This window comes from Crocodylus siamensis, chromosome 5, assembly GCF_052110815.1.
Source record: "Crocodylus siamensis isolate JL-2025a chromosome 5, ASM5211081v1, whole genome shotgun sequence".
In the NCBI taxonomy this organism is placed as follows: domain Eukaryota; kingdom Metazoa; phylum Chordata; order Crocodylia; family Crocodylidae; genus Crocodylus; species Crocodylus siamensis.
Genome location: NC_143399.1, coordinates 198097964 through 198538529, shown reverse-complemented (window position 1 = coordinate 198538529; position 440566 = coordinate 198097964). Strand labels below are relative to the sequence as shown.

General features: G+C 48.1%; 6 protein-coding genes and 1 long non-coding RNA gene across 19 annotated transcripts; 3 read left to right on the top strand and 4 right to left on the bottom strand.

Moving 5' to 3' along the window:
- Positions 1–34138: 34138 nt before the first annotated feature.
- On the top strand, positions 34139–85260 carry VILL (villin like). Its single transcript, XM_090047799.1, has 20 exons — positions 34139–34256; positions 49379–49460; positions 55393–55467; positions 59621–59817; positions 60399–60507; positions 61939–62049; positions 62850–63049; positions 63169–63247; positions 65099–65197; positions 67158–67311; positions 68212–68312; positions 68814–68951; positions 70565–70723; positions 73017–73196; positions 73592–73737; positions 74693–74837; positions 75919–76107; positions 79964–80032; positions 80801–81055; positions 84170–85260. The coding sequence occupies exons 2-20, from the start codon at positions 49392–49394 to the stop codon at positions 84281–84283; spliced, it is 2589 nt and encodes an 862-aa protein (XP_089903925.1). The 5' UTR covers positions 34139–34256; positions 49379–49391; the 3' UTR covers positions 84284–85260.
- A 4690-nt stretch (positions 85261–89950) lies between these two features.
- On the bottom strand, positions 89951–165808 carry PLCD1 (phospholipase C delta 1). 3 transcript variants are annotated; one of them, XM_090047801.1, is made up of 15 exons: positions 165490–165808; positions 143636–143800; positions 128557–128785; positions 122427–122556; positions 120426–120657; positions 118717–118918; positions 117439–117583; positions 116502–116651; positions 107491–107661; positions 105729–105885; positions 103226–103342; positions 98171–98349; positions 97224–97356; positions 93113–93262; positions 89951–91892 (listed from the first exon to the last, which is right to left on the bottom strand). In XM_090047801.1, exons 1-15 carry the CDS (start codon positions 165521–165523, stop codon positions 91801–91803), a joined length of 2286 nt encoding a protein of 761 aa, XP_089903927.1. In that variant the 5' UTR covers positions 165524–165808; the 3' UTR covers positions 89951–91800. The 3 variants fall into 3 exon arrangements, with proteins under 3 accessions (XP_089903927.1, XP_089903926.1, XP_089903928.1); XM_090047800.1 differs by lacking the exon at positions 165490–165808 and adding an exon at positions 149445–149638; XM_090047802.1 differs by lacking the exons at positions 89951–91892; positions 93113–93262; positions 97224–97356; positions 165490–165808 and adding an exon at positions 149445–149644 and having other exon boundaries at positions 98207–99946.
- Positions 165809–185071: 19263 nt separating this feature from the next.
- Positions 185072–245501, top strand: DLEC1 (DLEC1 cilia and flagella associated protein). Of its 7 annotated transcripts, none has more exons than XM_090047792.1 (38): positions 185072–185160; positions 185268–185408; positions 187681–187837; positions 194825–194935; positions 196276–196472; positions 197043–197263; positions 197538–197619; positions 198189–198276; positions 198888–199061; positions 200198–200298; positions 200927–201019; positions 202270–202360; positions 204648–204810; positions 206905–207097; positions 207943–208001; positions 210005–210179; positions 212361–212454; positions 212733–212863; positions 214841–214999; positions 216717–216856; positions 217081–217234; positions 218808–218918; positions 222522–222652; positions 224875–225063; positions 225618–225685; positions 226705–226856; positions 228757–228860; positions 229553–229623; positions 231620–231834; positions 232864–233007; positions 234934–235056; positions 235921–236015; positions 236117–236201; positions 236744–236929; positions 238572–238733; positions 240128–240284; positions 240786–240906; positions 244652–245501. In XM_090047792.1, the coding sequence occupies exons 1-38, from the start codon at positions 185092–185094 to the stop codon at positions 244779–244781; spliced, it is 5037 nt and encodes a 1678-aa protein (XP_089903918.1). In that variant the 5' UTR covers positions 185072–185091; the 3' UTR covers positions 244782–245501. The 7 variants fall into 7 exon arrangements, with proteins under 7 accessions (XP_089903918.1, XP_089903917.1, XP_089903916.1 ...); XM_090047791.1 differs by having other exon boundaries at positions 200162–200298; positions 240131–240284; XM_090047790.1 differs by having other exon boundaries at positions 200162–200298.
- LOC149865118 (uncharacterized) lies at positions 226868–238743 on the bottom strand. Of its 3 annotated transcripts, none has more exons than XR_016442382.1 (3): positions 238610–238743; positions 236785–236965; positions 226868–226996 (listed from the first exon to the last, which is right to left on the bottom strand). It is a non-coding gene; the product is annotated as an uncharacterized LOC149865118 (long non-coding RNA). The 3 variants fall into 3 exon arrangements; XR_016442383.1 differs by lacking the exon at positions 226868–226996 and adding an exon at positions 231765–231902; XR_016442381.1 differs by lacking the exon at positions 226868–226996 and adding an exon at positions 236209–236401.
- Positions 245038–261207, bottom strand: ACAA1 (acetyl-CoA acyltransferase 1). Its single transcript, XM_090047797.1, has 12 exons — positions 260905–261207; positions 260664–260757; positions 260516–260573; positions 257733–257812; positions 257351–257393; positions 254819–254917; positions 253304–253384; positions 251138–251328; positions 250818–250997; positions 249645–249700; positions 248385–248530; positions 245038–247409 (listed from the first exon to the last, which is right to left on the bottom strand). Exons 1-12 carry the CDS (start codon positions 261103–261105, stop codon positions 247334–247336), a joined length of 1305 nt encoding a protein of 434 aa, XP_089903923.1. The 5' UTR covers positions 261106–261207; the 3' UTR covers positions 245038–247333.
- A 2119-nt stretch (positions 261208–263326) lies between these two features.
- Positions 263327–370302, bottom strand: LOC149865115 (mitogen-activated protein kinase kinase kinase 3-like). Of its 3 annotated transcripts, none has more exons than XM_090047787.1 (18): positions 370228–370302; positions 362810–362891; positions 346528–346603; positions 326131–326240; positions 312447–312490; positions 311244–311343; positions 305079–305192; positions 303194–303305; positions 296259–296392; positions 292829–292902; positions 289982–290049; positions 283736–283828; positions 279839–280033; positions 278711–278859; positions 277750–277881; positions 273799–273928; positions 273028–273205; positions 263327–270161 (listed from the first exon to the last, which is right to left on the bottom strand). In XM_090047787.1, the coding sequence occupies exons 3-18, from the start codon at positions 346529–346531 to the stop codon at positions 269933–269935; spliced, it is 1866 nt and encodes a 621-aa protein (XP_089903913.1). In that variant the 5' UTR covers positions 346532–346603; positions 362810–362891; positions 370228–370302; the 3' UTR covers positions 263327–269932. The 3 variants fall into 3 exon arrangements, with proteins under 3 accessions (XP_089903913.1, XP_089903915.1, XP_089903914.1); XM_090047789.1 differs by having other exon boundaries at positions 312447–312487; XM_090047788.1 differs by lacking the exon at positions 370228–370302 and adding an exon at positions 363170–363324.
- A 44786-nt stretch (positions 370303–415088) lies between these two features.
- MYD88 (MYD88 innate immune signal transduction adaptor) lies at positions 415089–428917 on the top strand. The gene is made up of 5 exons (XM_090047786.1): positions 415089–415878; positions 420440–420571; positions 421757–421937; positions 424317–424408; positions 425035–428917. The coding sequence occupies exons 1-5, from the start codon at positions 415530–415532 to the stop codon at positions 425187–425189; spliced, it is 909 nt and encodes a 302-aa protein (XP_089903912.1). The 5' UTR covers positions 415089–415529; the 3' UTR covers positions 425190–428917.
- Positions 428918–440566: the final 11649 nt, after the last annotated feature.

Sequence of the window (440566 nt, the reverse complement as noted above, 5' to 3'; positions counted from 1 at the left end):
GTCATTTAGCTAACATGATTATGTAGGGAAATGTCACGCGCGTCTCGGCTACATATTAATGATTCACCAAGTACAAGGGGGAAAACTGTAGGCATGGCTAGGTTAAGTGGCTAGCTCATGGTCATACAGCCCTTGCAATTAAGAGTAGAACAGGGATGGGCAAAATGCAGCCGGTGGGCCAGATGCAGCCCACCAGGCCATTCTATCCAGCCCGCAGGGCCCCTAAAAATATTTAGAAAATTAATATTTATCTGCCCTTGGCTGCCTGGCATGTGGCCCTCGATGGCTTGCCAAAACTCAGCGGCCCTCTGCCTCAAATAATTGCCCGCCTCTGGAGTAGAATCTACATTTCTTGACACCTAGGGTCTTTTTCCTGCTGGTGAAGCCCCTCCATCTCTTGGCAAACTGGAACGATGTAGACTGGTTTAATTTCCCTGCAGAGATGTTTTGCATTTCATGTGTAAACTAACCTCTCACTGGGCACATCTACACATACAATTAATGCTATTTGGACTTACTGCACAGTAAGTTACTGCTTAGTGGGTGCATTTACGTGTTCATTAATGTGCTTTTCCTAATGAATATGTAATTCAGTACTTCCAATGTGATGTAAAATTAATGCGCTTTAGGCTGCCCTAATGCGCAGTAGCAAAAGTACATGCTTTTTTTTTTTAGTGATGCTTAATGTGCGGTAGCCTGTTTTTACTGCACCTTAGCATATTTGCGTGTTTTTTTACGTGATGCTTTATTGAGCCATGAAATGGGCTACTGCACATTAAAGTGCACATATAGACGCGCCTACTGAGATCAAGAATCATCTAACCTTGTTAGAATAAGGCTAATGATCCAACCCTGTAGTCTAGATTATTTAGGTTAGGAATTGCTTTGTCTTCCAATCAAGTAGGCCAGTATCATGCAATGTTTAGAAAGACTTAAGCATTTACACAGGTAACAAGAACTTCTTGAGTTCAAATAGTAATTTTTTTAAGAATAACCAAGCATCAGAAGGGGATATAACGTCAAAGTGTGTGGAGAAAGGAAACTAATTTTCAGAACTTAAGTCAAAGTTCAGATTTGGGTATTATTAACCAGCTGAATTTGTCTTAAGGTCTGTTTGGTCCCGTCCTTCATAGACTTTGAACCCGTGTTGTTTTGAATGTGCACTGTGCTTGTCGTCTCACTGCTGTGACCTGTGTAGTTTTGTCATCATCTTGTCTTAGCTGTTCCTCTGACTTTGTGACTGTTCATAACCTGGATCTGGGTTAAATTTTACACAAACACTGGATAAAGACACGGATTTCTCATTCATAGCACACTAGCACACAGAGCTGCTAATTTGTTTCACTTTAGCTGGTCCCCCCCCAAATCAAAAAACCACCACATCTTTTGGCAATGCTTGCAACCATCCCAGACAGGGCTCGAAATAGCACAAAGCTGTCACTGCTTGAAGACTGACAGATGATTCACTGTTGTACCAGAAGCATTCCTGCCTTGGATGCTTGCAGAACCACTGTTCTTCTCGATAATTGATTATTTCACCCCTACAAATGAGATTGTAAGAGCCACAAGTTCCCAGCACTGCAGTGAATGCTTTATATTCAGTTATCTTGGATTGCTGATTCAAAGTTAATTTCATAATATCATGTTTTATTGGTGATTTTATTTTTGCAAGTCTTGTGATTTAAGACCAGACTGGTTTTAAAATGCAACATACAGTAATTTACCATTGATTTATGTCCCAGTTCAGAAATGTTCATCAGCCAATGTGTGTTTATATTGAATGCAGCAGATCTCCATCTTGTTTACATCTGATGATCCACACAGAGCCACTTTTGTGCCGGGGGCAAGTAGAAGCAGCGATTGGCGGGACAAAGCCGCCCTGCCTACACGCTCACTCCAAGAATTCTCTGCCTGCAAAGGCCTACCGGAGCAAAGGGGGAGATACCCCCTCATTCAGCACCAGAACCGCCTTCTCAAACCATGGCATGTCTTGTGTTCAGTTGGGTGCAGATGAAAATCTCAACTGCTGACTCAACTAAACTGAGCAGCACTGAGGCTTTAAAAAGGTCTCTCCCTAGTGGCACTTTCCTTCCTTTTGCTGCGAGATTGATACAGGTGTGACTAAAACCATCCCTCTCCTTCCCAAGCTGCCTGAGGTGAATGGCTGTTTGGTTAAAGGGATTGGTGGTTAAAGCACTCGGATCATCCCAGTGCTGGCAGACCTCATGCTGGCTTCTCTATTCAAATCAGCTTCCTCCCTTGAAACCTTTGTCCTGTTGCAGTGCTTGGGCAGAGAGAGTAGATACATCTTTGAATGAGTGTCCCCATGGATTTCATGCTCAGCAGGCCCATGCCTAAGATTGGATTCTGCAAGGTATGTAGCAGTTCTTTCTACAAGATTGTAAAGTTGCAGGCAGTGCCACCTGTGCCTAACATTAAGAGGGAGGGGATTGATTAATACTTTTGGGGTTTCAAGTCTTGCAATGCAGACCTGTCTTGCCTGTAAACTAGAATGAGACGCACTGTTCTGTTTTTTGTAGGATTTGAACATATGGTCTCTGCCAGTGCTTTCCCATAATCACTTAACTTGCAATTCTCTGAGCTTTTTCTTGGGAAGAGTGGTTTAAAGATAACACTCAGAATGTGTATGGGTATAAGTGCACAAATACACGATACCCTTCCTACGCATTATAGTATTAATAGCACGAGTTTGGGATGGTCATGTTAGTCCAAACTGTTGGGCAAGGTGCCCCAAATAAGTGCTGATGAAACCTTGGCATTCCCCTACACCACGGCATGTGTGCACTACATGTGTAGCAAGGAAGTTTATTTTAGGAGGGTTTTTTTTTTAAATGTTTAGACAATTTTGTTCTCTCTCAGTGAAGCCAGATGCCCTAGTTAACGTTTATCTGACTCTACAGGGCTGAGAGGAAGCTATAAACATTCTTAAACTGCCTTAAAATAGCTTTCCTATCCCTAAAAATCTGATATCCAAGGCCATCTTATTGCTGAGTGAGCAAATGCTGGGTTGCATCTCATCAGAAGTAGAGGGGAGAAATCCTCTTTTTAGCCTAGAATAGGCCTATTCCCTGCCTATTAATGCCATTTACTCTTCTAAAGCTGTCCTAGTTTTTGGAGAGAGGCATGGTCTATCAGAGAAAAGGATTGGACTTGAGAGCGCCTCGGTTTTATTCCTACTCTGTGGCCCTGGACAAGCCTCTTGATGCTACTGTAATAACACTTGCATTTAGCTATAGGAAAGATACTGCTTGGGCATCTTGGACTGGGGAGAAGAATCACATTTTAAGGAAAAGAAACCGTTCTGGTAGGCAAAGGTACATGATGATCACTCTGTCCAGGACTAACTTATCACAAGGAAATACACCAAATTCAGGGCAGCCACCATTTTAGAACAATTGAAGACTTAAAACCCTGTTCGTGCAGGGGTGTTTTTTTCAGTAGGCCACTAGATGGCATGGTTGTGTTTTCCTTAAAGATGAAGGGAGGAAATACCAGGGCATCAAGTTTGCAGCTGGTGTTGAGGTCCATCTTCCACCAGCTGAGGACCTCAGTGGCTGTTTTTCTTTCACTTACAACATCATTAACTCACAAATGCTGCAGTTTACCGAAAGTACTTATTCTCCCCAATACTGAAAATGGAGCCAACATTCCCACCTGTTTGGATACTGTTTCAAGAGAAGGGCAGAGTGTTCAAAACAGATATTGAAACATTGTGAGGAAGTCGATCTCTCAAATGTCTTGGGTTTGTAAACACAGTCAAGTTGCACATTTCGCTGGTGACTTCCCCCGCTCCCATTCCCGAAGCTCAGAAGCTAACCTTTCCAAAGCAAGGATAGTAAATCACTTTGCACATTGGAAGAAGTAGGGATAAACGCTACGTCTGTGCAGCCATCCAGTGCCAAGCTAGCAGGTGCACGGCACGTTGGAGCTCCCAGCGCCTTCCTCCAGGTCTTCCGTTTCCCTGCAGTTACTTGCCCAGTGCTCTGTTTGTGGCTCCAAAACACCCCCCAAAATACTAACCAATCCAAGGGAGGGGAGGGGGAAACCTAGAAAGTAGATGCCAGGCTGAAAGGGCACCATCTGCCAGAGCATGTTTTAGGCCACCCTCAGGCCATCGCTTGCCTTTCCATGTGGAAAGCTTCCATGCCTGATACAACCCGGACATCAGAGTAAGTGGACCACAGTGGTAGCTCACTCGCTGCAGTCCTTGCAAAGCCTGGGGAGTGCCAGCTGCCAGGCTACAGAGAGGGAGATGGAGCTTGGCTGACCCACTGGCAGCAAGCTTGGCCCAGCGCACGAGCTACTGTTGGTGTGCAGATGTCCCCACGGTGTTCAGCGGCTCTGTACCAGCGCAGCGGGACAGTCCCTGAGCTGAAGGTCAGAGGCGCTGATGGGTGAGCTGGTGCATTCAGAAAGGAAAATGTGAGAGCACTACTGCCTGTTGGCACCATGGTGCACTCCTAATGGCTTGAGGAATGGAGAGAAGAGGAGCGAAATGGTGGAGCAAAGCATTTCCACATATCCTGGGAGTTAAAGGAGACCAAAGTTGTGCATTGTGTCCAGTGTGTGGGCCACCACTACACTACACTGCTGTGAAGTGCAGGTGTGTTGGCCTTCCTGGATGAAGGAGACCCCATCCAGCCACAGAATTACAGATCACGCGTCGTCCCTGATCCCGTCTGGTTTTTAAACAGATTCCCTGCATTTTCCTTGGGGAAGGGGCTCTACAGCCTAATTCATCTCCATCACATCAGGCGTTACTGGTGCTGTGCCTCCATCCTGCTTTTCATAGTTATGCTACCTTGTACAACTGGCGCTGGTTTCTCCATCCCAGCGCAGCTCTCTTGGACAAGAAGGATGGTTTTGTGGCAAAGGCTTTGGGGTGGGTCTTGTCGGTTCTGGGCTCGGCACCCAGCCCTGCCGCAGACTCCCTGTATTACTTGGAGCAAGATGCTTGCTTTGTACCCGTTTCCCCATCTGCATCTCCGTCTCTTCCCACCCTTTTGCATCTGGCTTATTCTGGAACACAGGTTCACTCAATAGGTGAGCACATAGGTACCCCTCGGTTTTGATGGGAGACTAGGTCCTGCTGACCGTAATGTCTTTTCTCCGCTCTATCCTACTCTATCTGTAATGTCTATTCTCTGCTGAAGATCTCATCTTCTTCCTTTTTATACCCTGGATTCCTCCAGTCTCCCAAATGCTGCACTGCCCTAGTCAGAACGTGTTTCAATAACCAGCAGCGATCCCAGCTCTACAGTACGCACAAGAGGTTTGTTGCTGCCTTGCCACTTTGCTTCAAGCTCCGCTCCTCTCTGCAGTCTCTCTTACTCTTTAAAAACGGTCATCGTTTTAAAAAGTGAGCACTTAGGACAATTCAGCTGGGAGAACTTGGCCAGTTTTAGTCCAAAGTCAGCCAGGCTGATTGTTCCCGAACAGATGCATCGAGGCAACTGGCAGAGGTGGTGTGACGACAACAAAATGGGCGAGAATTTACAGGTCTGCCCTGCTGGTTTGTAAGGAGATGGTTATTGCAGATGGGGAGGAGGGTGCGGTGCCTTTCAGAGGGGCAGGGGAAGGACACTCTTACAGGTGGTTCAAGATGCCTGTGCAAAGAAGGATGGGCCTGCCACGGAGACGGTGAATTGCACCTGCTTTCGCAACACGTCAATGGGGAAAGCAAATCGCTGACGATAATCCCCGGGCTGGGGGTGGCTTCTTTTTCTTTGTGATGTCCAGACCAGTTTACTGCAGGAAAATTGTGCCCAAAGAGTGAGAAGTTGATTTTGTGGGAGTTCGGCAACTTGAATACATTAAAAAAAGGAGGAACCTCAAAGTTTGCCCGGCATTCCTGCAGTGAAGAGTCTGATCTAGTAGTTTAAGCACTGACCTAGGTTTCAGGAGATCTGGATTCAATTCCTAGCTTTATAACAGGTTTCCAAGCAGTCGGCACTTCCCTACCAGGGATCCCTGCTGGCAGTTGAGGACCCTCCAGCCACGATGATAATATAAATGGCAGTCTCAAGCTATCCACGTTAATTAGGGGTATTTGTATTTCTCTTGATTATCCGGAGCCTTGATGCACAGTAATTACTTAATGTCTGTCTCGCACCATTAATCGGCATTATGGTGAATTAACGCACTCAGTCTGTGATGCAGAACTTGAATCAAAAAGCTGTCAACCCCTTCCTATCTGGAAGCTAACTCTCCTCTCTTGTCAAATATCACATCATTTAACTATGAAAATATGGCTTTAGCTCCAGGACGCTGATGCCCAGCCAGATTGTTTCGGTCTTACGGATGCTGTGAACCTGTGTTCCTTCTTTACAGTTGTATTAAAAAGAGGAATGGATTCAGCTGGGGAGAGCAGAAATCAATACCAGGCAGATCCCCGTTCTGCTTGGCCCCTGGATCCTCTGTGGAGATCATAGCTTCACCGGACTCTGAATAACAGCACTTTGCGTGAATGTGTCACCAAAAAATACACGGCCTTGAGTAAAAGGCTTCTAATATATCTAAGGCAGGTCAGTGAGTGGTAGAAAGGGAACTGCTGCCTTTAAAGTCATGCATCTACTGTTTGATATGGTTGTGTATAGGACTTTTGATTTTCTGCAGCCTTTCTGTTTGGTTTCTAAGCTGAGGCAGGCTTTGTTCCTCTAGTTGTGGCAGGGGGGTTGTTAATAATGTATTTGATGTTACACGCGGTGGCAATCTAGAATGCGTTGTGCAATTAAGTCTTGTCACGTGCTGCTGTTTGCTTTCAGGTCTGTCTCCAGAGCGGGTTTGCCCGTCAGCTCTGAGAAAATCCAGATATTCTAATTTCGTCATGCAAAGAGTTAGGTACTTACAGACCTGAGGATCTCTCCAGAGCCTTTTCTGTAAAATGGGGATAATAGCATGGCCTTGCCTCGCCCTAAGGATTGTCAGAGGGGAATGGGGTTATATGAAGACCTCAGATGGTTCCCTGCTCACACTGAAGTGCATGAAAACCAAAGCCTGGGTGTTGAAAAGAATTAAACTAGGATGCTTTAAAAAGAAGGTATTGCCGCCCCAAAGCTTGCATTGCTAACTTGGTTTGTGAAAGCCTGACCTTGTGAGTGAGCGGTCTGATTTAAACCCATGGCCGGGAAATTGGGGGCAACCTCTGCAGAGGAGTGGGAAATGACTGAGCGAGTGGATAATAGGATTTCTTTCTCCCAAGAAAGTTTCTTGTTCAGTATTAGGCAAAATCAGCTTCCCCAGTGATTTGATTTGCCATTTTTGTGCGACAGTGTCCAGAAGTTACTTCATTAGGACCGGGCATAAATCCGAGGGAAAGAGAATGCCAAGGCTGAAGCCTCCGTCGATTTATTTATCCAGCCCGCAGAACGGGCTGAGCAGGAGGAGCCGCTCGGAGTCTGACCCAGAGAAGGATGGTGCAGGTCAGTCACTACTCGGTGAAATGGGGCAGGAGGCCAAAAAGGCTCAAGTCACCTGGCCTTCATGGGAGAGCAAGGAGATGGTGGGGGGAAAGGCCCAGATGGGGTGTCAGAGTCTACACAGGAGTGCAGGCAGACATGACGCTGGGCTGCTTTTGTCCCACTCCAGTGCTTTGTGAGCCTAATGGCATGTCCTGTAACCATGCGCTTTACCCCCTGCCGTCCCACCTGTGATGAAGTCCCTGCTATGAGCTTGCAATGCTGCTTGGGCCACTAATGGACAGTGACCAGCTACAGGCAACGGGTATTCGAGAAACTGGCATGACTTAGCGAGGCAAGATGGGAAAACCACTCTTGCTTGTGGGCAAACGGCATGGGTAGCACAGCTGGAAGCCATCTTCCAAAACTCAATTTTTAGGCAGAATGTCAAATTAATTGGGTTTTTTCCCCACTTTCTTTAACTATGAAATGGCCAGAGAAGCTGACACTGAACAAGCAGCTCCCGTGCATACGTGGTTGAAAAGATTTGGGCAGTATTGGAGGTACATAGGAAAAGCCCCATAGACTGGCAGTGTCAGCCGTATTTCTCTCTGTGCAGTTTGGGCAGTTCCCCTGACAGGTCTGGGCCCTCCTAGGACTGTGCTAGGGAGCACTGCTATGTAGCATGGTGTGCTGCCACCTTGCATGCTCAACCCAGAACCAGATGCAATGTAGCCACCTCTGAATGGTGCTGGGCACATGCCAATAAGCAGCAGGCCTCTTGGGTTGCATGTGATGCCATTTTAAGACAGCTACATTGCATCTGTTTGTGGAGTAAGTGTACCCACGCTGTGGTGCTCCCTGGACCGGGGTGGAGGCGGGGTAGACAGGCTCCTAGCTTTCCCTTCTCCTATCTGCAGGTGTATGTAGGAAAAAGGGCAGAGGTAGCCAGTGATTAGAGGAGGAGTCCAGAAGAATATATAAGCAATATGAAAATTATGGGAGGGTTCGAGTGTGCTTTGTCAGGACCTAGTTAGAGGATAACTGGGCTGGTAGCTTGGGCACTAACCTCTGGCTAGGGAACTATATCCAGGTTTCCCCTGCTCTGCCACAGACTTCTTGTGTGACCTTGGGCAAGTCACTTAAGTGGATGGGAAGCCCAGGGACCTAATTCCTCATGATTCCAATGGGAGGTAGGAACATTGCAGTCAATGGAAGTTAGGTGCCTGCGAAGATGTGGGCCTCAGCTTCCCACCTGTAAAATGGGGATAACAGCACTTTTCTACCTCAAAGATTGTAAGATGCTGCCATAATAAGAGCCATTGAAATACCTATAGAAGAGCATGTTCCCATCAAAATCAAACCCTAGATGCTGAAACTAATGAATCCAGGACACCAGGAAGAGAAAAACACGGAGCCTGACTCTGCAAGGCCCTTGCAAAGCAGCAGTCTCTTTGAAAAAAGTGAGAACTGGTGTGGACAGATGGAGGAAAACTGGACTTTATCAGGCTGCACCCTGGGCAGCTCATCGATCTCAGGGGAAGGAGGCAGAGGAACGGCAGCAGAGGGTGTGAGCTACATAACTGCTTGAATATGACATGACGGCAGTCGTGAGAGTGCTCCTAGAAGAACACCACTAATGCAACAGCTGGGAAATGAATTAGTAAATGATAAGGGTTGTTGATTCTGAAAGGGAAGGAGTGGGCTGTTGTTCCTGGTGGAACAGCAGCATTCAAAAGCAAGAGTTTCAGCTCGCTGGCACTGAGCCTGGAAACAAGAACATCAGACAGCGGACGGCAGTTGATCCGCAAGGGTTTCCAAAAGCTGTGCCCGAGGATCCTGGTCCAACTTCACTGCTGCTTGAGGGATCCGCTCCTGGAGACCGTGCGAGGGAATTCCTGTCTGTGGCATTTGGATCACAGCAGCAAGACACTAGGCACCTCAGGCAGGTAGGCTGAGGTCTTTGCTCTGCTTACCTTGCAATTAGAGCAGGCTAAAAACATTTGAACAAACTCCTGGTGTTGGAAAAATGAGCTGCGGGAGTATTGAGTTTCCACAAATCTTCTGCCCTCTCCTGTTCTTTGAAGCAGCTATAAAGCAAATCAAAACCATGTTTACTGTCCAGCATTTTCTAATTGAAATTTCAAAATCCAAAGATTGTCTAAAAAGAATAGCCATATTCCCTTCCCTGATAATCAAATAGCAACATTTACACTCAAAGGAGTGGCATCTCTAATAACCTCGTGGCATCTTCTGGAGGGCTGCGCTGTATCAGCCTCTCTGTCGAGATGAGATGTGCAAATACAGGCATGTCGATGTTAAATGGTTTTAGGCAGCAAACAATTGCTGCAAGGACAGGACGGGCAGGAGCAGGACTGGCATCGCAGCCGCATGAACAAAGCTTTCAGAAGTCGGTGTTTAAACGGAACTGGAGGAGACCCGTGATTGGGGGGGGACCCATGATTTTGTGATGGGGGATACAGGAGCAGCAGCCAGAAGTGGCTGCACCCCCACTCCCAGGCCCCTTCCACCCCTAGCAGGCAGACAGCACCATGGGAGCAGCAGTGGGGACTTCTAAGTGCCCAAATCATTTAAGAGCCCTGTCTCTCTCGTTCCCCCCAACTTCTGACACCCCCTCTTTTCCCCTCTATCCTCATCAGCTTGCCCCCTTCCCTCCCCCACCTGCACCTGATGCTGTCCTGGGCTAATGGGTGGGATGGGGGGTTGTTCCTGAACCCCTCCTGCCCTGCTGGGCTTAACAGGGGACAGCAGCAGAGGCAGCAAGTAGGATCCTCCCTCCTTCCTTCCCCCCAGGTGTTTCCTGCCACCCTGGGAGCCAACCCCTGGAGGGTGAACCGACCTGCTGCCAACACCACTGCTGAACCCAAATGCAATGGCTCTGGAGGCCCCCACCTCGCATCCCTCTCCCCGTGGATTTCACAGCAAGGAGGGGCTCCAGAGCTGCAGCCAGGCCCAGGAGGGGCGGTAGCAGGCAGGTTCTCTCCAGCCTGCACTTGCTCCTGGCTGGTACCGGGCAGAGAGGAGGGATCCACTTGCTGCAACCATCCCTAACTGGAGCGGGCGGGGGAACTGGAGAACACCCTGCATCAGGGAGACAGTGACAGCAGCCGGGTGCCTGTGCTACTGAGGATGGAGGAGACGGGAAGGGGAAGGACAGAAGGTGGGTATTTTGTTTTGTTTTTTAACCTGGTTTTTAGCATTTAAGAGTCCCCACTGCTGCTTCTGGTGCAATACAAAAGGGGGAGCATCCATGCCACTGGATCTGCCCCAGCCAATGATGAAGTCTCTGTGCGTTTAATGCCCAGCTGTAAGTTGTCTGGGGCACGGTGGGTTTGTTGCACGAGTGTACGCTGCCCGCCACAGTGGGCCGTGGGAAACTTTCCACCCACCTCGCTTGGGTGCTGGGCCCGAGGTCTAGGTAGCGTGCAAGAGGCAGCCACATTCTCTCTCTAGTTTTGCCTCCAATTCTTCACCCCGATACAGTCTCCCTCACTTCCCATGTCAGAGCCCCAAGACACGATGCTGTTTCTCTTACAACTCCCACAATCCCGATTATCTTGGTGGACAGAAAATTAAATTTAAACCTAAGCTGTATGGTACAAAAATGCCCGTCCTGCCCTGTTGTAGTGTAACTGGGTGACTTTAGGGGATCTCAGCATTTCCATTTCCAACACTGCTTTGCACGGTTTAGGCAGAGGAAGATTATTGTGGGTTTTGTGGCTTGTGATTGTCTCACTGCTAGGAACAAGACTCCTGTCTTGAGCATCCCTTCAGCTGCTTCAGACTTGCTTCTCCAGTGGAAATGTTTCTGAAAATGGTACAAAATTCATCACTTGAAGAAACCTGTGGGTTGCCCAGGTCGGATTTAAAAGGGTCTGCTCTGGTGATGATCGGATGTACGATCCCCTAAGCACTTACCAACAGTTTGCTGTCAGACTGGAAAGATATTCAAGTGAAAATTCCCAGGGGTCAGTCTAGTCAGTATTTTCAATAATGACTCTATAACAATGATTGCTAACAAAATCAGGGGATAATATCCTGAGGAGAGGCCTTCTACACACTTTGGAAGAAAGAATTAGGTTTCAAGATGGTCTGGTAAATTGAAGAAATGGATCAAAACTAATACAATGAAATTTGCTTTAAAAAAACCAGGTTCACAGGTACTGCACTCGGGAAGGCAAAATCAAATGCACAAACTGGGGGAGTATTTGTCTAGAAGGCAGAACTTCAGAAAAGGATCTAGACGGTGGAGTGGACTACAAACTGAGCCTGAGTAAAATAGGTGGTGCTTTTGCAAAAAGAGAGAGAATTTTAATTCTGGGGTGTATTAACATGAGGAGCATACATAACACAACAGGGAATTAATTCAACTCTTCACAGTGTTGGTGAGGCCTCAGCTGGAGTATTGGGTCCAGTCCTGGACGACGCGTTTCAGAGAAGTAACCCATTGGAGAGTCCAGAGGAGAGTAACAAGGCAGGCGAGGTGTAGAAAGCATCATCTCTGAGGGCATGTTGGAGGAACTGAGCGAGTTTGTTTTAGAAAGGAGAAGATTGAGCGTGGACATAAATCTTCCAGTATGGAAATGGCAGTCGTATGGAAGCTAGTGACCATTTGCTCTCCGTGTCCAGTAAGGGTAGACTCCGCAAGAATTAGGCATCAGCTTAATTACTCCCGTGGGCAGAGTTGGGCCTGCAGGGGAAAGCCCCGTAAGAGGAGCGAGTGCTATTGTCACTGCATGCCGGTGCGTCTACAGGTCTCGTGTGGGGCAGGTGTGATTATGTTCAGAATTAGCGGGATTGCGCGGTGCCTTATTGCATCTCTTAAAACCAGGGGCTTCGGTAACTGTTGCAGAGACACGGTGGAACATCTGCAGAAGTGAGAGCCCTGAGTTCATTTTTCTTGCTGGCCACTGGAAAGTGAGTTATTGCTTTCTTTGTAGCACCATGCAAAGTCCCAGCGCCCTGCTGCTTGTCTCTGTACGCACAGAGCAGCCCCTGCCTGGAGGATCTCGGCAGCCTTGATAGGAGACGAGAGGCGGACACAAGAATGCAGCAAGGACGTGCTACGATTTCCTTTTTTCTCCTTGTACTTGAGGGGCTTTGCGTGATGCCTTGCATGGATTTCTTTCTGTGGAGAAAGGGCTCTTCCACTGACCTCCTGCGTGACCTTGTTCCAGTCGTTGCTCTTCTGTGACTGTTCCCCTTCCCGTCTCTTGTCTGTTTGCACTGTCAGCACTTTGGACCCGAGGCAGTCTCGCCGTGTCCGCACAGCACCTGGCACACCCCGTTCCTGGTCTCACTCGGGTCTCACCCTCGGTACAACCAGTACAAATTGTTTAGGTGGCATGAAACAGTGAGGGAAAAGCATGTTTTTACCCTCCACATCACCCTGTCTTCACCATCCCCAACCCCCCCCCATCAATCCTGCTCCGCCTGGGCGGCTTCATGAGGCCTGGGGGGAGGGTTTGCTTTTCCCCTCCCAGGCGGGGTGTTGCAGGTGGAGGGAGGTGATGGGAGCAGAGCAGGAACAGCTACTGGGCTCTTCTGGCATCCCCTTTCTCCTCTTGAGACGGCTGCCCTTTTCCTCTGGGATGGCGAGGCGGTACAGACAACTGACTTGCTGATGAGAATCGTATGCCCTGGGTCTGCGGCCTGCTGGGACGTGGTCCCCCCCCCCCCCCCCATGGCTGCAACCTCCACAGCCTCCAGCACTCGAACAAAACAAAAAATAAAAATAAAAAGCTTCTACTTGCCCCAGGAGCAGGGGCTGGGGGGCTCTGGAGCCGCCTGGTACAGCACCCCGCCCCCGCCCCCAACAGGGCAGCAGGGCCCAGGTTGGGGCTGTCGCCCAGCCCCGCTGTGCACAGGGGGCTAGTGACCCTGACGGCAGCTGGGACTGCCAGGGTGGGGGGGGTTGATTTGTGGGTTTTTTGCTGGGATGCTGGGGTGGGGGGGCAGTGATGGGGGGGGCAGTGATGGGGGGGAACGGGTCTGGGCGGGGCAGGGATTGGGGGGTCAGGTGGCAGTTGGCGGATGGGACTGGGCAAGGCAGCTATTGGGGGCTCGGGGGTCAGGTGGGGAGTGGGGCCGGGCAGGCAGGAATCGGGGGGCGTGGGGAGCAGGTGGGGGATGGGGTCAAGCAGAGCAGGGATTGAGAGGGCTCGGGGCAAGCGGGGGATCAGTCCGGGTGGGGCAGGAACCGAGGAGGACTTGGGGGGCTGAGCGGGACAGGGGTCAGGGGGCTGGGGGACCAGGCAGGGCCAGCGGGGGTCCCCCCAACCCCTTACTTACCAGCACTGGAGCCTGGGTCCAGCTCCGTGCTGCTGGCACGCTGCCTGTCCTGCACCAGCACCAGGGCGAGGGCCCACCACAGAGAACGGTGGCAGCCAGAGCATCTCTGCGGGGGACCCAGCCTCCAGTTGCCTCAGGGCATTTTTTTTGTCTGCGGGTTTTTTTAACCCCTGGATATCCAGGGGTCTAACTTTGCCCCTGTGCTGCAAATTTGCAGCATGGGGAACATTGTCTCATTCTTGCAAATGCTGCAAGAGATGTGTGCAGGCTCATCTGGATGCGCTCCCCGAATCATTGTGGTGGGGTACCCAAATTGAAATATATTGGGATTCGGCTGGGATTGCCAGGTGTTTCACCATATGATTTTCACCATGGAGATTGTTAGTCAAAGAGTTTTCTAGAAAAGTTTTACTGAGCTATACTTGAGCCATATATGCAGTGGTAGTTTTGGAGTTATAGGTAGGGACCTATTTAACATGCAGTGAGACTAAATTTTTGCGGGTTAGTCATGGCATAGAGAGCACATTTCATAGATATTTGCTCCCACTAGGCAGCAAGCATTTTATTTTTTAGACCAACTAAATAGTTGGAAAAATTGTTCTTTGCAAGTTTGGGGGCACAAACACCTTTCTTCAGGCATAGGGAGAGTCTGCTGGTGTTTTGCGTGCTCTCCTTTAAACAAGCACCGAACCTCCCCAAACTCATCACCAGAAGCAAACTTCCTCAGGCCCAGAACACACCAAATGGATCCAGACCATGCCAAGACAAGAAGTGTAAAACCTGCCAACACATCTCCACCACCCCCACAATAACTACACCCCACAACAGGACCATCACCAGTCCTGGACCTTATACCGGCACGTCCAGAAATGTAGTACATCTCATCCAGTGTACTAAATGCCCTGGTGGGAAATATTTAGGAGAAACCAAACAACAACTGTGTACCAGCATGAATGCACACTGAAAATCTATCAGAGACAAAAATACCCAGTTACCTGTAAATGCACATTTCTCGCAAGACGACCGCTCTCTCTCCAGTCTCTGAGTTCTGATCCTCAACGGAAATTTACAAAACACCTTTTGTAGACGAGCCAACGAACTTCATAAGTCTATGGGATACAAAAGATCATGGACAAGATCTAGATACTGGATATATGGCACATTATAACCTGCTTGCCACCCGCTAGCCCCAGGTAACCTGCCTGCATTTTATCAGCTACACTCTAATCAGCAGTTCATCATTCCCCCTTTGTCCTCCACCTACTTGTCTCGCACTTATAGTCTCCCAACCCTCCTATTGCATTTTCATAGACCTGCATTTTGGCTTCTGTTCTACCCAGGAGAAGCGCATAAAACACCAGCAGACTCTCCCTGTGCCTGAAGAAAGGTGTTTGTGCCCCAAAGCTTGCAAAGAACAATTTTTTCAATTATTTAGTTGGTCTAATAAAAGATATCGCGTCTACCCAACGAACCTTGTCTGCTCTCACCTACCCACGCGTGCTGGAGCCTTTGGTGTCTTTCTATCTTCCCTCTATCAGACGGCCCCTGTGACGACCAGGGTAAGTGTCTGTACTGCCTTACTGCTTAAAACCCCCAACCAGGATCAAAGCCTCTTTGTGTTAGATGCCTCACAAGCTTACAGTCAAAACAGACAAGACAAAGTGGAGGTAAAGAAAAGTCCTTACTTTAGAGATGCTCCGTTTCTGCTTCAAATGCCCTTATAATTCTTTAGTCACCGCCGAATGGACATTTTTGGCTGAGCATTACTTGGCCTACAGGTGGGGCTGGCAGCGAGGACAGGCATATTTCATTATCAGTTCACTGCTTCTAACCCAAGTGGCCCAGACTGAGCTTATGCAAACCTCTGCTTGTTAGTCTTTGACTGGCCCTGCTACAGGTCTGTCCAGCACAGGCTCCCCCAGGGGCTGAAATCCCTTCCAGATTACAAGGTATCTGGGTCATAAATCCAGTGCCAACAGTTCACATGCATCTTTCCTCTGTAGTCATTTTCATTATTACTCAGTGCAAATATTGATAAGACTTAGTGTTCCTGCTTAAAAGGGATTTACACCAAGCAGGACTCTCACCCTAGATAAGAGGCCATTTCCTCTGCTCTGGTTGCAGTGTTTAACACCAGGCCAGTGAAGCACACACTGTTACTAAAATAAATGTCTCACTTCTAGGAGGTAGGGGCCACTCGAGAGCGAGGGGATGCACATAAAGACCAGTGGCCTGTTTAGCACCCATATAGCATCGCTACCCTGCGCTCTGTCCACCGAACGTGAGAACATGCATCACTCCCAGCTAGCGAGCCTGGGTCTGCTCAAGTCCCAAAGCCATGTGCTTCCAGTTCTGAAAGTCTCCGGTGCATTAAGCTAGAGGGCAATCTCATGTCACAGTGATAAGGGTCTAATTAATACCTAGGGAGAAATTAGCAGGCAAAATGCAACAGGAAGGCCAGCAGTGGAGAGGAACCAGCTTGACTCGGTTCCTAGGCTGACTTGGTGGGGCTGGCAGTGAGGACAGGCATATTTCATTATCAATTCACCACTTCTAACCCAAATACCCCAGACTGAGCTGATGCAAACCTCTGCTAATTAGTCTTTGACTGGCCCTGCTACAGGTTTGTCCAGCACAGCCATTCAGATGCCCTGCCCAGGGGCTGAAATCCCTTCCAGACCGTAGTCACGGTCCAGAGTAGACCTGTACTCTTAGGAGCAGGCTGCAGTCTTCTAGCAGGGTGGGATAGGCCCTTTCAGCCCCCGTTACTCAGAGCATCTCAATCAGAGCTCGTGGATGCAGCAAGTTTATTCCAGCACAACCTGGTAACCCTCTGGTCAGGGAGTTGCATGTCTCCTGTGCCCGATTCCCAGTGGATAGTGCAGCTGCCAAATGGCACCCTCAGGTTTTTAGATCAAGCTGCAGCAAGTCGTGCTTCCAGCTCTAGAAGCCTTTGGTTTAATCCGGTGTCCGCTAAGAGGGTACCTGTCATGCACTAACTTCTTAACAAGCTTTCAGCCTATTCAGCTTCCTGTGATGTTCCTTCTTTCAGTCTCTCCTGCACTGAAGGCAGTGACGTTTGGAGAGGCGTCACTTTTGTCATCCCGCTGACAGAAGTATTTTTTTTGTTTGCTTTTTCCTCGCCAAACCTCGAGGAGGACGAAGATCATGATTTCATCCCAAAAGAACTCACAAAACCGTATAAAATGTCCTGTCAAATGGAGCTCCTTTCCAAGTTCGAGAAATACGCAAAACCTTAAATTGCAGGTCTTTTGTATCGGCAGGAAGCATTTTGCTCAAGTTCCTTAGTTGCTGTGTATCAAGATCTTGGTTCTATTAGAAATAAATGCATCAAGTTATGGAGGCCCCTTATTCTCTCGAGTCAGACCATAGCATCTTGTGGTTAAAGCCCCCAGCACTTCAGGGGCGCTGCTTGTAAAAGTCGCACCCGTTCTGAAGTCAGTGAAGCAACAGCTTTCTAAACCAGGTTCTGCCTCCTTAGTGTCCACGTTGCAAAATGCCTACGCATGAGCAGCCGTTGTCTCCGTTTACCATTTCACGCTGATCCTGGGGAAATGGGGAACGTCTATGATAAGAGATGTTAGCAATGGGAAAGTCTTAGTAGAGCAGCTGAGTGTATTCCTCCACAACTGCTTTGCATATTCATGTTGGAGACTATGAATAGGCATTTTTATGCAGGCTACGGAGAGATGCTCTAAGTGCACTGAGCCAGATCATCAGTGCTAAGAGGCTTCTTGTACGCGGTATGGAAAAATGTGCACAGTGTTCAGCTACGTAACTAATCTCTGCTGCGGTTGAACGGAGGCGATTCTGTCCTACGTAGGCTCCTAGGCCGGGCTCATTGCCGTAGTAGTTGGGTGCCTTCCAGTAGGGCACTAAGCAATGTGACTGACATCTGTTGCATGTGGATAATGGGGTAGATGTGCTCGTCAAGAGGGAAATTGGGCATTGGGGAAGAGCTGGAAGTGCCCTGCACCTCTCCTGATCTTGGCTGTATAAGGACTAAGGAAGGGAAGGGTTTAATGAGACTGATTTCCCAGCTAGTACAGCTACTGACTTTACTGTCCTTCCTGGTTGGCATGTTCACAGCTACATTCCTTACAACAATAACCCCATGGCAGGCCAGCACCAGGGCTTGGTCTCCTTCTGCAAACAAAGCAGCAGTAAATAGAAGCTCAGCGCTACTCCAGGAGCACGTAGGAAGCTGCCTATATGACACCAGCTATGAGGGCTGGACCCTTTGGGCAGCTAGTAGTACAGCCTCTCACCTCCCAGGTCACTGCTTCAAATGTGGGCCTCGCCAGTAGCTGCAGTCTGAGAGCTTGAGTGAAAGGAGCCGAGAGGATCGATTCAGTGGCAGAGAGATGGCACCAAGGAAGTATTTTCTGGGTGTAGTCCCTGGGTAGTCTTGGTAACAGGCTTCATGAGCAACCACAAACTTCCTTTCTTTTAGCATTGGTTTTGGGCCAGGATGAATCTTTGCTGGTCTTACATGCACGGGTCAGGGCACCGTTGTAATCTCCAGAACATTTACCCTGCCACAAGCCCCCTGTGCAAAGCAGCTGCTCTGTGAGTCTCCAGTCCTTGGAAGTGTGCAGATACCAGGCTCTTGCTGGAATCTGTTAGTCCCATTGATTTCCATGGGAGTGCTGTGCCTTAAAGACCGTCTGAGGATCTGTGTCCAAGCCCTGGTCATGGATGGTGGATCTGGGATTTGAACTCTTTTAGCCAAGGTCTGTGGTGGAGACTTTAACCCCTAATCCATCCTGCCTCCTTGTGGACTATATTCAACATAGCACACTTGCTTGGCCAGTGTAGGGCCGCTCCCAGTGCAAACAACCCAAGCCTCAGCCCTCTGGGGCTTTCCCTCTGGCACTTTCCACCTGCATTAAAGTGCATTAAAGATGGAGATTTCAGTCGTCATTCCTGACCTGCTCTGAGAAACGGAGGAATGGAAAGGAACAACACAGTCGGTTCATCTGGAGTCTCTTGGGGCTCAAGGACTGGTAGCATGGGAAAATGGGAGTCACTGTCCCGTGGGGTACTGAGCAGGGGTAAATTAGCCTGTGCTGGGCTCCATGCTGCAGCAGCCAGGCTGCTCGTAATGTCCAAGCTAGCTGGTGACAGCTGTCTCTACACTGTGCTGCAGTCACTCTAGATGAGGGGTCTCAAGGAGATGCCCGCGAGCGAGACGTGGCCTATGGAGCCACATCACCAGCTCCCAGTGCTGGCCCTGGTCTTGAGTTGACCCACACACCACATGTGGCACATGGGCATCACATGCAGCGTCTGTTTTGGGTCCCGCACCACATGCAGCACCTGCACACGGCCGGTCCAGGACTTCCCCCGCACCGCACCAGTGTGCCAGATCCAGCCCGCTGCAGGTGGTCGGGGACTACCACACGTGGCAGCCAGGGGTGCGGACTGCACGCTGCACTCATTGCAGCCTGTCCGGGGCGGGCACCAAGGGCATTGCAGGCAGGTCCCAGAGCAGCCGGAGCTGATACTGGTCCTGCACATGGAGAGGGGGTTTGTAGGTCCCTCACATACTGCACCCAGTGCCCATTTCGGGTGGTGCAGGACAAAGACAGCATGTGGTGCCTGCCCCGGGGCCACTGGAGTGGCCACCACATGCAGCTCATTTCCCCGACTGGCAGGAGCAGGCGCTGGCTCAGGTCAGGCCTGCTGGAGAGGAGGTCCGTGGACCTAATCCAGCCCACAGGCTCGGCCCTGCACCATGCATCTGACCTGCGGACCAGTCCTGCACAACTCCGGGACTGGATGAGTTTGACGCCCCTGCTGTAGTCTAGACGGTTAAGACCGCCTGTGTGTGCGCCTGGCCCAGCGAGGCACGGCTTGCGGTTGGCACCTCCAGCGTCTTCCACACAATCCAGTCACAACAGCCTGCCTGGAAATGTGTGTGCAGCCTGCATAGCTGCTGCCTGCCTGCATCCGATCCGAACTCCTACTGACCAGCCACGGGGGCTCATAGTTCATCCCCCCGTGTTTGGCCTTGGTGTGGAGAAGGATTCTTGCTGCTGGCTTCAGCTGACTCTGTGTTTGCAAGGCTATTATTTGAGGACCCTGAGCAAAGCACGCTGGCATTTGCATCCAGCCATTGGTTTTCATAAGGTTTTAATTAGGGGTGAGGGAGTCTTCTGGAGGCTGAGGTTTTATGAGCCTGCTGAACTGCAGTGGACAAAGGGCGGCTGCAAAATTTTGGTAGAGTTCATGAACGGAGGTTGTAATGGAGTTCGATACCCGCATTTCCGTAATTCGAGGGGAATGCCTCCACGACTACGGAAGGTAGAAGAATATCCCGTGCTGCCTGCCTCGGCATCAATGGAGTGACCTCGAAGCCACCTGGGTCTGAATGAAGAGGGTTAGACTTGCGATTAAGGTGCTGGAAGGGGATATAAGAGACCTGGGTCCAGTTTCTACCTCTTCCACAAATGCCCTGTGTGACCCTCTGATGCCTCTGTGCCTTAGTTTTGTGGGGGTGATCATTCCTGTCTCCCATCTTCTGCTGGTCTTGCTTATGTGAATAATAAACTCTTCCTGGAACAGCCACGCTGGGGCTTCTAGACAACACCATGTCATTAGTAGTAATAGCAGCTCTGTGTGGCTTGGCACTTCTGGAGGACTACAGGCAGGACAAACATCATTATTTACCAGCCCGATCTGGCTGAATGGGGTAATGACAGCCTTTGCACTGCTGCCTTTTCAATCGGAGAAAAGAAGGGAGGGGAAGGGTTTGGCACTGTTGCTGTGCACAGCCTGAGCGCTGCGCTATCTTGCTCTAGAAGTAGCTCCTTTCGGCTTCGCCTGAATCAGTATTTAAGTTTCACTGTGTTACATGCAATTGGTTTATAGAGGCAGAGGGTGGGTTCAGGGCATTTGCAATGAGGCACTGTGTGATGGTTGATGGTCCAGACGCTCAGCTCAAAATGCTGTAGCAGACTTCAAAGCCGTTCCAGAAACAATCAGTGCAATCCACAGTCCTCCCTTCCTCATCATCGTCCCGGGATTTGAGTCAGTGAAATCCATCTTCTAGTGCCTTAGATCCCAGCAGGGCAGCATCTTGAGTGCAATCCTGCTGATTTCTGGATGCCTTAAGTTCCCACTGGGAGGTATTTGCAACTTCATAGGGTCAGGCCCATCTTGCAGAAAGAGGGAAAATTATAGCTGTCTTGTTGCAAATGCTCCCACCCTCTTTCTTTACCTGCTGCTCTTTAAAGGCAAGCGCCTCTGTGCACGGCGTGCCTGTTAAACGGAATACCCAAGCCCTGTTTCTGCTGGGGCTGGGGCATACGGCTCGTGAGGAGAGGCTTATTCAGTCTGGAGAAGAGAAGACTGAGCGGGGGATTTAATAGCAGTCTTCAACTGCATGAATGGGGGCTGCAAAGGGGATGGAGCTGGACTGTTCTCAGGTGGCAGGTTACAGAACAGGGAGCAATGGGCTCATGCTGCAGCAAGGCAAGTGCAGGTTGCGTATTCGGAAGGACTTCCTCACTAGGAGGGTAGTAATGCGCTGGAACAGGTGGAGGTTTTTAGGCCCGGTTAGACAAAGCCTTGGCTGGGATGATCTAGTCGGGGCTGGTCCTGCTTTGAGCAGGGGGTTGGACTAGATGTGACCTCCTGGGGTCCCATCCACTCGCATTTTCTCTGGATCTATGATTCTGTGATGCTGCAAGGAGGGAATTCCAATGCTTGACTTCCCCCGGATTCCCAGTGGTGTGAGAAGGGAGTACAGGCCTGATGGTGACTTTCATTTAGTGACCTGGGGCAAAGCTTTGAAAGGCACCTAAGTCATTTAAGTGTCCAAATCCGACAGAATGTAAATTCTGACTTCGCAAGTTGTGCTGAGGTCACTAAATGAAAGTCACCAGCAGGTCTCTCTAGCTTCCTTCCAGAAAAGTCAAAAGCAAGAATCTGTCTGCTTTCATGGGAAGAAGGACCAGGGCCCCCAATGAAGTCTTTGTTCTTTCTTTGGAAATGTAGAAAAGCAGCCCTGGATTGCTTACAATTATCCTGTTCTCTCTTTACATCTCTTACTGTGTGGCTGCAGCAGAAGTGAGTAAAAAGTGAGCAAAAGAGAAGAGGTCCAGAGATCTGGGTCTATACCTGCACTGCTGAGGCAAGTGCTTTAAAATCACTAGAAGTATGAGAACAGCACCTGCTATAACCCTAGTTATAGAGGAACTCATAATGGCTGTGGCAACCTTCGTGCTTCAGGACACAAGCCGATCACCGACGGGGGTCAGGAAGGTGCTTCGGTGCACGACTGTTCTGTTGTCTTCCAAAGCATCACAAGTTGACCGCCCCGGGCAGTTTGCCAGGCAAGAATCAGTGAACCTTTGTGTGGAAGTTTTGGTGGCCTTGTACAAATTGTAGCCTGTCAGTTCCTGTGGCATCGTAGCCATTGAGGTGTTTTGTTCCATACTCTACTAATACATGTGCCATGGATCTCTCAAGGTCCCCCCTTATCAAGCTAGTCAAGACACTGACATGGCCCATGTCACCATCTCTTCCAAGCACCTTGCAGTCTTTAAGGCTAGGGACAGACATTACACAAAAACCAGCTTAAGTGATCAGAAACTGGTTTAAACCTGTAGCAGAACGGATGTTCAGTGCACATAAACCAGTTTGCAAATGGCTAAAACAGGTACGAGATAAACCTGGTTGAATGTAGTATCAGGCTCAAACCGATTTATGCAATGTCTGTCCCAGACTTCTTGCTGGCGTAAGATAAATCAGACTCCCCCAGCACCCCAGCATGCTCTCTGGGCTGGGCAGGGCTCTCTGCTCCACAGCAGAGCTGGCCTCTCCCCTCTGCTCCCTGGCTGGAGCTTGGCAAAGACTGCAGGTACAGCAGGGTCTGCCTGGCTTCCCCCTGCCCTACCTTCCCCACCCTTGCTGCTTGCAGGGATTCCCCACCCTCCCTCCTGTCTCCCGCAGCACAGACCACAGCCCCAGGGACCCTAGGCACGTGGTATGCTAGCTAATCCCAGGTGTCTGCATCTCCAATTTCACAAGGACAGGAAGACAGAACAGGGCTTGTTGGAGCTAATCAACAGGTCAGCTGGTAAGCTGTTTAAGAAGGGTTTGAAGTAATGGAAAGAAGCTATTGTTTTGCTGATGGGGTGAGAAACACTGTTATTGGCTCCCTGCTGACTTGCTCGCCTGTCAGGTTGCTGCAGACAGTATAAAGAAGCAGGGAGGGAGATTGAAAAGCTCCATATCATCATCAGATGCACGCACTGCATGCCCCCCACCCCTCCTCCTTGCCTCAGAGTGCTGGCTGGGGGCTGGCAGCACTCCCGTCCCTTTAGCAGCCAGCGGGGAAAAGTCTGGGATGGTGCAAGCAGACCTCCCTGATCAGAGGTCCTGCTGGGGCCTGGCTGTGCCCCAATCTCAGCTCAGCCCTGTGGGAGGAAGGGAGGGCTGCTCTATCTGCACTGACTGTCACAGCCATGAGCTGGGGCTGTCCTGTTGTGTCCGTGATTTGGGTCACAGAGAGGCGAAGCAACTTGCTCCAAATCCTCCTGAGAGGTTTGTGTGTGGTGAAGCAGGGATTTGCACCTGGGTCTCTTGGGTTAAGCCAGGTGCAATTGTATTTGGCAAAGGACGTATTTGCTGAAATACACCATTGCACAGCACGTGAAGCTCTTCTGTGAATTTAGGGTTGAATGTAGCACCCAGCTTCACACTCAGAAAGGTAAAAAAGCATTTTGCCAATGGCAAAGTGGTTGGCTTAAGCATTTTTTAAAACGCTGTGTTTATGTTCTCGGAAGAGATGGATTTGCAAGGACTTGCACGAATTCAGAAAAAGGAGGTGGGGTGAGGGCAGCAACAGCCCTATCACCCTGGATTTGGCGCTGTGGGTAGAACATTTTCTTGGGAAGCAGGTGATTCAAGTTCAGATTCTCTCTCTGTCTGCCTTCAAGTGAGGGTTTCATAGTTTCACAGTTGGTCGGGTCAGAAGGGACCTGAGCAGATCATCGAGTCCGACCCCCTGTCATGGCAGGAAAGAGTATTGGGGTCAAACGACCCCAGCAAGATGTTCATCCAGCCTCCTCTTAAAGACCCCCAGGGTAGGAGCCTGCACCGCTTCTCTTGGTAGTTGGTTCCAGACCCTAGCCGCCCTGACCGTGAAGTCGCGCCTCCTGATATCTAGCCCAAATCTACCCTCTGCCAGCTTGTGACCGTTATTCCTGGTCACTCCTGGCAGTGCTGGGGGGAACAGGGACTCCCCCAATGCCTGCTGGTCCCCTCTGACTAGTTTGTAACAGGCCACCAGATCCCCCCTCAGCCTTCTCTTGCAGAGGCTGAACAGGTTCAGGTCCTGTTGCCTCTCCTCATAGGGCCTGCCCTGCTGCCCCCTGACCATGCGAGTGGCCTCCTCTGGACCCTCTCCATGCTGTCCACATCCCTCCTGAAGTGCGGTGCCCAGAACTGGACGCAGTACTCCAGCTGCGGCCTGACCAGTGCCGCATAGAGGGGGAGGATCACCTCCTTGGACCTGCTCGAGATGCATCTGTGGGCGCATGACAAGGTGCATTTGGCCTTCCTGACCGCATCCCCACACTGCCAGCCCATGTTCGTCTTGGCATCAGTGATGACTCCAAGATCCTTTTCTGCCTCCGCACTGATGAGAAGGGAGTTCCCCAGCCTGTAGGTACGGTGCCGGTTCTTCCTCCCCAGGTGCAGCACCTTGCACTTGTCAGTGTCGAATCGCATCCTATTCTCATCTGCCCACCCCTGTAACCTGTCTAGGTCCGATTGCAGCCTATTCCTCCCTTCCAGCGTGCCCACATCCCCCCACATCTTAGTGTCATCAGCAAATTTGAACAGGGTGCTTTTTACCCCCTCGTCCAAGTCGCTGATGAAGATGTTGAACAGCACGGGCCCGAGAACCAAGCCCTGGGGGACCCCACTGCCCACGTCCTTCCAGGTCGAATAAGACCCATCCACCACCACTCTCTGGGTCTGGCCCTCCAGCCAGTTAGCAACCCTATTCACTGTGTAGATGTCAACACCACAGTCCCACAGTTTTTTAATGAGAATAGGGTGAGACAGTGTCAAAGGCCTTCCTAAAGTCCAGAAAGACTACGTCCACTGCTACCCGCAGGGTTTGAACTACCTCCCAGGAAAGAGCCCTAGCCACTTATTTATAGGGTACCCTGTTGGGGATGAGGACTGCATCATTCTCTCTGTAGCTGATCCACTTGGTATTAAACATTCATTGGGCCAGAGTGCAAGAGGATTTCATAGATTTCATAGATTTCATAGACATTAGGGCTGGAAGGGACCTCGGGAGATCATCGAGTCCAGCCCCCTGCCCAAAGGGCAGGAAATCAGCTGGGGTCATAGGATCCCAGCAAGATAAGCATCCAATTTACTCTTGAAGGTGTTCAATGTAGGTGCTTGAACCACCTCCACTGGCAGACTGTTCCAGACCTTGGGGGCTCGGACAGTAGAGAAATTCTTCCTTATGTCCAGCCTGAAACGGTCTTGCAGGAGTTTGTGACCGTTCGACCTCGTCATCCCTTGGGGCGCTCTGGTGAACAGACGTTCCCCCAGATCCTGGTGGTCACCCCGATAAACTTATAGGTGGCCATCAGATCACCCCTGAGCCTGCGCTTTTCCAGGCTAAAGAGTCCCATGGCTCTCAGCCTGTCATCGTAAGATCTGTTTTCCTGACCTCTGATCATGCGTGTGGCTCTCCTCCGGACTCTCTCAAGCTTCTTCACATCCTTTTTGAATTGTGGAGCCCAAAACTGGACATAGTACTCCAGCTGTGGCCTCACCAAGGCCGAGTACAAAGGGAGAATGACGTCCCGGGATTTGCTCGAGAAGCGTCTATGGATGCAAGCCAGTGTTTTGGTCGCTTTACTAGCCGCAGCACCACATTGCAGGCTCATGTTCATCTTGTGGTCAATGATGACCCCCAAGTCTCTTTCTTCTGTAGTGCTAACCAACGTAGCACTGCCGAGCCTATAAGGATGCTGCAGGTTTTCCTCCCAAGGTGGAGAACCTTGCATTTATCAGTGTTAAACACCATCAGGGTCTCGTCTGCCCATTTGCTGAGCTTGTCCAGGTCAGCCTGGATCACCCGCCTGTCTTCTGGCATGGATGCTTTGCCCCAAAGTTTGGTGTCATCAGCGAACTTGGCCAGTCCACTCCTGACTCCAATGTCCACATCGTTAATGAAGATGTTGAACAGGATGGGTCCCAGGACAGAGCCTTGAGGGACCCCACTGGTCACAGGGCACCACGATGAGTGACTGCCATCAATCACAACCCTCTGGGTCCGACCACGGAGCCGGTTTCCCAGCCAGCAGATCATGGTGGAGCCAAGGCCACAACTGGGCAGTTTGGCCAAGAGGTGATCATGGGATACCAGATCAAAAGCTTTTCTGAAGTCAAGATATATGACATCAATCTCTTCTCCCTTGTCCAGGTGATAGGTCACCTGGTCATAGAAGGAAATGAGATTGGTCAAACAAGACCTACCCGCAACAAACCCATGCTGGCTATCCCTTAGGATGTTAGCCTGGGCCAGTCCCTCAAGGATGGCCTCCTTAATAAACTTTTCTAAGATCTTCCCCAGGATAGAAGTCAGGCTAATGGGCCTGTAGTTAGCCGGATCCACTCTCCTCCCTTTCTTGAAGATCGGCACCACATTGGCCTTCTTCCAGTCTTCAGGCACTACACCAGAGCGCCAGGAGTTTTCAAAGATCCGTGCCAGGGGCTGGGCTATGACGCTCGCCAGCTCCTTGAGTACCCTGGGGTGCAGATTGTCAGGGCCAGCTGACTTGAAGGTATCCAGCTTCTCAAGGTGTTCCTTCACGAGCTCAGCATTGACGGAGGGTAGGGGATCCCCCTCACCCAGATTTCCCTGTCCCATAGCAGGCATGGGCATCCCGTGTGACTGATGAAAGACTGACGCAAAGTACCTATTTAATAGGTTGGCTTTTTCCTGGGCGTCAGTTGTCAGTTGCCCCATCTGGTTTAGCAGGGGTCCAACATTGCCCTTGCTTTTCCTCCGGCTCCCCACGTATCTGAAAAAGGACTTTTTGTTGTCCTTGATGCCTGAAGCTAGTTGGAGTTCAGTTGCAGCCTTGGCTTTCCTGGTTTGGTCCCTGCAGGACCGGACCAGCGCGGAGTAATCCTCCTTGGAGGTGAATCCCATCCTCCATCCTTTGTAGGCTTTCCTTTTTAGCCACAGTAGGTCCGCTAGGTCCCTGGAGAGCCAGGGGGGCTGCTGTGCTTTCTTGCTGCCTTTCCTCCGTGTTGGAATAGATTTAGCTTGTGCACTGAGGATCGCTTCCTTGAGAAGCAACCACTCTTCTTGAACTCCCATCTCCCTGGGGTCATGGTCCCTGAGGGCCTGACCAACTAGCCTCTTGAGCTTGTCAAAGTCAGCTTTGCTGAAGTCAAGGACTTCTGTGTTGCTGACTGACTTGCCAGCTTTACGGTGGATGGTGAAGGTGATCAGCTCGTGGTCGCTGTCACCCAACTTCCCATCGATCACTAGGTCGCTGATTAGGTTGTCCCCCGTAGCCAGTACCAGGTCAAGCAGCGCTTTGCCTCTCGTTGGCCCATAGACTTCTTGAGTCAGGTAGAGGTCATCCACGCACGAGAGAAAGGATGATGCTGTCATCTGCCGAGTAAAGCTACTGCCCTATGGGGAGAGTCCCTCGCCTGCACCAGGCAGAGAGGGATTAGAACATGGGTGTTCTCCTTCCCAGCCAGTGAACCCATGACTTGTGCAGCTCCTTGTAAAGCATTAACAATTATCCATGTGCTGTGACACAGCATACAGCTGGGCCATGGGGATGAAGTGTGGCTTTTCCCATACAGTAGTTTATCAGCTGTCATTAAAAACCAAAACAGAAAAAAACAGTGGCCAGAAGCAGCAAAAGATCAGAGGTGCAGCAAGCTCCTGCAGTGCCCTGGGCAGAGTGTTGACACTGGAGAGTGGCAGGGGGTAGATGTGGGGAGGGGATGGCAGGAGTCTTACCTGCTCCAGTAATCTCTGCGCTCTGGCGGCAGCGGCTGTACTAATGTGGGTCCAGGCTGCTGGCGTTGAGGAGCAAGACTGCTGCATGCTGGCTGCAGCCAGGGCACCAGAGTGCCTCTCATCCCTTACTTACACTGCTGTAAAAGATAATTCTGGTTTAGAACATAAGAGCTGCCATTGACTGGGCCAGACCCTAGGTCAGAGGTTGGCAGTTATTTGGCTGGAGGGCTGCTTGATGAGTTTTGGTGAGCTGTTGAGAGCCACAAGTGTTCATGGGTATGTGGGGTGTGTGGATGTGAGGTGTGTTGTGGGTATGGTGGGGTGCAGGGTGTGGGTGGGGGGATGTAGGCATCATGGGGTAGGGGTGTGGTTGGGTGTATGTGGGGTGGGTTGGGTATGCAGGTGTGGGAGGCTGCCCAAGCGCTAGTTCCTGGGAGCTGGCTGGGGGGGCATGCAGCAGAGTTCACCTGGGTGGGGAAGGTGCAGTCACCCTCCACCCCCCCTGACTCCACATGCACCCCCTCCAGCCTGCGGCTGCTCCCTGACGTTATGCATGGGGCCAAGCCCCGCTTGCTCCCACCCAAGGCAGCCCACTCCATGCTCCCACCTGCCCTGCCGCAGTCCCAGCCCTGCTCAGCGCGCACAGCTTCCTGGTGGGGCTGCCTTCCACCCACTGAGCTGCCCATGGGTGGGTGCTAATCATGCATGGCAAGCAGAGTGGGTGAAACACAGCCAGGAACTGGAGCTGGAGCCCAGTGTGCTGGGGACAGCATCCCTCCCCACTGCCACTTCCCTTCCCTGCCTGCTGTCCAGAGCATTGCAGCAGGGACAGGCAGAGGAGCCACTGGAGGTGGGCAGAGCCGAGCAGTTCCCTGGGCTGGTGCAGCGCCAGCAGCAGCAGCCCTGCTGGGCAAGTGTGCACGCTGGCCGTGGCTGGGGTTGGTGGGTGAGGGTGGGAGCGCAGCACGCGCTGCCCCAGATGAGAGCAAGCAGGGCTTGGCCCCATGCGGGATGCAGCAGGGGCAGCTGTGGACTAGATACAGTTAATTGGTGGGTGCCTGCCCTTGGGCTGCATCCAATCAGCTGGCAGCCAGGATCTGGTCCACATATTTTGCCCACCCCTGCCCTAGGTCCATCTTGCTCAGTATCACACAGAGAGTAGATGCTTAAAGGGAGAGGAAATTAGATATGACCAGGGCTTTTTTCACTGTTTCTCTCTCACCTGCAGCCTCCAGCATTTACGGTCTAGGACGCTCTGATTCAGAGGCCGTGCCCCCCACTCCCATGCTCAAAAGCGACTGATGTTTAGCTGCTTTGGGGTAGCTGGGTCTTATATCATAGGAGCGAGGAGGCTGGGCTCTGAAGCATTGCTCAGAAACACCTTGATTCCTTTCCAGGCAACTCCATTTCATCCAGTTAAACATTTACTGGGACATAATTGCCAGGCAGAGGCAGCTCAGTCATCCATTGACCAGAAGGAGCTCCAGGGCAAAACCATTGCCATGGGAAGTGCCTGCCTCCCCGCACAAGCCGTTCTGTATAGAAGCAAGTCCAGAGAGCAGAGTACCACTCGCTGTACTCTGTGACCTAAGTCCTTACTTACTCCTACTCCTTACAACTCCTTGAAGTCACTGGGGCCAAATCCAGAAGCCGGTGCTCAGTCTAATGGTAATTCTTAGACACAGGTTAGGTGCTTAGTCCAAGTGTCTCTGGCAATTCGCCCGCAGAAAGGTCCTGCCTTGGAAACAACAGAGTAAGACTAGAGCAGGGCTCTCCGGATGTGACCTCGAAACCCCCCCTCCTTCACCAGTGCAACTTCTTATTAGCTGTCACCTGCCCTCGATGTCCGAAATGGGGCTGGTTAGAAATGTTTTTGTGGAAGTTGCTTTTTGATGGAAAATTGGGATTTCAACAAAAACACTTTTCTCAAAAAAAACCTGCTTTACTCTGAAAAATGTCAGTGTTCGTGCCAAACGCTTAAAAATCAAAATCTTTTTGTCAAAGCTGAAAGGCACTGATTAGGCTAACCCGAGGCAGTTCTTCACGGGAGCTGTAAGGAGATGTAGCTAGCTCTGATAGTCTGAAGTCAGGCAGAAGACAAGGCAGGGTAGCGCCCAGACTATCTTGTTCAGAGAGGCATAAACTTTCGTAGGCACTGCCAAAGCTTTTGACAACATTTTACGCAAGCAGGGCATTGAGTACTGTGGTCCCCCTGCTTTACCTGTGGCAGGTTAGGGTGTTGTGTCAGGGTTGATGATAGTTTTAGTACGAAGTTAAATTACAGATTTGTATGGGGTGGTTTGGACAGGGATGATCCTGTCTCAGACTGGGGGTTGGACTAGATGACCTCTGGAAGTCCTGTCCACCCCAACTTCTCTATAATACTATGAAAAAGCGAATTTCTATGGGAAGTGTGGCTCATTTCCTCTCATCTTTCTCACCGTGGACCAAACTCTCTGGTCAAATTACCTTTCTTATGTAGCTATAGGTTTGGGGCTTTTCTTGATACAATTACCATGTCTTCTCCTTCTCAAATGAAGACCATGATGCATCATGAGAAATGAAGTCCAACAAGGGTATATATCTTGAAAATGGCATCGCAGGACCTTCAAACTGCAACCCTAGGGAGGCACCACAATAGCACTGCAGAATCAGAAATATTCCAGATTCTGTTTACAGATGTTTTTCATCCAGCAATTGAAGAAGATTATGTTGAGTTAAATCTTGGATACATAACAACATGCTGAGCACCTCGTGTTGGGCTAGGGAAATACCCTTCTTTAAATATTCGGATATCCCCTGAGCTATCAAAGCCGAGCCTGAAACATTTTACCATCTCAAGCATTACCTGCAGTTTGCCAGGAGTTTCCTCTCGTTTCCAGTGGGGCTATCTGTCACTGGAGTATAAAATCTGATGGAACGCAGGCTTTCCGACGGACATCCAGCACTTCTGGCTCTAGCCTTCACTGAAATCCAGAGCTGTCTTATGGGTTTAACTTTTTGTGACAACAGACCCCAAGCAGCAGGGGCAGGTCAGCCTGAATTTTGCTGGGTGCTGTACACATTATAAATCAAGGCTTATTCCTGCCCCAAAGATGTGATGGCCTACGAGACGAGGTGGACCAGTTGGCTGAGTCTTGCAAGAGGGCAGCCGGGTCTGGTAAAGGGCTTGGGGTTGGGAACGAATAGAAATGCATGCTCATGGTACCTAGCCAAATGGCTCTACTGATTACTACACCTCCCCACCAGCCCTAGCAGAGGTTTTATTTTACTAGGAAAGAAAGATTTTTGGACTCTTTCAAAGCTTTCCATTTGGATTCGGTTCCAGGAAGGACCGAGCGTTGCAGCTGCTGCTTTTTCTCCAACCCCTTCTGCCCCATCTTTTTTCTGACTTTTCTGTTAACAGAGCATCCATAAATTAAGGACTGCCTCCTGCCCCTGCAGTGATGCAGGATCCAGTGGTTTTGAGATGGATGAGTGTGGAGCTTGGTTGGGGTTGAAGGGTTGAGGGGGGAGGACCAACTGATCCAATTAGGAACTTGCAATCAATAGCTGTGGTGAAGGGTCGGGTGTTGCAAGTTGGTTTGTACTCAGTCCTGGGCTAAGTAGGGTCAGCCCTTCGCTGGGAACTTCATTCACACCATGTCTACATTTGACTCATATGTGTTTCTCTTCCAATTTTGCCTTCCATGTGAAATTTCCCTGCTGCTCCACCTCACCTGGAAGGGAGAGAGAGGGCTTGGCTCCTGCCCCTGCTTATCTTGGGAGCTGCCTTCCTGAGGGCAGAGCAGAAGCACCTTCATAACCATGTTTATTACTTTCAGTCCAGCTTGGCTTCCCTGGCGCAGCACCTGCCTCGCGGTCAGGGATCGTGTTGTGATCAGCGTTTGGCAGATGCACAGAGCTTTACACAACTTACAACGGCTGGGAGGAAAGCCCTGCACATGCTGAAGTTAGACCCTACATGGCACCATCATACAAAAGATCCTGCAAATAACGTCTCTCTTTCTAAGGAACTTTGCATTACTTTGGAATCACTGAGGCCAACTTGTTTCTTTTGCTGCGACACGGTCTGCAAAATGAATCAGGGTTTCAAGCGACCTTTAAGAAAACATTCTTGCTTGATTTTATGTTTGGCTATTGATGCTACTAATAGAGTGCAACCTCCTCCTAATGACCCATAATGGGACTAAGACGAATGAAGCATTAGTGTCAGTTAGTTTGCTGCATCATCATAATGAAAAGTCAGTTCTTGCTCTGACGAATAATAAAAAGTAAGTTCCTAACTGGGGGTGTAACAGAGCACAAGTTGTGCTCTGTTACTCAAAGGGTCATGGGCAAACAGCAGAGCAGCCTGCAGGTGGCTGCACTCCCAATCAGGCACATGACCAGCAGGAAACTGCCTAATTGGGAAGAGGGTACAACTGTTCCTGATAAGAACAGGTCCTGTTTGCTGCAAGCAGCTGGAAGAAGAACACCACCCAGCTGGAGCTGCTGGTCATGTAACAATTTGGAGGTACAGAGCAGGAGCTATGGGGATAGTGGAGGGTCCTGGTCCTAGGGCATGACCTAAAACTACACCCTGCTGGGGCTGGATGGTGTGATGGGGCTGCCAGTGGCAAGGCAGTCTCCAGGAAAAACACACCTGTGCCTCCGCAGTGAAGGGTGAGTACGGGGTACCAGAAAGGCTCAGCCCCCACTGCTTTGCAGGTGACCCCGTGGTGGTGAAAGGCTAGGGGAGCACACCTCAAAGACAAAGTAAAGTCCTGGGCTCTGAGGTTCATAAAGAGAGCCAGGTGTGAGGCTCCAGCAGGGTGGGATTTTGAGCCCTAAGAAGGAGCTGGGTGTGAAGCTCCAAGGGCAAGGGGATTGAGGCCCAGTGTCAGGGCATGAGGAGACCAAGAGGGTCCAGAGATGGGCAGGGAGCCTGAGGCAGAGGGGGTGGGAGCCTCGAGTGAGTGAGATCGAGGGCCCAGTGTGAGGGCACAGGGATCGAGAGTCCCGATGTGAGGCACAGGAGTGTGGGTCCCAGTGTGGGGTATGCTATAGTCCAGGTTTTAGGCCATGGATGCCATCTGCAAGGCATGGGACATGGTATAAGGTGAAGTTCGGATCTGTGTATAGGCCACTGGTATCAGGGCAAGTGAATGGGCAGCCTCCCGCCTGGTTAACAACTTTCAATTGTTTCAACAAAGGTGTGGCAGGCGAGGTAGGTGGGCGGTTAGCCTTGAGAAGTAGGCAGGCCAACAATTAGTCGCCCACTTGTTACAGGGGACCATCCTTCCCCTGCCACAAGCAGGAGCATTGTGGTGGTAGCTAGCTTTGGTCATCTATGGAAAATACTGTAAAGGGGTGGTTGGTAAATGGGCTATGGGCTTCTGGGCAGATAAGGATATTCCTGGCTTGCTGAGGGTAAGGAGGGGCCATTCAGATCTCAGTCAGGGGAAACTAGGCAGTGTGAGGGAATTGCTGAGCCTTGGTGCCTTTAGAAACAAGGGAGATATTGGCTGTTGTGGCTCAGACACTGATGTTGTGCAGTGCTAAAACTACACAGGCGACTGCCTTTCTTAATGCCTATGTCACAGCTAGCATCCTAAGCCCCCACTAAGTGCTTCATGAAGAGTGGGAGGTATCTCCATCTCTATTTCACAGATGGGAGGCAACTGCCAAGCTGGGAACAGATCTTGGGTATGTCAAGCCAGCACCCTAACCACAGGTCCCCTCTGCCTGCCCTGTTTGCCTTTGCAGGAACAGAAAAGGCCTGGGCTGAGCACCAGCGTTCACAGTATGAGATACGGGCCCATCTGGGTACTTCCAGCTGCAGCTTCTGAGCCATCAGCTACAGCAACTTCTTCCTACCATGTGTGAGGGAAGGAGGAAGCTACAGGCTGGTAGCTAAGGGCTGGACGTGGGACCTGACAAGGGTTTTTTTCCCCCGGATGGCCAGCCTGGTTGCATGGCCTTCAGACGCTGTTATGTGACTGCATCAGCCAAACATTCCTTGCACGCTAGGCCAACAGCAAACCACGGGGCGTGGGGGACGAAAGAAACCTCTTTGCTTCCTAAATGCAAACCGCACACTTCAGTAGCGGAGCAGCATTTACTCATTAGCACCCGCTGAGTTGCTAATGGAGAGGTCCAGATGGGCTGCGGAGGAGATTTCTTCTAGCACCTCTGGTGCAGAACGCGTGTGAGCGGTGAGCTCGGGACGTCCTGGCTGGGAGCATGCTGGTAGAGCCCCTCTCTTCCCCTCCATCCTTTAGTGAGTCTCACTGAAGGGAATGGGTGTGACCTGGTGGTGGGAGGTTCCTGGCACTCACTACGGTATTGAATTACTGATTTCTGCCCTTCCCTCTGACAGAGGTGGCAGAGCAGCAAACAAAAGCACGTCCAGCTCCCTTGCCGACGGGGAGAGAGCGCTGCCCGCGGGTTCACCTGGCAAGGAAAGGAGGGGGGGACGTTTTGCACTTGACACCAAGGTAAGCTGCTTTCTTTTAAGCCTCTTAGGTTTTATTTCTAAAAGGGCAAAGCTGCTTGCTGACCACTTCCACTGAACAAGGCACGGGTCCTTTAAAAAGTTGGGCCGGATCCGCAGCTGGTATAAATCAGAATTGCTCCATTAAAGTCAACGCAGGTCCTGATTTACACCACTTCCGAGATCCAGCCAGACGTGTTCACACACGTGACTTGATTTTCCGGCCCAGATTTCTGAGGCTCTGGTGAGCCCACCTCTCAGCCCCTCTGCTGCGAGGAAACGCAGACGTGGGCTCCTTCCCAGCTCAGCGTTGCTTCCACTGCCGGGCAGCGAAGGAAACTCCACTCCATCTGATTTCATGAGGCTCACTTCCCTTTCAGCTCCGGCAGGGATTAGCTGGAAGTTTTGAACTCTGTTCGTAATGTCGTCATGCTGGAGGGCGAAAGCGGGGTGGGGGGGATCACCTGAATGCCCAGATCCGTAGACAGCGATGGCCGTAACCCAGTCGACAGATCTGCTAAATGTTTGCAGACGAGGCTGCTGGCTTTGTCGACGCAGCCAAATGTTCTGCACACAATCGGTTTGCTCCGGTTCCCTGTTGAGTTCATCCTATTCATTTCAGATGCAAATGACACCAAGAAGCAATGGGTTTGTTACAGAGTTTTGCTTCAGGCTTCTTTGCTGGTATTTTTCTGAAGCTCGTCTACTGGGGACATAAATATTTCAGTACGTAGAGAGCCCACGTGAATTAGCACCGGTGGGAGGTTTAAACCACCCCGACAAAGATGTAGACAAACTCTAACAATAACTGAGGCAAATTCCCCCCTCGAGGAGTTGAGCTACGCAGTGAATAACCTCTGCTCCCTGCGCGCACAGCAGCGAAGCGTCTAGGTTAGACCCGGGAAAGACCACAGAAGTCGAGTGCTGGTCGCTGCAGGCCCCCTCCTGCCGTCCATCTGGGGTTGCACAAGGGCCTCGCCGCTTGGGCTCCGTTTCCCTCGAGACCGTGGGCACCGCCAAAGAGCCTAGTCCAGAAAGGAAATCATTGATTGTCTTTCCACGCCTCGCTGCTGGCATTTGACAAAGCAGGTGGACCTTCTTTTTTTTTTCCCCCTTCCCCCTTGCACAAACATGCTGCTTCCTCCACCCCTCCCTACCAGCCGTGACGTAGGTCTCATGACATTATTTGCTAAGAAGGGCCTGATGGCAACCGTTGCCTAGGCCTCCCCAGTGGGAGTGGTGCAGCTTCACGCCATACGGGCAGGAACGGCCTCCGTGCTGGAGCCGAGCTGGGCACCTGCGGAGAGGAGGGGCCGTAGCGCAAAGACGGCGGCACTGCTCCTGCCCTGCCTGTATCGGTCCTGCGGAGAGAGGCCGTCTGTCCTCAGCCCCGTGAGAGCAGCATTTTTTCACTCCAATAATTTTCTTTCCCAGCTTTGAGTGACCTGGTTAAAATGCAGCTGTTTCCTGCTGTAGCCCTGTTCGGGGTGGCCGGGCCTAGCTAGTGTGCTGGCCCCGTTCCTGCTGAATTTGGGGAAACTGGTCTCCCTGCCGGCTTCGATCAGTGGCTCGCAACCTTTGTAGGCTCAAGGTACCCCTTGGAAAATGGTGGTTTAAGGTTTCATTCAGTTTTTGACTCTGGACAAATACAAGAGCAATTCTTCTGTTGCAAAGGGCGCAGCAAGACCACGGGAAGTCAGGATGTTTGTAACACCATGGGTTCCTGTTTGAAATCTCTGGGTCAAATCGTGTCCGCACACCTAACAGTGCTAACGTTTTGGGGCAGCCTGCGGCACCCTCGAAAGGGTCTTGGGCCACCCCTCTGGATTTATCCGCTGAATCCTGTGGAGGTGTTTGCACACCGAATGGTGCTAACATTGCACAGTCCGCTGCAGCATCCTTACAGGGATCTCAGAGCACCTCAGGGTGCCATGGCACCTTGGGTGAGACTCAGCGGCTTAGATGAAGCTGGATTATGCTTCACTTTCAGCCCAGACCTCTGAAGTATCTGGTCCATTGAAGTGCGGTTTGGGGCCATGGAAAAGCTCTTTCCTGGATTACCAGTGAACAAGTATGAATGAGTGGGCCCTAATCGGCCTTCTTGAGGGACCTGTGTTATTCCACAGCAGTACAGCCGCATTGAAATTGCATTTCCTGCTATTGATTCACTTTCCAGACAGGACTTCCCATATTTACCTCTTCAGAGAGCTTTCCAGCTGCCTGACCTGCTTTTTCCTCTTTTTTTCCCCAATCTTCCCTTCTCTCCTTGGTAAAGCACCCTTCTTCCAGACAGAGCAACCTCCTTCCCAGCTTACTGGGAGCTGCTGCATAACGAGGAGGAAAACTCCATGGACAGCTGATGATGCAATCCTTGCAAAGCCCTGTTTCATGTTGGTTTGGTGTTAATGAGGTGGGAAATACTTTTCCAAGAGCAGGTTGGGAAGACACTTGGCTGGGATGGTTTAGTCAGGGATAATCCTGCCTTGAGCAGGGGGCTGGACTAGATGACCTCGTGCAGTCCCCTCCAGCCCTACTTTCCTATGATCCTGACTCACAAAAAAGTGTCCTGATGTCAAACCATTGTCCCCTTCTTCACTGGGATGAAACTAAAACCTTTCAAAAAGGTGAGAACTGCTCAGCTCAGACCAGTCAGTCCTGTGATTCGAGCATCCACCTGAGCTACGCGCACCCCTGGTTCAAGTCCCTGCTCAGCCTCCTTCAGACCAAGGACTTGAACTTGTTGCCTGTCTCCCATAGCCCCACTTAGTGCCTGTCCATCGGGATGTTCCCAGGTCTCTCCTAAGCAATCTTGTTGGAGAGGTGCTGCCTTGTGCCAAATAGCATGTTATCCTGTGCAGCAACGGGCTTCAGACTTGCCCTCCCGCATCCCGGGCAAGTGTCCTAATGACCAGGTCATGTAGCCAATTGCTTTCTGGTCCAATGAATCCAAGATGACTTTGCATTGAAGATGAGCCCCCCAGTAATGAGATTTTATACATGGAAAACAGTAGTGGGGGGAGGCAGCCAGACCCCCACCCCATGCCCATGCCTGCTCACCTGCTGCCTACCCCCACATCCACAACCCTCCCTCTGCCTCCACTTGCCTTCTTGCCTTCTGGCTCCAGGGCGGTCGGCGGTGATGGCAGCCCTGGCCCAGCCCAGCCAGGCAGAAGCAGTGGTGGCAGCTTCATGCAGAGTCAGGTTGGGGACAAAGCTGGAGCTAAAGTGGGGGCAGATGGCAGGGGGGTAGACTGCATGCTCTCGCCCATGCTCCCCCCACAAGCCAGCCATCATGGGTCTCCCCTGCGCTCCCCTCCCATCCTGTGCTCTCCCTGCTACAGGCCCCTTCCCCCGCAGCATGAGCCCCCCCAGCCCACATAGCTTGGCTGTCGTGGGAGCACAGTAGCCACCTGCCCCAGCCAGTGTTCAAATCCAAGATTAGGATGTTGACTAGGAGAGGGGAAACCTCTTGGATTCAAGTAAATATGGTCTTTATTTATATAAATGTGCCCTTCCGGCTCCCCTCTCCCTCCATCACAAATGCAGCTCATGCTCGTGCATGGCCCAAAGGCTCCTGAGAGCACCTCTCTCCATGCTGACACAGGCCCATGCTCATCCCTGGAGAGAGGGTTAGTGGCATCTAGGAAAAACAGGCCAATTATTTGCACAGCTCAGAAAAGCCATCTCATTCCCAGCATGGAGCCAGTTGTAATCGCTTCAGAGGTGTGTATGTAAATACTCGAGCAAAACCCCTGCAAACCTACATCCCCTTCTCCAATTTCTTTACCCTAAGAGCTTACTCTGTGGTGTCAGCACTTGGCAGCGTAATAACAAGCCTCTCTCTCATCCTTTTCCCACATCCAAGACAGCTGATACATAGGAGGATGCTAAACTGCATGCTGGAGCTTCATCCATCCAGAGCAGTTACTGTGGGATGCATTATTCAGGGCTTCAGGCCTAAAAATGATTCCTTGCCAGGTCATGGAGAGAGAAAGTATAGTCTTCTAGCTGCTCTGTATTTACCAGAGGCCTTATGAAGCCAGCCAAACAAGGTGGGATGCATCGCTCACCAGACACCGGGTGAGGCAGAATATCTACGTACAGCTCCTCTGTGCCTCTGCTACCTCTCTATAGGATAGACAGGGTGACGTACCAAAAAGGTTTCAGCAGCTTGTGCCTATCCGTCAGGAGGAGTTCCCTATCCTAAAGACATGGGCATACATGAAAGTTGCCTTTAAAGCTCATCCTTCACCACAGAGTGCTATTGGGGGATAGCAAGGCTAGGCCTGGTTGAGGTCCTTAGAGGCGAATTTAACCTCTGGTTCCTGTCTCAGGTCATGTTAGCGCTCCCCAAGGAGCTGCCATGTCCAGCCCCAGAGGTGGCTGCCCACAGTGACACTCTCAGGCATGCGCACATGATTTTGCACTCAGGCAAAATGCCCAGCAGGGCTTTGGGGTGAGCAAGTAGGTGAGATTTCGACCCACCTAGCTTTTAAGGCTCTTCCTTCAGTATGAAACATCAGATGGTCATGCACCGTGTTCACTGGGGTTTTCTCCCATCTGTCACCTCAGCAGCAGCAGAAGGGGCAGTCCGCATTTTTCCTCCTCTCCCCCAGTTTCTGTGACGTGACGTCCACCAAGCGTTCAGCTCTGGCTCCTTGGCTTGTCCCAAGGAGAACTGGGTTTCTGAGTGCTCTCCCATCCAAGTCTCCATCCAGGCCTGGGGCTGCAGAGCCTGCAGGATGAGGTGCATTCGGTCTGGCCTGGCCATATCGTTCGTGACAGCGAAGGGGCAGGGCAGTGTGCTTCATCACGCTGTCTGGTTTAGGGGTCCATATGATCACCCCAAGGGACTTGGGTCTGGATGTGCTTCCTTGCTTCGCTCACGTGCTGCCATCCTGCAGGCGAGATCCCTCTTGCTGGTTGTGCTCCTTTCTCGAGTCGCGGGGAGTAACAAAATACCTGTGCTGCGAACGAGCTCAAACCAGTCTTTGCCTGACAAGCCGTGTCGGTGGGAGGCGGTAGCAGACACCAGACCCTTTGTTTTGCAACCCTTTGTGGGCTAGACTGAGCCATTAGATCCAGTCCAAGGTAGAGAGCAGTTTATAATCTGCCCCTGACCACCGGGAATAGCTCAGGGAGAACAGTGAGATCGTGATTCATGACGGGAGCCCTTGCTTCCCTTGGTCTGTATGGAGAATGACTCCTGCTAGGGGCAGTTTCTGACCTTGTTGCCCCCATTTAGCTCCAGCATGGGGGTGAGCTAGACTTACAGCTCCTACTCACCTCCAGCCCCTTCAAGCCCACATAGTCCCCTGCCAAATACCCGAACCCCAAGCCCTGTGCGGTGGGTTGGAGCTGGGCCGTGCCCCTTTCCCACTAGGGTTGCTCCCCCCGCCCCGGCTGGATGAGGGCCAGAACATACCCCTTTCCCCCGTGGGGACGGATTACTCCTGCCCCACTTCACATGGCTGGATGGGACCTGCTGCGCCCATCCCGGGCACTGGATCATAACCACCGACTGGATCCAGCCCGTGGATGGACCGGGCATTGCCCATCCAGCCCACCAGGGAAAAAGGGTTGAGCATCACTGCTCTAGGGTTTGAGTTTGTGCTAAAGGGAGCTGTAGCAGACTCATCTCCCTCATGGACCAGGCCCAAAAGGTCCAGTGGGCTTGGCCGGTACCCAAGGAGCTCCACAAACCAGTAACGAATGCAATGCCAAAGACGCTGGGAAGGACAAACACAGGTGGTGAGGGGTGATGCTGCTTGAAAGTCTCCTACAGGAGAGTCCCAGAGACGGCAGTATACAGCCGGACGCCAGCGTGTGCAACTGGCCGTAGGAAGGCAGGGCAGAGAGGACTGCTCATGGTCTCCGAAGGGAAGATCACCTGAAAAACTGGCTCGCTTTCAATGCCCAGCGCTCACACGAGAGCTCTCAGGGCTTAGCTTGTCCAGACCGAGAGCGGGCAGGACACGGATAGGGCTGGCTGGGAGCAGCTCGTCTCTTGACAGAAATGCTTCTAGTTTCCCTATTCGCTTGGGCAATGACACTGCGTACAGGAGTCTCATTACAGGACCAAGGGCAAGGATGCCTTTGCTGCTACAGCAAGGGACCCCAGTCGTGACTATATCTGTCACCTCTGGGCAGAGACAGGTGCTTGTTCCCTATGGGGAAGCTCCACCAAAAATTCCCCTCTGCTTGCTCTGCTGGGGTGGCCGAGCTTAATTTGCATTTGACACTGGTTATGCATGAACTTGGCTTTTGAGAGGTCAGACGGGCTTTAAAAAAAGGGGCCAGCTGGCCTCGACACCTCCCCGTGAGACCCATGTAGGACAAAATTGGAGCAGGAAAGAGGAGTTCTCTCTTCATTTTGAAATGTTAATCTCTCCGATTTCTAGGAGGACGGTATTGATACTGGGCCCAGACCTCAAAGGTTGTTGATGGTGACTCTTCACACAAAGTGACACAAATGGCCTATTAGGATCAGGCCTCCTCACTTGCCCTTGGTCTCGGGCTTGTCCACTTCAGCCGGGCCTGAGCTGCACTCTTTTTTTGCACCTAAAAGCTTGCTAAGAGCTTTTTTCCAACTGCTCAGTTGCTCTAATAAAAGCATTCCCATCTACTTAAAGACCCTTGCCCACTTTTCTTTTAGGCTGGAGTAAATGATAGTCTTGATTTCATATTTAACCTTGTTGTACGCACTCAAGCCCCAAGATCTTGACTTGTAAGAGCTGTTTTTTGGGTGGTGAAGTACCTTTTCAAAAACAGCCTCTAATTTGGGGATCCCACATGCAGGACCCAAAACAGTAAGTACCTCAGTGGATATATAGGCACTTTTAAGAAACGCTCTGATTTTTAGCTGCCCTGGGTACTCCCAGCCGCTAGCAGTAGCTGAGCGTTCAAAACCGGGCACCCAACACACAAACACCGGAGCTCAGCGGCCGGTTGGCAATGTTTGGCCTGGACTGGCGAAGAAGGGAAGCCCCCGCGCAGAGACCGTTGCCTCCGCGTGACGCTTGATGTCAACCGAGAACCTCAGCAGAGTAAAGCCAAAGCGAAATCGTAGGCAGCCCGCATTGCCTGATCCGTGAGGTTGGCTGTGGCCTCCTTGAATTGCACGGGTGGTTTCTCTTCAAAAATGCTCATACAACGAGATGGCTGGGTAACCCTTGACCCTTTTCCCACCTTGCATTCACGGAGAGCTTTTTGCCCGCTCTGCCCGTTCGTAGAAGCGGCGGCCCAATTTCTGAAGTTCGTGAGAGCGGTGGGGCGCCGAGCGCTGCGGAAAGGCCCCGGTGGAGAGTCCCTTCATCGCCCTTCTCGGAGCTGCCTCTGTCCCCCGCTTGTCCGCCCGCGCTCTGCTCCTTCAGGGCTCAGCGCTCGGCTCCTCGGGGCGATACGTTCCTGTAGGTCCCTGTGATGTGCCTTCCTCTCTCAGCTGTGAATGCTGTGGGCCTAATTAAAAACTGCTGAGAATTTGCCTAACCAGAGTGGTTTCTGGGGATACGAGGAGGTGGTGTTTAAAAGGCTCCAGCCTTGGTTCTGCCACATAGCTTGCATGCCTCTCCTGGCCTTTCATGTGGCACATAGCTCTGCCTTGAGATTGAACGCCAGGGCGCTTGCAAACAAACGTTTCCACTGCAGCGGAGTTGGAAGGAAGCTGGAGAAGGAAAGATTTGTGAATAATGAATCAGCAGCTTTATTTATCTCCCTGTTTGCAGCACCCCCTGGACGGGGTCCAGGTTCTCTTACTGAATCAATAATCGTTTCATGAGAAAGCCTACCTTTATGAAAACTTGAGTCAGTCTTCATCTCATCCTGCATTCGAAAATAATGCACCTGAAGAGCCCTGGTGCCAGGACAAACATTGACACACAGCGTTTGCATTCAGCAGATCCTTAAACTGTGCTTGGATATCCATTCACAGCTCTGCAGAGGGCACGCAGGTGTGTGCTCTCCGTCTCAGGAATAAACATTGGTTATAAAGAAGAATGTTTTCCCCTTTCTGAATGCATCCCAGCCTAGTCTAGTGCTTCTGGCTACACTGGCTCAGCCAGGGTCCATGTCACTATGTGACGGTCTGTCAGTGTCCCATAACGTCTATCCCTCCCAAAGCCTTTCTTGTTGCAGAGGAGGCTTCAGAGCGATGGGCCCAGAACAGCCTAGTTCTTTGACACCCTTCTCCAGCGTGCAGGATGGTGGGGAAGAGCAGCTCCTTTTCTCTGTATCTCTTCTCTTGTCTTTTCCAGTGTGAGATGGACTCTTTGAGCTTGGCTGCTTGTATATTATTGATGCATGTGCCATGACGTTTTCATACACCCTTGTTAATAGGTCTGGGTGGAGCAAGGAGGGACATCGGTGCACGATACATCCAGTTCCTGCCTGATGTTCTGCAGTTATTGTTATGAGACTTCACTGTGTGTCCCAAACGTCTCTGTCCGCACACGTTCAGCTGCTTTACTAGGCCTCCCGCGTGTACCTACCAGAGACAGGTCAGCCCTTAGGACTGAATGGGAGGCTGCCAAGGTGGGAACAGCCTGCGACAATAGGTTAGCTGAGTCCCAGGCAAACCAGTCTGGCCAAGTTTGCTTGCCCGGTCCTCAAGTTTGGAGCAGTTGAAAGCTATCAGAGAGAGAGAATGAGAGTGAGAGGAGACAAGGGAGTGTTTTAAAAGGATTTGCAGAGGGAAACCTCTGAGAGAGGCACAGCAAGATTTGAGCAGGACTGGAAATGATTTGAACTGGTTTTTGTAGCTGGGAAGCATTGGCAATGAGTAGGGGGTGCACACGCACCCCCCCCCCCCCCCGAGATCGGCCGTGCACCCCCTGGAAGCGCCAGCCGCAAAATCGGAAGTGCTGCCAGACGTGCACTTCTGGTTTTGCCGCTGGCTCAATGCCACCGGCTCTGGGGGACCCCTCTCCCCCAGTCAGCAATCAGCGGCCAGGGGACACCCCCCCCCCCCGCCGTTGGCAATCTGGTGCCCCCCCAGACTCAGGAGGTACCAGTCGCCCATGCTGAGAAGGATCAACTGAGGTCAGAGAAGAGATCAAATCCAATTAGATTAACAGTTCTGGTTAGTGACTGGTTTATCCAGCAGCTCCCAAGCTCTGACCCATTGTGCACCACCAATTTCAAACAATACAACCTTAAGTACCACCAGGAAATTGTTGTCATATAAAGTAATTATAATAATTCTGTTAACATGTACCACTGACAGGTTGTCTGTGTACCACTGGTGGTACCCATAAGGTTTACACTAATATCTTTTACCCAATAGGATGATTATAATTTCAGAGCGTTTAAGGCCAGAAATGAGCAGATCATTGAGTCTGGCCTCCCCATACATGGCTCAATCAACTGAAAGCACCGGTATACTCCATTAGGTACCTTGTTTTTGGCTATAGCCATTTTTTGCAGCTGGCCAGGGTGCTCGGGGGAGTAGAATTCCTTCCCGATCCCTGCGGGTGATGGACTGAAACCCTGAAGCACGAGATTTGATAAAAGCATCATCCTACTGTAGAGGTGCACGTGTTACGAGTATGCTGAAGGTAACGCAGGCAGTCCTGTTCTCCCATTGCCCCATGAGCGAGGGACCTACGCAGGAAGAAGTCACAGATACAAAGATTTCAAGGACAGAAGAGACTACTCGGACCTGCCAGCCCAGAGTAGTCTCTTTCCAAAAGGTACATTTTAATTTCTTAATGAATCCAAGAACTGGTGAGTCTGCAACCTGCCTTGGCTGAGGTAGTTCAATGTTTAATCACCGTCTCACCCCCCAAAAATTGTCTCATTTCAAGGCTGAATTTATCTGAATTCGACTTCCAGTCACTGGAGCTTGTTTTGCCTTTGTCAGCAAGGTGAAAGGCTGCCTTGCTGTCAGATATTGTTTTTTATAACTAAGCTCCTGTACGTAGTAATTGAGTAACTTCTCCACCTTCCTGTTGATGAGCTGAATAAATTGCGTTCTGGAAGTCTCATTTAGCAAGGCTGGTTTTCCAGGCCTGGATCACTTTTGTTGTCCTCCATTGAAATCTTTCCAGTATTTATTCTTCCTTGCTGCGGTGTGGACACCATATTTAGGTATAGCATCCATTTGTAGTTCTCAAATATGTTGCCTTGCATTTGTGTACATTAAAATGAGTCCCACTGAGTTATAAGTTATTCATCAGGTGATTCAGATAATTCTGGGGCTGGTTCTCAGTATTTACTACCCTGCCAATCTTTTTTTATCATCCACAAACCTTTTCAAATTTTGTACCATCATCCAAATGGGCATTTTTCAAGTTGAGGTATGCTGAACCCCAGCAGCATGTGATGAAATTGTAGAGGGTACGTGCGAGGAAGGAATAGGAAAGCAAAAAAAAAAAAAGGAAAAGGGGACATATAAATGGAGGAAAAAGAAGAAATGCAGAACAACTCAGCAGCGTCTCTAGGGTTGTTGGTGAAATTGCAGTGTGGTTGTAGTGACAGAAAGTGTTTCTTTATGATCCATCATGCAAATCATAGGGGTGTACAACAGGATATTAAATGTAAAAAAGAACACACGTCCCCAAAAAATGTGAGAACCGCTGACCTAGGTCAGTGATAAAATATTAAATAGCACTGGAGCATGAACCAGTAACTGGAAAACCTCCCAGCAGCAACTGCATGCTGATATCTCTGTGTGAACCAGCTCCTACCCCTCCCTCTGTGTGTACTGTACAGTCTGTATGAATAAACTTGCATGATGCAAAGCAGCCCTTTCCCTCTTCTACCCCTGCTTCCCTCCACAGTTTTGTTTACCCCTCTCAAATCAGTATCACAGCGCGGCTTGGGAGGGTATCCAAGGTTCGTATGCTTCAGTCTGAGCATGCACATTACTTGTGCGGAAAGCTCTAAGCCATCACAGAAGTGCACATTATGTACGGGCACTTGGCGTGCCTCACTCTTTGCAGTCAAAGTCCTTGCTACGTGTCTGCTCTTCTGGTTGAAGAGCTGGGGAAAGAACTCGCCTTGCTGACTAAATGCTTCTTAAAATCTAGAGCTGATGTTATCCAAAACCCGAGACAACAGACAAACCCCATTGTTGGTTTTACAGAGTGTTTCCATTTGGACTGCAGCCTGCTTACTCCTTCGGGAACACGCCTAGGAATAGGCTAGATATTGCCAAGGCACAGTTCGCCTGGCTTAGGGCTGTGCTCGTAGGATGTGCCTGGCTCCGTGGATGCTACTGCAGTGGCCTCCAGAAGTTTCTCCCTCCTTGGGACTGCTCTCATGCTTAAGTGATCCTCGATAAAGGACAGGGTGTGGACAGCTTTGCAGCTTGGGTCTACAGCATCTACTGCCAATTCAAATATTACCTATGAGCACAGAAACCACAGATGTCTAATATTTTCCTAAAGCTTTAGAGCATGTTAGTCATTTCATCTGGGGCTTGTATTGCCATGATTGCAGCAAGTTAAGAGCATGAGTGGAATACAAAAACAGCAAGTAAAGTTTAAATCAGGGTATTCTTTCGGGGTGTGACTCGAATCCCAGATACCGTTTTGGATTCTGCCTTTCCCTCGCAGGGACCTGGAGATTGTGTGTAGGGGCGATACCGAATCCGTACTCTCACCCTGCGCCACACGTACCCAAGACAGAAAGTGATAGTGGAGATTGCCATTGTAAAGCGGTTAGTTAGCAATCACTCCTGAAGTGACCTTGATACTTTATGAGTCACCCAGTGGTTCCTGGAGAAATATCTCGTCCCCGCACAACACCCTACCCAGGGCGATGGCACCAAACTTAGCGAGTGGCCAGAACAATGAGTTGCTGCTGTCACCCTGGACGATGTGTGGCAGGATAGCAGGCCACCGGCCACTTTGAACTGCAGGTGTCCCTTTCTGCTACACCACAGAGGATACAAGTTATTTCAGCCCCCACCTATAATGCTTGGGGCTTTAGCTCAAGCTGTACCGAGGCTTTTACCTCTGGAAGCCCCACGTTCAAACCTTGCTGGTGGGAGGCATCAAGGACCATCAGTGTTTCCAGAGCTTGTGTCCTTATTTGCCAGTGGTGTCCTGCAATGTGCTTGCTCTATGTATTTGCGGTGTTATCATAGAAAATGAGAGTTGGAAGGACCTCAGGAGGTCATTTAGTTCAACCCCCTGCTTACAGCAGGACCGTCCCCACCCATATCGTCCCAGCCAGGAGTAGGCAGAGGGCAGAGAAAGACGACTTCGGGTGCCACAGACTGCGGGGAAGACACAAGGGCAATGAGAACAAAGGCAAAATACAATTTGAAGCCACATGGGCTCAGCTTTGAGGAGGCAGGGCTGGATGAGGCCTGCTCCCTCTGCTTCTGCCCAGTAAGGATGTGTCCTTGGTGCATGCAGGCCACTCTGTGTTGGTGGCTAGATGGGCCAGCGTTGCCCAAGGAGGGCTGCCACTGGCTGGCAGGTGATAATACACCCCAGGGAAAAGCCCTTTTCTTACACGCTCTGTGAAGAACCACAGGGGGAGAGCCACCCGTGGCTTGGGAGGACGGTCTGAATACCATCGCACTAGCCAGGGTTAGAGCAGTGGTTCCCAATCTTAGGGTCATGACCCCAGAGATAAAACTGGGGTCACGCACTCCTGAGGAGGGAGGCACATCCCCCCAGATCTGTGCGTGGAGCAGGGGCAGATGTGGGCTGCCTGCTGCGCGCTCGGGGCTCCCCACCCTGCGTCCCCCCAGGGCCTCGGTAGCAGAGTGGGGTGGGGAGGCTTGGCGGCGCGGCTGGGAGCCCCGCGCCGGCTGCGCCACCATGGCGAGGCACCCAGCAGCAGAGGACGAACTCCGCACCGCCACTGCTGCTGGGTGGGCAGGGGGCACCTCGCTATTGCAGCACGGCCAGCGTGGGGCTCCCAGCCACGTCACCGAGCCTCGCTGCCCTCCCGCACCAGCTCCTGCCTGCTACGCTGTGGAGGCTCCACGCTCTGCCCCAGCCACAGCAGCTGCCGCCTCCCATGGGGGTATCTGGGGCTCGGGCAGTGCTGGGGGGTCGGGGCTGCAGGCCCTGGGCCATTGTGGGTGGGCACCTGGAAATGGGGTCATGCTGAGAAAATGAGGTCACGCTAAGGACCATTGTGCAAAGCACCGGGTTAGAGGGAGACTTTCCAAAGGGGCAGACTGCCCTGCATCTGCTTATGGCATCTCTTGCTCCTTCAGTGCATCGCACACTCGCAATAAACCTCCCAATGCCAGCCTGCTCCAAACAAAACGCTCCTTTGCATCTGTTTTGCTCCCCGGGGGGACAGGCTGAGGAGGTTGCTGACAGCACTGCTCGAAGGCCCTCTGGATACAGCTTAGTGCTGTCCACCGTCAAGGCAGGGCCCTGGTCTTGACGGACATGGGATGTGCTCCGCTCTGGCAGGTCCCGCGTCCCTGTTGCAATGGCAGGCTCCCTGAGCATGTCCGTACTGCACCGGCCAGGGACTTGGTCCTGCCTCTGAGGAAATAAGCCCTGTCCACTCGTTCTGGGTATGGCCATCTTGGGAATGAAGTGGTGAAGTTGCTCTGAGGGGGGCCTATGCCACCATGCTCGAGACCTGGGTTTCCAGCGGTAGCTTGGGGTGGTCCTAGGACATCCTTCATGCCCCACCTCTGGGGTTTAAAAGTAGGCGTGGGTGGCCAGGGCTCATTGCCTCAGCTGCACGGCAGAGCTCTCTGCCTCTTCAGTATAGACCAGGAGTCTCTTTTAGCATGCTGCACACAGCTCCTACCACAACTTCTGCTGCTGTAATACAGATAACAACTGTTGCTTCTTGCAGGCTACCCTTTGCCTCTGGTTTTCCTTCGAGGATGCGGCTTCATTCATTGCATTATGCTGTGGGCTTAATGGGGTTATTGTGTTGTTTGCATCTCTTATTTTGCCTGGCTGTAGGACAGGTCGGAGACTTGGCCAGCTTTATGCTCAACAGTTATATGCTGCCCTCCGAGATATAAGTACACATGGCTCAACAAAAAAACAGGAAGCATGCAAGGGGCAGGGCTGGCTGGCTCTAGTCAAAGCAGGTCTTTCATTCTGGAGGAAAGCAGGCAGAGAATAAAATGCAATCCAAGTATTGTTTTTTCTCAGCCCAAGTATCATAGTTAATTTTGTCATAACTCAACACAAATGGGGCGAGAGAGGAAGAATTAGCTTGGTGCATTAATGAAACAAATTAAAGCCAGTAAATCGTGTCTTGCCCTCAGCTGCTGCACCCCAGGACCTTAACTGGGGGAGAGAGTGGGTGGGAACATTTGGCCTAAAGACTGTAAATGCTGCAATGAACTTGCTGGTGCCTGTGTCTACTACCACTGTCTCCTGCCTAGATTAAGAACTGGTCACCTGCAGGTCATAAATCCTCTGTGGAGGGAGGCTTTCCTCTGGATGGTAGTAGTAGGGATCTCTGCTGTCTCTGTGCAGATGCAAGGAGCAGCAGTCACAGTGATGACAACACCATTAATGTGTCACTGTTGTAGCAAAGGTCTATTGCTCAAAATATAGATTACAAGTGTCAGCCCTAGCACCCTGATTAAATTGCATTTTGCCTAAATTTCCCTGTAGAGCTCATTGGTTTATGCATCCCTTGGCACTTCCTGGCTTTAAATTACTACTACAATGATATGAAACAATGCCTGGCTACGGAGTTCTACCCAAAAAAACAGAGCTGCAGGTGTCTGGTTGATTGAGTGAATCCCATCTATGGAGTCTGGACCCTTCTGGACGCCTGGGCGTTTTATGTAGGGGAGTTGTGTGCTGCACATGGAAACAAAACTTGGGGAGGTGAAAAATCAGGGCTGGGATTCCAGGTAAGCAGCCAGTTCTGCCCTGCCACCCCACATAGCACACGCAGAAAGCCGGCAGGGTGTGGAAGGACCAGCTTCCAGCTCCAAACTCCTCTGCCTGACATCCCTGATTGAGCTCTTCCTGGTGCTCAAGCTCAATGCAAGATGGTAACAAAGCAGAGTGGGAGCATCCTGCCCTTACAGATGTAATCCATAAATCCAGCAGAAGCTGACAGGGACTTCATTCGTAGGAGTGAATCTCAGCAGATGCACCTCACTCTCATTTGACCTCGAGTTTCCCCAAGCCTTACACTTATTTATTCTCCCCTTCTTGTGTCTCTCTCCTCCAGTTCCACCGGCAGAATGACGGACGCTGGCACAGCACTCCCAACGATCGAGGGAAAGCTGGGGCTGCAGATATGGATCATTGAGGTACAGTGCAAGGGTGCCTTCCCCACCTGCGCATGTGCTTCTGGGTGACAAGAAATCAAGGCGACGAAACCCGTGCAGGAGAGAGAGGATGGCTTTGTAGCTGTCACAGGAAGAATGGAAATCAGGCAACCCCAACTTCTAGTCCCAGTTTTGCCCCATTCCCTTATGTGGCTTTCAACAATATACTACTGCTCAGTTTTCCTATGTAAAACTAGAATAGTTGTGACTAGATCAGTGGTTCTCAATATTTTTAGACTCACGGCACCCCTTGGAAAACGCCAGCTCTTGGTTTTCATTCATTTCTTGACTACAGAAAAATACTAGAGTTTTTCTTCTGTTGCAAAGGACTCAGAAAGACCACGACAGCCCAGAATGTTTTTAACACTGTGGATTCCTACTTGAAATCTCTGGGTTTATCTTGTGAACCTTATTTAGGTGTTTGCATACCTGACAGTCCTAATATTGCACAGCACCCCATGGCATCCTTAAAAGGGTCTTATGACACCCTAGGGTGCTAAGTTGACAATCACTGGACTAGAGATGGTAGGTGATAGGAGTAAAGTTGTTTTATTGTGGTAGTCCCTAGGGAGCTTACTGTTCAGAGTGCTGCTCCTGCACATAGTGACAGACGATCTCTGTACTCAGCTTCCTACCATCTGAATCAGCGATCCTCAGCCAGGGAGCCGCAGCACCTGGGGTACCTTGAGATCATCTCAAGGGTGCCACGCACTGTTGGACGTGCAAACGTGATTCACAAGATAAACCCAGAGATTTTCTAACAGGAATCCACATGGTGCTAAAAACCTTCTGACTTCTTGTGGTCTTTCTGAGTTTCTTTCTAACACAAGAATTGCTCGAGTATTTTTCTTTAGTCAAAAAACAAGTGAAAACTAAGCTGGCACTTTCCGAGGTGTGCCTTGAGTCTATAAAGGTTGAGAACTACTGCTCTAAATAGATGGGATGAAAGAAATATCATTCCACATTACAGCTGAGGGATTTGCTCCAGGTCATACTGGGAGTCTGTGGCACAGTTAGGATTTAGGTCTAGCTAGCCAAAGTCCCAGTTCTGTTGCTGAAGAAGGAGACCATCTTTGATCTCCAGAGCGCATGAGACAGGGGTGAGCAAAATGCAGCCCGTGGGCCGGATGTGGCCCTCCAGGCCATACTATCCAGCCGGCGGGGCCCCTAAAAAATGTAGAAAATTAATATATCTCCCCCAGCTGCCTGTCACGCGGCCCTTGATGGCTTGTCAAAACTCAGTAAGCGGCCCTCCACCCAATTATAATTGCCTGCCCCAACGTAGGATTTTTCACAGCAGCTCTGACAGCCTGGGAAAATCCCCCCCAGCCCTCATGGCTTAGCACAGATGTGAATTAGGGCTGTGCAAAACTTTGGTAGCCAATTTGATTCAGAAGAGATTCGGCCCAATTTGGCGGCCGAATCTCCCAATCCAAATCAAATAGGGAGACCCGTTAAGACGGGGACAGGCAATTATTTTGGATGGAGGGCTGCTTATCAAGTTTTGGCAAGCTGTCGAGGGTTGCATGGGTAGCCCTGCCCCTTGACAGCCCTGCCCCCCATCCCCTGGTCACCACCTTGTGACCGGAAGTCCTGCCACCTAACCCATGAACTTTGCCACCAGAAGTCCCTCCCATTGCCCCCAAAAGTATTCCTTTCAGCAAAAGGCTTTGCCATCTCAGAACCAAAAAATACCAAACTATATTCTAAAAATCAAACATCTACAACATTCATTAATTTGATTTCAAAAAATATTTTTGTCCTGATTTATGTGTTTGTGCAGTGTACATAGAGGTGATTGTATATAATAGCTTCAAATGAAGTCTTACTCTTGTATATTGTGGGGGTGCCTTTAGGTTTGTGGGGGCTGCGGGTGTGGGGGTACGTGGGGTGAGAAAGCATGTGGGGGGGTGAATATGTGGGGTGTGGGGGGAGGGTGCCTGGGTTTGTGTATGGCGTTGCAAGGGGAGGTGTGGGTGCATGTGTATGGTGGGGTGTGGGACTCACCCAGTGAACACACATACACTCTGCCCCATGCCTGCAGACATGCACGCATACGCGTTGGTGCACACACACACTCCCCCTCAACCCCCCTACCAGCATAGTCCGTGCTCTGCAGTCCAGGGATGCAGCAGCCACGTGGTGTCCATGCAGGACGGGGTCAGGAAAGCAGGGCACTGGCTAGGGGTGGGTGGGGCTGGGCTGCTCAAGTCTGCTGAGGGCTCCGTCTGGGTCCTACTGCCCCTGACTCCCGTCAGCTATGACAGCGAGCTGGGACAAATAAATATTAATTTACTAAAATTTTTAGGGGCTCCCTGGGCTGGATAGAACGGCTTGCCAGGCCATATTTTGCCTGCCCCTGCATTAAGAGGTCTGGATCAAATCAGAAGCCTCTGAATCAATTTGAAAATATTTGGCACCAATTTGGAGATTTGGCCATAGGCTATACAGGTTTTCCTTGCATAAAGCAAACCCGCTTTATAATGTAACAAATAGGGATAGGCTCCCAAGGCAGTGAGGGAGGGAGGGAGGCTGGGACTAGGGAAGAGGCAGGGGGAGGGGTGCCGTTCTCGGGCCTGCAGCCCACACCGTGTTCTGCCTGCCTCCCCCGTGCCCCGGCTCTGCCTGTCCTCACTCACCCCAGCTCCTGGGCTGCGCCATACTGTGATGCAGGCAGCTGGTGTGGGCTGCTCCCAGGGCTGCTGCAGCAGAGGCTGGGGGAAGCTGCATTGCATCCCATGCTGCCCGGGGCTCCACTTGCTTCCAGTCCCCCCAGCCCCTGCTGCAGTGGCTCTGGGAGCAGCCAACACCAGCTGCCTGCACCATGGCATGGCACAGCCCAGGAGCTGGGGTGAGTGGGGGCAGGTAGAGCACGGTGCAAGCAGCTGGCATGGGCTGCAGGCCTAGGAATGGCACACCTCCCCCCACCCCTTCCCTAGTCCCAGCCTTACTCCCTCCCTTCCTCACTGCCTTGGGAACCGATCCCTAACTGTTATATAGTGGGTTCGCTTTATGCAAGGGAAACCTGTATACCCTATGGCAGAATCTCTGAATCAGTGCCAGATCTTTAAATCTGATTTGGCCTAATCAAATTGGGACAGTGACTCAAATCACCAAATCGAATTACTGTCCCTCCAAATCAGCCAAATCAGAATTGAATACTTGCTGCTTTGCACAGGCCTCATGTGAATGCCCTGGTGCCAGCTCTGGCTGCCCAACAGCTACTAGTTTATCTAATGGAGACACTCCCATCCTGTACTTGCTCTTATTCCCTTCACTTCCCCTCTCAGAGTGCACCTTGGTGGGTCACCCTGAGTGAGCCGCTGCAGTACGTCTGGTGGCCTTGTCCGTGTTCAATTCTGAACAAGGTCAGCGCCCGGGTTGATCCAGTCCTTGCAGAAAAGGGTTCTGCTGAAAGATGGTAACATCTGAATAATGCAAAAGACACTGCCATTTCCCTTTCTTTTTTTTAAATATTGTGTCAAGCTGTTTACCAGAAAAGCCGTGATTATAAGTACACGGGATACGCTGGCATGTGGGGAAACCAGTCAGGCCGTCAGAAACATGTATGGCTCGGATTCCAGATAACTGCGGTGCCCTGGGAACTTGCACTGCTGCTCAGCTCAGGCCCACAGAGGTTGTGTGTGTGTGTGTGTGTGTGTGTGTGTGTGTGTGTAACCAACCCCAAACACAGACATTGTGTTGCGATGTCTTGTTAACTCCATATGTGCCAAATGGAGCACGAGAGCCAAAGAAGGGGACAGCAAGGGTACCATCTGTCTGAACTGTTTTCGGGGGTGTCCCTTCATTGCCCATAAGCAGCGGTTACCTAACAAAGGGCTTTGAAGAACTGGAAAGCGTTCCCAAAGTTTTGGGCTGCTTGTTACGGTTCCACCCTACAGGCAGAGTGGGACGTTCCCAGGGAAACGCAGGGCATGACGGACCATCTTCTGACCTGCAGATGATATTGTCAGAGAGGTGCAGGGCTCTGGAGGGGCCCAGGGCAGGATGCATTTTATTGTTTTGCTATATATGCACACATTTATCCTTCTTTTGCCTCAGCCCTTAGGATGCTTATAATCTCCCCTGGTAGAATTCCTCTTACACAACCTGTGATCGTTAGCATTGCCCACACAATTAGGGATCTAGATTGCAGAGGAGAAATAAAGCCTCCTAAGTCACCCAGTTCACCGCCCCCAGACCACCACTTGCCAATACAGGAATGTCCTGACAGTGCATTTTCACTCTTTTTGATGTCAAAAGTCCCAACCAGTGGAGTCTCTACCATTTCCCTGGGGAATGCGCTGCCGTGGCCAAAAGGATCATGGAAGGAGAATTTGGGGGTGTTCACCCCAAATCCTTCCTCCTCTGAACTTCATCCCGAGTCTGCCTCAGAAAGTCCCCTTTGTCCTTCAGATACTTGTCCATCCTTGCTTTGTCCCCTTTGTGATTGTCTAAAGCTTCATATTGCGTAGGGAGAAGGGAGCACTGGTTCGTCTGATCTGACTTCCCACATCACACCATCCCTCCACTAGACCTGGATTAGATGCCGTAACTTCTTTAACTAAAGCCTGTCTTGGTCCCCAAGAGACGGGGAATGCATTACTTCCCATAGTCATTTTTCTAAAAGTGAATTACCCTCAGATAAAAAATCTGTGCCTTATTTCTGACATGAATGTGTCTGACTAACTTGCAATCGCCGCCTTCTTTTTAGGCCTTTCTCCTCTGGCTTAAAGAAGCCGCTTGCTCTAGGCTTCCTTCCCCGTGAAAGTGCTCGCACGCTAATCATGGCATTTCTAGCAGCTGCCAGTGAAAGCCCTGCTACAAGAACAACCCAAACCAGAACATTTGCCTTGGGAAATTACAGGAATACGTCACTGTGTACCTGGTGTGCAGTGTGTGAGGCCTCCATTGTCCATGTCTGTCCGCACCCATCCAGTATCAGGGCTAGCCTGAGTACGTGCTTCTGCAAATACCAACTGAGTCACAAGCTGCCCATTACTGGTCCTTATTTGATCTCAGTGGATTTGCCTGGTTTTGCATTCTTGTTAAAGGTGGAGTGGAAAACTCAGCGCGGTCTCAAGGAAAGCCCGGAAAGCTCCTCTAACCTCTGCAGAGAAGATGCGTGACCTTCCAAGCACGACCCTACTAAACACCCGTCCCCTGTCCCCGTGAAATATTTCAGTCGGTATTCACCATGAAGAGGCTCTGTTTTAAATGCTGCTGACCCTAGCAATCAAATGCCACAGCTGAAGCCTCTGCCATTGTCAGCACAGCTGGTGTGGTTCAGGCCAAAAGCCCAGTTGCAACTCAAGCCCAGCGCTGCTAAATGTGTGAGCATTTCTCCTTCGGGTTATAGGGCGAGCAACTTGAGCCAGAGCCACATGAGTTATGGCAGAGTCTTCCCACTCACTTCAATGGGAGTGTCTGAGCAGGAGGCAGCAGAAGACCTGCTGCTGTCAGTAGATGACCGGATGGGAGGTGTGACGGGTACCGAACGCTGGCCTCCACGGTCCTCTTGTTACTATTATGTTTTACTTTCATTTATGAGCAGAGACCTGATTGTGTCAGACACCAGACAGCCAGCCAGACAGCGAGAGACAAGCCCTGCTCCCCAAAGCTTGCCATTAAAGTTGACAGCTAAGGATGGGAGAGAATAGGGCTGATGGGATTTCCCCTAGGCTGATGCCCATGCTCTGAAAAGCCTTCATCAAGGGTCTTGGGCACTGAAGGCAGAATCCTGGCTCCATTAGAGGCAATGACTAATCTTCTGTTGCCTTCAATGAAGCCTGGACTGTGCTTGTTATCCTACAGGAAGAAAGGGATGCCACATTTGTTACCATGGCTGGATGACAGCCAGATGCTTTGCACACACATGTTGTTTTGACCACTGGCCTGTCCTATTTTCTTGCAGAAAATGAAAATGGTTCCTCTTCCAGAAAAGGCTTATGGGACATTTTTTGAAGGGGACTGTTACATCATATTACATGTAAGTACTGAGACTGTATACTAGTGTCGTGCGGGTGACCAGCTCTGCACTACTTCATCAAACCCCTGTGCATGGGCGGATGTAGGATTTTGAAAAGTGGGGTGCAGATGGGCTGGCGTGTCATTACATATAGCAACACACATTTTCATTTAGGCAAAAAGAAGCTAGACGCTTTACTAACATGCTAGGGGCCTAAGGCTGTATTATTCCATTTAAGATCAAAGGAAAAACAAATATAATTTTATTGGACTATCCATTAATTTGCTATATCTTACATTATGTATAAAAACAAACCCCAACAAACGAGGCCCGCCTAATCAAAAGCTGTTGTTTCTCTAGTCCTGCTTGTCATTTGAATTAAACGAGCATCTCTTTCAGATTCATAAAACAAAATCTAACGTGTTGACAGTGCAGTGCTTCACTGGGAGCTATATCCGTAGCTGAGTTAATGTTTTCAGCTAGAGTTAACAAGTCTGCAGAGCTGTGAAATGGGAGCGCTGTGATCTGGAGCAGCTAACGAAGTGCAGAGTTGCAGAAGAAAAGATATCTTGATGAGTGGAAGTCAAAAGCATGGGCAGAGGAGAGAGGGTTGTTAACGCCTGTGGGCTGCAGAGTTTAGAAGGGATCAGGGAGATTATGAGCCATGAATTCAATTGAATCCTGCAGGGCTGCCTGAATAGAAATGCTGCAGCCACTGCCAGGCAGTTGGTTTTCACTTTGGGTGGTGCAGTTGCACCCCCTCGAGACCCACCACTGCCCCGTGAACTTTGGAGAGAGGCGGTGGCCGCGTTAGTCTGAAGTCAGGCAGAAGCCGGGGCGGGGTGGCATGTTAGAGACTAGTTAGTATCCTGGAAGCCTTTTCTCTCCAGAAGCACCATCCTGAGAGCCTGATTTTCCAGCTCGAAGCAGTGTTCTTGCATGCTCTGCACGATAAAGATGGCAGAGCTGCAACAAAGGTGCTTATTCCGTGGAAAACAGCTTGTTCTGTGGAAACTTTTTTTCCCCTTTTCTTCACAGCTGAGAATCAGCTTGTTCATGCTGAGACAAGCCACATTTTCCACAGTAGGCACGGCCTGAATATAGCCTCCCAGCTGCTCGGTGACTCACTGGGCGGCACCGCCGAGATCCTGTGAAACAGCGGGGGAGGCCCAGGGATCCCTCCCTCTGATCGGCGTTGCTGCAGTCCTGGGCACCGCTGTGCGTCCCGGGGCAGGCACGCAGGCCCCGTGCCTCTGAGCAACGCAGTCAGACCGTTCATCCTGACTCACGGCCACTTCCCTGGAAAGTCGGTGTAGGGGAAAGTCTGTGCAGTCTCAGCACGAGTCTCACATCATCTCGCTGAGACGAAGCTGGGCGGGAATTTGGCGGCGTGACTTCTTCGGCAGCAAACGCCAGCTTGTCCAAGCTGAGCCCTCTCCTGGGAATTCGGCTGTCACACAAGCTGCTCCGCCGTGTCGCTCTCTCAGCTTTTTCGCCCGGAAAAAAAATCTGGAAAGGCCTTGACTTCATCCTGAGAAGACGGCAGGCATGTTTGCAAATCTGGAGAGCAGAAAAACAACGCCACGAAGGGAAACCCGTTTCCTGCACTGTGGCTCTAGGGTTCAGCGCCACGCTGACACAGGGTGTCGATGGTGTCTGTGACCTCGGGGGGTCACCTTGGGCTTGTCTGTGTAGGGAAAAAGGTTGGAACAAGTATTTTGTGCTAGCTTACCCTTTGGATATCCTTATTCTGTGCTCAGCAATATTAAAGTGCCCTTTGGAGACAGGTTAAACTAAGCTGCACTCGGGCATATTTAGTGCAGCAGAAATGCATCCGCCCCGGGGTCAGTGTGGGGTAGCTGTTATTGCATTGAAGCTCTCGTGCCAGCATACTTCCCAGTAGCTTCCCCACAGAGAAAAGCCCATCATTGCTCCGGACCTCTCTTGCCCACGTGGAGAAAGCAGGGTAGTAATATCCCCTCTGGGCTGGGTCTCGTGTCAGACTGTCAGCTATTCAGGCACAGATTGGCCTAGAAAAATTTTTGGCTTAGAAAAATGTTCAAAATGAAACATTAGAGCCAGGATTCTCAACCAGGATGCCACAGCACCCTGCAGTGTCTTGAGCTCCTTTCAAGGGTGCCAGAGAACTGATCTTCTTTCAAAACTGGCTTCAAATTGAAGGATTTCATTGCAAATTAAATCGGCCACTCCCATTAATGTAAAGGCATTAGGTTTCACCGTCTTCAGGCCCTCCGACTTAGCATGGTGGTATCAGAGTACAAAACAGATAAACAGAGCTTAGTGTCAAATCTGTTTTAGAAAATGAGGTTTTTTATCTTCCTGCGGGGGGTGGCAGGCCTTATCGTGGGAGGTGGTGAACAATATCTGGCACCAGGCTTGAAATAATAAGCACACCTGTTTTCAGATGACTCCGCCTTTCTTACTCAGCGAACGAGCTTTGCTACAATAATATGAATTGCAATAGGCGGTGTGTAAACCACAAATGCACGTAGGTTGGTTGGTGGTAGGAATGGGCTCAAAGTAGCAGGCATTCACTTGCATTTTGTGTTAATTCTCCAGTGGCAAGGGGTAGTCTTTATTCTGTAGGTTGGCACCGTGCCTCGCACCCCATCGGTTGAACAAAAGTCTCTTAGGTTGCAAAATCAAGCACACAACAGTCAAGACACATCCGATTTATAAATATCCCTGCACCCTTAATTCTCCCACCTGACACTGAGAGAGGCTGGGTCCTATGGAAAAAAACCAGCATGCCACGATGTAATGAAAGACTGTTTCTTGGTGATTAAATTTGGTCCGGAAACAGTGTTTCTATTCTGTGCAGCGGTGTGGGGACACAGCCAGGCACTTGGGGCAGCTGCCACGCACGGGGCACCGGTGACTTCCCGTTGCCATTGCTAACACAGTTGTGCAGCAGTGATGGCAGCTGGGTTTTTTCGACCTCCCCTAAAGTTGGCATCCGGGGCATCTGTCCCCATTACTCCAGCCTGGTTATGCCACTGATTTTGTGGGACACTGATGGGTTGAATATTTTCCCCTTCTAAATAAGAATGGGATCCCAGCATTTTCCACAAAAAGAAAAGGGAGAAAAAGCCAGTCAAGACATATTAACCCGAGCATTTTTTTAAAAATTTTGTTTTCTTATATTTTGATTATGATCGATTCTAATACAAAATAAAGCAAATTTTGAAAATTTCTATTCTAGGGCAGTAGCTGTCAACATTTTTTGACTCAAGGTGTCCCTTGTTAGACTCACCCCCTTCAGAAAATGTCAGCTCTTAGTTTTCACCTGTTTTTTGACTACAGAAAAATCCCGGAACAATTCTTGACTGCTGGAGGTCCGCGTGGTTTTAACACTGCAGACTCTTTTAGAAATCTCTGGGTTTATCTTGTGAATCATGTTTGCACACCTAATGTTGCTAACATTGTGTGGCACCCTTGAAAGGAGCTCAAGGCACCCCAGGGTGCTGTGGCATCCTAGTTGAGAATCCTGGCTCTAAGGTCCAAATGTTTCATTTTGAACATTTTTCTAAGCCAAAAATTGTTGAAGTTGACTGGCTCTCAACAAAGATTTCACGGTTGACCAAGTCAAGCAAGTCTTGGTGCTTTAGGGCATGACAGCACTTCATCAGCTGCCAGAAGTTAAGTGAGACATTAAAAATGCAAAGGTGTTTAATGATCATGTTTAACAAGGACTATACAGACACCTCAGGTAGGTAGCCCTTAAGTGCATGCTTATCTTTAAGCCTGGGCTTAAGTCCTGCTAAGTACTTTCCTGAATCAAGTCCTCAGAGTTCATGGAGGGCCTGCTCCTGTTCCACTGAAAGTCATGCCACACTTCCTAGGGGCTTCACCCTCTAGTACAAGGCTGTGCATGAATAGGTTGACCCCACGCTGAGTTTTGCATGGAGGACACGGGGGCTTCTAAGCACCTTGTCCTGGCATAATTACCCTGATGCTAATGTGATTTTCTTTGAGTAAGGGCTTCATGATTTCTCTTGTTTATGCCCATTCACTAAGTAACACTGCAGACATCTATCCATTTTTGTTCCTGGACTACAGGCCTAAGGGTATTTGCACTGTCCCACTCTGCATTCTCCCAGCCCCTTAAACTTCACCTCTTAACTCCTCTTAACTCCCTTCTTGTCTCCTCAAGAACAAGAAAACCTCCAATGGTTTCACCACCGACCTACACTTTTGGATTGGCAAGGATTCCTCTCAGGATGAGCAGGGTGCTGCGGCCTTATACGTCACCCAGATGGACAACCAACTTGGGGGGAGCCCAGTGCAACACCGGGAAGCGCAGGGCTATGAGTCGGAAACCTTCAAGAGCTATTTCCGAAAAGGCATCATGTGAGTGGCACAATTCCCATTCAGGGAAACTGGTCATTACAAATAATAATAAAGAGGCAGAAGTTCCCCTGAGCTGAGATGACCAGCAGCTCACAATAGAGTGACGCGACTGGTAGCACATCTGGCTCTACCAGCCCAAGTAACCTGGTATCCATTCACATCTGGATAACCTGAGGGACAGCCCTTGGTACCAAGACCTGAACTTGAAAACCCTGATTCTCCTTTTAGAGGGCCAGTAAATGCACCATTCAGAGCCTTATAAATCAAATCAAGTCAGCATCAGGGGTGCAAGTCTGGCCTCAGGCTATTATAAAGCAAGACTACTAATAAATCCATCAGATTCAAGGCAACTCTTATTAGGCAATAGGGAAAACCAGGGAGCATCGTGGTAGATGGAGATCTACCAGGGAGTCAGGCCGGTAGGGGAGATTGTGGCAGCATTTCCCACACCACATTTTGGGCTTTTGGCTGAAATATGTCTGATTTTTTTTTCATTAAAACCTTGAATTTTTCTTTTGGAAGAGGATGATTTTCTTGAACACCTCTAATTCTGACCCTCTCCATTCCCTTCCTCACAATAGTTACAAGAGGGGTGGGGTAGCTTCAGGATTCAAGCATGTGGAGACCAACGTGTACAACGTCAAACGCCTTCTTCAAGTCAAGGGGAAGAAGCATGTATCAGCCACAGAGGTAAGTACAAGTGCACTTCATTCTTGCAGATCACCTGAGATGAGCTGCATAGGCCCAGTGCTGTTGGTTGGTATTCGGACTGGTCCTTGCAGGTGGATTTACCTCTTGAGAAAATCTGGGTTAGATTTGGATCTGGCTTACTCCAGTTTTACACCCATGTAACTCAAGAAGGCCATATCTTTAGCTGGGTCACCCCGGTTCCACCAAAGGTAACGGTGAACCCGTTAACCGTATGGCCCTTAAATCTCAGTAGTGTTGCTGCTCACGCTTCACGTGATATCAGGAACAAGTCCTGACAAATGCAGATCCTGATTTTTCCTCTCTTGTACACTGCTGTAAATTGGGAATAATTCTGCCAAAGACAATGGATTTACAATGCTATTAGTGGGAACAGCTGGCAGACTTGTTCTCATTCAAAATCAAGGATTTCTTAACACAATCAAAACCGAGCCAGCAAAGACCTGGGTATTGGGTTGGCCTTCTAAGTAGGAGCTGGATGAAAACTGTTGGGATTTTCATGCATTTCACACTAATTCCTAAGGGGCTGCTACAGATGGAGGTATTTCATAATATTTATTGATATAATAAAAATTGTACTATTTATTATAGGACACCATATAGCAACCTAATAGGATAATGATTATTTTGTGTTGTCTTTTGAACATCTCCTCATTGGATTACCAAGACAAGCAGTGCACCCAGCCTAGGGCATCACATCATTATATTGCTGTGGCCCTTGTTATGTCTTCAATTCTCCCTATCATTGGGCAGGGGGCTGGACTCGATGATCTCCCGAGGTCCCTTCCAGCCCTGATGTCTATGAAATCTATGAAATCATCACATCAACCCTAACATTAGACCCCAATCCAGGAAAAACATGTGCTAAGTTTGACACACTTCTGGTGTGAGGAGCTGCCCCGGCTAGCTCCGCACACACTGCTCGAGACCCAAAAGCAGTTCAACCACATTCATACCCATGTGCATGAATCTGGGCCCAGCACCATGCTAATGGGGCTTACTGCTTCTAGCTACAAGAGCTGGCTTAGATATCTCTACATAGTGCTGCCTTGTACTCCAACATGTGAGCTAGTGCATTGCAGCCTTGTCCCATGTTGGTGTACCCTCAGACTTCAGTGGGATCTCACAAAGGCCTGTGCACTGCTCGATGCAGGATCGAGACCTTGGATTACCAGGTTTCAGAAGAAGGACATGCAAATGTCTTCATCATACACAGTCGCCTTCAGATCTAAAAAAACCCAAGTTGTGTTTCCCATTCATTTCACACATGAAAAACAGCATCGCTGATAGTGATGGAATTTGCATAGAAAAATGAACACATTGTTTCTGCCCGCTGCTGTTTCCCTGGAAGTCAGTTTTCTATGTCTCTCCTTGTGTTCCCTGCTAACACCAGCTGTTTTGCTCTCGTTACAGGTGGATCTGTCTTGGGACAGTTTCAACAAGGGGGATGTCTTCCTGCTGGACCTTGGCAAGGTGCTGATCCAGTGGAATGGGCCTGAGTGCAACAACGCTGAGAAATCCAGGGTCAGTTGCAACCTCCCGCCTCGGGTTTATTTGGGGGTGTTTTTTCAAAGCTTGAAGAAAAAATGGAGAGAAACAATGAACACTGAGGTTTGCAAAATAGCCAGCCCGCTGGCCTAACACTAATGAAGCATTCATAAGCAGAGAAAACCCAGGTAGAAAGCTAAAGTAATCAGAGCTCTTGGGGAGGTGATATCTTTTATTAGACCAACTAAATATTTGCAAAAAAAAGTCTGCTTGCAAGCTTTCAGGCACCCGTGCCCTTCCTCAGGCAGATGGCTGTTTTTCCATCACTGTCCTCTATTAGAGGGAAAAGGAGTTTTATGATTACGGCGCTACGCTGGAATTCAGTTTCTAACGTTGACACAAATCCCTTGCCTGGCTTTGGGCAAGTTGCTCTGGCACAGGTCTCCAAACCCCCATTGAAACAGGTGGAAATGTGAGTTAGGGAGTTCATGCCTTTGAGGGTCTGTGCTTTAAGCTGCCCGTGTATCACTCTGCCTGTACAACAGAAAGTTAGAAATGCCACCAGGTGCAGGATCCTTATCTACAGTAGAGTGGGCAAGTCCAATGTGGACAGCATGAGGTGGCTGAAGCATTTGGAAATACCACCCTGGTGTATGATGAGAGCTGTAATTCAGGTGCCTCCAGTCCGTGTTTCCACCTTGTGCCTGCATATCCCAACCAGACAGCACTTCCCACAATACTAAACGGGACTGAAATGCTACAGTCCTGACTGTGTCCCTGATCTGACCAAAGAGCAGCCTTTTCATTGGACTTACAACCAGATGATTGTCTCCTAGGGAATGGCTCTGGCTCGTAGCATTAGGGATGGGGAGAGAGGTGGCCGTGCCCAGATCGGCATCATTGACAACGAGAAGGATTCCCCGGACCTCATGCAGATCATGAAAACTGTGCTGGGGGAGAGGCGCAGGGAGCTCCAGAGCGCCACCCCGGACATGAAAGCAGACGAGCTGCAGAAGGCAAACGTCCGGCTCTACCAGTAAGTCTGCAGTGGGCCTCCGAGCCCAAGCTTGGAGGCTGCACGTGGCTCTCCCAAGCGGAGAATCCTTGCTTGCCCGGGTCTCTGCGACTCTTCACTCTGCTCGTTACCTCCTCTAGCGTCTACGAGAAGGACAACAATTTGGTGGTGCAGGAAATCGCCACCCGGCCCCTGACGCAGGACCTCCTCCGACATGAGGTGAGAGGCGCTTGGGCTGTGCGGAGGGTGTGACGGTCATAAGGTTTCGGGGGCAGGGACCGTCCCCTTGTGTGTATAGCACATGCCCAGTGGAGCCCTGATACTTGCTTGGGGCCTGGAGGTGGTATGACAGCACAGTTATGAAGATACAGTAGCACAGCCTTCATGGATTTTAGCCTGTCCAAACCATCTTTCTTCCATCCCTCCACTTGCCTTTCCTGCTGTGACAGGATCTGAGCAGCAGGCCACGGGAAACCCAGGTTTTGGGTCACGTGCAAACATTTATAATGTGGTTACTTGTGTCATTTTTGTACATCGGTGTGAGTGACACTGGTGTCCAGAGCAGACAGACATCCCGTTCTCCCGGGGAAGCTGCTGAAGTAGGTGCTTTTATACTATCTTGCTACTGAAAGGGAGGAGCTGGTAGTAACCTGTTTGATTGAGCCAAAGGCATACCCGAGGATAAAAGCACGCAGACAGTGCCTAAATCATTTCCCCTGATATTTTTCAGGTAACTCTACACGGAGTCTAATAAGTTATACCAGCGTAGGGCCATGCATTGTGCGTCTGTGCTGCTTGCATCAGTGTAAGAGTGCTTTATTTGCATCCGTGCAAGCGTGTCATGTCTGGGCCCTTTGCAAAGATCTGGGGGCTTCTGTACTGCAAGCTCGCCAGTGTCTTTAGTGGGAACAGGCTGGAGACACCCTTGTCCAAGGTCGCCCACACGTGCCTCGATGGCTAGTCGTTGACAGTAGGTGGATGCAGCTGTGAGGGATGGCATCACTTGCCTCACAGCCCAGGATTATGAGCCCTTGGTAGTGGCTATGATGGAACTGTGAAGAAAAAAAATGGAGATGATATGGCCACAGGTAAATTAGGTTTGCAATTAGAAGGAGGTGCCTCACTCTCAGGGCAGTGAGGTTGTGGAACAGGCTCCCAATAGCAGCAGTGGAGGCAAAGACGCTTGTTTGACAAAGGGGCTTGATAAGGAACCATATGCTGTCTGTAATAGCAGGGGACTAGGCTGGATGGGGTTTGGACTAGATGGCCTCCGGAGGGCCCTTCCAGCTCTACTTTCCTATGAGTCTATGACCCTGCAGGGCCCTTCCAGTCCATCGTTCTGACATACTTGGATGTGCTTCAAACCTATTTACGTGAATAGCCTCCTCTTCACGTATAGGTGGGAAGTTCTGGCTAAAGACGATAGAAACTTTATTCCCACTTATTTAGCAGAAACCAGGCTGTTACAACATGAGAAGTCTCCTGGGGGGAGTCAGCTGCCACCAGCTCCTCTATTTAGGAGCTTTCTTTCCCCAGCCCTTTGCAGCCAGCGTTGAACGCAAAGGCCACAGTAAGGGTGGCAGGGCACCACGCTCTGTGTGTGTCACCTCTATAGAAATGACAAGGTTTTTCTCTCTTAATCACTTTTTCCCCTTTTAATAGTCCAACGCTCATCTTTTCAGCATAGATGCAAAGTCCCTGTTGCATGCCACAAGTTTGCCAGTACTTCCGGACAGCATAATGCAGACTAACCATGGCCAAATATAAACCGGTTCTGCAGCCACAATGGCGTTGCTTCTCTTCCAGCGCGACATCTCCGGCTTCCATGACGTGATCCTTGAGTTACACAGAAAAAGAGAGGTCAGATGCTGTAGCGTGCTATTACCGCTGTGTCTAGACTAGGAAGCATCCTCCCCACTTTCCATGAATAATACAGTTACCTTTGCACCCTCCCTGGAAAATGGGTCCAACATTTTCTAGTCTACATCAGAGAGCAGAGGACAGGTTGGTAAGGAGGAAAGAGCCCTGCCTGGCTGGAGTATTTAATCTGTTTGCTCTGTTTTGCTTCAGGACTGTCACATTTTAGACCAAGGAGGTTTTAAGATCTATGTTTGGAGAGGAACGGACTCCAGCAAAGAGGAAAAGGAAGCAGCCTTCAAACGAGCTCTGGTAAGCCCTCTATGTCAAACAATCTGCTACGGAGAGCAACTAAGAACTGACCCAGGTTTCACTGATGATCCTGTCAGACCAACCTGGTGGCTTTTTACGATCAGATCACCAGATCATTAGACGCAGGGGTAGCAGTGGACGTAGTCTTCCTGGACTTCGGGAGGGCTTTCGACACTGTCTCTCACCCCGTTCTCATTAAGAAACTGGGGGGCTGTGGTGTAGACACCCACACAGTCAAATGGGTCACCAACTGGCTGGAGGGCCGCACCCAGAGGGTGGTAGTGGATGGGTCCTTCTCAACCTGGAAGGACCTGGGCAGTGGGGTCCCCCAGGGCTCGGTCCTCAGGCCCGCGCTGTTCAACATCTTCATCAGCGATTTGGATGAGGGGGTAAAAAGCACCCTGTTCAAATTTGCTGATGACACTAAGATGTGGGGGGACGTGGGCACACTGGAAGGATGCAACAGGCTACAATCAGACCTAGACAGGTTACAAGGGTGGGCGGACGAGACTAGGATGGGTTTCAACACAGACAAGTGCAAGGTGATGCACCTGGGGAGGAACAACCGGCACCACACCTACAGGTTGGGGAACTCCCCTCTTGTCAGCACGGAGGCGGAAAGGGATCTGGGGGTCATCACTGACTCCAAGATGAACATGGGCCGGCAGTGTGGGGACGCGGTCAGGAAGGCCAACCGCACCTTGGCATGCATCCACAGATGCATCTCGAGCAGGTCCAGGGCGGTGATCCTCCCCCTCTATGCGGCACTGGTCAGGCCACAGCTAGAGTACTGCATCCAGTTCTGGGCGCCGCACTTCAGGAGGGACGTGGACAGCATGGAGAGGGTCCAGAGGAGGCCACTCGCATGATCGGGGGGCAGCAGGGCAGGCCCTACGAGGAGAGGCTGCGAGACCTGAACCTGTTCAGCCTCCAAAAGAGACGGCTGAGGGGGGATCTTGTGGCCTGTTATAAACTAGTCAGGGGGGACCAGCAGGCATTGGGGGAGCACTGTTCCCCTGAGCACTGCCAGGAGTGACCAGGAATAACGGTCACAAGCTGGCAGAGGGTAGGTTTAGGCTAGACATCAGGAGGCGCGACTTCACGGTCAGGGCGGCTAGGACCTGGAATCAACTTCCAGGAGAAGTGGTGCTGGCTCCTACCCTGGGGGTCTTTAAGAGGAGGCTGGATGAACACCTTGCTGGGGTCATTTGACCCCAGTACTCTTTCCTGCCATGGCGGAGGGTCGGACTAGATGATCTGCTCAGGTCCCTTCCAACCCTAGAAACTATGAAACTATGAAACAGTTGAGCAACAATCACCAGGAGCTGGCTTGTTTTCTTATGTGATAACTGAATAGACAATTCAGGAAGAATGGGCTAAAGCCAACATTACGTTGCTTGCATGAAGTCACGGGGAACTTTGGGGAGCTTGGCCCCTTTGGCAAGGCTATAGGCTACTTATTTAGATGCCTCAGGGCCCAATCCCAGGTCTGCTGCAGTCAACAGGTCTTTTCTTTGACTTCAGTTCATTTAGGAGTAAGTCCTAAACAAGAATAGGGAGTTGAGATTTTCAAAGTATCCTACAGATGTAGGGCTTGATCTTTTACCCTCGGGAAAGAAGGCCCATTCTTGCCTTGAGTTACCGAATCCAGGGTCAAAACTTTGTGGCCAGGACAGCATGCAGTTTTCACTTGAGTCAGTAGGTAGAAGCAAAGACCATAGGAAAACGTAGCCTGTAAAAACTCAGTCTGTTAACCCAAGTCCCATATGTGGGTGCCTTCCCAGACTCATAGCCTCTAGTACAAGGTTTCTGGGCCTGCTGAATTACACTTCAAAAACAATTTTGAAATCTTGAAAATGAGTCAAGCTGAAGGTCTTTGGAGTATGGGCTAGGTTCAGCGCCTGCAGTCCAGTCATCGCGCTTCTGCGCCTTCACTGAAGTCCTTTTGGCATCCCTCTAGGGTTTCATCCAAGCCAAGGGCTATCCTGCCACCACCAACATAGAAGTGGTAAATGATTACGCAGAGTCGGCCATGTTCAAGCAGCTCTTCCAGAAGTGGATAGAAAAGGATGAAACCCAAGGGCTGGGCAAAATCTACACTACTGGCAAAATTGGTGAGACCTTCCCCAGAGCCACCAAGAACTGCTCTTTGTCTCCCTTCAGCGCCATGGATCGGGAGCTGCTGTCTGCTTTCTTGCGGAGGGAATGTCTTTCATGCTGATTGTTTCCAGTCCTTATTGCACATTGTTCTTTTGACCTAAATCTTCAATCTTCTTAAGCCTAATCTAAAAATCAAATAAGTAGATTTGCGACCAAATTTGGCTCTCATTTACTCTGGCATAGATCTAAGGCTTCTCTGATATCAGTGGAATTATTCTGGATTTATATCGATGTAATTGTACTGAATTTAGTACACTTTCTTCTGATAGGATGACTATTACACTTTGTTGGTTCAAAATGGAAAACATTGATTTGAACAGCAATAGATGTTGAAGCTGGAACGAAATAGGCTGAGTTGCATAGATGGTGAATTTTTTTTATCAGTGACAGGCAGCACTCTCTCTCTGATTTTCTTTCTTTCTCTCTTTGTTCTGAAAGTTGAAAATGTAACGGTTTTACTTTAAAAAGTAACGTGTCAAAATGGAGCTAAACATCCTGAAAACAAACACGAATCTTTTTTTAAGGTTAGTAGAATTCTGGTATAGTATAAAAGTTAGGATTTTTAAGGTTAGTATAATTTTGAATGGAACTCATTGCAGCTCATCAAAGTTCACATTTTGGAAAATGCAGTAAGATTGGCCGATGTTGTCCCAGAAGTCAGTTATCACCCAGATCTTAGGTAGTAAACAACGGGATATCTGAGCTCTTAATCAACAGATGCTTCCTTACTTACGGCATGACTGTTTTGAAATAATTATAAGCTAGGTTTTTCTCCTGTATGTAAGAATTGTATGTATCTGTGAATCTGTGTGCATTATTTATGCCATATGCATTTGCTGTGGTTACATGTGCAGCCAAGGTGGATCAGGTGAAATTTGATGTCGCTCAGTTACACGCCAGACCGGAGTTGGCTGCTGAACAGAGAATGGCAGACGACGCCTCCGGGAAAGTTGAGGTGAGGAGCACTTTCCAGACAACTTTCTCATCCACAGGAAGCAGTTCTTGGGGCATCTCCAAGCAGACTGCCATTTAACAGGCAGCAGCTGCTTCACAGACCTGGTGGCATCGTGCCCTGAGGCACGACGACTCCCTGCAAACTGCAGATATTCAAACAGTCATTGTACATTTAAATACGCGTGTATTGTTCTTGGGGGATGAGGGACATTTTAGCTCGACAAAGGAGACAGTAAGTTCATTCACTTCTTTCCAGTAAGGCAGATGGGAACATGATAGATAGGCTGAGGTTTGCTGGAAATCACGTAGCCAAAACCAGAGTAAAGCACTAGAGGATCAAAGGGTTGCATTTTGTATAGCCACTCCAGGCTTGTGCTCCAGCGGGTTTGAGAAATGGCTGCAGCGCAGTCACATAATGTCTGTCACACAAATGCTCACTCCCTACCCCCACACATGCACACAGACACAATCCCACGCTCCTCACTGTGGCGTTTCTCTGTAGGTGTGGAGGATTGAAGAGCGGGAAATGCAGCCGGTGGATCTCAAGATGTATGGGCAGTTCTACGGAGGTGACTGTTACCTGGTCCTCTACACCTACCTGAAATCGGGCAGACCTCATTATATTATCTATATGTGGCAAGTAAGTAAACACCAAGCAAGCGCTGAGCTTGATGCATGTCCATTGGAAATACCTACCCCCAAAAATACAAAAAATCCCTAGCACACAGACAGAGAGCCCCTGTTCTTCTTGGAAGAGCGTGTTCATTTCCAAGGCCCCCCCCCAGGCCATGTCTGCACTGCCCTCAAACCACCCAAGGAAATACTGCCGTGAAGCCAAATCCCCAGGTGCGATGGATGTGCACCAAGAAGATCTTTGTCTGGACTATGCTTATTGGTATTGTTCAGTGGGGTGTAAGGTGGCAACATGGCACCCACTCAGGATGCGGCGTGCATGGGCCTCACTGCAGCCCATTCTAGCCACTGTGCTTTGCAAGTGCAGAGATGCCCCCACTGTCCCAGATCCCTGCTGATCCACTGCTGTGTCCTCCTGCCTCACTCTACACAGAGTTTATGCATTTCATGGAGAATGGTGAAACCCAGTCTGGTTGGAGGTGGTATCACTGGGATGGTTGGAGACCAGCAGATCCCATCTGTGCAGGGTGATGAACTAGACTATTCTAATTGGGACCATCCAACTTCTACACACTCAGGGGCTGGAGGCCCCATGGGCTGCACCAGCAGACACATGCCCGTGGACCCCTCAAGGGCAACTGTGGGCCCCCCAGGCCTCACCCCATGCAGATGCCCCCCTTTACTGTTGTAATGTGTACCCACACCCTCCCCATTGTTTCAGTGCATGCCTGCATGGGCCCTCCTCTCCAACCCCTGCAGCTTGTGCTCACCCCCCACTGCTACACTGCACACCCCTGCAAGCCCCCACCCTTTACCACTGCATAGCATGCCAGCACCCCCCTCCATCGCTGCATCATGACCCTGTGCAGCCCTAGACTCACTCTGAGCTTTCCCAGCCAGAGCGCCCTTGGAGCTGTAGAGGGGAGCAGCAGCCAGGCAGGAGCTCGGGAGCTGCAACTTAACCCCTGCCAGTTGGACAGCCCTGCTCTAGATTTCCCTTCGAACCCTAGGATTCTGTGGAAATACTACTTTTTCATTCCACTTCTCAAAAATGGGACCTGGTTCTCCTCTGCCTGGCACTTTGCATTTATGTATATGCCAAGTGAAGGCAGGTGTGCAGTTGGACACTGCTGCACACCAGAGGTAACTGCAAGAGTCCTAAGTCTGCACAGGAGTAAAAGACAATGGTATTTAATGGAGGGGAAAATCAAGCCTGTGATACATTTCTGGGCTGCTCTTACCAGCACTCTCAGTATTGCAGAGTCCAATAGTTGTACACCAAATCTCAGGATATCGCATGCTTTTTTCCTTTAAATCCTCAGCTTTCGGAGTCATGGAAAAATGTGAGAATCTCTGTTCTCATCCTTGGTTTTTTTGTACAGCAAGTTATTATCCCACTGGATTGAAGAAAAAAAACTTCAGGATGCAATTCGAAAGGCTGAACATTTAAAAGAGCCCAAATGTGTTATGTTAAAAAATTTCTGGTTGTAAAACTAGTCTCATGAAGACAGGCTCTTGATTGATCAGCGTCTGGGGCTGGCTGCCCATTACACATGCAGGGCGTGATGAGACCTTTTATCTCCTGTATTGTGATACGAGGTATCTCTCTTTGGACCCTAGGGCCGCCATGCCTCTGTGGATGAAGTCACAGCCTGCGCCCTCAATGCCATTGAGCTGGACAAGAAGTATGGAGGTGAACCCGTGCAAGTCCGGGTGACGATGGGCAAGGAGCCGCCCCATTTCCTTGCCATCTTCAAGGGCATTCTCATCATTTATGAGGTAAGAGGTCTTGAACCTGTGAAGAGGTGAAGCAGTGAGCACCTGTGGGAAGAGGAAGGGTTTGGGATTGATGCTTAAAAGCGGTTCGTTTCTCTGGAGGCCACTAAAATCACAGACACACACTCATCAGATGGCACAAAAGGTGTATTTGCAAATAGGGTCAGAGCAGAGTCAAAAACTCAGATTACTCTGAACCCACCAAGGAATTTTGCAGGCTGTATTTATCTTTTTCCTCCTGGGCACATGTGCAGAAACTCTTACAGCTCACTTCTGTTTCATACAAGCATACATGTGGTTACATCACTACATACATCGCATGTATATTATAATTAACTACTTAAGTATGCAGGGCGGAGAGGTAAATATGCATCAGCTAATTAAGCATGCTCAGAGACTACTATAGGTCACCAAGAGTTCAAACCCCCCCACTTTCAAGGACACAGTCAGTTGAATTCCAGCTTCTGAGAAAGGCTAGGGAGAAGCTGGGGGAGAGTCTGCGATTTAGTATAAGAAAAGCTGTGGCAAGGCTGGGCAAGGAAAAAAGTCCTTGGCAGTGTTTCTTTCTTATCGGGTGCAAGATGCAAGCTGTGCATTTCTAACAATACTCCATTTCTAACAGGATGGTGCATGGAGAGTCATGGGATACAATTAAGAATAGGAGCTTTGAGTGGCTAAGCCTTAGGTTGAGGTGCAAACATTACAAATGGTCTGAACAGGTAGGTTAAACTGAGGCATGCAGAAACTAAGAATGATATTTTAAAAAATCAGCAGCATTGGTGTAGCACTTGAATGCAGTGGGGGAGCTCGGCTGAGTGCGGTTGAAAATCCTGCCCAGTGTGTTTTGCTCCTACTTCTGTGGCAAAGCTGAGAAATATTGCTATCAGGATCCTACACAGGCCCCATCACTATGCAGTCAGCATGTCTGGAATAGAGCCGGTGAGGATTTCCATTTTGTGGGAAATGTTTACATTTCTACATCTGAATTCTGCTCTCACGAAGCATTATCCACAGATTATCAGGGGCTGGACAGGACCTCGCAGCAGCATCGGGTCCAGCCCCCTGCACGAGGCAGGAAAAACACTTTCGAACCAAGCACTTTTTAAAAAGACAGAAATTCGGACGGGGGAAAAATCAATTGCAGATTTTTTTTAAATTTTGAAATGTCATTTTCCATTTTTATATTTCTTTTTCCTTTGTTCCAAGACAAAGGAATGTGACTGTTATTCTTTTTCATCAAGACTGGTTTTGGGGGGGGGGGCTGTTGTAGGAAGTTTTATCAAACACTTTCCCCCCAAACAAAAAAAACCAAAACCAGATTTGTTTGGTCAGGAATTTTCAGACCAAATCTAGCTACAACTTGGACCTGACAACTCACAAGTCTATGCTGTAGCCTATGGCTAACGGCTTCCTGTAAAAGAATTAATAAGTGCACAGAATCATAGAAAATGAGGGCTGGCAGGGACCTCAGGAGGTCACATCTGGTGCAACCTCCTGCTCCAAGCAGGACCAGCCCCAACTAGATCGTCCCAGCCAAGGCTTTGTCTAGCCGGGTCTTAAAAACCTCCGAGGATGGAGAGTCCACCACCTCTCTGGGTAACCTCTTCCAGTGCTTTACCACCCTCCTAGTGAAAGCGTTTTTCCTAATATCTAACCTCAACTTCCCTTGCTGCAACTTGAGCCCATTGCTCCTTGTTCTGTCATCTGCTGCCACTAAGAACAGCCCAGCTCATCCTCTTTGCAACCCCTCTTCAGGCAGCTGGAGGCTGCTATTACACCCCCCCCCCCCCGGCCTTCTCTTCTCCAGATGAAATAAACCCAGTTCCCTCAATCTCTAGCTAGCAGCGGTACAGGGATGAAGGCAGCAAGAGGTGAGGTGGGGAAAGGGAACAGGAATGTCTTCAATTTTAGGAAAGCACACCCATTAACCTATAGCCTCTAACGTAACGTTTTGCATGCTGCCTTAGGTATGGGAAACAGAGCGTGCTGCAGCTTCCTTCTGCACGTCAAAGCTGGCTGGAACCTGCCTCTTTGGCCCGTATTACTCTGGGCCCTGAATTACCAGCAATTGCCAGTAGCAACTAGGTAGTGGGCTGGCGGCGAGGAGCTCTGGGGCCTGTTCCGAGGTCCACTGCAAAACTTTAGGGTTTTGGACTTTGGACTAAGCCGGTGAAACCTCCATTCAGTCAGGCAGCACACGGGACAGGGATGCCACAGCTGTCTGTCCCACCAGCACTCTTGGCTTGTGGATCTATCACCCATCACGCCTCACAGTACAATTTGCCTCTTTTTAAAGGGGGGTACAAGTCGCGGTCGACAGAGCGAGCCTGAGCCCACAATCCGCCTCTTCCAAGTGCGGGGCACAGACGAGTTTAATACCAAGACCACCGAGGTGCCAGCTCGGGCCTCCTCACTCAACTCCAATGACGTCTTCCTGCTGAAGACCACCCAAGTCTGCTACCTGTGGTGTGGAAAGGTAAATGATCCAGAGGCCCGATGCAGCAGCTGCAGCAAGCCTGTTGCACAAAGCCCAAACCACCACCACTATCCCAAGTGATCGCTTACTAGGTGCATAGTCCCTTAGGTGTCGGTAGGACCTCCGTGACATAATACACCAGTCTCAAAGTGAGTGGTAGAGTCCACCCTTTGATAATAGCAATATGATGACTAACCCCTCTACCGTAGGGGAAAAGGAGGAGTCTTTCCTTGCAGCTTGGATAAAATGGCTGTTGGGTGGGACATACAATTGCAAATGCTTAGGCAGCTCACATGCTCTCCAGAAAAGGGCAGTGATGCTCACCAGCCATTAGCGCAGAGATGCATTGCACCAGGTTGCTTGTAAACCCCCCAGTCTTTTGCCCCCCAAAACAGGGCTGCAGCGGGGACGAACGAGAGATGGCAAAGACAGTGGCCGACATCATCTCCAGACATGACAAGCAGACCATCCTGGAAGGACAGGAGCCAGCAGAGTTCTGGGTGGCACTGGGAGGGAAAGCGCCGTACGCCAACAATAAGAGGTATAGACTGATTTCACGGGCTGCCAAGGGTGTGAACAGTTGTCAGGAATCCTCTGGCCTAACAAATAAATTGCTCCGACTTCAAAAGGGCAGGGCTTTACACCAGGCCAGCTGCTCCAAGGTGCTTGCCCACGTGCATGCTCTTACCCTATGGTAAGCAAAAGCAAAACCACAGTGTTTGAGGCCTCTGTGAAAGAGGGGTCAGTTAATTTAGTTTTCACTTACTGTAGTTTAGGGGTATGCACTTCAGCAGTTACAGCAGAAGCAATGACCCGTGGTAAGTCCCTGTCCCCTTAGTACTCGGTGTAACTTGTTCATTTGTCCAGACCCTGTGTAGAGGGCGGAGGACAGGGCCTGGGTAAGACTTCTGAGGCTGGGCTTCATCCCAGAACAGGCCAGTGTGGACATCAGACTATCCCCTTGCTTTGTGGCCTGACCCAGCATCAATTGGGATTGATGCCAAAACATGCCCATTGCGGGGCAGGGGGGACTGAAACCAGATCTGAACTCCTGGGGGGAAGGCTCATGTTCCAGCCATGGCTGTGGGTCACCAGAAGTTTTGTGAAGCTAAACCTAGGAAAACTTGACCTCTGCACCCCACCTAGGTCCAAGTCTGGGTAGGTTAATGTGTTTTGGTGGGAGACTTTTGAGACCCGATGTAGCTTTGACTTGAAAACAGTAATCTTGCAGACAGAGGAGGGGGTGGTTCAAGCTGAATTTGGCTTTGCCTTTTGGACTTACAAGTTGAATTTGAGATACAAGGGGGACCGAGCGAAGTCGGTAATTGTTCCGGTCTAAAGGATTTCCTGAGAACAGATACTGACAACTTTTGTCACAGCTGATGTGTGCTGCCATGTAAAAATCTGATGTCTAGTGGTCACAACAACCAGCCTTTGAAGTTGAGGGTGAGTCAGGATTTCTCATGGCTCTTCTCTTCCTACCACATGTGATCAAGATTGCAAGAGCCAACCATGCGATACGAGCCCCGTCTCTTCGAGTGCTCCAACCAGACTGGGAGGTTCATCATGACGGAGATAGTGGACTTCTGCCAAGATGACTTGGATGAGGATGATGTCATGTTGCTAGACACATGGGATGAGGTCAGTAGACGTTTTGCTCCCTGAAACAGGGAATGTGCATTTTGGGGGCTTAATTTATTTTAATCACTCCTTCAGAGCAAGGCCCTTCATCCCAGAGTCTAATGGAGCTTTGCAAAAAGTTAAGCTTCCCAACACCCCATTAGATTAGACAAGTGTTCTTCGTCACCAGTAGACCTCGGAGTTCTTTGCAAATGAGGGCAGTGTCATTAAACCCATTTAACAGGTGGGAAAACTGATCACAGAGGGGGATGTGAACATCAAAAACGGGACAATGTCAGTAAGGCTGAATTATGAGGGCTGGTGGCGTGTGAGCTGGATGTTCCACCAATTGAAGGATTTTTTAGAAGGTGATACACAAACCAGTAAGGTTTGAAGGCTACCATCTTAGGGTATCTCCCTGCCAGCCCATGCAGGAGCCCATATCCCCTTCACCCACAAGTTGGTAGCTAACACCACTGACAAGCTAGTACCAAAGCCGAGGATTTTTCTCTTCCATGTGCTGCCTTGCCAGAGAAATGAGTGGACCAAATCTGTGCAGGCTAGCACCAGGATTTGGATTTCAAGAGCTATTTGAATGGGACATGCACAATGGTGGGATGTTACCAAACCAGAGCTGGGAAATAGGCCCTTTCTGGTTTTAAGTTCAACCTACGGCAGTGGGACTGTTTCCAACACACACACACTGCATCCAGTGTGGGCCCTGAAATTTGGGAGATTTAAACTCACCTGTGGAGTATCCAGGTGCAATTTCAACACAGATAAATGGGCCCCACCGCATCACCTGAAGTACGCCTGCCACCCTGAGTCTCTTTTTCTGCAGCTAAGGCCAGTTTGGTGTCACCCACCTCTTACATAACGAGCTCCTCAGACCCACGACTAGGTTTGCATCATATAATATACATCCTGGTTCCAAAACAAATTTGGCCAGTGCTGTGAGCTACTGGTGAAGCAGGTGAGCTGTGCTGCACCCAAGTCACAGGCTACTTTCAGACTTCCCATTTAGGCACAGGGAGGGAGAGAGACTGTCCAGGATCTTTGGGGGGTTCTTACTATTGACTTATCTTTGTCTTCATCGCTGTAGATTTTCCTGTGGATTGGCAAAGCCTCCAATGCCTATGAAAGGAGTGAGACCATTACTGCGGCCAAGGAATATCTGAAGACGCATCCTGCTGGAAGAGATTTAGCCATTCCAATAGTGATCGTGAAGCAAGGCCTGGAGCCTCTCACCTTCACAGGCTGGTTCAATGCTTGGGACCCATATAAGTGGAGCGTAAGTTAGTGGGAAACCCGGGTGTCTTCATCTGTGAACGTTTCATGTGTAGAAGTATCAATGGGTAGCACAGATGTCTACTGCGTATAGTTATGATGTCACTTGTCTGCTGTGACAGATAGGTCAGGTTGCGGTATTTCTGTGCACTTTTTTCTCTTTGACCAAAACAATCTTGAATAGCAATAGAGCTGAAATAGAAATTTTTGCATTCAAAAGTTTTGAAGGTAGCTAAGTTTCATCAAAAGCCTAAACTCGCAAGTTCAGTGGAAGTAGGGGGGATGCGTGTGGGGGGGGGGCGGCAGGGAGTTTTTTAACATACCTCGCATTTTGACTAAAAATTAAGAAAACGTTTGCCAACATTTTCAAAGAAGAAAAGGTATTTCCCAACTAGCTTTAATGAGACATGTGGGTGGGGGGGAGGTGTTTTGTGCCCTTTGTGTGGGTTACAGACAGGGTCCAAACCATTCTCACGGTTCGGTTTCTCTTGTGGACCTCTCACAAGAGTGGCTGAGCTCCTGTAAACAGTGACTTACGTCCCTCACCCTGGGGCTGCTACTCTAGATTTCAAACAGGGTTACAGATTGATATTACTACTCTGCTATATATCAAGGCAAACCTGCAGAACAAGCACAGGGGCCAAACAAACAAACAAAAAAGGTCATTTTTCCCCCTCTTTCAGAATACCCCAAAAAACTGTTCCCTTAACGTTATGTGGGCAGTGAAGTGATTCATTAGTGTTACACCAGTGGGCTGTGACAGCCAAAAATAGCATTCAGGTGCTGCAGAAGTCTGTCATCCTGTCATCTCTACCTCCCCAAACCCAGGGGTGCAGTGGAAGTGAGGACTGAGGTGCACTGGGGATGAATAAGGATCTCAAACAGTGTCCCTTCCTAGTTTTTCGAAAGCTCGTGCTACTTTGCAAACCTTGCAGAGCATTTCTATACTGCATACACACCGCTAGCCTAGGTTGAGCTCTGTGCTACTGTGGCCACGCTGCCTCCAGTACCTGATCTGGCCCGGGTATCTCTACCCTGAACCGCAGTGAGCTCAGGGAAGATACCTCAAGACCTGGGAGGCTTTTAAAAAAAAATGACTAAAGCTGAAGATACTACTCTGGATTCCAAAGGGATGCTCCCAAACCTCCCTAGTGTCATGGAGGGCCAGGAGTTTATTCCTACAATGAGTATTACTCAGGGATTTGTCTCTGGTGCGGTTTAAGTTTTCTCAAAACTAAACTATTTTTTTATTTTTCAAGCTCTTGAAATATTGCCCTCCACTGCTATGAACCCAGAGGCCAGCCGCTTGGTGGCACTAGAGCTCCTGAAACTCGTGGAGAGCTAGGAAGTAAAAACTCATTCTTCGTTTTGAAATGCAAAAATCTGGGACTCTTGTTTCAGAAATGATACCTTTTATTAGACTAAACGAGAAATTGCAAAAAACAAAAAAAATCTTTTTTTGCAAGTTTTCAGGCTCACATGCCCTTTCGGGCTCAGGGAAAGTTCAAGCTGGTAAAAAGTCCCCATAGGTAGGAAATAAATTATTTATTTTGAAGGGTTTGGGCTAGATGCAGAGTTACTGGGCATCTTATTTTACCACAACAGGCCTGTTTTCAGGTAGGACGGCTCAGTAATGTTGGTAAAAATCTTAACTTTGTCCCAGGATTGGCTAATTTCCCCAGTTTTTATCTTTTTCCCCGCCCTGCATACACACGTTTGGCAATAGCCGACCAGAAAGTTACCATCACCGAGATGTCACTTGCATCAGCACTGTCACGCTGCCACTCCCCAGCTTTTATTGCAACGTCCATGTCACTACTGTCAGATTTTGCTTCCTGGCATTGACTCCGTTCTCTGCAGACTAGCTCAGCTCACAAGATTTATGAAGCTGAGGTGAAGAAGAGCTTTATCGGCTCAAAAGAATCCTCAGAATCACGAGGAAGAATAAAACTAGGTTTCATGGGAAACCTGCAAAAAAAAATATTTTTTATTTTAAAGGGGTCAAAGACAGAGGTGAAAACAGAGCTACTCACAGTTCTCTACCAAAAAAGCAGACAACTGCTAAAGCATCAAAAGTCTTTGGTAGCACAATGTTCCAGATTTTTATTAACCACATTTTTTTTACAAGCAAAACACCGAAGTGAGAATGAACTTACCTGCCAGCAGCGGTAGGTAATTAGATCTACCATGGTGTTGTGCATTTGCAAAGCTTAAAGTTGGTGCAGAAGGTTTGAACCAAGGTTTACTTCAGCCTTAACCAAAACTAGGATGATTTTGACTGACCCACAGGCTCCTTTTTTTGAGGAAGAAATGAGCGACATTCATGAGTGTCATCATGGCTACATCCAACCATAATACATGCATCATCAGCATGGCTCCGGTTCTCGTTAGGGGCATTCAGGCAACATTAATGAAGGTCATCATATCTGCCAAAGGAAGCAGCAGAAGCGGTTGTGGACTACTCATTCACATCGTAGAGGAAGGAGACATTGAAAAGTGGATAGGTTTCTATAGAGACACCACCTTTGCCTTTTCCCATTCTTGCTCTCGCTCCAAAATTAAAAGCTGAAAGCTATCACAGGAGAAATGATTTACGGCATCAGTTGTGCTGCGCAAAAAGTGCTCAGAGCAGGACATACTGCTCCTGACTTATTGCTGGTCGATATGGAATATGTTAGTCATGAAAAGTTACAAGGGCAAGTGCTGGAGGAGTTTTGAAAGTTCAGCACAGTACAACACCTAGCAACAACTGCTACTTCCAGCTATTGAGCACCTCTTGCAAATGTGCGTTAATGTACAGTCACACATGTAACATATGGAGAGATGGGACCCACTGGGCACATCTACACATGCATGCCTGTACAGCACAGTAAATATGGCAACTTATGCCAACTTGAACATAAATTTGATGCCTGCATCATGCAGGTATCAAATTTATACCTGATTAGTTACTGCGCAGTAACGCACATGTAGACACCTTACTGCGCAGTAACACTGTGTGTGGACTGACTTGGGACTAACTTTAGTCCCAGGCATTTAATGCATTTAATGCATTTTAATGCCTGCACGTATAGGTGCCAGCCTATTCCTGCCTGCTGCACAGTAGCTTACTGTGCAGTAAATTTAAGCCAGTATAAATGCACATGTAGACATGCCCACTGAGAGAAAATGGAATATTTTCTGAGCTCTCCTTGAAGCAAACTCCAGGATAGTTGTGGAGGAGGGTTTCCCTTCTGTAACTTGGCAAACAAACCCACTTTTTGATGACCGCATTTATTGGCTGAAGCCTTATGTGTAAAGTCCTTTACTAATCCCCTGAAAGTCTCCACCAGCAAGACCAAGCTGTCTTCAAAATGAGTGGAGATCTCTTAGGCACTTTGAAGCTGAGGAAACACCAGATACGCATGTGTCGCCTGGACTGTTTCTACCTGGCACCAACGTGCTGGTAGAGAGGGTCTTCTTTCACCAAGCAGAACAAAAGAGAAAAGACTGATCTGAAAATGTTAGCCCACCGGTCCCCTTACAAATACGGTGGAGATGAATAAAGGCCAGTGTCATGGGTACAGAGTACCTTTTGCATCAGAGCCATGCGTTGGCTTCCAAACGTAGCCATAGCCACCGCGATGCACCTTGCGCTTTTAATTCTCAGAAATGGCTGTAGATCTCACAGCTGCACCTGGTTTCCATATTACAGCGGCTCCTCTCTATATTTCTGGGTCCCAGATCACACAGCATTGACCCAGATGCCGGTCCGAGAAGCAAGAGCAGATTTTAGCTATAGCTGCTGCAACCTGCCCTGTAGAAAGGAAAAGTGGCTGTTCTATGGATCTCGTTCTCACAACTCTCTCTCCTGCCTTTAGGATGGCAAGTCCTACGAGGAGATGAAGAACAGCTTGGGAGATCTGTCTGCTATATCGGAGATCACAGTGGTAAGTGGGCTTGGACCAAACTCCTGGCTTGGTACAATCCAGGTTTTCACTTGTACTAGCATCTATAGAAGCCTTTTTCCACTACCTGAGTTGCTGCTGGTCAAGTAGGAATGGGGTACATCAGGGATCGTGATGTCAGGTGCTTATGTGCTATCAAGGTGTGGCCTTAGTGTAACTGTTAGTGAAATTGGGTATAATAACTCATATCTTCAGTGCTATATATTGCTCCTCTCAGACTTAGCTAGAGCTCGGGCATCTGAACGCAGGAATTGTCCTTCTGAATGGCATATGCCGCTAAAACAAGGGACATGCACTCTTCCACATTTCAGCTGGGTTGGGTAGGTGTGATGGGTTACACAGCACTGTTTCTGGCTCAAGCTTGGATTCAAACCATTAGAGACAGCACCGTAAGGGGAAAGGGAGCAGAGGAGCATGAGATTTTAAAAAACTTCTGTGCTTTTCTTGTATGGTCCCATATGGGCCTTGCTTACATCATAATTCCTAGAAAAAATTAGGCAACTAGAAGAGTTCTTGGGTATCTGTTTATAAAGCATCTTCATTGTGCTTATCAAGACTCTAGTGTCATATAGTGGCTTGATGGAAAGGTAGTTATAGTTATTGGTATATCAACCCAATTAGTATAATACCTAGAAGCAACCTATCTGCCCCATGTAGGGCATAAAAGCCCCAGGATGTCACAAAGGTTCCTGTGTGTTCACTGCACTGGCTGGATCCCACTGTGCTAAAAGATCTTCCTGTATTTGGCAGGATCTTAACAACGCCAACCTGAATAAGAAAAATGCGAACACGACAAGCGTAGCTGGTTCAGGAGCAGCAAGTGCTTCACCAAAGTACAAGCCACACCCCAACAACAACAGCAGCAGCTACAACAGTACCAGTAACTACAGTGACGACAACTCGCCTTCCCTAGTGACCAATGGAAATGGAGCGTATTCCAGAGAGGTGCTCATCAACAAGACAGTGGATGAGCTTCCAGAAGGAGTAGACCCCACTAAAAAAGAGGTAAAACAATTGCTCAAGCATCAGCTTAACGTGGTGTCTAGTTTAACGTGGTTCGTCATGTAAACTATTGGCTCAGTGAGATTTCACATTGGGTTAATTAAGCGTTGGGCCTTGTTACACCTTATGCCGTGAGCCACACAAGTGTTGATCTGTATTAGAGTTAACCTGGAGTTTGAAGCAGTCACATCCTTAGTCTAGAAACCTCCTCTGAGGTCCCCCACCTGCACAGCTGTGACTTGCCGCTAGAGGCCTGGTGAGCAGGGGCAGGACTAGGAGCCACAGCTGTGCGTTGTCACTAGAGGGCTGGTGAGACGGGACAGGCTTCTAGCCCTGCGCTACGGACAGGGTGCGGGAGATCCTGGGATACTGGAGGACTTCAACACATCTCTGGGGAGTGGCCGCACCTTAATCAAACAGGAGCTGGGTTGGGCAGATCAGAGATAATCCTTGAGTGGCGTAACTTTGAGCTGCATAACCGGTGCTTAACACCACTTTAAGGTATTAATGAGTAGTCAAGCCAGGAGTTGAGAGCTCCAGGAGCCACCCAAAATTAGTGTGCAACAAGGCCCCTTGTTCCGGGCTTAGGGGAGTAGACTAGTGAGCGTGTAGAGAGGTGGGATTTGAATGAGGAAGTCTGGTTGAGTAACTGCTCTATTTTCCAATCAAAACCTGGAAATTTTATCCCATGAGGAAATTCTGATATTTCTACACTTGATTTGACCCGTTTTGGGGGCAGAAATTCTGAAGCTTTTCACAAAATTTACCAAAAATAAAAATGGCAATGTGTTATTTTGACCCTTTTCAGATGGAAACAAAACACACTTTTTTTGTCGGTCCTGTGACATTTGTAGCAAGGGGCGCTGACACTAGGGAATATGCCTCGGGGGACTCGGACCTACAGCTCCCACGGGGGATCAGGGCACAGAAGTATTGATAAGCCCAAAACAGCGCAGAGCATTTTGTTTGGCTCTCGCTGCATACTGTAGTCTACGTTTTCTCCCAACAACATTTTGCCAAATCTTTTCCCTCAGAAAACTTAGATTTTAACAAAACTACATTGCAGAGGTTGGAAAATTTTACGGCTGCAATTTTTGGCCAATTCTAACATGGTAGCCGCAGATATGGAGGTGAAGAACCAGATTCTGTTATCTACTACTGTGTGATCCAGGCTTGGAGAGATGAGTCTGGGAGCACTTACCAATGTGCAGAGGTGTAACTGGGTCAGGTTTATAACCTGGGCCAAACCTGCTGGGGGAGTCAGGCACACGCCTCTGATCCGGGGTGGGGGGGTCACGGTTGAGAAGAGCAGGGATCAAGGCACACTGTGCCCCAGTCAGCTGCTTGCAATGAGCCTGAGCAGGCTGCTCCCCCATGTCTGCATGTCTCAGTGCAGGGGCTCTGCTGCACAGCTTGTGCTGAGGCACGTGGAGATGGGGAAGCAGCCAGCATGGAGATGGGAGAGCAGCCCCGGGCTGGCTGCTCTCCCATTTCCATGTGCCACTCCCCAGCTGGCTGGGATACAGGGTGCCTCACTACAGGGGCCCCCTGCGTACCCAGCCAGCCCCCGCCGCAACACATGGAGCCCAGTCAAGGGCAGCCCTGGGTCCCCTGTCAGCCTGGACTGCTTTGACTCGCCTCCATGTGATGCACACAAATAAACAGCAGAGCAATTTGCTGCAGAGTATTTTCCTCCCGGGCTCCAGAGTTTATTCATGTACCCACTGTATGTGCATGTGTAGATGTACCCACTGAGTCCTGCAGACCATACTGAGATGGCACACCGATTTGCTGTGGGCTTCTGCTGGGTGATAGATGAACACCACTTGCTTTGCATAGTGAAGTAGTAAGGCTGTCAGAGCATGCACTTCTAATTGTAGCTCTGTCTCATGCTGTGGGAGCTCCCTTTCAACATTTTATTCATGCAGCCATTCGAACAAAACTCAAACCCAGAAACTGCACGAAGTTGCGGTTATTACGTGTCTACAAAGGAAACAATATGCAACAGTTCTTAGGAATTTGCACCTCTCCTGTCAGTATGATGATTACCTTTGTAAATACAACATGCAGTAATAGTTGGTAATAGTCCCAGGGTCCAGCTAGAGCAGGGGTGGGCAAGATGCAGCCCACGGGCCAGATGTGGCCCACCAGGCCTTTGTATCCAGCCTGCAGGGCCCCTAAAAATTTAGAAAATGAATATATATATGGCCCTGGCTGCCTGTCATGTGGCCCTCGAAGGCTTGCCAAAACTCAGTAAGAGGCCCTCCACCCAAACTAATTGCCCGCCCCTGAGCTAGAGACTGTCTTAGTGGCTGGTGATTTTTTGCCTTGTGTAGGGCAGGAATGGAATGGATATTTCTAAATATCCATCCCTCTTTTGTATGAGACGCAAAAGGGTTTTTTGTGATGTCTGTTATTGGATTAACTGTGTTGTTGGGAGGAAAGTTTAATGAGCTCTTTGGTACACGCAGCAACAAATCCAACTTGCCAAAGCTTGCCTAACTAGTTTCTCAACTATACAATTGATCCAGTAACAGAAACAACAAACCTCTTGCCTTTAGTACATTTCCTGGACCAACTTGGCTATAACACACCCTCTCTCTTTTTCCTCTTTATTAATGAACTAACCTGATGGGACAGCGTCTCCATTACCAGCACGTTTCATATTTAAGCACACCACATTTTTACTGTGTGTGCTTGCGGAAGATGCAATTCCTTCTATGTTTGAGCAATACATTATCTAGCCCCTGAAAACAAGAAGAGTGTTAGCTTTCCATTCTCCACAAAGTTGACTTTCTTTCAAACTAGGGGATCCAAAGGCATTGTTACCGTCCACCACAATTATTCTTCTGGTCACTCCCTCCCGCCCCAGCGTTGTAGGCAATTCCTAGTTGTTCTTTGAATCTTCTGAATGAGTTTGGCCTGCAAAAACTCATGGAGGCAGGGAACATCTCCCCTGCTGTATGGCACTGTGCATGTCAGTGGGTCTATGTTCATCGCAGTATGGGGCCTTTGTACCACTGAAGTTTTAGACCGGTGCACAAGGGTAGTATTTCATCTCAGCTGAACAGCATGGTAAGAGAATGACTGTTCCCTTGTTTCCATTTCCCCCTGCAGTACTATCTCTCTGATGCCGACTTTCATGACATCTTTGGGAAATCCAAGGACGAGTTCTACCAGATGCCCAAATGGAAGCAGCAGAACGAGAAGAAACAATATGGACTCTTTTGAAGCAGAGACTGGCTGTGGGACCAAATCCTGAGCTCTAGGCAGCTACAAGAGAGAATCCTAGACACTGTCCAAAAGCAGAACCAACCAACCAACCCAACCAAGCCAAACTTTGATGCAGTCTTTGGGGTCAGACAAGGATTGTGGAATTGCTCTTCCTTTCCTCCTGCAAATGGTGGAAAGTAGGAAGCAACCTCCTCTAGCTCTAACTCTGAGTTTTGATATTTTCTTGCCAGTTTTGTACCACGATTTGCCAATACCTGCAAAGATGTGCAAGTGTAGTGTTCATGTGTTGGACACTGCTTTTGAGAATTGCCATGTCTTCAAGGTCAAGGGGTTTCTTTCAGTTGTCATAGTTTGGGGATTAATCAGGACCAAAAAGTATGCAATATGGGAACTGGAGTAGTCAGATAGTAAGCAACATGATGCTTTCACATGGACCAAGCCTGCTTCCAGTTCTAACTCCCCAAAAATGGTTTTTCCCAATGAAGAGCAATGAAGGGAAATGTTTGATTAATATCCAGCACCTTAAATGAAGCAAACAAATCAGAATGTGGCTTGGAAATACCATGGTTTCATATTTATTACATAGTTTATTTTAAAAGAGGGTAGTAATTTAGGGCCAAACATAGCTTTCACTTTCCACCATTGAATTGGGGTCTAATTTTGATATCAAAGGTGTGTCATGGAGACCTTCTGCCCATAGAAAGCCAACTTGACCCTACTGACATTTCCCTCGGACACAAGCGTCTGCCTATTTATGTCCAGTTGCAGCCTCAAAGTCTTATGAAGCTTTTTGGGAGAATCAGGCCCTAAGTTTTTGTCTCCATGTGCTCTTTCAATGCTTCAAACCCATATTCTATGCCAGGTACAAGAGAGACACGTTCTATGCTAGGAGCTGAACTTTGATTTGGGGGTGACACCAGTAATCACAATGTAATGGATCTAGCTTTACAAAAAATAAAAAGAAAAAAAAAAGGCTCAGTTTTGCAGCTTTATTCTGTTCAGACCTGAGCAATGATTTCATATAAACAACCAGCCAAATCACAGAAGAAAGGATAGCTTAATTCATGGGACATCAAAACCATTGAAGAGAAGAGAGTGTCATTAACACCTGTGATGTGAAGAGAGATTAGCAGGAATCGAGTAAATTATAATCTGTTCCCACATCAGTTGACTGGATCAGGGTTGCCTGAATAGAAATGCCCCTCCTCTCCCAAGCTGTCATCTTTAAGGTTTGGGCGGAGCAGGAATCAAAGCAACTGCAACACCGCACCCCCCGGATCCGCCCGTGGTAATGCATGTCATTTTGTGTAAACAATACATATTATTACTCCAGTCTTTATACTGACTATATGAGGCTTTCCAAGCCTAACCCCAAATCCTTTGAAGTCAATAGAGAAGGGCACGTTTCTGATGTAAAGTAGTCATCTATGTAACAATGTCCACATCTGGTTCAGATACGTCAGTTGTACTTTAGTGGTATATCAAATATATTTTTCTTCTAGAGAAAAATAGAGGGCATAAAGGCATGGGGTTTCATATCAATAGAGGACAGAGGACAACCAAACTGTCCCCTATGATGACCACCCTACTTGTATGATGTGTGGCCATATTCTTGAAGTGCAGCAGGACCGGGAGGGACTGCAGATGAAATGTGGGGGGCATGGAGATGGCTGAATGGTGCCTGCAGCCTAATCAGGCTCCTAGGGCTCAGCATTTCCTCTCTGAGAAAAACCAACCCAGGACCCTAGCACAATGGTTTTCTCTCTCCTCTGTCCCTGCAGCAATATGCACTTCTGTGGTGTTATTGCTTCATTCCTATGCTTAGGCACAGAACGGGTATGACACAGGAAAAGGGCACACATGCTTCCCCCTGCCAATGTGCCTCTGGCCTACCTTACAACGGCAGGCACAGGGGACAAAGGAGAAAGCAGGTGCCGTGCAAATAAGTCCAGTTCCAGGAGATGGAGGAATGGCACTGGTCCACAGGGCCTACTGCAGTGGTTTTACTCGCAGCCCTCGCTGGACCGTGGCTCCAGGCAGTACTGACAAAATGGTTCAGGGTGCCTTAAAACTGGTCGCGAGGAAAGGAGTGGAGGCTGGGCATTTGTCACTCACTGCATCAGGGTTCTGCCTTGCATCTTAGCCCTGGATAGCAAGTGTGACAGGTCCACCCCCAGGGCATTGAACCCTTCACCTAAGCCGTGGCAGCCCGAGAGTTCATCTTGGGAGGCCTTTGCTGTCCCAGGATGGCGGCCCTCAGAAGTGCAAGCCCAGACATCAAACTGTACCAGTGAGGGGTCCTGTGGAGCTGAGCATCCCCCCTGCACGGTCAGGGAGGAAGGCAAAGTGCAGACTTGTAGACAAGCTTGGGCAGCAGCAAGGTGCCAAGCCTATTCCTAGCTCTTCCCTGAAATTCCTCCCACAAGCTGCACCTTTATAAGCTGCCAAAAATGACCCTGCCCCCTCGATGAAATCAGAACAAACTGGATGCAAGGGGCATCCCTTCCTTCATCTAGCCCATGTCCTTTGTCCTTGCTACCAAGCTCCTTTGCTCTTTATGAGTTAGACTGAAGCCTGAACCTGCCTGATGCAGCTGGGACTGGCCGTGGGCCAGTCATTGAGGTGCCCAATCCCCCCATGGGCCTAATGCAAAACCCCAAATTAAGAACATCCTCACTTAGCCATCACCTAGCCCTGGAGGTGCCTAACCCACTAGGGCCCTTTCCATTTGGTTCCCTGGACGCCCGGGGCTCCAGGTCTGTCCATGCCCAGAACAGCAGGCCTAATAACGAGTGTCCCAAAGAGGGTCACTGAGCAGGGCACAGCGGCCAGCTCGACCGAGCCCAGAGAGCCTGTGAATGCTGCTCAGCGAAACTGCTTGGAGACGTGTACGAGTGAGCGACAGGGAAAGAGCCTCAAAGTCGCCCGGCTTCCTCCCATGGTGGGGTCAGCATCCAAACAGGACATCCCTGTGCGTCAGCGCCCTGGGGGCCATTCCCCGAGCCACCACAGCACTCAGAGACAACACCAAGCTTCCCACAAATGCAGAGGAGGAGGAGGAAAGCACATTTCCTAGCTTTTATGCAGTAGCCTAGTGGTTAGAGCACTGCCTTGACCATGAGGGTCTGAGGTTTAATGCCTTAACTTGTGGGGGTTCAAACCCAATCCTCCCACTGCCAGAAGTGCCCCTAAACACCAAGCTGAGAAGCCAGGCTCCCCAGTACACCCTCACTTCAACCAAAGGGACAGAGAGGACCCCAAGCCGTCCCAACCTGTCGCCTCCATCCTGGGAGGTGGGATTTGAACCCTCTCGGGTGGGGGTTGTGGCTGCTCTAACCACTCGCCTGGCATGAAAGGTGGGCCCAGGGCTCCAAGGGAAGAGGAAAACAGGGCTGTGCGGGTGCCCGCGCTCAGGAAATGATCCCAGGTTGCGGGTCCCAAGCAGATGAAGCGTGGCCATTTAGTGTTAAATACAGACCCCGTGCTGAGACGAGTGCTGGACCCCAGGGCTGTCCCTTTCCAGCTGAGAGCGAACCATGCGCTCCTGGCTGCGAGTGGCACAGCATAAAAGGAGACGGGTGCCCTACAACAGCCTGTGGCTCCGGGCTGCCCCTAAAGCGATGGGCGGTACGGGTTTGAATTCCAGTCTCCTTCCTGGGCACGTGCTCGAGCTACTAGGGATTTTTAACAAAAGGAAGGGCTGCTGCCACATTTTAGGAAGAGGGAGGGAGGGAAAGGGAAATGCAACCTGCCAATGCACTTTATCTAGGAACGCACTGCATGGCAGGGATCCCCTCCGGGGCTCGGGCAGCAGGAGCCCTAGTTCCTAGGACTGGCATGAGCCAGGGCACTGAGCTGCTCGCCCCGGGGCAGCTTGGGGACACCCAGGAGTAGAAACAGGGCAGTTGTGATGCCCTGGGCAGCACCCTGGAAACTGCTATTTTTGTGCCACATCTCCGCATTAGAGCCTGAGGCTCCTACCTCCCCGGCTTAGTTACCCTACTGAGCACAGCTGTAGGCACCAGCCAAGCTTTTGAAGTCAACCAACTAATGAACAGGAGGGTTTGGGATCACACTTCGACTTGGGTGAATAGCGAAACCTAAATTCCTTATTGGACAGAGCCCCCGGTGCAGTGATTCTCAACCAGGGCGGCAAGAGATCCTCTGAAGGGTGCCGCACAATGACCAATGTGCTAGTGCCTACACCGGACTCTCAGGAGAAACCCAGAGCTTCCCAAGAGGAGGCCAGAGTCTCCGCAACAGCCTGACCTGCTGCAGGCTTTCCGAAGGGCTTGCAACAGAAGACTTGTGCTAAGATTTTTCTAGAGTCAGGAAATGAGAGACAGCTAAGAGCCATCTGGGCTCATAGGAGAGCTATCTTTTATCAGACCAACAAGACTTTTGCCCAAAAAAAAAAAAATTTTCTTTAAATGCAAGCTTTTGGGAACAAACACCTGACAGCTAAGAGCCAGTCTTTTCCGAGAGATGCCTCGCGTCTAGAAAGGTTGTGAGCCGCTGCCCTAATGACAGCCGCTGCTGGCACCAGCTCCCAGCTTTCCCTTGCACTGACTAACTTTGGATCCCACCATGCTCTACAGAGAGCAAGAGCCCAGTTTTACAGCTAAGGAAAGAGGCAGAAAGAAGCAACCTGATTTCTCCACGAGAAACCACGCCAGGGGCAGCCAGCACAGTTACTTCCTCCTGGCTGACTATACAACAGCCTCGGGCCATCATAGATGAATAGAGCCAAGCCATGCGCTACTCCTGGGAGCCAGGATGGCAGCCTTAATCTGCCAGCTCCGGAAATAAGGGTCTCTGCCGTATAACTGAAAGGCCAAGTAAACTCAAGAAGAGGTCTGTTGTCTGAAAGGGGGCTGAGTCTAAAGCTGTGCTTGCTCCTCTTATCTCAGGCACCTGGGAGGCTGCTTCCACTTGATAGAGGCTGGGCTATAAACGTGAATCATGGCCCTCCGCTCCAGGCAGTGGAGCAGGTGGACAGATAGGCAGGGCCATCCGAAAGAAACCTCTCCCCACCACCAAACCACAAGTCATGCACACCACTAGCGTTTGTGCAAAGGGGGAAGAGCTTGAAAGGGCAGTCAAGCTGGGAGAGAGACCCGGCCTTAAGAAATTCCTAGCGCTCACAGCAACAAAGTCTGTAGGAGACAGAGGGATGGGGGAAGAGATTTCCTTTTACTGCTGTCCCGAGTGCTTGATCTCTTGGGGCGGCTAGCAAATAATTGAAGATAAGCCTTATTAGAAACTAGCATGAAAAATTCTGGGAGCCAAATGCTAATCAACCTGGCAGCGGGATAGCAAATCACCCAGCAGCAGAATACACAAGGGAACGTACCTGCTAGTAGCTACCACGCTGCATTACAACCTCGGGCCTCCGCAGACAGCCTGCAGACTCGTGCAAAAGCTTTACAGTGTTCTTTGAAGGATACACACTTAGAGCAGGTGTGCGAGATGGAGAGGGGGAGTGAGCGAGTGAGTGTGTTTTTAAAGGTACACCGGCATCTTTCTTTCCTACCCACTATTTTGTTCCTCTACGTGCACTGGAAAAATACCTAACTGTAACAAGGTGGAAAATAAAAGACAGGTTTTTAAGTCTGTGGGAGGCATGTGATGAGCAGAAGCGCACACGGGGGGAAAGCAATGCACAGTAAACTAGTTTTTTTGCTGCAATTTTTTCCATCTTTATTAGTTTAAAGTTTGTTCAGTAACAGTTAAGGACATTTTAAAAATATATTATTTTATTTCGACATTATTTAACTTTGAAGCTGTGTTAGGGGGACGATGGGGGGGTTTATAATATAAATACTGTATCCATTCCAGAGAGATGACACCTATTTTTATTGCGTTATAACTCCCATACAGTGCAATTATAACCAGACTAACATTTAACACGATTTGTTCTACCACCCTGTTCTCAGCATCACCTTATTAAAAAAGACTTTTCTATAAAAGCCGAACATGTTTTACATAGTGTATTTAAAAAAAAATAATCCGAAAGCCACTTCAGTGTAATACTTTTCCATTGTCTTTTTTTTACGCAATTCATTCTTTGGGTCTTTTAAAAATCTTTAGATTAAAAAAATATTCTCCCATTTAGAATTTCTTTTTTTTTCCTTTGACGTGCTTGGCTCAGTGCTGTTCATGCTGAATACAAATTAATTCACTGGCGAGCTACAGAGTACCAGTAAAATAGTGTTCATGTATTTTTTCATTATATTACAAACTGGAGTCAGTTTAGTGTCAGATCTTTGTAGTGTAACTTTTTACTGTAGTAAATAGAAGAAAAGAGCCATGCCTCAATTTAGGATTTAAAAGGTAGTAATAACAGGCCTGACTGGAAACCCCTTGACGTCAGTAGATGTCTTTCTATTGATTTTAAGGGTTTTTGGAGCAGGCGAATCATATGCACCTTTCCCAACATCAACCCCCTGCCTCCCACCAAATTAGGGTGTATGTATTTCGTGGGGAAGTTAATTTTCTGCCCAGGATGGAAGCTCCATGCTTTTATTTCTACTCCACAGTGCAGCCACCGCGGCAGTAGTAGTCCGGCAGCTGAGGGAGCCAAGTGACATAACAGCTCATTGTTTATGACTCCACAGGTGCCAATGATGGTCTCTCCATTTTCAATGGTCTTGATGTTCCACTAATCAACCTTTTGAAGTCCATTGCCTAATCCTGGTCTCGCTCCTCCTGTTTCAGAGCCCTGGACGCTCTTTAGCTCTTTGCCAAATCAAAGATCCACCAATGGATCAATGCTTCAGCAGCAGCTAGGGTTTCAGCTTTAGTTAAGCAGGAAAGGGAGCAAGTCAGCTGGAGATCAGGTTCTGTCCCTGCATCATGCAGCCATTCATGTAAAAATATCTTTTTTTCTTCATGCTGCCTTTCAAAAACAACATGCATATTATATTCTAGAATATATTGTATGTAAGCAGATACAGTGTTCATCCAGTTTATTTCGCCTAGATGGTGTTTGGCTGTGCAGCTTTTCATTATCAAGGCTGCAAGGGTCACATCAGATGAAACAAAGCTCAGTTATCTTGCTGGGATCCTATGACCCCAGCTGACTTCCTGCCCCTGAGGCAGGGAGCTGGCCTCGATGATCCTCCGGGGTCCCTTCCAGCCCAAATCTTTATGAATCTATGAAGTATCCTTGTCTCTTCCTAGATTTGAAATGCTATTAAAAATCCCACACCTCTCTTTAGAAATAGACCTAAAAATCAAAGGAATTAAGGTGCATTACAACTAAAATTTGATTTGTCAAATAGTTACCAAATTATCACTGGAAAAAAAATCAGAACAGAAATGTCAGGCTACTTTCATCATTGGGACTGGAGCTTACAAAGTATTCACAACAGCCTTAGGGGCTTTATAAAGCACTGCTTCATCCCAGGGAAGGCACTGATGAGTTCCTGGAGCAGAAGAAAGGGCACCTTGGGTTCATTTTGGAGCTACAGCAGCATCCATTAGCATTTGAAAGCTGGGCTCCTTGGCTGCATTTAATAATTGTCCTGAATCCTAATGTGCACAAACAACGTGGCAGATGGATGTGGGTCTCCGTTTCTGTTCAAGAGATGGATGTGGCGGTAGCCTGGAATGAGAAGATACAGAGGCACAGGTATTTAGCTCCAGTGGCTGAAGGGTTCGCTGGCTCCCCATGCTTCTCATACAATGAATGTAAAGATGGAAGTTAGTCCCTTGGTTTTTCTAGACAAGGCTACGACAGTGCTCAAGAATGGTAGCCACCCCTTCCAACTTTCATTTCCTAGTCCCCCATTTTCCCTCATCCCCCACCTTTAACAACAGGCCAAATACAGCAAATAAGGCACTGTACTGTAGTACACTACAATGGTATCGTACAGCCCACAACAAAGTTTTACTTTCCTCCAGCCCCTCCAGCCACAGAGTTCACTGAGAAACACTAAGGTGCTCATGCCCCGTGGACCAGGGTGGATCAGAGAGATCTCAGCGAGAGGTGCTGGGCTTGTCACGTGGCCAGTGGGAGAGCCAGCTCCCAAATCCTAGGACCCTATGTTAGTCATTGCTTCCCTACAGCCAACAAATAATATAAGCTGATTTTAAAGTCTGTATTTGTCCCTTTGTCCAGCTCTGCTTGTGCTGGGCATTAAGTTGATGGGACTACAACTGTCAGAGCTTCAATAAGACCCGAAAATTCAGGTCTGGCACCTTTAGACTATAGGAGATCATGCATAACCACATCCATTCACATCCTGGGTTTTATGCTGCAGCCGAAAAGTTGGCCCGAGCTGTGTGCTGACTCAAACAGCAGAGACCTGACTTTACAGGGCTCGTTTCCTGCGGGGCCCGGGTTTCTGCGAGCAGTTAAATGTGAAACTACAGACAGGCCAATCAGAAGTTGGTCTGTTTTACCTCCGCTGTCTGAAGTTAAAGCCATTCAGCCTCAGATTAAATTAAAATCACATCCTGCTTCCAGCGGCTGCCGGGGTACCCAGGTGTGCGGGAACCCCCTGTACGCTTTGTCGCTGGGTATTACCGGGTCCTCAAAATGGTGACATCGTCCTTCAGTGGTCAGCGCAATGGGACCTACCGGACCCTGAAGCCCAGCATGGGCAGTCTCCGAAAGCCAAGCGAGCCTGGTCTAGGGAGATCGGCTTCAAACACAGACGTAGAAACAACAAAGGCAGCTACCGAGAGAGGAAACGGCCCCATGGTCACAGTGGAGAGCCTGGGACACCCCGGGCTGCTCTTCTGTCCAAGGCGCTGTAGCGCGCCAGGGCCCAGCAGCCTGGGCAGCTCCGACCAGGCTCTGCTTCCCACACGGCTCCTTACCTTGCTGTAGGCTGGCGAAGGGCAGGGTATACTGCCCAATAAAGTCATTCTTGGTTGACACGTCAAAGTCTTCCACCATAAAACGGACCAGGGCGAGCGCAGGGACGTCAATGTTGAACTCGAACTCCTCATCCCACATGGGGTTAAACCCTGAACAAGGAAAGAGAAAAGGAGCAGAAAACAGAGGGAGACATGCAGTTTAAGCCTTGCTTGGTGTCCTTCAGACAGCTCCCTTTTTGCCCCAGCGGTGCAGTTTGACCGGAAGACCAGCCAAAGGAGCCGACTGGCTTTAACATCCAGGTGTAAAATCCTGGCCCTGCTGAAGTCAATGGGAGTCTCAGATGGAGCTCAGATTTCACCCAATGAATCCATAAACGCATTGCAATCAGGCAAACCACAAAATCATTTCCTAGAAGCAAGCAAGCGGACCTTTTCTAGCATGTCTAACCAGACCTGGGTTCCCAGTGCCCCTCAGCCTCCAGGACATCTCTCTCGCCCATGTGGCATTGCCCTGCTCTCTCTAGTACCCTGCAGCAGCCCCCTTGCAGTGGGCCGACTCCGTGGTGTGCAGCAAAGGGAGTATCTGCTCTGTGGGGCTGTGGCCCTAGCGGAGGCCTCCGATTTGCACGTGAGAGTTAGCAGCGTTACCCCTTGCCACGTGTTCGTGTCAAGGGGTTACTCAGGTGACAACAAAGCTGCAGGATCCAGCACTGAACAACAATATCCCAGATCAACTCAAGGAACGCAACAGAGATCAGAGATCAGTCTTTCACCCAAGCCCTGTATCTGGTCCCCAGCTGCATTTGGGGTTGTTTAAATAAGGGCCAGGTGCAGCCAGATTGCTGCTAGTGCCGGGAAATATGCGACCTGGTAAAATGCACAATCAAAGCTGAGTTTGTCACAAAGCAAGCAACAGCTTTAATGAGGAAGGACTTCCATTCAAGACCGTCTGAATGAGCAGAAGGCTTAGTGCTGTCTCGATCACCCAGGTTTATTCTTGCGATGCTGAAGAGTCACTCCCGAGAGACCATCCTCGGCAGGGAGGGAGCCACGCAGGTGGATCTGGTCTGAAGCCTCCTCTAAAAAGGCAGGCAGAGGACTCAAGCCTCCTGGGTGCGGTGTCCTCAGTAACATGCACAGGAGGCGAGATTACAGCAGGGCTGGGCTCAGCCTTTCCTGAATGAGAGCCGCCGTTAAATACCCCTGGTTTGCTGGATGACTCTGTAGGCTTCACCAAGGAAGGCTTTGTGGCTAGTCCAAGTTCAGTCTGTTCTCAAAAGATGAAGACTGCCTGGACATGTAGACTTGTGCAAACCCATTCCTTAACCCCTTTGTTCCTGAACCAACATCAGCATCAGCAGCTCCAAGTGTTCTCCAGTCACGAGGCAGAATCACAAAAACCACCATGAGATTAATTTAAAAATAGCCAGAAAACAATAAACATGGGGATGCTTTCTATTTGCTGCCTTGTTTCTGGGTCTTTATGATACACTTTCAGGCTTAAAAATATGTTCTGGATATATTTGCAGGCCTTTATAAAGTCTGCAAAAATGAGGGATAAAAACTGCATAAAAATGTTTTTAACGAAAACAGAGATTTGCATGGATCCCAGGAGTCCCGGTGCTGGGGTCTTAAGTAAAAAACGAAATGATTGTAAGACTTGCAATAAAATCTGTGAGCTGACATCAGTGTAAAATATATCTAAATGAGTAAGACGGATTTCTTTGGCTTCAGAAGGACATTTTAGAGAGCCCTGTAAGCTCTCAGTGGATGCTGGGAATCTATTGTGTGCCTCTGAAAATGTCTCCTTTTGGGTGTTAACTTGTTGACTCCTAGATGAGATCAGCTGGGAGTGCCTCTTTCCTCCAAGATAGTCAACATGCTATAGGATGTACCTTCTTACCACATGGGTGTGTGCACCGCTGCATGATATGATCGTTTGATAGTACATCGCAGTGAAAAGGTTGAACAAATAGCCCCATAGCTTGTTTATGAAGACCAGTTCCCTTGATAGCTCAGGTCAGAACAGCCCTTTTAATTAACACCTAAAAGCTCTAGAGCACTCAGCCTGTTCACACCTTGTGGGAGGCCAAGAGAAAGTTGCCTACCGTACCAAAACTGGTTTGACACCCTTAGCCCCAAAGCAATGCAGTCAGCTGTTGGGGGGACTTACAGGTAGCAAAAGCAAAGGCTGAATATTGTCCCCTATGGTCACCACATGGTAATAATCTAATAGCCAGAAATGCTGGAGACCCTCAGCTCCCATTGAATGTGTTCCCTGATCTAAGACTCACTCCTGTAAGATGCTAAGTATTCCTCTGGGGTGGTGAACTCTTACTGACTTTGAGGGAAGACACTCGAAGCCAGATATTTAGACAACAATGGGAAAAAATATGATGAAAGACTTAGAGGACTGACAGAAGAACAAGTAAGCTGTTACGAGATAAATGGGAAAGGAGCTTCATGGTAGGTCAGCTGCTCTGTGTTTGCACACTCTTGCCCCGTGGGAAATAACTAAGCCATGGCAGCTTAGCCATCTTTCACTGAGGGACAACTTAGCGCGGGCTGGCTTTCTTTGACCACGGGGTAGGAACGTGCACATGTACTGGGCAGCGGATGCTCAGAAAATTCCTGTCCCCTTTTGCATCACGAGCCCATGCTCATCGCTGCTTAAAGCACGATCAGGTGAAACAGAGGAGCTGACTTCCAAAATCGCAACCCACAAGCCCTGCTGCTGTCTAGGTGGTGCCTAGACTGATTAATTATATTTGCTTATTTATTGGATGTATAGGCCACTCTTCCCAACAAAGGATCAAGCTGGCTTACAATAAATGACCAGAATAACACAGAACAGGAGAATAAACAAGAGAACAAAACATCTTAAAAGGCAACTAGAGCTGTGACACAAGACAGAAATCCCCAACACAATATCTCAGGTTAGCTTTTTTTGTTAAACACCTGTCCAAATAGGAAGGTCTCCCAGCACTACCTAAAAATGTCCACGTGGGCCTCGAGACAGAGGATGCGCCAGAGCTGGGGAGCGACTGCTGAGAGCAACCTCCCATGTGTTATTACCATGCGGACTTGGCCAACTGATGGCACGGGCAGAAGGTTGCTCAGTGTTGCTTAATGTTGAACAAGGTCATGCCTAAAGTTGCCTTAGGACATGGGTACACTGGGCATGGGTACTCTGAGCATGATCTGTTCCTCACCTGTGTGCTCCAAACCCAGCAGTAAGCTGGTGAAGACACTCAGGAGCATCCCTTTCAAGACCTTGGTCTTTAGAGCAATGGACAAAGGACACTGGGGACATCCCGGGAACATTTTCACAGGCACATTTCAAGGTTTGGAGCGAGTGGAGGGGACGTACTTGAGGCTTTGCTGCTGAGATGCAGATGTGTCGGGAACTTCTGCACATGTCCAGAAGTGCCGCCAGGCAGGATGACAACTGGGTGCTCTTAAGTTTTACACTGGATCTAGCTCCTAACTCCAACAACTCTGGACCTCCAGGCCTTGCGGGACAGAGCCTCTAATGAGTTTACCGCCTGCGGTCCACTTTCCAATTCAAATGCTCACTGCTACAGACCTGAGATTCACATCCCGTGCTTCAGCGTTCACTTGAAACTCGCCGTTTCTGTGAACATCCCTGCCAGTAAACTCACTGCAGACAACAGGAGCTCAGAAGCATTTGCCAGCCATGAAAATCATGCGGCCTTGCGACTGGAAAAGCGTGGGGCAGAACTAGATTAGAAAACAGAAGAGGAGATGGGCACGAATGGCTGGAGCCCAGCCACGTCCCCTGATTGAAGTCTCAAACAGGAAAGGAGGAAGAGGAACATGTTCATAGCCCTGGAGAAAATGTGCATGTCTTTTCATATGCTTGGCTTGGATCCCAAACAAAAAAACCACAGTCTTTGTGTGTGTTTGCCAAGAGGAGTGCCCTTTCCTACCCCTGTGAGGAAGGTGGAGGGGGACCTGTCGGCTGCCTGCTGCCTGGCTGTCTTGTGGGAGACAAATTGCTGCCTCTGCCCCACCTCTGTGTATTTAGATGGTGGGCTAGGTGTGAATTACAATGTCTTGGACTGCTCCACAAGCCTGAATTCCCCCTTACCGTTGTTTTCAATGACCTTGGTTTGTTTCTTGTCGCTGTCCTGCTGAACCCCGTAGATCTCGACTGTGACCCTGGGATCCACAATGGAGTTTTTGCTTTTGTTCACCTTGGGCAGCTGCTGGCCAGAGATGATCTGCAGGAGAGAAAAATCCCATGCATTGGGGACAGGGCTCAATTCGGACAACTGTCATCATTTTCCTTTGGACTGCAGCCTTCAGGGATACAGGATGTGTCACAGCTGGCCTAGTTTGTTTATGATGATGGTGGCTTTGGTGGAAGTGGTGACAAGAGCAGGGTGGACCTCGTCCTCTGCACAATGTCCCACTGGAGACAGGGCAGGGAATGACTTTTGTGCCTCCCCTTGCACTCAGGTCATACCCAGGAGCAAGTGATGCCTCATGGCCAAATACATGTTTGCGACTGTAACAGTCAGGCAATATGAACGTCTCACCTTTTATCTCACACCGTGCAAAGCTGACGTCATTGAAAAAAGGGGTGTATGATTCTTGATTCTGCCACCCTGTTCATTATTATTTGCATTTTGGCAGCCACAGGATCCCAAAGAAGAAAACTACATTTATGCCCCTCATCTGGCAAGCTTACAGTGCCACACACCCCAGTTCTGCTAAGACTTACACATTGGTTTTACTCTACATATGCTGAATATGCCCCTTCATACATACCCCGTGCCTAAAGCAAAGTACATGCATAAATCTTTGCAAAACTTGTATGCGGCTTTGCAAGTGGTCCCATTGCCTTTAGGAGGTTTGCTCACAGGGGTCTTAATTCAGATTAAAGTCAACAGGACAAAAGCAAGTGCTTGACTGCCTTGATGAACTGAGACCAGGGCAGGTTCTGTTCTCTGTGAGCCCATGGGGCAAAATTCAGATTCACAGAAGCAACCAGGGTTTCTGCGGGTGTTACACTTTACCAGATCTGATTCTTACTTTAACCACCAGTTTCTTCTGCGTCCACCATGCTCCTTCCACAATCGATTTTGGATTGAATGTGGTGTCCACGTCCCGAAGGAATTCAGGCTTTAGGATGTACCCCGAAAAGCCATTGTCCTGGAATCTGCCCTGGTAGAGGTCCATTTCGTTGCCTGGGGTCTGGAAATTCAAGGCAACTAGAACAAAAGAACGCATAAATTCACTTTCATGCGTGTCAACACACGTGGTTCTGTAGTGATTTAGTTCACACAGACAACAACTTTTATGGCTATAAAGATTTGCTTAACAGCAATACAGTTTACTTCCTGTACAGCCTGTCACTTGAGAGTTTTACAAATTGTCAGAGCAATCACTATGATCATCTAATCCAACCCAAAGCGATCACTATGATCACCTAATCTAATCCATCTAGGCCAGGAAATTTTATCCAATGATTCCAGACTCCAACTTGTGCTTGAACAAGTGCATCTTTCAGAAAAGCATCTAGCCCTGCATTAAGGGCTTCAAGAATTCACTGTATCCCCTGATTAGTTGTTCCAATGGCTAATTGTAACCCAACTTTTATTTCCAGCCTGAATGTATTGACCTTCCGTTTCCAAACACTGGAATTGCCTCTGCTTCAGGCTGCTAGATGTCTGCTGGAGGAAGAGCCCTTCATTTTCAGGAACCTCCATATATGTACTTGGAGACAGAGAATAAGTCATCTTCTATCTTTCTCTTGAATGAGATAAATAGATTGAGCTTCATTAGTCTCTTCCCATAAGCCAAGCTTTCCAGACCTTGAATCATATTTTGAGCCCTCCCTAATTAACAAACGTCCTTTTTTACAGGGTGGACACCAGAACTGGACAGAGCCGCCAGCAATTGCCTCACTAACATCATGTGCAGAGGTAAGCACCAATTCTCTATTCAACATATTTCCCTGTTTATACATTGTGCCTAGCATTACATTGTACTGGGAGCTCACCCTCAGTTGGTTATCTACCATAAACCCGAATCCTAAGTTCCCGACCAATGATTCAAAAACTTCAGCCTCTCAGACAATGCTTCTCATGCACGGAGGGCCATAAATACATGCAATACAGCGACCTGATTGGTAACCTTTGAAAATCAGACTACTTACTGGGTGCTCAAATAGGTGGCTCATTTTAAGAAGCTAACCTTGACAGTGATGGCATCAGCAAATTCTTCCATGTCAGTGGCAGTCAGGAACAAAACCTGGCATACTGAGTTCCCCATCGCGCCCTCTGGTCATTAGACTCTGCTTCCTCCCAAGCTGGTGTGGAAGGGGCTAAAATGCTTAATTTCAGAGATAGCATTCCAGAACTCTTGTTTTTCAGACAGTAATTCCTCAATTTTCTAGTAGTCCTAGAGCTTAAAAGATTGTGACTTTGGATGCAGAAAACAGCGGCAGGAAACAGGGAAGCAGGGGAGGCGCACCCAGGCCAAGGGTCAGTGAGGATCTAGTCAGGGAACGTCTGCAGGGACTGGACGTATTCAAATCAGCTGGTCCGGACGATCTCCACCCCCGAGTGCTGCAGGAATTGGCCGAGGTCATTGCGGGCCCCCTGGCATGGCTGTATGAGCACTCGTGGTGCTCAGGTGTGGTGCCAGAGGACTGGAAGAGGGCCAATGTGGTTCCCATCTTCAAAAAGGGGAGGAAGGAGGACCCGGAAAAATATAGCCCAGTTAGTCTTACCTCAGTCCTGGGTAAGCTTTTTGAGAGAATTATTCTGGCACACATCCACAAGGGGCCAGCAGGGGAGATTATGTCTAGGGGCAACCAACACAGGTTCATCAGTGGCAGGTCCTGTCAGACCAACCTGGTGGCCTTTTACGACCAGGTCACCAAATCAGTAGATGCAGGGGTAGCAGTGGACGTAGTCTTCCTGGACTTCGGGAAGGCTTTCGACACTGTCTCTCACCCTGTTCTCATTAAGAAACTGGGGGGCTGTGGTGTAGACACCCACACAGTCAATTGGATCACCAACTGGCTGGAGGGCCGCACCCAGAGAGTGGTGGTGGATGGGTCCTTCTCACCCTGGAGGGATGTGGGCAGTGGGGTCCCCCAGGGCTCAGTCCTCGGGCCCGCACTGTTCAACATCTTCATCAGTGACTTGGACGAGGGGGTAAAAAGCCCCCTGTTCAAATTTGCTGATGACACTAAAGTGGGGGGATGTGGGCACACTAGAAGGGAGGAATAGGCTGCAATCAGACCTAGACAGGTTACAGGGGTAGGCGGACGAGAACAGGATGGGATTCAACACTGACAAGTGCAAGGTGCTGCACCTGGGGAGGAAGAACCGGCACCATACCTACAGGCTGGGGGACTCCCTTCTCGGCAGTGCAGAGGCAGAAAAGGATCTGGGAGTCATCACTGACTCCAAGATGAACACGGGCCGGCAGTGTGGGGACGCGGTCAGGAAGGCCAACCGCACCTTGGCATGCATCCACAGATGCATCTCGAGCAGGTCCAAGGAGGTGATCCTCCCCTTCGATGCGGCACTGGTCAGGCTGCAGCTGGAGTCCTGCGTCCAGTTCTGGGCGCTGCACTTCAGGAGGGATGTGGACAGCATGGAGAGGGTCCAGAGGAGGCCACTCGCATGATCAGGGGCAGCAGGGTAGGCCCTATGAGGAGAGGCTGCGGGACCTGAACCTGTTCAGCCTCCACAAGAGAAGGCTGAAGGGGGATCTTGTGGCCTGTTACAATCTAGTCAGAGGGGACCAGCAGGCACTGGGGGAGTCCCTGTTCCCCCGAGCGCTGCCAGGAGTGACCAGGAGTAACGGTCACAAGCTGGCGGAGGGTAAATTCAGACTAGACATCAGGAGGCGCAACTTCACAGTTCTGGCTAGGATCTGGAACCAACTTCCAAGAGAAGTGGTGCTGGCTCCAACCCTGGGGGTCTTTAAGAGGAGGCTGGACGAACACCTTGCTGGGGTCGTTTGACCCCAGTACTCTTTCCTGCCATGGCAGGGGGTCGGACCAGATGATCTGCTCAGGTCCCTTCCAACCCGACCAACTATGAAACTAAGAAAGCATCACGTCTGGGAGTTAACAGCACTGCACTGGGACTTAGGAGAGCTGAGCTCCATTTCTGGCTTTGCCAGGGGGAGAACTCCGAGCAAGTTACTTGTGGCTCTCCAGCCCCCCTTGCATCCAGAGATAACAGCACTGTGTCCCCAGTGTCTTGTGGGGATACATTCATTCATGCATAGCCTCTCTATTCACAGCAGGGATCGCTGTCAAAGCAAGATCTAGAAATGATTAATGAGTTAATCAGACACTGCAACAAGCAGGGCTGGATGAACTTCATCCCGGGGTACTAAGGAACTGGCCATGGAGATCTTGGAGCCCTTGGCAATGATCTTCATGAAGCCATGGGGGCAGGCCAGGTACCAGGGGACTGGAAAAGGGTGAACATATTTCCCTTCTGTACAAGGCAAAAAAGAGGACCCAGGGAACTATAAACTGGTTAGCCTCACCTCAATCCTGGGAAGTTACTGGAGCATATCCTAAGGAAGGCCACTTGCAAGCATATGGAGGGAGTAAAGGCTGATCACAAGCAGCCAGCATGGATTTATGAAAAACAGTATCAAATAAATTTGACCTCCTTCGTTAACGTAGTAACTACTTGAGTGGATGAAGGGAATGCAGTGGATATAGTGCATCTCGGCTTCAGTAAGGCTTTTGACAAGGTTGCACATAACCGTCTCATAAACAAATTACGTGGGCTAGATAAAAACTACTACAAGGTGGATAAATAACTGACTCAATAGCTGCAAGCAAAGGGTAATTATTAACAGGTCCATGTCTGAATGGCAGGAGGTTTTGAGTCCCACAGGGGTCTGTCCTGGGCCCAGTGCTGCTCACTGTGTATATTAATGATTTGGATGCTGGCACAGAAAGCTTCTTGAGCAAGTTTTCAGACAACATGAAACTTGGAAGGACTGAGAACACATTGGAGGATGAGAGCACAATTCAAAAGGACCCTGACAGGTTGGAAAGTCAGGCTAGAACTAACAGGATGAAGTTTAATGTGAATGAATGCAAGGTGCTGCACCTTGAGAGGAATAATCAGCAACACAAATATAAAAAGGGTGACACCTGGCTGGATGACAGCTCTATGGAAAAGGACTTGGGAGTCTTGGTAGCTCATAGACTCAATATAAGTCTGCAGTGTGATGGAGCTGCACAAAAGGCGAATGCAGTTTTGCGCTGCATCGATAGAAGCAGTAGGTGCAAGACACGGGAGGTGACGTGCCTCTCTACTCAGCACTGGTTAGACCTCATCTGGATACTGTTTGCAATTCTGGGGTCTACCTTTTTAAAAAGGATGTAGAGAAATTAGAGAGGATCCAGAGGTAGGCAACAAAGATGATAAAGGGCCAAGTCTTTTGAGAAGAGGCTAAAGGAGGTAGGCACATTCAGCTTCCAAAAAAGCACTTAAGAGCGGACATGGTAGCTGTCTTCAAATACTTGAAGGGCTGCCATAAAAACGAGGGAAAACAGCTTTTCTCCCTTGCTGCAGACAAGGAAGCATGGACCAATGGCTTGAAATTGCAGCAAAATGAGTGTTACTCCTCTACTCAGGGTCAAACTAATCAGCATATTAGGGGGGCAGGAAGGAATTTTACCCCATGGTTGGATTGGTATGGACTGTGGGGGGGTTGCCCTCTACCTGGGATCTTTCCAGCGTGCACTGACAACCTGTCATAGAAACAGGACATTAACTGCCAAGGGTCCCCTGCTTTATCTGTGGCAGTTTAGGGTCTTAGGTCTGTGTTGTGTCAGGGTTGATGGTAGTATTATGCAGAATTTAGATTACAGATTGTATGGGATGGTTTGGATAGGGATGATCCTGCCTCAAGCACTGGGTTGGACTAAATGAACTCTGGGGATCCCTTCCAGCCCTACTTCTCTATGATTAAGCCCTTAGCCTCTCTTCCGGGCCTGCCGATAAGCACCAATTGGACTGAAACCACATGCAGGTCAACCAGATCCTATGAACAATTAGGTCACTGGACAACCAGTGTGCGTCACATAGCACATACCAATCTGACAGCCCACGTTCCAGAAGTCAACTGGGTTGTAGTTGGAAGAATCCGTCCTCCAGCCAGCAGGATAGATCCGGCTCAGACACTTGATGTTGTGATGAATAAAATCGGTTCCTGCAAAAGAACAAGATACAACCTCCCTTTTAATGACTTCTGCTATTTCTCTCTCTCCTTAATGCTATATACAGCATCTCTACCTGCCTACTCAGTGCATGCTCTAATTGTGTATCTAGCAATTCTTTTTAATTGACTCAGGACCATCTCCCTCCTGCTACTTCTCATGGAGGCAGAGCTGACCGAAGAGACTGATACCCATGCATGCCGAATGCCTTCTCACCCCCACCTGACCGTCAAGAGTAGGCTAGTGACCTCTCTAAAGTGGACTCTGCTCTGCCTGGCAAACTGAACCCACTGTCATCCGCATACAGGTCCCATCCTGAGGCGCCATTACAGGGACCTCGGGAGGAGGAGATGCCTCAGAAGTTTCCCTCCTTTTTCAAATGAAAAGTCGCAACCATTTACATGAAAAACTTGATTCTGAGAGTCAAGCTCATCCAGTCTGGCAACAGAAACCCACCACATAGCCTCCAAGTCCAGTCACAATTGGATGTGCCATTTAAGACACCATTTCCTCTCCCAGATAGTAATGGGGTGTGAAGCTTCATTCACCAATATGATTCTGAGAAGATTCAGCCCAATTTGCAGGCCAAATCACGGAATCAAATCGGGGGACCAAAAAAACCCTCCAAATTGATTGGGAAAAGATTCGGAGACTTGGAAGGCAGTCTTGCAGGGAAACAAAAACTGAGAAGAGGGAGTGGGAGAAGGGGTTGGGGTGGGGGGGGGAGACTGACATCTGTAGCTGGCCACTGACTGTGATCTTTCCCTGAGTCCCCTTCCAATCACAGTGCCCTGGGTGGGGGATGTAGAAATAGCACATAAGCTTCTGTCTGCAGCCTTTTTGTGCCTTTTGTGACCTGTTTCTGCCTCAGCACTGGGAAGACCCCCTCTTGCAGGCTACCATCCCTGTGGTTTCATCCCGCTGTGCCACACACACACACACAGTCACACATGACAAGTTTTGCTTGTCAGCATCTTGAGGTACAGTTTCCCAGAAATCCCTGCACCTATCTCCATGAAACCTGTCAGGCCTCATGCCCTCAGAAGGTGCTACCATCCTGGCTGTTTTCATCCAAATCTAACAAAAATGACAGTTACAGGTATTTCAGTGATTCCCCATTATAGTCTATGGTCAAATCTCCAAATCTCTCCAAATCAGTGACGAATCTTCTAAAGCCAATTCAGCCACATTGATTCAGGAGAGTGATCTGAATCTCTCAATTGAATCACCATCCTCTGAACCAGCCAAATCCGAATTGAATACTTCCCTATTCGCACAGGCCTACCAGATAGTGCTCAAGGGATATTAAAGGAGCAGGACAGTCTATCAAGCAGCACAAGCAGATACGATAACAAAGCCATGGCCACTCCAAGACTTAATGAGGGTCCCTGGTTTGCACATGATGGCTACCAGACTGCACAATGACCAAGAATACTAAATGCCTTGTTACACATTCATTTTGGGCATCTTCTGTAGGTCTTAACCCCTGGACTGGCTGTCTGGTAACACCTTCAAGTAGTCTGAAGCACTTATTACACAGCTCAAAGTTACACCACTCCAGGGCAGGATTATCTCTTGATCCACATAACTCAGCTTCTGTTTCATTAAGGTGTAGCCACTCCCCACCGATGTGTTGCTCAAGTTGGAGGTGTGATAACCCTTTCTATTCCAGCTAATTAGGAACTGCCTTTATCAGTGTAGGGCAGGAGTGGGAAAAATGCGGCCCACGGGCTGGATGCGGCCTGCCAGGCTGTTCCATCTGGCCTGCAGGGCCCCTAAAAACTTGTTTTTTAAGTTAATATTTATGTGCCCCTGGCTGCCTGTCATGTGGCCCTCAATGGCTTGCCAAAACTTAGTAACCAGCCCCCCGCCTGAAATAACTGCCCACCCCTGGTGTAGGGCCTATGAATCCCAGCTGTACCAGTAAAGACCTATTGCACAGAGCTGAAATATATCTGCCCAGCAGGGGTCAGTGGTGTGTGCATATTAGTTACACACACACATACATGTACATGCACACACGTGCACATATAAAAAGTTGCTAGGGCTCAAATATACCCTCAAGATACTACTCATGGATGACAAAAGATCAGGAGATCTAGGAAGCTACATGGGAGCTTTCCGGTCATCCAGCACAAAGCACTGAAGAGTGGGGAGCCACCACTTACGTTTTAAAGAGACACAGTCAACTGATTTTTATAATTTAAGATGCTACCAGCTATGTAGGAAAGGGTTCTATTTTTCAGGATGCTGTCCCTTTAAAAGACAGCCTCCTGGACAAACGCCATGGAAAGTGGACACAGCACCAAGCTTCCCAGGTCATGAGCTCAGGTAACAAGGGAAATCAAGAAGCCTGTTGACAAAGCAGGACAGGCGCACCTGACTCCTGTGCTAATTTCAAGCCTTTGCTTTCAGCGAAGGATGACATCTCGTAGAAAGCCTGGGACTGGCGGCTCTCCTCAAATCCGGTGAAGTGGACGCTCCTGCAGTAGATGACTGTGTCAGACAGCTCCTTGGCCAGCGTTAGCTTGTCACTCTGGAAATGAGAAAGCAAGAGGGTTGGACTTTTTCCCATGCACCTGCTCACAGCTCAGGCCACAGATGTGCTGGGGTCACTGGGGAAGGGCACTGGAGCTTCACTTACTTATCTTTTGAAGTGGAGATGTAGTTTCCCACAAACTTAAACATCAAAAATGCTTACTGTGCCCAGGCTTTAGCTCCTACCCCAGGCCTGGCTGCTTCCAGGACAGCATGAATGACAGATCAATAGTCACACGTTTGGCATGAGCAAAGCCCTTCCCAGGAAAGGAAGCCCCTGGCTGGCCGTGCAATTCTTGGTTCATCCATTTACTTATTATTGCCCACTCCTCTGTCCCCGTAGGGCTGGAGCTCTAATAACCCCCAAGCCCTAAGTGTACATTTAAACTCTATATGAGTTTAATATAGCAATTGCTTTGCTCTCCCCGTCCCCTTGTTTTGAAGTCACGGCAGCTGTCTCATTGTGCAGGGGAGAATCCCTGCCCTGGGCATTCTGCAGCTTGGCGGCTAGCGCATTTTCTTTGTGCCTTGGGGTCACAGGCCTTGTCTTCAGTCATCAGGCAATTGCCCCACATGACTGTCAGTCATGCAAACCAAAAGAGCTGACTTGGCTGGGACTGTGGGGAAAGAAAAGGTACCATTCATTGTGTCCAACATACCAACATCAAGTCAGTGTCAGAAGAGCTGCAGATTACAAACTCAATGATGGAAGCCACAACAAGCAAGCTGCCCCCTGCGGCCCATAGCAGGATACTAAACCACTTGCTCAAGGTCACACAGAGTATTCAGCGGCAGGGCAGGACATTGAGCTGGTGGCTCTCAGGTCCCAGGCTAGCACTTTTACCAAGGACCATTCTTCCTTCTCCAGGGCTGGCCTAGAGCTTGGACCCTTTGCGTTTGGACTGGTAATGTCCTAACTGCTTTCCATTGCTTTGGTCCCTGTTGCTGCCATTGTTACACTGATTCAACAGAAGCGGAGAGCTTTCCAGGGGAAGCAGCAGCAAAGGGAAATAAACTTGACCTCAGGAAATAAGGATCCTCGGACACCAAGGGAAACAGAAAGAGAGAACATCACAGATCGGAGCCCGAGCTGACACTGACCATCCCTGACATCAGTGCGGTGCTGTTTTAAACTCACTGTCAGTCTGGGCCATGAGCACAGGGATCTTCCCAAATGCCTAGTGTGGACATGATCGGCGTTCGAAGATAAAGGACCAAGTTCTGCACCTGGTGCATCATTGAGCACTACAGGCATTTGCCTGAGGGCAGCGCTCTTAAGTAAGCCCCAGGGTTGTTAATTTGGCACTGTCTGCCTGAAAAGGTTATGCTATGCTCCAGGATGGACTTTGGTGGACCTACACAAAGCTATAACACCTGGTGCCACCAAGAGAAATTTGTTTGATTTTCCTCTTCCCAAGCATTGCTCTAATCCCAGTGGAGAAAGCGGTCATTTCTACGGTTCTCCAAACTGGACTATGCAAAATCAGTGCCAATGTGAGATTTTCAGGCCTTCTGAAACCTGTACAGCCAAGATCTAGTTTATGGCCCTTCTTATCCCCAGAGACTTCCCCCATTCAGTGATCCAGGCCTTGCTTTCACTTACCTTCTCCGTTTGCTCTATTTCTTTCTTCACAACTTCATCTTCTATCTCAGCTGCTTCGTCCTCATCAGAGACGTATTCAGCCTCCACGTGGTTATTATTCCCATTGGCCCCTACAGTGTCCTCCAGCCTGTTCAGCTTCTTGCCTTTCACCAGGATCTTCCCCTTTAATTGCTACAGAAAGAGGTGTTGCAGAAAGAGGCCTTAAGTCAGAATAGAATCTGGTTTGACTTGTAAAGAAAGTGAAGGTAAAGCTGATTAGCAACTTACAGGATGTGGACTACTCTAGGTTCACCAGTCACTGGTTATTTTACCTAGAAATCCAGCTAACAGCTATCAGTCCCTCAAAACTTTATCCTAGTTCTCACCCGGAGACCTCCAAGAACAACTTCCATCCCCAACCCTGTCTACAGAACCCGACCATCTCAACCAGTTCCTGTCCAAACACCTTAGTTTATTCCCAGAAACATGGGGTGTGATCTCTCTGTTTGATGGACCTGACTACCAGGCTCATTAAAGGCCATAATAAGCCTTTACAAGACTTGACTTTACAAGAACATGACTGAGAACAGGGCACAGGGGAGCTATTCCTAGTCCTGTTACTGCCTCACTGTGTGAGCTCAGGCAAGTCACTTAACCTCCCCATGCCTCTACTTCCTCATCTGGAGTGGGTGAGCGAGGGCATTTATCGACACAGCCTCATGAAGTGCTCTGGCAACTGAAAAGCACCAATAAGTCAGAGCATTCACGAAGGGAGGCAGACTCCTTTAAACAGGTTAAATCCCATAGGTGCTGGATATGGGTGTGCAAAATGGGCAGCATTTGATTTGGATTCGGCCTGATTCGGGGGACAGGGATTCAATTTGCTGATTTGGATCGCTGTCCTGGTTCGATTCAGCCGAATCCAAATCTGAAGATTCAATTCTGATTTAGAGAATCGGCGATTTGGCCATCCACTTTGAAGTACATAGAAAAAACATATAAAGCTGTGTCGATGGCCAAATCATCGAATCTCTCTGAATCTCTCCGAATCAATTCAGAGGCTTCTGTTTCAATTCAGAGAGACTAATGGGTCTCCTGATTCGATTTGGATTTGGAGATTCAGCCACTGAATTGGGCCAAATGTCCTCTGAATCAAATCAGTGACCAAAGCTTTGCACAACCCTAGTGCTGGATCCCTCAGCTGGTGGAGGGCAGCACATTCCAGTGGGACAAAGCCCGTTTCCACCAGCTCAGTTGGCCCTAGACATACAAATGAGATCTAACGCCACCTCTCATCCACTCCTTTCAAACAGCAACATGCCTCTGCTAGTAAAACTGGGCAAATGACATAGACTTAAGTGCAAGCAATGGCCAGGTGGCACCTGGCTCTACTGGAGATGATCACATCCCTGTCCCTACAGCGACAGAAGGGGCCTCTAGGGACATTGAATTCAGTGCTCTGCAGTCACAGGAAAGTGCTAACCCAGGGAATAGCCAACAGCACCACTTCAACCCTTCCCCCAAGAGCAACTCATGCAAGACAGAGGTGATACTGGTGGGCAGAGGTAGTTTTGCAGCTACAATCAGTCAATTCAGCCCACGGGCAGGAATACTTTTGAACTCCTCTGCTCCCATTAAATCCAGCGGGAGCTTTAGCGCTGACATGGCTCAGCACCCTCAATGCTGGGTGTGCTCATATCCATGGGGCACAGAGGTTTGTTTATTCCCCCCAGGCAAGGTGGAGTCCCAGTAATGGCCAATGCAATAACTTCAGTTTTGTATGACACGATCCCTCTACTTTTGTGTGTTCCTGCTCTTCTTAAAAAACAGGGCTGTAGTGAACGGGGGATTTTTGTCAAGTGATAAAGCAAGGCTGGACGAACAGGAGATTCTCTTTTTGAGATCAAAAGCAAATTGCACTGAGACCAGCCTGACCCCAGCGTCCTGTCAAGCTGCAGATTTCATTGGCCCCATTGTGAAATCTGGTTGAACTGCCATTCGGCACGAGAAGCTGAGGAAGAGGCCGCGCATATTTTTCTTAAGATAGCACAAGGCATCTGTTTACTTTGGAAGAATTTCCCAGCAGCCGCACAATAGCTGCTGGCAGGAGGATACCAGCTACTGGGCGACATCGAACAGGAACCAGAAGTCCCCGAAGAATGTATAGAGCAGATTAATCACATCGCCACCGGTCTCACGCAACCCTGTGGGCTCCACAAGTCCCAGCTCGGCACACCCCATCACGCACCAAGCCTCTGCTTCTTAGCATGTGAAAGGGAATCAGCATGTTGATCCTTGACCTCCATCCTGGCATCCATTATGGGATCCAGTTCAACGCTGTCACTCTGTGCACCTTGTCTCTCTATGATCCCCTTACCCTTTGCACTTCTGTAGTGCTAATCCTCTCTCTGTCCTTATACAAAAAACAAATGTTACAGGTGAAATTCAGCCCTGCCCCAAGGCCTATGGACAACTGCAAGCCCCACTGGAGCCCCCAGCAGAGGGTGGTCCATGCCAGCATTTCATGCAGAAGAGAACATCCCTCTCCTAGTCCAAGGCCTTACCCCCATGCAGTCTCTGGACCAGCCTTTCTTGCCTCTGTTATATGTAAAGCTAGGTGTTGTTACTGCCTGGTTATTGCCTCTCTCCCTCATTCATTCTCCAGCTCTGCCACCCTGGCTTTTAACCATGTGGCTCCCTCGATGCAGGAACTTCAAGACTCATTTCCCAGAAAGAGGAAGGACGGTCACATGTCTAGAGCATGGTATCAAAGCAGGAAGGCCTGGGTTCAGTTTGCCCAAATCATGTAATTCCTCAGCTCTCTGTCTGTACAAAAGGAATAATAATCCTTCCCCATTTCTTGAAGTTTTTACAGCAATACCAGGCACCTTTGGGTCGGCCCCAGTTATCGACCTGATGCAGGAGTCATTGAAAGAGGCCTTATGGTCCTCTGATGTATTGGTCTGCCTTATGTTTTATGCTGGAAGTCAGACTGCGAGTCCTTTGGGACCACTGTGCCAACATATCAATGTCCTCCCCCTCTTGTCTATACCTTCCAGCAGGCCACTTTGTGCACTATGTGCGCTCCCTTTTGAGAACCTAGATGGCATTTAAGTGGTGCGCTGCCCTCTGCGTAGTAGTGACCCGCACTTTATAATTTAGCCAGATAAACTGCCAGCTGCTAATTTAGCCATACAAAGTGCTTTAGGCTCCAGCTCCATATAAGTTTGCTTGCTATATAAAGTTGCTGTGAGTCTTATTTCCATGAGGTATCTGTATACTGAGCATCGACATCTTGTATTCAGTGTGGCTGTTAAAAACCAGAGATGGTGATATCCTGATTTTGCAGCGCTCTTCTCCTGTAAAGAGGTTTTAAAACATAAACTCTTGTTATGCCACTCTTGGTTTGCCTCCACATGGTATTCAATACTTCTCACCTAACCACATCTGTGGAATTAAATAATGTTGCTCACATCGGAGGGAACAGAGAATCAGCTCATTACCTCACCTCCATAGAGCATATCCTTTGTGCATATCCTATTCTTTAAATGCCTATCCTAAGGCATTTAAAAGCCTCAGAGCTCCTGAAATGCCTTAATAAATATTCCATGACCGGTCCACAAAATTCACCCATTTTACCTGTGGGAGGCCTAAAGTCAAATGCAGCCCAATAAATCCTATCACCCAACCTACGACCTCTTAGAAGGCAAACTGGAATAGGTGCCAGGGATACGCGGCATTGCAGTAATAGGGAGAGTTGCACCTCTGGCCCCGTTTATTGAGTACACCCTGCTGCGGTCCTGGACCTCGGGCCTTTCCACCCTTGGCATGGGCTTCTGCACTTCTACCCTTCTTTAACTCGGCCTCAGGCTGGAGAATGGCATGGTCCATCTCCTCCTTAAATCAATGCAATGGTTATTGTTAAGTTGGAACAAACCCGCAGGGAAAAAAGGGTTTTTACATCCATCTATCTTACCATCTATCTACATCCATCTATCTGAGGGCTACCATGCCCCCAAGTTAACCCATCAGGCAACAGCACTTCAGTCTGATTCTTTAACACAACTACCTCCCTGGACCAGAGACAGCTCCTTTTTAAATCTGCAGGGGATCTTTTGCTGTCTCATGTATTCAGGCCTTTTCCTCTGCTGCCACGGTCCCCTAACAGGTTTCCGGTGTTTGCTGAGAAGCAGCTTACCCTGAGCCATTCACTCCCTCCCTGCTCGTTTTTCCCAACACCGTGTTGATCTAAGCTAGTCTATCCATGCAGCAAACGTCCTGACAACCCGGTCAACCCGCAAGACTGATGTGTGATTGCAAAACAGCTTCACACTCATCGCGTGCAGGGCAGTGCCATCCTCATTTGATCATCCAGGCTGACCTCTTGGATATTGCAGGGCAGAAAATTGCATGTAGCTCCGCCACTAGCTTAACCAGCCTTAGGGAACGGGCACACCAGCAAGTGAAAGGAGGGTGGGCAGTTACTGTGTCCTCTGCTCCGTGACAAGACGCTCTTATCCTGCAGTTACTGAAGCTACGCTGCAATCCCTTACTACCTGTCCTTTGGGGGCTAAAGTGCTACGGGTTCACTTTCATTCACACCAGGGAAAGAGCAAGCACACGGACCAGCTGACACACTAACATCCTGTCTTTCTGGGCCCCACAGTGACTTGTCTGCGGACCTGATCCTGACACGCCTGGCTTCTCAACCGCCCTGGATTCAGATGGGAACTGAAACAGCAATTGCAAAACAGTCCATGGCACGACTCGGGCATCTGTGGAGTTGTGTGAGGAAGCAAGATGCAGTCACGTGTCTTCCAGCATGAAGAAAGCGGGCAGAAGTATTGTGAACAAGCTGCCATCTAGACAGTAGGGACTGGGGGCAGTCCCTGGGAGGGGAGCTGTTGTTAGTCAAGGTAGGAGGTTGGTTATCCCAGTAAAGGCCTATCCCTCCCTGCACGAGCACTGTAACAGGAGCCCCCCACTTGACCCAACAGGGAGAGGTGAGGATGGGCAGTTTTTATGAGGCCTCTCCAATATTTAACTTATTTGATTCATAGCAAAAGGCAGCAAGGACTTTAATGAGCGCTTTGTTTCACCTCCGCGCTCCGAGCCGGCTATGCCGTTTTCTGCATGCTCTCTAGCTAGAAGGAGTCACTGCTGAGTTATTGAGCCATTCTAGTCTCATCATTTCCAGAAGCGTTTTTTGGCGACGGAAGGGAACAAAAGACGGGGCACCTTTCAGAGAGGCTATGAAGTGACTAGACTTTGCTCTCTGGTAAAACGAAGTTCTCCTCCCGAGAGAATACTTGCACTGCAATAAAGGAAATGCTTGAAAAAGCTAGAGTACTTCACCATGGAAACCTCAGAGGAACAATGTCTGCAGGGAAAAGGAAGGTTTTCTCCAGCGCAAATAAATACACTGGATGTAGGAACCGATACACCATTTTCACAGCACAAGCCCTCCAGCCACTGGGGTCCACGATGGCGGAGTAAAGACAGGCTGCAAAGGAAAACCCCATCCCCTTTTCCCATAACCAGGGTGCAAGGCTTCTGTATGGCACGTGATATCAGCTGGTCCAGCCCCCCAAGATTACCACTGTCATTTAGCCTTCAGCCCGGCCTGGGAACGTCAGCTGGGGCTGAGCGGTACACGGGTGGCACAGAGCTGGCAGACTGCCCCGTTCAGCCCCTGCAGAGCCTGAGCATGAACGGGACAGAGGGGCTGGCCCCATCCCCTCAAATGAGGTAAATGGCATGGCCAGAAGCAGTCTTTTGGATTATTCGGCAGCACAGAGACGGTGTCAGTAAAGATCTGCAAGGCTAGGACCTGAGAAATGAGCCACAGGTCTTGGGCGGCAGTATAAGTTATTCGGTGCGAGTCTAAACCATGTCCCCCCTTCACACAGGCTAAAACACTGGAGCGAACACACTTTCTAATGCTGCTGCTTCTGCTGTTTTTCCATGACCGTCTAACTGCTTTCCAGTGGTGGACTCCACCCTTTTCTAATAAAGAAAAATCATGCCCCCCGGAGATTTTCCTCTTGCCAGCTTGACTGGGAAGTGCAAAACCAAAGAGGCCTTTTAAATAACAGCTCTAAACTATTCTTCTATAACAGTCATCAGTGCAGCCCTTACACAGGACTTCTGTTAGACCGGCAGGAAAAGGACAAGAGAAAATAACAGAGGAGAATTAATTTTAACCCAGCATTTTTGCTTCTTTTACAAAGGGATGGGCCGATTCTTCCTCTGATGTCAATCAGCACTCCAGTGACTTTGTACAGTGTTAAAGCAGCTGAGGTTGTGGCTCACTGCCTAATGCGAGCGGCCAGAAGGCAGCTCAGGAAGGGAAAATGGAAAAAAAAATGGGAAAAATGTCTTTGCGGGGTGTGGTGGGGAGGCGGGCATTCCTCCTTGTTTTATTTCTTTTTCTGAAGTCATGTTATAGGGCTTCAGAAAGTTAGCAGTATTTGGAAAAGCAATCAGCTGTTTTTCCTGATCCTGCACAAAGACAGAGCCAGCATGTGATGGGTGGGACCTCTCAAAGGCCTGCTTTTCCAGCTCAGTAACCTCTACCAGCTAACATCTGAGATCGCTCTGGGGTGTGTTGTGTCCTGGCAGAATCACTGCACAGTCCGCACTTCACTGAAACCCTCTGCAGCAGTACAAAAGTCTCAGTAAAGCAACATGGTTATTGTTATTATAATTATAGTATATACTCAGGATAATAGTAATGATGGTAATAGTAATAATCATAGTACACTAGTGCTGTGGACAAGTCAAGTGCAGAGTCTAATTGCGCTGGGCACTGCATAAACCTAAGGATGACACTTCTAAATCAGCCTTAACAAAAAGTCTTTAGAGAAAAGCAGAAATCATATACCTAAGAAGTTTTAGATATGTTTGGCTGCTTCCCCCTCTCCTCTTCATCTCTTACGTGTCCATCACTCTCATCCTATCTACCAACTCCCACGGCTAGACCTGAGCAAATTTTTGGAGAATAATTTATTTGCTGAAAACATGCAGCTTGGGATTCAGATACAACTGGAATTCAGCAAATAGCTTAGGTCAAAAATTCAGGGAGGGGAAGAGTATGAGCAAAATCAAACCATTTCATGTTTACATTTTTCAAAAGCAGAAATGTTTGTATGTTTGGTTTCAAAGGAGTAAAAGATCCCCACAACAAAAAACACACATTTTGGTCAACTAGAATTGAACTTCTCCCCTTCTTCCCCTCTGCCTCTCCTTCATCCCTACAATTTTGCTGAGAAAACCAGCCCATTTTTGTTTTAAAGCAACCTGAAACATTTTTTTTTTGTTTCAGTCAATGAACCGAAGTATCAGGCATTTGCATTACTGTACGTCCAGTGCCTTCTGGCCCAGGGGAACTTGGGGTAATAATAATAATAGCTAAAAAAGATATTAAACTATTAATCAAATGTTGCTTTATCTTCTCCTGCAGAAGTTGCTGTTTCAGAATGAGGTTTTAATATCATGTAAATGGGCCAGATTTTCAGCTGGCACACATCTGTGTAGCCTTTAGTGGCTTCTTACTTGTGGAACGGAGCAGGGCATATGCGTTCACCTGTTTTTAGCAGCCCAGAAAGCAGCCAACCAAGGGCCCAAGAATTTCTCATTCACTGAGCTCTCTCTTCACTGTTCGGCTGAATGGTAGGTCCCTGCCTCCCCCATCACACGTAGGAGGGGCTGGGATTCAGGTTACCAGTCTCATGGGCTGCTTTGAGATGCAGGGGCACATGCCAGGGGCAAGAGCTATCCACGCAGAGGTCATTTGCACCCAGCTCCCACCCTCCGTGGCCTCCGTGGGCAACACAGCCCCAACAAGAGTCATGTTCTCTTGTAACTCCCCGAGTACAAGGGATCTCAAGCCCCCGCTCAGTCGGAGCGGAGTCTACAGCATGACGTTTTGCTGTCACTTGTCCTGATTTTCTCCCTGCCTTCGGGGGCAGAATGAAATCAATGTAGCATAACCAGAGTTATCTCTAGCTACTTTGCCTTCTTGGGCAACATACCTTTTTTGCTGCTCCCTCTCTCGCTTTACTGTAACTGTGATGACCAAGTCTTCCATTTCCCATGGGGGGAGCAGGGCAAGCCATGCCCCCCCAAATATGTGCATGGGGCAGGAGTGGGTGCGAGCTGCAGGGCTTGAGCTCATCGCTGCCCTCTCCCCGGGCCTCCGCAGCCCAGTGGGACTGCGGACCTTGGTGCCTAACCCCATAGCCCTGGCAGGGCTGGGGGGCAGTGGGTGGGGGGGTGAGGGGCTGGGGGAGCTGTAGGGTGGCAGGATGGGGTGGGGGGAGTGAGGGGCACCAGCAGAGCGGGTGGGTTGTGGATGGGGAGTGAGGGGCCTGGACCTTCGTTCTGTGAGCTAAGAGGGCAGGGGGAGCTCTGATTTTCCATGATAAAAAACCCCCAAAATCTGCCTTGACCTGCGCCACTGTCCCATTAGTCCCTAGGACAGGCTGACCCTGAGCACGCCTGGCGCTGCAGCTCTCTCTCCTCTCTAAACACAGGTCTTGGTGCACAGCAGCGCTCCCGAGCATCAAAAGGGGCGCCAGGCCAAGCAAAGCTTTCTTTTCTCAGCACTTAAAAACGCCAGTCATCTCCCTCATCATCAAGCAGTGGCCAGTTCAAGTGCACAGAGAGAACTCCTAGCCACTTTTCTCGAGCAGCCAAGCTTCTCTGCCTGTGCCGTATAATTAATGAGGGCAGCTCAAACACGCTGAAGATGCTGGACCTTTAAAGGTCATATTAATCAACTGTAGTGTAAGCACCTGGAAAACAGACCAGTAAAGACTCAGCTGACTTCGGGGGGGCCTGGAGGAAAACAGCTGCTAAGAGGACTGAAGACATCATTGGGCCTCGGTAAACAGACAAGGAAGTCCCTAAATTCCACGGATCTTGCCTTGAAATGAGATGTCTCACAGGCTCTGCTTGCCAAGGAGAACGATATTACAGGGGCTTGCAAGGAAGGTAGATAGAGGGAGAATGCAGGGCAAAGAGGCACTCACCTCCGGCGAGGGGAAGTTTGATATGTTTCCGTCTACTGGTGCCATCAGCAGCATGTCTTGTAGGATGCCCTTCATGTGCTCAGCCATCTTCTTCTGCTGCTCCAGGCTACAGTGATTCTCCAAGGAAATGATCACTGGATACGGTGAGGTCTATGGTAGGAGATCAACAACCGGCATCACTTTGGCTATTCGCAATCCCTTGCAACACAGTGGCACAAAACTGGCTCTGAGTTTTCAAATGGCATATTTACTTTGGAAAGCAGTGTGTAAACTCCACAAGACATTAGAATTCAAAGGCATACTCCAACATGGCTATTGCAATATTTTGGTAGCCACGTCTTACGGGTTCCCAGGCAAGGTGATCTAGTAGATAAGGCATTGGCAAGAGACTCAGAAGACAAGGATTCAGTTCCCAACTCAGCAGCCTATGCACAAACTCCCAGTGTGAGTTCAGGAAAAAGTCCCTTATCCTCTCTGTACCTTGGTTCCTCAGCTGTGACCATCTAGCAAGCATTAAGATACCAAAGAAGTGCCCACTTCCTTCACTGTGAAACCTCCTCGATATTTCCTTCCCAGGTGGGAAGTCTGACTGTTTCCCCTAGACCTTCAGAGGGATGGATATTGACTCTAATGTCAAGGAAAGTGAAGAAGAAAGTCTAAGTCCTAATGAGTCCAGGTAGACCAAACATTTGACATAAAAGTTGCCAGTGCAGGACTACTATATAAGACAGCCAAGTCTGACTGCTAATCTCAGCCTTTTAACCCTGACCTGGAGACGACAGGGAGTATCTCATATCTGTGATTCAAAGGCACCCACGTAAGGACATGTCGTCTGATGAAGGCATGCTAAAAACACGAACTCAGCACCTAAGCAAATTTTTCCTCCCTCAATATCACAAAAGAAATGAACAGGATATCCCAGCTCCATTGTCCTTACTTTGAAAGCATAGTTCTTGATGGCCTTTATGACATCGCTGAAGAGGATCTTGGAAGTGAGCGTGTAGCCATGATAAATTATAGGCTCAGAGTTGGGGCCATCCCAGCAATCCAACTCCACGCAGCGGCAGCCTTTGGTCAGGGCTCTGGAAACAGAAAATGGATGCACGTGGGTCTTTCTTTGCCAACCTCCCTTCAGAATAGGACCGGACAGTTCAAGATATGCTGGAGGCTGAAGGGTAGCTTGGGTAAACACAGAATGAGCGCAGGAAGCAAAGAAAAGGAGGGGAGCTCACGAGAACTGATAAGCGAGATTAGCAGTGCACAAAGAGGAAAAAGATGGCTATCAAGGACCAAAGGGGTCTATAAAGCACAAGGCAACTGAAGAAAAGGAAGGCTGAAGAAGCTCCAAAATGGGAAGAATAGCTTGGAAAAGCCTGAAGGAGAACTAAAGAGCGTAGATCAGAGTCCCTGAGAGGCTGTCACCGTCAGAGCGGCACGGATCACGTGTTTTCCTCCTGCAGATTTGAGAAGGAGTTTGCGAAGAATACTCAAAGCCGCGTCCAGGGACACAGTAATGTGAGCTCTGCTGTCATTTCATGAGCGCTGTGTGGCTAAATCCCTGTGCATCTCTTAGAAAGTTTGCCCAACAGGTCACATACCCTGACTCAGGAGCTCCTGACCACAAATTTCAACCCTTCTCTTGGCTGATTCAGTGCTTTCCTGCCTTCAAATGTAGGCTCTATTCTATACATTTGTTAGCACGGGCCTTTGAAGTTGATGGTGCCACTTTTCTCTGCAGACTTTTGTCTCCAGTAGGCTGCATTTGTAATAATTCCCAACATCCCTAATGTCATCCATCCCCTATCAATGCTTCTGAGAGCCACTGATTTGGCCATAATGAAAACCAAGTTAATGTTCTTGCCAAGTTAATGTTCTTGCAAAACGTGTGCAAGCATCTAATGAGAGGAACTTACTGAGCTAAATACTATATGACACCCTCCAAGCTCCAGGAAGAGGTAGATAAGGAGCACAGAGTATAGGAGCCACCGGCTTGACAACAGGGACATTTTTTGCCATCTAACCGGTGCACAACCGAATACAATTCTGCTAGTTGACAGAGGTCACACCAACCTCCGTCCATCGCCTGTTGTCATAACAATCACCTGTCAGGTTAGACCTGACATTTCCCAGAGATAGCATTGACCATGCTGTTTGGGATCATGCCTGCCCATCCTATACTGTAGCACTGTATACGGAGAGATCTCATCCTCCTTACCTGATATAGGCCTCTGTGCTGCTTGGCCCTCTCAGCTGGTCCTCCATTAGATAGGTGTTGTGTGAAGATGACACCAAGTAGTGATTCAGTGGGTGGGTCATGTCCTGGTACACTTTACCATGACTGGAGTTAAATATGTCCCCATCAGAAGACAGTAGGTACATCAGGAAACCGTCTTTGGTCATTGTCATTTGCTTCTTGGCTGTCAGATAAAGGCATAAATCAATAGTTCAAATCCAACGTCCCAGTTCTGCGAGAGAAAGAGCTGTGTACCCTAAATGTGAAGGAATGAATAACTGTCTACACAAATATTTAGCTGCAGCTAAAGGCAGGGTTTGGCCACAAGACTCAAAGTAGGCAAGAGCCAAAGCTGTACCTCAGGGGGTGTCAGTACTTACCTCTACCTGACAATGCTTTGGGGACCCAAAGCAAACATCTTGCTTCATCCCACCCTCACAATTCACAGACATCCACCCGACCTATTGTTATCTGTAAATAGCCCTAATGTGATAGTCAAGTGAAATGCGATTTGCAAAGAGCAAAACCAAGATGAGCACAGTGGAGCCTGATAAGGAAGCGAACAGGTCCCCAGGCCAATCTCAAAATCATACTGACAAGATGTTGTCCCTTCTGGAGCTCAACTAAAGACTGATCAGACCCATCAAAATGCAACAAAGAGGCCACAAAGTTGGGTCTCCTTGAACTTTTCATACTACAGTGTAGATACTCATTTCATTTCCAAGCAGAGATCAGTCATAGGGAAGCAGAGCTGGAAGGGCCTCGAGAGGTGATCTTGTTCATCCCCCGGCTCAGGGCAGGCCCATCCCTGCCTAAAACAGGTCTGCATTTGTTCTTTTGAAAAGGAAGTCACTTGACAGCTTGCCTGAGAACCGATTTGAGTGTCTAACTCCTTCTAGGCACACAAGGGTGTTTTAAGTGTGCTCGGGTATGAAAACGTTGGGCTCGGCTTCCCTTTCTAGAAAATGGAAATGGTAACACACACTGCTCCCTTCGAAGTGCGTTGAGATCCTCCAGTGTAAAGTAACACACAAGTGTTACATGCTACATGATGGGCATTAAACAATCTCCTCCCATTGGGGAGTACAGTGCCCTGTAAAACACTGCACATCAATCACTTGCCTGCTGCCTGATGGACAAACGGAGACAAGAAATAATCAAGCCTCCAAGACTTTCCTGTATACCCAGCCCTGCTGCTAACAGTCTCTTGCAACACTGGCCCTTGAGAGATGCCCACGACAATAGAAAGATACACCAGCCCACGGGAAGGAACAGCAGCAAAACAGCTCAGATGTCCCCAAAGCAAGCCAGGGGCTCCCCAGCCCCTCAAGTCCAATTCTCTGCACCTGAAGGCAACTATTTATCCAAAAGGGTACACAGGATTGTTCACTCTGACCCTTTGCACATGTCACAGCCGCAAAGATTTCTACTTAAAATAGCATCCGCAGCTTTGTGGCTGTGATGGGCGAGAAGGGTCAGCATGGGGACAGAAGGACACCTGCTGCAATGGCAGGGAACCAGTTAGGTTAACAGACATTTAGGAAGAGCACCACTTCCCAGCTACAGAGGACGACGCAAAAGAGCAGACCTGGCCAGCAGAGGGGGAAAATTCCTGCTTCCTCGACACAAGCCCAGCAACTGGCTTGGCCCCAATCGCATGAACTCAAGAACAACCAGTGATGCTAACTGACCTGCTTCACTGGGCTCATATCTCTCAATCAAGGAAAATGCAGTCTCAGGGCCAGCGTCTTCTTTCTGCTGCTCTTCTTGGAGAAAATCCACCAGGCGGTCACAAGACATGGTCCCTTCCTCACTGGTGTACTTTGAGAAAATCTTATCAATCTCCTTCCTCTCAGTCAAGATCTTGTAAAATGACTCTATCTCGTCATCTTCCAAGGCTTCTGTGTTAGACTTGTCACACTGCTGTAAACGTAGAGAGGAGAAGAGGTGAAAACGTCCTTTCCTTATGACATATGTCAGCCGTAATCTGCGCCAGGGCTACAAATTGTGGAACACAAAATAATTGGAAACCGTTATTTGCCGCTTCATGAGAAGGACTTGATCGTTGGGTCTCGCTGACCAAGCACATGGCCATCTTCTACCATGGAGATGCCTACAAATATCATTATTTATTACCAGTATTATCATCACTGCCCCCACCCTGGAACCCCAGACGTGGGCCAGGATGCCACAATTTTGCTAAAAATTGCAGAACAGAAACAAGGTCCCTGTCCCATGCAGCCTTTGGCCAAAAAGGTCCCCTCCCCAGCCCTGAGTGTTATAACGTGTACTTGGATGCCACTGGATCACCACTATCCACCTACATTTCATGGGCTTGTATGTACATAAAGCTACTTTCTATTCCACCAACAGGGCATCTAAGTGGACGTAGATGCCTAAGTGTGATTCTATTCCATCTTCTTCAAGTCCCCAAAATCCACAAATGCAGCTACATTTGTGACACGCCATCATCTGACCCTTAAGAGTGACCCACACAAAAGCAGCGAGGAGGAGCAGGACCCACCCGCCTTCGGCAATTAACTTTTTATCAGGGCCAAGAGCAGGCTGGAGCTGAATGGCACGTAGGTGCCTAAGTCCTGTGCACCTAACAGCTGGAACAGAATCTCGCCCTCATACATAAATACGGTTTAATGCCATTCCAGATGCAAGGTGCCCTGTATAACATTAATTGCAGTTATAAGGAAAGCCTCATCCAAAACTGTTGTGTTTTTCCTGGCTTAGAAGTACCACGAGACCCTGAGCTCATGCCCTCCGAGGCTCCCATCCATCCACTTGCAGCAGCAGCAGAAAGATACGTGGGAGTTTGTTTTCCTGACTGCTTTTACCATTCAGTAGCAGTTTGGAGGGGGAAAAAGCAGTGTGTGGAACTGCCCACTTCCATTTAGTCAAAATAGCAGATCCTAGAAATTATCCAGTTGTCTTTATCTCATGCAAGCAGAAGACTGGATTTCAGAAACACTAACAACTCCATACCTGAGGATATCCTGTTACCCCCATTAGCCCCCACTGCCTCTGCCAGCACGCTCAAACTTGAGACAGTAGAGGCACAGACCCTAGAGATGTGCCTGTAGCCATTTCAGCAGCCCATGTGCAAGGTGGCAGAGCTACCATGGGTTTTGTTTTTATTTTTAATGCACACTTTCTCCCAACTTGTACAGCTCTTTTACTTTCCAGAACCAACGTGGCAACTTCCTCCTCTGCATCACAGTGGGCAGCTGTAGAAGAAGTTATTCCAGAAGGGAATCAACCATTACACTCTGAAATCCTGACCTACTTTTGGCCAAGGACACCAGCTTACTGGCATTATCCATTATCTTTCATGATGCACATAAATGTCTAATCCTTTTCTGCTTCCGCTAAGCTCCCCGATGCAGTGAGAAGGACAGAATTGTTCTCATACCGTGCCCCCGCTGTGATGTGTATGCACACTCACCATTGGTTTAACTCCATTTCTTTCAGAGCCAAAGTGAATTTGGCCATCTACTGACTTGGCTGCAAAACCAAGCCAAAAGTAAGTGGTTTTGCAGATCCCGTGTCACAGGCATAGTCCTCAGGACATGTCAGGATGCTGAGAGTTCACCCTCCCTCAGGTTTCAGCCAAATGGTGCAAAACATGGGAGATGGTGACCTCAAGCCAGCTTGTTTCTCATTAGCTTGCAAATTCCCCTTACCTGAAAGATCTCCTTGGCATAGCTGTCATCGACTTGGATGTTGACTTCCTTCATGAAGTTCTTGAGCTCTTTAAAGCTCATCTTGTTGTCTTTGTTCTTATCAGCTTTCCGCAAGCAGGTGTGGATCCAGCTGCAGGTTGATGTAAGGAAATCCCTCCAAGTCAGCTGCTCCCTCCTGTATCAGCCTTCCCGCATGAAAAAAGCATCTGACCTAAGGATTCTGGATCAATCCTCTGCTGACATAAAATGGCACATTGGCACGGCGGCACAAGAGCTGTTGCCACCCAAGCAGCTTTTCACAGGCCCTTCCAAAACAAAAGCACAGTGAAATATAGAAGACCGAAGCAAAGGAGAGGTCTGGGGGTGTATGTGGGAGGTGGGGGAGGGATTCACCCTATTTACTTCGTCTGATTCACTGAGAACCTCTATTTCCCTTGTACAAGAAAATGAGCATGGCCTTCAAAATGGTTGCAAGAAGACCAAAGAGTTGGTGAGATGGGAGGGAGTTCCCAGAAGGTGGTTTCCTGTGTGGGAGGTTGTTCATGTACTAGCATGTGTTTGAAATGATAGATGTCCACATGCCTGGATTTCAGACAAAGATTCCCCATGGGAGCATTCCTATTCATCTTATAAAAGCAATGCATTTCCTACTACTGTATATTTTGAGAGATCTGTATTTATACTTCAGAATTCCTTCTTGAAAGTCTATGACGGTGCTCTAAAAGACACCTTAAAAGGATCTCATGGCACCCCAGAGTGGGGAATCACTGATGGCGGCTCTTCGGCCCAGATTCTCAAAGGTACTCAGGCATCTCATTCATATTTAGGTGCTAACTCCCATTGATTTCTATGCAAATGAGACTCCTAAGCAGCTTAGGGCTATTGTCCTGTTCAAATCCACTGTGTAATGTTTTATTCCAGCACCTAAATAAAAAAAATGACTTTTTAAAAGCCTGTTGGTCACAGATTGCACAATGGAGAAATGTGGATACCTGAAATGCCGCGAGATCTGCGAGATGATATGCAGACAGTTTATAAAGAGCAGTGTAGCCAGGAAGTGGAGCAACATTGTGGGATTGGATAAAAAGAGGCTGAGCAATGGAGGGAATGAACTCCAAAGGAGTAGGAAGGGGAAGAGCGGTACGGCTAGGCCTGGACCTCCAAGGACTGCCACACAACAAACTAGCGACAGGACCAGGGACAGAACTGATGACTCCCTGGGTCTTGTTCTACCTTCTCTGCAAGGGACATCACTTATTTCAGTCCCAAAGCTAATTACATTTCACATCTATTCAAAGTCTCCTCATTCCTTTTGCAAACAATTATTTTCCTCACAAAGAAGCATGGATCTGAAAGGACTTACAGAAAGGGCAAATCACACAAAGTGGGACCAGCGCAGCATTTCAAGTATCTGAAACATCTGCTTCTTTTGCCCCTCCTTTTGGGTCTTTGTTACCCATGGGGTCCTCCACATGAGCTTGGCAGACTGGAACGTGGTGCTTTCCAGTCCTGTGCATATACTGAGACACCACGTCTCCTGCCTTTTGTTCATAAAGGATTCTCCGGGGTGCCTGGAGCGACCAGGCTTCCACTAAAGCCAGGCAAGAGTGTCAAAGGAGCCCACTGAGTTTGTTCAACCCAGAAATTTGCCACATGAAACTCTGGGGGTGTGATTCCAAAAGAGAAAAAACTGTTCCAACACAAATCCTGGACGGGAAACCTGCTGACATTCACAGTTCAGATTAAGTTGCTTTCTACCCCATTGTCCAAAATATAAGCAGGCCCAACTCCCGCTGAAGTCAACTGAATTTATGACTGCTTGCACAAGGGCTTTATCGGGCACAACTCTATTTAAGGAAGCATCAAAAGCATCTTCAACTACTGGACCCTTTTCCTCTTTTGATTTCAGACCGGTATAATATGAAGGCTGTGCTCTGTGGCCAACTCAAGAACTGCCCAGGATGTAGAGGGAGGCCAAAGCTTCGATATAGTGACAAGGTCAAGCAAGGTCTCAGAAATTCAGCATTTCCATTGCCAACTGGGAGAACCCTGCCCACAACTGCTCAATCACCCAGTCAAGGCCGGTGCAGTCACCATGGAGAGCCATCAGAAAGCCCAGGCAACAGGTGAGCCTCCATCGGACAAGTGCACCCGTAGCCGGCATGGGAAGGTTTGCTGCTTACACATCAGCCTCTTCTCCCACATCACTACCAAGCACCGCTGACGGACTGACTTTGTCACGGCTCCTTTCATCTGTCAAGGTGTTGGACGGCCATTACAGAGCTGGAAGAGTCCTCCTGCATTATGATGTCCAATTCCCTGTTATTGCAAGCAACTATGCCATATGTCAAGAACTTACCAAGCTTCATCTTCAGTTGATGTGGTTGTTTTCCCCACACTGCCCTACAATCTCATGCTTCCCCTAGTTTCTTTAGATGTGGTGGGGGGGGTCAAATATTAGTAAACGTATAATAGAGAACAAGCCAGTACTAACAGGGGAATGGCCAAGGGACCCAACATGTCCTTCCTCTCTATCCACTCTTCCCTCTCTTTATCCATATACATGGCAATCATTTCTTTTAAAGACGTTTAAGATTTTAACCCATCACTGCCAGGCCTATTCACTTCAGAAAGGACTAAATTTAAATGCCAGGCTTTAATTAAACATCATCAAACCTCAAATGAGAACTACACTGTTCTGTAATGCCTGGTTAGGGAAGCCAGCAGTACACTATAATTACTTTTCCAGAAATACTGCTTCTCTACCCACCCTATTTAAATTGGATTTTCATGGGAACTTCAGCCAGTTCTTCCGAAGACAGGGAGGCACCTTTCCACATGGGAAATTACAAGCTCTGCCCCATACCACGTTGTCTTTTTCCTTTTCTTTATAATCATCCTGCTCTGACATGGAACTATTTCAGTGGTTTAAATTTGACATGCTCCATGGACAGCTTTGTGTAGCTGGGACACCCTCCAATTTTAACTGAAATCAAAATGGCCAGGCTGCCATCATTTCTGGTAGCCCTCCAACCCTGCTGTGGTTTCTACTCATGAGGAGGCCAGAAGGCAACATTTTTTCCCGAGCCTTCATGAAGGCCCCTTTTCCCCCAACCAGGTGCCCAGGAGACAGCAGTAACAAAAGGGTGGTCACAAAGAGGAGAAGCTGTTGAGGTAGCAGTGAGAATCTGGTTTATCTGAGATTGGAGAAGAGACTGGAGAAATGCTAGAGAAGTGCCTGAGCCTAGATAAGGAAGACACAACGTGTGGCTTTGAGACCAGCCTGGGTGGAAATATGGAGAAATAATGTTGTGTGAGTTCAAAGAGAAGCTGATTGCTAGCTGGGGCAAGAAGATATTTTGGAGATTGAAAGCCCCCTCAATCTGGGATGACCTTGTGTGATATCACACAGTCCACGCATGTCTTGAGGTTTCCATCTGCCTTTGAGTCATGTGCTCTGGTCACTATTGAAGGAGGAACTCTAGTTTGCTATTAGTCTGTGAATATTTCCACTGTGACAATTCCTAATGAAAATCAAAAGGAGGCAAAGCAGGAGATAGTGATGCTATCATAGACTTTGTGAAAGGAGGACACAGTATTAGGAACTAAAAGAAGATAGACCTGACAGACCCTCCTTAGCTGAGAGACCACAAGAGGATTAAGGACTTTAGTAGTCCACAAAAGGGCAGTGGCCAGGGTGGTCCCTCACTCCCAAGGATTACTTGGATTAGGGAAGTCCTAATTGCTAATAAAGTATTTATTGAGTGTCAGAAGCAGAGATAGAGGGAGATATCAAAAGGACACAAGGCAAGTGATATTGCACTGTGATGAGAAGACCCACTGCGATGAGACAGACTAGTTAACAGCGGGCACAATGCCTGGTAACTGCAGGGATAGGGGCTATCAAGAAATGCGTTGCTACATGCAGCAGCTATGAAGTAGGAAAAATAAAACCATTTCCCATGAAGATGAGATGCATCATTCACTCAACTACTCTGGCTTTCCTCAGGGCTGGCCAAGCCAGTGACTTCAAGCAGAGGTGCACCTGCATGCACCTGAGGACAGAATTGGGTTAAAGAGTTCAAAAGCATGTAACTTCCAAATGTCTCTGCCAGCAAGCCATTTTGTTGCACCTCGTTCTTTGTAACTATTTTGCTGTTCAACTACAACTACAGACTTCTCATCCAAGGTCTCTAACTAGCCAGGAGAGCATTTGCTATGGATGCACAGCTACATATCTACCTTGCCTTCTGCAAATTTACGGTAGTGTAAGAGTGACGTTGTAGCTGCGATGGTCTAGAAATTATGCAAGGCAAGGATTTATTAGGGTGCTTCGCTTGCTGTGCCAGGCTTCCTATAATCAGAGACCTGAGGAAGAATGTCTTTACATTCAAAAGCTTGTCTAACTTTTTCCCAACTACATAGTTGGTCCAATAAAAGAGATTACCCTTTTCCTTGCCTTCTGAAAACTTAACAGACACTTTAGGCAGGTAAACACCAAACTGCCCCCCTCCTGGACTGTATCTCCCAAACAACCTCTAAATGCCCTTTAAAAGGCCTTCCAGGGTTAATTTTCAAGCCAACTTTCTCCAGCTGCAATAAACATCAATCCAGGTCCTGTATTTCTACATGCTCAGCCAGTAAATAAGCAGCACCGGGACCGTGCTCTCTTCTCTCTCTGCCGCACAAGTGTTTGTTTCTGAATGGCATCAGGGTTTGTGCTTGCAGAGCAATAACGCTGTAAGTGAGATGCCTCATCAAGGGCTCGCTAAGACATTGTTTGTCTAACCAAGAGCAGTACTGTGAACTTCAAGAGATGTCCCAACTTCAGAGAAAAGAGCATTTGATGCTACACTTCGTTGGGCTTAACATCCCAGATTCCACTAAAGTGCATCCCTGGGGGAGAGTGGGCATGGGACGGGAGAACCGCAGCATGTTGGCCAGGTCGGAGCAGCCCCAGCTGGCCGGGGGTCCAGGGGTCAGCCTGCCAGCCCGGGGTGGCTTCAACCCAGCTCAGCATGCTGCAGAAGGGCTGGCTGGGCCACGAGGGTGCTCCAGTGTGGGACTAACTGGCAGGCAGCCCCCACACTGAAGCGCCCTTATGCCCCAACCAGCCCCGTCAGTGCCTACACATGCACTGCAGGGCACTAAATAACGCCGCCGCAGGGCAGTACTTGTGTTTACAAGTACTGACCTATGGTAGCGTTTATTAGTTTACTACAAACTATTAGGGCTGCACGTGTAGACGCAGAGCTTTACTGTGGAGCTGATTAGCTAACTCGGCAGTAAATTTCTTGTGTAGATGCACCCAGTGACTCTCAGGTTTGGTTTCGATGCTGCCTTCCTTCCCCCTCTCTTTGTCTGTGCTGTGTCTATGCAGGTACAAACTTCTGAATAGCAGAATTTGTTTGGGAATTCATTTGACTGAGCCAACTAATTGGGGCAGAGATGTTAGACAAGCTTTTGGGCACAAAATGCCCTTGCTTAGGTCCTTCCCACCTGAGGCAGGGCAAAATCTTGCCTGACCTCTCTCCCAACTACACAGTTGGTCCAATAAGAGATATTACCAGTCAGCTCTTGTTCCTTGCACATTCCCTAGGCCATCACGGCTACACTACAACTCCTCCTTTATCTCCGGCACGCATTCAAATGAGGGTGAGCACCATTAGTCAATGAAACTCCAGTGATGTAAAACTGCTCTTGGAGAGGGGGGAATCTGATCCCTCAGTTGGAGTTTCTGTAAAATCTCACAGGCACTAAGAGGCTTTTCATTAATGGCCAAGACATGCCCATCGTCAAGATCGCGGCACGGCTAATGAAACAAATCCCTGCAGAGCCCAAAAAAGAACGACAGCTTTATCTCAAGTCCTGAATGAGGCAGCATTTTGTTTCCAGAGCTACGCAGAGCCTCAGTCCACTCTCTCGTTAGCCTAAATCCAAAGGGACTCCATTTGAGTCCCTGGCATTTACAGAGAGGTACAATCAGAGTGAGGAGACTCAGCATCCGGCTTGTAGTGCAGCAACCGTGAAAGGAGGACTTCGTACTATCATGTTACATGCCCCCACGGAGAGAGACAAGGGCAGCTTTGTTGGGACTGAGCAAGCAAGTATTTTAAAAAGCAAAGGATACTGCTGGAGTTTCTGCTTCTGGTTCATGGAGCTGCTGTGGGTTATGATTTTCTTCAGGCCGGAAGTCCAGTGGTTGGCGTCGCTTTCTGAACTGGCGATGAGGTCCAGGTTTTTCCGCTGGTCTTTGAAGATGATAGAGAAACAGCGATTCTCTGGGACATCCTGGGCATACTTTTCCATCCCCTCTGTTTTGTGACCGGGCCTCACATCCCGAATATCTTCAATGGAGACTGTGGAAACAAAGAGGCGCCAGTTATCAGTGAGGAGTTAGTCGGTCTTATCTCTGCTCAGAGACTAACCAGTAGTTTTCCCCCCACCCCCTTTTCCTACAGCCACTCCCTGCTATGTCTGGAGGATATTCTTCCCCACCTCTTGTACAAAAGCAAGGTCAGTGGTGGGAACAGCAGTCTCAGGAAGGGAACCATCCCTTTTTTCTGCTGAATATCTACTCCTTTTTTAGCAAATAAACAGGACTCACACTGGCAGGTCTCATCTTGCGAATGCAGGACTGATTGTCAGGAGACGTGGGTTCAGTTCCAAACTTTGTGGCTGGCTTGACCCCTGGCAGACAGGCCACCAAGACCAAGATTTAGAAATGTCAAACACTGCTCTGGGTCCTGATCTTCAGAGATCAGATGTAATTGGGAACATTACACTTGATCAGGCTGAAGAGCCAAAAAAGGCCCCTCAAATCAATGCTCCCTTTTGTGGCTCCAGAAACCTGATAACATGCACAAGCACCCTCTCTGCTTTTTGTACTTCCTCTGTAAAGTGGAGAAAATAGAAACCCTTACCCTGCTTTGGGAAGTGCCCTGAGACCTTCAGCTATTTATTACCCATAGCTAAACGTTCTCCATGCGTAATTATCATTAAGTTCAGAAATTGGGAAAGAAATTGTGCACGTGGGAGGAAAATTAGGGTCCATGCACTCATTAGGTCAAGAAGAATAAAGCTAAAAAGCAGTTGGGTGCATTGGATCAGCACAGCAGAGTCAGACGCTGTCCTCATCATCACACACAAGCTACTCCAGTCTCGACTCTGAGGTCAGATGTGGCTCCATGTCCCGCAGGGAGACAGGCAGTTCAACTACAAACCACGCCTCAGCAAAACTGGCTCATGAAGCAGCTAAACTCATGCCAAAGAGTCCATATTCAACCAAATCTAAACATAACACACATACAGAAGCACGTGAGGCTGGAAACCTCGTGTTAGGTTTCATAAAGCTCTAGACCAGCGGTTCTGACCCGGGGGGTACATGTACCCCCCAGGGGGTACGTGAAGCCTCATCAGGAGGTACAGGAGCTATATTTCATACAATGTCTAACGCAGGTCAAAGGGACTAAAAAAAATTAATTTCCCATTGAGAGGGGATACGTGAAGTCTCACTCTGAGACCAAGGGATACATCAACTGAAAAAGGCTCAGAACTGCTGCTCTAGACTTAATTATACAAGGCGGCATCCAACAAAGCCTGCCCAGATCATTAGAGGGACTGCATCCATCATATATTGATCCTCTCTTTCCTTTCATGGAGCTCCCAGGTCACATACACGCATTCAAAGGGATGAATGAAGGCAGATCTGATTGCTGAGAGACACATCAGGTGCAGAAGGGTTCATACCGGCAGAATTCAATCATTAACTGAAATGGCAAAATTGACTGCTACTGACTGTGTCTCCCTTTGCTGTAGTGAGGTACAGAGAGTACCCAGTATCGCTGAAGAAAGAGTTGTGTGCTCTTGATGCAGTGAGGCAATACTGAGCAGTCACCATCCTGCGAAGCCTCACCAACAGGAGTAACCTCACATAAGAAATCCCACTGGCGTCCATGGGATCTGGGAGTACTCGGTCCCTTTCAAAATTCAAGCCATTTGTTTAGGTGCCAAACTTCAGGAAGGGAATCTTGCAAAACTTCATGCCTCTGTTTATTCCTCTTTAAAATGGCAAGAAAAATATTTCCAGGCATTGCACGGTGTTATACTACTTAGAGATCCTTAGATGGAAAATAGGATACAAGTGCAAAAAGTAGTGCCATTAGTTAACCGGAGAGAGAGGGCAGGGTGGCACCTTAGAGCCTAACTGGTTTAGAGAGCCATGAGCTTGCATAGGTGCCAGCCCACTTCAGCAGACACTATGAATGGAAAAGCAGAAAATTTTATATATATCTAAAATTCTCTGCGCACACCACACATATGTGTGTGTATGCATATAAATATGTAAGAATATATAAACACATATATACAGAGGGAGAGAGGGAGAACGACCAGAGGAATGAGAAAACTGCCCTTTGGGATTTGCAGGCATTCTGATTTAATTTTTCATTTGCTGTTTAAGGTTGGTACAATTTCACTCCAAGTGCTGCGTTCATTCAAACCAAGCTGACTGCAAAAGCACCGTGCAGAATAAACCCAGTAAAAGTGTAAGCTCTGTGCACGATGCACGATTTTCAAAGCCTCATGAGGGCTCATAAGCAGTTTATAGAGGTCCATTTCTTCCTAGGTGACTGAGCTGCCAGAAAAACCCTGGAAAATTAGTCTCAAAGAAATCTGTGACTATCCAAAGCCAACCGGAGGGTTTGTTTTGAGGTTCAGCGCATAGCTGTGGAGTCCAGACCGTTTCTGGGGCGCTTTGTTGATTTTGTTTCTATTCTGCAGCGATTCTCCACCAGAGTGCCATGAGAGCCTTTAAGGGTGTTAGAAGTAAGGACCCACTTAAATCATGGTCCAACTAAACAATTTTTGCAGCTGGTCACAGCTTAAAAAGCAAATTCTGCAGATTTTTGCCAGCCAGCCCGGCCCCTGAGTGCTGATTAGCGGGGAGGCCCCAGCAGGAGGAGGAAGGATGAGGGGGTGGCTGTCATCTTCCCTGCTGCCCTTCATGCTACCCCTCCAGCCAGTGCCTTCCCCCCCAGGTGAGCTGTGAGGCTGGGCTGAGTGGTAGCAAGGATCACAGGGGAGCCAGCATTTTATTTTGTATTACTTTTTTTTAAGTTGATTTCACAGATAATCCCGCGGTTCAGCGGGATAGTGACTTGAGCAGACCCCCAGCTACAGGGTGCTGTGCAATATTAGCACTGTTAGGTGTGCAAATACCTACATGTGATTCCCAAGACAGCCCCAGAGATTTCCAATGGGAATCCAGTGTGTCAAAAACATGCTGACCTGCTGTGGGCTTCCTGAGTTCTTTGCAACAGAAGAGCTGCTCTAGTTTTCCGTCGTTAAAAAATGAATGCAAGCTACCAGCCGGCGTTTTCTGAAGGTGCCTTGAGTCTAAAACAATTGAACCACTGCTCTATAGCTGGAAAAGCCCACCCGGCAAAGCGCGGTTCAGCTCTATCTGTGACCAATTACCTGCATCTCATCACCTGCTAAAAGGTCACAGCCTTCCTGAGACGAGGGTTGCTGGATAACAGATTTCTGTTGGATTTGTGACTGTGATACCTCATCTGTGGTCCTCATCCTCAAAGCAAGGGAATGACTACTGTTAGGAAGCTGCAGGTTAGCAAATGAACTAATTAAGCAAGCAAACAAGAGACGACTTGTGGGCATGGAAACGGTAAATGACGGGCTAAGGATGGATGTCTCTTTTTTTAAAGCTTTATATAGCTCAAAGAGTGCCCTGTATTCCTCTGTACAGACAGGAGCTCTGAAGCCAAAGAAAATGGTCTCTTTCCAAGCTGTATCTCTTTGGTGCCCTTGGAAATTTGGGAGCCAGACTCAGTGCAAGTGCATTATTCACAGCAGTGAGCCCAGTGCCCAGGAAGAGCCAGGGCTAACCCCAGCTTCACAAATACTGCATACAGTGACATGCAAAAACCAGCTAGCCAGAAGCAGGCATCAGAAAACCACTAAGGAAGAAGATGGAAGGACTCTTAGACTAGAGGAAACATGGATGGGAGACAGTGACCCATCTGCTCTACCCAGTGCAATCCCCTTGCAGGTTGAGTTGGTGCATGGGCGTCACTCTGAGCAGAATGGAGCCTAGGGAGTTTGCACCTTGCTTCCTGGATGTTACTGTCTGCTGAAGAGGTGCTTTACATAAAACCCCAGTCATGAATCAAAACTAACAAAGGCTTGTGTAGTTCTGGCCTCTACACACCAATTCAAACAGGCCAAATCCAGTTCAATGTTTCCAATGACCTGCAAATGCATCATACGCGCTGAAGCTACCGTCTCTGTGATTGGTCATTACCCTCCTTCAATGAGATCTACCCACCCTAATTTACCACCAGTGTAACTCTGCTGAAATTAATGGAATTCCTCCTGATTCAAGGCAATTTAAATGACATGAAAAATAGGATTGATGCTTTAACCCACCACTGAATTCCCCCAATCTGTTGTGCGCCTTGCCTTTCCCTAGCCTTCTCTTTACTCAGCCCCTTTTTGCAGGCCAGAAAGGCGAATTCAAAACATTCGCAGCTCAAGCATCAGGTTCACAAAAATCATCATGAGCCTGACCTTTAAATCATGACCATCTAAAGTGACACTAATACATTCTTGGGGCTCTCTTCATTACCCTGCGATTCAGTGATGCTTTAGGAAGCCTTCAAGTGTCACTTCCAAGCGTTTCCCTTCAACCCAGAGCACCCCAAGGGATGACGAGGTCGAACGGTCACAAACTCCTGCAAGACCGTTTCAGGCTGGACATAAGGAAGAATTTCTTTACTGTCCGAGCCCCCAAGGTCTGGAACAGTCTGCCAGCGGAGGTGGTTCAAGCACCTACATTGAACACCTTCAAGAGCAAATTGGATGCTTATCTTGCTGGGATCCTATGACCCCAGCTGACTTCCTGCCCTTTGGGCAGGGGGCTGGACTCGATGATCTCCCGAGGTCCCTTCCAGCCCTAATGTCTATGAAATCTATGAAAACCCAGAACAACAAGAAACTGCCCTTCAACCAAAGAGGCTGAAGCTTTAAGAAAATCCTCCAGTGATTACAAGAATTGGCCAGTGCTGCAGCACGGGCTTTCCACAGTTGAAGCAAGATCCTTCTCCTCCGTGCATGCAACTCATACTTTCATAAGTGACTTCCCCTCTCAAGGGATGCAATGCCGGAGTTTTTCAACACTGGAAGTTGAACCACTTTCCAATCTTTTACTGAGGTTCCTACCACTCTCAGACAAGAAAGGTCTGTGAAAATCCCTGTCCCAAGAAAGACGAGAGAGACTCTGATGTAGCTAAGAAAGCAAAACAAAACAGTGTAATTTGTTCGAGTCTTTCTATAAATCATTAAACTGATCTTAATATCCAAGGCAACCTGGCTTTGCTATTTGTCCAGCACCCACCCCAATGATAACCAGTAGTGATTTATGTTTACATAGCGTTCTCTAATTCTGTTTTATATGTATAACCAATCGTTACTTGTATTGCAGAAACAACGAAAGGCTTCAGTCGGGTTTAGGGCTCAAGTGAGGGTAGAAGCACACACTGTGAAAGACACTGGCAATCCCAAAGACCTTGGATTCCAAACTAGAAGGGCAAAAAGAGGAATTGTGGTGCCATGTTACAGATGGAAACTGATGCCTCCCCTTGAGAGAGAGATTTCCCCAGCCCAGGCCACATAGGAAATGTGGAAAAGACTGGGATTTGAGCTCAATCTTTTGCATTCTCTGCGAGCCTTCCTGAGAGTGCAATGGAAGGCAGATGCCTGAACACCTTTAAAATCTACCCCCATGATGCTCAGTTGAGAGGCTTGAGAAGTGCTTCCCTCATTAATAAACCTACTCTGGAAAACATAACAGCAGCCACCAATTAAGGCCCAGAACCTGTTACACCTACTAAAGCAGGATCGGGAAAGGCAGTCCGGCCATGGGGCTGCCTCAGGCCCACTGCGTGCCCAGGGGGTGGCAGGATGCTCCATGGGCGGGTGGTACAGACAAGGTGTGGGGCGGGCTGGGGTCATGGCCATGTGTGTGTGTCCCAGCTGGTCGACTTCTGCTGGGGTGAGTCCAGAGCAGGCATGGGGCATGCCGGGGCTGTGCACTGTTGGCAGTGGCGGGGAGGTGTTGCAGGGCACATGGGCTCCAGGCTGTTGTAGGGGGGGAGGTACTGACCGGCTTGGGGGTGTGTGGAGGGCTCCCATGCACACCCCACCATACCCACAAACTCTCCCCCACAAACCCCACAGCTATACCCATCCCCACACACAATCACACACCTCACAAACACCACACTCACCCACATCCTGACCCACACCCCGCCACACACACACCCACACAGCTCAGAGGAGTCCTGCTCACTGCTACACACACACACCTCACCACACACATGTACCCACAAACCCCTTCCCCCTCCACACATTGCACAGCCCCCCCAGAAGCCCCATACCCATGACACTCACACACATGCAGCTCCACAAACACCCCCCACAAATCCCCATACATACCCACCCACAATCACACATACCCCCAAATCCCACACACACCTCCATATGCCTCCGCAAACCCCACACCCACCCCTCCATACCCGCCACATGCTTCCGCACCGCCCTCAATATACAGGAGTAAGACCTCTTTTTGAGCTATTATGCAATCGTCTCTATATACACCACACAAACACACACAAATCAGGACCAAGTATTTTTTTAAAAATAAAATTTAAATGTTATTGTGGATGTTTGATTCTTTAGTATATCATTTGTTTTTTTCTGGTTCCAAGCTGGCAAACCCCCTTCCCAAAAGAAATACTTCCGCGGGGCAAGGGGAGGAACTTCTGGTGGCAAAGGTGATGCTTAGGGGGTGCGACTTCCAGTCCCAAGATGGTGACCAGAGGGCAGGGCACCTGTCAAGGCACGGGATAGCCCTTGCAGCCCTCGACAGCTTGCCAAAACTCATTAAGCAGCTCTCCACCCAAAGTAATTGCCCACCCCTGTATTAGAGGTACCCTGAAAACCAAATCATGGATGAATGGGGATCCCGGCAGAAGGAGGAACGGGTCCTCCATCTGCTTGTGGGTTTTTGTAACTTACTCTAAAGGGTCTGATTCTCCAAACCTGTAAAACCCACTGAGAGACAGAGAAGTAAAATGATTTGCTATGATCCTACAGCAAGTCAGAGATGGGGGGGGGGAGAAATGCAGTCATCCCTAGGATCCAAATCTTCTGCTCGAAACATCAGGGAAAGTTCCCACCCTATGCATGATCTCTCAGTGCCATGCGCTCTTCAGCTGTACTGATTTATTCTAATTCCCTCTCCATGACCCAAGAAACCTTTTCCGCTTACTGCCAGAAAATGCAAACGAGAATTTTATCCACACATAGCTGACCGCCATATTTGCATATAAAGCCGTATGTCAAGAACAAGATCAGTTTCTATCCAGCTGCCTGTCTACCCAAGCTCAGCAAAATCTGTCTGGCATGCTATCAAGAATAGATAACAGACACTGTCTAATCACAGGGCTGCAGTGCCAGCTAGGACGCTGCAGTGAGACAGCGTATATTTGACAATGAACACGACCCACTGGGCACAACTAGCATTAATGCCGCTCTGTTTGTTCAACAGGGCAATTCAGTTGCTTTCAGCAGCCTCAGAGGTAATGGACAGCTCAGGGCTGAAAGCTGAAACGAGCCTGATCTTTGCAACCAGCTGCTTTCCACACATCGGCCTGTACTGCCAAAGCTTCCTGGTATAAAGTGCTTTTTTTCTGTGGGATCATCTTAGATTCAGGTGAGTTCTACAGGAATCTTGAGCATTACCATTATGTATAGTTCAAGATTTCTTTTCTATGTATAATGCAAGATCATACTCAGTGCCATAGTTTCTGTTTAGCTTCCCACAGATTTACTTTTAAAGCCCCAAGAATTTACTAGAGTGTGGCTAACCTCTGCCCCGATACCCTGCTTCTGAATTTGGCCCTAGTACTCATGACATAGGAATGCTCCCACTGGGACGGACCAAAGGTCCATCTCGCCTGGTATCCTTAGGCTTTCTCCCAGGGCCACAAATCTGCTTAACAGAGTGCCCTCCTGTGGAGAATGTATCAGCAGTTACACTGATAGGAATAAATTAAATACTTTGTTAAGAAAATGTTAAAATTAAAATGTTTACATGGTATAGTAGAGTTGTGAAAGAAACAGGCCACTGCTCACGATAGCCACGCAGGTTAGGGACAGAAATTAAATGTAAACCGGTATAAGTGATCGGAAACCAGTCTAAACCAGAAGTTCAGCGCACACCAGTTTCAAAGTGACGGAACCTGGTTTAAGATAGACCTGGTTGGATGCAGCATCAGATTTAACCAGTTTCAGCTAGACTGGTCTATCGAACTTCTGTGCCAGATCCCCTCCTGACTCAAGTTAAGTCACAGTCCCCCAGCATCCCAAGATGCTTTGCGGCTTCCCCACTAGCCCCCCCCTTGCAGGGTGAGCAGCAGTAGTGGATTAAGATTGGGGCCCTGGGCAAAAATAAAATTGGAGGCACCCCACCGGGCAAGGGTGGGTTCCCTCTGCTCCCGGCAGGGGGCTGTGGTTGGGCCTGCCTGGCCTCCTCAACATCCTGTCCTGTCCTGAGCAGTACTGGTGCAGACAGCGGAGAGTGGGACCAGGGCTGCCCTGGGGGTCTCCTGGCACCAGACGGCCCCGGGAAGCTGCCATCACCTGCGCAGACCCCCACGTCTGCCCTCTAGCCTCTGGCCTGGCCTGGCCTGGCCGGAGGGGAGGAGAAGCCAGGATGCCTGCCCGCCCCAGGGGACCCTGATTGGCAAAGGCCCCTAGTCCTGGGTGTTAATCTGCCCCTGGTGAGCAGGCTAGCCTCAGCCTGTGCTCATCAGCCCCTGGGCTGTCACAGAGCCTAGACAGGAAAACCTCTGCTCCCCAGCACTGTATCCTACCTACGCCTGTCAGCAAGGGGTGGGGGCGGGGGTGGAGACATTTGCCTCTTCCCCCTTTGCCCCAGGGATTCCCATGGGGGCTTTCTTCCCTCCCCTGCTGCCAGGCTAGTCAGTGGGAGAGGGAAGAAAGCCCCAGCGGCAACTGCCCCCCCGGTGACTCTGGCTGGGTCGGGGGAGCTGGGATGTGGGTAGGGGCCTCCATTCCCCCCTCCCCTCCCGCTGCCAGGGGCAGCTGGCGGGGGTGGGCTGGGGACAGATTCTGTGCTGGGTGTCCATCACAGCGAGGGAGAGAGGTGCCTAGCAGCCATCGGCCGTGCTCGGCCACCTTCAGCAGTGTCCGGCAAGCTGGGAAGTGTGCAGGAGCACCTCCTGCCTGCTGGCTTGGGCCAGTGCAGGCATCCCTGTGCCTCCACCCGCCCCACCACCCCCACCGATGGGAGAACGTATGTTCTGTTCCTTCCCGATTTCTTCTTCGCAGCTTAGAGAAACCTGCGAAAACTGGATCGATTCTGCCTCGGGCTTTGTGACTGTCTGTACTTAGCCACAAGGTACATAGTTGTGTGTTGTTAAAGCACCCTTAATCATTTAGTTATTCATGCACTCTATCAAGTAATTAAGAAATTTGCATGTGATGCTATGGTTATGAAACAGATAAGCTCCCATGCACAGGAACCACATTAGCATGTAGTTTGTAAAGCGTTCTTAAGCGTTGACTTCAGCGTGTGCCTGATCGCAGCCGGAGAGGCATGTCTCCAACCGCAGCAAGTGGCAGATGCTTTAAAGGAAGAGTATCAGAAACAAGGCGTGTGCAGAGTGAGCCATCCCCTCCTAGTTCCCCGCAACGAGTTACATCCCTGAATACTATGTTTAATACCCCCTGCTGGACCTATCTTCCATGAATTTGTCTTATTCTTTTTTAATCTGGTTATTCTGTTGGCTTTCAACAACCTTTTAGGGCAATGAGTTCCCCCAGTTAATACTATTATGAATAAAATGGCTTACTTTTGTTTTAAAGCTGCTGCCTGATAATTTCCTGACATAGGTGACCTACCTGACTCCCTGTAGAGCCCTATTCCCCACGGCATGATACCTGTCAGCACGCTGCCCGCAGAAAAACAGTCTGGGGCATGCAGTGATCTGGTTTAAAATGAAACAACTAAGCAAACACCTGGCAGGTTTGCATGTGAAGGAACTCGTTCTGGGGGTTGAGCAGCTTTGATGAGCGCTATTCATATCCATCAGACTGACAGTTTTGACAGCTGTCGGGAGCCTGACATAACACTCCCACAAGCACGCATTTTTTCAGCAACACAAAAATGTCCCGTGGTATATCAGAAATTCCTAAGAAACTGTCCCTGCCAGTAAGTCATCCCGCAGACTGGCGGTAGCTGGCATGCAGGTTGCCGGGATTGACTGATGGCATTGCATTATTAGACTCACAGTTTTCATCCCTTGGCTTATGAAGAGCATAACTGGGATTGTGTGACATCTTTTCTCTTCTGCTGTCAGTACTTTTGGCTGGACTGATGCCCTGAAGACTCAAATCTTCCATCTCACCAAAAACATGATGCAGTGAAGTCAGTCGCCCCCCCGCCATAGAAACGTTTTAAAGGAATTGCTGGATGTCTTCTGGTAACTCAGCACTGAAGGCAACAGTTTTCTGATAATATAGAAGGACTTTCTTTATCTGGCTGGAAGTTGAAATCAGCACATTTCTGACAGCATTCGAAATAAAATGCAGAAGTAAGTTGGCCGTGCCTGATATAGTAAGCGGGACTTGCAGAACTCCTTCCTGCTGAAGGAAAATGCTTTACATCCCTTGACAAATTAACCCTCACACCGCCTCGGTTGTTAAGCACCTTCTCATACTGCAGAAAAGATAGCCAGAGGCAAAGAGAGGCCAGGGTTTTATCAATACTAGGAAAGCTGTACTGCTTTAAGCAAATCTGCTTAAAATTGATCTAGACGTCGATATAAGCAAACGCTGTGTCAGTTTATCTTGCATCTGTCTGTCACTTTCTAAATCAGCTCCATTAAAGAAACGTGCTGGAGCTGAGCGGGGAGAAAATTGCTCCAAACAAAAAAACTTTGAATTTGCAGCAAAGTTTTTCGCCAGCAACACAAAAGTTTCAGCACTCAGACCATAGCTGAGGCACCCACTCGCCTCTGAGAGCCGTCGCAGTGCACCACGGTGGCTCTTGGGAGGCGCAGCTCTGCGGAGGTGTCCATCGCGCAGGGGGAGATGGTGGCGTGAGTTCCCCATGCCGGGGCATTTCTGAACCCAGCAACACTTTGCCATTTCCAGGATGTTTGACTTTTTGAGGGAAGCGCTGGCACTGGAACGGAGCCTCTGCCGTATAAACCTTGGAGCTGCTATCTAAGGTTCAGCATAACCTCTCTCTGATTTCCCTGTCTAGGAAGGCAAAGCCCAGGGACCATTCAATGAGTTATTTTTCTATTCTTTCCCATGCACAGGAGCCGGTGGGATACAATCAGTGGCCGACACAACAGATGCGCTGCCTGGCTGCTGCACGGAGAGCTGCGTAATGCGGAGTGCCAGGCCTGCGGACCAGACCTCTGCAGTTAATGCAGCTCACAGGCGGCTCCTGGCTGTCCTGGCACCTTCCCAAGCGGACAAACAACAAATCCCTGTGCTGTGTGTGGTGTGTGGGAGCCAGCTGGAGTTGTGTGGGGGCCTCGATAAACCAGCTTGACCCTTTTTATGCCCCACCTCAAACGGAGCCAGACCTCAGCTGTGATAGGAAGGACGTACGTTTCCTCTTTTCCAGTCCCCTGGGTACAGACCCAGGGTCAATTCAGAGGCCAGCCCCTTGATTCGTAGCCTGTATTCGAAGAGAGGAAAGACACGTCCTTCCCATCACCACCGAGTGCAGCGCCTGCCGGCTTCTCCCCTAAGGCGACAGGACCGTGGCTCCGCATCCTCTGAATGGGCCAGCGGGGCAACCTGCTGTTGGGAGCGATGGACCTCTCTAAGGAAGGAGAGGGTGAGGCCCACCCCCTCTCTCCTCCTGCATTGTGGCTTCAGACCACTCCACGCGCGGGGCAGTTTTCACAGACAGCTTGCCTGCCCCCAGACAGCGCAGCCACAGCTCTACTGAGGCCAGGAAGCAAATGTGGCTGGTGTCAGGACATGTGGCTAGCATCGGGACCGCCACACAGACCGTCTTTTCTCCACCTCCTCTCTGTTTTCCCTATGCCCCAGACTTAATTCTCTCTCTCTCTCTCTCATGAGAGGCCTTGTTGGGCTATGCAACTACTTGGCTGCAGAGGCAATATTCTTGCTCGCTCTTCACTTGAAGTGAATCACTCCCTTCAGCCTCGGACAATTCTGATTGCTGCCGCAGAAATGAATCCAAGTGCAACGTGCAAAGTAATCGGTCCGATCGGAAAGCAAATAAAGGTGGATCAGAGTGCCTGGCAATGAACACGGGGATGGGACCTGAGTTTTCAAAGCACCTGGAGCTGAGGCAAGTTTTTCAAAAGCGATCCACTTTAGGCAGCTCTGTCTGTGACCAGGTTTCACACTGACACCTGGTCACAAAGATCACACACATTGAAAATCTTTTGAAAACTGAGCCCTGCAGGGATCTCTGAAACAGGGCAGAATAACAACCCCCCCCCACCATGTCATCCTGTATTAGCTGCTACACACAGCGATGACGCCAGAGGAGTTCTGTAGTTAATGAAATAAGGACTTTTGACTCCCAAGCCGGTATTTTCCCTGCCCTCTTAATTCCTATTTTAAATGTATAAGTTGTATAAATGTATAAGTTGGGTTAAGTATAAAAAAAAACTACAAGGCCTTTGATCAACAGCAAATATTAGGTTTGAAATCCAGTATCGATCTCAAGTTATCAGCGAGGCGGAGCACCTAGCCGACTGGTGAGCAGGTCCTCCTCTCTGCCGAGGCATTGGGAAGTACTGGTCTAGTTCCCAAAATGACCTGGGATTCCCAGTGTGACTCTGGGAAAGTCTCTCTGTGCCTCTGTTTTCACTTTGTAAAAAAGGGTCAATATTAAAATTTCCCTCGCTGGTCTTGTCCATTTTAAGGTATCCAGAGCAAAGGCTGTCTCATAGTCAGGGCTTATCGATACAAGGAAGTCACTACAGAGGGAGTGACTAGCTACTCTGCACACAGTGCCTGTGTGGATCAGCTCAAGATAGAGCGCGAGGTAGGTTAGTCTGCTTTCTAAGTGCTCACACTTACTGTCCGCTGAGCCAGTGAACCGCACCGAGGAGGCACTATCTTAATATATAACAACAGTGGTGAAAGTTCAGTTAATCCAGATCAGTGAGTCTCAACCTTTTAAGACACAGGGCTCCCTTCCATAACTTCTGGGAACTGAGAGGCACCCTATTTAAAAAATTAATCTATTTATGATAGTGCTTGGCTCCTTGCAGAAGGGCTGAGCAGTGGTGGAGGGTGGAGGGGAGCAAGCGGCTGGGCACACGAGCCTGTACGTATTGCTTCTCGCCATGCATTACCCTTCAAAGGATCTCACAGCACCCAAATTGAAAACCACTGATCGAGATAAGATAGCAGTGTGTTAGAATCACTTTTCTCCAGCTAAGATCCAATGGAGGTCGCAAGCATTTGCCAGCTCTGTGTTGGTTTCTAATAACCATACAGCGCAGGGGCCCTGGGGGTATCAGAAGAAAGTTTCGGCTAGGTACCTCTGAGAACAGCTGGGTTAGAGCATTAAAGAAGCTCAGTACAAATAACTGCACTGACCCAGCCACACGCCGTTCTCCAACATGCTTAAAAGGCCAGGATCCCAAATGAGTCTGGAAGGGGCGTTATTTTTGTTGCCTTGCTTTTCTGGTAGGAAGGCGATGCACTTCAAAACTCACACCTTTGTTTGTTTTGCAACTCAAAGTTATCCAGGCAAAGGCTTTCTGGGATTACCTCCACTCTGGATAATAAACTTTACAAATGGGAGTTAACTGGAGAGCGTGCGTTAGCTAGGGCTGTTGCTCGTGAATCAGTCACAAATACCTAATGCTGTCGGTCCCTACCCTGAGGAGTTTCCAGTATAAACAGGCTGGTTAGAAGGACAGAAAGGGAACCGCTATGAACTAAAGCAGCATGAAGAGCTAGGATAACGTGCACAAGACCACACATGCAGGCAGTGGCAGAGGTAAGAAGTCTTCATCTCAGAGCTTCACCACAAAATCACCATCCTAGATGCTTTTATAGGAGTGACAGCCACTGACTTGAGTAATAATGGAAAGGGGCAAGTCTTTCACTAGCTTCAATTGTAAGAGGAAAATGTTACACAAATACCATGGGCCATAGGAACTTGCCTTCCGATACCCTACAGAGTTGCACCTGGGATTACTCTCTTCACCTCCAGTCTTTATAATATAAACCTAAGCAGAAAAAACGTACCAGAGAAAGGCAAGGCAGAAGTTTTGGGGGCTGCTTTGGAAGCCATATCCCCTCGCACTTAGGAAGGGACCTGGCAAATGGCAGGACGGCGTACAGCCATGCCACACTTTGATCTAGTCCCTTCCTTTTAGGATCAGCACTGGGGAGAGTAATTTATTAGCAGTGACTGATCACTTAGCCTGCAGGCTCTTTGGGGCAGGGAACTGGGTTTTGCTGCAGCTGCACAGCGTTGGGTGCTGGTCCTGTGCACACTACTGCAGTGTAATAATGGGGGCTTGGTTTTCTTTGCATTCATTTGATGAGAATAGTCATCTCCGGACTTTTTACCTCTGGTGACAATGGGCAGGTTTCAAGTTTCTAAATAGATGATAAGATCAAACCTTGCTTGTTTGAAGCCAGAGGAAGAAACAATGCCCCCCTCCCTTGCTCCCTCCCCTCTCCCCCCACCCCTGCCTGCCTTGCTGCCTAGGTTTTTTCCCCTTTGATCTCCACATTTCATTGAAGCCAAGCCAGGGTCTTGCTCTGCTTTCCCATGGGAACAGGTCAGTTCTCCAAGCTGCAACAAAAGGAGCATGCTCTGCTGGATTTTCCCCTGGGTGTCTGTATCCTTATATAAACCCAGAGGAGTCTAAGCCTCTCCTCACCAGCCCAGGCTTTTGATTGCTCAGTGGTGCTGGGAGGGCTGCATGCGGATGTCAGACTGGGGCAGGGGCGTCACAACACCCTGTCATTGGATTACAAGAAAAGAAGGTTTAAGGGATTCATTCCCCCTGCCTCGGCCCCAGTCACCACTATCCCCAGCCCCTCGCCTCTCCAGACACCATGCTACTGGACAAATGGGCACTTACAGAGCTGTGACTCTGGAGACCTCAGCATCTTCCTGGATTCCTGCCAGATGGTTTTGCAGTCTTCCTGGAGCTTGTAAAACCTTTCCCTTCTCCAAGAGCCCGACTTCACTTTCAGCAGCTGGCTGCCTTTCAGGAGGAACTTCAGGTCGTTGTCATCTTGCAGGCCTGTGCAGAAAGGTACAGCAGTGTTAATGGGCCAATGAATGCATGTGTACATCATATTTTTTATCAAGCATGCACAGAAATGGAGCTGGCTCCGGGGTGGAAAGCAGAAGGCGACTAGCACAAATTAGAGACAAGGGGAAAACTAGATAGCAACACTGAGGCATACACCCCCAAAACAAACCTATGGGATATGATTCTTTGTATTTTAATTCCTTAAACTGCAGATTCCCATGCAGTTAACACACGATACTTAGCAGATCCCATGGCACAAGTCAGACTGGATTATCTTCTTCATAAGAGCTGTGCTAATGCTGTTCAGTTATTTTTAAAAATCCAGTGATTAGGATCTAATCCGAGGAAATAAAAGCCATCAGCAGTGCAGAAGAGGAAAGGGGATGCTGCAGTTCAGGCACTGAAATGGGACCCTGGAGATGTCGGGCCCTCCTCTGCTATATATTTTCTGCGTGACCTTGGGCAAACCAGCTCATGTCTCTGGGCCTGAGCTCCCTATCTGTAGAATGGGGATAACAGCATCGTCCTCCCCTACTCGGGGATTGTGAGGATGAAAACAATAAAGATAATGCCATTTGCAAATGCAGTGGTAATAGAAGAGCCATATAAGCATCTGGAACAGATTCTCTCTTGCTCTTTGTTGCATATTCAACACAGTGGGACCTCATCCTGTGGAGTGGTGACTGAAAGGAAGAGCTGAGCTACGGAGTCACTACTGCCAGCCCCAAAAGATCAAAGTCCATGAGCTGGATGCCCAAATGTTAATAGTCATTTGAATCAGTGGCTCCAGAGGTGACAGGCGTTCTCAGCCTAAGCCCCAATATTTATACGCATTTAGGTACCAAAAGAGACAAGGTTCAAAACTGAGAGTTGAGCCCCTCGGCAGTTTTGAAAGGCCCACTAGGCAGCTATCTGCACCTTTGGGCACGTGACAAATCTGTCACCTGACATTTAGATCAATTCAAGTTAATCCTTTAGGGAAAACTATGATGGAAGATTAGGAATGAAATCGGTGGGTATGGGGACAGGAACAGGAGTTGATGACAACATCCCGGGTTTCGAGCCATTGCACGTATCAGTGTAAAGACACCAGGCACGTTCACAGCTGGACACCACTTAATTCCCTGGCGCGACTTAAGCGGGTCTGTATTGAGTGGAATTTTTGCTAATATTGTCTTGATTAAGCAGCAATCATTAACATTTGCAGGTCTGTGGGACACTTCCTACTAGTAAGTACAATGCAGTGCAATGAAAGAGGTAGTGGAAAAGAATAGCTCGTGGCCATTCCAGGGAGATGATTCAAACCAGGTACAAGGAATTCGAGGTGTCTGCGCTTTGTAATAGCAATTGCATTGCTGTGCAGAATTCCTCAGCACCACTGACTTCATGCTTTAGAGGTACAGCGCTCTTCTGGGAAGAGTCTTGTAACAAGCCATGCCGATGCCATTTCAGGCCTGTGAACAATCACAGCTAAGTAAACTATTTGCCTGCAGCCCAAGCGCTGCAAACCTGCTGTGGCACATCAGCAGCACCCGACAAGTCACACAGGAAACCAAACTAGGCCTCACCGGGACTGAAGACTAACAACATCCTCTTTTGAGTTGGAAAGTGTCTTTAAGCCGCAGCTTGTGCAGGAAGGGGTGAAGGAAGGAAAAGCTGATCAACAGAGTCATCGAATCATACAAAATGAGGGTTGAAGGGACCTCAGGGGGTCCCATCTAGTCCAACCCCCTGCTCCAAGCAGGATCAGCCCCAACTACATCATCCCAGCCAAGGCTTTGTCTAGCCAGGTCTTAAAAACCTCCAAGGATGGAGATTGCACCATAACGTGTTCCAGTCAGTGTTGCCAACCCCAAGCGTTCGAGCTTCAAAAGCCAGGCTCCCAAACTGGAGGGCAGGTGTGTTAGAGCACAGCCAGGGGACAGACCTGCAGTGCAGCATGGTTGCAAGATTTGGCAGAGGCAGCTGAACTGCACTGTGGTTGATCAGACCAACATTGTGAGCTGCCAAGCACAGTCTGAAGTCTCCATAATGAACAGGGATATGAAATGGCTATAGCATTGTCCCAGTGAGGATCCTGCAGCCCTTTACATGCATTTGTCATTCACCCTTGCAGCGCTCTGTGAAATGGGGGAGCCCCATCCGTCTCACTTCTCACACAGGGACACTGAGACCTGGAGTGGTGAACATACAACTTCCTCAAGGAGGTTACAGGGACGGGGGGATGCAGGCTTGATGCACCCACCTTCCCTAGCCTTGATCCCAAAACACCATTGCTCGGGGATCTCCTGCAGAGCATGTACAGGGACAGGTTCCTCGCTCAGCCAACAACTGCTTGCTCAGCTGTCTCCTGGACTTTCTTATCAACACACGCAGCTCAGCACAGGCTTTCCTTCGAAGAAGCCAAGAAGTTGGCCTGGGCCATGAGGCTGGCTAAGGAGTCAAAGGCGAGGGTTCACGCAGGAAGGGAAAGAAGAAGATGGACACTCTCACAAGGTTATCAAGGTCTCTCTCTCTTTCCTTAGGGATAACCCAGCTATATCCGTAGTCACATATATCTCTGGGCTTTAAAAGGATCTACGTCCCTTTGGCAAGCAGGACTCATAGTAGAGATGATATCTTTTATTAGATGGCATCTAAGTCCCTTTGGATACTTATGACTGGCTCACTCTTCTCTGGGTAAAAGGCTGCTATTGCCCATCTTGTGTTTTATAGTGATTAGCATGTTTGCTCAGGGTGTAACCATCCTCTTCAGCCTACAGAGACTCAAATCCACATTACCTTCCTCCCAGAACAGTGCCTTCACCACCAGGATAGAGGTTAGGCTGAGTTGCAGCCAGAGAAGAGGAGAGAGAAAAGAGAAGCAAGCAAGGGGGAAGCTGCCTAAATCCTAGCAGTGCAGGCACTCCTTTGGGAAGGGGGAGGTGTGGGTCCCACTGCCTGCTGTCCACATAACTTATGACTCTGATGCAAAATGCATAAGCAGCCCTGGAAGCCAGGATCAGTACCCAGGGCTCTCTCTTCTCTGGGAAATGCCCCATCACAAGGTGACAGTCATGCTCCCCTCTGATTACTCTCCGCCCCATGAAGCTTGTAGTGCTTTCTGCACAGTGGCACAGCTCTGAAAGGAAGAATAGGTAGTCCTCCATGGCAGGGTGTAGGATTTTTAAAAGAGGGGTGCAGGACAGTGCATCACCAAATATAACACAGCACACATTTTCCTCCAGGTAAACTAGAAGCTTTACTAAATAAGCTAGGGCTCCAGGGCTGTATTATTCAGCAAAAACAAATAAAACTTTACTGGGCTGTGCATTCACTTGTTATCTCATAGTATGTATACAAAACAATCAACAGATGTTGTTTCATTAGTCCTGTTTTCATTAGAAATCAATGTACATCGCCTTCAGATTCATAAAACAAAATCCAGCCTTCTTGAGCATCTTGCCAGTGCATTCAGTGCTTCACCGAAAGTGGTTTCTACACCCGACTTAATGCTCACCTGTGTTATTTCTGCACCTGAGTTAATGTTTCTAGCTAAAGTTAAAATCAGTCTGCAGGGCTGTGAAACAGGAGATGCATTACCAAGAGCAGCTAAGAGACAGAAGAACAAAGGATAACTTGGTTCATGGAGCCATTAAAGACCATTAGAAAGGAGAGAAGATCATTAACACCCGTGAATCAGGTAGTTTATAATGAGCCGTGAAGTCGACTGACTCCCCTGCTGCTGCCTGAACGGAAACGCTGCTGCTGTTGCCAGTCACTTGGTTTTAAACTTTGGGTGTAGCAGAAATCAAACCCGCCAAGGAGGTAAGTAACTGCTGGTAGATATTCAGGTGTTTACAGGATCTCAGGTACCCAAGCAATTAGAGATAGCTTTTGTGGATCACACGCAAGGTACCTACATCCCTTTTTGGATATAGCCCTTATCCTTTTTTCTCCCCCTCCAAAATGGGGATAAGAGCACGTCCCTCTGGCAATAAGGCCCAGGTAAGTACCACCGATAACTACGGATGCTTATGCAACCATGCCCTGTTTATGGGAACTGCTTTCCAAATAACTCCTTTCCTAGCAAACCCCTAATCTCATGCTTTATTTTCCCACCAATCCCTACTGTTTTCTTTTCTTTTCTTTTTTTTTTTTTTGTCTGATACCCCTTTTGAGCAGATTTTTTTTTGTCTGATACCCCTTTTGAGCAACAGGATTTGCTCTGCACAGTTACTTTCTGTGCAACAAGAAGCCAGTTGTAGAAAAATGTCCTATAGGTGTAGAAGATTTTTGCTAGAGGAAACGAGTTATATAACAGATCTGCTTATAACCCATGTCATGTAAAGATCTGCAAATATCACGGAGTAACCTAAAGACACTTCTTGCCAGTCATATGATGATATGATGATATCGGGCAATGCAAGCGCACTGAGGCAAATTTCCACATACAATCCTAACCCTCTGCAAAACAGTTTGGAAAACACAATGAGCAGCCCTAGCAAACATGAAATACATGTTAAAGCAAAGACGATACTATGTTAGTTTATTTTGTAATACGTTCCTAAAATATGTTTTCAAAGTACAGTTAACACCCCCCTCACCTCCATCTCCAAAACACACACGAACCGTGTATTTTAAGGGGCTATTTCATGTTTTTGGTTTTGAATGATGGCTGTCTTGTTCAGTTGCAGCACAAAAAGCATTACAGAGTTGATGAACTATCAAAAGCAAATAATGGCCCTGACCTGGAAAGATTAGAGACAGTACAAACACCAGCGCTGCTACCCCAGTGCAATCACAGTGCCAGGCTGGCAGCATGTATCTCAGGAGCAGCATTGAAATGTCACCTTGTTTGCAACCCAGAACGTAAATTCATTCACGGTGACACCAGACATGTCTCTATTGTCTACAGACCCGCTGACAATCAACCAAAACCAAACAAACCAAACCACTGAGCATCAACCAAAAAAACCTTGTCTGAGCATCAACTTTACACTGTCCACATACAAACCTCTCTCCCTCCCCACTCATGCTTAGGACCTGGCCTGGGTTCAGCTGAAAAAGGCAAACATCGCTTTTGGGTAAAACATGAAGCCACCCTGTCGAAAAATGAAATTCCTCACACCTCGACCTGTCCTCTTCTGCCTGCTAATAAATAAATTAAAAAACCCAATGTGGACAAATGTATCTTTGATGTAAACCCACTGGGCAGCAACCAGGGATCAGTGAATAGCCAGATACAGAGATTAGGAAACTCTCTCTGGTTTTCCTGTCTTGTTTAATCAGTTGAATTCAGACCCTTCCATGTTACTTTAGCAATCATAATGTGAATAATCCACAATGCTGAAACCAGGGGGGAAGGCATGCTGTTCCCATAGAAAGCTCAGTAATATTTCTATGTGAGGGCGACAACTGATTTGGAAACAAACCCTCTTCTCCAAAAGACCCGGGCCTGAAAGTAGACATCTATCACATCTGGAGCATGGCGACAAAAAACAAAACCTCAGAGGTTTAAATACAGCTTGGGGGCTTGCTCAAAGCAGGTGGAGACAAACGTCTCTGCCGCTCCTGCAAACGAAGGGACCCACAAAACGCGGGCTGCCAGAACCCAGCGGTGCCAGGGACCTGGCTCTGCCCCATCCCTTACCCAGCCTGATGCCATTCAGCGTTGCCACTCGATTGCTCTGCTCCTGTAAGAAGTTTTCTTGGGATTTGCTGTACTTGGGCTGTCTCCGGATGCAGTTCATGGTCCAGCCTGCGTTACAGAGCGAGCCACCGGCTGAAAGGAGCCTTCTGGCGTCCCCTGCTCATCCAAGGTCTCCCGATGGACTTGTTGTTAAACAATGTCCCAAGGACTGGACGTGACAGCAGCGGGAGAGGGAGGAGGCGGAGGGAGGGCATGGAAGGGGCTGGCCGTGGGCGTGACACTGGGAAGTCTCGCCTCCCGGCTGCCTCAGCTGCAGCATTGCCTAGATTAGACGACACAGGGAAGCCTGCCAGCAGTTTCCAGGGTAAGGGAGGGCAAAGTTTCTCAGCAATTAAGTTTTTAATGGCTTCTGTGTCACTTCTTGGGGAAAAGGGGTTCCCAGCCATCCCTCCTACCTCCTATCCAATGCTCAGGCTTGCCCGGCTTAGCCTTATCACAAATGCACTGGATGCAAAGTTCAGCATGTTACAACCACCCTTTTTTGTGCAGCTCTGTTTGCTGCCGCCAGCTGCTAGCAGCTAGCAGGCCCTGTGGGTGAAGAGGAGCCAAGGCGCTGAACGAGCCCGCACGCTGATGTGTGGATGGCATTTATTATCGGCCGACAGCGCCCGTGCTAGTGGGACTCCGACGATGGAGGTTCAGCTCCCACCTCTGCCCCAGGCCACTCGGTCCATCTGTTCCCTGTCTGGAAACTGGAAATAATAATATGTGTCTGCTCTCAGCCTTGGTCTCTCTTGCCTGTTTCACCGGTGAGCCCTTTGGAAGAAGGCAGGATAGAAATGCACCTTATAGACTAATTTAGCAGTTCCCAAGCTGTGGTACAGGTACCACCAGTGGTACTCGGACAACCTGTCAGTGGTGCGCGTTAACAGATTTATTATAATTCCTTTATATGACAAAAATTGATGGGCAGTACTTAAGGTTGAATTGAAAAATCTGCTGGTGGTACTTGAGGTTGCATCGTTTTAAATTGGTGGTGCGCAATCAGAGTTTGGGAACCGCTGGACTAACTGCAGCTCCAGCAGTGTACCGACAGGGGAGCGGTAGGGGGCCATGGCCCCCGGGTGCAGGGCTGGCCCTCTCCCCCTGGGTCTGCAACTGGGGGCTGGGGGACCCTCCCCCACTCTGCAACTGGGGAGGGGGTGCAAACATAAGCATTGGCTGCTGAGCACCAGAGACCCTTGGTACAGCCCTGTGACAACTCCACCCTGCCTTCTGCCTAACACAGCAAACTGCTTTTCCCTTTTGCAGAAGGACTGTAGCTTTCTAGGGGCTTTTTAACCTAGCACAATGGGGTCTGGCTTTCTTCCCACGCTACTGTGTCGTAAGCAAGAAGACAAGCGGGCACGGAGCAGCATCTTGCTCTTGCCAGACCGTGGGATTCTGGGGCTACCTTCACGGTGAAGTCTCCGCTGCATTAGCCCCATCCTCTTTTCCTGTGTTGTGGAAGCAACAACCAGAGCACTACTGTAACCAGGGTCTTCTCTCCCTGGTTTTGGTCTTTCCACAATAAGCATAAGCCAGTTTTTGTGTTTACGAACCCCAAACTCCCAAGCTGCCGAGAAATGAGCTTCTCTAGCTTATGGGGAGGGGAGACTGGGGGGAGAGGGGCAGCAGGCAGCAGGGGCTGCTTTAACTAGAAACACGTTAGACACTGGGTTAGAATATTCTGACGGTAAAAAAAAAATACCCATTGAAAATCATATATGAAAGGGATGTGTTACCCTTTACAGGACAAAACACTAAGAAGCCATGATTTAGCAGGGTCAGGATGCCCAGTTCTCAGTGCTCTCCAATCTGTCGGCACTCACTCAAATAAAAACCTGCTTATTAATGACAGGGTGACAACCAAGATCAGGCCCCATGGAGCTTTGGTGCTGTCCAAAATGGAAAGAGGCAAGATTGAGGGGAAAGTAAAACGGCCGCACAGAAAATGCCACTTAGGGCCCCGCACAGCTTGTCAGGGGCAAGGCGAGGACCTGTCCTACCGAACCCCACTGCCTCTCTGTGGGGTGCGCTGAAATAGTCCAGACTGCACTTATCCCACCAGTTGTCACCGTTCAATTTGGAGAAGCTGGTGATGTGTGGGCTTTGCAGGCTTCTTTGCCAGGCTGCTCCCGGAAAAGCAAGTCAGGCATGGGAGACACCGTGAAGCAGGGGCAGGCAGTTATTTCAGGCGGAGGGCCTCGTACTGAGTTCTGACAAGCCATCGAGGGCTGCATGACAGGGGCAGATAAATATTGATTTTCTAAATATTTTAGGGGCTACTGCAGGCCAGATAAAATGGCCTGGCAAGCTGCATTTTGCCCACCCCTGTGTGTAGTCTGCTGCAGAGAGATGCAGCAAGGCTCTGGCAAAAGCCTGTTATCCACAGCCAGCACGTACCCAATGGCCTTGGCCTGGCACAATATGTGAGAGGTTAGGCAGGGTGCCAGGTCACCACTTCAGCATTTTTCTAAATTAAATGCAAAAGCCGCTACTTTTTCAAACTCAATCTCCTCTCCACTTCTCAGCCCTCTCTACTGCCGCTGGGCTCTGCACAAAAGTCAGCACTCGCACTTTGGCATAAAGCAGCTCAGTCCTTTGGTCAGCAAAAGGGTGTGATCAGGATCATTTGGCACTGAGGACTGCTCTCATCCATGTGGAGCTAGAGGATGAAGGAGGACCACTGACCAGTCTTGGACTGCAGTAAACAGGACCTGCTCGTATTTACCTGGCCCATGTGATTGTAAACCACAGCTAAGTAAATAGAGGAGAAGGAAAATGCTTCCTCTCACTAGGAAGTCATTGACCATTATAGTCAGGGCGTAAGTAGAGTTCAGAAGGAAATCTCCAACTTGTAAATAAAGCACTGGTCTTCTAATCCTTTGACAGATATGTAAGAGCCTGATCATGCAGTCTTTACTTAGGCAAGTCTCCCATTAGCAGTTATGTAATCTAGGGAGCAATCCTGCATTGGCCAGTAGATGGCCTGGGTGATCTAATAAATCATGTGGTGATTACACAATATGGATGATACTTGTAATTTAAACACATCAGTTGCATTAAACACGAAAGGCTGTGCTCTTCTTGGAAAGGCTGACAGTTTGCAGCTGGTCTCAGGCCCCATTTTAAACTTTGGAACATATCTGCTTAACTTTGGGCATGTCTACACATGCACATTTACTGTGTAGTAACTGGCATTTTTGAGCAGTACAGGCACGTGTCTGCATGTGCATGCCTGTGTTGCACAATAAATATGGCACCTTTGCTGACTTAAGCATAAATTTGATACTTGCATCATGCAGGTATCAAATTTATGCCTGATTAGTTACTGTGCAGTAATGCATGTGTAGATGACTAACTACACAGTAACATTGTGTGTGTGGACTGACTTGAGATTAATTTTAGTAGGAATAGGCTGGTGTTTACATGTATAGGTGTTAAAGTGCATTAACGCTGTGTATGGACTGACTTGGGACTAACTTTAGAACCAAGTCAGTCCACACAAAGCATTAATGCACTTTAATGCCTGCATGTGTAAATGCTGGCTTATTCCTACTAACTGTGCAGTAACTTACTGTGCAGTAAATTTAAGCCAGCATAGATGCACGTGTAGACATGCCCTTTCTTACCTAACTCTTTTTAAACAGGGCAGGTAGCTGGATTGCTAACAACTTCTCAGCCTATCATAGATCTTCCAGACTGTTTCAAGTAAAGCGCTATCCCCTGCGTGCTGAAGTGTGCACAAACTTTCCAGAACGCTATGGGTCATTTAAAGCAGGCAGGTCTCCAGAACAGCAGTGTTTAAAGCTATGCTTTGCTTTGGGGCTTTGGAGACAGGAAACTCCTTTTTGTTTTAAAACAAAGGTGAAGGTCACGTGCGAGAAAGCCCTGCTTTGGGAAACAACAGATCTGATTTCCTTATGGCAGGGGGAGGGGAGAAGAGTGCAGGGAGTGGGAGTCATAAAAACTGATGTCATATTTTATAATGGACGCATAAATCTTCCGGGGTGTTAGGCAAGACATTACAAGTTGCATGCTATTATCTAATGACACTGCATGTTACATGATACCGTGCCACGTTCCAGGGGTTCCACCGCTGGACAGAAGGAAATGATTCCCTTACCCTTACTCACACTGCGTAAGGCACCCGATCCAAATCCTGTAAACACTCAAACTTGCAACTTCACCCATATGAGCAGTCTCATTGAAACTAGTGGGACTAGTCACGTGAGTAAAGCTAGTCATGTACGCAAATGTTTGCAGCCCTGGCACCTTACAGAGCGACTCACTGATTTCAATCAGGTTATTACAGAGGAAGGTAATAATTAGTTTGAAAAGCGTTGTAGAATCTGGTCTGTATGTTAACAAAATAATTAGCCACAGGGATCCTTTGGAACGACAAGGGGTATATAATAATAATTATCCTTAGCTGCTCACATCTTCAAAGCATTTTTGAAATACGAAGTAGTTCACCTTCACTCTTTCACTCTTATGAAAAAGCTAGTCAGGAAGCACTACCATAATGTTACAGATGAGAAACCAGATAGCTTTTGAGCAATTTTTGTGGCAAAGACTGCCTTTGTGGACTTTCTATTAATACAGCACCTAGCACAGTGCTGCTCGGAGCTAGGCATTTCTGTAATGCAAATAACAGTAGAGAAGTTAACTGATTTGTTCAACCATACGTCAATTCATACTCGGGACGCCTGTCTTCCAATCCCAGGCTCACATCACTAAAGCATGCTACCGCTCATTACCTAAGTGACACAAGCCACTGCACTGTGACTAGTAATGACTCCAGTGGTTATATAAGATATGCCTGTCAGGAACTTCCTGCTGATTTTAATGAGAAATTTTCCCAAAAGTCACATATGCCTCCACATCTGTCACAGAAAAAAATATCCACCTTGCTTAAATGACACGTTCCTTTTAAGAAACTCAGTAATTTTTCTTCTCCTCTCCTGCGCTCCTACACTCAATGCCAGACTTCTTTATGAAATGGCAGTAGCGTCGGGCTCAGGTAGTATTCCCCATACATTTCATTTCATTACAGCAGGCAAAAGTATAGAGTGCTATTAATCTCCAGAGTTATAAGCTTGGTGCACCTTCCCAGCTCTGCGCTGTTGGGAAATGAACCTGGCCCACGCCAACATTAAATACTGACTGTTCTCTTCAGAAACAAACTGTACAACAGTGAATAGAAACTGTTATGTTTCCCCTGGTACTTTCCTGACTCTCTAATGTTACCTGTGAAGTACTCAAATGACAAGGTGAACAGGCAAAGATAAAGTGCTTCCCCCACCCCTCCTCTCGGTGGGGTCTGGACTTCAGAGTCAGAGGAACGTGCCTACTGCAGCGGGTGCCCGGGGACCTGGAGAAGACCACACACAAGGGCAAACAGAGGCATGCGACTCAGAAAAAAATGCGGAGAAGATCCCAAGCTGCCCAAATGATGATCCAGAACAGCGTTTAAAATAGGCTCCCCATGAAGGAGCAAGTGTACAGTACATATTATTTTGATAATCATACCATCCGGGTTCGATGGTATGATTATCAAAATCATATATACTGTATACTTGCTCCTTCATGGGACCTAAACCAGTATAAATCTAGGATCCAACCCAAGAAGTGAAAAAATAGAGGAATTAAATCCTCTCCCATCTCCTCCAAAATCCCATCAGGTGACAGGGGTGTAGGTTGTAGCCATGTTGGCCCAAGGACATAGCCAGACAACGCTCTTTGGGTGAATCAGATATCTTTTATTAGACCAACTTACATAGCTGGAAAAAATCATGTCACCCATCAGGTGACATTCACCTCTCATCAGATCCTGACACTTTTACTTGCTTGGAATAGCACTTACTCTCTGAATAGCCCTACCAATATGAGCTTCCACAGCATAGGATACTTCTTAGGCCTCTTTGCCCTGCCAGAAAGTGTCATTTCACTGAGGATCATGCCCAGGGTGAGGGGGTTTATGAGAATCTGACCCCAAATGCAGATGGTGGGATGTAACGGCTACAGAGAAGCATTTGTTGAAGGGAAGGAGAGCCTTGTGAGGGGCTGCTCTCAGCTTTCACTGCCCTGCTTTTCCCTTGAGGGTGTTTCCTTTCACAGTTTATCTTGGTATGCATCGGGCAGGGGTGCCAAGACGCCTGGGCTACTCAGACCACTCTGAGGGAGATCAGTTTGCCAGCTGGAGGGAAGGGGGAAATGTCTGCAATGCACGTGTTGTGGCAATGTGCATGTTACAGCCACTCCTGCTTGGAAGGCATGTCTGCACCGGGCCTTGGCCCTCCCGGGCAAGGAAGGACTGGAGCAAGCCCTGCCCACCAGCCCCTTTTCACACACTCCACATTCAATAATAGTGAGGAAGGCCCATGATGATGGTGAAAACAGTCACAGCTCAGCCAAGCCTACACATAAAATCTTCGTGACCTGTGCATCTTGCACAAAAATGCTAGGTAGCAGCTGGGACCATACAAAATTGAGCAACCCCAGGTGGCTTTATTCTCTGTGCTAGGTTATATTAAATTAAGGATATTGTTAACAGAGACCTTGCACATTCATCACATGCATGTATCTAAGAAAGCCAAAGAAAAGGCTGAGCTAGGGAAGGCAAGGAAACTACATATGCATTTCAACTGAACTAGCAACTAAAGAAGACAAAAGACTAAATAAGCATCTCAAGAGAAACCTGTCAAAGGTACAGGAAAGATGTTTTGTGTGTGACTTGCTCACATTTCTCAAAACAGGCATTCAATGTCTAAGGTGTTACAAATCTCTCAACCATTCAATGTATGTCTGGAGGTTTGTAAATAGAGCATCACTGGTACAAGCTATTGCAAATTTTCCCCATTGATAGACCAATACCCAAACAGGTCCAGTCACCAATGCCTCTAGGTACCTGTTTGACCACTTAAAGCCCATCACAGTTAATTGCTAAGTTAATCAGTAGCTATGGAAAAACACAAGTCTTCATACCTGGACAAATCCAAAAACAGGAGCCAGGCCATTTAACGATTGTAATACGATGGTCACCCTTTTTCTCCCTGTTTTGTTCGGCCTCTAATCGGCCAGCTATCAAGGAAAATGCTTTGAAGCTATACGATTAAACAGTATAAGAACTAAGCAAATTTGCCGGCAAGGTGTGCACTCCAGGAGAAATAGAGATCACTGAGATCACAGAGAGGGGAGACAGGGGACTTTAATTCCCCTCCCTGCCCCACCTTTGCCTCAGGTACTGCCTGGGCCGGCTCTGGCCACACTCCCCGCCATGCAAGCAGCAAGGGGGTGGAAAGCTGCACAGATGCAGGCTGGAGTCCCATGTGGATGGGAGAGGGGGGCCATGGGGGTTTCATCCCCCTCCTTCCTCCTGAGCCTGCTGGCCTGCGCCCCCTGCCCCCTCCACTCCAGCAGGGAAAAGTCTGGCAGGGGCTGCTCGGCCCCCACCAGGCAGACCGGGCGGTGCCAGCCAGGTTTCCCACCCCCACCCCCTTGTCAACCAGTCTCATTGCTCTGGCTAGAAAGCAGAGAAGTGGGGCCAGCCCTGATCTGCTGGAGCAGAGAGCACAGCACAGCCCAGGGCTGCAGAGCATGCTGGGATGCTGGGGGACTATGATTTAACTTGAACCAGGAAGGGGTCTGGGACAGAAGTTTCAGAAACCAGTTTGACCCAAATCAGTTAAGTCCGATACTATATTCAACCAGGTTTATCTTAAACCAGTTTCGGCCATTTTGAAACTGGTTTGTGTGCATTAAGTTTCTGTTCTGTTACAGGGTTAAACCAGTTTCTGATCACTTAACCCAGTTTATGTGTAACTTCTGTCCCTATATTTCCTATTGCCTGTCCCCCACTCCCCCTCGCTGCAGCCAGCTCTTTGAGTAGGGCGCACATGGGGCAGCGCTGGCTGGCTTCCTGCAGCAGCGCTCCTGGGCCAGCTGCCTGACATCTGGGTGAGGACAGAGAAACCCTGGTGGGCTCCTCGGTAAGCTGGCGTACCACCTCCCCCCATCCCTCTGCAAGAGTCCCAGCCACATCTCATGCTCCTCAATTTGCTCTTCCACCTACACCCTTTTCTGCTGCACCCTTCCCATCAATGCCCCCTCTCCCGGCCCTTGTCATCCCATTCGGCCTGTCCCCTCTTAACCAAATCCCACCAATAAAGACACTGAACTAAGGCAGCGGCATGTCATGCACTGAGGATCACAGCTCCTTTTGCTATCTTGGACATACCTTTCCCTTGCTCTTTGTCTGCTCCCTCCACTTACAGCCTAATCCCTTGGGGCACAGACTGTTCACGCTCTGTTCATATAGCCCCTAATAAAACAGAGTGCAGATCTCAGTTTCTGGGCTCTCACATAATAAAAGCAAGAATAAAATGCCAGTGGCCTCCATCTACACGGCTCTGCTGCTCGAGCTGTCCCCTGAGGAGTTGCGCAGGGGGTGACTAAAGAAGGGGATGTGAACATAGGTGCTGAGGCTACTTCCCAGTTGTTTGCTTGTGCTTGCATGTGATATGAAACAAGTTCCACCTTGTGGTAAAGCTGGGAATGGGCACAGACTCATTGCAAAAGGCAGGGCAGAGTGCACCTTACAGACAAGCTCCTTCAGAGAGCTCTGAACTTTCAAGTATGCCACAGCCTATTTCATCGGGTGCTATGAATTTCCCATTGCAGGTTTGTTTAGAACAGGGGTGTCAAACTCACCTCTTCCTGAATGAGTGGCACGGTACTGATCCATAAGCCCAATCAGGGTCCACGCACTGACCCTCCCACCTCTCCCTGCTGTATGCTAGATCCAGCGCCCACTCAGGACCTGTTCCAGCCAATCCTGGGTGCATGCTGCATGCGGTGCCTGCCCCAGCTGGCTCAGGACACGCGCTACATGTGGCACCCACCAAGGTGCTGCATTCAGCATGGGCCCCAGAGCAAGAACCACATGGGGTGCAGTCCTGGCCCAGCAAGGACAAGCTCCATGTGTAGCTCAGATCCTGGGCCAGCCAAACTGGGTGCTGCGTACAATGTGGTCCTGGACTGGCCAAAACGGGCACGCGCTGCAGCCCAGGCCCTGTGCATCAGGCCATTCCTTCATACACCACATGGATCAACTGAGTCCCAGGAGCAGCACCAGGGAGTGGATAAGGGGACTCCATGGGCCACATCCAGCCCGCTGGCCATACCTTTGATGTCCCTGGCTTAGACCAGTGGTTCTCCAACTTCTTGGGTCTCCTACCTGATTTTTAATGTGTTGCAAATTTGGGGTACCCCCATGATTCCAGATTCAGATAACAAAAAGTAAGACTTTTTGTCACTATGACTACAGTGTAACCCTCTAACAACATGACACAATAGAGTTATTCTTTGTTTTCCTTTTTCTTCCTTGACCTCCATTTATCTTATAGCTTCATAGTTTCATAGTTGTTAGGGTCAGAAAGGATCTCAGTAGATCGAGTCCAGCCCCCTGCCCTGGGCAGGAAAGAGCACCGGGGTCAGATGACTCCAGCCAGGTGCATGTCCAGTTTCCTCTTTCCCTTTCCCCCTCTCCCATCTGCTTTCCCATTCCTTTTTCTTGCATACCCTCTAAAAGTTCATTGCATAACCCCGGGGGTTTGCATAACCCAGTTTGAGATACATTGTGGGTTAGACAGATTTTTCTTGCCTATTCAGCTCATCCTGTTAGCAGGTAGCACTGGGGCAGCCAATTATTTCAGGTGGAGGGCCACTTAACAAGTTCTGGGGAGCTGCTGAGGGCCGCATGAGTAGTCCCACCCCTTGACATTTGCCCCGCCCACTTGTCGCCATCTTGGGACCAGAAGTCCCACCCCTAACCCCTGGTGTTTGCCACCAGAAGTCCTTCCCCTTTGCCCCCCAGAAATACTCCTTTGGGGGGGTTGCCATCTTAGAACCACAAAAAACCCAAATCATACACTAAAAGTCAAACACCTACTATAACATATTTTAATTTTATTACAAAAAATGTTTTTATCGTGATTTGTGTTTGCTGTAGTGTAGACAGAGGTGATTGCATAATAACTCAACAATAATTTCTTAATCTTGTATTTTGTGGGCGGGGTGTAGGGTGGGATGTGAGTCTGGGGGGGTGTAGTGTGGGTGTGTGGGTATGCATAGTGTGTGTAGTGTGGGTGTGTATGGTGGGGTGTGAGGGGGTGGATGTGGGTGTGTGGGCAGGGGGTGGGGCATGTGTGTGTCGGGGGCATAGGCTTGTGTATATGTGGGGGGTTGCGGGGGCACAGTGTGGGTGTGCGGGAGGTTGGAGGGTATAGGGACACCCCCCCGTGTGTGTAGATGCACCCTTCCCACAGGGGAAGGCACCTGGGGCTTTCCTCCCCTGCAGTGCAGCCCCCGTGGGAAAGGCCGCCGGCTCCAGCACTGAGGGCTTCCCTCCCTGCTGGGCGAGTGCAGGGGCTGCGCACGAGTGCTGGGCAGCGCCAGCGATACAGGCGGCCTGCTGGAGGCTGTGCCCCTCGCTGCAACGTGCAGCAGTGGCCAGAGCTGCACCTCGCCTGCACCCTAGGCGCCCCACCTGCTGCTGCTGCCACCGCCTGCCGGCGCTGCACACCACGGGAGGAGTGGTCACTCTCCCTTGCACCCACATGCTACCCACCCCAGCTCCGCACTGCTGCCACCCCCTTTCCCCCGGGCGTGGGCTCCGTGCTGCCCCCAGCCCCAGCCCCACGCTCCGTGCTCCTGCCCAGCTGCAGCCAGGGCCCCGCTGCACCTGGGTGGGAGCGAGCAGGAGACCAGGGAAGCAGAGCAGGTCCTGGGAGCTGCAGCAGCAGCTACGCACAGAAATTGCACATTGGCCAGCCAAGCCCTTCCACCCTCGAGGGTGGGAGTCAGGCAATAGGGTATGTTTTGGGGGCTGCATGTACATGTGGGTGCCTCACTCTCATCCTTGTGAGCAGAAGGGCTGGGTGGGACATAGGGTTGCCAACCCTCCAGGACTGCCCTGGAGTCTCCAGGAATTTAATATACATCTCCAGGAGACTGCTGAGAGTCACCTGGGAGACAAATGATACGGCATTCATTAAAATAAATATTAAATGTTGAATCTGCTTTAATGCAGTAGTCCAGTGGGTTTTTAAAATGTAATTGTAATGTGCATTCGCCTTCCTGATGTAAAGTCAACACACTGTAATCCATAACTGATATCCCTAGCACGTAGGTATGTTTGTATTGTATGTCGTGGGCACGCTGGTGTTCTGGACACGTCCTGGAATAGATTCAAACAGAGATGGCAGCACTAGCGGGGCATAATTTGCTGGAGGGCCCCGTGGGCCAGAAGAAAGGGCTTGGTGGGCCAAATCTGGCCCGCAGGCCATATTTTCCCCGCCCCCAAGCTAACATGTGGCTTAGGGGTGTTAGTGCTGATAGATGTGTCCTATGATGGAGACCTGCTCACGTATTCTCCGTACACCCCTGCAAAATCATTTCATTGTTTTCATTCAGATCCATCTCTAGCGCTCTCCTTCGCTGGGATGCATGCAAACTTGACAGCAGCTAGTATCTGAGCCCACCCTTCAGCATCCTGATAAAGCTGTCTCCTCGTACTGCACCACGGAGTTTCTGTGTCCATTGGTTGGCTCTTGTCTTATATTTATCTTTGGGGAAGGCACCATCTGTTCGTCCTGTGTTCATACAGCCTCTAACATAAAGGTGCTCCCAGAGCTCCTGGACACTACTGCCCTACCAATATGTGAAGATGAGGATGTTTTCCTCCAGATCAGATTTAGAGCAGGGCTGCAGTTCAAAACTTCAGGGTAAAGCTGGAAAATGTTTGCCTGCCTTTGGATTTTAACGCCAACTTGAAACGTAGCCTTTGTTCTCAGAAGGATTCAGAAATCTTTCGGTGGATTTGGGACAAGGGTTTCCATGTACGCCTGGGATCTATGCGTGGCTTTGGCTGGGAGTTATGTGAAACTGCAGTTTTGACTGAAGTTCAGCTGAATCAGGAAATGAAAACCAGACCTCAGGATACCGACTCCCCCATCATTGTGCACAGTCAAGTTCAGCTTCAAGCCGAATGCACACAAATAAACCTACCCGTGAAATGCCTTACTTGCTGGTGCAGTACCTGGGGTGAGAAGGGAAGGGGGGATGTCGTGTCAGGACAACAGGATGCTCCTCTAGTAAAAATGACAAGGTGTCAACAGTCACCAGTGCACAGCGACAATGTTGCATTCAACCCACTCGCTGGGAAAATATTGTTGACACATTTCTAGACATATTACACTGATAATCTATTTACAGTGAGAGCAGTAGTCAAAAGCAAGTCTCATGGGCTCTTTCTAAAACTGCTCGTAACCTTTCCCAGCAAGCCCCTTTGGCACTGAGATGTTATCTGCAATCCAAAAATAAATTCTCATTGCCATTAAGCGTTAGATTAAAACTGTTCAGATATATTTTAACTCTAAGAAAGCATGACAAAACCTCTATTTTCCCCCTGTGCTCTAGCAATGTCAAGCATGACTTGTCTTTTGTTGATCTCATTGAGTCTCTAAAAGCACTGAAACTGGAAGAAAAGTTTTGAAGCCAGCGATCTGGTAAGGAAACATTAGCATTTCTCCACTCTCCGGTGTGCGTTTTTAAAAATAGGTCCGTTAACTTGTAGAATTACAAAAAGGTGGGAAAGTAGACTGGCCTGGCACACAAGGGAATGTATTTTGGCAAATCTCTTTTTCTGACTAAGCCAGAGAGAAGAAAAAGAAAAGAAAATTAATCCTCCCGATTAACTATAGATGTTACTAGAGGCAGGCAAAGAGGATGATGTGCCTGTGCCAAGCTTTGCAGGCTCAGACCGTTTCACTCTACGGTGGGTTTGACTGAATGCGAGTAAGAAGAGAAGGATTTGGCCCCACAGTAAGATCCAAAAAATGTCAGATGACATCATGTTGACGGCAGCATTTAGGATAGATAGGCTGGCATTTCTTTAAGAGCATTTCCTCTGTGGCTCCTGCGCTACCACGGGTGACACGATCGTGTCACAATCACTTCGACAAGGACCTTTTCCTCGGGCCCAGCATCCTTGACTGCTCTGCCTCCCAGACCTGACATTTATGTGCAGAAACCTCAGCTCCTCATCCTGGGCGCCCATGCCCTTCTTGGACTCATCTCTTCCTCTGCTCCCATTCCCTCTCACCGCCGATTCTCTTCCTTTTTTTGCTTCCTCCTGCTCCCCGTTGTCTCTCTTCCCTTCCTTCTCCTGCTCCTTTGCATGCAGCAGCATCCCAGTCTACCAGGTACCCTCCTTCCCCCGCTTTGGGTTCCTCATTCAAACCCATTTCGCACAAGCATCCATCCTGCCGCTCCCTCCACACCCTGTCCTGCCTGAATTGTTGTCCCATTTATTTTTGTCCAGTTGCGGCCCTGATCCTGGACCTGATCCATCACTGCTGATACTACTGCTCAGCACCCCTCTGGAAGGTAGTGATGTATGGGTTTCTAGTCTAATACTCTTCATTTTCTCGGCTCAAAGGTGTCCTCATGCTACCCTTCCACCTCAAGGAAACAGTAGCTAGCTCCTTAGCATGGGTGCTAAGGAGGTGCCTTGTCTACAGCCCAGAAATCACAAGTTCAAGGTTATAGCAGAAGTACTCACAGTGCAGTCCTGTCAGGTTTCAATGAATCTGCTAAATAATGCCTTGTCACAAGGACATGAAAAAGAAAAGGAGCACATGGAGTTGAAAGAGCTCCTGGGAGTGACCCCTAAACCTTTGGGGAGATATGGGGAGGGGCAGACAACCCATCAGGACCCCTTTTACCCAGTGACGCTCAACTCTAAAAGGCGTCTGTCCCATGCCACAAAATCAATTTGAACGTCACTTAAGTATTGACGGGGGTGGGGGGGCTTCCAGGTTGAGAGTTTAAACTGGCACAGATAAAATGCTCAGAGCCCTGATAAGGATGTGCAAAGCAAGAAACTGGACCATTCAGTGAGGATGTCAGAAATATTTTAACCCTTCGACAGCTGAGTCTCAGCCCAGCTGCTTTGCTTCGGCAGAACACCATGGCATTCCTTGACCATGACTGTGGGTTTTCAGAGATGACGCATTTCTTGCCTCAGCCAATGAACTTAGGAATGATAATTATCCATTACATAATAAAGGGGGGCACAGGCTGAATGATATGCCAAATATGAGGAAGCATAAGAGAAGCAATTAATTGGCTGCAGAGCCCTGCAGGTTTATGCATAATACATTAAGAAAAATGAAGGGCACTTTGCAGAACAAGCAAAAAGAGAAGATCTCATTGTGGCTGAACCAAACAAATGCAAAGCATGAGATACAGCCAGGTTAAAGGAGTGAGGCTACCCTGTTACTACTGACAGCAAACTTGACCAGCTGCGTTCAGCGGTCACCCCAAGACTCAGACCTGTCTCAAGCGAAGCAGCCTGTATTCCTTCACTAAGCGCATTCACTAGCTTGTCATACGGTTTCACTACAGTATGCCTGTTCTTTCAGTTTGGAAGATCGCTTGGCTGTTATAAGTAAGTAGCGGTGGATTCCTTGCCAAGCTCAGAACTGTTTTCCCAGCTCATTCTGCTGACCCTCTCTTTGTGTTATTTTGCCAGATTACTTTAACGTCGTGATATACCAGATGCATTATCATCATCACCCCCATCCTCCTCCTCGACACTGAATGCAGCTTTAGAAACATTGTTTTACAACACCCCTCTAACCACAGTGCCCAAATGACTGACACTTCTGCATACACACAGCTTAAATCTTTTTCAGCAGTTAAGTATCAAGAACATGATCCTACAAAGAGAGAAGCACGTGGGTAACTTTACTCATCGGGCTAATTTGGTATGCTTGTTTGCGCGCATGAGAGGGCCTTTTCTCACAGAAGTGCAGGATGCCAAAGAGCCGCTGGAAACTTTTCTAACAACCAGCTGCCAATTCCTGACCCCAGAAGATGAAATAGTATTCATTTAAACCATGACCTACAAGTCAGAATGGGAATAATTCTAATAGTTCCAGATGAATTTCTCAGCTTTCTTTTCCCTAATGAGCTGCATAATGAATAATGATGAACATTAACCTCCATTTTACCTCGCTGATGAACTGCTAACATCTGGGAAAGTCCCAGGACAGATTTCTTGAGCCTGGGAGATTTCCTCAGATTTCTGTCTCTGACGATGACTGATCCTATTGCATGCCATAGATATGCAAGGCAGCTCGGGATCTATGTTTGTACTCATTTCAGTCTATAGTAAATCATAATAAGAGACCATCCACCCATTAAGCAAAAAAAAAGCCAGTTAAGTTCTTTCAGTTATTGCTGCAGCACAGTCTCTCATTACAGTGCATTATCCATAGATCTGCACGGTGTTTAGCTGTTTCTGTTCGCTATGGAGAACAAAATAAGGAGAAGGGGTAACAGAATGACACATTAAACTTAAGGGAGGGAATCAGAGTATCCTGTTTATCAGGCAAGCATCCCAGATATACCATCCGAGACAAGTGCACTCACTGGAAGGCAGGAAGAGTCTTTTATTTTTAGATATGTTTTTAAAATGTGTTTACGGTACCTGGGAGGCAGATCCTCAGCTGGCATAAACTGTCATAGCTCCTCTGCTGGCAACAGGGCTACGGTAGTTTGCACCAGCTAAGGATTTGACAGATAGTTTCTCCTTCTCACAACGAAGAAAGATGAGTGTGCCCCGAGGGAAGATCAGAATCATACATTTTTTAGATTTTTGCCTTTATGTTAGCACACGAAACGCCCTCCAACATATAAAAAAAGCCCCAGTAAAACTGGAAGAATGCTTATTTCCCTGGTGTGACATTTGAGCAAGCGTAGGTCATTGTAATATTAGTTTCATGCTTCATTGGTTGCATATAAAGTTTTTTCTGTACATACACAGTGTCATACATGCACATGCGTGCACACACACACATTCACACACACAGGAATCTCCTCCTGGATGAGTCAGAAGGAGCACTGAAAATGCTGTACAGTCCCACTACTGACTTACTGTTGCAAGAAGAGAAACAGCCATTAAATTCCATTGTGGTAAATGCAGGCAGGAGGCAGCAGCAAGGAGCTCCAGACCCAGATGTGCCCAGATGTTTGGAGGTGGCTGGGTGGGGGAGCCCGACCTGTCAAGTTTACTCCACTCACTGGTCCAGGAAGTCGAAACATCTAGTTTCTGCAGTGCATCCGCGTCCTTGCTCCTTGTGTGGGTGTTCTGCTCTGCAAAGACACCTCATCTATTCCTCCCCTGCGGCAGAGAGCTGCTGTGTGCAGCAGAGACGGAGCCCGGCAGTCCAGTGCCTGCTCCGCACACAGCCCAGGCCCCTCCCAGCTCTCATGTCCCTGCCTGCAGTCGAAAGCACCAGCCCTCTCCACCCACCGGCCCATCCCAGCTGTGTGCCTGTGGCTGTTGCCTCCTTTCTCAGATTGATACAAACACCCATTCATTTGCTGTCAGCCCCTCTCATTTAAGGCTCGTGGAAGAAAGTGCAAGCCAAAAAACTGTCCCAAAGGACTCCATAGTAAGGGCAGGAACTTACAGAAACCAGGACTCAGAGACAAAGACTTGAAGGGCTTGTCAGGACAGACTACTGTCACGCAGAAGAAGCAAATGTGCATGTAATAAATTAACCATGGCAGAAATAGACTGTGACCACAAAGGCTCTCCACACAGAGCCAAAAACATAGGGTGGGGAAGAAACGGTCTAGACAGAGAGGTGCAAAGTAAAAGAAACTTGTGCAGTCCCAAGGCTTTACTCTGTAAAGGGCATAAAGCTATTTCTGTACTCTTCATAAGAGTTACTGGGCAAGTTCATCAGCGGGTATATATCTGGGCAGCTCCTGAGCTGTCAGTGAAGTTTGAAAGCTTGCAGCAGAGGGGACACAGTGAGAAAAACAGTTGTATTTAGTCTTCACATCCCTTCCCCTCCAGTAACCAAACTGTTCTTTCGCTTTCAGGAATCTAACATTCCCCTCGAGTGTACTGTCAATAATATGGTCTTTGTCTAATTTTTTAGCTCACAATCAGGCTGCCAACATTATCCTTGGCAGTCTGTTACACACTTACTGAAGCCATTTCGTCTGATGTTTAGTCTACATTCTTGCTTTTTTAATTCACCCCCGACTTACTGCTACTGTAGTGCTACTACCTTGAAGCATACTAAGGTCTGGGCTAGTGTAGATTGCAGGTATAGCTATACCAGGATGCTGAAAAACTGCATCTAATATGGGCAGAGCTAATGCCAGCGAAGTGAAATAAGCCATTCTAACAAAAAACGATTTGTTCGTATAACTGTCCCTATGTAAGGGGCTTTTGCTGGACTGCTGGTGTCAGCCAGGTATCATGCCTCATCCTGTCCCTGACCAGCATGGCTATGCAGGCACTTGTCGGTAGTGTGGAACTAGCCTAACTCATTTCCTTTCACTCTTGGGCTAAGTACACACAGTCAAAAAGCAGAAGGCTGAATCTGTCCAATCTTTGCAAGTTAGTTTGAGCTGCGTAGATTGAACCAATAAGCAAGTGAACAGATACTCACTTTTGATTCCAGAAATGCAGCAGTGGGCCAGGCCAGAAGCCTGGTGATGCTAAAGCATGCCTCCTTGCTCTGCTGCATCAGGCAGCTTGAGCCTGTGGGGAAGGGGGGTTGGGGTGGGGTGCAAAGCACTCTAGGATGCTGGGGAACTGTAAGTTAACTTGAATCTGGAGGGGATCTGGCACAGATCAATAAACCCTTGTAACTAAAATCAGTTAAGCCTGATACTACGTCCATCCAAGTTTATCTTAAACTGGTTTTGTCCATTTTGAAAGCAGTTTATGTGCACTGAACTTCTGTTGTCTTGCAGATCTGAACCAGTTTCCAATCACTCATACTGGTGAGTATGTGTAATCTCTGTCTCTAGCCCTTGGTGTTTTTTACCTTGCTAAATTTTATAATCCTTTTATCGGGTCCTTCCCAACAGAGAGCAATTACTATTTTAGGGATGGTTAAAGCAAAAAGGAGAGAAAAGTAAAAAAAAAAAGTGATAGATTCTCCCTTCAAAACATTAGAAAAGGAAATCTTTCAAAAGGAAAAAAAACCCCTAATTTCACTCTTTGCAAAAAAATTAAAAACTATAACCAAGATAAAATGTTCACTTAGGCCTAATATTATTTTTAATAATTTTTTTCAGGTGAACATGATGTTACTAGATTAGTCACAGCAGTAGTGTTTATTGCTTGTATTCGAGTGGTTGCCAGGAGTCAGGGGTTAGGGCTTCACTTCAGGAAGTGTTGCACCAAAAACGGAAAGCAAAGACAAACCCAGCCCCCAAAAGGTTATGCTCTATTCCTGTAGCAGCCATTATTTGCTAGACACTTTGTATGTTATTTATTTGTATGGCATACAGCAACCAAATGACAGGACACGTTATAAACAGCCTATACACATTGAGGGATAAGGCTGAAATGACAGTTTTAGATTTGATATCCATTGCAAGCATCATCAGTAGCCTGGTGCAGGTCTTCAATGCAAACATTAAAATGATACCTAGGACACTCCTCTGCAATGCATGCTATAATTTGGATTTTGCCACACACACACTTGGGATCTTTAATAAAATTTCATTTAAGTAGTAAGTACCAGTCTACCATCTACCTTGTCCAGTACAAACCCTGTTCAACATTGTCCAGCTCTGCCTTGATAAACCAGGAGGTTTAGATGCAGGGACTGTGATAAGAAATGTATTAATGATGTCAACTGTATTCTATTGCTGGACCCATTTTTTCCTTGATACCAAAGATTTTGTCGTTCAGCTTTGTAAAACACTGGAGAAAGATGGTTCATGCTCTGAGGATAGAAAGGCTGCTATCTAGACAGCAAACTTCCTGTACCTGGTTGTGGTACCCCCAGGAACATCTGGCTGCTCTGTACCCAGTCTTTCCTCCTCAGCTGGAAACAGAGTAGCTATGTCAGTGTGGTGTCAAGGGGAACCTCATCAGTGGTGCTGAGTGACAGTAGGCGCGTCTACATGAGACACTAAAAGCGCAGTAGACTAATTCTTCTGTGCATTAGCATATCACAGCAAAAGCCATGCTAATGTGCTAGTGGACAGTAGAATTAGTCTGCTGCGCATTAGCATCATGTAAAAGACGTGCGCCAGTGCTACTCCATAGTAGCGCCGATTATGGCACGTTGAGTTAGAACCTGTTATTACAGGTACTAAACTTAATGCTCCGTATATGGCACATTAATGCATGTGTAGATGTGCCCGGTGACAGTTACCCATCTCCTAGAGCTGTGTGGGTGCAGCTGTTCTGCTTCTGGCTGAAGGTATCACATGTGGAACAGCATGAGCATTTGAGGGCGTCACTGTCGGGCATGGTAAGTTTGCAGTCTAGACATGGTGTTAGACAAACAGGTTGATGCAGGAGAGAGAACAAGAGGGAATATATGCATAAATCATCTAGATTCATCACAAGAAACATAGCAGTCATAGATCTTGGAGAGGTGTAAAAGTGGGCAAATAGGGGAGTTGCAGATGAGATCATGGACCTTGCATGGGGCCACATGGAAGACAGTACAGCAGAGGTGGGCAATTATTTTGGGTGGAGGGCTGCTTACTGCGTTTTGGCAAGCCATTGAGGGCCACATGATAGGCAGCCAAGGGCAAATAAATATTAATTTTCTAAATTTTTTAGGGGCCCCACAGGCTGGATAGAATGGCCTGGTGGGCTGCATCCGGCCCCTGGGCTGGATTTTGCCCGCCCCTGTAGTACAGAGACACCTGCACAAGAAGCTGACAAAAGAGTGAACAAGGTTGAGAACACAACAGAGCAAAGGGGCAATACAGTCTTGACAAGAGAGGACGAGTACAGAGGAGCAAAGTTATTTGAAAGCAGTGGTAAGTAACTTAAATGTAGATTTGCTTATTTTAACCTCTTGGCTCTTCTATGATTGTCTCCAGGTAACATGATCTCTTTGGTAATGCGGTGTCCAGAACTGAAGACAGCACGTTAGAGGCAGTCACATCACAGCTGTGCAGAGAACTACTACATTTGAGGTGGCTGTAACTTGACCAAATCTACTGAATATGTCACAGTGGTGGCACACCATCCTCCCAGAATTAACACAATACACCCAGCTGAATTAAAAGATTTTTTCTGCTCTCATCCCTTGAGATTAATGGATGATACATTGTATTGATCCAGTGCTTCTTGTAGGACACTTGCCTCTGGCCATGTTAACTTCCCTTTGACAAGAACCAGTACAACCAGAGATAGAAACAAGAAGATTCAAGTATGCATGTGCATCAACCAATTCACTGGCTTCAGCCTGAGAGCAATTTTTTTGTCCCTTGATGAACACAGACATAAAAGGAAGTACAGGTGCAAGTAGGGGACAAAAGAGGCTGGTGGCAACATAGCTCCCATAGGACCCAAGTTCTGAAATAAGGGAAAGTAGTGGGAGTTGTAGCTGTATATCTGATGTTAGGTCTGTGGAGTCCAAAGTGTTGTGGCAAGATGTTTACAAAGTTCATCTTACATTTGCTTCGAAGTATGTGGGATGCTGTACAGCTCTCAACTGACCCTTGTTTCAGAAGACAATACTCCTCTCAGCCCCTCCAATATCTATAGTCCATGCAAATAGAGTGTCCTTCCCTTGTACTGTTGAAAACAATTTATCTCAGAAATAAAGAATCAAGAGTTTTGAGGTGATAGGAATGACCTGGGCCAGGCATGTGCTTCTAGACACTTTGGAAATAACAGCAGCAGCAGAACACTGAACACATGAAATCCAATTTACGACTGTCTAATTAGGTATATTTATTTCATATGGAATTAGAAAAGGTAAAAATGAAATAGAAGAGGTACCAAGGATGGTTAAGATGACTACCAAATCCAAGAAAAGAAACCGTAGGCTAATATGTGTAGGTCAGAGAAGGTGTTGGATTCAGTTCCATAATTATGGATATGGAAAAGACCTAGAATGTGCAGCACTGCAACACAATCACGAATTTACAGATTCAACAATGCTGATTGGAAGCCAGATCTCATCTTCTGTGACCCCCTCAACAAGTGCAGGTAAAGGTGCGATTGGATCTAATGCATGACACACAAGAGTGTGGCACAGCCAGCACCCGAAGCCCCATCCAGTGCAAGAGTCTTGGTCCTGGCTGCGAGAGGGTTTTGCACTCACTCAAGCCTTGGGGATCCCGGCCACCATGATCGCCTAGGCTCAGAGATTTCATGCTGGCATGGAGCACCCTTGCTATTTCAAGCTCTAACTTTATAGCTGGTTGGAGATTTTTAGTGTGTGATAAGTACTTTGCATGCATAGCCAGTCTTAAGATAATTGCATAATTAACCAGTTAATTGCATGATAACTGTAAACATGTAGAACGGGCCTATGAATAAAACTAGCCACTGTTAATAACTCCTTGGGAAACTTGTATGGGGACTTTCTATCACCTCGGGTTTTCATCATTTGTGTCATCCAATTATCTACCCTTCTGAGGAAAAGTAAACTGGGGCCCACCATGCAAAATTTTATCGGCCCCCTCCCATATCTGCATTGCACGGAAAGGCAGCTAAAGATACTCTCAGCCTTCTCAAATTGTAGCTGCATGCTGTTTGGATGAGACAAATGTGCCATGGTGCAATGACCGATGGCCAAGCTGGGAATGGGCTAGGCCAAACCCCAGAGGAAGTCAATGATGCAAGAAAATTACAAGCGCCTTGGTATTTCAGAGTGTGGCTCCATCAGCAGGGTTGATTTAAAAAGGAAAACAAAAGTAAAAACCAAGGAGAGGTTCAATCTACTCCTGAAATCCAGGCTCTTCAGCACTAATAACAATTGGACTCTGGAAGAACTGAAACAGTCAGACAGGATGGCCAGAAAGGAGGTGAAAGTTGTCCTGAGCTGACTTGCAGGTAAAATGGGAGGGCTAGAAAGGAAGCACTTGGCATTGCTCTCTAGTGACTTTTCTTAGATTAGCCTGAGGATCCCCTGTGGACTTACGATTGACGTTCACCAGCTTCTTTTTGAGCAAAAGGGGCACAAGAACACTGCGCATGGAGAAAAATCTCTTTAGGAACTCTCTATTGCAATCAGGCACGAACAAAAAGCTAGTTTCTTTTGCTCTCTCCACCAGTGTATGCTTTACCAAACCAGCTTTGTGAAACCCAGTTTGCATGTCAAGTTACAGATTATTAAATATCAATATTATTAAAAGAGAATGGCATGGCCACCTCACACATTATATTTTGAAATGTAAGTAGCAATGTGGAAGAAGGTGTCTGATTTTAAACAGTAGGTTTCAATGGTTCCTGAGTGCCGCAGTTTAAGCAAAATGAATTATAGATGATAAAATCATATTTAGGCCTTGGAGTTGACATTGCAGTTTTGTTTGCACTGCTTTAAAAGGTGCTGTTTTACAGTCCGATAAGAAAACTGCAATATCTTTCTCAGTGTAAAATCCTAGTGGAAACAAGCTTCCTGTAATGTTCACCTGAAGGTGAAACTGCAATGCCTAGACCCCTCTAGCATTTTACAGGAGAACAGCTTAAATGCATGGGCCATCCAGCAGTAAAAACACACTTCTTTAGTAGTGAGGAGAAACCTGAGAGAATTTTTTTATTCCTCTATGCCCCGACTGCCTTAACGGATCACTGTGAGACGGTAGGTCTGTTCACTCCAGCATCTTATGGACACTCTACACATAATGGCTTGAAAGATAAATGCAGTTATGTCTTTTTTGTCTACATCTTAGCTTGTTTACAGGTCCATGGACAGGATTTGGCATAACAGTGTAGGACATTCAACTGGAAGAGGGATGGATTAAACACGTCTTTGGTGTTCTTAGGGGCCATCAGAAATTATTCATTCAGCTCTTCACCGGGAGTTGCACAATCGTCATCAAATAAGTAACACCTGTATTCCAAATTACATAAGTACCCTCCTTTGCCTTGTAGTATAATGAGCTTTAATAGGGCCGTCTCACTTGGGAAAGGCATACAGTACTAGGTCATGCAGTCCTGCTGGTGCAGGACAATTCCTACAGCGATCCAGTCTTAAACAGACTTTCTGTTCTTTCTCTCTTTGGGGACTACTTCATGGTCTAACAGATCTTAATCACAGACTGCATATACAACATAAATGAGATAGCATAAGGACTAGATTGTGTACTTGGAAGCCCCCATTTGACAGAAGAGGGCATGGGACGGGACCATCTCTAGAGTCCCTAGATAAAACCCACCAACGTGATAGGTACACCAACCCTGGGATCATACAGTGTGTTTTCCAGTCTGTGCCTGGCCATCTTCAATGGACAAGGACAAGAAGTAACTAAGGCTCTACCCCCATGCTACATCTGCCACTGGGTTGCTAAATTGAAGCAGTGCATGTATTAGGGTACCAGAAGGAGAAGAGTTTCCTTGGGTGCATGCACGCATGCAATTAAGGCAAAACGATAAGCTCCAGAGTTTATTGCCATTTGAAAGAGTGCCTGGGAGTGCAACATGTTGAGCCAATTCAGAGCATCCTCACCTGGCAGGGGGGCAGGGGGGCTGGGGGTCAGCCAGACAGCCTGGGATGCTTTCCCTGGCTCAATGTGTGTCAGTGCAGGGCTAGCCAGCAGGCAGCCCCCACACCGAAACACCATTGTGCCCTAGTCAGCCAGGGCAGTGTCTACATGTGCACTGCTGCAGATCTTTTTTACTCCACAGCAAGATAGTATTTGTACCAAAACCCCCACTGAAATGCCTGATCTTTACAGATACTGCAGAGCCGGTTGAAGAAACACACTGCTTCTTCTGGTAAAGTGCATTTTGGGGTTTTTTTAACATCTGCAAAGATGCCAAGATTTCTCAAAGGGCAGGGAATGAGAAACATAAAAGGCAGCTCCTTCCCAGCTCCTTGCACTGTCCCTCATCCCTTTTGCAGATGAATGCCAAGAGGTGACAAAAACTGGCCCATGGAAAGACAGGTGTTTTCGGAGAGTAAAGTGAACAGGTATTTATGAGCTGCTATGTAAAAGTGAGCCCTACCCACAACACCCCAGTTCAGCAGAGATTTATGTGCTGACCTTCTCCAGTCTTGACAGTCTGATGAATGTGTTTGTTTAATGACATGCAGTGGAAGAAGAGCTTTATCATCTCACAGGAATGTTACATTTCAGGTTTACTAGGTATTTCCCAAAGAGAGATGCCTCTTGACTCCCTCCACCCTTCATACTTAGCCAGATGCCTTTGCCATCTAGGAGAAAACTGCCTCTTCTAAAGTTGCTTGTGAAATGCTGTGTTTGCTGTGTGTACATAAAGGGCTCAGGGTTTCTGCTAGACAAAGGGTCATCCAGTGATGACTGAAGTGTGGCTTGCTGGTATTTAGATTTGGTAACCAGGTGTTATTTTCTATATGAACATCAGCAGAAATAAGGAACCAATGTAAAACAAAAGTCAGAAGGTCATTTCATAAGTAAAAAGTAAAGCTTTATTTGCTAACTATCAGTCTGATCATTCACTTGTTGATTGAATGTCCTTCTCCCACACTCTCTCCATCTGGTCTGTTTATATTTTTAGCTCTTCCTTTATCTACTACATAGGTAAAGGCAGGTAAAGGCATCTACTTTATCTACCTACTACATAGGCAAAGGCAGTCTTAGGGCAATAACTGCCTGAACTCAGTTGGATTCCATAGGTGCTTTAATTATCTTCACTATAGTCAACAAAAAGTAAAAAGTTCAATGGTTTTTCATGTTTTGGGACTTGCTTGGAGCTCAGGAAATGAAAAGCAGACTGTATGTTACCTAATTTTAGGACCCTTGGTTCTGTTTTTCATGCTGCTGTTGTTATTAAGATAGCTAGGCAGAACACATCAGAGAAAGAACAAGATTCATTCCCTACCTATAAAAGCGATCCTGTCACTGGATACCCTCCACCAAACACCTACATAGGAACAAAGTCCATCTAACAATAGTGGGCCTGAGACACAGTACTCCAGCTTCACACAGCCAGTTTGTAGAATTAGGCCATGGATAAACTGCAGATTTGTGAGACAATGGGAGCTGCCAGAGCTCGACTCCTTTGGAAATCAAGCCACTTTAGGAGAATAGAAGAGAAAACAAGAATGGGGTTTGCCGCTGGCAGGGCAGAAGGAAAGGCAGTAAGTTATATGTGCATGGATGACTCACTTGGGGTAGGGTTGGAGTGTTGTTGCTGCAATGATGGTCCAGAAAATATGTGAGAAGCAAGGATTTTTTGACCTCTTTTATTAGACCAGCTGTATAGTTTCATAGATGTTAGGGGCTGGAAGGGACCTTGCAGATCATCAGGTCCATCCCCACTGCACTTGTGCAGGAAAGACTCCTGGGATGAGATGACCACAGTAAGATGGACATCAAGACACTTTTTAAAGATCACCAGGGTGGGTGACTCTACCACCTCTGGGGGGGATCCTGGTCCAAACCCTCGGCATTTGACTTGTAAAGAAGTTTTTCTTTATGTCTAGCCTGAAGTGATTTTCAATCAGCTTGTGCCCATTATTTCTTGTCCCCCTCTGGGGGCCCTTGGTGAACAGATGCTTTCCCAGGCCCTGATATATGCCCCTGATATACTTATAGGCTGCCACCAAGTCCCCTCTGAGTCTTCTCTTCTCCAGGCTGAACAGCCCCAAGTCTTTCAGCCTCTCCTCATATGACCTGGCCTCAAGCCTTTAATCATGCATGTGGCCCTCCTTTGGACTCTCTCAAGCTTTTCCACATCATTCCTGAAGTCCAGTGCCCAGAACTGGACTGTATAGTCAAGAGTGAAGTTGGACAAGCTTTAAGACAAACAGTGAGGTCCGAAGAATGATACTCTGTGCCCCAAAACTTGTCTAACATTTCTCCCAACTACACACCTGGTCTAGATAGCACCAAAAAACGCTTTGCTTCTCATTTGGGGATAACAGTTGTGTTTATTAAGTAACAATACTTGTATTATTGTATTATCAACAACACTTGTATTATTGCATGATGAAAGCTGCAACCAGTAGCATTGATTAGCACTGCACTTTGTTGGGAAGACTGCATTGTAAATAACACTGAACAAATACTATCATATGACAAAGCATGGACTAAATGGCTAAAATTCTGGTTTAGTATCATACAGACAGCAGCACTGATGCTCCTTATGGAAGTAAACCATGAGGACGTGTTAGTGCCAGGCTAATCTCTGTTCTCTGGCTGTGAACCTGAAGTAGTTCACATCAACTCCAGTAGCTGTACCACACTTCTGCTTGTAGGGTCGTAGGACTGGAGTATTACTGTAGCTGTGATAGTCCAGGGAATATGTGAAAAGCAATGGGGTTTTTTTTGGGGGGGGTAGAAGGAGGGGGCTGGCAATATATTATATAACATATGGTTGATCCTAGAGAAGATACTACCAAAAAACCTTGCTTCTCTATAACAGAGAGAGGTTCTGACCATCAGAGAATAAAGTTGATATTGATGGAATATATAGATCCAAATACACTGCTTGAATAAACCAGTGCAACTCCACAGGAAGCAGCGGAGTATTTCTGTTTAGGGTAGTAGGAAATTTGGCTTAATGTTAGGAATTCTCCTCAAATTCAGACATGCATATCTTGAGAAATATGGATCTTTTTCATTTAGTACAGGTTATCATGAGCAACTGCTACGACTAAGCACATTAATAAAGCAAGTAAAAGCCTTGGCTGGCAAGTTATTCATCACTGGCAGAGACTGAGTAACCAGATCAGGAATATATTGCCAGACCACAAAGCTATATTAAAATGGAGTTAAGGGTGACTGTATGTATCAATAACTTAACATTAAAAACGACCTGGCAGGATGTTGAAATTGTCTCAGAAATAAGTATTGTAAGCCCATGAATTTCAGAATAAAGGTTTCACTTAAGAGAAATCCAGATATATGAAGGTGTGAAAATGCGGAGTGTAAAACACCCAAGCAACCTGAACTCTACCCTGTAGTGATACTATGTGATAATAACCATTCGATTCTGATTAAGGTATTTTGTTGACTGTGGACCAGTGACCAGGGAGCCAGCGAACAGGGACTGCAAACAGGGTAAGCAGTTTGCAGGCATTTGCTGGGGGCAGGAGGAGGAAGGGGGAGAGAAGCCAAGCACCAGGCACCAGATCTTGCCCAGGGGACCTATGTAATCCAGCTGCGTGTGCCTTTGGTGTGCTGCGTGTTTGTTTGGTGGGCTGTGTGTGTTTGGGGTGTGTGCTCTGAGAAGCTGGGAGTGATTGCTGATTGCTCAGTGATTGCTGCCTGGGTTTGACAGAAGCCCTAACAAGGGGGCAGAGCCAGCCCAGGCTCCTAGAAGGTTTCAGACTGGATATAAGGAAAAACTTCTTCACAGTTTGTGTGACCAGACTCTGGAATAGACTCCTACCCTGGAGATCTTCAAAAGGAGACTGGACGCACACCTTGCTGGGGCCATTTGACCCCTGAGGTCATTTCTGCCCAGAGCAGAGGGACTGGACCCAAGGTCCCTTCCAGCCCTAAACATCTGTGAATCTGTGACCCAAATTAAGTTACACTCATTTCAAAAGACCTGTTCGGATGGCAAGACAAAGTTAAATTTGTTCAGTTGTGCTACTTGTACATGTTTAAATTTAGGCATGCCCTTAATGCCGAAGTTTCCCAAGTTTTAGTAATGGGCTTTCAGATACCTATCTCTGAACCATTGTTCTTCCAACCTTAGCTCCATCTGGACAGATTTTTATCTAATACTTTCTTTGGGTTTTTATAAAGGCATTAAAATTTCATGCATAAACGGCATATAAGAAACCCACAGAAAGTACTGTTGTGTAATTTGCTTAATCGGCTTCACCTCCTTACATCGTTTCATTATTTGTTAAGGGCAGTGCACCAGTTCAGCACAAAACAGCCATAGTGCCCTGACCAAATAAGCCTGGTTTACTGTTGCTTTGTATCATTACAGTAATTTGTAGTTGACATCATTCATTTAAAAAATAGTTTCAGAAACTGGCGCTACATGAAAGCAGGTTTAGAGGCAGCCTGATCTTACAGTTGCTGTCATTTCACATTAAGGGCTTCCTCTGTGCCCCACCTATAGTTTTCTTGGCATCACAGCCTTGAAAAACAGTGAAGCTGAGGCAGCAGGGCTTCAAATACTAGTGACCAAGCTAGCACCTCGCCCCTGAATGTTTAAGAGCCAGTAGTGATGGTGCCAAGTAATCTGTTCTTGACACTGGGCTAGTCTCCCTAAGACCATTAAGTCTTTATAGTCAATAGTACCGGTTATTTAAATTAGGCATAGAGGAGTGTTGTTAATTGATTAAATCACCTCTGAATCACAGTGGTCTCATTTAATAGTTTCCTGTGCTGCTAATCTGACATTTTCTAGGCTGAATAATTCTAACTATTAAATACAGTTGTTAAGATCAATGCTTTAATAACTTTTAAAAATACCACCTAAATACAAAATATGTACTACCTGGAAAATCCAAAGAGTCTGTGCTTTTCTGTTGTTATGATCATTTGGGATCATAAAAGGTATAACACAGATGCAAGTGCTATTAATGAGGCTCATTTTAAAATGAATGTTAGCTCATAAACTAATTAATGGATGTACACGTAAATTGATTGTGCTACACCCAAAAGAGAGTGTTTTCTTTTTGGACAGCACATGCTGTATTTTTCATACCTAATAAAAAAGAGGAAGCCATGCAAAATTAAACTCAACTTCTACTAGAAAAATGCAACCCTCATAGTATGCACTTCATTTTTTTTATAATCACAGCACGATGAACAAAACTTTATTCTGGTGTTGGTTATAGGACCTGAGAAAATGAATCATGGAGTGATACCTAAAGGGTGTGGAAAGACTGCTGCAAGTTGTCCATGAGGAAGTTGTTTCCTTACTTTGTATCTTTTATCACTTTTCTGCAAATCCACCATCTCAATGTAGTCTGAGCTCAGCAGTGGGACGATTCATTTCCTTCCCTTTCCTGTTTGAAAGCTATTCAAGTCATAAAAACCATTGGATACATATGCACATTTCCCATGAATATTAATGGGGGGTTTGGATGTGTGCAACTGTAGCCAAACTGTGTGTATGGAGACAATATTCAGAAATTAAAAGGCTGCTATGCATATAAGCAACTAGAATGCCATTTAAGAGAGTGAGGTCTATTGATAAAAACAGTGAGACAAAATTCTGTGTTTTATTCTTTGCCACTGACTTTATGACAATGAGCGATTCTATGAATTTCTCTAGGTTTCATCTCTACCATACATTTATTCTCGAGAGTTTTATCCCATCTAGTCTGACTGTAGTAGTGGACATTCATTGTAAAGTTTCAAACTAGCAGCTTCCAGGGATGTCTGAATTCACTACTAGCTACCACTCTTTAAGACGCATGGTATACTCCTTGTGTGACAGTATTGTATACTTTTTCCTTAAATGCGTGACAAGATTTATCGTTAGTGAGGAAGGAACTGGAGAAGATTTTAAAGACACTTCGATCAAGCAAAACACAGCTTTCAGGTCAGACGCATGCTCAGAATTACAGCTATGTCCACTGGATGGTTTTTACTCCTGAATCTTTCATCCTCCACACTCTTTCTCTCTCTTTTGAAACTCAGTGGAACAAGGACCTGTCATTTTATTGGCAGGAGAATATCCACGGGCAATTACGGTGGTGTGGAAATATAGTGGAAGCCAAAGTACCCCTGCATATATCAGCAATGAATTTATCTCTGGATCCCAAAAACAAAGCAAAAGAAACTCACTCAGCCAAAGCATGAAAGACACAATCATCGACACACAGAAAAACAGGACTGGAAGGGACCTCAGGAGGTCAATCCCCTGTTTAAGGCTGGACCATCCCCTTCTAAATCATCTCATCTATATGTTTGACTATGTTTGCTTTTAAATGCTGCCCAGTGTTGGAGACTCCATGACTTCTCAGGTAGTTTGTCCCAGTGCTTAACTACTCTCACCATTAGAAATTTCTTCCTAATATCCAGTCTCAATTTCTACTGTTAGGGCATGTCTACACATGCATCTTAATGTACATTAGCCTATTTTAATGCACATTAAAGCATCACAAAAACGATGCTCTTTAACTATGTGCATTAAAATAGGGCTATGCACATTTTTCTAGTACCTCACAATGGAGGTACTAGATTTAATGTGCATTACCTAAAGTGCACTAATGAACATATAGACATGACAGTTTAAAACTATTACTTCTTATTCTGTCCCATATGGCCACAGAAAAGTCTATTGCCATCTTCCTTATACCCACCCTTCATGTATCTGAAGACTGTTATCAGATCCCTCTTCAATTTTCACTTCCCTGGACTAAATAATTTCTGGACTAATAATCATTCTTCCAACCTTCCTTTGTAAATCATGTTTCCTTAGATATCTAATAATTTTTGTTGCTCTCTGCTGGGCTCTTTCCAGCAAAGAGCTTTACCTTGATGCAGAGCCAAGGGTATGTCATTAATTGATGTGGAAGTTGAAGCAGGCAGATGTGGGGCTGGGTGGGACACACAGCATAACCATTAGGTCTCTTGTTGACAGAGGAACACCAGGCAGGATGTTGGAGCATCTCCCATTCTTGAAATTGGTATCAAATCTTTAACTTCCAGCTACCCCTGGACCTCTGTCTAATATTATATGGGAAGGATGACGCCTCTAATTATGCATCTCTCCTCTAGCAACAAAGTTGCTTTCACTGTCAACTCTGGGATAGAGGCCAAGGCCAGGTACTGGATCGTTCTGGGCACTGGTGAGGGAGCAGTCACCAAGATGTATTTGATCCTGTACCTGCTTCAGTGATTGGGGTTGCTCTCCTTTAAATGGGTAAAATAAGAAGCTAATCAAGCCCTTGGTTACAACCATGCATGCCAATTGATTCTGGAGAGCAGCTGAGAGCAGAATTTAGGTCCAATTGTTATGTTGTGCAGAGGACTATACTTCAAGTTTTCCAAGGTAACCAGCTTAGCCTCCCAACATAATACTGTTTATAACATTTTCAGCAGAAGTTAAAAATAGGAAAAGTGAATTAGTCTAAACACAAAGCACTATTGATATAAGCCAAGGACGATACTGGAATCATGTTTGTGAAACATGAGGAATGGGGGTCCAGATACCAGTGCACCAGAATTGATGGGCTGGAAATTAGGTCTATCTGGTGAATAAAATGATGAGAGGTGGGGCTATTCCACCCATCACTCCTCTGGGGGTTGCTTATGTGGCAAGCTAGATGACAGCAAGCAGAATTTAATAATGATAACAGGAAGACAGGTGGACTGAAGGAGAGAGTATTACAATGACAGCTGCCTTTTCCTACTCCACCCAATTTTTAATCTTTTCTTTTGCCTCCTGCTAAATATAGAGTCTGGTTGGCCAACTAAGACTGTTTTGTTTTTTTATGTGACACTCCTATGAGACCATGTTCAAAAAAACAGCTAAAAGCAATGTCTTAAACAGCCCAATGCTGGTAGAAGGCTGAAAGAGTTTGTAGTGGCTGGTAAGACCAGGTGGTCTGCTTGTGTGCAAATGTCATCATGAAGGGACATATTAAGCAACTGGTTATATCTTACATGACGTACAAAATAATGGAAATGAAACATGGATGTAGAAGTAAGTGTTTACATTTGGACAATGTGTACATCAGACTATAAACTAGACTTTTTAAATGGGTACTTGTCCTTGCTGGCTAAGCATTTGAGGTTCTTTGAGCTGCTATTTTAATAAAGTGGAAAGAAATGAGAAGTGTGGAAATTGGTCTTAACAAGTTTATATTGATGTGAAAATGTAAATATATTGAGTGAATGCAAATAAAGCTATACATCTGCATAATTTGAATAATGTCATGTTTATTTTCAGTTTATATATGATAATAATCATAATGATAATAATTTCATAGATTTCATAGACATTAGGGCTGGAAGGGACCTCGGAAATCATCGAGTCCAGTCCCCCGCCCGAAGAGCAGGAGATCAGCTGGGGTCCTAGGATCCAAGATCAGCATCCAATTTACTCTTGAAGGTGTTCAGTGCAGCTGCTTGAACCACCTCCGAGGGCAGGCTGTTCCAGACCTTGGGGGCTCGGACAGTAAAGAAATTCTTCCTTGTGTCCAGCCTGAAACGGTCTAGCAGGAGTTTATAACTGTTCGACCTCGTCATCCCTTGGGGCGCTCTGGTGAACAGACGTTCCCCCAGGTACTGGTGGTCACCCCGATAAACTTATAGGTGGCCATCAGGTCACCCCTGAGCCTGCGCTTTTCCAAGCTAAAGAGCCCCATGGCTCTTTAATATCTATAACAATAATAATAATGCCCTTAAAATTAAATAAGGAGGCCTGATACAACATCCACAGATGTCAGTTGTAAATTTTGAACTGAGTTTCATTTTGGATCAGCCTCTACATTCCTACTGCAGAGAGTAGGAATTTGATCAGTGATAGAGAAAACCCAGATGAATTTTCTGATTTCAGGGTGAGTTTTCAAAGCAGCAGCTGGAAACGTATTCAGCAAAAATCATTGCAATAATTCAGACAATAAATACGAAAAATCCTACAAAGGCATTTCTACAGTAGCTTGTCAGTGTAATTCCATACACTTTTCTAAATAAAAACACCTGCTTGCTTGTCACTAGCTTCAAAATTTATTTCATTTTAGGGAAAGCTGTGTTTAAGAAATGATGTATATTATTAACATTCTGGTTAGTGAACAGATGTTACAGTTAACTGTAATGGCTGCTGACTAGGAAATCTGGGAATCTGTGAGGTGACACATCTGTATGCTGACATTCAGAGCCCATTTTAGAGGCAAAAATTACATAAAGTGCCTGGCATGCCATTGGAAATAAAAATCACAATCTTTTTTTAATTGGAAAATACACAGCTGACAATATCAGACAAAAAATGAAACTTGTGCCAGATGTTAGCAATTTCCATGACCCACTTTTTTCTCCTAAGCAGGATATTATGGAAACACCGAAGTTTCCTTTAGAGCGATAGGAAGGTAGAATGATAGGATTAATTGATTACATACTTTTTCAAGAATCTCATCTGGATACGGCCTGAAAAATGAGAGGCTGTACCATTTACCCATATACTGCATACATGTAAACACCACAGGTGGCAGCTCCACTCTGCAGCAGCGAGGGTGAGAGCGGGAGGAGCGGAGGATTCAAGGTTCTTTGTTAACTTTCCAATGAAAGGATAACTAGTAGTAGTCCAAGGGACTGATTTCTGTAAACTGGCCACCAGAGGACACTAATATAATATAATATAATATAATATACACACACATCTGCATTTGACACATTCATTTACCTTTCCCTTGCAAGCTGTCTTTAAAGACAGTCTTATGCTCTCTGAATGGTTGCAAAAGTTATGTGAATAGCAATGCAGTTTTCTCAGTCTAAGCAAGATCCAGAAAAAGAGGGTATGGCAAATAGAAAAAATGCTGAGAATGCAATTCTGGCAAGTGGCACACAAGGTTCTTTGGGTAAATCTTTTATTAGATCAACCAAATAGTTGGAAAAAAATGTTCTTTGCAAGCTTTCAGGCACAAACACCCTTCTCCAGGCATAGGGAGAGCGGGCTCTCAAGTGACATTTCTTAAAAGAGTATAACCAAATTTCCCCACCACAGTAAGCCCATTGTTAACAACCACACACACGCATTCCAACCCTATTAAACAGAAAGAGCAAACCAGCACTGATTGACTCTGACGGCCAACCATGACTCCTTTCTCTTGTAGAGAAACATCTCATATTCCACCTATAACTGTAGTGACTAAAATGTCACTCCCAGAAGATGACTTTTTGACAGTTTATGTGAAAGGTGATGGTCTGCATCCATTACCACAGAATTCACTATTGCAACTGAGGGTTGGTGACAGTCTCAACGAAAAACAAAAGGGATCAAGCCACCTGTATGATCAGTCTCAACAGAAAACCAAAAGAATGAATAATCAACTATTGGATATCCACATTTTTTTTGCAAAAATCTAGTTGGTCTAACAGAAGATATCACCTCTACCATGAGTCCTGATTCCTAGTCAACTATGACTCACTTGTCCCAAAAGATGACCCCTTTAAATCCAATCTGAGATTTTCATTTTGAGGAGCCTAAAAGCAGGGCAGCGGCAGAGGGGCTAGGGTTTTGGTATAGATTTAAAAGAACAGGCTTAAGCCATTTGCTACTTAGCGGCTGCACCTACACGTGTGCCTTACTGCAGAGTTGACTAATTAGCTATGCAGTCAAGTGTCACTGTGTACACGTATGATGGTATTAGGGTGCAGTAAACTAATTCACTCTGCTGTAAGATAGTACTGGTGGGAACACAACTAGCTTATGGCAGAGTAATTACGTGCGAAGAATCACATGTGTAGACAGTGACTGGGACTGGCTGGGGTACGAGGGTGCTAACGAGCGGGGGTGCCTGCCCCATGGCTCTGCACTTCAGCACTGGGTGGGCACGAGAGTGCTACCACGCCGAGCCCAGGGCTGGCCCCCCCAAGCCCGCTGCCAGCCCAAGTCTTCTCCGTCCCAGCTCAAACTGCTGTTGTCCCAGGTGCACGTGCAGACACGGCACCCAGGCTCAGCTGAGTCTGGCGCAAACTACACCAGAGTTTATTGCACTGCATTCATCAAAGGTGTAGATGCACCCAGGCTCTCCTAAGCCATAAATTGGTACCTAAAAATTTGGGAAGGGGGCATCAAAGTTGGGTGCACACAATACCAGCCCACATCAGTCCTTTCTGCATTTTAATTATATTATAGCTGACGGGCCACTAGACTCAGGAGGGCCCCTAGCCTGTGTCTCTTATCTTGCATTAGTTTGTTTGAGGGCTTAATCATGAGAAGTGCTCAGCACTGTGTTTTCCATCAATAACCTGCTGGAAGCTGGCCACATACGATCGTGAGGACAAGGCCCCGTTGTGCTGCTCTCATTCAGGCCATTTTTCCATGGAGCAGGTTAATATGCTGCTGTCGGAGGCAGCGGGACTATTTCAAACCAATTTTTTTCCCTATAAAACCAACAACCCCATCCTCCCTTTCCCCTGCTATTGACCTCGCGCAGTGTACTTCACTGTCGTAATGAACAGCTCGTCACAACCCACGACTGCACACCACCGCATTGCTCCGAGACGTGGCAAAGCCCCAAAGGCGTTTTATTTTCAGCAAAGAAGAAACATCAGCGTTTCACATGATCCGCAGCACGGCTGCCAGCCCACGGGCGGGACAGGATCCTGGTTTTCTCTGACTGAAATTTTTTTTTAAAAAATCCCCAATTTTCGGTTTGAAAATAAAGTCACCCCAAATCCACATTGTCCCCATGAGTGAAATGAAACACCTCTCTCTCTATATACATACACATACATACTTATGTACATATGTGTGTGTGTGTGTGTGTGCGTGTGTGTGTGTATGGATAGATCGATATCTACAGATATCTATAGCTAGGTAGATATAGATATATAGGTAGACAGATATTGATCTGTACCGGGGGGGGCGGGGTCCGTCCCGCGCGAAAGGCCGGGGCGCACGTGACCGGGGGCGGGGCCGGGCGGCGTGGGGGGCGGGGCGTCTCCAGGACGACGCGCGGGGATGGCGGCGCCGGGCGGCGATGGCGATCCGTCTATGCGGCGGCACCGGCCCGCCTCGCAGTGCACGCAGGTGCGGGCCGCGCTCCGGGCTCCTGCCCCCAGTGTCCCGGGGCGGCCCGAGCCCCCCGCCCGGGCCCGGGCCCCCCGCCCAGGTGCTGACCGTTGCCCCCCTCACAGGACATCTCCCACCTGCTGACCAGCGCCTTCAGCGAGGCCTACACGGCTGAGCCCATCGGGGCGCAGGCGGGCGCCAGCTTGGTGCGGTCGCGCGGGGGGGACGACCCCCACCACGAGCGGTTCGTGGCCGAGCTGCAGCAGGTAACGCAGGCACGAAGGGCCCCGGGGCGCCCCGCGCTTGGGGACCCAACGCCTGCGTGTCGGTCGCACGTTGAAGGGGATGGGATGAGAGGAGCCGGGTCGGGAGCACCCGCCTGCTCCGGGCAGGACCAGCCCCAGCTACTTGACATCATCCCAGCCAAGCCTTTGTGTAGACGGGTCTTAAAAACCTCCCAGGGTGGAGATTGTGCCACGGCTCTGGGTAACCCCTTCCAGGGCTTCGCCACCCTCCGAGTTACAGAGTTTTCCTGATATCCAACCTCAACCTCCTTTGCTGCCACTGGGGCCCATTGGCTCCTTGTTCTGCCCCCACTGAGAACAGTCCTGCTCCATCCACTTCGCTCCAGGGCTCCCTCCTGTTTGCACCAGGTCTTCCTACCTGAGGCAGGATCAGTCCTTATCCAAACCGGGAAAGGGCGAATTTAGTAGTGGCAACAACCTCCCTGAGGATACGTATTCGCACAGAGCCTCCCAGCTCCCGTTGTCGCGCTCACCTGATGCTCTCGAGTATCTCTGCCGTTCCCTGCTGAGCTGGGAATTTTTGAGAGAGCTCCAGCCACCTCGAGTAGTAGCCATTATAGCTCCCGCAGCAGGGCTGGCCTGCGGATGTTGCAGCCTGCCATCGCAGCTGGGTGACGTCCTTGCAGTCAGTGATGCTCTAATATTGCTCTTTCTTCTGAAGCAGCTGCCAAAGAAAGCGGCAATTCCTAGGCAGGCTTGTCCCACCTCCCTGCTGAAGGCAAGGCTGAGGGAGAAATGTGTTCAGCTACTGAATTCATTCATATATGCCAAGTGCACGGGAAAGCTTGGATGACACCACCTCGACAAGTGCAACATATTTTTATTAATAATATTTCCTGATAAGCACTGAGAGTGTATAAGAAAATAAGTCGTGATTAGGATGGCCAAATTGTGTCTCCATTTTTTTCCTGCTTGTACTGTTTATACAAGCACTCGTTGTGTGGCTTAGGGATATATTGGCACACGCTGCATACATTTCCTTGACAACATATGAGCGGTATGTTTGAATGATTGCTTCTGAAAATGAGCTGATCATTAAAAATAAGGTGTTTTCCAAAAAAGAAGGTAACAGTAAGATTTTTTGGGTTATAAGAAATTTCTGCAAGCAAAAGCCTTGGCACTAGGAGGCAGAAAACCATCTCTGGTTCGTTTGATTTGATTCCTGCATCCAGGAAAACAGGACTGAATAAGCAAGAGTGCATTAAAAAAATCCCTGACTTCATCACTTATTTCTCCTTCTAAATGGAGCCACTTACTTAATCTTGAATATTGGCCAGCAGTAGTAATCCTTTTGCTTTAAAAATGCACGCACTCGTGGGAGCTTTATCAGTCTAAACCATTTGTGCAATATGCATTTTATATTCTATATAAGCCACAGCTAGGAAAAAAAACCTGTATCATCTTGCCAGGGAAGAATAGCACACTTTTAAATAAAACACTAGGGATATGTAGATATAAACTCGTGGAATTAAAACATTCAGCAGTTTCTATTATTTAAGTTCTTTAGTCATAACTCTGGACAGGTTCCCTAAATTCTTTTTGAGTCTGCAGAGAAACCGTAGTACCTCTTGCTGCCTCCGTAGTAGGATGAAATTGCTGGAGTACAGTAGTAGGATGAAATTTTGGGTCATTTTCACTGCTGTCAAAACACTGCTCAGCAGTGAATGTACCCCGGAGGATGCCAGTTCATCATCTTTGCTTGGGAAAATGATGAGCAACCACATTGGAAAGCACTGAGAAGGATCCAAACTGTAGCAGGGGGGGACAAGTAGGAAGGTATTTCATTAGAGTATCCTAGGAAGGCTAAAAAGCTTTTTGATACATAGAAGAGATACTTTATTTACACCACTACTAGACAGAATCCGATATGCTAGTTAGGACCCTGAGTGAGGTCCAAGGATAAATTTTCTTCCTTTCAGTAGTTGGAGAATTAGTATTATTATTCTAATACTATTGTTTTACTAGAATTTTGTTCCCGAGTTTCTTTGAAGGGCATTGCTATAACTGCCACTGGTTGAGAGGTAAATGGTTCAAGTCCAGCACAAGTTAGAAATGAATGCATTTTACTTTGTAAGTTTATCCTTGCATTTAATAGACTCTAGCGGGCTCCCAGAAGGAAACAGAAAGCATTTCTTTTCGTATAGATTCCTATAGTCTATGTACCAAAACCATTCAGCACTTCCAACAGCTAAAACTATGTTTGTTTCTTTGCACTCACCAATCTACATGCCAGCTTCGTGCTGAATATAATCGCCGACTGGCAGAAGCGGACATGGTAGAAAAACATATCATTCAGGCCCGAGCTCGAGCAACAGCAGAAGAAGAAAGGACCCTAAATATGCTGAAAGAAGATACTGGAGAGGACTTCCAGTACCTTGATTTGCCCCCAGGTGAGGTTTCTGCTGGTGATGTGTATACCAGTGCTCATTTATGGGATCCTGAGCACAATCAGGATTCATGTAAGTCACTGGGAAGAATCGCATTGACTTTAGGGAGCTTTGGATTGTGTACTGTATGACTGTAAGAGTCTAATATTCTTAATAGAAAGAGAGAAGCTTGGAGAAGCTGTGAGCAGAGAATCAAAATAAAATATCTAACCTTGCCTTGTGAGAAACTGATTAGAGGTCACTTTTGGGACCTGAAACTTGCCACTAGTGGCTTTCTGCCTAAACTTTTTTGTAAACCTGTGTAAACTGCTATACACAAATACTTCAGTGATTTGCCACAGGCTATTGAGCCAAGAGTCAGAAAGGAGTGGAGGATTATGACATTTCCTGGTTCTCTTGTTGGGGCTGCTGCTGGTGCTGCAGCCAGCATTGCCAGCGTATGTTCCCTCTGAAGACTTCACTGTTTTAGAAACGATGCCCACAGGCTCAGTTTGGTGATGAAAACTCAATCGGGCTTATTGTCCACCAAACACCTACTCACTAACAGACTCCCAGGGGCTAATACTGCATGCTCATGCCTCCTTCAACTAACACAAAAAGTCAAGATGTTCTTGTCTTTTATACAATGATCACAACAAATCACATATTGCATTCTGTCTATGTCTTATACGCCCATCCGGTACCTAATGAACATCCGGTTCCCTGTACATCCCCTCTTTATCTTGTGTGTTTAGGCCATCCTCTACCAGCTTCATTAGTAGCTTTATTAACTGACTTTGTGATGGGTCTGGGTAATTGTTACCAGTCCTCAAACTGTGTGCAACAGTCCTAAGATGCTGCTCAAGTTATTCAGCAGTTGGTGCTGGTTCAGCAAGGCTTACAGTTGCTTTAGTGAGACCTACATTCCCTTCCTTTTTGCCTTTTATGAGGATGTCTCCCCATCATCCCAGAAGAGCCTGATGTATGGATTGAAGATAACCCAGCGGGCTAAACACTTTTGTGGTTATCCTATTATGCCGATCCATACAGTCATACTCCATTGGCCAACATTATTGGTCTGCACATTCCCTCATACAACCTGTGGATGTTTTTTATCCAATTAATTGTCCCATATATTAAGCCTGGGAATGTTAGTTCCAGTCCTTTAATTGAATGGTGCTGTTCTGTTACTTAACAAAGGAGAGCCTTTGTGCAAATTGCCTGTATGGGGGTTAGCTATGGGAACCTAGGCTTCCTTTGTGCATGTTGTTAAGTTATGAATTTCCACGTGTAGCTTTGTCACTGATTAATTAGTACATGATTTACGTTATCTGGGAAGTGGTAAGGTCAGTTAGAGTGCCTGTATTACCTGTAGCCTAAAGAGCATGGGGCATTTGTTGGACTTAAATCCTTCCCAATTTCCTAGGCAAGTTTTTTCCTGCTCCTTTTCCTGCACATGAAGTGGCACTCCTATAATACTTCTTTAGGCTATATTACCTTATTTACTCATTACTCTGCACCAGGCAGGGCCAAGTTTTTTCTGTATTGTTGACACTGACAATGACATAGCACTCGCAGAGCAACTATCCATTGTCTTTGGAACAACACGCCTGGTTGATTTTTAGAACCTGTTTCAGTTACTAAATGAACAGTAGGGTAATGTTGCACGTAGGTGTCCTTTACAAAAATTCCCATGCTATTAGTATAATATACCCTTACTGGAGGAGTGATCTATCTGGGATATCTCCATTAGGATTTGGAGACTCCCCTCTGTTTAAGAAGATGGAATAAGGTAGCATTTTTAAAATCTTGGGCAATTAGATGCATATCATCAATTATTATTATTGATTAGTGTTGATTGAGCAACAAACTGATAATGCTTCTTTTTTTTCCCTGTTCTATCACTTTAAATATTCCGTTTATTTTTAAATGTAAGTGTTTAATAAGTCCAGTGTTCCATAAGGACATGCCAAGCCCAGAACATCCTACTCCGTATCCATAATACTTCTCTTGGAGTGGATTGGAAATGCTCAGGGTTGAAGCTCAGTATTGATTTCTGTGTTAAACCATTTTTGATAACTTCTAGGACACTGTGGATATAGTGATTTGGGAGAAATTGAGTGGTAATGATCTTCACACAAAACCCATGGCTGTTCAGCCTTTACAGAGACAAAACTACCGCCAGTCTATGATGGAGACCTCTTTTGCAAACTTAGGTTTCTAATCTCTTTCCCTCACCATCTGAGACTATTACTTTTCACATTCCATTTCTCTTATTTTGCTGACCAGGCTTCTTGTAACATTTAGTTACACCTAAGCTAGTTGTAACAGGAAGTCTGCTGCTTGCCTGGAGCCCAGATCCGAGATGTTACTGAGGCTCATCTGGCCATCTGACTAGTATTCAATGCTGCTCACCTATGTGAGCACCAATGATACTGCCAGGGGAGACTCTGAGTGACTATCAAAAGTGACTACAGGCTCTGGGTACAAGGGTGAGGGGGTGGATGCTCAGGTTGTGTTCTCGTCGATCCTTCCGGTCAAGAGAAAAGGCCTGGGCAGAAGCAGGTGCATCCTGCAGATCAACACCTGGCTGCACAGGTGGTGTCACCAGCAGGGCTTTGGCTTCTTCCACCATGGGATGTTCTTCCAAGAACTGCAAGAAGGACTGCTGGAAAGAGATGAGATCCACCTGATGAAGAGAGGGAAGAGCATCTTCGCAGACAGGCTCACTAACCTAGTGAGGAGTGCTTTAAATTAGGTTTGCCTGGGGATGGAGACCAAAGCCCTAAGGTAAGTGGGGAAGCTGGAGACCTGGAGGAAGCAGAAGTGGGGGGGGGCAACAGGGGAGGTGCTGTCATACTTCCTGAGAAATCAGGGCAACCGACTAGTTGCCACAGGTACCTGTACACGAATGCGCAGAGCCTGGGAAACAAGCAGGAAGAATTGGAAGTTCTTGCGAAGTCCATGAACTATGATGTGATTGGAATAACAGAGAAGTTGGTGGGAGCTCGCAGGACTGGAGCACTGTCATGGATGGGTACAAACTTCAGGAAGGATAGGCAGAGGAGAAGAGGAAAAGGAGTTGCACTTAGATAGGCCTGTTGAGAGTCTCTGCATTAGGGTCAGAGGGGAGAGCAACAAGGGTGATGTGATGGGGGTCTGCTATAGTATTTAGTTCTCAAATTTCTGAACAGAAGAAGGCCCATGTCACATTTTTAACTAAATTAAAACTTTCTTCAACTAGGCTTCAGACCTTTTCATCTAATATGTAGTAAATTTGCCATGCGTGGTTTTTGCTACAGGTGAACACTTGAACAAGTTATTCAAGTGTTGCAGCTGCACTTGTGACTTACAATTATACTTTTTATGAGCTGTTACACTGATTAGTCAGTTAAGACCTTGAGTTGCATTTTGTCAAGTGGCTCCCCTCTTAGCCACAGCATTCCAGGATATTGTATTTCCAGCCCTGTCATTTCCTGTTTTACCTCCCATGTAATATCTTTATCCCTGTGGAATTGAGATTCCAGTATGCATACACAATTTAGGGTAACGTTTTTGCTCTCAAGAGTTCACAGTAGTTTGCAGGAAGAATACTACCATGGGTTGTTCAGGAACTAGATGTAGCTTTTTTCTCTGGGTTTATCTTTCCCCCCCGTTTTTCATATATTGTAACCTGCTTAGGGGGTTCCTCCCATGTTTGTAGTTAGAGGTGTATTAGTGATAGGTGTCAAGGTAAGATTGGTATGACAATTAACAGTTTCTTATCTGAGCAATACACCAACACCATTTATACAATCTTTGAGACCCTTTGTTTGTGAATGCTGAAAGTTAACTAAACAGATGTTTTTCCTTGTTGCTTTGCGGGGGAGCTTGCTTTGTACATGTGACTTACATTCAAGTTAGTCCAAGTGCATGACAAATTTAGAGGTATGACTGAGGCTTTCACAGTATGCCATACTTTTTTTCAGGCCTTATGTTTTGCATTTTAAGGTTAATTCAGTCCCAGCCATGCGTATCTGGGCCATGCCACTACAGTATGATACTTTTGACTTTCTGCCCAGGTTTTTTGAGTAAGTTGTTGTTCAGCCAGTAGGTGTCAGCAAATCCATTCTGCCTGCAGCCGAGATCTCCTTGCATCACTGAGATCAGGACCCCTTGTGTTCATTAATACTTCATTAACTGCAAAACAATAACAATTGCTTCTCTTTTCTGCAAAAAATTAAATTAGGTAGATGGATGGATAGATAGCAAGCAAGAAAGAAAAAAATATAATTAATTTTTAGTCTACATCAGTGAAAATAGGACACTGTCTGTAAAAATACAAAACAAAACAGGTAAGAGACAGTACACGGATTAAACTTTGCATATTTTGCTAAGGCTGCAACTGAACTCCAACTGACTACAAGTATCAAGCACAATAAAAAGTCCTTTTTTAGATATGTGGGGAGCCGGAGGAAAAGCAAGGGCAACATTGGACCCCTGCTGAACCAGATGGGACAACTGACAACTGACGCCCATGAAAAAGCCAACTTGCTAAATGGATACTTTGCATTGGTATTTCATCAGTCCCATGGGACGCCCCTGCCCATTACAGGACTGGAAGGCCTGCGTGAGGGAGATTCCTTGCCCTCCATCAATGATGACCTTGTGAAGGAACACCTTGAGAAGATGGATACCTTCAAGTCAGCCAGCCCTGACAGTTTATACCCAAGGGTACTCAAGGAGCTGGCGAGCATCATAGCCCAGCCCCTGGCATGGATCTTCGAGAACTCCTGGTGCTCTGGTGAAGTGCCCAAAGATTGGAAGAAGGCCAATGTGCCTGCTTCAGGAAGGGGAGGAAAGTGGATCCAGCAAACTACAGGCCCATCAGCCTGACCTCCATCCTGGGGAAGGTCCTAGAAAAGATTATCAAAGAGACCATTCTCAACAGACTGGCAGATGGCAAAATCCTGAGGGATAGCCAGCACAGGTTTGTTGCAGGTAGGTCGTGCTTGACCAATCTTATTTCCTTTTATGACCAGATGACCTATCACCTGGACAAGGGAGAAGACATTGATGTCATATATCTTGACTTCAAAAAGCCTTCAATTTGGTATCCCATGGATACCTGTTAGCAAAACTGGCTAACTGTAGCCTCGGCTTCACTGCGATCTGCTGGCTGGGGCCTGGGCGGTAGGACCCAGAGGGTGGTGGTTGATGGAAGTCAATCGTCATGGTGCCCTGTCAGCAGTGGGGTCCCTCAAGGCTCTGTCCTTGGACCTATATTGTTCCACATCTTCATCAATGATGTGAACACTGGAGTCAGAAGCGGACTGGCCAAGTTTGCCGATGACACCAAACTCAGGTAAGATGTCCACACTTGAGGACAGGAGGGCGATCCAGGCTGACCTCAACAGGCTTAAGAAATGGGTGGGCAAGAACCTGATGGGGTTTAACACCAAAAAATGTAAGGTTATCCACCTTGGGAGGAAAAACTTGCAGCATGCTTATAGGCTTGGCAATGCTACACTGTCTAGCACTTTGGATGAAAGGGACCTGGGGGTCAGGATTGACCACAAGATGAACATGAGCCTTCAGTGTGATAGTACAGCCAGTAAAGCAAGCAAACCGCTGGCTTGCATCCACAGATGCTTCTCAAGCAAATCCCAAGATGCCATTCTTTCATTGTACTCGGCCCTAGTGAGGCCGCAGCTGGAGTACTGCGTCCAGTTTTGAGCTCCACAATTCAAAAAGGATGTGTAGAAGCTTGAGAGAGTCCAGAGGAGAGCCACGCGCATGATCAGAAGTCAGGAAAATAGACCTTATGATGAGAGGCTGAGAACCATGGGGCTCTTCAGCCTGGAAAAGCGCAGGCTCAGGGGTGATCTGGTGGCCACCCATAAGTTTATCAGGGGTGTTCACAAGGATCTGGAGGAATATCTGTTCACCAGAGCACCCCAAGGGATGACGAGATCAAACGGTCACGAACTCCTCCGTGACTGTTTCAGGCTGGACATAAGGAAGAACTTCTTTACTGTCCGAGCCCCCAAGGCCTGGAACAGACTGCCACTGGAGGTAGTTCAAGCACCTACCTTGATTGCCTTCAAGAGACATTTGGATGTCTATCTTGCTGGGATCCTATGCCCCTGCTGACTTCCTGCCCTTTGGACTGGGGTCTGGGGTCTGGACTTGAACTTCTGAGGTCCCTTCCAGCCTTAATGTCTGTGAAATCTAATGTCTATGAAATATTTTAACTGCATACTATGCTTCCATTGTGGTTGGTTGTTTGCATTAATCAAGAACAATGATGGTTCCATTTTATCCTTAATTGAGTGTGGACCATATGGCAGCACTGGTGATGCAGGGTCCTGAAAGGGTAGCGTAGGGTTTGAGGGTCGTGCAGTGGACAGCAGGAGTGTGAGGTCCAGTGGTGGTGAGCCTAACTTGCCACGAGCAGCCATACCCAGCAGGGCCAAATAGCCCAACTTGTGTTACCCTCCAGCAGCGCAGGAAGCTGGACAGAGAAGCTCCATGGACTGAAGTGGCCCACAGGCCATATGTTTGACACCCCTGTTCTAGATGTTGAAATGGTCCCTTGTGAGCCTGATGCATTCCTTTTTGTGCATGTTAATTTTTTTGAATATCTTCCTTCATTTCAGGCTGCCAGCCTATGTTCCCAAGTTTTTTCCATCACTTCCTTTATTTGGAGTAACAGTTGACCCATATAGTCAATCTAATATAAGGTGTTGTACCTGTTGTGGGATTATTAAGACATCATTCACTATTCATTTGGCTAATAAATCCTTTTCGTGTTTTACTGGAACACCTTGCCACTGCAAAGAGCATTGTAAGACTGTACTTCAGGCCTACAGATTGAAAGCCTCTGCTCAGAGCATCCCTCCCTCTAAAAATACCTTTTCACAGTGATCTGAAAGAAAGCAAAACCTATTCTGGGCTGACCAATGGCAGTGCATCTTAAAACACCAATCTCTGGTTTCTTTTTTTTTGTTTTTTTTTTTTTGAATGCTGTAGTGAAATCCTCCTTCAGATGGTTTGTGGATGATGAACTTCTCCAAAAGCATCATTTAATATGCCCTGGAGATTATATCACAGATAGAGCACCTATTACCAGAGCACCTAAAGGTAACTTTTGAAGCGGAGAATAATATAGTTTCTGTTTATTTTTATAATTACTCACTGTAGACAGTAGAGTTCCTTTGATCGGTTTCAGTCGTCCTGTGGTCAGTTTCATCGGTTCTTTTCCACTAGCACGATGCCTCAGCGTTTACATGGTAAACAGAGCAAATAAATAGTTAAATTAAAATAACATCTGTTTCCAGTGACATAAAAAGTTGTTTTGATTGATTTCCATTTGTTTATTTTAGAGGTGTTCTAAAATGTTCCTGTGCAGTGTTTTTCCATCTGAAAAGGCTGATTAGACAAAATCTATATGAACTGTGGGAACCTACCAATTTTGTTGGAATTTACCACAGGAAGTTAACAAAGCATTTCATTTCAACAATGACGGGGGTTTTTTTTACTATCTTTCTACAGCAGTGATTCTCAACCAAGGTGCCCTGGCACCCTGGGATGTCATGAGAGCCTTTCAAGGCCTCTGTCAGGTGCCACACAGCGTTGGCACTATTAGGTATGCCAACATGACTCACAAGAGAAGCACAGGGAATTCAGAGCGTTAGACATATTCTGACCTGTTTGGCCTTTCTGAGTTCTTTGCAACAGACAAATTGCTGTCTTTCTTTCCTGTAGTCAAAAAATGAGTGAAAACTAAGAGCTGGCATTTTCCAAAGGAATGAGGGACACCTTGAGTCTAAAAAGGATGAGAACCACTGCTCTACAGTCAAAATGTTACACACTTGTTTTGTTTTAACTTGATGGGAATAGTTCATTCTAATAATTTAGAAGTCATATCATGAAAAATTCCAAGATTGCTACATTTTTTGTCCTGAATAAAAAGTAAAAATCTCAGAATTTCGTTCAGGAGAACAACTTAATTTTTCAGCAAGAGGAATATAGGTCTGGAAGGCACCTCTTGGTTTTGGTTTATCGAGTCCAGCCCCCTGCTATCCCTGGCCTATAATACCTTTCAGAAAGTTCAACTTAGAAACCAAACTCCATTTTTCTGTTTGGCGAGATGGAGATGATTGTTTGCCTAGCTGAAAGGGGAATTACAAGTCTTAAGTAACACTTTTTAAAGTATTAGATATCGTCAAATGCAAAGTGCTGCAGAAGCTGAAAAGATTGTTATTTTGCTCATTATAATGTCCCTGTCCTAAAGACTGTCAGTACAAAACAAACTATAAATATTCATGGAATTCAAGAACACTTACCATACATAGCTTCTTGCTGATAACAAGACTAATTTGCTATTATTCATAGTGTTTCTGTGCTGGTAGTAAGTTCTTATAAATAATAATTTTCCCCTTATTATACAGAAAATGTCAATAATTTTCTTTGCAATGCAGGAAAATCAGAGCCTGACTACATCAAGGAGACATTTAGTTTTAAACAGCTTACTTCCAGAAGCCTAAGGGATAAGAAAGACAAAGAAATCCCCCATCTTAGAAAAACACCAGGCAGTCTACCAGAAGTATCTTTATCCACCCTGACCCTGTCTTCAACTCCTGAGACTAATCATCGGACTAAGAAATCCTCAAGCAAGGTATGTTTCTTGGATCTCTTGAGTGCATTTTAATAACCCTTGCAGCCGTGGCACACTGAGAGCCATTGTCTTCCTGCTTTACCTATGGCAGGTAAGGGTGCTGTTGGTATTTGGGAGCAGTTTGCTTTGTAGTTTTGTGACAAGGTTGATAGTGTAGTGGTAAGAATAAATTAGACAAGCACTTATATGAGACAGTTTGTATAGGGATGGTCTTGCCTTAAGCAGGAGGATAGATCAGATGACTTCTGTAGATCCCTTCTAGCCCTACTCTTATGTGTTTCTTTGTTTAATTGATTTACTATTTTTATTTTGTAAGCAGTTTAGGACATTGATATTTCTATAGAAAAAACAGCCTTAAGTGCATTGCTGATTTGATGTCAGTAGTTGCTTTCCTAGCTCCAAAATGAAGAGAGAAATAAAGCAATTTCCTGAGGATGAAAATGTTGAATGTTCCATAGTGCTTAAGTAGTGGGTATATATCTATTTGTTCTTTTGTTGCTATGAATAAACGCCACCAAACTAGTCAGTTTGACACTAAATTTTTTATCACCTTCTCTGTATTTTTCAAAGAAATCTGGCTCCTCAAAGAAGTCAGCCTGGAAAAACACCATGTGCAAAGCAGATAGGGAACAAGAACGTGCCTACCTTGCTAGACTTGCGAACCGACACAATTACCTGAAGAATCCCCGCTTTTTCCCACCAAATACATCTCGTGGAGGCAGATCTCTTATTTTTCCTCAAAAGAAGATAGAAAGAATGTTAGCAGGAAGGAGAGTGATATGTGATGAAAGGTACTTAGATACTCTTTCTCGACTCAAAGCCTGATCCTACCAAGAGAGCTATTTGAGTTGATGTTGATTAACACCAGTTTAACCAACAGGAGGATTTGGCCCTATATATTTTATTTATGGACTTTCAGAAAATGCAGTGTTTCTCTGATTTGCTTGTGTGATTTTTTTTTTTTTTAATAAATATCATCTGCGCATTTTTGGACATAGATAAATTACTTATATGTTTAAGGCTCAATGCATGTTTTTCAAGGTATCCCTTATGGTTTTCTTGTAGTGATCCCCAGGCTGTTCCTGTGTTTCTCGCTAACCCACCTACTGTTTTGTTTTCCAATTATGAAGTTGGTAAGGTTTATGAGGTGAGAGTTTATTTTTCTACAAAAAAATTATTCTGCCTCTGAGAAACTTTACGTTTCCTTATGACTGACATGTTTCTCCTGCTTCTGTGAATCCTTCAGTATACCTAACAGAACACATATGAGCCCCATTTAACCCTGTATTCAGTTATCATCACAGTCTGTCTCAGGACAGCTCCTTATTGAAGTCAGTTACTGTCCAGCCAAGGAGGTTCAAATTTGAACCCCTTTTGGGACCAGTGGGCCCCTGTTGGTTTTTTGGTGAAATACATTTTGTTCCAGAAAGGAACAGCATTCAGTGGGCACATCTACACATTTATTAACATGCCTTTGCTATTGCACATTAAGTTTAGTATCTCTAATATGAGGTACTAGAAAAAGGCACAGAAGCTGTGCTAATGTGCAGTAGAAAAGGCAACAGTCTACTATGCATTAAGGCATCTTGTGTAAATACACCCACTGTCCTCAAATCAAAAATGCCTGCTTCCCACAACCAGTATATGCAAACCGCTGTGAGAATGAGAGATGCCTTATAATTGTTGTTTGATATTTTATTTTCTTTTAAAATGAAGATGACCATAGAGCTCCAGAACACGACTTCAGTATCTCGCCATGTAAGAGTCATCCCTCCTTCTACTCCAGCCTTTGCCATTGGGCTGGGTAAGTTTGTCTGCTAGGTTTGAAGCTGCAAAATTATCCGGGATCTGTTTTGTCTACTTAAAACTTGATTGTAAGAGGTGGATTTTTAAGGTTTCCATCTGCAATAACATCTAGGTGGGCAGAACCTTAATCTTACACAGAGTCTGTCCATTCCATAAAGAAGTTAGTGATTGCCTAAGCTTTCTAGGGCTGTCTTCATGAAACTCCTAAACTGACTCACATGCACTGAGTAAAGACGCAGGGAGTCTCATTAAAATTTAAATGGATTGAGATCAGATTGAAACCCAAGCAAATGTATGCATAATATATCATGACTGAGGCTTTTAGAGATTCATTTAGTATCTGTTCAGTGCCCATTGAAATTGATGGAAATTGTTCCTGGGAAAATGTGTTGCAGGCAAAGGAAGTCTACTGACTTTAGTGGGAGGAATATATGGATAACAATTCAACGTCAGGCTCTTGTAAACTCATTCCACTGGTGGCAAGTTGTCTGCGATGGAAGACATTAAGAGCTCACTCTCATTACCTTCCCAAGGGCAGTATATAGTCATAAATGCATAGCACAGCTTTTAAAATTTTAATTTTTCAATCTCCTGTGTTTTCTTTCTTAGGAAAATTTCCAGGAGAGGGAGGAATTGTTGCTCCTGGCATGACCTGTCAGTATACAATCCAGTTTATTCCTGAATACCTCGCAGATTATGAAGACTATATACTAGTGGATACCCAATCATCATATCCTCTCCTGATCCCTATAGAAGCTAGGAGGCCACCACCTATATTAACATGTTGGTAGAATCTTATTCTTATATAGACCTGACACTATGAGGTCTCAGCAGATTTTTTTAACCTTTATGGTCTTGACATTTTAAAGGGGTTCCCTGGAATAATGTTAGAGAAATTTTACAAGTTAGTGAACCTTAAAATGCGATAAAAATATAACGCTGTAAAATATTCCTTAAGTTTTGCTGTTACCATATTGTATTTCCAGTTATCTTCATGGGACAGAGTACCACATCTAAAACTCAGAAGCCCGTGTTGAAATGGAGTTACTGTATTTTCTCACATATAACACACAAATTTCGCCCCCCAGAACAGCTGCTGAAACTTTCAGTGTGCATTATATGGAAGAAATAGGGTAAGAACAGGTTCTGCCCAGAAAGACAAAAGTAGAGTAAAATCTGCATGCAGTTCACCGGGAGCAGAACACTGCATAGGCTCAGCTACCTAGCTGCTGCTACTCATTTAATTACTACGTTTGTTCTGCCTTTCAAAAACAAGGTGTGTATTATGTTCCAGCCGTGTTGTATGCAAGAGAATATGGTACTTTGTTTCCACCTCTCTCAGTGCTTGGACTATTAAATATCTGTAAAATTTTTCTGTCGAATATCCAGCCCAGCCTGTGCCATCTAAAACTATTGGGTCACATTTTCAGATGGCATTATTCTGCATTGGGCACTACCAGCAGAATCTATGAATCTGTAGCTCCATTGACTCTAATGGGATAATGCCTATTTGCATCAGCTGCAGAACTTCAATGCTAGCAAGCAATAATATAAAACTCCTGTAGAGCTGAACTCTTTTCAACAAATGCATTTATTATTGTCAGCATTTGATACAGTCCTTAAATACTTGGAACTGGAAGCCTCATTTAATTTGGCAAGTTATAGGTCATACTGTTTCGCTATCAAACTAAGCATCTACAGGGTTTAACTCTTAATTTCTCATGGCGCTATCCTACCTTGGCTTTTGCTTCTCTTTTGAACATTAATAATTTGTGTTGTTCATATTCAATAATGTCCCTGTTTGAAGAGTAACACATGAAATAATTGTTTTTATAGTCATTAGCTTTCACTGCATTTTTGATTTGCTGTGTTGTTTGTTGTAGTACCTCACACCATAGATTGTGGTTCCTGCCTTGTAGGGGGAGTGAAAATAACAAACTTTGTGTGCAGAAATGAAGGGCTCAGCACTGGGAAGTTCTGTATAATGCCCAAGAGTGCATGGCCACCTCCTAATTTCAGAGTAAGTGCTGGGAAAGAACTGTTGGACCTAATCTTGATATTGCAAAATGTAAAGAACATGTGAGCCAGTGACAGTACAACAGCAGGACTGGCCTAAGGCCATGTGGCTGCTTGGGGGATAGCTACACCGTGGTGTTGGGAGTTCCTGACAGGCTCTTTTCCAGGTACGGCCTGCTCAAACACTCCAAACCCAGAAACACGCTGGTGATTTTGCTTCTCAGTTGCTCTAATTAAAGACCTCGGTCCTAGAAAGACCAGAGGGGAAGACATCAGGTTGGCCTCACCTACATATTTGTGGGTTTGGAGGCTACCAGCAGAAACAGGTGAGGTGAGCTTGGGGACAGCCTGGAAGGGACATGTTGCTCCTGCATTGTGTACCTCTGCAGACCTCAGAACAGAGGCATTTGTATGTGCCACAGTGATGAAAGCAGTGCTCCTCCTGCCTCCCTCCTGAGAGCAGTTACAAAGCAGGAAGAATTTTCTGCTGACTCAGCAATGCTATTTTATTTTGGGGAATCATTAAAAAGACGAATTATTAGGCAGGGGAAAATGATGAGGCTTATACAGCATGCCACCTGTTTTAAGTAGCAAGCTATAAAAATAATCTGATCAATTTTGTGTACATCTAGGCTGTTGCCACTATCGGTTTTGTGGAGCAAGCTCCATTTGGAATCCACCCTCCTGTTTTTGAGCTATGTCCAGGTGAAGCTATGCTGCTAGAGGTTAGTGTGTAGCACATATTTGGGAAAGCACAAAATACATAAGCAAGCTAGATGGGTTTTTCTAAACTGGCTTGGGGCTTGATCCTGTAAACCTTTACTTGTATGAATGAAGGCAGTATGGTGGCTCACATGAGTGAGCATTAGCAGAATGAAACTGATTTATCGCAGTTAATACACAGGTGGTGAAGCTACTGATATAGTTGTCTGCCTCAGAGTTTTACGAAGCCACCATAATGTCAGATTGTGCCTTTTAAGGGCAGCCCTAAAATAAAGTGGTGGCTAGCTGTCTTGGCATGGGAGGAGGAATATGCTCCCAAGGAGCTACAGTGCTACCTGGTGTATAGGATCAAAGCATTAATAAACCAACCTGGAAGGCTGTGATGTAGCCTCCCTTCACTGTGACCACTGCTGAGAAGGATGAGCCAGAGCTATCCTTTCATTCCTCACCTTAAGAGTGATTTATATTCCAGGGATGACTGCTAACAAGTATTGCTGGAGAGCACAGGGGTTTAGGCACTGCTGAGGTCCTCAGCTTATCTCTGTATTAGTTCAGCTGTTACGTAATATATATGATGCTGGCAAGTCCAACTGTATAATCCTTTAGGTGTCTAAAATCTTGTTGTTGGACCTGAACATAGCTATCCAAGTCTTGGTGGTGACTGAACCCTAATGGGATTCACACGAGGCACCAACCATCTGTCCTGAAGAGTTCTGTCTGGCAGGCATTGTTGGAACACACTTACCACTTGGAACACAGGGAAGAGTAAGAGGCGGTGGCATTCTGCATGGTATCCACACTTTTAGGTCACCCGAGAGTCACAGTGTGTAGTATCTTTAGTGCTTATTTAATACTTGATTCCAGCCTCACTTTCATTGTTGTAACTCTGTTGGAACACACCTACCACTTGGAACACAGGGAAGAGTAAGAGGCGGTGGCATTCTGCATGGTATCCACACTTTTAGGTCACCCGAGAGTCACAGTGTGTAGTATCTTTAGTGCTTATTTAATACTTGATTCCAGCCTCACTTTCATTGTTGTAACTCTGTTGCCTTGGTGGAGTTACTCATTATTCACCACAAAGTAGATGAGGGCAGAATCTGATCTCCAGGTTTGATTTATTAAATATGAAAAGTTTTATGATGCGTTGCTAGAGATGTTCTAGAAAGACTACATTGGGTAAAAGTGTAGGGTTTGTTAAGGCGTTCATTATGGGCAGTACTCCTTCATCTTCTATTATCTTCTCTTTTAGGTAGCATTTTTTCCTTCTTCTCCTGGAAATATGGAGCAAGTATATACCATCATTTGCGACAACTGCCAGGTCAATGACATCACAGTTACAGGTTGTTTTTAATATGTTTTCAGATACTGCACAAAGCTGAAATGAATAATACACAGTAGCTCAAGATGATTTAAACTTCAGGTTAATGGATTAAGCTTTGATTGCAAAGCACTTTGAACATGGGCAACTGGTGCCTCCTGAGTCCCGCCTGTGACCGATTGTGCCAACCAGGGCGGGGGGGGCCATGGCCAATTGCACCAACCCGGAAGTGTGCACAGGGCGTCCGGAAGTGCCAGCAGTGCTTCTCCTGACACCCCCCACTCCCTGGCTGGTGCTTGCTGGGGGGCACCAGCGCTCCTGCCTGCCCCCCCCCGCCCATCCCCTAAGCAGGGAGCGCTCACTGTGCACCAGCACTCTCAGGGGGTGCATGTGCAACCCCAGTTTACTCTCCTACATGTTGCCACTGACTTTGAAGATGTTAAATTTAAGTCTTTTTTTATGATTGCACTACCCTGCATTTGGAATCCCACTTGTGCTGGAGCACTAGCTCTTCACCTTCTGAAGCCAAATGTGTGGTGCTGGCTTTTAAAGTATTTAAGAAAGGACTTTACAATTGGAAACATCACTAAATAGCAAGGAGAAAGCTTGACATTTTTTGTGTATTACATGTATTATGTATTCCTTTAGCCTCTAAAATTGTTATATTTCCAGAGTCAAGACTTGGCATTCATGATGTCAGTAATAAACTACAAGGCACCAACTTATGTGGGGCAAAAGTACACTTGGGTGTGGGACAAGTGTGGCACAACTAGTACTATGTAGATACGTTGGTAAGAAAGGGTGCAGCTGCTATTAAGGTGACATGATAACTCCAGTGCAGTTTGCACCAGAGTTAGCTACTCCCAGGCACAGCATCTGCAGCAGAGGGGCTGGCTGGGCATGAGAGTGCTAAAGTGTGGAGCTATGCGACAGGCAGCCCCCGCACTTTAGGACCCTTGTGCCTCAGCCAGCCCTGATCACCGTCTACACGTGCATTGTGGCACAGTAAATGACTCTGGTGTAAGGTAGTACTGTCTCCCCCAAAAGTAGTATCTTACAGCGGAGTTAATTAATTTACTGCACTCTAATACCAGCACACATGTAGACAGTGATGCTTTACTGTGAAGCTAAGTAGTCAACTGCAGTAAAGCACGCATGTAGATGCACCCAGAGATGCTCAGATCAAGTTCACTAAGCATATTGAACATTTTGATTTTTAAATCAGGCTCTTCCTTTGAAGGGCTTGTGAATGCTTTAGAAAGGGTGTATTGTTGGCCTTCTTGGATAGAATTGCAAGGGTTAAGGCAGAAGAGCCTTCTGAAGAGATGATATGTAAAATAAATTGCTTGAGAGCTGGCTGCAATCTGCATAGCAGGGCCAACTACTAGACTTAATCAGCAAGGCCTGGTATATGGCTGGGAAAAATTATCGGGGCTTGGAGTAGTGATAAGCCCTATCAGCCTAGTTCCTCAGTTCTGGACAGGATAACAGAAATATAACAACCAAGTTAATGTTACTGAGCTCCATGACCTAAGAAGCAAAGCTACTACAGATACCAGATATCATTTAATTAGGAGAACAAGCTTAGCACATGAGTAATATTCTGACTGGTTAGTAAATATGTGATTACACAGTAACTAACTATGTGTTAGCTTATGATTAGACTAACTATGTATCTATGAATGTATGAAAGATGCATGATTTAGGAAGATTTGGGATATAGGTGATTTTGGATATGGATATTACACTTATCTCCTCTTTTGGCCAGTCTGGTCACCTGACTGACAGTGAAAAAGGCTAATTTAGTTATATGCACTGCATCAGTCTACTTGAACCATGCTCATTGGGAACAACAGCATATGTCTATATAGTAACTGCTGATATACTGTCTATACCGTATTAGTATTCCAATGAAAAGTGCATGGCAGCGTAAAGGTTTTTAGTGTTCTTACACACAGTTCATATTGCTTTCTGTGATAAAGTTTGGGGGCTGAATTGTCTGCTGGTGTAAGCCCTCTTAGCTCTCTTGACTTAAACGGAACTGTGCCAGTTTACATCAGATCATGCTAGTTTACATTAGCTGACAATCTGAAACCCTGAAGAGTGTTCAGTTCCTGAGAAAATATCTATATTAGTGCAGACTGACAGTCACTTGATGTCATGAAGCTACTGCAGCCTTAGCTACAGAGCTGAGGATGACCCCAATTTACAGCAGTGTCCATTGCTGTAAGTATGGTCATGAGTAAGAAGTGTTATGAACAAAGTTAATCCCACATGGTAAAGAATGATTCATATTTATTTTCTCCCAGGCCTTGGACAGCTGATAGCTATGGAGCTTTTATCTGTCACCGGTGGAGAACATTACCATGTTCCTGGTGAGGCTAGAGATGTAACAGCACAGCACTTCATATGCTTTGACTCTCAGAATCCACACAGCACAACAGAAAAGCAGCTGATTATAAGAAATTCTACGTATGTAGCTACTAATATTATACACCATTATACAGCCGAGAAGTCCAACTGGCTGCCCCCCAGCTGCATGTGCCCTCACAAAGGGTTAGCACCTGCCTAACCACCACTTCCCACACCCCCCATTTCCCATGGATGCCCTGGTCTTTGGGCTCTCCCTCCCTTGTCTGGCTTCCATTTCTTGCTTTTGCTCCTGGGAACAGAGCAGCAGGAGGAGGAGGAGGTGCCTATACTGCATGCGAGGTGAATGAGGACAGGCAAGATGTTTGCATGGCAAGTGAGTGTGTGGCTGGGAGAGGTGAGTGTGCTGCATGTTGCAGGGAGCTGGGCTGCCTGTGCACTGGGCTTTCTGTGTGGCATACATGACCAGGACAAGGAATCAAGCTGCCTAAGGTCTGCGCATGGCAGGGAAGAGGGTCCACTGGTCCGCTCATGCTATGTGAACAGTGGGGGTGGGGCAGGTTTCCTGGAGGGCAGCCCATGGGGAGGGGGGCCTTCCAAGCATTATATGGCCCCCCAGTGACCTGGAAATTAGTTCTGTTATGCAGTACTAACATACTAATAGGTATTACTGGTTGCTGACAGATGTGAACAAAAGACACACTTGACCAGAAGAAGCAGTGCATTAGTTTGACCCAGCTCTGCAGCTTCTGTAGAGATCAGGGCTTTTTGAAGCTTTTATGTAAAGTTTATTCAATCTGCTATTAGATAAAAGCATCATAAAAGCTCTGCTAAAGTGCCTGATCCATACAGATGTTGGGCACACCAGATCCAACTAACGCAATCCCTCTTCTGGGCATGCGCTAGTCTTGGTGCAAGGGCACACACAGTTTAAAGTAAAGTGCTGTTTTTCTGATTTTGTTTTTCACATCTGTAAGTAGCCACTGTGTTCTGCTGGATGATAATAGCATCAGAGGGTTAAGCACCAGGGCCTGAGAGCTATTTCAGTTAAAGGACAATGTGAGCACAGGGCCAAATGAGTATAAACTGGCCATGAATACATTTAGGCTAGAGATTAGAAGGCTTTTGAATCCTCAGAGCAGTGAGGTTATGGAACAACTCCCAAGAGTGTTTTCGGGGCAAAAAACCCACAAGTTTTAAGAACAAGCTTGATAGGTTTAGGAAAAGAATTATATGGCCTGGTTGCCTGCAATAGTAAGGGGCTGAGCTTGATAATTTAGGAGGCTCCTTCCACTCCTATGTTCTCTTTGTAGTCAGAATCTGCCAAGCTAAGAAAACCTTTATGCAATCAGTTAATTGAATGGATTAATTTTCTTTTCTGTCTGCTCCCTCAGTAACTGAGATAAAAGAATGTGCTTACAGTAGCCAGAGGAATAATATGCTAGTGAAATGTTTTTGACCAGTTTACAATAAATACCTATTGTCTATGCTTTGCTTAGGTGTATTAATATCTCAACTTGACCTCAGAGAACTACTAAACAAACATACCTAACTAATTACTGAGAGCCCAGATAGTTCCATTGACTTCCGTGGAGTTGGGATCAAATCCCAGAAGGAAAAATATTTAATCATTTAAATGCTATGTTGCAGTACAAGTTAAGAAGACAAGACTGTGTCAGCAGCTCTTCCATACTTTATATAACTTCTGTTATTACAACTCCTATGTATGTGTGTGTGTGTGTGTGTGTGTGTGTGTGTGCATGTGTGGGTAGCTCTTACAACTTGTATATCTATCTATGAGCTCTAATATAGCTATAGATCTATTAATATATCTATAGATTTATATATCTATATAAATAGATAGATAGATATATATAGATAGATATATAAATCTATAGATATATTAATAGATCTATAGCTATATTAGAGCTCATAGATAGATATAGATATATAGATAGATATAGATACATATATAGATACTGTCATACCATATGGACAGCCTTACTCACATACAGCCTTACTGCACAAGACCATCAGCTTTGTCACTAGCAGGGACTGTAGGCCATTTCCTTTATAATCTTTAAGGAGAAAGATAAGTTTAACAGTAGACTTTAGTACAATTTTATTCTGTAATCGTCCAAAAAAAAGTCTCTCTCTTTTATACCAGCTTTTTTTTCTGTTTGTTAATGTTTCTAGCCATGTGGAACTTCCTTTCTACTGGCAGATAATGAAACCTAACCTACAATCGCTAATGCCAGAAGAGCCTGTGAACTTGGCAAAAATCAAGTACAACCTAGATCTAGAGTCAGGTTTCTCTCTAAACCCTGCCCTGGGAGTTCTGCAGCCTCACACAGATCACAAGTTCATGCTCACTTATGCTCCAAAGGAGGTATGGGTTGTGATTCCTTGCTATCTATGCACTGCAGAGATGTATTTTTACGCAAACCATAAAGTCTTTGCAGTGGAGCTTTCTGAATTAGATTTAATTAGCTGGTACTATACTGTGATAAAAATTATTTTAGAGAGTTACTCAAAGAGAGCATGTTCTGATTGAAAAAATACTGAAAAAATGTTGAGTCCAAGTCTGACCACGTATCATTTCCATACCAATTTAACTTCATTAGCTTCAATTAAAATACTGTTGATTTAGAGTGATGTGAAAGCAGGGTTGGCTCAGTATATTTATAGAAATATGATCCAAACAGATTGGGCCCAGAAACGGGGAGGACTCTGTTATGTTAATGATTGGATACATACGTGTCTAAAAGAAAAAACGAAGGTGAAATTCTTTGGGTTTTTTTTAGAAAGGCTTTAAAACACATTAATGGAAATCTATTTCCATATTACATTATTCATATTGATAGTATTAATGTGTTATTATTAATAGTAGTAATAAACAAGTGAAGTCCCTGCAAAGCATTGAAGAATTGAGGCCCATCCAGCTGGATATCATTGCTTCATACCATTAGGTTAGAGAAAGATGTTTCTCAAATGTTGTGCTGCCAATAGAAACACACTAATAGCATTTCTTTTTTAAATGTAGACAAGCAATACAGTCAATGGCATTTGATTATAGTGAGGTAGAACTATTCTTTAGCTTTTAAAGAATTATATTGAGGTTGTTCTTGATTTATTTATTATTTTGCATCCATTTTCCCACTTCAGTTATTTTTTTTCTTTTGGAGATGCATGGTTAGTTAATGATGGATTCCCTTTATTTCCTTTTTTGTGTAGCTGAAGGATTATCACAGTGTGATTCAGATTGTACTGAGAGATATCCCAGAGCCACCAAGGTAAGCTGAGAAGCATTAATGGCATATAATGAAACAACTAACTTTTTGGTAATATGTGTATCTGTGATTTATTTCTCCAGTGATAGTAATGCTGGTGGGAAATGCTAGATTCTAAAGAATTCATCTACAGAAGAGGTAGCAACACAAATGGCATCAGTGAAAAGTTCCCTGCATTGACTAACTCTTATACTCTAGCTTTACTTAGAACACCACTGTTGGCAAGAAGTGATTCATGTCTTTTCATTCATAAAGGCCAATGAACAGCCATCAGATGTTTATCATTTCCAAACACCAGAAATCTCTATTAAATTAAATTCCTCATCCTAGATGCTTTATATACCAATGCCTTCCCTGTACTTCTTTAGCTTAATTTATCTCTTTAGGTTCATATATTACATTATTTCTTCAAGCCAGTTTGAATTCTTTCACTACTTCCTTTTCTGAATGATCTATTTGAGAAGTTTCTAAATACTATTTTTCCCCTATAAAGTATTTCAAAAAATAAAGTCTCAGTCAAAAGGAGAGAGAATTCAGCATGACCTGAGTCATCATGTAACATTTCTATACAAACAGTATTTATTTGAGAAGGTAGTGGGTATAGTGTACACTATCCTATGTAGTGGGCACGTCTACACGTGCATTTACGCACAACTAAATTTAATGTGCATTAAGCAATTTTTGGCAGGTGTCAACATGTGTAGGGACTTGGCATTAATGCTAGTCCCAAGTCCCTGCAGCCCTGCCATGTGTCCTGTGGCCACCGGGGGGAGCTCCAACCTCTGGCCACATGGCAGCCATGTTGAAGCCAGAGCCAGCTGCTAGCACCTGGTAGCCATCCGGGAAACTATGATCCCTAGAATGGGCGACTACTGTCGCCTTAGTCGGCGGGGGGCACTCCCCCCCTGCAACCAGTCCCACCAGGCGGGGGTGGGGAATCCCACCCCATGGGCGATCCCACTGCCCCGAGGGACACCTGCGGCCAATTCCACAACAGCCAATCGCTGCAGCCACTTCTGGGAGTGGCTGTGGCCTCTTCCAGGAGCAGCTGCAGTGATCGGGTGATGCTTGCAGGGGGGGCACTAGCGCTCGCACTCCTTGCCCATCACCTAAGCAGTGAGCACGGCTGGTCAGGGGATGCACTGGCACTCTCAATGCTGTGCGTTGCCACCGATGCTACGCACTAATGCTATGCGTAGCCAGCTCCTTCCCTGCCCAGGAGCCACATGCCCAGTGCAGGGACAGCATACAGCAACTCCTTCCTTGCCCACCCTGCCTCCCCATGCCAGGGCTGCCCCTGCCCTTGCCAGTGATGCCCAGTGCCCTGCTGCTCCAGCTCAGCCCCTGCCAGCAACAAGCAGCACCCTATGCACCTACTGGCCATGGTGCTGGCCCCAGGGCCCCCCCTCCCCCACTCCTTCCCCAGGCACCACGACAGCTGCACACCTGCCAGCGGGGGCCAGGGCACTGGCTACAGGAGGCCTTGTCTGACCCCACCTGCTGCAGTCTTTGGTCCCTGCCACCCACACCCCCGCTATCCCCGGCCCACCTCCAGCACCACTCTCAGGACATGCACATGGGTGAAATAAAATAACCAACTTTATTACCTTCACAACACCCACCCCCATCTCTCCCCCTCAACCAACAGAGCCCCTCGCCACCCACCAAGGCTGGGCTCAGGCTGGCCCCCTAGTGGCATGGCAGACACTGCACTAAAGTTAATGCTGAGTCACATCTACACGTGCATTAATGTGCATTAATTAATCACGCCTAAATTTGATACCTGCATTTTCAGGTATCAAATTTAGGTGCGATTAGCCTAAGTTAACACGCATTAAGGGTGTGCATGTGTAGACACATGCCCGTAATGCTCATTAACTTAGGTTAGTGTGCATTAACGTGCCTCATGTAGACGTGCCCAATATTCTGTAATAATTTTTTACTGAGTATTTCATGCAAGGATCTCAGATGTCTTTACAAGTGTTAATTCTTACCATATTCCACAGTTCAGAGAAACAAGATATGATTCTTGGAAACACAGACCCCAGAAGAGACGATGTGATAGCACTGGAAATAGAAGTTAAAGGTTCAACAGAACCATTTCAACTGCTTTTGGAACCGTATGCTATTTTCATTCCTGGAGAAAACTTTATTGGTATTAATGTTAGAAAATCATTTAAGGTGTGTCTGCTTCTGATTTTGTTACTGCTTATGGTATAACCAAACCCTGTGATATTACCGAAAGCCATATTGGTACAGTCCGAGGGTGTCAAACAATGGGCCTATTGGCCATATTTGGCCCATGGAGGTGGGTCATACAGCCTACAGGACTTTTTGCCGTGGCTGTTGGCAGCCAAGAAGTTAATCCCACTGCTCCTGAAGCTCCATAATTGGAGCTGCTGGAGCCACAGTTTGTGAGGCCAACAACCCAGGGGTTAATGCTGCTAGCTGATTCTGGTTTTCGGTTGCTGCTGGTGGCTAAAATCTGTGATGTACACCACTAAGTGATGTACCACTCTTAACATTTTCTCAGGGTTGCACTGCTTTCTGTACCAGCTGTGGCTCCTCTAGTCAGGTAAATTGGACTTGATTCTTGCAGGAAACTTCCTTTTAGGAGGCTTCTCCCGCAGCTGATGATCAGGGACTCAGAACAGTTTCTTCAAATTGTTAGTTTGCCCAAAGGTCCATATCAAGCAGCAAAACGGGTTACAATCACAGAAGGGTCTATATGTGTACATCTTGTCTCACTAAAACCTTATTCTTGCCTTGCAAGTCCCATTCTTTGCTCTGTCTGGGCTGAGAGAGGCACAGAGCTCTGCAGTAGATCTTCTCTGTCTGTCTCTCTCAGGGTATGGACTTGACACATTTACTTTGGAGCATTTTCAGTGCTGTTCTCTGGTATAAAGTCACTTCTGAGGAAGCCAGAAGTACATTAACTCCAGGAGAACTTCCTTGGATCTTGCAGTCTTTTTGGGTGTATGCTGTGATCTTTGTGCATTGGAGTCAGAGATGAGCAGACAGACAGCACAAACCCCCAGTATTTCATACCTTACAAATAAATAGGGGGTATTTGATAGTGGCAAAAAATAAATGGGCTTCAGAGCATGAAAGGCCCCTTCAAAGTACTTTTGGGAATATAAGTGAGGACTGTTTGCCAGCAGATCTGAAGAATTGAAGTAAGATCTGTTCTTCTCCACCATTTTTGGTAGAATGGGGGAGACAGTCTGAAAGATATGAAACATTTTAACATCCTTCTTAAAGGATAGCATAATGAGTTTTTTCAAATTTCAGTGAAAAAGTCAGCATCTATTGAACCACCTGTGCATCAGCTGTCAGACCCGAACTATTTTGGTCCCTTTTATAAACCAGAGAAAAGGGATTTATGAGTCAGCTAACAGCAACTCATCCTTTGACCTGGAGAGTACATGCCTAGTATGAAGTTCTTCACCTGCCAGTTCTCACGGTCTTCAAATCCTTTCTAAACAAGTCCTCAAATATATTCACAAAAGACCGGTCAGGCCCTAAAATTGATGTTAGAATTTTTATTGGATGTAAGTTTTAATTTGACTTCATAGTGATTTTAAATTCAAAGACTGCGTCCAGATGAGCATGGACATTTGGTTCCCTGGGGACAGCTAGCGGCAGTGCACCTTGTGCCACTGCTAGTTGTCCCCAGGGAATGCCTGTGCCACGCGTGCTCTGGCCGTGGCAAGTTACCCCGATTGGGGTAGGGGAGGCTGGAGCCAGTATTGTGTTGGGGACCTTGCCTGGGGACCTCCCGGGGCAGCAGCAGCAACAATCCTGCTACACGAAGCCTGGCCAGCCAAACCCTAGCTTTGGGCAGCTCATGCTGCCACTGCGTGCACTACTCCACCTTTTTTTTCTGCATTTTTTTTTTTGACCCCTGGATATCCAAAATCCTCCCTGCTGCTTCCTTGCAGCGTGGGGAACAACTGAACGTATGGTATGTGGTGCCACAGATGTGTCCGCAGAGCCACATACTGCATGGCCATGCTCATATGGACGCAGCCAAAGTGTGCAGACATTATACTTGCAATATATCTTTTTTTCCAGACAGGGTACGTCTGCATATTGCCATACAGTGATGTTGTTACTGCACTGTGCCTTAGTACTTCATTTTCCTTTAAGCAGGGAGTGCGCCACTATGGCAGTGTAGCTAATGATCATGTGTGATAGCTACATCGCTGTAACATGCTGTGCAGGAACGCTGTGTGCCTCTGTGTCACCATAGGGCGATGTGTAGGCACACCCACAGTGCTATTGTCAATAAAATGTCTTGTTGCAGGCTGCTTTGAAAGCATAAAATGTTTTGTTTAGCTCATTAAATTTTAACTGTTTTAGATGTGGAACAACAGCAAATCATCTGTCAAATATTCCTGGGGAAAAATCAGTGAATGTGATATACTTGAAGTTGAACCTCATACTGGATTTATAGGTGAAATTCCTAAGCCTTGTACATGACTTTTTAAACTAAAACCCTGTAAGTTATTAAGAGCTGAAGAGCAAAGTGGTAAAGTGTCATGTTGCTAAAATGTGTATTATAAAGTAGATGCTGGGGAAGTCTTCCCACCGATTTCCTTAAGTCGTTTTTTTAAATTGCTTCCAGTTCCCTCTTCCCTCAAAAAACTGCCCCCCATCTTTCCCCTGTTCCAAGACTCTGTGCCCGCTCCATATCCATAGATTGTTTTTTTTGTTTTGTTTTTTTAAATCTAGAAGCCAACGAATGCTGTGGATTTGAACTGAACTTTACTGGAGGCAAACCAGGACATGCCAGCCACAATCTGCACTGCAAAATTGAACACTCCACAGAGCCAGTTGTGCTGCACGCTGAGGCTGCTTTTAAGGTGAGGACAAACAATTTTTCAGGGGAACTAGGTGGTACTAGGATAATTGTAGCCTTTTATCTTGGCTGCCATCAAATCCAGCTGCAAAATTGGTGATACACAGATTCTTGTCCACTAACAGCTGTTGGGTGCTGTATGTGAAAGAAGTCGGTGATGTTGATCCAGTTTATACAGGGTGCCCCTTGCTTCTTCAGCAGTCTAGCACTCTGGCTATAAGAGGTGTTCATAAGTGAGAGGGATGCTCATCTCACTGCTTCTGAAGGCAAACTCCTTGCGGGCACCAGGGACCCCTTGCTTTCCTCCATTCCCCTCTCTCTGCCACCTCACCATCTCCCTCTATGTTAGGGACTCTCTGTGACCCCAACACCTCTCTCATGCCAGATGCTCTGTGTACATTTCTTGCTTCTCCCATTCATTGTCTCCCATCTTCCCTCCAGGCCAAGGCTGTATGACTGTCTGTTTCCCGCTTTAATCCCATATCCCTCGCACAAGGGTCTCATTCTGGACTTCCGCATGTTCCCCTTACCAAGGTGTGTCTGCCTCCCTTTCCTCCCATGCTAAGAGCTCTCTGCATGCCCGTTCTTCCCCTTCTTTCCCCCTGGTTATCTTTTTCTTTCTCACAAGGGGTGCCTGTAGACCTGCAGAGATGCAGTTCTGACATGCTGTAATTACAGTGTGTCCGAGCAGACTCAACGAATCGAGTCTGCTCTAGCATGCTAATTAGTGCGCTTCAGCAGCTTCCATGTCTTGTGTATTCAGCATCCCTGCACTTCAGAATAGTGGCAGGGGGCACTTTAACTAAAGCTTATTGAAAAGCTTTAGTTAAAATGCCCCCATCACCATTGTGAAGTGCAGGAAGCTGAATACACAAAACACTGCAGGCATTTTAGTTAGAGCAGCTTTCAGACCTGCTCTAATTAAAGCTCCCTCCCCCTCCCCCCCACATCCCTGGAATAATATAAAGACACCCACTAGGACATTAGTCAGGATATCAGTCTCCCACGTGCTGACCAAGTGCAAGAGGTTCACTGTGTCCTGTACTGCCCTGTTCTGGTTTCCCCTTTTCCCCAAAGTCCGTAGGATTTTTGGATTTTTGCTCAGTAATGCCTAGAACATCCCTTGAGAGTATGAAGCTGATCAGGCAGGACATTCTGTACAAGCAAATAGAGAAGTGCCACTCAGTGGAGCATAAGGTCTCACTGTGCCTGACTAGTTATGTAGTATGGTCTGTGCTAGCAGCCAAACTATTTTCAAACAGATAGATGGCCTATCATTGACCCCTGTCCTTAGCAACTTCCGTGGTGCATAAGCCATGGACTCTGACAGTTTCTGCAAAGCAGACCTTGAAAGCTAGATGTCAAGGGGTTGCTCTTAGTTTCTGCATGGAATTTATACCACTCAAAAAAGCTAGGTGGATGACTCTGAGCAACTGCAGCTGTGTGAGACTTGTTCTCACAATTAGTTAAGAGGAAGAACACAGACTATGCTTACAGGTTGCACCCATCACTCAAAGATACCTGCTGGGGGACGGTTTGTGGGGGAAATAGCTGCTGGGCCTTCTAAATGTCTGGTGCCCAATATGTGGTATGTACAAGATGAGACCCTGCCGCTTTGTGTGTCATGTCTGTTCTATACCAGAAGGGCCTCATCCACCACCCATTTGAAATAAATGGGAAAGCTCATGCTGATTTGTTCAAGTCTCAAAACAGGATTTTGGTCTTTAGGCCCATCAGACACCCATTCATGAGGACTAAATTCATGTGCAAATGCAAATCTGAAATCTCAGTCTTCATTTTAATCAGAGGAGCTATTTCCTTGATGACCATATGATCTTTTCTGCAGCAGATATTATACTTTTGCTTTCCGATATTTTATGTAACTGTAAACATAAAACTTAACTAATGTGTGCTTTGTAATTCGGTAGTTTTGGTAAAAAAAAAATAAAAAAAAAATTAAAGTTATGTTATTTCGTCCTAGGGTCCAGTTCTTTCTATTGGTGTTCCATCACTTCAGTTGGGTTTAATTAAGTTGGGAGAAAATGTGTTAAGCTCCTTTGAGATTCAAAACCTAAGTCCATTGCCAGCACAGTGGAGAATGCAAGAAAGTCGAGCCTGTTTAGGTGAAAGGAATGAAGAGGTAGGTCATACCCTGTGAACAACCATACCCAGAGCCAGCTGTTCTCTCATCTTTGCTATTTATCTTTCATTGTCATTTTTCTTATCATGATGATCAAACTCTTTGCACATCAGAAAACAGTTTTATTAAGTGAAATACTGTTGCCAGTTTTCTTCATTTCCTTTTATCACAGATTCCCTGATGACCTAATTTTATGACAGGTTGAACATTTCCTTTGGGAACAGCTAGTGGCTTCAACTCCCATTAATATGAATAGAAAGTGAAGGGATTAATGAGAAGTGCTTATAATCTCTCAGAAAGATGTTATTGCAGAATTAGGGCCTATGAATATTAAACAATATATTTTAAAAAATACAAAGAATAAAAATATACAAATAATTAAAAGCTTCCTGCTGACAAAATACCAACCAACACTGCTTATGAGCACTCATGTTGTCTATTCTGTATCCTATTATTTGTCTGCAGAGTCTATTTTATAAAATAATCCCTCTAATATGTCTTGGATATGGTTTAAAGTGATTATATTCATTTCATTATTCTTCTGTACCTGCCCCAATGTCTGACTTGCCCGCTCTGTTCCCAGTTTTTTTAAACAGTTAATGTTGGTGTATTTCTAGCCATTTTGACCAGGTACTGCCTCCAACCTCATGAAAATACCCAGATTTTGTTCCACATCCACTTAACAGAAAGATCTTATGGACACAGCAGTTCATGTCATGTTCACACTCTGCTTTAGGCATCATCTTAAATCTCCTTGAAGGCTGACACCAGTATGCAGTAAACCACCAAAATACTGAGCAAGCACAATATTTTGGTTTTTTGCCATCTGTATTGGCTATCTGTAAACTTCCAGACTGCTGTTAAAGTTTATTTTGACCTACATGGATCTGGGACTTCCCTGCTTGGAAGATCACATTTTACTTTTTCTCACGCAGTTGCAATTGAATTTAGCAGGTGAAAGCTGAATCTTGAGCTCCTGTGGTTTGAATGTGAGGAGGTGGGCTGACCTGGTGTTTTGATAAGAGTTTATTCTGATGTGAATTTATACCCTGCTTAGGCTGTAAAATAACCAGAAAGTATAGACCTAAAGAACATGCAGCAAATATGGGATTTGAGGAAGAGGGTGTATTGCCTGATGGTTGATAGTCAGTGGGAGTTATGCATGCTTATTTGAAGGCAAAATTTGATCTCATCACAAAGCCCAACCTTTTTTGGATGGACCAGGTCAATCCTGCAAGTCAGTTATAAGTTGCTTCCTGCTGCTAAAAATTGAAGATCTGCACCATATTCCTAGTACCTTGATCTTGATCGGTTGAGACTCTGTGGCCACATCTACATGGGACACTGACTGCACAGTTGTTATTGTGCAGTCATTTAGTACTTGCATACCCAAGTACTAAATGTTTGCGCAGTAACCAGTGTTACTCTACAGTAGCATTCCCACATGGCTGCCTGGTGACACTGGCTGAGCAATAGCTCATTACTACTGCACAGTAGCGTCACGTCATGGCTCATGCACTGCGACGCAACTACGCAGTATTTAACGAGCTACTGCACAGTAAGCGTCTTGTGTAGACACAGCCTGTGTCCTTTAGCTGAAGCCTTTCTTCATATGTCAGAGGTATCTCACCAATCTGAGTTCTTGGTATCAGTGGTTCACTGCTGTCTGAGAGCTTCTGAGAGATGCTTGTCATGTTTGTTTCCTCTCTGTTACCAGGTCTCCCCATTCACAATTCGGCCATCTGATGGAGAATTACGTCCTTTAGGTGAATGCAGGGTATCAGTCGTGTTTGAGGCCCGCCGATGTCAGCATCTCCAGACTGTGTTAGACCTAGTGGTAGAAAACGGAGAAAAAAGGTGAGGGGTAAAGGATGGGAGGTTTCTTCACCATCTTCTATGTGTCTTGTGATTTCTATGGTTATCTCCTGAAACAGCACAATGCGTCAGAATCTCAGCACTCCGGACAGAGCATATAGCCTTTCATTAAATTATGCAAATAAAAACTTGGGTAAATGTCTGCCTGCATGCTGTTGTGTAGCTAACACATCTCACTGACAGTACCTTTGTGTGTCCATTTCCAGTCATCTTCCTGTTTTTGCTGAAGTGCAGACTCCCCAGGCTTGTCTGATTTCCAGTCACCTAGTATTCAGTGAAATTTATATTGGAGCTCCAGCACAAGCAAACATCAGACTTTTTAACCAGATGCTGCTGCCTGCAAAATACTGTTGGGGAGAGGTAAGCAGCTTTTTAGTGTGAGGAAAAGTGTTGACAGGGTGCAATAAAGGCAGGGGCTGTAAGCACTACCACAATACAAGTAATAAAAATGATGAAGAGATGCATTGTAGAACGCGTGTGTTGTGACCGCTGTAATTGGGTCAGCAGCAGCAGTTAAATTTGGGAACCTTGTGCACCAAACCTCCTTAGATAAGAGCAACTGTCATCTGGTACTAATAGCTGGCTTGTATTCTGTATGTTGGCCTGTCAGTAGAGCAGGGATAGGACATGTTTAGCCAGTGTGCTAGAAGAGGATTGCACTAGGTAATTCTCTTTGATTCTGCAAAGCTAATGTATGATGCACCATAATAGTGTGTGATGTTACAGAGTACCAAAGAAGGTCCTTACTTTGATTGTTATCCCAACCTAGGCCTTTGTGGGCAGGCATGTGGAACAAGTGTGCAGATAATAATTACAGAAAGTGTGTAAGGGTGAGATCCAGAAGAGCACTTGGGCACCGCAGCACCGAATGATGCAATGCATAGCTTTTAGGAGGCTGGTGCCTGGTCTGGAATCCAGAACCTGAGCAAGATTTCTTACTTGTACAGTGTATGGGGGCTCGGGACAGAATCCAAAACAAACGTGTGTAGTGTTCATGCGTTTTACGTGGAGCATTAAAATGGTCCTTGGAGTGAATGGTCATTAAAATGGTCCTTGGAGTGAAGATGGGAACCCAGGTCTCCACACTTCCAGCTGAGTGCCCTAACTACTATACAGAGTCGTATTCATTCTTGCTCTCTCTTTCTGGCTCACTGAGTGGCATAGCTGCAACAAGGCTGGAGAGTGCCGTCCCAAAACAGCCGGTCAGCTGAGGTTAGGTACCTCCAGGGATGTGGGAGATGAGTATTTGAACCCCAGAGGGAAGGAGGGAATGAAACCCAGGGCTTTTGCATCCTGAATCAGTGCTCAAACCAAGTGTTGCATAGAAAGGAGTTGCTGCCACCACTGATCTTTTAGAAAGAAGCAGCAGCTACCAGGCTTTGCTGTGTGGAAAAGCACACCCTGGGTGGGTGGGTGTGCATGGAGTACTCCAAGAATATCTAGTGGATCTAGTAGATCCAGCCCTTCCAGAGAGGTAGGTAGAAAAGCCCCTTGTTTCTGAATCTTGGGTAGGCTGAGGCATGAAAGAGGTGCCAAGTTGCTTAGACTGAGGTGCTTCTGGGCATGCTGAGAAGCAGAACCTTAGCACCTGGGAAACGTCAGGGTCAAGGAAGCCTATTCCCTAGAAAGCTTAATCACCTCTAGGGTTAGAAGGCAGCTGAGCTGCAGTGTTCAGGATCACAGATACACAGTGAAATGCCTCAATTCCCCCCAACCTCCACTTAGTTCTATTTGAATGTGGCCTTAAGCATCTAATTGCAATATTGAAATGAAGAGGTGTTTGAAGTGGGTCTGGATTTTACAGGTTATAATTGTGACCATCCACAAGTGTACAGGTTGCTTCATCCTTGTGGTTATCCTCTCTCTGAGAATGCATTTTGAAGGGAGGAGATTTATCCCGTTGCAGGTAATGCATATCTCATCTCTTTGGCAGCTCATTGGGAGTCAGTCTGCTCTCTGCTCTGTCATTGTCACCCCAGCAAGTGGCATTTTGGGCCCAAACGAAGAAAAAGAATTGTGTGTGGAGTTGACAGCTAACACTCTGGTAAGTGTAAAAACCAGCTTAAAAATGAACCGGGAACCAGGAGTTTCTTAATTTACCACTATGAGCAGGTCACCCACCCAGCTTCCTTAATTGAGGCCCGGCAGTGCAGTGTCCAGGGTTATTGGCCAGTTTATTTTACAGGAGACAACCATGTCCCCACAGTAAAAAGAAAGCAACAAATGAAGCCAGTGTGCCAGCAGCAAACAAGCAAAGAAACCCAAACTTGCAGTCTTTCTGCAGCCCTTGAGAGAAGGCTGGAAGACTCTGTACTCCCTAAGCAGCAGTAGCATCTCCTTTCCCACTTTGAAAACTCCTGGCGCTCTGGTGTAGTGCCCAAAGACTGGAAGAAGGCCAATGTGGTGCCGATCTTCAAGAAAGGGAGGAGAGTGGATCTGGCTAACTACAGGCCCATTAGCCTGACTTCTATCCTGGGGAAGATCTTAGAAAAGTTTATCAAGGAGGCCATCCTTGAGGGACTGGCCCAGGCTAGCATCCTAAGGGACAGCCAGCATGGGTTTGTTGGAGGTAGGTCTTGTTTGACCAATCTCATTTCCTTCTATGACCAGGTGACCTATCACCTGGACAAGGGAGAAGAGATTGATGTCATATATCTTGACTTCAAAAAAGCCTTTGATCTGGTATCCCACGATCACCTCTTGGCCAAACTGGCCAGTTGTGGCCTTGGCTCCACCACGATCCGCTGGCTGGGAAACTGGCTCCGTGGTCGGACCCAGAGGGTTGTAATTGATGGCAGTCACTTATCATGGTGCCCTGTGACCAGTGGGGTCCCTCAAGGCTCTGTCCTGGGACCCATACTGTTCAACATCTTCATTAACAATGTGGACATTGGAGTCAGGAGTGGACTGGCCAAGTTCACCGATGACACCAAACTTTGGGGCAAAGCATCCATGCCAGAAGATAGGCGGGTGATCCAGGCTGACCTGGACAAGCTCAGCAAATGGGCAGACGAGAACCTCATGGTGTTTAACGCCGATAAATGCAAGGTTCTCCACCTTGGGAGGAAAAACCTGCAGCACCCTTATAGGCTCGGCAGTGCTACGTTGGTTAGCGCTACAGAAGAAAAAGACTTGGGGGTCATCATTGACCACAAGATGAACATGAGCTTGCAATGCGATGCTGCGGCTAGTAAAGCGCCCAAAATGCCGGCATGCATCCATAGATGCTTCTCGAGCAAATCCCGGGACGTCATTCTCCCCTTGTACTCGGCCTTGGTGAGGCTGCAGCTGGAGCACTGCATCCAGTTTTGGGCTCCACAATTCAAAAAGGATGTGGAGAAGCTTGAGAGAGTCCAGAGGAGAGCCGCGCGCATGATCAGAGGTCAGGAAAACAGACCTTATGATGACAGGCTGAGAGCCATGGGGCTCTTCAGCCTGGAAAAGCGCAGGCTCAGGGGTGATCTGATGGCCACATATAAGTTTATCAGGGGTGACCACCAGGATCTGGGGGAATGTCTGTTCACCAGAGCGCCCCAAGGGATGACGAGGTCGAACGGTCACAAACTCCTGCAAGACCGTTTCAGGCTGGACATAAGGAAGAATTTCTTTACTGTCCGAGCCCCCAAGGTCTGGAACAGTCTGCCAGCGGAGGTGGTTCAAGCACCTACATTGAACAGCTTCAAGAGTAAATTGGACACCTTCAAGAGTAAATTGGTAAATCCTATGACCCCAGCTGACTTCCTGCCCTTTGGGCAGGGGGCTGGACTCGATGATCTCCCAAGGTCCCTTCCAGCCCTGATGTCTATGAAATCTATGAAATCTATGAAACTTGCACTCTGCTGGCAGAGCTTTCAACCCCCCCTCACTTATTATTCATCAGTAACAGCTGGCCTTCTAGTTCTCCAGCCAGGTAACCTACAGACCGCGCTGCCTACCAGCAACAGGGCCCCGGCCCCTGAAGGCTGTACTTCCTTACAGCCTCCATTTGGTAGTGGTTAGGGCCACTCCATTCACAGAGCCCAAGCCTGGGCATCTTCAGGAAACATTAGAAGACCATTTTGGGGGGGCTGGCTTTTAGCAGGAGTTACATTTTGGGGCATTGTCTGGGGAATTTGTTGTTTAGCACATACTATTTTCTTTTAATATTTTATCTCTATTCATAATTTTCATAATGTTAGTTATTGTAAGCTACCCTGAGCCTTCTCCCGAGAGGATGTCATGGAAATCTAATAAATAAATCAGTAAAACAGATACATAAACATTGTGTTGCCTAGCACAACACAGCTTTGCATGCAATTTTCTGAAACTGTATTTCAAATATGCCTTACAGATTACCATGATTGAAGGCAGTAGATGATATGGTTTGAATTATACACACTTTAAATCAGCGCTGTTTTATGTCTTTGCTTCCCAGCCTTCTTTGTTTGCTTTTTATTATGCCTGTTTCTTAATACAAGATATTTAGTGCTTCTTTCATAACATACACATCCTCCCTTCTGTCATTGTGCCAGCTGTAAGTTAGAGGGTTGGCATCTGTTTTACAGCAGTGCTTTGATTTTACGGATGTAACTTAGCTCACAGAACATATTAGCATAATTGAAAGCTTGCATTAAAAAGGAGTTGCTGTGGTCAGCACTTTGCAATTCAAGCAGGACTATGAGAGATGCCACAGGATTTATCAGCTCCGAAATAAAGAGGCTTCTGCTGTTCAAGTTTATAATTTATGCAGGATGTAGAGATTCGTGGAATTTAAGACCAAAATGGTTATTCTTGACTTCCATCACAAACATCACCCTGCAGTTCCTGCATCAAAGCCAGTGACTTGAGGCCAAACTAAAGCATCTCTTTTAGAAAGCCACCTGGTCTTCATTTATTGTCCTTATATTCTTAAGAACTTCAGCACATCCAAATCTGTGTGCTGTATGAGAAGTAATGGTAAGTTTTGCTAACTGAAGTGTGGATAAGGCTTAAAGCAAGGAAGAGAAAACGGAGAGCTTCCAGAGGAGGCAGTCTAGTACTGAATTCAGATTAGGAGGAATTAAGGTGATGCAGCAGCCCAAGTAAATTTTCCTCCATATCTGAGGTGTTTACCTGACCAGAAATTATCAATGGATATAAGAAAAAATGGGCTAAGGATCTCTGACTTGACATGATTTTTTACATTTGCTCTTAAAACATGTTCTTAATTTTCTTTATGATCTATCACATTCCTTATGTTAACTTCCCACTTCCTTATCTCGTTCCAACTGCTCCTTACCTGCTGAAAATTACAGGAGGAAAGACTGAATTAATATGAGGTCAGGCAATTGGGTTTGGTTTCTGTAGGCAATTTACCACTGAAAAGAGTTTCCTTTCAGGTAGAAGTGGCAAACTTCCCTTATGGTATATTTTTAGGTTTACTATCTGACAATAGCATGCAATGTACAGTAACAGCAGCACACTTTTATTTTTGTACCTCCTACAAGGCAAGCTGGATGTAGCGTTTGGGTAAGATAAAAGAACGCGAAAGACTTCCCAGTTCTACTGTGATTCTGTTTTTAATTCAGTCAGATGTAAACATGTCTTATTGATATGGTTTTTGATGAGACCATGTTTTTTCTGTATCCTTAACTCCACTTACAAGACTGTATAATCTGGCCCTTATTAGGGTGAGCTGAAGGACCTTATCCTCTGCTGTAGCATAGAAGACATGAAGGATCCTCTTTTTCTGGCCATTTCTGGACGAGTAAAGGGACTGCATGTCACATACTCAGTACCCTATGACAGTGAAGTTATCAGGTAAGTGAGGGCATATACAATCACCACTCAAACCAGGTAAATGAAGGCTTATATAATCCTCCCTAACCTTTTTTGTTTGAACACTTTTAATGGGTACACTATGTTAGTCCTCATTGGAATACTACTCAAAACAAGCATTGATCAGTGCACAACTCGCCTAAAGAGGGAATGACTGTTTAGGATGCAGTACTGCAAAGAAGGACCTGGGGAACTACAGTAGACAAGAATATGAGCCAAGTGTGCTCTTGTTGCAAACAATGCCAACAGCCAAAACTGGGTTGTATTAGCAGCAGTGTCACTTGCAAATCAAGGGAAGGGATTCTTTTGATCTGTTCAGCACTGATGAGGCCTCACCTGGAGTACTATGTCCAGTTTTGGGCCCTGCACTTCAAGAAGTATGTGGACAGTTTGGCATGAGTCCAGCACAGAACAATGAAAATGATTATAGACCTGGGAGGCGAGACAGGTTACAGGTCAGTAACAGGTTAAACAGATGCTTTGCTGGGATGGTTTAGTCAGGGATGATCCTACTTTGTGAAGTCCCTTCCAGCCCTACTTCCCTGTGATCCTAAAGGCTCTGCTAAAGCATTGACCAAAGCATGTCTCACGTGAGTTACACAGACTGAAATATGCCTATAAGTTACGGGAGTTTAGGCCATTCAGATCCCTGATAAAGCTCTGACAAGGTTAAGTATTAAGGTTGGTTGATAAGGATGGGGCCAGATGGGCCAGATTGCAGAAGATAATGACAAAATATCAAGGATTAGTCAGTCTGGTGGAGATGTTGACATTTATTATGTAAATGCCTGATAGGAACAAAGTTATTTTGATCAGTGCATAAGAGGGCAACTGGAAATCCTCAGAACTTAGTATTGGGCTGGGGTTGTGCCCTACGCATTGGGCTGACACCTTGTAACCATTTTCCGTGCCTGTTAGTGAGTAAGTGCTTTGTAGGTAATAACTCTGGCAGAACTTTCACCCCTGAATTTAGCCTGTGATCATTCTTCCTATAACATCAAGGTCTTCAAGAGAACACAGACTGCCTATAGCAGCAGCAGCAGCGCAGACAGCACTTCGACAGAGCACTCATACACAGAAAATGACACCAAGCACACAAACGGAGGACAGCACATTGTATTTGTCCACCTGTTGTGGAAGCTTTGCTGAGCCAAGCCTCTCAGGCACTAGTCTGTAGAAAAATGGTGACTAGTCTGAGAGAGAACATTGGATCAGTTCTTTGGGGACCATAATTCCTGGTCAATCCAACCTTTGTCACTTAGCAGCTGCTGAGTGCAACATGGCTGATTATCACAGCAAAAGCAAAAGTAGGGAGCTTGTTAGTTGCCAGTTATTGATGGCAACATGGAAGACTTTAAGTTCCTTAATTTACATTTCCATTGCAAGGTTTTGAGAAACATCCGTTATGAACAGAGGAAGTAGAATGGAAGACATAATACCCTGAGTCAATTGGTAGCCATGATAGATGGAGATGGGAAGCTGGATTATGGACCGATTGCATCTCTGCCTTAAAAGATCCAAATAATGAGAAGAAATGAGGTTTCCACATTCCTGCTGTATGAAAGTAAATAGCAGCTCACTTTCTGTGGCCGGGGCATCCAGATTAACTGAACAAGGATGCATTGTGTAACCTGAGTTTGCACTAGCATCTAGGAAATGAAACTTCCAGGCAAGCTTTTCTCTTGAGGTTTCTGTTCCTGCAATAGCTGCCGTGGAAAAGTTGAATTTACTTCTCCGCAGACTAAGAGAGGGTTCAGGGGCACATAGACCTTGAAAGGGTCCGTATTATTTCCCCCACTTGCACCGTGCTTGCAAAAAGGCCTATTTCCCTCCCCATTAGGAGAAGGAAAAATCCAGAGGGCAGAAATTGCACTTGAATCAAACCCAAGCCCAGGATCTTAATACAACAAGTATAGTATTAGGAGGAAGGACTCCGCTTGTGCTTCTCCCCCCAGCTAGGCTAAACCATTCACAGGGACAACCTAGTCCTTTGGGAATGATTAACACTCACTGGAGCTCATAAATATTTCTCCCTGCCTGTTCTCCCTCTCAGTCCCTGTACTGAAGGCCTTCATATGCTTTCATGAATTAACCAGAGGCTGGGACGGTGCGGGCACTAAGATGCACAGTTGACAGCCCAGAGGTTGCAAGATGTGAATAAATGAGAGTTCTAATTTAATATTTCATGTCATTTCTATCTACAGTGATGAGAAACAAATGCTGCAGAGTTCTCAAGATCTTCTACTGGACTTCGGATCCGAAGTTCCATTCCAAGGCATAGTGAAGCGTCAGCTAATGATTACCAGTCATAGTGGGATTGAAGCTCCTTTCCGTGTGGAGGCTGATTATTTCAAAAGCTGTCTGCCTAAGCCAGAGGAACAAGGAAGCAGCCTGTGAGTGTTGCCCTTCTTGCTAATGAATCAAAGGCTAAATCTATTTTTTTTCCCTCTCATTCACACTGATGTAAATCTGGAGCAATTCTGTTGAAGTCAGTGGTGGTAAACTGGAGTTAGAGCATAATCATCCATCCATTTTTAAATCCTGTGCCAGCTCAGGGAGAAGAGTGCTTACTCTTGAATCAACAGCACTTAGCACCTTGCAATGCCCTTGTATTTCTGAAACGCGGTTCCTGATGTTTCGCTTGAGAACCGATGTACTGTCTGCCTGAGGTCTGCAGGAAACATATGCAGCCAGGTTTAAGTGGGTGAAATAACAAAGCACGATAGACTTTGGAGCTATGCTGCTCTGTGCCAGCTTAGGGTCTGGCACACAGAACATGGGACTTTGGGTTTAAATTATTTTATTTTTAAAGATGTTACTTTTAAAAGCCATCTTGCAGGTGTTGCCAGGAAGTCTGTCTTGGAGCTGTAACAACTGGCAGTCTGGTAGACCTAGCTATAATGTTAGCGGTACAGGATTATCATGGAGATTTTTTTCCTTTCTCAAGATCCACCACATGCCTAGTGAAGAGGACAGCCCAGATTACAAGGCATGTGGCCAACAGAGCACAATCAGGTATGGAAAAGCTATTTTTCCTTTCTAGCTCAGTCAGTCCAGTCCTAGATGGCAAACTCCAAGGATGAAATGTGGTGATGACATCACAACTGGCACATTCAGCAGTCCCATGCAAGGGAAAAGGGCTGAATGTGCCAGTAATGACACCTTTCATCCTTTGCACTTATCTGTTCAGGATGGGACCAAGACGCTGGTGAACAGCCTGGGACAGGCAGCACAAGGCTTGTCTATGGGGTTCTGTTTTACTGATAAAGGACATCAAGCTCCCGAGCTGCCAAGCCAGTCATTTAGATCAGGTCTAGAATTCAAAAGATTAGGGCAGACTGTGGCTTAACTTCAATCTCAGGCTGTTGCTTTGCTTTGAGTAGTGTTGGATGTACTGACAGTGAGAGCTGCCTTTGCTGCGTTGCACCTTGTTTATATTGCAGTATCTCCCAGTAACCCAGTTGGGAAGGATCAGGTCTCCCTTGTGCAAAGTGCTGTATCAATACACAGGACCAGACTCTGACCCCCATTCACCTAGAAGAGCACTTTTGTTCACACAGAGCTAGTGAGACTGCTCCTGAAGTAAGGTTCTGCTTTCTGTCCCATGGCAAATTAATATATAGTTTAGCACCAGCAGTTCTCAGAAGGCACCCTGTGATGCAGTTCCATGTGGTCCGCATCCCAAAACACATGTAAAAATGCCCATGCATCCTACTGCAGTGAGTTTATTTTTATTTTATTAATTTGCATTTTCAAGCATTACATTACTGCCTGGGAAAATGCAGGATCAGGAAATTGGGAGGCAGGTGGCCCCTGAAATGATTTTTCTTAAGTGCGACATAACATGACAACAGCTTGGAAGTGTGTGCAGTTTGGCTGTATGGGTTAGAGCCTCAGTGTAAATGGGTATTGCTCCATTGAAGTGAATGCAGTTATGCCAGATAGCAGCATCTGGCCTTGTACTTTCTTTGAAGGACAAAGTTTATTTTGTTTCCTCAAAAGCTTCCAAACTACAGCTTTCTGTCCTCTTTCAGCATTAGTAGCAGCATTGCTGTCTCATGGGAGAGGAGCTGCTTTCCATGTCCAGCCTTCCACAGGAACAATGAAAGCCTTCCAGAGACTAATTATAGAAATAACAGCCTACAACAACATGTGGGGAGAGTACCACGATGACCTCATCTGTGTGGTAGGTGGGGTTTGCAGTTCTGATCAACACAGTTACAGGTTGGGCACCTGAATTCCTTTTTGTTAACTTATCTTTCAGGTAGTTAGGATTCCAGTGGAGATCCAGAGTAGTTTTTCCTAGATGGTGTGTGCCAGGGAAACCTGTGGATGACATAAAACTGGAAGTTGTTGCTGATGGGGGTTATGATATAGGAAGAATATCATAATGTCTTGAACTAAAGTAATACGGGAGAACATGACAGTAAAACTGGACAACACGACTTGTTAAATTTCATTCCAATAAAAATGGAATGAAATGTAAAAAGTCAAGCTCTTATGGACTCTGTCAGCTGGAAGCTCATTAGTTAAAGGAGGGGGGAAAAGAGACGGTTCTGAATTATGGGTTGACCAAAATCCACCACTGCAATACAGCTCAATTCTTGGATGTGTCAAATGTTGTATTTTCATTACAGACAGTGAAGTATCAGTACTCTTGTGAAAGACATTGGAAAGAGGCCCTTCAGAATGCTATGTATGGTTCAGTCACCTGTAGTCAAAATAGATGAATATAAACTGGAAGAAGTGCAGAGAAAAACTATTAGAAAGATTAAGGGAATGGAGAACCCGTCTTATGAGAGGTTATTAAAAGAACTTAGCTGGTTTAGCCTGACAGAGGGGATGTGATAACCTTTATAAATATGCCAAGGAGTAAGTACTAGGGAAGGAGAAAAACTGTTTAAGTAAGAAGATAATATTGGTACGAGATCAAGTGCATGTAACTGACCATGAAATGAATTTAGCGTGGAAATTAAAAGATTTTTCTAATCTGATCACCAGAGGAATGGACAGAATGGTTTTCCAGACAGACACAGGTGGCTAACACTGGGGAGATCATGGAGCTGGGAATTGTGATACAAGTTTTCATCTGTTTGATTTGTTCAGTGTCCCCATGAAGTTAAAGGAGCTATTGCTGCCATCTGTGGGGGTACATGCATGTCAGGGTGGTGTCTGCAGAGCTGGGACATCTTGACCGTGCTGAGAAGTACGGTAGGATCCGGCAGCAGAGACCAAAGTTAGAGCAGTTTGTGTCTAGGTGAGATGTAGTTTTGTGGCAGTAGGGGAACGCTGAGCATTGGAACAGCTGTTGCCACAGGTGTTGTCAAGTTGTCATAGCTCAGGGTCCTTGCAAGGAACTTGTCTTTTTGAGAATATGCTGCATTTCTACACCCTACATTTTACACCCCAAGTGAGGAGAGTGGTTTCGGTGGTTGTAAAGATGCTGGATCAGATTCCTTACTCTGTCCATCTCTTCTGCCTTGAATTACCAGCATAGTCCATATAGATTGCAACCTGTCACTATTAATCTCAGATTTCAGGGCATTTTATGGTTACCTGTAGAAGCTGGGAAGGATTTTTTTCCCTCCCTCCCTTCCTCTGAAGCATCAGATATTGGCCTCAGCTAGAGATTGGACAGCTTATATAGTATGCCAGTTGCTCTATTTGTACAGAGATGCCTTTCTGGCTACCTGGCTAGTTATTTGATTTCCTCTCTAACGTGGGACCTGGTTTCCTTTCCGGGTTCATCTGGGCATATGTCTCCAGACAAACTCCCTGTAATAGCATGGGCCTAAGGCACTGGCAGCATCCTTGTTCTCTCCCTGTGGTGCAGTGGAGTATTTGAGGTTCTTGATCTTTCATGCTAAAAGTCTTAAATTTGCTATGAAGTGCCGGGGAGCGTGTTGTGGTCTGCCTGAAGGACTGGAATGGTCTTGTGGATCCTGGTGGACCTAATGTCTAATGACTTGGTTACCTGCAGTTGTGGGGAGCTGGAGTCAGTGACCCAGAGCCAGCCCTTTGTTCCTATTCTGTAATCCACTTGCCAAGGTAACACTTGTTTCTAATTGCAAAATGCACTTTTTTAGGTGGGAGACCTGAAGCCTATGTTAATTCCTATGCAAATGACTGTGAAAGGCTGCCCAATCTTCTTGCAGATGACAGGACCTCAAGCTAAAATGCCAATAATAAGGTATTGCCCCTACACACGGTTGGAGAAGCATGCCAGTGGGTACAGCATCAATTGTTATCAGTCACGGTACAGTGAGGAGGCTGGGAAAGCTCACTGATGTTTGCTGAAGTACAGCACATGCTGTACTCTGCTTTGCAACCAAAAACCAGACCACAGGGTTATATTTGTCCTAACATGACAAAAATGCCCTGCTTCCACATACAGACTGTCCTCAGCCCTTCATTTGAACTGTGCCACCAGCCATTGTAGACTGGTTTTCCAGTGTTTAATGTTGATTAAACTCTACTCGCTCCAGACTTCACTGATTTTAATGCCAAGCTAAATCCCTGGAATGGTAGCACCAATGGGGGAGACTGTCCCTCTTCCCCCCGGGCAGCTGGTGATACTTCCACAAAATGCTGCCATTAATTTCTGTGGCCACCCGCTGTCATGAGCTACGGGTTTGTGCACACAAAGAAAAATCTGAGGCCATTATCAAAACATGGAGAAAGCAGACAATGGAGTACAATTCAGGTGTACAAGGGAACTTTGTATTTCCAATACTGGCCTCAGATTACCTGATTGCCAGTATAAAAAGATGCCAACTAGTAAATATAAGATGGTACATTTCAAGTCATTAACAAAAAAAGGCTCTCAGGACTGAGTGTTTTCTGCACATGTAAAAAGAAAGGTGACTTATCCTTGTTTTCCAGGTTCGGCACTCACGTCTCTGGAGGGGACATGGTCTCCCGTTGCATCAGGCTTAATAATCCTACACCCTTTGGTAAGGTGAATGTCATGGTACAGACAAATACGCTATCCCTTCATCCCCTACAGTGATTAAAGCACAACCACTAACCGATGATATGATTAACTTTAGGTTTCTTAATTGGGGCGAGGGAGAGGGTTGTTTTGAAGGCAGCAAAGGAACAGCAGGAGAAAATCTCAGCTATTTTGTATTTTACCTAATGCAGAGCAGTGGCCAACATTGCCAGGCCTCTAGTTGTGTGGGAATATTCATTGGTCTCTGAAACCTCCATATGCATTAGTCTACTACATATGGCACATCCTGTTCTTTAGTGGGAAACAGCTAAACATCCTGTCCCAGTGCACCAGGGATCTTGCTGTTTTATTGTCTCTTCATAGAAACACACGACGGCAAGGGATGCCTGGGGCCTCGAGCGAATCCTGTTCTATCCCAAGCACTGTGTGGCACAGTCCCCCTTCACAACCTGACAAGTTTTCTCAAGTTAGTTCTCTGAAACAGATAGTCTCTAAGGTTGCCCCTGCCTTAACTTCTGCCTGACACCAGACTAACACAGCTACCACCTCTTTTGTCTCTCAGACTGACAGAGATCCATCTGAAAAGGAGTTAGGCTTTTGATCTCACTGCTCTGATTAGAAATCTGTTCTAGGCCCCCTGTCATCTGATAGAAGAAAAGTTTCTTCTAGTTTCCAGCCAGTTTATACCCATTTGTTTGTGTGCCAACACTGCTATATAGCTCTTCTTGCTGTATTTCCCGTGGCCAAAAAATAGTCTGTTACCTTGTCAAAACAAGCTGCCAGATTAGTTTTTCCAATCTACCTTTAGTAAACCTGTTTGTTGTATTTTATCCTATATCCCGTGTATACCTCTGTGGCTTTGCTAATTCTTTCCTTCAGACCCTGTTCTAAAAAGCCTTGCATGCCATTGAGGATGAAATAACAGGGTTATAGTTGCTCAGATCACTGCCTTCATTCCCCTTCTTAAATACAGATACTATGTTTGCTGTTCTCTCGCCATATGGTACCAACCTCAACTTAACAGATACATTAAAAACCCTTGCTGTCACAACTGCATTTTTATGTTTCAGTGTGTCCAGAAGTCTGAGATAGAGACTGCCTGGTACCTCTGTGACCTGAGTGCATTAAACCCCTCAAGTGTTGCTTTCATCTCAAATGTGGCATAACCTTGTTTGTATTATCCATCCTGACTTTGCTTCATGTGTCAACATCATTGTTCTCTTAGTCATATGGCCAGTAACCGTTAGATGTTGCTTTGCTTTGCAAGGTTTAACACAGCTTAACTTTTGGCAATTCTCATTTTATGCTTTTTGACCTCCAAGACAGATCAACCTGTGCCCTTTTGTCCCTTTCTCATAGGCTTTCTGCTTATTCCAGGTATCCACCTTGAGGTGGCTATTCACCCAGTTAGGTCTGGAGCCCTTTCCTGTCCATGCTGGCCTTCCTCAGAACACAGACAGGTGGGATTAGGATCTCTGGACCATCTTTGAAATACATTGTGAAACCCTCAAGGCCTTAACCCATGTCAACAAAATGCTACCATCATCCCACTATTAGAAATAAAAAAACCCTTGTAAATCGGCACCATCTAGCTGTGTACTTGTGTCCAAACTTTGTCTCATTCCTCAAGTTGTAATTTGTTCAGGGCAGAGGTCAGATAACTTATGTCTCCAAGGCCACTGAACATACTGCATTTACTTTAATAAAGCACTCAAGATTAACACTTCACATACTAAAAAAAAAGGTTGAGAATCGGGGTGGCTACGCTGTGCTTGTAAAAGTCTGTAAAGCAAAGATGGTTTAAAGACATCTCTGCTTGCAGGTGCCTTGGTGTGTCACTTGGCTTGTCTCCAGAGTAGGAGTAGCTTTAGACTGCTCTGATATAGACTTCTAATAGGTAGCCTGTTATCTATTTTCATTTTTTTTCTCGAGGAATAACAAAGCTCCAAGTCTTTTGCATAGCTGGAGTTAATAGTCCTTTCTCCTGGTTAACTCAGACATTCGCATGGACTGGGAAACTTACAATCAAGAACCAGATTCTGAGAAGCTAGTGGACCTGTTGGTGTTTTATGGCACTCCTTTTCCTCTGAAGGACATAGATGGGAACGAAGTGGAGTCAAGTACTAGCACCTCAGAGACCAAGGGTGTATTTAACGACAGCGCAGTCCGTGACACCACAGACACCATTTCTCCAACTTCCCAGCTCACAGACGTAAGTTGCTGCTGGACTATTTTCTTTGTTACTGCCAACATAGAGGAATGGGTTCTTGGTAACAAAACCTACAGTAGAAATAAAAACGTAGTACATTGTACTGTCATATTTATCTGCTCTTGAGGCAAGGTCCTTATCAGAGATTTTCATTTCCCATGCAAACTAATCTAAATATTGCCATTTGTGTTCATATTCTCTTCTGGATGAAGTAACTGTTGTCAGCCATTTAAGACAGACTCCAACCTGTCATCCTTGAATATATCTAACAGAGAGGTCACAGAGCTGTATAAGTCAAAGAAAACTGGATCATAGTTTCTAGAAGCCTGAACAGATAGTAGCTTTTAGGCTTAAAATTATGAGTGGTGCTGGCTGGAACACTTGATTTTTTCCAGTAAAAGACTGACACATTTTAAAAATGCAAATTCTCAAAACCTCAGAGCAATATTGAGGCAGGGGGACCTCAGTATTGTTTACACCAGCTGTCTTCATGAGAGATTTGTAAGGCTAACTTCTGCCCAGTTATGCTGTTGGAGAACAGAATTGGACCTAGAACGTACCCTGTCCAGACAGCGGTGTTTGCTGTTTCTGTCCTTTACTGTAATACTGGAACTGCTATTATAGCTTTAGCATATTTTATAGATAGTGTTGTCTTTTTACAGTTTAGTTCTTTGAAAGGCTCGAGCTACAGCTTACCAACAAACTGAAAGCTTTAAAGCTTTCAGTATCGCAGTTACATTCTTTTTCTTGTCACCCGGGAGGTAAAGCAGTGCTTAAAACATTAATGTAGAAAGCTGTAGGGCCAGATTGCCACTTTATATGGTCAGAGAGAGAACCTTCCACCTATGGGCCAAATAGCTTATCTGTCCAGGAGTTCATCCCCAGGAGTCAATGAACAAAGTTTACACAGGAAAGTAGGGCCAAACAGTACTACCTGTTTTTGCTGGTAATGAATAAATAGTTCATTGTACAGCTCTCACAGCCCTACTCGGTCTTTAACATGTCTGCGTCTAACCCTTTTTGTGCCTATAGGCATCCTATGTAGAAGATGGAGGAAGGAGTGATTCTGAAGACTGCAGTCAAGCAACTGCTCCAAAGAAAATCATCTCTGTGATCATTCAAGCTCATGAAGGGGTTCCCTCAGACCACCCATTCTGTGTAACTCCTAGACAAATTGTAAGCCAGGCTTGCAAGTTGCTGCTTGCAAACAGACACCTCTAGGGGGCAGGAGAAGACTTTGAAGTGGTGCAAAGAGCACTAAACAAGAGCAAAAAGGAATCAGGACTCCTAGTAGAGATTATATATTTTACTAGACCAACAAGATTTATGCAAAAAAAAAAAATTTAATTGCAAGCTTTTGCAAAAATCTTATTGGTCTAATAAAAGATATCATTTCTACTGCGCGTCCTGATTCCTTTCTCCTCTAGACCAATACAGCTACAACCTAGATACCTAAACAAGAGCAAAGCAGTTGGAAAGGAAACTTCAAGCTTTTAAGAAAAAGAGGAGAGCTCTTCTCCCACTACCCTAAGGAAGACAGAGGAAAGTGACATTACCTGTAGGTTATCCAGGCCCCCAAAAGCTGGGAGCAGGTTCTTAGCTTAGTGAAGACCTGTCTTGTATAGTTGGTTGAGCTATAAGGCAGCCCTTTGGACAAAGGCTGCTATCTCATAGGCCACTGACAGGCTTTTATATAGGCAATTCATCCTATATAAACACTGGAAAATCCATAGTGCCTCAGAACTAACTGATCTGATATGGGCCACAGTGTCTGGAATAAAAATATATTTGCAAGTGTGACAGAAAAATGACATGGAAACTGCACTGGAAATAATAATCGTTAGGAGTATTAGCATCAGTAAGAAAAAAATGAGTATTAATGGGTGTTAAAATAAACACGTCATAAATCTTGTAATAGTTTAATAATGTGTCAATTTTCAGCTTCCAATTGTAGGGATTTTCTTTGCTCAAGGGATTCAATAAAGGTTAGACTTATCTAAAGAGAATTTTTAAAGGATTCTTTTAAAAAAAAAAAAAAAAGGTTAAATCTCAGACTGTGGAAACTTGAATCTCTTAAGAATTTACAATTGTCCAAGTTGGCATATACAGTTGATTGTGAACACTGTTTGTAAATAGGCACGGATGTGACTGCAAATATGGGTTAAACTTTAAAATGTTTGTAAGTCAAACTAGTACAGCCTCAGAAAATTAATTCTGTGCCCAGAGACTAAGAGCTGTTAATTTAGGAAGAGGCAGGGTGACAACCACAGATAGCTAAGAGCTGGGCGTGCCACACATGCCCAGCAGAAGATGTAACTGTGGGATCAAGCATCAGATCCCATCGTGCAGTGCTGCTGGTGCGGGGGGAGCATGGGCTCCGGACCCTGAGCTACCTCTGCACCAGCAAGTAGCCAGGTCCCACGACTGGGAGCCCCAACAGCTGATGAGGCTCCCAGCCACAGGGGCACAGTGGAGCCCTTGACTCAAGCTGTGCTCCAAGACTGGGAGCCCTGATCTGTTACGGCTCCCAGCCCAGGGGGGATATCTGAGTCGAGGGCTCCAGTGTGGCTGGGAGTAGCAGCTGGTCGTGGCTCCCAGCCTCAGGGGCACATTGTAGCTTTTGACTCCAATGGGCCACTGGAGACTAGGAGCCCCAATCAGCCTGGCCACACTTTCAATCTATGGCATGATGGGAACCAGCCGTAAGTTATTACATGTATTAGTTTGGTTAATAACTTTGTGGCTTATTCCTTTTTTTATCGTGCCATGAACTAGATTAACATGTAGCTGGGTAATAACTGAAGTGTAATGTGTGCCAGGGGCCTTGGGGTTAGTATGTGGAGATTTAGAAATCAATCTCCAAGGCTACTGTTGGGATTGCCCATACACATAGACCTGCACTGAAATTCTCACAGTGGTTTAATGACACACTGTCATTTTGGTGCAGATTTGGCCAAGGGCCAGTCTGTAGAGCTCTTTCTCTGTGCTTGAAGTGCAAGGCTTCATGTTACTCCCAGGTGCATAGCCCTGACAGCGTTTCCATGATGCCGAATAGGTCATGTGCTTGTGCTAAATAATGTCTTTCTATTGCTCTGCTTCCAGGTGATCCCAGGAGGTGGCAGCACCTCCATCCATGTTGCTTTCAATCCACTCATCCTGCCACAGAGCATTAACAAAATGGAGTGCCAGGGGTATGCGTTGGGCTTTATGAGTCTGGACCAGAAGGTATGTTCTCACCAGGGCTATGTTTGTAGATAAGAAAAAAATACTGCTGTTTAAGCTCCCTCTCTGCTCTGAATACAACTAGTGTGTAACACTGCACATATTACTTAGTACTCATGTCCAGAGGGGCAGGTGATGAGTTGTGATTTGGGCTCTTGCTTGGTTAATAACTGCATGCAGCTACTGTAAATATTCTGGTTTTCTTACTTCTACTCCCCCTCCTCCACCCTCACCCATTTGTTTCATCTAGTCTTTTTGGCTGGAAACCCTTTGGGTAGGGGTTGTTTCTTGCTCTGTGTTTGTACAGGGCCTGACGAGTTGGAGTCCTGTGCCTGGTCCAGACCTCAAGGTGATATTACAAGGTAGTTTTTGCATGATAACGAGTGCAACTCAGGCTTCCCACAGTCTGTTCCTGGCCCTGCGGCTTGCCTACCTTATACATTTGGTCAAAGCACCTGTCTGCTGCAAGACTTTTTCTGGAATGACAAAGACAGCTGAAGCAGCATCTGTAACACAGAGTTTCTCAGCTATAAGCAGTACAGAAGCACACATGGTGCTAATTAACTACAGTCAAATATTTATCCATGATGTTTTCTGTGACTAGGCAACAGGATTTGCCCTAATATTAATGAGAAGCTTCTGTATTGTTTAATAAACACCATTTTTGTTTCCATTCAAAATGCAAACATGGCTTAGGCATGGCTGTTCCCAGCAGAGCTTTTAGAGAGTGAGCATAAAGTATAAAGTACTACAGATCACCAAATATTGCCAGGTGCAACTCATTGAGGGCGTAACAGCCTATCCAAATGTAGCGCTTGTGGCTGGCCCTCTGGTCTGATCAGCGTATGTTCTTCCCTTTGCTGTCAGCTCGCACAGATGATACCTGGCAAGGTGTCTCGGTCACATGGCCGTGAAGTTGCCCCTTTGAGAACAGACCTGCAAGCGCTTGTAAAACCTGCCGTGTAAGTACAACAGTCCTGACATCCCCAACTGCCAGTAAACAGCAAAATGAAATCGGTGAAAGAGCAATGAGTACTAACAGGCTCTGATTCCCTACATTCAGGTTAAATGTGGACATGGATTGTGATGAAGGATTGGTGTTTTATGCTGTAGCAAGTGATCTGATACCAGATCAGCCTCTTCCAAAGGTGAGAATTTACACATCACTGTGTTCAGCTGTTTCCAGTTGCTGCTCAGCGCTGAAGGTAACTCATGACAGCCCACACATTGTCTGTGAAGTACATATTTATTGCCCCTACACCCGTGTTGCAGTACTAGATTTTGAACGCAATAAGAACTTTGTTTTGTAGAGTACAAGGTAGGCCAGAGGAAACTCCAGGATAATTATCTAGGAGCCAAGGAAAGGTGATGCTTAGGACAACTATCCTGTGATTCAGTAGTTGCAGCAAAGATGAGAAGCAAAACAATTAATTTGCAGATTATCAAAGGTCTGGAGTGCCCAGCGCGGTCTATTAGTTAAGCAGTTCACTGTGCCCTAGCGTTTTTGTCTGGCTTTATTGCATTAGTTTTATTTTTTTTTTTTTTTAGTTAATTCATATGAAAGAGAAAACGAACTGGTTTGAGACAGGCGTTTCCCAGTCTCGGATTCTACAAAGTAACCTGATACTAGAACACTGCAAACCTCACAAGTGAACCAGGCTGAAAAGCTTTCCGATACTCTCTCTCTCAGGTGTTGACAGAGTCCATCACTAGCCACAACCTGAAACTCACCAATTCCACAGGGGCTCTTCTGCACTTCAGGCTCCTTCTGTCTATGCCCTTCAGCGTAGCTGGTGACAAGAGCCTGAAAACAGCCCACAGTGACAGGGAAGAACAAGAGCAGGAGCTTCTCCTTCATCCACAGCAAAACATGCTGGTAGGTTCAGAACAACCGCCAGGCTGGAACAGACAACTTTGGGCGGGGAGGCAGAGGAAACAGTCAGCAAAGAGATGGGATCTTGATGTTGTAACTACTGGCAAACATTAATTCCAGGATGGCACCTACTCTGCTTTAAGCACAGCCTGTAGTGATGCCCTGCTGTACTTTTCTTAGGCTCTCCCAAATAAGTCACTTTTCAGGGAACACTAAATACATCCAAGATTGTGCTCTAAAGCAGCTCCCAAATAGGTGAAGAGACAAATTGTTATTGGATTTGCAATTTAAAAGAGAAGATCTAACTCCCATTTCCCCTGTCTCAATCCACTGCATAAGGCATGGCCTGGGTAGCCAGAAATGATGGTTTGAGGTATGCTTGCTGCTGGCACAGGAAATGCAGTCCCCCATTCAGGAATGAAATGAAGTACATGTGGAAGCAGTTGATCCTCCTGGATCATGGTGCATGCTTGAGGGCTGCCCAGACCTTCGATGCGTATGCCTGGGTAGGAATGTTTTTTGGAGGAGTGGAGGCTGAAGTGCATGTAGCCTTTTGAACATGCATTTATCAATCCAAAATCTAGGGCCTTGTTACATGATAATTTGAGGCAGCTAACATGTGGGTTGTTAAGAAACACAGATTGTCGTAGATTGTTAAGAAGCACAGATTAACACCGGAAACTAGTTTTAAACATTCGTTAGCCAGCTCAGAATGATGCCACTCCAAGGAAGGATTATCTTTGATCCACGTTACCCAGCTTGTGTTACACACTAAGGTGTAGCCACTCTAGGCTATACCCTAATGTAAACACCCCACCCACCCTCCTCCCCTGCTGGCCTAGATCATGCCCAGTGCACCTCTCCCTGCTCCCCTTATTTGTGGCTGCCTGCACTGTCAGTCCCAGGGGAGCAGGCAGGGAAGGGCTAATTTACCTGTCCAGCTGCCATTGCTGCTGCCACAGCTGCTGCTGCTTTCTGGCCCAGAAGACCAGCAGCCTATACAGTGGCAGCTCGGCAGGCAAGTTAGCCCTTTCCTGTCTACTCCCCTGGGACACTGCAGGCAGCCACAAGTAATGCCCCAGGGACAGGGTGGGGGGAGTGGTGGAGGCCATGGGAGCAAGAGGGAAGATTCCTACCTTTCAGTTTGCCAGGCCCTGCTGGCCTGAAGTGTGACTGCTCCAAACTCGAGCTAGTGCTAACACCCATCAAAGTTTGTGCAGCTCGCAGCGTACAGTGTAACAAGGCCGCTGCTCTTAGACACAGGCACAGGGGGCTTGAGTCCAGTGGACTGAAAGCACAGAATAACCCTGTGGAAGGCAGCAGGGTAAAATGAGGGTAGTAGGTGGAGAATCAGAGTCACATTCTGGGGAATTTAAGTTCCTAAACTTGTTGGGTTTCATTTCACCATATTTTAAAAGTTTGCAGTTCATCTTTGCCCCTTTGTTTTCTGTGCACTGGCCCTTTAACTTCCATGGAAACATCAAGGTTATTTTTACCTTTGCTTTGCTGCACAGGTTCCACTGGGAATTTGGGCCCCAGCTTGGTGCTATGGTGGGGGTCAAATGGGCTATCTGGGCAGTTTTTGCTTTGGATTTCCTAACCGAGGTTTTTCACACACAGTGTTTGTCTGAACCCTTTCCCCCAGGTGAAAGTGTCATTCCACACGACGCTAGAGTTACTTACATATCAGAGTCTGCCAGCTGAGCAGCTGCTTCCTGGAATCCGAAAGCTGGAGCTGGAGAATGGAGACAGGAAGCTGGAATTTAGTCAACATCTAGTTATTGAGTACAAGAACAGAACAACCCAGGTAAGAAGATAAGAGAAGAAAAGGCAGCTCCACATAAGGGCTCTTGCATCCATTCTGGATCTTCAGTCAATATTCAAACCGTGATTTGCCCATGCTGAAATGCAGTCGTTCCTGGGGTGACGTGTGCCAACTGTGACAGTCGCAGTGCAGAAGGAAACAAGGCATAGCTTTCAGCTGAAACGGCAGAGACCTCCCAGGCCGACAACCCGATTTGGACCAGCATGCTAGGGCCAATTCCCTGCTATTCCCAAGAGGGGATATAGAATGTCTGATTATATGGCAGGAGGGCCTGGGTTTTACACCTCAAGAGATGACCTGTCCAGTTACACTGTGCCCCTTACTGCCTAGCTGCAGCTGTGGTCACTTCTAGCTTGAGGAGTGTGCCAGTGGCTACTTACCAGCTCTGTTCTTCGAAAGTCTTTCAAGCCTGCTTGAGCTCATGTGTCTTGTTACCCTCAGACAGTTTAACTCTGAGCAGTACCAGACTGGACCCTATAGAGTGGTGAGGCAATATGTATCTAGAGCGGAAGCAGTTTCAGGATTATGCAGGGTTTTTTTCCTCCGAAGTGTTTCTAAGCAGCACACCTAAGCTATGGACAAAAGCAGTCATCCTAGGTAGTCTACACACAAGAAGACAGTTAACAACCATGTGTCAGATACAGTCCTGAAGAAGTCAGAGATGCTAGAGTGAAAATGACTTTGCTATGTAGTACATTAAAACAACCTGGGAGCATTTTCCTAGGTTTGCTCTCACCGTAGAGAAACCCAGAGCTGCTCTCAGGAGAGAACATAGTCCCCTAGCTTTCTTTTTCTCCCCAGGAGACAGTCAGTATATACAGACATTTGCTCTCTCAGGAGAAACTGTACTGGGACTGATTAAACTCTAGTTGTTACCTAGGTTATTTTTCTCCCTGAGTGGCCATTTTTAGTTTGGGAGAAAAATCGTGAACACCCCTTACACTCATGGTTTCTCTTGAGAAAGCAGCAACTCTCCCAGAAGAAACTGAATGTTTGTATGCGGCCTTTGTCTCCACACAACCCTTAGTAGCTAAACAGCCCTGGGGCGCTATACCGTCCCTTACACTGAGTCCATTCAGTGGCAGATCTGAAGATCTGTCTATCTATCTGAACAGATACACGCTACCTTTCCCTGTCATAATAAACCATTAGTTTAACTAAGTCTGAACTGCAGAATGACATGTATTGTAGTCCCCTGCAAACACAGCACAACACTTCTGTGGCCCCTAACGTCATCCATAGCAACTATCATTACAGCGCTACAGAAACTGTATACCCTTCGCCTGCCCAAGCCAACAGCTAAGGGATGGAATAATGCTGGTTCTTTCCAGACTATGTTACAAGTTTAATGCTCATTTCCTCTCTCTTGTACCCAGCAGCTGTTGCCGGTAACTGCATTCCTTACTGTTCCCGTACTGGAGCTCTCCTGTGAGACAATAGATTTTGCAACCTGCTTTGTTGGTCAGCCCAAGATAGAAAACGTCTTCTTGTTAAACCGGAGCAGGTGTAGAAGTTACTGGATTGTTCTACTGGGTACGAAGCCTTTGCCAGTGACTCATTTTTAGCTTTTTGCCTTCCCATTCAGTTAGCCATTTAACATTGTCAGTAGGTCAGGATACCCTGGCAGTCACTGTCAGCAAGCAGGCTACATCTAGTTCCAATCTTGTGACTGCTTTTGTACCAGCATAACTAATTCCATTTATTTCAACCCTCGCTCCAGACTGACTGCGGAGAATAGAATTGCACCTACTGGATTAATTTGCAAATCTAAGCCTCAGAGTCAAAAGATGCAGAGCAGCAGCCACTCCCATCCGCTGCAGTGGGAGCAAGTTTGAGCCGTACCATTTACAGCTGCCCCCATTCCCGCCTGACAGGGGATGACTATTTAGGCTGCCCGAATGCAAATGAAACATTGCATTGGACAGGACACCAGGCAGCTTTCCCCGGTGACTCAGGAGTTATAGTCTTGACTTATGTGAATGCTGCACGATACTTCTCCACTGAAGGCCTCTGCATGTTCATTCTTTGTTGCAGACCAACAGGAGCAGCATGCTGACCTGGAAGTATTTTCCATCTCCCCCTCCAGTGGAAGTCTGGAGGCCCGTGAAGCTGACTTACCCACCAAAGTACCTTTACAGATCTGTTTTACAGCAAGGTATAGTAAGAGCACAGGTTTGCTGCAAGGAGATTTTCAAGCCCAGGCTACTAAGGTGTTAATTTCATTTAAAGCAGTCTCAGCCCAGGGTCTGTGTTACATTCTTGTCAACAAGGGGAGCTTTGCTCTTCTTGTCCTACAACAAAGGAGGTTTCTATGGAAGTGATCAGTAAGGATGACAGTTAGTCCCTGAGTTGTGTTGTCAGTGATTAAGGGCCCATGTATACACAGGCACACATGCTGGCATGCCTGTCTGTGCAGTTACTGCACTAACAGACAGATGGGATTCAGACATCCTCAATGTGCGTGGTCACAATGCAAGTCCCCAAGCGTAGGGACGAGTGTTAAAATACCGCTGTCCCGCTGTCATGGAGCTCAAGCAGTTCTTTCAAGTTTGCACATGCTGTGGTGGACAGACTGCAAGCACTTGCTGGCTGCTCTCCGAGTGTATGCTACACACGCGAGTACTGTTGCTCAGCTATCCAAAAAACCGAAACCCTTGTTTATGCTGTAATGGGTGCAGCAACACATTTATTGCATTGTCTATATAAAACACGTACTGGGAAGCGCTGCTAAACTCAACCAGAAAATCCTTCCCAAGCTGACGTGGAGGGCTGAATACACCCTTGTAAGCAGTCCCAATCCTGAGATGAAGGTTTATATTGGGTCCTCCGTGAACTAGCCTTACATTCCTCAGTCTTACTAAAGGAGCACGCAGCACCTGCAGATGAAGAGGCAGCAAATAGAGGTTGCAGCCATTCCAGGCAGCACTTCGAAGTGGTTCCTGCTTTTCCCAGGGAGGATTTTTTGAAGTGAAACAGCTATTTTTGTAGTGCTTCATCAGGCATGTATGTCACCACCCTAGTGCTTCACAGTCACTTGGAGCTTTGGAAACCATAACTGTTAGCATAACAGGCCATGCTAACTGTAAAGCTTCACATAGCAGTGTTGCATCTGCAGCTAGAAGCAGCCCTTGTTAATGAAAATAGATGGCTGTGGGATTTTGTGTAACACCTGCATACAGCACTTCACAAAAACAACTGAGTTGATGGTGATGTGCTACCTCATGTCTAAAGGTTTTATATACAGCAACAGAAATGATAAAAGATGGGATTATAGAAGGGTGAGGAATAATAGAATCTGATAATGTTTTCTCAAGTCCTTTAATGTCTGCAAGTTGCACAGTACCTGGCAGTGAAATATGTCATGTCCCCCCCCACATCCCATAATTGGATTGCATACAAAAAAAAATTATAGATGTTATAATTGTCCATGTATAGAATCTAATTGTTGGAGGGCTGCCTTAAATTTGTCCCCATCACTGCAGTGGGGCAGGTGGTGGGAGAGGCAGTCAGGGGGTAGGTGGTAGCAGGCAGGTGGGGTGAAGGCAGTGGGGGCCTTACCAACCTACTCGAGTTCTTTTGAGAGAGTGTCAGTAAGCAGTTGATTGCAGTGTATTTGGACTTCCAACAAGCCTTTGACAAGGTTCCCCCATCAGAGGCTCTTAATCATGGGATTATAGACTGTGTCCACTTGCAGATTAGAAATTGTCTTAAAGACAGAAAGCAAGGAGTAAGTATAAATGGTTAGTTTTCAGGATGGAAAGAAGTAAATAGCAGTCTCCCAGGGATGTGTGTCGGGACCAGTGCTGTTTAACATATTCATAAAGGATCTAGAAAAGGGGGTAAGCAGCAAAGTGGCCAAATTTGCCAATTGCACACAATTATTCATTAGTAAAGACTGTGAGGAACTACAGAAGGATCTACCACAATTGAGCAAATGGGCAGCTAAGTGGCAGACAAAATTCAATGTAGATAAGCGTGAAGTGATGCACCTGGGCAAAAATAACCACAACTCTACCCATGTTATGATGGGCTCCATGCTAGCTGCTATCACACAGGAGAGATCTGGGTGTCACGGACAGTTTACAGAAAGCATCAGCTCTGTGCTCAGCAGTCATCAAAAAGGCAAACAAAATGTTAGGGAGTGAAAATTGTAAGCAAAATGTAAAGTAGCATTATGCCCCTTGAAATCCATGGTGCATCCACACCTTGAATACTGTGTCCTGTTCTGGTCCCCACACCTCAAAAAAGGGTACTAGAGAAGGTCTACAGAAGGGCAACAAGGATGATCAGTGGTATGGAGGAGTTTCATAGGCAGAGACTAAAGAGGCTATTCAGGCAGCCTATTCAGTTTAGAAAAAGAGATGCTTGAGGGCAGATGTGATAAGGGTTTACAGAATATTAAATGATGAAAAAGTAAATGGATGTATTGTTTACTCTCTCACAATACAAGAACCAGGGGTCACAAAATGAGACTAATAGGCAGTAAATTTAAAAACTTACAAAAGGATGTTCTTTTCCAGTGTCATTTAAATGTAGAACTTACTGCCACCAAACGTGGTAGGAGCCGACAGTTTAGGCAGATGCAGAAAGGGGGACTGGACATGGGCGTCAGTAGGGTTGCAGCATGGGTGTTAGGGGTACAGCCTCTGATTCAGAGCTTCCTAGACTTTAAATGCTGGAGGCTGCAAGTGAGCAAGGAAGGGAGTGGGGGGCAACAACGGACCTGGTCTTACCTGGGTCACTCTCCCCATCAGCATCCACTCTCTGCCCCTGTGTGACACAGGAGACTGGCAAGATGGACCCCTTGGTTTGACCAGTAAACAGCAGTTGACTGTTCTTAAGTGATGCCACAACTGTGTTTAGGTTTCCCCATACTCATTAGCAAGGTTACACTCTCCTGGGAAAACATAACCTCCAGTGCAAGGAAGTTCTCAGGAAGAGGGCAAAGAAACACACCCGTGATACTTTCCTATGTAATACAAGACCACGCAGAAACCAATTGGCTTTCTAAATTATATTAACAAAAATGAGGATTCATTGCACAAAGGCAGGAAGTTTGAACCGAGTGAGGGAGTCTACTCCAGGGAGTTCAATGATAAAAAGTCAGCACTGAGCAGGGTTAACAGGCAAGTTCCTAGAGTTAAAATGCAGGTGAGGGAGACAATCAAAGTCCTGGTTTAATATTTGCTTTTCTTGAGTGATCTTACAAGCAAGAGCATGCATGAAGCACATCTACCCACTTGCAAACTGATGGTGGCTCTGGGCTGCCAGAAAGCAAAACTGTTTTCCCTAGTAGCCACCTCCTTTGATTCAGTACATTTAAACTCCCTCATGAAGTAGAATGCCTAATGTGACTCACTAAATTGGTTAAATTGTAGCCAGTTTAGCTGTGTGCAAAGGTGCTCCTTCCTGCTGGGGAATTTTGAGACAAAAGAACAAGTGGGACAGTGGGGAAAGCACAGGCCCTCAGGCCTGTTTCTAGGAAAGTGAAGGCTTTCTTAGGATTGCCACAAACCACAAGTCAAATGCAAGGATACTTGTAAACACAGCGCCATTTGCTTCAGGCCAGCATCCACCTCCCTGCTCCCCCTGGCCTACCAGAACAAATGGGAAAGACGCTTCGTCCCGGAAGAGAGCTCAGACCTGTCCCCTGCTGTAGCTCAGCTTACTTAGTGCCACCTGTAAATGGATATTTATGAGCACTGAAGCTTCTGTCTCTCAGTTAATTCCTCCAGTGTCATATTAAGTACTTGTATGATTTTTTAGGTTAAAATTCCTGGCTTTTGGGAACCCTTCCTAGATCTTTTCTTTCTCCTGACTCTCCTGTCACTTTAATTTACAAGAGGTCCCTCCTTCACAAGCAGATAAATGCAATTCAGTTTCCTTCTCTCATATTTTAGAAGTGGCATCAAATACGAAACCACAGCAACCGTTGTTGGACTGCTGGGAGAGAAACCCTGCACTCTGCACATCAGAGGCAAAGGATCCTACGACGAGAAATATGAAGATCTCCGCTCGGTGTTTAAATAAGATGATCTAGATCATCAACATAATGGGCTGAGCTCTTGGCTATTGCTGTCATTGGAAGTTCATGCACAGGATAAACTACTTTGTCTATGATTATTTTTTTTTAAATTAAACTACACGAATGCACTTTCCAAATAAAAGTCCAAGGAATGTCTAAGAATTTTACTAAAATGGGCTGTCTTCCACCCCCTCCTCCCCCTAAAAAAATCCCCTCTCCACCCCCCATGGTACTCAGGAAAGCATATTTTGCACCAGAACAGAACATGCCACGTTTCATTTTTATTACCATATGTGCCTCAATACCTTCCCTAAAGCAGGTTGTTCCTAAAGAAACAGCAAAGGGAGCTTCTGTAACAGGAATGCCACGAGCATCACTGCAAAACCAGAGTGTCTTGTAGTTCCTGTATAACCTGTTGCTTAGCTTAAAAACAAGTTGGTTAATTCTGCATCAGTCATGGTGCACAAGTTGGTGAATAAAAAAGAAACAGACCAACACCAAGTCCATTCTCCTTATCATCTTATACAAAGTGAACAGATTTGGTGTCAAAAATCCCTGGGGCACCTTTGTAAAATCCACCCTAAGTTAACAGACTATTAATTACCTGCAACCTGGGATTCCCCATTTGGGCTAGGAGAAGCCTTTAATTCTCTCTCTTAATTTTTATCTATTGGCAGCCTCACAAATTCAGACTTCAAGTTGATCTTTGAAGTGCAACAATATATTTCAGTCTTGCTGCCACCCTTTTTCCCCCACAGCAGTGTATGGACAGGAAAAGGAGAGAAATATTGAAGTCTGTGCATTGCACCTGAGTTGAGACAGATTTGTTCAAGCAGTGCTCTGTCAAAACATGGGTCCACAATTTTTACATCATCCAGAGCAACTGTCAAATTTTTACGGGGATGGGAAATGCAGCTTCCGCAACCCCATAAATTAGGCATCTCCTTGAAGTTACCCCATCATAATTCCTGGGTCTCCAGCACACTGCTTCTATTTTATTTGAATACTTTATCCTGATTAGCAGGAAGGTACAAATATCAAGAATTCAGCCTAGTGGTGAGTATTTGTTAAACAATGCAACATTATCTAAATACCATTGATTTAAACATTTCTAAACACCCTAGACCCACTGTTGGCAACCGTCTGCTGCTGCAAGCTCCTGCTTGCTACGCAGCCCTCACTGTGGGCTGTAAATCGCCACACACACCATCAGATGTTGTGAAGACAATACACAACGAGAGAGGCAGCAGGACCCTGGGAATAGCCTCTGCTGCCCTGGTGGCAACAGATGCTGGTAATGCCTCCTCTGCTGCTTCAGCTGGAGGATGCCACCAATTCCCCTGAACTGTCATGGCCTGGATCCCATCTCTTCTTAGGCTGGATCCTGCCTGCAGGCTGCCCTACACAGTAAGTCTGCTTTCTTTTAACGGTTACTAGCACTGAGAGGGCTTTCCACCCTTGAAAGGTAGCATACGAGGGAGAGGGTTTTAGAGGGCCAGAGGCATGTGGCCGTGTTGGTACTGAAACATTGTGCGAGTTACTGATACTTGGCCATTGCTAACAGCAAACAAGGAATGTATTGAAATGAACTCTGTACAAGGCAGGTTTACATTTACTGTTCATTCAGGGGAAAAGCTGATTTTAAAAGCCACCCAACAAGCTATCATTAAACAAATGCAGCAAAGGACGGGAATGATCGGCCTCTAGCTTAAAATTCCTAGTTTCTAGCAGCTGCTGAAGCCTTTCCCTAGCTTCTCCCTCCTCCATCCCCTCATAATTCTCATTTATAAGAGGCCCCTCACTGTGAGAAGATAAACTCCCATCAAGTTTCTCCTAGTCAGTCCAAGTTGTTGTTTCACAACAGCTAGGTAGAAAACCATGATTTTTTGGTGGAACCCAAGCCAGTCTGGCACTCAAACCATCCACATGCTCAGTAAAGAGGAGCAGCATTTTTGATGCAATGGGGCCAGCTGGTGGTGAATTACTCACATTTAACCATTTTAAATACAGAATTTGCACTGGGCTCAAACAACGCTGCCCCCCCCCCGGATTCTTCACGACTTAATCGTTTCAATAAAAATAGGTATAAAAGCATCTGGAAAAAGTTTCCCCATATGCACCAGCATTTTGATTTTAACTTACAAGAGCCCAGAGAGTTTTCCTGTAACAAGAAGTAAAGACCCCTGTGAACTCAAGCTTTCTGAATTGCAGCCTGATCCCTTGGTTCCACGCCAGCGATTTTATACAATTAGCAGGATGCTAGTGCATCAGGGCCTGTATCTGTGAAATCAAAGTGAATTTGTCCGAGCTCACTGCCATGAGTAGAGCTTCACTTGGAAGCAGCCACCAGGCCCATCTCTTTCACTCTGCAACCCCCACCCCCTACATCACAACAGTCCTTGCCTGTATTAGTTCCACCATTTGATAATTAGTGCCTGCAATCAGTATTTCTATTAAGTACATTCCTGATCCAGTTCTAAGTTTTTTAGTGCAAATGATTCACTAATCACTGGAGAAAGAAGAATTAGAACCGCCTTGTTTTTGTGTGCGCTGGAATTTAGTTGCCTGGGTATTCAAATACTGCAGCAGCTCCCATGCCGGTTCCAATGCACATGGACACCACACCGTATGCTCTGCAACAGAATGAGGGAGTTAAATGGTTAGAAAAATGGCTCCAGTTCTGAACCAGCCAAGAAAAGAAAAATGTCAGAGAAGGAGATAAACTTGAGCTACCCATAGTTCTTTCAGCTAGCCACAAGGCACAAGAGCTGATACAGAAGCAGTCATTCCTTCCCACGTCCTAAGCCAGGGATGGCCAACCTGAGCCACACACAGGTACAAGCAGGGGAGGGGGACAGGCAGCACAGGGGCAGACAGGGCAGCAGTTTGGACAAGGACCCTACAGCAAGAAGTAGAAAGCAGAACAGATTATGCAGGGAGCAGAAGGCGGAGCTGCTGATGAGGCAGGGAAGGGGATCAGAGCAGCACTCAGGGAGGGAGTGTGGCTAATTTGTGGCATGCCTGCCAGAGAATGGTTGGCCCCATTGTCCTAGGAGGAGGATTCTGGTAGGCCCTAGAACCAGATTCTGCCCTGCCATTTCCAGCTTGGCAGATGTCATCACACAGATGTACCTGCTCCCCTCCCAAGAACTCCACACCATCTCAACAGGGAATAGTAAGAAGGTCCAAGATGGGGCAATTCTGCCTCGGTTCAGGTTATCACAGCAAGGAAGAAGCCTTTGCTGTGGTACCAGCGGATCAGGTTAGTGCAAAATATTCTCAGCAGGCTGCCCTCCTCCCTGAAGACGGCTAAGCTACTGACTCTTCTGCTGCCATCCAGGCTTTGTGGAAAAACAAGCTCTATGGAAATCTGCCAAGATGCTACATTCAAGTGTCTCTGCTTCAGCTGAAAAGATCCAAATGGCTTTTACCCAACTCACTGAGCAGTTTGCAGCCTGCCAGCCCCTCCTCTCCTCTGTGCTATTTGAGGCACAGAAAATGTCCCATTTCTTAGGAAAGGGTGTACCAAAGGCTCCATGTTGCCACACTGCAGAGGCAAACATGCAGCTACTCTGAAGCAGGGAGGCACTTACAGGTCTAACACTCACCTTTTCCCCCTGCGCTTCAATTCATTGAGCAAAGTGACAACTTGACGAACTCCAGTGCAGCCCAGAGGGTGTCCCAGTGCAATTGCTCCTCCAAGGGGGTTCACCTTCTCCATTGGGATGCCCAGTTTCTCAACACAGTATACAGCCTAGAAAGATAAAGTTGAGAATACCCCTGTGAAAGCACCGGCCTACATATCAGCTCCTTCAGCATCTATCCCATGATGGAGAGCAAAGAGGATTGCAAAAATGCTGGGAGTCCCAAGTCTTTATAGTTAGTGGAATACAGGCCAGCCAACCAAACAAATGCCTCCTGCAGGCCTGTTGGCTTGGACCAAGGGTGAATTTAGCCCCAAACACCCACTTTAAAAAGGAAAACAGGGCATTCTGATTCACCACTTCAAACAAGCATTAACCCTCCCCCACAAAAAAAACAAAAAACCCCACCACTGGGTTAGTAACTGCACCTGTACAATTTGTGTATCCAGTTACATAGTAGGCCTGTCCTTAGCAACACCCATAAATCACCATGGAAGGCAGGGGAACTAGATTGCCCATGCAGAGCCAACTGAGAACTATGCCAGGCTGATATACTGTAAACAGGCAATCAGTTGCAACTACAGAGACTGTAACAGCAAGTAAATCTGCCTGGTTTCTAGAGCAGGTCCCCTGTCTTCACCTCTCAAAAAGGGAAGCGTCTGGGCAGATTTTCATCCTGCACCCTCATTATGAAGCATAGCGGGAAGATGACAAGTTTACACAGACACCCTATTAATGCTAGCGATACTCAGCGTGCCCTACAGAACTGAGCAAATCAGCACATAGCAACATAACAAAATCCACAAAGAATGGATTGAGCTCTGCTGTTCACTGGACAGATTGCTTTGAGTTTCTTTATCTGTTGTACGTCATGTCAAGCTTATGGAGTTCCTGTGCTGTCTTTCCCATTGAATAGAAAGATGTGTAGTTACCCAGGTGAAAGGTTGTGCTATATCCATCTATCTATCCACTTTGGTTAGTCTTTATCTAGAAGGTGCAAATCTGCCCTGCTTTCTATTGAATAGGGAAGTCGTAGTCATAGAAGACTTCACCACTGCAGTTAAACCTTTGTGGAAGAAAGGGGAAAATGGTTTGTATGCATTATCAAAATTTAACTGGGCCTCTTCGTCTTGAGGCAAATGGAAATCTATTACATGCAGAGATATATCCATCATGAATTGTGCTCGGTCACCAAGCCACACAAGTTAAACGGGACATACTCACCTGACTAGCAAAGGCTTCATTGATTTCATATATGTCAATATCATTGACAGTCAAACCTGTATATTAGACAGATCAGAAAAAGGGATATTATTATTCCCATGATTAAATGCTGCCTGAAATATGACCACTCATAAATAGAACTCTAAATGAAATATACTGCTATTCCCTCCGAGGAAAGGAGGAGACACCTTGGTAACTGCAGCACAATTCGCTATCAGAGATCACAAAACTTCAAATTCAGTGGCAGGTTGCGTAATGAAGCACTGCTACCAGTCTTCTAGATGAGCTAAACAAGACTCCCTTTATCCTGCCTTTGCAGATATTAAAGATCTCAGGGAATTTTCATAGATCAAAAGAACTGTTGCTGAACACACAACTACAGTGACGCTAAACAGTTTAGACATTTGTGGCATTGTCACAACCATGAAGTTCTGTAACTAGGGCCACAGGGTTGTTACTGTTATCCCAGTCCACTGGCAAACATGTTTTCCACAGGCAAACATGTATTTTTATGTTTGGAAATACACATGTATGTTCCCAGTTACAGCATACACAGTTACCATGCTGAACTGGCCTAGTGTGGAGAAGTTAAAATGCTGGTCTACCAGTGCATAATCCCAGGCAGGAACATCTCACTGCCATCCATGAGAACACAGTATTAGCAAATCAGGTACAAGTCACTGGCCCCTCTACACTGTACACTTACTGCGCCAGCAGTGGTGTGCTCAGGCAGACCATACCACTTTAAGCACGCTTCCTGTCCAGCTGAAAGCATCACAGCTTCATTTGCATGTACTAATTAGCACTGCTGAAAAGCCAGTAATCCCTCCCATGGTGGGGCACCTCCTTTGGAGGTGGTGCCTGGGGAAGGGCACAGCGTCCTCCATGGCAAGTCTGCACCACAGATGTTTCCTTACTAGCCCTTTGTTGGAACTGCGTAGGGATTCAGTGCAAGCTTTTGGGAATACCAGTGCAATACGAGTGAACTGGGCATTAAAATAATGCTAGGCAAGGCTTCTTTGAAGGCTCCAAATGCCCTGCGAGTACTCTTACTGCTGACTGCACTCCATGAGCTCTGCATCTGAAGGAATAAACTTTATTTCTACGACCAAAAGACCTAGACCCCCACTATGCCATACTGCACAAAACAGAACACATCCCACGGCTCCTTACCAGCCTTCTCCAAAGCTACTGGGATGGCATAGGCAGGCCCTATGCCCATGACCTCCGGCGGCACTCCAACCACTGCAAAGGATTTCAGCACCCCTAGAACAGGAAGGCCTAACTCCGCTGCTTTGGAGCGTTTCGCCAGTAAAACTGCAGCAGCTCCATCGCTGATCTGGCTGGAGTTACCTGTTAGGAGAGTCACCAATATCGTTACTTCAGCCTTGGCAAACCTGGTTACCAGCACCGCAAGTGGGCTGGGAGAGCAGCTCACATTACCACCACCAGGTCTTTAATTAGAAAACTCTCAATATACTGAGAGGCTTTACCTGCTGTTGTGGTACCATTCTTCTTGAAGGCAGGCTTCAGTTTGGCCAAGGCTTCCAGCGTGGTGCTAGGCCTGATCCCTTCATCTTGGTGCACAGTGATTGTTTTCTCGTTGCCCTTGTCATCCGTAACAGTAGTTCTTACTGGCACAATCTCAGCTTTAAACAGTCCCATCTGCTGAGCTCTGGCCGCTCTATTGAAATAAAAGTTATGGAGGGTTGAAATAGTCTAAGATGACCATGGCCAGTTCACAGCATGGCTTGTAAAGAGACTGGTTTGCAGATCCCTTGCCCATACTGTCAAACATTGTGTAAACGGGCACAACACTGTGCAAACAGTGGAATGGGCCCTGTAACGGACCTGCTGCTGTAAGTCAAAGAGGAGGACCCCATGCTTTTATCTTTGGAAGACACGAGTTCATCATGCCCCTGACTTTACTGGAACTTGAGTGCCTGCATTTGTGGCACTGTCACAACCATGAAGTCCTGTGGCCAAGGTCACAGGTCTGTTACTGTTATCCAAACAGGAGGAATAAATGAACCATAGATCCTGAGTGTGGGACTCTCCCTCTTAATTTAAGTAGAGGCCAAATAGGCCAAGTTACACAACGGTGGATCTTTTTCCTTGCTAGTTAATAAAGGAGGGGTCAAGTTCCTCCCTCTCTTTGCAGTGTGAAGACACAAAGGTCAGCCTGTCTTTGTTGGGAGGCAGCCCATTCACACAATGCACTAGCACTCAAATGTTAGCTTTTATCCAGAAAGGATTCCAGGAACATTACATAGTTTCATAAGGCATCTCCACAGGAATCACTTCACCTAGCACCAAACCCCAGTCAGAGAGGGGTCTGGGAGCTATATTCCAACTGAGAAACATTAGCAGCTTGGGACACACAAATACCATCTTCAGCAGAAATCACCAGGTGAACTGAGGGAGGCAGAATGCAATCAGCCATTTAGAATCTGACCACAGTTCTAGCCCTGGGGTCTCCCACACCTACAAAGGATTTAGGACCCTTACTGTTCTTCTAACAGAAGATCTGGCATCCCTGGCAGCGTGGTAGCCCTGTTACACTGGTTTGGAGGAATGGGACAATCTACTAATATGCAACTATTAAAAGTTGTCCATATATAACCACATTGCTTTAAGCTTTTGTTAGGAAAGTGAAATGAAATTAAAGTGTTGAATAGTTCAGGTAAAGGAAAGATGAGAACAAAATACTGAAGGGTGAATCTGCAGATCCTCATGACTAAGATCAGAGAACTGCCCTCTTCCTGGGGTGAGAGGTGAGGCTTGTGTACACACAGCCTTATGAGTTATCAGTGCAAGGCCAACAAGAAAGGCTGGCATGTCGAGTTCTCTCTCGGAGAGGGGCCAGTATCTAAAGGTTAACTGGTGTGTGCAGTAGCTTCCTGTATCAGATAAGCAACTGGACCAGGACCACACCTGACCAGACTATTTCTGAAACTAAATTTAATCCTTTAGCCCAAATGGCTCTGGTAAATCCAGAGTTAGCAGCAGATTGCCCACTAGTATGACACTACTGAGGTTCCAGGTGAGAATAAGCACCGATTTATTCTAAAGAACAGACAAGTTTGGGAGAGTGCTAGGTTCATTTGGCACAAGATATCACAACAATGGCCAGGAACAGCACTGTACTTTACAGCCACCCCTATATGTTCCCTCCAGGAAAGTCTGCCTCAGCCTTCCACTTCAGTCCAGGATGGTATCAGGCTGTCCAGGTAAAGCAAGCCCAAACATTCAAAGAGGCTATGCAAAGAGTGACATATCTGGGCAATGATAAATACAGATGGCATAAAACATGCTGGGGTAAGATTTCCAGTCGTGTACATGGGGGTCAGACATACGATCCAATTACCTTCAGAACACACAAGCTCCTCGTTACTCTGTGCTCAGAACCTTTTATGAATCCCTCTCCACACACTGCTGGCATTTGAAAAGGCACTTTTTAACTTATTTTATGTATTACATTTATATGCCACCCTCCCCAGAAAAGGCTCGGGGCAGCCTTGTAGCTTACAATAAAGCTTTCAACATGAAACAAAACTGCTTCTGGGACAAAGAAATTTCCTCTTAAGCTGGTAATTTAATATGCTTAATTAAAACTAAACTTTATTCCCTTAGCACAAAAGAAAAAGCGCTGTATTTACTTTTGTTGGGAAGCCAAGGCAAAGGCATCTTGCTTCTCTCGGGAGATTCCAAACTGTTCTGCCACATTTTCTGAGGTTATTCTGTAGGAAAACAATACTGCCATCACCAAGAGTGCTTCAAAGAAATGGGAACTGATCTTCATGCTAACACAATAAAGACTGAGTCTCCCCTCCACCTCTCACAAGCCAGCTGCCACCATAACAAGTGCACAAACTCAAGACATGGTTCTAGATATCAGCTGCTTGCAGCAGTCTGCTTGAGGTGATTACCGTGTTTACCTGAATCCAAAATGAGGTGTCCTCTTCTCACCCCACCATCAGCATGGGGAAAAAATGCTGGTCTTGGACTTGGGGCTGAAGTCAGAGCTGAACTGCCTCTTGCCCTGGGCCAGGATGGCTTGTTTGGTGTGGGAGGGAACTTGTAGGTGGGGGAGCATGAGGGAGACCACTGGGTGGGGATGGAGTGGAAGGGAAAAGCTGGGGGGAGACCCATGTGTGCAGCTCAAAGGGCACAGGGGAGACCACACAGCCTGCCTCCTCCCCTGATTATCTTCTACTTCAGCTCCAGTCTCTCCAGCCCCAGTGCAGCCCAGCCTGAAGCTGCTGACTGTCCCAGAGCTGCAGGAGAAGGTAAGTGGCACGGGACAGGTGTGGTAAAGGAGGCACAGGGGGCAGGCAGCAGGGGCTAGGCACAGACACAAAAGGGCAAGGGTCAGGCCCTTCACCCCTCACTACTGGTTTCCCCACTGCAGCAATGGAAGAGACAAATTTAAGACAACCTTCCACTAAACCTTTTTGTCTGGCAGGCCAGACTGGCAGCACCTGGTCCATCCATGGGCTGGTATTCCCAATCTGGTGCCTGGGCAGGCAAAACAGGTACCATTTAGTGTATGGAAGGAGCATGGGCAGGCCAGCCTCCACACTGCCCCACAGGGGAAAGGCACTTGATTTAGTCCTGCAAGGAGGGAAGGGAATGCAGCCTGGCCCTGTTTGGGGGGAGGTCCCAACTGGGCCCTGCAGGAGGCAGGTCTTTTTTTTTTGGTTTTTTTTGGGTGTGTGGGGGGGAAAGCTTGTCCAAGCCCTGCAGGAAGAAGCGGGCTGGCCAAACCCAACCTGGCCCTGTGAGAAAGGAAGGGGGCACAGCCTGATCCAGCCTAGCCCCAACCAACTGCACAGGCCTTGGGAACTTGGCAGGGTCGGGGAGTGCAGTCGTATTAATGGTCACCACTCCCCCCCAGTCAAATTTCCATACTTCATGCAGAGCCTCGCGGGCTAGATGTGATAGCTCCATGGCCTGCATTTGCCCTGTAGGGTGGAGGTTGAGTACCCCTGAACTAAACAGATTTTGTACATGGAAAATTAACACACATTTATAACCTATATAGAACCTAATTTTTGGGAGGGGGTCATCTTAAATTTGGGTAAATATGATACCTTCAGTTTTTAAACAAAACACTGACCTTACAGGGTTAAGAAAATAGCTTTAATTCTAGGAGGAGTGAAGATGATACTCACCCCATAGGAATAAGGCAAGCTCTGGTTTTACTGTTGTCTGCCACACGAGAAGTAATATCACCAGGTTCATTCATACGCCTAAGAGACATTGTTTCCATTCTAGGCAGGAAGAAAAAACGTTTGAATCTAGGTGTCATTCACCTTTGACTTAGTTTTGCAAAAGCTCCTTAATTACATCAAGAGAGAAGCTCAAATTTCTAACCAAATTGTACTGTAAGGAAGAAACACGACTGGTTGTTGTACAACTTACACTCAACCTGTTTTTAAAACAAACAATCCAAGTAAAAACAAAAAATGAAGCCAGATCACTGCAGATTAAACAGTCCTATTTTTCTAGGGTGGGATATCAGGTTTCAACAGTTCAATCCTCATGTTTTTACGATGTGGGTAGAAGTTACTGACTATTCTGGGAGTCCTTTTCTCCTGTAAACACACTGGGGAAGCAAAGGTTTCTGGGCAGGAGTTTCCACCAATAGAATATTACCAAGAGCAATGAACATGCATGTGTTGCAGCTTATTTGAATTTGCTGTGTTTGCTGGCAGAAGGGGAAGGAATTGTGTGTTCTTTGGGACAGCTCCTGTAGGAGAGGGGGTATGAGATTGGGAGGGGCATTGGGAAGGGGAGTGGAACTGAGTGGGAAGAGGCATTTTGTTTTGTTTTAATACCTACATGCAAATTGGAGTTGGGAACAGATGGAATTGGCTAGAGGGTCTGCTCTTACGGGTGATGGGCAGGGAAGCAGCAGTGTTGGGGAATGAGGAACAGGAAGGAGGAGTTTCAAGTTTGAGTATTCTTTGGGGAGTCTACTGTTGTTTCTTATCTGTGGGTTGTTTGTCATTTATTGTAAACTGCCCAGGCCTTTTCTTGATAAGGGGTGATATAAAACTTCAAACAAAAACAACAACAACAACATGGAGAGGGTCCAGAGGAGGCCACTCGTATGATCAGGGGGCAGCAGGGCAGGCCCTATAAGAAGAGGCTTCGGGACCTGAACCTGTTCAGCCTCCAAAAGAGAAGGCTGAGGGGGGATCTAGTGGCATGTTATAAATTAGTCAGGGGGGATCAGCAGGCATTGGGGGAATCACTATTCCCCCGTGCACTGCCAGGAATAACGGTCACAAGCCGGCAGAGGGTAGGTTTAGGTTAGATATCAGGAAGCGCTATTTCACAGTCAGGGAGGCTAGGATCTGCAACCAACTTCCAAGAGAAGTGCTGCTGGCTCCTACCCTGGGGGTTTTTAAGAGGAGGTTGGATGAACATCTTGTTGGGGTCGTTTGACCCCAGTATTATTTCCTGCCATGGCGGGGGGTCGGACAAGATGATCTACTCAGGTCCCTTCCGACTCTAGAAACTATGAAACAACAGCAGGGCTAGAAGTCTGACAAGCCAAGAGTTAAGCAAGCCACTACAGAAAGCATTCAAGCAAGTGCAACACCAGACACATGGTGTTACAACCTGAGCAAGGAAGTCACGGTTCCCAGATGATGCAACATTTAGGCTGGAAGCAAATTAACAGCTTCAACACTGTGAATAAAAAAGGTACTGCATAAGCAGACTAGATGACACCAAATTATGTAAAAGCCAATCAGAAACGGCAAACCAAGAGATTTCTCACTGATCACCATATTGATTTCAAAGAGCAACCCAGGCCAGGCTTGAAATTTGGGGGAAATAAAAAAAATAAAAAAAAATAAAAAAAACCCCAACAACAAAACCAAAACAAAAACACTACCATCTTGCAAGTTTGCTCCTGCATAATTCAGATTTTTCTGAAATGCATTATCTGCTGGTTCACATCATCATTGCTACTTATACAGAGAAGCAATGCATTTTATACGACAATATATTCAATTGCAAATCCTATTAATAATCATCAGCAGTAACCAGTGAAGCTCCACAAATTAAGTCAGTTGTGTTTATCTTTCCAGAAAGAAATACCTCCTCCACTTCTATAAGACGCACCGATTAGTATGGATGTGATGATCATCTCAGCACCTGAAAGAACTGGAATTTGAGACCAACACCAGCTGATGAAATGGCTTGTACACAGCCATTTGCAAATGGCACTCTTGCTGTTAGATATACCAGGCTCTACAGGTGGGATATCAGAAGCTTAATATATTCCCTAAAAAGGGTCTGTAATGATGGGATGCCTAACTAGGACCATTGCCCACTACTTCATGAAACTCCAGGACAAATCACTCTGGCCTACAATTTCTAGAGAACATTGGGGATATGGAGACACTTCAAAAGACCATGATTTTCAGAGGATGTGTATTCAGTGCTTCTGAAAAATTCAGACCTTTTTAGAGCATATGCTTTAGGCACCCAAAGGTGACTTCTCATTTGGATTCAGGTTTCAAATTTCACATGGTCAGTTTACAAATCACTGAAGTGAAGACAGCATCCAAATCAAGGGAATACTGAAGTGCATCAGTAAAGGTCTTTAAGATCCCCACATGAAAGATGATAAAGCAGCAAAATACTACTAAAGGCTAAAGGAGTAAATATCTGCATAGAAATACTCTTACCCACATGCCAAGCCAATGTCATAGGACCCATTTCTGATGCCGCCTGCAACAAAGATACCTTATCAATATTTTACCGATGCCTACAGCAATCATTGGTTCAATGACGTCTAGTTAGAGGACTATGTAAATCTGCCCCGGTGTAAGCCAAACCATTTTCTTTTTAAATGATTTTCAGATAAGACAGTTTCAGCCCTTCCATCTCGCTATAATTTCTACAGAAATTAAATGACAGGATTTTCACAAAAGGCTTTTAGGTTTGAAGGCTACAACCAGTCCGGCACAGGCAAGTATTGAAAACACGTAAAAGACAGAATTAGGGATGAGATTATAAAACTGGGACAGGCTGACTCCAACAGGGAAGATCAATACCTTGCATGCTTACCAGCTATATTGATCACAGCTTGCAGCCCAGAGGAACACTGTCTGTTGACACACGATATAGGTACAGTCTCTGGGATGCCACTAAAGCAAAACAAAGATAGAGTCAGTCGAAGACTTCATACACCCAACAATACAACTGAAGAAAAACCTCATTCCTTATATTTGCTCTTGAACAAAACGTGCTAAAGACAAACCCATCTATGGCAGGGTCTGCTTTGCTGCATTTTGTCCTAGGCCAACAGCAGTGAAAACTGTCTCCAGACCAGATCGGCGACTGGAATCAATCTGCCAGAGCCGACTTTGTTAAAGCTAGAAATGAGTCTCCTTGGAACAGATGTTCTTTGCAAGAGTGTCAGGCAGCCCCATTTCATTTGTCAAGATTTTGGGTTAGACACGGTCACATGCCATACTGAGGGGGCAAAATGGCTTTGTAAAAATTCAGAAGGACATGACAGTCACTGATGGTTTGCAACCAGTGTGGATGCCTTCACTGGCTCATGAGTAGTTGACAGAAGACAAATCAGTCAACTTGACAATAAAACCTGGACAAAAAACCCATCCTGAATGATAAAATTCCATTAAAAAGAAGCTCAATTTAACAACTCTCCCCCTCCCCACCCAACATCAGGTATTTCTGCCCGTCATTTCCAGGAAACACTTAAATCATAATGGAAGAAAACGAAGACGCAGGTTCAAGCTTCCAAACAATGTTCTCTGTAGTTCCAGACCCAAAGGGCAGATAACACTGTAGTTTCATAATGCTTAGGGTTGGAAGGGACCTAAAAAGATCATCAGGTCCAACCCCCTGCTCCACGCAGGAATGAGTGCTGGGGTCATAACACCGCAGCCAAATAGCTGTCCAGCCTCTTCTTGAAGACCCCCAAGGTAGGAGAGAGCACCACCACCCTTGGGAGTCCATTCCAGAGCCTGGCAGCCCTAACCATGAACTGATGTCTCCTTATGTCCAGCCTGAACCTTCTCTCTAACAATTTGTGACCATTCTTCTTAGTGAGCCCAGGTGGTGCCCGGGGGAACAGAGCCTCCCCCAATTCCCACTGGTCACCCCTGATGAGTTTGTAAATGGCCACCAGATCCCCTCTCAGTCTTCTCTTGTGAAGGCTGAATAGATTCAGGTCCTTTAGCCTCTCTTTGTAGGGCCTACCCTGCTACCCCTTGACCATGCAAGTGGCCCTCCTCTGGACCCTCTCAATGCTAGCCACAACCCTCTTGAAGTGCAGTACCCAGAACTGGATGCAGTACTCCAGCTGCAGCCTGAGCAATGCCACGAAGAGGGGGAGAATCACCCCCCAGGACCTGCCTGTGATACATCTGTAGATGCATGATAAGGTACAGCTAGCCTTACTGACCACATCCTCACATTGGTGGCTCATGTTCATCCTGGAGACAACAATGACTTTCTGCCACCGTGTTGATAAGAAGGGAGTTCCCCAGCCTGTAGGTGTGTTGCTGGTTCCTTCTCCCTAGATACAGCACCTTCCACTTGTCTGCATTAAACATCCTATTCTCATCTGCCCACCTCTGTAACCTGTCTAGAGCTAGCTGGTTTCTGTCCCTCCCCTCCAGCGTGCCCACCTCGCCCCACAACTTGTGTCATTGGCAAATTTGGACAGCATGCTTTCCACACTCGCATCTAGATCTCTGATAAAGATGTTGAACAGTACAGGCCCCAGGACCGAGCCCTGGGGGACTCCACTGCCCACATCCCTCCAGGTCGAAAACAACCCGTCCACCACCAACCTCTCCAGTGTTCAGGGCCATGGACTGCCAATGACTTGCTGTACCTGTTGTTTGTGCTGCGCTGCAAGTCTCTGAAGAGTGAAGTCACATGTTTTGTGACTGACAGACCCAGCACAAAGGGCAGCAGTGAAACTGTCTTATTAAAAGGATCTCAACTCTGACTTACAGGGTGCCAGGAGTAAATGTTCAGGACTTCGGTCCTTCTGCTAGCACCATTGTATTACAGCACCAGGCACTGCACTAAGCAGAGCTGCCGATCACATATGACTTAGTGAGAGCAACCGGACTTACAGGCACAGCCGGACATGGGAATGATATGAAGACCCCCTAAGTCCCCAAGCCACCTCTTTCCCTTCCCTCTCTCCTAGCTTTCTCTAGCTTAAAAGACGCACAATAACATAATGCAATACATTCATAATGCATTACGTAACTATTTCACATACAGGTACCCCTCACTTAATGTCATAGTTACGTTCCTGGAAAATCCGACTTTTACAAGAAACAATGTTAAGCGAATCCAATTACGTCACGGTAGTTGCCCAATAGCAGGTGGCAGCCAAACGACGTTATATCCAAACATTGTGCGACTTTAAACGAGTACATTCTCCAATAGATCAGCGACGTAATAACGACACAACGTTAACCGGGATGAAGTTAAGCAAGGAGTACCCTTAACTGTAATAATGTATACATAAGCAAGGAGGCTGCAGCTTTATGAAAGCTTATTCCTCTCCAAACCAGTTAGTCTCTAAGGTGCCACCCTGCCCTGCCTGCTGCCAAAGGCATGAGAAGAAAATCTGATAATCGCTACTGAAGAGAACAAATTACACGTAAGGATACATCATCCCCCTTCCTAAAACGGAGAGAAAAGGAGCAGAACAAGGGAGGGGAACAGACCTGGCACCCTTGGCATCAGGAGTCAAAAATTAACTTCTAAGCAAAGAGCAGCTAGGGCTGCATGCCGACCCTTGACCCCGTCCCCCGGGCACCCACAACACAGCTCGATCCAGCCGGGACACAGCTCACCTTAGAAACTGCGCGATCCTCGCAACGCTGGCCCCCGCGCCCGGCTGCAACACGTTGCCTGCGCGTAAACACACGACCGATTAGTCGAGTCCTCTCCGTCCCCGGGAATTAACTCTCCCCGAGCCCCCAGGGGGCTGGCGGGACTCACCCACACAGATGTCCCCCAGCTTCTCGGGGCTGAGGCGCACGTCGCGCAGCACGGCCGTCATCGCGGCGCAAAGCAGCTCGTCCGGGGTCGTGTGCTGGGAGGGGGCACGGGCCCAAGGCGCTGGTGAGAGCGGCCTGCCCCGGGAGGCACAGGGAAAGGGGGGCACCCCTCCCCTCAGCACCCCCACCCCTCAACCGCCTCAGCATCCCGCCGCCTCAGCACCCCCCCTAGGCCGCGCTACCTGGAAGCCGCCGCGGCGGGCGCGGGCGATGGGGGTGCGCCGCCCGTGCACCACCACCACATCCTCGGCCCTTGGGTCGCGGCTGGAGCAGGGGGCGGCTGCCGGGGCGGCGGCCCAGGAGCCGCCGCCGGACACATGGCCCAAAACTACCTGCACCCGCCGCACCGCGCGCTCGCCACCCGGCCTGGCCGCCATCGCCATAGAGCACCACCCGCCCGGCTAGAGCGGCCCCGCCGAGCACTATAAAGCGCCGCCCGCCCGGCTAGAGCGGCCCCGGCCTCTCGTTTGCATAAAGATGGCGACCCAAAGGCATGCGAGGGCTGCTGGGGGCGGTGGGCCCACCATGCACCGCGCCGCCCCGCGTTGTGCATGCCGGGGCTTGTAGTTCTGCCCCCCCGGGACAGGGCCAGTTGCCGGCCCCCCTGCTCGCCTCGCAGGTGCAGCCGGGGGTGTTAGGAAAAGCTCTCCCACTAGGCGGGCCGGGAAGCACTGGGTCAGGCTGTACAGCGAGGGGGTGCATTCTCCATCCCCGGGAGGTTTTCAAGACATGGGTAGACAAAGCGGTGGCTGCGATGCTCTAGTTGGGCCTGGGCCTGCTTTGAGCGGGGGGTTGCACCAGATGCGACTCCGGAGGTCCCTTCCCACCCTCCTCATCTGTGACTGCGACACTCGAGTCGTTGCCCCGTAGCTCAAGCTGCAGGCTGATGCTTCGCTCCCCAGAAGTAACGGCGACAGCAGCTATCATCTGATTTCTTCTGGCCTGGCCGTCCTGGACAACACAATCCCCTCTCAGCGAGATGGCAACAGAACCGGTGCCTTGCCCGCGGGGCGTCTAGCAGCTCCCCCATGGCGCCGTGCCGTGCTGCGGACGCTCGGCGTAGAGGCTTGGTGCCACGGCCCTGCCGCCGGCAGGCTTTGCTCCCTTCTGATGGAGACGTGCACCCAGGTGGCGAGACGTGTCGCCCAAACCTACGCTTTTGAGGCACGGTGGGACTGCACCTTGCAAGCTCAGTACTGTCGTATGAAGGGGGAGCACATTTCTTTTGTTAATCAAGACTCTTCTACCCACCTTGAGGTGTTGAAATGACCTCACGCTGTGGCATCAATGCCCAGCCCAGGAATCTCATCCTGTTCTTTGCCACATACTATTGCCAGGGAGCAATAGGTCTCAGTTGTGGGAGCAGAGGACAAACTGGAGAACTAGGAGAGTCCCCGTGGAAATATTTACTGTGTGTGCTTGTTGTTCCCTTTGCTGTTAGGATTTAAGCTGCACAGGTCATGAAGACCTGGATACAAACACCTTGGGGAAAACACACCCACCCCTGTTGAGGTATAATCTCCATTACCTCCAGTAGCAATAGCACTTGCCCAGAAGCTGCCACAACCTGAAGCTGACTGAGGCCTTAATCATGGAAGGACTTAGCGTGCAGATAATTTTTGCTCAGGAAAACAGTCCCACAGAAGTGCACAGGGCCACTAGCCTGAACAGGTCACTTGTGCATATGGCCCACTTTCACAACTGAGGCTTCAACGTCTCTCAAGCCTGATGTCCCTCTCAGAACTGAGGCCTGGATTCCCTTGTGGGCAAAGCTCTGCTCCTTGCAACACAACAGCAAGGCAGGCAGGCAGAGCTCCTGCAGCTCAGGCTGTCTATGGCTCTGCAGACAAGAGCTTCCCCACTACCCTCCCACCCACACATCCTCAGCCCCTCAGACCAACATCCCCTGAACAGGGGGGATTCTCATCCAGAAAGTCAGGGGCAGAGCAGTGCAACGCAGCTGGAACAGGAGGCTATCATAGCCTAGTTCAGGGAACTCGGCTCCTGGCCCTTAGCTTCGTATCATTCAACCTGGAGGGCTCCAAAAATTTGGCTGTGGGTGAGTGGTGGCAATGTTAATTGCTGCCCCCCCAGCACCAAATTTCCAGACTTACGGGAAACCCTATGGGCAGACAGGGTGGACCTGCAAGGTAAATCAGGTACTTGGGGTCAGAGTAGTGCAGCGCCCGAGCCGAGCGGCCCAATGCAGGATCCAAGTGGATGAGGTCAGGTCTGGGTGGGTGCGGCCTGATCCTGGCACACGCAGTCTTATCGGTGCACAAGATCGGATCCAAGCAGCACGAGGTAGAAATTAGGCATTCAGGGCCCAATCCAGGCAGCAAGATGCCAGATCCGAGCATGTGGGGCCAAACCCCAGGGGTCAGCCCCATGCCACTCATCTGGCCTGCAGGGCCAAAAGGTTAAGCAGCACTGCATCTGGATGCACTATACCCTGGAGCATATACATATGCTACCTATTTGGCATATGCGCACATGCGCATGTGTGTGCGCATATATATATTATACTGCTTATTTTATCTCATAATAGAAACACTTCTATTATTTTTCCCTCCAATAAAATTACATTGGTTTCATAATACCACAATATTTTAAAATATTTAATTTCATGCATCAGAAAATAAAACGGGTTTACAGCATTTTACAAAGTACATTCAACAAGGCGTCCTGCTTCCCAAACCTTCAGTATTAGCTTCCGTTTCACATGGGGTTGGTTCTGCCAAAGTTGAAATGACTTAGACATACTTGATGCACCGCTCTCAGTGCAAGTGCTGGTGTGCTTCCCTGCTGAAGTGCTATAATACTGATAGCATCTTTGATCAAATGCAGGACATGTCAGATGAGGTTTGTTACACCACTGGAGAGGCATTTTTGGTGATATCTTTTTATTGGACCAACTGAAAGAGATGTTACACAATTAGGTCTTTTGATGCATCTGCTTTCTAACTTTGGCCCTGGTCCAACAAACAACTTATCCATGTGGGTAAATGTGTGCACGTGAACAACAGCCTCATCTGATAAGAGTATTTGCATATGTAAAGTTATTCACATCTCCCTTTAACATCAGACCACAAGAGAATAGGAGAATAAAGAATTAGGAGACTAAATATCTACTGCATCTGACAGCTAGTGAAACTACTGCTTCAGCTCAGGCAGCAAAGGATCATGCTTCTAACAATGACGGCCAAAGACCAATCTTGCCAAATACCAACATGGATGGCCTCAAACAATGAATAGGGAGCCCGAACTTTTGGTTTGATTGGGATACGGGGAATCCATCATTGCTGCCTTGCTAGGATCAGAAGTGCCATGACTAAGATTTAAAAGGCTTGATTCACCTACTTAATCTGTCCCTGGCCCCTGCAGGCTGGTGGTGGTCAGGGAACAGGAAGACATCCTAGCTCAGGGGTGGGCAAAATGCAGCCCGGGGGCCAGATGCAGCCTGCCAGATTCTATCCGGCCCGTGGGGCACCTAAAAATTTTAAAAAATTAATATTTATCTGCCCTGGGCTGCCTGTCATGCGACCCTCGATGGCTTGCCAAAACTCAGTAGGCGGCTCCCCGCCCAAAATAATTGCCCGCCCCTGTCCTAGCTCTACTCCCTCCTGTCAGTCTATGGCCGGAGTCACCATGTCAGTGCAGGCAGAGGGATGCACCTTTATTGAGGACACAGGAATTATTAGCACGCTGGGAGGAGGGAGGATTTGTGACTCTGAAGTCATGTTCCTGAGTCCAGTGGCCTCCCAGAGCTGCTGCCAGTGAGCCACTTGCACAGCAGACCTTGCTGCTCCTGAAGTCAGATTGCAGCCCTTGGAAAAAGGGTCCGTGTGAAAACATGGCTGCTTAGGGAGGCAGCTGGGAGCCACGCTGCAAGAGGGCTAGACCCTGCTCTCAGTCATGACGCTGCTGATCAGATTACAGCTACAATGCATTAGATACCACAGCTACAACCAGGCTGAGAGCTCTGGTCCCAGAGGAATACGATCCCCTCTTCCCAACTCCACCCTACTCAATGCTTCCTCTTCAACAGCCTCCCAGCTCAAATGCGATCTCCGCCTGCACACCCAAACAGTGAGGCTGCCCCAAGTACAGGAAGGGCAGGATGGGATGTACTGTACTGCAGGCTTGGTCCAGCTTTGGACAAAATGATGCATAGAGATTTCAAGTCTCAGAACTTAACAAATACATTATTTCTAGTACAGTCCATTAATTGCTTAAATATTCTATTTTTTTCAATTAAAAAAAAACACTTTACAGCTGCTTCCACCGGCTGAGTCATACAAGGCCCCTGGGTTTGAATTACAGCCTCAGTCTTGCCCTCTGGGAGTCAGCTTTCTGTAATCCCAAGCTCTGTTTCCTTACATACAACTTGCCATCTAGTTATTTTTGGCCTGGCGTGAAGGAATCATACAGATTTAGAGGCTACAATATAAAAGTCAGATGATATACAATATCACACTTGAGCCTTTTCCCTAGAGAAGGAAAACATTATTATACATGTACAAGATTATACAGTCTCGGTAATATTGCAGAAGGAACCCAGAGCAATATTTGATCCAAGCAAAATGTTTCTACTATACACTGGATGAAAGTACTTTCAAATCCACTACATAGAAAAAAATATATACATGGAATATAATTACAGTCTCTTTCCCTAGTTCTGTTTTGTACATAAAAAACACTGCAAGGGTCATTTAAAAAAATAAAAAAGGCAAAGGCACCTGAGGAGTGATTCATATCTATACACACGCACACGCGCACACGCACACACATAGGAGAGAGGAGAAGAGCAGAGAAAGGCAGGAGGAGATCCCAGTGCCCAGCTGTGCATGTGTCAGGAGGGGACCTGGAAGGTGAAGTTCACCCCTGTACTGGACTCTGCACCACCGTATGGAGCTGGGTGTGATGCTGGCTTTGTGCTGCCCTGCTTTGTGGGAGCCGAGTTCTCCCCTATTGGGCATTGTCCTGTGTGATTTAGCTGCATTTGGGCTCAAAGCCTTCTCTGCATCTGTTAGCAGGGAGCATTAACTAGGAGGGCACAGTCACAAGGGTCTGTGTTGCCTATCCCTGCCTTTCTCCTACCCGAGTCACTGGAAGCTGTGTTTGCACAAGGCCTGTGAGGATGGAGCCCACCAGTGCCTGCTGCCTTTGGTCCTGTAGAGCACCCTGAGCTCCCAGCTCGTCCCGAGGACTCGCCCGTTGGCACAGCAGGATGCCAGGCTGCAGTGCTGAAGCATCAGCTGGGGTGGGGCACAGGGTGGCAGGATGCTCTGCCAACACAAAGCCACTTGGGAAGAGTTCCTTATAGCCCTTTGGAAAGCACAGCTAAGGCAGCGCTCTCCTCCCCTTCTCCGAGTGCATGCAGGTTTGTCCTTGTAAGGCTTAGTCACGAGCTGAGCTAGTCCCCAGCACAGGTGAACCTAGATGTAGGTGGTGCCCCCACACTGTCCTACATGGGCTACAAGCATCCTGGGCCACAATGCAGAGGGGACAGCTAGCTGGTGAGCAGCCGACACATCTCTCCCCAACATGTAGGCTGGCAGTGATACTGCCTCCTACCATGCTGTTAAGCCGGTGGAAAGGGAAGCCATGTGCCCAGTGAAAGGCCTGACACAGCTCACTCCCCCCGGGGCAGCCAGAACTGTGACCTTAAGGCACAGCTCGGTCCTTGCTGCCATAGGGCAGGTTGCAAAGTGCCCTTACAAACTCCGCTGGGTCCCTGTCCTGACTTTTCATTTGAGGGAGGAAGGGAGCACCGTAGAACGCATTTGCAAACAGCCTAGTGCACCATGGCATGCTTAAGCCCTGCCTGAGCCATCAGCATATATTTCATATTTCAGTGCCCGGAGTCAAGATTTCCCAAAAGCCCAACTGTGGCATGTAGGATCAAGTCCAGATGGCGTGGCTGGGAACAGGACTCTGTTCTCAATTCATTTAAGAGTGACTAAGGACTTAAAAACCTTAACTGTGCTGGTTTAAGGGAGAACTATCAGATTAATATTAAAAAAACATTGTTACAAGGTTATTGATGGTACATTCAGCTAGTTCCTTAAGGCAAAGTTCTACCAAATGTCCTAGAGAATGAGATCTATTTCTTTTTCCCCTGAACCACCCCATAAAATTTAGTAGAAAATGACAGCTCTGAGCCAATGCACTTCAAAGTCAATTCTGGATTTTAAGTCATTTGTAGAGAGCACTAGTACATATCTATGAAGTTGTATTCTTTTTATCCCCTCCACTCCCCATAGGGAAGTAATCTGTCCATACGACTTCTCCAGATTTGAAACTGCTTTCGTGTTCACGGATTTTACTTTTTTACTTTGTGCATTTCCCAGCAAAGAAAACAGTTTGGGCTCTTCCACTTTGGCACAAGGGTCTCTTCACTTCAAGGCACAAGACTGGGAGAGGGAGGAGGGAGAATTGCACAGGCAAAATTGATTTCAGTTCCTCTTTTTAATTACAAGCAAGTATTTTAAATTTAGACTCTGTATTTTTTTAAACACTCAGTGCATTGGGCTGAGGCTACCTCAGCTGTGCTCATTTCGTCGCTGCTGCCTGCTTTCTTCATGAAGTAATATATGCCTAAGTACACAGTAAAAGTGTTAAGTCCTGCTTAGGTCCTAAACGGAATTTAAGGGGAATTTCTTTGGTGCACAGGCCCTTCACCAGTCCTGTGCCGGCAGCTGAATATCATCTCCACCAGGCATCTAAACACAGAAAGGGTCAAGATTTAACCCACGATTGCAGGCCATAAACAAGTTAAAGCATCTTTAAAAGCAACAACTGCTTAATTCTCCCTTGCGATCAATACCGGACAAGCAGGTTTTGTATGTGCAAATTTAGCCACGCATGTAGTGGAAACTGGTGGAAGAGCACATGTACACCATCGCGCATGCAAGAGGAAGCCACAGTATGGAGGAAAAGAAAAAAAAAAAAGAAAAAAGTCAGGCCTGGTATGTGGCATTTACCCCAGAGATTGCAATAGCTGCTTCCACATCATTTCCTCTACTAAGTCCCTGCTCCTGCTTGATCTGGACAGACCCAGCTTTAAAACTACCCTGCCATGTATCATTCCAGTTCACATACTGAAGGGGAAGGAGGAATCAGGTCAGCATTTGAAGCCACAATTTTAACTCTTTCCACCTCCTTAACAAAGCAACGGGCCAAAACAGCTTGCACTACAATGCAGTTGCCAGGATATCATGTGCTCTACTGTAGTATTGTTTTTGGCAAAGGGTATTAAAGAGATAAAACACTGCCTGTGTAACTAACAATGTATGACAGCATATGACCACAGTGAATAACTCACTGCCCTGGGTGCTGATCATCTTCATTTTATATCACTGATGTAAAATACAGGGGGAAGTGGTGAAGCTCCTGATTGAGACCAGCATCCACGAAAGAAGAATCAAGCCAACTGAGTGCACTAGGAGGCATAAATAGGTTGGAGAACACAGGACTCCTGGTGTCCGAGAAAGGCACACATCCCATTACAACAGCGTTCCCTAAGCAGTGTGCTGGGACAGGTATTAAATGGTTAATTTGGTATGCACTGTGGCATTTTGGGGGTATGCATACAACTCTGCATCAGCCGTATTGGTGATCCTACCCCCAACTCCTCTCCAGACACACTGCCTCCCCTGCCAAGTGGAGCATTCAGTTATCCTTTAACTTTTCCTAGGGGCTTCGGGATGGGGATAGACCCACACAACTGGTGGGTTCAGGGTCTTGGAAGCGTGGCAGGATCGCTCCCTATCCCAGGGACAGCAGCTCATGTCAGGGCAGCAGCTGGTCCTCAGGGAAGCTCTGCCTTCCTCGTGCTGTTTGCAGAGCGGGGCCCAGAGATGACAAATTCATGGCTCTGCCAGACTGGGAATCAAGGCCTGTCCTGATTCCCAGGCACTGGAAGCCCCTAGGGCATCTCAGGATGAAGCGCTGCCCAGCAGGATGAGCCTGCAGCTGGTGTGTGCATCTCCACTGTTTCACTTCGAGGAGCTGAGCCTTTGTGCTCCTCCATGGTGGGGTGGAAAAAGACAACTCTTCTGCACTGTCATGAGACCCGGTCCTGCAAGATGCAGTGCCAGGTGCACAGTCCCTGGCACACTGGACCCTTTGTTAGCAGCACAACGGCACTGGCCACAGGTTGGCAAAGACAGGAAGATGAGAGGACAATTGCTCTCAAAGAAATGCCCCATCCCCGTCCCCTCCCCCTTTATTTCAGGACCAGGCCCTGAAGAACTGGCTTGTACTGAGCGGCAGGTCCCATTGAGACCCACTTGTCTGCTGGACAACAAATGACCCAATGTCCTCTGGCAACCGTTGGCAGTCAGTCTCTCACAGGCAGCTTTCCGCATCCAGGGAAAAGCAACGCCTTGCATTTGAGCTGTTTTGCAGGCACGGGAATGCAGAGTCAACAGGACTGCTTGGGCAGCCACATCTTGACTGGACACCCTGGGGTGAATCAGGGTAACGCTGATTGACTATAACCACGTAAGGCACAAAGCAGTGTGAATCTGGCCTCTCTGAAGAGCTGGAGATGCTGTTATGGTCACTGGCTTCCCACCGCCTCCCATTTTCAGCTCCCACAAGAGGACTTCTTTCCCTCTTCAAATGGATTGAGGCACGCGTGCCAATCGTTCCTCATCCTGGATTCATCTCGGTCTGCTTCACGCCCAAGTCCTGCAGCGACTATTACGGGGCACCCTTTTTTCTCTGCCGAGACAGTGACGGCTGCCCTCAAGGATGTGGCTGGTGGTGCTCCTTTCAGAGTGGCCCAGCGAGGGGTGGTAGATCCGGTCCACTTCATGCCTTGGAGATAGGCGACATGATGACTGCTTGGCATCCTGAGCTCCTCTGTGCCACCACACACCCACTGGCAACAGGGCTACTCAGTTTGTGGTTCACCCGACCACTGATGTGTTACGAGGGCAACCCCTAATTTTGAACTGCTTCTAGCCCAAGTCATGGTGACAGCTGTTCTCCACAGCCAGCTGGTGCATAAGTGCAGTTTAGAAACTGGTCCCCTTGCTGACCGTGAGGTGCGATTGATCATGCGACCTCAGACCGAGGGGGCCTGGAACAACACAGACGGGAGGCTGAGTTTTCAGAGTGCGTAAGCCCATGGGTCTGTTTTGTTTCCCTTCCCTTCCCCTCGTATCCTCCGCCCGCATTTCCCCTTCCCCTCGTGAGGGGCTAGAGGCTGCAGCTCACGAAGGGGTGCCTCAGCAGGTCCTCTGCTGTGGGCCGCCGCTTCTCCTCCACAAAGATCTGCTTGAGGAAGTTACGGCAGCAGTCCGAGACGCCGTCTGGGAGCTGCGGCTTGGTCGGCTGCGTGGCAATTTTGAAAATGGCTGCCATGGCTTCAAATTCTGCCCAGGGCGGCTTCTCTGTTAGCATCTCCACCACAGTGCAGCCCACGCTCCTGCAATGAAGAACAGGAAGAGCGAGAGGGTTAGAGAAGCAAAAGGGTTCATCCAGCCATCATGCTGCCTCATCCCCTTCCCCCAGGCATCTGACCTGAAATTACTCATTAGAATCACAGAAAACGAGGGCTGGAAGGGACCTCCAAACCCTACTCCAAGCAGGACCGTCCCCAACTAGAGCATCCCAGCCAAGGCTTTGTGTAGCTGGGTTTTGAAAACCCCCAAGGATGGAGCTTCCACCACCTCTCTGGGTAACCTGTCCCAGTGTTTTATTACCATCCTAGTGAGAAAGTTCTTCTAATATCTAACCTAAACTTCCCTTGCTGCAACTTGAGACCATTGCTCCTTGTTCCGTTACAAGTGAAACTCCCTGAACTCGAGGTTTTAAGAAGCCCCCACTGATCACTCTGGAAGTGGACATCCTGTGCGTGGGTCAGCAAGTCTTTCTGAAGCCCTAAGTTAAAGCAGGCCATGAGAACAAAGCATGCTCTGCAATTCAGCAGATTCACACACGCAAATGCACACCGTTGCCAATTTGTGCCGCACATTTTCTGCTTTCATTTATAACACAAAAGGTCACTAAGGCTCTCCAGCTGTGCAGGTATACTGCCAAGGCACCATCAGTGCTAACAGATTCAGCGTCACCTGCATGAGGCTTCAGGCTGCCAGAAACAATCCTGCAAGAGGCCTGATTTGTTTCTTGATTTGAACAAATTGGTAGCTCCAGAGCTGACAGATAACAGCATACAGCACAATAAGTATTCGGAGGTGGTGAGGCAAAATGCAAAATAAATGCAATTTAACTTAAAAAGCTTCTGGAGCAATGTATTATTCATTTAATTCAGCAAACCCTTCCGTTTTTACAGATTTCCCACCTGAGGGCTGAAAAACTTGTTGTTGTCAGAAACGTTCAGGGTCCATTATCACAGCATCCCAGTGCCCTTCAGTTTTCATTGTACTGGTACGTATCCACACAACAGTGCTATGAGGCAGGGAAGTACTATTATTTCCACTTGTAGATGAAGAATGGAAACACAGAGACGCAGCTTTTTTAAAGGTATTTAAGCTCTGCTGCTCCCCACAGTAAGGCTCAAGTGACTTAGGTGGCTAGATCCTATTTTCAGAAGTGACTTGAGAGGTGAAGTTTCATGGAAAGTCAATGCTGAGCAGAAAACTTCAGCCTGGTTTCAAAGTGCTTCTGTGCAGATAGGAACCTATTTCAAAAGCACCTAGGTAGGTTCAGAGGGAGTTGGGCGCTGACCCACATCTTCTGGGCTCTACAAACCTTAGAAAAATCTGACAACATCATAACCAGTGAATCAGGAACCTGAGTTAGCTTAGGCCACTAAATGTAATCCTACTGTACCTGCTCACATGTTTGAAACACAGAGGGTGGAGACATCCTCCCCGCCCCCACTCCCCTTCTCGCTGCTGTTTGTGACTTGATCCTAAGGCTGAGATGACGTGTGTTACATAAAGAGATATTTTTCTTTCAGGGACTGAAGGAAGGAACAGGATCACACTCACACCCTCCAAGGCAGAGAGGCTCTGGCCTTAAATGACTTGCCTGAGGTGACCCAGACCCTGTGGCAGAGCAGAAAGTTTAATCTGAGTGAGTCCTAAGCTAACCCCTTCACCACTAGCCTGGCTTGGAGCACAGAGATCCAACTTAGTGCAGCCCTCCTCCAGGCTTAAGTAGTGCAAGGGCATTTGTGCTGGTTTGCAGAGAGCTGAATTCCCAGCAGCTAGAAAGATCCAGGGCAGAAATGCAGGGGTGGGAAAATGTCCTGAAGGCTTCCCAGCACTTGGTGAGAAGTCTTGGCACCTGCATGGATTCTCTAGCCTCCTTAAGCCAGCTTGGCAACCCTGACTTGTAATCACCTTTAACAAGAGCTAGCTGTACCTCCCTCCTATCAACTGGAGCAAGTGACAGGAGCAAGTGACAGGCAGCCTGCCAAAGGCTCCTCTGGACTTCTCCCCACCAGTGCGAAGCAGCTCCAGTAACTCATTCCCATTGCCCTGGCTTATTTGGAAAGACAAGGGAAGAGGTGTTGTCTGCACACAGCAATGCTGAAGCTTGTTGGCACCATCACTGCAGTCATTCCAGCTGGTTAGGCTCCGGGCCCGATCATGAAAACCTCAGAGGCTGATGAGACAACAGGGGTGAGGGAGGGGAGCACCCATTTACCAGGGTCAAAGTGCAAATATCCAAAGCCAGAATTATAGAGTTGCCATAGGTCCCCTGGAGCTGAGGAAGGTCATGGATACTTAGAAGGGCTTCCTGTTAACAGTCAACCCCGAGGGAACTAAAATTAGTGTCCACCAGGGTCCTGCAAAGTCACTTGTATCAAAAAGCAAGTGCACATTGGAGCCACAAACAGATCTTGCTCAAGGCCAAGACCATCCAAAATGATTTCCCATTCTGCCTGAAACACCCTGATGGAGCTGAAGAAAAGGCAGGTTGGCACCTTAGACTGTCTAGTTCAGAGGTATGAGGTTTTGTACACCACAACCTAATCAGTCAGATGCTAGAAGTCTCTAAGATGCTGCCCTGCACTACCTTCTGTCTGACTTCAGGCCAACACGGCAACTAACCTCTGCGCTCAAGGTGGCCTGAATTTCACAAGTGCTGAGACCGCATTCTTGGAAAACCATCCTCCTTTTTCATGTCCCAAAGACTGGTGCATCCAAAATCATTAATCTCTCCAGCCCTAACATTCAGTTGTAACATTAGGCCAATAGACCATGTGGTCTTTAAATGCTAACTTGACCGGCTGTTCTTGGAAAATTAACCACTATGATTTTCTAAAATGGATGGCTACAATAGAAACCCACTTCAATGAACAGGCCCACTTCATTTCTTACCACACATCTGCTTTCCTCCCATAGCCTTCTCCACTGATCACCTCTGGGCTCATCCAGTAAGGAGTTCCTGTGACAGATTTGATTCCTGTTCCAGACATGCAGATGGTCTGAATGCGTTTGCTGGCCCCAAAGTCTCCGAGTTTAACATTCCCAGCAGAATTTCTCAAGATGTTGGCACCTACAGGTCAGGCACAAAAAAAAAAACAATAGAGGGAGCTGCAGGCCAGAGCATACCAAGCAAAAGTAAGAAACACTCAGACCAATGACCGGTAGCTCCACAGAGGTAAAAAGGCAATATCTGGTTACATTAATGCACTATGTAGGAGTCCTCTCTCTACCAGCTCCTTCTGAAAATCCCACACAATGAGCACTGCAATTAAGGCAACCTCACAGCACTAACCCATTTCATGGAGAAAGAAGTTTTGGAAAAGTTGAGGCCAACAACAGTTCCTCACTTACAATGCCACAGTTCTTGAGTGCCAAGTGCCTCAGGCCTGATTTTGAGAAGTGCACAGCTCACATGCTGGCAACAGGATCTCTGCAAATCAAGCCAAAAGCATATCCCCAGATGAACTGCAGCCAGAGGCCACCAGGAAAATTCAGGCCTACATAACATGTTTGAAAATGCCCAGCAAGCCTAAGGTAGAACCAGGGCAAAAACCCAGGAGTTGTAGCTCCCGGGACTGCGCCCTGACCACACAGCATACAAGTCCCCCCAACATATCAGAAGACCTTAAATAAGTGGGAGGTTTCCCATTATTAGCTCCTTACCTTTAATATCCCTATGTACAATCATATTGCTATGCAAGTAGGAAACTCCCTGCAGAATCTGCCGCGTGTATTTCCGGGTGACGTTCTCGGTCAAGGCACCATATGCTTTTAACTGGTCCTTTATTGAACCCTGTTGCAGAGAAAATCATTGGGGTTTGGTGAGCCTGGCCCATTGCACTGCGATGGCTTTTACATTTATGTGATCTCTATCTTTCTGGCTCTGTGAAACGTCGTGTGATGATGCCAAAGTGTCATGGACATACATAACAGATCCAGGGTTTGGTCCCACAGGACAATACTCCTCTGGGCAGAAGAGAAAAGTGTAAAGAGCTGGTTTGCGATAGAAGAACTGCCCAGAGCCTAGGCCATGGGTGGCCAATCTGTAGCATGAATAATACCACAAGTGGCACAGGCATCCTCTGCATGGCACACAGCGGATCAGGGAGGGAGCTGGGAACACAATGCAGATGGGACAGGGAGCAGAAAGAAGAGCAGCAGTTTGGGCTGGGTAACAGAATAGGGGTGGCACTTGGGGTGGGCATGGGACTTAACCTATAGCACACCTGCCGAATACGTTGGCCCCCACTGGCCTAGGTTAACACAGCTTAGCTCTTTACCCCCCTCTTGTGACCACCGTACATCATTAGCCCGGGCATCTGAAGAAAGGCACCTGAAGGGTACAAGCCCGAACTGCTCACGTCCGAGGACTACGTCTGTCAAATCAGAGGCAACAATGCCTCCAGCGTTCACAGCCCCATCTAGGAAATCAGCCTGACAATGCCACAGGTGACTCCGCAAGGGTTGGGGCAAGGAGCTCCGGATTTAAAAGCACTTGTTTTGAGTGCTTGAGGCAAGGACCTTTTAGCCCAAGTGCCAGAGGTTCCCCACTTACAGTCCCCTCCACCAACACTCCTCGTGCCTTACACCTCCTGAGCTTGCTCTGCTCCAGGTCTGATTCGTTCCTTCCCTCTTCCAAAGCCAGAGGTGCTCTTCTTGGGAAAAACCCACCCCTCCTTCTCACTGCAGCTGGCATTGCCCAGGGTTTTCCATCATTATTCCCTTGTTAGGTATCTGTCCCCCAAACTTTTTTGGCCTTCTGGTGACCCCAGTCTTCCCCCTGTGGGATGGGGCACAGGTATTAGCACCATACCCAGGTGAGTCCACTTAAGAGCCTCCTCTGCTCCTGGAGTCAAACTGGCCAGTCCCTTTCACTTCCAGGACATGTAGGTGGGAAGGGAAAGAACAGGAGATGCAGTATTTATATAGATTAATGATAAACTCGCTGAGCTACTGCGAGGCCAGTTTGGTGCAGAAGGCTCCTTAGTAGATTGGCCTCATCACAGCTCTTCCCAGTCGTGGGTCGACAAAGCACTTCAGTGCTGCTGCCCTATAGCTGGGGATCCAGGTCTCATCCACCAACCGCAAGGGGAGAGGGAGGCAGGGGAAGCAGAGCCCTGCATGATGGTGTGAAGCAAGCTACTGTTGCAGAATGAAAGTCAATCTTTATTTAGTCAGAGCCCTGGTTTATCACTAGAAAAACAAACAGGCCACTCTGTGCAGCTCTGGAAAAGCCACAGCATCAGTGCTGGCTTCCTGACTGGGAACAGACATCAGTGTGTGATAGAGCGAGCAGCAAGGGGGTCGATAACGCTGCCAGGGCTTATTCTTCTGGTTCTGCGTCAGAGCCTGTAACTAGAGCTGCCAGAAAGGCGACCGTGGTTAGAGAGCATTGAACTGAGGGGCTTGCAGATGTGCAGTTTGTGGAAATCTGTTTTTCACATGGGGATCTTCTGAGTGGGAATTTTTAGTCGTAACAGCGACTTGTGACCAGGTCTGTTGGTTCCTTCTGACTCTGCAGTCTATGAATAGGTGAGTGCTTGCAGCCTCAGAGTCTACAGGGCAAACACAGGGGTGGTGGGTAAGAAACGGATGGATCAGAGTAAAAGGGATGCATCGCCAGGTAATGTAAATGGATAACTGGTTCGTACAAGGTGCGGTCCTGGCCAGTGAACTCTAAGGGCCTTGCTACATGCTGTACTTTGAGCTGCCCAGATGCCGATCAGCTTAGAGCTAGCTTGGAGTTCGGAGCAGTCGCACCTTCAGACTAGAAACCTTCTCCGACCGTCTCCCACCTGCACAGCTGTGACTTGCCACTAGCGGCCCGGTGAGCAGGGAGGTCTCCTCCAGCCCTACATCTCCATGATTGCTATGTATGGAAGAGGGAGATGGCAGGGTCTTTCACGGTTAAGGCTGGGGAGGTCACTATCCCACATGCTCATGGCCTGCTGTTACACATGTCCTGGTGCATCCATCAGCCTGTTCCCAGTGCCCGGACAAATTCAGCTTGAGGAGGGCTCAGCTGCAACCCTGCCTTCCCTCCCCTATATCCTCCCCCTCAGCTCTGACCCCCACATCCACACTGCCCCCACTTCCCTCGGTGCCCCTGGGCCCAGTGGGGGCAGCTCAGCAGCACGCAGGGGAGCAGACGGACACCCCGGGAGGCCCAGGCAGCAGCCCCAGGCAGTGGCAGAGCCCTGCACCCACAACCTGGATGCCCCCACAGCTGCCTGGCTTTGGAGCAGCAGCTTCCCTGGCAGCAGGCTGCCCCCCACCCCACAGCCGCTGCTGCCAGCTCTCACTGCACTGCACATGTATCGAGTACATGAAGCCGGGCGCTGCTGGAGCCATGGGGCTGGAGATCAGGACTTGTCAGAGCCCCGTCGGGTCTGGGGGCTCCCGTGTTGTCCTCCACTTCCCAGGGCTTGGCAGGGAGGGAGAAGCATGGGGTCCAGCAGTGGCCACCTGCTCAGAGGCTCAGTGCTGGTGGGGAAAGGTGCCTGAGCCACCGCTCCTGGATGGGAGGGTGCTGGAAGTTGGAGGAAATAGAAAAGCTGCAGCTCCACTTAGCAGCCAGGGGCATGACAGTCCACAGGACACGAGGGATGGGGAGAGACCACTGCATCCTGGGATGCTGGAGGACTTCAATTTGAGTGGCACGTCTGTGGGGAGTGGCTGCACCTTAATCGAACAGGAGCTGGGTTGTGTGGATCAGAGATAATCATGCCCTGCAGTGGCATAATTTGAACGGCATAAAGCATGTTTTAAGCCACTTAAAGGCATTAACGTGCGGACAAGCTAGGGGTTAAGAGCTCCAGAAGCTGCCCAAAATTAACGTGCAACAAGGCTAAGGTGATGCCACTTACATTCTGAAGAATTGAGAAAAAGAGCTGGAGTTATATCTCCTTAGTTTCCTCCACATTAAAGCATGTTAATCCTACGCTGTCCCTGGAGATGTGTCATCATACACAGAGTCACAACCAGGGGATACCCAATAAAGCAATACTGTCGTGAGATGAGGTAGTTTCAGAGAACAGAGCTGTCCAGGTAATCAGCAATGTGTTTCCATGCATGCATCAAATATATATAAGTTAGCAATGCAGCCGAGAGCTGAGATTTTGACAGTGGAACAAATTGGATGCTTATCTTGCTGGGATCCTATGACCCCAGCTGACTTCCTGCCCTTTGGGTGGGGGGTCTGGACTCAATGATCTTCCGAGGTCCCTTCCAGCCCTAACGTCTATGAAATCTGTGAAATACTCAGTAATCATAATGACAGACGGGCCTGAATGCCCCAAATTTGAAGCCCGTTCTGAATCCAATCACACACTAACCAGGTGCTCAGACAGGGGGTCTGAAAGATCCAAATCAGGATGCGGCTGCTCCAAAGTGCAAAGAAATTTGGAATTATGACTTGATGGCGAACCAGAGGGGTCAGGCTGTGAAGTCTGACTTTAATCCAACAGTCCCGGGGCAACTGGATCCTCAATTCATTTTGGCCCTTTACAGATATATGGGTCAAGCTGTGGGACTTGGCTCTGACTCCAAACCTCTCTAGTTCAGGATGATCTATGTCTACTCTTAGCCATGTGGGCTGGCCATGGCCGTACTTACCCCTGGCATGTATTCCACGAAGATGGACAATTTCCTTTCTTCTGTGTCACGCAAACAACCGTAATACTGGACTATTCTCTCATGGCGGAGGGTCTTTAACAGCTGGATCTCACACTCCAAGGCATTCACCTCCTGTAGTGGAACAAACACGCTGTGCAGTGAAAAGAACAGCCTAGAATAAGCCTCATTCCTCCCAGCGGCTCTCTAGCTTATCTTCCAGGACTTGTGAAGCACTGACTGTATCCTCAGAGCCACATGGTCATACAGAGAAGATAAACTTGTCATGCCAAGCTCAATCACAGCACACTGCTTCACCTGGGCTGCGTCCTGAACCGAGAGCAGCGCAGCCACCTCTGAGCAATGTATATTGGTCCACCCTCCGCAGCCACACCACTGCTGTCCCAGGTTTGAGGCATGGGGAACAGCACAGAATAGCTGAGCATGCCAGCGTCCAACACAAGAAATCTGTGGTACAAAGCCCAGATGTGAAAATGAGTACCGCCCATAGGAGATGATGGCCTGCAAGACAGAGACGGATGCCACAGCAGGAAGTTGTGTTGAAATGTTTCCAGAGAAAACATAGGAAGAGAGAGGGAGTTAGAGGGATTTACTAGGTTTCTTCTGCACAAGTCTGGGCTATCAGGAGAGAGAAATGAGGGGAACACCAGTTGCACGGGCTGCCTAGAGGCAGGAATGGGAAGGAGATGGATGGATGGATGGATGGATGGAGCATGGCAGCTGGAAAAAGGGAAGAGCGGAAAGGGCAGGACAGAATGGGAGACAGCAGAACTGAGGCATAGGCTGGGCCAGTAACATTTAGGGGCTTGGAAGGGATGAAGTATCACTGGCTGCTGCTGACAGCTAATACTGTCCCCCACGATGCCACAAAACGTGGCTGTGATCCCCCCGGAAACCCTCCCTGATGCACTCGAGAAGGCTCAATCCAGCTTCATTCACCCACCTTGCTTGTCTCTTGACTGTCTGGATCGAATGGCACCTGCTTCACTGACAGCTCCCTGCCTGTGTCAGCATCGTAGCAGAGGTAAACCTCCCCAAAGGCACCTCTGCCAAGGAGCTTCCCCAGTCTCCAGTTCACGGGAGCCTGCAGGGCTACAGAAAGGGCAGGGAGAACTGAATAAGGATGTAGCAGAGAGATGACCACCTACAGGCTCATCTGACCCTGCCAAAAGTAGCTCCTCTGTGTGCTGTGTAATGAGTGAGGCACTTCCAGAAAGAGTGACCCTGGAGCCCTGCTCTTCCCAGGTGTCAGTGGAGTTATCAAACTCTCTCACATACAACACACACTTTTTCCCCCAAAAAGCAGCTGCTGGAAACTGGAATGTGCATTATATGCAAGGAAGTACAACAACAACAGTTTGTGGCACTTACCAGGCCAAAGCCAAAGCAAAGCCTGCACATGATCCACAGGGAACAGAACAGAGCAAGCTCCACTCCCTACCTGTTACTCAGTTACTTACTACAAGGAAAGATCTTTGCTTTGTTTTGCCTTTTAAAAAATAAGATCTGCAATAAGATATAAAAATAAGATATCTTATTCCAGGATGCACTGTATGTGAGGAAATACAGTGTTCCCAATCTGCCCAGAATCAGGCCCAATAAGACGACATGTATACAGGGTCTCTCCCCTGCGGCACAGCTCGGAGTGGTCTGCAATGAAGAGTGGCGTCTCCCCATTCAGACTCATGAAAGGCAGCCACTGCTGGAGTGGAAACCAAGAGCTGGTAAACAGCACCCAGTACTACACGCAGCTGATGGGAGGAGGGAGTGGGGAATAATTTGTCCCTTTGGGACTGCTGAGGGCACATAGCTTTCCAAGATGGAATTAGATCTACATCTACAGCATGACCATGAGACATCAGGGCCTTAGCTCAGTGCCTCAGAAGTGCCATGCTGCTGGGCTGTTTATTATCAGTTCAAATCTGAGGGGGAAGCGGATTGAAATACTCTTCCCCCACCTTTCCCCCTGCATCTGGACTCTCCTCAGAGGTTTCCCCATCTGCTGACCCTACCCAATACAATGTCACAGCCAGGCCACGGCTTTGACCACCAGCTGCTGAAGTTCACTCACAGTTCCTGGACTTCGTGGGGGACGTGCTGAAGACCTGCAAACCCTTTTCACAGTTGTTCCAGCGCTTGGTCCTGTGCTCTTCATACTGTAAGGTGCTCAGCTTGCTGTCCCCATTAAAGCTCTTTGTCCTGCTGGAGGGGACAAGCTGGAACAGGCTCTCCTGGGGGACGTAGCTCCTTGGGAAAGTCCTTCGGCCTACGTGAGGAAAACAGGAGAGCTGAGGATGGGACACATGACTGGTGGTGTCCAGCTCTTATCCCTTGTCCCCTGGTCTGACCTGAGTCTATGTTCAAAGTATCTCCAGTTTAAACTGGTTGTAGAAAAGGCTAGTTCAGCCCATGCCAAACCCTGCACAGATGTGTGTAGTCTTACTGGAACCTCAGCTGAAGGCAGTGAGGAATCAGTTTAGGACCAGCCAATGTAAACCAGGATTAAACAGATTTAGAGCATCTCCACAGGGCTTGCACCAGTCAGCTGAACTGGTTTACAAAATGTAATGCAGTGTAGGAGACGTGCAAAGATTTAGGCTGCGAAATCTTTGCAGCAGGATCCGTCTTTTCATGATCGGAGGGCCCCGACTGCTAACTGCAGTCTCTATCACCATAATAGAAACATCACCACCACCACCCAAAGGCAATAATGTTTGCTTCAAGAAGAAAAGACAAGCTGCCTAGCTAGCTCACTAAGTTGGAGAAGAGTCATAGTAATACACCATTCATACTTTTTTCCATCAGTGTATTTGAAAGCACTTTCCCAAGACAGCTGGCATTATTAAGGCCCATTTTACAGACAAGGAAACCAAGGTGCCTATACAGGAGCAACAAGGCTTCTCCAGTGCACTGGAATTCCAGTGCATCGGACCAGACTCGATTAATCGAGTCTGCTGAAGCAACCACCATACTTCAGCATCCTCCTGCATCACGTGTATCAGCACCCCCAAGCTTAAAAATAGTGGCAGGGGGTCACTATTCAAATGCCCCCGCCACCATTTTTAAGCGCGGGGACAATAATACACAAGACGTGGCAGCGCTTTAATTAAAGTGGGTCCTGGAGTCACTCTAAAGTGCTCCCTCCCCGCTCCTGGAGCATGTATAAAAGTGCCTAAAAGGCATGGGCAGTTAAGTGACTTGCCCAAGGTCCCCATGCTGGCAGGCAGCACAGCTGGAAATAGCTCTAGGTCTCTAAATCCAAAACCACTGCTGAACCTGCCAGACCATACATTTCTTGCTGTCCTCAGGGTGACCCTTGCGTAGCTCCAAGAGGTGAATTTCATGACAGCATAACCTTCATCCCAGCTAGAGAATCGAAACACAAGACAGCGCAAAAAGATCAGCGTCACTGATTGTACCATCTTGGTGGCATGAAATGATGGGGAGCTGATGGGAAGCACTGAGGCAGATCGAGTCCTTCACAAGCAGCAGATTCCAGCCAGCCCTCCCGATGTTCCTTCAGCCTTCACTCAAAATTAATCCCATGGAAAACAAAATGGAGAAAACCCTGGGCCTTGCCCTCCACCCCAAAATCAGGCAACCGCTGACCCGGTGACTCAGCAAGTGGTAATTCAAGCCACAAGCTCTGGGAACGCTCCTCGGGCTGCTTGTTCCACACAGAACTTAATTGCAGAATTAATTGTTTCCTTCCTAATGAAACAGCCTGATGAGCTGCCTGGGTGAGTCTAAGCCCAATGCAAGCTACAAGGAAGCTGAAGGAAGAGGGAAAACTGTAGCTCAGCAGAGCATTTGCCACTACTAAAAGTCCTGGCATTGCAGGGGTGGAAATACAAAAATGCCTGGCTGATGACTGAAGCAGAGACGTGGCAAGCCTGGCCGCCGTGGAATGATGTGTGGTCAGTGATGGAGGTGGCTGGGGTAAATCCTCATGGGTAGAGGATTCCTGGTAGCATCTCAATCCATTTATTAACTATCTAGGTTCACTTTGAGCTCCCTTCCTTCTACCCTCAGTCTCCAACACCAAAACCTCTTTCCTTTTGTATTTATTTATTTATTTTTTACACATTTCACCTCTTGCATGTCTCCTATTTCTACCCCAGGCCTATTATTCCTGCTTTCAATAGGTCTGTGCTATTCTGACAGGAAAGAAGAAAACCTAAACTTAGCTGAACTTTGACAACTTGATGCTGCCGGTCTGTAAGATCCGCCACGGGAATCATTGACCTCTAGATCAGCCATTCATCACTATAACAATTCTAAATTAAAGTCCGGCTGCAAAGGGTTGACATTATGGCCGGTCTGTGTGTCTTTGTTTTGTTAAACTTAAGGAAGGGGTTAAATCAGGGCAAGAAGGACTTTTTTATAAAAATATTTCTTAAATGGGATTTCGAAAGGCGCTGGTGAGGATGATGAGGATCAGCTGGACTGTGGTAGCACCAATGATCTCAGCCCAGCATGCTAGGGACTGCCTGCCACACGTTAAACGCTGTGCCTTGGGAAAAGGGGAAGGCAACAGGATAATCTCTGAACCACAGTACTCCTCAGCTGAATCTGGGAAAGCAGAAAATCCTGAATTCACACGACATGCCAGCCCGCAAAGTTCCTGCTGCTCTGTGAGAAAACCCCTGTGCAGGGAACGGACATACACCCCATCAAAAATAGCTAAATGAGGGACAGGAGAAGGTCACCGGTAGATAAGTGGGAGACATAGCAACAGGGCAAGGGGTAGAAACAGCCGCTGAGAGAGTGAAAAAGCTGAACAAGATGGAAGGCATAAGCCTATTAGATGCTCAGCACTTTGCAAGATCAGGCCCACGCTGCACCTTCATGTCTCTCTGCGGTGGCCCTGGCTGGGACCTGTCCATGACTAACTTCTCTCTAAAAGAGGGTCTCACAGCACTGGACAGAAATATACTGGCAAAATCCGTATTTGCAGAGCCTATGTTTTGGTCGAGGCAGACACCCAGGGTACTACATTAGAAGAGGAGGGTCCAGCCAGAGCTGGCTGCGCGGGGAAAATTAAGATAGGCTTGTGGCCACTGTGATAAAGCTCAGCAACTATCAAAAGGACTCAGTGAACTGTGACGAAGGAGGGTCTTGCACTTGCCTGGGGACTCAGGAAACCTGAGTTTCCTTCCAGTTAGTGCCGAGATCACTTCATCTCTATCTCTGGTCCCCATTGCTAAAATGGGAGTAGTTCTGCTCTTAAGGATTAGCCCCATTCCATAGAGAGAGAAAACACAGTTTCAAAACTGAGGCCATCAAAGGGCAAAAGAATCAAAAAGGTAAAGGCATACATGTATGGCCTGACTTTAGGTGCTTGTGTACATATAATTTAAATGCTTGGAGTCGCCATATTTAAATATTTAGACCCAACAGACTTGTCCAAGAGTGTCAGCAGCAAAGGGAGGAACAGAGCCAAGGGCCCTACAGGCCAGTCCTGACTTTATTCACCAACACACACGCCTCCCTATCTTGAAATCACTTCCAGCTGGCTCACACTGATGCTGCATCCATTACCTTGCTGAAGGGGAGCAGGATGAAACTAAAGGCCAGGGATATTCATCCTAGAGAACAGAAGTTACTCAGCTCAGTTTCCAACACAATATACCAATACCACAAACACATTATTCAATTATCCTTCTCAGACTCTTCCATGGCCATAGTATCCTAGCATCTGGCAATCACTCCTGCATCCTTCCCAGGATTGTACTCCTGGATTGTAACCCCCCATCTGTAAATGGAGATAAGGCAGTGCTGTTATCCTCCATTCACAGATGGGCACCTGAGAGGCAGAGCTGTTAAGACCCATAGGAAGTCAAGAACTTAGACCTCTCTGTTCCTAAGTCAGTGCTTTATATATTACTCTGCCTTAATGCTCACCAAGCCCCTAGAGACTATTCCCCCTCCCCAAAATGTCCCCGACATGCCCTTGGCGTGGTCTCACCATCACTGTAGTCCTTGCGGCTCTGGGAGAGGTGGTATTGCCTAGGGAAAGTGCCACCTTTTCCAAATCTTTCACAAAACGGAATATCAAAATCTGAAAGGAGATAAAGAGGAAAGTGGTTATTAGATTAACTCCGCATTGAACGTGTAAGATGTTTCTCTACTGCTTCCAGAGCAGTATCCAGAGCCCTACCAAGAAGCATGACCCGCCTGTCTACTCCCTCTCCACATGTGCCAGACCCCAAAATGAGGCAGTGAAGCTACCCCAAGGGCCTTCCTTCCAGCCCCTTCTCTTGACAACTCCATCTCCAGCGTGCTTAAGATTGGGGGCAGGCATGTGCACTCAGGGTGGCTTCACTGCCTAATTTTGGGATTCGGTATATGCAAAGCAGACCTTGCTCAAAAAAGGCCTGTCCTTTATACTACCTGCCAGTGAAAAACCAGGTTAGAGATGGCCCCATCATGGAGGCTGTTCATTCACAAGGCTCTGGGCTGAAATCTCCCAGGAGCAGACAACTGGACACCAACCCAGCTCTAACAGAAATTATTGGCCAAAAGGCCTGGTGCTGACTGCACTAAAGCCAATGGAGGCATAGGCAAAAACTTCAAGAAGAGCAGACTCTGGCCTACAAAGTTTAAAGGCTCAAGTTAGCTCTCATGACTTGGGACCATCCCCTGTTCCTGCCTCTTCCCCAGCTAGCTCTGATGTCCTTGGAGGCTGCGAGGCACTGAGAAGAGCCTCTCCAGCCGTCTCTTCCCCATCCTCATCTCTAGTTTCTCTCCCTTTCTATCATTTTCCTGGCCTCCTCCATTGCTCTTCCTCTCTACTCCACCCCAGTCCTTTCCCAAATCCTCTGAGGGTCCCCTTCTGGCTAGCTTTCTCTTTATACTCTAGTGCCTCAACTCTCCTGTCTCCCCTCACACAGAGCCATCACACTTGCATTACACAGATCAGTCTCCTTCTTTCCCAGGAGGCTAACATCGGCTGGGATGATTTCGACGGAAAGCAGGAGAGTTGCACCTTACAGACTAACTCAATTAGGGATGCATAGGTTTTTGCAAGCAGCTTACTTCACCATGGGACTGCAGGGAACAGAGCTTCTAAACAGAAAGCAGGAATTTGAGAGTGAAGAGGGAGGAAAAGGGAAGAGGCGCTGCTGAGGGAGGCAAAGGTGGGTAGAAGAGAGAAGAAACAAACACCGCTAGCTCACCGAGCACACTGGGGTTATATCAGCTAATCCAGGTATGGGAATAAGACTCCGTAGTACCCGTTTAGACCAAACTTTGCACAATCCAATCTGTGCATGATTTCAGCCAGATGGAGTCAGGCCTCGGGGCCACCGAGCCCAGGTCTCCATGATCTGAGAGAGCACAGCCAGCATCAGATACTCCAGAGGAAAATGCAAGATCCTGGTAGGTGGCAGATGTGAAATAACCTGTGCTCATACAAGGCCGTCACGTGGACCGCTAAGAGCCGAAGACTGGCTTAAACCCTGAACCAGGAAGGTCTTGTGTCATATTTACATCAACCGCCACGCATTAATATTAGCTTGGATGGAAGAGAACAGAGAGGACAAAAGCTTAGATCAGGTAACAGGACTTTGATATTACTAGGGAAGAAAACAAGACTTTCTATAAGAATAATAAGAATATTGCTGGAGGGGCTGGATGTATTTAAGTCAGCCGGCCCGCATGATCTTCATCCGAGGGTGCTGAAGGAATTGGCTGGTGTCATAGCAGAGCCACTGGCATGGCTGTTTGAGCACTCGTGGTGTTCAGGTCAGGTCCCAGAGGACTGGAAAAGGACCGATGTGGTCCCCATTTTCAAGAAGGGGAAGAAGGAGGATCCTGTAACTATAAACCGGTTAGTCTCACCTCTATCCTTGGGAAAATCTTTGAAAAAATTATTAAGGATCACATTTGTGAGAGTCCAGAGGGGAAAGCAATACTAAAGGGCAACCAGCATGGATTCATAGCAGGTAGATCTTGCCTGGCTAACCTGGTTTCTTTTTATGAACAGGTCACAAAATGCTTACACTCAGGAATTGAGGTGGATGCCTACTTGGATTTTAAGAAGGCCTTCAATATGGTATATCATTATATTCTCAGAGATAAACTGAGCAACTGTGGCATAGATGATTACATGGTCATGTGGGTGGCAAATTGGCTTAGGGGTCATACCCAGAAAGTGGTGGTGGATGGGTCGGTATTGACCTGGAAAGATGTGGACAGTGGAGTCCCACAAGGCTTGGTCCTTGGACTGGTGCTATTCAATGTCTTCATTAGGGGCTTGGATGAGGGTGTGGAAAGCACTCTGTCTAAATTCACAGATGATACCAAATTATGGGGTAAAGTTAACACACCAGAGGGTAGGGAATGATCCAGGAGGATCTGGACAGGTTGGAAAAATGGGCAGAACAGAATAGGATGCAGTTCAACAAGGATCAACAAGGACAAGTGCAAGGCGCTGCACCTACGAAGAAGGAATCACCAACACATTTATAGGCTGGGGGATGACCTTCTCAGCAGCACAGCAGCGGAAAGGGATCCTGGAGCCACTGTTGACTCCAAAATGAAGAAGAGTCATCAATGTGACAAAGTGATCAGCAAAGCTAACTGCACTTTATCATGCATTAGCAGGTGCATGACAAACACGTCCAAGGAGGTGATACTTCCTCTTTATGTGGCATTGGTCAGGCTGCCATTGGAGTACTGCATCCAGTTTTGGGTGCCGCACTTCAAGAGGGATGTGGACGGCATCGAGAGGGTTCAGAGAAGGGCCACTTGTATGGTTAGGGGACTGCAGGCAAAGCCCTACGAGGAGAGATCGAGGGCCCTGGATCTCTTCAGCCTCTGCAAGAGAAGGCTGAGAGGTGATCTTGTGGCAGTCTACAAATTCATCAGGGGAGGGCAGCAGGGACTAGAAGATGCTCTGTTCACCAGGGCGCCTCTTGGAGTAACTAGGAACAATGGCCACAAACTGACGGAGAGCAGATTTAGGTTAGACATCAGGAAGAACTTCATAGGAAGGGTTGCCAAAATCTGGAATGGGCTCCCAAGGGAAGTGGTGCTCTCCCCTACCTCAGGGGTATTTAAGGGGAGGCCGGACATGCACCTGGCTGGGGTCGTCTGACCCCAGTGCTCTTTCCTGTTCAGGGCAGGGGGTTGGACTCGATGATCTGCTCAGGTCTCTTCCGACTCAAACATCTATGAATCACACGGGCATGCAGGGAGAAAATTAGGAGATGGCTAAGGCACAATTTGACATGCAACTGGCAAGGGACAGAAAAAGGCCAGAAAAGAAGGGATCGTACAAGTATGTCAAGAGTCAGAGAAAGACCAGAAACCATAGGTCCCTTACAGAATGCAGGAGGCAATCTAGTTATCGATGATGCAGAGAGGGCTGAAGTATTTAATGCCTTTTTTACTTCATTCTTCACAAAGAGAGGGAAGCTATCAGATGACTGCAGCTGGTAGCAAAGCTAGGGAAGGAGATAAACAGTCCTGAGCGACGGAAGAACAGGTTAGAGATTACTTAGAGAAGCTAGATACTTTCAAGTTGGCAGGGCTGGATGGGATGCACCCAAGGGTACTCAAGGTATTGGCTGAGGTAATTTCAGAGACATTGGCTAGCCTCTTGGAGTAATCACAGAAGTTGGAAGAGATCCTGGATGATTGGAAAGGGGCAAATATAGCGCCTATCTTTAAGAAAGGGATGCAGGAGGATCTCAGGAATTACAGATCAGTCAATCTGACCTTGATACCTGGTCAGACCATGGAGCAGGTCCTCAAGGAAGCTATTGTGAAGCACCTAGAAGAGAACAAGGTGATCAGGCACAACCAGCCTGACCGAGAGCAACCTGACGAGCCTTCACCAAAAGCAAGTCATGCCTGATCATCAACCTGATTTCCTTCTGTGATAAAGTGACAGGCTCTGGGGATAGGGAGAGACCAGTGAATGTGATATAACTTGACGTTAGCAAGGCCTTTGAAACGGTCTGCCATGCCACGGACATTAACAAGGTGAGGAAATACAAACTAGGCCAAAGTATGGTAAGGTGGATACATACCTGGCTGGATCACCGTACTCAACAAGTAGGCTCAAATTTTAGTTGGGAGGAAGTACCAAGTGGGGTTCCCAGGAGTCTGTTCTGGGGCAAGTATTGTTTAATATAATTATTAGCGATTTCAATGATGGGACTGAGTGCACGCTTAGCAAAATTTGTGGATGACACCAAGTTGGATGGAGCTGCAGACACTTTGGAGGGTAGGGCCATGATCCAGAATGACCTGGATAGACGGGAAGAAACGGTCTGCAATCAATCAGATGAGATTCAACAAGAACAAGTGCAAAATGCTGCACTTTGGACAAAATAACTGTTTACACAAATACAGACTGGGAAATTACTGGCTAGGCTACAGTACTGCAAAGAAGGATCAGGGAGTTGCAGTGGACCATAGCCTGAATATGAGCCAGAGTGCTCTTGCTGCAAAAAAGGCCAACATCATACTGGGTTATAGTAACAGGAGTGTCAGTTGTAAATGAAAAGGAAGCAACTTTTCCACACTGGCACCACCTGGAGTAGTGTGTCCAGTTTTGGGCCCCACACTTCATGAAGTACACAGACCATTTGGAAATAGTCCAGTGCAGAGCAACAAAAATGATTAAGTGCCCAGAAGGCAAGGTTTACGAGGAACGGCTGACAGAACCAGGATTATTCAGTCTGGAGAAAAGAAGACTGTAGGGGGATTTGTAACAGTCTTCAAAGACCTGAAGGACAATTAGAGAATGGAGATGGGCTTTTCTCTGTAGCCGTAAGGGACAGGACAAGGAGCAATGGACTCAAGCTGCAACAGAGGAAGTTTAGTTTGGAGATTTGGAGGCACTTTCTGACTATGAGGGTGGTCAAGTATTGGAACCGGCTGCCTAGAGAAGTGGCGAAATCTCCATCCCTGGGAGTTTTCAAGAGCGAGTTGGACAGATGCCTGGGTGGGATGATTTTTTCAGGGATGACCCTGCTTTGAGCAGGGGGCTGAACTAGTTGACTTTGTGAGGTTCCTTCCAGCCCTTCTTTCTTATGATCTTACAGTTGAGACAAGCACTAGATGGAGAGGGATCAGGAAATATCTGATGAGGAGAAGAGGAAGCCACCACTGGTAGCCTAGAACAACAGGGGATTAAAAAGTCTTTGTCGTCCCCCCTCATTTTCCCTTCCTGTTTCTGCTCTATCCTAGTCTGACTACACGGCCCATTCTGAATGCTTGTTTGTCTTAGCCGTGAGCCAGCAGCTGCTCCTTGGAGGCCACTTCTGGCTTCAGTCTCACTTTAGCTCATCTTGACCATTACCCCAGCTCAGGCAAGAAGCAAAGTCCGGCTGAAACACAGGCAGCCAAGCTTCTGTGTCAGGTCAAGAGGCTCACGGAAAGCCACGTGCAAGCACCAGGAAAGGCACTGGGGGCCTATTAAAACACCAGTGACAGGCACTGGTATGGGAGCTCAAATCCCACGGTTTAATCTGCAAGTGCTGCCTCAAGCCAAAAATGTGTTATCATCCCCTCGGCCGAATGCCATTAGTTCATTTTTAATAGTGAAAGTCATGACAATATGATGAAGTTTCCATGACTTAACCAGCTGGGCATTTATGCTTGGCTAAGCACTAAGCAAAGGTTTTTGTGGGCTATCAATATGTTTTCCTTAAACATATTGACTATTTCTCTTATTAATGCAAATGGAGATCCACTGCAACACAAGACATAAGAAGGTGAAAGTAAACTCCGGTTAGAAACAACAGGCGAATTGGACAAGGTTATTTCCATCTTCCAAATGGAGCGAAATGCAAGGGGCAAGGAAAGAGGCAAGCAGGATGGTTCAGTCCTGGAGAGACCATTACTGGATGGTGGAGACCTACTTCTAGCTTCAAACTTCAGCTTTACAGCTTCTGGGTGCAGAAGTGAACGGACTCCATAATCAGACCTGGCGAGAGCTGGCTCGTGCTGGCTGGCAAATTTGCAAGGATCCATCAGAGTAGCAAGCATTATGCATCAGCACTCTCAGTCCTTAAATTTTAAAATGCCTTCAGGTCTAACAGCTGCAGGGGCCATTCACTAGCTAAGCAGTGAAGGCACTGGTTTGCTGCTGATCATTTTTATCTCAGAATCTTCTTCTGTTTTCCCTGACAGACATGTAGGTTTGAAAAAGCCACTTTGCTGCAATGTAGACATGCTGATAAATCCCAGGTAACCTTACCCAGGCAGTCAAGGCTGTCTTTGGGCTGACTCTTCCTTCTTGAAACAGGAGTTTGGGTATAGGGTGGGCTGTGGGGAAAAAAAAAAACACAAAAAAGAATGCACCTACTTTATCAGAGGACAACTATAGTGATCAGCATCACTTCTACATTCAATCGACACCCATCTCACTACTTTCAATAGGCAGGAAGTGCTGGACCAGTATTAGGCAAGCTTCCCTCATCAAGCCACCACCCCGCACTGCCCTTAAACATATGCTTATCATTACCCAGGCGCACCAAGCTGGAATACTTGGGTACATAAAGTTAAGCTTGTGTTGTGCTGGACAGGACCCTCACTGCCCAGCATGTGCACCAAATGTGCACCAAATGAGGCACGGCTCTTATAGAGAAAAGGCAAGAATACTAGCTGTTGTGGTCTGAATGCTAATACCAGTGTCTGCAACTTAACGATGCCTTTTAACATTACCCGCCTTGAGTTGTGCTTACACAGGTCAGCAAGGGGTCCCTTTCCCTCCAATGTTGCCAAGGAGCTACTTACTTCCTTCTTTAAAACCTCGGTGAGGTGCTGAGTGCCTCCAGCCCCCACTATGCAAAGCATGAGCGGATGATACTCAGTGCCTGAGAGATGTAGGCCCTTAATCAAGGCCCAGAGGATTAGGTCCTGCACTGGGACTAGGCAGACCCAAGCCCCATTCCTGGCTTGGCCACTGGCCTGCTGGGTGACCTTGGGCAGGTCACCTCACTGCTCTGAGCCTCAGTTTACCTTTTCAGACCACATACAGGATAATTAAGGTGACTGCAATCGTTTGAAGGGAATCCGAGACCAGTGGGGGGACACCAGCATGTGTGCATCACACCCCCACCCCCAACTGCCACACGCGCGTGCGTGCACACACACACACACAGCCCCAACCCTGCAGCTCCCAGAAGCAGGGCTGAGCAGGACAGCACAGCACACAGCCCCAGCTGCACAGTTCCTCACATGCACCCCTCCTCTGACCCTGACTCTGCTGTGCAAGTGACTCTGCTCGCAGCCCAGCAGAGTCCAGACCAGGGAGCAGCCCACTGACTGGGCTCCCTGGAGAAAATTAAATCAGAAGTCCCAGATCAGCATGAACCTGCAAGTACATGCCCAGCTCCTGACTCAGGAGCTAGAGATGTGAGTGGGTCCCCACCAATCCTGGGGTTTTGCTTCATTTTTTTCCAACAGCCGGGACACTGAGACAGCCTCTGAAACCCAGGACTGTCCCGGCCAACTCAAGACATGTGGTTACCCTAGGGATAATGGCCTCCCTCCCTGGCACAGCACTGTGAAATTTGCGGAAAAGCAGCCCTGTGTGGGACTCCATTGTCGTCATTCTTGCTTTTGCTTTCAGGGAAAGTCAGAGCTGATTGCCAAGCATTTCCCACCAGCAGGCTGATTGCGCTTCCTCCTACGACTGCCACAACACAAGCAGCCCTGGACAATGCTGTCTTGAGACTCTGACAGGACAACCTCGATTGCTGAAATAATCCTCCCTGCCTGCCAATCTCCTTGCCTTGAATTGTGCAGGCAACTGCAGATGGCTTCCCTGAGCTTCTAGTCTCAAGGTCACTGTGCTGCAGGGTGCTGGTGCTGCTGCCGCCTTCTCAGACACAACCCTTCTGCAAACACCCGCTTTGCTCCAAAAGCCAGAACAGCAGTTGGGCCGCGTGTCCTGGGTTGCTGCTGCAGGTGAAATCTAGTTTGACTCTGGCCAAATCAGGCAATGGTAATTTGCCTAGAAGGGGAGCCCGTTTTGGATGTGCAATGGTGCCAGCAGGACAGAGGCACAAACCATTAAATGGACCTGGAGATTGAGGCAGAGCCAAAACCTGCAGAGTTCAAGAGCTGAAACACACAGTGCAGCCTGTCCCCTACACATGGGCCCTACTGTTCTGCAATGCAAATGCTGCAGGTGACAACCAGCAGCAGGAATCTAAACACCAATGTGGAGTAAAAGAAATGGCCTCCCAAAAGAAAAGGGGGTTGCGCCTCCTAACCTGTATCCAGGCAAGGCATAAACCACGTGGGGTCTGCATGGCACTGACAGCACTAACTGGTGACCTGGCACAGGGCAGCAAGCAGGCAAGGTGCCTTGCTATTGCTCCTCAGGCATGTGTTTGAGCATCACTTTGGACCCATGCTAACAGCTACCCCTGCTTGATCTAGCTGTAAATGGTCACTGAGGCTGGGAAGTCCAAGGCAGCTGGATGTGATGCTAGCTGGGCTGCTGGCTATAGAAACCACACTGGCCCAGCAGCCCATCGGAGTCAGGCAGACAGACCCTTTCCTCTGACCTGCAGCTCACTTAGCACAATGTGTCCTAGTCACTTCCTGAAGAGGTGCTAAACTTAGCTGTTTCCTCAGCGTCCTTGCAGGGAAGTATATGCATTAGACGCTGAATTTACCAGGGTCACGCAAGAGCATGTGGAAAGGGGAGGGGAGAAGCCAGTGAATGGATGAAACCCCTTTAATCCAATGACTACAAAAGCCAGAGGGACAAAAGGGGAAAAGGATCTTCTGAGGCAAAGCCAAGCTGGTCACCTCACCCTCTGCCAGTGCAGGACCATCCCTTCCAACATGCTCCCAGAGCCTCACTCCACTCACGCAGCCTCCATCACATCCCTGGGGAGACCACGCCACAGGCTAGCGGCACTCTCAGCGTTACGATAGATTTCCTGGCATTCAGTCCAAGCGGTCTCCAAGTTTTGGTATGTCTCACTCCTCCTTCTAACCCCCAGGGCCATCTTAACCTCTCCCCTCTCTACACAACTGTGTGAGGAAGGGTCCCCCACTCAAGCAGGTGGTGACAGGCTCGACTTACCTGTCCACAGATCTGTCCAGAGACTGACAGCTCCCAGAGAGCGAATCGTCAGGGCTCAAGAAAGTGTCAAGCATCTGTGAAGAGCAAAGAAAATGGGAAACAAATGAGAAGAGTGAATTCTTCCACCTTGAGTTGTAGCAATTTGGGTAAAACACTCCAGGTGCTGAATGGGGATAAATGCATGCAGCTCCAGAATCAGCCAGCTTGCATCCACGGGTGGAGTCAGGCCTCACCTAAGAGAGGACCTCAAAGCATTGGAAACTAATTAAGCTCTTCTGTGAGGTTGGAAGGGGCTATTATTCTCTGCAATCATCATACGTCAATAGGGAAACTGAGGCACAAGTGATTCACCCCTGAGGCTTTCAAACATGCCAGGCATCAAGGAGGTGCACATGCTCGACACCTTTGAAAAAGTCTGAGCATGTGTGATTTTAGCCTAGGCCACAGAGCTTGACTATGGCTCATGAAGGAGGGGAGACCCAACCTCGCAACCTCCACAACCGCAAAACCGTCCTTCCCCTTGGCTGAGTTGAGGAGTGGACTTCAATCTCGCCAAGATGGTGAGTCAAATGCTGTATACGCGTGGCTTCCTGGATGAGATATTTGACTGGGTTGGGTTATTTATAGCTAGTTATTCACAATAGAAGGGCTGTGCTAGCTGGCCTGGTGCGCCCACAGATGCACACACTTCCACTTACAATGGAGTCTTCTCTGGGCCACCCAGCAGCAAAATCAGCATCGTGCTACAACAAAGCACCAATTAACCCTCAGCACCCCGCGGAGGTAGGTGCTGGCTGCAGCCTTCTGTGGGGGAAGCCAAGGCAGGGAGGTGAAGCGACTTGGCCAGAAGCATGAAGAAAGCTGGTCTCAGAGCTGGGATTAACATCTAGAAGGGAGCTCAGTCCCAGCGCACCCCAACACGCTTCCCTTTCTACGGGACGTCCTTATAGTTATGCCTGTTAATTGGTTGTCGTAGCAACACTCATCGTTTTGGCAGGAGCAGTCCCAAGAGACGCTGTAATTTTATCAGCTTCACATTTTCACCCCGAAGGCTGATGCATCATTGCAGGAACCCAGGCAAGGAGGCAGGACCTGTCCTCCGAGTCCGTGATTGGTATTGCAAACTGGAGAGTCACTGGGGGCCTTGGGGAACTCTCTAGCAGAGGCCCAAGCATGCCATCTTCAAGGTGCTCTTGTTCCCTATGAGCACAGTGGAGATGACAGTCTGAACTGGGAGCCCCATTCTGGCTCCACTAATCTCCCATGGTCATGGCCCCCAGCCACTGCTGCGCTGGCCCCAGGGTCACCGTTACAAGGAGCTAGAGGCTGGTGCCAGCCCCTGGATGCCATCAGCGAGCTGGCATGGACCAGCGCCATGCCGTAAAGCTAATGGCTCTGCATTACTTTACCCCAGCCCAGGTCCAGCCCAGGGCCCCGTCTCGCCCTTTGTTTCTGCCTGCTTGAGCACAGTTCAGAAACTTTCTGAACAAGGCAAGCCCAGCTTTTGGCTGCCAGAAGCACTAGAGATATCTGTGCTCAGATGCTGCCAAGACTCACCCAGAGTGGCTTTTATTTTATTAACGGCCATATAATAAACCCCTGAAAACACAACTTTGCCATGGAAACGTTGGCACAGCCTCCGCAACACTGCTGCTAGCGGGTGCCTTCACAGCACACAACACGCCCTTCTTTGCATACAGTCTCTTCTATGGGGATAGTTATGTATCCCCTCGCTTAGGGTAGCAGCCTCCCTTGGAGGTTCACCCATGTTCTGGACAGCTTTAAAGGCAGGGCAGCACTGGTCCCCACCTGCACAGCCAGGGCAGCCCAGAGGTTTCCGGCCCGGATCTTGTACTTTACCAGGGTCTCCTGATCCTGGAAGAAACTCCATGCTGTGCTGGGACCAAGATGGCCCAATGGACTTCATATGGGCACTGGGCTCCAGCTGCAGCAAGCCAGTCATCAGGCTAGCATTCAAGCTGCTCTGGTGAAGGGGTGCTCAAGCCCTGGCCCAGTATCATCCAGTCTGTGGCACCCCCCATGAATCTGGAAATTTGGTGGCAGGAAAGCAGTGGCAGCACTCTTCCACAACCAATTTCTAGATGCATGGGGAACTCCAGCCCCAGAGCACTGGATCAGCCAGCGATCCCAGCATGCAAGGTCAGGCAGGAGCAGCACCGGCTCCCAGGACCCAACCCTGGCAGGCGGGGAGCTGGGAGGGGGAGGCACTGGCTCCAGGGCCCAGTCAAGGTGTGGGGAGGCAGCAGGAGGGTGGTCCCAGGCCTCCAGGGACCAATCCCAGCAGAAGCGGGGGGACACCAGGCCCCTGGGGACCAATCCTGGCACACGGGGTGCGGGGGTGATACTGGACCTGCCCTAGGGTGCAATTCTGCCATGTGGGGCTCCATCCATCTCGCAAAACAGCCCCACCCCACTCATCTGGCCCGGAGGGCCAAAAGTGTTGAGCACCACTGGTCTGGGACAAACAGAGAGGATGGGAGCACAGCATTAAGTGGGCTGCCCCCCAACCCCAGCTGCCCCTTTCTGCTTTTAGGTATGGAGATGGTGAGACCAGAGGGCATTCCCACTTGCAGGCCACCAGCAATGCTGGGGTCACTGGGCTGGGTTCCTTACTAGGGAACCGAGACACAACATCTGGTTGGAATTAGAGGCAGAACCGTAGGAGGAAAAGGCTGCAAGAGCGGGGCCAAGAATGGGAACCAGAGCTCAGACAGAAACACAACACGGGAAGCAACGAGGTCTGCTCAACACTCGCAGCTCACTGCAGGCCCTGCAGCTTGCTGCTCTCCCATGGTCCTAGCACATGGCCCGGGAGCGGCACTCGCCCAGTTCCAGCAGTTAGCAGGGTTACAGGGTGCACGGGAGGAGGAGGGAGGGAGAGGGTGGGAAGGGAGATGCTAAGGGGTGATGCCCAAGTGGGATATAGTCACAGAAGCAGCTTCTCAGTAGATCTGGGAATGAGGCCCCCTGAGCACCCACAGCTGGAAAGTGCTGGCCCCCTCGGGACCTGCCCAAGCATGCACCACCCACCCATGCCCAACCCGGACCTGCAGTGTAGAAGCCACTCAGCAGTTGCCTGCACCTGCTGCCATCCTCATGACCTCAGCCCTGGGGAGCTCAAGAGCAGCCAAGGGGAGGCAACCCTGGAGCAGCTTCTCGACTCCACCCCATACCTTCCCTACCTCAGATTTGGTGTGGGTGACTGGGGAGAGGGAGGGAAGAGATGGGAGCGCAGGGGATACGAAGCCAGGATTAGGACTGTGATGGCATCACTGGACCCCTTGCAGACCTGGAGACTTTGCTAGTCTCCTCAGTCTTCCCTTCCTGGAGGGGCAGCACCCAGCAGTGCAATAACGTCCATCTGCCGACGGCAGGCGAGGCGAGGCTCTCAGCTGCCAGCTGCACTCACGTTCGGGTCCGTGATCTCTGGAATGAACTCCCCCTCGCTGTTAATGCTCGTGTAGGACCCCTGCCGCGCGATCTGCTGCTGCTCCTCGGGCACGCTGCCTGGGGGCGGAGAGCTCCGGCCGGTGTGCAAGGAGCCTGCAAGGCAAAGGTGATGGTGAAGGACAGAAGGAAATAGCCCCTGCGAGGTCCTTCCAGGGGGTTGGGCACAGCCCTTCCACCTGATCGAGCCGGAGCTGTGTACTAAGCTCGACTGATCACCGAGAGAGGGGACAGCGAGAGAGGGGAGACCCTGCATGTCAGAGCTTCGCTCAGGACTTCGGAGCAGATGCTGCCTTTGCGCTGTGTGTCTGTATGATGCTGCCCACTTCTCACTTCATCCCATTGCTCTGCGACCCACCCCAACCACCCGCAGCAGCACTCACGCACTCCACTGCTTGTCACTGTTGTCTGCATCAGCCACACAAATTTAGCTATTTCTTCTCTCCTCAACCCCTGCTTTTCTCCTTGCATTGTTCAGTAATCCCTTAGAGACAAGGGGTCAGGCAGTGCTCTGCTTCTTTCAGTGCTGGGGCAAGTTATGCCAAGGATCTACATGATCAGCAAGGCCGAATCTGCGTCTCCAACAGCACAAGTCATTCCAACCAGGTCCTAAGAAAGCTGCTTAAGAGTACAGTTTCCTGCACCCCTGGCTACTTCTGCTGCTCTCATTGGAACTCCCTGTGGTTGGGGTCTCCTGCGCTGCTAACAAGATGCCAAGGGCTAAATGCTGTATTTCAAGAGCAGATTCATAAGAGAGAGCCCGTAGCTTCCCCAGCTCACAGTGCGTCTCACAACACACTGTCACTGTAGCTACCATAACACACGGGAAGCAACAGGCCGAATTCATCACTAGCGTAACTCTGCTAGTTACCCCAGGCATCTTTGGACTTCCTCCTCCTTCCACTTACACTGATGCAAATCAGGAATTGGCTCACTGATGTGAACAATGCTGCCCCAGATTGAAAAAAACAGGCCCCCGTGCACCTATGCTGAAGCAAATTACAACCCAGCGTAAAAGGTGCACTAGGGGGAAAAAAGAAAAGAATGTCATCGCCTTTTGCTGCTGATTCCTTCCTTAGATTTTAAAAATAATAATCAGATGGGTTTGGAGTCATTTTTCTTTTTATTCTTTTCCCCTCAGATTTCCTGCAGGATAAGCGCCCTGAGAAAAAAAAATAATCCACATGAACTGATGCCAAGACCAAGGAGAAAAAATGGTCCCACTTGTTACAGCTCTCCTATCGCACTGGCTTCAAACCAGGCTTAGCAAGAAAAACAAATGGGAAGTACACCACAGCTTCTTTCCCCCGACAAAAATCGTTTAACCACTTCATCGCTCAGTTGCCTTAAATAAACCAGGTCTGCAGGATTACTGTTCACTTATTTCTTTGCACCTGGCAGAGGGTGTTAAGGATGGACACAAAAGCAGCCCCTACCCCAAAAGCAATTAGTGACTATTTTGCATGTTTGAATTACTTAGTCTCAGCTGGATTTAGGATTTCTATCACTGAGATGTTACAATACCTCTCACCATTTGCTTTCCAAGAAAACCTTATGTCCCAGTCCCATGGTGATTCATCAGTTCCAAGCTTAACTTTAAAGATAGCAGTAGTCCCCATGGACTGAAACAGGACTGTTCCCAAGTGTAAAGAAACCTGCCACAATGGCTGGACAAGGAGTAAACTGGATGGAGAAAGGGCTGTCTAGAGGGACAAAGCTCTGGGAGAAGCTGCTGGGACTTGTCCCCGTAGTTTCAACACCCACAGACACAGTGCTCAGAGCTCCCGTGATAGTTTCATAGTTTCTAGGGTCGGAAGGGACCTGAGCAGATCATCTAGTCCAACCCCCTGCCATGGCAGGAAAGAGTACTGGGGTCAAACGACCCCAGCAAGGTGTTCATCCAGCCTCCTCTTAAACACCCCCAGGGCAGGAGCCTGCACCACTTCTCTTGGAAGCTGGTTCCAGATCCTAGCTGCCCTGACCGTGAAGTCGCGCCTCCTGATATCTAACCTAAACCTACCCTCTGCCAGCTTGTGACCGTTATTCCTGGTCACTCCTGGCGGTGCTCGGGGGAACAGGGACTCCCCCAGTGCCTGCCGGTCCCCCCTGACTAGTTTATAACAGGCCACAAGATCCCCCCTCAGCCTTCTCGTTTTACTAAGAGTTTAGATTGTGGATTGTATAGGATAGTTTGGACAGGGATGATCCTGTCTTAGGCTGGTGGTTGGACTAGATGACCTCTGGAGGTCCCTGCCAGCCCAACTTCTCTATGATTTCTAGAATTTTACAATATGGCCTAGACACCACTTTAAACTTGGTCCAACCTTGGTTGTGGAACTTAGGATCTGACAGTCCTCCAATGCTATTCCACTATTTCTGCAGGCCTATACTTCCCAAGGCCTACTCACTCCCTACTCGCATCCTATGCGCTGGAAACCACCTGCCAGTTTAAATACACCCACATGGTTTAACTCCTTATTCTGTGCAGCCTGTTCAATTTGTGCGCTATTCAGCTCAACTGAGTGGCCTGACAAGGTGGTGTGGCCTGGCATGGAGGATGCTAGGGCTGTGCGAAATTTTGCCCACAGTTTTATTCTGACTCATTTCGAGCTCGAATGTCCCCTCGGCACTCACCCCATGCCGCGGTCCATATGCCCGTTTTGCAAAAAGCAGAAGCATTGCAGGTAGACGGACAGTAGGACTTTGCATGAGGCATCCGCTCCCCGCACACACCCTTCAGTGTGTAGGACAGACCCAGCCCAGCCACCATTAGCCAAGCCCCAAAGGGGTCCATCACCACCTGTTACAGTCATAAGCGCCAGGTGACAAAGCACCGTGACCAGGACCTGAGACACCTCATCCTCAGGCATTCAGACAGATAAGATAACCTTATCCACCCAAGGAGGACTAGAGAGACAATGCTGACACAGCCCAGCAGCACAGGTAGCTCACCACAGCTCATGCCGAGAGATGGCCAAGGTGGAAGGGGTGGTGTTGGTGTTTGCCCTAGACCTCTGATGCCAAGGGAAGAGCAGCAATGCCAGGGCCAGAAAGGCGATGCCCAAGGGGAAGGAGCAGGGTCTCAAAGAGCTTGTTCACGACAGGAGCAGAGCGCCCAGGGCCAGCTGGTGTCAATCAGGACAGCACCGCTGCCATCAAGATACCTCCAGGGACTTGCCCCAGACACGCGTCTGGCCTCTGGCCCCAATTACTCCTCTGAGCCGAGCTGCTCTGAGCAGAAAGTGGAGTTAGACCTCCACGCCGCATTACGTACAGCATCATGTAAGGCCATTAGCTCAGGACTAGAGCACAGCATGTCCTGAGCAGGGCCGGCCAAGCCAGCACAGAGGCCCTGACAGCCACTGCTGGCATTCGCCAGGACTTTTTGTGTTCCTTTCCGTTACGTTTCTTAAGCAGCTTTCATCCAGCATGTGCAGAAAGTCCGGGCTGTTGCACGTACAGCCGCGTCCCCCCATGCCAGGCCTGGCTTCCCTCTGTCTAAACATTCCTGGCTTCGTTGTCCCGCCTGCTGCAATAGCTCACCCCAGGGCTCTACCAAAGACTCACCTCCCAGCAACCCCCTACCCCTACTGACCAGGGACCAAGATAAGGCTGAGGATGCTGCTATGATTTCATGGCTGTAAAAGCTTCATCAGACGCTGCCTATGCTCACAGCTGCAGACCCCAGCCAGGGAGGGCTCAGGCCTGGGCTGCTGCTGCTACATAAACCAAGAGACATTGTGTAAAGAGAAGATATTCCTAAGAGTCCCTGGCTAAGACACAGGGGCTCAGGACGCAGCACCAAAGACGACAAGGATTTGAGGGATACCGCGTTGTGCCAATGGGACTGTTCATCTGCAAGCATGTCAGACTATGAGCTGCCCCAAGCGCAGGCGGGTTCCCAGGGAACAGCTCTACCTCCTGCCCTCTCATCTCCCTGTGTCACAGGTCTCCCCACCCCGCACTGATTCTCAGAGGATGCAAGTCTGCTGCATCCCCTGCTTAGGTTGTGTCTATATTAAGTTTGCCACAAAACTCAGGTCCTTCTGGTAACACTGTGGGTGGATCCATACTTGCAACTAGCTGGGGAGTGACAAAAAGGGTCCTACTACCACTGACGGGCCACCAGAAAGTGTAGTCACACCCACGCTGTGTTTGTCTATATAATATCTATATTTGGCTGCTTGTGTTTCCTGGATAAGCAAGAACATCGTCCTTCAGGGTGTTCCCCGAAATCCTACATGCTCCAAAGGGGATACGGCATGGCTAGGAGATGGCCAAGACCCCACAGTCCTGCCTGACAGTTCAAGGCAGACACTAGGTACGATACAAGCCCCTGTGTTCACCTGAACCAGCTCTTTGCAAGCAGAGTGCCTGTAGCCAGAGTGGCCAGGCTTTACAGTCCCTCTCAGGCATGGGAGGCTTTAAAAAGTTGCTCAACACTGGAAAGTGACTGCAGAAAAATTAGGGCTAGGTGAAAATTTCCCATCAAAACTCATGACATGCACAAGGGAGGAAAAAAAAAAACCCCCAGCTTTGATTCCCAGAAGTCAGGTTGACTCTGCGAAAAAAAAAAAAAAGAAAAAAAAATTCTCATCGCTTTGCTCATAGGCTGAGCAATTTCCTTGAATGCAAAATCACTGGGGGAAATGGCACAAAGCTGCCATTTTTTAAAATCACTTTCCAGAGCAGAATTTCTCTTAAAATAATATGCAGATTAGAAAAGGCAGAGCTGAGATTTCCACTCAGCCAAACGGATTTAGATTAACAGGGAGCAACCTTCTGCACCCCAGGGTGAAGAAGAAATAGCCCAACTCAAGAGACAAGCACCCAGGCTGGCAGGTGGCCATAGCACGGGGCTGGGCAGCACCCGTTCCCTTAGGGAAACCACCATGGGGTTATCCATGACCACATGTAGCTTGCACAGTGGCTGAAAACAATGGCCTCACCATCGACTCAGTGACACCTACCAGCCCCCTGGACTGTCCAGTCGCCAAGCCACCCAGTGCCACCAGGGAAGGAAAAAGAGCAACCTTCTGTATTACTATTGCCCCTAAGGAAAATCCAGGTGCTGTAGCAAGAGGCTTCTCCATAAGTGCGCTGGAAAACCCAGAACAGAGGACAATATGACCTCAAAATTAAGACACGGGACCAGAACTGAGAAAAGCTGAGTTTAGCTCCCAGCTCCGCCAGGGAGTGCCTCATTCCCTATCTTTGAAGGATGGATGGCACTTCCTTTGTCTTTGCTGTCTATTTAGCCCTCACCTTCCAGGGTGAAAGTGGGTCTCTTGCCAAGTATTCCTACAGGGCTGAGCCCAAAGGAAGTCCAATTCTGGCTGGGGATGCTATAAAAACATGCACATGTTTTACAGCGTAATAAAACCCTAATGCAGCACGGCCACAAATCTAAGTGAGTGCCCCACCTCACATGAACCCAAAATAATCTGATCTCACCCCATCCGCCACTACATACATAAACAATTCTGCCATTCACACGCACGCATTAGCTCCCCGTGCCATTGCTGGCATTCGACTGCTGGCCTGTATTCACGGTGTAACGTAGCTCAAGAGGAGCATTAGAGATGTTATTCTGTCCAAGCCCAGTTTCTACTGAGGCTCTGTGCAATAACATGTATTCATGTGTGCTCTTCATTCATAATTATCCAGGGGCTCTGCCAGGGTCTGGGCAAACTCTCAAGAGCAGCATGAGCTAAATGAAAACAATGGGAAAAGAAGAAAGAAACCTGGCAAATAAAAACCGCAAAGCCAAACAGCACTCTTGTACACATAAAGGCAGCTCTTCTGATTTTGGTGGGAGGCAGGCATGGCTGTCATAGGGCAGAATTTCACTTAACATAGGAGAATATGCAGTATATATTCTATACTGGCATGGCTGCACATATTGTGAGCGAGAGAAACAGCAAATCCACAAGAAGACACACCTCTCTCTTGTAGTCTCCACTTATGGAAAAATCCTGTAGTGTGCATACTATGGCCAGCTGTTTGGCACAGGGCCTGTGGCCATGTCTACCCCACCTCCATGCCACTCCTGGGAGCACCACAGTGAAGCATGCCTCACCCACTCAGCACACGCCTGAAAATGAGGCCTCAGAGCAGCACTGAGCTCAGAGACATCCATAAGCTCGCTCTCTCTCAGAGGGAAGAGTGCAGGCAAAATCAGCTTCATAGCAGCCCATGGAGATGGTGTACACAAGCTCTCTGTCTTTGAGCGTGTGTGTGTATATAATGTCAAGCCCAGTGTCCCTGACCAGACAGAGACCTCAGGCAGAGCCAGTCCACCTATATTAAATAATCTAGGTTAAAACAGACGTCCTTTGAAACGAACCACAGAATGCAGTACAGGACAGTCTCTTTTGTTCAGACCGTGCGATCCAGCCAACAAAGTGTAACCGAGAAATATCTACCTGGAACGGTATTCCTTGTCGGCTTGCTAGCCTTATAAAAGTATACCTGCCTCTTAAATTCTACAAGATTTTTTCTGTAAAGGTCTTATTAACACTAACAGACCAAGAAGACTCTAGTAAAGGCATTTTTCACCCAACGATCTCAAAGCACTTCACATGGAGGCAGGAAATCAGCATGTCACAAACAAGGGAAACCAAGGCAAAGGCAGAAGAAGGTCTTGCCCAAAGCCAGGCAAGGAAGTGACAGAGCCAGAATAGGCACAGGCCAACAGAAACCATCCAAGCAGACCGAGGGCCAGAAGTGCCGGCACAACTTTTCCCCAGGATGAGACTTGGACAATAATTGCATGGAGCCGTGGGTGGACTGGCCAGCTGTGAAGGGGCATTCATGGAGACACAGCACTCCAGGGGAGAAGTTGGGTATGGGACTCAGGCAGTCCTGGCAAACCCAGGGGCATCCCATCTCACTGACCTGTTGAATACTTCCGCGTCCTCTCGCCGTCCTTATACAAAGACCCCATGATGTCTCCCATGGACTTGGAGATTCTCATTTCATGCTGCTTACTGTTGTTGGGCTGTAGGAACTAGAAAGCAGACGAAGGCCATCAGAGAGGTGGTTTGAGCCATTCCAGGTGCCCACATGAAATGGATCACATCTGGAGCCCATCGCCATATAATGTGGGCCCAAGGAGGCTGAAGTGGAACCTTTCATGATACGGAGCATGGAGAGGCTGATAAATATGATTCAAGTGCTGCAGGGAAGGGAAATGGTACCTCAACTAGCAAGGACAGTAAATCAGACTTCTTGGTTCTGGATGCAACCTATTTGGTTGGTTTCAGATAGAAGATGAGGAGAAGCTGGCTGGGCCCTAAGAAGTTTTCACTCTAAGGCCCCGCTCTTGCAATCTGACTTGTGTCCCCTGCAAGCCCCATGGCCCCCAGTGCAACTCTATGCAGCTTAAAGGATTCATCCACGTTGATCAGACTATGGAACTGGGGCCGGAGAGGAAACCTAGACTGGTGAAGCGGGAGGTGGAGGGGAAAGGAACAGCAAATCCCAGGTGGTAAGTGCCAAGGGTGTACGGTGATACATGCTATGCCCCAGTACATCACAGCTCTGCTGGGGCACAGATTGCCCTCAAGAACCCATGCCCTGGCCAAGCAGCTGGATCAAGTGAGGCACATCTGTACAGTGCAAGGGGAAGCCTATTCTGTTCCCTGGTCATAGCATCACCCTCTCCCTAGACACTGGAGCAAGAGCTAATGGCCACCCCAGTTTCCTATGGGATCCCACGTGAAACTCCAACCTACCAACCCACCTGCAACCACTTTGCAGCAGTGACTACTGCTGCTGCAGTGCTCCTGCAATCACCAGGAACCGCTAGAGACTGCCCGGTCGGAGGCAACTGGAAGCAACGTGAGGAAGCCCAGGGCAACACTTGGGAGAGCCAACTTCCTGCTCCAGTCTCTGCACAGTGCTATGAATTTCCCACCGCTGCAGATCACCCTTAACACCCACTGAAGTCAGTGGGAACCAAGGACACTCAGCACCACTTCAGGTTGGGATATGATGTGGAAGAAACTGCCACTGTTGCACTGACTGTCTCGCTGCCCCTTGACGCAACGCCCAGGGTACAAGCTCACAGCCACTCAGCACATACCTTAGCAAAAGCAGCGTGCAGATCTATGGAGCCACACAGCTATTCCTTTATAGGGTACCCAGCATGGGTTAGTCGTGCTTAACATGCTTAATTGCAATGCCACAGAGCTCAGGGGGTGGAAGCAGAGGGTGCAAAGGAGCTGCACAGCCTGGGATGCCGCAGACTGCTCCACTCTCAGCCTCTTCTTGTAGAGTAAAAGCACTCCATGGTCTCTGAACAGATCGTGCCCTTTGCCACCCCCCCTGCAAAAGCAAGGATGCTGACCATGTAGGTCAACACTGCTACAAGGATAGCCCATGACAAGAGAGTCATGGTGTCTCTTAGCAAGATGCTAGGCTGTGGGGTCTCACAGAAGTTCCCCGGAGGATGCACTGTGTGGAGGATCCCTTGCAAGATTACACACATCCCTGTTGGTCTCACAGATCTCTAAAGGCACCTGGCACCTTAGCAATCCATCCCAGACAGTGCTGGAATAGACCCAACCACTGTTACAGCAAACAGGGCTGCTGGCAGCAAGGAGTCCAGATCAGAGGCCTACGGGCAGAAGATGGCCAGCTTGGAGCAGACACCCCCGGGCAGCCTCCCCTTCTGCTCCGTGCTGTTAGAAGCCTCTCGTTCCCGCTCCCCCCGCCCCCTCACCTCCAATAACATTGCATCTTGCTCCATGCATGTGAGGACACAAGGTAAAGGGCTCACACTCGTTTTCTTTGGCGCCTTCACAAAGATCCGCAAGCTCTTCAGAGAGGGGCTCAGGTCCAAGTGTTCCACCGCTCGGTCCAAGTCTTCCTGGGACTTCAGCGGGATCAGGAGCTGGAAGGGATTGAACAAATGCCCAAGGGCAGCAATGTCACACACTAGGAAAACAAAGGGAGCCAAAACCTGCCCTCCAAGCACAGAAGGACTGGGAATTCTGGGGCAGGGCGAGGCATCTCCACATCTGGATGGAGAACAAAACCCCGGTGCCCCTGGGCTTTCAGGGCCCTGACCTCTTCTTCCAAGATCTCATCTGCAGAAAAAGAGACTGAGCTTGCAACAACGATGCTTGCAAAAGACCCAAGAGAGTGCAAGAAGGCTGCTTCAGTGACCAAGTCAGTAGGAAGACTCACAGAGCTGAGAACAAGCCTTGTGCTCCATCGACAGCTCCACCTACTCAGCCACCTGCCCTTATGGCCGTTGATGGCTTTTGGGGCTGGTTGTTTCTCCAAGTCCCCGTGATGGCGCTGCCAAGGCCCACACCCAAGTCTGCTTGGGCTGTTGGTGCGGTCTGTGCAATCTGCAGCAGGGGATTTCAGCCAGCAGTGCTAGAACGGCTGCCCTAGCGCACCCCCCTCTAAAGCCGGCTGCCACAGCTGACATAAGCTGTAATATGCACCTCTGCTGTTTACCCTGGTCTCGCACAAACCCAGGCAACAGTACCTTAGTCTGTCTGCTCTAAGGCAGCCAGCTTCTTCATATGGGCAGCAAGGTGCAAAATCAAGGCAAAGGCCACCTGTAGAAGCAGTTTAGCCCCCAAATGCAGAACAAATTCCCACCTAAAGCTACAGATTCAAATCCCAACAAGGTTCTGCATCCTTCAGAGGTAAAGAAACTGAGATAGGCAAAGTCCTATCTGGACGACTGTGGGGATTCCTTTTTAAGTACAGGGCTTTAGCCTAGTGCCTTTGCCCAAATTTCGATCTTTATCGATCTATATTCTATTTTCGATCTTTATATATATATTTCTGTATTCTATTTTCGATCTTTTTTCGATCTATAGTGCAAACTGTTTTCTTCCTTGCAATGCCTAAGGCAGCTGCATTACAAAGGTGCTATGTGACAGATTAATACTGTAGTCTGTTACCAGGGGCAAAAACCACACCTGTATTTTCCCCCATATACAGCATGATCCCCCTAAGGTTATACGGCCGGGCATCAACCTTCTCTCTGGCAGCCTGGTGCCAAGTTCAGCCAGCAGGCCACAGTTTGCATTTGTGCATGTGCTAAGATATGCAGCAGTCCAGCCGGCCAGGGGACAATGAGTATCCAGAGCTCCCAGTAATTTCCCCACTGGCTTTAATAGGAGCTGCAGCTGCCCAGCACTTCTGATAGATAAATCCAACAATCCATGCGCTCAGAGTTCGCATTGTTGGACACAGCCAAAACACACTACTGCGTCAGATGAAAACCCGCACAGGAAGACATTATGAACAGCCACCTCTATCTCTCTCCATCACGGGATGCTGCTGCTTGTGAACTGCTGCCAGGGGGTTTGGCTGTCAGCCCATAGGTAAATACATGACAGACTGTGTGCATCATGTCCAGGGTTTCAGGGATGAAAGGCACAGGAGTGCAGCCAGGTGAACAAGAGGCTGTAGGCACCGGCCAGCTCAGATGAGACCTCAGCCTGGGAAACTGCTACAGAGCTGTTCCAGATGCCTTACTATACAAGTGTGCATCTGGGGAGCCTCTAGCATGAGAGCCTGTCATAGTTCGTAGTGCCTTTATCTGCACTGTGCAATTACTGCCATTTTGCAGAGAGAACTGAAGCACAGAGAAGTTAAGGGCCAAATGCATACAGAAACTAGGGCAGTGCAATGCATAAAACTTAATTAGCAGTGCCTAGTAGATTCACAGGCCTGAGTTTGGTGCCTGGGCTCCCACATAGTGTCAGCGGAGAGTTGCACAGCTTAAAATGAAACTGTTCACATGTCAGCAAGCTTAACAAGAAGCCATTAAAGCTATCCTGTAGGAAATACAAGGAGAGGAATGGGATGTCAGCTCCAGTCCACAAAGGCTGTTGACTACCTAAGTGTAGACTGGATGGAGGCACCCGTCTCTATCCATGATCCTCAAGTACAGATCTGCTCCTGGACATAGGCAGCTGAACCTGGTCAGTGCTTTTCCATGGGCAAAACCTGCTGCCCAGCATGAGAGAGACAGACAGATTGACCCCACAACCCAGAGGTTTGGATACTTCGCTAGGATGAGGGGACTCAGATGGCTTGTCCCTGCTCCAAGGAGCACTGTACAAATGGAAACAGTGCCAGCGGAGGGAGCACATCCCCCCAGGACACCCCCTAGCATCACGGTCACGGCATTCCAGCTGAGATGTAGAACAGCTGTGTTCAACATGTGGCCAGCTGGATGAGGGATATAAAACACAGTTCTTCACGCCCCAGGGGAGTCCCCTTACAGCGGACAATGCACATACACAAGTACACACATGCTCTCCTCTCTGGCTGCCTTCTGTACAGGTTAGAGGCAGTCTGAGAATATCCCCAGGACTGGGAGACAGGTGGGGCAGTGCATTGTTGGAGGATCCCACTTAGCGCCTCTGGCACCCTACGACTCGCCCAACTTTACACAAGAAGCTGGTGGCAAAGATGGGAACTGAACCCAGGGCTCTCAAGTCCTAGACTTTGATACTGTATAACAAGGCGGGGTGGAGGGTGGGCAATTATTTGGGTTTCAAGGCCACTTAGGGAGTTTTGGTGAGCTGTTGTGGCTTGGGTCAGAACACCCACACCTTCTGACCCACAAGAGCTCACCCAAACTTCCCCGGTGGTAGATTACTAAACCAATTTAGTACCCCCGTGATCCCAGCCCTGGCTCCACCCAACTGTCCCACTCCCTGCCCCATCCCAAGCACCCAGCCGAGTGCCCCCTGCCTGCAGGTGTCCCAGGCTGGTCTCCACCGAGACCCTGCCCACCCCTTGCCCCCAGCAGTAGGTGCAGGGTGGACAAGTTGGGATGCCCAGGCAGCAAGGCCAGGTCTGGCAGCAGTAGCACTGGCAGTAGCAGCCAGAGGGAGCCACCACTGCTGGGGCTGCTGGGAAGTGGAGTCTGGCTGCCGCACTGCCCCAAACCCACTGCGTGCCTGGGGGCAGCGGTACCGGGCACATGCACCACAGCCTGGGATGTTCCCCATGCCTGGGCTGGACAGGGCTGAGGGATCTACTATGGGCCAGATAAAATCCCTTGGTGGGCCAGATTTGACCCATGAGCCAGATTTTGCCCACTTCTGCCCTATAGGGTACTAGGTCTTGGGTTTTGTGTCAGGGTTGACAGTAAATTTATGAAGAATTTACCTTATCGGTTTGTATAGGATGGTTTGGATAGGGATACTCCTGCCACAGGGCTTGGACTAGTTGACCTCTGGAGATCCCTTCCAGCCCAACTTCTGTAGAAGTCGAAGACTTTAGGATGCCCTAAACAAGGAGCACCCGTCCTGGTGGGATCTTGCCTGGAGAATGACACTTTCCTGATATGCTGCTTAACCCTACTAAAGTCAGCAGAGCTCCACATGTGCAGCAGACAGAGAAACCTAACCCAAGTGCTCCTGTCACTGAAAATCCTGGTAAGAAATTGGGTCAAATCCTGCCCCCACTTGGATGGAGATATGTCCTACTCATTGCAGGGCAGCAGCTGGCAGCAGAGTCTCTCTTTTACAATGCTTGATACTGCTTTTTGCTAAAGCCTACAGGCCCACTCTGTCCTTACATGTCCTCTGGTTGTGTCCAAGAATGCAATCTGGCTTTGGACCTTTGGGGTATTTCCACAGTCCCCATCCCTGCTCCTCCGCTTACCCAGCTCCTCACAAGTCTTCCAAATGGCACTTGCTCTGCTCGTGCTTTGAACAAAATGTTCTGCAGGTCACTTTGTCTCGCTCCAGTATCACAACATGAGTATGCTTACAGGCTTGCTCGGCAAAGCCAAGAACATCGGGCAGAAATTGCCCTCTTCTAGGGTGGAATCAGGCCAGTGTTTTGCTTGGCTTTGCCTATTCCTCATGTCTGGCAAGCAGATTTTGCTCCATTTGGCACCCAGGCTGCTGCGTACAGGGAGACTGGGAACTGAGTCCTACTAGACACTTAACTAAATATAGACACTGGCACAACCTTGGAGTTAACTGGCAGGTTGTGCTCAAAGTAACTGGGCTGCATCTTAGCCTCTCCCATGAGTTTCTCCTCTCTATAAACTTAGCAACTATGACAGCAACCTGAGGTGCCCACATCAGCAAGGGAGGGAGAGCTTGCAGAGGGAGCCGGTGGCCAATGCACCAAGACTTACATATAAATGCAAAGGTAAAATTGGCCAATATGTATTATATGGAATATTTATATATAAGCATACTCCTGTAACACCTGGGGACTGCACCGAGTACAGCCTTGTGCAAACACATAATGAGACTCACTCCAGCTTATAGAGCTGAAACGCACAAAGACAGGTCAAAAAAGGGGAGATGGGGCACAGCGAGGGGAGGTCACTTGCCCAATCTCACGCACTGTGTCAGTGGTAGAGCCAGCAACACAGCCCAGAGATTTCAGGGGGAATTCAAAGGGGACAGTCCAGTGGTTCCCAACCAGGATGCCATGGCTGGATACCACACCACATTAGCACAGACAGACATGCAACCGTGACTCACAAGATAAACTCAGAGGTTTCAAATAAGAATCCACAATGTTAAAAACAATTCTGAGCTGTTGTGCCCTTTCTGAATTCCTTGCCATGGAAGAATGGCTGTATTATCTTTATCCAGTCAAAAGTTGAGTGCAACTATGAGACTGCATTTTCCAAGGGGTGCCTTGAGTCTAAAAAGGGATCATCTCCCCAGAGCTGAAGTGCATGTGGGATTGCCAAAGCTCAGCAGTGTGGGAAGGTCCAGCTCAGATGAGAGGGATACCCAAAGTCTCTTGACTGTCTAAACTCTTTAATTTTTACCAGGAGGAAAAATAGGCAAAATGCTGACCCTCATCACTCCAGATTTACACAGACGGAGGTGGAATTACACTACATTTACATCAATGTAACCAAAACCAGAATTTGGCACAGAAGGCATCATTAGCCTACAGATGACGTGCCATTATCAGGACTTATAGACGCCTTCCCTCAAGGCTGGCTCCATGTATAAAGACTGTTTTCATGATAAAGCTGTCAGGTAAATTGCTGCTCTTACAAGAGCTGCCAGTTCTCACAAGGAGAAAACACTGATGGACAGAAAAAACCCCAACTAAAGCTAAACTCAACCAAACTCTCACCATAATTAGCAGCCAACTTCAGATTGGGTTAGGTACTATACAAAAGTATAAGGAGACAATGCCTAGCAGAGGGCAAAGCCCATGATGTAAGAGTTGTATTTGTTGTTGGAAAAAAATCTTTCAATGGAAAGAAGCCTGGGATGAAGTGACTCACTCCTGGAGAATCCCATGCAGGAGACCACCAGAAAACACTTGAAATTAGAAAATTTACAACATTTCTGACCACATCCAATGCCACAGCCTAGATCATTTGACATGGCATAAGAAGCAAATTAGGAGTAACATCACAGTCTTTTGATTGATCCGAAACTCAAGTGACACCCAGCTCCAAGCACTAGTGCCTTGGAGCACTGCTGGGCCTGAACCACCACACACCCAGGACAGGGAGCTTATAAGCACATGCCCAGCCCTGTTCCAGGGTGGCTGTGTTGTGTGCATTTCAGGGTGCAGTGTACAGGGAACAAATGTGCCCCGTGCTGAAGAGCAGGACAGTCAGGTTCATCACATAGGAAAGAAAAACAGGGCAATGCAAGCATGTTGTGGAACTGGCAAGCTCCTTCACAGAGTAGGGCTGGAAGGCACTTCCAGAGGTCACTAGTCCACCACCCTGCCCGAGACAGGATCACCCCTATCCCATACCAAGCTACTGTCCAACCTCTTAGCAAAACTACACAGCCAATCCTGACACAGCCCCAGACATAACACCCAAACCTGCCACAGGTAAAACAAGGGGACCGCAGCAGCCAGCATAGGAAGGTTTTGTGCCTCCATGCTCTCTTGCTGAATAGAAAGGTGAGGGATAACTAGCTGCATGATGTGGGCTGGGTACCCAACCACTCAGTACCTCGTTGTTGGCATAGTGCAGATCCATCATCTGTCCAAAAGCATCCATGACTTTCTGCAGCACTTCTTTGAATCTGACCGGTCTTGGAAACTGGATAATCCTAAAAACAGAAATAAGGGTAGAGGTGTCACTTGGATAAACCTGTGCTGTGGAAGTAGATTAGCCTCAGCCTGGTGGAGCAGGGACCTATTCTCCGATGTCATGACATACCCTATTCATAAATAATGATCAATAATTATGGGGCCGATCGTGGCAGGGAGGCCACAAGCAACCTCTCCTTGTCCACACAACAGCTCCAACACAGATGGTGAACTCAGGCCCCGCTCCTTGCGGGTAATGTTCCCTCAGGGGCTGGGGGGGCTTGTTCCATCCAGAAGGAAGCGCGGTCGCCTCTCAGATCATGCCCCGAGGCTCACAGCACAGCCCCTCTGTCCTCAATAAAGGTACAAAGATTCCCTTCCAGGGCAGAACCTAGGTCCAACAGCACGTCCTTGAGATCACACCTGGGCCAGTTTCCCTTGTGATTTGTCATTTCATGGGTTACAGAGTAGCAATGAACAGCAGACTAAAGATGGCTTGGTTTGCTAGGGCAACTCTCCTATGCCTGCAGATGCAGGGTCCCATGGGTTTCAGCAGGAGCTGCAGGTGTGCAAGCATACAGGATCCAGCCCCGTGCTGCGTGCATTGTGTTATCCTCTACTGAGTGCATTAGCCATTGTGACCATCAGCCTGAAACCCCTTCTCTCCAAGGCAACCTGCCCAGCCAGGCCCTGAACCCTGCCACGAGCGGAGATCCTTCCCTGTAAATGTCAAGTTGGGAAGGGCGGACGGGCTTCGAATAGCAGCTCTGTTATTATGGGACTCATGCCCAAAATCTACTTATCTTGAGTAAGTGTCACAGGCTGCTAATCTCTTTAGTGGGAGATTCAATGGCCAACTGTGGTTCAATAGGCCACAGAAATAAAATTAAAAGTGGACAGAAGAATCCAACCACATCTAATCATGGGGCATTTCATGGATTCCAGTTTGGAAATCAATTGCCTGGGCACAAAGGAGATTTGTAGCTACTGGGCAGGCCTTGCAAAGGGGAACTCTCCTCACAGGGCTTCCAGTGTGTGCACGCAGGGCTGGGTAGAAAGGTGCAGACAGGTGGCCCCAGGTGCAAAGCAGAGTCGCATTAGTGTCATGAGAGCAGGTACACACCTTTTCTCCCCGTCATATTCAAACTTGAGCCTGGCGTTGCGCTGCTGAAAGAAAGAAGACAGTTAATAACCAAGTTCTTTTACACTGGACTGGCAGGGTCTGATTCAAAGCCCTGCAAAACTATCAAAAAGATGCCCACTAACTTTAGTAAGACCCTGTTGAAGGCCCACTGCCTTCAGATGGACCCAAGGATGGATTATACCATGGGATCCCCAGGCTGCCTCCCTCCTTAAACACAGGAACCCCCAGAATCTGGTAAAAATAATCTTGTCTATCAATAAAAAGAGCCTCTAGTGACAGTAACTGGCTTTTAACTCTGCATAACTGATAGGTTTGGTATGATATGTTTGCCCGGGCTCTGCTGGGTAACATTTTCCAAAATCACCCAGAAGCCAAAGGCCTGTTTTCCAGGTGGGACAAGCATTTAGCAACTTAAGTTGGACTGGACTTGAAGGCTTCGGATCATCTTTCCCATTGCTGACTTCTGAATAGGAGATCCCAGAACCTGTCCTACGCTCCTGGGGGCAACAACGGGGTGTTAAGTAGCACACAGCGAGAGTTTAGGTAGGGACACCAAGTACTGTATTCGAGACTGCCAAGGACCTGAACTTGTTAAATCTGTTCCAGCCTAAGTTAGGGTGCCACCTTTCACTAATTATCATCATTCAGTTTTTATTATGTTAGGACCTACAGAATCGAAACAAAGTCAGGAACCTGGCTGCATTCACACTGTACAGACATGCACAGGACCTGGTCTTCCACCTTAAAAATGCCATCTGAATTACATGGAGATGCCTCAGCTGAGATCCAGAACTCACTTGTACAAAGACCTCAGGCCTCTGCCACACATTACACTTGTGACATGATTACCCAATCACACTTTAAAGCAGTTAAGTGCATCATAAAACAATAAACCATAACTTTATCCACAAAAAATGCATAACAACTTTGTTGCTGGTTCCGATTATGCCATTAATTGAACGTGTGGCCAGCTGCACCCACCTGACCAGGAGTCCCGTCAGCTCATGGGGCTCCCAGCCTCAGGGGTGCATTAAGCACCCCTCAGGTTGGGAGCCCACAGCTGATCGCGATCCCGGGCTCCCCTTCCACTGCCAGTAAGGTGCAAGAGGATCTGACGCTCAGTCCCACAATCACAACTCCTGCCATGCATGCGTGTAAGGCAGGAAGAGCACTGCGTGGATCATGCATCAGATCCCATCCTGCCTTTACCTGCGGGTCTGGTAGGGGTGTCAGAAACATCCTTTCCTCCTCTCCACATATTGGAAAAATGGACAAAGCAAGTAGAGGCCGCAAGAAAGCGGTTATCATTCCCAAGTGGGGAAGCATGACATACAGGGACTAAGAGATTTGTGGTCAGGGGCAGGACCTAGTATCAAAGTCAAGGCAGTGCCAAAAACACAAGGTTGTCCTGCCTCACCCTTACAGCCTGCTGTATGCAGAACTAGTTAGCTGCTTGTAGCCATAGTCATGCTCGCTCTCACTTCGTCTGTATTAAACCAACGGGGTTTTTTTGTTTTCTTTTATAGAGAAGCTCCAAATGCACTGCCCACCTTAGCTGGAGCAGCAGGGCTGCACTGTCGAGGAAGAATCAGCCTCACACTCCCTGCGTCTGAACAGGACAACTCCTGAACGGGTGGATGACAACACTTCCTGAGGCTGCTCCTTATCACTAACCCTGTATTTCCAGAGTGTGAAGGCACAGTTTCCATACTCTCACCCTTTCAAAGGCAGGCAGAGCTGAAATGGCATTGTCTCTAATGGGGAATGTGGCCTGCCTGGTCTTTGGGATTATTTTTAAAGGGCCAGATTTCCAAGTACTGCAACATCTACTGAATTCAAGGCATGCCACCCTAAAAGCTATGTGCATCAAGAGCTGAAGAAAGCAGGAACAAGCTTAGGGGGGGTTCAGTTAAGAGTAGTAAATCTCCTCACTTGGCCAGAACCCATTATACTTAGTGCTTCAAGATAAAAGGATATTATTTCCAGTTTTGAACTTGCACCTGAAGTGCCAAAATACCTGGAGAATATCTCTTTCCTTATATACACAGCGGGCGCATCTACACGTGCATCATTACTGAGCAGTAACTATGGCAACTTACTCCAACCTGGGCATAAATTTGCTACCTGCATGATGCAGGTACCAATTTACACCCAAGTAATTACTGCGCAGTAAGGCACATGTAGAGGCCTTACTGTGCAGTAACCCAAGTCAGTCCACACACAGAATTACTATGCTGTAATGCCTGCACATGTAGACGCTGGTGTAAAAGACACTTAAAATGCAGTAAATTACTGTGCAGTAAATGCATATGTAGGTACTCCCAGTGTGCCCAGCCAGGACCAGAAGGAGAAAGGTGAAAGATCATGAAAAGGGATGCTCCCAGGAGAACCACTGAGGTACCTGAAGCCAGTTTTTCCAGTTTCAAAGGCACTGGAATACGTCTAATCAGCACCCTAATTACAATCAGACCCCAAAATCCTGACCTGGCTTTCAAATACCTGGAAGTTGAAAGGGAGGAGGGTGATTGTTTCTGACCCAACATTTTGGGTTGCAAATATTGTAGAGAGCACCCAACAACAAAAAGTGAGTGCAAAATATGCAGCCCTTGAGCCTGGGGAGATGTTTGCCTGAGAAGAGCGAGGGCAGGCCAGGGTCACTCCTAATCTGAATTTCTGCATACTCTTGAGGCCTGACCTCAAGTGTCTAGGTGAAATACCCAGACCCTCTCATTGCTGCTGATAAAAATCAGGATTTGGTGCCTAGAAGCACAGAAGAGCAGGGCTGGAAGGGACCTGGAGGTCACCTAGTCCAACTCAAAGCAGGATCTGCCCCATCTAAGCCAGCCTAGGCAAGTGTCTTATCTAACTGCTCTCAGAAACAATCACGGGTGAAGATGGCACCACCTCTCTGGGCAAAAGTTCTTCCTAACATCCCACCTAAAATATCTCCAGCTGCAGTTTCCCTGGCAGAGTTGAGAAGGGAACCAGGGCAAGGATCTCCTGAGGTTCATGCCCGCTCAGGAGCAAGACAAAAAAAAAACCAAAAAATGGAGCTTGGCTCAGAAAACCCTGCGCGCTCAAAGGCATCGCTGAACTGGGGTCTCCAACTCAACGCAGGTTTATGCTAATCAAAACAGCTTCTCGGACAAGCACGTTTCAAAACAGCTTGTTGCTGGAAAAATGTCACAACACTAGTAACAACTCCGGAGAGGAAAAAACCTGCTGCATCCTTTTCTTCTGCATCAACAACCGGCCGATCTCCTCTGGCATATGGCCAACCCAAATACGCCAGCTGCCCCATATAACTGTGCTCCACTTGCAAGGAGAAAAACAAACAAGCTGGATGCAAGGGGGGGGACGACACTTTATTTATTTAGAGCGGTTTTTGGACAGGCTAATATAAAAAGCACCCAAATAAGCTAGGGTTTTAAAATACATGAGCTGGGGGAGGCACAATAAAGAGAGGAGCAATGTGCTCACGATGCAGTTTCGAAATCTCTCATTTTATGCGTTATCAGATCTGCAGCTAATAGCATTTAAATTCATGCTAGTCTCAGCTTTGCTCAATACTCTCAGCTTCTGCTGTAGGCCACCACCACTGACTTTTGGTGGTGCCTCCAAGTCCCAACCAAGATCCGGGTCCCAGCTGGGGGGGAGGGGGTACGGTGGGCTGTGTGCGTGCCCCCCTCCCCGCCATGGTGCACAGTCCCTGCCAGTGGCGGCGGCAGCAGCAGGAGAGAGTAGGCTCTTGGGGTGCTCATAGTCCGTGCAGGTGGACCCCCGCGGCAGTGCCCAGCTCCAGCCAGCTCGGGAAGCTGCATGCAGCAGCAGGGAAATAGGCCAGGCTGGCCCAGGTTCATCGTGCAGCTCTAGTGCAGCTCATGGGGTTGGGGGGGGGCTTTTCCAAGGGGTGCCTTGAGTCTAAAACGGTCGAGAAGCACTGGGCTAGGAGTTAATGCAATCACCCAAAAAGCAAAAAACCTATATTTGAGGCCCTACTTAGTCTCACAGGGCTGTAGTAAAAGATCTAGTTGTGAGAGGCCTAAGGTCACGCCAGAAATCTGTGGCAGAGGAAGGGCTGCCCCTCTTGTTTTGGATTCAAACCTTGGCCACTTGACCACCCTCCCTCCACACCTCACTCCCAGTCTTAAACAAGCCACATCTCTGGCAGTGATTTAAAACACAACTTTGGTGTCATGCCAAACTTCTTGCCCGATGTCTTGGCTGGTAAGGCTCTGAGCTTGGAGGGCACCCGCTGGCCCAACCTTAATGCAAACAGTATCTACATTAAAAAAGGCCCTGGCAGGCACAGTGCTCCCTCGCTTTCTGCCTGAATGTCTCCTCCAAGGTATTTGGGCTGCAGTTTCCCGTGGCCTAGTTACCCAATGGCCTCTAAAATTTCACTCGTTACCTTCCAAGCCTAAAAAGGGGAAAAGAAAGAGATATATACACAAAGCCACTCTGGTGACCACAAGCCTGTCATGGTCTTTCCAAGTTTTTTTTTCCTTCCTATTTTTTAGCTCCTTCCTTAAAAATTCTATTTAAAGGAAGAGCGGTCCGAAACCTCAAGGTTTCAAAGGAAAAAAGGGTCGGCATGAATGTAGCTTCAACCCACAGCAAGTTAGAAGCAAAATGGGAACAAAAAAAAAAAAAAAAAACCACAGCAAAAGCCGAAGACGTCTCAGCCACCACAACTCATGCGACCGGCTTGGAGGAAAGGACCCGGCTGCTTATGCCTGGAACTTGTTCTGCCGACAGGGTCACACCCTCCGGATATGGCCAAAATGGGGCTACGCTGCCCTCTTCCCCCACTCCTCCTTTCCCAGTGGAGCTGGGGGAGAAACAGCATCGCTTCGCTGGTTTAGATTAGAAGCGTTGGAAAATGGAAAAAGTCCTTCCAAACGAGGTGAATCATAATCTTATGCAGAGTTCCCTGAAGAGCACACGGCTGTTTGTAATAAAAAGCACACACGCGCACCAGCCTGGGATGGAAAGAGCCGAGGGAGACAGGCAAGGGGCATACAGACCTGGCTGGGAGGTGCCAGGCTCTTGCTGGGAAGCAAGTCACCTTTGGGGCACACATCCAAAAGGCATGTAAAAGGAAAGAAGCGCAGGGTCTAATGGGCAGCGGAAAGGCATGGCGGCAGCGGCAGACTGCAGAGGATCCCTCAGACATTTACTTGGCAGGCCAGGTGCTTCGGGGAGATGTGCTATCTTTCATTAGACCAGCTGAGTAGCTGGGGAAAAAACAGATCTTTGCAAACTTTCGAATGCAATTGCCCTTCTTCAGACAGAGGAAGTCTCTGTCCTTAGACCAACACGGCTGCAACCAAAAACCAAACATTTACTTGGCGTCGTTCTATACTTTGCCCTGTTTTTAGCAACAGAATATTAGTTATAATCTAGGCCACGGCAGAACACGACTGATCCACAGCGTGAGCAGTTATCTGCATGGAGCACTCAGCTGTTAGGCTCTCCAGCAGTTTAAACAGATAAAATGTTGCCCACTTCCCCCTTTTCCTTTTTGGAAAAAGCTACCAGGAAATCCTGGTCTCTGTCGGTCCTGCGCATCCCCTTCCCTCACGATGAAAGAGCACGGGACATGGTTAGCTCAGAGCCTGGAGGTCTCCTGCTGGGAGAGAGGCAGTGGATGGGTGAGCTGAGCTGCTCTGTCCTATGGGAATTTTCTTTTTGCACAGAAGAAACGACGAAGGTCAGCACCAGGCAGTTTCCCCCACCCGCTCCTGCTTGCAGCCTGCTCCTACAGCTTGCAAGATTCACATGCGTCCATGCCCTTCTCAAAAGCACACTCCCAGCCGCGGAAAGGCAGCTGTGTAGTGTGACGGAGGGAGAGCTAGTGGAGAGAGCACTGGGCTGGGATCCAGGAGGCCTGAGTTCCACTCCCAGCTCTGCCACTGGATTGCACAGTGCCCCAAGGCAAGTCCCTCCAGCATGCTGGGCATGTTTCCCCAGCTGTTCACTGGAGAAAATGATGCCAGTCCCTCTTGACAATGCTTTGAAGACGACTGGTGAACAGCCAGAGATTAAAGCTACATCTTGCCGATAGCACGTGTCGGCTCCTGCTTTGATCACTACGTCTGAATCCATTGCGCAGACCCTTGTTCTCTGAACTGCCCGTGTTGTTCCATTTCTCTCTGGTCCCTTTTACCCTTCCTGGTTTCACTTCGTTGTTCCCTCACCCCTTTCCTTCCTACAGTAGATTGCAGGGCATCCTCTGCTGTTATTCTCAGTACCCATTTCCTCTTTTCCTCTTGCTTTCTGGGAGGAATGCTAGAACCCCACATTCGTTCACTCAGGACAGGTCCAGCCAACCCAGCCCGCAGGGCCCCCTGGCAGCTGCTGCCGAGGATGCAACCTTTGGCAGCAGTTATGGGTGACCATCCCCGGGGACAGGTCCCTCTACAACCCCAGTTTGTTAAAGGTTGGAGCCGATATGCAGACGTGTGCTCCGTCTCTCTTTATGTTACATTTCCTGTGCCCTGCCAAGCATGTTCTCTCTTTACTTCAATTTATCCTACCTCTGCAAGGCAAGCAGTGCCATTTATGGAGAAGAGCACTGGGCCAGGACTCAGGACACACAGGTTCAGCTCCCAGCACTGCTGCCTCTTTGCAGAGTGACCGTGGACAAATCAAGCCATTTCCCCTTTACATGCCTCAGCCTCCCCATTCGTAAAATGGAGGAGAAACAAGATCGTTAGGTGGAAAAGGACAACAGCTAGACATAATTATTCTTCTTCCTCACTTATTCTAGCAATCCGGCATTGGAAATTCAACATTCAGCCTGGGACCAAGCCCTGTTTTCATACAGTTGGATGAGAAACTCAGCCGCAAGTATTCTGCCTAAAGAAAAATTTAGATTTGCTGCAGGGCATTTAAACAAAGTTATGAATAATTTCATGATGATGTTTGGCACCACGCACAAATGTGCGTGCCCACACCAGCACACATTATCAGCTAGTTTTGCGCAATCCTAAATGCTAATAAAGGCAGCCAGAAATGTAAACAGCAGTTTAAAAGCTCTGAAAAGGAGGAGGAGATGGTACAGGACAGGAGAACGCAGAGGAATGACTAGGAAGTACAGAGGCAATAAAACACCCGTTCTTGTCCCGATTGTGATGGACACACAGAGACAGGTGAAAAACAGGAGGTCTGCTCAAAACACTTTTATCCAAATTGTTTTTCGGTGCAAAATTGGGCTGCCAACTACATGACTTTTCACAAGAAGTCTTTGCTTTTCAGGGAGAACGTGACTGTTTCCTCCAAAAAATAAAATAAAATAAAAATCCAAAAATCTAAATGCCCCAAAACCAAAATCTGTGGCTGTGCTGTTATAGCACCTCGTAGAGGAAGCCCCCCAAAGTTATGGGAGCTGTAACCAGGATGGGAACCAGAGACCACTGGAGGGACACATGCCTGCTTCATGTGTGCCACCGTGGTACAGTCAGCTTTGCGCTGCATGGTGCCTGTGCAACAGGCTTTGCCTTTCAGCAGAGCTCATCAGCATAAGGTAGCATCACACGAAGCCATTAAACTGCACTACTTCTGTGCTACCTCCCAGCACGAAGCCACCGCCTGCTCCATCTCACTGCAGAACTGTCTGGGCCCATTCTGGAGCCTTAAGTGGTTTTTTTCCCCCTGACAAGAATGCTGAATCGAGCTAAAATCCCCCTTTTTGAACTGCATCAGGACATCGGGATGGCTTTGTCCCAGTCGAGGCTGTTCCAATGACTCGGGACATTTGGTAGCTTTAATCAGGGAGCTGTACTGTAAGTGCCTCAGGTTTTCAGTCTCCTTGACAGAGCAGACTACATTTCCCAGGACGTATTGCCTCTCTGCTCCAAGACAGGAGAGGATGGAGTATCAAGGGGCGTAAAGTCCAACCAGCAAGCCTGGTCCACAACAGGGAATAGGAACATGTATATCTGAACCATAAATCCCAAGACCTCACAACAGCATTTCCAAACAGGAATTTGGAGGAAGGAGGTTTTGAATTTTTGCTGAAATTAAGACTGCAATTTTATGACCCAGCTCTGCCTAACAGAACGCAAACCCCCAGCAACTCTCCATCCAGCTGGCTGGTCCCAGCCTCACAGGCTGAGCTCTGGCCGGACTCAAGCCTGACTCATTTGAATTGCATGAACCAGCAATTTGCTGTGCTCCAGTGTCCTCCGCCTCCCCGAGCCCAGTCCAGCCCACTCTGGGTCTGTAATTCTCCGGCATGGGTGTGCAAGAAGAACAAGGTGCCAATCATGGAAGCTGATCATCCAACACCCTGGGATTTCAAGGGGCCACACACTAAGTACGCCTACATCTGGTCTCTTTACTTTTAAAAACTACATGCGAGACACCCAATGTTGGACCAGTCCAAATGGTTTTAGGACCAGGACGCTTTTCCAAGAACTAATGCCGTAATCAGAGAGAACATTTGGATCCCCACAACAACAACAACAACTTTTAAGCCAAGTGACAGCCAATATTTTAAAGCTCATATCAGAGAATGACATAATGCAGCAGCCTGCTTTATAAATTAAGGTGGGGTGCATGTGCACATGTAAACAAGCGTCCTTGCAAGACGCTCGCTTTCTGTAACTTCAGCTCTTCAGGGCTCACCCAAGAAACGCTGGTATTTCCCTAGGTTCCAGTGAAGTCAATAATTGTGCCCCTGTATATACGGTATGTACCTCCATAGCTTCCAAAATGACAGCTAGGATTTTTCTGCCTTTGTAAAAGAAGTACGCTACTTCAGAAAAACTCTTCAAATGCCAGCGATCCTCAAAACATCCCCCACACGGCTTGCTGTGCTCTCCACCCATTGGGTTGCATAAAAAGTTACCCTCCAAGGCATCCAAAGCTGTGCTGGATCATCTTATTTGACTGCAGCTGTAGAGAGCCAACTCTGAGTTTTCCTGGTCAATTCTGTAAACGTCTTGGATGGTCTTCAACATGGGCTGAACAACTGCAGTCGTTCACTTGGACAGCTGTTATACCCAGGCTGCACTTTACAACTGACATATGTGTGCAATGTATTTTTGTCTGAGTGCATCTAGAAATGCTAAAGGAAGTAATGGAGGGGACTGGTCTTTTATGCATCCAGAGAGGATCGGTTGGAAAAGCAATGAAAGACACGTGATCATTGTCAACAATGATTTGTTTCTATACTTGGTAGCCACTCGGCTAGTGCAAAACATCAATTAAAATTTCATTCTAAGCCACAATACTAAAGGAAGTGGACTTGTAAGTGGACTTGTCCAAGTCAGTGGTTTTTAACCATTTCAGACTCAAGGTACCTCTTGGAAAATGCCAATTTTAAGCTGTCACTTGTTTCTTGACTATAGAAAATGATAGAGCAATTCTTTCATTGCAAAGAACTCAAAGCACAGGTCAGAGCATTTTTGACACTATGGATTCCTTTTTTAAATATTTGGGTTTATCTTGCAATTCCTGGATAAGGGTTCGCACACCTAACAGTGCTAATACTGTATGGCACCCTTAGCATCCCTGGTTGAGAACTGCTGGCCTTTCCATGCCATGATTCAGGCAATTAGAGAAGCTCCGTGCAACCTTAGCCACGTATTCTGTATACAAGACATGCAAGTTCTTCAGTCTCCCTTAGACTGTATTTATTTCTTCTATTTATATACCAGTTTTTCCAGCAAGGGCTCAGGGTGGCTTAGAATTAGGAAACAGAATAACTTAAAAACAGGAGAGGGACCAAAGAACACCCTGAATATCAAGATAGAACAGAGACCCTCTAAGCAGCATCTCGGCTTAGCTTTATTTGCTAAATGGCTGCCCTAACAGGAAAGTCTTTCAACGCTTCTGAAAGATGTCCAGGCTTGGGCTCTGGCAGCCTCAGGGGGGAGGGAGTTCCAGAGCTGAGGAACCACTGCCAAGGATGACCTCCAACACAGTTTTGCCAAGCAGACTTGACTTATTGATGGTACCTAAAGTAAGCAGCTCTCAGATGACCTTAGGGATTGCAATGGGATGGCTGGGTCCCTTAGGAATGGCCATTTATGGCCACACACATGCAAACCAGCACCTTGAGTTGCACCTGGAAAGCTACTGAGATCCAGTGCAGATGCTGGCGAACTAGAGATGCATACTTTTGGCGACCCACCTGCATCAGAAGTTGGGCTGCTGTGGATGGTTTTCAAGGGAAGCCCTGCATAGAGTGCATTGCAGTAGTCTAATATTGAGGTTACAAAAGCATGGATGATGGTGGTGATAGGACTCTGCAAGAAAGGGTCGAAGACTTCTCATCGATGCAGTGGGTGAAAGGCACTCCTAGCCCCTGCCACCACCTGTAGATCCAGGTGCAGCAAATGATCCAGGAGCCCCCCAAGGCTGCAAACCCATGTGACACGGAGAGGCTGAACCCTAATGATACAGGTTCCAGGCTCCACCAAGTCACATGGTCTGCCCACCACCATCACCTGTCTTGCTTGGATTCAGTTTTGATTGGTACATCAGCATCCAGTCCCCAACTTCAGCCAGGTACTGGGAAAGGATCACGGCCAAGATCAGAAAAGACGACAAGGTAGACCTGGGTATCATCAGCATATAGATTGCACCTCGCTCCAAATCTCTACACAACTTCACCCAGCGGCATCATATACACATTGATCAATAGGAGCAATAAGATTGCTATGGGACCCCCCTGGAAACGTCCCGAGGGGATGACGAATGCCTACCATCACCACCCCCTGGGATCTCCCTGCTAGGAAAAAATGGAACCAATTTAGAGCTGTCCTGCAAATATCCACCAGGTCGTGTGAGCACCTCTATCACCGTTGATGAATGTTTCCCCAATCCAAGGGACAAAGTTTTTTTCTTATCGACTGGGGAGTCCATACTGCATAACGTGGCCAAAGTTTTCAGAATTAGAAACTTTAAGCCAGGACACCTGAATCTATTGAAAGGCATTTTTATATTAAAAAAAGTGACCTTCTAAATACAGACGGCACTGTTAATACGCAACTCCCACATTTCTATTGTAGCTCTTCAAATACTTAAAGATAGAATGCACCTGTAACAAATGCTGCAGCTAGCTATCATCCTGAACATAATGCATGCAACTGGCTCATCCTTGAAGAACAGCAGCATCTGGAACCTAATAAGCAAGAGTCTCACCAGATCAATATTAAACATACAGATCCGTTTAAGTAAGGGAGACTGCGCTCAACTTCTGGCTTGGTATTTGTGTATGACCTTAGCCAAGTCACTTAATTTTTGTGCCTCAGTTTCCCATCTGTAAACTAGGGATATTGTGCCTCACACTTTGTTTGGCTGGTCTATTTAGACTGATCTCTGAGACAGGGAACATCTCTTAACGTGTCTGTATAGTAACCGTCACAACGGGGCCACAAACATGGTTGGGATCTCCCCAAACAACCATGGTATAAATAGAAACTCTGTGGCAAGAATGATCTTTTTGACTGCACAGCACCTAACACCGCAAGTCTGCTCCAGGAGCAGAGCTCACAGGCACAACTCTAATAGAAACAATAATAAAAGGAAAGCTAATCAATACATGGTTGCCCTTGAAGCCCAGGAGGATTCAGGATTAAGCCTCATATTTATTTTCTTCTGATCAGGAACTGCAAACAGCCCTGCCTATTAACAGGACAGAATAGCTTATTACATCTGGGTGCTAGAAGACAGACCCCCACCTAGCTTCATTTTTCAATGAAGAGTTACTGTTTCAAACACAGCCCAACAGTTTTGCAGCGCATCAGGCACTTTGGGCTCCTATACATGTGCAGGGAGCCGGCTCCAACGCACTGGGAATCCAGTGTCAGAGCAAACTCAATTAATTGAGTCTTCTGGAGCACAGACTCCAGCATCACATGCATCAGCATCCCTGCACTGCAAAATGACAGTAGGGTGCTTTGAACTAAAGTTCACTCAATGAGTTTTTAGTTCAAAGTGCCCCGCCACCATCTTTCAGCATAGGGGATGCTGATACATGTAATGTTCAGGCACTTCATTAGCATGGCTTGCTTATTAAAGCACCCCCCACATGCCTTCCAGAGCACATGTAAAAATGCTAGATCACCAACTGCACCAGTGTGTTGACTGGTACCACATCATGCCACATCCCCTAACACCACCTCCCATAGCATCCGTTGCAATTACCCTTAACATCAGGGAACAAATGCATGCTGCAGGGCTTTACCTGCACTCCTGACCTCCACTGAAAAATCCTAGAGTACATGCTATAGGCACAGCAGGCCACAGACCTCTGCATGTCACAAGGAAGCCGCAGCACTTATAGGAAGATAGGCACAAGAAACGCATTCGGGGTGACAGCAGGTGACTGACCACACCTCCTCTACTGGGTTTAAGCACCAGTCACTGTAACTTGTCAATTGATAAGGAACTGCTATCAGGGAGGAAGGGGGTCAATGAGGGGGAAGAACAGCAAAATAATTCAGCAGCTCCTCAAAGGGACCAGGCCTGGCCAAGTGCCCCCTGGCACGCCAGCAAGAAATAAATCTGCCTCCCCGTATCGTCAGCAAAACCCAAAGGATGTTGTCTTGGTTAGACACCACTGCACTTCACCATCTCCTGCCCTACCATGGCTCGTTCTGTGCTACAGCTGGACCAATTCACTTCACAGCTATCGCCACATCTGGAAAGGAGGCAATTCTTGACGGACTTTTTCCAACAATCGACATTTCTGTCCTTGGCTCCACCTCTGCCCCTCAAGGCTCTGCCAGTGCCTCATTCCTGATCCTCTATCTCCTTTCTGACTCCAGACTCCTTGCCCACATCGCCCCGTGTGTCTGTCATCACCTCACAGCTGAGGTTCTCCAAGCAGCCTCTGGAGGCATCTATGCATGGCCTCGGGTCCCGACTGAGGGAAATTCTCACACAAGAGAGCATATTTTAAACAGTCACGCCGTTGTTGTCTGAGGAAGAAAGTGGCTGAGTCAGACTTACGAAGTTAGGAGAGAGGCAGTATTTATGGCTAGTTAGGAATTGAGCGCCACTGCCAGATGCTTGCCGCGGTGACCCAAGTGGCACAGTCTGGCCTGAAGGAAGGGCAGACAGTGATCAAATTAAGCCATTCATCCTGCATGCATTGTACAGCTAAGGAGGGACTGACTGTGGGGCCAACGCAGCCAGCTCAAGATCCAGACACTCAGACCCAGCACTGCTATGGACCTAGCTCTGTGACTTTGGCTGGCTCTAGAAATGGGTTGAGTTAGTAGATCCAATCCAAACCAGCAGAGACGAGGCGATGCTGGCAAATGCATGTGCGTGTGGGAATGTGTGTCCCAGTTGCATGTGGGAATTGGGGGGCTCAATCCTGTCTTCACAGCTGGGCTGACTGGAGGCTGCCTTTGGGACCAGTCTGACGCAAGGCTCACATGGATGCCTTAACTGTTCTGTCTCGGTGGGTTTCAACGCTTCTAAAATTCATGTTGCACTGCTGGTCCGTGCTGCCGGGTGTTGCAACGTATTGCATCAGAACTGAAATTAGACGGCAAGATCCCTGCAGCAGGAAGCCTGACAGCTGCCTGTAGGCATCACGCCATCTGCATAAACAAGCACGACACCACACACTGCTTTCTAAGAGACTCTGGAGCCGTGCGGGCCCGCCAGGCATGCAGGTGGGAAGCTGGAAGCAGCTCACCTGTTTGCTGGAGTGAAGGCTGTTTTTGTTCCTGTGGCTGTCCAGCAGTCCCCCGCATTTGCCTAGGGCTGCCAGATCCTTCATAATAGAGTTGAGAGCTTCCTCTTCATCTGCAAAAAGGAAGAAATGAGTGAGTGACTGTTGCATGCCAAGTTGCTTTCCCCCAAAGCACCCTCCCCACACTCGTGGGGCTGCACAGAGAAATGCAGAGCATCACAGCAGAGGAGCTGCCCTCTTTCAAGATGAATGTTTTACAGGTCAGGCTTCTCCCCCCGACATGGACTAGAATTCCCTTTGCCCTTTTCCTCCCACTGGGAAAATTTTCCCAGGCAAAGGAAAAATCTTTCCACTTGACACAGAAAGCTTTGGATGAGGCCCTCTACTCCCCTCCAACATCCATTTCATGCACTCTCACTTAATCTCAGAAATGGTGTGAGCACGCTATGACTCTCCATCATGAAAACAGAGTCTAATCAGGAAAGGGTGGAAGGGAAAAGGTTGAGGAGTGGGGCAAGCAGGAAGACTGCCTGGCTGGGGGAGGACAGAGAGAGTGGCTGGAGTACGTGGGACCTCACTTTCCGTCCTCAGGTGCGTCTGTGGGGGTGCCAGGAGTTCTGGCAGGTCCAGGCCATTTGGTCTGACACCAGCCTGCAAGTCCCACAAACCCAGGTCACTGTTCCTCTGCCAGCAAACTGCCCATGCCTGGAGCCAAAGCCCGGACAATCACGGCTGCTTAATAAGCAAATGTGTCTAGTGGATGCCCAGCCTCCCACCTGACTCTCAAACCAAGACAGCACTCTTAACAAGAAGCCACTCCGCTGTGAAGGCATGACTGGTGCAGTATGCAGACCCCATAGTTGTAAGGAAGAGCATCCAGGGACACTGCTAGCATTTCCCGGTTGCTTCCCCCAAAAAGAAACAGGCCACAAAACTGACACCCTCTGCTTATGGTGGGATGTCACAGGAGGGCTAGCCCAAGTGCCAACGTTATGGGAGTCTTTGCATTTCCTCGAGTAGCTGGAGGTAATTAGCAACGTTCACTTCCCCTTGATCTGCCGGCAATGCTCCTACCAATGCAGCCCAGGTTAGCCTTCTTTGCAACCAGGGCACACTTCTGACTCCTATTCAGCTTATTGTCCACTGTAACCCTCCTGGTCCTTTCTGCAGAGCAAAATGCCGAGGCTCAAAACCAGCACAAGCTCCTCTCTCCCTATTTTCGAGCACTATGTGTAGCAGGATTGCAAGATGAATAAGCCTGTAAGAGAGTGGCTTTGGAAAACAGAGTCCACCCAGAACAGAACAAGTTCTCCTCCCCAATTACGCCACAACTGTGACCTAAAGCGAGCCAAACGCTGGAAGGCAAAAGGGGCGGGGGGTACTCAAAACGTCTAAAGACTTGGTCATCTTGCTGATTTAAAAGGAAAAAACCACACACACCGTTTTCTACTTATTGAAAATAAATATATATAGTGCGTGCGTGCACATACACGCATGTGTGTATATGGATCTATACACACACGTCTATATAAACACATACTTGTGTATATATACACATACGTGTATATGTATATATACATATATGCACATGCATATATGTGTGTATACACACACTGCAAATATATAAAGTGTGTGTGTTGTGAGTATATATACATATATGCATATATAACTTGTGTGTACACATGCATAAAAAGAAAATTAATCAGATTTTATACTAGAAAGCCCCCTTTTGTTTTCACCACTGAAAAACTGAAGGGTAGAAAAAGAGATTCCCCACCCCTGATTAAAAAACACACACAAAAACCCAACAACAACAACTTGTAACTAAATTTTTTCTTAGCCCTTAGTATGGGAAGAAAAAAAGAAAAAGAAAAAATGAATTATTCAAAAAATAAAAAACTGACACAGAAAAAAGAAAAGAAAACAAAAGAAAATAGTAATGCCTTCCCCTCCCTCCAACCCACTCCATGATGCAGCTGGGTGGAGCTGAGGTAAGAACAGATATTTTTCACAAGGTCTCCAGGCTTTTCACAGAAGTCCCTAATAACCGTTTTGTGTTTGCTGTGAAAAAACATGGCAAAAAGGAGAAAAACCCAAGGAACTGCAGGCTTCCCCTTGCAGGCTGGTAGAGGTCCAGCTTGCAAGGGGCTGCAGGGAGTGGGATGCAGGGGGCACCACACGCACGCGCGCACACACACACACACACACACGTGCACACACACGCATGCGCACACACACGCACACAGCAGCCAGGCAGTGTGGTGGGGAGCAGCTCTTGAGCTCCCTCCATGCAAATCTAAAGGGGCGAGGGGGGGTGGCGTCACAAGTGATGCATTGGGGGTGGGAAGGGACATGCCCCCCCCAGATTTCTGCGCCCACAGCGGGGTGCAGGGATGTAGCTGGACTGGACTAGCTCCAGGCAGGAACCACCTCTGCAGCCCACTGAGCGGGACCTGGCACAGGAGGGAGCGTTGTGCCATGGCCATCAAGGTGAGGTGTCCCTTGCTCGCCTAGCTGCAGTGGAGTGGGGGGACAACTGTGCACTGCTGCGCTGCCACCATGCCTCACCTTGGTGGCCATGGTGGCACAGTGCTCCCTCCCACGCCGAGTACCTCTTGCTGGCTGCAGAGGTGGCTCCTGTTTGAAGCTGATCCAGCCCAGCTGCAGCCCTGGCCTCTATTGTGGGCACAGAAATCTGGGTGGGGGGCACATGCCCTCCCCACCGCTCCCCCGATGCATCACCTGGGCCTTCCCCGGCCCCCCACCACACACCACCTGTGCCCACATGCCCCCTTTCCCGACACACCCACCCACCTTCTTCACACACTGCGGGGCTGAGGCCTGTGGGCAGCAGGTCAGGAGTGAGCAGGGCTGGAGGGGGCTGTGGCTTGGGAGCGAGGGGCAACAGCATGGGCAGGGGCAGGGCACAGGTACAGATACATCAGGGCTGCTCAGTGCCACAAAGCAGCAAGGGGGCCAGCCACAGCTGGACCCACATCCTGGTGAGTGAAGGGGTTCAGGGGAACTCTGACTATCTATGATTTAAAAAAAAAATCAAATGCTAAAATATATAGGGTTTTAGACTGTATTTTATGATATAGCTGGACTGAACTAGCTCCAGGCAGGAACCACCTCTGCAACCCGCTGAGCGGGACCTGGCGCAGAAGGGAGCCTTGCGCTATGGCCACTGGTAGGCTTCCAAATTGCTTTAAAATGGTAAATATGTATCAATAAAACATTGTGTTCAACTGATACCTATACATATAGTGGTGTTTCATTTTAATCATGGAAAGACATGGATTTTGTGATTTTTAATCGGATAATTTGGGGTGTTGTTGTTTGGGGTTTTTTTAAAATCAGAGAATTTTGGATTTGAAAACAGAGAAAACCTGGATCCCTGCTACTAGCAAGGATTCAGTGAAACCTTTCAGTCCTTTCTACTCATGACCTGTTGATTCTGGTAACGGGGCCAGACACTAAAAGTTTGCCCGGGGGCGGCAGAGGTCGAGGTACGGCGCTGCACGGCGGAAAAACATACAGACAGGAACGGCATTTTGACAATGCACTTCTGTAACACCTGTTGCTAAAAGAGATGTGACCCCACGCTCACGTGAGAGCCATTTCCCTGTTCCTCTTACTCGCAGGAGGAACAAGCAGATTTAGAAATGAAATCTGGAATGGCGCTTGCAACAGAAAGGGGAAGATGCAAGTGGTGCAGTGAGCTGGGGGAAGGGAGAAAGGGCCAGAGGATGCCTTGTACGGTGGGGTTGGCTAGGACTTGAATTTACTGGCTGTCAGATCCAAAGCCCAACTAAGTCAAAGGACAGACTTGCATGGAGACCATTGGACTCTGGATCGAGCCCACAGATACCCTAAGAAGGCAGTATATACAGGAGCCAATCCAGTAAAGGCCTTAAGTATGGGCTGGATGTCAGTGGGGTACTGTCTTCAACGGAGCCAAGCGGAGGGAGGATGTGCATGACTAAGTGCTTGGCTGGACTGGGGCTACATTTACCCACTAATTAAGACCAGAGAGCTAGCCAGGTCCAGAAGTGCAAGAGTAAAAAGCAAACCCTTAGCTAGGGGAAAAAAAAAAAGAAAAAAAAAAATGAAGTGGAGAGGCAACCAAGGTCTCCACTGTCATCTACCACGACGCCACCAGTTTGTCTGTACCTAAGGGTCTCCGTTTTCTGCATGGCATCAGGTCCAAACAGCACCAGAAGGGATCACAGTAAGTTTTTCCATTTGCCTCCTTCCTTTCCCTTGCAAAAAGCATTTCTTCTCTTCTCTCCCATCCCAGCCCAATCACAGTTTCCTAGATGACTGCACCAACCAGGCTGAGCCCTGCTCTCAATTACCAGCTAAACATACAGCAACCCCAGCACAATAATGCTAGTGCGGGCCTGGTCAGAGGAAGGGCACGCTCATCCTCCAGCAGGATCCAGTTGGGTGTTAATCATGAGACAGCTCCTCTGAGTCATTGCTAGTCTGGCTGCTCTGAAATCTCGGTTGAATACAATGTAAGGACCCTTACAATTATATACAGACAGTTGCTTTCTGGAGGGAACAGAGGCTGGAAAGCCAAAGTCTGAGCAATATCACAAGGCGCTTGCCCTTCCGCTTCAGAACTGACCAGCAGCGCAGTCGCGCCTCGGCTTGCAGGAGCTCATCTGAGCAGCTGCTATTTCACTCAGCCTCACGGGGAGAGAAGAGACGCAGCTCACTGAGATCCCTCTGTAGGCTCGCCCCGGGAAGCTTCGGAGGGGTTCACAATACTATAGCACACGAGGCGAGAGAAGGGAGCAAACTAGCACCCCGTGTCCTTGCTGTTCTCCAGCACTCTTGCATCACGGAGCACTTTGTTTCAGAAACTGCTTCAAGAGTCACTCACTTCTCTTCTTTCTTCAACCCACCTCGCTTTGTCTCAGAGTGAAAGACCGAAAGACTTCTCAGGACTCCACAGCACTCCAGTGGTCCATGGACCATGACAGAAGAAACTTGGGATATGCCCATCTGGGGCTTCCAGATGGACTCACGGATAGGTGGGGTGTAACAGCATTAACAGAGATGTCATGTCACCAAGGTCTTTGAGCTACTCTTGTTACCAAATAAATGAAAGGCCAAGGGATCCTTAAACAAACTGCATTTCGGTTTTCTCCCACAATCTCATTGCTGCAAGCATTGTAAAGGGCTTCAGCATCAAGGCTTTGGGTTTTGTCCCTAGATGACAACACTGCCAGAGGCCTCCAGGGAAGGCATACAAAATAGCCTGCAATGCAGTTTTAAAGGTGAAGAAAGCTGGAGCTGGTCAGCTGTGCAAAATGCAAAGAGGCTGACAAAGAACCGCACAGCTGTAGCATGCACTGGAAACCTGGAGACTTGCAAAGTGGGACGGAGAGTTTGATCTGAAATGCCAGCAAGCCCAGGGGCTAGTTAAACTGGTCTTCACTGGCTGGACAATACCCAGGCCCGGGAGAGCCAACAATATGGCTTTCAGGATGGTGCGGGCGATGTGCAGAGAGGGGTGCAGCAAGGTTACAGAAGGAATCCAGCTGCCCATAAGACGCAGAGGAAACCCTGTATTTTCCCACTACCTAGGTTAACCTTATAGGAGAGCAGCACAGTCTTGAAGACCTAAGGGTCTTGAAGACCTAAGGGTCTTGTTGTACATAGCGATTTTGGTAGGAAAAATGAAGTTATAGAAAGCTTGTGCAATTGAGCACCCTTCTCCCTCCCTAACACAAATTAATGGAGTTCCCTACCTTACTTTTCCACTTCACTGATGGCTCATTTGCAAGCCAGGTCTGCACTAGCATAGGTCATGTCAGTAGTTTGATTTCACCAAAAATCAAACCCCACCCAACCAAGAAGCAAACCCAGTTACATGCTCCAACACACTTACTCTCCTGCTGGACCTAAAGCCAAATCCTGACCTGCCCACACCAGCCTAAGGGCAGTGCAAGCCATATCCTCTGCTGTTCCCACCCATCCATACTAAGACCCGCATGGCCATGAGTAATTAAGAGGCCAGTCAACTACAAAGCTCCAGAAGCTGTTTTGTGTGAGCTCTCCCTCCACTGACTCTGCAGGGACTCTTAGATCTCCTGCATATGCAGCATGGGCTGCAGGAGTCCAGCAGTCCTCAACCATGAAGGAAGGTAGTGCAGATTGCTGACTGCAAGCTCCATGAGACCCACCCCGAGGTATCCCCAGGGTCCTAGACTCAGAACAAAGAATGGGAGCCAAGAGACATTGCCAATCACTTTGCGATGCTGAAGACTTGCAGAAATCAGAAGTATCCACTAATTTGGGGTGTCCAGCCTGACTGTTTCAGGAGCCCTCTCCCCTGCTCCAGAACACAGACTTAGAGCCAGGCAATCACCCATGTGAAACCCAAGAGTTAATTGCCCAAGTTTGGGCTCCCAAGTATTGAGGCACTGAAAAAGAAAATCAGCAAGGCTTGAGATACTTAGGCCTGTCCTGCTCCCAGATTTCAAGGTCCCATCTCGTCAGTGGGGCAAATACCTTTCGCTGAAATGCACTTTGCTCTTCACCCAAGCAGCGCAGTGCACAAAGCATCATTTGCCTTAAGGAGGGAACCCAAACATCGACACCACGACGCTCCGGACTTCTGCAAGATGAGACAGGAGTCCAGCCGCACAGAAGCCAATCTCTTCTTCCTCTATGAGTATGAACAGCCGTTTCCCTCCACTGAAGCGGGACACATTTGCATTTCACAAGCCCTATTCTAGGCTCTAAAAACAAAAACAGTGGTAGGGGACTTCCCGGAAAAGCTGGGTGTTGAGGACAACCTGGAAATTACAACATAAGCGGGTGCCAGGTCCCAGTCTCCCGAATTAAAAGCGAACGCTCAGAGCGTCAGGATCCCAGCTGCCGACACAGCGGGAGCACAGCTTACATCACTGGCTGCAAAACCGATGCCTCTCATGCCTCGCTCCAAGAGGACTCGCATAGAGATGATGTTTCCCAGACAAATCCTCCCTCCTAAACGCTGCTCTCAGGGTCTCCGAGCAGCCTCGCTGGAAGGGTGGGGAGTTTCATAGCATGGAAACGAACATCCCGCTCAAGAGCCAAACAAGGAACGGAGGAGCCCTCTGGCTAATCCGAGCCAACAGCCACACCCTGGGCTCTTCTGCAAAAGGAGTCTCGTGCTCTGCTTGTTGGGCTGCTTTCACTGCTCCCTGGGGTGCGGGCTGACGAGCCTTCCCCAGACAGGGGTCCCAGGCGAAGCAGTGGGAATCCCATGCAGGCAAGTGGCTTCCAAGACAGGGTCCCTGTTGACGCACATGAAAAAGGCAGCCTGGACACTACATAGGAAACCTGCCTCCAAGCTGTGCTCAAGCTGCAAGGCCCACCAGGCAGACAAAGTACTATGTGGTACACAGATGTCCCCAAAGGCACCAGGACGTTGTGCTGGCTTTCTGGAACAGGAATGGAGAGCAGGTGAAAGTACTGGGCACCTTTCATCCTCACTCTGCCCCTGCTTTTTCGTTGCATTAACTTTGCCTTGCCGAAAAAGTGTCACTCTGTCACCGCGCAGAGAGAAGTTTAGTATTTCTCTACAGAGCACATGAGCAGTGCCACCCATGCCAAGGCACTTCAGGGCAAGAAGGGGCCAATTACAATAGCAAACAGGAGCACAGCAACATAACTCAAGCTGTTTGGTTTTGTATTGGCCATTCCCTTTGTCCCCGGTCTAACTGTTGGCCCTCTGATCCCCTGCTCTGCTTTCCAGGTCACCGTCACCAGCTCCTCTGTATGTGTCCCTGAGGAATTAACTTCTTTCTCTTTCTTTCTTTTATTCCTGGGTTGCTGCAGAGCAGTGATTCTCAACTGGGGTGGCATGAGATCCTTTTAGGGATTGCACGGCACCCCACGGCACGTCAGATGCGCAAACACTTGCGCCTAATTCGCAAGATAAACCCAGAGATTTAAAAAAAAAAATAGGAATCTATAGGGTTGAAAGCCACTCGGACCTGCTGCAGCCTGAGTTCTTCGCAGCAGACGAACTGCTCTATTGTTTTTCCATAGCCAAGAAACAAGTGAAAGCTAAGAGCTAGCCATTTCCAAGGGGTGCCCCGAGTCTAAAAAGGCAGAGATAAACTGCTCTAAAGCCAACCGGGATGTCTAAACTATGCTGGAGAGCAGTTCTCTTTTTCTGTTTTGTTTTTTTTAAGAAAAGTCCCTGTCTGCTGCCATTTGAAAGGAAATGAAATAGTCACTCTATTAAACGTAACTAGTATTGGATTAGAGCCAATGAGACCACTGAACTCAATGAGGGAGGGAAAAAAACCCACTGCCATCCACTTCAAGGGACTTTAAAACAGGGCTCGGTGCAAGATGCAGGCGCTCAACACCTCCAACTCAAGCCCCATCCCCTTATATGCCTCCTCCTACCAAATCCATTATCATTTAAGGCAGCACCCTGCAAGACTGCATACACAGCAAAAGTCCTTTCAAAGGAACCGCGGTAGTTTGATGCCCGTGTCCTCCGGCAGCAGGCACGCGCTTTGTGGTTGGTCCAGCTAGCCGGCTTCATTTCTGGTGGGAGCAGAAGGCAGAAGTATCCTGGTCTCAACGTGATCGATTCACTTCCGAATGAGAACATTACAGCAGGAAGAGAGAGTCTGAAGGTCAGCGCAGACCACCCAGATTGGGCCCACTGTCAAGAGAGGCAGAAAGTGAAGAGGAGACAAAGGAATAGTTTAGCTGTGCTCAGATGGTCTAGACGGGACTGTTATTGTTGGCTTTGCTAATAGGTCATTACTAAGAGGCAGTTCAAAGTAGTTTTGTGGAGCTGCTCCCATGAACAATGCAAGAAAAAAGGGCACCAGCTGCCTTTAGTGTCAAGAGGGGCATGAGGGAGGATCCAGCAAAAGCTGACGTGCTGTACAGTTTATCATCTCAGCAAAATAGGGCCCAGACTGGAAGATCAAGGAGCTGCAGAAAGGAAGGTGTCAGCTTCCGAGCCATGCCTGAACCAATGCCCCTTGGCAGCGCGCAGTAAGCTGCGCTTGTTCTGATAAAGCGTGAAAACCACAGCTGTGACCACTTGTGGTCATTAAAGATCCCACAGTGCTTTTAGCCGGAATAGCTTTGTTAGCCCCGAGTAAAATTTCCTAAGTGCTTTCAGTGGGTACAGACCACCCCTGTAGGAGGGGCTGGGACTGCTCTGGATATTCCCAGACAGAGAGCGGGGCTGGATGAAGGCCGACAGTACAGATCAGGAACACGGAGGGAGTGGGGGAAAGAGAAGTGCCCTAATGATCAAAACCAGCCATCTGAAGCAGAGTGCACAGTGAAGATTGCAGCTAGAAGGAACCTCAAGAACATACAGACACGAATAGCTCTGACGCTCCAACAGGCTTCGCCCTGCCCCAACCTGTCCTCCTCCTTTCTTTGTAAAATGTGGTATTTTTGACATAGGACTTCTTTTCAAAGCTCCAGTTGAGATCAGGAACCCACTGTCCCCAGCTGTGCACAATGAGAGGGGGACACAGTCCCTTCCCCGAAGAGCTTAAGTGCATACAGCCTAGCCAGACAAAAGGTGGGAAACAAATCATGATCATTTTACCTTCCCCCCCACCCCATGTGGATGGAGGCTGGGATCCAGGGCAAGTGGTCACAGAGAAAGCCGGGACTTGAGTACTGCATTTCTGGACTTGAAGTCTCTCCTGAATGGAGAGGCCAGAGCATTTCTCCCAGTGACTTCTACATCAAACCCATAACGTGGGCTTGAGCTAGAGCCAAACCCAGCTGGATCCGCAGGCCGGATAAGCTCTGCTGGGCTGGACCAAACTGACCCCCTGTGCAGCGCCCCTACCTGCACACTGATTTCATTTCACTCCTGCCTGTCCCAACCCCAGTGTCCTTGTAGGTTCCTTCCCTGCGTATTTCTTGTCTGGTCTTTAAGGCACAGGCTGCTTTCCCCATGCAGGGCCCTGGAAAGGCTGTGGCGGAAAACATAGCAGGGCATCACACTGCCCCCAGCCCACCCCAGAGCTGATGCTGAGCCCGGGAGCCACCGCTGCACCCCAGGCTGGGAGCACGGATGCTCGACAAACATCCCCAGGAATCCCTGCTGCTCCCTTCCACACACACAGTCCTCCTGCCACGGGCACAGAGGCCAGAAAGCCTCACCCAGGTCCTTAGCTGCAGACGCAAGGGGCTGGGGTGCAGGCTGTCTGCGGTGTCCCGTGCCAGCCCCCTGTGATGCATGCAGCTCACAGGGCGGAGGCCAGCTCACAGCTTGACCATATCTAGCTTCAGCTTCGAGCCATTAGATTATACGTCTTTGTCCACTTGAGGAAGAAGCTCACCACCATTAGAGGGTTGTCCCCACCAAGACATTGATCCAGTCCACTTCTCTTTGTTAAGCATCCTTAGCCTCTGGCTTGAGGCAGTTTCTTCGGACCCCGCATCCTTCCTATAACTCTTCCCTTTCCAATGCGTTCAATTATTTTCTTAAAGCCTGGACAGCACCAGCTGTACACACCAGTCAACCCCAACACTGCTTTTAGCAGCTATTGCACCTCCCTCCATTCAAGATCATTCCACATGCACATGGAAGGGCGTCTCTCTCTCGGCCAGCCCGCTGCAGTTTGTGCTCTGGACCCAGAGATTTTAGCCTCCGAGCTCAGTCCCCCTTACCTGAAAGCCAACCCTCCATCCTCCTTACTGCTTACTGCTTGCTGGACAGGCCACCATGAGTTTCCACCCTTGTAGGAGAGAGATTTCAAAGATCTTGCCTCTGGAGCAGAAATGCAGCAGTAACCAGAGCCTGTGGCCAGCACCAGTGAAGCGACAGGCTTGAGATACTGCTCTCTGCAACAAGGAAGTGGTTTTGTGGTTGGGGGAGGAGACTGTTCCTGGTGTCTTTTCGGCTCCTGCAAAAAATACCCACTGGGGTAGATGGTTACTACTGGAGGGCAGGACAAACCCCAGGTACTAGAGACAGGGCGCTGGCAGCAGCCACTGAAGCCAGAAGTAGGTAACTCAGGGAAATGTTTGGGTACCAAGCATGAGAGCCACCAGCACTGGACCTGCAGTGCTAGATGCAAAAGGGACTCTAACAGACACCTATCAGTCATGGGTCGATCATGGAGAGGAGACCTATAAAACATAAGCGTTTCCCCGCCAACACCATGCTGGCAGCATCTGTAGCCATAAAGACAAACTATTTATCTAATGACAGATCACCCTCCATTTAAGCAAGACTCCATTATATACAATGCATCTCACTCGCTGGGCCATGCTTGAGGAGTGGTATTAAATTCCACCTGAAGAGCAAAAAAGAAAAATACCCAATTACTCAGCTTGCTATATAACGGGTCTGAAGTGAAAGTTAAAGGCAAGCACATTTCCGTTGTTACAGTATGCCATCCCTCTTGGAGAAGTGAGTCAAATCCAGTGGTCATTCACCCTCCAGCAACCCCACAGAAGTAATCAGATGTCATGCTAGAGCAACCAAGGGCAGACACAGCTCAGGGAGTCCCATGGATGAGCCATGTGAGCAAGAAAACCTTCCCCTGCTGCTCTGCAGGATTCCCAAGACCTCTCTGAAGGCCTGCCATTGATCTTCTATGCAACTTGGGGCTTTGCTGGAGGAAAGCTGAGTTTTTGGGGCCCTGGAAGATGCATTTACCACGTTCCAGGAATGGCACAGGTCAGGAAAACATTGCAGGCTACGATTTGCGTCCCAAGTTCGTGAACTGTTTGATCCAAGAGAAAACAACTCACTTAAGTGGATTTTTGTTTAACGGAGAAATAAACTTGAGGGCAACCGAGACAATGCGATCCCTGCATGTAACTGCAGCCCAGTCCTGTAGACACCTGCACCCACAAGAAGCCCTGCTGACTTCAGCGGGATCATCCCGTGTGCAAAGATACGCCTATGCCGAAGTGTTCACACGATCCGGAGCTTGATAAGTAAATACAGGGCAGAGAAGATAGGATGGGAAAATAAGCTGCGAATTATCAAACCTCCTGTCTAAATCAGCCAGATGAAACGGAATTCAATTTGCATTTGAACTTCCCCGAGAAAAAGCAAAAGACTGGAAGAACCTGGCTGGCAGGACTGAAAATACTCTGAACTTATTCAGGGGACAAATATCATGTCCTAAAACACCAGGTGACAAGTGCCTTGTAAATAGGCAAGATAATGCCCCTCAAAAATGGTGATGTTATGAGGCAAGCTTTATTATGCACTTTAAAAGGCCCCACCAGAGAAGCAACAGTTAAATCTCTCGTAAGAAAGACAGAACCTTTTCTTGGCGACTGCAGATTTGCAGGTTTACAGGTGCACCCTCTACCCACCCCCTCAGGCTCAGGGACGTCAGAAGGGCAGTGAGAAATACTGGCAAGAAACCCTTCAAAATTCACAATTCAAGGGTTTGGTTTGCCTGAGGAAAGAGCAGAAGTAAGGGCAAGTTGTCAGCACAACACAAACTCAAGAAATGGTCGTTCTGCTGGAAAATATGGAAATCTTCCACAATACTTTAACTCCGTGATGTTTTTGGAGAGCGGGAGCTCTCTGTGCCCCATGCGCTTTTGGGCAACCACAGATTACTGTTATTTTTATTTTTTTTTTTTATTCAGGCACCAAACCCCCAAATCCATTTATTGCTCATGGTCCTAGGTTAGCTGGGTCAAGTCAAGGCCGAGCTGCCTGGGCAACTCTCGGGCCCCAGAGAGCCGCGACGGATTCCCAATACAAACCAGAGTTAAGGCTGCAACGATGCCAGGCTCAAAGCCAGGCCACCATGAGCACACTCTTCCTCAATCAATAGCACGTGTCCTGTTCCTAAAGGCCCATCCCTACCTCCTCGCCCAGGGCTCTTGCAGGTCTCCTGGAGCAAGACACAACCTTCACTCCAACCCCTCCAGAATACCATTTGCTCAGGCCATGCAAGTGTATTGTAAATTAGAGCCTCAGAGAGGCTGCTCTAGCAGACACTTCCCTGCAAAGAACGGGTAAGAGGGCAATGCAGAGATAGCATAAAGCCAGGTTTGCTCCTCCTCTTGGACAACATCTTCTGTGCTCTTCCTCCCAAGAGAAGCAGCACAGGCTCCAGCCCGCTAAAAGGCTGCAATGCTCTATCATCATCCATCCCGCTGGCATGACTGGAGTTGGAGCTGCCCCTATTGCTGAAGGCCCAGTTTTATTTCTCACACCTGCACATCTATGAACTGTTAAGAAAAGACTCCCAAAGAATACAAGGGGAGGGCTCCAAACTGCGAGCACAGAAGCCTAGTTTTAAAAAACAGACATCCAAAGAGATGGCAGGGGAGACATCTCACTGATACTGTACTGCTATTGGCAAGAAGAAGATGTTATTTCAAGGATGTGGGATATTTCTGTTCCAACAAACAGGGAAGTGAACCCCAGCACAGAGAAAACTGGACCCAAATGTGGGAAGCAAAACTCATTTCTCTGCTGGCCTTGGATTCCCCCATTCATTGGTCTTGAATTTTCAGAAGTGCTTTCTTCTCCTATGCTGAGGCCTGGACTGTAAGAGTCTGTAATGAGATCCAGTTCTACCAGCGGCAGAGGCCTAGCCAGCTAGGTAAAGCTTCAGGAAGAGAGAGGATAGAGGAGAAAGAAGAGTCTGCGTGCATTATGCCACGGCTGGTACATGTGACAATTCAGTACATGCAGGGCCGAGACCTGCTGCACATCACTGCATGGCTGCATCTAACTTATTTCCTGAAGAACTCCCTCCCACCCCCGAAGGCAAGCTTTTCTACCTAATCCATTGGAAGAATTACAAACACAAGGCTCAGGTTTGTATCACAGCTATTCCCAAGAAGACACCCCCACTACGTGAGGGTAGACTTCAGCCAGTAGCAACTACCCGGTACTTATTCTGAATAGATAGTTATGATGCTGAGTCATTACTAATTACTGGGGATGAAGTGTGACCTAATGCCTAAGCACTGACTGGAACTGGGGTTTGTTCCCAACCTTGCTAGTGGCCTGTTGGCCAACCTTGGGCAGATCACTTACCGCTCCATGCCTCAGTTTCCCCATCCATAAAATGGTGAGTGGGGAGTGGTTATGTAGATCTCCTTTATAAAATGCTTTGGGATATACAGGTGAATAGATTTAGATCAATGTTTCTCAACCTTTTTAGACTGGAAGCACACCTGAACAGATTCAAGACACCCCTTAAGAAATGCCGGCTTTTAGTTCTCCCTATTTTTCTGCAGTCAAAAAAAGAATAGAATGGTTTTTCTGTTGCAAACTACTCAGCAAGACCACAACTCTGGACTGCTCTTTAAAATCTCTGGATTTATCTTGTGAATCGTATTAACAATGCTGACATTGCATGGCATCCCACATCACCCTTGACAGGATCTTGTGGGGCCCCGGTTGAGAATCACTGATGCAGGTGTTATTATTCAGCAAGAAGCAAGACTCAGGATTACAAAAATCCATGCATACAGAGTGCTTCACCACCTATCTGATCCACCAAGCCTCCGCCACCCTCTGCTGGGAAAGTCCGTCTCAGGAGATTCAGAAACAGAGGTGACTATCGCTATGCAAAAGAAGACGGTGTTTATACAACACGGCCCTGTAATCCCTGCAGGCAGCAAAGGCTCGGGGGAGTCCAAATGAAACCTAACCTGGCTTTGACAGCTCCCATCCCGTTAAACATTAACAAGAGCGGAGGAGGAGGAGGAGGAGGAGCGGCAGCACAGCTAGAGGCACGGACTGGGTCTGGGGCTGCTAAGGACATGTACACACGTTTAAGTGACTGGCCAAACCAGGTAAGTCGGCAACAGCCTTAGCCTTCAGCTGAACCCGCAGACTCAAGGCAGGCCCTTCGTGCGTCTGTGGAAGTCGCGAGGAAGTCAGAACCGGGCCCTTAAAGCACAAATGTCACGCTTGGGCACGCTTGAAAGGAGGAAAGTGTTTGCCCAGAAAGAAATGCAGCTGCCCGGTTCTTCCCCCCCAGACCGATGAAGGTACGTGTGTTCGCATAAAGGGCCCTTTCTCCCCTCCCAGCCCTGCTCCCCCTAAAACTCAATAGCTCCAGTGAAGCCACAGTCCCGGGTCTGTGAGATCATCACCAGTTGCCATGGTAACGGTTGTGCTGTCCCAAATATCACATCACAGGTCTGATCCCGCTCTCCCCCGAACTCCCAGCTGAACTCGGTGGGAGTCTGGAGCAAGGAAGACATGTGAAATGACTCAGGAGGAGGGGTAGGGGGGCCCCGGGAGGGAGGACGTGTTTGCTTGAACACAACCAGGTTTCGTAATGTGCAAACAAGGCACAAAACGTGAGAGAAAGCAAATCAGCCGCACGCGTGCAGCTCGAGATGAGGAGTAAAAAGAAAAAAAAGCCCTTTACTAAAAGCAGGAAGGTTTTTACAAGCAGAAATCAAAGCAAGGAGGGATTGCAGGGTACGTTCATGCCTGGGTGGGTACAGGCAGCAATGTGCCCATTTCCACGGGGCTGCTGGAGAGGATAACGCCCCCAGCCCAGCCCAGGCTATCCTTCAAACCCAACCCTGCTTGAAGAGCCCCTCTAGGTCTCCAGGGTGTAGGGAGGGCAAAGCCACGATGCAGCCACAAAGCGGCCGTGCTCTACCTTGTCTTATCTGTGATCGGTCCCACCGCCCAGCAGCCTGGCCTGGCACAGCCCCTGCACCCAAAGTGGCCCAGGGAGAGCACAACCATGGAGGATCCCCTGCTAAAGGCATCCTGTAATGCAGGGACTTGCTTGTTGTGTGCCCCCACTAACACAATCCTGTTCTTTCCTTTTCTTGGCCCTCAACTTACCCGTCTGCCAAAACACAGGCCAAAGTTCTGGCCCATTTTTTTTTTTTTTTTTTTTTTTAAAGAAAAAGATCACATGCACATGATGTTAAACCTCGGGGCTAGATATGCACAGACCTGAATGTAGGCGTCGACAGTCCCCAGTTGACTTCAAAAGCTTTTTAGTAATTAAATTAACACTTAATGCACACGTACAAACACGGAAACATGCCTGCACACAAGAAGCCTGTTTGGGACACATACAAATCACCACTGAGCAAGAACAATTAGACTGGACAGCCGTTGGTGCTCTTCATACAGACTTCTCTCTTCCCTGCCGTTAAATGTGTTTTGGTGAAAATTGCCCCCCGAACCCCAAAAGGCCCACACATTTATACTCGAGGGCTCAGACTAGCTCCTCTTCGCTTGTCACCTGGATTATTTCTCCATTTTGTAGCGAGCGTCAGCTCCGAGGCTTGTGTGCGTCACTGGGATTCTCCAGAAGAAAACAGAAGCAAATACTGGGGGTGGAAAAGGGTCACAGAGGCCACAGTCCAGCCCAATGTTCGCAAGTAGCCGGTTACCCAGGAGTTCTTGAAAATCATCTGCTTCAAATCCTCAGTCACCACAACTAAAAGGCAGACAACCACAAGGCCAAGAACAGCCCATGATGCACTATAGCTAAGCACAGGGGACGCAAGAGCAATACCAACGACCTATGCAAAAAATAACCCCTCCACCACCCTGAGTTCCTTCCCCACTCCACGTTTGGTGACCATCCGGACCCCAAGTAGAAGAACAAGACCCTCAGGCAGGAGCCGACCAGGGTCTCAAGCGCACCAGCACACCCCCGTCAAAACCCACAGCCTTAGCTATGGTCAAAATACTCGAGACCCTCCTAAATTAAGATGTCCAAATGCTCCCCCGATCCAGCAGCTACTATTACAGTCTGCAAACCGACGGCAGACTGTCACTTCCATTTCCAAAACAATTGAGAACTGCGTCCCTGTACCCGAAGCGCTTCACGCTTCGGACCCAGCCCTTACAGCAACCACCTCTTCTGGTCCTATATTGGGTGCACGCTTCACAGAGCGCTCTGTGACTTCTGTCTACAGCAGTAGTTCTCAGGCTTTGTAGGCTTGAATGACAGCCGAATGCAATTAGACTCAAGGCGCCCCTCCATAACTTCTGGGTGGGATCTCTTGCACATACACTGACCACCTTTATGGAAGCAAGAGGTTGTCTGCCGTCATTCCCCTCCTTCACCTGCGGCAGGATAGGGTGTCAGGTCTTGTGCTGTGTCAGAGTTGAGGGTAGTTTTATGAAGAATTCAGATTCAAGTGTCGTACGGGACGGTTTGGCTAGGGATGATTCCTGCCTCAGGCAGGGGCTGGACTAGATGACCTCTGGAGGTCTCTTCCAGCCCTACCTCTCTCTGGGTGTATTACACAGTGCTTACCTCCTTGCAGAGGGACCAGGCAGGGGGGACAGTGGTGTGGCCAGGCAGGAATGTCCTCATGGCACCCTTCCAAGGATCTGTTGGCACCCCGGGGTGTTGCAGCACCCCAGCTGAGACTCGCTAGTCTGTAGCCTTCCCCCACCACCCGCCTAACTCCATCTCATGCTAGTGATCTGGCTCTGCCTGCAATCTGGTGTGGAAGTCCAAATTAAGATGCTGGATGTGCAGCTGCATTAGAGGCTATAGCCCCAGTGCCTACAGCCTGGCTAGTAAGCAATATCTGTTCTCTTTATTCTTTCAATCACTGGCTGCTACAGACTAATAATAATCCTTCACCCAACAGACTAGGAATCAGAAGAAAACTTGATACTCTTCCCTTCCACTTTCTGCAGTTTCTCCCCATAAGCTCCCATTGTTCCACAGCTAGCCTAGCAGCTCTTACAGAAAAATCAAATCAGCAATGATATACATCTTATAGCTGATCTACATCTTATATCCACCTTACCCAAACTGGCCCACAGAGACCAGGTATAGCCCCACTGGTTTTTCCCTCCCACCGCCAGCGTAGCTTGGCCATTCTAGCCTGTCTTCTGTGCGCAATGCACCTGTGTTACATACAGCTGATATTTCCAAGCCGCAGATATGCATGTATCAAGGGATCTAAGCAGCTGTCAAGGGTATAAAAGGCACAGCAGAGTGCTGATGAGTGCAACAAAACATAAGCCAGCCACAATCCTACTCTAAGGGGACTCTTCATTTGGGTTTGGGGTACGCCTGCACCACAGTCCTGGGGACTCCTGAAGACATCCTTAACTACCTAAGCTCAGGCACTGGGAATGATGGAGTTCAAGCACAGGCTGCTCTTCACTCTCTCCAAGCATTTACCTGGCTTCTCGCATGGGTTTTGCAGCCCATGCTGACCTCCATGTTGCTGGGCTGCACTGCCAACAGCACTCAGATGAGCTGGTTTAAAGCTAGCTTAGGTGCGCCTACATGAGCCACAGGCTTGCAGCGACTGGCAGACAGGTTCCAGCACAGGACAGGAGGCAGGCAGCAATCAAACCATATGTCCACTAAAGCAAACTTTTTCTTACTGCGTACCCCCTTCCAGATTTACCAGCTGCCCCGTACCCCTACCAGCATACATGTTATATGCCCCTTAAATGCCTATTATAATAATTATAATAGGCATTTATAATGGCTATTATAATAATGAAAATTAAATCCGCCATTATACCATTTCTCCTGAATAACCCCCAGAGATGCCTTGTGTACCCCCAGGGGTACACATGCCACAGTTTGGGAAACCCCATACTAAGAAGTGGGTTGAAAGCACCCACTTACTCATACTTATAATGAGAAGAAAACAAAGTACTGCTAGCCAACATTTTTTACCCCACAAAAACAAAAAAAACTTTGACAACAACAAAACAGTTTGTTTCCTTAATAGAGTTTTCCTTTTTTTTTTTTGAGTTTTTCCTCAGTGAAGTGTATTTTTTTATATTTATAATGAAAGATTTATGCCACTCTATTACTTAAAAAAAACCAAACAACCTTCCCTCTTCTATTCTGCCACTGGAAAAAAGTTTTAAAAGCCCAGAACGATCGTATTATATTCCCCTTTTTATGCCTTTTTCAGATGGAACCAAGAGGGAAGAGAGGGAGCCAAGACGTAAGGAGTGCAGAACAACATTTATTAAAAGATCAAACCAAACAAATCTTCGCCCCAATTATCTTTCTTTGCAATGGTGGCTAAAAATTCCTGAACAGCTTGCAGATTGTGAATTTTTCCATATTTTCAACCAGCCTGGCTAACAGCTTTTCAACTGATATCAGTACTGTCCTGGGATGGATTACGCAGTGGAGATCTAGCGCCTAGAAAAGTGCTTATCCCCAGTCAAGAGAGAGACTGTCTCTGGAAGTGAAGGAAATTATTTCAGGGAATCAACATGACAGGAACATGCGACAGAACCCAGCTGGCCGGGAGAGATAAAGAGCAGCCCCTGTTCATTTAGAGTTTGAGGCCTGTTAGATTGGGAGAAATGAAAGACAAGAGTCTTAAAGAAGAGAGTCTGAAATCCTGCTCCTATTGGGAGTGGAACATTTGCTGGCAAACTGGATCAGTTAGGAAGGGCTTGGAAAGTTAGGAAGGGCTCGATCCATCTTTTTCACTAAGATAACGTCCTCTTTGCAAGAGCTTTGCTCCGCTAGTTACATGTCTGTAAGTGTCATCGGATAAATGACTTATCCTGGGCCAGATGCCCCCAGCCCCAGCCAGTTTTCCATCATACCCCTTCTTGACACACACTTCTCCCATGCAGCGTTTCAGCAGTGGTCCCCAGAGACACCGAGACACAAAGCGAGCCCTCTAGCAACGTCCCGACTCTGCAATACGTTTAGATCTGCAAGCTCCTTGATGGAAGGGCTATGAGTTTTCTGTGAAGACCTGCAGACCAGGATTTTCAGAGATGTCTTAAAGAGTCAGATGCCAAGGCCCCCTGAAGGTCAATGAGAACTAAGCGCCTAGATCCCCAAATCACAGTTTAAATCACAACAGTGATGAGCATGAAGTGCATAGCGTAACAACTGCGGCAGCCTAGGACTTCTCTATGCACGTGGAACTTCATAGCGGCAGCAAACCTGAGAGAGATCCTTCTCCAGCTCCAGCTATAAGCACCTACCACTGGAAAGAGGAGTCTCCAATAGCAACGTGGAGCCTGTGATATACTACTACGCTGTCCTGACACCCTCCAGTAGAAACCACGTGCACATATACATTAGCCAGGCTGGTATTGTTGGTAGTATTATTAGGTTTATAATAAGGTAGTATGATAGAAGCATGCCGCAGTCCACACAGCTTGTACATTGAGCAGCACAGAAAGCTGAAATGACCTCTCCAAGGTTACACAGCCAGGCAGTGGCAGAGCTAGGAAAAGACCCCCGGTCCTCAGACTCCCACCCTAGTTCCCGGCCCACCAGACAGCATTTGGTAAGCCGCCCTTGGCTGAACTGGAACACAAAGCAGCAAAGCGGGTGAATATTATGCCCCAGGCCCCCTCTGCGGGTTCTTCACTTGGCATCGCCGGAGGTTTTGTCAGCAGAACCGAGCCAGGATAAAGAGGCCAGAGAATCAAAAACTCCCAAGGAATCCACGCCTTACCCATGTTGGCATCTACATCAGGCCTCCACTGCACCGGTCACGGGTACCGCTCTGTCCGATGCTCACAAGCATCCACCTGCAATAGAAACACAGAGTACACAGGTGAGCACCAGCAACGGGATCAGACCAGACATGTAAGGGGGTGGCACTGTGCGTGACTGACTACTTGTCTCACTCCCTTTTTGCAAGGGATTTTTCCCCCCACAGGAATAGGTAAAAGTGTCTAGATCAGTAGCAACCCGCCCCAGGCCAGCTGAGTGATCTGGACCCTGTTGGCAAGCCAGATCCAGGGTGTGGGGCCATTCCACGGACTGGACGAGTGGCACAAGGCCAATCTGTGAGCCCAATTCAGTGCACAAGCCCATGAGGTCCGGCCCGCGGGCCTCCCCACAGAGGCCAAATAACACGGCTCCATTGACTGGATCCAGCCGTACCTTGGTCACCACCAGTCTAGACCTCTCCACGCTCCCCAGAGACCCAGCCTTTTTTTAATAAAGACATGGCCATAACCCCCAGCCCATAGTAGCTTGATTCAACACATCTTGTGCATCTTACCACCTCACTAACAGAACAGATCGCTTTTGTTCTGGGATCTGATCCCATAATCCTTGGTTCAGCCAACACTACCAACATCAGCGTTGAATGCCACAGACAAGTACTCTGGATGGTTATGCATCATGTCTCATGAAAAGTAGGCCACAAGTAAAAAAAGGCACTTTGAAGGCTTCCAGAGCAGTCAGATCTATTAAAAAGACCTATAAAAATCATAATTCCTGAGAGAATCAGGGGAGCGATTTCAAAAGCAGACTAAAAATAATTCCCTTCAGAAACATCCAAGTCTTTGGACCCAAGTGCTGGCAAGCATGAAGCTATTTACCCAACCTATTTTGAGAGAGGCCAGCAGGAAAAGAGACCGATAAGAGGCCAGCAAATGCTCTGACATTGATGTGTGCCACTGAGCACGCTGTTCCCTGTCCTGCTCCAGTTTCCTATCTGAGAAATATGATTTAGCTAGGAATATAAAGCTGCCAAGCACTGCATGCTCTATCATTTTGGGACAGACCAAAACAAAAAGAAGAAAAAAGCAACAGGGAACGGTTTGATCCCCTTTGCCTGGGGAAGAAGAAAGAACTGATCTAACTATAAAGGCCGTGGTGGACATCACCTTGGGGTCAGAGCTCCACACTGAAAACAACGGAAACTCCCCCTAATTTCAGCAGGCTTTGGATTATCCCCTTAAACTGAAAATGGCCAAAAACTGGCCAGCTTCTCCTTTGCTTCTGTTTTCAAACTGCATGCGCATTTTGCAGAAGCAAAGCTGTGTGCCTGCTTCATGCGTGGTTACCAGAGCGATGTGTGCAATTGTGGTATCTGCATGCAAAGGGCCAGGCAGCCACACAGCTGGATCCCCGACCGTGCACATACTGTTTGTACATACAGACACAACCACTGCATGAACACAGAGAGCCTGCATGGAGACAGCTCTGAATAACATCTGATCCCCAGCCACCTTTTTGTTTGCAAAAGTACTTTTGTGTCCTCGCTGATCTTTCCTCCGTCAAAGCGATCGGGTGCCCGTAGCATAGGGCTAACCAATGCAAAGGCAGGAGGTTACCATTTCCTATGTTAACCATGTTTTTCCGTGTGAAGCGGACAGCCTTGATTACCAGCACGGCTGCTTTCTCTGGTTTTACCTACATGCCACCCATCCCTATCATGGAAGGACCAATTGCTGTTTTTAGCACAAAGCAAACTCTCCCTAACTCTCCCCGACTCCAGTGCACTTCAGGGGTGGGTTGGGGGGAAACCAATAACATTTCAAACTCCCCCCGTGGAGCATTAAAGCGTTGGCAGGCTCTGCAGCCAGCCAGCCAGGATCTGGAAGGGAACCCGGGTCTCCCTGGTTGTGACCACCAGCAAATTCAGCCCCCCTTGTAAATCCAATCCAGTCCATTTGACAAAGTGCGGCCCTGTTCACCCAGCCATCCAAAAACACCTCCTGCCAAACAATTAAAGCAGGAGGAGCGTGAACCCTGCCCTCCTTCAGCTCAGGCCAGGGGAACATCATCTTCTCCACCCCGATCCCCGTTGCAGCCTCTTGTGAAACAGGCTCCGATTCTGCCCTCGTGTCGGACGGGGACACTCGGGAAAGTTCATTCCATGTAAAACGGACCATTAACCCCCATGCGAAACCCCCACCTCGATTTCAGATTTCCTCCTTAAGAATCTGAGTAGTCTTGGCCCGGCTTGGCTTAATTTAATTGCCTAGAGAAGTCAACTCCCCCATCCAGACACCTCCAATCAGAACTAAAGTGACAGTGAGATCTATTTAAAAAAAAAAAAAATCTATAAAATCACAACTCCTGTGAGAACAAGGGAAGACGCAGGAGCGATTTCAAAAGCAGAGTTTGGGAGGTTTAACTAATCCACATTAAAAAATTAATTTGGGTCAACTTTCCTGAGGGCCCCCATGTAGACAAGCCCTTAAACTGGGGGAAACCAGAAGTAGCTTCACTGGTGCTGCACTTGCATAGATGGCAGTAACCTGGCTTTGAACTGCAATGGAGGGAGGTAAGAGTCTGGACCATTTTGCACCCCCAGCACTTGTTCTTGCCAAGGCACTGAGCAGAGTGGCTTGCACTGAAGCCAACGGGAGAAAAAAGCTCTAGACGTATTGCAGGATCAGACCCCAAACTGGTGCATATAAGACTTGTGCCCTGTTCATCTCTTCACTCAGGCTTTCCCCAGCTTGCTCAGTTGAGATGATCAGCAGGCAAGGCTGACCGTGCGCACATAGCACAAAGGAGCCTCCAACTCAGGACTGCAATAATAGACTTCACCACTGAATGCATCCCAGGGGCTTACATGGGGATCTGCACTCTCTGAGATCAGGCTGAATTCAGCCAACGCACAAGCTAAGGGATGCTGAGATGTGGTACCACTAAGTGGCATAAAAACATATCAGTCCTCAGCCCTGCGGTGTGGCTGGGATGGAAATGAACCTTGCTAAAATTGGGACGCTCCTTGTTTTTGAACAAGCAGGGAACAACATGTTGGGCCTGGAGATTTTAACAAGCAAAAGAGTCAAGCGGAAAAAATCTCTCCCTTTAAAAAGAGTCGACCACATTAACTTTCAGCAAGTTTCCGGGAGTCCTGCCAGCACGCTGGAGTTTGTATACTACGGAACTGGGAAAAATATTATTGTAAATGTTATTTTCAAGAGGTTCGGAGGCCAGGGCTGGGGTGAAGTTAAACATAACACGGAGAGAGAGAGAGAGAGAGTTTTCAAGCCTAAAGACCATACAGCGTGCACACATATTCTTAGTCAAAAGGCCTGCCTGGTATGGAAGATAGGCAAATGCAATGAAATATAACATTACAGATTTGTTAGCTCAACCGGGCCTGTGTAATGTTTCAGTTTTGTCCTACGAGCTGCAGCACACGCTGCCTCATGCACATGGGGTGGAGGACAGCAGGTGGGGGCCAGGGCATCACCCTGCCCTTGTGGACTATGCTGTTCCCATTCTGCAAAGCAACCTTCGCCGAACCTAAAATGATGCTCCTGTCTTTCTGAGCATACTGTGACAGGCACTTTTCTTCTGCAGCCCCGAACACTGGTGTGCAATCTTGTGCCCAGTCTTGCAAGCCTGAATCAGGGGTTGGTCAACAGAGCTACTTGCATGAGTCAGGGTTACAGGAGAACAGCCCTTATTTTGGGCCCAGCGGCTAAGCAACACGCAGCCGGACTGTGCGTGCGCAGCCTGCCTGCTGAAACGTAGGCCTGCCAACGAAAACTCCAGATGCAAACCCTTCGGTCTGCAGTTTTGCAGAGACATGTGTCACAGAGGGCACTGTCCAAGCATCAGGCACATGGCAATGCCACATGACTCCATCTACCTCAAAAGGATGAAGCAATCCCAGCAGGAATCAAATCTGTGACTGCAGTGACTCAGCTGAGGCAAACCCAAAAGCATAAACCGCTAAGCCGTCCGGGAGACTCCTTCGCAATGTGGATGCAAAGGCAGAGCTGCGACAGGCAACAGCAAAGCAGGACTGCCACGGCTGTCCTTTCAAAGGGGTGCTGACATTGAGGCTGAAATTGGCTTTAAAACCTTTTCTTCAGCATCTCTAAGTCAAATGCAACTGAAACTGGGCTCCAGTGTTATAGTCAGCCTTTCCTTGCTTCAACCAGGTTTACAGGACACTGTAAGGATTTTATTTGAAGCCTTTTGTAGTTCAACAGGTGTCATCTATAACCATAAAGTAACAAAGGTGACCCATTCTCTAGCATCCATCAGCAGTGAAGAGATACCAGAGCCTCCTGCGGTCCAGACTGGGTCGGGGAGAGGAAGGAGGTATAGATGAAAGAAGGCAAATGTTGGCTTAGTCTCTCACACCTATTGGGCTATTGCTTGCCTAATGTACAATTTAGTTCCAACCCTCCATTAATTTGTTATATGGGAATGACTTCAGCCAAGCTGAACTAATTTAAAACACACTAATTATACACTTAAGTAGGTCTCATAAAAAGGCTGCTTCTACCAAGTAGCTCAATTATCCCACAGGTCTTAAATGCATGCTCAGAACCCTGATTTTAAATTAGGCGTTAAAGTGGCTAGATGTCTTTGGGATGGCTTCCCAGCCAGTGTGAAAGGCAATGTACAGCTTCACCGAAGTCAGCAGGACTAAGCCTCTTTTCTTCTAATGTCGAGTTTCCAGCTGGAAGCACACATCCCTCCGTACTCTTGGCTCCTGCATAGACCAGCCTCCACCCTCAGATCCACATTTGCACAGTCTGCATCTGCGGGCCCAGTCCTGTGGCAAGTTACACCAGGGGAACGTAAAAGCCACCCTACTGGAGGCTAGTGGAGGTGCTCCCAGGTTGCGGTGACTGGAACTAAGGCAAGGACTAGCTGGGACCCTTCCCTCTCCCAGGGCTCTGCAGGCAACTTCAATACTCATGGCAAAACAAACAGCTTTTATTCCAATTTGAAAAATGGAGCAGGGCAGGCATTTTTGCAGGAAGGCAGAGAAGGGTTTCCCCTTTTTCCACTCCCCCTGGAACAAAGTGAATGGTTTCCCCCCTGTCGCTTCTTGGCCCTCCGTGACGGACCAGAAACAGACGGCTACAGCCGATGTCAGACCAATGGGCCGAGAAGGCAGGAGGCATCCCAGAAGTGACCACGCGCAGGGTGCAAGTGTACAAGTGCTGGGTGGAAGCCATCGTTTCTGTGGGGCAGGTCAACCAAGCAAGCAGGCTGTAAGCTCCAAGGGGACCAGGAACTCAAGGCAGCTGCTTGCACCTTCACCATCCATCCAAAGATTGGACCCCGCTTTACAAGCACGAATGAACCTCCCAGCTTCCCTTTGGAATTGCTCGCTCCTTCCTACAGAGGGAGAAACGGGGGCAGAGTTACGGCCCCAGCTTTGGGGATGTTCAGTTGTCCAGGGTACCGCCGCTCTGGGTACCCACCTGGAGAATGCCTCGTTGCAGAGGTGCTGGGCGCAAGGCTCCCAGCGACTTCAGGCAGAGCAGTGGGTGCTCGGTCCTTTTCAAAAAGCAGAGAACTGAGGCCACTCAAGCCAAACTCTCACTATTTCGGACAAGTCACAAACCCAAGTGCCCACGGCCCACAGGAAATCCGTGGCAATGTTCACAGCAGGACCCCAGTCCTCAGCATATTGTATGTACAAATCTCACGATGTTCTGAAAAAGGGGAGCTCAAGTCGGTGTTCCCATTTTAACAGCAGGGGAACCGAGGCACCGGAGGGATGAAAAGGTTTTTCCAGTGCAAAACACAGAGAATCCACAGCGAAGTCATGCGACCCTTAACGGGGACTGATCTGCTGGACCCTGTATGTGGGCTACCGCCTCTCCATCATCTTTAAGCCAGGCAGGGGCGGCCCCCTGCGACATGTGTGCCACAAGTGGCACGGGCAGCCTTTGTGCATGGCACATGGCACACCGGGAAGGGGGCACAAGCAGAGCAGGCAGGGGAAGGGGACTGGAGGGCACTCAGGGACAACATGGGGCTTAACCTGTGGCATGGCTGTCAAAAAGGTAGGGCCCCACAGATATAAGGCATATCCAACATTAATCTCACAAACCCCTGCGATGGAAGAAGGCATCATCCTACCTCTGTGGATGGGTAATTTTGGCACAGGGTCAGCCAAATGGTTTGCTCACAGGGGCCAGGCCAGAAATATGGGAACAGAAGCCTGGTCTTCCAGACAGAAAGGGCAACGTCATGATGAGAGGACTCGAGACCCAGCTTCCACTCCCTGCTCCGCCACTGGTGTCCTGCCTGACCTTGGGCAAGTCCCCTAGCTGCTCACAGCTTCTGAAAACAGGAATACGGCGCACGGCCCTACTGCGCAGTGATAAATAGCATTTGAGGGGACAATGGGGGGGGGGTAATGGAGGTGCCCCATGTCAGTACACAAGAGAGGATTCATGACCCAGTGCCTTAAACCCAAATCCAACTTTCCTCTCCAAAATCACCCAGTCCCCAGTCCTGCACTTCATTCACGAGCTGCCTGGCTCCCTCTGGGGCTGTTTTCTGGAGGGCAGGCTGGCTGGGTATGTGAGGGTGGCTGTTTCTCTCAATGGGCCTCTGGACACCACTTTGCCCCCTTCTCCAGACCTACCATTTTGCACCAGGGAGCTAACAACAGGCAGTGGAAAAACCACACCTTCAGGGTGCGCTTTCTAGGCCCTGATTTGAGGCTTTGGCAGGGGGTTAAATATATCAAGATGCTCTGGAAAGCAAACGGACCTGAGAGAGGAGCCAACACTGAGGTTTCCATTTGCTTCTAACACACTAGAGACAACTGCAGCCCTAGCTAGGAGTGAATGCCCTTGGTTTTTGGCAGGCAGCCCGCCCGGCCACAGGAAACTGTGCAACAGGCTACATGCTGAACGCTGCCTCAGGATGCAAAAACTGAACCGAGCTCAGGGGAAAAAAAAAAAAAAAGAAAGAAAAAAAAATAACCCTGGAAGGGGAGAATCTGTAGTAAGCACTACAAAGACTTCTCATTCAGGGCAAGGGCCAGTAAAGTGATGGGCTGGTACCCCTTGCATATGCCCTGAAGATGCCATCATATTCTCCACAAAAGGAGATCCTAAGGCCAAGCAGTTTCCTAAAAATCAGACATTCCAACAATTCCAGAAGAGCTTGATCCAAATTCCTTTACAACCAACAGGAAGACCCCCACTGACTCGAGTGGGCTTTGGACCAGTCCTTAAGCACCCTGCTTTTCCAAAGAAGCAAGCAATTCTCAGCTCCCCTTCCTGAGCCCCCTTAGAGCAGCACCTCAGAAAGCCAGGCCTAAGGCATGGTGAGGATGAGCTGATTATTTTTTGTTCAGTGCTTTGAAGTTCAGTGTTATTTTCAGATTCCGAGGAAGTATTTGTACAGGCAAACAGGCCTAGACGGGGGAAGAAAAGGTGGCTCTTTCATTTTGTTTCGAAAGAGCCACCTTTCCCACTTTATCAGCCCGGCAGTGGAAATGAGAACTCTCTCAGTACAAACAATTTCCATTCTCCGTGTCCTCTTTCCTATTGAGCATTTAATGCTGTTCGTTGTGCATCTCTCCAATGAGGTGATTTTTCTCTTGGGCTAAAAATTAAATGCTATATATTGCATGATATATTTATAAATGTGTGTGTGTGTAAATGTATTATGTCTATATCTCTACATATACATACATAACATATCTATATCTATCAACCTGTAGATACCTATAGATAGATCTATCTATATGTCTATGTATTTATAAATAGTGTGTTCTAATACACAGACATGTGCATATGATATATCTATCTATATGTATATATAATGTAATGATCTTTATAAACTAGTTAGATGCTTCTGCGCCCATGACTGCTTTCCATGCCACAAGCCAGGTTTAAGCAGCCCAGCTGTGATTGCACTTACCCTGCACATATCAGGGACACAGCTCTGCTAAAACTAGTGGAGTTATGCTGATACAAAAACTGGTAGAGGTCTTGATTCGAGAAAGAACTTCACCCCAGGCCTAAATTTAAACCAACTGTTTCTATCCCCTGGTGGGAGCTAGGATGGTGCGGGAGGATCTATCTTGAGCCAAGACCCAAGTGAGAAGGGAACCAGCCCCTCTATGTACAAGTGTCTGAGCTCAGTCTTGGCAGGAGCTGGGTGCACTCTGCTGTCACTGCAGTCAGCATCTTGCTGGAGCTAGCCCAGACAGCAGCATGACTGATTTTGGAGGAAATTGTATAATTAAAAGTAAGATGACACAGAGATAAGATGAGATGAGATAGACAGACAGACAAGAGTGCAGAAGTTTTGCGCTGCAAGCAGCATAACACATTAAACTGTGCAGAAATCCTTCTGCTGCCACCAGCAATTCCAGCCCTACTCCGCTTGCCATAACAGCAGCATTCCTACCTGCACCTTTCTGACACGTCTTACAAGAGCCCAGCCAGTAGCTTCACAAATCACAGCACACTGAGATGTGCAGACGGCTGGTGGACTGACCCTTCCTCACTGAGAAGTTCATACCCACTGCCTGCAAAGAGGCAAAGCTCATTTCTTTCTAGAGCTGTGGTTCTCAGCCTTTAGATGCGAAGCATCTCTGGATAGACTTGAGACCCCCTTGGAAAATGCCAGCTCCTAGTTTTCACTCTTTTTTTGCCTAAAGAAAAATAATATTAATGTACACTAGATGAACACCTTGCTGGGGTTGTTTGACCCCAGTACTCTTTCCTGCCACGGCGGGGTGTCAGACTAGATGATCTGCTCAGGTCTCTTCCGACCCTAGAAACTATGAATATAGAGCAGTTTGTTCTGCTGCAAAGAACTTGGAAAGACCACAGCTATAAATTTCTATTTGAAAACTCTGGATTTCTCTCACGTATCACGTTTGTCAACCTATCAGTGCTAACATTGTGTGGCACCCTGTGGCACCCTTGAAAGGATCTCAAGGCACCTTGGTTGAGAATCACTGTTCCAGAGTGTGAAAAAGTCCTACAGGCTAATAGCCGTACAACTTTAACTTCCATAAATCAATGGGACAGCTATGAGCATAAGGAGCAGGTACTGCATACTGGACACACACTGATCTGGCTTGTTTTGGTCCAGAGTTGCAAGCCCCTATCAATGCCATGCTGTTCATGCATGAGTATTCACATGCACAGAGTTGTTCCTTTGTATGCATGTCCTGAACACAGCACCGGTTTACAGAATTGTTCCTTGTACCCTCTGCAGCATGAGAAAGTATTCTGTACAAAGCCGTCACATACTGGCAAGGAGATGGAATAAATGATCTAATGGGACTTTTTCCAGCTTGAGCCTTTGTGCTTAGTCACAGGATAATTATCTCCCACATTGTAATGAAACATGTAGGCTTTGCTTCTATGGTTATTTTGGGAGATCACTACCCCCCTGACAACATTTCATTGCATGGAAGTTATCTGAGTTATGTTCATGGCAATACAAAATGCTGGTACCAAACAGGAGTGAATGCACCACAAGCAAAGAAAGCCAAAAAGAAGAGCAAAACTGTCTTAAGAACAACTTGTATCCACATGGCTTTCAACTTCTGAAAGCTCCCAGGTGCGTGCACACGCTGGCGTTACTATCCGAGGCACTGATTCGACACGCTTTGTACTTACTCTATTGCTTGGCCTCTGAGTCTTTAGGTCTAGCTAGGTGAGGTCTGGGTAATTTGCACTACACACCGTTGCAAGTCTCAGATTGTGAGAGAGCTGTAAGCATGCCAGTAACCAGGGTAGGAGTACTAGTTATCATCACTGCAATTTACTAAGAAGCTGGTGCATCAAGCAATGCTCTTAAAAGGTGCAGGGGAAAACATACTAGAGCAGTAAAGCAGATTATACTCTGCAGGCCGGATTTTGCTCCCACTTACACTAGAATAAAGCAAGAATTTCTCTGAGGCAAGGGGCCAGAGCCTCCATACGTGCACGCTGACATAGCCCCACGCCTTAGAATTACTTACCCAGTTTTGACCTGCCGAGGTGCTGGCCCAGCAGAGATGTAGCAGGGCAAGCAAAACCTGAGCAAGGTACAGCCTCTGTAACAGCACAGAGATGTCTTTGCTGTAGTCCATTTGTCTGGCTTTTTGCTGGAAGGAAGAGGCAGGGCTGCTGTGCAGAGATGGGCACAGCCTATAGGATGATCCTTTCCGCTAGCATGTGAGCTTAGCCTATGCAATGCATAGAGCTGAATCCAAGATACGTCCCACAGGTTGGATCCAGCTTACACAACCATGTCATCTGGCCCGTGGGACCACCATGGGTCCAATTAACCCTGCCACAACTTGCCCTGCCACCAAATTTTGAGACTCATGGGCAGCCCCGTGCCCCAGATGCGGCCTGCAGGACTGACTGAATTGGGCACCACTGGTTTAATCTATTAATACTGCAGCCACCCCATCGCCACTTAACACTGAGCTCCTGTGATGCTAAGTCCGTGATTCTCAACCAGGATGCTGGATACCCTAGCGTGCCGCCAGATTCTTTGAAGAGTGTGACAATATGGGAAGATACAAGTAGATAAGCTAAGTAGAGAAACGCAGGCTCAGGCTTGCCCCTGCTTAAATTATCCTCCACCCGCACCGCCCAGCACCTCTGCAATGAGGTACCCACTTTAGAATATAAGTTAGCTTCTGAACCAAGGAGCCACTCAACTCACAAACATTATGGAGAGATGCCTCGCATCCAAAAAGGTTGAGAACCACTGTGCTAAGTCATGTCTCTCATCTTCCCAGCAATAGCAGGACCAGAGCATCACAGAAACCATGAACCTTGGAGCCCTGGAAATTCTTCCAGGGTGATTTAGTAGTGCAAAACCCAGGACACATAGTGCAGAATCGGTCCAGTCATGGCACCACTGCACGCCCACGCTCTAGCCAGCTCAGCACAACATGCATGCAGGCCATAGCTAGTTGTTACTTGGTAACTCTAGCCTTTTTTCTGTGCTTAGAAGTGGGCCCCAAACCTTTAAACGTTGCTTTGCATAATTAGCTAATGAGATTGCTCAGACCAGTTAGCCCTACCCATGTGAGTAGGGCTATCAGGGGCTGGGATGTGTTTGTCTCACAGGCTGTGTTAGAGGCTGCCCTGTGCAGTTTACCTTGAAAAAGACAGAAGACTTTGCCCCATAATCAAGTGCCTGTCAGTGTCAATAAGGGGTGAGGGCTGTATTCACTCCCTTGCGGTTTTTAAGGTTTATGTGCTTGATGCTGGTCTGTGAAGATCATTTACAACTTGGCAGAGTGGGTGAAACACCCATCCCGTGCAGAGCAGGGCTTAGCACCCACCCAGCCCGGGTATCAAGAATCACAATGAGAAATCAGGACTACAGGTTTCAGCACCGGTGAAATGGGACCTAGAGGGCCGGGGTGCAGGGCCACACTTCTGCGCAGCACTACAGAGCAAGGCAGCCAGGAATATGGCTTAAATCGGACCACTGAAGGACCACCCGCCCCATCCGTAGGTGTCCTTTACGTAGGACTGAGGAGCCACAACAGTCTCTACCTGGATCCCCCCCTCCCTGCAGCCAGGATGCTGGACCTGGGATTGCCCGCAGTCTCCAGCTGTCATGAGGGCCCCTCCGGCCCAGCACAGCTGGCATGAGACTCAGCTCCAGAGCCACAGGAGGAAGGTTTATGGTGCTTAGAGGCATTTGGATGGCCACTTCCCATTCATTTCAGTGCGACACAGGCTAGATCTACAGTAAAGCTCACAGAGCAAGTTCCAGCTGTGCAAGGTGGATGCTCTGCGTCCCGTTCAGGGGGCAGCCTGCGAGGAGCAACACCACAGGCTCCTGACAGCAAATGTACTGGAGGAACCCGGCTTTGCGCACCCATGTACTTCTCAGAAGACAGGCCTACGGTGCTGTGACACTGAGGGATACAAGTACTGCGAACGGCAGAGCACCAGTGATGTGAAGCCACTCCTGCCATCCCACATACTTCCACGTTGGCTACCCTAGGTACCCAGCAACAATAGGTGAGGGGCTCAGCCAAGTGAGGTTCCTCACACTAGTGAGGCAAGGGGGGCACAGCGGGTCCTGCGACTAACTTGACAGACTTCACTGGCACTACTCTGCATTGACACTGGCCTACGAGACTCCTACAAGGCAGGGGTGACAAAGCAAGCCAAGCCGCTCCATGTGCAGCATCTAGCACCATGGGGCCCTGGTCCAAGGGTCAGACTTCCAGGCATTATCATGGTGCTAGTAACAATAATAAATCACTCAGCACAACTGTGCTTCTTTCCTTTGCCAGGCTCTCGAGAGGCTTAATCAGGGTGTCTACACCTGCTAAGATCATCACATTTCCCCAAAAATAGGTTTGGAGGAAAGCAGAACAGCTTGAAGAGCAATCCCTGGTGTGTGTGTGTGTGGCGGGGGGGGGGGGGTGGATTAAAATGTGCTTCTTGAGCGCTGTGTTTTAAGGCTGTCTACCGAGGGCTGTATTCACAGCTGGTGGGAGCTGGTATAGCGGTGACTGGAGAGACACCCCCAAAAACTGAAACTCTGGCCCCACCAGTTTTTAAAGAAAAAAAAAAATTGGCTTCCCAGGAGCTGCTCGGACCAAGATGATAGGCAGCGGCTGTTCCCGACTTGCAGGATATGCACACGAGTACGAAGAGGAAACTGCGTTGTTCTTTGCTGGCAAATGCTGCTACATTTCTGAACTCTCATTTTTGACATTACAAGGAAGTAAGCACAAACCTGCTCAGTGACATTGTTCACTGCTAAGCCTTTGCTTGCTGGATGGCAGGAAAAAAAAAAAAAAAAAAAGAGTCCCCGAAACCAGTGAGAGGGGATAGACTGCCCGATGCCTTTCAGTAACACACTGGGCACAGCCGGATAAGAGCATTTAGCCAGTTAAAAGGCTAGCAGAAGCCACACACAGAACAGGATTTCAGTCGACTGCAGTTAAAGATTTGAAGCTGGCTAGCGAGGCTACGTGCATGATCTCTGGAAACCCAGCCCCGAGCCTGGTGCGGCTGCCGCTTTTCAGTCTCCAGCAAGACACAGAGGCGGTAAATCCAATACTTTGGATCCTCGTTCAAGAGATTGCTTTCTGCCTACCTAGACCCCTCCTCTTCTGCTGCTTGTTCCAAGTCACTGCAGACGCCCGCTGCGCTCCATGTCCCAGCCGATTTTCCGCTCTAAAGGCAGCTGCTTTCCAGTGGCTGCCGAAGCGAAACCAGTCTGAGAAGGATCCTGTGATCCTGCGCAAGGCAAAGTCCTCCGCCGCCTCCTCCCACTCGCCCTTGCCCACCTTGGAGAAGTGGCTGGCATGAGTAGCACTGCTTTCACATAAGCAGGGGGGGGGGGAAAAAGGGAGAACCAAGACATATATAAAGAGAAAAGAAAAAGAAACATGTACTGACATAACACTGCAAGCCAGATCCCTTCAACTCACACTCTGCTAAGCCAGTGGTTCTCACTTTTCGGGGTCATGTACCTCCTTGTAAGTTGGTTATCCTACAGTGAGCAGTTATTCTCTGTTATTGCTAACAGGTAAAAGAAAAGACAAAAAACCAAAAACCACTTGGTCTTTCTACCGCATTGGAGCTTCTCCACCCATCTAAAAAACTGTTGTGTTTTTCTTCACTTTCTTTCCCCTCCACTTATATTCCCCTTTCTTCCGCTTTCCTTCCCCTCACGTACCCTCTAGATCAGAGGCAGGCAATTATTTTGGGTGGAGGGCCGCTTACTGAGTTTTGGCAAGCCTTCGAGGGCCACGTGACAGGCAGCCAGGGGCAGATAAATATTTAATTTTCTACGTTTTTAGGGGCCCTGCGGGCTGGACAGAATGGCCTAGGGGGCCGCATCCAGCCCGTGAGCCACATTTTGCCCACCCCTGCTCTAGAGGCTTGGGACATCAACTCCAGGGCTATGGGTACTTAGAGAAATGCTGTGCTCAATCAACTACCTCGTCCTTGAGCAAACTCTTACATCAACACAGCTGTGGTTTCTCTTCCTTGCTGTTTCACTAACACCTACCCTGTGCCCCTAAAAAAACCCCCAGAAAACCTAGAGATTATTTGCTCAAAAAAAAAAAAATTGTTCTACTTTTCTTTGCTTATTTGCTTAGAGCAACATGTGTCTGGAAAACACAGGGTCCCTTTACATCATGTTATTTAGCATTTTCCCCTTGGTAAAGACAGAGCATGAATTACTCAGAAAATGAAAGGGGATGTGAAAGCTGCATGTCTTTCTACAAAGGAGAGTGTTTTGCTGTAAGAGAGTCCAAAATTTCAGACCACTCTTCCCAAGGAACAAGTTTGGAAATCCCCATTTGCACCCTCTCTGCTATTTGCTAAGGAAACCAGATGCCTAGAGCTGGCCAAAACAGTGATCTCAGTCCTTCTTGAGAGAGTGCTTTTTCATGAGTCATGGAAAGCAACAGCTCGTTGCTTTGGTAATGCTGGATAAGCATAAGGTCTTTCACACACAGCAAGACCTTCAAAAAAAATATTTCTCAACATATTACACAGGAGACGGTCCAAAACATAACTGTCTTTATACTCGAAGGTCCCGTTTCAAGCTGGAAGGAGCTTCAGATGGTGTTTGAAGTCTCTCGAGAAGAGGCATCCCAAGTGCCCACCTGGCCCTACCTGTGGAGCACCCAACTCAGGTCCACACCAAAGCTAGATACAGGGAAATACAAGCACCCTCCTCCATGGCAGCCCAAGGGCTGAAGGGGAGGCAGAGAAGCAATAGATAGGAAGGGGGTGGAGGAGAAGGAAAGTGTGGTACCCCCTTCCATCAGCCAGAGGGAACAGGGATGAACAGACATCCTCTAGCCCCAGGTTGACACCTTGCCAGAATCCCAGTGCTCCTGCCCAGTACCTGCAAGATAACAAGAAGGGCCCTTTAATGGGGCACAACCCCTGGATCTCATCCGTGACTCCACACACTTTATTTTGCTCAGTTCTTGCTAGCAGGTTTATTTTTCTGGCTAGAGAGAATTGAGTACATTTTCCAAACCTTGCAACTGTGATAACATGGATACAAGCTTTCGGCAGAGCAGGGTGAGAAAGGACTAGACTTTGCCCACTGGCACTTGAGAGACTCAAAAGATAAATGCATTTAGCCTGCATACACAGGGAAGGCGTCTGCCCACCTGTCTTTGCGTCAAGTCCTCCTCTTTCCCCATCCCACAATGAAAAAAAGCTGCAGAGGATAACGCCACATAAAGGCATCATGGTGCTTAAAAAAACAAATAAATAAATAAATCAGCCAAAGGGGTGGGTAAGTTTAACAATGCCGCTTAGGCCACCAAGCAAGATAGGGAAGGGCGGTTTTCTTCCAGCTCCCACTGCTGAGCTCTCTGGATGTCTGCTCCTATATGATACCTTTGCCTGCTGGTATGGGATTTCAGGGAATCCCTCTGAACCCAGAACCGTTGCTCTCTACCATCTCTGGCTAGGCAACTCCGTCTCGTTAAGCAATGGCCCGGCCTCAGTTATTTAGGCCTCATCCCCTTTCAGATTGGCTGCAGCAATCTCGTACATGCAGGCATGAAGTCTTCAGTGCTTAGGGAACTCCAGCTGGTTCAGAAGGCTGCAGAGCATCCCTTTAGTAGCACAGAAAATATCACATTATACATGTGGCGCTGCCTGGGCAGCCTCCACTCCTCCATACTCCTGCCTAGGCATGTGTGTCGAAGGTCTCGTGACTCTCACGCACACACCATGGTGTGAAAGGAGTGACGGCTGCCATCGTGTCGTGTAGGGCTCCTCCGTGCAGGAGAGAGGTTTAGCTGGACCCGTCGAACACCGGGAAACACACTTCATCGGGAACTAAGGGCTATTACATTATCCAAGGGCAAGATCCATTTATCCGGCCCATATTTAAACAATGCAAAACAAGACGTGTTCCCCACACACATCTCCTTTTGGAGAGCCAGGCAGCGGGTGTCAGCCACTGGTGAGCGCGCTACTGGAAGGGACTTGCCCATTAGTGATGGGCCCCAATTATGGCAGGCCATTAAACACAGCAGAAAGGCCTGCCATGCTCAGGTCGCTGCCTGGAGTTGGTGGAAAATGCATGAACCCACGGGCCGAACCTGGATCCCTTCTCAGGGTGACCTGAACTAGCTCCACACCTATTGATTCAAAGCTCATTTCCCCTTTGTCTTTGGGCAGCTTCCAAAGACATAAATCCACAGGGCAGAGATAAGACGCAGACGCAGCTGCCCACACAACCCACAAGGATCGAAGTGACCCGTGCCCAGCCTGAGCACGGTCAGTAAATACCTGTGTTCTCCGGGCCGCTCTCCTTCAGCTCACCGTCCTCCCCAGAGGCTCCTGGCAGGGAAGAAGCCAGCACCCGCATGTCCTGAAAGTTAACAAACCCCGGGTCAGTCAGTGCAAGCTCAACTGTTAAAACCCCTCCAGCAACAGCCTCTCCAGGGTGGTTGCTCAGGCACTTCTGAAAACAGAGGCAGGAAGATGCTGTCAGCACCACTCCCCAGTTTGGGAACGCTAGGTCTTTACCAAACAGGAGTGAGCCCCATGAGGCAGGGGAAGCCAGCACAGGACAGAAGGGTGATGTGTGCCCTGCAGGACTCACTTTCCTCCCCCCCACCCCATGCATTAGCTGCACCCTGCACTAACTTCATTGCCCCCGTGCAACAGCCCCCGCCGGAGTGCCATGGTGCCAACACAGCAGTGATTTCTCCTCAACAGGCTCCAATATCACGGGTGCTTCCAGACCTGCGACTACCAGAAATATTGGTGCAAGAGCTGACCATCACCCTCTGCCCCTGCTGCGCTAATGGAGCCAAGTGTCTTGCTGCTTTGGCTTTTCTGGCAGGAACCCAACATATTCTCCCTAGAAAGAGAAGGAGCTTCCAATCACCGTCCAAGCGACACGGAGAATGAGACACCCGTGCTGCGCGCTGGCCCTTTGCACCTCGGTGCTTGGGGGCACAGCACACGGGGCAATCCCAACACGTGACGTTATTTCAGTGACCCATGACACACACCTGGGAGACTCGGAGGTGTGCAGCGCTTGCGCCTGATAAGACCAGGTGCCGATCAAAGGTCAAAGCAACCGGAGCTCCTCTGCTCCACGGCCCCACTGGCTCTCTTAGCCTCGGCAAGGTGAAGCAGTGTCAGCCCTTGGATGGGAAACCCAGGTGAAAGGGAGGTCCTTCAGGAAGCCATGTGGTACTCTCCTTCTGCAGTCACCAGTGACCCAGCTTGGCATAGGGAGCAATCTGCTATCTCGTGGTCCTGGTGGAAAACAGGCACAGAGCAGCAGATGCCTGCCAGCACCCTGGTCTGGACCTGCCCCTCTCCAGTGCAAATGTGGATCAGAGCCACCTTTGCAAACTGGATGGAGGAGCCCCAGGCCACAGGTCTACAGAGGGAGGCAGCCAGCTGGGCTCCCCTAGGCTGCGTCTGGCAGAAGCCAGCCCCTGGATCTCTGCCAGCCATAGCCAAGAGCAGACGCGCGCCGATCCTTGGAGGGAGCTGCACTGGCTGTCATTGCAGCGGGTCCAGCATGCAAATTCACTGTGACACTTGTGTTGCATGCAAAGTTGCTCCCAAGTCACCAGGGCCAAACCCACTTGGCTGGAACAAGCCATAACACGTCCCCGGCTACATCACAAGGACCAGCTGCTGGAGCACAGGACCAGCTTGTGGGTTTTGTGGCTACACAGAGCTGTTTTCACAGGATCCTTTCGATTATTTAAATCACTGTTTAGCAGGAAGGAAGGCGGGGAGGGGGCAGAGAGGAGCATGGTTCAACATCTGTGAGTCATGCCCAGTCTGCTCATTAGTGGCCCAGTTCTGCAGCAGCCACAACTCTTGCTAAGATGTTACAGGGTCAGGGCCTTCGCTGGAAGCACAGCATCGCTAGGACCGTGCTTGCAGACGGAGTGCAACCGGCTGCAGAAAGGCATGCGACTGCACCCTGCAGTCAGCACCAGACAAGTCTGAAAGCCAGGATCTTGAACCTCTGCAGTAAAGTGCAATAAGCCAAGCACTCTCATGGAAACTTCCACAGGTCTTTGTTTGCCAACAGCCTAGACAAGACATACCAGACCACCGTGCCTATTCTTCACCTGACTCCTGCTCCTCAACCAGCAGTGGCATGAAAAGGGCCAAAACACCAGAAGGGCTTTGCACAGGCTCATGACCAGCTGCCTAGATTTCCAGAAAGCTGCTCATTGAGGAAAGGTTTCCAGTTGGGTGGATCAATATAGTTCAAAAACACCAACAGCCCTGACAGAGAGGTGGTGACAGCTTTTTGCTTTCCTCTAGTGGGACCAGCCTGCACGAAGGGAGCTTGCCCTAGTGTCATGATACATACACATGTGGCACCAGTGCAGTGCAAGTCATTGGACTGTGGAGACCAGTCCAGCTCAGCTTAGCACCCCTGCCAAAGGATGCTGGGGAGTAAAACCACATCACATGCAACAGCCCATCCGAATGGAGTTAAACTAATGTGAATTCCTCCAACAGGGACATAGTCAAATCTCCAGGCTCTGGTTTCAGAGCAGCAGTATTTCCAGGCTCGCGTGCACAGACGCTTTGTGATGGGCACCTGCCCAGCCACCCAGGTCTAGTCCCATGTCCTTTCTGGAGCACGTACAGAAGTGGCACCAGCCTGCTATCTGTTCTCAGTAGCATCCACAGCTTAATAGGCTCTGACCAGTCTGGCCCAAAGGGACAGTCCTCACTCACAGTCCAATGGCAGGCAGAAACTGGTGACAAAACAGTCCAACAAAATGGATTCTCTGCAGAAACTCACCCCTTGCTGTCCCATTTCCTTTACTGGTAACAAACATCTAAGCACAGACCTCGTGCTACACTCTCTGCCCAAGCTGAGCTGCTCCTAGCTATTCCCTGACTTCCTCAGTCCCAGACACTGGATTCCCTCTGCCCAGCAGAGGCTCCAAACTTTCTTCCATGCTGACTGGTGCTGGGATCCACTTGACAGCAGAAAGCATTCAGCATCCTTTTGCAGGGTGCTAGCACCTTGCGTCAGGGCAATCCCACGCAGGGCCCTGTATGGGAATTCAGGGTGTCTATAATGGGATACTGCCCATTATGGATCAACTTCAAACTGTATTTTTCCATTATGCTTGGAAGAGTTTTTCCATGAGGGTAACTTTCCTGGTCCACTGCCAAAATGAATGCATTACACTTCCATGTGCTCACATCATCACATAGGCCTGATTGGCTACTTTTTCCCATCGATGTAGCCTCAGCTCCATTGTAAAATCCTTTGTGTATGGAACCTGCCTGCGTCTGGAGTCAGATGCTGGGTAGCTGTAAATCCATGGAGCAATTGCTATCTACAGCCTGTCTGAAGACCAGACTCAGAAGGTGGCAGGGGCTATCTTGGCACTACATATTGCACATCTGGTATCATGACAACAACTCCTTGCTCGGTGGTTTATATACCTGTTGTGAGCATGGCAGGTCTTAAGAGGCTTCCCCCATCAGAACCACCATGGATGAGTAACTGAGTTTGCTGCCAAAGCCCTGAAGCTCAGCTCAGCCCAGGCCTCCACCAGCACCCCTCCAGAGCAGGCTGAAGACCCACGATGGTTCAGCATGGGGGAAGGATACATAAAGCTTCTGCTCATCCTAAACCTCCTGTTCTCTGGACAAGCCAGAGGCTTCCCTCCCTCCAGCTGCATCATTCACCAAGACATTTTAAAATGACTTTCCAAAACACCGGGCTCTTTCCCAGAGCAGCTCACTCCAGCATGGTGCGCTGCTTTCCAAGAAGCCACACCCCTGGCTGCAATGCCCAGTACAGAGAAGGGGCTCCCGGTCCCCTTATGACGACACTGAAATCGTGCAATGCCCATGCCCATGCCCAGACCGCTACCACACACATCAGGCAGGTAACAAAGGGACTCCAATCTCTGACTGGGCTTGGTATTTTGACCTCTCTGCAGAGGGGGTGATCTGGGATGCAATTCCAATGGAGTACAATGCTTCATACGAGAAGCAGCCCCACTTTTTCCAGGATCAGGCCCTTATTGTTTAGCATGTCCTGGGCCTGCCATGGCTGGACATGCACTGCACACACCACCAGCTGGACTTCGTCCCACGCAACTCCGAGGCTCTGAGCCAAACCTGCCTCAGCTCCACCCTCCTGCCACCCAGCTCCCGTGGTTTCTCCTCCCTGCGCTACCTCCGACCGTCTCCCAGCCCACGGGGCATGGGACAGGAGAGGCTTTAATTACACTGATAAATTGTTCCTCATTTTAACACAGGGGACACGGTGCTGGAGTCCTCTCTCGATCGTGTCTATGCGGCAACAAAACGGGTGCTCTTAAAATAGCAGCAAAGACCAGGAAACTTGGATCTTGGCTCAGGTTCAGGCCTGCAGGGCAGCCAGGCTGCTACCTGGTGTTAAAATCCTTCTCTTCTGACTCCCCCTACTAATGTAGACAGACCCCTGGTCCACAGGGAGCTATTCCCAAGTATGAACGTCCAAGGATGTCCACATCAAGCTGTGCAGGTAGCATGTCCTCCCCGCCCCCGAAAACACTACCCCTGCCTCAGCTCTAGCCAAGGTACCAGTAGGCAGCAGCACAAATGTGCACTCAGATCTGGATAAACCATCATCCATCCCACTTTCTCAGCAGGCTTACCCAACACCTGTGCCTACAATGCCAGCTCCTGATCTAGGCACAATCCTAAAGCTGCTGAGCAAGAGAAACCTCCTTTTTTCCTTTCCAGGAAGGGGAAAGGAAAAGAAACAACATGCAGCAAGTGTTGGTCACAACACTGCATCCATCGCTAGAAGACAACCCACCAGGACACTGAAGGATACTTTACAGATTGCAAATGGTGTTGATGCTATTGTACGGAAATGAAGTTTTCACATGTCTGTGGAGTCTTTCTTCTGACAAACTCAAAGGACTTTATAGTCATTAATGCTGCCTCACCATTCATAGGCCCATTGTACCTACCATCATAGGCCCATTTGCAGACATGAACACTTTGGCACAAAAAGGTACATGGGATTTGCCCCAACCCCATGAATCCAGTCGAGACTCGAACCCAGGAGTCCTGACGTTTGGCCCATGCCCGCTGGCTTGCCACCCCTGTTCCTCCGCACCGTGCAATGCCGCAGCCTCAGTAAGGGTCAGCCCTGGTGCTCAATTCATAGCGAGCTCTGAAAACTGGCACGTGCTCAATATAGATGACAGCAGCAAAAGAAATACAATCCTGACTGGCAAGCTGTGCAGCCCCAAGACAGAAACAGCTGTTGCAGCGGCAGGTGAAGGTTTAGAGCCAACTGCATTGCAACAATCCATCTCCACAGCTGCAAGACACGTCCTTCCTTTGATCCAGCCCTGAGGGGAGCCGCAGAGGAGCGTGATCGGTCATTTCATCTCATATTGCTTACGTTTCTAAAAAATTAAAAATCTGAGGCGGATGGTAAATTTATACCCGCTGCCAGATTCAGGGTTTAGTGGATCACAGACAGCTTTCTGGGAATAGTGAATATTGCCTGAGGTCTCAGAGAAGAAAAAAAAAAAATTACCGAGTTGAATTCCAGATCTCCCCCCTTCATACTCATATAATGTATTTTCCATCTGCTGGGTGGACAGTGTGCGTTCTGTACATTTTTGGCTCTCTGCTCAGTTCGTACTTCATGAGCACACGGGCAATAGAAGAAGGGAGCTGGGAGCACGGTCAACTATTTACACCGGTGATAGCCCTGCTGTTGTCAAACACGGAAGTAAGTGCTGGCCCTGTATACACTCCTTCCCTGTATATACTCCTTCCCTCCCAGGAGGGGCTGCCGTCACAAGAGGACTCTGGAGTGAGCTGAGAAGAGTCAAGCTTAAAAGGCTATTTCTGCATTTGCAGGTAGTTTTCACGGAGCAGGCAAGAAAGGGAATAGGGAGGAGGGTCAAGTCAGCTGGAGTTTTCAAGTCCATAATCTTTCTATACTCTATTAATATGCACAGAATTGAGTCTTTCTTTCCTTGGGCATCCACCAGTTCAGCACGCAAAGCCCTCTGGAGCCCGGGTAACTCCTGACACCCACCAGCCTCAGGGGTAGGAAGTAAGGATGGTAGGGAAGATCCAGATGAGATGCCAAGCCCGCCCCACTGTACAGCCCTGCCAGTTCTCCCCACCTTGGCTGGAACAGAGAAGGAAGCACATTCCCCCCGACCCACTGGGTAGGTCGATACATGGGAAAAAAAACAAACCCTAAAAAGCTACATGAATCCTTTTAAAAGACTGTACAAAAGCACCTTTTAATCCATATTTGGGCATGTTCCCCCACCCATGCCCAACAGAAATTGGTTTAAAGGCTGGAAAACCCCCAGAATCCAATGCACCCTGCGCTGCTGTATAGGTGAGCCCCGTTCTGCATTGGTCTCGTGGAAGATGAGAACATGATGGGTGGGGGGGGTGGAAAATCAGGGGTAGCAGAAAACTGCAGCCCTAAGTTGCTTGTGGCCAGAGCTCAGCAGCTGCAAAGCAGTTTGGCTCCCGCAGCGTTTCCGAGCGCTGGCTTCAGGCATCTGTTCAATTACTCCAAATAAAGTTTCTGTCTGGGAGCTGTGTTAAATTGTGCCCAGGGGCCGGAAACTTTGGAAATGACCATGACCAGGGTTGCTGCCTGCGTGGAACGGCTATGCTGAAACCCCACGAGCACCCCGAGCCCAGGGACTCCAGTGGTCTCGTTCCTGCCCCCAGGCCTCGGCTTTCTCTTGGTCCACACAGCTCAGCCTGCAGCCACATCCCCTGCCCTGGGGTAAAGGAGCTCTCCACCCTTCCTGGGACAGGTCTCCCTCTGCGGGGAACCTGTCATCCACGGCAAACTAAAACTGCCGCCTGCATACAGCCATGCGGCAGCCCCTTGCGAGGCCTGGAGCGGGGCAGTCACCACCAGAAAACCCAGCAACAGCGGGAGGAATTCGGAGATGAGTCTAGCTGGCCAAACACACACCTTCCTCTCGCACGCTCTGCCAACTTGCACACCTGGCAACTCACGCCCACAGCCTGGCACGGGCCTTCCACGCCTGCCCTCGTCCCCTCCCGCTCCATCCCGGCTCGTCTGAGGTTTGGGGCTAGCAAAACAAACTGTCCCGCAGCATCAAGCGAGGTGTCCCGAAGCCCCGCACAGCTCCTGCTTCCGGCGCCCGCGTTCAAAACCACCGAAGTCTACCAGGGGAGCGTCGGCGGGCATCTCTGGGCAATGCTGGCTGGTAACGCCCATGGGCCCAGCGCGCACCTGTGCGGGGACAGCCTCCCACGTGCCGAGCAGCCCCCTCTCCCCCCGAAAACGGCCCCCCGCCACAGCAAAGCGCCCCCCCCGGCCGACTGCCCCCACAGCTCTGCCCTGCGCTTGTCGCGCATCTCCGCTCTCTGAAGCGGGGTGCCCTGGCGCGGCGGGGTCCTCTCCGGGGGCGCGGGGCTGGCACCGCAAGGGCACCCCACGGCTCCGGGCGGGGGGCGCCGAGATTTTGACCAGGAGCCCACGGCAGGGTCTCGCCCCCCAGGTGAGCAGCCTGCGGGAGCTGGCCCGGGGGGCGGGGGGCGAGCCTGGCAGAGCAGCGGGGCTGGGGACCACCAGGACCAGCCGCCCGCACCCAGCACGGCCCGGCGGAGGGGCCCGCGTCCCCCCGACCCCGCCGCAATGCCGGGGCCGCGCCAGGCCCCCGGGCACAGGCCCTTACCCCGTCCGCGCCGCGGGCGCCCCACAGACGTGCCGCCGCTGCCGGCTGACGCGCACGAAACTGGAGCGCGCCGCGGCGCCCGCGGGCGGGGACAAAAGCCGGGCCGTGCTGACGCCAGCGGCCGCCCAGCCAATGGGGACGCGGCGGGCAGGGCGCGGCGGGGACCTGCCCCGGGGCTGCAGCGAGCCTCCCTGGGGGGAGGAGTGGGCAGCGGTTGCTTTAGGACGCCTCCGGTATCACCTACATTTTGGGGTGGGTTTCTGGTCTGGCCCCTGCATAGGGCAGGGTGCCCAGGCCTAGGTGCCCGGAGTCTCCCCTGGGTGAGAAGGGCGCTGGGTGCAGGCCGGCGGCTGTGCTGCGGGCGAGGGAACTGGTTTGGGAAGGAGGGGGCGGTCAGTGCTGGGAGGGCCGCAGCATCTGAGCACCCCCGGCTGATCCCTCGGGGGCCGTGCGCCCCGCGAGCACCCTCACGCCGGCGCAGGGCTCCCGACGTCTCTAAAGATTAGCCACAGCAAGACGAGCCGTTGCCTGCGAAGGCGATAGGAGCGCAAGTCGGAGAGCTCTCCTGGGAGATTCAGATCTCATATCCCGGTATATAATCCCCATGACCTATTAATAAAATCCATAGAAACCCTTCTCTGTATACCAAATAACAGTGCCTGGCTTCAGCCCAAACCGCTCTGTGTTTCCTCACTCCATAAATGATTTTACTGCACCAGGCATGATCGTGGTGTAATTGTATAGGTTTCCCCCCTCGCAGAGTATTTGTGGAGATTTCCAGGGGGACTGAGCCCTTGCTGGAATGAGCCCTCATCCCAGCTTTCCTCATCCGTTTGGGAAGCGGTGTAAGAATATCTGAAGCCACCTGGCCCCGTGAAGGAGCTCGCACCCCTTCGTACCTTTGTTTCAACTCTTACTGCCTAGGAACTCAACAGGCTCAAAAGCTTCGGCTCCCATCTGTCCAGGAGGCACGTAACGAGTAACGGACCCGTGCGTTGCAGCCAACAGACGCATTTACTGGATAAATCACGGGCATTTCGCTGTGGGAGCCTGCACAGAGCAATGGCTCTTTAGCTTCAGAAATGAAGGCGTAAAGCCACACAGCTCTTCCTTTGAAGCGTCCCACTGCTTTCGTGGGAGCCAAGTCAGGCCAACGCTGAGCCCTGCTGAAAATCCCACCCCAGGTGATTGCTCTTCTGTGAGCTGCTGTCACGTGCCAGAAATGCATCTCTGGGGAAGACGATGCATTCCTGCATTTCATTCCCTGGATAGAGAAATACTCTAGAGGACCAGACAAGAGCTCCATGAAGGCAGTAAGAATAGCTGCCTTGGTCCATCTCACTCATTGCACGGTCTCCAACGCCGGCAAGTAACAAATGCTTTAGAGGAAGAGTATTAGATATAATACTAATCACTCCAACACGCTTCTCAATATGCCTTACTGCGATGCTACGTCTGATGACCAACAATATTCCACTTGGAGTGGAGCTGAACTGCTGAAGCAATGGTAAGCTTTTTAATATCAGCCAGCTCCAAGCCAAAACCAAGGCTACCCCAAACTCAATCATCAAGCTCCAGTACGCTGATAATGCTGTTGTGTTGAAGGGTATGCGAACTTGGAAGCCGACCTTCAGGCAGTCCTCTACATCTTTATCAAAGTGCGTAAGAAGATGGGACTGACACTTACCATTTGGAAGACTAAGGTCCTCCATGAGCAATTTCTTAATGAGCAGTCCCCAGCACCCCTAATTCAGATTTACGGTGAGACTTTGGAGAATATTGAGTATTTCCCGTACCTTGCAAATGCAGCTTTCGGATGCCTGAGGAAGCAGGTGTTCAAAAACCGTGACATCAGATTCAAAACCAAGCTCATGGTTTATCAAGCAGTTGTGATCCCCACCTTACTGCATGGAGCGGAGATGTAGAAAACATACAGGAGACATCTCAAATCAATGCTGCCTGTGGAAGATCCTTCGAATCCAGCATCCTCTCTCATTTGCCATCCACTTCGCAGGGTCAGTCACACCGTGTGCATGTCCGACTCCAGATTCCCGCAGCAAGTTTTATTCTCCCAGCTCAGTCAAGGCGTATGCTCAAGAAGAGGGCAGATAAAGTGCTTCAAGGGTGTCCTCAAGGCCAACTTGAAAAAAATACATCCCATCAGCCTGTGAGAAACTTTTGCCCAGGACCCTCTTCAGACCCACAGATAAAGCAGCCATGGAAGACAATCATGCTCGACTGTGAGGGATTGCAGATGCTGATGATTAGATACAGGGCATGTGTAGACTGATCAATCCCCTGACATATCCTCCCAGTCGCTAGCAGTACATTACCGCCCTGCTTGCTGTGTTTAATGGCCCCTGATGGACCTGTCGTCCATCAATGTATCTACTCTCTTTTTGAACCTGACTCTCATGTTGGCCTCCACAGCACACTCAGGCAATGACTTCCACATGTTCATTTATCACTTTGGTCAATAGGACTAAGTCAGCTTACACTGGCTGAGGCACTGGCCCCAGATCTGCTGTTATTCTACCTCCAAAACAGCTTTCTCGAGCATGGGTAAAGCCTGGGAAAAGCATAAACACAATACAGAGATACTTAGTTACAGTATTTTGATACAGTTGTCATGATGTAATCCTCCTGATTCGCATTAATCGCCTTCTCCGCATTTATGCAGAGGATTTATAAGCTCACATGCAATGGACAGTCAGTGTTACTGAGAACAGTCATTTCTTCTTTTTGAATGTAACTTCTAACAGTAGATTGCGCTGCATAATAATGATTTGACTTTGTATGATTATACCTAACTTAAGCTGTTTGGGACTATATTTAGGTCCTAGCAGGACGTAAGAGCGTGTCCCTGAGTAGTGACAACGTTCAACTGCGGCTGAATGTGTTAAACTTAAAATTCTCCCAAGGCTCCTCTTTAATACAACACCCTTTCTCACCTCCTGTCCTAAATGGTGGCGTAATGCTGCTGTATGCTGTAATACAGTCAGGCTTTCCCACAGAAGGAAAGCCTGATTTCAGGGTGAAATCATTCCTATGCTTAGGAGGTAAGTTGTGAGGGAAGGATACCTGCAAAAATAACAAGTAAGGACTAATACAATGTCAATCACTTCTCATTGGGCTGCATCCAATGAAGGATGTAGGCACAAGTTAAACACCTTGGGTCACCTACCACCTGACTCCCAGCAGGAGATCAAGCCCACCTAACTCCAAACATGTCTTGATTTTTGCTTTAAAGGTCCTGAATCCCCATAATCCTGAAACCTGCTCAGCTCCATGCAAGAAAATACACTGACCAGCCACTACCTTCAAGAGAAGGCCAGGAGTGGATGGGAGTGCCCTCCTGCAGGCCTCAGTACTAGGGAAAATCCCAGAGAGGGACAGGCTTCTGGGCACACCCATCTTCTCTGTGTTTCTTGGTGGCATGTGTACATGCCACGTGGCATATGTACATGCCATGTTTTTTGCCCTTTCATGCACTGCAACTATGTGTCTGTTTGCACGAGTGGGATTTCCGGATGCTTGAAAAACCTTTCTTGTGCATTAAGTGCTGATTAGGCAGCCTCCTATTCAGCCTGCTGGCTGTCTTGGATCCTGCTCTGAGGTGCCCTGCTCTGCCCGTGCACTGTGTAGAGAGTTCACGGGCCTCACTCAGAGCTCTGGATTGTGCACGTGGGGCCGGACACCTGAACAGTAGATGTTGCAGTCCTGCATTAGATCTGAGCCTCAGTCTAACACAGAAAGTTGTTGCTGTTACCTTGATCTTTGCAACCACAAGGATTTTTCCTTAGCCTGGTGTCTTGGGTGAACATGTAGGTAGAAGACATCTTAGAGAGCAGATTTTTAGATCTTCCATTGTGGTGTAGCCCTTCGCTGGCCATGTAACCAGTCTAGGAGACAGGAAGACTACAGCACAATCCAGTTAAATTCACCCTAACAAAGGGATGGGTGGTGATGATGAATTAGCCGTGGATGACCAATGATCAGTAGTTAACCATTTTCGGGTTTTCATGCAAGGTGGTTTGCGTGTCGGATCAAGCAACAGTTAATTTTTTTTTTGGCATTGACAATGAAGGAAAATATATTAAAACAATTCTGAGGGCAAATTGTACACTCTGTTGCTCTCTATATGCAAACTGATGCATGATACAGCTCAGGGCCTATTGTACAATTTCAGATTACAAAAAGCACCTGCTATGTGGGACAGACATGAGTAAAATAATCAGTCGGAGATTTCTTCTTTTGTGTGTTTGCATGAACTCATTGCCCAGACAGAAGATAATTCTGCAAAATTGAGTGATTGATCATCTATGGCTTGTTGAGCCAAGAAAAGCTGAAGAGTACCCACTGGTTTGCAAACCGACTTTCAGTCAGTGTCTTTCAAGACAACGGATTACAGGAATGGATTCCAATGCAATTTAGCATGTGTATTTTTGAAAATGATTATGTTTTAATAGCTGCCGAGTTAGCCAGAGTGCTTTGTGTACAAATCAGTAGGTCTCTGGCAGGGATGAGTGTGCCAACTAATACAACCAATAATAATTTAAAAAAAATAAAAGTGGTAGGCTAACCTAATGATTACTTATCTAGATATCACTGGATGTGGTAGTACCTGGCAGCACAAGATGCGTTTAACTAAGAAGAGCCAGTGGCGCAAGTAGTGTGTCGCAGCTCCCCGGGCATTGCCTAAGCAGAGGGGCAGAAAAAGAAGTCTGCCACCTCAGCCAAACCGTGCCAGTGCTGACCACCCCCATGTGTGGCAGCTGCCCTGGGGGGCTGGCCGCTTTGCTACACCACGGAGAAGAGCTGCAGTGTTCCTCCTGCATCCATTAGCCTCAATCCAGAGTCTGCACTGCATTCGCTGTGTGCATTTCCCTTGACAGAGTAAAGATTAAATCCTGTGAGTGCTTTGATCTACAGCACAGAGAGGTTAAGACATGGACTTTACGGACTAACCTGACTCAGTGAGGCTAAGGTGCATCTCTACCCTGCCTGCTACTTGACTTCAGGCTAATGTAGCTAACAACCTCTTTCTGCTGAGTGAGGACACACGGAGGAAGAAAAGAAAGCATAATGGCCAATAGCTGTGATCCTATTGGAAAGACTTTAGTCCATTTCTATGAGTTTTATCTGCCTAATTCATCCAAGCTGGATTTAAGTCCACTATGATCCACTGCATCACATCCAGAACCGATTCACTCTTGCACGCTTATTGAACATGCTATGGAAACTGAATAGCATTTCCACTCCACCTCTCTTCCATGACTCAGCTGTCTGCAAACGCTCCTCGGCCCTGACCAACAGGAAATGCAGCTGCAACTGGACCCGAGTGAAAATGCACGTGATCTGTCCCCTGGGGGACTGCTACGCTAGCTGCATACATCAAAGAGGCCTTAGACCTTCTGCTGTCCTTAAAATTTTTAGAGGAGTCTCTAGGTGCCTTTCTAAGCAAAGCTGACACTCTGCACCTTCTCAAGCTGGCCCCTCTCTACTAGTGACTGCACCATAGGGGATGGACCTGACAAGCTGAGTCCACCTCCCGATTTAACTCTGAACATTGAAGATGTCCTGATTTCATGCTCCATGAGAGCTATGCCAAGTTACACCAGCTAAGACTCTGTTTCTGTGAACCCTGCCCTGATGTGAAAATGAATCAGCTTGAATGAGGGTAGCTGAAGTCATTTATTATGGACTTAACTGCCTTTCCAGTCAATATTTTGCAGTCAATACTCAGGTTGCAATAAGGATACTGGTAGCAGGGCCCCACCAGTACACCTCTATCAGTAGGAGTTCAGATGTGGAATTTAAATGCCTTGTCTACATTTTTCATTTCACCCACATGCACAGATCTTCACCCAGTGTAATCCAGGTGGCTCCACTGAGGTCAACAGACCTACACTGATTTACTCCAGAATCTGTCTCATTAGCTTTCAACCTATCTGCATCCAGCACACATTCAAATGGAAACTGCTCGGTTTTCCTCTGCATCCATCACGAGGGGGAAGAAATCACAGAAACAATCCAAAGGGGACTGTTTACACATGTTTCATTTTATAAATGGAAGGTGGCAGTGTCACTCCACAGACAGCGTGCATAAATCTCTTATCACAAAAGCCATATGTCCTCATTTCCTTCACTGCCGTAGCATGTGAGCAGCAGCAGTTTGGTAATTAGGAAGCTGGAGGTAAACCACACTGCAGCCAGGATCAGGAAAGTTTATTTGGGTTAAGGTCGCAGAGTGCAGCGTGTCCCTCGCCCGCGGGATGTTCCTGTTCTTTGGTAATCTAGTTTGAAGGGGCTGGGATTTGCGGGGCGGCTGGAAGCATTGCTGTGAGAGAGGCTCCCAAGTTTCAGCATTTGACTCTGGATTGGAAGTGACAGCCTGACTCAGCAAAGGTGCTGAACACTGCGATTTCTTAGTTGCTCTAATAAAAGGTCTCATCTCTGAACCAAGAGTTCTTGAGTTTTGCATTGCTTTTTTTTTGTCTCAGACCAACACGGCTACCAAATACATCCCTGTCCCTCCCTTTGAAATTCCTGTGAGTGGCAGGGATTCAGGCCCCCCCCAAAAAATCAGGCTACCAAGTTTCAGTCCCCTGCCACACTTGGCAGCCACTTCCCACGCAGATGAATCCCTCTAAAAATCTGTGGACAAGTAGAAGCAGGGCAAGCTGGAGGCAGCATCGACATGCCTTGGCTCACTATGGATCTCTACACACACAGGACCAGGATGAATTTGTCTGGGAGAGAGGGAAGGGTAGAGGTGGGCGCTGCTGGCCAGAAAGCTGCTGCGCCACAAAGCCCCCAGAGCTCTTGTCTTCGACGTTTGCTGCTAATGTTGCAAGGGGAGGAAGCCGGAATACAAGGAAGCTGCGTGACACACGTGTACATGGACTTGAGCAGAGTCCCACTGGCCAAAGGCTCCTTCCCCTGCTTGCCAGCACAGTGGGCATTGCCCACGGTTCTCTGCTCAGGGTCTTTTGCTCAGCCTCTGACCCTGTCCCTTTCTCTGCCTTTGGGAGTTGTCCCACATAGATCCCGGTTTCTCCCTGTGGCCTCTCCCCTTGGTTGGGTTTGGGCCACAATTAGCTGTGGCTCTTCCCTGTTGCTGGTGCTCAAGCAAGCCAATGGCTAAATGCACCCAAGTGGTGCTGTGAAGCCCTTAGTGTACTTTGCAAATGAGCTGCAGGCATGCAAAGCAAGTCAGTGCATAAAAGCAGCTGTGCCATTGTGGGGCATGGCAAAGCGGAGACGTTGCTTAATTTTCAAATCAGCCTGTGATCATGAAATTCCCTTTCAACTGCAGCACGGGTGCTTTGTGTTCAGGGGTATTTATTTAAGCCATCTGAAAGAACATGAGAAAGGAGAGAAATAGCCAGCCCGCGAGATAAGATGATTATCTTCCTGGCAAACAATAGGAACACAGTCAAAATTAAAAATAATTTGATTGCAAATAGGAAGCCTCGTGGAGCAGCAGGAGTAGCGGAAACATGACTAATTTTTTTTTTTTTTTAGCTTTTGTAAAGCTGCACAGTCGCATTCTGCAAGAGCTTTGAAATATGGATCAGTGGAAAACCCACGAGGGTAGAATGGCAAAAGTCCAACTGAGGCAGCACAACAGGGGCAGGCTAATGCCACAGCTAGGTCCCAGCCTAAATAGCTACAAACAAAGGCTATTTTAGGCACATTTTGACAGAGCCCGTAATAAATATAGTTTACACCCCAACAAAATCGATTCAGGGAGGAGGAATGGAGAGAGTGAAGAGTTTTGAAGTTGGTTTTGTTTGCTTTCCTGTGCTTCCTCTTAGCAACGCGGGGCCAAATCCTGGCCCCATTCTTTTCGGTGGGAGTTGGCACGTTATATGCAACCAAGCTCTCAATAACTCACCATCCTATTCAGGGTTGCCTCCTTCCTTACCCCAGTGAAACTCCCATCATCCTTCACAGGACCTAGCCTAAAACCCCTGGGAGATGTGCCACCTCTGGGTGTTTGCTGCTACTAGGCAATCCAGTTGGGTGAGAATGCCCTGCAGTGCCAATGGGGCTAACAAAGATGTTTCCTCCTGGTAGTTATTACCCAGCAAAACTGTTTTTGTGATTCCCAAAAATGTTGCGACGTTGACTCCTGGTACTGTAAAGCAATGCTTAGCACAGGCTACCCCATTGCTATCGTTGCTGGGTCCTTGCTGCTTTCTTGGAGACAACTGGTGCTGGCCCTTGCTGGAGACACGATGCCGGACTACAGGGAGCACCAGTCTGAGGCACTCTGGCAGCTCCTTTGTGCTTCTCTTCTTCCTATTTGCTCACAGTTTACCTATTAAAAACCATCTGGACACATCGACCAAGTCCAATAACAAGGAACTTTTTAACCTGTGTTTTAAATATATAGGGTGGGTTAATTTGCTACCTACTTGTAATATGCTACATACTTCATTGAATGCAATTCTTTACATTACCAGTATCACCTTCTACTCAAAGCTCTCATAGTAGCCCATGAGGTAGAAAAATGCTATTAAACGTAAAATATACAGAACCTGGGAACCAAATAGGAGTAATACAGCAGCTGTCTTCCCAGGAGCCAGACAGCTTGCCAAAAACTTGTTCCCTGATTAAACATAAGAAAAAAAAATCATGAGAGAACCTCACTGAAGGTGATAATATGATATGTCCATGGAGAGATGCCACCCTATATATCTTGTCAGAGCCTCTCACAAGACAGAAGGGATTGTAGAGATCCCGAGCCAATAATCCTCCAAAAGGAAAGGGTGTGTGCTATACTGACAGCAAAGGCTGCAACGCACCAGAGCTACCAGCAGCATTGTGAAAAGGATTTGGTAACTAACTTATTCATCTCATGGAAAATTTGTCATGATGTCAGGATAATTAGAGACTGGCCAAGTGAAATCTTTCTGCCTTTACAAACGAGCCCTTAAAAGAGTGTTGCAGCAATCACACCGTTCCCCTGATATTCCCCGCAAGCGAAGTCCTGCTTTGTATAATCCAGAATTACATGAAGTGAATGACAGAAGCACAACTACTCACCACAGCAAGCTAATTTTGGAGAGGGATGACTCATATATGATCAAATCGCAAATATTTGTCACATCATTAAAAAATGGAGGGAGCACAATCAGCTGGGGAGCACGCATTGCACGGACTACTCAAAAGAGTTTGATGGAGTCTGACACGGCCATCTTTGGAGGATACTGTCAGGTGCGGAAATCCCAAAACATCTGACTGAATTTCTTCCAAGTCATTACCTTTAACAATAGATTTATGGTGCAAACATCAGTAGGCAACACCAAGTGATTTGACTGCCCAAAGTTTTGACTGCTGAACAGTTTGACATTTTCCATTGTAACTTGTGGATGTGAATTGTCAAAACCTGAAGCTGATGACAGGAGGAAAATCCAAGCCTTTGACATGTGGTGTTGACACAGGTTTTTGTGGATCTTCTGGGTGGAAAAAGAAGGCAAAAGTGTACATGAGAAATATGACTGAAGAAAAGCAGGCTCTGTCATTGGAAATCAAAAGGTGCTAACTCATTTACATTGCTCATATCTAACAAAGAGATTGCAATAACCTTGAAAAAGCAATCGTGGAAATAATGGTGGCAAGTCTTTGTAGCAGGGGCAGGCAAAAGGAGATATGGAGATGGTGTCCTGGAGGTCACTCGGCCAGCTGCTGAGAACTTGAAGCTAATGCCAGATCAAGAAGGCATAAAAAATTCTGCTGTGATGTTGCCAATATTAAAAAATGAATGAGTGGGTTTTTCTTTTACTGACCGTGAGCAATATCCTAGGCATTTCAGTGGCTGCTGTGAGTTGCATGCACGAGGAAAACTATTAATGGCTTATGCACACTGAAGTCAACTGAACTTCTTGCTTACTTAATTTAAGCATAAGCATCAGTGCTTTGTTGGTCGGAGACAACAAGCCCAACACCTTGCAGGAAAGGTCCCCCATAGAAAGTGTCATCGCTTTTGGATGCTCTCAGCAAGGGAGTCCCAACAGAAGAGAATATAATTGCAATGAGGTCAGGTCAGACCCTGGACCCAGCCAGACCCAATAAGATCCCAATAAGAAGATCAGGGCAATTCATGCCCTGCATAAATGTCACCGGCTGGAAACCCAGAGCAGCACCCTCGTCCCCGATGGGCCAAGGGAGGCAATCAGGGCAGCCAGCCTTCCTGCTCCAGCCTGTAAACCCGGTCCAGCGTGCAATCCCTTTGTCTGGGCAAAGAGTGAGGTACTTGCTCCTGACCTCCCTGTCTTCCTGACTTTCTCTTAGCAGATTCCTGGCTTAGATGCTCAGCTCCCGATTTCAGTCCTGACTTCTGGCACGTATCCTGACCCCGACCTGGTTCCTGGTTCTGAGCTTTGGCTCCTGATCCCGGCTGGACGCCTGGTGTACCCTGATTGCTAACACTCCTGATTCTGACGTTGGACCCCTCCAAACCCCTCCCCACCTTCCTTGGAAACTCAGTCTAGACTCCACCCATGACTCAGGTGACTAACTACTAGGCAAGACTGCCCATGCCCTTTTCCTAAGAATAACCGAATTAACACATGGAATCCTGACCAATATGATTGTTTGCTGCAAGACTATATGAAGGATCATAGCTCCATGGTGCTAGGTACTACGCACAGCCGACTACAATCTGGTCCCTCCTTGCAGAGTTAGGGCTCTAAATATATCTATGTATGCATATTTAAGGCACACATTTCTAACAGTGTGGGTACTTCATCACTAAAACAACTTACCAAAGGTTCTGGTGGGTTTTCCATCAGCTGAAATCAAATCTGGATGTCTTTCTGAGAATCATAGAACAAAGGGACCTCAAGAGCTCATATAGCCCAACCCTTTGCTCAATGCAGGATCATCCCTGACTATGCCATCCCAGCGATGTCTAACCCAGGTACGTCTACGGTCTTGAAAATGTCCGAAGATGGAGACTCCACAGTCTCACTGGGCATCCTGGTCCAATGTTCTCTGCCAGACTTACTCTAATTTTTCCACATCTTTCTTGAAGTGCAAGACCCAAATCTGGACATAGTACTCCAGGCAAAGTCTCTCCAGTCTCAAATAGAGCAGAAGAATCACTTCCTTTAACTTGCAGGTGATGCTGTACATCCAGACACAGACTCTAGCTCAACTATAAATTATGGACTTTATAAAGAAACAATTGAAACTCTGTTGCCTCAGTTAAGCTGATGGTCAGGTCTATATAGTCCCAATGAAGCATTCGGGCTTTAAATTCTGACTCCATAGATAAGATGAGAGACAACAAGGAGCTATAATAAGCAAAAGAGGGTGCCCAAGGCAATGCAAAGAGCATAATTAGTGGAATAAAACTGCCATCCCAGTACACCTGGTTTGGTTTTCTTTGCAAAATGGATTATTAATTGCTTTGAGTTCTGTCTTGTCTAAGTGCTGGTCTCCCCTGGGGCACAGAGTGAACTCCTCAGATAAATAGAGGGGTCATATGACTGACTTCACATCACAAGAAGTGGTTAGCTGATGTGCCTTTATGCCCTTGGCCTGCAATTTGGGTAGGTTTGGGAATAGATTACTTGGCCCACCCCATGTCTGCGTCACATGTAAACCACCCCTTTCATTGACTTGGAGGTTATCTACACTGCAAAAAAAAAAATCAGATAGGCTAACCTGAGTTAGCAAACTTGTACTAAAATAGCAGTAAAGACAACACACCGTGGTTTTTAACTCAGGTTAGCAACTGGAGTTCAACTCTGAACTCCTTTATAGGTTTAAACCTGAATCAGAACCCAAGTTATTTTGTCTTCGCTGCTATTCACATGGAGTTAGCTAACCTGGGTTAGTCAAGCCAAGTTGCGGAGACTCCACAGATCTCAGGGAAGAAGGAAAATTCTGACCTGCCTCCTCACCCTTCTTTATACAGGCCCTGGAGCTTCACCCAATATAACCGAGTTCCCTATTACTTCAGGGGAGTGGTGCAATGGGAAAGCTGAGGCTTTAAAGCCGCTACTTGTGGTTTTGTCTACTTAAGAATATATCATAAGAAGCCAAGAGCAGAGCAGTCAGATCAGCAAGAAGTGTGGGGCAAGCAGCAACCATATCTGGAATTGCTCTGGTTGGGAAACCCAAAGCATGGAGGCTGTACAGAGCTACAGCAGAGCACATTTGGTGGAAGTGCTGCTGCCCACTCAGCAAGGGCCCTGGGCTGGGGTGGGTCCTCCCCATGTTGACCCCTGGATCTTCAGTGTCACTAGAAGATGACAGCTGGTTTGTGCTGCTAGAAATGAGCCTTGGAAGGGCCTGCTGAGAAAAGGAGAACTCCTTGGGGCACTATGGTGTGCGATGCCTTACCTGTGACTACATAAGCAGAATGGCCCAGACCAGAAACGTGAGGTGTGGGATGGCTGTAAGGGGAGAGGGAGGACCAGACAGACACACAGGACACTTTCCTGAGGGTGGCAGGCCAGCATCACGCATCACTGACTGAAGATGTCTGCAGAAGAAGACTAACGTGGAGGTGCGGCAGGTGAGAGGCGGCACAGGGATCACGACCTTCTTGTGACATCCAGTCATTCTGCATCAGGCCGAGACCTTGTGGCTGAACTAGAAAGCAGCTCTGTGGGAAGCTGTTCAGGCTTGATTCAAGGACTTCAGGTGATGGAGAATACAGCTTGTTCCTGGGCAAGTTGTTCCACTTGCTAATTGCTCTCGCTGTCAAACATCTGCACTTAATTTCTGGTCTGACTTCTGGTTTCAGCCACTTAGTCTCATTATAACTTTCTCAGCTAGCTTAATGAGGCCTCAACTTTCAGAAATGCCTTCCCAAAGAAGCTATTTATAGTCTGTGATCAGTTCTCTTCTTGATTTTCTATTAGGTTTTTTTTAAAATATGGTCTTCAAAACACAGTATTTAAGTGAGGTTTTCCAGAGCTCAGATACTTGCCGCTGTCTTCTGAATCCTGTCCAAGTAGTCCACAATCTTTGTGAAATGTGGACACAAAAACTGGGCGCTGTAGCTATTAATGCCGTATCCAATAAGTATGCTGCTACCTTACCTGTGCTCCATAACCCCCTGCTTACACACCAAGGTCAGCTGCAGCTTTCTTAAGGTCTGCTTGCGCTGAAATTAGTGTGTGCAATTGGTGCCTAGACTGGAACAGCTGAGTTAGCTTAGGCTTTAACCCAAGAACCAGCTCCATGTTCCTGCGTCCTCACCAGTGCTGCACTCTCCCGTCTGTATTTCTGGACGTATAGCCCATCCTTTGTGCTGCAATAAGGTGAAATAGTCTGCTACTCTTGTCCAGTGAAGTGAGGAAGTCATACGTTTGCCCTTCTGGGCACATGGGGAAAATTGTGAGAAGATACCAGACAGCTATCAGCACCTGAGTGGTTCAGCCTGTGTCCTCACAGCAACAGTTGGGGGTTACCAACCTCCATCGTCCCAAACAGGTCACATTGAAATCAACCCAAAACTTGGGTCAAGGGCACATGCACATCTCTGTGTGTGCGTGTGTGTGCCTGTGTGTGCATGCACACATGAGACTGATCATTTCAATCATCGTTCATGAACCCTAGGATTCTGGTAAGCGAGAAATATCCTCCCAGCCTGAGAAATAAATATGGAGCCTTGCTCAGCTCCGCAGCATCACAGACTTGGCAAAGGTGCTAATGCTGCGCTTGTTAAAGGGAGAATGGAAAACTGGAATCTCTTCTTGGACTGGAGAGGCAGGTGTCAGTGGAAGAAAAGGGCCTTTTGTTCTCATTGACTGCTTCTGCTGAATGGAAAATCCAGGCGAGAGAAACTCTGAAGTCCAAGGATCATAATGCCAGTTCTCTTGCTTTCTATTTTTGAAGCAAGGTGTTCCTCAACCCCCGCACTCCCTGAATGTTGCTGATGCACACATCTACAGAGCACAGTTTCATAACATCTCCTAGGAGCACGGGAGGGAGAAAAGATGTGTGGAAGCAGAATGAACAGCCACACAGGCAAAAAGCTGTCTTTGGCCTGGATTAGTGAAGGGTTATTACCAGAGAACTATAAATGGAGTTTATTAATACTGCGCACCGCCTTAAAAAGCACTGGTTTGCATATGCAGTAGTAGCTGGCTAATAAAAATATATCTGACTTTAAATGTGAACTGCAGAGCAAATAAAACTTCCTCCATGTCCTACTGGATTTAAATGGGGACTAGCTGAGACCTACTTCTGGCTTGGCTGTTTGCTCAAGGCACCAGGGCTCTTTCAGTTTAATGCCGAGCCACACTGCAGCTATTTACACCAAGCAAACTGCTCTGTAATCCGGGTACACCCAAGGGTGTGCCCTCGTCTCAGATCAGATGGGATGGGTAGGCAGGAGGGGGTGCTGTGAGAGGGATGCCAGAATTTCGAGCAGATCTCTCTTTCCTCTATAGAGCCCCAAGTTCTTAACTACAGACAGGTTACTGAATTACCAACATGCACACACACACACATACAGAAACACATATATATGCATATACACATACATTTACATACATATACACACACATACATTATATATATACATACACACACATATATATACATAAATACACTATACACACACACACAAATATATAAACACTCTTTAAGATTAATATAATTACAGATATAGATACAAATATACATATAAAGGTCTGTTAGTTGGAGGAAGTCGGCCCTAGAGAGGGCATTCAGGTAAGTACCTGTGCCTCAGGCCCAGGAGAGGGGTGGATCGCCGGACAGCCAATCCAGCAAGTTCATACCACAAGTGGGTTAGCTAATAAAGACATCCTTGCAGAGCCCGTTCTACAGAATTAATACACCCAACTATTTATGGCACCACCACCAACAATAGATACCAAATAGGAAACAAAACTATACCAAATATTAGATGGTCCAACCACTTGGTCTCTCAAATGGGAAAGGGTCTTCTCCCCCTGGGCCCACTCGCCCCAGGATCCCTTGCCCGGGGGCGCCTCCCTTGTGGGACCCGGGTTCCCGGTAACTCACGGTCCTTCCCCTGGGGGCTGTTGATCTGGCCTCTGGGTCCCCACATGGTCTCAGGCCTCCTGGAGCCACCAGCCTCGAGTTGGGGGTCCTTCCCTCTGGGCCCAGGGAGCTTCTATGGGAGCTGAGCTCTCACTGGCTCCGGTTCCCCAGCCTCATGCTCGGGATCTTTCCCCTTCCCGGGCCCTGCTCTGGGCACCGGGGCTCTTTTAGTTTACTGCAGGGCTCTGGTTATCCAGTCTAGAGCCAGGGCTAACTGGAGCAGCCTTGAGCTGCTCCCAGGGCCGGCTCTCCATGGCCGCTCGCGTGCCTCCCTACGTGGCTGCCTGCCAGAGTCATAGGCCTGAGACTCCCTGCCACACCAGGAACTGCCCTGCGCACTGTGGGACCCGCCGGCCCTCCAGGATTGCAGGCTCAAGGCACCGCTCATAGCTCCCAGAGCCCTAGCTCCATGCACCAAAATGCGCACCGTGACATGGCCACCCGCTGGGGTTGCAGGCTCAAACTGCCACTTGTGACTCCCAAAGCCTGGACTCTGTGCCCCGAACCATGCACTGTGATGGACTGGAGCTGTCTCACACCGCTCCCAGGGCCGTGCCTCTGGGCATCGTCCCCAGGCACCATCCACAGCCTGAGCGGTCCCACACCGCTCCCAAGGCTGCTCCTCCAGTGGCGGCTTCAGGAGCCTTGGGCCTATTGCCCGCGGGAGGAGAGCTCCCCAGCTTTTCTTGCTCCACTCTTCTTAAGTCCCTCGCCACATCTCTTCTCCAGCCTGCTGAGCGTGCTCCCCTTTTATACTCTTCAGGGGCTCTTCTTCTGCATGGAGCGAAATGTGAAAGAGCAGAATCCAGACTGGATCTTTTAAAACTCTTGTCCTCTAACATTATAAAAGAAGGACACTGGCTTATCTATAATGCACAGCTTTTAAGCGGGTGGCGTTGCTTTAATTGGGTGGATTTCTAAAGCCAGGAGAGATGTTGGCCCTGCTTTACTTTTATGAAGTGTGAAGCATGTGAGATGACTCTGGTGGCTCCTATGCAGGGATGCAGGCTGGCAGTCCAGGAAAAGGAGCTGTCCTCGCGTCATGCGAGTTGCTTGGAAAATCAGCCGCACGTCCTTCCATCGGCCAATGCAAATGGGACGTTAAGGAATGTGGCCTGGAAACTCATGTCCTCTGCACTCACGGCCTCTTCTTGCACACTGCAGCTGTGAAGCACCTGCCAAAAAAGCAAAACTGTACATCGTGCCACAGGGAAGGAGCATGAGGAGACCAGGGTGCTACCAAAGCTGTACTCCTGCAATTGCAGGGAGCTTATGAGGTGGGTGTCACAACAGCTTAGCATTTCTCCAGAGCACCCAAAGCTTGGATCTGGTTGTAGCTGAACTGAGGGAAGGAACAAACCTCCAGGGATCAGGCCTCTTGGTCAGGTAAGCTGCAGTCATGCATCCTCCCGGGCCTGGATCCCCTGTTTTATTTCTATCTGTTACTCTGATGCTCTCATCCTGGGACCAGTGGGATTCCCCATGGGAGGGATTTCACCGGGTTCTCCTTTGGGGTGGGCATGCAATGTTTTACATTTCCTTTTGTTTCTAAATATAAAGGCTGAATGCAAAGCAGACCTCAGGGACAATTCAGTGAGTAACCAGGCTTCTGAGTAACGACTGTGTCACCACTGGTGGCCCAGGACTGCAGAAGCAGTAAAATTACACAAGACTTTGGCTGTGGACAGAGCAATTAGAGATGGAAAGAGATGAACCAAAGCGACCTCTTAACCTTTAATAGATCTAAAAAAGATCTGGTGACCAATTCTGGAAAGTCAGCCTGCACACCAGAGCCTGTTCAGACTGCCAGCGTGAAATTTTGGAGCTTAATGGGAAACACATTTATTGGTGGATGTGGACATCTGTGCAAATGAGCTGGCACTGAGCATGGCTGGTGGGCTGGGAGGGAAGCAGGTAGGGCAGAGAAGATGCAATGATTTCCCCTTGTTAAGCAAAACCACTAACCCATTGCTCTGCATCAGCAGCTGGCTCCTGGACCCCACTGATCTAGTTGGGGCTAGTCCTGCTTTGAGCAGGGGTTGAACTCGATGACTTCCTAAGGCCCTTCCAAATCTCATTTTCTATGATTTTATTCAGTGTACCTGGTGTTTCAATTTAGTTATAGTCAGCAATGAAAATCCAGGACCTTCATAAGGGAAACTCAGAGGACCCAAATTTTGCAAGCTGACAATTTACAAACCTGAAGGGCTTCCCCAATCTACTTACAACAATTAAGTTCAGGCACTGTGTTCTTCTGCTGGAGCAGCCTCAGACCCCAGATTATAGGGGGGGAACACCCTCCTTTTCCAAGTCTTCTCTAGACAGACACAGAAAGCCAATCTTAGGCTGTGAGTATCTCTGGACAGAGATTGCTTTGCCATGTTACCTGTCCAGCCACGTGCTCGTTGCTAGTGTGTGTGGCTCTTGGCACCTATTGCCCAGCAGCACGTTCCACAAAATGTGGTAAAAGCAAACATCCGAGTGGACGTCTGGGCATCTCAGACTCTTCTCTCTTTTCAGGGCAAAACCTGTGACGTGTTTGGTTTTCTTCAGGCTTTTGTTTCCTTGTTTTATTCAAGCTGCAGGTAACACGTTAGAGAACAGATGCACAGACCAGTGCTGTGTGATCTCGGGTGACCCTGAGAGAGGGTAGCTGGGAACCAGGATTTGAAAGTTTAATGTTCCTCAGCCCATTATCTGGAGGGTGCTGAGCCCCCATGGACCGCTCCCCCATGCTGGGCAGTGCCACAAGCCACCCCCACACCCTGCCAGGGACGGAGAGCCGCCTGCTGCAGTAGTGACCTGCACTACCACAATAACGAGGTAGGGGTGGGTAGAGCCAATGTGTGCCCCTAGCCCTGCCTGGCAGGAAGGGATGAGCTGGGCTGGGCTGGGCTGGAGCATGCAGGACCCCTCTGCTGCTGCAATTGGAGCATGCTGGGCAGTGGCACAGCCACTGCAGACCCTGGGCTGGGGGTTTGGTCCTGATCCATGCCACAGGGCTTGTAGAGGCTGGGTCATATGCTGCCTGCTCTTGCCTTTATGTAACTGCAGCTCCTCCTCCCTGCGGAGAGCTGCTGCCAGGTGCCTGGGGCCGTGACAGCCGGAAACCAGGGCTGGAGCTGCTGGGGAGAAAGGCTGTGGATCCCTGAGCGATATGGGGACACCAGGCTTCAGGTGGGTGCACGGGAGGAAGCAGGCACAGGAGGGGAGATGTCTAAAGCCATCAGGCTTGGGAATGGGTGACACGGGGTAGGAGGAAAAGGTAGTAGTGAGGCCACGAGGTATTCCTATGTGATGCCCAGGGCATCTGGGTGCTGTGATAGGACTGGTCAGTATTCATGGCCATAGACCCATGGGACAGCCCTGGGGAAAGACCAGATATTATTGCAGAGTATTTTGCATGCAAGGGTCTTGGAGCACTTTGCAAGCATGAGAGGTGGGTTAGGGGAGAGCGATCCCTGCTACGATATGCTGCTGAGTTGTCAGACAGATGAGTTAGAAGCATGGGCTGGCAGGGAGGACACTCATGTGGACACTAGCTGTGGGTGTAGGAAGTGTGGGTTCAAGTCCCTGATCTGTCAGGCTTTGCTTTTCAACAGGGGCTTTGTGGCTGCAGTGTGCAAGAGGAGACAGTGTTGTGGCTCCTTTCAGAAACGGGTGCAGGAGACCTGGACTCCCAGGTTAATGTTTCTTCACCTGCCGCTTGCATTGCATTTGTTATTCGCTCTCCAGGCACTGACAGTGTTAGTCCATGGCTAGCAAAGGAAGTGGCTAGCAGAGCAGCTAGCCTGCCCCGTCCCGGGCAGCACCACAGTGACACGAGCGTGTGGATCATGCGACAAGAAGAATCCCAGCAGGTTTGCAATACACGGTGGTCTGCTCAAAGGTTACACTGGTGTAAGGGAACAACACAGGGTGAGAAGCTGGGTTAGTAGGTAGATGAAGTGCTGCTCTCTACTGGAGACGCCCAGAACCGCTCGAGTGTCTGTGACTGACTCAGGGATGTATCTGGTAGTCGTGCTGGTCTGAGACAAAAAGAAATGCAAAAATCTAGAACGCTTGGTTTAGAGATGATACCTTGTATTAGACCAACTGAGAAACTGCAAAAAAAGAACAAACCATATTTTTCTGCAAGCTTTTGCGCTCACGTGCCCTTCAGCAGGTTCAGGGAACATTAAAGATGGTAAAAAGTCCCCAAATACAGGAAATAAACTTCATTTTTGCACAGAGGAAGCCAAAGCTGGAAATCTGTCCCTCTGGGTCCATGAGAGTGTCTCTGTGAGGTGCTCTTTGTTGTGCAGATCAAGCAGGACCCCTTCCCCGCTTGTGTCAGAGGGCAGACAGGCAGGGAGATGTAGAAATAGGTGGCCATCACAGTCCAGTTGTCCTTTGTCCTCTATTGATATGAAACCGGATGCCTTTATGTCCTCTGTTTTCCTCTTGAAGCTTGAAGAGAAAAATAGAGGACCTAAAGGTGTCGGGTTTTGTATCAATAGAAGACAGAGTAGCAGAAAATTGGACTGTCCTCTATGATGGCCACCCTATGTCGAAATCTTTTGTTGTTCAGCGATGAAGTTTATAAAGTCTCTGCCTCTGACGCTCCCTCTGCCTGAAGAAGGGTGTTTGTCCCCAAAAGCTTGCAAAGAACCATTTTTTTCTAACAACTGAGTTGGTCTAATAAAAGATATCACATTTACCCAAAGAACCGTGTCCGCCTATGTCCTTGGGCCAACCCGGCTACAACCACCACCCCTGCGACTGGCTCACAAAGGCCGGGCGGACGCGGTAAATCCACCGTGCGTGCTCCCAGCAGACCACGCTGCTCTGGGCAGGCTGCCTCTGTGTACCTGCCACCGAGCAGCACTTCAGGCCCAATAATGAGCATGGGACAGGGTAACTGGCCCTGGCACTCAGCAGTGGTAATTAGCATGCCCAGATGCCACATGGGCATGGCTACTCTGTTTAGCAGGCAGCCCCTTGGGGTAGCCCACCTGTGTGAGGGAGCCATGGCTGGGGACAAGTTTACCACCCAGCACGGCCAAAAACAGTGAAGACCTACTGTCACTGCAGACGAGAGGCTGCTTCAGCTCGGGTGCTAGACACCTGTGGTTTTGAAGCTCAACATGACCTGTGCTCCCTCTCTGCAGCTTTGGAGCATCTTTCATTTCAGGAGCACAGGCAGACCAGGTTGCACCCCTTTCCTGGCCTTCTCTCTGGGTCCAGGGGTGCTCCCACATGGACAACCTACCTCCTACACCCCGGAAAAAACGAAGGGAAGGCCCTTTCCACAGCCCCACTTGCCCGTCATGCTCAAACCTAGCAGAGCCCTCCTGTGAAGAGAAATGCTTCTCCCAAACCTGCATGAACTTCAAATTGTCCTGTTGGAGGGTTTTTAGTGAGCGCAGAGCTGCCCTGGGCCACTGCCGTGCTTTCTGTTAGGTTAATAAATCCAGGTTTTCCTTGAGAGACCCCGAAATGTGTGAGATGGCATCGATGTGTGTGTGTGTGAGCCAGAGAAAGAGAGAACTGGCACTGCCCTTTCCTGGCTGGAGTCAGAGCTGCGTGTGTGTGTGCGCGCGTGTGCATGGGTACCTGTGTGTGTTCACATGTATGTGAACCGGCACTACACTCTACTGGCTGGAATCAGAACTGCCTCTGTGTGTGTGAGTGGTGGGGGGAGTGCACGCACATGGGTGCCTGTGGGTGCTCACCTGTATGTGAACCAGCACTGCCCTCTACTGGCTGGAATCAGAACTGCTTTTGTGTGTTGGTATGGGTGTATGTGTGTGCATACACGTGCGTGCCTGTGTGTGTTCACATGTATGTGAAGTGGCACTACGCCTGGGGGCTGGAATCCGACCTGTCTGCCATGCCTCAGAGGCCAGCACCGGGCTGAGGTGTGCGGTGGCCTGTGGCTCTGGGACTAGTGCTGTTTGAATGGCAGGACACATGCCCGCCACCCCCTGTGGCACTGCTGGAGCAGAGCGGAGCAGGGCCTGTTCGGGGCAGGGGTGGATGCTGGCTCCCCGCTGCGGGCTTGGGGCTCCTTGCCCTGCTGCCCTCCCTCCAGGAGCCTTGCACTGGCCATGGCGAGGTGCCCCCTACTTGCCTGGCAGCAGTAAGGGGCACAACTTCTGGTAGCACGGAAGCGGAAAGGGATCTCCGAGTCCTAGTGGACTCCAAGATGAACATGAGTCGTCAATGTGATGAAGTCATCAGGAAAGCTAATGGCACTTTATCGTGCATCTGCTGATGCATGACAAGCAGGTCCAAGGAGGTGATACTTTCCCTCTATTGGGCGCTGGTCAGATCGCAGCTGGAGTACTGCATCCAGTTTTGGGCACCACACTTCAAGAGGGACGTGGATAACCTGGAGAGGGTCCAGAGGAGGCCACTGGTATGGTGAAGAGCTTGCAGGCCAAGCCCTACAAGGAGAGACTGGGGCACCTGGACCTCTTCAGCCTCCGCAAGAGAAGAGTGAGAGGTGACCTTGTGGCTGCCTATGAATTCATCATGGGGGCGCAGAAGGGAATTGGGGAGGCTCTACTCACCGAGGCGCCCCTGGGAGTCACAAGAAATAATGGCCATAAGCTAGCAGAGAGCGGATTTCGACTGGACGTTGTGAGGAACTTCTTCACAGTTAGAGTGGCCAAGGTCTGGACTGGGCTCCCAAGGGAGGTGGTGCTCTCCCCTACCCTGGGGGTCTACAAGAGGAGGTTGGATGGGCATCTGGCTGGGGTCATTTGAACCCAGCACTTTCCTGTCTATGCAGGGGGTCGGACTCGATGAGCTATTGAGGTCCCTTCCGACCCTAACATCTATGAATCTATGAAACTCCACACCGCCGCCCCCATGGTAGTATGGCTGGTGTGGAGCTCCTCATGCATGTGCATCGCTTGCGTCCCACTCCCCACAGCTCCTTGCAGGCTGGAAAGCTGCCAGCTTGCAAGGGGGACCTGCCATTTCCCACAGTGACTAGAAAACCCAGATCCCTGCATGATACTGGAAATCCAAGACAGATGCTGTCCTGGAGCCATGCAGCCTAGGACCGGGACTTGATGTTCCCGTTCCAGGACTGTCTCACTCAATTAGGGACAGGGGGTCACCCTACTTCTGCCCTGACCCACCCCTGTCACGTCAGCTGCTGGCCCCACTGGTGCAGCCAGCTGGACCATCCATCTGGCCCTGTTACCTGCAGCTCTCTCTGGGCCTACTCCAAAGGTCACTGGGGTCAAGGGCAGGAGGCCTAAGCACTGGGATGGGCTTTGGGGCTGGCCTTTTAGCCTTTTTCTCCAACTGAGCAGCTACGATGGGCTTGTCTGCACTACATCTCCAGCATGTCCCATGCAGGGTCAATCCCAAGAGTGACCCACAGACTTGCTCTCCTTTGCATCTGCAGCAGTGAAGTCTCTGTGGGCGCATCCCCAGGGGCCACGGTCATGCACCAGAAGCTGTATCTAGGGCCTGCTGGTGTTTTGGTGTATGCATCTCTGAGAGGGAGAAGCCAAGCACAGAAACAGGGGAAGGCACGACAGCAGGCAGGATTGACTCCAGACACGGAGCCGCTTGCCCTGCTGCCTTCCAGGTGAATGGTTGGTTTGCAGACGATTTCTTGGCACGTTTCCTTCCTCTGGTGCCAGGTGACACAGGAGGAATTTGAGGTGGGGGAGATGTTGCAGCAAGGGTGTCAGCAGCATGAAACGAAGATCCAGACCATCTGGGCATCCAGCCTCTGCCACCGGGACGACCTGCCCTTTTAGCACATTGTCAGATTGACTTGTTTCAGACATTGCACTGGCTATGGGGGAACCACCCATTTGGGCACACAACTCTAACATTACGCCGTATTTTTGATTAGCATTTTCCAACAGGCTTGTAATGAAAACACCCCGCCCCCCTTTTCAGGCTGTCACTAGCCACTAGGTCTCTCAGAGCTAGTAGAAAGCAGAGCAGGTAAGGGAAGGAAGTAAAACCTAATGCCAGCAGGTTTAAAAAAAAAAATTAAAGCAAAAAAAAAAAGATACTGGATTTACCCAAAAAACCTTGTCTGCTTATGTCCTTAGACCAACACGGTTACAACCGGTAACGTTAAGCACCCCCTCCTGCTGTAGCCGCTTCCCCATCCAGCCCTGTATGCTGCTCCTGGAAACAAAGAGCATTTGTACATGCCACGGGGGTTTATTTCAGCTTAATTCCCCCTAAATTGAAGCAGTGGGTCTTTAAAAACACTGCTTCAGGTTAGGGTGAAGTAAACCCTGATGGCGTGTACACAAGGGTCAGGCCTAGCCCTTACCTGCCTCTCCGGTGGTGGAGAGGGGAGGGTAAGCTGCTGGTGGGTCAAGCCGTCCCCGAGCTGGCGGTTCCTGCCAGGCTGCCTGCACAGCCCCTGAGATGCACAGGGCCTGGTGCTTCCCTCTGCAGCAAACTAAACCACCTCGGAGACATTTTATTTTGCTGTGCCCCAAAGTCATTTAATGCGCATTACGCTGCCGCTACGTGCAAACAGCCTGCCATTACAAACTCATTATGCCACCAACACATGCAAACAGCTGCACCATTAAAATGGAGCAAAAGGGCATGAAGCTGCTTTAAAGGCCAATTTTGTGGCGTGTACAAATGGCCAAAGGCTCAAGGGGCAGTTTTATCTGGTGGCAATGGTAGTGTTGGTGCTGGGGCACCCTTAAAAAGGCCTTGCGGCACCCCAGTTGAGAACCACTGATCTACAAATGCCAGATAAACCTCTGCAGAGTTTTTTTTTTTTTGCATTGCCAGAATCTCTAGCTTCTCCTTCTACAGGGTAATCATCAGATGCTTCTCCCATATCACCCACTAGTTCACTGCCCTCCAGCCTGCCTCAGACTCTGTGTCACTACTCCTCTTGTGCTTCACCCCCTGGTTCAGCATCAGGCTCTGGTTCATTAGACTCTTTGCGTGCATCACTCCCTAGTTCACTCCCCCCATCCTCAACGGCAGACTCCACATCCCCACGCCCTTGTGCATCACTCCTGTTCCCTCCACCCAGCTGCAGCCTCGGCCTCTGTATTACCAGGCTCTTCTCAAAGGATCAGCACTGCATCCCTCTCCTCCAGCCCTGACTCCGTGTTGCCCAACTCTTCTAGGGGTCATGATTTGTGAATCAGCTGTCTTTTCAGTTTTTCAGCTGTCTTCACTTTGTGCCTTAGCCAGGGCCTCAGGTTTTTCCCCCACGGCCGTTTCCCATTCATACCCATTATGTTTTTAATCCAACCACGTCACTGTGCTTTCTTACCTGCTGCAGCCTGGTTTAAATTCAGAAGTTTTCTCTGCACCGGTGTGATTTCTGCACCTAGCCCTAGTTGTTGGTTGAGGCTTTTCTTGCTACAGTGTTGGCTGCACTCCCTTGTATAGCCTTAGCATGGTGGAGATACTCTTCAACACTTTTGAAAAAGAGTCTGTTTGGGTAAGAAGAAGGATTTCACACATTTACTTGTTCCTCTTCATATTCCCTCAGTGCTTTCTTCAAACACAACCCTATGTCTCTTATAGAAGTAAATAAGTCATGGCACTTGTGATATTCTGCAAAACAGTCATGCGTGTCTCCAGGCATCCCTCTGTCACTCTCGCCTCCAGACGCCTGTGTTTCGGGATTGGGAATGGCTGGGCTTTCACTCTCAGTTCTCTCAGGGGTTGGTTGTGTCAACCTCTAAAGAGTCAGGGTTGAAGCACACTCTTTTTTGACTGGGATCTTTTGCCTCTAAGTGTGACAGCCTGGCTGTCAGGGCTGGGACTCCTGTCCCCTGCTTTGGGGCATGGTGGTGTTGAAGTGACCTGCTTGTCCAGCTGAGCCCTTCTGTTGCTTGACAGTGGCTGCTGCTGTGGCTGCATTGGTGTTTTACCAACTTCTTTAGAAGTTTTGCAGTCCTGGTTATCAAATAATACAGACCCATTTAATAAAAGTATTCCTTCAGTCGGTACAGCCAACCTTTTTAGCTGGTGTGCCACAAAGGAAGCCCTTCTCCCTTTCCAAGTACCAGTCCAATCCCCTTTCCCTGCCTGATCCATTGCTCTGCTTTTTCCTCCTGCCTGTTCTCCATGATCTTGGTTAGACCCTTAGTACAGCCATAAAATAACTGGTATCGATGAACTGGACAGTGCAAACCAGGGATTCAACACTGACTGCTCTTGTGACCTGACTACACACTGTTGTGGTTCATCCTTATTCACCGTGTGGAAGACCTGGGTTCAATTCCAGGTACTGTGCAAAACTACAGCTATTGAGGCACCAAATGCCTGGACTTGGCCTGGCCTTTGGATACTGTCTAAAGGCAGGGAGGAAGGTTTGGGCAGCCCCTCTTCCTCTGTGCTTCTGCATAGGAGCATGTGTTGAAGGTCCTGGTGATCTCTCATGCATACACCATGATCCAGAAGGGCTGATGGTTGCCTGCTATAACTAATTGACCTGCTCCTTCTGCTAACCTCTGTGTGCCCTACAGGTGCTCATGGACCTCTTGCCTTTGGAACAGCTGTAGTCTTTTACATCATTAGATTTATCCAGCTGCTCTTTCCCTGCTCTATAATTACTCCTGATCACTTTTCTCTGATCCACAGCCCACTTCCCTTTTTAAATGCCATTAATGTAACAGGGTTAAACAAAAGCCATTTGTTTTCTCTTAGGTTGTGTCTGCTTCTTTCTCCTACCCGAGGAAGGGTATTCTGTATCTGAAAGCTTGTCTACCATTTCTCCCAGCTACATGATTGATCCGATTAAAGCTACCTCCAAGCAGATCTTCTGTCTTGTATCTTCCCGGTACTGTCATAGCCATAGCCATAGCCTCACTACAACACTGCTAGAAAATGTGGTATGCTTGATGGGAAAAGATTAGAGAAGCCTTTAGGAAACATTTACTACCAGGCCTAGTCGGAAGGTAGAGCAGGGTGGTCCCTTGGCAGAGACTGACACAACCTTTCAAAGGCAACGACTTGCTCAGACACCATGCAGAGCAACCAGGGTGAGGGAAATCCTTGGGGAGCGTCTCCATCAAAGCACTGTTGCTGGGTAGTGCAGGTAATATCAAGAGCTAAGCTTGATCTGAAATGAATAATGATGCAGAGTCACAGGAAGATGGAGGGGGTGAGCACTACGTATAGTAATTTCCTCTTCATTCACTCACTGTTGAACAGGATCTCCCGGCCCAGCATGCCCTCTGTAAGCAAATCCTTGCACTGCTGGGTTTTTTTTAGAGGCTTTTCTTCCTTTATCTGATCACCTTCTGCTCTTCCATTCTGGTAACTCCGCCAGAAAGTCTGCAGCTGTTGTTAACCGTTGAGTGGGGAAGTGATTTGTCATGGCAGTTATTGCATTCATCTTGATAACAAGCGCTCGAGCCCCCCGGCACCAAAATCCTCTCTATGCTGTGCAGCTTGCTAGGGGGTGAGGCTGACATTTGCAGGTTGCTGTTGTGCTAAAGTCAACCACATGCCTTGGACACCTCGGACATGTTTTATTTTGCTACAACCCAAAGTCATGACACTGACTGCTCTTGTGACCTGACTACACACTGTTGTGGTTCATCCTTATTCACCATGTGCAAGACCCTTTTAAGAGCCTGATCCAAGGCCCCTGAAGTCAGTGGAAAGAGTCCCATTGCAACGGGCTTTGAATTCAGCCCTGAGAGAGAGTATGGGCCTTTGTACACACCACAAAGTTGGCCTTTAAAGCAGCTTAAATGCCCTTTTGCACCACTTCAATGGCGTTGCTGTTTACACTGTTGGCGGCATATTGCGCGTTAAATGACTTTGGGATGTAGCAAAATAAAACATGTCCGAGGTGTTTTAGTTTGCTACTTCAGTACCCACGGAGAGAAGCACTGGGCCCTGTGCAGCCCAGGGGCTGTCAGTGCCAGCCTGTGCCGACAGGCTCCACGGAAGAAAAAAAAAAAGTGGCAAGTCTGATCTTTTCTTTCTCTCCAGAGCCTGCGTGAGCTGCGTGGCGGCCTGGTGCTTCCCTCTGCAGCTGCCTGCGAGTGCGTGCCACCTGGGAGGCGCTGCCACCACCATGGAGGGAAGCACCAGCCTACCCCGCTGCCTCCAGCTTAGGGACCTCTCCACCTACTGGCAGCTCACCCTCTCCCACAGCTGCCGGAGAGGCAGGTAAGGATCTGGCCCAACCCTTGTGTACATGCGACAGGGGTTTACTTTGGTTTAAATTGAAGCGGGGTTTTTAAAAACCCACCCCTTCAATTTAGGCAGAATTAAACCGAAGTAAACTCCCGTGGCGTGTACAAGCAGCCAAAGAGAACGTGGCTCCAGCGGTAACTGTGCTTGGACACTGGCAGTGGAGGGGAATCATCTCACAGGAACCAAACCCCTATGCAGGCCTAATGTTGGGATCTTCTTTGAGACCCTCTCTGGTGTAGTCAGGCCATGCTGTGGGAAATCGGTCGCATTGCAATGTGTTGCTGCTTTAACCCATTGTGACGGCTTATGGGTTTTACCGTAATACTGTTAAGTGCTTGCATGTTGTTATAAGGGCACGTGCCTCAGGGCTAGGGCATGGGGAAAAATGGGTTAGAGGAGCGGTGAAGCAAGAGATCTGCCTCCGGGCAGAACAGACAAGATGGACCTCTAGCATCAGCAGTCTTGAATAGCTTTGCTGACAATATCAACAACAGGTAGGTGGCCCACACCCAGACACTAGTGATCGCTGGGTTCAGTAGTACAGGCATACAGGAATGAGAAGAGCTACACAACAGGTTTTATTCTGGAGCATTGTACAACCTCTGCAGTCCCTGTCTGGCTCTAGTTAGCTAGTTCTCAGACCATCTCCCAGTGACCAACTCAGTCTCCTTAGTTAGGGATCATGTTAAAATCCTAGCTTCTATCCCTACACAGGTGGCTAGCAGGAAGCTGAATGAGATGAGCATAGCAAATGGAGAGGGAGTGTAAACAAGGAGAGTGCCTGCTTGTCACTGTTTCAGGGATGTGTTTGGTAGACGTGGACAAATCTTGGATTTGTCCTCAGCCTAAAGAAGGGCATGTGCACCCAACAGCTTGCAAAGAAAGATATTTTTTTTTTGCAGTAGATATCATCTCTGAGCCAAGAGATCTAGAGTATGCATCGCTGCTTGTCATTACCCCTTCAGAGGCACCCAGAGCTTTGCTTTGTCTCCGCTGTCTTTTATCTGGGGCTTTTATCACTGCCCTGAGAAGTGAAGGCTGGGGCAAGCTCTCATCTTGCAGGTGTGCTGGCTTTAGACATTAATGGCTGTAATGGAGAAAGTGAGCTTTCCCACCTCCCCAGCCAGACATAACTACTAGCAGGTGGGCAATGGAGAGGGTCTTGCTAGCCTGGCATAGAGTAGTCAGAGATGTCTACAAAGTTCACGTATGTTCATGTATTGTCTGATTCTACTACTGAAGTACCCCCTTGTGCTTGCTTTGGGCTGTCCCTACAAAGCCTTGGCTCTGTGCTGACTAACTGGAAGCTTGGAGCTCAAGTAGACACAGTCTTGGCTGCAGCCTGCACTTCCATGACCCGATAGAGTAGGAACACAGCCCTGGGACCATGAGTTATGAGCATCGTGCAAGCTTCAGCTGGATCAATGCTTGGACAGGACCTCTACAGAAAGCTTGCTAACGTATTGGTCCCGTTAGCATCAAAATGGCTGAAGTGATTCCTGCAGACTGTGTGAATGTTGTGTAGCAGTGTTGTGGCTGTGATGGTCTTGCAAAAATACAAAAAAGCAAAAAGTTTATGATGGTTTCTTTTATTGGACCTTATATAGCTGGGAGAGATCTTAGACTAGCTCTCTTGATTAGGTCTGGGAAAGAAGCAGGCACTGTCTAAACTAAATACGAGGTAGGACAATCACTTCTGTTTAATCGGAATATGTTAATGGGATTGAGTGATTGCTTGAAAAGCTTCTCTACATAATGTGGCATTGTTTGATTCCATAAAATGAGAGATGCAGAATAACTAACTTACACAGACATGCACATGTTCACTCTTCCTGTCACTGAGTTAGTGGCCCTGACTGTATTGGATGTAAACCACTGAAAGAATAACCAGAGCAACAGTGATGATATCTAACACTGAGTCACTCCTGCCTGAGCCCCTCGCAGCACCATACCTGGGTGGCCAGGAACAGTAATCTCCACTGTGGGAAGCTCAAGGACAGAGAAGGTGACTAAGAGGGAAAAGGAGGGCAGAACTCAGGAGGATTGGACCAAAAGAAATCTCATGGGGTGTGTCCAGATGAACATGCACATGCGGCATGCAGCGTGGCAGGCCCGTCCGTGGTACTGCATACCACATGTGCTGTGCATGCAGGCATTCTCTGCACTGCTGATTTGCAGTGCTGGCTTTGTTTGGGTTTTTTTGACACTGGAAGATCCTGGTGTGAAAAGGGGGCGGCACAGGTGGCAGCAGTGTGCACCACCCCAAACCACAGCCTGGATGGGTAGAGCCATGCTCTGGCTGCCAGCCAGGCTCCCTGCTGCTGGATCACCACCACTGGAGCCCCAGGAGACCCCCAGGATCCCAGGTAAGGCTGCTGGTGCCAGCCCAGGTGCTGGCTCCAGCCTCCCCTACCCCATCAGGGACAAGTACGTGCCGCTGCTATCTATCCCCAGGGAAACGCATGTCTGCACCCATCTGAACGCACCTATGAGGTTCAGTAAGGACAAGTGCAAAGTCCTGCACTTAGGACAGAAAGTTCCCATGCACTGGTGCAGGCTGGGGACCAAGTGGCTAAGCAGGAGCTCTGCAGAAAAGGACCTGGGGGTGACAGTGGACAATAAGCATTGGTAGGAGCATTGCCAGCATATTGAGGGAAATGATTATTCCCCTCTATTCAGCACTGGTGAGGCCACATCTGGAATCCTGTGTTCAGTTTTGGGACCCTCCACTGCAGAAAGTGTTGCCCTGTGGGATCAAGCCAACTCTCAGGATCTCAATATTGTGCTGTGACACAATTGCACATATACAGACACACAAATCAATTAGGTGCATACACACACACACTACCAGCTCAGGCACATGCACATACACATCCAAACCAGCCTAGGCACTTGCATACCTATCACCAATTCAAGCACATACACTATATACCCCAAAAGTTAGACACAGATCACTAATTCGTATATTATGCACACAATGCCATATATATATACACACACACACACACTCACCAGTTCACACACATACAACCCACCTACACATATACAGGTAAGTTCCTAACTTGGATGGTACAGTGTGCATGGGGTACCTGGGAGAAGGCTCAGGTGAGAGAAAGAGAGTTAAAGTGCAGGGAGTGAAAGTTGCCAGAACCAGGATTAGAACCAGTGGACTACAGAGAAACTGAGGTTTGGGCTTACTTAAGGTAGACTGGGGCTGGAAACTGAGGGAGACAGCTGAGATATTTGTGGGGGGGCGGGCAGATGTGGTGGCAAGGAGGAGACAGCTAGGAAAGAAACTGAGGCAGAGTTGCTCAGGGGAAAAGGCAGTAGGGATAAGACAGTAGCAAAGAAACAGGGGGTTTGGAGGCAGAGAGGAGCTCAGGGTGGCAGTGATCCAGAAGCAGGAGAGGGAGAAATGAGACAGAAGTTAGAAAAGCAGATATTGGAGCAGGGCCAAACCATAGTAAAGCAAAACCCAACTTAGGGGTCCAAATAATAGTTTTATTACACAGGCAACACACTACACAGCCCCATGAAGTTATTGGTTCACACACACAAGCACTAACAATGGCAGCAGGAGAAAGAGACTCAGTGGAAGGGCTGGAGTCCAGGTAGGGAAGAGAAGCAGAGTCCAAGTCCTTGGTTGAAGAGGGGGAAGGGGTGATAGCTACCTATCCAGGCTGGAAAGGGGTCCTTGTCCAGCAGGTGTTGTCCAGAGTGGGGTCGCTGGCAGGACCTCTGGGTGGATAGGTGGTGTAGCATGGTGCTGGTCCAGATGAAGAGGGTGTCCCATTGGGTCTGTCTTCACTGCCCCTTTTTAGGGGCAGACCTTGTGTGACCGTAGTGACAGGAGGCATGCCTAGGCAAGGGTCAGCCCCGGCGTACTGAGCACGTGTGCTCCATGCAGGGATGTGCGGTTTCGGGTGTCTGTAATGGTGGGGTTTCATAGTTTCATAGTTTCTAGGGTCGGAAGGGACCTGAGCAGATCATCTAGTCCGACCCCCCCGCCATGGCAGGAAAGAGTACCGGGGTTAAACGACCCCAGCAAGGTGTATATCCAGCCTCCTCTTAAACACCCCCAGGGTAGGAGCCTGCACCACTTCTCTTGGAAGCTGGTTCCAGACCCTAGCCGCCCTGACCGTGAAGTCGCGCCTCCTGATATCTAACCTAAACCTACCCTCTGCCAGCTTGTGACCGTTATTCCTGGTCACTCCTGGCGGTGCTTGGGGGAACAGGGACTCCCCCAATGCCTGCTGGTCCCCCCTGACTGGTTTATAACAGGCCACTAGATCCCCCCTCAGCCTTCTCTTGTGGAGGCTGAACAGGTTCAGGTCCCGCAGCCTCTCCTCGTAGGGCCTGCCCTGCTGTCCCCTGATCATACGAGTGGCCTCCTCTGGACCCTCTCCATGCTGTCCACGTCCCTCCTGAACTGCGGCACCCAGAACTGGACACAGTACTCCAGCTGCGGCCTGACCAGTGCCGCATAGAGGGGGAGGATCACCTCCCTGGACCTGCTCGAGATGCATCTGTGGATGCAGGACAAGGTGTGTTTGGCCTTCCTGACCGCGTCCCCACACTGCCGGCCCATGTTCATCTTGGAGTCAAAGATGACCCCCAGATCCCTTTCCACCTCCGTGCTGACAAGAGGGGAGTTCCCCAACCTGTAGGTATGGTGCCAGTTTTTCCTCCCGAGGTGCATCACCTTGCACTTGTCTGTGTTGAAACCCATCCTATTCTCGTCCGCCCACCCTTGTAACCTGTCTAGGTCTGATTGTAGCCTGGTGCATCCTTCCAGTGTGCCCACGTCCCCCCACATCTTAGTGTCATCAGCAAATTTGAACAGGGTGCTTTTTACCCCCTCGTCCAAATCACTGATGAAGATGTTGAACAGTGCGGGCCCGAGGACTGAGCCCTGGGGGACCCCACTGCCTATGTCCTTCCAGGGTGAGAAGGACCCATCCACTACCACCCTCTGGGTGCAGCCCTCCAGCCAGTTGGTGACCCATTTGACTGTGTGGGTGTCTACACCACAGCCCCCCAGTTTCTTAATGAGAACAGGGTGAGAGACAGTGTCGAAAGCCTTCCCGAAGTCCAGGAAGACTATGTCCACTGCTACCCCTGCGTCTAATGATCTGGTGATCTGATCGTAAAAGGCCACCAGGTTGGTCTGACAGGACCTGCCACTGATGAGCCTGTGTTGGTTGCCCCTAAGCATGCAGTCCCCTGCTGGCCCCTCCTGGGTGTGTGCCAGCATAATTTTCTCGAACAGCTTGCCTAGGATCGAGGTAAGACTAACCGGCCTATAGTTTCCTGGGTCCTCCTTCCTGCCTTTTTTGAAGATGGGGACCACGTTGGCCCTCTTCCAGTCCTCCGATACCTGACCAGAGCACCACGAGTGCTCGTAAAGCCGTGCCAGGGGACTCGCAATGACCTCGGCCAGTTCCTTTAGAACTCTAGGGTGGAGATCATCCGGGCCGGCTGACTTGAATATGTCCAACCCCTCCAGAAGCTCCCTAACTAAATCCTTGCTAACCCGTGGCCCAGGTGTGCCTCCCCCAGGGCCCGAGGGGGGCCCAGCAGGGAGGTGGCTGTTCTGGTCCCTACTTAGGAAGACGGAGGCAAAGAAATCGTTAAACATGTTAGCTTTGCCGTCTGGTGTGACGACCAAGTTTCCCATGGCGTCCTGCAAGGGCCCCACATTACCCGGGACCTTCTTTTTACCGCCTATGTATTTAAAAAAGGACTTCTTATTGTCCTTAATCTGGGAAGCTAGTCCCAGTCCCATCTCTGCCTTGGCCTTCCTAACTGCCCCCCTGCATCCCCGAGCAACTGCAGAATAGTCCTCCCTGGTGATGACCCCTTCTTTCCATTGGGTATACGCCTCCTTTTTAGCAAGAAGACATCCCTGGATGCTTTTGGTGAGCCACGGAGGCTTGTGTGCTCTCCTGCTCCCTTTGATCCTCATTGGGATTACCTTCCTTTGGGCTTGGAGGATCGTCTCCTTAAGGAGCGACCACTCTCCTTGGACACCTGGCTCCCCTCCCCTCCGGGACCTCAGCGCTTCTCCAACTATCCTCCTTAGCTAGTTGAAGTCTGCCCTCCTAAAATCTAGGGCCGCTGCCTTACTGCATGCCTTTGCCACCTTGCGCTGGATGGGGTACAATGGTAGAGTTGCTGGTTTTGCAGGGTCTTTTGTCTTTCAAATGCTGGGTTCTTGTCTCTGTTCCTGGGTCAGATCCGTGGTTCCTGGATGAATCCATGCAAGGTGATGGCACAGTCATTACAGGCCATTCAGCAGAGGCCTGCTACCATTGTATTTCAGCCGTTCCCAATTGTTCTCATTCATCCGGGAACCAATTTACATGGGAGGGGTACATGACTCATACAGTTGCAACATGGGATGCCCGGGCAGAGGACACAAGATGGAGGCTTGACATATAAAATGGAAACTTGACATGACTTTGGGTCACTTACAAACACAGGCCTAAACCATACAATATCCATATGAAACAATAAAAATCAATATGAAAATTATAATAATACAATATACAACAGTAAGAATCAATACAAACCTAATAATAATACAATATAAAACAGTGGATATCCAAAACCAAAAACTTGCTACCAAAATAAAAATGTTAAAGCTTATCCTAAGTCTGAGCTCGCTTATGCTTGTCTATAGAGATTAGAGAGGGAGAGAAAGAAAAGCCAGAAATAATTGGAGAAGGGAAGGAAATGCATATCTATCATATATATATACATATACATATATATACATATACATATACACACACACACACACACATATGTATGTATGTATGTATTAAAAAAGAAGAAATACTGGGGGTTTTGCTACAAAAGGTATATGGAGAAATTGGAGAGAGTCCAATGGAGGGCAATGAAAATGTTTAGGGGGCCAGGGGACATGACTTCTAAGGAGAAGCTGAGGGAACTGGGATTATTTGGTCTGAAGAAGAGAAGTCTGAGGGGGGATTTAATAGCAACCTTCAACTACTGGAAGGGGAGCTCCAAATAGGATGGAGCTGGACTGGTCTCAGTGGTGGCAGACAACAGGACAAGGAGCAATGGTCTCAAGTTGCAATTTAGGTTAGATGTGAGGAAAAACTCTCTCACTAGAAGGGTAGTAAAGCACAGGAACTGGTTACCCAGAGACACTGTGGAGCCTCCATCCTTGGAGGTTTTTAAGACCCAACTAGACAAAGCCTTGGCTGGGATGATCTAGTTGGGACTGGTCCTGCTCTGAGCAGGGGGTTGGACTAGATTTGACCTGGGGTCCCTTCCAACCCTTATTTTCTGTGATTTTATTCTGGCTTCTAGAGGCGGTGGTTCTGGCTCCAACCACCAGACATCACTGCCTCCATTGAATGGGAAACTCAAACAGCCTGGCTGTCACGTCTTGGCTTGAACTGGAGATTGCAGCCTCTTGCCCTCGTAGGCTGGCATTCAGTAATTACCCAGCAGAGCACTGGGGATTTTTTGCGGAGTAAGAGGTTCACTGGCATGAGGGTATCACCTGCAGGTCCTTAGAAAATGCGGAGATAAACCGAGCAGCAAATTGCATCCCAGGAAGGGGGAGACTTAGAGGAAAGGGCCCTGCTGCCTCTATTGACTGACATCCCCTATGGATAAAATGTTGCTTCCAGAGGTTTGTATGCGGCTGAGCTAAGCTCCCAATAGGATCATCTCCAGCCTCTGTTGCCATTTACAGTGGAACAAGAAGGGAGATTGACCCAAACTTGTTTCCCAGCCTGGGTGGTGGTTGAGTTAATAATGAGTTTCCATTCCAGGAAATGCCTGCATTTTGGAGAAATGCCCATTGTCTGTATTGGCCACAGGGTGATAATGGGATAGGGGAGGAAGGAGCTGGTTTGAACTTGTCTAGTGATGCCTCTGTGAATCCTCCCTGCTGAGCTTAAGAAGATTTGGCAATAACTTATCCTCTAGAATTGCTCCAAGATGACCCGACGGGGTGTCAGTCTTTCCTCACCTGGTTAGACTGAAACTGCTTTGAATCTAACCAGGGACTATCGAGCCACCCCACCCTCCTGAAACAGTCATATTGGACCAGCTACCCCGCTCACGGAGACTGGGGCTAAATCCAGAGGCGCTCCACCCATTCCAGCGGGGCCGACCTCGGCTCACATCACCAGAACCGAGAGCAGAATCTGTCCTCTTATTTCTAAACGCAGGAAAATAAAAATCCTCGAACAATTTAATCAGTTTGTCACGAGAACACCATCTTACTAGCACACCCATTCCTGCCAAATTTCTTAGATCAGGTCAAAGGTGTTGATATCATTCCTGAACTGTTTAATTCAACAGCTGCTATTCCCAACGCTTGCTGCATATTCCGATTAAGCCTCTGTAGACCTGACACTTGAAGGTCCAACTGTATTTTAATTATGAGTCTGATTTTTTGGCCTTGTCCACCTGACTGTAGCTCACTGAGAAAATCTTCTTGCCCCTCCAGACTAGCAGGTGTGACGGAGGGCTAAGGAAGGACTGTCCTGCAAAAATGGAAATGAATTGGGTAAGTGGTTCTGGAATTAGGAGGCTGCCCAAAGCTATTCATAGTCTGACACTTTGTGGTGGAAAACCTATTGGAGATGTAGGTGCGGGGAGAGGAGATAAGACAACCGAAGAGAGGCAGGGTCAGCAGGATTTGAGGAGCAGAGAACCTGGGCTGAGGACCAAGTGTGGTGGGTAAGGTTTCCTTGATTTGCTCTGAATGCAATAAGCTTACCAGATTTTCCATTCGCAAGCCCAGACTGGATGCTGTGAGGAAAGGCAGGAGGAGCGGGGATAGTGGTGTACTTGTGCCAGAGCCCTTCACTTTAGCAGGGACCTGGGAATGTGAGCAGGACCTGGGGATGTGCTCCTGCTTCCCTTCTCCCCCACCCAGTGAGCCCCAAAGTCTTCCAGCAAGACCACAGGTGACTCACCCTGTACGAAGGGATGTAGAAAACCCTTGTGTAGAAAGCACTTGGGTTTCCCTGATTCCCTTGTCCTTCGGCACCTTGGGTTTTTCCTCATATCTCCCTTCTTCTTTCCAAAAATACTCATGGGATCTCGGGTCAAAGTGGCCTGGGTTACCCATAAGGTTACTGCAGTGGTCCCAGCATAAGTACAATGGCCAGGGTCATTAGAGGGCTGCTTTAGGGGCATTCAATCTAGGTAGCCCAACCACACAGCCGGCCCTGAGTCCCTTCACATCTTCCTGCTTCTGGGCCTGACCATTCCCTGGAGCGGCTGGGCTGGTGTTGATCTGGCACACCTGCCAGTGGGGTGCCCTGTGTATCCAGGTGAAGTTTCAATCCTAGAGATTAAATCTGCCTGTGTATCAGTATAATTGATTTAACAGAAATGTACATGCACACTGATGTACTCCCTGTACTCTCGGGCCTTAGACCAAGCGGTATAAGAAGCCAGACTCTAACATCATTACTGACAGTAGAGACAAGCTTCATCAACTGCGAACTGAAGACATCTGAACAGATGGAGGCTTAAGAGGCTTAAAAGTCATAAACTGTTTGTACACAAAGCCCACAAGCTTCTGGAGGAGATTGGGCAGCGACAGACCAGGTCAATCACTGGAAAAGGTCAGGCCTATTCCTACGGCATTTTATACCAACACTAAAGAAGTCCTCCATTGAGTACAACGTTGACAAAGAAGCATGGGCCAACCTGACCAGCCTGAGATCTGGATACAGACACTTCAAAACAACACTTCACAAGATGAACCTCCTGGCCAGCCCCCTGTGTGAATGCCGTGTCCAGTAAACAGCATGGCACCTAGTTGAAAGCTGATATATAGCAAAGGAGAATGGAGGACTCAGTGTTTAATGCACACACTGAATGCGCTGAACTTGAAGAGGGCGGACCCATGGGGTAGGATGCCTGGGCAGTAGGACCACCAGGCTCAATTCCCTCGATTCCCTTTTGTTTGCTGTAAAATGGGCGTCATTCTGAGGTGCTGCAACACTAGGAGAAGGCTGAGGAGAGAAGATAATCACCAGGCCTGGAATTCACCCAGATTTTGTATCAGTATATCCCTGCCAGTTAAGAGGCCTTTTTCTACCAAAATAGTTGAACCCATACAACCCATGCTCCTGAGGCTGGATGCAGAAATCCTGCTATCAAAATCCCTTATATAAGAGCAGTCTATAACCATCCAGTGTAGAAAAAGACATCCAGATATGAGCATTTTTGTACCACACGGGGCATTGCATCACTTCACCGGTGTAGCTTTGTGTGTAGATGCCTACATTGATAGGTTCCCAAGTCATGAATTCTCCCAAAAAGAAAGAGGTGAGGAGAGGAAATCATTTCAACAGCAAACACAGCCCTTACTGGGGGGGTTTTCCCTCTCCGGTCAAGGTGGACTATGATTTTTGCAGTAATTACGACAGTTGGTTACACAGTGCTAATGTTGGAACCATCCCAAGGGAAAACAGGAAGTTTAATATGATTAAACAAGGTCTAGATTGTGATAGCAATGTAGGTCTTGGTGAGATATTGCAGTGTTGTCTTCATCTTCTCTTCCTCTTCCCCTGACAGGTAAATAAAAACCCAGGGGTTGTGGAAATGGCACAGAAGGATTTGAATGGTCAAAAATGACCTAAAATAGCACTCCGTGGGACTTGACTTCCCTGGGAATTGCAGAGGGCTTAGTGCTTTTGAAAAACAGTTCATGTTTTAGATGCCTTTAAGTCCTTAAGTTTGAAAATCCCAGCCTTAGGTTCTGCCCCTCTGCTGGACATATTCATTCATTCATTCTTAAAGGAAAACAAAACGAGCTCCAAAAAGCCAGTGGGAACTCAGAGCAATTTCAGTCCTTTAGGCTAGGGACTCAAAATACCCATAAACTGGTAGAAGTGACTGGAAACTGGTTCGAATCTGTAGCAGCAGAAGTTCAGTGCACATAAACTGTTTTCAGAATGGCTGAAACTAGTTGAAGATAAACCTGGATGGATGTAGTATCAGACTTAACTGATTTAAGTTAAATCAATTTATTGGCCTTCTGTCCCTGATTCCCACTAGATTCAAGTTAACTCACAGTCCCCCAGCATCCCTGGATGCTTTGCACCTCCCCTGCCCCCACCCCTTGCAGGGTGGGTGGGTTAGCCTTGGCCTGCTGAGCAGAGAGGCGTGCTCTAGCGCCCCCTACCCCCCGGCTTCTGGCCTAAGCCACTACAGGCATGTGACTGCATTTCCAGAATCAAAAGTGAATGTCTGTTCACTTACTTATAGGTTCAATCTACACAGCTTGGACTAACCTGTAAAGACTGAATGGATTCAGCCTCAGGCTTTTCAACTCCATGTACTTAGCCTGAGTGAGTCTGCCAGGGACAAAAGCTGCTCTGCCTCATTCAGTCAGCACATTGAATTAAAGCTCCATTTTAGTCCCAAGTTTATGCAGCAAGTCAATTCAAAGGGAAGAGTTTGCATGTATATATGAGGATGGAACTACCCACACAGTTCCCCACCAGCTCAATTACTACCTGGAACTCAGTATCTCCCTTCCACCCCCCCGGGCCTGGGCTGGATGTGACTTAAAGGCACACAGCTTTTTTCTACTGAAGACCTGCTTCATGGCTGAATGGAGCTACAGAGAGACCCAAGGCTGGAATCTGTGTAGGATACACTGAGTTTATAACAGCAGGCATGCTACCTAGGACCCAGATGCTAAGGTGATGGCCACAGGATAAAACCCTAGGAAAGCTAATGGATATACCAGAATGGGTAACTCCAGGGTACTGTCTGAGCTATGCTAGTCGGAGCTTTCTGTGAGCACTGAAGAAAATGAAATGCCCTGCTTAGTCCCAGCAGATAAAGTACAATAGGCTGCATTAGAGATGCTACTGCTAGAAAAACTCCTGGGCCCTGCTGCCAATAATCAAGCGAATGCCAGAAGCCCAGGAGCAGAGCGAGATTTTTCCCTGCTCCTTGTGTCAAGCCTCAGAAAGCATGGTCCGGTGGCACTTCACACTGGCAGTACTTCTCCACCACAGCATTTGAAGTTGAGTTCCCCATCTGGCTGTCATATCTGATCTAAAACTCTGCAATGCGTTACTCAGTATCACATATCTGCTCTTCCTGCTTGAGAACCGGTTAATCTTACAGCCTCAAGATGAAAGGGTAATTACGTTCTTTTTCCCCCGATCCTTGCTCTGAATGCACGGAAGGAGAGGGGATCAATATATCTCTTCCTAAACGGGAACTTGGCGGTGAATAACCCTACATTAGTGGTTTTCAACTGGGGGTCCACAGACTATGTTAAAGGAGTCTGCAAAAGATGACTACAATCAATCAAAAGCATGTGAATACCCACACTTATCATTTAAAGGGGTCTAACTGCCTGCTCCACCCCTGACATTAAAAAGCATGATTCAGCTCTGAAAAAAGGGATTAGGTAATAACGGATGTATCTTGCTCAGCACATTTCTCCCTCCTGGGGCCTAGGTGGGGTCAGAGCTTCCCCAAGTAGGACAGGTTTTACCTGCTTCTGCAAGCCCTACAGAACTGACAGGGTGCAGATGGTGGGCTCAGTTCTGTTCTGGCATGGGCACCTCTGCTGACCCAGGTCCACTTGGTTTAACACCTGTGCAAACCCACTGAAATCCATGAAGTTTTACAGGTGTCACTGGCCTTGTCCTGCTTACAAGCTCCTTATAACAGAGGGCGGCACATGAATACAAGTGAGTCCAGCTCAGTCCTCTGATGCCCAGGATGTCTGCAGGATGGCAGTGAAAGGGGAGAAGCAGAAACAGCCTTGTAAGATGAGTTCCTCTGATCTGGCATTACTGAGACCCCCCCACTTATACACATAAAGAAGCCCAAAATGCCCCTGGTACTGAATCTACAAACACTCAGAGCAAATCTCTGCTTTGAACAGCAGCAAAACTGCTTTTCTCTTGGCTTCTCTGCTGGGTACAGCTGCGATCCAGTAACAAATGGATGTCTCAGTGGCACTCTGAGATAAAAAAATCAGCTCCGTTCTTCTCTTTAGCTCAGCAGTTATCTCACTCCCAGCTGCAGACGGAAAGGTCCCTTGTTCACACAGAAGCAATGCCACGGCAGAGGATAGATTTTTATTTTCCTTGCAACAAAAATCAATCATCAAGGCAGCCTTTGAGCTTCCTGGGGATGTGGCTGATGACAGTTCTGCCAGCTGATGACACCAGGATGGTGGTTACTCATCTGAGCTAGCTTCTCTCTTTAACATCTAAATAAGACTGGTGGAGCCCTGGCCCTGCTTGACAGCCGGAGGAGCTTGGCCGCAGACTTCAACAGGGGCAGGAGCTCACCCAGTTTAGGAAGTGATTCTTTTCTTGTGAATTTGCTTACTGAAATCCAGCAAGGAACACAAATGATTGGCCTTTTGTGCTTATGGAGGCTGCTGTGACACCTTTAACATGCACAGTGGCATTAAATCTTGTATTCAAGCCTGGGAAGTGACATCTGGCCTGCCTAAGAGCTTCTGACAACCCCAGTCTAACATACAGGGACCAGATCCTCTGCTGATATAGTTCAGCACTGACAACAATCTGTGGGTTTCAAGAGAAGTTTTCTAATTTATATCAGCTGATGATCTGTGAAGCAAGAAGTGAAGAACAACAGGTTGCTGTGAGCTGCAATGTTGCTGTGAGTTGTTTAAACTGCCAATATGGCCTACGCAGAGGTGCCTGCTTTTCACTGATGAAAAATGGATTCTCTTTTCTACTGCATTACTCTTGTAAAGTGATTTTGGTTGAAAGAGACTGTAAATAAGTATTTCTTAGCCAAAATAGAGTGCCTCTGCTATTTTGCCATCTATTGACTCCTCTGTGAAATCCTATGAAATATGAACTTACATTTCTACCCAGGAGAACTTTTACCATCTTTTCTCCAATGCCTGATGAAGGGTGTTTGTGCCTGAAAGCTTGCAATTAAAGATTTTTTTTTTTTTTTGCAAAAATCTTCTTGGTCTAATAAAGAGATCATCTTTACTACAAGTCCTGATTGCCTTTTCCTCTAAAGCAACCTGGATACCTGACACGTGGAAGAGATCAAATTTTAGCTGATTTTTAAAAATGAAATCTTCATATTTTCCCAAGCAGGAAGCAACTGTGATCACCTGAAACCTGAGATCTTGCTCCTGCCTTTGTGTCTAGGTAATTTGCATCATCACAGATCCTCACGGGAGGTGAGAGGCTCCATGCCAGCTCTGAACTGACTGCCCAGAGGAGTTTTCCATCTATTGACTCCTCTGTGAAATCCTATGAAATATGAACTTTCATTTCCTCCCAAGAGAACTTTTACAATCTTTTCTCCAATATCAAATGAAGGATGTTTGCTCCTGACAGCCTGCAATTAAAGATTTTTTTTTTTTTTTTTGCAAAAATCTTGTTGGTCTAATAAAAGGTATATGTCATCTCTACTATGAGTCCTGATTGCCCTGCTATTAAGAAGCAGTCAGGCTGTTTTTCTAGTGCTTTTGCATTGTATTGCTGCTTATAACTACTGTGGCTTGAGTTCTTGCATTCTACTTCTTGTACCAAACTGGAAAAGGTATATTTTTAATTGGAAATATCTGTACTGGACTTCCCTAAGCAGAAGTACTTTAGGGCGTAAAGCTGCTTTACAATGTTGAGCCATGGGCTACTTAAAGCACTTTTTCATTCAAATGTGTACTGTATGCAGCAATGTATGCCTGACATGACAGAGACCTGTAAGCACAGCACCTGCTTGGACGTACCTCCGCAGCGTATCCTCCACAGAGCTTTGGATGAATGCGTCTTCTGGGAATCTGGTCTGAGATCACTGGAGTCATTTGTCTGACCCTATTGCCACCTGGAAACAACTAGGAATTCATAGCATTGCTCCAAGCTCAGCATCCCAACCAATGCTGGGTCCTTTTAAACCTTTTTGTTCTCATCCAGACACCCTTAAATGGCCTTGACCTGAGTTAAATCTGAGATCCTTTGTCTGATGAAACTTTAACCAGAGATCTTTACTCACTGGGGAGCCTGTGGCATGTAAGCCTCAGTGGGAGGCTAAGGCTGGGGAGCCCCACAGCCTTTTACCAAGTAGTAAAATGATGTTTAAGGGTATGAGCAATCTAGTTAAACCAGTTTAAGTCTTGAATGTAGAAGTGTTGCCAACTGCTGCATTTTTCACATTCCCAAAGCATAGACTTTAAGAACGGTGCCAAAAATCATGAGAGTTGGAAATACTGATTTAACCCCGACTTAAATAGGTTTAGCTTGAATTAGTATGAGAGGGCTTCGCTGACCCGCTGTGCCAGCAACCTGCTAGTGTGGCTACAGCTATCCAAGTAAAAGCCCAGTTTAACCAGTATAACTGCATCTCTACTTGAGGCTTTTGCCAGCACAGCTGTATCAGGCTCTGATCAAGCCTCCCCAAATCCCTGACCAATACCACCATGCAGGCAGAAGTCTGTAACGCAGAACTCACCTTAGTCTAAATCCACAGACATCTTCCTTTTGTAACCTAGAGGTTGTATCCTGGCTTTCAGTTCACAGATTCATAGAGAAGTGGGGCTGGAAGGGACCTCCTGAAGTCATCTAGTCCAACCCCCGCCCTGAGACAGGATCAACATTATCCAGAGCATCCCATACAAATCCTCATCTAATCTATTACTAAAATGCCACAATCAATCCTGTTATACAACACAAGACAACATCCTAGCCTGCCATGGGTAAAGCAGGGGGACAATGCCACTGTCTTGTTCCTGCAAAGGTGGTTAAAATATACTTGAGAGATCCAAAGAAGAGGGCCCTGCCCCCTGCTACAGAGGAGCTAAACTGTAACTATGGAGCCTTGCACCTTCATGATAAGCAAGAGTTAAACCAATTTACAGGCAGCTGCAAGGAATTTGCACCTATTAAACCAGATCACTTTTTAAATCAATTTAGTGAAACCAGAGCACATTACAGTACTAGCAGGGCCATGAACTATGGCTTAGTCTACATTGAGAAGGGATTTGCTGGTTTAGTTCTAGTTACTGCTCCGTTTACAACTGGCAAATGTTAGCAAAGAGATCACTTTTATTGACAGAAACAGTCTTTTGTTCTAGTTTACACTGATTCCCCAAATGAAATCAGATAAGTTACCCTGGCAAAAGGGCTTTTTGCCAGTGTAATCACATCTACACTAAGGTTTTGGATGGTATAAAAATGTTCTGAAAGAAGTCACAGCTTGAACAGACCTTGCTATACCAATAGCATGAAGCAAATAGACACTGTTCCCCCATCTTACAGGACTTCCATCTGAGTGTTAAGTATAGATTTGACTGAGGCCTTTTAACCTATGACAGTGGTCCTGAATGTAACAAGCCCTTCTCTTTCCTGTTATAAAGGGGATTTATAACAGGGAGGATAAAGCCTTGTTTATCAAATTCAGAAAGCAGAATTTGATTCCTTCCCTAGGGATATTTGGTGCACCCCAACTCATGGTAATAGTAGCCAGCCTTCTCAGCCTCTGGGCTGACTTGAATGGATGGGAATTCTGCCTAATGCAGGTCTTTCCTAGGAGCTTCTGATTGTAACAGTGTTGGGGTGTGTATAAAGATAGTGTTTTACACCTCGTCTGACTTTATTCTGTAATAAAAGTGAGGCGGACACACAACACACAGCCTTAAAGTGGTCCAAGTCATGCCAATCCGTGATAAAATTCCTCAGAAAGTGAGGAATAACTGCGCATCAGTGTTAAGTGGTTGTGGTGTACTGCTCCCTTAGGCATTTTAACCCCAGACTATCTTTGATCAGTGCAAACTGATTCACACTATCTCCTGGTAGCCAGGAACTATAATGGTGCCTACTGTGGGCGAGACGCTTGGGAAAGTCTGTTCTTTAGTACGATGCAAATCACAGGATAAGTGATTCTGCAGTAATCATGCTGTGCGCGCACTCCCTGCCATTGGGAGCTCCTTGGGCTAAGGCCTCTCTCCCTGTTTGCATGGTGCCTGGCTCAGTCCCTTATCCCAATGATATCAGCAGCAAGAACGCTCTTAGAGTAGGGGTGTCAAAGATACAGCCCAGCCCACAGAGGCACATCGTCGGGCCCCTGGTGCTGGCCCTGCGTGGGACCAGTCGGGGCCCCCCCTGCATACTGGATGCAGGTGGTCCAGGACTGCATTGCACGTGGCGCCTGCTCCAGCTGGTGGGGGTGGGAGCTGCCCACAGCACCTACTCTAGCCAGGCTGGGGTGGGTGCCGCGTGCAATGTGGCTCCTAGAGCAGGTGCTGCGGACAGCACAGTCCTGGACAACCCGAACAGGTGCCAAGGGCACTAGATCCAGCACGTGCAGGGGGTCCCAGGCTGGTGCCATGCAGGTTCAGACCCAGGGGCCAGATGATGCGGCAGCCCCACACCATTCACCCAGCCCAGCCCATGGACTGGTCCCCCGCCCCCGCGGGGCCAGAGGAGTTTGGCTCCCCACTTCAGGTCCGAGCATCCTCCCCGCTCCAGTCAAGGGGGAAAAAAAGCAAATTACGTACTAAAAATCAAACGCTCATATCTGAGTTCAATTAAAAATACATATTTTTGTCCTGCTTCGCGGCTGTTTGTGGCGTATAGGCAGAAGTGATTGCATGTGGGGGGAGCCACGCAGAGCAGGGAAGCGGGGGAAGCAGCAGGGGCCTGGGGCCAGGCCGGCGGGGCCCAGAGCAGGGGTCTCCGCACCAGCAGCCGGGGGGAGCGGGCCCAGCTCCACAGAGCCCTCCACGCCAGCCGGGCCCCGCGCTGCGGCCGCCCCCTCACTCCCACCCCGCGGCGCGGGCGCGGAGCGGTGCTCGGCCCGGGGGCAAAGCGCGGGGCCGCCCCCTGCCGGGGCGGCGGTGCCAGGCCCGGACTCGCGGCCGGCCCGGTGCCGCCGTCTGGGGGGGCCAGGAACGACGTGACCCCACGGGCCGGGGCCGGGGCCGGCACCGGCGGGGCCGCGCTTGGGCTGCGGAGGCAGGACGGGCACCTCAGCGCCACCTCCCCCGGGCGCTAGGGGCCGCCCCGCGCGGGCCGGGGGGGCGGGGCCGGGGCCGGGCAGGAAGCGGCGCGGCGCGGCGGGCCATGGCCACGAGCGGGCCGGGGTCGGAGCCGGGGTCGGGGCTGCAGGCGGTGCCGCTGGAGGCGCTGAACTATGGGGTGCGGCGGCGGCTGGCGCTGTTCCTCAACCCGCGCTCGCCCGTGGCCGCGGACTGGACGGCGCTGGCCGAGGCGCTGGGCTACGAGTTCCTGGAGATCCGCGCGCTCGAGGCGCTGCCCGACCCCACGGGCCGCCTGCTGGACGCCTGGCCCCGCCGCGCCGGCCCCGGCCCCGGCCCCGGCGCCGGCCCCGCGCCCTCGGTCGGCCGCCTGCTCGCCCTGCTGCACCAGCTCGGCCGCCGCGACGTCCTCGCCGACCTGCAGCCGCGCATCGGTGAGCGCCCCCGGCCCGGCCCGGCCCTGGCCACCGGGGCAGAGGGCACCTGGGGGCCGGAGGAGGAGCGGGATGGGCTGCGCCGGGCTCTGGGGACCGCCCCCTCGCCTAGGGGGGCTGGCAGGTGCAGCTGCACCCCTCCGGACTAACTCTCCAACCGCGCGGGGCAGCAGCGGGGTGTGCGAGCAGAGGGCTTCTTCCCGGAGCTTCCGCAGAAGGGGCTGGAAAAAGCTGAATAGGTCCGAGGGGCGCACAGAATAGCCCGCTCCGTGTTGTGGGGCGCTGTTGAAAGCTGCGCTCCTCGATTCAGCGAAGGACGCGCCGTTTCCCCGGCATCGCGTTCGAATCGAGGGTAGGTTGTATTACGGAGTACCTCCCTGGCGCGTGCGGAAAGGAAAAGCAACCAGCAGGCCGTTGCGCTCTGTCCAAGAGCACCTATAAACAGCGAGCGTCGTTTCCATTGGGGCTGGGACAGGAGCTGCTCCGCCATCGCGGGTAGCTGCGATATCAGTTCTGCCTGGTTTCTTCTAAGGTGGAGACGTTCCAGATTCGTCCCTGGAAAAGTCGACGCAGCCAGCAGTCGAACGGGAGCCGCAGAAGCTGAGCTGGGGTTAGCCTGCTCGTTCCTCTTTGTGTTTTTGTAGCCAGGTGGAGCAGGGCTGGCTTTGCAACCTGAACTGAGAGGCGACGGCCTCTGTCAGGTTGCTTAGCTTCCTTTTGGGATGCCGCATTGAATTTTCCTTTTGAGAGAGACAATCTGGGGCCTAACCACCTTGGCTTTCAGAGGATGTGGTTTCTTTCTTTGGGCTGCTGTTGCGGCATGGAAGATCCCCAAACCTGACGTGATAAAGGTACAGGTTATGGGGCTGCTTCCATAGCACACTTGGTTGTCAAGGGGGGAAGGAGAACCTCCTGTTCAGGTCAGTCCCACAAATTCACCTTTTTCTGTTTTACACAGAATTGCTCTGGATAAAGTTTCTCTGGCTCAGACGATGCCTTCTAGCAGGATTAGCCATGGGGCATGACCTAAAAGTGAGGGGCTTATGTTGTGTACTGGGGGAGTCTAATTGGGCAGGTAGAAACTTTTTTGGTGGTGCTGTGCTGTTTGGAGCGAAGTTTGTGGGCCTGGCTAGCAGGAGAAAAAACTTTTATTTGCAAACTTGGCAAATGAGATGAGAAAATCAGAAACCTGGAGCCCCACAAAAGGCATTTTACCAAGTATTTGTAATGCTTCACTCACAGTGAAAAGAGAAACCAAATGTAAGAGCCCTGGACCGGAAGCATAACCAAATATTTCTGAAGTCTGCTGTGACTCATAAGAAATCCTTGAAGTTGGGTGCCTTATACATAAAGTTTGTTGCGTAAATAGTGGGGAAGTAGAAAACTTCATTTCCTGGTACTTGCATGAAAAAAAATCAAGATGGAGAATGCTGATTTTAAAAAAAAAAAAAAAAGGATCAAGATAGTTGGGTTATTCAGCACTTTTATCCAGCACTGGTGCCTCTCTTACCAAACCAGTTACCTACTGGAGAAGATGGCAGGGTCCTGCCAGGTCTTTGGGTCCTCAAAACGCATGTCTGATGGGTCGTTTAAAATAAATACTGACAGCGGCATGATCCACAGTTGTTTCCTCTGTTTCCTTTGAGGTGCTTCCAGCTGCGTGCATTTGCATTCAAAGCTGAACTGATCTCGGACTTCAAGTGCTTTTAGTTCTATCGCTGCTCTTAACGTAGGAAACGATCTGCTGGTTTTTCTCAGCATGTCAATATCCATTATTTTTTCCAGGAAAAGGTATCCAGAAAAGATCCCTCCCTGAAGTGCACAAATGATGTTGTATGGAGTGTTTTTAGCTGGCTTCTAAGTTCAGGCAGCTCCTAAGCTTTGCCCGGCTCAGGATCGCATTGGCAAGTTTTTCTGGAGTCTGCAGCTCTGGCCTGATCCTGCGATACTTACTGAGCACCTCGGCCTTACGCAGGTCAATGAGAGATGGGGGCGTTTGGGATCAGATCCCTCGTTTTCATTAGAATGAATGAAGGATTGCAGCCGTATCTAAAGGCTGAACTTCAGGACTAGCGCTGCTGCTTGATCTCGGGGCCTTCTTGTGCTGTGTGCTGGGACTGATCGTCTCTTTGAGAGCAGTCACGTACAAGGCCGATCCATGTACTGAATCTCTAGGACTGCGTTTGGGCTGTGGCTGGCACTTCAGCACGAATCCCCCTCCTTCCTGTGCTGTGGGGCAGATGCTCCAGTCCCTCCCTGCGCTACGGCCGTAACGCATGTCACCGTAGCTGGAGAGCTGAAGTTTTCCCATTCTAGCCATTCTGATTCTGCACGATCTGCCTTTGCAGGGTCTTCCCTTCCCAAATTGTCCTTAGAGTGCTAAAGCTATTTACCGTTCTATATTTATCTCAAACCTTCCCTGCTGAACTGCATTAGTTTCGGTTTTCTTGCTGACTAGTGACTAAAACTGATACTTGTCTGCTTAATAATTCATCTCCCTCACTTGGCTCTTTTTTTCCCCTTGACACTAAAGCAGCAGAAGGAATTTTTTACCCTTTTCCTCTGCAGTTTACTGTGTCCGTCGTTTTTGCTCCATTCCTTCAGGTTCCTTAATGAAAGCAATCGCATTAGCTACCTTTTATTTGAAGACCCAAGGGAAAACCTGAAACAGAGGCAATCTGTCCAGACTGTGTGGGGGCCGTGGCTGTTTTGCTTCACGGGGCGTCTTGCAATCTTGTCCACTTGGTTTTGGTTCTTAGCGTTGTATCCCAAGAGGTTAGCTTTGACTCTTGGGTGCTAATTAGCTTAACAACTCAAACTTAATTGGAATGTCTTCATTTGGAGTCTAAACTGCCAAAACTCATCCTGGGAACTACTTAATGCTGGGTCCAGTGCAATAGCCCTGCATTTTGCATATGTAGCAAAACCGAAGGTGTTAGCACAGGGGTAGGCAAAACGCGGGCCGGATGCAGCCCGCCAGGCCATTCTGTCAGGCCCACGGGGCCCCTAAAAAAAATTTAGAAAATGAACATTTATCTGCCCCTGGCTGCCTGGCATGCAGCCCTCAATGGCTTGCTAAAACTCAGTAAGCGGCCCTCCACCTGAAATAATTGCGCACCCCTGTATAAATCTGGTATTTGATTCTGAAAACTGTCTAGTGTTGAAGGTTTGTTGCATAGAGGTAATCAAGCATTGGACTAGGGCATATTTGGACCACTGACTGAGTAATCTGTAATGTATATACCTCTCTGAGCATTACAGACAATCCTGGATAGACAAGAGTTATTTGATATGGACTTGTGGGTGCTGGCCATGAATGATGTTCCTGTAGGATCTAAAAGCCAGTCTTGGGACATTTAGGTCAAATCACTCTATATTTCCTTAATACACCAAGGAAGGAAATATGCTTTAAATACTGCATTTGTCATCTCAGTAACCCAAAGAGACTTCCTTTACCCAGTCCTCTCTTTTTGCCATCTCAACATTTTGGCTTTTTCCTCTATTTTATAGCTTTCCAATGAATCCCCCTGCCGCTTTCCAATGAATCCCCCCGCCCCTCCAATTACTCTAGATCTTACCGATAATAATGTTCCCAGAAGTTTCTCTGTAGTTTGGCCCTCACCAATTAGTCTCATTACAAACAGCAGCAAGCCACCGTGTCGGAGCTGGGACCCAGGGCCTTCCAGAGAGAAAGGGACGTGCTACATCTGGTACAAATTAACATAGAAACAATAAAAGTAATTGCCTGCGTGGCACAACAGCATTTGAAATCCATTGGCTTGTCTCAAGTTGTGCTAGTTATTTGTATGTTTGCACTTCATTTTTACAGCTTGTTAGATAGTCGGTGTCTAGTAGTTTTTTATTCCCTTGCCCGTTAACACGGCCCTGCACTGTGGCTGTATCCATTGCAAGTGAATTTTATCAGCCCTCCACAAACCTGGTTTTCACTCTGAAAATAAAGCTAAGCTGGTCTGTCACAAACCTGGCTCCGTCCGGCTGCCCCTGCTCCAAAAGCACGTGTCTCTTGACGTGAGCTCCAGGCGATGGTTAAGGAGTTGCTCAGCCCTGCTCTGCTGATTGTCTGGGCTCTTACATGACTCCTCATCTAAATGCCTGACTCTGCAGCCAGTTCAGGGTAACAAACTCAGATAGGATTTTTTTTATGAAGACTTAAAATAAAACCCTGCCCCAAGCTTTGGATTTCGGCCCTACCCTACTTGACGTTGTTTGCCAGAGTACCTGAAGGCGAACCCGGGGTAGCCATCAATGAGCACAGACTGCAGGGGTGCTGAGACCAATGGAGTCACTGCCCCGGTGATGAGGTTTGTAAGCATGGCAGGTGCTGCTCAAAAAAACCAACTCCATCCATCCTACAGCACCTTTGGCTTGAGTCCGTCACTGATCACTACTGAGCAATTAATGCTCCTTAATAAATTCAGTTTCTTGTAAATCTCTTCAGCTTCCAAGCAGCTGACAGCCTAGGGACTTTTTTAATTACCTCCTGGAAACTAATTATTCCACTTTTCAGCAGCCTCATAAGGGCCTTTTGGGTTTCTTGCAGAAGAGGACTGTAAGAAGTACCTTGAAAGGAAACAGCAGCAGGCAGACGCACCTCTCCAGGTCCCAGCAGTGGACAGCAGCATCCCGAAGACATTAGAATTGTCTGGCATCACAACCCAAGACGATCCCTTCGGTAAATGACTGGTTTATTACTTTAGAGTAACACATGGTGCTAGAGCGGGCCTTTGATGCAGGGGATCTTAGTGAGAGATACTGGGGTTCATTTTCCTCCCTTATTCTCTGTGTCCTTCCCTTAACGTAGGCACGTATAGGCCATCCTAACCAAGAGGGGGGTAGCACTGAAATAACTCAAGAGAGGGAGGAGGGGTAGCACCAGGGATGGTGTTAATGGGGATTAGAGAAGTGGCTTTGTGGCCAAATAGGGGAGTCTAAGGCCACTGCGGTATAATGTTTAACCAAGTCCCCTTTGTCTAGAAGCTCTTTGTGCATGTAACTACTTTCTTCTCACTTGGAAGGATACTTTTGCTGGGTTCATGGGCCCTGGTCCTGGATGCAGATCCACAACACTTTGAATTCACTACAGATGAGCAAAGACATAGGGACCTGCCTCTGTAAATGTGGCTTTGGTATCTGGACCTCACGTACTTCTTTTTTCTTACTCTGTCTTTAGGGTCTGATCCATCAGTACCTTACTCCAGTACCTACACTGATGTAATGGCCTCAACATGCTGGCATAAAACAGTGGAGAAACTGCCCAATAGATTTCAGGCACCCAGCTGTGAAAAAAGTTGTCTTTAAGACAAGGTACCTGAATCTGTAGCTGGGTGTCAAGGAAGTACGTACACGTCAGTGAGACCTGCTGTTGGCCAACCTTTCTAAGAACTGGGTCACTTCCTTAGATGTCTCACTGAAGGTCCTGAAGTTTGAAAGAGCCAGTTTGTGTGCCAGCCATGCATAATATGTGAGGCAAACATGATGTACCTGACACCATTGCTAACAGCGAATGTAATGACTGACTTCCCTGGATGATCTGTCTGCAGAGATTGAACTGTTGATATGTGGCTCTAGAAGCAAGAGTCTCTGTAGCCGGAGCTAAAGAACAAGGGCTCTGCTTCTCAGTGGCTTATGGCATCAGGCACCCCCAAGATCAGTGCATAATTTTGTGGATCTGACCCCAGGTTCAGGACCTCAAACACTGCCATGTAAATGTCTAAAAAGGGACAAGTTACTCGGGGGCAAAGTTAGACTACACTGCACTAGCATGGGGTATGGAGTGATGAACGAAGGGCTCCAGTCACATTGCAGAGTGCAAGAGGTGGGTTGAGTTAACTCTGTACTGAAATGGCCTTCTGTCCAGGGAATGAGCCGGAGCTGTTTGATGCTTTTATCTGCTACTGTCAGAAGGACATTGAGTTTGTGCAGCAGATGATCACAGAGCTGGAGCAAACTGAGTTCAAGCTGAAGCTGTGCGTCTTTGATCGGGATGTCCTGCCAGGGGCGTGCGTGTGGTCCATTGCCAGTGAGCTCATAGAGAAAAGGTAAGCAAGCCAGCTCTGCTGAGGGGGATACTGGAGAAGTTCATGTTTTCCAGCTCAGGGCTGTGGTGAAACCAAAGACTGGCTCCTTTGGGGGCCAGATTAGGACCCTCGTGTAGAAGAGTATGCGGGATGGGGCAGCAAGGCAGGGACACTTCACAATGGTGTCCTGCTGGACTGTCCTCTTCGTCTTCTCCTCAAGAGAGAAGGAGTTAGACCACCCCAAAGGAGAGACATTATGCATCACACTCGAGGTCCCTGCCCTCTCGTGTGCCATGTACAGCCTGTGATTGCTCCAAAGCAGTGGTGATCCAGGAGGAGTTAGAGCAGGTCCAGCTTGCACCGGCTTCTGCCCGCACAGAAATCGAACAGCAGTACGTCAGGCCATGGTTCTGATCCTGACCCTAAGACGCCTTCCAGACTTCACAGAGGTTGAGGAAGGAGTGGGTGGACTGTGAGGGAACTCCTCGCTTCATAGTGACAGAAGCAGACCTGCTTGGAGAGAGACCCACTGGGTCATCCAACAGCTCTGGCTCCTTAACTTTATCCAGTTAATTTTGCCTCCCCATGGGGCATTCTGATACCCATTATCTTTGGATGACCAGTCTAGCTACTTGCATAGAGGGCAGGACCCTGAGGTTGCCATGTTGCCGTGGACGTAGTCTTTCTAGACTTCAGCGAGGCGTTTGACACTGTCTCCCACCCCATCCTCATTAAAAAACTAGGCGACTGTGGCATTGATGCCTACACAGTCAGATGGATTGCAGATTGGCTCGAGGGTCATACTCAGAGGGTGGTGGTGGCTGGGTTATATTCAACCTGGGGGGAAGTGGGCAGCAGAGTCCCCCAGGGCTCGGTCCTGGGGCCTGTGCTGTTCAATTCCTTCATCAGCCATTTGGATGACGGGGTGAAATGCAACCTGTTTAAATTTGCTGATGATACCAAAATTTGGTGTGAGGTGAGCACGCTAGTAGGGAAGGAAAGACTGCAACAAGACCTGGAAAGGTAACAGGAGTGGGCTGACATAAACAAGATGTGTTTCAATACTGACAAGTGCAGGGTGCTGCACGTGGGCAGTAGAAACCAGCAGCACACTTATAGAATGGGGAAACTCCCTTCTTGAGAGCACGGAAGCAGAAAGGGATCTTGGAGTCATTACTGACTCCAAGATGAACATGGGCCGACAATGCGAGGTCACGGTTGGCAGGGCTAACCGCACCTTGTTGTGCATCCACAGATGCATCTCAAGTAGAGCCAGGGAGGTGATCCTCCCCCTCTATGCGACGCTGGTCCGGCTACTGCATCCAGTTCTGTGCGCCCCATTTCAGGAGGGACGTGGACAACATTGAGAGGGTCCAGAGGAGGGCCACCTGCGTGATCCGGGGACTACAAGGCAGACCCTACATTGAAAGACTGCGGGACCTCAACCTGTTCAGCCTTCACAAGAGACCTGGTGACTGTCTATAAACTCACTAGGGGGGACCAGAAGGGTTTAGGGGAGACGCTGTTTCCCCTCGCGCCCCCTGGCATAACAAGGAACAATGGACACAAATTATTAGAGAGTAAGTTTAGATTAGACATCTGCAAGAACTACTTCACAGTCAGGGCGGCTAGGAGCTGGAACCAGCTTCCTAGGGAAGTGGTGCTGGCTCCTACCCTGGGGGTCTTTAAGAAGAGGCTTGATGACTACCTGGCTGGACTCATTTGAGTCCAGTCTTTTTCTCCTGCCTAGGCGGGGGGGTCGGGCTTGAAGATCTACAAGGTCCCTCCCGACCCGACTTCTATGATTCTATGATATGATAGCTTAGGAATGCAACCTGCTTATCTCCTCCCTGGGACTCTGGTGACACACGGACAGTTTAAGGCAAGACGCTTCAAGCAAGTGTAAGTAATGAGTAGAATGAGGATGAGCCTCACCATTATGAGATCTTGTGGTTCCTCAGCTCACTGACTGTTGCAGAATTTGATGTTTCCAAGCCTTTAACAATTCAACATACTCCTAAGTATGACTGATGCCAAGCCAATAGTAGAGCTTTCATTCATGGATGAAAGACTCTGTCGTTTTGCACTGACAAGCTTCATATTAGCATTTCCTAACTTTTGAACACTTCGGCTTCTGTAAGCTTTACAATGTTGTTTTAACCAAGTTTTGTTTTGTGCAATGTATATATAGCTGCAATACTCCAATGATTAGATGTGCTGGGTGTATGCTGTATGTGGCTGTAAAATATCAATATTTTTTTAGATTGTATGAAAGTTGCTGCTAAACACAGCTGGCAGTTGCATGTTTGCAGGAGAACAGTTCTGTATGATACATATTGCTCCAATAAGTCTGAAAAGTATCTTTGTTAACCATGTCCCACATTCCCTGTTTCTTCTCAGGTGCCGAAGGATGGTAGTTGTCATTTCTGATGATTACCTAGACAGCAGTGAATGTGACTTCCAGACCAAATTTGCTCTTAGCCTTTCCCCAGGTAAGGTCGTCCATGCAAGCCATATAAGGGTATGTGTTTTCCCAGCAGTTCACAGTCATTGATGCTGTTTGCATTATAGTAACATCTGAAGGTCTCAACTTAAGCCATAGCAGATTGCACTGGTCATTGTACAAATGCATAATAAAACCTAGACCCTACCCTCAAGACTTTAAACAGACAAGACAGATAAGGGGGCAGCGGAGAGGGAAATGATTTGCCAGTGGCAGAATCTGGATCTCTTGAGTTTCTGCCCCCTGACCCATCCATTGGCCATACTGTCTTACGTTGACAGGGAAGGAAGAGACTTACCCCAGTCTGAAATATAACTTTTGTTGGAAAAGAGAGAAGGGGTGAGCTGGTGGTCAAAGCATGGGACTGAAATCTCCTGATTCCTGTGACCTTGAGTAAGTCTTTTGAGCTCCAGGATAAGGGTTAGCCAGGTTGCACTGGAGTGACTGAGATCAGGTCTCAAGGGCTTGGACCTAGAGATCTATGTGCTGCTGTTTCCAGTCGCGAGAGGGAAGAGGGGAACAGTTGAGAGTTTCATAGTTGTTAGGGGCTGGAAGGGACCTTATAGTTACAAGACAGCTCTGAATAACTATGGGCCTGTTTGGACTCTCCTTCAGGTGCTCGCCACAAACGGCTGATTCCAGTCAAGTGCAAATCTATGAAGAACGAATTCCCAAGCATCCTGAGGTTCATTACGGTTTGCGACTACACCAATCCCTGCACCAAAAGGTGGTTCTGGATAAGACTGGCAAAAGCCCTCATGCTCCCGTAAGGCAGCGCTAAATAACCAAGTGCCTGTTGATTCAACTCTGCTGCACCTTCAAGAAAAAAGCCTCCAAGGCTTGAGCCGTTACCAAATCACCAGCGCTTTGGAATTCGATCCTTGCCATGTTGTGCTTGGAGCCTGCAACTGAAGATTGGTAGCAGCATCTGATTGCCTTAAAGCGGGTAATCACAAGCCCTCCAAGGGAAATAACATGACATGCTGAAAGCCACAAACCAGAGGTTTTGTCAAATTAGTATTTTGTATTTTATTTTTATTTTTTTTAAACACAGATTTGGGCTTGTAACAGGCCACTGGGATAATGTCTGCCAGGGTGATAGTAACTTTTTAGCCCCTAGTGCAGTGACTCTCGACCAAGGTGCCCTGAGATCCTTTTAAGGGTGCCACACAGGTGTGCAAACACCTACACATGATTCACAAGGTAAACCCTGAGCTTTTCCTATAGAAATCTAGGGTCAAAAGCGTCCTGTCCTGTTTTGGGCTTTCTGAGTGCTTTGCAACAAAAGGATTGCTCTAATATTTTTTTTATAGTCCAAAACCGAGTGAAAACTGAGCAAGCATTATTAGAGGTGTGCCTTAAGTCTGAGACAGTTGAGAAACGCTGGTGTAATGGAATCCAATGGCTTTTTTGTGATCTGCATGAAATGGGGCTCAACCTACTGGGCAAATGACTAATGTCATGAGCAACCATTAATGTCAGCCCTTTTCTCAGCAGAGGACCCTGAGGCCAAGCTGACCCATTTGTTCCCTGCAGACAGCCCCTGCCACTCAGCTCTGTACCACAACTACCCTGACAGCAAGGGACAGTTTGTACTGCCCGTGCCCAGACCATGCACTCAATGGGATAGGATATTTTAACAAGCATAAAATTCGAACTATTTCAGCACCTAAAAAATTAATGGATGTAGCTAAATTTTATCAAGTGTTGGCTGTTGTCAAAAATAACTGAACCCACTTTATTTTCTTGTCCCTTTGTCACAATCCTTTAAACACTTTGTAGGCCAAGCTGGCTGTAGAGAGTCCCTGATTGTCAAAACTCCTCTGAGACCCTTAGCCCTCCAAACCTGACCACCAGTGCTGTGTATTTTTTGTTGCAAGAATGCTGGGGAGGGGAAAACACTGTGTGTATCAAAGCACAACGTGCTATCGGTTTTTCCCTGGACTTTGAAACATTTGCTTGTAAGGTTATAGCAGGTCGTTCCCTTACAAGCTGTGTGCTCTTGCTGGCCACCCACTGGTGGAAGAGCAGCAATGCTGTACCTGTCTTGATCCGGGTCAAAATCAGATCTGCCTCAAATGCAGTGTATGTTTATTGCCTGGCAAAGGGATGTTGATTTAGGGACAAAAGATAAATGTCTGAAGAAGTGCCTTGAAATAATAAATACATAGGAAAGTTGGTTTGTTCTGAGGAAGTATATTAGAAATAATTCATGATCCTAATGTGAATTGGTGTAGTCATCATAAATGTGCAGTGCTGCTGTTGAATTGTAGAGTAGGGCTGGAACAGACCTCCAGAGTCATCTAGTCCAACCTGCTGCCTGAGGCAGGTTCACCCCTAACCAAACCAGACACAATCCGAGACAACACAGTAATCTGCTAAAGGAAAAGCAGAGGGGGCACCATGGTTGCAAACATACCTCTGCTATAAAAATTGTTAAAATAGGCTTGAGAAATCCCAGGAAAAGGGCCATGCCCCCTGCTACAGGGGAAGGCAAAATGCCCCACTGACCGTACCAATCTGACCATGGTGTAAAATTTCTTCCTGGCCTCAAATATGGTGATAGGTCTTACCCTAAGCAGAGAGGCAAGGCCCTCTAGCCAGGAACCTCCAGCAAGTCACAGCAGGAGCATTGGCACAGTCCTAATCCCCAGTCTTGGCTGCAGCCAACACCAATGCCTCTAACAAAGGCTTAAAAAAACCCAAACCCCTAATGCATGTAGCAGAAGGAGGGGGGGAACATCCCTCCCATCCCTATATGGCAACCAGCGAAACCTGGCGGCAAGGAAAATGCATGTAGGAAAACATAGGCATAGCAGCACCTAGATCATCCCTGACCAGTCCCACCTCTTCCTGAACATCTCCAGCGATGAAGACTCGGCACCTTCCCTAGGCAGCCTATTCTGCTGCCTGCCGCGGTGACTGCAGCTTTCAGAGGCTGTGATCCATGTTTTTGCTCCCCCATCCCCACCCAGGGACGACGTTTCTGAAATAACCTTTCAAGCCTTAGGATTCAATCCAGCATTTCCTTTCCAAAATGATGGCTGGGCTTTTCATGCATCTGTATCCGTCTGTTTGACCCCTGCACGCAGGTACGTTCCACTCGCCCATGGATTTGCGATTCATTTTATAGCTTGAGGAATGACGAGTTTACATTTTTAAGATGGTGTCTAATCATCAGTTCCTCTGCTTTCCTTTACAATGTTGCCAGTGCTGAGTTCTTTTGGTGAAAGTATGTCTATCTCTTCTGTTTTCTATTTTTTTTCTCTTTGATAGGACAGTAATGGTTATTCACAATGCATGGCTGTGTTTTACCCACTTCATTTTCCCTGCTGGCTCTCGGGGCAGCCCTGGCACTCTGAACCCTAATGGGAGCTTGTTAATGCTCCTGGCATTAGTATGGGGCGGGAATGGGACATTTTTGGGTGGGCCTGTAAAACAGATGTTTGCTGTGCTTGCTACAAACACAGCATATTCCATGATCAGTGTTTTGGGCCATGAGGATATGTGGGAATCGGGGAGAACTCCTCAGGGCAGGCCAAGCTTAATGGACTCCTTTGTGTCAAAGTTGGTTTATCTCCAGATCCCCTTTCCCCGGGGCCTCTCTGGCAGAAATGCCACGTGGCTGCTTGCCCTGGGGTTTCTTCATAGTAGTTTAAATATTCACTGCTTAAAAAGGCAGGGGTGCTGCAGGCTGCTGCTTCACGGAGGAAAGAAACAGCAGCATCTTAATTTTGTGCTCATCCAGACAAACACAGTATTCAGAACTACTGGGCAGAACTTCATGGGCTGAAGCAAGCCCATGTTGTCACCTAATATCTCTGTGCCTTGCTTTCTCCACCTTTCCATCTCCAAAGAAAGCTGCTGTGATTTTAAGTATATAGTATTGCTTATGAATGGGATTTTAACATGCACATCAGCTATTAAAATCAGGCCAAAAATTCATTAGTGGGCCAACATATTTGTAAATGGAGAAATAATAATGTCAGAAATAGAAAGTCTGGATATGTATAGAAGTGCCTGCATACAGCTTTCTTTTGTTACACACTGCGCACTAAAGTAACCTCCCAATCGTATGCACTTGTGAAATCTCAGACTTGTTTTGTCATAATTTTTTCCATGTGTGGTGTTGACAGAAGCCATATCGCCATATTTCTTCTAAATGCAGTTCATCTGCAATGGCATGGGTGTCTCTTCTGCCCTATTTCTATCCAGAAGGAGATTTGAATCCTGGATTTATATTTAAAAAAAATACCAATAAATTGTGTAAGTTGCACCTTGTTCCTTTCTGCATTTTCATATAAAAATATCATGGTTATGCCTGTTAATAACCATGCACTAGTTTGTATATTTGCATTATTTTCTATCCATTCTGATATCAGTCCTTTTGAAGGACGGACATGTTTTCAAACCATTGTAGGAATTGTCACCTTTCTTAAAAAAAAGATTTTTTTTTTCTACGTTTGGAAACATGACAAAAATAAAGACAAAAGAAAAGCATGGGCGTGCGTCTGTTTCTTCTGCATCAGAGCACTGGGTATTATAGGAACATGTGTTATTGGGAGAAGTTACTGTACAGCGCTTTGATTTACTTGAAAATTTCCACCTTGGAATATTCTTCTGAAGCAGCCCTGAGCACGGAGCAGTGTGCAGGGTCCTTCTCCACCCCATGGAGATCCCTGACGATGGTGCTTCAGATGGTAGGATTCCTCTTCAGGTCTCCTTGGCAAGAGGGAGCCTTCTCTTCCTACTGCATGGCATGGCCAGGGCCCTACTGCTCCGTACCCGCTTGTTCTGGGAAGGAGCATACTAGATGTCCAGCTGAGGTCCTGCCTCATCCCATGCCCACAGATCCAAGTAAACCCTGTGGGGCTGTGCAGAGTTGACGCCTCCCAGCCTAACTCCTCTCTGCAGACTCCTAGGGACAGCCGTCTAACCCTAAGGCATTTAAACAGTTACCCAAACACAGCACAGCTCGGGACCAGGCCTAACTGAGGGAGAGAGACAAGAATGCAGTTATGCTTTATATTTGGGTAAGTGCACCTTCAGCATTTTGCATGGTGCTGTTACCTAGTCTGCTTCCTCTTGCATCCTATAAAGTTGTACCCAGTAGTGGGTAGTACAAATGCACACAGCTTGCCAGCAAAGACTGATGCAAGATAAGCCGGAACTGAATACGCTTCCAAACTCCGGAGGGTGACGCTTTCAAAAGCATCTAAGCTCTATCACCCATCTGTGAGACTTAGATGTTTAAGTCACTTAGGTGCTTTGGAAACATAACTTCTGCCATTAGTTGAAATGTTGCCAGAGTATAACTCAGTAGGATTAGGTCACCGGATCTTGCTTTCTGTAGGTCTGTTCAATAAAAAGAGAAAAGAAAGTCTTCTGCCTGAAGCCCAAACTTAGCAGTCAGGAGAGTTATTTCCAGTCCTATCTTGATATTTTCCTTGTGGCGCTAAGCAAGTCATAGCTCTGCATTCGCCTGCTGAACAGAAATATTTACCTGACAGGAATATTTTGTGTGGAATAACTCAGTAATATGCATAAAATACTCTGTGCTTCTCAGCAGGGAGGTAATTCATGTACTATTGTCCTCTCCACGGACCAAATTCTGCTTTCAAGTACACCTTTCCATTGAGATGAATAAAGCTGCCTTAGTGTGATATAGCAGGAACTTGGTCCAGAGGGTACATTTACAGGAAGGAAGATCGCGAAGAAAAGGGACATTATTATGCATGAAAGGCAGCTGGAAAAAATACTGTTTAATCAACTTGGAAATATTAAAACAGGAAGAAAAAGTCCAAAGGACACATCATCTGAAAACACATGGTTAGAATTTAGTGAAGAGAAAGATCTACTGGAATGAGAGGTTTCAACATATAAAGCCACCAGTCGTGGGTTGTATACAGATACTTCCCCATTGGTAGGAATGGTTCTCCGTGCTAAATTATAGATGCCATTGTGTTAGCCGATTCCCATCAGGATTTATGTGCAAGAGTGAAGCCTGACTGAACTTCTTGATGAGGAATCTGGAGCTGTGCCCAACAAATCCTTTCTGCAGCAGGCTGCAGAGTGTGGAGTGATGTGTCCATCCTGAGGCTGCCTCTAACTTTTCTCCTCTGTTTTTATTTTAAAAAAGGATGTTGATTTAAATGAATTAATTTTTACCACACTCCCAAGAAACAACATGCTGTCTATTCTGAGCAGCTCAGGTCCCAGTCAGGCACCAAACCTGCATTTCAAACTCCTCCTGAAGTCCATAGATCTGCCTGTGCAGCTGGTGGAGAAACAGGAGTCTCCTGGGCCACTGGTTCTGAGCTGCTGGGGCTGGTGTGAAGGAGGAAAAGGCTTGTCCTTCCTCACCTTGCATGATGATCCAACCGGGTTGGTTTCAAAACTAACTGCACAAATGCATGGGTGCTTAACCCTGAGCCTGTGGGCCAGATCTGGTCCTGGCACCATGTCATCCATCCCAGGGGCTCTGCACAGGTCTGTGGGGAGTCTCAAGGGCTGGCTCTGTATGCTAGATCAGGTAAGAAAGGTGGCTTAGGGGCCTGACCTTGGCCCATGGGGTCAGACAAAGTCAATATGGGGCCGTGGGCCCTGATCCCCACCATGAGCAGGGGTAACGTAGGGTCCCAGGGCTCAATCTGGCACCTGGGGCCACACTGAAGTGGTGTGGGGCCCAAGCCAGCCAGGTGTGTGGGTCTGATCCTGGTGCGTGGGTCTGATCCAACTGGTGGACCGCCCCTGCACCGTCCATTTGGCTTGTGGGACCAAGAGGTTGAGCACAGTGCTCTCTAATGTACTAGCTGGGGTGAACCGCTGCTCTCTGCTGCTTGCAGTAAAAATGCCAACGGTGTTTGCCATGCATTTCCATTTGTTACAGCTGAAGACGTGTCTCCCATGGGCACCAGCTCTGCAGCCAGGGCCAAGCTCCTCTTCAGTTGCTACTTCTGCCATCTATTTCCAGCTGTTTCTCTTTGCTTCCTGCATGTCCTGCAACAGAGGGAAAAACCTCACGGTGTATTAACCTTCTCCAGCGTCTCGGCCTTTTCTCATGGGGCCAGGACAGACTGGGGGGGAGTGGGCAGTTTCTGGGGTATGAAAATCTAACTCCTTTCATTTACAGTCCTAGAAAGTCAGACACCACAAAGGGCTGCTCCCCCTGCCCTAAATGTTACGTGCTCATTACTTCAAGCCCTTTTTGGATTTGTCCCCAGGCAAAAAGATGATCAGGCTGAGGGCAGGGTCACATGTAGTGATTTCTTTTAGCAGCTGCAGGAGTCTGAGGGCAGCAAGCATGGTCAGCTTTTTCCCAGAGCTGGTTTTCAGTAATTACTGTATTTGCATGGCATATCTGGCCATTGTACTCCCTATGAGAGATGATTGCCAAGTGGTCAAAATACACAATAAGCCAGTGAGTGCTTGCATGTGAAAGAAAGCATTTGTATTTAATTAATTTTCTGTCTTTGCACAGCTTTATATTGCCTTGGTAGCTTTCCTTGTGCCCATGGACTCGCCTAGAGGCAGGCTGTTCTCCAAAGACCCAGCTACATACAGCAAGTGTGAAGTGGATCAATTCAGCCGAGATATTTATGTCCTGAAGGGTGACAGGGAGAGAAACGATCAAGCTACTGGCTACTGACAGTCAGACGCTAAGGATGGGAAAACATTTGTGTCTGCAGATGCTTCCGTGTTTCTGTGACGTATGACGATCTTCTGTTGAATATGCTAGTGTTGGGGTTCACATGTGGTACGACTGTTTCTCAGATCTGGCAATCCTGGTTTGCGACCAGTGTGGCGTTCTTGGAGGGAGACAACAGGAGGCAAATGGCTGCTAAAGGCCCTTTGTTTGGATATGATCATGGGGAGAAGGTCATGGTTGAGAACAACCCAAGGCACCAAAGCAATTGAACTACCGTGAATTCAGTGCTTCTGCTGTGGGTGCACATCCGTGCGTGCACAAGTGTTCGTGAGACCTATTTTCCATGAGCGTGGTTGAGAGCAACTCCTTTCCCCCTTCTTAGCTTGGTGCTACTGTGAAAAAACAAACCGAGGGGAACAGGGTGGCGGTGTTTGCCCAGGGAGCAGGTGTTGATCCACCTGGGAATGGTGAAGTGGCTTTTGCTACAGGTGACTGATGGTTTCACCTGCTGCTTGGCAGCGGCTCTGCAAGGACTGCGCATGCCATAGAGGATGTGGACTGAGCTGGCCCGAGGGAGGGGGAATGCTTGTCACACCCACGCCTGGTGACGTTTGAGTTTAATTGCATGTCTGTCTGCTCGGTAGCAAAATCAAACCTGGAAGAGGTTGAGATTGGACTTTGTGGACTGTTGCTGTATGACAGGCTGAGAAAAGCAGTTATACATGCCTAGCAAGTACCCTTAGAGCCAACGTGTGCATTGCATGTGAATGAACCTTTACAGATGGTTTTAGCAGTGGTTTTCTACCCATGGTCTCCAGACAGGTTTTCCCTCCAGCTTTGCTGGCTCAACTAATGCAACAGCTGAAGCCTTGCTTCAAAAATAGGATCCGCAATGGCTTTTGTGCCAGTTCGTTTCAGTTTTGCTCCCTCCGAAGCAACCGCACCGTGACAGTAAGGTCAGGAACTGGCAGATCTAAGTTCTGTTCCTAGTTCTCCCACAAAAGTGGTTGCTTTAGGACAACATTGCAAATTGTTTTAAGCCAATACTTTTCAACATATCCACGAATTGTGCATGGCTTGAGGCACAACCCAATCTAAAGTCAGTGGAAGAAAAAATGTGGGTTTTTTTCTTCCAGAAGCCCTAACAACTGCACTTGACTGAGTTCAATAGGAGAAGCAAGGTCAGTGTGAGTGAATATGAGACCTTAAGTGGGTCTCCAAAAGTAATGGACTCGTCTCAAAGTGTTTTCCTTAATGTTTTTGTGCCTCAGTTTCCCCACCTGTAAACTGAGGATAAGACCAACGTTGCATGGGTATTAAGAGCCCTAGTTTATCAATATCAATTAAATGAAAGGCAAAGACATATGGTTATAATTTAGTGGGCACTGCAATAAGGCTAATAGCAAATGCATCCTAGTCTTCCAACCACAACCATTCTTCAGCAACTTCCCTGGTTTAAGCTTTCTCAGCAACAAATGTGTCATCTAGCTGGCATTGGTGGTTTATTGCAGGTTGGGAATAAAAGCCTTTGAGTTTGTTCTGTGCTCACTTCTGCAAGTCTCTTCTGCTCGACAAGCTGAGGCTGGCAGGTAGTGATTTCACTTCTCCTCTAAGACACTTATGTTGAGCGCTTGTTCTCCTTTGCCAGCCAGTATCTTTTCACTGATTTTAATTGCTCTGTGTCAGGGAGGAAGCACTCAGTCCACAGAGAATTACTAATGCTAGCTTCTCACTTTCTGTTTGTTTTCCCACGTGGCGTATATGCACGAAGCACCGTCTATTGTTTTTTTGCCAGCTGCGCAAGTTTATACAAGCTTCAGTTTGTTTTTGGTTTTTTGTCTAGTAAATTAACTTCTGATTCATTGTGACAACTTTCCTTACAGCATGATTCACCAGTGAGCCATCGGCATCTGATGTGCGGTGCTGTCATCTGTTTGTTCATCCCTTATGGTCGTGGTTAATAGGCACTGGTGGATCTACCCAGAGTGAATTTATCCAAACCCCTTTTGAATCTGGTTAAATCATCTGCCTCAAACATCTCATGGCAACGAGTCCCACAGCTTAACTGCATGCAGTCTGGATATATATAACATGACTGCTCCCCGGCTCCGCTCACTGTGGGAGATTCAGGGGGTCCAGACATGCATGCCGCCTCTGCCTGCATCCTCTGAGATCCCTGTGGATCCTGAGGATCTCCTGGAAGGATAAAGGCTATCTGTATGCAAGTTCTCACCTTTCTGTGCTGCTCTCTGTTTGCCTGTCAGTTGGCAAAGTTTCTCCTGGGAGCAAAGCCTCTGTCCAGGTGCAGGTGGGAGACCTCTCCCTGACGTGCATGCAGACTGCTGCTGTACAGAGCGCTGAATCTGGTTTTCCCCTCAAGGCAAACCAGCATCTATACAGCTCCTGCAAAATGCAAAAGCTATGATTAGGCAGAGTTTCTTAGTTCTCCACATAATCCTGCAGGAAGTCCTGTAAAGAGGTAAAATGCCCTTTTTTTTAAAGCATTGCTTTCATCTTACAAGCCCTTCATTATAATCATTTCCCGCTTTTTCAGTACACCAGGTGTCTGATGTCCTTCTACTATTTCTCTGACTGTAAGCCTTCTTTGACTTCTTATACACAGCAACTATCCATTTTTTTAAGTAACCAGCAGTCAATTAAATAAGAATTCATGAGCAGGAAGGAAAGGATGTTAACTATGCAAAGTTTTTAATGGGATCTCTTTGCATTCCTATCTCTGTAGTGATAAGGTAGGAGTCACTGTTGCAGAGACCCATTCAGCTCATATCATTGACCTGAATCCTGCAACCTGTTTGCAAGACTTTTTCCTTTCTTGGCCTCAGCTGCACAAGACTCAAAAAGGTTTAGGTGGGCAAAATGCGGCCCGTGGGCTGGATGCGGCCCGCCAGGCCATTCTATCTGGCTCAGAGGTCCTCAAAAAATATTAGAAAATTAGTGTATATCTGCCCTGGGCTGCCTGTCATGTGACTCTCAATGGCTTGCCACAACTCAGTAAGCATCCCTCCGCCCAAAATAATTTCCTGCCCCTGGTTTAGGACATTTATGTGGATGAGGATAGTCCTGCTCCTGATTGATAGTGAAGTTGAATGCACCTTTGTTCTGCTGCAGCCTGCTATTTTGCAGGTGTGCTTCCTACATTTTGTCCCTGAAATGCCTTAAAACAACCATTAGTAGGGTTCAGAAAATCGTTCAGGTATTCCCCTCAATGTAAGATTATAGCAGAGCCCCCAACTGGAGACACAGTGAATAGCTCGTGTTTTCCTGGGGCATGTTTCTATCAGCTCCTGAACAATATTAACTAAGCTGACCAAAGCAAGCTTCTGCCAGTATTGTTATGGGTATGCTGAGGCTTTTGCTGACAGCAACTGATGTGGATGTGTTTTTTGTTGGGTTTTTTTGGAACGCTCCTAAACAATATCACAATCCTGGTGCAACTCGCGTAGGCGATCAAAAGGAAACAAGTTTCAGGATAAAAGTCTTGCCTTGGAGCAAGAGGGAAAAAGTGCCAGAGTACATTCACAGTACTGCTAATCCATGCTGTTGTCTGGATAATGCATTTGCTAAAATGTATATATATTTAAAAAAAGATCAATTCTATACTATATAAAATTATAGTGATTATATATTTGCTATAAAAAGTTCTGCTTTGCTGGAAATAACCCTAGAGAAGCCCTTCTGTCTGGGAAGTTGTCCCAAAGATGACTAGACCCCGGGCTACGGTTCCTTGGGATACATGCAGATCTCTTTTACACAGATTTGTGGACTAGACAGAAATTGCCTATTTCAGGACAAAGTACAGAAAGTCTACCTGCATTTCATTCAAAACCAGACCAGTTTGTTTCCTGGCAATTCAGGTATGTGAGACCCTGGAAGATTTTGGGCTAATTATTTTTTCCTTGAAATCTACCATCATTTTTTTAAATTTCTGATTCGAAGTAAGCATTCTTCTGCACACAGAGGATGAATCTGCTTTCAGCTGTTATGCTGGACAGGGTAAAGATGAGTGAATGGTAGCTGCAAAATTGAACAAGCAGGAAGAAGTTTAAAACAGTACCAGTTGGGAGCTTTTTGCCTAGTGTTGAAAACCACGGCAGTATTTTCAGTAAAGCAAGCAGGAGCCGACTGGAATGTTTCTCTAAACTGGGAGGTGGTGTTGGGGGGTAAAGAGAAGCAAGGTTTGTGGAGGAAAAACTGGATTCACTAAACAGACTTGGAGAGCCAGCCTGTGCCTGTTGGAACCAGCCCTCTGGCTACTCTGCTCAAAGTGACCTCAAAGGTGAATTTAAATTTGCTTGGTACACTAGCGTGCAAAGCAAAGAATGGCTGTGTTGGAGGTACTGAGTCTTACACAGGATAATTTGTGAAAACCTATTGGGCTTTATTTCAGGTCACATCTGGCATGTGATTTGAAAGCGTTCTGCTGAGCTGTCTGTGTATGGGTTGGAGGATTTTAAAGCACTGCTCTTTTCTACGCTCCACGGTCCCTGTCTTACCAACTCCTTAAGATCCAAAGCACAAATGGCAGATCCCAAGAGCACAAATGAGAGATCCCATGAGATAAAGTGCATTCCTGGTTTTGTTAGCTACTGTGTCAGGTAATTCACTGAAATAATCAACCACAATTTATAGAGACAGTTCCTTTCAATAAGCCAGAAAGTGTTTCCATCAGTGAAGGCAACTTCTGTCCTGAAACAAGGCTGGGCACACCTGCATTATTATGGATGTGTAACCAGAGTTCCCCAGGACCCACCCAAACCAAGACAGGAGAGTTTTCCCCACTTTGATAGGAATTCCAGGGTTTGGGGTCACCAGCCAACATGCCAAGGACAGAAGATAAATGCAGGTGAATACCTATCAAAAGGGATACAGCATGCATTCGAGGGATGAACATCAGATCACGATACATTTATTTGGCACATTAGAGTTCCCTTTCCCCACCTTGGGAGGCGTTCCTACAGACCAGCTTTAACCCTGTACAGTCTCTCGGTCGGGGGTCATACTCATGCTGTCCCTGGCTGGATGCTTTTCAGCGAGGAAATGTAGTCAGTCACAGCCAATTGTAGCTAACAGGGCTCAGACACTTCCTCTGAGGTTGCTGGAAAATGTAGTCTGCTTCTTCTGCCTTTTCTGTTGCACATTCACAGCACATCGGATTCGCAGCGTACTGCAAACACAGTGAGACAGGCATTGTTAGGTTCCCTCTTTCTTTGCTAAAGCATGCCTGTGTGGAGCTGTTCGAGGAGCACGTTAACTCCTGTTGCTTGTGAGAACTCTGGCAGCTAATGCACAGTCACTGAAACATGTCTTTATGGTGCCTCGGAAAGCTTTTAACTAGAAACTCCATGATCTGCAACACAACTGAACTGTAACAACAGGTATCTCTGTGGCGCTGTGTTGAAAGTGGCTTTTTTTTAAGTTTAGCTTCATGTAGATGAAACTCTGTAAGAGTGTGTAGGAACAGCAGGTTGAAATCTGAGAGAGCTGAATAAGTAAATTAGAGTGATGTGAAATAATCTTTGTACAAGTGGGAAGTTGATGGCAGGTACACTAGTGGCTGATCAGACTTCTTCTTTCTGCCCTAAGTGTTTTACAGCTAGAAATCCCATGTGTTTAAATGCTGGAATTGCTATTGCACCTGATAAAAATTCCGCCGTTATGATGCCTGTGGTCTTTGATAACTAGATAGGGCAATTGCAGCAGCTCAAATCTGAATTGTACCATTATGGCACAGACTCTCATGGAACTGTTCCCCTGGGGGACTAGCAGGAGGTGCTGTGTCTTGGGAGAAGAGGGGAGATGCTTTTTTCCCTATTCTTCTGCACACTTGAACAAAGATAACCCAGCATTTGTCTCCCAAGAGAACCCAGGACAGCTAACAGGAACCAACTTGGGCCAGCTCTGTATGTGCTGGAGCCTACAAATGAGGCAGCATAGATCGCTTGTTGGGGGGGAAATGGGTCTGAGCAAGATCTTAGTGTGTGCCCTGGCAGGGAGAGCCCAAGGCAATGCACTCAGGTGTGCTCCGAGCTACTCCTGAGCCAACGGATTTGGGAAAGGGAGAGGCAGGCTTAAGTGAGTGGCGCTTATTCATCCACGGCAGCCCTAGGCTTGCTCTGGAAGCCTTACAGACAGTGTCTTGGCCAAAGTTGTATACTGAGTCCTGGCCCTCTGCTCTCATCAGCAACCATAGTCCTTCCCTGCTGCCTATCATATAGGAGCTCCCTAAGTATGAGAGGCACAGGTATGAGACCAGCTGTGGACTGTGGCCTTCCTCTTGGCAATGAACGACCCTTTGGTGTTCCCTAAAGTGTAGTCCAGCATGGAAGCACAGCTCTAGAAGGCTGATATTCCCTTTTATGCTGCTAAAATATAAGGTGGTTATTGCTATGGCAAGACACTTATCCAGCAGCCTCACTTTGTAGGAAACTTAACAAATAGAGATAAAATGAGACAAGATGCAAGAAAACACAGAAGAAGACCTCAGAAGTGAGATGAGGAGAATGTTAATGAGCAGGGAGCAGAGACGGCCGAAGTTTTGAAACTGCTGAAGGATTTTGCTTTTTATGTAGGCCAACTTTTTTCTAAATACTTGATCAAATTCCTATTGAAACAGCCAGATATTTTAGGTTATTTACAGGTTTAAATACCCTGATTCTTTTCTGTTCAGTTAAAACATTGAGTTTTCCAGGTTTTATATAAAAAATGATCTTTTTTTTTTTAGTAAGGAGCTTTAATCATTCTCCAAAAGTGCTCATTTTTTCAGTTCCTTTAGTTTACGTATGTTGACATGACCATCGGTTGCCGTGTCAGAATATGTTTTAATAATGTCACTAAATCTTAAAGAATGACATTTATTATGGGCCTAATCTTGGACAATTTACGCTAATAGGAATTTGCTGTTGATTCAGGGTAGAGTCTGGCCCATATGGCTGCAAGAGTTCAAAGCAGTGCCCTGAACCTTCAAACACCGCAAATCTTGTCATGGCAGTGAAGTCGAAGTACGTGCATAAGTTTGCAGGATCAAGGCTTTACTCTTTCCTTGCTCCAGTGGGCTTTGATGGTAAATCGCAGATCTTTTATTTGAAGGTGAGATGATAGCTGTAACTAAATTGAAGTCTCCGGCCTTCTAATGGGCCAGTGCTATAGATCCGTTAGCTGACCCCCCACATAAAATGGTTGTTGGTACTCTTATGCCTGGACTGTTCTCCTTTGACATCAACATTTGCCAACTTACATTTTTCGGAACAAGAAATAATATAGAAGGGAAGATAAACCTGGTAACTATGTGGGTACCTATTAAGTAATCTGGCCTTTTTAATGGTGACTACTATACAACAGGTTATAATTTTGCTTCTTGACAATAACACCAAAGGCTTCCTGGCAAATGGGATTCTTAAATCAGAAAATTCAAAAGTCAGTCGCAGGAGGGCATGCATTAGTAAGCTGTTGATCTACATTTTGGATGCATTTTGGCCATTTGCCATTAGCCATCAGAAAGAAACATACTGTTAACCTTGCTAATGGTAGAGACAATTGCTTTCCTAACATATTCATATGATTACCGAGAGAATCTGGGGTAATAACTAGAGTATATTTAACAAGCATTAAAAAATTGCTTGGCACAGCAATACATAGCACAAAGGCAAGAAGGGAAAAATGTTTTTGAATTGTAAGCTCTGTGGGGACCGTGATGGCGTTTGGTTTCTGGTCGTGCAGCATTTGGCACTAAAGGATCTTTGTCCTGGACTGGGGCAAAGAGTGGGAATATAAGGATGTGGGGGAGGGCTCATTGCCCAGTACGTCAGGTAGCCCTGTCATGGTGTCTGCTATGAATGTCGGACGTATACTGTTTGTTTTGCAGGTTTTGTGCTTTTTCTGTACATTTTGGTTTATTACCAGTACCTCATGCATTTACTCTAATGAGATAAAAAATACTCATGACTGATGTTCTTTGTGACTTGCAGTGTTATCTGGTGTGACATGATAAAGGGAAAATAAAACCTGATGCAGAATTTCCATAAACTTTGCCAGATTCTCCTGTTGATTTTTCTGTTGTCCCAGGTAGTAACAAAGGCCAAACTGTTTTACCTACAGGTAACTGATGTATGTTATTTTGTACCGACCTATACTGAAATGTTCTACTTGTGTGCAGAATCCCCTATGTTCATTCATGTCATTACCATTTGCTTTGTCTCTCTCCCATACCTTTACACTGCTGCACCTATTTCATCTTTCCTTTTGGCAGGCCTTGCTTCTGTTGTTGACTCTGTGCAGGTAGTTAGGGCTCCATACAGACTGAGCTGTGCATCCATGTGCTGCCTGTTGCAGGAGCGAGGCTCGCCAGAGCTCAGCCTCTTTTTTTATTCTGTGCTTGTGGAGCACTTTGCATAAAGAAGAGCCCAGTTCTGCTGCGGGGCGTTGAGGCATTTTGCAACACAGGTCACAATGGTAGAGGAGAGATCATGCTGGAACCCCCAA

What these genes read in the sequence shown, in the direction of transcription:
- MYD88 (XM_090047786.1), top strand. Translation starts at nt 415,530, where the DNA reads ATGGCCACGAGCGGGCCGGGGTCGGAGCCGGGGTCGGGGCTGCAGGCG. An exon ending in AACCCAAGACGATCCCTTCG is followed by an intron (nt 420,572 to 421,756) that starts GTAAATGACTGG and finishes CCTTCTGTCCAG; the next exon opens with GGAATGAGCCGGAGCTGTTT. An exon ending in TGCTCTTAGCCTTTCCCCAG is followed by an intron (nt 424,409 to 425,034) that starts GTAAGGTCGTCC and finishes ACTCTCCTTCAG; the next exon opens with GTGCTCGCCACAAACGGCTG.
- VILL (XM_090047799.1), top strand. Translation starts at nt 49,392, where the DNA reads ATGACGGACGCTGGCACAGCACTCCCAACGATCGAGGGAAAGCTGGGG. An exon ending in CTACACTACTGGCAAAATTG is followed by an intron (nt 67,312 to 68,211) that starts GTGAGACCTTCC and finishes TTACATGTGCAG; the next exon opens with CCAAGGTGGATCAGGTGAAA. An exon ending in GCTACCTGTGGTGTGGAAAG is followed by an intron (nt 73,197 to 73,591) that starts GTAAATGATCCA and finishes CCCCCAAAACAG; the next exon opens with GGCTGCAGCGGGGACGAACG.
- LOC149865115 (XM_090047787.1), bottom strand. An exon ending in AGACAGCCTTGACTGCCTGG is followed by an intron (nt 283,829 to 289,981) that starts GTAAGGTTACCT and finishes ATCTCCTTTCAG; the next exon opens with ATTTTGATATTCCGTTTTGT. An exon ending in TGTACATAGGGATATTAAAG is followed by an intron (nt 273,206 to 273,798) that starts GTAAGGAGCTAA and finishes CCTGACCTGTAG; the next exon opens with GTGCCAACATCTTGAGAAAT.
- ACAA1 (XM_090047797.1), bottom strand. Translation starts at nt 261,105, where the DNA reads ATGGCGATGGCGGCCAGGCCGGGTGGCGAGCGCGCGGTGCGGCGGGTG. An exon ending in GCTGGGGGACATCTGTGTGG is followed by an intron (nt 260,574 to 260,663) that starts GTGAGTCCCGCC and finishes GTTTACGCGCAG; the next exon opens with GCAACGTGTTGCAGCCGGGC. An exon ending in AGCTGTGATCAATATAGCTG is followed by an intron (nt 257,394 to 257,732) that starts GTAAGCATGCAA and finishes TCTTTGTTGCAG; the next exon opens with GCGGCATCAGAAATGGGTCC.
- DLEC1 (XM_090047790.1), top strand. Translation starts at nt 185,092, where the DNA reads ATGGCGGCGCCGGGCGGCGATGGCGATCCGTCTATGCGGCGGCACCGG. An exon ending in GTACCTTGATTTGCCCCCAG is followed by an intron (nt 187,838 to 194,824) that starts GTGAGGTTTCTG and finishes TGAATGCTGTAG; the next exon opens with TGAAATCCTCCTTCAGATGG. An exon ending in TCACTTATGCTCCAAAGGAG is followed by an intron (nt 207,098 to 207,942) that starts GTATGGGTTGTG and finishes TTTTTTGTGTAG; the next exon opens with CTGAAGGATTATCACAGTGT.
- PLCD1 (XM_090047800.1), bottom strand. Translation starts at nt 149,544, where the DNA reads ATGAACTGCATCCGGAGACAGCCCAAGTACAGCAAATCCCAAGAAAAC. An exon ending in CAAACTTCCCCTCGCCGGAG is followed by an intron (nt 107,662 to 116,501) that starts GTGAGTGCCTCT and finishes CTCTTTCTGTAG; the next exon opens with CAATTAAAGGGGAAGATCCT. An exon ending in CAAGGTCATTGAAAACAACG is followed by an intron (nt 93,263 to 97,223) that starts GTAAGGGGGAAT and finishes TTCCTTGTTCAG; the next exon opens with GGTTTAACCCCATGTGGGAT.